General features: G+C 49.9%; 3 protein-coding genes across 7 annotated transcripts; 1 reads left to right on the forward strand and 2 right to left on the reverse strand.

The window, feature by feature from the left end:
• Positions 1–45,748: 45,748 nt before the first annotated feature.
• Positions 45,749–53,869, reverse strand: TLR4 (toll like receptor 4). 3 transcript variants are annotated; one of them, XM_005527197.3, is made up of 4 exons: positions 53,693–53,869; positions 52,722–52,888; positions 49,215–51,456; positions 45,749–46,648 (listed from the first exon to the last, which is right to left on the reverse strand). In XM_005527197.3, exons 1-4 carry the CDS (start codon positions 53,795–53,797, stop codon positions 46,583–46,585), a joined length of 2,580 nt encoding a protein of 859 aa, XP_005527254.3. In that variant the 5' UTR covers positions 53,798–53,869; the 3' UTR covers positions 45,749–46,582. The 3 variants fall into 3 exon arrangements, with proteins under 3 accessions (XP_005527254.3, XP_087922019.1, XP_087922018.1); XM_088065893.1 differs by lacking the exon at positions 53,693–53,869 and adding an exon at positions 52,364–52,478 and having other exon boundaries at positions 52,722–52,795; XM_088065892.1 differs by having other exon boundaries at positions 45,749–51,456.
• Positions 53,870–138,196: 84,327 nt separating this feature from the next.
• On the forward strand, positions 138,197–442,654 carry ASTN2 (astrotactin 2). Of its 2 annotated transcripts, XM_005527196.3 has the most exons (23): positions 138,197–138,344; positions 188,329–188,516; positions 212,661–213,045; positions 229,040–229,189; positions 236,754–236,861; positions 249,995–250,141; positions 261,586–261,753; positions 270,530–270,614; positions 270,746–270,820; positions 271,533–271,670; positions 300,199–300,349; positions 312,356–312,522; positions 314,895–315,083; positions 329,912–330,036; positions 330,391–330,495; positions 331,875–332,054; positions 352,020–352,285; positions 362,911–363,044; positions 364,187–364,335; positions 413,430–413,571; positions 434,216–434,316; positions 435,415–435,598; positions 441,330–442,654. In XM_005527196.3, the coding sequence occupies exons 2-23, from the start codon at positions 188,331–188,333 to the stop codon at positions 441,565–441,567; spliced, it is 3,573 nt and encodes a 1,190-aa protein (XP_005527253.1). In that variant the 5' UTR covers positions 138,197–138,344; positions 188,329–188,330; the 3' UTR covers positions 441,568–442,654. The 2 variants fall into 2 exon arrangements, with proteins under 2 accessions (XP_005527253.1, XP_087921848.1); XM_088065722.1 differs by lacking the exons at positions 138,197–138,344; positions 188,329–188,516; positions 212,661–213,045; ... (6 more) ...; positions 271,533–271,670; positions 300,199–300,349 and adding an exon at positions 310,725–310,852.
• On the reverse strand, positions 337,602–345,214 carry TRIM32 (tripartite motif containing 32). Of its 2 annotated transcripts, none has more exons than XM_005527195.3 (2): positions 345,181–345,214; positions 337,602–342,467 (listed from the first exon to the last, which is right to left on the reverse strand). In XM_005527195.3, the coding sequence occupies exon 2, from the start codon at positions 342,393–342,395 to the stop codon at positions 340,452–340,454; it is 1,944 nt and encodes a 647-aa protein (XP_005527252.1). In that variant the 5' UTR covers positions 342,396–342,467; positions 345,181–345,214; the 3' UTR covers positions 337,602–340,451. The 2 variants fall into 2 exon arrangements, with proteins under 2 accessions (XP_005527252.1, XP_087921849.1); XM_088065723.1 differs by lacking the exon at positions 345,181–345,214 and adding an exon at positions 344,474–344,845.
• Positions 442,655–450,772: the final 8,118 nt, after the last annotated feature.

The following is a 450,772-nucleotide window of genomic DNA, read 5'->3' on the forward strand; positions in this document are numbered from 1 at the left end:
TTGAAGTACTTTGTGCCTGGATATGTGCTCTGGACATAAATCACTGTAGCTCAGGATAAATGGGAGCCCATAAGTGCCACGAACACTAATGACAACATTCATCAAACCCTGAGCCGCTCCATATTGCACCAGTCTCCGGGATGCCTACGGACATCTGGACCCAGCTCGCTCCAGCAGCCCCGCTCCCCTGCACTCCCTGGCAGCAGAGCCTCAGCCTCCCCACAGCCAGCAGGAGAGACCACCAGGCAGTCTTGTGCTGTCTCCTCAAAAATAAAAAATACAGGGATAGCTCCCCTTGGAGCCCCATCTCACAGCACTTTGCTGTCACAGCCGTCCTGAGCCAAAATTCCCAAAGAGTTTTGAGAGATTCCTAAAAAAGCAGGTCTTGACCAGGCACCAAAACCACAAACAACACAGGGAATATTCCCTGAAGCAATCAGGTTATGGAGACTCCGTGGATAGTCACTCACTGGAAATCCTGCAAAGTGCAGCAGCTTAAATGACAAGGAAAGCTGGGAAAAGCCCTGAGGAGGGGTTTGGGCAAACCAGAGCTGCTCCACAGCAACACCAGGCTGATCCCAGGATTCCTGATGGGAATTGAATCCCATATTTATCTTCTCAGTGCTTAAGTGCCTCCCACGAGACAGGGCAATCCAGCAAAACAGTTTTCATAAATCTGTAGCAGCGCTGGGGCTCTAAGGGGACACGGGGAGCCCAATCAGGACAACCACAGACACAGAGCTGAGAAAAGAAAGGGCAGAAAGGGGGTGCCTGCAAAGGTTTGGGGAGAGGGAAATTCTTTCATGGGGAGAAGGAGATCCTTGCATGGGGAGAGGGAAATTCTTGCAGGTAAAATCCATTCCATGGTCCTTGTGTAACAAGCCTGAAGGAAAAGCGAAGTTCCTGGGTCCGGCATTTCACGGCACAGCCTCAGTCATCAAATAGGTCAGTCTGTAATTAATTCTATTTATTGAGAGATGTATTAAACTGAAATTTCTCTGCAGATGTGTGTCAGGTTCAAGAGTAAATGTTCTCAAAGGGGAATTGCTGATCAAAACTCAGAAGGACCAGAAACATTTTAGGATAAGGGAAGCCAGGTGATATCCATTGCAAGATTCACAGCAGGAACCTCAACTGCGACTCTTTCATACCCCCAACTGAGCTGATTTCTTGCTAGACCAAACTCTTTCCCTCTGAAAAATCTGAAGGAACAAGTTCTTATTTCAGCCCTGGATTTTTTTTTTTTTTAAAAAAAAAAGCAATGCAGCCTTCTCATTTCCTGGCTTTGAGCTTTAAGGACAAGGTGAGCAAGTGATTTCCTCCATTCCCTAATTTAGTTAAGTATGTTGCACGAGCTGGGTTCAATTTAAACACTGAAGGAAAGGCTCCATCCACAAATGACATGATTTCCACTGGAAAAGAGGCAGAAAAGTACAACTGGAGTAGTAGCCTGAGGGAAGAGTTTTTCTAAGTCTGCAGCAGCTCTGAGGGAACAGGGGGAGTCCTGCAGGTCCAATCAGGACAACCACAGATGTGAGCTGAGAAAAGAAAGGGCAAAAAGGGGGTGTCTGCAAAGGCTAAAGGGAATTTGTTTGCTTGCTCAATCGTTTTCTTAAAACCTCTCAGAAAGTTGGTTTTGTGTCTGAGCTAAAGCAATTATCTCTGGAGATGTTTATCATGGTCCTCTCACTGCTTTTCCATGGGCATGGAGGGGGCAACACCTGCACAGACTGAGGGGGGATGTGGCTTTACCCCCAAAAAATTGGCATTAGTTTTGGACAGTACTCTGAATCCCTCAGAATATTCGTGAACAGGAACATTCACTCAAATAGAAATAAAAATTTATTGAAATATGAAACTGCAAATAGAAATGGCTGTTTGGGGCCCTTTGTAGCAATTATGGAGGAGACATTCATTTTCTAGCTTTTATATGCAACTCAAATGATGCTTTAATGTAATTTTATAATTTATTTACTCAGGGAAATCCCAGCTTAGTTGTAGCATCTGTTTTCCTTTTCCTCCTTCCTCCAAACCCCAGTGCAGACCATTATGATTCCATGCCCAGTTATAAGCTGGAAGAAAGGCAGATGATGCTCCTGAGGCCATGGTGGGAGATAAAATCACCAATGAACTTGCAAGACCCCCACTGCCAAGGTCATTTTAATGTCATCTCTTCATATATTTTGTCTTTAGAGCTGTCAGACCTAGGAAGGGATTGGGAAGGGGATGGTGAGGGGCACCAGAGGCACAGGCTGAGTTTAAGGAAGGCAGGATGGTGTGGGGCACTCCACTGGGAGCCAGTGGGGCCAGGGACTTTGGAGGTGCAGAAAAGAGGAAAAAAAATGTGTCCTGGTGGGATAAAATTAGGAATTCAAAGCCACCTTTTTCCAGGTGTTGGGCAGAGATCACATCTGTCCAGGGGGATTGCAGCTCACACAGGCAGGGAGGAAACAAAGGCTCGAGGACATTCCAAGGGCTGGCCCAGGAGGATGCACATCACTGGAATACCCTGAAAAATGGCCCAGAAATCCCAGTGCAGCAACACCTGCAGCTCCCAGTGGATATTTCATGGTGAGGGGCTGTAAATCCCAGTGGTGCCAGACACCAAAACCTTGGGAGCAGGGTTTGTGGGGAATGCTGCTGGAATGCTGCTTTTCCAAGCCAGAGGTCTGGAGCTAGGAAAAGGGAGTTTTTGTAATACATTTCCTCCTCCATCAGGACTGCTGCTCAGGGAGGACTTAGAGAAGTCAGAGATGCTACAAAAGAGTTCTCCAAGTTTGAGCCCAGCTGCACCACACAGATAGTTTTAAAAAATATATATCTATAGGTGCCTACCATCTTATTAGACTGAGCCAAGTCTCAGCCAAGCTGAGTTCTCAAGACACTTAATTTCATAATTCCCTCATTTCATGGGTGAATTTCATGCGTAGAAATGCAAAGAATTAGTGGTATGAGTGTGCTTTGCTGGTATAAGACCAAATGAAATCTGGATGGAAGACATTTTCTTCCATGAAAAATGTCAAGTTATTTTTAGAATTCTAGGGAGAAAAGAAACTTCATCTTGGAAGGTCAAAAATTTTATTAAAAAGTCAGGAAAATAAATTCTTAGAGAATGAAAGTTTCCGTGTTTCTGCTTCACGAGAAGTTTAATAACTTTTTAGTCACTTCCTGCTATTGCCTCTCTGAGTCACCTGTTCAGGAAAATCTCTGTGTTCCCAGAAGGACAGTCCCTCCAAAGGGTCTGGGTTTGCTATTTGCTCAGTGAGTTAGTCCCACAGATATATCCAAGGTGGCTTTGAAGTTTAAGAAAAGTAAACATTGCAAAGATTGAGGTACAGATAGTTGCAAGCTCTTTCCCTCAGTTTAGAAATCCTGCTCCTTGTGACTCCCCTCCACCTCCAGCCTTTCCAAACTGAGGCAGTTGTGGTGTGAAGTGGCTGCCAAGGTGCAAAAAACAGAACAAAACAAAACAATCCGAGTACCTACACTCGGTGCAAATCCCAAACGAGCAGCCTTTCAAAGCCAGGAACATCTCCGGGGCCATTAATCACACCCAGCCCACTGCTCCAGCAGGTGAGCACAGGTTAATAAAAAGGAGCTGGAAATCAAACCCAAAAGGGAAGTGTGATGGGGAGCAAACCCTCTTCCTCCTCCTCCTCCTCGAGTGGCAGGAGCTGAGCAGTTCTGTTGGTTCAGGTTTTTGGGGGCAGTATAGAGAGGTTTATTTGGAGCTGTGCCCTCCTGACCACCAAAGCATTTCTGTCACTGCTCCCTGAGCACCCTGCAAACCTCTTTGCATCCATAGGAGGGGTCTGCCCAGCACTGAGGCTTCCTCTCCTGCCTTGTAGGTGTTTCAGTCTGGTTTATGTTCCCTGCTTTACCATGGTCACACCTCTCCATCCAGAAGTTCTTCCAGCACTCACAGTCCTCAAGCCCCATGGATTACATCCAGCTGGGTAGGATCCTGTTCTCTTCTTTTACACAGGCCTGGAGTGACAGGATAAGGGGGAAAGGCTTCAAAAGGACAGAGGGCAAGGTTAGATGGGATACTGGGGAGCAATTGTTCCCTGGCAGGGTGGGCAGGCCCTGGCACAGGGTGCCCAGAGCAGCTGGGGCTGCCCCTGGATCCCTGGCAGTGCCCAAGGCCAGGCTGGATGGGGTTTGGATCATCCTGGGATGGTGGGAGGTGTCCCTGTCCATGACAAGGGGGTGGAACAGAATAATCTTTTATTTACCTTCCAACCCAAACCATTCTGTGATCCTGTGACTCTCCCTGCCTCTCCAGCCAGCCACAAACCTGCCCTCCTCCCAGCTACCACATGTTTGCATATTTACCTCATTTCAAGCAGCTCTTCATCTTATTTCCCATTCATATAGAAAGGGTTCATCAGGGGAGGGTCAGAGATTTTCCCTGGAGAGCTTGACCTGAGTGGAGCCATCCCCATCTGGCTGGGCAGGGTGGGAGATGTGACAAACATCTCCCCAAACAGGGGAGGTGACACCGTGTGTGTGTGTGTGTGTGATCACATTAATCTCACCAAGAACTGCGGGGGAGAGCAATTGAGAAGAAGGGGAAAAAATACATCAGTGGGAAAAAAACCCTGGATAATAAAAAAATAAGTGCAAGTGACTGAGGGAGCACATGAGGCACTTGTGAGCAGCACAGCCTCTAATCTCGTTACTGCCTTCAGCCAGGGAGGCTGATGTACCCCTGAGGACAGGTTGGCATTTTGATGCTCCTCGTTAGGGAAAACACGAACTGGGAGAAGCTGCATTAACAAACAAATCCATTTAGGGCTGGCTGGCACCAGGATGGATCCGGCTGTTTGTCGGCTGCGCTTTTCTGGTGATGGATGGACAGGGGGAGCTCTGGCAAAAATCCCTCTCCTCCCTTCCCCGGGGCTTGGTGGCAAGGGAGAGGGAAGGTCATGGGATTTCTGTGGATCTCCCAGAGAATGGGGCTGAGCAAACCCAGCTCAAGGTGAAAAATGAGGGTGTTTTTCACAGTGCACCACTGCTGAGCCAGCACCCAACCAGCCCCAGCCCAGGGCCACGTGCCCAAGTGTCATTGTCACAGAAAGAAGACATCTCTGATTTACAGAAATAGTGAAAAAAAAACCCTGATTTCAGCCTAGCAGGGGAATAAAAATAAAAAACCCTCAGTATCTGCACAAGGATGATTCTTGTCATCCCAGGAGGCGAGTGGGATGAATTCCTGGCAAACCTTGGGAGGATCACTTGGACCCCTCTTGCCATCATTTTTCAGGCTCAGAAGGGCTGAGAGGGGTTTGGGGACTTTGGGACCTCTCAGGGAAGAGAGGCTTCCCTGGGGTAAGAGCATCATTCCAGGGGAATCAGTGGTCAGGAGGGAGACCAGCAGTGATTTGTAGATCCTTGGGTTTTTTTCCTGCTGTCTCCAGAAAAATAAAACTTCAGAAGGTCTCACAACTTTACACTGCAAATAGGGGGAAAAAAAATAAAAAATAACAAAAAAGCTGTGAAACTTGGACTTTCTCCACACCCCCTCCAGCAAAGGAAACCTCTGGCTCTGAAAGCTTCCTCCAAGGCACCTTTTGCAGAACAAGGATGTCAATCACAGGGTTTTGTCTTGCTCTTTCAGGATCCAGATCAAAACTCGCCGAAGACAAAATCCTTTTCACAGACATCCGTAGCGGGTTTCTCATCGCACTGTTATTTTCCATTTAGGAATCTGATTGAATTAAACCTTCCAACCCCTCCACAAGGGAGAAAGAGAGGAACAGCAAGTACTGAACTGTCTCCTGGAGGCCTCAGGGAGAGACTGGCAGCAATTTAGCACTAACCATGAGTACAGAGGGGACTGTGGGCTCTGATTCTCTTCCCACCTGCGCTGGTGTTAAAATCGGGTGTAACTCCACAGACTGCAGCCCCGTGGGCCAAGGGCACAGTCAGGCCACTCTATCCCTCCTACCTCTGAAATACCCTGTTTTCCAACCAAGCTGAAGTGGGAATTTATAGGAATAATAATGATGATTAATCATGGTTTGCACTTTTCCAGCATTTCTCTTCTTGGGAACTCGAAGCTCTTCTGAAAGTGAAATTAATTATGCTTTATAACCCCTCTCTGGAGTAGGTCAAGGACAGTTAGGGGCCGTTTCCACCTCCCAGGGAAGCAAAGGGAATGTGTGAGCAGCTCCAGCACAGGCTGAGACCAAGGACCTGGCACTGAGCAGAGACCACGAGGGGCTCAGGGGAGCAGCAAAGCACCACCAGCCGAGCCTGGGATGACCCCGAGATTCCCAATTCTCCTCCAGCAAAACGAGCCTTGGCTATAGTTGCAAGTGAATTGTTTCTCTTGTGAGAGATGAATGAAGTAATGATATTAATAATAATATTATTATTTATTTGCTTCCAGGGTGGAATGTAATGAGACCTTTTTAATTTTCTTGTAACACTTAAGGGAGAGTTGTCCGTGCTACTGATCTGTGTGCTGGTGATAAAAAGGGAAAGCTGAGTCGGGAAAGATTCAGATTCATTTCCCTTATTCTAATTAAGACCAAGGATTCAAAGCAGGTTCTCAGGTGAACATCTCCCTCCAGAGCTTCTCAGATGTTCTGCTCCCACTCTCTTTCTTCTTTAACAGAAATTTGACCAAGATTATGAGAAATCTTTTCCAATAAAGAGTCATTGAATCAGGCAGAGTCCCCCTGAGCGTTGGACCCCAGAGCCTGCATTTCTCAACAAAAACACTGAGCCTCTCTCAACCGTTCCTCCTCATCAGGCCCCGTGTTCCTTATCCTGGTGGAGCTGAAAGTACACTTACAATCCAGCAGCTTATTTCACAAGTGCTCAATTAATTCACAGGGAGCCTAAAACCAGCAGAAACCTCCAATTTCCCAGGTCCTGTTGGCTGTGAAGGAGTTTAAGGAAAGCACAGCACTATGAAACCAAGGCACGCCAGCCAAAAAGTTATCAGCAGGCTGAGTCACCACAGGAAGGCTCCTCCGTGCCACAGAAACTCAGCAAACCCCAACCTCCAACCTCCTTTCCCAGCCCAGATTTCACCTCCTCCCTCCCCCTCCTGCCTCCTCATTTCCAGCTCACCACAAAATGAATCCTTGGCAATTTTAGTCAGTTTGAGTTCAGTCTCCCCACTCACCCGGAGCTCAGGAAATGGGTGAGGTGCTGGATGCCAGGTTTCTCCATATCAAAGCCCTGGTGAGTTCAGCTGGGTCACAGTTTCTGAGCAGAAGAATGAGGAGAGAGGAGGGAGTTTCAGTCCCTGTGCAGTCGTGGGGTTGCTGCAGGTGGTGGCACTGAGGTCCCCAGGGAACAGCATCCCTGGCAATCAGCAGTGCCATGAGGTGAAAAGCAAAGCATTCAGTGAAAGAGGGAGCTGTCCTCAGACAGCTTGGGGTGTCTGTGGGGACACCCCCTCCAGTCACAAACACAGGCTGAAGCTCCCTCACAGGCAGCTGGCCAGGGCTGGGGTTTAAATCAGGAAATAAACACAAACCCGGTATGATTACAGCTGCACCACAGGAACAGTGTCCTCCCATTCCAGGTGACAGGGATGCATCCAGCCACACCCTAAAAGAGCTGCACAAGCAGCATCAAGGAGATAAATTCTGTTTTTCACCCACAAGTGCACTCCCAGCCTCCATGGATCTCACCCCATCACACACCCTAAGTGTGTGTGTGTCTCTCTGGTTTTGGGGTGTCATGGGAAGGACATGGTGCCGTGGGTGATGGAGCTGGGAGCAGGAGAGGAGCTCACCACAGGCAGCCACCTGTCACCCTGAGAATCAGGCCCTTGATATTGTTTTTCTGCAAGTTCTAGCCACTTTCCCAGGAAAGTAACTGTAAACATAGGTGTTTATACATTCCATTAAAAATATGACTTTTGATGGACGTCTCTCACGGCCAGTGTGGTTGAGAAGGTGTTAACCTGGCTATCCAATCCCTGGTCATGGTCAGAAACCTATAAATACTGAAAGAACAAATAAAGTTTGCTCTTTCTTTCACCACACCTCAAACTGTGTCCATGTGATTCATTTCATGTCCAACAGTGACAGCCACCTTCCCCTGGACCTTCCACCCTGCAGGGAATGGGTATTGCGGTGTTCAGGCAAGAGAAACCTCCCCAATAAAATTCAGCTTGCAGGTATGAGGGGACAGGCCTTCATTGGGTTGATTTTCAAGGTCTTTCATGTCTCTCACCAGCAGCATCTGTGCCTCAAAGCTCCTTCAAAGCCCTGCTCCTCGGGAAGGGCAGAAGGCAGTGAACCCATGGGATAACTGCAGGATGCCCCACAGACATTACACCTGTTGCAGCTGAAAAAAACATTAAATTAAAAATTAATCTATAAATACATACATATTCATACACAAATATTTATGCGTGAGTATACCGTCATTTAAAAGCAATATTATAAACTATAATTCACCTGGACCTGAAAATTACATACACCTACTGCTCTTGCCATGGCAAATGAAATCTAAACAGGGCTGGGTCAAAAGTTGCTCCACCGAAGGTTTTTTCAGGCATTGGATGCTATTCCATGAATGCAAAGTGGCTTGCAGGAATAGGACAATTTCACTTACATTTTATTGTTTTGATACAGTTCTACTCTGCCATTTATTTTGGCTTTTTTTGGACTCTTGCTACCTTATCACAAGTCAAGATGGAAGTGTCAGAATGAGCCATCAACCACCAAAAGCCCAAACAGTTCGACACTGATGCAAATTGTTCTAAATAAAAGTATTTATCTCCAGGTTATTCTGTTCTCACAGGGAGACCAAAAAAAAAAGAAAAAGAAAAAAAAAAAGAAAAAAGTTTTATTCTACTTAGAAATTAAATAAACCCTGGGAATTTCATGGGACATAAAATCTGTGTTCAGTTCTATTCTACTTGCTAACTCCTCTCATGCTGATGCAAACTTTCCCTCCACATTTCAAAACACCAGCCCCAAGTGCCATCCACTTCTATTCCTGGGAATATTCTACTCCACACAGAGCCAGCACTGTGAGGAAAGCACTGAGACTCTTGCCAAAATGCACCCAAGCCTGTATTTCACCCAAAATTTCATTTCTATATTTAGTTTTAGTGCAATTCCTACTGCAGTGGTTCTGGCAATGTCCCCACAGCTTTTCTGAAGTTGAAAATTGAAGAGTGTTTAAAAGCAGCAGAAAAACAAAATAAAAAAAAAAAGATGAAGGCACAGCATGGTTTGGATGTTCCAGGCCCTCTGCCTGCAAATCCTGCAGAGTCAGGATGGAAACACAGACAGCTGAAGTGGGGCTGTGTCTGTGTGAGATGGGTGACACTGTCAGAGAATTCAACACTCGTTTTTAGGAGGTTTCCATGTTTCAGAAGTGGGATGCTCGCTCAAGGCAGGAGTGATGATTTTCCTGAGTACAGACAGATTTCCAAGGGCATGTAGGGATAGGACAAGGGGGGATGGATTTAAATTGGCAGAGGTCAGGGTTAGGTTGGCCCTTAGGGAGAAATTCTTTAGGATGAAGATGGGGAGGCCCTGGCAGAGTTTTCCCAGAGAAGCTGTGGCTGCCCCATCCCTGGAAGTGCTCAGGACCAGGATGGAGCAACCTGGGACAGTGGAAGGTGCCCTGCCCATGACAAGAATGTTGGGTTTAGATCATCTTCAGTGTCCCTTCCCACCCATGCTGTCCTGTGATTCTATGATTTAGCTGAAATAACCCCAAACTGCTTTGTCTGGGGTCAACGAACACACAAACAACCACAAGGACCACAAAGGGGAAGAGGTCAACAAACCCCAGTGCTGCCATGGGGGCAAACTCAGGGAAACACAAGAAACTCCTGGTGCTGGAAGAGATTGAGTCTGTTCCCCTCCTCCCTGCCCCACGAGAACCTCTGCACATTCCCAAACCTCATCCCTGCATCCCTGAGCTGCATCCCAGCATCCCTGAGCTGCATCCCTGCATTCCTGCATCCCTGAGCTGCATCCCAGCATCCCTGAGCTGCATCCCTGCATTCCTTCATCCCTGAGCTGCATCCCAGCATCCCTGAGCTGAATCCCTGCATTCCTGCATCCCTGAGCTGCATCCCAGCATCCCTGAGCTGCATCCCTGCATTCCTGCATCCCTGAGCTGCATCCCAGCATCCCTGAGCTGCACCCCTGTATCGCAGTATCCCTGAGATGCATCCCTGCATCCCCAAATCCTCACGTCCCTAAGCTGCATCCCCGCATCCCTGAGCTCTATCCCTGCATCCCCGCATTCCTGCATCCCTGAGCTTCATCCACGCATCCCTGAGCTGCATCCCTGAGTCACATCCTTCATTCCCGCATCCCCGAGCCGAATCTCCGCATCCCCGCTCCTCCCGGCTCCCGTGGAGCTGCATCGCCACCTGCCGCGCACGGAACATCGCTCCCAGGGCCACCAAAGTCCGGCCAGGAAACGCCCAAGCCCCTCCTCGAGCCCCGTTTCAGGCAGTGCCGAGCGGGGATTGTGAAGCTGTACGGGTGTGATGCAGCCAGCCTGCTCCTGGGGCAACCAGAAATCAGGATTTTCTATACATGATTTTTCTATCTATCTATATATATGTACATGTGTGCACATATTTATACATATACACACATATATATGTATGTGTGTATGTGTATAAATACCTATACATATATTTATATTTATTTTTTTTAATGTATCTGAAGGATTTCTTTTAAATCCTCAAGGAAATCCACTGCAGGAAGAGCGGATGGAGATAGCAGGGAGGGCTGATCCTAAATCAACGTGTCCCAAAATGCAACAGTATGGAGCCTTCACTGGAAAACTCCCTGTGTGGAGTGTTCTCTACCTCCCTCTCTCTGTGCCAACCCCATGTCCCCACACAGTGACAATGCCCACTGCTCTTTGTGCTGTCCCAGCACTGTCTGTGGAACTGGGGAGCTCTGCCAGGAGAACCAGAGGGATGGTGTCCATGCAGATGTTTTACTTTGTGTGGAAAACCAATGTTTTTTTCACTGAGGTGTCTCCCCCTGTGATTTCTGTGTATTTTCTAGGCCAGTGTGGCTCACACACTTCTCTAATCTTTACTGCTGGGCCCAACCCACAGCATCCCAGTGCTGTCCTCTGCTTGTGCCCACACTGAAAACGAGACACCGGGAGCCTGGCAAGGGAAAGCAGGGAAGCAGGATGTGTGTCTTGCCCACTTTATCCATTTTGCTGTCATGTAGGGCACCACAGGTTCCCACTTAAGAAATTCCAGGCATCCTGAGTTCCCCTTTGCCCCAGGCACAGCAGATTTGGGCAGCAGGGCTGCAGGGTGTCCAAGGGAACTGATCTTTAAGCAAAGTCCCAGGGATATCCAGGCTGGAGGCAGGGGCAGGGCACAGGGAGCTGCTCTGCCCGGTGTGCAGGGCCACAGTTAAACATACAGAGGGCAAGTTTGTAACAAGCTCCCTGAGCTTTCACAGCCACCAAGGGTCCCTCTGAAAGACACTGGTTGAAGTGGTTAGAGGTCAGCATGTCAGAGGAGTGCTGCTGCTCAGGGAGGATTTGCTCTCCAGGGCTGGCAGGGAGCAGCAAAACAGAGAATTTGCATCGGGCCAGGGCTTGTGCTGGGCAGCCACAGCAGAGTCCTGATCACAGGTACCAAGGAATGACACGGGGCTGGTCAAGGAATGAGGGCGTTTCTCCAGCATCAGTGGGAGACACTTTGCAGGATCAGGTCATCAGGTCCACACAGAAATCCTGGGCATCCTGGCAATGCTGGAGAAGGGAAATCCTGGAAGTTACTTAGTTCTGTTTGACTCAGCATTGACAGCTCTGAGAGCCTGAGACCTCTGAGCACAGAAGGTCTCTGCTCTTGGGGTGCTGCTGCTGTCGGGGGAGTTAGAAGAGTTAATTTAGTTTGCATGAAAAGAATTATTTCAATCCCAAAGTTTGCTGTCAGTTTCCTTAGGGAACTAAGAGGAAAAAAAATCCCACTGCCTCCAGAACAACGTGCTGGAGGTGTTTCTTTTGCTATGTCAAGCCATTCTATGCTTCATGATTAGTTTTGAAGGGGAAAACAACCTTAACCCAACCCACACAGCAACCTGCCCAGCTTCCTGCACAACCTCTGCAAAATAGGATCATAAACACTTCTTTATCCAGTAGGCACGTTAGTGAGGCTTCATTAACTCCAAAGCTCAATTAAAGTGTCTCTAAAAGGCTTTGAGCTGCTTGACCGAAAGGCTCTATGAAAATTAATTTAGTGCTTTTGTATCTGCTCAGCACTGGGACTGTAACAAGATGCTCTGTTCCCCCAAAATGGGTTCAGACAGGTGATGGCCAGGGAAGGGATGCAGCAGGTGAATTTCTGAGGGCACAGGGCACGGGCTGGGTGCAGGGAGGAGAGAAAAACTCTGATTTTTAAACACTGGGTAGCTGCCTTGCAGCTGGAGGCTGAACACAGCATGCTCATCTCTTCCCAGCTGCAGCGTTCGCCCAGCCTGGGAGCCTGATGAGACACTTTGGAGTAGGAAGGGGGGGTTAATTGCACATTTTATGGCTGCTAAGAGTCCCCCTGAGCCACAGAGCTGCCTGCTGCACAGGCAGAGAGTCGTGTCCAGGCTGAGCAGTGCACAGAGGATCCCCAGCCGCGCTCGGGGACACTCAGATAAATGCCACCCCCATGCCTCGGTGGCAGATTTACCAGGCTGTTTGCATCTCCGGTGTAAATCCAGGCAGTTAGAGATAAACCCAGTTCATCACAAGGAATTGTTTCAACAAAGCAGGGCCTGTCAGGAGCAGGGTTATGTTGACAGAGTGGCAGTCCCTGCCGTGCCAGCTCTTGGCATCCCCCAGCTGGAGCCTTTATTTACAGAGCCCTCATCCGAGCATGTCTCCCAGAGGCACGGAATTAACAGGAGATATGGGAGAGCAGAAACATCCTCTTGGACTTTCCCAGATAGCCAGGGGAGGCAAAGAGTGCCTGGAGCCTCGGAAATCCTCAGAGTGTGGTCATTTCCTCAGTTTCCCCATCTACAGCTCAGGCTCAGAATTCATGCAGGAGGTGGAGGGCCTGGTACCTTTGTGTGCGAGCAGAGTTCACCAAAGCAGAGGAAAAGTGGAGGAGGGAAATGAGGGCAAGCATGGAGAAAAGCAAAAAGGAAGAAGATGGGCCCTGGTGAGATGCTCTGCTCTGGATGCACATAAAGCCCCATCTCTTCTCTCCTGCTCCCTGACAGTTCTGTCTGGAGGTTTACATTCAGCACAGGCTCCTCAGCAGCAAATACTGAGAGTTTCATGCAACAGAATAATTGTTTAGTGTTGAATAATTCTCTCCATTTGTACCCTTCAAGCCTCAGACAGGCAGCAGAGCTGACACTCAGTAAGAAAAGGAGAAAAGCTTTCAGCTATGGGGAGAGCTGGGGGGAGCAGCAGGACCCCTCCCTCTGCCCACCTTGCCCCAGGTCCCTGGGTTGTCTGGCTTTTCCCCAGGGACACACAGGTTTCTCATGGTCAGCCTGGTGCCCTCGTGTCCTGCCCTGTGTGTGCTGCTGCCTGGGCTGATTCCTCCCCAGGGAAAGGTTTATTCCTCTCCTATTTAGCTTTCTGGGATCCCTACTGGCCCGTTCCTCCAGATCCCTCAGAATGGTGCCACAGCCATCCAGTCCAAAGGCTGCTCACAGTTTCACATCTCCTGCATCCTCAGAGGTGCTCTCTGTGCCAGCCTCCTGCTCTGCTGAGCCCAGGACTGACCTCTGTGCTCCCCACCAGCCACTGGTGTCCTCTCCATCACCTGGGTGAGCTCCCAGGTCCCACCCCTGCCCCCTCACAGCCATCCCCAGGGCCTCACCTGGCCAGTTTGCTCCTGAGGCAGATTTTTATTCTCCCCATTATAGAGACTGGGGAGACTGGGACCAAAACTTCCCAAAGTCCCTCCTAACAAACGAGCAGGGGAGTTCCCACTGGGGATGGAGTGGCTGCCTCAGAGAAGCAGGAGTGGACAGTGCTTGACACTAAATATCCCTCCTGGCAGAAATTTCTCCACTTTCCCAGAGGCCAGCAGCATATTAGTTTCAGAGGCAAGAAGTTTCTGCTGCAGCTCACAGCTTAAAAGAGCAGGCAGAGACAGCAGCTCAGGAGACTTCAGCACTGCCTTAATAGAAGACACCGCAGTAAGGGAAATGTTATATTAAATCTCTATACTTATACGTGTAACAAAAGTGGTATCAGCAAAATCCTCCAGCATCAAAGCAAATCACTTACCTATTTTTAGCTGTGTGATTTAGTCACACACTCCGTGGAAATAAGGTCAGGTTCTTTGCGATGTCTCCCTTTCTCCCTGTCTCCTGCTATTTTTTTTTTTCCTGTCCTTATTAAAATTCTCCAGCCTGCAGCAGAGCTCTGTGAGATGGAGCCTTCACCATCTGTGGGGTCACGCCGTGGCCCTGTCCCAGCAGGAATCTGTCCTGCTGTCACTGGAGCCACCAAAGGCGAGGCAGTGCCGGGGTTTGCATCCCAGCATCTCCACACAGGCCCCCGGCACTGAAAGGGTGTCACTGGGAAATGTCACCTCTGATGCCACCAGGGAGCTGGGAATGCCCAGCTGTGACACTGCTGCCTCTCCCTGCAGCCTTCAAGCTCTCAGTGCCTCAGTTTCCCCAATCCCAGTGACTTGCTCTGGTCTCTCCTTCAAAAGTGGGCAGCTCCCAGCTGTAAGGAGAGAAAATTAAGTTTGAACTCCTTTTAAATGTCATTAGAAGAGCAATTCCAGCAAATCAAATAATAGGGAGCCGATTCAATTTCTTTCAATATTTCATTTCATGAGACTTTTTTCTAGGAATTCTCCTGGCAGACTTTTTTTTTTTTAATTAAAAAAATAAGTTATAATTTTTGTATTTAAAAGAGTATTGGCAAAACTCCCATAAAGGAAACACTATTTTCTGCCCATCTGTATGGCAGCTCAACATTATTAGGAGTAACAAACAAGTAATGGAAGTTAATTTAGGAAATTAAATTTTTTATTTGTTTGTTTGTTTTCAGTGAAATTTTATTAATTCTGCTTTGATTTCCATTGCTACTAATAGGTTTAGTCAGGGAAGCAATTGTTCATTCATCTCCACTCATCTCATCATGCAGCTGAACTTTGAATTGCTTGGTCCAGCACATAAAACTTCGGTTTTTTAAGTTTGGTAATCCATTATTATTTCTAAGTTCTGCACTAACTTCTGTCTAACACACTTTGGTATTTGACCTGATGAGCACTGACCATGATTTATGGCCTTAAAGTCCTGTGAGAACAGCTCCTGAGCCCCAAAAATTCCATTCTGCTTTGCAAGTTGCAGTAGTAAAAATGAAACCTTAAAATTGACTCAGACTTGATTTCTGGATCACGTGAAATCAAATTTGTTAATATGAAGATAGAAACACCTTCATAAAATCAGTTTTTCTGTCAGTCTGAAGTCAACTGAATTTTTTTTCATTTCAATAATCTACAATTAAGAACAATTTTAGAAAAAAAAATCTATTTGTTCTAAATTCTGAAATTATAAAGTACAAGACCCTACAAAATAAATTATTTCAGTTCCTCTAATCAAAATGATACCACAGTTGCAAAGATAATAGAGCCAATTAAATAAATAACAACAAATAAAATATTTTCATTGGACATACTAATATTACCAACAATCTCTTAGGAAAAGAAGAACTTCAATATTGTTTCCAATTTTAGATGTGGGCTATAGTCCCCAGGCCTAAAAACGAGTTATTTTACAGCTCTGTATTGATATTTGCTCAAAACTTGCTGCTGTTTTCTGTGTTCATTATTTACCACTGGGAGAATGTATTTGGGTGGTGTAAATGATGTTGTTTTGGGTACTGCTGCAGAGTTAAGATTGTTGTTGAAACTTTAATCAATACCTTTGATGCTTTTTTGCTTCTGTGTTTTTTGACCTGCTGCTGCAATATTTGTTTTAAATCTTGCCATTGAATAACAACAAAAGAAATCCGACTATTTCCATGAATAACTGCAAGGTACTAATTATGTTCTGTAAATTAATGGTCTATTTACTGGCTTAACCTATCTTAACAAAGATTTTGTTTGGGGATATATTACTAATGAAAAAGCCTTGACATCTTAATACTCTCCTGGGCAAATCGTTAGAATAGATCCCAAATGCAATTAAAGAAGGACTTTTTTTAAACCACTGTATTAGGAGATAAATAGGCACAGTCTCCTCTCTGAGTGCTTGTTTGTAAATCTACACAATTCCCATTAATTCTGTGCTTCTTGCCTCAAAACTGGGCTGCTGCAGGTGGAGCAGGAGGAACAGCTGGGGCAGGAGTAGGGGTTTGGTTTATTTTTATTTGTTGTAAATAAAAGTGAGAAATTGAAATGAGGAAAATCCCCAGAGGAGGCAGCAGAGGTGGAAACAGTGGAAGGAGAAATCATGACCTGGGCTGGGAATCTCCTCCATTTGAGGATTCCTTTTTTCAACCATCAACAAGGCTTTCTCCAAGCATCCACAAGTGTGGAATAGCCTCCCAGTCAAAATGCCAAAACATCTTTAAGAGATTGTTGCCAGCTCTGAAGACCTCTGGATAGTTGTGTGATTAGGGCAGAAAAGGGGGATTTTCTGTGGTTTCTGACCACTCACACCGAGCCATTTCTCTGTGGTTCTCGTGAAGCAAGAACTTCATAACCTTTGGAGTCTCCAAGAGAAGTTTTAGGAAGCCAACCCTGGAACTACAACTGTTTGAGAGAGACCATGGGTTACGATTAAATCGATCTTAAATATTTTCCAGTGGAGACATGGCTTTGGGAGCACACGACCCTTGAATTTCAAATGAAGGGAAATTGTTGCTTTTTCCTTTCCGGGAGTCCAAATCCTTTCCTGACAGTTTTCAAACCTGCAGCCCTCAAAATTTATTTTTTCTTTTTCTTTTTTCCACTGTGTTTATGAAGACAGGAACTATTTTAAAGGGAGAAGGGGGCAAAGGGAGAGGAACGGATAAGCATAGTCCATGACCCTGCTGAGATGGACAGACAGGGGAGAAAACAGACAAGCTCCTGCACATCCCCACTGTCTGAAACACCACCAAGAGGTTTCTGAGCACATGGGGGAAAGCCTTGGGACCAAAGCCGTTTCTTCTCTTGGCTTTTGTGCCCTTTTCCCTTTTGTTGTCAAGAGCAGGGCCAAATAAAGAGTCTTCAAACTCTCCAGGCTAAGGGAAGGAGGAGGTTGTTGCTGCCTCTCTGCCACACACTGGCATTCAAGCAGCTGAATTAATCCATAGTTTCATGCCTGCTGCTCCCCCTGATTGGGCTTTTATAATTAGAACAATCTTGTTCCCCGGTGTTTATGAAAGGACTCCAACGCTGGCTCCCAGGTTTTCATTACAGCTGAATTTAAGGGCATTTATTTCACTTATTGCTACCACTCCCCCGTCCTTATTTGCTAACAAGGGCTTTGTTCCATGCTGGGCATTTCAGAGGGGCAGAGGATTAGGGCAGCCCCTCCTCTCTCTGTCCCAGATCTGTCTCCCCAGCACTCCCTGGCTCCGCTGGATTACAGCACGGTGCCATTCTGCGTCCCTCCTTCCAGAAAATGCATTGATTTACCCCTCTCAGCCTGCTCACTTCCCCCTTCCACCTTCCTCCCGAGGAACAAACATCATCACATATGCCAGAGCTCCTCATGCCACCTCTCAGGGACTGCGCTTTGAGAAATAAAAGCCTGGAACTCCTGGCTGAAAAGCCGGAGTGACAGGAGGGTAGAACTGTCTGAGGAGGAAAAGAGGAAAAACGCTTTACAAGGGAAGGCTTTGTGGCAGGGCTTGGAAAGAAGCAGAGCAGCACCCAGCACACCCCCCTCTCACCCAGGGCTGGGAAATGTGGAACCATTATCCTGCAAATGTGTTTTGAAGGTAAATGTCCAGTCCTCATCCCATTTTCCAGCTGTTTTGTCGACTCAGACTTCCAGAGCTGCAGTTGGGCTTTGTCCATGGTCCTTAAACCACACAGATCCTGCCTGCCTCATGCTGCCTTCACCGCAGTTTTGTGCAAATGTCTGCACTTTCAGCCCTCTCTGGCTTTGGGGCAGGACTGAAAGTTGTATTTTCTTTAAAAGGACAGTTTCAGCCTTGAAGAAGGCATTAGAAATTTCCACGTTTAGCCGCTCACTTTCTTCTCACTTAGGTTCTGTTTTTCGTGGATTTATTCCCCGCCCCCCCCCCCGGTGATTTCCCTGGAATTTAAATACGTGCCAGTTGACAAGCCTTTCCCGACGCTGCCCTAGGCAGTACTGTGTGTTTTCACCTTCCCTGCCTTCAAGATTTAGCTCGAGGGTCCAGCCCCCGTGCTAAAATACCTGGCCCTTAAAATTCCAGCCTGCTGCCATCGATCGCAACAAATCGTCTTGGGTTTACTGCTCAAACTGAACAAAACCAAGCCTTTAACACACCAAATGCCAAAGCCATAAATACGAGGGCTCAGAGGGACAGGGGAGGGGATGGAGAAGGAGATGGAAATAGAGGGAAGAGCTGTGGCCACGTGCAGGACCCCAAATTAGGGGCACGTGCACTCGCCAGGCACCGACTCCCCCCAGGCTGGCACGCTGTGCTCACCTCACACCAGAGCTGCACAGAGCTATTTCCAGCAGGTAGGTCATAAATCTCGTGTTTATTGCCTTTTATTATGTTGTTTCAACAGCTCTTAAAGCTGGAACAGCAACCGATTGATAGCTGCTTTAAATCTCTTTCATTTTCTGCACATATTTCTTTATATTTCGGGGAGGGGGCATCCATCTTTTTCGCACCTCTCCACCATCTTTTTCCCTTCAGGAGTCAAATGCTCGCTCTTTCTCTTTACGAGTCATGTTTTATAGATCCCCTTCCATGCTGGAAACGCTGCTGGTGGCTGGGAAAGGGCAGCCAGGGAACACCCCTGCAAGGGAACACAGTGTTTGTGTTTTGCTAGGAAATGCGTTGAGTTTGGATTCAGACCAAGAGGGACAAAGTGGAGACAGGAAAGGAGAAGAGACGGCCTCGACGGAGAAGAATTGATTCCCATGGAATGAGGAGGAGAGAGGCACAATTAAAATCCTGTATTTTATAGCAGGCTGTTATAGCCTGGATCAATTTTCAGGTGTGCATTTGCAATAGCATCCCCTCCTCTTGAACGACAGTCCTGCAGGGGACAGGACAGCACGTGCAGCCTCAGAGATGGTGTCTGATGAGGCCACAAGCTCTTCATGGAGATGCCAGAGGAGAATTATGGGTCAAGTCCCGTTATCTCTATGGTGCTGTGGGGAGATCCCACCCGGAGCATCGCTGGGATCCTCAGCACAGGAGGGACATCAACCTGTTGGAGCGAGTCCAGAGGGGGCCACAAAAATGATCAGAGGGATGGAGCAGCTCTGCTGTGAGGAGAGGTTGGGATAACTGGGACTGTTCACCCTGGAGATGGATCCAGGGAGATTTTCTTGCACCTTCCAGTATCTAAATGGGACTTATAAGAAAGTTGGGGACAAAATATTTAGCAGGGCCTGTTGTGGTAGGACAAGGGGTGATGGTTTGAACTGAAAGAGGGTCCATTTGGATTAGATAGAAGGAATTATTTTACAATGAGGATGGGCAGGCCCTGGCACAGGGTGCCCAGAGAAGCTGTGGCTGCCCCTGGATCCCTGGCAGTGTCCAAGGCCAGGCTGGATGGGCTGGGAGCAGCCTGGGATGGTGGAAGGTGTCCCTGCCATGGCAGGGGGTGGAATGGGATGATTTTTGAGGTCCCTTCCAACCCAAAATTATTTCAAGCAGCCCCTCTTACAAACCCCAAGCTTGAGGGTCACAGGGACCCCTGAGTGACAGAGGTCACACCAGCAGTGCCAGAGCTTCCTCTGCCAGCGAGCCTGGAGGCTGGGATGTGATTGATGGCAGCACTGAGGAACCTCAGGCATCACTCTCCCTACCTGTATTTTCCCAAGAGCTGATCAAAATCTTATTACGTTGGTCAGGGTAGCTATCTACTGGAAAAATAGAGTTTTCCCATGAAAACATTTCATAAGGATATGTCCACAGCACTGAAATTTATAGTGGGGGGGAAAAAAAACCCGAGTGAATTATTTCAACAGTGTTTGCTCCAGTTCTCATTTTGATTACCTTCATTTTGACAGGTATTTTAATATATTCATATTTTCATGCTTTGACCTTATCAGGACGAAACGTTTCATTCCATCTAAATGAAGGGATTACAAATGGGCTGGATGAAACTCTTGGCTGCTCTGAATCTGAAAAATGTGACAACTTCTGTTCCATACGAAAGTTCCAAATTTCCACATCTCATCCGCATTCAGAGCAAATTCCCCGAAGAGTGAAAAGGTCTTGCATGAACACCAATTAAAAGTCCGGGACCACTCACCACACACAGTAGCCCTTTTAGGAATGTTCCCAGCGTTCATTAGGACTTCTAAACCCAGAACTAATTTTCATGCTGGATTCAGACTGGTCACATCTGAGAACAGGCTGTAATGGTGTTTTTTTTAAGCAGCTGAAAATCCAGTCCCAGGTTCTCTGGGCACATCTGATTCCACGGCAAATCTTTCAAACCTGTTTTTCTGGCTGGAGGTCAGGGCTTTTTGCAGCCCATCAGCTGAAAGCAGCACCTTTGCAAGGATTTAAGGAAAACATTGAGTTCCAAAAAAATCCTGCACTTAAGAACAACAACAACAAAAAAACAAAAAGACCAAAACAAACAAAAAAACCCCAAACAAACCAAAACCAAAGGAGTCACAGCAATGAGCATCCTTCAGTCACTGTCCCAGGGCTGTGGCTTGTGATGTGCAAGAAGCCAGCCCATCCAGCACCATCTGGGAGGGCAGAAAAACTCATCTTCAGGCATCAATGATTCTGTATTTCCACCCCGTTCAAAGGGGTTTGTACCAATAATTCCCAGAGTTATGTGGAATAACTAAATCATGTGCACATGGCAAAACATCTAAATCAGGTGCCATGGGGAGGGGTGAGAGGGAGCAGGGTCTCCAGTCACTCCTTCCCATACAAAATGGGAATTAACTGCTTTATTCTTCTCTTTAAATTAACATGAGGGCACAAACCCCAGCATTTCCCAGTGTGCAGCTCCTCGTTTTACAAGAAACACCGACAGGTCCCACATCTGGAGTGGCCCCACCTTTTCTGATTGATGTGACAATTTTCTCCTGGGAACCGTGACAAAACCTCAGCATCACTGATGGATGGGATGTCACCAGTGAGCAAATTCTCACCTGGGAGCTCTTGAAGCCAGGGCCACTCCTGTGGCCTGACATCTTCATTTCAGCACTCCATTACTGCCGTTTTAAAGCATTCTCATATAAAGGCCAAGTGGACACGTAAATGTTTGGCCAGCATGAGCTGTATCAGTTAAAAGGGTGAATAGCTTTTTTTAATTATTTCATTTTTTTATGACCCAGATGTGCCAATAAAACTCTTGGCCAGTTTTCCATGGCTTCGCTGAACTGAGAGCAAATTAAACTGGCAAAGCAATTTTTTCCCAAGGGTAGAAGAGCTGCTTTCGAGGATGGCAATCCAGGCAAACTCTTGCACTTAACCCAGAGCTAGAGTTGGGATTTGTAAAACTGCTTTTGCTTTCAGAGACATCAACTAAGATTCTTTCACACCATGTGAAGGAAAAGACATTCCTTCCTGAAAAGCCCCATACCAAGGAATTTACCAGATGATGCAAACAAGTAACAAAGCAAACAAGCAGAGAGATATATTCAAGAAAATGTAGGAACTAATCTAAAATAGATCTCCATCCAAACAGGATGGCACAGAACAACCACAAAGTTCAGGGCTGAAACCATCCAGCTATGTCTTAAGTGGTGAAAATTCAGAATGAAAGGCAGATTCCATCCTGCCTTCCCATCAGACCCCGAAACTATCAAATTATTGCCCTGAGCCTGGGAAATCTCTCTGGGATCTGCTTGTGCTGAGCTGAACAAGGATGCTTTTAATCGTGGCTGGCTCAGCAGGGCTTTCTTAAGGCACATGGAACTGTCATTTACACTTGACAAGGGCTGTGCTGATGGGGCGATGTAGGACAGCTCCAGGATCAGCCAGCACCTGGCTGTGGGCACCTCCATCCCAAACCAACCCCAAAACACAGCCAGAACACTAACAAACACATGCTTTAAAAGTTTTGGGACATTAAGGTTTGTTTTGGGGTTTTTTTCCAGTACCATCATCAGCAGAAAAAACACTCTGGAAATCCTTGTATAAGAAAAGCAAACCACACAAGGCAGGTTGAAAGTTGTCTCAGTCAGGGATGAACCTCCTGGCACATTTGCAGATCTGCTGTCCTAGACACTGTCTGAGCAACCTGGCATCACAGTTTGAACCCCTGTGCCTCAGTTTCCTCCCTTGGGGGTGTAAGGCAGCAATATTCCCCCCACAGAAGCCTCTCTGCATTTGGGAGGTGGCACAGAGGCCACTGGTATCAGAAACCTTGCAAAACTCGGACTTTTAGATCCAGGGCATGTTTTGCATTAGCCAACTATTTATCAATCACCACTGTCACAGCAATCAAATATTGTCCACAGCAGCTTCTGTGGTTCTCCACAAACAAGAACAAGCCCTGACAAACTTTTGTCTAAATCCAAGTGCCAGACTGCCTGCACTGGTGACTCAGTTTCTTACTATTTGTGCCTTTAATAGCAGCAGCTCTGATAAGATTGCTCGGAGTAGCCCATGTTCAGCAGTTTAATGGGTACCAGCCCAGACAGACTAATGGATCTGGAGACCAGGAAAGAGCAGGAAGGTGAGCTGAGTGGAGAATATTGAGGCTTTTAAGGCAGAAAAGTAGCAGCTAGACATGGGGTAGCTGACTCACAGAGCCTCGGTGGAGACAGATATCCTGGCTGGGCGTCCCCGGCCATCCATCACCCTGCGACAGGCCCAGGAAAAAAGGGAATTTCTTGAAACAATTTGCAAAATGCAAAGCAGAGCTGGGAAGGGATCCTGGGGCGCAGGGCCAGACGCACAGCCAGGTGAATTATTGTCAAGTCTGAGCTCACAGGCTTTTCCCTCTCCTGGAGAAGTGCATTTCCATTCCTGTTGCCTCATATCACCACCAGTGCCAGCGCCTCAGAGGAACCAAATGTTCCATCCAGCACCATCCATTTCTCTAGCTCTGAGAGGCCCAGACAAGAAAATTCTGCTCTTCCTCCTGATAACTCTCAGACCTTAATAAACAAGTTCTGCCAGGGAGTGGGAGGTGTTGAATTCACCCCTGTGCAGGAACTTGCCCAAAAGGTGTTTTACCTGCATGCTGTCACTGGTGGGTGACTTTTCAGAGCCTGAACCACAGGGGATGAACTTCAGTCTACTGCAAGATGCATTTCCAGACAGTGGGATCTGTGGGGAAAAAAAACAAAACCCAAAACATTTAAGTCATATCAGAATCTGAGTAAATAGGGAAGGATTGGATGAAAATTGCTCTCATGCTCCCTCAGCGAATCTTTTAGGATTTTTGTTTTCCTTTTTATCAAAAGAAAACCCTGACTACATACCAAGAGAAGAAGACAGAAATCAGGGCCACTACATGTCCTGCAAAAATATTTGTAGGATATTTATTGTTCCCAAACTGCCTGTGCAGAGAAGGAGCCTTTACCCTCTCCTCACAGGTGTTAAGTGCTCTGAGCAATGAAGAAGGGTTTGCACCAGCAGGAAGGTGAACTGAGAACATCCAGAAATCACTTGAGTTGCAGGCAGAGGATGAAATATGTCCTGGCCTCATCACTGGAGTGATGCAAAGGGAGGCCAGGAGGGGCAAGGGACTGGAGAGAGAAAAGGAGTGATCCCATAATTAAACAAAAGGCTTTCTCTAAAGCCCCCCGTGATGGATGTGCTCCTGCAGGCTGGGAAACAGCTGGTGTCACTCAGTTTTGTTGTACCAACCATAAATAAAAGCTCTCTGGGGATGTGTGGCGAGGGTGAAAATGGCATTTGGCAGAAAAATTGCGACAGGGACAAGGATGCAATGGAGACCTCGAGTAAGGGATGCAGAAGCCAAGTGCGATTTATCCTGACCTACCCTGGAGGCGTCCCTCCCCCTTCCCCAAATCCAGAGAGTGAGCAGGCAGGAATCAATAGCTCAGCACAGCCACTGAGAGGAGGAGAAGGAGGAGGGGAGGAAAGTAACACAAGCACAGGGTGGTAGGAAACAAAACCTTGTGGGGAAAGCAGTTTTCCTTCCTGGGGAGGGAAGGGAGTGGCATCCAGTGTCACAAGGAGTGCCATTGATGCCTTTTGGGGCTACCCAAAAACAGAGGCCAGGCAGAGTTAAGGGAATAAAAAGCAGTTCTATTTATTGAGGGGCCTGCAGGGACATTTTGGGCAGACAAAGCCCCCAGGGGCTGCACCCAAAATGGGCGGTGGCTCACGAGTTTCACACTTTTATAATTTTGGTCCATTTGCACATTGGGGGTTCATCCCCCAATTCCAGCTGCAGGGAATGAAGTCATTTCCCCCAAGTTTGCTGCCCCCAACTCCCTTCTGTTTCCATCTCTGGGGCCTGAGGCACTGAGGTGTCCTTGGTTGCCAGGCCTGGAGAGGAATTGCTGTGTCTGCCCAAAGTGGGGAAGCAGCAGCTCCCAGTGTGTGTGGAGTTTGGAGTTACACACTGAAGAACTGCAGGATTACAAATATGTAATTCCTGCAATAAAGCAGGAATTGGTTTAGATCATGAGCTGGGCTTGGAATCTTTAGCTCAAGCTAGATGGAAAACCTTCACAGACACACACCCAAGAGCAGATTGCAGATTCTGAGGCTTCTCCCAGGCTTTGCTGCCACTCTGCTGTCTGAGGAGGTGGCTCTCCAGGAAACTTTTCTTTTGGGGTTGAAATTCTTGGATTGTACCTGCAGACCTGAACTCAGGCTTGCTGGTTGCCTTCATCTGCATTTCTGAGCAGTGTTTTTTTGGACAGAGTAGTGCTCCTTCTCCTGCAGACCTGAACCTCTCAGCCAAGGCCCTACAACCATGTTGTGCACCTTTCCACTTTATTAGTTATTTAAACTAAATTGCATCCCATCCCTGGCAAATTTAAAAGGCAGCAGGCAAACCCTCTGAAGAAGAGCCATGGTGGAATTCAATTTGTGTCAACTCTGGGCTGGCAGGGATTTACAGCTGAGCTTGATCCAGCACAATGCACTTTATTCTTTTTATAGAGCAGCCTGAATGCAATGGTGGAACAGGCACGATGGGGGGAGCTGAGCAGAGGCCAAAGAACAGGAAGGCATTTTATAGGTTCAATAAGATTTATGGAGAAAGATGTTTCTCTGGAGCAGGAAGCAAGGGAATTTCCAAAAGCAGCAGAATACCTCTGCTCTTCTCCAGATGCCTTTAATGGTGAGAGGAGCTGATGGTGTCCTTGAGGGTTTTTATCATCAAATAGAAAGGAACACAAAGAAGAGTTATGCTCCAGTGACTCAAAGGTACAGGGGGTGCCCAGAGGTCCAGGCACCTTCAGTCCTAGTTCTCCACACCACACTCTGTCTGCTTTCATGGGGCACAATTGTCTGCTGACTCCAGGGATGGTGAGAGGAAAGACTTTAGGTCTAGAAGGATATGGTGGGAAAGCATGACCCTGGCTGAACTGAGGAGAACATGCAATGCAAATGCTGCTCCCATTAATGGTCCCAATTAGAAGAGCAGAGCCTTGGGGTTGTGGGGAGTTATTGAGTGTCAGTGACCCACCAGAGAGCCTGCTTCTCATCTCAGCTGTGAACATGAGTTAGCAGAAGAGGAAAATGTCAACTGAGAGTGTCCTCCCTTGCAGGGCATCCTGACACAGCTGAGGCTGCTTTGCATCCAGCTCCTAAAGCTCTGTTTTAACTGCAGTGAAATCTTCACTGGGCTGCAGACAAAGCTCAGGGATGTCAGAGCACTTCTTGCACGTCACTCAGTTTCCTGGAAAGTCAAGATGCTGATATTTACCCGTGAAATCCATAAAGCACTTGGAGAGTCAGCTGTAAAGAGATGTCGGGAATGGGTCTCTGCTAAGAGCTCTGAGTGAGAACTCTCCCCCTCCAAGAGGCAGAGAAGCCTTGCAGAACCCCCATCACCATGGGGCAGCAGAATATCCACACCACCACAGCTGCCTCAAAGTGCATCTCGGAAATCATGGGGAAACCCCAACATCAAAGGGTCTTCTGAGATGCCCAAAATACTTTAACACCCTGAAACCCACCATGTGAGCTGGCACAGCCCCCTTGGGGTGTCTCAGTGGCAGCAGACAGGACCCTGCTGTCCTTTCCTGATGGCCACCCCCCTTCCCAGCTCTGGCTCCACTGCTCCAGCTGCAATTAATTGGAACATCTCCTACTGATTCCTGATTAGCTGCTTTTGATTAGGGTTTAATGACTTCACTCGGCCCCTAATTCACAGAGATGAGCTTGGAAATGCCTGAGAACAGCTCAAACACAATCACATTTTCTCCCACCTTGGAGCCACCACTTAAGCTCTGTACACATGAGCCCTGCTCCTCTGACCCTGCCATCCTCAGCCCTGCTCCTCCTGCTCGTGCTGTCAGGCAAGCCACAGCCAGGGATGCCAAGCTCTGCCTCCTGACAGTGGAGGATAGAGCTGGAGTGCAAAATGGATATTTCAAAGCCACCTTGGCCCTCAGATAATCTATAAAATTCAGTGTGTGGTTTAGCCACAGAGTTAAAGCATGCCTGGAAAAGTCAGGCTGGAGTCAGGATCATGGGCCCATGGGTGACTATCCTGAGGATAATGGGACATCCAGGCATGGCCAAGACAGAGCTGTATTGGACTCTGGACCTTCAAAGAGGTCAAGCACTGGTGTGATCTGGTGGAGAGCAGCAGGGTGCTGCCCTTTGGAGCTGGACATGTCCAGCTGCTGTGTCCTGGCCCAGGATTCAGGGCCAATAAAAGTCTCAGTATCTCCATAGTGCTGAATCCTGGGGAGGATTGCCTTGCTCCCTCTCCTGACTCTATCATCCCTCTCTCTTTCCTCCTCCATCCCCAAACCCTCATTCAAAGCTTGGGGACAGAGAGTAGGCAGAGGGAGGGAGGGAGGGAGGGAACAGAGGTAAACCTGAATTCTCTGAATTCACCAGTACCCACTGAGCTCCCAGGGACCAGGATCTGCATTTCAGCTCGACTTTGGAACTTAACTGAAGGTCATGTCATGCTGCCTGCCTTCTCACCAGCCAAGGAGGTTGTAAACACTGGTTTCAGAGGCTGCCTTGCCTTTTGAAGATCTGAAAGTGCATTTATCTTCCTGAGACATGCATTAATCTACTAACTACCGGAGAAGATAAGGGGATGAAAAGAGGCTTGGTGGGGAGGAAAAAATAATAAAATAAACCGAAATAAAGTGAAGTAATCAAATCAAATAAAATAAATAAAATGGAAGAAAGTGAAAGACTCATTTTCATCAGTACAAAGAGGTCCATGGACTCTTTCACAGTGCCTTAGGCACTGATGTCCCATCACACAGCAGCCTTATCACAGCTCTCCTCTGCACCAGACTCACCCTGGCAGTGTGAGGTGACAGCTTACAAAGTGTCTGAGTCCCCTCACTGTGCCCCAAGCTCCACAGCTGATCTCTTTAATCACCACATCTCAGTGACAAGGCACTGAAGCAACTCAACTCCCAGCAAGACAAATCCAGAGCAGGTTGTTTGTTTTCTCTGCAGGCAGCTTCCACTAAGTGCCTGGGCAGAGCCAAGCAGGGTCAGAACCTGGAAACTTGGAGGAACCAGGAATAAACCCTTGGTTCTCTCTAGCTGGACCAGATTCTGCTGGGGGACAGAGGTATTTAAAAGAAAATAAGCCAGGGTTGGAATCCCAGCTACACAGAGCAGAGCATCTCCTTGCTCCAAGACTCAGTTTCCTCAGAATGTAAGAATTGGGCTTCCATGTGAAGGGAGCTGAAGATCAAGGACTTCTTGGGCGTTGTATTGAATCATTCTCTGTGCTTGGCTCCTCTGCTGGACCTCCCCTGAATCCCCTGCTCTTCATGGCAGAAGCCTCGTGGGTTCAGGCACTGAGGGGCTGCTGGCAAAGAGGGAAAAAGGCCAACAACCCGAACTCCTGTCGGAGTCAGGCACAATACAGCTGACAGGAGGGGAAGAGGGACCCAGCTGCCCCCAAAACCTGTGGGAGACAGCACCTCAAACCATGGAAAGGGAGGGAAAGTTCCTCCACCCTGAAGTGCAGGAGTGATTTCATCAGGAACAGGACCTTGGCATAGAGGTTTCAGGGCTGCCTTTCCCCTCAGGGACTCAGGGGGATGTCACCCCCTTCACAGGCCAGGTCACATCTCCAGCCAAGCCTGGCCCAGAGCCCTGGGCTGTTTGCAGGGCAGATGAAGAGGAAGGTGGAATTAGAGAAAGAGCTGGGGATGGGGGAAGTGCTGCAGAACGAATAAAGAGTTTTGAAGGGGATGGGGAATTGAGTCAGGTTCACTTTAAAGGGTAAGGAGATGAATGCTGAGATGAAGGCGCCTGCAAGTTCAAATGTAGCAAGCTGATAAATAAATAAAGTTAAAAGAATGACTTTTAATTACATTTGAAAGAGAAAAATAGAGAGATCTGGGGGGGAATGATAGGAAAAACTCCTCCAAACGCAGACACTGGAGCTCTGGCCTTGTTTTGGGGACACTCCTCTTGCCTGCCTGATAAGCCCAGGGCAGCCACCAGCAGTGGCAGGGCAAAATCAGCTGAACCTGGGTTTAATGCCTCAATTAAGGATCATTTTGATCAGATTTAAAAAGCAATTTAGCCCCACTAAGCTGCAGCAGGTCAGGAGCAGGGATAGATGGCAAATCTCATTTGAAAGCCAAACACACAAATTCCCATCATTAATGGTCCCATCCCATTAATGACAATAATATTGTTGGCTTAAAATGTTGCTTTCATTGAACAACTGGAGAAGAATGAAATGCTTTCCTCCAGTTTTTGGTCTGGTGCCAGGAGCTGCCTGTAAAATCCAGATAAGAGTTCTCAGCACAGACTTCTGATAAGGGAATTAGCAGGTAAACTTTAAACTTTGGTGAAGGCGAAGGCGAGGAGGGGAGGGAAAGAATTTGTGATCTTTTCAGTGGTGTCAATTTGCCAGGCTGAATCTCACCAGACCCCAGTGCCACATCCCCTGAATCCTCATCCCTATTATCCATCTGTACTGGGAAATTACCTGTTTCCATAGCTGAGGCCAAGGCCTCATCCCCTTAAGAATCTGCCTTTTTCCTCTCCTTTCTATTTTCTCATCCTCCCCAGAGACCATCCTCCATCCTATTCCTAGCTCTGCCCTTCTCTTAAGTTGAAGCTAATTCCCTGTCAAACCTTGTGGGGTTCTTCCATCCCATCTTTAAAAAAAATTTAAAAAAATAAAAATCACTTCACCTAGGTTATCCACAAACTTAACCAGAGCTAAAAAAAATGTATTGACTCTGAATAAATCTCCCTCTTGCAGACGCTGGGTACAAGAACATCTGTCATGGTCAGGGTGAAACACCTTGATGAAATGACCCCTGGAGAAAGAGTCACTCTATTTTTCCACTTTGCCAAGGCTCATGGAATCTAAAGCTGATGCACCAGAGATCCTGGCACATCTGAAACTTGGAAGAAGAGGATAATATAGAAATTATTCTGCTCCTACAATCAGTTCAATCTCTACGTGCAATTGGTTCAGGAGTGATAAAATCTTTGGTTACCATTTGGATGGACAAGTTAACTGCAGGGGTATTTTCATTCCACTTCTGGAGAACCTACATCCAAGGGGGGTTAAATGAGCAGCTCGTGATTGTGGAACAAATTCTGGTCAGAAGAGCAAAGATTAGGCCATCAAGTCATCTCTCTGTCTATCTCTGAACCTTGGAGTGGCTCCTAACCACACTGTGCTCTTTTTATTTTTAAATAAAGCAGTGATACAATTAGCTGGGAGGTAAAAAAAAATGTCTATGATCCTCCTAATACTGAATTTATGATTTTGTTTTTCCATCCTCATTACCCTCTGCTGTTGGGAGGGTGGGAAGGGCACAGGAGCAGGATGGTTCCTCACAGAAGCACCAGGATTTAGCAGACTCCTGCTTTCCCATACTGGCACTTCTCTTCAGGAGCTGCTGACTGAGCCAAACGATTTTTGTGGAGGCAAAGCTAAAATCCAGCCAGCCCAAAGAGAAATCACAGAGTTTTTCAGAAGCTAAAAGGAATCTGTTAATTTATCCAAATTTTCTGGGTTTGGACTTTTATATCCTGAGAGGGAATACCAAAATAACACATCAAGGGCCATTCATGACAAATTTCCTGCTTGCATGGCAAGCTGGGAATCCCAGAACTTGCATTAACACACCCATCCCTTAGTTTTAGGATTGGTTAAGACCTCCAGGACCTGCAAGTTTGGGAAAGGCTGAAATCCTTGTCTCTCCTTAAGATCCTTAAGATTTCCATTCTACATTTTGAGCCCTACCTGTCCCAAAACTTCTGTCATCTGTCATTATTAAGCACCAGGATCCCAAGAAACTCACTATTTCTGGAACAGCAAGAGCCAGGCAGGAATATCTTGTTAAGATATCTCAGAGTTTGGAAAAGGCAGATTCTTCTCAGCTGAAATGCTCGGGAGAAAGAGACCCAGTTTGATGAATTTCTTCTGCTGGGGAAAAGAAAAAAAAAAAAGAAAAATTGGAGACTAAGACAACTTGTTTTAACTTTTTTTCAAAGTCATTTTGTTTTGAAACTTAAGCTGATTACAATAAAAATATATTATAAAAATGAAAAACAGGTCATGCATGAAACACTTTGATATCATCAAAATGAAATATTGCAGTCTATTTTTTTTTGTTGTCTTTTTGTCACAGCTCACAAAAGTCTCAGTGATTTTGACTTTTTTCATGCCAGGACAAGGAATTTTATGCTTCTATATTTCTTTTTGGGATAAGCAATCATTTATAGTAATGTAGTTTTTCTCAGAGAAAAACAGAACCAGCCTTTCAGTTTCTAGCCCTGCTTTGAACTGAGACTGAGAATTAAGTAGAGTGATCCAAAGTTGTTAAAAACCAAGAGAAAAGCTTTCATATTTCAGACTTCTATCTTCCTCTGCTCCCAGCGGCCAAAGAAAATGCCATTAGCCCTGGAGGTACTTTTGGTAAATAAAGAAAAGGGAAAAAGAAAAAAGGAGAAGGGAAAAAAGATAGACAAGAGAATAGTCTTTATCTTTTATTTTTCTGTCGTAAATATATTATAAACCATTTTCTCCAAGGCGTGAAATCGTCTCACTTCAGCCCTCCAGAGCCGAGGGAGTCTGAGCTTTCAGAGCCGCCTTTTGAAAGGGACAGGGGTGTTTTAAAGCCCTTCTCAAATGCAGTTTATTCAGAGGGGGCAGTTCACAGGGGTGGGTGGAAATGCTCCCACAGAGATCCCGGGATTCTGAGCGAGGCTGAGGGAAAACAGCTCAACCCAGCCAACCTCAGCCGCTATTTGAACATCAATCCCCAGAAGGAGGGGACAAAGCCTCGCTTATCACATCTCCCAGCTTTCAGTTCTTGCTGCTCAGCCGTTTATTTGAAAGTATTTACCGGGGCAGTGCTTCCCCGGAGGGGAGCAGATCCCAGGGTCAGGGATCGGGGATTTGGGGGGCTCACTGGTGACTTTTGCTTTTCTAAAGGCAGAGCTGCTGCTGATGTTATTACTGACAGCTTTGCTGCCCGCAGCACCAGGACAGGGCTGGGAGCTCTGCTCAGCTGGATGGAGGCTGATTTAGAAAAAGGATGTTTTGAGAAGTTTGGCTCGTGAGGAGGCCCCATTTGGATCTCAGTTTGTTGTAGGTGGATCAGTGCACGTAGTAAAAGCTGATCCATCCCTCTGTCCTTCAGAATGGGGCCAGTTAAACTTTTCCAGAGATTTTGACCTTTTATTCTTTTAAAATCAGTTTTAAATTTTTGTCAATTGTGCTATTCAGCCATTTGATATGTGATGAAATGCAGCTCCAGGAGGGATGGGGATATGTTTGGGACCTAAGGGGGGAAAAAAGAATTTAATGAGAAGTACAGGAAAAGAGAACAGAGGAAAAGAAAGGAAGGGAAGGTGCGGGAAGGTGCGGGAAGGTGCGGGAAGGTGCGGGAAGGGAAGGTGCGGGAAGGTGCGGGAAGGGAAGGTGCGGGAAGGTGCGGGAAGGTGCGGGAAGGTGCGGGAAGGTGCGGGAAGGTGCGGGAAGGTGCGGGAAGGGAAGGTGCGGGAAGGGAAGGTGCGGGAAGGGAAGGGAAGGGAAGGGAAGGGAAGGGAAGGGAAGGGAAGGGAAGGGAAGGGAAGGGAAGGGAAGGAAGGAAGGGAAGGGAAGGGAAGGGAAGGGAAAGGGAAGGGAAGGGGAGGGAAGGGAAGGGAGGGGGAGGGAGGGGAAGGGGGGGGAAGGGAAGGGAGGGGAAGGGAAGGGAAGGGAAGGGAAGGGAAGGGAAGGGAAGGGAAGGGAAGGGAAGGGAAGGGAAGGGAAGGGAAGGGAAGGGAAGGGAAGGGAAGGGAAGGGAAGGGAAGGGAAGGGAAGGGAAGGGAAGGGAAGGGAAGGGAAGGGAAGGGAAGGGAAGGGAAGGGAAGGTGCGGGAAGGGAAGGTGCGGGAAGGGAAGGTGCGGGAAGGGAAGGTGCGGGAAGGGAAGGTGCGGGAAGGGAAGGGAAGGTGCGGGAAGGGAAGGTGCGGGAAGGGAAGGTGCGGGAAGGGAAGGTGCGGGAAGGGAAGGTGCGGGAAGGGAAGGTGCGGGAAGGGAAGGGAAGGTGCGGGAAGGGAAGGTGCGGGAAGGGAAGGTGCGGGAAGGGAAGGTGCGGGAAGGGAAGGGAAGGTGCGGGAAGGGAAGGTGCGGGAAGGGAAGGGAAGGGAAGGGAAGGGAAGGGAAGGGAAGGGAAGGGAAGGGAAGGGAAGGGAAGGGAAGGGAAGGGAAGGGAAGGGAAGGGAAGGGAAGGGAAGGGAAGGGAAGGGAAGGGAAGGGAAGGGAAGGGAAGGGAAGGGAAGGGAAGGGAAGGGAAGGGAAGGGAAGGGAAGGGAAGGGAAGGGAAGGGAAGGGAAGGGAAGGGAAGGGAAGGGAAGGGAAGGGAAGGGAAGGGAAGGGAAGGGAAGGGAAGGGAAGGGAAGGGAAGGGAAGGGAAGGGAAAGGGTTTTCTTTCTACTGATAAATCCATCCTCTGAGTAATTATGAAGTGTGGCGAGTTTTGCATTAAAATAAATTTGTTTCCCAGGTTGGAAAAAATAGAGTTACTAATTTTGCCTATTCACTGCTATTAAAAAAATCCACTCTTAATAAAGAGGATCCTGTAACATGTTCTGATGTCTTGCAGGTCCTGGTAGACACAGGAGCTTTTCCTAAACCACAGGCTGGCTGATACCTCCCTAACAGCCTTGTCCAGGGTCCCTCTCCTGGAGGGATGGACACAGATATTTAGGATTACCTGAGACAGCAGTGATTTGGGAACAAGTGTTCTGTTGGAAAGTGCTTGCTACAAGAATGCTGCATTCGCAGTCCAGGAGAATCCCTCCTCTGCCTGTCAGGAGAAGGTCACAGTCACCCCACTTTGTGCTGTGATGCAGGAAGAGGAGGAAGAAGCCCTGTGGAACAGCACCCCAAGTAAAACATGACTGAATAGTTTGAATGCTTTGCAAGAAACTGCTCCCAGAGTGAGGCATCTGCTGCTGACTCTCCCTGCTGTGCTCCTAAATGCCAACAGCTCAGAGTTCCGATTTGAACTCGGGGGAGTTTTGCAACCCAGCTGGGTAGAGCCTGGGATTTCCCCCTGCCTGAGAAAGGTTTTGCTGCAGGCAGTCATTGCAGAGGGAAGCAGGGGAACCAGAGCCTGCCCTTGCTCAGGGACACAGAACCAGCTCATGGCACGGCTGCTGTGTGGCACAAACTGTGGATTCATGTTCACTGAGCTGCCTCCAGACATCCAGCACTGACACTGCCACCAGAACATGTTCTGGCTGGAAGAAGCAGCACAACTACGCTTCTCCTCTGAAGGGGAATATGCAGAAAAAGAATCCTGTGACGGGCATGATGATGTTACTTTTATTGGCAAAAGAAAGACTGATAAGCTCATTATTCCCATTATGGTAAAGGTTCCACTAAAAACTAGGTCTGTGGGCTGTTCACACTGCAGAAGACATTCCCACATTGCAAGGACTCACAGACATACAACTCCAAACCAATCAGTAAGGTGACCATGGGCACTTGAGAGAGCAGTGGCAGAGTCAGCTCCATCCCACTCCAGCTGTGCCCTGATTGCTTTGGCTTTTTTGGTTTTCTCAGCACCAGGGGGGAAAGGCTTCAAACTGGCAGGTAGGAGGTTTAGATTAAACATTAGGAAGAAATTGTTCCCTTTGAGAGGGGTGAGGCCCTGGCACAGGTTCCCAGAGGAGCTGTGGCTGCCCCTGCATCCCTGGCAGCGCCCAAGGCCAGGCTGGACAGGGCTGGGAGCAGCCTGGGGCAGTGGGAGGTGTCCCTGCCATGCCAGGGGTGTGGAACGAGATGAGCTTTAAGGTCCCTTCCAACCCCAACCACTCTGATTCTGTGGAGTGCAACCTTTGCTAATGGAGCTGCTGCAAAGCTCTGCAGATCCTGGAGCCCTCAGGGAGCCCCAGCCCCTCCTGTGACTGCAGAGCAGGAGCCAGGCAGAGCTGGTGGCACTCCTGCAGTGCCCGGGTGGCATTTCTGCACATATTTACAGCTGCACTCCAAGGGAGCCTAATGGTCCCATCTGGAAACATCAGAGCTCAGAGAGGGATGGAAACAGTTGTGGCAATTCCAAGCAGCAGGAGGTGGATGGATGGGGCTCCATAAAAGTCACTGCAAGGATGTGACACAGGCAGTCTTCACCTCCCCTTGCTCCAGGAACAGGGAGAGGAACAATGTGGCTCCTAGACTGGAAATGGCCTGGAGATCTTCTTTTTGCCAGCCTTGTTCAGCTTTAGGAATTCCCAGTGGTGCAGGGCACTAGGAGCATCCCTGGGTTGTTTGCCTGCTGCTGGTGCCAGGGAGCAGTGAAGAGTGGGCTCCCTGAGCACTTGGGACTCTCCTGTTGGGCTTTGGGAGGGGCACAGGAAAGGGATGGCAACACCAGAGCTATTTCTCATCTCCTCTTTAGGGTCACAGTGTCCCCAGCCTGAGCTCCTCAGGCTCAGGGTGACTCTTGCTGCATTGATTGAGTTTTCCACATCCCTGACAAGCAGAAAGTTCCCTGTCAGCAGCTCCCCCACCATCTCCTGGAGCACTTGCATAAACATGCAGCTTTCCATCCTCGTTCTGCACAAGTGGGCACCTCTCAGCACACTGAAGGGACAGTCTCTGGTTAACCCCACCTGTCACTTCCACAGCCTGATCCTCCCCACCACACCTGGAGCACATCTGGAAGCTGCTTGTGCAGAGCACAGCACCAGCCCAGCTTCTTTCCAAGCCAGTTACATCTCACTTTGTGATGTGCCAGCCCAGCCCTGTGGGGTCAGGATGGTCATCACACCCCATCTGCAAGGTTTTGCTGCTTGGGAAAAGGGAAAACAAAGTCATTCCAGAATGAGAGATGCCTCCAGGCACAGGTTTTATCATCACAGTTGTGACTCTGGTGGCCCTGTCAGTGCTCTCTGGCACCAAGGGACACAGAAACTTTGGGACTTTCCCCCAGGGCTGGTCCTGATCACTTGCAGCTCCCAGTTCAGTGGAACAGGCTTGGGTTTCCAATGTTTTAGGAGTGCCACAAGACAGGTTTGAGCGGAAAATTTCTACCACTCATGGCTTTGGTTGGTTCTGCCATCAGCTCAACCCAGAGGTCACTTGTGACTAATAAAAGGAAAGGAGATGAAGGAGGCCTTTGTTTTTCAGCCAAGTGTGTGCCAGGGAGCCCCTGGTGTCCCTGCTTGGGAGGAGGAAGCTGTGCTTCCCACCGAGGAACGGCAAGTGCAGGTTTGGATAATATAGCCAACAAAAGCACTGCCTAAATAGATTCCAAGTGGTCACAGGTCCCTTCTGTTCCCCCAGGAATTCTGCTCTTTTTGGGGTTGTTGTCCTGTGCTTTCAGACAGAGCAGGGCCAGAGCTGCTGCCAGGCTGGGGATCAGGGCTCTGCCTTCCATCCCTTCCACAGTGCTTCAGTTTCCTCATCCTATTGCCATCCTTCCAGCCAAGGAATTTGTGAAGATGAGCTTGGTATCAGTTGAGAAAGCTTCACAGACCCTTGGCATGAAGAACTGAAGACAAATATAATCTAAATAAAAGACTTTTAAAACACGTGAAGCACAGAAAGAGGATTTTTGCATTCCAAGCAAAACAGGCTGTGCTATTCTCATTCTACACCTTCCACTATCCCAGGTTCCTCCAAGCTCCGTCAAACCTGGTCTTGCACACTTCCAGGGATGGGGCAGGGATGGTTTTCTCCCTCCCAACACCAGTTTTGTTCCCAAGGCTGGGTCAGAAGTAAAAAGGGGCAAGCCCACAGGGAAAACCACAGCCCCACACTGCCGTCAGTGAGCCCGGAGAGCCCTTGGAGGTTTTGTTGTTTCTTGATGCAAAATAAAATGAAGAGGAAAAAAAAATGTCAGCAAATTGGAGGGGCTCCAGCAAAAGGAGATAAAGATGATTAAGGGTTTAGAAGGATTGACCTATGAAGAAAGATTAAAGGAGCTAATTATGTACAGCTCAGATAAAGGATGAGTAAAGAGGTGATTTAATAATGCCCTGCAAATACTCAGGAAGGTGTCAACAGTAAGGCAGGGGGAGGAATTATTTAGAGTCCTTCAGCAAGGAACAGCTCGAGTGATGCAATGAAAGGGGAAGGTGACATGGGACATCAGGCACAACACAGGCAAAACCAGAGATTTCTTTTGGGAGCAGCAAGTGAGTTAGGAGCACAAATCCTCTGGAAACACTCTGCCTTTAAATCCCTAAATGATCAAAGAATGCATTTTCAAAGGTGTTTAGGTGCTTAAAGGTGCAGGCAAGTGCTCTAATAGGATTTTCAAGTGCATCTAAGCAGGTTTCAACGGGAATTAGGCACTTTAATAACTTCAACAGTTCCACCAGTTGCTTACTGATATCCTTGCACAAAACACCTGGAAGGTCTGGCTGTAGGACTCAGCAGAAATCCTGCAGCAGGAGAAGATCAGAGCTGAATCCCAAGCTGCTGGAGCAGAATGAGTGTGGATGGCTGGTGTGCAGGAGGATGTCCTGTAGGAAACCATCCTGCCTTGTCAGGGCGTCGTGCATTGATCTGCACAGTCAATTTGAAAGTCAATGAGATTTAGACTCTCAGGCCCATTAAAATAAAAAATTTAAAATGCCTTTGGCACCTCAGCACCTCGGTCAGTTGGGCAGGTCCTTGTGCAGGTAATCAGGGAACAGAGTGACAGAGCTGTCCCAAAACAGCGTGGTCACCTTGTGCTCCCCCGGAATGTGTCACCAGAACCCCAGGGAAACATGTCCCATTTCTTCTGTGCTGCAATTAATTGTGTTTTCTTGGGGATAGGGGGATATTTTCCCCTTGTAAAAATAATCACCTGGATGGAGGAGGGCTGGAGGGGGCACTAAAGGAGAGGCAGGATGACGATGGAAATTCAGAGTCAAGAGAGTCCTAGGATGAAAATCCTGCAGGAGATTGCAGCTAAAAGCACTGTGAAAGTACAGGAAACAAATTTCAAGTGTGGACTTAGAAGAGAATTATTGACCTCAAAGCTTTCTTCCCAGTGCCTCATGCAGACAGTACCAAGACTTCAAGACCAATCTGCTCTCCAAAGAGTTCAGCCAGAAATTCCTCCTTGGAGGGGCCCTCTGGTGTCGTGCATGGAGATTCCTCAAGGATAGGACTTGCCTGGCTGCTCTCCTGGGCAGCAAAGTCCCAGAGAAGGTCACTGCATTCCCACCAAAACCCCTCCTGATCCTTGGGACAATTCTATCAGTGCACTGTGAATGGTTACAGTGAACTCACATCTGTGCCCAAAGCCCAGAAGCAAAGAAATAACAAGTAAAAAAAAAAAAAAAGTAAAAAAATACACATACAGATACCTCAAAAAAGGAAAAAAAACCACAAACCAAAACAAAACAACAACAAATAAAAAATAAAAAAATATAAAAAATAAAAAATAAGACAAAAACCAGCCCAAATTGCCAAATCTTGAGCTCAGCCAGTCCCAAGCCTGTGACTGCCTCTTGCAGCTGCAAGTTTAGATTCCAGGGGAGAATTTTGAACACAGCCATAACACAAATAAAGGTGAGAGGAGAGAGGCTGTGACTCCTTCTTGTTATTGCCCTGAAGGGTTTTTCAGGGCAAATATTCGAGCGACACTTTTCATTAAACCACAAACATGTCAGTTTAGCCTAGTGTATATATAAATATACATACATATATGTATTTTCAAGTAATTGCTTAAGAACAGGGAGGTGTTTGAAAGACTGGTTTAACCCTTTTGCAGCACTTGAGTCCACTTGAAATTATATGAGAGAGGAAAGATAAATATGAAGATAAATGCATAAATGGCCAGAGTTGCTATGGAAATGGGAGAGGATGGAAATTGAAAGTCAATAGAGGACTAACTTACTGTTCAATTTTAAAAATAGTCTTTCTGTACAGAAAGGGAACATTTTTCAAATCTCTGTTGGCCTGTATTATACAAAATGGGAAGCGGTTTTGTGGCTGGGTACATCAATTTAATGCTGCATGCTCCACCTGCAGCCTGGATGGTCCATGGTACATCCTAAGTGGGACTTTTCCTCAGGTTTATGCCAATCTCCATTCCAGCTCCAGAGCCCTGGTGCTAAATGTCAGCATGAAAAGCACAGATATGTGGGTCACAGTCTGTGGGGTGCAATGGCAAATAATTTGTAGGGATTTCAGGCCAATTCTGTTTATTTTTAAACATAATTCCCCATGGAAAGAAGGTTTACCAGACTGGGCTTGTTGCCCCATGGGCGCTGCACAGTAGCTTTCCAAGCCTGCTGGCCTGCAGTCAGATCTGATGGAAGAAGAGGCATCTCTGAGGAATTAAGTCCTAACAAGATTTAAAAAGGAGGATATTCTCAAATGAGCACTTTCTGCCATTGCCCTTCCATTTTCCATCCTGCTCCCAGGGTGAGATATGAGCTCAGCCAGAGAATCCACACGGGAGATGACCGTGGAAAACCAGGCTTCCTCCGTTCCACTGCTTCCACAGCCCCTTGTTTTATTAAGATAAATGTAATACACTTCCCTGGTTCCATTCAGACAGGGAGAGCAAATTATGTTTGAACAGCGTCAAGCCCCATCCATGAGCAGCATATCAAGAGGGAAGTGGGGCTTTGCTTCCACCAGCCCACACTTTGCTCTCCCTCTCCATCCCCAGACACTTCTGAGGCTTCTTGGTGCATTTACTCACCTCCAAAATGTAGGTGAATAAACCCTTTTTGGCACTGACAGCCCGGAATTCACAGCTCGTCATATCCCACACCCCAAGGACTTGACTCTTTCAGCCTCTTGGTCTTCTCTGCCTGTTTGCTTCCCCCATTTCTCACTCTGTGGTGCCCAGAAGCTGCAGGCAGCCCCTTCCCACAGTCCTGGCTGGGAGCACAGCATCCCTGGGACACACTGCTGCCCACAATTCCCGTGCCACTCACCCCTGTGCCCCTCTGTTCAAAGCACACGAGTCTCTCTCAGCAAATTTCTGACAGCTGGAGGTGTCTCACTCACTCAGGTACAGCAAACCTGAAAAAAACCCAAACCAACAGACCCAGAAGATGCTGAAATTCAGCTTCCTGAGGCAAAGAGCTGGCACAAACTTCAGACTTGGCAAGAAGATTTTGCCTCTTCCTTTCTCTGAGTCACGTTCCCCAAGTCTAGCTCCATGCTCTCCTGCCAGGGGGTTTAAAAGAATTCCACGGTGCCAGCAGGACTCTCCCCATCCCCATTTCCCAGCCTGTCAGAAAAAGGCCTTTAAAAATAGTTCCGTGCTGCTGGGTGGGATTTTCTTCTGCAGGTGCTGTGCAACACAGAACGAGATGAGATTCTAATCATAGCTCCTTCGCAGAGGGAAGGTTCAGAGTTGAGCCGTGCAGCAGCAGCCTCATTTTCACAGCAATATCACTTTATTCTCTGGGTGTCAGGGGGACACATATTGCTGTCATTTCCCTGCACCATGTTTGTACAGCGGATGCAAAGAGCAGCCACAAAACACGGAGCTATCGCTGCTCCATTGCATCCAGGCAGGGAGAGCAGCCTGATGGTGCCTGATGCTTCTGCTCTGAGCCCACGGACAGTTCATCCCACAGGGAAGGGGGTCCCTGGGCTGGGGGCTGCTGTCCTCTCCAGCTGCAGGGGTGACGGGAGAGGACTTCCCGTTGTCGGGAAAATTAATCCACAAACACCAGAGGTTTGTGTCCAAAGAGGAGACAGAGGAGTCCTTTTACTTTATTTGAGTAAAGGGAGAGGCCATGGGGCATTCCCCTGGGGTGTCTCAATTTTTGGAGTCCACAGCCTCCTTTTTATCCCAATTTCCTGCTCAAGTCCCTCTCTCTTTCCCATTGCCTGAGGTACTTGAGAGGCACAGACTCACCGGAATGCCTGATACCTAAAATCCCCCTCTAATCTATAACCCTCCCTCTTAATTTTTAATTCTTATGGAATTTATGGTATTTCCCCATTGTCCCTTTCATCTTTCATTCAATCACTGGAATCCATCCCATGGTTTCTTTTATCTCTCAGTGATAGTTTCATCTTATCAGCAGACCCACAGCTTGTTTGTAAAGACAAACCCATCATTCCTCTCACCATCCAGGCAGAGAAACTGGAGCTCAAGGCTGCATTTCCTCATTGCATGTTGCTCTGCACCCACCACTGAGGACTGGCTCTTCCCCAGCCTGCCCCATTAAAAATCCCCCAAGTCATAAAACAAGAGGTTTTCCCAAAAACAAGTCAAGCCCTCCACATTTCTCTCACAGCACTGTTCAAGCTGTGGGACCTGCTTGGCTCGGTTTCTCTCACCAGAGCCTCCTGCTGAAGCTGAGCACTTTCTGTCAGGTCCCTTCACTCCGAGCTGTCAGTCCCCAGGAGCAGGAGGTCCCTGCCACTTCCTCTGCTCCTGGATCTCTCCAGAGGAGCAGGCTGGAGGCCTCTGCACACCAGGGGATTTCTGACAAGGTCTCCCAGCACAGTCCAGCAAACACCAACCTCCATCTGCTGAGGTTCAGGTGACTGCAATGCACCATCCCACAGACAGCAGCACCTTCTGCTTTTATTTTCCTCCTTGTCTGGCACCATCTCTCCTGAGCTGTGCCCAGTGCCCTCTGCCAGCTCTCACCACCGGGGCTGCACTTGCTCTGTGGTGGTGCTGCCTCACCCAGTGCTCCTTTACTCTTTGAATCCAGGCATTTACTACCTCCTGGAGGCATCACCAGCTTATTTGTAGCTGAAGAGTGTTTTCTGAATGGAGACCCAAGACAAAACAATGCCCCAAGGACCCTCCCTGACATGACCAGATTCTGGGATAGCTCGAGAAGGGAAGCACTTTGGCCCCGCATTTATCTTCTCTGGATGTTTTGCCTGCTGTTCCTTTCTCTCCAAGTAGAGCTAAGCCCCAGGTTTAATAAGGCCATTTGCTGCAAGAATAAAATCTGTGTTGCTTTGAAGGCATGGAAACAGCCTGGGTGCACTCAACCCAACAACTTGGCATAATTTAGGAGCTTTTGTGGATGCCTGGACCCATTCCAGGAACCCAGCCTGCACCAGCCTTGGTGTCCTGTCAAGCCCACCCAGCCTCGTGCCTGCTCCCTGTAGGATCTACAGAAAAGTCTGATGGAGCCATGGTGAGAAGTGACACCCATCAGCTGGTCTGGAGCAGCCACCTCACCCCTGAGGATGGGGGATTTGCAGAGAATTTTGCTACATAAGGACACCTTTGTGTCACCACAGCCAGGAAACCATCGGTGACAGTCACCCCAGTGTGACCACACTCCCATGACTTCTCTTTGCTGCACCCTTCCACATCCACAGATATTTTATCAGCTGCCTGACAGGCCTGGCACACCCTGTCTCAGAGCTGTGCTGCCCTTACCAGCAGCAAAGCCATTAAACCCCCTTTGCAGCCCCCTATGCATTCGCTTCATGCCTTTAATCCTGACAGCCCAAGTAAATTCCTCCTGAAAAGAAAACCCTTGTTCCCCCTCCCCGAGCTGCTGCTTCTTGCTAAATGTCATTAAAAGCAGAACCCACGGTAACATCAGTCCTTGCTGAAGGTTGAAACCACCTTGACTGTAATCTTGGTTTGGCACTGGATAGAAAAAAAAAAAAAAAACACAACAAAAAAACCCAGATACTTCTTCCACTTCTCTGTCAGCTCCACTTTGCATCAAAATCTCCTTTGTATGTCACACAGCTATTAAAGTTGTGGATTGTGGCTGGGCTCTGTGTGTGTGGACGTGTGTGTGTCTGTGCCTGTGTCTCAGAAACTGGGTCACCCAGAGAGCGCTCCATGAAAACGCTGCCCTGACAAATCCAGGCTGGCAAAACTCAAAGATACCCCTTATAATGTTTTTCTGCCTCCCATCATGCTTTGAAATGAGCAAATAATACCACTTTCTGCTGTATTTTTGTATCTTTTATTCAGGAGCTTCCTGAGGTAAATAACCTCAGGCAGGCAAATCCAAGGGGATGCTCCTATCTCTCTTGCTGTCTGCTCACACTGAAATCATGATATACTTTGCTTTCATGAAGCTCTTTATAAAACATTCATTTTTTTTTTCCAGGAGAAATGGCTATCAAGGAGGGCAAGAAACTTCACACATTTGGCTCAGGCTTCAATCCCAGTATTTTGTCAGCCCTCTCTCCCTGTCAGTGCCCTAGAGGTGACAGGAGGGCACCTGCAGAGCCCACAGCACCTCCCCATCACACAGGGGACGCCTGTGGCCATCACCTCGGCCAGAGCAGAGGGTGGCTGCTCAGCCAGAGCCCTTCCAGCAGGCACACATCCTGTAATTCCCAGCAGGGCTCTCAATAACACAGCCCAGGCAGTTCTGGCTGAGGAGTGAAGCCCACCTCTGGGGCACTGAGAGGTGGGGAAGCAGCAGAACAGAGAGTGGGGCTGGCCCAGCTCAGCACCAGACAAAATCCAGGCTGCTGGAGGGGGCAAGAAGTGGGGAACTGAAAGTTGCTGACTCCATGCAGGACAGAAAGATGTGGGCAACACTCAGGAGGAGCTGAGAGGAGGAAGCTTGTGAGTTTTTTTACTAGCAGCTTATTTTAATATTTACAGCATGAGAGAAGAGATGGCAGGAAGAAATGCCTGGGCAGGAAAGGCTTTTCCTGTTAAGCAGAATTGCAAAGAAGGTCTTGGGGGCCAAATACTGCTCTTTTTTTCTTTGTGCTACTCTCTGCACCTGGACTCTCTGCACTTATTTTCCTTAAAGAAAGCAAAGCTTAAGTGACCACAAATAGAACCAGTGACACGAAAGGGAATGGAAGGATCTGGCTTCAGACAGACATCTGCTGGTCTGGGGGAGAGCTGTAGAGGAGGATTTCAAAACCCCAGGATGAGGGAAGCAGAGTTGAGGAACAGAAAGTGCATTTTCACAGGCTCTGATCTAGACTCTGTCTGTATCTTAGCGCTCCACTCTGGTAAATCACAGCGTGCAGGTTGTGAACCCCATTTTACCAACAGGAAAGCGAAGCAGGGCAGAGGTAACAGGCAGCATTCATCATCTGAGGGGGCTTGGCAGCACCCAGAGCCAGGCAGAGGAGGCAGAGAGCCTTTCCCAGCACAGCTTGGAAAAGAAAACAGAGGGATTGCAGTGTGGGAGCAGGGGAGGGGGCACAGGCTCCCAGCAGATCCATCGGGAGCCATGGGAAGGAGAGCGAGTTCCAGGTGCTGCCTTGTGAACCTGGCAGCGGGGGAGCTGAACCCCCCAGAGCATCCCAAACATCGGGCAGGTTTGGGGTTGTTTGGGGTCGCTGGTCCAGGAGCCAGCGGTGGTGTGTTCATGTGGGTGTGTTCAGCAGGCTGTAGGGAGGGGGGACACGGGACATTCCCTCCCCCAAAGCCCGCTCCGTGTCCTCTGGTTAATGAATTCAGCCGCGAGTTTAGGGGATCTAAGGAGAATGAATTGTCAGAGCTTCGGAAGCCAGGGATGGCAGGGGAATTACTGCTAATCCTTTCTTGTGGGACACAACACTCCAAAGGATTTAAAGGCTATTCAAAAATGTAGAAGAAGAAGAAGAAGTGACAAGGGCACCCCTCCCTCTCTCTTACGTTTTTAGGTTGGTCACTTGCTGCTGGCTGGGAAAGACAGAAAAGAGAAACTTCCAGGAAAGGGAGAGAAGAAAAGATGAAGAATGAAGATTAGATCTGGAGAAAAGCCGATCTTACCCTCTCAGGGAGTGTAGGCTGCAATTAAATCTCTTTTGCCTAACAATACCCAATTGTTATTTGCGCAGTAGTACTCAAGATGTGGCGATAAGGGAGGAAGGAGCTGCAGGCAGGGGAGGTTGCCTTGTTTTCCTTGGAAATCCTCTGTCTGGAGGGCCCTGGGCCCCAGTCCTACACTGACTAAAAGTCACTGAAGTCCTAAAGTAACGCTTTACCTGAGGATCTCCCCATCGCCAATAATAAATGCATTTTGAACAGCTTTGGTGGAAGGATTTTGGAAGGGTGGGGTTTGAATATCCTCTCCCTGCTGTTTGATAGACACGGTCAAGGCTTTGGTCAGGCAAAGGGTGTGTGACCAAAGGTCACTCCCTCTATATTTGGGTAGGCTGGCAGGCACAAAGGCAGGGCTGGCCTGGGCTTCTTTTGTCCTCCAGAGATGCTGAAGTTCTTTCATCCCAGCCACTTGTCCTTGCTGGACCCCAAGGGCTGCCAGTCTCCATCCTGTCCCCTTCAAAACATGCCTGGTACACATGCAATGCTCATTTCCATCACTCTGATTATCATTACACAAAAAAGTCGCACTTTCAGACTCACCAGGAGCCTTCTGCTGTGTAGGTGCTTGGGTTAGTGCTGGAAACCCTGGCACCAAGCCACCTCCAGCATCTGGGATCCACTCAGCTAAACTGTGGCCTCTTTCCCACCCTGAGATCCTGCACTAATACCTTCCCTATTCATTTTCTTCCTTTTTCTTGCTTTTCAGGTGTTTTAACAGAGCTGTCCTCAATTATGCAATGTTTCTCTGTGTGTTCAGAGCAGCACAGGGAGGTCCAGGCTGGTGCATTATCGACTGTGCCCTCTGGGTGACCTTGAGGCTGAGGAAGGTGAGAGCTCCTGGCAGATGGGCTCCTCTCTGCAAATCGTGCTTTGCTGTCATTTGTCCCAATTCCCAGCCTGAGCTGGTGATGGCAAAGAACAACTTATTAAGGAATTGCTTCTTTCCTCCCCTGTTCAGCTGCTCTCAGGCAGTTCCTATCGATCCACTGCACCTACTCAAGATGTTTTGCAAAAGGCACTTAGTGAAATTCATTCCGGGGGTTCATCAGTGGATTTTGCTGCCTGAACTGCACATGGGGCACAGGCAGGTGAAGGTTTGACTCTGAGAGGGTCATGGTAAGAGCTGTCATAGAAGAGGAATTCCTGTTTTGCCAAACATACTTTTCAGCGTGCTAAAAAAAAAAAAAAATCCTACAAAACAAAATCCAGGGTTTTTGTTTCGGGTGTATGGGAAACATTTTTATATTTTGGTGCTGTTTTGGGAGGCTAGTCAGATTGTGTAAATAGAAACAAACCTTAAAATGAAAATATACTCTGAAAAATAACAGCATAAGCCTAAGCAGACATTTTTTAAAATAACATTGTGGAGTGATTTAACTTTTATTATAAATCCCTTTTTCAGCCCCTCCAAAACATTTTTTTATATCACTGTTTCCATGAAAAATATCTATTCCAAAATTATATGCACCAGTAAACCAGAAACTCTGCTGTGACAATTCCCATTCCATAGATTCACCATGCTACCTCATTAAATTGCATAAACCACATACAAAATAGCATTTCCCAAAGGACAAACGCTCTCCCTGAGAACTTTCAACCTGTTCCTGTCAAGTACCAGCCGGACCAGGGAAACCAGCTGCTTTTCCTCGTTCTGCTGGGTTTTGAAGTGACTCTGGAAATCTGTGCTCCTGCTCAGGGGGGCCAGGGAGCGTTCTTGCAGCGCTGCTCCTGCAGCCAGCCAGATCCAGGTGGGAAGGACTGCACATGGCTTTGGATTCCAGCTGTTACAGCTGCTGCTGGGTGGGGAACACAAAGGCAATCCCACTAATGAGGGAACTGAGCTGAGCAAAGCACGCCTTGGTGACAGTGCCAGCACATCAGCATGTCCTGCCCCTCACACAGAACCCTCCACAAGGCAAGGAAGTCCAGAGCTGCATCTGTCCTGGCATTTTGCATGGGTCAAATGAAGATCAGAGTGAAATCAGGGCATGTCCATTGCAGATGGAATAGCTTGGATGCAACAGCCCTTTGGAGCTTTGTCTCCATTTTTTTTTTTTTTTTTTTGACCTGGGCAAAAGAGATGCTTTAATAACTGGAATATTTTCACATATTTACATGAGAGATGAATGCAAACCTGCAGGGGTGTTTGCTTGGCTGCTCACTTTTTCATCCACTGAGTAAATCCTATCAAAGCCACTTGCTGCAGAGTGGGCAGTTTCAAACAGTGCATCCAGCAGCTTTGGAAACGTGAGAACGTTGAGTTATCCTTTGGACACTTGCTTCCTGCAATGAAGGCAAATGAGAACATGTGATTCTGTGGGAACCACAGTATTCCCCCGTGTATAGCATTGGGGAAAGCTGTTTTGAGTCTTCCAAAAAAAGATCTACTGTATCTCTGCTGGGTAAATGGTGAAAATACAACTGTTCACACAGTCTTGTCCATCCTGGACTCATAAACCTCAGCACTGCCTGTGCAAGTCACAGAATTACAGAGTGGGTCAGGCTGGAAGGGATCACAGAGGGTCAGCTGAAGTTATGATGTTTTTTGTGGCTTTTCCTTGGACAATAAGGCAGCCAGGGGCAACTCACACATTCTTGTCTGCTGTGGAGATTCTGAATAGGAAAACAAGTGACCAGTTTCTTTTAAAATTGTGCTGGTGGGAGCCTCGTCTCAGCATCACTCCAGCTCTGCTAAAGTTGCTTTGATATTCAAAAAAACACTGACTTTTTAAACAATATTGTCCTAAATCCCTTTTATAAATGCCCAGAACCACTCAAAGGCTTTCTGAAACTCAGTGTTATAATTACAATCAAGAATCACAGGACTCTGTGCTTTGTGCCAGAAATACACATCCACTGAATTGTTTGCAGAGGAGCCACAGAGAGAAAGAGTGAAGGACAAATGCGGCTTCACTGCTACTCAATTCAGGAGCAGGAACTCCCACTCTATTTAATTTTTCCTCTTTTGTTTCTCAATTTAACTTGGAGCTGCTGAAATTCAAGCTAATGTTTGCTTTGTCCTCTGTGCTTTCCTTTGGCCTCAGTCCAGGGGACCTCGAGTTGTGGCTGGTTCACTGTCCCCCACCATCTCCAGCAGCCTCTGTGTCTGGAGGAGGAGGAAGGTGGTTGAAAGGCTGAGGAGGAAGGTCTGCAGGACCCATCAATCCCAGCAGAGGTGAGGAGAACTTCATTTTGGGAATTGCTGGCATAGTATTCAGCATATGCAGAACAAACTGTCTTGAGCAGAGGAACGCAGTATCAAGCTTTGTTCTTTAAATCTTCATCTCCTGGGTCACACAAAAAGCTTAGGGAGGGCTGTGGGGGGGTTTGGTTGTGTTATCTGACACAGCACACAGAGAGGGAGCTGTGATTCAGCTTTTGCCAGCACAAGGCCTGTCTCTCCCTCTCTACCCAGTAATGTCTGATGTTGATCCCCAATCCTGCTTCCATGGAAATGCCCCTGTCTGGTGCTTAGAAAAGTGAGCAGATAAATATCAGATCTGATTCACCACTCAGTTGCTTCTGTTTTACCTCTGCAGAACACCACTGATCATCGAAGGATTAGCAAGATTAAAACCAGAGTAATTCAGTGATGAATCCCAACCAGAGCCTTTGGTGGAAAGAGAGCAATTCTCCTGCACCACCCAACACCCCACACGTCGATGGAGTGCTCCGTGATGTGATTCCACGGCATTTAGACTTTCCTTCCCTTGATTCAGGACAGTGCTGGGGTACACTTAGTTCAGCTAACCCAGACCTTTCCCCTCTATCTCTTCTCCCTGCAAAGTGTTTCTCAGTGAAACAAAAGCAAAACTCCCTCACCCAGTCCTGTTCCAGGTGGCAGCTCACCCCTGGGGAAGGCTGAGCAGACAGGCAGACCTGAACTCCATTTCAAACCCTGGATGCTTTTGCAGCACCTTCCAACAGTGAATTAAAGCTGATCCAGAGAGTGAAAAAGCTTAATCTAGAACTTGATGGCTGTAAACATCAAAATACTTCATTCAGGCTCAATTTTGCTTGCTTAGATTAGTCCCAGAGCATACCCACAAACACTGGATGAGGAGAAGCAATGGGAGCAAAAAAATATTTCAGTTTAAAGGTGTTACACATGTCTTGTTCCCCCAAGAAAACTCAAAAATGTCCTCTCAAATGCTAAATAACATGGATATAAGTAAGATTTTCAGGTGATGGTTTCAATATTTGGTCTTAGTCTAAATAAAACTGAAAGAAACATGTTGGGCAAATTTCCCAGCCACAGAAACCTCTCTCCCTGATGACAAAACCACTCAGGCTCCCTGAGCAGCTGCCAGGTGGGCTGTAGGATGTCCCATTGGTCTCTGGAGGGTTTGTCCCCTGAGTCATGGTGCCCACAGAGGCAGGCACAAGACTTTCGGAATCCAAACCTCGTTTCTGTTTGACAAAGCTTTTAGAGCTGAAAATCCTGTGTCTTCACCTTTGAGAGTCTGGGCTCCCCTCAAAGCAACAGACTGTGAAGGTGCTCTGGGTAAATGGTCTCAGGACCCAAATCCAGCTTCAGAAGCAGCCAGATGACAGTAAGAGCACTGGCCTGTTCCTACAGCCACCAAACCTGAGGTATTGCTGGTTCACCTGTGGGTGACAGCCATGGGCAAACACAGAGCTCAGGCAATTCTTCTGCCCTTGTCACTCCTTAACTTGCACATTTCCTTGAGAAAAGGTGACCAGCAAGGCAGGAATGTCTGTAGTGCTTCCATCCACTCCCTCTGCCTCTGAACAGCAACAGAAGAACTTCTGAGCACCATCCAGCAGCCCAGGCCAGCATGGCAGACAGGGGAGGAAGAATCTTTCTTTCTCTTCACATGAGTTTTACCTCCTCATGATTCCATTTTTTGCCTTCCAGCAGCACCCCTGTCAGCTGCCTGCAGAAGATGTGCTTGCTTATTTCCTTGTCTTTCCACTCCAGGTAGGTGTTCCTCCTCAGGTACCGAGACAGCCCCAGCCTCTGCCTCAGCAGGGCCTTATCCACATTTTCCAGCACAACCATGATGATCCCAGTCTTTCCCTCCACCAGCTGCCAGGACTGGGCAATGTCAAACTCAAAGCTGCACCACTTGCTCTCCAGGAAGTCAGCGGAGATGACTGCGATGACATTCCTGCTACTGAGAAACCCCTCCTGGATGATATTGGTGACAACAGGTACCCCTGGCAGGAAGTCCCTGTAGTACAGACACAGGCGGAAGGGAGGTGCTCCCCCTTCCAAGGGTTCCACCAGCTCCTTTGTCACCCATTCCTGGTCTTTGCTGGAGTGGATGACAAAGGCATCGTAAGTGTCACCTCTTTCTGCGGAGTGTTTGCACCCACTGAGCAGCACCACGGAGTAGTAGAGCTGGAAGTAGTACTTGTAAATCAGGAAAAGGAGCACCACTACACAGAGCAGCACAACCACTGAGGAGGCAACCTTGCCTGCGCTGACGTGGCAGGAGGACAGGTCAAAGCTTGGCAGGCTCACGTTCACCGCGTACGAGGGAGTGTGGCACAGCATCAGCTCCTTGTTCTGCAGCAGCTCCTGCTTCTCCTTGATCCATGTCAGGAAGTCCAGGTACACACAGGAGCAGTCAAACAGGTTTTGAGAGATATCCAACAGGACCAGGCTGTCAGGCAGGATTTCCCAGGCTGAGTGCAGCAGAACAGTCAGCTGGTTTCTGCTGAAATCCAGGACTCTGAGGGCTCGGAGCGGCCGGTAGACTCCAGGATCGAAGGTCAGGAGCTTATTGTTACTGATGTTTAGCTCTTTTAGCTCAGAGAGGGCATCAAAAGTACTTTGATCCACATGTTCTAATTTGCATCTTGAAATATCCAAGGTGTGGAGGTGACTTAGGTTTTTGAAGTTGCCTGCCAGCTTATTGCCCTCAAAGGAGTTTCCTGCCATCTTGAGCACTTGCAAAGAGTTCAAGCCACAAAATGTGCACTGGGATTTAACTTCGGTTTTGGTATGGGAAATATCAAGGTAAATCAGTTTCTGAAGGGACAGAAAGACAGGGTAGGAGCCAGGACCAAATAAAGTTGTGTGCTGAAGGTCCAAATATAACAAATTCTTCACATTAGTGAAATCTCCAGTCAATCTGATATTAGAATTGAAGCTTAAGTTCAAGTGTTTCAAATTTGGACAATTTTGGAACTGAGGGGAGCAGCAACCACTGAAGGTGAGTCTATTCTCACTCAAATCTATAACCTCCAGGTTAGTGAGATCCTCAAAATTCTGACTGAAGTTTTTGAGTCTTTTGTTCTTGGTAATACGGAGCACTCTCAGCTCCTTGAAAAGCGACAGCTTCAGGGCAGGCACATCCTCAAAACCGCATTTTTTGCATTCCAGCTGTTTCACTTTAGACCTCGCAGGAACCTGTGATATCTCCTCAAGTCCGAGGTCCACCAAGCGAACAGTGGAGACGTTGCCTATGCAGTTAAAGAGAGTGTCTGTGTCATCCTCAAACTCCCTGAAGCAGATTAAGACAAACTCTTCCATCTGTACCTGGCACAGTCCAGTCAAGAGCCCCCTCTCAAAGTCCTGCAGGTTCTTACTGTCCCTGAACTCCCCAACTATGAGTCTGCTGACCTGCAAACCAGCCAGGCCTTGCAGAGAAGTTTGCATCATGAAGTTCTCAAAAGCGGACCTGAGGGCCAGCTCAGCGAGGTGAATCCCCGCAAAGGCCCCCGGCTGTATGGATTTTATATTGTTCAAGGAAAGCACCAGAGTCAGGTTGACCCTGTTCCCTTCCCTCAGGGCATCAAGGTCTCCTCTGGAGATAGATGTGATCTTGTTAGAGAAGAAGCTCAGGTGCCTGAGGGAGGTCATGTTGGTGAAATAGTCAGGAAGCTTCAATGAAGTAATGCTGTTGTGGCCTAAATTCAGCTCCTGCAGAGTGTGCAAGTGTCCAATGGGCAGCTCAGACAGAGAGGTTCTGTTGGTTTCCACCAGAACCAGCTTTTTCAGAGATGTTAAGCCATAGAAAGCTGCTTTCCCAAGGTGCTGGAGAGAATTGGCAGTTAAAATCAAGCTGGAAAGTCTATGGAGATCCATAAAGGAGTTATCTTCTATTGTGTGGAGGTGGCACCTGTTGGGCATGAAAAGAAAATAAAAGTGCATGAAACACTGGTCCTTTCCTTGTTCCTTGAGAGCTGATGTGACATCCTCAGGCTCAGTCTCACGCTGGGGGCTGGTTTGGCTTTGCTGTGCTGGGCAGAGCCAGCATCCCTGGATGTTCAAAGGGAATGTTCCTCCAGCAGGAGACCTGATCTCACCTCCTCCTCTCCTCCCTCTCTAATCTTAAATTCAAAGCAGGAGACCTGGAGACCTGGTGAAGACCAAAAATTTGTCCAGGCACCAGGAAAGAAGAACCCTAGCTTTCAGTTTAGGCCAAAGTGACTTTGTGATGACCACCACTGATGGAAGAACCCACAGCTGGCACCCCCAGCCCTCAGACTGCCACCTCAGCCACATCTGGGCAGCCCCACTGGCACCAGAGCAGATGTGGCAGAGCTCACAACTCTGTCAGCACTTGGTATCTGGTGATGGCTCAGAGGGAGCAGACCTCAGGCTGTGCTGGCTCTGAAAGAGAAAAGGAAGAGGGGAAAACAAACCTCTAAGGTTTGTTTGATGTGGAAAGGTCCAAATTTTGAGCCCCAAATCCATTCTGCAGTGAAATGCAGCAGAATTAGTTTAATAATCCAGCCAGTGCCTCACAGCAAATGTGCTCTGCCACTCAGCCACTTTGGAGCTAGAGCTGTGATGGGACTGAGTGACATTTCACAGTGAAACAATTTACCCAGAGAAACTGTTGTCTGAAGTTAATGGAAATTATACATCAATTCAAATTTGCTAATAGGCCTCCCCCATCTCCTCCCCCAGATATGTGAGGAGAAAGGAAAAGAGAATATGTTGATATTTTAAAACAGCCTTTTGGAAAATGAATGTACCTTCATGTTATTTTTTTTTTAACTGTGATTAGAAAAACAGCTCACCCAAGATGTTCCACTTCAGAGTTTTTGTAACAGTGAAAGGTCTGACATTTTCCTTGTTCATAGACAAGTGAAACATCTTCCTCCTCCTTCTCACATCTCAACCTACAAGATCAGACTGACAGACCCAGCTCTGAGTGCAGAGTGTGCACTCAGTGACTGACTAAAATCTGCACATCACTTCTCCATGGGGATGTGCAAAATGACAGACACAGGGACAGAGTCACAAGAAAAAAAAACAAAACAGAAAAAACCCAACTAACAAAACGCAGCCAAAACAAATAGACCCCAAAATAAGCCACCAATGTAACCCAGCTGGTGAAGAAAAATTAACCAGTACCCACATAATAGATCCCATTACCTTGAGAGATCCAGAAGCTGCAGCTCAGGGACTGATGCAAAATAATTTGACTCCAGTGATTTCAGATTGCTGAAACTGAGGTCCAGGTTCTGGGTGGTGTTTGGGACTCCATCAGGAACTCCAGAGATGTTCAGTCCGGTGCATCTGAAGGTTGTGTTAGGGGTGACCTGTAACAGAGGCAGATCCCTTCATGGTCAACATCTGCACTTCACAAAGTGCCAGAAAATGTCACTGTCAGGAAATCAGGGGCAGAATGACCCCTGCCTTGTGGTTCATTCCTAAAGGATCTGCCCTGAGTTTTAGGAAATAATGTTACATACCCTAAGCATTTTTCTCACTTCTAATAGAACCTACTCCCCAGGAAGAGTGTGGTCATTGAAGTATTTGAATTAAATTCTGGTCTCAAAAACATCTGTATTTCTTGCTGATTGGAGGTGGGACAAAACTACAGGACAGCATTCCTTGAGGTTACAGATGAACCAGCAGCCACCTTTGAGAGAGCCAGCAGGACAAACACTCATGGATGCACTGAATATCCAGGAACAGCTCTCAGTTCTGAACCAAAGTTATTCTGCAAGCAAATTATTGTCAGCAAAGCTTTGCAAATGGCTGTTGGTGCTTGGTGAAATCACTCTAGTGCACAAACCAGGCAAAAATCTGTGTTTTGTAGAAATTACACAGTTTGGATCCCTTCTAAGGGAAATATAATCTATTACAAAAACTGCAGTGCAGCACCCTCAGAAGAACAGAAAATCAACAAGAAGAAACGTTCTTGCTGCTGTTTCTGGTTCTTGGATATTTTTGAGACCAGAATTTACTTCAAATACTTCAATCATCTTGACAATAACCTTGGAAAAAAAAGCTGGGCTTTCCTAAGACAACTCGAGGCTTGAGGCACAAATCCCCCAAGCAGAGGGAAGAGCTGCACCAGAGAAACAGAAGGATTTTGTGCTCTCTTGGAGCTCACATACCTCCAAGCAGGGATCCAGGAGGCAGCCTGCCACTGGGCACGGGACAAATGGCAGCTGCAGCAGCACCAGGAGTGTCCCCACAGGATGGGCTCCTCTCCTGGGCATCTTCAGGGGGTCAGGAGTGCAGGAGGAAGGAGCGTGGAGAGAGAAACCTGGAGACAGAAAGCTCCTGCTTGTTGTGTTGCACCACTCCTGCCTCTCACGGAACACAACACGGAGTTGCAGAGAATGAGGAGGGAAGTGAAACTTGGTCACTGCCTTGTTTCTTCACATGCACTGGTGAAATGCTCTTCTTGAAATTGTTTTTTAAAAACTGTTTAAAACAAACAAAAAAAAACAAAAACAAAAAAGAAGCAATGAAAGACATAGTTTGGGCTAGAAATTAAAGAGGAATAGTTTCATCAGTGTCACTTGACTTGATTGCCTCTGATTAATTCAGGTCAAATCGGCAAAAACAAAAATAAAACAAATAGAATATATTGCACAATTCTGAGCCCAGTTTCATGCTCCACTTTCATAATTCAAATGCACTGGTTAGAGAGGGTGACTGTCTTTGCACTCCTCCATTCTCCCAACTTCACCCTGGCAAGAACTTGAGAAGAGCTCAGCTGTGGCAGAGGTTTTCTTAAGCCAGGTAAGCACAGGTTTATCTCTGGCCAAGCTCTCGTGAACAAACATCCAGATTTTATCCATCTGGCTGGACCCTTTTTGCAATTATTGCAGAAATATGGCCTGGCACAAGGAGATTTACAGAGAAATCAGAGTTGTGGTCACAGAAATTCTGCCCCTTCCCACCCTTCCCGTGGAAGAAGTTGCTGAGGGCAGCAAAAAAGAGAGGCACAAACAGCCTGAGCTGGGCTTAGAGCTGCTCCCTGCCCTGCTCTTGCCTGAATCTCTGTTTGATACCTGGCTACTGAACATCTCAATGCTGAATTCCTAGTATTGTTTCAGGGAAAAAAATCTTTGTAAAAGCTCACAGTTGGCAATATTAATTTAAGTCAGCTGTGAGCCTTCTAATAAAGCTTCCTTCATTTCGTCTGATAAATGGTTGGGCATTCATGGATCTGCTCCTGTCTTCCTGGAGATAACTAAGAAATGTTACTGGGGATCCAGCCATAGGGTTGCTGGGTTTTATCAACACCACATAGAAAGAGAAGTGTCAAAAATACGAGACAAGGGTGGAATATTGGCCTAGAAGAAGATGGAATAAAGTGTGACAACTCACGAAAGCCTGCGAAAATTGATATTAAATATAAGATGTGATATCAGCCCAGCCAGCAATCCACTTATAAAGAAAAGTTTAAAATATTTCAGAGGTGGGGGTTAGACTTTTTTGACAGGTTAGTAGAGAGCCTAGGAGAGATGGGGAAATCCTAAAATAACTGATGATCTCTGCAATAAAAAACACATGGCAGCACAATGGGAGCTAAAACCGACACCCTGATGTGCAGCCAGATAGTGCCCATTAAGCCAGCAGACAAAAAGTTTGTTGAAATTGGACAAGTTCTACAAAATCCCTGCTCTGAAAAGCCTCTGGTGATTGCAGGTATTTCCTTTTATAGATGGAATCAAAAGTGAATGGAAACAATTGCTGACTGCTTCTGTGCCTGGATTAAGGAAATTGGCAGAGCATCGTGTGTCTGCAGAGAGAACAAATGAGTGCATCCCTTAGTATTCAATATGCAGAATGAGGCAATCCACATTTAATTTTTATCTAAAGCTGAGATGAGCCTGAAGTGTGCTCTAGAAATTACCATTTCAATGGAGACTTACTGAAGATGCTGAAGAGTTTGGGAGCATAACAAAACCCCTCCCACAGCCACGCTCAGAGGTCAAGTGGGAAGTGCAGCTTGAAGGGCACTCAAAGAAGGCTCTGCTGCTGTCAAAAGGGACAGTTTCACAACACACATCTGAATTTGTTTGAGGACAAATCCTACAGACACTGCAGGGGATGGGATGCTAGCAGAAAACATGCAAGTTTGCAGATCAAATCCAGTTTAGAAAGTCGGTGCTGGTTAACTTCATCTTGCTCAGCTAGCACACAGCAATGTGGAGAGAGCCATGATGGCTATGTGTTCACAAAAACCAAAATAATTATTTGGAATCCCTTAAAACGACAGGAATAACATCTAAAATCAAACATGATTCACTACTCTGGCAATTTGCTGGTGGGATCATTAAAGATCTCTTAGCAAGGAGGTGTTACAGATAATCTGTGTTTCCAAAAACACATGCCTGAGTCATCTTTGTGCTCCTGAACTTTATTATAATATAAGTAAAACAATGCAGACAGTGCATATGCAGCCTCTGTGATCTCAAGCAAGGTAATCCAGAGCATAAGACAGCCACAATGCAGCTGAACTGGCAAAACATCTTGTACTTGCTTATTTTAAAAGAAAATTATTTGTGTACTCCAGACAAAAAGCAAAATTAGCTAAACTCCTGGACAAGACAAGTGGTGAGAGCCATAAAAACAGGATTGTCTCTACCTAGGGTGGTTTCAAGGTCACAGGTAACCCAGTACCACGTGTGGATGAACAACTCTTACCCTGCAGAGGGGCTCTATTTGCCTCAGGAGCCATCTCAAGCACTTCCCCAAGTCTGTCTGCAAACAGAGGCTGAGGAACATGACACAAACTATTTCAAGATTAAACAAAAGCAGATCTTATTTTATGTGCAAGAGCCATCTCTAACAACTATTTGGTTATGAGCTATGGATCAGAGGGGAGAGATTGATGGATCAGAGAGGGGAGCATTCCTGAGGTGCTGGCACTTTAACAACACAGGACTTGTGGAGCTGAAGATGGGGAGCAGCACAAGAGGTTCCAAAAGTCTTTGAGAAGCTCAGGATACCCCAGGTGAGCCAGCATTGCTCTCAGCTGGGCTGGCCACATTTCCCTTCCTAACTCACAGTGCCAGCCTTGCAGTCACCTGAATTAGGCTGAAATCAGCCACTTTTCCAGAGGGCTCCAGGCTCAGGGGGTGCAGGCAGCTACCAATCCTTGGAGCTCACCTGTCTGTCCTTATACTCAGCAAGTCAGTCTCCTGTCCAGGTCTGAAAGGTTGTCTGAATGGAAAGGAAGAGTGACAGGAAACGTGGCACAAATTTAACAGCAAGTTGAATTTTCCCAGCCATTCTGCTGGGAAAAACAATTTATATAAATTACAAGGGAAAATGGTGGAAAGAGAGAGAACATCTTTAAGATCTTTTTGCTGCACATTCCACAAAAGCTGGAATGAAACTGGTGAGTCACTGCCTTGCACAGTAACCCCTGCCTGGCCTGGCAGCCACAGGATAGAGACAGTGCTGGAGCACACAGAGCCTGCAGCAAGGCTGGGGAGGGAGCTGAGACACTGATTTCATCAGAACAGGTCCTAGAGAGCCTGCATGCTTGTCACTCTCACTTTTGGTGCTTCCCCATGTGAAGTGGGTCTAATAATGGAATCACAGACTGGCTGGGATAGGGAGAGACCTTAAAGTTCATCTTGTTCCAACCCCTGCCTTGCTCAGAGCTTCATCCAACCTGGCCTTGACACTTCCAGGGATGGGGAAACCACAACTCACACTTGACAGAAGATCAGCTTGGAAGACTTCCTGCCTCTGCTTCTGGATCTCCTAGCTTTGAAAAAGAGAACACTCAGATGAGAAATTCCTCCTTCACTTTGGGATGTCAGACCCAAAGAAGACCCAGCATCAGTTCTCTCTGCCTGGGCAGGGATTGACTCCAGCTGCAGCTCCAGAGCAAGGGGGATCTGTAATGCAGGGGGTTTTTGGTGCCTCTAAGTGTCCAGGAAGAGCACAGAGGTGGAATCAGTCTCGTCATGCTGCACAGCCCATTGCCACTGGTGGCACTGAACAGAATTCAGCATGGCTGAGGTGCTTCCCATCACAGAGAAGGACCAAGACTGGTGCACTCAGGGGCAGAGAAAACAACCCAAAAGCTGGAGTCCAAGTTGGTTTGATGGAAATCAGCCAAGCCTACATTGGAGTGGATAATGTGTGCCATCAGATGGGATATTCCCCAAAGCCAGGATCATATGAACACCCCAGAACTATTCCAAAGCTATTAGGGAAGAATTATGTCAAGTAACCAGGGACAAATACGCTACCAGAAGAAGTGATTAATCAGTGTCAAGATAGTCACTATCTGTGGCAGCTACTCCATATGGATTATGTCAGGTCATTAGGAGCCCTACATTTCACTGAAGTCAATGCTTAATCTAAATGGCTGGAAGGATTTCACACAGATGGTGAAGGCATCCAGCCTCGCCTGCCAAACATTCATGGGCAGGCAGTGAGTGACAGTGGAGCTCCCTGGACCCCTGGAGAGAGGCAGGCTGGCACCAAAGAGCCCAGCAGCACCTTGTCCTTCTGCCTGGGATGAACCATGGTCAGCCCTGGGCTGGCCAGAGCCAGGGGTTCACTGTCACCACGGAGGTGCCTTGGCATGGACCACTCTGTGCTTAGAATGAGTGTAAATTCCTGCCACGGCCCTGAGAAAGGTGGATTGGCCACCTCAGACTGATGCTGGCTATTCTACTGAAGCAACAATAGGACTTATTTTCTTTTTCTTTCTGCCTCCATTACATCCTTATTATGGTGTTTCATTGCCTGATTTACATATGTTTTGTATTGCTGTGGCTTTGACTTATCCTGTTTATTCTACCTCCTCTCCCCCACTTCTCTTCATAATGAGCCTGCTGTAGGGCAAGGATTTATTCAGACTATCAAACATGAAAGGTGTGTAGGGCATGGAGCACTTCAGAGCTCAGACTTTTTAAACTGGACACAAGAAAGACTGACCTGAGGACTCGGTGCCACAACTGGTTAAATACTGAGGCCCTGCAGCACTCTGGGACACTCTGGGAAAGCTTAGAACAAGGGGCAGCTCTAATGAGGATGTGGAGAGATTACAGATCCCTGGTTTGAGGGAAAACCAGAATGTAAGAGCAAAAAGGCGTGCAGCAAACCTGCTTTCTGTGAGTACTGAGAGCACTGCCACTGGCACTGTCCAGTGCCAAGACTCCTGAGCCTCATGTTTGTGGTTTCACTGCCATGACCTGACCCTGTGTGACAGGAAAGGGTCGCAATGGCTGCAACAGAAAGTGCAGACCCAGCTCCTGCAAGCCATGGCAAAGTTCATGTGAACACATTACCCAGAGGGAAAATGCAAACCCTCCCTGGGGTTAGTTCATGGCATGCTTTAGACATCAGCTCTCAGACATTAACACTTCAGTGGCATTTGCCAGGAGAAGAACACAGAATATTAATTGTCCTCACTGCTGAGAGACCACTTCCATTACTTGCAAAGCAATAAATACCAAAAGAGCAGTCAAGCCAGATCCACATGCAGGTTTGCCTGCACTTGGAGTGCTGTGTATTGGAATCTACAAAACCTGGGTGGTTATTCTGTGCTTTTTGGAGAGCAAAGATTTATCTGTGCACAGAGTAAAACCTGAAGCAGTGTTCCTGGTAGAGGAATTTATTCAAACACCCCTTTTCTCTCAGTTCTATTCAGTTTGCATGTTTTGGGGGGATTTTTTTAATAATTTCTTTGGCTTTGAGTTTCCTGTAACAACCAGCACAAAACCATTTATGTTCCAGAGGAGGAACCAAGCAGTCCCAAGCAGTGGGAGCATAGGAAGGGCATTAACCCTTTGCAGATCACAAGACAGGGTGTTATGGAAAGCTGTCAGGAAGCTGAGATACGAGAAGGGAAGTTACCCAGGAAAAGGAGTGACACAAAGGGCACAGGAAGTGCCCTGACAAGCTGACCACAGTGAAGGGGAGGGAGGGAGGGAAGGAAATGCCAGGAAAAGCAGAAGTTTCACCTCCCATGACCATATCAGCTATATGGGTGCTATACTGATGTTCCCACACCCCAAATGAAGCTGCTGGCACAGGCACAGCCTGATCTAAACCAAACCAACCCCACTTTTAGGGTTTGCCCTCTAACAGCTGTGCAGGAGGAGTCCTCTTCCCGAGGAACAGCCAGCTGAGAGGCTGCTGCAAGGTGGCTCTACATCAGCTTGTAAATCCATCACTATAGGTCCTTTCTGCTGCTGGAGGCAGTGTTTTGGAGAAGTGGTAACAGAGGTAAACCCATGAAGGTGATAGTAAAGGAATAAAGCAGCAACAAGGGAAGTAAAGAAGGGGAAACATAACGTAAATAACATAGCTGCATCCTGCAAGCAAGCAGAAGAGGGTGAGATGATGAGGCTCCAGAGGTGGAATGTGGACAGGAGCCAGCACATATAAGTGGTGGTTTAAGGTGGCTCCTTAAATGTGGAAGTCACAAAGACTTGGCAGGGTGGCTCCATGCTTAAAACAAGCTGTGAGGCATGTGGGATGGTCTGACAGCATGCCAAGGAAAACAATAATTAAAAAAAAAAAGGGTCGTGAAGCCGTGGGAAGATCTCAGAGGGGATATGAAGGTAATTTTCACCTGTCCTCACCCAAAATCCCCCTCCCACAAGACTGTATCAATTCCTTGAAACCAGAAGTGCATTTGTTCTCAAATAGAACAATAAAAGAAAAAATGTTTCTTGCCTCCTGGAGACAGTCATGTTTCCCAACAATTAGTAAATCGCTGAAATCTCTGATTGTTCAACCTGGCCCTTTTCCAAAGGGATGAGTATGACTTTACCTCACTGTAATTTGTTTAGGGAACAATCTGAAATCCCATGGCAGGTATGACACCCCCTCCCTTTCTCAGGGACTAAGGATGAGTGTAGCATCTCATTTTGGTGCTTTTCCCAAAGAACTGACGAGCACAGGGTGGCTGCTTGCAAGACAGGAGAGGATTGCCCAAGGACTGTGCAACATCCCACCCTCCACCTGTGCAGTCAGCAGTGGAAACCAGGGGCCAACAAAGTGCTCTGAATCTCAGGGCTTCCTGTCCCACCCACAGGAGACAGGACAAACTGTGACCTGCTCAGACCTGTAGGTTCCCCTATGGAAAACACCTTACTTGGAAGGGGATTTTCTATCTCTTTTTTTACCATGAGTGACCCGTATTGCAATAATGGCTTGGAGCAGTTTTGTCCTGGTTTCCAGGGTAACCAAAGCTTCAGCATTGACCTCTGGGCACACGTGGAGGGTTTAAGTCCAAAGCAATGATTCCCGTGGTAGCAGATCTCAGGGAAGGGGGGAAAGAGCAAGCATCTGCTCAGGATTCCAAATTCATGCTTTTACAATACTGACACCAGCAATGCCCTTGCAGCTGGGACCAGGAGCTCCTTCCACACTTAAAACATGAAAAAAATATGTAAATAAAACAGGACAGGTGCATGGACAGCAGCTCCAAAACTCAGACAAGGAACATCTTATAGAAAGGTGGTCAGAAGATGGGGGCTTATGATCACAGAGCCTCTGGGTTGGTAAAACACAGAGCTCTGTAGGAATCAAAAGCTTTGAATGGAAGAAATCACCACACTTTTCAACAAATCCTGTGAGAAATCAGCACAGGTTTTAACAAATCCATGACAGGGCCTATACAAGGTCTCTCATCTCCCTCTTTCCCGTGTGCCTGTGTGTGTGCATTCCCTGCTGGCAGCCCTCGTGTGACACCTCACTTTTAATCCACACATTAAATGCCTGTCCCTGCCCCGTGTGCTGCAGGACGGGCTCCTGCTCACGCAAAGCCAACACGGCCAAATGCAAACTTAAACACTGCCCTGACAGCCGTGGGAGCGAGCAGTGCAGCCACCACGCTCCTCAACACGCTCCCTGCTCCCCCAAGCACTTCACATTCCTCGCCTGGATTACCCCACTTTGCACTTTTTAGCAGGGAAATGTGCTTTTTTTACAGCCTTGCCTCACCAGGAGACTTGGCATCAAACCTCCACCCAGCCCAGAGTCGCTGTGTGACCTTGGGAAAGGTCATTTTACCACACCAGGCCTTCAAGCTTCTGCTGCATTTGTTGCAGGTTATCAACATCCTTGTAGTGCCTGGCAGGCTCAAAGTTAATTAAAGATTGCACAGCACCACCACAAAGATCGTCAGCACTAAAGACAAAGTATCATTAGATCCATTAATGAAATAATCCTCCATCATGCGGTGATGGGGAAAGCTGTGCTCCAGAAGCAGTGGGTGTAACAGCCAGCCCCAGGCCAGAGAGCTGCGAGAAGAGAGTGTTTTAAAGAATGCCAAACAAAATTCCTCCCATTTTACACTAACTAATTATCAGTAATGGTCTTCAGAGGGGGAAAGCACAGGAATACGTGTGAGAGAGCTCATACAGCACAGCTGCTCACCAGCAGAGAACCAGCTAATCTGAGGTCTGGAACCATGGACAAATGTAACTCTGAAAAGGGATTTCATAGCAGAATAATGCTGGGGCAGACTGGAATGAGGATTACACTGCAGTGCTGTGACAGGGGGAAAGCTTTTCTTTCCTGGTATGAGTAGGTGTCCAAATGTGAAGCAGTGTTTTATATCTAGTTATTCCTCTGTCTGTGCAAATTCGGGGAGCACTCATTCATCCTCCCATAGTTTGTTCACAAGAGGAGAGAGGGGCTGGATTCCAGCTCCATTTCTAATTTAATTTATTCATTCAGTTCATGACAGAGTTCATGACAGCCATAACAAAGCTTCACTGTGCACTGATGAGTTGGACAGTGCATCTTCTGATTGTCCTTCAGGGGATGTTTTCCTTACTGTCTGCATCACACATTCTGTTGGCCTGTTGGCTCACTTGGAACCATATCCAGATGCCAGTGGGCAACACTTAACTGAATTTAACCCTGTCTCCTTCCCTGTTTATCTGCACACAAACCCCAGGCTGCTGCCACCCATCAGCAACCACTGAGACACGGATTCATTCAACAAAATTCCCATGACACACAAGGCATGGGTAAAAAACCTTCCAAGAAAGGCCTTTCTCCACACAAAGAATCCTTCCTCTGAAAGAAACCAAGTTCATTTCTTACTAGCCCTTCCTAAAAGCTTTCAGACTGTGGCCTGAGGATCAGTGATAATTCTGGAGAATCAGTGATAGTTCAGGAGATCCCTTAATGAGGTCTAGAAGTGCAGGGTTTTGAGTTCATGACCACTTTGTCCTGTCTCCCAGCTCCTGGACACTTCAGTTCCATGAACAGCCAGCCTCTTCCCAAGCAAATAAAGGGCTCCTTCACAGAGGAATTCAGGAGAAAACAGATGGAGAGGTACTGCCAAAGTTATGTCAACCTGTTCAGGACCTTGAACAGCTTGAGGTTTAGAAAATCCTTGGCCTCAGGTAAGCCTCATTTGTTGCTGCAGATGAAGCCAGGCAGTGAGCAGGCTGTGGGATGGCCACCAGGCACTCTGGAAGGGACCATCAGCACCAGGGAATCTGCTGCAGTCCAGCTGAGGCATCTCCATGGCACAGACTCTGCTGCATCCTGCTGCTCCTCTGGCTGTCCTCCAGCCACACAAAATATGTGAGGGGTAGAGGAGCTGGATGGGTCAAGCCTTTCTCTCCCTGCTTTTCTGGGTGCTCTGGCCCATCAAGACAATAAACAAGCACCCAAACTCCCTGCCAGGCAAGTCCTGCCAATACCCCGAGCCCAAGAATCTGGCTCTGGAGCAGAAAGGATGCTCTGGAGCAAAAAGGATGCTCAAGATCAGTGCAGCTGCTCCCACCACCTGCACAGGGCTCCAACTATCCAGGAAGCACTGGAGGCACAGAACTCCTTCCCAGGGATCTTTCCCCCTCACAGCCCCACAGTTTGTCCCACCAACATGGGAAAGGGGCCTGCAATTGCTGCTTTGACTGCCAGGCATTAAAGTCCTGTGATCAGCCTGCTAAGCCGTGGAGTTTATGGTGTTTAAGTGTCTGAGTTTGTCTGACAGCCTTAATTATACAGGGACAGCATCATAGCTCAAAGGGACAATTGCTGGTTCAGGCTGGTGAAAAGCAGGAGCAACATTCTGCTCTCTTAGAGGGAGGGTGCAGAAAGTGAGAGCTCAGCTTCCCCATCTGATGGTGTTCATTAATTATCCTCAATGAGCTCGATACAAATCCCAGCTTGGCAAGGGGAAGCACACTATGATGCTCTCAATCCATCTATACCCTGGCCCGGAAAAAGATCTTTGGAAGTCTGATAAATCCATCCAAGCAAATCCTACTGCTCACTACCACCCTCTGGAACTCAGGGCTGGCAACTGCTGCTCCCCCTGGTCACGCTCCAGCGATCCCACAGTGGCTGGCTTTAAATGGGAAGCACTGAGAGCCTGGTGTGCTTTGGAAGGCAGGGTGTTTTCCTGTGTGCATGGATGTACTTTAGGGGAAAGATATTGGGAGTGTTTCCCAGAAATATCTGAGAGAGAACAAGCTGATCTCTGCTGGCTGTAGACCTACTGCAGGCATGGCAGTGCAGTGAGGGGGTGCCTTCACAGGCTGCTTCTTTTGCCTAAAAATGCAAGAAAAGTGTTCTCTTGGAATTTTTCCTCCAGACAAGGCTTGCAGACTCACACTGTGCTCTCCCTTATAAACAGGGCTTCCCCTTTTTCCTGCATTGCCAAAATCTGAAGTAAAAAGCCAGATGTGAATCTTGCAGCCTGTAACTCCACACTGGGAGAAGAACTCCACATCTGAGCAGTAATTCTGTGCTTGCAGTTTCCCACCCCTCTGACCTGTCCCTGGAGTTAGGGCCAGCCTGGCACACTGAGGAATTTCTGGCTGTTTGCTGCTGCTGGGCTTTCCCTCAGGACAAGCAGAAGCCCAAGGAGGGAAAGCAGGTACAAGGTCCCATCATCAAATACAGTAACCACAAAGAATTAATTTAATGCTTTGCACTTAAGCAAAGGAAAGAGAAAAGGCCAAAGCATTTAGAAAATTCTGCTTTCTTTTTATTCTCAAGACATGATCATCTAAAACTATTCCATCTGTCCTGCACCAGGTCTGGAGTGGGGACTGGAGGAAGTGGAATTCAAGCAGTTTGAGACCTTTTCTCATAAAGGTCTTTTTCAAAGCCTGGCTTTCACCAACACCTCCTTGCCTTGAGCAAAATAGTCACAAATATTTATATTTGCATATATGTAAATGCAGCCTGGCTGCCAAAGGGCTTCATTTACCCATTTCAAGCTTCTTATGATTCTTTTCACAGAGGCTTTTCCTTTTTCTGCATGGGTTTTTTTCTCCCATTTTAATTAAAGTATTTGTCTCCACAGCAGGAAATGTAAACTGTGCAGCAGGCAATCTTGATATATATTTTAAAAGAAAAAAATAATGTTCAGCTAAGTTATTATCTTCAGCTATGCACAGAGGCACTCCCTATTCCTTTTTCTAGAAGACAGAAAAATTAAGGACAAAATGAAAAATAGGGAGGCTGATTCTTTATAAAGTAGGAAAAAAGTGATAGACAAGTTTTTATTCTGTGTCTTGAAATCAAGGGTCAGATTTTTTTTTTCTCTGCCAAAAAAATATTCCACTTAGCAAAACACAGGATCCTTTCCCTAAGAAACACCAAGAGCTGGGGAGGAGCTGAATTATTTGGAAAACCTGCTGCTCAAGGTCTGGCTTGTGGTGAAAATCTCATTTTGTTGGAGTTTAATTGAGAGATGGCATGGCTGAAGTAGGTGGTTTGTGTGTGTTGACAACATCCTGGATTTAGAAATCAGTGCTGTTCCTGATACTGTTCTGGTGACAGGTGACCTAAAGGAAAAGGACTGATTTACTACTGATTTACCACTGATTTACTTCTCTGTGCATCAATTTTCCCACTTGTAAAATAGAAATTATCATAGCTCAAGCTACAAACCTGGAATCATTGAAAAGACCAGCTACAACGAGTCCCTGCAATAGACCAAGAATAACACAGAAATGCCCCAAAAGATGCATCACTCTCCATTATTCAGAGAGCAATGGATGAGTTGAGCTAACCTGCCCCTTTTGTCCATCAGAGACTGCAAACTTGGAAATAAAATGCCTAGAAAATGTGAATACATTCTTGCTCTTCTCATACCACCCCCAGCCTCTGTCTCTCTTACTCCAGGAAAAAAAAAAAAAAATTAAAAAAATCAGCTTCTCTAAATATTGTTTCTCTCACATCAGCCCAGCAGGAGAGGCAGAAATCAAATTATAACCACTGAAATAACCATCAGCGCTTAGTGCCAGAAGGGTGGGTGGAGACACGGGAACATTTTGCTTCAGGCTTCCAAATAAAATAAATCTATCTTTATTAAAATAAATAAGTGCAAAAGAAGAAACAGAAAGAAAATCAATCAGCTGTATTTACAACAGGGAGATATCGAGTGCTCCATCCAGCGAGAGGGACAAGAGCTGCAGGAATCAAACCCTCTCCATCCTTCTCTCTTGGACTAGGGTTTTTTTCCCCCTCCTCTCCTGATTCTGAGTGCATTTTCTCCTGGATATATTTCTTCTTGCTTCTGGAAAAGTCCTAGTGATAACGTTTTTCCTGTGGGGACAAGGAGGAGAAGAAGCAGAGCCATTCCACCTTGTGCCCACCAGATAATTCCAGACAATCTCTATGAAGAGGATCACACTGTTTTCAATCTGACAATAATTTGGGCAGAACTTGCTGCGTTTATACATCTCAAAATCTTTGTAGATAAGAACAGATAAATACCAGGATTGTCATTTCTAGATATTTTAACTGAATTTCTCTCCTGCAGGGATTATTCCAGGAAAAAAGCCTGTTCCGTATGGAAATGCTGTTACAGCTTTTCTCTTCATCCCTACGGCGCTCCCTGTTTTTTGGCTGGAGGATTTGCACCTTCAGGAACAAGCAAAGTAACTAATTCCTCTTTCTCTCTCTTTTTTCCAAGACCCAGCTGGCAGCCAAGCACGTTATTATCATGCAAGACCTGCACCGGGGCTTCATTCCGCCCAGCTCTGCCTGGGGAAGCTCAGGAGGTGAAAGCAGAGATTTGGCAGCCACCGGGGCTGAGGCAACCCAGGGCAGCCTTCCACAGCGCTGCAGGAATTTGGGACACGCTGCCTTCCAGGGGCTGCTGCCCAGATTAGCCCTGGGCTGTGCTGCTGCCTGCCTGGGAGCTCTGGGGAGGGAGGGGAAGGTCTCAGGTGTGCAGAGCTGTGGGGATGAAGCTGCTGCGCATTTTGGAAGATGCCAGCCCCATGTCACTCGGGCCACGCTGCTGCTGTGTCTCCTCTGCTCCCGAGGAGATTCCAGCTCCAGAAAGCTTCGCCCTACTCGGGAGCAGCAGGACTTTGGGCACAGCATCCCTCCATCCATCCCTCCCTCCCTCCATCCCTCCCTGCCCGCGTTATCTATCCCTGGCAAGCTGCACCTGCACAGCCCGGGCTGCGCTCAAAGGCAGCGTTGTGTGCTCCTGCAGTGCCATCATGTGCTGTAGGTGCACATTGCACAGCCTGTGCTGCTGCCATGGCCTGCACTGCTGCCAGGGCCTGCACTGCTGCCAGGGACTGCACTGCTGCCAGGAACTGCACTGCTGCCAGGAACTGCACTGCTGCCATGGCCTGCACTGCTGCCAGGAACTGCACTGCTGCCAGGAACTGCACTGCTGCCAGGAACTGCACTGCTGCCAGGAACTGCACTGCTGCCATGGCCTGCACTGCTGCCAGGAACTGCACTGCTGCCATGGCCTGCACTGCTGCCAGGGACTGCACTGCTGCCATGGCCTGCACTGCTGCCAGGGACTGCACTGCTGCCAGGGCCTGCACTGCTGCCAGGGACTGCACTGCTGCCAGGAACTGCACTGCTGCCATGGCCTGCACTGCTGCCAGGAACTGCACTGCTGCCATGGCCTGCACTGCTGCCAGGGACTGCACTGCTGCCAGGAACGGCACTGCTGCCATGGCCTGCACTGCTGCCAGGGACTGCACTGCTGCCAGGGCCTGCACTGCTGCCAGGGACTGCACTGCTGCCAGGGCCTGCACTGCTGCCAGGGACTGCACTGCTGCCAGGAACTGCACTGCTGCCAGGGCCTGCACTGCTGCCAGGGACTGCACTGCTGCCAGGGACTGCACTGTTGCCAGGGCCTGCACTGCTGCCATGGCCTGCACTGCTGCCAGGGACTGCACTGCTGCCAGGGCCTGCACTGCTGCCAGGAACTGCACTGCTGCCACGGCCTACACTGCTGCCAGGGACTGCACTGCTGCCAGGAACTGCACTGCTGTCACAGCCTGCACTGCTGCCAGGGCCTGCACTGCTGCCAGGAACTGCACTGCTGCCAGGAACTGCACTGCTGCCATGGCCTGCACTGCTGCCAGGGCCTGCACTGCTGCCAGGAACTGCACTGCTGCCAGGAACTGCACTGCTGCCAGGGCCTGCACTGCTGCCAGGGACTGCACTGCTGCCAGGAACTGCACTGCTGCCATGGCCTGCACTGCTGCCATGGCCTGCACTGCTGCCAGGGACTGCACTGCTGCCATGGCCTGCACTGCTGTCACAGCCTGCACTGCTGCCAGGAACTGCACTGCTGTCACAGCCTGCACTGCTGCCAGGGCCTGCAGGACAGCTGGGGACAGCAAAAGCTGCCTGTCCCCTCTCTGGCACTGAGCACCCTGCTGCCAGCACCAAGTGCCCTGTGGCCACCACTGCCAGGGGTGCAGGCAGCAGAGCAGCTCTGGAGACCGAATGTTCCAGCAGTCCATGTCCTTCAGCACAGGCTGAATCAGCCCCCTACCCCACAGGGCTGCTGAAGGCTATGGAGATCTCAGTGAGGGATAGATAAGGATCCCTCAGCAAAAGAGTCATGGAATGGGGATTTTGCCCTCTATTTCAGCTGGAATATTCCTTGTCCTGGGGATTTCCTAGCAGGTTCTTCTTGCTGCTTAATAAAAGCTGCTCCAGCCATGGCAGGTCCCCACTCCTGTCACAGAATCACACAATCAAGGAATCATAGGATTATAGAAACAGAGAATCACAGAACATCCTGAGCTGGAAGGGACCCACAGGATAGCCCAGTCCAGCCCAGACACCCCAACATCCCACCCTGGGCATCCCTGGCAGTGCTGTCACTGATTACAAGAGTGAAGAGATCAGTGCCTGCCCAGCTGCTGCCCCTCCTGAGGATGTTGAAAACCATAATGAGTTCTCCCCTTGATCTCCACTTCTCCAGGCTGAACAAACCCAGTCAAATCAGTCACTCCTCACATGGCTTCCCCTCCAGACCCTTCCCCATCCTCGTGTCCCTCTTTTGGGTGCTCTCCAATGGTTTAATGTCTTTTTCATATTGTGGTGCCATGGCTTGGCCTGTTGCCTCTTCCCGTTCCCCAAGTCCCCTCCAAGGCACAATTCCAAGTGAAAGCTTCCTTCCATCCTCCTGTTTCCTGCAACTGCTGTGGTGCCAGCTTTCCAGCCCAGAGCTTTGTCAATCCCTCCTGCCCTCCTGCAGCTCCAGCCTGCCTCTCCCCTGACCCTCAGGCAGCCAGCAAGGATGCAAGCAAACCCTGGAGCCAAGACCTAGAAAATACTGCAAGGAAAAAATGAGCTATTGCAGGGGGGAAATGAGCTCATGCAAGAAAACCCCAACCATTCAGGGCACACTGCCTGTGCTGGGAGACGAAATCCCAGGAGCTGATAACACTGTCCCACCAAAGCAAAGGGCTGAGGGGGTTGTTTTAATGAGAAGCTGCTTTTCCAGCTTCATCCCCAGCCAGGTTTTGTGGGAAGGAGAGAGCAGAGGGGCAAATGGCCACCACACCACACAGCCAGGGAGAAGTGGGCTGGCAGGGACAATGTTCCCCTGGAGAAACTCAGCCAAAACCCTTCCTCTGACAAAGCCTTTCTCAGAAAATCTGACCTTTTTGATACAACTGATAAGGAGCCAAACTATTTAGGCTGAAAGTGTTATAATTAGTTTTGGTGATGCCCCCACCTTAGCACCCAAAATATTCCCGTTTCCCTCTTACACCACAGCTCTGCCTTCACTGCAACACATGGCTATGGCTCACCACCTTCTGTTATCACTTTTTTAATGAAAAAAGAAAAAAAAAAAACACTTGGGAGAAAGTTGGTTCTTTGCCATCAAATAATAAACTAAAAGATCTGCCCCAATCACATTCTGACAAGAATTTTGACTCAGAGTAAATGTATTCCAGCATAAGTGGATGAAAAAGTTATTAGAGAGGAATCACAATATTTTACTCATTTTTTACTCAATATTTTACTCATTTTATAGCAGTCTAAATGACAGCAAAACCATACAATTAAGGGTGCTCATACATTCACATTTCCTTCCTCTTTGTCACACCTTTCCTAGCCTGCTCCATCTGGAAGAAGGTTTCCAGCCAGGCATGGCTGGCAAGGAATCAAGGGCAGAAGGACACCCTCAGAGCAGTGTCCAGGGCTGATTTTGGGTAGCAAGAGATAATCTCTTTAAGCTCATGTTTTTTGTTAAAGCTCTCTGGGAAAGGCCTGTGGTGAAGAGGACTCTGGCACTGCCCATCCCACAGACCCCCCTTCCATGTGCCTTCGCTGTGAGCCAAAAACTTCCCACAGGCAACTCCTCCCTCAGTCCCTTCTCTGCTCCAGCACGTGTTCAACCACGCTGACAGCAGTGGGATGCAACTGGTTCTGCTGAGATGCTGTCCTGATGTGGGTGTCTAGCTGCTGATCAGCCCAACTTCCCCCACTTTGAGTCACACTTCCCAGTTTTTTTGCTGGCAGTGGGATCTATTTTAATAGATGGGAAAGATATGTCTCTCCAGACTCCCTGTGCTTCAGCTTAGAGCTGCTGGATTGCTGCTGTCAAATCTCCCCTTCCATACCCCAAAAACCTGCAGCTGGTGCCACAGGTGGGGTGAGGTGGGTCTGCAGGTTCTTCCCATGCCTGGAAAGGCAGCAGGCAGCTCCACTGCTCAGCACCCACTGTTCCCACTAGGGCCAAGCCTGTTGCAATGTTTTGGCCCAGAGGCAGAGAAAACCCAGCTTTGATTAGAGATAAGCAGGATGTTTTTCATTCAGAACTTCCATATTAGGCAGGATCAGTGGAGCAAACTTTAAACACCAGCTGCAGAGGACAGAGACTCAGAGTGGACAGGGGAAAGAGCTGCCTGACACCAAAGTGCTGTCCTTTGATTTCATCTTATCCTTGTGCCAAAGCACGATGGAAACATCCTTCTGTGGCTGAGCATTTGCAAGGAGGGGTCACTTTGCCACCACATCTGAACTCCCTGTGATGGAGAGTGCTCCTAAATTCCATGAACCCCTCTGGAAAGCAGGCCAAGCCTTTCCTGTACAAGCAGCAGCTTTTGGTTTGCATATTTACACAGCAGGGCTAAACTGAATCACCAGAGCAGCCAGAACGTGAGGGCTGTGCCAGCTATTCCATCTCTGGTAGACTGAGCTGAGGTGCTGCATGACCCTGGTAGCCCCTGCACGCTGCCACCCCAGCTCTGCTGCAGCCCTGGATCCCCACAGGCTGCCAGGAGAGGCAGAGGAGGAAACAGGAGGATTGTGCCTGAGAGCTGCCAGCCACCCACCCAATCTGCCAAGCTCCCCAGCCCCGAGGAACGGTGTAGGTTTGGAGCGTCAGTGCTCCCCGTCATGAGACCGGCTTAAAAATAATAAATGGTGCTAAGTTAAAAATGTTCCCTTCCTCTTCATTTCCCCCCGGGTTCAGGAGGCTTTCACAAGCCATTAAAGGTGGTTTATAGGTTTTTTATTGTGTGATGGAGGAAAGTTTGTGTTTGCTTTAGTGAGAACTTATGGCTGTGTTGTACTTAAAAGGTCCCAATAACAGGACATAGAAGTTAATAAAATAAAACCCACCAATATCACAATATTTGCAATACAGAATTCAGTTTGGTCAGGCAGTTTTCTTGCTTGTATTTACAGGATTCCTTGAAGTGACTCTCACCAGAATTACTTTATGCACTTCCAAAAAATCCATGATACAGATGAGGACTCTGGCTCCCCTCCAAGCTCACAGCTGTAGGAACTGGAGGAATCCACAGGCACACACAAGCTGACATCCTCTGGAATCAAATGGTCTGCTGCAAATTCCCAATCCTGGTCTCCATTAACCCAGGCCTCTCTCTGCCTTTCCCTGTTTTGTGAACCAAACATGTTCAAGGGATGGGAGGTGAAGAGAGAATGATTTTTCACTGTCTCTTTAATGCAGGAACTGGGAACATCGAGTTAAATTAGTAGGAGATATGCTGAAAACAAAATAAGATATTCAGTTTCACACAAGAGAGCTATGGGACTATTTGAGTGAAGATTTTTATGGATGCCCAAAGTTTGCATAACTTTAAAAGATGACTAGGCAAGCTCATGGAAGAAAATTCCAGTTGGAGCTAGAAATCACAAGGATCTCCCTGAGCTGCAGATCACTGGAAGCTGTAAGAGAAATAGTACTTTATGACTGAAGTATTCCTAGACATTTACCAAAACATGACCTGAGAGTCACTGCTGGAACTGGAATACCTGGCTGGATGTACCTGTGCTCTGACCTAGCCTGTTCTTTCTATTTCCTTGCTTATTCCAGTGTACAGCACTGCAGGAGGTTAAATCTGTGACATTGAGAAGATGTTTTCCTGTTTTCTGACAAAAATATCCCCCTCTGAAGGCTGAATTTGATCAGGAGTCAGTGGTGGGACTCTAGGATGGTAAATCAAGGGTCCAGTGACTGAGCAGGAAAATCCCCACGACAACCAGCAGGGTTTCATGAATAGACAGCACTGTCAGGTAGCTGGGATGGAAAAACACATTCCTGCTATCAGCTCCAAAGGCTCAGCCTGGCAAAGAGTGTGACTGCAGATTGTGAGTGTCTGCTTCCTTTTCTTTGTTTCCTTGTTGTCTTTTTTCAACAATCTGCCAATTCATCATTAAGAAATTAAATATTTTATAGCTGCTGTGATGCTGATGACAGGTGCCAGATTGATTGGTTCTGGCAGAGGGAATTTGCTGCTCATTTCTTCCCTTTGCAGCAAGAAGTTGTGTGCACAGGGGTAGAGAGATGGAAGAGCTGAAGTCTCCAAGCTGTCCAGATCTGACCCAATAAAGAGTTTAAAAATAGGTACAATCTGGAAACATATCGGTGCCAAGAACCATGACAACAAAAGCCCAGCTCGAGTGGCTGCATTTGCTAGTCCTGCACACGGTGGGTGGATGGATGGGGAGGCTCCCTGGCACGGCTTGCAGGGTTGCCAAGGTTGCCCTGCCTTACAGGACCCCCAGGACAGGGCTGCTTCCAACCAGCCACAGAGCTCCAAGAGGAGCAATCATGGTCTTGGAGCCAGAGATCTTGAGCTGTGCTCTGCTCTCTGCCACTGAATTCCCACACAGCCCTGGGTAACTCCTGGGCAAGAACACGCCTCTCTTTTTGTGGCTGCTGCAGACAGTTTCTGATTAGGAATGAGCTTATCTGAACATCACCATCAGATCACTCCTGTGGCCCAGCTGCCCTCCCCTTCCCACGCCCAGCCTGCCCTGCCCTTGGCCCTGTGCTGAGCGGAGCTCACCTCGTGCCCTGGGAGGATCTGGGGATGTGGGAAGCTCATGCCTACCTTTGATGGCCTCCACCTCCTCCTTCCCCACAGCTTTTCCATGAGCCAAGCTCCCCTGGGGCAGCCTGGTTTGTGCAGCACTCGGCTGAGGAGACAGACGAGCCATGTTCCCGGGGATGACACTAACAAGATTTAGTACGTGACTGAGGCTTGCAATCGCTGGTGATAACTAGAGAATTACCCTGATAAATATTTGATATGATTTGCAGAGTAATAATAGATTTTTCTTGCCCACGATTTCCATCAGGAAGAGGCAAGGGGAAAGAGCTGCTGAAAAGGGGAAGGTAATTGTGGCATCCATCTTTCTGTCTGAGGTTACCTGTCCTGAGCAATAGATCAGTGGGGAATAGGGCAGGGGGGACGTGGAGGGGCAGGAGGCAACAGGGCATCCCTCAGCCCCACTGCATTTGAGATCTGCTGGCAGGCCTGAGGCTCTGAGAGGACTGAGCGTGTGATTCTGTGTGTGTGTGTGACAAACCAAACTGAAAAATGGAGGAGGAAAAAGAAGTAAGGCCAGAGAAAGGAAATAGGATGAAAAAAATCCAGGGCAACAATGGAAAAAGGTGTGGGCTGGTGATGGGAAAGCTGGGATGCAAAGGGAGCTTTCTCTGTGTTGTTGGATGTAAATGTAATGACAGCACCCCAGCACCACCAAATCCCAATAGGATTTCCACTCCTCAGAGCCAAGAGTTTTTGTTGGCACGTAGGTGAGAGCAGCAGATGTCTCTGTCGAGGTCAGGGACACACAGCAAGGCCTCTAAAAATGGGAAAACAAATCTCCCCCTTCTCCCCCTGGCATGGGGTGGTCCCAGAGACCCCCCAGCTTTTGCTGTCATTTGGTATCACAGGAGGATGGCAGCTCTGTCCTGGGGTCACAGGGCTCCAGCATTCCCTCAGCAAAGACCACAGAAACTGGCACATAAAGGTTCAGTTTCCATCTTGCTGGATCCTCCACAAAACCGTATTTCAGACCATAGATACGATTTCATTTCTGAGGAATCACTTTTCCTCACATTGGCAACAGCACAACCCTGCCAGGACTCTCCAGCTGAGAGTCTGGGACAGCCAGCACCCAGAGTTGCTTTCCTGGTCATGCCACCCTCCTGCAGTGACACATGAAGCAAGTCACTCCATCCCTCCATGCCTTCATTCTCTTCCCAGTGCCTCCTCTGCTGATGCAGCTGTCCCCATTGGAGCAGAGGTTTGACAGTGCAGTGGTGCCTGGATCTTCAGGTTCCACCAGGATATAAAGCGAGGTGTCCTGATTTCCAGAGGATCTGTTGCTGGTGGAAGCAGCACAAGCTCTCTGCCTCAGAAACCATGGGTCTCCTTTCACTTTGGTGCCCAATTTGAGGCCTCTGACAGTAAGTGTTCACCTCATTCTTTATTCCTGTCCTTATTTTGCACTCAAGTCATTACTCAGGCTGCATTCAGTGGCATCAGCTAAAGGAGATGTTCAGATAATGCAGGCAAAGCAAGTGAGAACAAAGATCACAGCAAGGAAAGTGGTTCTTTGGCATGTTCACATAACAGCTACTCCATCAGGTAGAACATGACAGTTATTGTAGGAATCTCTTCATAAACCCTAATACACACTCAATTATATACTCTTAAAATTCCCTTTTTGTTCTGTATCACTCATCTAGAGAAGTGTCAGATGGAGAAAGGCAATAATCCACAGAGACACCAATTCATTTCATTGACATGCTCGGGGATAGTTATTAATAGCAGAGCTGCTGGCTAATTGCACATGTCCTGTTACAGGAGATCAATCACACACAGAAGAGCTTGAAAACAACTTTGTGTCATTTCACTCAGAGCTGTTTAGTCAGGGCTACACCCCTGTCCTTGCTGGACTTGTGTCAGCTTTGTGAGGGTTTGGGTTTGTGCTTGAACTGTCCTGGAGCTCTGCTTCCCTCCCCGAGGGCACAGCTCCACAGTCCAGGTTATCTTTTTGGACTTTAGTGGTGGCACAGTCTGAGGGGCCAGGGCTTGTAATATTGATAGGCACAGCCTTCATGTCCTCCTTATTAAAATATAATAGAAAGAATAATCCCAAGGGCTTTTTATCTACAAGAGGTTGTGGACAACGTGGTTGTCTCTTCTCCAAGCCAGCAGCAGAAGGAGAGGAAATGCTCTGCATGTAACAGACTCAACTCACCACTCTGCTATTGATAAATCACGCTGCTATTATTTAGGACCACATAAAGTTCCCAGACAGGGATAGGGATCTTATTGCATGAGATGCTGCACATACATACAAATAATACAAATGAGACTTAGGCTCTATTCTAAATATATATACATATGCATATATATACATATACATACATATATACACACATAGACATATGTATTTATATATGTATATATGCAGAATAATAATAATAATAATAATAATTATATTATATTATATTATATTATATTATATTATATTATATTATATTATAATATAATATAATATAATATAATATAATATAATATAATATAATATATAATATATAATATTATAATATATAATATATAATATATAATATATAATATATAATATATAATATAATATATATAATATATAGTATATTATAATATAATAATATATAATGTATTATTATTATTATTATTGTTATTATTATTGTTATTATTATTATTACCACCTAAATAATAATCCTGCAATGAAATCAGCGTGAGGAGCCCCATCAAAGATAATCTCCATTCCCAGCTCTCATCTGTGGTGCCAAATCCCAGTCCAGTTGCCATCACTTCCAGCTCCCAGCAATCTTCAGGGGCTCTTGAAATGAACAACAACTTCCATCATCACATCGTAAAGGTTAATCTCCCCTTCAAGCAATCATCTTCTGAAGAATGACGAGTTTAATTTAAGGATAGTTTCTAGACAATAAAGCTACAACTTCCACGGCTGCACTGAAGAAACAATCAGACAAACAAGGCACTGTCTCCAATGATGGATTCATTCAAACCTGGAGAGCTGGAGTTGAAAGAAAAATTCAATAAAACCTCCTTGTTTTTGTTTTTTTTTCTGCTTTCCTGCCCATTAATATGTCACAAGAAGCTTTAATTAGATATTGTTATTAACAAGAATGGAACACACAAATTAAACATACTCCATGCTTCATCTCATTTGGCCAGAAAGGTGATTTTACCCATTTGGGATCTCTGGAGAGCTTTGTCTATTCTTGCTCTGGAATAGCTCTGGAATAGCTCTGGATCTGGGTCCCAATTGTGCATCTGAGCATCTCTAAACCTGTGGGGTGGAGATCAGCATTTCACTGAGCTCACACAGACAGCAAAGCCCTTCATGTCTCACCCTGAAACCAAGACATTCACAAATCACATGGAAAATACAGCTGCTAGGAGCCTGGGCTGGATAATTTGGAGATTTTTTTCTGAGCCATACACCTGCAGCCTGTTTTTGCAATACTGATACAGGGGGAAAGATAATTCTTATCCTGACATAGAGTGAGATGTAGATGGGCTCTGAAAAGCAAATATAATTTAGATTTTGCTTTCATATGAAGGAAATATCTTAGCAGGGCATCTTTTTGAGAGGGGCAGCGCTGTGCATCACCTGCAAGTTCAGTTCTGACTCTTTTCATGCTCCCCAGCAGTGGCCTCATGCAGGGCACTTTGGAGCAGGCACTAAAGCTGTCCCTTCTGCTCTACAGCCTTGGGTCCTGGTCGGGATGGACAATAGGATTGGATGGATCAGATGGAGAGGTCAGAAATGGATCCATCCCTTACAGCTCCTGTGGGGGGGTAGGACTCTCTAAGCACCAGGGAGAGGAAAGTCAGACCTTTGGAGTGTGATTACAAAATGAGTTCAGTGGTCTCACAGAGTGTGGAGGAGTCATAAAATTATACAATATCCTGAGCTGGGAGGGACCGCCAGGATCATGGATCCAGCACCCAGCCCTGCCCAGACCCCCCAACATCCCAGCCTGGGCATCCCTGGAGCTCTGGCAGCCTCGGGGCCGTGCCCATTCCCTGGGGAGCCTGGGCAGTGCCAGCAGCCTCTGGGGGAAGAACCTTGCCCTGATGTGCAGCCTGAGCCTGGCCTGGCCCAGCTCCAGCCGTTCCCTGCCTGCTGTCCCTGTCCCTGAGCTGCCCCTCGGGAGGAGCTGCAGATCCCAATAAGACTCCCCCCAATTTTCTTTTCTCCAGACTGCACAATGCCAGTGCCCTCAGCCAGTGCTCTTATGGCCCCTCCAGACCCTTCCCCTTCCCTGTGTCCCTCCTTTGGACATTCTCTCACGGCTTAAGATCATTTTTTTTTTAATGTGATGCCCAAAACTGCCCCCAGCACTCGAGGTGATGCCGCCCCAGCCCAGAGCAGAGTGGGACAATCCCATCCTGAGACCAGCTGGTGATGCTGGGCCTGATGCCCCCCAGGACAGAGGAGGCCCTTTGGGCTGCCAGGGCACTGCTGCCTCATGTTCAGGCAGAATCAGAGAAGCACTGAGAGCTGAGCACTGCTTCAAACCCTACAGCCCCACTGAATCTGCTGGCTGTACAGCAGCTCTGAGCAGCTGAGGAGCTGTCCATAAACACGTCTGTGTCTGGGAGCCTGTAGGTCCTGCCACAGGAACAGACTCCTGCAAAAGCTGCCAGCTGCCCTCCTGCCCTGGCCTTTCCCTGCAGAGCCACTGCCATCTGTCTGAGCTCTGAAAAGGTCATGGTGCCACAGCCCTCAAGTGCTGGGCATTGACCTTTTCTGGAGGGGACAAATACTAGCACTCAGAGTTTCACCACCCTTCTGCCAACACAGAGATCCCACAGGAAAGAGAGGAGGGCTTCCTGCTCTGAGAGCTCCACACAAGCAGGGAGAGAAAGCCTAGCACTTTACTTGAGCATCTGAAGGAGCATTTGGGCAGGAGCAGAGCTGTGCTCTGCACCCAGACCTGCTCTAGGGAGAGCTGGGGCAAGGAGAAGGTCAGGGCCACGAGTAGGTGACACAGAAGGCACCGGGCACATAGCTGTGCCTGGGCTAGGACACCTCTGATGGAGTGGGGGAAGGATGCTCCTGTCACAAAGAGTTGCATTAATTTAATGTTAATTCAAGCACCAACTGCTAAAAGCTCCAGAGTACTTTTTATATTTGTAAACACTTCCTTTGGACCATTTTCACTGCCTGTGCCTAAGTCTCCTGCTCTGAAAAATACAGATTATGGTGGTTTTTAGGAGGTATGGCAAGGGTGGATCCAGGAGAGTGTGCAAGCCACTCTGTGGACACAGAATTGCCACCAGCTGGGACAACTGGCCCAGTGTGAGAACACAGTATGGGAGTGAAGGTGCCCCTTGCTGCCCCCTCTGCCTCTCCCCAGCCTGTCTGAAGCCCAGATCCCAGTCCCAGCCCTGCCCACCAGCCTCTCTACGTGCTGTGCATGAAACGAACTTGGATTACAGAAGCTGGGAGCTGCAGACTGAGAACAGAACAACAATTAGGATTTAGCAGAGCTCCCAACACACAGGGGAGCAGGTACACCAAAGGGACTGCAAGGCAGATGGGGCAGACAGACAGACAGACCCACGTCCAAGGCATGATGCACTTCTTAAGTTGCATTTTTTAATAGGCAACAAGTCGCTCACTGAGAGTCTCTAAACCTCAGCTCCTGCCTCTTCCTTCCTCAGGGCCCACCAGGCTCCCCTGTGCCTGGCACCTGTTAATGTAATCATCCCAGCAGGGGGAACAACTTTGCAAGAATTTCCCTTAAACAGCTTTCTCCCCAGGACACCAGCATCTACATGTAATTACAGCATATGTGCTGCTGGCCCAAAGCTGAGCAAGAAAACCGGCAGGCTCACCAAAGCCTTCCCCTCCCTCCCAGCCCCATCCAGGGCTGTCTCACCTTGATTGCTCAAATCTGACTGTTTCCCAATCTTCTTTCATCTCGCATTGACCTCCCAGCATGGCAGGAAGCAATAATCAAAGCTGTGACACGTGTGATAGCCCTGTGCCAGACGAGGCATTAGCAGTTCCTTCAGATTTAAGCCCGGTTCATACCCACCCGGTAAATAGCCTTCCCAGCGAGCTCCTCAAATCCACAGCCAGTTCATCAGGAAGCACTTGTCCCAGTTTCACAAAAGGCCTGAAAATGAGGCAAATAGAAAGCCACAGAAAAGAGCTTATTCGAGTTAAAATTACTCTAATACCGAAGCAACAGGCAGGAGGAGAAAACACGCACGGCACAAATGTTATCAGCACGCTGGGTTCCAAATGCCAGTTTACAGCTTTAGGCAGCTTTATAACAGCAAAATACAGAGGGGATTGTCCTGTGTTGATGTAAAGTAGGAAGAAAGTGGCAGGAAATGCTAACAGGGAGCAGCAAAAGGGGAATAGCACAGGATAGCAGGCAGATCACAGGAGCCTGGACAGACAGTTTGTGTTCTCACACTCGGCTAACTCCTCTCCTGACCTGTTTTTCTTGGTTTTATCACCTGTTCTGGCTACATTAGACTTGATATTTTCATATGTGTGCTGCAATCATCACTTCAGTTTCCCACGCAGATGTTCTGAGTCTCTGTCAGGAGCCTGGAGGGATTCTCAGGAGCATCAGGAATGAAAAAGCTGTTCAGAGTGCTGGGAAAAACTGGGAAAGAGCCCTGCCTGGGATAATGGGAATGTCAGGGATATTCTGACTAGCAAGGGTGGTCCTTATCATTGCAGGTGTGAAAGGAAAAGCTCAGACCTCCAAACCTTCTCTTCTGCCTCCGTATCTTCCACCGGCAGGCAGGGAACCTCTTCCCCTGATGTGTTCTCACTGTGTGCCACAGCTGCTTCAGGAGCTGTATCCCAACAGCTTATGGAGCCATTTTACCTCTCTGGAACTTCTCCCATGTCACCCTGTCTTTTAGCAAATTAAACATGCTGTTCCTGACTCTTCTGACCTCCTGCAAATGTTCTGTTTTCCATCTTCCAGCCCTCCTCTGCATTCAAGCCAGGTTAAGCTTATCCACCCTGACCTTAAGAAGCCAGACATGGTCAGTGACTCCACTTTTTTGTCTATATTTGCTGAAATATCCCTCCTGATACATCCAGGGATAGCATTTGCCTTTCTTTGTCTGCCAGTCAGGCTGCAGCCACCCAGTCCTTGACCATTTGCTGCTCATCATCTCCTATATTAGATCCCAGACTATCACAAGTCCTCACATTCCTGACCTGGCATCGCAAACTTTCTGTTTGCCCTCTCATTTCAATTATTCTGATTCTCAAGGTCACTTAGTTCTGTCAGACTTGTACTCTCATTCTTCTCTGCGTTGTCAGAACTTCCAGTTCTGCATCCTGGGCGATTTTAGCCTCAGGATCTTGCTTTCATTGCCAAGATCATCCACAAGAAGAAAAGATCAGTTCCCGAACTGTTCTGTGAGAAAGTCTTTTGGTAAATTCCCTCCAGAGAGTTGCACCTCACCTTACAATTTACTAATCCTCCTTTGCTTCAGCTTCACTAATAATTTCCCACGTGGCAGCTATCAGATACCTGACTGAAGCCTAGATAAAGGAGATCAGCAGCATTTCCTTTGTCTAGAAAATCAGGTATCTTATCAAAACAAAGCTATCATGTTCGTCTGACACAATCTACATCTCGTAAACCCATGTTGCATCTTATCTCATTTCCCCTTTATCTCTGCGTATTTAATTGTTCTTCCCTTCAAAATTCACTTTGAAATCTCCAGTCAAGGTTAGACCGAGGTTAGAGGTTTGCAGTTAACTGGGTAGCTTTTTCTCTGCACATTGCCACTTCTACTGTTCTCTGTTCATGTGGCATTTGGACGTTATGAATGACCTTTTCTGCTGGACCTGCACTTTAATATGATGATTCTTTCTGCCTTCAGTTGAGGTGCAGTCCAGTGGCAGGGTGTGACACAAAGGAATGTCTACATAATCCCAGAGGTCTGGGGGAAGCAATGTGGGATTTGGACTCTGCTGGGATTCACTGAAAAATGGTGAAATGTAGATGGTGAAGTGTAAAGTGAATGGGAAGGAGGCTGGCTCTGTGCAAGCAGGGAGCAGAGGGGATTTACGAGGTGAGACTGGGCTGGTTTGTTTGTGAGCAGCTTTAAAAATGTGAAACTTCCAGTGATGGTTGTCAAAGTGCTGCTTGCAAAGTTCCCCACCGTCACAAGCAACTGCCAGAGCTTTAATGTTAATTGGACAGATTGTCTCTGGTTTTGAAGGGGAAGCTGTGATTAATGAAACAACTGTTAACGAGGCTGGAGGAAAGGAGACCCTTCACCTTCCTTCTTTTGAGAAGAGGTAAACAGCAACTGGCTTTGGCTGCCCCTAAGAAGCAGCTGAGTGAGAGCCCTGCATGAAAGCACTGCCAAAGCCAAGCTGCAGAGATAAATTCAAGGAATGGAGAGGCATCAGAGTGCTTCATACCTCCAGGAGGAGGCAGAAAATCCACAGCCTTTTCTGGGCTTTAATTCCTGGACAAGTCTTCCTCAGTTTAGACATTCAGAACTGACTAGAAACTCAGTCCTGGGGCTTAAGTGGCTTTGGGCCCACACAGGTTCTCCATGGTCTTTTTCAATCTGTGAATTTGCAGTGATATAATATGGGGACATTTTGCTCTCCTAATTCAGAAGTGGCTTTAATGTCTGTAATGTCTGTTGAGTTCCATATTTACACTCAGAATTCACCAAAGGAATAGGTATCGATTCTCCTCAGATCTAAAACCTAATGGAATAAGTGTTTGGTTTTGTTATTTTTTAAAGTCTTCCTTTATCATTGTCTTTTCCTATCCATGGATCTCTGCCTTCACACCCTCTGCTTGAATTTCAGATCTGCTTCCAGAGGATATCTCTCAGAACACAGAGCTTAAACCAGACAGACCCTTCACCCTCTGTTACGGCTCTTTCCCTCCCTTCTCCAGGAACACGGTGTCTTAACGCACACAGGCTAAAATATTTCCTGTTGTTTTCAGAGTGAAAGCACTCAGATTGTGCTCAGGAGCACCCAGCTCTCCTCTGACTTTTTTTCTTCAATTTGTCTTCTGCTGAAAGAAAAGATTGGAACATTTGGTGCCTGAGCCCTATGGAGTCTTCCTGCTTCCCCAGTGAATTCACTGGGGCATCTCCACGGAGCCATCCAGCCCCATGATTAACGCTTGGATCTTAATTTTCCTCTCACTGTAGTCAGCAGCACACCAGGCTGAACTGAAGAGGACACAGATCAGGCCTCCAAAGTCTGCCTTGAGCAGTGAACTGAGAGTTCTCCCCCCTCTCACAATGTGCTCACACTCCGAGGTCTCTGGTCATTACTCTCCTTGCTGCCTCATTACCAGAATGTGCCATTAAAGTTTTGCTCACTTGAAAATGATCTCTTATTATCTCTCCATGGAAACTGCCCCGGCAACAAGCTTCCTTCAATATCTATCAAGCCAAAGCAAGCCATTAGAGGAATTACAGGAGCTGCCTAGCTGCTCCCGCCCCATCCCTGGCAGGTGGGATCCCCCGGCTCCATCTCGAGCAAGAGCAGCCAAATGTCCTTGTCAAGGCCCCAGGGAGGGTGGGGTGGAGGAGACCTGGAGCCCAACCATGGCACCCTTCGAGGCTCCCCCCAAAAAGGAGACCTGGTGCCAGCACCACGAGTGGCAGCAGCTAAAGGAGAGGGGAATGGCACAAACCGTCCATACAAAGGGCTGTAAGCGTTCCCAGTTCATCCTTCCTGGCTGCTTTCTTTTGGAGTATCTCATGAAGAGCCCAGAAAGTCTCCTCTCTTCACTCTGGAAGTGCACAGTGCTGTTTGTCTGGCTCCACTGCATCAGGCTGCCTTTTCCAGGCCATGGATGCAGGAGGCATCTCAAGGGCATGTTTCATTTCACCTGCTTCGGACACCAGCACAGGGTGGATTGCACCCCAGAGGTATCAGTTTCTCTCCCTTGCCTGCAAAAGAGCAAATAACTCACTGCTGAGGGGATCTGTGTTGCCTGATGAAGCAGATTCTCAGAGTGTCATTTCTGGAGGTGCTAAAGCATTTGGATTAGGAGCCTTGGGAAAAGAAAAAAAAGTAACACCAACTGTTGAACCATTTCCAAAATACAGCCCAAACCTGTGCAGAGAAAGGACTTGGTCTCTTGATATCTGAGTGCTTGACAGGGAAGTATCAGACTTCATTAGACTACCTCAGGCTGTATTTGATATTTAAGATGTTACAAAACCCTCTGGATTCACACAGGGTGGCAGCAGATGAGGTCCCAGGTCCTTCTTTATCCTGTACTGTCACCCGTGACTCTGAGTCACACTGATGGCACATGGTTATTATTTTTCTCTTTTTATTTTTATTTCTCTCCCTTGGCAGAATAACAGCACTGCCCTGTCTGCCACCTTTGACAACAGTGAAAGTCTAAAACACTCAAGGCATTTTGAGACAAACAAACTTGAAACAACCTGTGGGAGGCAGGGCCCTGCTCTGCCCTTTCCACCACCAAACTCTGCAGGTTGTATTTCCACACTTGGAAAGAGGCTTGATTTACTCAGGAAAGGGAAAAAAGGATAGAGGCACATCTTCATTGCCAGTCAGAGGTCTGCATTCAGGGGGATTTTTTGAGTTGGAGCTGCTCCCCAGCAGCAGAGGTGTCTCCTGCAGCAGGGTACAGCTCACCCGGAGCTGAGACATGGGAAGGGAGGGTGCTGTGGGGTTATCTCAGCGCTGGTGACAGCAGTGATCCCTGTGCTGGGAGTGTAGACTGATCCCCAAGGGTGCTGCATGTTGGATATCTGCTTTCCTCACTGGCTGGTGTGGGTTCTCCCCGTGCCACCAGCACATTCTCCTGCTTCTTCTGTCACAAGGCCTGTGCCTCCCCTCCTCGTCCCTTCTGCCACCACTTTTGTGTGCCATTAGAGCAAGGCCACAGGGCTCTGCTCTAAGCAAGGGCTGGCACATATTTGTCAGAGCAACCAGCTCCTAGGAGATCTTTGCATCCTGCCTGCTGTTTTTCTGGATTTTATCCTGGTCATTGTCATCTGTGTAGGACATTCACTCTGGTCCCCACAGCCTTGCCTGGACTCTGCTCAGTGGTGGACCCCAGGATTCAACCCAGGCATCCAAGGGCTGTAATGATGCCACTAAAAAATGACTCCAATCCCACAACTCCCCGTATTCCATTTGTACAGCCCTTGCCAAAGAGCAGGGTGGTGCTGTGGCTCAGCCACAGGAGGGGAGAGGGAGATAAAAAGAGACTGAAGGAGAAAAAGGAAATTTATAAGCTAAGTGATGCCAGTACTGAAAAAGCAAACAGGAGAGATAGACAGAGAAAAGAAAACCATGGGCATGTGTCAAGTTCTGTAGGGTCAGCAGGTTTCTTGTTAGAGCTTTTCAGAACCTGACTGGTGTACATTTCTCTCTTGGTGGCCAGGAGCTGGTTTGGAAGGTGTATGCATGGGGAGTGTTGGGAAAATGTTTGCATTATCTATAAAGAAGTCTCACAACCCCTGCAAATCTCTTCTTGGTTGTTTCCCCTATGAATGGCACTGAGATGAGTCCATTAAACAAACAAACAAAAAAGTTAATAAAGTAAAAAAACCCCAGCCCTGTGGAAGAAGGGACACATTTTGCTAAGCACAAAGCAGAAATAGAGTCTCTGGAGGCTCAAGCAGTGTTTCTAGGACTTGGTTTGGACTTCACAGCCTGATCAGCTGCAGCAAAGAGATGTAGCCCAAGATTTTTGTTGGCTCACTTGGTCATAAAGCAGCCAATTAAGTCTGGAACTCCCAGGGGAGGATTTAATTTCTTTCAGCTGGGCCCCAGATGTGCTCTCTTTCTGCAGCTGGCCAGCAGCCAGCTCTGCCAGAGCAGCCCTGGCATTCCCTGGAGCTGGAGGGACCTGTAAGCACTCCATGGCCTCCCCTTATACTCTGTAATGGAACTCCAGGTTGGGACTCCTGAGTTCCTTCCCTGCCTCCATCTCTGCCTTGAGGTCCAACTCCAAATAAATCATTTCCTCTCCTGTGCCTGCCAGCTGTGAAATGTGGCTAATGACACTCTCCTGCCTGTTTGGATTGCTCTGAGGTTCCTGCAATCACAGGGCAGTGCAGTTGTAGAGACAGGACTGCGTTGCCCTGCTCAAAAATGCTTTTAGGAGACCTGATTGTGCTGAAGGAGGGGTTTGCTGACTGAGGCAGAGCAGAGGGTGAAAGATCAACAGGATCTGAGGTCTGAGATCAGCAAAGATCAGAGTGTCCAGGGAACAGGAGGATGAGCAAAAGGAAAGATCCACCTTGGTTAATATTATGTCAGGAATAATCTTTCCAATGTGTTATTCACCAACAAGAGGATGGGATTGCTTTCTGCTTTTTGAAACATTTTGGGAGTTCTGGGTTTTGATACTCCAAGGTGGGGAAACATCCAGGGTAGTACTGGGCTCTTGTAAATTTAGTCCAGAAACATATTCCACTCAAAGTGGAAAATACTGATTGGATCACATTAGATCATCAAAATTATGATGGCAAAGGGGCTTTCAAGTATTTCTCCAAGCATGAGGGTGTCAGGGGGCAGTCACAGGACAGCTCTGCTGCTTCAGGGAACAGAAGGAAATATGATCTTTGGGAAACTGGATTTGAATTTTCTGCATGGGGTAAAAAGCCTGTGCCCACGGCTCCCAGGTGTTGAAGGAAACATTTGACCAAATCTGGATATATCCAGTAGCCTGGATACACTTAGACTCTAGCACAAGGTGTTCTGGGTCATTTCACACTGGGGAAGATGTCAATGTTTAATTGAGATGGAAAAATTGAAGTGAAACAAAAGTAACAGAAAACCTAAATGGGGTTTGTCTGTGGCCATCCCATGTGGCAGGAATTCTCAGAAGGTATTTAGCCTGGGGAGGAATGTTAATAGTAGGAGTATTTCAGAATTATGAGAGTCGTAGTGAAAAGGAATTTATTGCTTTTCTTGCCTTGGAATCATAATATGGAAACTGTGATATTCTTCGATTAGATTAATGGTTAAGAAAATTTAATATATAGGTCAAAAGACAAAAAAAAAACCACAACACCAGAGAGCTGATGTACTGTGCAGTCAGTTCATGTAATTCACTGCTGCAGGAGGTCAGAGAGTGATGTGCTGGAGCTGGAGTTAAGAAAGAGCTCTGTAATTTTACAGCCATTAAGAGCATGTCATTATACCTGTGAATGGGAGAATGGAAATCTCAAACCTGAGAATGCACAGGAAGAATAGCCTTAGGAAAGAAATTTCCCCATCTTCTGCCATCACCTTTCACACGCCTGGGAGCTGTATCAGGCTGGGTTATTGCCATTACCCCTGGAACTGCCCTCAGAATGCATGCAGGTGCTCAGTGGTGCAGTGAGGCACGGCCAGGAGCTCCACTCCTTCAGTTTGCTGATCAACACTGCCCTTCCTTGCAGGCTCCCAGGCCTCCTGCTTTATTGGTTGAAGGAAATCCTCACACCCTGGAATGAGACAGCCACAGAATTCCCTGCTCCTCCAGCCCCGGTGGGACTGGCCAGCAGCAGACAAGGAGAAAGGCAGAGCTGCTTTGGTGGCCTCCGACTAAAAATCCCTCTTCCTATGGAGGATTTTTGCAGCTGACATCTCTGGCCTGGGCCTCACGGTTGGAATGAGAGCAGAGGGTGTTCAGCAGGGCACTGTCCCCACAGGGAACCAGTTCTGCAGAAGGCAATGCTTTTTTTTCTTAAAAGAGAGGAGGGAACTCTATTTCCATAGAGGCAAAGAGCATCAGGAGCAGCCTGACGCCTCTGTGCAAGTCATTCCACCCTCTAGATTTTCACAGATCTGTGAGAGAGATGAGCTGGGAAATCTGGAGCTCCTGTCACAGTTTGCTTTTTCCCAGGGAGAGCCATGGCATTTCATTCCCAATGTCGTGCCCCTGCTGTCTACACAAAAACTCCTCATGTTTTGGTGAGGAAGGCGATGACAAGAGGGCATATTGAACCCAGGAAAGATGTCATGCATGTGGCACACACAGCAAGCAACTGGGACACTTTACTGGGCATCTCCATCTCCCTTGGTTTATGGTTCATCTTCACCATCAGGTGTTGAGCTGCCTCTTCTCCCCAGCAGCTAAATGGAGACATTCCTAAGAATGTCACAGTCCTAAGAATGTCACAGTCCTAAGAATGCCACAGTCATAAGAATTAGACACATGTGGGAATTCTATGTGTTTTCCACCTGCCTTTACATTCAAAAATTGAATTAATCTGCATTTAAACAGGCATTGTTTCCTGTGCTGTGTGAGGAACTGGGGAATAGATTCATGTTTTAGTCAGGTTCTAATTTGGGGGAGAATTAAAGTCTCATAAATAAGACACTGTATTTATTCAGCACGGTGTTGAAGATATCCATCCTTACCTCCAACACAATCCTTTTTTCATTTCTACAAGCAACACAGTGAAACATAAAACACTCTGTATGCCAAGAGCACACAAAACTCATGGCCCAAGTGCTCAGCTGGTGCAAACTGGCACAGATGAGTGGCTGGCAATGCAAAAGCATCCTCTGGTGCTGCACGAAGTGGTGTCAGAGCTGACCTTGCTTTGCTGTCACGTCTCCCTGACATTGCTCCCAACCCGTGCAATCACACCTGCACCTCCCTACGGCTTCTCCATTCCACGTGGAAGCCTTTGCCAGCATGTGGGATGTGGGGAAGGGGCTCCCAGGGCTGCCAGCCTGCTCTGCGTGGCTGAAGACTTGCTGTGTCACTGCCTGTGCTCATGGGGAAACACGGCTGTATGCCAAGAGAGCATTTCCCAGGTGGGAGATTACCCTTCAAGCCACCCAAAAGGCCTTAGGCAGGAGCAGCCAGCTCAGGACCTGTAGCAAAGCATCCTTTATCCATCCCCATGGCTTGAATGTCCCCTCTTGCTTCCCTGGGTTTTCTGGCTGTACTGAGACTCCCAGAGGATCACGCACCTCTCTGCTCTGTGTGCTCCTGCTGCTGGATTTTGGCCTCTCCTGCCGCTATCCCAGGGTCCAAATGGCCTTTCTCCAGCTCAGCTAATCTGTCACTGGCAAATCTGTCAGCTGGCACATCATGGATGTGCTCGGGCTGGGCAGGGAGGGATGGCACAGGCCCAGGATTTGCAATGCACGTCTCAGGGAAGGGGGTAAAAGCTGTGAATGTGATGCTTTTCCTTCCCCATTTCCAGCAGGCTCCCAGCCCATTTCAAAGGGAATAGCCCACAGGAGGCTGATGGTTTTCTAGAAGATCTGCTGATGCTGAGCTAATCCCTAATTTTCGCTGTTTCCATGCAAAGTTCCCCTGCCCTCTGTGCAACCCGCATGGGCGACAACTGCCAGAAAAGGAGAAGCAGGGTGTTTGGGGCAGAGCCAACTTTCAGGAGCATATCTCCCCCTCTCCTGGGTGGATTTGGATGGCACTTGCTGCCAGCTCCCAGTGCTGCTGCGGGTGGGAGGATCTGCAGTCACAGGGTGCCCGTGTCAGACTGCTGGAGTGCTGTGAAGCCACAAGCTGTGCTCGTGTTGCACCCAGGGTCCCCAGCTCCGGCCCATCTGCACAGCAGAGAGGAGCTGCAGGCTGGACCCTGCATGGCAGGAGCCCAAGCTGGCACTGGTTCAGCTGGAGACCTTCCACCAGTGACAGCCTGTGCTAGGGCTGTGTTTCGCAGCTTGTGAGTCCCTGTCAGTGCCTGGGTGGCTCTGGGCTCTACACAGCAGAGCCTCTGGTTAAATAAAGCTCTTTATAATTAATCATCTCCAAAAGTCCTGCCCCTGCACACACAGGCCGCTGTCCCCTCTCTACAGAGCAAGCTGTGCATTTCAAAGGCATGGGTCAGGCACCAGGCAGGACTTCCAGCAAAACATATTCCAAGTGATGCTGTGGCAAGTGATTATGGTGATCTCTGACTCAGAGATCAGCCACGGCACTCACAGCACAGTAAAGCTCTTTGTATCTGTGGCAGGAGGAACCTGAACTCTTGCAAACCTGTCCAGTTACCTGAGGCACAGACCCACAGATGGGTCTGGATTGGAAATCATCTTAAAAATCATCTCGTTCCAGCCGCTGCCATGGGCAGGGACACCTTCCACCAGAGCAGGTTGCTCCAGCCTGGCCCTGGTCAGGTCTCACACCAAGCCAAATGCACTCACCCCCACTCCTGGAAGAGCCAGGAGCTTTGCTGGCTGTGCCCCAGAGCATTGCCTGGAGCACAGGACAGGACAGCTGAAAGTTTTGACACAGAGCTCACGAGCCAAGTGACAGAGCCTCAGTGCAAACACTACATCCCCCAGGAAGATGGGCCTTGCCTTGTCAGGCACAACAACTGCACAGAGCTGTGACAGCTCTTGTGGCACCACCTGAGTTACTCTGTCAGCTGTCACCAAGCAAATAATAAACACTTGGAAGGAGGTAGCAGCACAGTAGCAGTGCTGTGGTGGCCTTCAAAACATGCTCACCAAAGCCCAGGTGTTTCTACCCGATGCTCTTGTGAGGCCAGAGAGGCAGAATCCCCCTGCATGTTCCTGGGGACACAGAAAGAAAACAATAATTTACCACCCACACTGCTCTCATGTCCTTGCTTGGGACCTGGACCTGACATTACCTCCCTGAGACTGACAGAAATAGGGAACTACTGGTTAAAACTGCTTTGAGGACTACCTATCTTCTGTGGTGGCCCCAAAAGCCATCCTTCGTGTTTGGATTGGAGGTCAGGGGGCTTTGCTGATCTACACCCATAGATTTAGTGGAGATTTGAACATTGTAATTACAGGTTTTCCTGCCCTTGACACTGAGCTTCCCCAAGCATCTGTTTTCTCTGCAGCTCCAGCTCTTTGGAGCAGGTATCTTCTGCAGGATTGCTGCCACACAGGGTCACATCCTCAGTGGGTGTAGGGAGAACTGACCCATCACCTTCACACGGTGCTGCTCCCTCATGGGATCCCTCCCCTCCAACTTCAGCTGCCCAGAAATCAAGCACACAATATAAACCAACTGTCTGGCCTTCTCCTACGATCACTGGAGAAAGGTTGGCATTTCCCAGTTTATTGCCATCACCCAGCTGCTGTCAGGGAAGGCAGGGTTCAGTTACCACCTCAACAGGGCTACCAGAAGCCCTAAGAACATGAAACGTGCTTGATTTGTGTGAAAAACCCGATCTGCCCCTGGGGTGAGTTAGTAAAGCTCCTCTAAACCATGCCAGCAGCACATTTGGATTGATCAATAGCCCTGGCTCAGCTATCCTTGCTACACAGCGCTGCTCATCTACAGCAATTACCTAAAAGCCTGGGAAGGGGAGGAGATCAAGCAATTTAGCAAGGGGACAGGGCCTTTGCATTGATTGAAAAATGTAATGGGAGCTTTGCAATGGTTTCAAAGTTGCCCCCAGTGAGCCAAAGGCAGGAGTCACAGCATTGCTGGGCTTTGCATCTGCTCTCAGCCCAGCAAACCCGGACAAACAGAGCAGGGGACAGCTCTGAGGTGCTGCCAGGGATGTTCCCCAGCCTGGATACACAAACAGCACATCCCAACCCCAACAGAGAGATGTGCCAGAGATTAGAGCACCCGGATAGAAGGAGGTCTAAATCGATGGAACAATCAGTGGAAAGCTAAAGCAATTTCGAGATTAGGCCTCCTTTATGGAAAGCAGTGATCTCTTTGTGATGAAAAGCCATCCCAGCCTATTGCTGTAATCTTACCTCTGCTCGGGCAGGTTCCCTGTGTCTGTGCCTGACCCACTTCCTTCAGCTCCTGCTCTTACTTCCTTCAAGTGCAGTTTTAGCTCCACATAAACACCTTGTTTAAATTGCTTTAATCTCCAAGTGCTCTTTCTATTGATTTGAAACAGTTAGGCTGTCAATCAGCCCTTTCTCTTCGCACTGCAGACGGGGAGGAAGATTAAAATAACAAACAAACAAGAGGTGGATGAGCAGGGAAGTTAGTTTGAGTTTCGAAGGGGCTGCCAGATTTATGGAGTCTGGAAACTGGTGGGAACGAGGTCATTTCAGGTGGAAGTGAAGTTCTTGCAGGTGCTGAACTCTGCAGAAAGGCCCTTTTCAGGAGGGAGGGCAGTGTGTGGTGCCCTGCAGTGCCCTGTTCTTGCACCCTGTGCAGTCACTCAGCAGCTGTGGGTGTCTCTTCCAGGTGAGTGTTATGCAAATATTTCCAGGAGACAACCTCAGTCTTAATGAAGTTTGCAGTCAGCCTTAATAAGACACACACACACAGAAGATAACGCAGGTAAACAGATGCACAGAGACAAAAAGCATATTTCCCCAGGGCAGTGCGTGAATCCAAAGTCTCCTGGTGAGGATCCAGCACCTCACCAAAAAAAGTAAGAAATAAACACAATCAGCACATTCAATAAACCCTTTCAGAGTGACTTTCCTGCGGGGTAAGGAGGGAAGGAATGGACCAAGCTCTCACATGGCTTCTGGAGCCCTGGCTGCTGGCAGCTGTGTCCCTGAGGGCTGTGCACAAGTGCCACTGAGGAAGGACATTTGAGCCGGAGCTGCGGATGCTCCTGCAGGCAGTGATGCATCCCCTGGCACTTCTCCTGCCTCGGAGAGCACACCAGGCCATCTGCACTCGGGACCATCCTGATGGCAGGCTGGAGGCAGAGAGCTATTATTTCATCATTACAGCAAGGATAATGGCCGGGCCAGAGAGGCTGATTGCTGCAGGAGAGGTCAGCGGTCAAGGAACTGAGAAGGAGAATAAAGATGAGGAACGACACGGGTGGCTTTGAAAGAAGCGTGGGGCCGGCTGAGCCTCGCTCCAGTCAGAGTATTGATTACTAAAATTAAGCTGAGGGTCTCTAGTTAGAGTCTTCAAAGTGGAAATGCACTGAGGTCCAGTGCAGTGCTAGCCACACTCTGAAAATCCATCAATTAATCACATTATGCAAAGCCAATATTAGACACGGCAACACTCAGATTACTCTGCTGTCATGGGCTGAAGAGAAGCCCCTCTGGTGACTTATTTGTTCCTGTCCCTTCCCACAAAAGGTTTTTTTACAGCCCTATGAGTGTGATAAGGACTCACCCTGCACTGGGAAAGTTTCCCAGGACTCTTCCCTGTGTATCCAGTGCAGAGGGATTTTCAGGGAAATACATTTGTCTGCTTAAATCCTCCGAATGCAACGTCCTGGGAGGGACAGGAGATTGGGGAAATGACAACCCCAGAGGGGCTGGAGGGACATGGGGGGTGAGAAGTGGGGTTTCAGCTTTGCTCTGAATAATCCAAGGCAGAGCTGCCAGTCCTGCAGCTGGAGCGCTCAGGGATTCCTGGCGAGGGCTCACAGAACAAAGGGGCCTGAAATCGATCGGGTCATTCATTTGAATGTTTAAAATAATAATAATAACTCTCTTTGAATGGCTTTCTTTCCCCTCAAGCAATTTAAGCAGCTGCTCAATTTCCATTTGGCCTCGAGATCCTTTTATTGATAGGCTGTAAAAATTTGCATGTGGTGGAACGGCTGCTGGGGAGTTTGGGGAGGGAGGGTCACACCTTTGGAACTACAGGGGCTGCGGGGTTTTCACTTTCTTCTGCTGACTTTTGAATGCAAGGGAAAGAATAAAAGTTGGAGCAAAGGGGTCACAGAGGAGCCAGCACAGATCAAAAGAGAAAATATCACTGTCTGCACTAAATGAAACAACTGTCCTACAATACAGACTCCTCTGCTACCAGTCCACTCTCAAAAAATTCCAGTGTTAGATGCAGGGTAAGGTGAAAGTCATAGGGAGAAAATATTCAGTGGTTGAAAGAATAAAGATGGGATAATGAGTTTAAATACAGGGTAGATTTAAGGTTAGATGGACAGCTGGCCTTTCACTTCTGCCCATACAACCCCTTCCTTTTAAAATTAATATTCTATATGTTACTAAGATAGTAATATTTTAATATTTTGCTAATATTCTTTGGTCAAATGGGAGAAGAAGAGGAAGGAAGGCATCAGAAGGATTCATGTGATTTCTTTGCATGACAGGCAAGGCTGGGGTGTGAGGTGAAAGTTGCTTCTGAATGGGGGAGCTTCAGAATATCCTGACAGCTCAGAGAAAACCTTCTGGAGTCTGGTAAAAGACAACTTACACAGGTTGTATAATATGGAGAAGAAAAAATATATGTCAGCAATCCCTTTCTGATGGTAGAACAAAGTGTCATTCCAGGAAAACAAGCAAATCTGAAAGAGGGAAAAGAGAGAGGCTATAAAACAAGTAGATTTTTTTTTTCTTTTTATACACAAAACAGAGACTGGATTGATTTCATGATTTTAGAGAGCTTCAGTCCTATGAATAAAGATGTCTTTCCCCAGTTGTTCACAGCTGGCTGGCAGCCACTGGACACAGCAGCGAGGGCCAGAGCAGAGAATGGAGCAGGCAGGAGCGACTGGTGGGTGAGGATTGTGGTCAGGCAGGCCTGGGGAGAGGGGTCAGCTAAAATAGGACAGGACAGCAGCAGCAGGGTCACAGCACAAAGACTTAATCTGTGGGCTTGTTCTCCTCTGTAGGGGTGGGCTGATGTGACACCCACGCACTGAGAAACAGCTGGCAACATCTGTCACAGCTCCTCCTATTCTTCAGCTTTCAAATGCTTGCTGTCCTCATCAGTTCTTCTGATTTCCCCTCCCCTTGCACTTCCTGACTGCTGCAGTTTGCTTTTTTTTAATGAAGTCCCTTACTGGGGCTTCAAAGGGGAGGTGCATACAAGTCAGGAAGAGGAGGGAGTGGTGCCTTTCTGTCTTTCAGGTTCAAATTGCAAACACACACATATGCATACGCACCGGCAAAGTAAAACAAAGAGGGAAATCGATAGCCCTGGTCAAAACTCATTTTCAAATCTGAATGAAGTTTGTGATTAGTAGAGCCCCGCAGATGCCACTGTTTCAGTCTTGATCTGATCCTTAAATGTCAGCCTTGCAGAACCACAGAAAACAAAACTGGGGGTGAACAGGACCTCCAGATGGCAGCTAATCCATCCCCTTGTCAAACAGCCCCATTTACAGGAGACTCCCCAGCAGGGAGAAATGCCAGGTCCTTCTTATGCTTTGGTGTTGTGTTTGAACTAGAAAAATACGATGGGCAGAACCTGCTTTCTTGACTGAGTTTGCCCCACCCCTGACACCCAGCATGTCCCAGGATCTCCCAGATGAGCAGGGCAGATCCCAAACTCAGATTTTCCTTATCACCAGCTCTGCCAGTAGGTTTTAGCATCTTCCCCACTGGGTTCAGAATGGGTAGGGAGAGTTGGGAGGGAATCTCCTCTACAAAATTTGCGATTTTAAATTTTAATTTGTATTTCATCAAATGACCACAGGCTGATAAACGGTGGGGTGGGAGGGTGGGGATGTGAGAATGCGAGAGGAAATGAGGAAAATAAACTTTGTCCACCTGGGCTTGTTTCTGAAGCTGGACATAACCGGTGATTAGCAAAATCCAACGGAACTGCAATTACCTCCTGCCAGGCTGGGATGTAAATGTCAAGAGTCCTGCGGCTGGGAGAGGACCAGGAATGTCTGCAGCACAGCCAGGGGGGGTGAGGAACCTCCAAATGAGGCTGACATTTGCTTAACCTGAAACAAAGGGCAGGGAAGGAGCCCATCCCAGAGGCTGAGAGGGTTGTACATGAGGAGCAACACCTCGCTTAAACACAGGCTCCTGTCGTGGCTGCGAGCTGTGCCAGAGGGTGAGCTGTGGGAGTTGGCACTGGGAGGGGGTGCCAAGAGGGTGGGTGGAGGAGCAGATGTGTTCACACTCCCTTTTGGCAAAGGCAATAATAACATTTGCCTCCTTTAAAGGGAAGGCTGATGAATAGTTACTAAGCCTGGGCTTCTTTCCATAGGCTCTGTCTTCTCTGAGGGCTTTTCATGCAGGAGGATTCGAGAAGCAGGACCTCTAAGTTAAATAAAGAAAAGCTACGCAGCAGGGATGGTTCCCTTTCTTGCAAAACTCAAAATTCAATGAAATTTTTTTGCCTTCTTCAGGGCAAAAATGAGATCTCAAAATTTTATGGGTTGAACCAAGAGGAAGCACAAAGAACAGGTTCTCTCAGATGAGTCAATGTTATTTGTGATGAGCAGAGTCATCTAAGACAAGATAAATGTAGGTTCAGGTCTGCCTCCACCTGCTTCAGAGCAAGGCTGGTGTCAATCACAGCTCAGTCATTCTTTGGGTGACAGTCCTTTGTCCCTGCTTGACTCAGTTCTGCACCCTTGTCCATTAGACTCATCCTGCTCCAGTTATGAACTCATCTAAGCTGGTTCCTCCCCCATTAGAAAGAAGCGATGTCAACCAACGAGGATTTTCCAATTAAAACCCATTCCAGGGAAATGAAGTTACCATAAAAGATCTGTGGTGCTGTATCACACCAAAGGTTCCTTGTCCCCTACCTCACAGAGCAAAGCTTCAGAGAAGGTCTAAGATCAAGATAAATAAGAATGGCCCTTTATGTCAGGCAGTTTCCAAGTACATTTCTGAGTACAGCTGGTCTGTGCCACTGGAAGGACACTTGGGTTCGAGGCACCTCAATCCTTAGTGTCTCCTGGAACTTTCCTTGAACCAACACCCAGCCTTCACATCCCTTTTGCTGCACACAAGTACGTGCATGGGTTTGAAAAAGCTGCTTATTACAGTTCAGTGGAGGAGGGTAGACCATATTTTATCACAGATCAGTTTGTAAGGTTCATTATTGATTTTAATGTACCTGTGCCAAGAGGCAACGACGGGCACAGTTTTTTAAAGAGAAGAAAGGAAGATTAAATATACTCAATCCTTGTCACCTTAGCAAACATTTATCCATCCAGTTGTGTGTAATAAGAAGTCTCTATTCCAAAGGAGGAATTAAATTTTAATAGGACAGAAACATGTTTCTGGGGCTGTCATGGCCCAGGATTGGAGCAGACTCTGGCACTGAAGGGAAACACCAGAGACTGCTGACAGAAGGAAACCAGAAGGTGATAACTTACGCCTGAATGAGTGATAGTGGGGAAGTAGGTGACGCAGGACAGGACTGATGTGGAGTGTCCCTGCCAGTGATGGGAGAGAAATTCTGCTCAGCAAGGAGGCAGAGAACCCCCAGCATTGCTGCAGCTCACAAATGCCATACCAAAGCCAGGATGAAAACCAGCAGAGCCCAGAAGGCTCCGCACTGGTGCACAGGTTCCTCTGCAGCAGCACTCGGCCTGCAGGACTGTGTTTGCAATTCAGCTTCTTCCCTGCTTTGCAGGCAGGCTCTGCTCCAGCTGGGGAATGTGCAATCCTTCCAGGTAGTGTTAATGAGAGGGTTAATGTCCCTCAGCAGGGAATGGCTGGCACAGCGGATGAAGCCTTTGCTGGGCTCTTCAGGGCCAGAGTGCAGGTGTGGCAGAAGGAGCTGTGATGACCTGGGCCAGTGGAGGCTGGGAAATGGTTTGGGCAACTCCTGTGCCATGCTGGGTACCACAGAGTGGGCACAGCAGAGCTCTCCTACCAAGGTCCCCTCCACACTCCACCAGTGACCTCACTTTACCTCCTGCCCTTCAGTGGCCTTGGCAGCTTCTTACTTCCAGTCATTACCAGCCACTGTCTGCATTTAATGAGGCCAGAGTTCGCAGGATGAAATAAATGCAGGTTCCCGAACCCTCTAAACCAAAGCTAATGAAAAATATATGCTCCCTCACTCCTGCTCTCATTTTCACATCCTGCAAATTATCTGTGCTAATGCACGCAAGGCGCTGCTCCTCCGCGGCTTCAGATGCTGAACTTTGAGGCTTTGTCACATCAGCCGGCACCAAGTAATTCCGTACAGAAGTCTGACATTTCCAGTTGAAAAAAATAAATTGATTAAAATTCAACAGGCATGTAGTGTTCAGTTTTTAAAGGTCGGCAAATCTAAGGAACTATCAACTGTAAAATAATTCAGCATTTAGAGGGGAGGGGCAGCTGGGGGGAGTCCTGGGAAGAGGGAAGGAGCGTGGAATGTTAGGATCATTTACTGCCTGCATTTCACTGTCAAGAACATAATTACAGGCAATTTAATTATTGTATAATGGAAAGGGTCCATCTTCCTGAGCAGCACAGGCAGATCCTCCCTTGCCTCCCTGGGCTCTGTGCAGTGCAGGTGTGGGAGGGGTGTGACTGTGACCGGGTGCTCCCATGGAGGAGTGCCTGCACAAGGACCTGGGAGAATGAAGAGGGAGGCTGGCTGAGGCTCAGCTGAGGGAGACTTTCAGTTGTCCTCTGTGTAGAATCACAGAACCATTCGGGTTAGAAGATCACCCAGACCAGCCCCCCTGCCAAAGCAGGGTCACCTGGAGCAGGAATGAGCCCAGGTGAGTTTGGAATGTTCCCAGAGTGGGAGAATCCAGGACCTCCCTGGGCAGCTGTTCCAGAGCTCTGCCCCTCAATGGAAGGAAATTCTTCCTCAGGTTGAAGGAGTTCATGTATTGTAGTTAATGTCCATTACTCCTTATCCTGCCACCACTGAAACAAAGGTATAAGGATCAGGCTGTTTGGAGCAATAACCCCATCCCTGGAAGTGTTCAAGGCCGGCTTGGATGGGGCTTGGAGCAACCAGGGATAGTGGAAGGTGTCCCTGCACGTGGTGAAACGAGATGATCTTTCAGGTCCCTTCCAACCCCAAACCATTCTGTAATTACAGAATTACTAATTACTAAGAAACCTTGGCAGGTTGCAAGTTGTAATTAAGACACACTCTCTTCCCTGAATTGTGCTGTACATATATAAATCATGTTATCTAATGCATGGATTCTTTTCTTATCCCTTATCTCACACTCTTGTTAAACTCTTTCTTCTTCAAACCCTTTTGTGCATGAACTTGAGACCAGTTCCTTCCAGCCTGGAACATGTTTGGTTTCACTGCTCTGCCAGTTCAAGAAATATATCCCATAGGAAACATGTCCTAAAGCTGAGAGGCACAGAGAGCAGAGGAGGATGTGGAGAGAGGGACATTCTGTCTTTATCACTCAGGACCCCTGAATATCAAAGTACAGTCAATATGCTTGTGATTTATTATTCCTTGTAATATCAAATTCTCCCCTCACGCCGGTGTCAGGCCATTGATTTTACTGGGGACAGGAATATTGTGGCTGAAGGGAAGAACGTGGCCCATGAAGTGACTGTTGGATTGTGCTATCCAAGCCAAAGACCACCAGAAGGACTCTGCTCCAGGGAGCCAAAAATCCACATCAAAGGAGAAAAAGATGTCTCCTGCTGCAGGGGAGCTGTAGGAAGCTTCTCCAGGGGAAACTGTGACTCAGCAGCAGGCCAAACCAACCTTTAAAAGTAGAAAAAAGGGGAAAAGAAAGAGAAAGAAGGGCCAGCAGGCATACTGCTGTTGCTCTGTCGCCCAAATGCTGCTGTAGTCAGTACAAAGGAGAAGCAGAGGAAAGGGAACATTGTGTTGTCTCATTTAAAATGCTCTCAGCATAATCTTTGCTAACTCAGCTCCATCTCTGGGCCTCTGTCTTCTCTTGTCTCAACAGGAATCCACTCCAGAGCATCACTGCAAGCTCCTTCTAAGCTTCTGACCCCTCTGACAACACTGGAAAAGCCTTCTTGCCCCTTACCCTGGCTAGTGAGCCCCTTTTGCAATGGGACATCCACATCCCCACCCATGATATCAGCCAGTGCAGGGATTCAGCTCTTCCATCACCACATACAACACCTGGACCCCCATTCAGCAGGACCACAAGCACACAGCCCAAATCTCCAACGTGCTGGGTACTTGCTCTGGGTTGATCAAGCATACCACAAGTACAACACCACCAGGCTGCAGGGGCATCTCCTCAAGTGCTCAAGACACTCCAGATCCTACCCCTATGGACTGAAACGAAGAAGTGGTTTTCCCTGTGCCAGGGAAAGAGGAGGAAGCCCATCTGGGGCAGGTGGAGCATCCCAGCCTGCAGGGCCTGCTGATGGCAACACCAGGGCTCGCTGGTGAATCAGCATCAGCCAGGCTCTGCACTGCCTCCCTTCCCCTCCCACTGGTACCCAGCAGCCAAAAAGCACCATGTTGATTATTCAAGAGCGGGCTCTTAACAGCTCTAATCAGCTGATAATCCAATAACACACTCAGCTAAGCTGCACTCTCAGCTCCCAGGTCCCTGCCGCTGAGAGAACATTTACAGCTGCCTGGAGATGATAAAAACTGCCCGGCTGGCAGGAGGGGAGCACAGCAAGTGAATCACACTCTGCTCCCCAAGCAGGCTGGCACACTCTTCCTCCCAGCCCAGCCTTTCCCAGCCCCTCTCTGCTCCCAGGTTTGGGCACAGCTGGGTGCTGGAGGGGTCCTGCCCTCTCCATGCGTGCAGCTCCCACAGTCCAGCTCCTGAGATGCTCAGGAAAGTAAGTTGCCTGTTCTCTAGAGCTATGCCCATGGCAAAACTGCTTTAAATGTAATAAATAAAAGGGGAAGCATCAAATCCATCATTTTGAAGGCATTTGAAATGCAAGATGCCAGGGACCAGCCAGCACAGCCTCAGGCCTTTTCAGTTCTCCAACACTTCAGCACAAACTGTGAGTGTTCAGCCTGGGTGGCCTGGAGCCAGCACAGGGAGAGACATTAAATGCAGAAATATCTCTTCCTCCGCATCACCCCAGCTTTCCATCCCAGCCCCATCCTGAGGCAGGCAGAAAACTATTCACACCTGCTTCTCACTGCTTTCACAGCTTGATATCTCAGATAGAGAGTCTGGCTGAGCCTCCTCCTTGAGCAAAGTCTTCTCTCCTTGTCTCACCTTCCATTTTCCAAAGCTCCTCATGTCCACCCGTGTCTCTCCCCGGGGCTTTGTCCCATGATGGGATCATGCTCAGCCCCTCCTGCCCCACACAGCAGCTACCTAACCTCATCTCATGAATCAATTCCCCTCATTAGCCATGTACAGGCAGCTGCTTCATTCCTCCAGGTGTATGACAGGGCTGCACTAGAAAAAGGTGTGGAAAGCCAGTTCTGGGCCTAAGTACAAATATTCCATTAAGAAATTAAACCAATTTCCCCAAGCACTGGAATGAGTAGTTGTGTCTGTGTGTGCATGTGTGCAGGAGTTTGTGCATTCAGAGCATATCACCCTTTATTTCCTGAAGCACTTTTGCTGGCAGATTTACTGCTCAGACAAAGGGTGTGAAGAAATCTGTATCCCCTCTGTAGCCCTTTCTTGGGAACCAGAAGAATGAAAGTAAAATGGAATAACCCAGAGCAGGCTGTTTCTTCCTCACCAGCTCTCCCAGCACACACGTGTCTCCAAATGGTAATTTTTCCATGGATGCCCCTCTGGAGCAGGGAAGTGCATGGTTTGGAGACAAATTAAGATGCTCAGGTGTAACAGAAACTAAACTGGGGTGGTTGGTCAAGGAGGAGAGCTGGACCAGGGCTCCTCCATGGTCAGGGGACAGTGGGCACCACACACCCACAGTGCCACAGGGTTCATGCTGCTCTTTTCTCTCCTGGTACGAAACTCTCCCTTCTCAAACCCCAGGGTGGGACAGGCTGGCCTGCTCTTCTTCCTCTTCCTTCCTCCTGGGATGCTGCTGGTTGTCACGACAACCTCACACCCAGCAGGAGCAGCACTTGCTGCCCACCATCACCAGAGCTTCCTGCAGCTGCCCAGGAGGGCTCCCAGTGGAGGCAAGAGTAACCCCACACAGACCATCATGTACCTGGCCCCCTACCCTGCTTCCCATCTCCCCAAAGCCAGCTTGCTCCCCTCCACCCCTTCTCCTGGCTGTCCCTGTCTTCTCCCCTTTCCTGCAGATCCCAATTAAACCTGGATGTCATTTCCCTGGACCTGCACCAGGAATGAGCTGCCCTCCTGTTCTGGCAGGTGTCTTTCCCATCTCCAGCCTTCCCTCACACACTGCAATGTCTTTCCTCTGACAAGTCCCAGCCAGCAGCTCCTTCTCTCCCAGAGCTTTTGCTCCCTGTCATCTTTGTAGTCTGTCTCCTCTGTGCCAAGCTGCTAGTCCTGATGGACTTGTCTACAGTTGGACTTGATGACCTTAATCATCTTATCCAACTTTAATGGTCCTGTTGTCCACAAAAAACAGATTTGTTACCCAGTGTGTGGCAAGCCAATATTCCATGATTCTGTAATACCAGCAGGTATTACCATCAGGGCCACCCTGATGTGCACATCTTGATGCATTCAGAATTCAGGAACCAAAAGAAAAGCCCATTAAAACCCAGAGTCCAAACCCCCTTCTTGCCTCCACAGCACGTGCAGCAAAATGAGTTCAGTGCTTCCCCTTGTGCTGCTTATTTTGGGTATAGAGCAGCCCTGAATAGCTTGGATGGGGCTTCTCAGCTCTGCTGTGTGTGTAATCCCCTCTCTTAAAACAGCCCTGATTATATGCTTAGGGAAGAAGCTGGAAAAGCCCAAGAGACACCAAGATTCTCTGCAGAAGAATCTGGGAAGAGCTGGGGTTTTGGAACTGAAAACAAAGTGAACAAGTATCACTGCCTCGCTTCTCCCTCACTGTGCAAAAACCCTCAGAGCAGTAATGATGTGTTTGGGGAGCTGGAGCCACTGCAGACACGTCTCGGAGGGGAACAGGACGGGTGGGAAGGAGGGGAGCTGGTACAGCACATCTTCAGGGGAGCACTGTCCTGGTGAGGGCTCTTCAGGGCTGCAAAATCAGGTGGCAGCCCCCTCTGCATGAGTGGCTTGGGCCAGATGTGACCATTCTGGTCTCCAGGTCCTGGCTGTTCACTACTCTCCAGTCCTTTCCAATTTCACATTCACTGGGCCAGTGCACAGCAATTTAGAGCGATCCCACCGGGCCATGGAAGGTCCCTGCAGGTCTTGGCCAGCCTCATTTCACACTCCAGGCACAGGGATTTGATGAACTGCCTCCTCCCTCACCTTGCAGATCCTTCTGGGTCCATAAGGACCTTAGGGAGATGCATCAAGGTCAGCCCCTGCCCAGGTGATTTCTGTACCACAGCCTTTGTGTGCTTTTTCTGAGGTGTTTTTAGGCAGTGTGAGGGGTGATGATGAGCAGAGGGTACATGGACAACATGAGAGCTCCACACATGACCTGATGGGCTGGAGGGAACCATGCAATAGGGCATTGAAACACATCCAGGCCTTCCTAAGGCCCTTCTCCACATTTGGCCCTCGATCTCTGGGGCACATTCACTCCCCAGCCTTGACGAGGAGGTCCCCAATTAGCAGGAACAGCTTTCTAGTGGAGAGCACTGGGCTGGGACCCCACAGCCAGGGGTGGACAGGCAGCACTGGCCATTTTGGGGCAGGAAGCATGAAAAAAGGGAGCACCTGCAGTCAGAGAGCTGGCAGCAGCGTGGAGGTTTTGGGATAGGACCCCAAATATTTGATACCTGCCTCAATGGGGACCTGACCATGCTCTGTGAGCCTCCATCCCTGTGACAGCAGCGTCCCTGCTGCCATTGCAGCACAGGCTGCAGCCAGGAGCCCTGCAGGGACTCTCTGGATGGCACCTGGCAGGATGGAGCCCACGGCTGGGCTGTGGTTTGGCAGCACCTGGCCCTCCTGCCCCGCTGTGGTCTGTTCCACACCGAGCATCCAGGGCTCCCAAACAGAGCTCGGCATCGCCTCCCCTCCCTGCTCTTCCCCCTCCTTCCTGTCATTCGGTGACATAATGGAATCAAATTAAAGCCCCATTTACCAGTTTTATTGCCTATTATTTATAATACTCCAGCTCCAAAGTGCTGTTTTATAGAGTGCTTAAGCTGCCATTGCTGGATAGAGTTTGCCATAAATGTCTCCACATGCACAGAACATAATGTCCTTGTGTCGTGCAGGAAAAGGGAAGAGATTATTCTCAATTATTTCATATAGTCTGTTTTATTGTCTTATTGTAATAAACTGTCATACCCTACAACACTTTAAAATCAATAGTTTGCATTAAAAGTAATGAAAAGTAGTTATTAATCCCGCTTAGTGCTTCCGCTCTTCCGCTCACCACGAGGCCCTGGAACAGGGAGCGGGCGATAATTATTCATTTCCGATCAATAGGAACATTTCCCAGCGCTCCTCTGTGTATCTCTGCTCTCACAGCCGTGCAAGATAATAACACTGGAGGGCAGGGGTGGAGGCTGGGGATTGGCTGTGCCTCAGTTTCCCCCGTCCCCCGTGGCAGTGAGACAGGAGGGTTTTGTTTGAGAGACAAGCCTGGGTTTAAATCAGACCAGGGGGATTGTTTAGTTTTGTTTTGTCTCCCTGAGAGCTGGCAGATTTATGGCACAGGAGGGATTTTTTCAAACACAGATCTGTTGGCTCATGACAGGTTTTTGCTCATCCCTGGACTAACTCAGCATCAGGCTCTTCTCACTGACCAAGCCGTGCATCCCAGCCGTGACTGAGGCACTGCCCAGCGTTTCACCCAGCAGTGCCATCTCACAGGCCCCAGTTTGGAGGGATGTGCCCCCAAACAGGGTCCAGTGGCACTGACTGAGTGGTGGTGTCAATTCATTTACTGCCTGCACTCTCAGCATGATCCCAAAGGCCTTGTAGAGATTTAGGGGGATCCTGGAGCTCTCATCCCTATGGAAAGTGCCAGCCTGAAGAATCCAGCCACCACCAGCTGTTTCCAAACCTAGGCTTTAGGTCTCTAGAACTTGTAATCTTCAAAAATCTTGGATTTATGCAGAGCTCTGAGGCATAGAATCGATCTTCTTCAGGAGCAATCCACCAAGCCACATCCTCCATCCATGGTGCTCCCTTCTCCCATTGCTCTGGGACATGCAGCAGCCAGACAAGGCAGAGTTAGGCAGACACACATGATTTTGCTGGTACTTGTGGGTAAAACAAGTACCAAAACATGAGGAATTTTTAGGAAAAAATGAGTTGGATTCAGGTTTCTTTGTGATCCTGCAGTGAGGCATGCAAATCTCATACTAGCTGGGCCAGATGAACCAAATTTGACCTTATTCACATCATTCTCTTTGCTTGATGACCCCCATACTTTGTGGGACATGGGAATTGCTCCATGGATTGTTGGTGTTGCCAAAAGGTGACGTGGAAGCCACAGTGCAAATTGGTACTTTGGAAAAGCAAAGTGGCCTCTTCCCAAGGACACGCTTTTGGGGTCACAGCTCACTGCAGACGTAATAGAATTCAGCAAAATAAAAATTATTTGCATTTTCTAAAACCTGAATTTTGTAAATCTGAGGTGATGAGGTTATAATCGCCTTCCCCCAGGGCAGTGTCCTGCTCCAGGCTGGGGCTGTGCTGGTGCACGTGGCAAAGATGGGAACAGCTGCTGAATTTCAGTTGGGGAAGGATGGAGAGAATCAACAAAGGATGAAGAAGCACGTTAAGCATCCTTTATATCCCTTTATATTCACCATTTTTTAATCATACTTCAAAATAATATTTTTAATTTTCTTTTTCAGTGGGAAGGCCCGGTCACTTGTTTGGATTGACTCTGTCTCGGATTCAATACAGTTGTAATAAAAAGAGTGCAGTAGCACATTAATTGTCATGATAAACATCAAAATCACTTCTCCACCTGCACACACACAGGATTGTTGTATCGATATCAGAGCAGCATTTCTTCACTGCTGCCACCTGTGATAGCTGAGAAAGAGAACAAACTACTAGCAAAACCCAGGAAGAGTTATCAGTGCTTGAACTGATCTCAAGAGACTTTATTTTTATTTTTAATAAAGTCTATCTTCCCTCTTGTTTGTCAGAAGCACTTGGCTTTAAGTGTTGCATGAGCAGATGCAGGAATTACGTGTCTGCGTGTGCTCAGGGAAGAAGGTGTAAGCAGCCATATCCACTCCTTCCAGACAAAGATCTAAAAGCAGTTAAAAACTTCCTTACCCCAGCCAAAAAGCTCCATTTTTGCAGGACCCAAACCTGCAAACCTGGAGAGCCACAGGTAGCAGGAGCAGGAGTTGGAGCAGGCTCCTGGAGCTCAGCAGAGCTGACTCTGACCCAGTGTGCCCAAGGGAGAGGCTGAGGGAGGAATAACATTAAACCACCAAAGAATGACTTCCCGTAAAGGTAAAACACCCTCTGTGCACACTGCTTCTCATCAGCTGTCAAGTACAGAGAGAGGTGTCTAATTTAGGGGTCTTTTTCATCTGATGATGCCATTCTAAGTGTTCCTAATTTCTGTATGTCTCTGGCAGAGCCAGAAATAAACCTGTGAAACCAATAACCCCTTTCTAACTCTGCAGGCACCTCTGGAAGGGCACTGGGGAACAGCCAGGCACAATGGGGAGCTCTAAAAATGCTGTTTTCACTTTGTTCTTTAGTGGTTGGCCCAGTCATTCCCCAGCTCTTATTGCTTTTCTCACACTCTCCTGCATTGGAATCTCATTTTCCCAGTGTCCACGGCTGACACTACACCTCTGCCTCCCAGATCCCTTTCCTGATCCTTACATAAAGCACCTTGACACCACACAAGCATCATTTATGGAGGCTCAGGGGGCTCTGGTGGCCAGGGAAGGATCTGGGAGGAGATGGAGAAGTGAGTCCAGCCTCCCATGCAGGAGCCTTCATGGCATGCCCTGACCAAGAGTGTTTGAAGGGAGGGAGAGAGGGCTGGCAGCCCCTGTCCTGGCAGCTCAGGGAGGTGAGGGGGAAGGATGGGTCTCTTTTCCTACCTAGATGATAGGGCTTTAATCTGGCTCTGACATTATCTGAAATTAAAATCAAACCTGACACACGGACAGTGGCAGAAATGAATTATACCTCCCCTGCTGGTAGATAATCCCCTTCTAATTCCCCCACTTTATTCAGATGGGAGATGGTTTAAGGACAGGGCAAGTAAGAAATAGTTTCCCTCTCTGCCTTTGCAGATGGCAGCTCGTCCAAAGCCTCTCCCTGGCACAGCCCTCCCAGGACACATCTGTCAGCTGCCAAAACCACACCAGCACATCACCCAGCAAACTTCTCCCCCCGTGAGCAGCATCCTCATCTCTCCAAACTGAGACACCAAAGAGGAGCAACCGAGAGGGCAGCGTGGGAGAGGGCAATGCCTCAGTGCAAAAGGGAACAAAGACACAAAAACCTGAATGCTGGAAGAAAGAATTACAGAACGAGGACACCGATGTTAACACACAACAGCTCTGTGTTCTCTCACCTGCCTTTCCCCACCCCTCAGCTGTGGCTCTTTCTTGCACAGCAGCAGCTCATAATTTTTTCATTTTCTGAATTACTGTGGCTATGCTGGCAGGGTGTTTCTCTCTCATCTCTCCCTTCCTCATAATTTCTGAACCTGAATGCCAGTGTCAACCAATTTAAGAGGATCTAATGCAAAGCTATCACATTCCTACAGGTTGCATAAGAAATAGGTGCCCAACTGGAGGAGAGAGATAGGAGCTTTATCAGACATTGGAGAGGCCACAATCAACAGCACCACAGGAAACCGGGGATCTTCTGTCCTGCTGCCCATGCAGTGAATTTCTCACACTCCCCTTCTCACTGCACCCCTTGGGTGGGGATACTGTTTCCCTTTGGCCCATCCATGGCTCCAGAAGGACATCAGGGTGTGGGAGTGAGCAGAGGTGAGACTGATGAGCTGTTTGCTCAATTAAAACAATCTCAGAGCAGCCCTGAGTGAAAGCAGGGGAAAATCAGGGCTTTTAGTGGCTGTCCAGCACCTCTGCCTTCCTTAGTCTGTGGTGAGCAAATACCCCTTGAGCCCCTCCAGCACAAGTGACCACTTTGGCAGAGAAGATCTGATTAAGGACAGTGAGACATCCTCACTGTCCCCAGATCCCAGTTCATGGGAACACATCGACTCAGTTTGGCTGGATGGATTTAGAGTAATTTTTAATGCAGTTCTTTGTGTGTCTGATGAAAGATTCTGCATAGGAAGAAATTACTTACAGAACCCTCATTTCCAGCTGGATCCCCTCCTCCATCCACACTTTCCTCTTCCCCAGGTCTAATGCAATCCCTGCCCATGAGCGAGTGTGGGTAAAATCAGCGAGGAATCTGCAGCACAATTCAATTTCAGAGCCATTCCAGCCAATAATAGCTCTAAACAAAATGTAATATGTAATTCACATCGTAATATTACCTTAATTACATTTTTGGAACACTTTTCTCTCTTGGTCTCTCCACCCTCTAGCCTCAATAAGCATATCTAAAACTAGAGAAAGAAAGCCATCCATCTCTTAAAGCATCACAAGGGATGGGAGGGAAATTGCAGGAAGAAGAGATTAGGATTGCAGGGAATTTTGCTCTTTTTGTGGAGCAGTGTTCTCATCGTCACCTTCATGTGCTGGGTAATTGATTTTCCATGGAACTCTTGGAGGCTTTTTTTTTTTCTTTTTTCCCCAATTTACTTTTTGAATTTTAAATTAATTTCACACCAGTCAGCTGGACCTGCACATTGAAGTCTCCTGTGTCATCCTCAGAATAAGCATGGAAAAGAGACAGCAGGGCTGTTCTTAATCCACCTGTCCAACAGCTCTTCCTGAATCCCAGAGGAAAAGCTGTGTAACACTGGAGATTATTGATTCTCAGGGATGGAAATGATAAGGCCATACTGCCCTACACAGCTCTTTGATGTGTTCTTCTCATGGAAACATGGGAAGGCCAAAGGGATGACCTGGTTTGACCTCTGGTGTAAGAAACCATGGGATTTTCCTGAAGTCTTCCTGGAGTATAAACGTTGAGGGAAAAAAAAAATAAAAATCCAATCTTGATGGAGTAGAGAGTGTGAAGTCTTCTACTCCTGTGCCAGGGGAAGGAGTCACACTTTGCAGCAGATATCTCACAGAGCTGTGTCGTGACAGCTCCCTCAGCAGCTCCTGAACAGAGAGCACAGGCTCAAGGATGAAATCCAGAGGCAAAACTGCTGCTCTGCATGGGAGCTCCAAAGGATTGCACTGAGGATCTCCTGCGATAAAAGATGCAGCTCCCTTAGAAAAACCTGCCTCGGGTTCAGCAGCAGCTCCGTGTGACCCTGCTGGCACAGCGAGGGGGGAAGGATTACAAGTGCACCTTCTGTTGGAGCAGCTGATCCACCCATGGGGGCAGGAAAACAGCTCCTCACACCTGTTGAGGGAGTGCTGGAAGGAGCAGGGTCTGACAGCAGCTGCTCCACGCGGGCTGTTTTCCTAACACGGACACAAGTCATAGTCTTGAGTGAGATTCCCAGCAAGAGGCTAACTGGGAGCCTACAGCTAGCAAAGCTCACAGCTGTGACTTGCCAAGCAAGAGCTGAGCCAAAAGCAAGAAGCCATTAGAAGGTAATAGTGTGAAAACACTAATGGCCTTCAGCCAGATTTGAATTAACGGTCCAAGTCCAGAGAAGCCTATCAACATCTCTTTGTTTTCCCTTGGTTTTTTATAGGGCTGCAGTGCTGTCAGAAATCTGGGAGACAAAGGTGGCTCATCCTGTCAAGGATGCTGCCCCCAGCACTGCAGTGCATTAACCTCTGCTCAGAAGATCCTCTGCTCACCTCTCTTCCAGGCTGGGAGGGTAATGAAGAGAGGCACTGAACAGTGAACCTGGAAATTAAAGACCTTTAGGGCTTCCCATATGAATTTACAGGTGACTTTAAAGTGTGTCCCTTTTCCTCTCCAGCCCCTACACACCTTTCAGCCAACCTTTACCCTCCGTTCTTAGACCCAGTGCCATCTCCTCCACTTTCCACAGGTGGTATCCCAGTCCATGTAGCAGCAGGGCAGGAAGGGAGGGAGACCCTCAGGCTGAGAACCCCGATGCTCTGGCTGTAGAAACAAAGCACAGTCAGCACCCCTGATCCCTGACACCACCAGCCTGTCCCTGCTGTCCCCTCACAGCCTGAGCCATGTGCTTCCCACAGCTGCTCTCAGCATCCCTGCTGCACACTCTCACAGATGCCAGATAAATGCCTGGTGCTTTCCAGCTCAGCCCCCTCTGGATGTGACCCTCCAATCCCGGCAGGCAGTAGTTAAAGGTATACAAATTTGTTCAAAATCACAACTTGACAACATTTATAATCTCTGCCATGCCTGAATAATGAGCTGTGCAAACATTTCATGTTGAGTAACAATTGTCTTTCTCATTTGATGAGGTAAAAAATCCATTCAATGATAAGTAAAAGGTCGGCTATACTAGGATCCCATGGGAACAGCAAGGCTGTCGTGAAGGGTTTCAGAGGATTAGTAAGAATGGAAGATCAGGCACCCATCATGAGGTTTGCCTGTGGGCAGGAGACCACAGATGGTTTCTCCCCCTCCCCTGCCTCCCCTCCCCACAATAAATAAGAGGTGTCTCTGCGATTCTGTGCTCTGCTGTGACCGGCAGCACTGGGGTGAAACCACTCAGCACAGATGGCAAATTATCCTGCCCAGCTGCTCCTGTGTGATGCAGACCTTCCCTGGCTTCATCGCTCTTCAGCCCTGGGCTCCTGTTCCTCCACGCTGCCTGAAACTGGATTCCAGCCCTGCTGGATCTCAGGAACTCCCAGTGATCTTGGTGGGGGCTGCATTCAGGCCGAAAGGACGAGGTCCCACCACAGGCTCTCTTTTGGCAAGAGTTTCCATCCTCTAGCCTGTTTTCATCTCTTAGTTTTCATCTCTTTTTAGAAGTTCTTCAACTTCTTTCTTGGATGCACGGAGTTCACAGAGGTTGTCAGGGTGGACTACAGTCTTGTAAATACATGTGTGACATCTTATGTCTCTTCTTTGAAATATCTTTTTTCTCCCCCATCAAAACAAGTCAGTAAAACACAGAAAACATCTTCCAGAGATGCCCTCAGGGCCCTCTTATTCTGCCTACTCTGAACATTTCATCTCCTGCTGACGCTTTGTCTGCCTTTCTCTGTTCTCCATCTACACTCAGTCATTCTTCAGCTGTGGTCCCAGCAGAGCAGCACTTTCTGGGAAGGTACAACATGGCCTCAAATGGTTTTACTTATAGTTAAAACAGTCCTCCTCTATCCACCCCAGCAATGATTCTCTTGTCATCGTTCTGCTTGGACAAGGTGACAAGGTCTCAAGATGAAGGACTGGTGAGAGGACAGCTTCTGTGCCTCATGAAAGGCTGAGAGAATTGGGATTGTTCAGCCTGGAGAAAAGAAGTTTTGGAGTGACCTAATTGTGGCCCTCTAGGACTCAAAGGGAGCCAGCAAGAAACATGGAGAGAGACTATTTACAAGGGTCTGGAGTGACAGGACAAGGAGGGATAGCTTCAGACTGACAGAGGGTGGGTTTAGGTTGGATATTAGGAAAGTAATCTCCCCTGTGAGGGTGGTGAGTCCCTGGCACAGGGTGCCCAGAGAAGCTGTGACTGCCCCTGGGTCCCTGGAAATGTCCAGGGCCAGTTTGGATGGGGCTTGGAGCACCCTGGTTTAGTGGGAGGTGTCCCTGCCCATATCAGTGACATCAGAATAAGTCCAACTCAAACTGTTCATGGAGTTTTTCATTCCATGAAGGAATTCATCTGCTGCCTCTGCTAGGCAAGAAAGCCCACCAGCTCAAAACCCCCCAGGAAGGAAAACTGCCAGTACAGGTGCAGAGGGCAAATTCCAGTAGGCCAAAAGTGGGGTCTGTTCACCCCAGCTGGCCCTGGGAGCACCCTAAAACTGGCCTGTTTGTATCCATGAAATGATGCTGTCTCTGCTTTCTGTTCACACGGCCCAGGGGCACCCCAAAGAATGTATCATCCACACTCAGCTCTTACTTTCTTTTCTTTCCCCAGTTCTGGATGCATTCCAGAGCCCAGGTCCGTGCTGGCTCCTCATGAACCCACACGTAACCTCTGCAGCACAGAGTGCTGATGGCTCCCTGGTGTGTGCTTGTGCCAAGCATGAGCCAGACTGCCCTTTGCTCACATTTGCAGCCTCCCAGATGGAGAAAACAATGCCCTTGAAAATCAGCTTCAAATAACTTTGCAAGACACGTGTGTGCCATTCCTCTAGGGAGACTGCCTCCCATCCTCGTATGGTGTGGGTCAAAGTTCCAGTCCACATTTGCTCAAATAAAAGCAAATCTTGGGAAAACAATCAAGAAATGCCATTCATTATTGAGTAGGAACTGGGGAATAGGTAGAAATTACTGGCAAAATGCCTTGAAAGCCCTCCCGTTTTCTGAGCATTTCTCTTTAGTTTCTTGCGGATTTGAAAGGTCGCTAGGAGCTAATGAACCTCAGATAGCAAAGCTGTCTCTTGTTTGTTTGTCATTTTGAGTTTTTCTGGTTGATTAAGATCCATGCTGGCAGTAACGTATAAAACAGCAAATTTCTGTGACTACAGCGAGGTCACGTTTCCTACCCTCAAACACTGCTGAACTTACCAGGAAAAACAGTAATTCCCAAGGACTCAAAAGGCAGCTCTCAGCAGAGGAAGCTTCTCAGTGGTTCTGTTGCCCACATTTATTTTATTTTAATTCTTCCTGGTTCTATAGGTGTTCAACAGCATCCCCCAATACAGTGGGGTGATAATCCACACCCCAAGACAGGCTCACTCTAGAGCTACCACAGAATCCTAGAATGGTTTGGGTTTGAAGGGACCTTAAAGCTCATCTAGTTCCAAGCCCTCCACCATGAGCAGGGACATCTTCTGCTGGACCAGGTTGCTCAGAGATCCATCTGGACACTTCTAGGAACAGAATATCCACAGTTTCTCTGGGCAGCCTGTATTGTATATTTGAGAACGGTAAAAGGTATCATCTTTCTTCCCCTAAGATCTTGGTCTGGGGTGAGTTTGTGGACTCTTTTTGTCTGCTCACTCGCTTGGAGTAACAACAACATAATTACAAATGTACACATGACTTCCACAGCAGAGGTCAGCAAATCCTGCACGTCTGGACACATCAGCCCTTTCACATCTGTACTTCCCAGCTCCTGGTGAATGCACTGTGGCCATTGCATCCATGTATCCATAGACCTGTTGGAAATGACAGCCACACCAAGCTGAAAAGGATGGAAAATGGTCGGAAAATGCCCATGGCTGTGATACAAAGAGCTCTGCTAAAGAAGTCCTGCCTGGAGAGCCAGCTGTGTACAGGACATCCTGGGCTGCACATACCCTGAGGATGGACACAAAATGTGCCCCAGCAGAAGTTCTGAGTTCTAGGTTCTGCCAGCTCCCCAGAGCACAGGAGGCTGGATGACTCTGGATTTGTCAGATTCATTCTGCTTTGCATTCATGCTGACAAATGTTAGCCAAAAGTACATTAATACCCCCAGCACCACCACGAGTGATGACTCACATTAGTCCCAGCCCACTGGAGAGCCCTTGAAGGCTGATTCTCCTGCTTTTATCAGTAGAATCATGTCTGTCCTCTTACAGCTGCAGCTCTGGACCCGAGTGACTGTGGTAAAAATGGGAAAAAATAGGAAATACAAATTCCATTTACCTGCTCCTGGCCTACTCAGAGCTAAAGGGCAAACACATCACTGTGCTCCTTCCTTTCCCCTCCCTGTTTTGGAGAGCTGGGGGTTCGCAGCACTGAGCAACTCCCAATGTTTCTGCTGAGACCCTGGAGGAGCTGAAGGAGCCTCAGCATTTGCTGAACATCAGAGTCCTCCCAAGAGCTGTTGACTGAAGTGGGAACTTGCTGTTTCCACTCATACCACGAGTGAAATTACGCCAGGGAAGGAAATTTGTCTTGATGGAAGCTTTTCTGTCTTTTTTACTCCAAATGCACCAGTTTTTTGCAGGCACTTGAGGGGACCCTTCAGACAGAGCTGTGGGCGTTCATTTCTTTGTCTGTGTCTGAGCCAGTGCCCACTGCAGAGCTAAGAGAAGCCTAAAGCAAGAGAAAGTAACTTTACACACTCAACTCAAAATGTTTTAAGGGTTCAGGGCTCTTTCCACCAAAAAACTGAGCTCCAGAGCTTGGTATGGCCTACATTTCAGAACCATTTCCATCCCCGACCACAAGGCCCTGTGCTCCTTTCCCTGTGCACCTGCAGAGGTGATGTGCCCGTGGATTTCCGTGCCCCTGCAGGGTTACAGAGCTCACCAGGGAGACACAGGGAAGGCTTGGCCAGAGCACAGCCCAGATCTGGGCCAGCACACCATGAATTGGCTGTATCTACACAAAACTCCCCAGTTTAGTGGGCAGGGATGGGCAGCTTGAAGAGAAATACCATGAGAGTCTGATTCCCCTGTTAGTATCAGCATCTGTCCAACCCACCATGGGAAGCCACCACCATCCTGGGACTCCTCTCATCTTCCCAGGGGCATCCACCAGCCTGAGGGTGTGTTTGTTCTCCAGTCCAGGCACAGCAGAGGCTGCTGAGGAGCCAAACATTGCTCATACAAAATCTGGAGCTTCTTGTGGACTCCTTGCCCAGCCCAATACAGAGCTCGGAGCATGATGGAAAAGCAAATCCATTTCCAACTACTCCATCCACTATGGCCTCAACACTCCTGCCTTTCCCTGCTGTGGGCAGAGCTCTGCTGAGTGGTGTCACCTCAGCAACCCTGACCCACCACCAAAACACATCCCCTCTCCCCCAGGGAGCGGGCAGCAGATGTTTAATCACACATGGCAGCACCACAGAGCAGTGCAGGCCAGAGAGGGAAGGTGGATTCCACACTCCAGTGAAGCTGCAGGATGGATTTGGGTGGACACAAATCATAATTTACTCAAGACATAAATCTTTTGGAACAGTAGCAGCACATATGAAGCATCATATATGTTCAAAGCACAAATGTTAATGTTTATGCCTAAAAATATTTGAACTTGAACTTAATTAATAACAGGCAGGGAAATTGTATAATTGATAGGTGTTTCTCCAGCTTTAATTCCTCCCAAGCTGAGTCAAGAAATAATAATAAAAACAAACCTCATCCTGTAAAAAAAAACCTGCTGAGTCTCAGAAAAAGCAAGCAAAATGAGAGGAAGGTGTGATTCTATAAGTGAACCACTTTTTAAAACTGATATACACAAATTAGTCACATACATAGCCAGACATGCATTTTTAATATACATGTAAATGTATGTATATGTATAAAAAGCTGCTCAAAACTCACACTTTGGATATGAACCTTTGGACCAGCCAAGCTCAGATAATGGTACCTAGCTCATGGTGTTTTCCTGTTTCCCACACTGTGGGATCCAAAAAGGAACAGCTTTCATCATCCTATACTTAAAAAAAAACAACACAAAAAACACAGAGAAGGTTATAATATATTAGGGTTGGTAATCTCCTTCTGCCTCCTGCTGCCACCTCTACTTCCAGAAAGGCATTGGAGTAATTTCAGAAGCCCATGTGGGATCAAGCCTTATCCCTGTGGGGAGTGGAAGAGCCTCAAGCCCCCGTCAGTGGGTTAGAAGGGGCACATTCCTTGAGTTTTAACATTGCCACTCACTGCTGCTCCACCAATTCTCTCACCTCATGTGCAGAATTTGGTAAACGGAATTTTCCTGCCACATAACCCGCTCTGCATCCAAAGGCACATGAGCAGCCTGGTTCTCTGAGCCTGCCTGGGATGAGGCTGAGCAGCCATCGCTCACTGGAGCATCTGGGGGAGGCTGGGATGGATTTTCAGGAGAACAGTAGGTATTGTGTCGGACAAAAAAGAAAAGAAACCATGTCTCTGGACAACTCTTGGAGCCAGAATTCATTTCTCTCCCTCTGATCTCCTAAAGCATCAACAATGGCCAATGTTTGGTGGCTCATTGGCAAACTCACCAGAGCTCCAGGGCCTCTTTCTCATTTGTGTATTTACATAAATTTCCATATGGCATGGAAAACCAATAATAAATAGAGGCAGGAATGAAATTTTGTAATTTTCCATTTGGGATTTTTCTCCTGCAAGCAGCCGAGCACTTGCTGTCCGATTCAGCACAAGGGCCTGAGGTTTACATTAAGGATGTGCTGAGGTGCCTGGGGCTGCAGGGCTGCTCAGGATGACAGCATGAGCACAGGCATTTTTTAACAGCTGGGTACATCTTCTTAGAGATGCTACAGGGATAGGAACCTTGGAAACAGGCTGGGATGGAGAGGGAAACTGCTGGAGGAGTAGCCAGGACCGCGGTCTTGTTGAAATGCAGTTTGTGCCTGGTGCTGGACGTGCTCAGCAAGGAGCTGCAGCCTGGCCTTGGTGTGGCAGGGAGTGCACACAGACACCACAGACACACAGCTCTGTGCCAGGCTGGCTCCCTGGGCCATCCTCTTCCTTCAGCACGTTCTTATTAACAGGGAAGCTCAAAGGGAAGCCTGCAGTATCCCAAACCCAGCTGTCAGTTTGGGAAACATTGCTCCTCACCTCCCCCAGGCTGGGATGCTGGAGAAGGAAAGGCAACACGAGGCCTTCTGGATGTGGGGAGGGAAGAGAGATGCATTAGGTGTCCTGCAACTGTTTTTTTAATTGGGAAACAAACAAAATTTCCACCCTGCCAAGGCACCATCAAAACTTCAGCTTAAATACTTTTTCTGGGTGAAATTAAACAGAGCAGACTTCTTGAACCTTCCCTGCAGCAGGGTCCCAGTGGGGTTAAGGCTTTCTAAACTCTCCCTGCCCAACTTTCTCCCCCTCTGCTGCTCAGATCTGGAGGAGAGACTGAGTCATTTGGTTAAAAATAAAAACACTGCTATCTAAACTTTAATGGCTTTGTTTCTGATTGCTGCAGGCAGTGGTTCATATGCATTCCAAACAGCACTTTGACTGCAAATGTAGCATTTTGGAAGCTATTCCACCTGAAAAACAATATCTTCCATCTCTCTGCCTTGCTCTGTCGGGGGCTGGGAGCACACCCATCCTGGCTCCAGGTTCAGCGAGGTGCTGGTGTGGAAAAGGGAAAAGCTGGCTCTGCTGCAAGGATGGTGCTGGAGAAAGCGAGGGCTGGGGTGGAGAGCAGGAGTGCTGATGAGGAGGGAGAGAAAGTGCTTGAAATGTCGGGGCTGGGGGTGATGCCAAACCCTGCCACATCCAGGACTTCAGAGGGGCCACACCAGCTCTGTCACTCTGGCCCCTGCAGACCTCCCAGCCACAGATTTCGCTGCCCAGAGGCTCCCCTGGGCACCCAGAGCAAAGTTTGAACGCTGCACGCACTGATGTGCAGGTCCAGTGGAAAAGTCCCTCACACAGAGGTCAGTGGCAAAGGAGAAGGGACAGATGGAGCTGGAGGTGGCCCTGCTGCCCAGCACTCACACACTGAGCCAGCACCAGCTGCATGCTCTGGTGGCCCCTGTTTAAGCCTCTTCCATGGCACAGAATCACAGGATCTGGGCTGGCATGGGTTGGAATGGACCTCTAAAGCCCTTCAACATCTTCAACTGGAGCAGCTTGGTCAGAGCCACGTTCAACCTGGCCTTAAGTCTCTCTTCTCTGGCCAGGAAAGCTGTGACAGGCCATGTGTGACAGGCCATGTGTGCCATCCCCTGTCCAGATGCCCACATATTCCCCTTGGCTGCACAAATCCCACACAGACCACCGATTTCTCTGTGTTTATGGAAGGAAATGGCCACAGTGAGGTCTGAGATGGGCGATTTGTCCCGCCACTGTCACTCCAGCTCTGTGCTTTCAGCAGCAGCATGGCTTGGCTGGTGGCCCCACTTCTAATGTTGAGTCGCTCCATTTGTTCAGGTCTTTTTGTCCAACATTTGAGTGGCAGTTCCCTGCATGGCTCCTGCTCCCATGGAAGTCAGGGATGAGCCTCTCACCTGGTCTTACATCTGCTTTAAAAGGGACAAAGGAATCCGAGTTGGGGGTCACAATGGGATGGCCAGAAAACCTGTCCTCAAAGGGGGTAAGGTATTCATCTCATGCCTGTAATGGCTTTGTGGGGTTGCCCTGGCAACCAACGCTCAGAGATGATGCAATCAAATTTGGGAACGATGTGATTAGAAATTACAGGCAAGGGGAAACAAAGGGAAGCAAAGTTGCTGTGGCAGCTGGGATGCAGCGCTCGGTGCGTAATGCACGGATCGGGCTGAGAGACATTATTCCGAGCAATTACACTAAAGATCAAATTCTATTTGCCAGCTAATTACAGAATATCACTCAGTGCCTGCCGTCCAGCCTGTCCCTGCTCTCCCCACTTCGGGAGGCCTGGGAATGGTGCTCTCATTAACCTGCCTGTGTTTGATCTGCTCTTACATTTGCAACTGGCACCTGCCCAGCACAAACTACCACTCGCTTCTTCTGCTTCTTTTCATATTCCCTGTCCCACTCCACAGTCCCCTCTCATCCAGGGACGTGCTGCTCTCCCTTGGCACCTGTCCAACCCTGTCTTTGGCCACCTCCAAGGAAGAAGTGCTGATGAGCATCATAAAGAGGAGTTCTTTGCTTTGGGCTGAGAGTGCTCAGCCGCATTTTAACCCCAGGTGGGACAGCTCTGGAAGGGCTGTGCACCATCTGAGGACTCATGACTTCAGAATATAAAGCCTAAATATAATTTAGAACTATGGTGCTTGAGCACAGCTGCCCAGATGTGCTGTCAGCTTCACAGCCCCACATGATTTGGTGCAGGTTGCTTTGCTAAGCCACAGGCAGCTTCACCTCACAGCTGAGGGGACACCCTGCCACCCTCAGGGACACGCTGTTTGCTCTCACCCCCCTTGTCTGGAACAGGGCCAGGGGTGCAAGGTGTCCATGAGCTCTGTCAGACACTTCAGGCTTGGTTTCTTTACCTGTCATGGGGCTCTGCTGTGTGTTCCTGGAAATAATTGCCCTGGAAAGGAGAAAGAAACAGGTGGAAATACAGGGAATAGGGATTTGCACTGTAAATATTACTGGAGATTCATAATCCCTTTTTCTCAGAATTTCAGCTTTCTTAACTATTATCCCTCTCACAGGAAGCCCCGACTGTTCTTTTGGCAGTTTTATGCGACCCAGCAGGCACTTTTCATTCATTTTCACTGAAAAAACAAGCTCAATTCCCTGTGGCAGGGTACCTGGTGGTGTCATTAGCCCAGTGCCAAGGATGAGGAGGGGCAGTGGGAAGAGAGAGAAGAATCACTGCTGCTCTGATGTGACACCTCTTTACAGCCATCCACGCTGTCCTCAGCCATCAGACATATCTGACAGCAGCCAAGTGTCACCTCAAGGGTGCAGAAACCAAATGTTTTCAAAGGAGCACTGAGAAGGACACAAACCCCATGCCGTTTCTCTCCCAGGCCCTCCAGCCTTGTCTCTGCTGCCAGAAAAGACAGGGTGGTTTGAAATATGCAAAACCTGACATGTTTTAAGATCCCTGTGGCAACAGGGTACCTTGGTGGACGGTCAAGATGAACCTTGGTGTTGTCTCCTGGTAGCACATGGGCTCAGGAGAGAGCAGGCAGTGCCTAAATGTGAGCCAGCCACTGGGTAAATACTATAAAGGTGCATTTCCCCCCCTTCCGTCCCCCAGGGTAGTTGCCTCTGGTTTTGGCATCCCAAAAGAATCCCCCCTCCCCTAAATAATTTCAGAGAGAGAGGAAAGAAATTCTGATTCATCTTATTTCATGTATTTTCGATCTCTAAAGCTAAGTCTCCACCTCCTATGATGCTGTGAGAGCATTGTGACCTTGTGCTGGCAGGGAGAACAGACAGACCTCTGCATGGCCTGCCACATTCCCAAAAACCTCCCTTCCTCTGTCTTAAACCTGGTGATTGCACCAACAGGGTGTGAGAGGAGACACTCAGGGTAGGGACTAAGGTTTGGGCTTCAGCTCCCACCTCAGGGTCACCCTACATCTTCCTTGGTATCCCCAAGGGGAGACAGCCCAGCTCTCCTGGGCTGATGCTCTCTGCAAGTGCCTGACAGGAGATTGTAGCCAAGTCAGAGTCTTCTCTCCCAAGTACCAAGCAATAGAAGGTGGAATCTCCTCAAGTTGTACCAGGGAATGTTTAGACTGGATTTTAGGAAACATTTCTTCACTGAAAATATTGTCAAGCTCTGGCACAAGTTGCTTGGGGCACAGGTGGAGTCACCATCTTTGGAGAGATTTAAAAGCTGTGTAGATGTGGCACTTGGGACGTAGATAATGGTGGCTTTGGCAGTGCTGGGTTAATGGTTGGGCTCGGTGATGTTTGAGGGCTTTTCCAATCTAAACAATTCCATGATCAGTGGGGAACCACAGCACCTCCTCTTTTCTGCTCCTGAAAAGCAGCACTTGAACACCAACATTTCTCTCCCTGGGGAGATTTCTAGGGATCCTCATCCTGCATCCAAGAGCAAACTGTTGGAATGTCTGGGGCTGGGATGCACTGAGCCCTGGTGGGCAGCTGTGAGCATCCAGGGACTCCAAAATCCAGGCAGATCAAACCAGCGTGGGATGAGAGGGAGGGGGAGCAGCTGAGGAGGCAGCAAACCCAAATGGGGGAGCTGCTCTTGCCAGATGGGGCACAGGGAGCAGAACTTCATTTGAATTGCTCGCAGGCTTAGCAGCCAGGCAGAAAGAAACCATCACAAATCCATCTAATGCAAACTAATGCTGGTCATTAGGAGGCAGGCAGGGAGAGAGCTGCCTGATCAGGAAAAAGACATTAGGAAAAAAGTTCCTGAACAGATTTCTGAGCCAAAATAGATCATATCTGAACAATTTACTCTTCATTTACTCTTGTTCTCCAAGCTGGGGAAGGGAAGGTTGATATTTCTAATTGTTTTTCCCACAAAGTACCCCAGGATGATCTTATCTCTCATATATTGAGCCAGGTTTTCAGCAATCACAGAATGAGAGAGTCATGGAATGGTTTGGGCTGGAAGGAACCTTAAAGATCGTCTAGTTCCAACCTCACTGCCATGGGCACAGGCACCTGCCACCCCAGCTGGCCTGCTGGGAGCAGGACAGTGCTTGTGGCTGTCAGCAGGATGCCCTCTCACTCAACATCGCTTAGAAGCAGAGCAGCCTTTCCCTCCACACGTGGATCAGGGCTAATATTGATGCAGTTCTGGAATGGAAAACAGAACAGTCCTGTCTGTGCCTGGCACTGACCACAGCCCCCACCCCACGAACACGACAGTGCTTTAACAAGAAACAAATGCTTTTGGTGACTGTAAAAAATTAAGAAATCAATAATTCCCTCCCAGTTGCAGACTCTGGATGAGTTCTCCCAACTTTCCTTCCAAGGCACACTTTCCTGTTAAAAAGTGATCTCACAGAAATAACCCATCTTTCCCCAAAACAGCCCTTGCAATTATTCAAAGTGACTTCAGTGCCAAGGCTCCTTCCACCCGGGAGTGCAGCACCGAGGGCAGCACACTCCAAACCCTGCACCCCAGGACGCCCTGTGCAGGCTCTGGGCAGGGAAGGAGTTAATATGTTTGCCTTGAAGTAGCCAGGCTGGGCTCAGCTGGAGAGAGAATCACTTTATCAGGAGAGGTTAGGAGAAAAAGAAACTCTTAAAAGACTCTGGAGTGGAGCGTGGAGTGTGTTGTTCAGAGGTGGGAGTGGGTGCGTGTTGGGGAAGCCTCTGCTGCTTCCTTGGAGGGGAAAATTTGGGTGCTCCCTGCTCCTCATTAAAGCTGGGATTGGGGGTGGTGGCAGCTGGGGGCACTGTGCAGCCAGGAGCAACTTTTGATGTTGTTCTGATGGGGAACTGCTGAAAACCTCCCTGTTCTTCACAAAACTATTTCCCAAATCAAAGGTAGGTTTTGCTTTGTTTTGTTGTTGTTATTTGATAAAATGTAAAGATTTTCTTTTTCAAAGAGTTAGTGAAATGTTAGTGTGTTTTTGTCAGTCTGAGGGTTTAGTTTTAGTTTTAAGCCAACCAAATAAAGGGAACATCTGGGATCGTTCCAAATACTGTTTCATTTCTTAGACTTTTCTGGGGTGATACGCATGAGCAACAGTGCTGCTAAGCAGAGGGTTCTTTCTCTAATTTAGAAAACATTAAATGTTTAAATATACATTAAAAAAATACTTGGAATTGAGAGAAAAGGACACATTGAGTCAGCCTTTATCAGGAACTGTAATGACAGGACGTAAGCAAATGGCTTCCCACTGACAGAGTGCAGATCTAGATTAAATATTGGGAAGAAATTCTCCCCTGGCAGGGTGGGCAGGCCCTGGCACAGGGTGCCCAGAGCAGCTGGGGCTGTCCCTGGATCCCTGGAAGTGCCCAAGGCCTGGATGGGGCTTGGAGAAGCCTGGGATAGTGGAAGATGTCCCTGCCCATGGCTGGAACGAGATGGGGTTTTAAGATCCCATTAAACCCAAACCATTCTGGGATTCTATGATAACATGGTGATCCCAGCATTCGAAGGCTGCCACCAATCCTCAGCTTCAAACCTCACCCTTTATGTGTAGGATCAGGCTCACAAGCACTAGAATTTTGGCTGGGTTTTGGTTTAATTTCATGACTGTGAGTTCCTGGCTGTTCTGCCACTGCTATTCACTCCCCCTCCTCCTTTTCCCTGACGTGCCAAAAAAAAAAAACAACAAAAAGGAAAAAGAAAAGATCTCAAACATATTTTGCGGTTAAACCACTTTTTTTTTCCATGTCTGCTGGTTCCCACTGGGCTGAAAAGCAATAAAAAGTCAGGAAGAAGTATGGGCTCCCCTCTCAGCTTTGTCATGTGGATGAATAGCACAGTAAAAAGCACTGAATGCTATCGGTTAAAACGAACTCGCTGCTCTTCCAAGTACATTTTGCAGCGCTCTGATGCAAAGGGGTGGGGGACTGGATGGTGAAAAACCTCTCCCAGAGATGAAGCCTTTGTCATGCTAGAGGTTTTTGCATTAAAAAAGAATTTCTTTTTATAATCACTTTACCCGCAGCAACATTTCCAGTCCTCCCTTGCTCTGCCTTCACCTTCCTCACTTTTCCATGGCACTGGAATAAATCTCAGGGAACTGTGACCTGCAGCAAGGCTATCTGTGAGCATCTTGGAGGCTCTGTCAATAAGAGGCCAGGCAAGCACACAAGAGTGCAAAGATCTTCTTATTATCTCCCTTCACAGCCCTGCCTGGGCATTTCGCTCCCTTGAGTTCCTCACCAGGTCCCTGATGATGATGATAAGGGGGGGAAAAGAAAAAAAAATAAAATAAGATGGGGGGCTGTGATAGCAAAACTGGATGACAAGACCTTGTACTATTTACAGCTGGAAAATATTCTGGTCTGTGATGTTAATGTGTAATTGCAGATAAAAGTAGATGAGCAATCCTGGAGACTTTCTCATTAAGATATTCAGATATTTAAAAATTGCTTCTTATTTAGGTTTTGATCTCCTATTGTTGAGAAAGCTGAAAGACTTGACTTCAGGGGAAAGTAGCTTTGCTGTCTAAGCTCCTGTTCCAGCAGTGACAGCCATACTGGAATTCCCAATAAAACTATCTCTTACTTCCTCCTACTCCTCCCCCCTTTTTATTAAAGCCAACTTCTCAATCCCCAAACCTGCCCAAAGCACATCTCCACCCTGAACAGCTGGTTTAGCCTGGCCAGGAGGGATATGTGGTTAAATCAAAAAGGAGGGATGCAGCAGGGGCCTCAACCTCTGCTGGAGGAAGGGAACTGGACAGAAAATGCTGCACTGCAAAACCACAGGAACCTCTGAAGGGTCCCAGTCCTGCCCACAGCAGGGCTAACTTGGGTCAGGCTGCTCAGACCTGGCCCATTGGAGCCAAGAACACTTCCAAAGTCTCAGCTTTATTCAAGCACCCCCACTGAAGAATCCTAGAGTAGTTTAGGTTGGAAGGGACCTGGAAGATCATCTAATTCCAACCCCTGTTGTGGGCAGGGCCACCTTCCACTGCACCAGGCTGTCCAAAGCTGCATCCATCCTGGTCTTGGACACTTCCAGCGCTGGAACTTCATTCAACCACCCTTGGGAAAGCTTTTCCTAGTCAAAATTCCCTTATTGCTACTTGTGCCTGATGCCACCCATTCTGTGCTGCTGGCTCTGATTACACAGAAATTTGGGTGTGAGGAAGAGTCTGACATGAGGAACTTGGTGCTACAAAAACCCCAGGGAGGGCAGGGGCTCCAGAGTGATGGACAGATAATGGACATCCATAAATAAGCAGATAAAATGTTTACAGGGGATATAATCCCTTCTCTTCCTGGTGATAAGCCAGTGCTGACTGACAGAGGCAAGGAGGAAAACCTTCCTGGGAAGACTCTTCCAAACCTGGTGAATTTAAGCCATGCTTGCAGCTGTTGTGTTAATTGTTATTGTTAATTGTTATGGCAATCTCAGAGTCATTAGTGATTTTCCCTGAATACATCAGAAGATTGAAAAGTGACAAGAAATGCCTAACTTTTATAAAGTATTGGGAATGTGGGGAATTATAGACCCACCAGTTTATCTTCGGTTCATGAAAAATCCTGATGGAAAGATATAAATGCATTGTTTACAGTTATCTGGAAATAACTGAGGACAAGAATCTTGGAGACCACGGATTTTCCAAGGACACCTTTCTTTAACCACCTCTGTGACAGACTGAAGAAATGGACTGTAAAAATAAGAGTTGGGATTCAGCTGGGACAGACAGAAAGCAATATACCCTGGGCTGATGGAGTGCACAGGTGAGCTTAGGCTGCACTTGAGGAGAAAAAGATCTAAGGTTTCTTTTGTTCCACTAAGTGAAAAACTCAGTGATGCTGAGCTGGTACAAAAATTACAAACATCTGTAAATTGTGTAAGAAGGCAGATGATGCAGGAGACATCATTAATCCCAGGGACTGAGGGTGCCAGAGCAGAGCTCCATGGCTGCAGGAGTTATCACATGGCAAGAGGTGGGAGAATGGCAGAGAAATCAGGGGGAAGCAACAGGAATGATGAGAATTGGAAGAAATTATTATCAAGAAAAAAAAAAAAAGCAATCTGGAAAGGAAGGGAAGTGGAAAATGTTGGGGGTAATGCTAGGTTTGTTTATAGAGCCAGTTTTGGAGGGAGAAGTTTGTAGCAATTTCTTTTATGCCAGGGGTTTGGATTGAACTAAAAGTTTTGGCCAAAGGCAGGGGTGGGAAGGGCAGCTCAGGGGAAATCTGGGAGAAGAGACTGAAGACTTACCTGAGGATGAGTGGGTGGGTGTAAATAAACCTTAGGATATACCCAGACTCTGCAGCACTGGAAACAGCCCTGTGTGGCCCCAGCATCCACTGCTGCACTGCAAACAGGCTGGGGAAATGTTTAATTTAATGCTTTTCCTTTGGTTAAATGGCTCCTGCAGCTTTTGCAGGCCGGGCAGGAGGGGGAAGTGCCAGAGCCATGGTCACCTGGGAGGTGACAGTGACAACCTGCTGGGGTGGGATGTGAGTCCTCACCCCTGCCAACTTCCCAGCTGCTACTGGCAGCTCCACGGCACCAGAGGGAGATTTGAGCAGAGAAGATAAAACCTTGGGTTCATCTGCTGGTTTTAGGGTTTGTTTCTTTTTTTTTTTTTTTTATTTCTAAGGAAAGACATCCTCTGGCAGCTGGTTTTCTGGGTCAGGAGGTGAAGAGGTACGGAAGAAGTCATTCAACAGCCTGGAAGCAGCATCTCCACCAGAGAGCAGCAGACAGCAGGGAAAAGTCCTGTTGGATCATCCCCAATGGACCCCGAGAGCCTGAGCAGAGAAGCCTTTGGGTGCAAGTGGCCTGCACAGAGCTGGTGCAGCCCAGAGAGCCTCTGTGATGTGAGTCTGCAGGAAATAACCAGATTTTCCTTTGGGAATCGCTGTTTAAAGAGGAAACAGGAGCACACAGTAACCACTGGGAGATGGGCAGGAGGCAAGGAGAGGAGCCCAGCCTCCCCCTGCTCCTCAGCCCTGTGCTGTTTCCAAGATCCAGGCAGAGGAGAAAGCTCCATGCCAAGTGAGCGTGAGCTGGTGTGCAGACACTCAGCCTCCCATTGTCTGTGTCCTTGGGAGGCTGCCAAGCCCTGCTGCCGTGGCCAGGGCACGAGAAGGAGCCCAGCATGGGTGACATCTGCTCTGCTCAGGCCACGGCAGAGCAGGAGGCTCCAGGACAGCGTGCTGTCCTCCTTCCCTCCCAGCCAGGGTTGTGCTGGAGATGCCAGCTCTGCTGGTCCTGGGAAGCACCTCCTGGTGGCACGTGGCCACCTCCAGTCACCCAGCAGATTGCTCTGTCCTTCAGTCTTGGTCCCAGCTGCTGGCACTCTGCCACCAAACCCGCTGTGGGTGTGAAATCCGCTCTGGGGTTTGCACAAAGGCTTTGTGGCTGCGGGGACCTGCTCCTCTCACTCCTCAAGGTGAGTGAGCATCAGACCTCGGACATGGCTGGGGCATGGTGAGGACCAGGAGAAACCTCTGGCGTGACTCAGAGCCCCTGCAAGGGAAAGAGAAGAGCTCAGGGGTTCCTCCAGTAATTGAGGGGATGATATCTGCGCTGACGAAGGAAATGCCTTGGAGCACTGCTAATGTATGCCACGCTAACATATGCTAAGTCATCAAAAACATGCCATTTTAAAAATATCCGGCATGCTTGCCGTGAATATCAGCTCAGCTTTGCCAAAGACTTTCAGTCTCATTTATGGAAATCCAGGAAAGATTCTGCCTTCTGTCACCCAAGGGCAACCTCGGTATCAAAAGAGATAACATCCCTGGCTAGAAAACACTCTGAATATTTATCCAGGCCTAGAGGCCATTTTTCTAACTTCAGTCTTGGTTTGCTTTTCAATACTCTTCTCTTTTTTTGTTATATTTTAGAAAATATATAAGGTTTGGTTATTGTAACGTGCATCTTCGTGCAAAATATTTAATTGAAGCTCTTAATTGCAAGCTGTAAATGCAGCACTGATGACAGATTGTAAAGGCAGAAACCATTTGGTCAATGCACAACAACTAACAAGAGGAAAAAAAAGAAAAACAAACCAGCATACAGGACAATAATTTGGAAGAGATCTGAGTTTTTTTAAAAGAAAAAAACCTTTCCAGAAAATTTAGGAAAATTATCAGATCCATATGATAAATGATCAGGCTTTTTTTTTTTTTCTTTTCAGTTAGGGAAAAACATATACTTAAATTCAGTCAAAATAAATGAGACATATATTATTCTTACTGAAAGTAATTTTGCCTATAAACACATTCAAGACTTCAAAGCAAACCAAAGCAAGGACAGGAAATCAGGCTGTGGAAGGTGTTTGTTACTCCTGTTCAGCTCGTGTTCCCTCTTGTTGCTGTAAAGCTTGGGTGATTCCTCAAATGTTTGAAATGACAAGTGCTGTGCATCTGTGAGAGACATTCCCAGCTCCTCCTCCCCCCTGCACTGGATTTGTGGCTGGGGAGATGCTCCAGGTACAGCAAGGTCAGGTGCTGCTGCAGCCAGGCACTGATATGAAAAGAATATTTATGTTAATTGAGGAATTAGCCCTCTGTCAAGAGACACCTCTGTAAACGTTGAAAAAACGTTAAAAAAAAAAGGACAATAACTTCTTTAATGGCTGCTCAAGTTTCAAGGCTCTCTTTAAGAATTAACTAAATTAAAATCTATTTGGAGAGCTGGGAGGTTTCTATACATGAAAGGGAGGTTGTCTGGGCTTATTGGAAACAGAATTTCAGTCCCTATTAAACTCCGGTGGAACTGGAAGAATAACTCAGAAAAAATTGACTGAATAAATTAAAAACTCTTAAATGCTCTGAGAATTTCCCAGAGCAGCTGTGGCTGCCCCATGATCCCTGGAAGTGTCCAAGGACAGGTTGGATGGGGCTTGGAGCAACCTGGGATAGAGGAAAGTGTCCCTGCCCATGGCAGAGGGGTTGGAATGAGAGATCTTTCAGACTCCTTCCAACCCAAACCCATGTTCCAGTTTTAAGGGGATATCAGATGTTTTTACAACTCACAATACTGAGAGCTTATCCAGGAAACACCAAATTGGTTTTATTTTTTTGCAGGAATTTTTTGCAAGAATGTTTTCCTGCAATTGAGAGATTGCCCAAACTTCAGCCACAGGGCAAAACTGATTTTATTCAGGTACAAGTCTTGCTCTTTTCTTTGAGGTGCCTTTCTTAAGGTGCATCTTGCTATTGTTTCTTTTGAATAAGTGACTTAAGTATTTGCACTGGATTCACAGATTCTACTTAAGATTATTCATGTTTTTGATTATCAGCTATTTAGGTTATCCTTAAAATACCAAAACAGGATTTACAAGTTTCCCCCTGCTTACAAATAGACAAGTCATGTCTGTGCCTTGTTTTTTTATCTACCATTAAAACAAGATTACAACTCATTTTAGGAAAGAGGTACTTAGATCCCCTCCAAGGGTAAATCCACTCTTACTGTATATAATCTCTGTTACAAAGTGTCCTCAGAGAGAAGTACAGTGGAGACTGTAACTGGAATAATGATCATTTATTGTTTATGATTTCCTCTGGTTCAGAGTTTGCTTTTGCTTTCTTTGGCAATAAAATAGCCATAAATCATTCACTAAAATTGTTGTGTTTGTTTTTTATTGTCTTTATTTTAAAGACAGCTGTTGAGGTTGGGGTGAATAGTAGCAACACAGCTTTGTACTGCCACGAAAGGCAAATTTAGAGATGCACAGGATTTAGAGATGCACAAATTTAACCCCAGACTGAGTACCTGGATCTCCCTGGAGCTGTCTCTGTGCTTTTCATGGCTCTGCTGCTCCTCTGTGTCCCACCCTGTGGCCTCCCTGATGGATGTTGGATCTGACTGTCCCTGCAGACCTCTCCAGTGCTGCGGGTCCTCAGCAGCTGGACCTGCTCAGGTGTCCTGGGATGGGCTGGGAATGCCAGCAGCTCCTCAGCTGGTGGCCCTGAGGGAGCAGCAGCCATTGTGGCACTGGGTATTGGGGCCAGAAGTGCCCTTTGCATGGCTGGAGATTGACCAAGGCACCTCAGCAGGGCAGGTAAGGCAAAATCAGCAGGAGTGTAACCCATGAGTGGGGCCTGAGCCAGGCAGGAGTCCCCAGCTGGGCTCTTTGTCCCAGGCTGATGCTGCACACTGGAACTGAGCCCTCCAGGTCACCTTGTCATGCCCAGCCCTTCTCCCAGGATGGATGTGTCCTTCAAGATGTGTCATGGTGACCTCTAGAAGCACTGAGCTGGTTTATTCCAGGCAGTGGTCACAGCCCCAAGCCTGAGAGAGCTCCAGGAGTTTGGAGATCCATGTTTGGACAATGCACAGGGTGGGATTGTTGGCGTGTCCTGTGCAGGGCCAGGAGTTGAGTGTGGTAATTCTTGTGGCTCCCTTCCAAGTCAGGATATTCCCTGATTCTGGGGCCACCGGTTCTCCCTAAAATCATCTGTTCATCCAGGCTGCTCCTGCTGTGCTCAGTCTCTGCCAGCCTTGCTTTGGGGCTGTGTGGGGCAGGGACAAGCTCCATCCCAGCAGCCAGAGCAGGAGAGGCGATGCTGCATGTTTGGGTTGTCTGTATTTTTTTAATACATGTGATTCCAGGGTTTGAGAAGAGAAATGATGGTCTGCAAACTCTGTTTCTGCGTGCTGCGATCCCCTGCTTGTGCCTCACCGCCTTCCTCCCCTCCTTGTGCTCCCTTTGCTCCTGTGCAGCTCCGACGCTCCTCCCGGAGCTGCTGACAGCGCCGATCCCTGCGGGGATCTGCAGCTCCTGCAGCTCCTGCAGCTCCTGCAGCTCCTGCAGCTCCTGCACCAAGCCAGGAGGGCTGGATGAGCAGCTCCGGACGCAGCTCAGCATCATCTCAGCCGGAGCGAGGTGGGAAGGCTCGGCAGCTCCCAGCTCGCTGCTGTTTGCTGTTTGCCCGGGGCAGGGTGTGCGAACATCGCCTGCGGTGCCGGGCAGAGCCGGGCAGGGCTGCTGGAGCCCGCAGAGCGGCACCGAGTGCTGCTGAGCATCCCAGGGATGCGAGCTGCCAGCCTGTGCTGGATCATACTTCTGAAAGGTGCCAACAGAGGGCATCCGCTGCCAGGCACAGCCTGAAAATTCCTGCTGCAGCCCCCATTCCTGGCTCCAGATAAAGAGCGTCTCAGGGTTTGGGTTTTTTTTAACCCTCTCCTGCTTAGGCTCAGCTTTGTCAGAGGTTTTTGAGTGGGTGGGCTTTCTCAGTGAGTGGTTTCGTTTTCCTTTGGGGAAGGGAAACAATAATGCAGAGCTGCAGTCCCATGGTCAAGGCAGGGCTTTGATAATTAGTGACTGAGGGCTCCCCACAGCCTGGCAGAGCAGCAGCCAGGTTCAAAGTGAAGGTTGATGCTCTGTTGTCCTGTGCAGCTATAAACAAAATCAGAAGCACTGCTGTGCTGCTGTTGGAGAAAAGCAGGAGATTTCCTAATGAATGTCCTGGCTTTGGTGGATTTAAAAAGTCAGTTTTATTCACAGGTGCTTATTCCTGATGTTTAATCTCCTTGTTTCATGTCTCTGTGGACTGCCAAAAAGAAATTGAACTTCTGAAGCCTGCTGCTCCCTCTGGTAAACACATATTGGTGTTTGGGCTGGGGGCAGCTCACCCTGGGCACATTATCACTCTTATTTACTGAACACCTCACACCCAAACATCTGAGATGTCCAAAGGCCAGGGAGCCTGTCTGATGGCAAGATCTTGAATTCAGTCCTGAGTGGAACAGCAAAGGTGCTCAGAGGAGGACTGCAGGGCTCCTGTGAGGGTTGGAGGGAGCCCCACATAAAACCAGCAGAGGGATGATGGGTGCAGGAGCTGGAAACTGTGCCCCTAAGAGGGCTAAAAACAAGGGTCAGTCTGACCTGGGCGAGGGCTCAGTCTGAAGGGATGGTTCCGAGTGATAGTTCTTACTGGAAATAAAGCAAGGGTATGACTGATACTCTGCTGCCCTCAGTCGTGTAATTCTTGGGAATCAGCCCAGATGGAGCAGGACCTTTTTGGGACCCAGCTGAACTTCAGCAGGGAAGGGATGCTGGTTACTGGGCTCCCAGAAATATGTTCTGTTCCAGGGTTTCCACCTGCTTTGCACACAAAACGAGGCAAAACCCTAAAAAATCAGAATGGTTGGAAGGTCTGCCTAGGATAGTCATCAGTTCTCAGGAAAGACCGGTCTCTGCCTCATGAAACTTAAACTAGCCCAAGCTGTGCCATGTTTAGCCTCATCCAGTAGCTGTTCTGTGCCTGATTTAACCCTTAGTGTGGGAATTTACACTTTCTGCCTTCCAAAGATTGCTCACATTTTCGATAGTGGAGCTTGAAATACATAAACATGCTCCTTACGGAAAAGGTAACTCTCTTTAATCATTTAACCAGAGTTTCCCAACTGGCCACCAAAAAAAAAACCCTGCTCTGTATGTACAGGTCATCTGTACTTGCTATAGTACATCAAGAAAGGGCCAGTAACATCCAGCCAAATTTGATTTATGGACTGCCACAGTGGTTTAAGAAATTTATGATTTGATTAATCCGTCCCATATATCTTTTTTCTTATTACCGGTAATTCGTGCCGTACATCAAAGCCTCCTGAGCAGGAATTTGGCACCGATCAGGCAGCCAGTGTTTCCAAAGGGTTAAATTCAATGGTGAACCAACCAGAAAATAAACTATTGTGACCTGCTGGCTAAAGATGTAATCAGCAGTCCTGGGGTCTGGCTTACCCAAGATCTGTTCTGGTTTAGCCAGTGAGTTTTTAGGACAGGGAGGATGTGCAGAACAGCACTGCTGGGGAATTAGGGGCTAGGTGTGTGGAGAAAATATTGTCAAAATTCTAATCTGCCAGGGTGGTCGTGGCAGTAAATCAACAGGCACCTGAAGTACTCCTAAAAATATATATTGAGCCAAAAGTTGGGCTGACCAGAGTGGGTCTGTCTAGAAAAATCTTCTCAGGGCTGGCTGTTGAGCTGGGCCCTGCTGACAATCCCTGTTTTGCCTCAGAGGGAGGTGGGGGCTTGGCATAGGGCATGGAAAGCAAATCAGCTAATTACCTCAATGAGGGAATATGGAATAGCATGCCTGGGATTGGATAAAGATGTGACCTGAGACTGTAGATGCTTCTGCTGCTGGTAAACAAGTTTTCTGTTTTTCCTGTAACACTATTGACATTTTAAAATGATCGGAATATTTCAGAGCACATTTAACCAGACAGAGTACTGGATTTCAATACCGTCAACTCCAGAAAGCAAAAGGTGGGCCCTAAATTACCTTCAAAATCATAACAATTTAAAAAGTGGGATCATTTCTCATCTGCTTTGTGTTTTTCCAGCTACTCCAGGTCACCCAGCTGGCCTCCTTGGAGGAGGAGGAGGCAGAGGGGTGATTCCTGCTGGGGGAAGCAGCACGCACCTGAGAGCCCTGGAGCACATTCCCAGTGCAGGGCCAGGTGTGTGAGCTCCCCCTGCCTGGCCCTGCCCCGGGGGCCCGAGGGTCCCTCTCCCAGCCCCTGCAGCCCTTCATCTCTGCTGATGGGGACTGAGGATGAGGATGCCACTTAGCAGGAGCCCCGGTCGCATCTTGCACCCTGGACTCCTGTTTGTCTGGGATCGGGGAGAGTCCAGCGTGGTTTCACCCAGCAGCCTTTAACAATATCTCAGCTCTGTTAAGCTGCCCACAATTTCATCCAGCCACCTCTTTCAGAAAAGCCCTGCATCTTCATTACCTTCCCCTCAAGACATCTGGTCTCCCAACCTGACCTTTTTAAGAAAGATTGGTTAAAAAAACCGGAGCAGTCCCTGAACAGAAGACCTTGTGTGTCATGTTTAAAGCCCAGAGCAAAATGTTATGTCCAAGCTGTGAAACCTTGAAAATAAAGATTTATAATTGAGATTCTGGCTGAAGCAGAGTGAACAGAGACGGTCTAATTAAATTCTGTGGTGGGTATAATTAACCGATTTATTCATTTACGACCCTTTGCACATCTAATGCAGGCCCAGCCACTGCCATTTGTTTATGGGGAATGTGTTACCTGCCTGCTTGGCTCGGGCTGTGGCAGCCAGGGCCATGGTGATGCTCTGGAGGGGCTGATGGTTCTGTAAAAGCAGATCTGAACTGATGGATTCTGTTTCAGAAGCCAACACAGCTCCTGAATGAGTCAGCTGGGAAGAAGCAGGGTGGAAAGCAAAGACTCAGGGTTCTGCTTTGGGCTCCAGAGTTGCCAGGGGACTTTGATCAAACCTGATGACTTGGGAGAAAAAGGAGATTTGGGTTTTGTTGTTTTTAAGAGCAGAGTGGCTCTCTGGTGTCAAACACACCAGGTGCAGTGGCACTGAATCCCTGCTGTGCACAAGGGAGGGCTGCAGGGGTACCCACACTGACGTGTGTGGATTTCTGCCTTCCCTCCTTCAGAGCTCAGCATGGAAATGGCACTTCCAAACCTGTAACACAGATAACTACTCACACATCCTTTGGGAGAGCCTCATCTGACTAAAAGCCTGTCTGGCTTTTCCAGAACGGAGCTGTTTCTTTTCACCCAAGACTCATTTCACTTCACTTTCTTGCAGCCATCATGAGATAAAAAAACCATGAATCAACCAGAGATTATTTTTTCATGAAAGTTTAATCAGGCGCTGTCCCCTTCCTATGCCTGTGTGAGCAAACCTTGATGAGCATGTAGGGCCTGAGCAGGGAGCAAAAACCATCTGCTTGAGAGGCAAGAAGTGCAGGGAATGCCTTTGCTGGCTGGCACCTCTCTACCTGGGCAGGCTGTCCTGCTGCAGATGAGCTGCCTGCAGTTCAGCCCCTGGCTCCTTCAGCCCATCCATCTCCCAGGCAGTGAAAGCCAATACCACCCCCCTCCTTCCCCTCCCTGTGCTGCTCCTTAATATTTCATGCATCAAAGAAGTTTCACTTGTAATGCAAAAACTGATTAATTAAGTAGAGTGCAAGAGTTACATGCATTGAAGGTTTCTTTCATCTTGGCAAAGAGAGGATCCACACTGGAGGCTGTTGCTGCTCACGAAGTTGTGTCAGAGGGCAGGCAGTGATGGAGTGGTTATGGGGTTCTGAAGGAGGGGATGGGAAAGTCTCATTCCTTGGACTTGGGCTCAAGCAACAGGCTGCTTTCCACTTTTCCTTGGGTTTTCCCTTCCTCTGTAAGTGTTGTTGGCACAGGCTGGCCCGTGCTTGGCAATGGGGCTGTTTGGGAGGGGGATTGTAGCAGGTACCTGCCTGACTCCAGCCTCAGGGTGTGCAAGGTCCCTTTCCAAGGTCCTGGACGTGCCTAAGACCCTGCTGCTGCCACACACAACAGATGTCTGGCTGAAACCCCAGTGAGCCCTAGGGGAGCTATAAAGGGCCAGGCAGTGCAGGATGTCAGAGGAGCACAACCAGAAAATGCCGTGGCCTTGGGCACCTGAGCAGACCTTCTGTGGGTAAGTGAGGCTGCTGGCTGTACCACAACTGTTCAGTCTGTGTGCACCTCAGCCCAAAATGCTGAACAGCCTTTCCTTGCTGCACAAATGATGCAGCTCCCTGTTCCCTCTCCAGGCCCTTCTGAACCAGGTCCAGGGGCAGTTTCCCAGCGCACAGCTGGCGGTTCACAGCTCTCCTGTAAAAGGTAGGAACCGACTACTTGTACCTGAGGTGGGAGGGGAAAATTCAGCCTCTCCTGGCTGCCAGGGCAGGGAGGCTAAAGCTGGCAGAGTGTCCCCTCAGGGCACTTCTCTGGAAGTGGTCAGGAAGCTCCCGTTTTGATGCTGTGTCAGAAAGCAGCGTCTCCTGCAGCTCTGAGCACAGCGAGGGGCCCGCTGGCTCGCTGTTAACCCAGAAGCAAGAACCGAATTGCAAAGAGCACTTTGTGCACCCCCTCCTCTCTCAGGAGGTATTTCTTGGAATTGCTGACCCAGCCTGTCTCCTGTGTTGCTGGTGAGAGCTGGCAAAAGCACAGCTTGAGCCCTGTGGTCACCGACCACAGTCAGGTACCGTGTGCCTGGGGACCAGCATTTGTACACTGCAGCTTGGAAACAAAATTAATTTTGTGCCATTTACTTCACAATAAAAAAAGAAAAAAAAGAAAAAAAAATCTTTCTTACTCCTTCAGCAGAGTTATTGATGCTGATGCGAGCCTGGCAGGGTGAAATATAAACCACTGATTCCATCAGAGCTCTACCAGTGACTTTCCCCTCTGATTGCAAGCAGCAGGATTTGCAACATACAGGCATTACAAACACAAATTGCTCTATGTATTGTAAATACAGAGTGCATTTTAATGACCCCTGCTGTATGTACATGCCTTTAGTAATAGGGCCAATTGAAAACCACTTCAGAAAGCTGCTATTGGTATCTTTGCAATAACCTCCTCTTCTATGCCAGCCAATAAAAGGTGCATTAGTTCTGGGTGTCCAGAAGTACAGTTCACAGGATTGAAAGTCAAAGAATGCTTCATCTGTGACCCTTTAAATGAGAATTACCTTTATTTTTATTTTTTTTTTCCTTTCACCATACATTTTAATCTTAGATCATGCAGATACTTTAAGCACTTTCCAGCAAAATGTCTTCACAAAGCTCTCCACAGAGGCACAAAATCCTGCTTTTGCCTCAATCCCACTTGGGGTATTGTCATGAAGAAGGAAATAACCCTGGGGCTGAACTGCGCTGCTTGGGACTAAGAAATAAATTGAATGTCTCAAAGCTCCTGCTAAAAAATCCACTCAGGTAAAAATCAGGCCTGAATGTGGGCAGATAGAGGCATAAGGCATATAGAGGCACAGCCAAGGTTCCTGGTTTGCATGACACACAACATATGCTCTGTCTTCTCCTAGAAGCTGCTCCACCCGGGAACAGCCCACTGTTGCCTCTCAGTCGTGGAAAAGCTCCCAGCTCCTACCGAGAATGTTTCTGCATTCTGTGCCGAAACCCCCACGCTTGGGACCGCTACAGATATAATTTCCACAGCCCTCGGTATCCCTTTTTATCCATTATAGCAGCGACTAATTATTTTCCTTGCGTTCCTGTATTCGAGAGAAGATTAAAAACAAAAAGAAAAAAGAAAAAAAAAAAAACAACAAAAAAAAAGACTGGGGAAAAAAGGAGGGATTTGCCCCCAAGCTGTGCACTCAGCAGCTGAGGTGAGAATGGAGCTGGTGCTTCCTGACAACCTGTCAGGTCCCCCATCTCACCCGGCCCAGATGGGTCTTGTCAGCGCAACGCATTTTCACTTGTAAGACAATTTCCATTTCCATCCGGTGTTTTTGCTGGGAATGGCAATTTTTTGGCTGTTTCTTGGCCCCGATGCTATCGAAATCGGCGGTCAGGCAGGAGCTGGCGTCCCCAAGGGAAGGCTGGATCCATGAAGCATAAGAAAAAGATATTAAAAATAGGCCTCATTTAGAAATAGCAATCTGGGTTATGGGCTATGCAATTGGCTTGAAAATCCACAATTTGTTCAGATTTAAAGTATCTCCAAATTAGCAAGTTAGACAAACTTCTGTAAGTGTTCCTAGAATATTTTTTCAGCATGTGAAACTCTCAGAACCCTGTTCGTGCCATTTACTTTGGTGTTGTAAAAGGGGGAGAGAATAGAAACCTGTTACCTCAGTTGTAAAGCAGGATTAACACATTTCCCTCTGCAAATATTATTGATGGTTTTCAAACAGTGAAGTTCTGCCTTTAGCTCAATTCTTTGGAAGGAAAAAGTAGGTGGAATCCTTTTCTTCCCAGAATGAGAACAGAGATTTGCATTTACACAGGGAAGGATCCAGACTAAATGGGAGCTGAATGTGCCCATTTGCAGGCAGTGGTTTGCAGAACCTTCCCCTTGATCATCCTCTCTGTGCTTGTACAGGAGGGCTCCGGAAAATCTCAGTGTGCGGCTCAGCAGAGAGTTGTAAGCAGAACTCAGTGAGTCTAAAAAGTAAGGCAAAATAGCACCAAATGCTGTATACAGAGCCGCTGTTTTCTCATATCTCAGGACTTGCCTGCAGTGAGTGTAGCAAGGCAGGTGTCTCAATCTGTGTCTCCTCACCTTGGCTTTCCAGCTCTGAGCCCTGGAAAACCTTCACCAAGAGGTGATACGCTCGATGGCGTATGCTGGCTCAGGGAAAATCTGGATGCACCTAAAACATGTCCTGCCCACCAGTTCAGCTGGGTCCTCAGCAAACTGAGAGAAGAAATCACATTGCTCAGAGCTGGGACAGCAGCACTGGGGATCTCCAGATCCCCTTCCTAGCCCAAAGACAGCCCCTTACCAAAATCTCCTTCTACCTGATGGCAAAAAAGTCTCTACAGCAAATGGATGCAGTTGTGCAGCAAATGGCTACAAGGAGATAGAAGTAACAGGGATGGGGCCTTAAAGAGATGTTCTTCTTTTTCAGCATTTGCAGTTCTTAAACAATATTTAAAAGTTGCTTATTTTGTATCCATATTGGCTACTCGTGTGTCACTTTGTGTATCGATGCTGCGCTGGCTCTTTGCACTCTTTGACTAGGAGAAATTTTAAAAATAAGAAGAAGAAAGGAGAAATGTAGCAATTGCAACCAAGATAGTCCAAAATCTACCCTTTCCTCTTTTTTAAAAAAAAAAGGAAAAAAAAAAAAAAGAAGTGAGAGAGAAAAGAAAAAGAAGCTGGAAAGGAAGGGAAACTTTTTCTCTAGTATTACACTTTTCTCAACAAACACCTGACAGTGCTGCATTTTTGTCTGATTATTTTTTTTCCAGCATGCCTAGAAACTTCACCCTTCTAACTTACACAGAGCCGGGGTCCCACACTTAATATTTTGGAGCAAGTTGCCTGTTTTGCTGGTGAGATCTTTTTGCTTTCTCTCTATTCCTGTAGCTGGAAACAGTCACTGCTCTCACACCACGGCGGGGCTGCAGCTTGTTAGAGCTGGAAGCTGGAGCTGGGAATGGCCCCTGGGAATGGGGCTGGAGCTGTTTGTTTGCTGGATTTCATATTCATTGCCATTCTGCCCTTGTTGTGGTTTTAACATTTGATGACCTAGGTATCTCAGAAGGCTGTTTTGCCTCAATAGGCATGTGATGAATTGCTCTTAATTAGCTTGTGGAAATAATATAAGCCTGAGCATTAAGCGTGCTTTGTTAGGGTTTTGACATCTTCTTTTATATGTACATCTACAAATAAAATCAGGTAGATTAGCAGTCACTAGGAAATTGTTGTTGTGAATCACTGACTCACAGCTCCTGTAGGCTGTCTCTCCTTGTCTTTGTTAGTCATGCCCGACTGCGGGCAGGAGTTCACGGGGCTCTGGGGCAGGGGTCAAATGTGTCGATTTTGTCTGCAGGGACAGGGTTTGCCTTCAAATTCACCCCCATCATCCCAGTTGGAAGAGCCAGGTGGCTCCACCGCAGCTCAAGACAGGGTGTGAGCAAAACCACGGCGGTGGAGCTCACCTGGACTTGTCTTCAAGCACAAACTCCAGCCTTCAGGCGGCACCGAAGCATCTGTGTGATGGAGGGATACAGGAATGGAGATAAAACCTCAGGGTCATTCATCCTTCTGGCCCCCATTCAAATGCTGGCTGGTAAATACCAAATCTAAAATCTTTGCTCTAGCTTACAAGTTTATTCCTTCATGTTTGTCATTGCAAGCCATCCCTGTGTGCCCTGGATGCTGGAGGTGCCGGTTCACTTAGGAGAGGGTAATGATTAGTAAAAGCTTGCAAGGAACTCATGTCTGTGCTCTTGCAACCCTGGCAGTTCCCTGAAAGGAAGGAACAGCCTGAGGAAAGAGTGGCAATGAGCTGGATGGGGGAGAGGTGGGCAGGACAGCAGGATTTTAATAAAATCGCAGAATTATAGAATTATTTGGATTGGAAAAGACCTCAAAGACCACCCAGTTCCACCTCTCCACCACGGACAGGGTCTTCAACTATCCCAGGTTGCTCCAAGCCCCGGCCAACCTGGCCTTGTGCACTTCCAGAGATCCAGGGGCATCCGCAGCTCCTCTGGGCCACCTGTACCAGTGACTCGCCCTCCTCACACGGAAGAACGTCCCCCTAATATCCCATTTCACCCTTCCCTCCGTCACTTCCAAAGCATCCCCGCCGCGCTGTCGCTGCCTGCCCGCTGCTCTCCATCCCTCGCGGCTGGATGCGGTGCTGGAGCGGGCTGTGCCGGCCGGGGGCAGGCTCTCCGGGGCCGGGGCGGGTGCGGAGCGCATCTCCCGGAGCGGGGAGCGGAGCGGGGCGGGCGGAGGGTCCGCGGGGAGCGGCGGCGGGCCCGGGGCGGGGCGGGGGGCGGACCCGGGCGGTGGCGGCGGCGGCGGCGGAGCTGGGGCGGCTCAGAGCGCCCGGCTCCGCTCGCCTCCCGCTCCTGCGCCTGGCTCCGGCCGGCATGGCCGCTCCGCCGTGCCGCCGGGGCGCCGCTCCACCCCCGCTGCCGCCGGTGCTGCCGCCGGTGCTGCTGCTGCTGCTGCTGCCGCCGCCCGCCCTGCTGCTCGGCGGGCCCGGGGCCGCGGCGTCCCGGGCGCCGCCCCGGCCCCTGCCGCGTGAAGACGGTGACGGTGTCCACGCTGCCGGTGCTCCGGGAGAACGACATCAGCTGGAGCGGCGCCCCGCCGCCCGCCGCCGCCGCCGAGTCCCGCCTGCTGCTCTTCGTCCGCAGCGAGCTGCCCGGCCGCGTCGCCGTGCAGGACGATCTGGACAACACCGAGCTGCCCTTCTTCACCCTCGGTAGGCGCCCGCGCCGCTTCCCGCCCCGTCCCGTCCCGTCCCGCATCCCGCCCCGCCATCCCGGAGCATCCCCGGAGCATCCGACACCCGCCGAGCCGGCTCTGTGTCCGCCCTCCCCGCTCCGCGGGCAGCTCGATGTGTTTTGGGGCTTTCTAACCCTGTCCCTGTGCTGCATCCTGGGTTTTTAGGGTGATTTTTTATTTTTTTTTTTGCCTTTCAAGCCGGGGAGGGATTTTTTAGCAGGGCCTGAGGCTGCCGCCGCTGCCAGCCCCGGGAGGAGGAGAGCATTCCCCGGGAGGAGGAGAGCATCCCCGCGCAGGCTGGAAGTGATGGGGGCTGCCTCGTGTGCTCCAAGTTGAGCCCTGAGCCCCGAGGAGGTGCCGCCGAGCTCGGCAGAGCGGGAGAGTCTTTTTTTTTTCTAGCCAGAGCCTGATTTTATAAATGCTTCGTGTTAATTCTCGAAGCTCGCTCTCGCTTCACGCACAACTCCAGCGCCCGGGTCTGTGCGAACGCTGCAGACTTTCCTCCGCTCTCAGCTTTGTGGGGAGGGGGATGGGAACAGAAATAATTCTGTGGTCGTACTTCGGTCGCGATGCCGGATCCTGTTGTCTCGGATGGGGTGCCCGAGCTGCCTCTTGTCACTTTTATCCATTTCTGTGCGGAAATCAGCCAGTCCTCCAAGAGAACTGTTCCGAATGTCACCTGAGCGGTGCAGTGTTTACTCTGCCAGGTCACACAAGGGTTTTTGTTGATCTTTGCTTTATCCATCAGCTGTCCTGTTTTTCGGCATCCAAACCTAGGATAATTTGAGTACCTGCTTAACTCGGGTCTCAGGTATCTCTTGACACACGGGATCTTCCAGCGCATCTCTCTGTGTGCCCCAGGTCTGTCGAGGTGCGCCCATGTCCAGCTGCACTGGGGGCAGCTGACCCCAAATCTCTTCCCATACCTCGTGGAGTGATTGCCTTTCTCTGGGTGCAATGAGCAGGGGTAGGGAAATGCCTGTCCGTGTCCCCCAGCCCTGTCATTTTACCTTGTGTGAAGCTTTACTGTAGCAAACACCCTAATAAATAAGTTGGTGGTACTTCCTGAGCTTTGCAGTTTCCTTAGACACGGTTGGTCAATTGAAAAAATCCAAAACAAACCAGATACCCTGTTTCCACTAACAAGAGTGACAAAGGTTTGATGCAGCAGGAATGACGTTTACCGTACTGTGGTTAAAAGTAACAAGAAGTTTCATGGTTCACTGAGTTAATTTTCAGATTAGAGTACAGTTTCTTCAGGGACTGGGTGTGAATTGCGCATTGATCTAAATATATCAGATAGCAAAGAAACCCCTCTGTGTGAGCTTAGATAATAGCTCAAGTTGAAGGAGAGAAATTTGTCTTGATAGATCAGAGGCACGATCTTGTATAGCAAATCCTATTTCTGTGAGTGCCTGCCAGTAAAGAGACCATGTTTTCATCTAAATTTTTCCTTTACTTGCCTGGCATATTGGTTATGTGTGTACTCATGGATATGAAGCATGTCTTGTGCAAATCTGTGGGGGTTTTCCTGCCCCTTCATGAACAGAAGACCCCAAAACATCCCCTCCTGCTCCCTTGGACTTACAGACATCAGGCAGATTGGAAGATAAAAGGGAGGCTGTGCCTATGGTGGGATGGCTTCATCATGGTCCTGGAATTAATCAGTCTGTTGCCTCCAGAGAAGGTAAAACACTTGTCCTTCCCCAAGGTCTAGCTCATGAATTGCTGTGGATGTTCTGATATTTCAAATTTGTTGCATTTCTCCTGGTGTGGCAACTGTCTCGTTCGCAGTTAACTCTTCTCTGGGTGAGGGCTGTGGAGGATTTCTGCTGGTTGGTTTTCCCAGTGCAGGAATTAAGGCTGTGGTTTTCTGTGGGTGTTTTTTTTCCCCCTCTCCATCCTTTTCTAACTTCATTGATGGCTGGGAACTGGAGAGCAGCTGTTGCCTCATAATGGGCTCTTGGAGGTGAAAATCATGTAACATGCGGGGAGGGCTTGGTGGGGGCAGAGATTTCTCTTTGGCAGAATCTTTGCAGGTCCTTATCTGTAGCTGATTTCTGACGATTGTATCTCTTTCTGGTGTTGCTGGACATGTTTAGTGGCTGTCTGGGCATGAGCTCAGGAGGACACGTAAGAGCTGACGTCCTGCCGGCTGCAAATGTGTTGAGGACTCCTGAATGTCTTGGAGTGCAGGACCTTGCTATGAGCAGAGATCACTTTCTGGCCTCAGCGGGGTAAGGATGGGGCAGGATGACCTCCTAAAGCACACAGCTCAAGAGAGCCACCCTGGCTGGCATCCTGGAGGGGTTTTTGAAAGGGAAAAATGATTCAAAATAAAGAAAAGGAAGCATAAAGCTGGCAGAGCTGAGACATGGTGCTGATGCTACTGAATCTGAAGTGAAAGAAGTTGAGAAAAAATTGAGGCCACTCCATTCTGCAGGGCTCAAAAGTCTCTCCAGGCCCGGAGGCAGGAAAGAAAAGGTTGCTTTGCTTGGTGGCAATGAATTTAAGCAGCCAGGGCTGTATTCCTGGGTCTGCTCAGCAACTCCCAGCTCAGTAACCCAGTGCTGCAGCGTTCCTCTGCTGCTCCTCACTCCTTAAAATTTAAAGGATGGTGGGCAATCTATAGCTAAAGGCTGGCAGTGCCAGGGCCTTGTCTGTAGTGGTGTGAAACTTCAGGTCATGGAATCATGTAGCTTGGGAAAGATCTTTAAGATCATCAAGTCTAACTGTAAACCTAACACTGTCAAGCCCACCACTAAACCATGTCCCAAAGTGCCACATCCTCCAGGCAGATGCCCTGAATTGGTGGCTGGTACAAAGCACATGGATTGCTCTGTGTCCCTTTAAAGGATTCCTCCTTCTAGGGAGGAAACAACTTTATCTGTTCCCTAACAATATGAGATTTTATTCTCTTAAGTGCATAAAGCGAGAGCTTCCAGTGTAGCATCGCTGCCTGCGGGGCTGCCTGGTTTGCAGGAGCTGCTGAGATAGAGGAGAAATCAGCACTAGGAAACATCCACACAGCCAGGCCTGGGCCCATGGCACACTGGCAACATCAGGTGCAGCAGCAACAGGAGCAGCAGCAGCAGCAGCAGCAGCTACTCGAAGGAGGCAGGAGCCCACTAGGGGGTGGTGGGTACCCGGGGATGCTCCACAGCAGCTCTGCTCTGTGTGCTCAGGAGGGTATACCAGGGGTGCCCCACAGGAGGGTACAGGGATGCCCCATATCAGGGTATCAGGGATGCTCCATATCAGGGTATCAGGGATGCTCCATATCAGTGTATCAGGGATGCTCCATGTCAGGGTACCAGGCATGCCCCATATCAGGGTACCAGGGGTGCCCCATATCAGGGTACAGAGGTGCCCCATATCAGGGTATCAGGGATGCTCCATATCAGGGTACCAGGGGTGCCCCATATCAGGGTACAGGGGTGCCCCATATCAGGGTATCAGGGATGCTCCATGTCAGGGTACCAGGGATGCTCCACAAAAGGGTATCTGGGGATGCTCCAAAACCTCCCTTGTGTGCCCATGTGAGCACTCAGGGATGCTGGACAGCAGCTCCAGCTCTTTGTGCCTCGATGGTCACCTGCAGGAAGGTGAGGAGCTGAGAGTGGGGGTGGCTTCATCCTCTCCCAGCAAAGGTAGAAAACTTCGATTTTTTGTGCATCTCTCTTGGAGTGCAGTGGGGACCTGCTGCTGAAACACCCACTGGCAGCTCCCCGTGCTCGGTGTCCCTCCTCCAGTGGGGTGTCACAGCTCCTGTGTTTCCTACGCCTCAGTTTATTTTTTCCCTCTTGCGTTGGAGACAAGAAGGATGCTTCTCCCACTACCCCCCAGTTATGTTACTATAAAATTACTCAGCAAAGCCCAGTGGTGGCAGGAAATGACAAATGTAAGTGCCACCAGTGCATTACAAATTGCTGTGCCTCCCCTTTCCTGAAAAAGCATCCTGCCCTTTCCTTAACCTTGGATACTACTGATGCTTTGTGGCTTTTATTTCCCCCCCCTCTAATTCTCCTAGAGTTACTGTGACAAACGGTGCAGCCTATCATTGACTTTATCCTTGCACAGTGAGGTCTCTGTGGTGTGGACCTGGATTCAGTCAGCAGCCATGTGTTCCCTACAGAAGCTGCTCCATCCACCACGGCGTAGCCTGCTCCGAGGCCAATCCAGGGAATGAGGCGGTTTTCTTCCGAGCTAATTCAGATGAGCTTTGTCTATGTGTGAGCAGGTTTGTATAGAGGAGAGAGAAGAGGCAGGGCAATTTTCACCACTGCTCTCGCCCTGTAGTGGCTTACATCAGAACAGTTTACTACACACTTCTCATAAATGGCTTTAATGGGTGCTGTTTGACGGCTCTGCAGTGCTTCAAGGTGCTTTGTTTTGGCGCTTGTCACAAAACAGGCTTGTGTGTCTGCATTCCTGGTGTCCCCTTGTGGCCCCTGTGTGTGGCTGATTGATGATTGTCCCCTGCTCTTCCAGCTCCTCAGCAGTCCAGTGCCACTTCTTTCATCTTCTTCCTTAACTCTTCCCAAAGTCATCGTGTAACTTGGATTTCTCCTCTTTGGGGTAGGAGTGTTGAGTCTTGAAGGAAGGCCTGGATGTGGCACTCGGGGCTGTGGGCTGGGTGACAACGTGGTGGGGATCAGTCACAGGTTGGACTCAATTATCTTGGCCTTTTCCATCCTTAATCATTCTGAGTTTCTGTTAATACATTAAAATAAAGCACTCAGTTCCCTCTGGGCTGATTGTATTTATTACTGTTCCTAGAAATTCTTGAGCAGGGTGTTGACACGCTCATTTTGGTCACCAACTCCTGTTTGTGCAGGGGAGGTGGGGAGGCTGAAGGGTCACTTGGTGAGCACAGGTGTGACTGCAACTTACTGATGCTGCTATTCAGAAGTGCCTTTCCCTGCTTTGAGCTGGCCTGTGGGGTCCGGAGCAGCACTGTGTGGGTGCAGAGAGTGTGCCCAGTGTGCAACCCCATCATCAGGGCTTGACACCTAAAGATGGGGTGGGCTCTGCGGAAAAGCCGATGAGCAAATTCTGGTTTCTGCACCTCCCTTTGCATTAACTGCCTCCTGCTAGGTTTGAGATGCCTGGAGTATCAGCCCAGAGGTTTGGTTAATCAAGTGTTGGGGTTTATTTTTTTTGCTATTTATATTTTGTTTCTGTTCCCCAGTTAATCCAATGGAGAAAGAGTCATATCTTCCACCCCAAAGCCTCAGTGAGATGTGGTGAGGATGAGACAGGTTGGTGGGCACCTGGGACAGGGACAGATGTAGACCTGACAGTGGGGCTGCCCCTCCATTCCCATCCACAGCTCTGTGTGCTCCGGTGTCTGGGCCAGGTCCCTGGGGGTGGGGACAGCCTGGCGCGGGAGTAGGAAAGAGGAAAACCTGGTAGCAATTTTCTCCCCTCCTTGTAGGACTATGTGATTACTCCAGCTTTGCAAGATGTTGGATTTTATAGTTGGGAAGAGGAGGAAGAGGAGGGAGAGCCCAGCTCAGGGTGGGGTTGTACTGGTGATGTGGATGCTGAGCTGCAGCTCTGCAAGCATTATAACCCCCAGAAAGGCTCCAGGCAAAAGCTGCCCAGGAAAATGGGTCAGTCCTGAGGCCATCCCTTCCCTCCCCAGGAGCGAAGTTGAACATTTCTTGTGCAGCACGGCGGGCTGTGGGCTTGACAGGGATTTTGCTTTGTCTCAGGTATTTTCTGGGCTGAATATCCCAGTTAAAGCTGGGAATGTGTAGCTGAGAGCAGGCTATGCTTGGGGAGCTGCTGCTTTCCAAGAGTACCCGCGCTGACCAGCTAGTGGCAACAGAAGATTAACTATGGAGGGAGAGAGGAGCTGGAGCTGCAGCTGAGCTGCCACAGGAGGAGGCTGGTGGCTGGGGATCCCCCCCTGCTCCCCCTAACCCCCAGCTGGATTTCCATGATGTCTGTGTGCCAGAGGCTTTTGTTGCTCTTTTTCAGGAAGAATTAATGAGCTTTTATTCAGAATTATGCAGAGCTCTTGCAGTCCTCCGTGGGGAATGGGGTGGTGGATGACCTCCGAGTGCCACCACGCAGATGGATGTCACCTCCAAAACTTGCTGCCTGTTCCCTCCTAGGCCCTAAAAGTGAGAACCTCAGTGGTGTGATGGGCAAGTCTTTGTGCTGCCTCGGTGACATGGTGCTGATGTGTGGTGTTGGCTGGCTGTGAAACAGGGCTGGGCCCTTGGGCTTTCCTGGTGTGACAGGAGCTCATGCAGGGACTGGCTGGGACAATGGGAGAACGGAGTGATGCCAAGTGTGGGAATGGGGAGGCATTGATCTGTGCTTCTTTGACATACATTTACAGGTGCAGGTGGCTTGAGAAACACTGCCATCACACCAAAATGCCGTGTAGAGCATGGGGCAGGCTGGGGATGGAGCTGAAAGAAAAGAGGATGCCTTGATTGATGCCTTTCATCATCTGAAATGTGCACAGCACAGCCTGTGCCCAAGTGTCCCCCTCCTGTAACAACCATCTGAAATGGGGAACAATGAACCTTGGCCTGTGTTCCTGTGCTGCTCCCCAGTCCTGCCCCGTCACTACCTGTGGGGTGCACGATGGCATTGAGCAGAGATGGTTCTTGAGCACAGCCAGCTTAAGAAATGGGGCCACTTAAAAGAATTGAATGCTTGTGCTGCTGCTCGGGTCTCAGCTAATGCAGTTACGGTTTCCAGTGTCCAGACAGTGTGGAGACACTTAATGGTATTGAAGAAGCAGAATGGCATGCAGAGGGGACGAGCAGTGATCTTGGCTGCTGTGTCTGCACTGGCTGGGTGAGGCTTTCTGGTTGTCTCCTAGGAAGGGGGAAAGTGGGGAAGAAAATCGCAGAGTAAAGGTTTTGGCCCGTTGTTCCCTTTGGGTGCCTTCCCCGTTGGCTCTGCAAGAAGCCATGCTCTTGGGTGCTTCCTGTGCTGCTGCAGGTCAGGGGGAAGAAGGGATTCCTTGCAGGGGGAAGGTTGGGCTGTGACTGCCAGTGAGAAGATGGGACAGACAAGATTTGGAGCCAGAGCTCTGCCTGTGGGTGCAGGTGGCTGGTGGGGAGGGGGCAGAGCACCAGTTCTCTCTGTTTCACATTATCTGTCCCTCACCACTCCTGCACTCCTTTCTCTGTGCTTTCACCTCTCCTTAGTGCAAGACAAAGTCTGTAGGAAACCTTGGCTGGCTTTGAAGGCAGCAGCAAAAGGGGAGAAATTTTCCATTAGCAGCATCAGCAGTATAAGAGATTTTTTCCCAGTCACCTGGTAACTGCTGTATTTAGGGAGATTACTGAGCTGATGGTGCTGCTCCCAGGCATATGCATGGCAGTGATCCTATTAGGAGAGGGAGGCAAGGGATGGTCACACACAGGGAGGTGGGCTGCTGAAGGTCAGCTGTGCAGGGAGAGAGGACCCGTGGGACCTCCTGTGCTCCAAAATCTGCTCCTCCAGAGCAGGGGAATGGCACAGAAGTGGCACTGCCAGCTGCACTCAGGGGCTGCAGAGTGGGGATCCCCAGGGCTGGGGGCTTGCACATCCTCGGAGGAGCAGGGAATGTCTGGCTCCAGCCTGGTTTGAGGCTGGGCTGGGGTTTCGATGTGTGGTTCTTTCTGTGGGCTGGGATGTGCCTGCCGAGGGACACTGCCCTGCCTCTGCTCTGGGCTCACTACAGAGGTGAGCCCAGCCTCCTCTGTAGGGTCTGTAGAACTGGGGTGCAGGTTCTGAGGACCCCAGCTTTGCTCCCAGCCATGACCACACTCACAAGAGCTCAGCTGTGCTGGTGCCTTTGAGGATTTGATTCTTTTTCCCTCCCTTTTCTCTCTCCTGGGCAGCGGGGTGGCCTCGCCTGTGGCTGGATCCTTGCCCTGGCTGTGCTGTGTGAGCTGGGCTCCCTGGCCAGCCCCAGGGCTCCTGGCTGCCACATGAGCTGGCATTCCCAAGTGTGCCTGGGACCGTCCCAAGGCCGTTCACAGCCCGGATCCTTCCCTTGCTGCTCCCTGTGCTTCTCCAGCAATCGGTGTTCCAGCGAGCACAACACATCCCTAAACTGTGGGATCAAGTGACAGAATATCCGAGCTGGCAGCAGCATAGGAATGTTTGTGTTGCCTCAAGCCAACTGCTCAGCAACATCAGCTTCCTGCTGCAGTGCTCCGTGCCGGGGTGGGAACACGGGGTGGGAACACGGCGTGGTCTGGGGGTGTGAGCAGGGAAGGGGGGCTGCAGCAGAGGTGTTCCCTGCAGCCCTGCACCAGGATCTGCTGCTCATCCACCCTGGCCAGAAAAGCCCGTCCCTCAGCTCACTCTTGCTGTGGATGTTGCTTTTGCTGCCAGGTGGCCTGATGAGGTAAAAGTTGGTGCCACTGAGCAGATGAACTCGTCGTGCAGGTGCCCCCAGAGCAAGGTTTGCTCTTCTAGGCATTTTCCCACTCAGATGGACTTGCTGGGATGATGTGGCTCCTGTGAGAGCTGCTGCCATGTGTTCCCACCTCACTCTGTTACTCAGCCCTGCCTTGCCCAGGCTGCTGTGTGGGGTGAAGGGTGAAAGCCTTTACCTTGGCTTGCTGGGCCTGAGCAGTCACCTGTGTGATGGGTCCAGCTTGGGTGGGGGCTCTGGAGAGCTTTGGGGGCTTATTGGGACATCCTGATATGTCCCTTTTCCTTCTACCCCCATCACACTTCTTCCATGTCCTTTGAACCTCCCACCTGTTTAAATCAGAGGGGTTTAAACTCTGTTCCCCTGCCCTACCCAGGGAATTCCTCCCAGCCTTTTTGTTGCAGTCGCACTCCTTGTTCCTCTGACTGTAATATCCTGGGAAATCTGGCCAGAGAGAGGTGCCCAGGCAGACAAATGTGTTGGGCAGGTGATCCAAAAGGATCTGTATTCCCCACCCTCCCTTCTGTGCCATCCAAATGGGGCAGCCCATGGTCAAGCTGTGTCCACAGCAAACATCTCCCATTACCTTCTGCCTGGAGCAGAAGTTCAGGGTGGGCAGCTCGGGGTATTCCAGGGGACGCAGTGCTGGCTACCACTTAATTAATGTTGGCTCAACTGATGGAGCCTCCTGGCCCTTACTGGGGGTGGCTTGGACGGGACGCTGTGAAGAGGGTCCAGCAGAAAAGGAGGGATAGGACGCAGTGAGAGCAGCATTTTGGGAAGCTGACAGGTACATTTGGGAGTCAGACATGTTGCAGGCTGGAAGCCCATCCAGAGAGGTGACGTTGGCCTTATCTGTGCAGGCAGGTCCTGCTGCCAGCAGCTCGGTGGCCGCTCCGCCTGCCGCCTTCCCATCAGGGGCTTTGGCATTTTTCCTCCCCTGCAGAGGGGAGGGAGGGCTGCAGGGCTGCATTTGTCACCTGAAGAGCCCCCGGGCTTCGGCTGAACTTTGTGTTGCAGCAATAAAACCATGCTAGGAAATGTGTGCTGTAACAAAGCCCGTGGATATAATACATCCGTATCACACTGTACCTTTCATCTTGAAGGATTCCCAAGGAGCTTTACAAACTCGCTGTGCTGCAGCCTGCTAGGGTGACTGAATGTTATCAGGAGCAGCGGCAGTCTAATCTCTGTGGTAGTATTTCCCCCCTTGCAGGGGGAACTTTATGAAGTCTGGTCTCAGAGTAGCGCTGTGATGGTGTTTTCCTCTAAGCCTGAGTTTCTCGGGAGAAACAGACAAACCGTGTAGCTGTTTGTTATGCAAAACCACCAAAGAAATATTTTTCCTGGGGCAGTAGGAGTGGGTGGGAATTACTTTCACACAGCTTCAACAGCTTTGCATCTTGACAGAAGAGGCATTCGCAGGGGAATGTGCCCTCCGTGCAGCCCCAGAGAGGGGATGATAAAGTTTAAACGCTTGAGGAATTGCTTCTGGGCCTTAGCAGGGTGGTAGAGTTCAGCTGGCAGGGCAGTTCTTGGGAGGGAAACACTAAATGTCTACCTGAAATACTTGTTGTGTGAGTCTTTTGTCAGCTGATGTTCCCTTCTGTCTGTGCAGTCAGTCCTGGAGCCAGCTGGTGCCTCCAGCTGGGTCTGCATCCCACAGCCTCTGGTAACACTGGGCACTCGCTGTCTGTGCGGTGGGAGCAGGGAAGGGTGATGCCTCCATCGCCCGTGCTGCTCTCCACACCCAGCTGGGTGTATTTTCACTGCTCTTGACTTACCTGGAGCTGTGGGAGGCACCTGAAGGTGCTGCCAGTGGTGACAGAGCCTAAAAACCAAAACTGATGGCAGGACCAGGCGGTTTCAGAGGCCTAGGCTTGAAGCACGGCGGGAAGCTGGAATCTATTTTGGTTTGGAGTGGTACGTGTTTAGCCTGTTTTGTTTAGCAGTTTGTTTATGGGATGTGTTTTCCCATTCCGTGTAGCTCCCCAAATGTGTGCTATAAACAAACTGTAAAATCAAAAGCAGCCTCTCTACGTGTTCCCATCAAAAGCATCACAGGAGAGGCAGAGTGCGTGGTGCCTGCCAGCCTCAGGTCCCCCCTTCAGCAGGAGCAAACACACCAGTGAGGGAGGCTGTTCTGTCAGGTTTGAGTATGGGAATTGCTGTGGGCACTGCTGGGATGGAGCAGGGATATCTCAGGACCCTTTTGTCCATTTGCACTTGCTCCAAAGCTTCCCAAGCTCATCCCCGAGGAATTCGAGTGCTGGCTCCTGCTGCTCCTTTAGCTTTGCTTGCTTCCCTGAGTCCCATCGGGGTGATTCCCCAGGCCACGAGGAATGGGATGTGCTGGTTCCAGCACCATTCACAGAGCCTGGGCGTTAAGAACCTTCAAAATGGATCAAATTTCCAACAGGCATTAGAGGTTTGTGCCTGTTCTTACTGCAACCATTGCAGTCTCACACCTTGTACTGGAGCAACAGCCGTGTGTTTCTTGCTTTAATTTTCCTGACTGTGATCAGAAGGGCTGGAAGTTCATTTAATCAAACAGCAACAGCCTGGCCTTTTAACACAATTCAAGAAGCCAGAGCTGCACGAAGACACAAACTCCACTACATTGCTTTACATCTTCCAGCCCTTGCCGTTTCCCCCGCCGGTGTTTGCCGCTCTCCCAGCTGAGCAGCGCAGTTGTCCTCGCTGTGTTCCTGCCTTCTGCTGTGTCAGGGGAGGAAATCCATTATCTGGGGGATGGCAGCTGGGAGGGAGGTCGGGGACACGCTGCCTGTAGGGGCTGCTCGCAGCCAGCGTGGGGTCTTGCCGGAGAGGCAGACACGCTGCTCCTTGCTGTACTCGATTTTATTCTGCTTTTGTAGCAGCTGCCTTTGCTGCTTGGCTGACAAGCTGTTCCTTAACGTGCCGTGGCCCAGAGGTGTGTGGGGATGGGGACAGGAGCTGGGATTTGGGCAGGATGGAGGCTCCATGAGCCAGAGGTGGAGGGGATGCTGCCGGCCTCAGGGATTCTGCCAAGCTCGGGTTCTGCTCCCCAGGAGCGCTGCCTGAAATCCCGTGTGCTGCCCAAAACTGTGTGCTGAAGGAAGTATCCTCTGCTGCCTGGGCTTGTCTTTTGAAGACTGCTGTAAAACCTTTTCCCTCCTCTGTGATGAAGGGTTTTACAGTGTGCTGCAAAGAGCCACTTAAAAGCAAAACAGGAGGGAAAAAATCCTGTTTGCAACACTTCTCCCGCCTGAGTTGGGTGGTGTGAGATATGGGGTGGTTGTAGGGGATGCTGCCGAAAGTTGAGCCTCTTGAGAGCCTGTTCTGTGCTAAACAATCCATTGGTGTTTCTCCTGTGGCACCTTCCAGCTCCATTTCCTCCCCAAAATCATGTTTCCCACTGCTCAAAGGCTTCTCTGGTTTGAGATGTGCTTTAAGTCGTGTAAAGCCAAATTTTACTAGGCTGCGGTCTCCAAAACTTTTCTCCAGCAGAAACGGTGCAAATTTATCCATGGATAAACCTTTCCCACAGCTGAGGCAGGTCTGTGGTCACCTCACATTGCAAAGCAGCCCTTGTCCTGCAGCCTGGCTCTCCAGGGCCCTGCTGAGGGAGGACAGCTCCAAGCTGAGGGGTTTGGGCTGGGAAAGAAGGTGATATTTTTGCTGCGGCTCAAAAGGCAAAGGCATTTCTGTGGATTCAGAGCCGTGGGTTTTTTTAACTGCTGCTTGTTTTGATCATCTCTCTACTAAACTGCTCTGGATGTGCCTAAGGGCAAAGAAGCAGGTGTTAATGTTAATATCCTGCTCTTTTTGCTGTTGTTAGATTCTGGGGAAGCTGTTGGTTGGAATGGTGCTTCTCTCAGCCCTGGCAGCTGCAAGGCCAGGTGAGACCTGCTGAGAGGAGACCGGTGCTGGACCTGGCTGGGAACAGGCTGCAGCCTTAAATTGGCTGCTAATGGCTCTGCAGCTTCCCTGCTCTTCTCCATGCTCTCCTTCTTCCAGCTCTGAAAATATTTGCAGCAGTTAGGGCTGTGCCCAGGGGCATTTTCATTCCTGGCATGAACTGAATTAGAGGGAATGGTTGGGCTGGGAGAGCGGTCTCACAGTGGGCAGCAAGATCTACCCTGTCCAGCAGTCTCTGCTGTGGTGGCAGAAGGTGAGCAACGGGGCATCCCTGGTCTCTGGGTGTCTGGAGCATCCCTGGAGCTGTCCCTTAACATGCTGTGGCCCCAAGAGCTGGGATTTGGGCAGGAGGGAGGCTCCATGAGCTGGAGGTGCTGCCAGCCTCAGGGATGCTGCTGGCTTTTGGTTGCTCCTGCATTCCTGCTGCAATAATGCCTGTCCTGAGCGAGATGAAAGGGTCCCACAGCAGCTCCTGCATCTCCCCCCTGCCTCTCCCTGGTGTTGGCCTCTCTGGGAAATCCCTCTGGTCCCTGGGATGCTGCACTGTGCCTGCACAGACGGGATGCAGTGAGGGAAGAGGGAAGCTTTCCTTTGAGGTCTGAGGGATGTGCCGTGTGCTGACCAGGGGCTGGCACAGAGGGAAGGATACTTCTGTTAATTAGCACGAGATGAAAGGAAAACTTGTCTTTATTCAAAGAGCAGCTTGTTCCAGTTTCATCACAGTCCCTCGGTTCTGAGCTTTAAAGTTCAGTGAATGTGTGAACAATAAGTTGGGGAAGATGTTTTGAAGGCAGAATGGCAGCATTGTTATGAAAATGCTGAAGGGGAGTTGTGACACTGTTTTGAAGATGAAAGTATTTTTACAATCTTAAACTGACACAATTTTAAAAGAAAAAGGAAAGAAGAAGAAAGTTTTCACGAAAGACAGCTCTCAACAAGACTTTCCCTGGCCACAATCAAATGTGGCTGTTCCTGAAGGCACTTTGAGGCTCTGCTGGCTCATTGCTGTCCCTGCCACACTGGTGACCCTGTGTCCAGCACGGTGGGGTGGTTTTTACTGGTGTTACTGGTGAGTGTTGGGCAGGGTGGGATCTGCACAGCCCTGATGGAGGGAGCAGTGAGTGTGTCCTGCCCTCCAGGCAGCTGACGGACCAACAGAGCAGCAGGAGGAGGGCACAAAGGTGAGGAGATGTGGTTGAAGTGTGGACACCTGCCAATCCCATCCTTGGTGCTCCAGCCATGCCCTCACCACTTCTGACCCCACAGCACTCACTGCCCTCTGGAGCTGCTCTGTGAAAACAGATTTTCCACATGTTTAGCAAGCATCTGTTAATGGCTTAGCCAAACATCGCCCTGTCAGTGTGGAGTGAAGGGGAGGCTGGAGCTGCCTGTGCCTGGCAGCAGCTCTGGGCTGCTTCTGCCCTCAGCTGTGCCACAGGACTTGCCAGCTCGTGCTGTTCCAGCTCACCCAGCGGCGCTGGAGAGGCTGGGGGTGGAGGCTGGTGTGACACCACTGGCACGACAGGGAACGGCCTGGGGTGTCTGGGGACGTGCAGCAGCTTGGGCTCCATCCAGTGACTGGCTCCCCATCCCAGAGCTGCATCTTGCCAGCTGGAGCTGCACTCCCAGCCTAACCCAGCTTCCCTCTCACTGTTTCCTGAGCTGAGCAGCCTCTTGGAATCACAGAACGATGAGTTGGAAGGGAACTTGAAGATCATCTCTTTCCAATCCCCCTGCCCATGGGGGTGACACACCAGAAGGTGTCCAGGGAGTCTGAGGCTGCTGTTCTGAGCCCACCTCCCCTTGGCCAGCTGCCTGCAGTTCCTCTTGTCAGGGTTAGCAAATGGCAACGTTGCTCACACACTGACCACTTTTTCTTGGAATTTTCTCTTCCATGAATGCACCAGCTTGTTGTGATGGGTTTTTTTTTTATTTCCATAAAGCTCTAGTTTCCATTACAGTCCCTTGGACACCCAGGGGCCTCTGAGGGGGTGTCCTATAATTAAAAGCAATCTATTGCCATGTCTGAGGGGGCTGTGTGAGCTACAGGGCCGTGAGCCGTGGTCTCCTGCAGCAGAGCTGTCAGGCAGTTCCTTCCTTAGAAAAGAGACACCAAAAATTCCTCTTCCACCCCCAACTTTGTCTTCCTGCCAGCCCTGGATTCCAGGTTTATTTCAGGGTCTTTTCTTTTGGGCTTGGGTAGGTGCAGAGCATGTATTTTTTGCCATGTGAGTCTGACAGGCCCTTAGGGAGGATGAGTGGGTGTCTTGAAGTGTAAGGGAAAAACTTGGCATGTGTTTCAGCTCCAGGATCTCTTTGCATTTTTGGCTGCATCTCCTTTTAATCCTGCTGCTCTTAAACTTTTCTGAGCCAGCAGAGTCAGCTCCAGCAGCGCTGCCATCCAGGAATAGCTCTGCTCCCATTCCTTGAAGGTCAGGTCACAGGGACTGCTGGGGTTGGGGGGTCTCCCAGGGGCACCAGTCCTGGACTTCCCCTGCCCAGCACTCACAAATCTGTGGATGGGGCTGGTCTTACCTCCTCTACATCACAGAGAGGGGTCCTCTGCTCTTGGAAGTGGTCAGGAAGGTGCTTGGAGCTGGCAGCACCAGCTCCATATGTGTGCTCCATACTTGGGTGATTCCCTAAAGAGGATTCTCTCCTGAGCCTCTTGGGGTGATGTATTTCTTGTTGTGTCTTGTTCTGTGCTCCCAGCTTGGTTCCTGGCCTTGTCTATGGGATTTGGGATCTGATTTTCAGGAGGTGAAAGCAATCACTTAACTGTGCTGGAGACTGGGGGAAAGATCTTCCCTCCAAGGTCTTTCCTGAGCTGCAGTTAAGGAGAGCACCCAGGAACGTGTGGATTCATCTGGTGGAAAATCCAGCACTTCTGAGTCATTCTGGGATTCTCCTCTTGGCTTTGCTGTTTCCTCATGAGATGAATTTGACTCAGTGAGCGCAGTTCCTGTCCCTCTTTCGTACCCACTGTTGGCAGAAGCCTGGAGGGGCTCCTGTTGTGCGTTACTGAGGTGGTTTGAAATCCCCATGTGGAGGTGGCAGGGAGGGACAGATGCTCTTGTCTCCCTTCCTGCCCCCCTGCCTGCAGGCTGGTGGTGCAGAGAGGGCTGAGGAGAGGAGATATGGGGAAGTGCAGAGCCAGAAGTGAAAGAAATGGGTGAGTGGGCTCGACAGGCCAGGGTCTGCTGCTTCTCTGAGCTGGGGAAGCTGCTTGCCCATGCACTTCTCCATCCAGCAGCTCTTCCCACAGCTCAGCAGGCAGCAGGACAGTGGGACAGTGGCTGTCTCTGCCCATGGCTGTGACACACTGTCCCGTGAGGAGATGGGGTTTTCTCTCTGCTTTAATGAGCTAAAAATGATCTGTGCAGTTGAAAGCTCCCCCACGTGCACCCGCATCTCCTGATCTCTGTGAGACAGTGACAGCTCCTGTAATTAGGCAGCTGAGCAGGTAACCTTAGCAACTCCACGCTGCTGCTGGGAACCAGCTCAGATACCCCTGAGATGGTGTCTGGTGTTCAAATGGGCCCTCAGAGGGCAGGAGAGAGAGCTCGGGATGCCTGCACCCCATCCTCCCTCCCTGGGAGCGCTCCCATGGCTGGTGGTGCCTGTTGGGGACAGCAGGAGCTGGCACAGGTGGGGACACTGATGTCCCTTCACTGCTTGCTCAGCTCTTGTTGATGCACAGGCTGGGCATCCTATCTGCCACAGCTCTGGGGAGAAGCACTGGTGCACTGCTGGGAGGGAACTGGTGCAGAAGAAGGTGCTGAGCCTACTGGTGCACTGTTGTGAGCTGCCCTGCAGGGAGTGGGGTCTCTGAGAGGCATCAGGAGGAGCTCTGGACCTGCAGGAGAGCAGGAATCTTCCCTTCAGGAGCACAGAGTGGGACAGGCTCTCAGATGGTCCCTCTCCTTAGTGTGCAGGCGGAGGGAGCTGATGGCCTGGCATCAGAGCAGTGCTGGAGGGTGGCTGTGAGTGTCCTGAGCCCTGGGAGCTGCGAGCAGAGCTGTGCCACAGCATCCCTGTCCCTCTGCAGCACCTCCAGCCCTCACCCTCCCCTCTGTCCCTCACCCTCCATCCCTCACCCTCCCCTCCATCCCTCACCCTCCCCTCCATCCCTCATCCTCCCCTCCAGCCCTCACCCTCCATCCCTCACCCTCCCCTCCATCCCTCACCCTCCCCTCCATCCCTCACCCTCCCCTCCAGCCCTCACCCTCCATCCCTCACCCTCCCCTCCATCCCTCACCCTCCCCTCCAGCCCTCACCCTCCATCCCTCACCCTCCCCTCCATCCCTCACCCTCCCCCCCCGCCCTCACCCCCCCTCCCTCCCCCTCCCCTCCAGCCCTCACCCTCCCCTCCAGCCCTCACCCTCCCCTCCAGCCCTCACCCTCCATCCCTCACCCTCCCCTCCATCCCTCACCCTCCCCTCCAGCCCTCACCCTCCATCCCTCACCCTCCCCTCCAGCCCTCACCCTCCCCATTTCACCTGGCCTACAGCACCAAGCACTCCCCTAAAGCCTGAACATGCCTCTTGCCCCATGGGCTCTGGAAGGGGCCTTGGCTACTCAAAACAGTGCTTGGAAACACTTTTTTATAGCAGCTGGGAGTGAGCCAGGGCAAAAATGAGCTGAGGCCGCTGAAAGGAGATAAGCTGAGACGTAAACTGTGATTTTCTGCCCTGTGAGCCCTATGCATGGATTTCATCTTTTAATGGAAGTGCAGTAAATAAAAGCCATTTTCACAATAAGCCGAGCAACAGGTCATAAGCATCTGAGCCACTGAAATTGATAGAAGCAAGCTAAGCGTAACAAATCTCCCAAAATTGCACAGACTCCACTTGTATCTAGTCCCTTCCTGCATCTCACCAATTATAGCAAATGGCAATTATTTCTGAGCCAGAGCTTTCTCTGAATAAAACCTCAGTCCAACTGTAGATGCTTTATCTTCTTTTCAAATAGATTTGTACCGGAGGAAAAAGCCCCAGTGGGGAGAAATCCCATTTGAAGGGGTTTTCCCTAGCAGTGCTTCCACAGACAGTGGATGCTGGACATGCATGGAGGCATAAATTTGACCAATCCACAGTTTGCTGAGAGGGGCATTTGGGGACATGTCAGGCACATTCCCTTTTGGTTGTGTCTCTCTTAGGATGAGGTGTGGGCTGGGATTGACATGCTCGCTCCTGGGGTGCTGCCCTGTCGAACAGGGAATTTTTCTCCCTTTTCCAGTTAGATCCAGTGACTGTTTCTTCCCAGCCTCCACCCCAGGGCTCTGTGCTGGTGCCCCATGGGGTCTCTGGGGTGTAAAGCAGAGTCTGAGTCCCCACTCAGATTAAATGCAAACACTTTTGGCCTTTATAACTCTGCACCCTTTTGTAGAAGCATCTCTGCTGCAGAACCTTGGGGATGCACCTGCAGCAAGGAGAGTGCAGGGGGGAAACTTCCTTGTCCCTGCACCAGTTTGTCCCAGTTCAACGGGTTACTTAGGACTTTATTTGACTTTATTTGCAAGTGCTTGTAAAGAGATTTTCTACACAGAGGTGTGGCAGTGCTGTCTTTACCTGTTCAGCCTCCAGTGCACAGTCAAAAGCCTGAACTTTTTGGCTCTGGGTGTTTGAGCAGGACATCCCTGGTGCTGTACAGACCTTGGGGGCCGCCAGGGAGTTGTGGGAGTGGTCCTTGGAGATTTGGTCACTCCTTGACCTGTGCTGGGGCATCAAACATCTCAGGCCCCATGTTTTCCTGTAGGCAGGATGGAAGTGCCTTACTTGGGATTTGCTGGAAGCATGTTCCTCCTGTCAAATGCTGCCAGAGATGCTGATGAAGAAATGCCACGGGGTAGTGGGCGTATGAAGCTCAGCTGAATTTCTGATTGATGCCATTAGTACTCCCTACTGAAAAACCCCTGGAAGCTGGACACGTTCTGTCTCTGGATTTCTTCAGAAGTTGTAGCTGAACAGCTTCTCCATAGGTGAGCAGAGGCTGCTAATGTGGCTCCCTCCTGGGTGCCTGGAAAAATGGCAAGATCTGAAATTGCCCAGGGACTGATTTGTGTCTCGTGGTGTTGTCACTGAAGTGCATCAGGTATTCTGCAGTGCCTGGGAGCGTGTGGGACAGGGAGGTGCATTTCCTGCATGGCCCTACAGCCACCTCTCAGGAATCTCTCACCAACAGGAGCCACAAGTGCTGCTCAGTGCTGCATCCTCCCCTGTCATGGGCAAGCAGGGTTTGATTGATTCACTCTGTGTTAGCTTCTCGTGAGCAAAACTGCTGGTTATTTTTTTTATCATTTTTACCTGGGACTTGGGAATTACATTCTCCATCTCCCTTGGAGGGTTGTTAATGAAAAGCACTGAACCAGCTTGTCTTCAGTTTAATTTGTCTGAGCTCCAAACAACTCCCAAAATATCCCAGAATCCCAGAATGATTGGGTTGGAGAGGATCTTAAAGATCATCTCGTCCCTGCCATGGGCAGAGACACCTTCCACCATCACAGGCTGCTCCAAGCCCTGTCCAGCCTGGCCTTGGACACTTTCAGGGATCCAGGGGCAGCCACAGCTTCTCTGGCCCCCACCTCACTACCCTCACAGGGAAGAATATCTTCCTAATACCCAATCTAACCTTGCCCTCTGTCAGTTTGAAGCCATTCCCTCTCGTCCAGGGCTCTTGATACATCCCACCACAGGGATGCCACCTCATCATCCACCTTCGGAGCCTCCTTTATTGGCAGTATGGGAGGTAAATCAAATAAAACACAGGCTCAGCATGGTTATTCAGTTCATCCCCCTTCCCCTGGTGCGTGGTTCTGCAGGCAGAACATGTTCATTTACTCGCCTAAACAAAATTTCATCGTCCACCTCCCGTGGTGTGTAATGAATCCAGCCAGAGACGCTCGGCCCCTGTAGCCACAGCAAACCCAAGCTCCTCAAGATGCTGCACAAAATGTGACTTGCTCTGCATCTTGCAGCATTGCCATAATGCAGCTGTCCCCCACAAACCTCTCTGCAATTTGGGAAGCGCTGTCTTTGTTTCCTTTTGCTTTACCAGCTGTAATCCCTGCCTGGTGCTGCCCCTTCCTGGGTAGCTGTTTATTTTCCTTAATCTTTTATGAAGTGCTTTTATCATAAGCTCTCTGAAAATCCTCTGAAATGAGGCCCTCCAAATCACCTTCATTTATTTTAAAGGCTTGCTTTTGCTGATAATACTGTCAGGTTACTTAGCACACCTCTTTTCCACCCTTCCTCAAAGAAGTTGTATTGACCTTGCTCAGATTCCACTTTGCTGCCTTCTACACTGCCTGACCCCTAATTAGACTCTGAGAGAAGTTCTGGGGCTCCTGCAGTTTGATATTTAGTTCTTTGGTCCTGGAGCCATGGCCTGCTGCTTTTTAAAAACAAAATAACAATAATAAAAAAAAATCAGGCTGCAGCTGTTTCACTGTTTACACAGCTTTTGGGAGAAGCATCCAGGGCTTGGCAGGTACTGCAGGAATTGTATTAGAGTTTGATACAACTCTCTGTACCTGAGCTAAGAAGCCTTTTCAGATGTGCAGGAGTGAAATTAGCTTTGCAGCCAGGATGCACAAGTTTGGCTAAGCACATATAATCCTAGAATGGTTTGAGATGGAAGGGACTTTAAAGCTTACCTCATTTCAACCCTGTGCCATGAACAGGGACACCTTCCACTATCCCAGGCTGCTCCAAGCCCCATCCAGCCTTGCTTGGAGTTCCCAACAGCTCTGGTGTAGCTTTTTTGGTAGTTTGTGCCTCTTCTGACTAGGAGGGGCTTTTTTTCCCCAGGAGATGCTGACCCCTGAGGACAGGGAGAGCTGTGATTGAGCTGTGTGCCCATCAGCCTTAGGTGAGTCCTCCAGTGCACAGGGAGGCTGCAGCATAGCCCAGCACTGCTCTGGGGAATTATTATTTTCTTTCCTGGCTGGTAAAAGTAGCCCATTCTCAAGGCACGTGGCTGTGTCCTTACACCTGCTGTGGAAGCTTGGGGAAACCTCACACTGCCTGAGCAGCTTTCTGTATTTGGGGAAATCAGGCTGTTCAGAGCAAAGCCCCCACTTTACAGGCTCGAGCGGAGTTGTGCCAAGCTGCTGGAAGCTGAAATTAGATAAATTCAGGTGGAAAATGAAGCTCCAATCCCCAGATGAAGTTAGGGGGCCCCTGTGGGGCGGGAGGTTGTGCTGTGGGATTGCTGTGATCCATCCTGTATTTGGGAACAGCTGGATCCTGGAAGTGCTGCTCAGGTGGCAGCTCCCTCCCAGGCTCAAAATGCTGGGAGTCTTCAACAGGCTGGGATATTGCTCTTTTTTTATGTTTTCTACAAATTAAACAAGGTTCTTGCTGGGTTTCTCAGGAAGGGAATGTCTCTGCATGGAAATATCCATCCTCCCCTGCATCCCTCCTCCTTCTCCCCCGTCCTCTCACTCCTCTCTTCGAGGTTAAATGCCACAGCAGAGAAGGAAATTGAGTTTCAGTGTCTGTGCTCCCAAAGGCTGCTCTCAGCTAGGGAAATGCATCATCCCCCTGGGCTCTCCTGCTAATCCCTCCTGGGGATTTCTTGGTGCCTGGGAGGCAATGACACACACCCAGGGGGTTGCAGCTGGTGCTCCTGGTGTCCTCAGGTCAATGGGATACTGGTCCCATTATGCACTTGTAATGGAGAGGATATCTGTAAAAGCAAGGATTTATTCACTGTGTCTGGCCTGGCAGGGGCAATTTGGGATTGTAAGGAATAAGTAATCAGATTTCCATTTTCCGAGGGCAATGCCAAGTGAAAATGCATGAGTCTATTTCCCTTTTTTTTTATTATTGTTTAGAAATAACAAAAAAACCTTGTGCCCTGCACACAGGGTGGGCTCTACATTAAAAACAGAGGTTAAAGACCTGGAGCAGAGCTACAGAATCCTTGAGAGAAGGAATCCAGGACATTTTGCTTGAGAATCCCAGGGTGGAAGAGCTACTGATCCCAAAATCATGTTGCTCCACATCCTCCCATCCCAAATCTCCTTTCCTGTGGGACTCAGGGAATTATTCTGCTCTGATCATACAGGTTGCCATCAGCTGATGGGGCACTTTGTCTCCTGCATCCGTTTGGCAGCGTGTGGTGCTTCCAAAAAAAAAGATATTTCACAGGTCTCAGTTTTCAGAGAGTGGAGGGAAATTGAGCCCATGCTGCCCATCAGTGTGTGTATATGTGTACACTTATATATGTGTGTGGGTATAAAAAAGAGTATTTAGGCATGTTGGCTGATACATTAAAAATAATCATTATTGGTTCCACAAATTACTGGCAATATTGCTGTGGCTGCATTACAGCCTCAATTTTCACTTGATTGCCACCACATAATTTTTAAGCAAATAACCAAAGCATTCGAACTTAAATATTGTCACAGTATCCTTTTAATAGGCAAATGAGATAATTATAATCTCCTTGGATAATAGAATAGCTTCTACCTACCAACATGCATGTAATGCATTCTGCTGATTTTAGGATGATTGGGAGAGCTGCATTTTCTTTAGCGGTAGTTCTTCAAAGCTGGGAAAAACCCTTCAGCTGGGTGAATAGGGAGAATCCTAGGATCATACAATATCCTGAGTTGGAAGGGACCTACAAGGTTCAGAGAGTCCTGGCCCTGCACAGACACCCCAAAAATCCCACCCTGTTCCTGAGAGCGTTGTCCAAACACTCCTGGAGCTCTGGCAGCCTCGGGGCTGTGCCCATTCCCTGGGGAGCCTGGCCAGTGCCAGCACCTCTGGGGGAAGAACCTTTTCCTAATATCCAGTCTAAACCATTGGCACAATTCCTTCCCTTGGGTCCCCACAGAGCTCAGGGCTGCTGTGACATCTCCTGGCCTTCTCCAGCTCTCTGCCCTTTCCAGTGCCCAGTGGAGCTGGTGTGAAGCTGATAGGGGCTGCTTTTGCCTGGGGAGAGTTTGTCCATTGCCAGGGGATAAGCTCTGAAATAATGTGCACTGTGGTGGCTGGGTTTTGGGATCAGTGGCTGAACAGAGCTCGTGGCAAAGCAAGAGCTTCTGGCGTGGTGCTGCCTTCTTAAAGCGAGCTCCGATCTCCTGCAGCCACAAAACCTGAAGTGTTCTCCCAGTGGCTTCATGTTGAATTTTGGGCTTGAACAGCAATGTTCAGCTCCAGCTGCTGGTGCTGCTGGGGGCTGCAGGGAGCTGGTGCAGGGCACAGACAGAGGTTGGCATTGTCATCGGCTTTGATGCCCACTAAAGCTGGCTGCACCTGCTTTGTCACCTTCCCCTGGAGTGCTCCCCGTGAATATTCACTCTCTCCGTGAAGAGTGGTGTACAGGGAAGGGCAGGGGCCAGGGGGAGGTTTGTTTCTCATTTGTGCAAAGAGTTTTATTGCCCTGGTCTGAGGTTTGCAGCAAGGTGTTAGAAATGGTTTTTGGCACTTGCATCTGGTGGAGGGAAAGCTGGCGGCTCTGGGGCCATTCCTACCGATTTCCAAGTGAAAGGATGGGTGCTGGGCTTGGAGCTGTTTCCAGTGGTCTGCACAGGGAGGGAAGGCTGAGCAGGAATTTTGTCCATGACCTGCATCCAGGGACAGGAATTGGGATGCAGAATGTACCTGTGAGCTTCCTTCACTCTGGCAGCCCAGGGGGATGTGGTGCACGCAGGGGAGCTCACAGGAACCAGCGGTCACAAAAGATTCAGCCCAGATTCATCCCCTTCACCATTCCCTACTCCTTCAGCCATGGTTTGGTGACTCCCTGGCCACCTCAGTGTTCACCAGAGTGGCATTTCATGAACCAGCATCTCCTCTGTCCCCACTGTGTCCTGGTGCTGCCTGCGATGGAGCTGATGGGAGGGAAATCACAGCTGCGAGTGACCCTCGCTCCTGTACCTAAGCCATCACCTAAGCGATCCTTTCCTGCTTTCTCCACCCTGCCTCCGGCGATTGTAGCCGGGAGAATGCCTTGATTGCCGACAGCTTCTCAGGAGTTGCGGCACAATTGAATCAGTTCCCTTTCAGTGCATAGAAGCCCTTGAAATTGTAATCACAGGCCATTCTGCATCTCTGCATTGTGTTCAGCAGCCAGCTGCGAGCCAGCCTCTCCTCCTCCTCCTCCGCCTCTTCCCTGAGCCCCCTGGGCTGCGCTGGCACCGATCCCCTCGCTCTCACCCCTGGCAGGGTGCTGGAGATTGCACGGTCTCTGCAAATAAGGCTTGTGATGGAGTGGGCTGGGGTGGCATGGCAAAGCCTGTGGGAGCAGCTGAGGCGACTTCTGGGGACAGCTGGTGTCATGGGGGGCAGAGGCTGCAGGTTGGGGATGCTGTGTTTGTGTATCTGCATCCCTCTGCCATGTGGAAGGGAGGAAAGTCCTGGCTGGAGGCAGAATGAAGGGGCTGCCAGGCTCCTGCCCTGCCTGCTGTGCCACTCGAGGCAATTGGAGGTAGCACTCAGAGCTGTCATCCTGGCTTTGGGGTGGGCCCTATCCTCGGAGAAATCCACTTTTTTGGGGGAAACTCCAGCCATGAGCAGGGGGCAACCACATCCCTCAGTGGGACTGAGTAGAAGCCAGAAGAGAAAGTGGAAATGAGCCTCTGCTGCCTTTGGAGCAAAATCATCTGCAGCAGTCCCTGCTGCTCTGCTGGGTATCCCAGAGAAGATGTGACCAGGAGCCATGAAAGGCTGAACTGGGGAATCCTGGGGCCAGGAGTGTCCCTCTGAGTGTCCCTCCGAGTGTTCCCCTGAGTGTCCCTCTGAGTGTTCCCCTGAGTGTCCCTCTGAGTGTTCCCCTGAGTGTCCCCCTGAGTGTCCCCCTGAGTGTTCCCCTGAGTGTCCCTCTGAGTGTTCCCCTGAGTGTCCCCCTGAGTGTCCCCCTGAGTGTTCCTCTGAGGCCATGGCAGTGCTGCTGGTGCCTCCCCCCTGGTGCCATGCAGCTCTTTTATCAGCCATTTATCAGCGCTTCCTACGTCACCTTCTGCATTTCTGCTGTTCTTGCTCTTCTTTCTCTTCCCCTGACCCTTCACTTTCTTTGTGCTGCATCATTTTTTATTTCCTTGGCTTTCCTTTTGTTCCCCATCTCCCCCTTGGTGTCTTTCTGCTGCCTTCAGAAGCTTCCCAAGCGTTTCTGTGTCCGTGCTGATGGCAGCAGGACCAGGAGGTGCCTGGCCTGCCCCTCCATCCCCATTCCAGGTGGGCAGGTGAGGGAATGCTGCCTGCTGCCTGCCCAGAGAGAGCAAATGCAGCAGAGGGTCAATGGAAAATTGAGTGTGGAGAGAATTAGGGCAGCAAGGCAGAATAATAAAACCTATTGCTGTTGAAACGGTGCCAGGAGAAGCTATAAAGGGAGGGCTGGGTGCCAGCTCTAGGGAAAAAAGATATGATGCAGTGTGACCCAGAGCTCATCTGTCTGGAAATGGGGCTGGGATGAGCTGCCAAGCATGGGGACAGCAGGGAGGTGACACTGGCTGAGGCAGAGCCCCGGAGCCACCTCCCTTTGAGACCCTCACTCCTCTCCCCACATTCTCCAGTGCTCACTGGTGGAGCTTGCTGGCCTGGATTTGGTCTGGCTGCTGTCAGGTGTTGCTCTGTTCCTTCCCTGAAGGGCTGGGAAGGTAAATCCGAAAGGTAAATAAGTATTTAGTGGGAAAGAAAAGCTTGAGGGAGGGAGACAGATTTTGTCCTTCTGTTTGTTCTCACATCTCATGCTTTCTGCAAGAGGAAATCCTAAAACTTGTTAAACTTAAAGGGCCTGAAGTCTCCAGAGTGCAGCGTGGCGTGGGGAATGACTGCCTTGTCCTGTCCTGGAATGGTGTGGATTTGCTTGTCCCCATTTAGGAGCACAGCCCCAGCATGTGCCATTGCTGAGGCTTCAGGTCGATGCTCTGCTGAAACAGACCTGACAGACTCGTTTGCTTTGTTTGGGGTTTTTTTTTGGTGTTGTTTTGTTTATTTTCCTCTTTTAATTTTTTTCCTGTTGGGAAGAGGAATCCTCTCAAGGTGGCAGTCAATTAAAAACAACAAAACTCCAAACCTGGCTGCTGTGATCCATCCCTCCCCATCAGTTCCCTCTGAATGCAGAATCATGTTAGCAATGTTAACAACATCGTTATCACAGGACGAGTCTTTAAGGCAGCCTGGTTTGTCTCCAAGACTTTCAAACTTCCTTTTGTCCCAAGAAATCAAAGTAAATTGTAGGCAGCCAGCTAGAACGTGTGTCCCCTGGGGGATCCCTCCCCTGGCAGAGAAGCAGAGGCTTCTCTTTGTTCCTTATTGAGGTCTCCAGCATTCCTGAGGCTCCGATGGTGCAGCTGTCACCATTAAGGGCACGGTGGGATGTCCTGGGAGAGGCCCAGGGAAACTGAGGCATCCTTGGTGCCTCCCACAGCATCCTTGCTTGACATCCCACAGCACGATGGCATCTCCAGGCTTCACCCCTGGGGATCCTTTCCCACAGGACCTCTTGTTTTACCCGTGGTCTCCTGCTGGCAGGACCTGGGTATTCCCAAGGTATAACCAAGACCTTGGTTAACCCTGTCCTGGAGCAGGGGAAACGACCAACTTTCTTCCCATGCCAAAGCTGGGAAACAAATGGCCCTGGCTCCAGCTTAAAGATTGCGTCCTCACATCGGCTGGGGCACAGCAGCTCATACATTCTCGTTTCCTTAAATGAAGGATGCACTCAAGCAATCAAAAACAACTTCTGGGACAATCTGGTTCCATTATGTCTAATGGCAGCGGGTGCACGTGGTGCGTGCTGATATCTTAGAGAAACAAAGAGGGATTTTCCCATTATTCAGAGAATGGATGAGACGTGAAATGAACTCCTCAGAGGCGTTTCAGTTTGTCACAATAGAGCAAAGTGAGTCACGTTTGGAGGATTCAGGAACAAAACGTGTGCGGTTTCTTGTATTCCCCTGTTTGTGTGCTCCCTCCCTCTCCTGTCCCACTCCTCCCTTCTCCTGTTAAAATTCGGCAGCACAAACCCAAACTCAAGGCACACTTGCTACACTTGTTGAGTCATGAGTGGAAGTGAGATTCTAGCACTCTCCTGGAATGGGGATCTTATCAGCCCAGGCATCTGCAGATGCTCCTGAAATGGGCTTTCATTTGTCATTTTGTTTGTGAGCCCAGAGGAGGCATCACCTCGTGTCTTAAAAGCTGTGACCATGAGGAGCAGCTCATTAAAGGCAGAGCATCTCAGTTCTTCTGGATGTTGTAGTTGGAGCACTAAAAAATCACCAAACATCCTGTGAACTGGAATAATTAATCTCACATTGATAAGTAAGCTAATGGATTCAATGGGCTGTGGGATGTTGTATTTGCAGCCCTGGGGCTTCTTGATGTTACACAGCCAGAGAGGAGCATCCAAAACTTTTCTCACAGCTTTCCTTTCAGAAAATATAATTTCACTTGGAAAAGGGAGGGAGCATGGGGGAACACTTAATTTGTACCCTCCAGATGGCTGAATTAGAATTAAAACTGTCATTTTACTCTGACATACTGTTTTTCATGGCTGAATTGCCATGGTTTAGGGTTCTGCTGGGCAGGTGTCCTGCTTCCAGCTCTGCTCCATCATGGAAGAGGGATGGGGAGGCAGGTTTGCCATCAGCAGAGGCCCAGGGAAGGTGAGTAGCACTTGTTCAGGAGCAATCCCTGCCTGAATGCTGTTGCTTTTGTGGCACTGAAAGGTTTCCAGAGGACAAATGGTGCCCCCCAGAAGATCTGTCCCAGCCCAGGCAGGGGTAGGTGCCAGGGACCTTGTGCCAATCCCATCGATGCTGCTGGGACTCTGAGCTGCCTTGCCTAGATCAGCACTTGCTGGACATCCCTGATTTGGGGATATTAATGATTTTCAACTGGAGTTTTTTCCCAAAGCAAGGCAGGGAGCTGTAGGGATGGTGATGCAGAGGCTGGTGTGGATCAGCTCTCCTCGGTCAGGTCACACACATTTTGGAAAGGCAGCACGAAATACTGCAGTTTGTTTCTCCTAAGCAGCGTGTCACCTAATTTTGTCCTGTGGAAATGCTACCCAAAAATAAATCCTTTACAGGCCAAACTTAATTAGAAAACCTTGGACATAAATCTCTTTGTACCCTGTATCCCACCCTGACCACAGAGATCCCTGAAAGCAAGCAGGGGAGAGCTCCTCTTGCCACACTTTCCCCTAGAGTGCTTTCTGCCTCTTGTTGAGCTCCTCTTTGCTGCACCTGGGTTGCTGATTAGAGAATTGCCTTGAAAGGCATCTTGAAACCCTTGAAGAACTGTTTCCCGACTTAACAAATCAATGCATTAAAATCTATAAATATTTAATCACTGTTTGCCCTCCAGTGAGGCTGGCATGGTGCCTCTTCCCCTCCCAGCTCTCCCCTCCACCGTTAAGACCCTTCCCTGCAATGCCCAAATAATCCATTTATTAATGACCACTGCGTGACCATTCCCATTCTTCTCTGGCAGCATGAGGTCTGTGGAAGAAACAGCCCAAAAGTGCCTGGGAAAACCCTGGCCTGCCCAGCTTTGTCCACCTCTTTCTCTGCAAGCCGTGCTCCTGAACTGCAAAACAAAAACCAATCCCCGAGCAAACTCTAAAATTGTTTCGGAAAGAGACACAAATAATATGGTTTATGAAAGGGGTTCTTTATCACTCTGAACATTTTTTAATTTTTTTTTTTTTCTCCACTGCAATTAAATTCAAGGTCTTGCATCATCTGCTGTCATCATTCCCAGGGAAAAAGCTCTGGATGTGACAGCAAGAGAGTGCTGGGAGGAGGGGACCAGGCTGCACCTTGGGATGAGGGGCAGCCTGTGCTGGGTGCTGTGCCTGGACCCCTCGGGGGTGGGAAGGCAGCTATGGGGGCTCTGGGGTGAGCTGGGAAATGGTGCCCGAGCTGGGATGGCACACAGGGAGCAGGGATGGCACACAGGGAGCTGGGATGGCACACAGGGAGCTGGGATGGCACACAGGGAGCTGGGATGGCACACAGGGAGCTGGGATGGCACACAGGGAGCAGGGATGGCACACAGGGAGCTGGGATGGCACACAGGGAGCTGGGATGGCACACAGGGAGCAGGGATGGCACACAGGGAGCTGGGATGGCACACAGGGAGCAGGGATGGCACACAGGGAGCTGGGATGGCACACAGGGAGCTGGGATGGCACACAGGGAGCAGGGATGGCACACAGGGAGCTGGGATGGCACACAGGGAGCAGGGATGGCACACAGGGAGCTGGGATGGCACACAGGGAGCTGGGATGGCACACAGGGAGCTGGGATGGCACACAGGGAGCAGGGATGGCACACAGGGAGCTGGGATGGCACACAGGGAGCTGGGATGGCACACAGGGAGCTGGGATGCTGGCACGATGCTCTGTGGGCACAGCAAGCCCAGTTTCCCAGCAGAGCTGGTGAGGAGAGCTGACATTTCCAGTGCCCACTCGAGCTGGGCTTTTGTTGCAAAGAGCTCTCTTTGTGGGAGGGGGAACAGGATGAGTTTCACAGAAGAAAAAAACAAACCTAAAAAGCATTCAGGGAAAAGCTGCTGGCAAGTTCTGTAGCAGAGGAGCAGAACCTCCCATCCTGAGCTGCAGCTCTGCCTCTCCTCACCAGCCCCATGGCTTCGTGCCACACTGCTGCTGCTGCCTGCAGCATTTGTGTTTTCCCTGAGACTTGTCTGCAATATTTCTGGGGCTGTGGGCCTGAGGGATGGGAGCAGGCAGGCTCTGGAGCAGCTGTGCCGGGCTCTTCCCGAGCAGTCTCCCTGTTCTCAGTGCTTAGCAGCTCATTAGCCTTTGCCCAGCTCCAGAGGTTTGGCTGCCTTTCCCTCTTCTCCTGAAAATGTGGCGTTTGAGGGGCTCAAAGATGACAAAACGAAGGATCAAAAAGGGCAGGAATGAGTGGCTTGGTGCTGGTCCTTCTCCAAGCTCTTCCCTGAAGGTGCTTCCCAGCCTGTGGGTTTGTGCAGGGAGAGCCCTGTGGGTACCAGGGGTGGATGTAGCTGGCTCTGTGCTTGTCTGCTGTGATTTTGAGAAGTTCCATGATGTGGGCTGGCTTTTCTGCATGTTTGGGGAAGGGCTGTGTCCCAAGGTTCAGGCTGGGTGTCTGTTAATGCTGGGCCCAGCAAGGGGCAGGAGGATGCCTTCCCCTGTAGGAACCTCAACAGGTTGCCCCTTTGTCCTGGACTGTGAGTGTTTCCATCTGGAATCTGCTTTATTTTCACTTCTGAAAGTGAAAATTAGAAAGAACCAAGAGTGTGAGGCTGAATGATTCAGTTTTGGGGGCTTTTGTGGAGCCCTCCAGCCTGCAAGGAGCCTGGGGAAGCTGGAAGCAGCCTCAGGAGCTATCCCATTTTGGAAACAACAATTTCTCCCTTCTCCCTCCCTTGAAACGGGAGGGAAATTCCAAAAAATCTCATCATTACAACTCTGACAGCTCTGTTTCCATTTGCTCAAAAATTACCTTTCAAATATATTTCAGTTCTCTCCAGCAGACCTGTCAGAGGAGCTCTTCCTGGACAGCTGAGGAAGAGAGAAAGTACTAAAGCAGCATCCATCCCTGCTATCTCTAAGGGAACTAAACGTGGCACATTTCAGCTCTGGGTGCCTGTGCTGTGCTCTCTCCTTCTGCAGCACCAATCCCAAAGGGAGACAGTGTTCTGAGCGTTATAATTTGATGATAATAATTCAGCATTTACAGAATCTTCTATCTCTGAATAACAAAGCGTGTCAGGGAGAAAATGTAATCCCTGGTGACAGGTGGGGGGGTGAGAGGTGAAGTCGAGGGAGTTGAGCTGAAGGTCTGGAAGGGAAACTTGGGGCTTCTGACTTGTGACTTGGGGGTGGGTTTACATTCCTGATGCTCTTGCTGTACCCCAGCAAGAATTTCCTCTGAGGATTCTGATGGGATGCTTTGGATGTGGAGGGATTGCTGAGCTCTCAGCCCATCTTGGAGCTGGGCTCTGCTGAAGACGCCAGCTGTGAGAGGATGGTGTCCCAGGGCTTTGGAAATGATGAACACATTTTTTTTGTTTGAAAAGCAAACGAATTCAAGCTTCCAGGAAGGATCCTGGTGCTGTTCCTGAGGGCACAAGGAATGGCAGAGCTTCCGAGCACGGTGGCTTTGTGGCGCTGCCCTTGAAGCGATGTCAGGCTGTGTGAAAGCCATGTCAGAATGATCATTACCCCTAATTGTTCCTCCTTGGCTGCACGATTTCACTTCTGAAACGGCCAAATGAGATGATAGGGGGGAGAAGAGAAGGGGGGGTCTGCAGCAGTGAATCAAAACCAGGGATTAGAACAGAAATTGTCTTATAATTAAAGTTACGGAGCTGCTGCCGCTGCAGAGTAATTACTAATGGGGATCAGTGAGGCGCAGATGAGGAAACGTGGAGATCCCTGGCTGTGGTGAGGCTGGGAGCAGGGCTGAGCAGGAAACACAATGCTGTTTGGAAGGGCAGCTGGGGGTGGATTTAAGGGACGAGCAGGACGACAGGAAGGGGACAAGGGAGAGATCCTGTGCTGCTGCAGCTCCTGGAGGTGTTTCAGGCTGGATGCAGGGTAGGGGACACTCTCTGACCTGGTTTGTGTGTACACTCCGGGACACTGAAGCACCTTGCAGTCCCTGATGCCACATGCATGTGTTTTCCTCCTAGAGCAGCCATCCTGTTTGTGTGGAAGGAACATTTTATTGGGTGTGCGTTGGCCTCTGCTGCTTCATTTCATGCTCAGTGCTCAGAGATCAAGGGCTGTTCCTTTCCTAGACCTTTAGTAAATTTTTCTGGGTTACTGGAACTGGTTGGTTAGCCCAGGGAGGTGTATTTTTCTCAGTCCAATGCTTGTGGCTGTTTTCTTGCATTCCTCTACTCCTTCCAAGCACATGCTGCCAAGTTTTTATTTATTAATATTGGCCAAATATTGTTTTGGGGGGGGTTCTCGCTGGTGACACAATTAGAGCTTCTTGTCCACGAGCACTCAGGAATGAGCAGTTATCCGTGTCTGCTCCCAGCAGAGGCCATGGCACTGCTGGCCACCAAAATGAGCTTCAGTGACCCCAGTTTGGCTCTTGTGCTCCAGGGTCAAAAGGAGTTATTTTCATTTTTGCCTCCTGCACAACCAATCCCTTCTCATTTGGATTCTCTCCCTGCTGGTCTCTCTGCCCAATTCCTGCCTGGAGGCTGCACTGGGGCTGGATGTGGCCCGATATCCAGAGGTACCAAGGGGCTCCTGCCTCGGGCAGGAGCATGGGATGTGCTGTTCCACAGACAGGCATTAAACTGGTGACAGCAGTGACTGTTGTTTTGTACTGCTCAGTACAAGCATAGGATCACAGAATCACAGAACAGTTTGTCTTGGAAAGGACCTTAAAGATCATCTTGTTACAGCCCTCTGCCATGGCAGGGACACCTCCCACTGCCCCAGGCTGCTCCAAGCCCTGTCCAGCCTGGCCTTGGGCACTGACAGGGATCCAGGGGCAGCCCCAGCTGCTCTGGGGACCCTGTGCCAGGGCCTCCCCACCCTCACAGCGAAGAATTTCTTCCTGGTATCTCATCTAAACCTACTCTCTGTCAGTGTGAAGCCATTCACCTTTGTCCTATCACTACCTGCTCTTGCAAAAAGCCCCTCCCCATCTTTTTTGGTCATCTCCCTTCAGGTGCTGGTGTGTCTGCATGGGATAGGAGTGGAGAGGGTAACTGGGATGAGGGGAGTGCCATGCTGCAGGGGCTGGTGCTAATGCACATCCCTGCAATATGCAAAACGCTTGCAGGAGCAGTGGGAATTTCTGCCTGACCTCAGCTGGTGTGATCAACTGATGCCCTGAAGCATGAAAATAAATAGCTCTGACTCATAAGAACAAGTGGTGCAATTACTTTAGCTAGGATAAAATATTTGTAAGTATCTAATCCTTCTCTGCACCATGTGCAGGAGGGAGTCCTTATCTCCTCTCTGCTCCTTCTTCCCTCCAGCAGCACAGATCCCTCTAAACCAGGAGCCTCTCCAGCTCTAGGGGCCCTGGGACATCCCTGCAGCTCCAAACTGGGCAGCAGGAGGGATGCACAGCCCCATGGGTTGCTGTTAGGAGAAGTCACATCTCTTCATTCGGGGTTATTTAGTAGTTTTCTGTTAAAAAAACCAAGATAGCAGAGAGTGGCTGGGGAGCTGTGAGCAAAAGGGAAATGCAGAAGAGGCAGTGAGGTGAAGCTGGGGAGGGTTCCCTGCTCCTGGCTGGCTGTGCAGGGTGCTGAAGCAGCAGCTTTGTCCTGTGGTCTCTGGTGTGTGGAGAAGGGGCTCACTCTGGCTCAGAATAGGGAGTTTAGCCCAGCTGAGGGGCTGGCAGCAGCAGGTTTTAATTTGGATTGTGTTTAATTTGGATTGCTGATCACTGCATCCCTGTGTGTCAGCTCACACCCAATCCCCCTGACCCACAGGGACAGGAGCTTTGGACCAGTGTTAAACACAGGCCTTGGATGCCTGAACTTTGAAAATCCTTCCTGGGCAGATGCTGCCACCAAATCCGTGTGACAGACGGACAGAGGAGCGCTGGCAGGGTGGGAGTTGTGCTCTGGGAAGGGAAAGGACAGGGCCATTCCTTCCACTGGCCAAGCTTGGATGGGTTTCCATCCTTCTTTCATTGCTGGTGCCCACAGGTCATTCCCACTGTGCTGATCCCACAGCAGAGCCGAGATTTTCCTGACTCAAGCATTTATTTTTTTTAATAGGTTTGGCCCAACAGTGATTTAATGATCTTTTTCTAAAATTTAGGGGGGTTTTGGCTCGGTTTCAGGCATTCAGTATTTCAGAGCTAATTGTCAAATGAAACACTGAGTTCACAGCAAAACATTTGATGTTTTATTTCTTTCCTTAGTGCTTTCAGCAGCCAAAAAAATGAATAAATCTCAAGGCTGTGCACTGTGCCTTTGGTACTGCTGTAGCTGGACAAGTGTACATGGCAATACATTTCTGCTGGTTTTTTTTTTGGTATTTTTTTAACACCGATTTCACAGTCAGCAGGAAAATAGTCCTGACTTCAGCTGTACTCTTACAGCATTAGCATCTTGCAAGGACCTGACCCGAGCAGCTGGAGGTGTCAGGTCACTGCTGCAGGCTGCCTGGTGCCTGCATCTCCCTGCATTTCCTTTCAGGAAAGGGGCAGCTGTGGGAGGAAAGCTCTGCAGCCACCGTGTTTAAACCTCTCCAAGGTGATCTGAGTTTAGCTTGGAGCAGAAATGAGACTGAGGTTAAGCAGCATGGCCAGTGTGTGCTGAGGGAGGGGATCCTGTCCCTGTGCCCCTGTGCTCAGGTGAGACCCCACCTGCAGAGCTGCCCCAGCCCTGGGACCAGCACAGGGAGCACCTGGAGCTGCTGGAGAGATCCAGAGGGAGCCACAGAGCTGCTCCAAGGGCTGGAGCCCCTCTGCTCTGGAGCCAGGCTCTGGAGGAGAGCTCAGAGCCCCTTCCTGTACCTAAAGGGGCTCCAGGAGAGCTGGGGAAGAACTTGGGACAAGGGCCTGGGGTGCCAGGACAAGGTGGAATGGCTTCCCACTGCCAGAGCACAGGGATAGACGGGACATAACAGGAAGAAAGTCTTTGCTGTGAGGGTGCTGAGACCCTGGCACAGGGTGCTCAGAGCAGCTGGGGCTGCCCCTGAATCCCCGGAAGTGTCCAAGGCCAGGCTGGACAGGGCCTGGAACAAATCTGGGATAGTGGAAGGTGTCCCTGCCCATGACAGGGGGTGGAATAAGATGATCTTTAAGGTCCCTTCCAACCCAAACCATTCTGTGATCCTGTGATCTGGTGGCCCAGCAATGCCCTCACTGATGTTCCTCATCCTCCCCTGAGTCCTGGTGCCACTGGGGGCTGTGGCTTTGCCCTGTCCCTGGTGCCCCAGGCTGTTGTGAGCTTGGGGAGGTGGTGCTGGTACTTCAGACACCTCTGCCTGGGAAGGGAAATATCATCTCCTGTGACTGGGGGAGCCGGATGAATCACTCCCCCAGTAACAGGATTTGTGTTTTTTAAAGGAGACTAAAATAAGCTCATTCTCATAGCTGTTCCTCTCTGGAAGTTGCTTGTTCATGGGGGAAAAAACCAACAAAAACAACAGTGCTATTTCAATAGCAAATTATTAGTGGGACAAAGCCAGTTTTGGGGAACTTGAGGCCAGCATTGTACCAGCTCAGCACCCATCATCAGCTCTCGAGGGCACTTGCAACCCCAGAGTTTGAGTATTCCTGCCTGGTTCCCTGCAAGCCGAAATGCCTCCAGTGCACACAAACTAATTACCATCTCCAGCCCCCGGAGAGGGCGCGTGAGGAGAGCTTCGAGCCCGCTATCTTGATTGTTCCCTGGGAAAGAAACAAAGCCAGGCTTGTACCCGAGCTCCCTGAGGACTTGGGGAGATGTGTGGCTCAGTCATGATTGCATTTCTCCGTCTGCCACGCGATATTAAAAACATCTCATAAACACTTCTGGAGCGCGGGCTGACGCACATGCGCCGGGCCAGCTTTGGGAGCCCGGTGCTGAAGTTCACTGCGGGAGCTGTTTCTTCCTGTGGCTCCAGCATCATCTGGTCCTGGCCATGAGGCTGGCTGGACTGGGAGTCACCCCTTCCCAAGGGAATAATTCCCTGGACCTCAGTGCTAAAGCTGGTCAGGAGGAGATGGGGCTGTCCCTTGGCAAACCTCCAGGCTCCAATGCTTCCAAACCCCTGGGACATGTGTGGATGTATTTTGTATTTTCCTTTCAGAACGGGGCTGTGTTGATCTGCCTGCGTCACAAAGGTTGTGTTTTGAAGTTCACTGGGATGCATTTTTCTGCTCTCTTTCTGATCAGAAGTGACAAAAGCCTCCCGGTGAACCTTCCCACATCTCAGACAGCCTTCCCCCTGAAATGCAAACACACTGGGAAGCTTTTGGCTCGAGCAAAGCATGCCCTTCTGATGGAATCCCATTAGCTGCTGATTTTTCTTTCCTCCCTCCTCTCTTCCTTTGCTAGAATAAAGTGGTTTGCATCATTTTTCCCCTTGTTTCAGCCAACAAACATGTTTGTTTCTCCTTAATTACCTGGGTGTCAATGGGGTGCTTCATCACTGTCTTTCCTCAGCTGGCTCCTTTCGTTTCAATATGCAGCAGATAATCAGAAGCCTCAATTGCAAATCCTGCAAAACCCTCCAGATCTGAAACTGTAAAATAACCCCAAAATGACCTTGAGATGACTTTCCATGCCCATGGAAATGAAAATTAACTGGACTCATTTGACTGGCCTGAGGGGAAGAAGGTATTTCAAAAAAATAAATAAATAAACCTGACAAATGAACCAGGAAAGTTTCGAGTGTCTCAGGTGAACAGGAACATTAGAATATGTATTAGTTATAAATGCTCTAGCGCAGGGTGCCTGAAATTGTTAGAGGAAAATAATCTGTGTGTATGCATGAGGAATGCATGTGAGATGTGCCGAGGAACGTGACCCTGGGAGCTGGGGGAGAGCAGGGGCCGGGCGGGCTGGGAGCTGCCTGGGAGCTGGGCTGAGTTAACTCGTGTTCAGCTCTGCTGTCTGGATGAAGATTCATTTTGGTGGCACTGGCAGCTCTGCCCGAGCTCCACCCTCACTTCTGCTGTGCTTTGCACGACGCCGAGAGCTGCAGGGTCTGAACAGAGCGCGGGGATGTGTCCTGAGGGTGGCTGTGCTCTGGTGAGGATCATGCAAGGTCCTGTAGGATGCACCTCGTGGAGACCATGGGATCAGAGAATGGCTTGGCTTGGAAGGGACCTTAAGGATCACCTCATTCCAACCCCCTGGCACCCTGGTCACACTCCAGACCATGTCCCCTGAGCTGCCACAGCTCTACCTCACCTGTGAGGCATCTTCCACATGCACAGACCACCTGGTGAACGTGAGATGGAAGGTGGCTGGAAGATATGCACGAGGCTGATCCTCTTGGGATTTCCCAGGCTCTGTGTCTGTTTCCCAGGGTGTTTGTGCTGAGCTCCTTGGGGTTGCCTGTTGGAGGCTTGTCCCAGCCTGAAGCTGCTGGAGAAGAGTCTCCCCTGTGCTGCAGCAGGAAGGGTCCGTGCTCTGAGGAGTCTGGGGAGGTCCAGCCCATAGTTTGGTCTCCACCACTGCTTCGTGTTTGCCAATGGACTCTCTTGTCATCTGTGAGCTTGGGTAGCAGAATTATCTTGACTAGAGAGAGAGAGATTTACAGCTCTGTAATCCACGCTTGTCCATCCTAATTATTTCCCTTATCAGCCTTCAGGAGAGTAACTTTACAGTGGTAATTTTTCTCTGCAATCCCACCCCATCTTAATAATTAATACAGAGTTAGAATGGGAGGGGTGAGTCAGTTTTTGGGCTGGAAAGGTCCTTCTGGGGTGAGAGTGGCACAGATTTTTCAGCAGTGAAGTGCAGCCTGGAGAGGACAGCAGTGGGGATAGCACCGTGTGCTGAGGACCCGTGGGACAATGACAACAAGTGGCAGGGAATGTTTGCCAGGATTGTGTTTGTACAGTGTGAGTTTGGATGTTTTATTAAAGGAAGTGCTTGGCAGGAGCTGTGGTATCGGAGCAATAAGCATCTGTGGCGCGCGTGGGCTTCACCTGGAGCGGCGAGCATCCAGCTCTGCGGAAAATGAGCCCATTCATCATCTCCAGTGCTTGAGACACAGCACAAAAAAGGGCAGTTTGACCTAATACTGCCCTATAGCAGCTGCAATTACTGGAGTATAATTCATTTCAAATAGATCCAGAGATTTCCTTCCCTTAATATCCAGAGTGGAAAAGAGAGTGAGCAGGCAGGATTTGTGAGCCAAGCAAGGATCAGATCGATCACAGGCAGGGCATGAGCTGGGGATCTTGTGGAGGTGAAGGGCAGGATTGGAATGAGCAGAGCTCTGGTGTGCACTTCTGGAGACACAGTGCTTTTAATTTCTGGGGTTTAAATGAGGATCTTAACCGTGAGTGCAGGTAGCAGTATAGTGTGAGGTGTGATGGTCAATGTTGGCCATAGTGGTGAATCTCTTGCAGGAAAAGTTGATCCTCAGCTTTTCCAAGGAGAGTTCAGTTGATAAAACTCTCGTCTTTGGGGTAGCGTGTTCGTTTTGGTTATGGCTTTTTTCAGAAGGAGGTCCACAGAAGAAATTTATACAAAAAGGTAAAATGTGACCCTGGAAGCCCCTCCATTCGGATCAATTCATGGACAGGTTTCTGGAGCAGGATGCACAGAAACTGTGGAGTTACTTCGGACACTCAGTGCTGCCTCAGCTGGAAGATCTGTCCGTGTGGGTTGAATTTGGTGTTTCTTTGAAATTGTTTAAGGCTCAGTTCAGTGCTGTTACACATTTCTTGGAATGCAGCCATTAACAGCAAGGTGGATTTGGGAGCAGGCTGTGGTTTGCATGCTGCTCCCATACTGGGATGAAGGCAGCTGTGGCTCCCCTGCTCCGGTGCTGACCCCCCGTCTCCGAAGAGCCTGTGAGTAAATGTACACCAAGGGATGGGTGGAATTGACATATTTCTTCAGGCTGTTCCTTTAATTTTCAGACATCTATCTAACCTGGGAAAAATACATCTTGGTTTTTATTGCAAGCCCCAGGGGCTCATGCTAACAGGCTGTTTCAGAGCTGCCAATAATACCTTCCAGAAAGTGTCTGTGAAATTGTCTGGAGGCTGGATTCTGTCACCACCTTCTCAGGATCTCTCTCCTCACTGGCTCTTTCCATCCCTACCCCCAGTCTGTTTCCTTGTGCTGAAACTCCAAGGAAGACCTGGTTCTGCCAGGTCAGCCAGTCCAGGTTATCCACCAGGCATGGCCAGGAGGGTCTCAAGTCCTGGGTTTTCAAGCGAGGTGCAGGGTTATGGACAGGGTGTGGAGAGTTTCCCTCCCTTCCCTGTGGAAGGTGGATTTCCCTTGACTTCCTCCAAGAAGAATTTGATCCCAGTGTGCCAGGCAGGCGTCAGGCTCTGATGGATGGGCAGAGACACTGAGTAGCTGGGTAAGGATCCCCCTTGGACATGGCCCTTGGCTCCCTGCCCTGCTCCAGTGCCAGGGACTCAGCCCCTCTGCAGCCCTCATTTCCCTTCCATCATCATCATCCTAAACAGCAGAGACAGCTCCAATCAATAATTCATAACCTCACAGAGTCTCAGGAATAATTAAAGGAGGGGGATAAAAAGCCCTGTGGGCTGACCTTCCCCCAGGCTGAAGGTGGAGGGGCAGAAGAGGTGAAGGCTGTTTGGTTTTTGGGTGATGCTGTTTGATGGATGCAGTGATGGATACAAACCCTTCCTGGAAGAGCTTCAGCATGGCAGGGATGTGGGGCAGGAAAAGCCCTCTGAAGGTGTGAGCATCCTGCTGGGTGGGGAAGGCTTTGCAAGGGCCAGAGAGAAAGCTCCAGCCATGATTTTACTTTTTTGTTTGGTTTCCAGTGTGTCTAAATTATTCTCTTGCTCAAGTCTGGCTTTCAAAGGGGATTTGATCATTCAGAAACCAGGATGTTTCTGAAAACCAACAAAACAGAGGCTCTTAAGGAATTTTGCAATGGGTTTTGAACTGTTTTCTTGTCCTCCATGTAACTTTATCCACATTAAATGACTGTAAAAGCTAATTCTGCTTCCTTTGGCTCTAAGGTAAGGTGTGGGCTCATCTCCTATCCCTGCCCAGGCTCATTCTCACTCTTGAACAGACTTTTCTGGAATCCAAGCAGAGGGTGCTGTGCTGTTTGATTGTTTAGAAGTCACTGGAGTATCTCATGTTCTCTATTTTAACAATTGAAGAGAGGCTTTTATTTTCTCCAGAATCATAAACACAATCTTCAGTGTGTTTTTTGGAAACAATAAAGCTAAACTCTAATAACCACACATTTTCCTTGCTTTATGTGCACACATCCTTGGGGAACAGGGCCTCAAGGACTTTGCTTTTAGCAGGGTTTCAACTTGCTCAGGCTGGAAAGTGCTGGAGAGCTGGATTATGTATTTGCTTTGGTACTTAAAGAAATTTTTTTTGCCTTTAAAAATGTTCAAGGTGAGAAAAAAAAGCACCTCTGGAAGAAAAAGCCAGCCATGTAACATGAAGATTTTATCACCACCATCTGAAAATCAGGATTCATTTAAATTTCATATCTTGCAAACTCCTCTGTACGAGGACTAATTAGCTCTTGTCCATCTCTCTCCCATCCTGTGAATAATATTGTTTTCTTTTAGACGAGATCAGAGGCTCTCGGAGGCAATTTATAAAGGAGGATGCTCTGCTACAGACGGAAAACCACAGCAGGGAGATGAAGGGACACAGTTCCTAAAGTATTTAGCCACCTAATGGCTTTTTATTTTTGAGTGTAGAAGTAGGTTAGGGCCTGAGCTCCATCTGTGGTAGTGATTTTTTGATAGAGAACTCATTTAACAAGGTAGTTTTCATCCAGAAGTGTTGAGAAATCCAAAATGCCAGGAGATGCTCCAGTTTTGAAGACTTTTTCGGGGGAGGTGGGGGGAGAAAATCACATCTGCTCAGTGTGACAGGGATGGGCACTGTACAGCATCTCTAGGCTGCACTTACAGAATCACAGAATTATAGAATGCTTTGGATCATCCCATCCCACCCCCTGGCATGGCAGGGACACCTCCCACTGTCCCAGGCTGCTCCAAACCCTGTCCAACCTGGCCTTGGGCACTGCCAGGGATCCAGGGACAGCCTCAGCTGCTCCAGGGCCTGCCCACCCTCACAACAAAGAATTCCAAATGTTTGGTCTAAATCTAAACCCTGTGGCTAAATCCTTGTGAGCCTCACATGCCAGGAGCCGGAACCCCAGCGTGTGGGACATCAGGGGGCACAATCTGCCGCTGTAGATCCTGAACACTCAGCACCAAAGGGCTGGCAGAGGCTGGACCTGTACACCTAGTGCACAAACGACCCTGAGGGGTGGCAGGGGGAAAAGAAGAGGGGATGAAAAGTGTTGCTGCTGCTGCTGCTTCCAGAGAGAGGGGAGTGTGCAAATGCAGGCAAAGTGCCTCTTTTTGGGAAGGGAGAGCTTTGATCCAGCAAAGATGGGCAGAGTGTGGATGGACAGGCTGAGGATGGACAGGCTGGGGATGGACAGAGTGTGGATGGACAGGCTGAGGATGGACAGGCTGGGGATGGACAGAGTGTGGATGGACAGAGTGTGGATGGACAGGCTGTGGATGGACAGGCTGGGGATGGACTGTGGATGGACAAGCTGTGGATGGACAGGCTATGGGTTCTGCTCACTGTCCTGGGCAGCAGGAGTTAATTACCAGGGCCCTCTCACAGCAGGGACATTTGCCACTGCCTTCTTTTCAAGCTAACATGGAGTTTCCATGTCCCAAGCCCTTTGATGCTTGTCTGAGAACATCAGGGCTCTCTGCTTTCCAAAAGGAGCTCTCCGTGGAAGAGTGATAAATGTACTTAATTTTTGCAGAGCTTGTAGCCTGGTTTTATCCCAGGATCCGTCTCTGGAGGTTTTATTAGCTGATGGTGTCTGTAGGAAAATCTCAAAGCGACTAGACAGGAACAGCCGTGGAATTGATGTAGGAAGCAAGAGCGTGTTTTGGAGATAATGTTTTACGTGCTGAGTTTGGGCAGTGCATTTCCAGTCCTGCTGTAGTTTTACAGCTGCTGCCTGCCAAAAACCCCTCTGGCTGGCCTGCCACTGGGGCAGGGTGTGGGCAGGGATGGGTGCCGTGCTCTGGAGCATGGGCTGGAGCATGGGGACCGGTGACAGTGACAAACATCCTCGTCCTGGCGTGTGGCTCTGATGAACCTGGCGCAGAGGGAGCTCGGCCGGGTGTGCCGAGGCTCCAGGTGTCAGGAGGGGCTCAGGAGCGCTGCTGTGGGGAGATGATCACCCCTCCTTTGAGTCTGGCAGAGAGACAATTTGAAAACATGTGTTGATGTGTTCCCAGAGGAAGCCAGGCACTAAATCATCACCTTGCATCCTGCATGCAGATTTGTCCAGGGAACCTATTTAATTAGAGGATAAATTTAGAAATCAATTATTTGCAGAAACAGTTTCTTTCCCTCTAATGAGGCTGCAGGATTCATCCCCCTCTGCCACTTTCCCATGACCTTTGTGTATGCAGATCAAGGGGAAAAGTTCTCTATGTCTCTTCTGCCTCGGTGTAGGTGTCCCTTTTTGGCAGCTCCTGTACAGCTTTCACTGAGACTCTTGTTAGGACAGCAAAGGAGACCAGGCTGCTGTTGGATCTAATGGTGTGGTAATGGTGGGGGAACCAGATAATGACATGGATTAGCCTTTCCTGCTGGGAAAGGAGACGGGAAGCTGCAGGGAAAAGGCTGGGATGGGGTGCCTGGTGGTGTCTGTGTGTGGTGTCTGCTTCAGGCTTTGGTCTCTGCCGCTTTGTTGCTTCCAATCTCTGACAAATTGCTCAGCTTCTCTTATGCCTTACCCACTTTTAAATGGGGAAAAGTTATTTTGCTCCCAGGCTCCGAGAAGCCTTAATAAATTTGGTTGCTTTTATTATTTTGGATTTTAACATCTCCTCATCTTACGCTGCCACTTTCCGAGCCCTGCAGCGACTTTGCTGTGTTCTTACATCGGCTTCTTTCAGTCCAGTTCACTGCAGTGCGAGTCAGACCAGAGAGAGGGGAGAATTTTCACAGCTAATCTCAGCAAACCTTTTTGTTTCTGGCAGCCTGAGGGTTTGCAGCCTCCGAGGGCAGCCCTTTCCCAGGTGGTTTGTCCTGCTCAGTAGGGTCTGGTGATGCCTGGGATGGCATCTTTGGGAGCAGCACTCTGCTCTCCCATAGCTCCTGCTGGGCTTCTTTCCTGCAGAACTCTGGTGGTGCTTGGCCAGTGCGAGGATGTCATCCTGGGCTGGGACACCCTGGGGCACTCCTGTCACAGTGTCCTGGGAGCCTTGCTGGGGGTTGGGGTAGGTAAAAAATGCAAGGTTGCTCCTGGCTTAAGGTGTCATAGTCCTAGAGAGAAACAAATTTTCTGTGAGGTTGCAAGAGCCAATTTCTGTAAGAGCGAGCTGGATTTCAGCTTTGTTGAGTAGCCCAAGCAAAACCTGGGTACTTGAGTGGTACCTGGGATACCTGGCAGGCTCTCGGGGCTTTTCAGGGAGCGAGCACTCAGAAGCCTCTCCTGGAGAAGAGGTAAGATTCTTAATCCTTTGGCAACCTTGTGTGGCAAGGCCTTGTGTGCCTTGACAGCAGAGGAGGGACCCTGCCGGTGAAGGAGCCCCCATCATGATCTGGGTGGAGGGGCAGCAGCACCTGGCCATTCCTGGTAATTGATATTTTTGCCTTTTTGGGCAAGAACATACCAAGAATTTTCAGGCTATTTGGCTTTTGATGCACCCACCTGGTGCTCCAGAGGCAGAAGATCCCAAGCAGTCCAGATGCATTTTTTTCTCCCCTGAAAATACCCAACCAGATCCTTCTCCTTGGGACAGGACATCCATTTCTCAGCAGGTGGAACTGTCTTAGTGTTTGTAGAAGGCGACCAGACCTCCTCTCTCCTGTTTTCTTCTCCTCCTCTGCCTGTTCCACCTCCCCTTTGGGAGAGCAGGTCCATGGAGGAACCACTGTAGAGAAATTACCTCACAGTCTGAGCAGAGCCCTGAGCTATCAAACTGCCTTATCATTTTAAGAGGTCTGTTTCCCAAAGAGAGGTTTAAAAATGCAGAGGACTTATAAAGCTGCTGGCTGGTTCTAATGGAGCTCGGAGCCGTGCTCACCCCTCGAGGCCGGCACTCGCTCCTTGACAGCTGTAAAGCAAATGCACCTCTCTGTTTTTTTTCCTGAAGCCTCCTGGATCACCCAAGAGAAATGCAGGATTTACTTTTGAAGCAGCACCTGAAAGCACAAGGACAAGGAAAGAGACAGCTCTTTCCTTATGTCACAGGAGAAAGAGCTGCTGGTCCGTGAAAGCTGCTGTTGTGGCACTGCACAGGGAAAGCTGGGACAGTCCTCTGTTCCCAGTTACTCCAGATCCTCAAATCTAACAGACAGACCTGATAAATGGGGAGAAAAAAGTCTACCTGAAAGGCACAAGCATTCCACACCATCTCTCTGGCACCTTGCCCTTCACCTCTGCAGAATGCACAGGAGAGGGGCTCTGGCTCTTCAGGTCACATTCCTTCACCTGCTTTTTCCTCATGGCATCGTCACAGAATCCCAGGATGAACTAGGTTGGAAAAGACCTTTGGGATCATCAAGTCCAACCCATGACCTAACAGCTCCTCATCAACCAAAGCCTGGCACTGAGTGCCACATCCAGGCTTTGTTTAAACACTTCCAGGGACAGTGACTCCAGCACCTCCGTGGGCAGACGATTCCAGAGTGCAGTCACACAACGGAGGGGACGGGGCTGAGCACCCCAGCTGCTGCTCCAAGCCCAGCTGTCTCCTCTCTCCGAGAAAGCTTCACCCAGCAGTGTTCTCCCCCTTGCTCTCCCAATACCTGGTGCTTCTCATTCCAAGGGAGATGGCTCATCCATGTGCCAGCAATTCCTGCAGGATCAGATTCCAGCATCCTCTGCCTCTCCCCTTCGGCTCCCAGCGCTGGCCAGGGGGAGCCTCTGCAGACAGGTAGAGATGGAATTGAATGGAAGGGAATTGAAAGTCAAAGGGACTTGTAATAATTTCAGAGTGCCTGAGGCACCACACGGAAGCCCTGGCATTATAAATAAGGGTAATGTGCCGGAGCCTGAATTGCAATCCAAGCAGCTGCAGGAGCACGCAGTGGTGTTTGTGGAATCAGAGTGAGGTCTGTGGGCAGCACAGGCAAATCAATATCTGCTCCCTGGTGTGTTCAGGGACCCTAAAGCCTGGGGTTAGACAGGCCAAAGGGAAGTGGGGATGGCACAGAAGGCTCCAGAGCCAAGACCAAGAGAGCAGAGTTGGAGCAGCCCTCTGGCTGTCTGAAGTGTTTCCAGGGGCTGAGGCCTGGAAGGGGCTGACTCTGTCCTCCCTGCTCACCCTGGCTCATATCCTGTGTCATGCATCCAAACTGAAGATGTTTTCCTATTTTTTGGGTTCCTGTTGAGCTTGGGATCTGCCCTCACCTTCAGTCACATTCCTCTGGTTGTGGTGAACCCTTTGGTGGCAGTTCCTCCCACAGCTTTGTGTCCCTGAGGTGACTGGTACCAGGAGCATGCCTGAACCTGGCTGCTTGTCCTTCTCCTTCCAGCAGAGCCTGAAAACAGCCAAAACCACTTTAGTGCAAATCCCATTTTGCCTATCCAAGGTCAGGTGTGTGATGCTGCTGGCAATGAGATGCAGAGAGTGCTCCAGCCTGTGCTTGGTGCCAGCAGGATCCCCCTTGGACCACCCCAAGAGCAGGCTGTCTGCAGCCCTCCTCCATCCAGCATCCTATCCTGCCTTGGATTTGGCACTGCTGAGTTAACTACTGGACTCCATGATCTCAGAGAGATTTTCTAACTCAAACCATCCCACAATTCTGTGTCCATGCAGACCTGCACAGCGCCAGAGCCACCCTTGAAATGCCCTGCAGGTGCAGCACTGTGTTCTCACAGACAGGGCCTTTGAAAGGAGATGATCAGAGGGAGCTTGTCATCTCTTTTTTTTTTTTTTTCCTCTTTTCTTAAATTTCTGAGCTTCTCTATTACTTTTTATGATCTGCAGCTGCATTTGTGTGCTGCCCCAGGGAGTACTGTGAGTGGAGAGCAGGGGAGGAGGTGTGTAAGGGAAGGAACAGGAGCGGAGGGGAAGGGAAGAAAAAAACCTCAGCTAATGATTCGGGTAAAAAACTCCACCACATCGCCACCAAAAGACCCAAACTCTTAGAACTCTTAGGGCCTGTTTGACTGCAGAATAGCCCCCCTGGGAGCATGGGGGAAGCCCCATTTCTAGAGTAATTTTGGAACTAGTCTGCACAGAGTGTGATAATCTATTCCGCAGGGAGCAATCCTGTGCTGGCAAGGGCACTGGGGAGAGCTCTCTGTTTATGACTTTCTGCATAAATTTGCTTTATTAGCATAAGTGGTAGCTAGCACCGGAGAATCTCTAAACTAACACTTTATTGGAGGTTGGCGCCTCTGGAGAACATTAACTCAGGAGAGCCCCTGGGATAAGAGCAGATGGAATGGGGTGGCAGGATGAGGGGTGTGGAAGAAGGGGGCACAAGCTGGGGTTGTGTCTCTGTAAAAGGAAACACGATCACTAAACCAGATCCCCAGCTCTCCCTGTGCCAGATTAATGCTGAGTTGTGCAGGTGGCATGAGGAAGGCTGGCTGCAGGGTGCAGGTCCTGCTGGGGTGGAGCAGGTGGGGAGGAAAAAGGCTGGAGGAGCCTGGATCTGTGCGCTGGAAATTACTCACTGGATCCTCACCCATCACCCCACGCACTTGGTGCTGACAGGAAAGGCTCCCAGCAGGTCTGAGCAGGGCTGGGGAGCCCAGAGGAAGCACAAGGAGGGTTTGGTTATCTGGGGACAGGGAACTTTGTGGGGATGAACTGCTCCAAGTGAAAGGGCTTATTTTAATAATGGCCGTCAAGAATGAAATAAAAATACAGTAATCATGGCAGATTAGCAAGAACAAGGCAATTAAATACAACACAGGCTTTGTAAAACGTCGTGACAGATAAGGCAGGGCTGCAACCTCCCGAGCAAGTGGAGAATATTGAGGCATTTCATGAGGTTGGGGTGGGGGCTGGTGAAGGTTTCAAGCCTGGCAGGCTGCCTTGGAGAAGGCAGAGGTGAAAAGGCTGTCCCTGGCTTCAGTGACACCAAGGGGGAGAGGAGGGAGGAGGTGGGCAGGGTGGCCAGGAGCCCGAAGGCACGGAGTAACAATCCTGTAACTTTAATATCGGCTGTTTCATTTTCTATTCATCATGCCAGCATAATCTGCTTTTATGGGAATCGTCATGGTTCCCAACCAAATGCATTTAGGCCCCTTTGCTTTTAAGTTTGATTGTAATACAAGTTGAAGATTTCAATGAAATGTTTATATGTAAGGGTTGGAGCAACAGCAAAGGGAAAAAGGGGATTAGAGAGTTGTTTGGAAGGGATCTTGCTGTCCCTTTCCTTATCCTGGATGGGCGACCCACTGATGAGCACGAGGTCAGAGGCTGAGCCCTTGGAAGAGATTTGTTTGGATTGCCTGTTTGATTTCCAAGGAAAATGCTGAAGACTGTAGGAGTTGTACAAGGCACAGAGCTTGAGGAAGAGCAGAAAAGGCAGAAATGTTCTGTGTGCCTTTTTCTTCATTTCAGACCATCATCGGGTGATCGCAAAGGCTGGTGGGTGCAATAGCAAATGTCTTTCTCCTCTCTGCTGAGCACAGTGAGCAGGTAGGAAGGTGCATGGCAGATGTTTGATGATCTGTTTGGCTGTTTTACTTGGTGTTTTACCCACAAAGGGGTGTTTGAACCCCATCTGATAGCTCCCCATCCGCTAGATACTGAGATTTTTAACAGCTATAGACCACAAGTGCTTTTCCATTGCTGCACATTTAAAACTTTAACAGCATCTCATTCGGTTTTGGTGCAGGAATGCCCTTAATTTGTTCCAAAAGTGTTTGAAAGCTCTGATAACAGGCAATCTTGCTGCAGACTATTACATTCTGCCTGATGGACGGGCTCTCACCACTGTAACTACAGCAGATAGTGGAGTGACAATGCGTGTCCAGTGAAACACGGGCAGTGCAATATTAGTGTCGAGTATATGAGGCCAAGAAACTTCCCTGTGTTTGGGGATTGAGGGATTCTGCAGCTACAGGGCTTGAAAAAGCTTTTTTTAAAATTATTCTTTTTTTGTGAGGGAGGGTGGTGGTGTCCTGGGGGTGCTGGGGTAGTAACCAGGTGCCCTGAAATGAAAGCACAAGCACACAAGTGTTTATAAGTGTGTGGGAATGGGTGCCCAGGCTTGGCAAGTCCGTGTTTGTCACAAATTGCCTGGCTGCTGGGCTTGCTTAAAATTGTGAAATGAATGTTAAATTGAAGTTTCTACTTTTGGAAGAGACCTTTTGAAAATGAAACAGGCTTATCTTCAGTCTAGGCTAAAATCCAAAAAATTGCCTATATTTCAGAACTCCTGAGAAATGTTCTCCATGATCCTCTTAAACATCCCATGCAAAAATGTGTGTGTAAGGGAAAAAATTTGGAGGAAGTTGACCCTGGAGGTTTTTTTTCTTTGCTTCCCTAATGTGATGTAACCTTTGGAACTGTAGCAGTGGGGTCCTGGTGGCATGCACAGGGTCTGTGCTGTGGGCTGGGTGATATAACCTCCTTCCTGAGCTCTTTAGAGAAGGTCTGCTGCAGGATGTGTGTGTGATGAGTGTGGAATACTGTAAATCATCCCCTCCTGTGGGTGACTGTCCCTCTGGACAGAATTAAGATTATGGCTTTGCATAACAGAGTCTCTCCCTTGATGTCTCCATGCTCTCCCATGGTCTGTTTGCCTCTGTGGATGATCTTGAATTTCTGCTGCAAAGCTGAGTGAGTGCTTTTGCTCCTAAAAGTAGCATTTGTTTTGATTTTAATTAGACAAGGCGATGCTTTTTAGTACAGACCTTTGAAGTATTGCTGGGAAGATGACTGCAATTAAGCAGCCTTGATATTTCTCTCATTTTTGTTCTTATTTTTACTGCTATAAGAAACCTTCTGCTTGAGCCTTGTTTGGAGGGGAGAGACACAGGATTCATTCCATGAGGTCCCCAGGCCATGAAGGAGCTGCAGGGCTGCTGTGATTTACAGTTTCCAGAGTACAAGCAACACCCTCTTGCTGCTGATTTGCTCCAGCAAAGAGTTTTTTGTCAAAGGAGAGGAAGGTCATTAGCAGGATGTCAGGGCAGTGACAGGGATGGGACAGGGAGCTCCTGCATCCCCTCCCAAGCACAAGTGTGGGCTCTTGATGGGTTCATGTGTGGTCAGGAGCTGTTTGGTTTTTCTCTGTTGAGTGCTCAGGTGTGCACAGGGGGTGGGGATAAGGAAGGGGCAGTGCTGAGGGGAGCAGAAACAATGAGCAAACCCCTCTGGTGAGACAGAGGTGACACGGTGGTGGCTCTGGAGTGTCACCAGTGAGGTGCTGGGGTGGTCTTGTCCCTGCCCTCAGCCCTGCAGGACCTGTGCTGTGGTGGGGTCTTCTCCATGAGCAGGTTGGTTGGCTCTCTTTTGATCCATCTTGGGAAGCCAGGAGCTTGCTCCTGGGAAATATGTTGATTTCAGGGGTGAGAAAAACTGTTTCTGAAGGACTGAGAGGTTTTTTGTTGTTGTTGCTGGGACGGGACATGGATTTGTAGAAGTGCAAGTGCCTGGTCTTGCAGCCTGAGTGGCTGCTCACCACCCAAGGGTCTTGTTGAAGCTTCATGTCCTGCAGGGTGTGGGTGGCTCCTCAGGACAGCCTCAGCCGGGATTGTTCCTTCCTTCCTCTCCACTGGGATCTGGAACTGGATGTGCTTTTGCCCAGCTGGGCTCAGGGCAATGAAATTCACAGTGCCACCAGCATTCCCTGGCTGCTTTGCCCTCAGGGGAACAAGCACCATCCTCCCCATGGAGCCTCTGCAGCCAAGGTGGAGGAGGAGAACCTCGTCTCTGTTCCCACTGTGGTGCCAGAAGTACCCGAGCTTGTGCTCCTGACTCTTCTGGGGCAGACACACCTGCAGACAGTGGGTCAGGGGCTGTCAGACCTGGTCTCTTCCCAAGTAGGAGGGAATTGAATTTGTGTCTTCCTCAAAGCAGGTGACTGCTGAAGCTGTGGGCCCAGTGACTAAGAAGACCTGTCTTGCTTCCCATTGCTCATACTGGAAATGGAAAAACAAACACAAAAAAATATGTGGTGGAAGGAGAAATATTTTGGTTCATATTGTACTAGTATTTTTTATTTTTAATTTTCCATTTTGATTCAGCTGCCAAACCACCAAACCTGTTCCCTGAAGCGATCCATGTGCAACGTGCTGGGCAGCTGTGGAGCTGTCAGTGCTCCTGGCCCGCTCAGGAGCTGCAGCTGAGGCTGGGAGCTGCTGCCTTCACAGGGTCTGCAGGTCTGGGGGTGCTCTTTGGGTTCTCCAAACCCCAGTTGAGTGCAGTGCCCTAGGTCAGGGAATGCTGGTGGCGTGTGCTGGGATGCTGCAATCCTGGCTCCCAGGCTGTGCTGGAAATCAGAACTGGGTGGGATGTGAAGCCAGCAGAAGCTGCAGAAGGTGACTGACAGATGCAGCTCCAATGTCAATAGACATTTGTCAAGCCTGGTGGTTTTCCCTTGTTGCTGGAGCTCACGGTCTGTGCCGAGTGTCCCTATTTAATACAGCTGTGCTGCTGCCTCACATCTGGAAGAAGGTTTCCACTGTAAGTGCCAGCAAAGCGTGTGCTGGTGTCTGCAGCCTGCCTTGTCTGGCATGGAGTGGCCTCCCTGAGCCATGAAACTCCCTTGGGCTTGGCTGCAGTTCCTTGGGAGCTTGTTCCAGCCTGTTTCCTGGGAAAGCCACAGGAAGTTTAGGGCATCCTGTGTGATTTATTGTTCTTGCCTTCCTTTTCTAGAAATCCCAATGCACTCTGTAGCCCCTTGCTTTTTATTAAGGAAGACAGATATTTCTGTTTGTATATAGGAGAAGTAACAGGTAGAGGCTAAAATGAAATAGAAGCAGTTCTGGGAATAAGACTCAAAAATTCCAATTTCCTTCAATACTTAGAACAACACCTTTGGGCGTCATGGGGGAGACTGACCCTCAGCTGTGTGTTGTGTCCCTGCAGAGATGTCGGGGACCGTGTCGGACATTTCGCTGGTGCACTGGAAGCAGCAGTGGCTGGAGAATGGCACCCTGTACTTCCACGTGTCCATGAGCAGCGCTGAGCAGCTCTCCAGGGCCACCCCCCCCAGCCTCCAGGAGCCCTCGGAGATCGTGGAGGAGCAGATGCACATCCTTCATATCTCAGTCATGGTGAGTCCCGGCTGCTGATGGCATCGGAGGGGATGGAGGAGCCCCCTTGGAGGAGGAGGGGGTTGAGGAGCAGGGTGGTGAGTCTGGTTTGCAGATGTTTGTGTCCCTTCTTGGGTTGGGTCTCCAGCCTGTGTTTGAATGGGCCAGGTGGAAAAAAAAATAGTAAAAGAATGCTTGGTCTTCTAAGAAAATAAAATAAAATAAAGCAAAAGAGTGTGGGGAAGAAGCTGTTGGGAGGGTAACAAGGATCCTTTTGGTTGCTCCTGCCTGTGCTGGAAAGTGGTGAGGCATGAGTGGAGTATTTCTGCTCGGTCTTTGTGTTTGGGCATTGTGCAAAGGCAAGATTTTGGGCTTTCATTCTGAAGCTGAAGTTTATCTTTGAAGTGAGTAAGGGCTGCAGCATTTCTTGCAAAGGACAAGTCTGACCTAAAAGCAAAAAGATGATCCAATGCTCTGAATGTCTCCATCTGGGGTGTTTGTGACCTTTTATTAATGCGCTGTTTATGTGCTGTGTTGCCTTTTAAAGTTTCAGTATCAGATGAGGTGGTTGCCTACGTGTTTGGATCTGCTCCATGGTTCCTCCATGCTTTAGAGCTCCATCTGTAAAATGGGATTCAGTGCATTGTCCCTTCAATCCCATTGGGATAAGATACAGAGAAAAAGAAGTTAGGTTGGTATATGCAGTGTGTATGCCTGCCATTCATCTGCCAAAGCAAGTCTTTTATGGGACTGGGGATCCACCACAGCAACCCCCTGCAAAAGGTGAATCTGTTCATCTCTTAGAATCTGGGTCATCTCCACAGCTTCTGTCTTTACTTTTGGAAGGAGGAACACAAACAATGGCTGCACGAAACCTTGATTTTTTTTATTTTTTTTTTATTGGAACAAGGAGCTATTTGGCTTCTACAACTTAAATCTGTTGGGTTTTTTTGAGTGTCTCGTCAGCAGGGCTTTAGATCTGGCACTGAATGCATGTGAGAAGGGAGAGAAGCTTTGCATTAAGGCTGTTGGGCAAGGTAAGGTGCAGCATGGCAGAAAGGAAAGGAGCTGGGGGCTGCATCTTACTGAGTTGGATATGGAGTTGATATAAGGAATGGTTTTATGTACTGCTAAAATTGTCCATGGGATGGGGTGTTGGAGAGGGGAAAAGGGTCAGAACTTCATACTTGGAAAATGAACCTGAAAACATAAGTGAGAGACAGAACAAAGAAAGAAAACAGTGCAGCATTTGTGGGTGTGAAAAGCTCCATCCCTGGCAGGAGGTTTGAGTGTGGGATTCTTTGGCTGTTGTGGGCAAACCTGAGCGCTGGAGAACTGCCCTGTGTCTGTGGGGTGACACTTTCTCTGCAGCCTGCTGATTCCTGCTTGAAAAGCAGATTTTCTATAGTGGGAGAGATTCAGTCCTGGTCCAAAGCTCTTGCTGAAGATGGTCTCTAAAATACAGCAAATGATTATAATGACTGGATGATCGGAAAGTTCCTTTGAGAAGCTCCTGGCCAGAGCCTTCCTTGGCTGCCCCTCGGAATGTGGGAGCAGCGCTGCTCATGGACATGGGAGCACAGGAATGGCACAGGAATGGCACAGGAATGGCACAGGAATGGCACAGGAATGGCTTTGGCCTCTAATCCCAGGTTAGCCAGTGAAGATGAGCTTTGCCAATGGCGTGGGAGCACCCATGGCTTTGTTTTGAGACTCAATCCCTGCCCTGTACCTCTCTTCCCTTCTGCAAAAGCAACAGGAGAACAGGAGAGGAGTTGTTCCTGCCACACAGTCAGCTGTAATTCCACTGTCCTTATAAATCCTGACATTCCCTGCAGCTGGAGCTGAGGTCCTGGGCATGGATCTGGGTCTGGGATGGGGCCTGGGCTGCACATGTGTTCCTGGGGAGGCAGGAGCCCTGCAGATCTCTTTCCTGGGTCAGAATTGCAGCACAGGCTTGAAACTTTGCCCAGATTTTTCAGAAAGTTCATTAACTTTCTGAGTGAACCCGAGCCAAGTTTTGAGTTACCAGCAAAGATGATTCTGTTTTGTTGGTTTATTGGGTTTTTTGGGTTTTTCTTCCTTGAGGCCTCATGGAGTTCTGTAGGGGAAATAAAATGAGCACATCTATTTGTTTCTTGGGTGGAGTATTTCACCCAGATCCTGTGCTGCTTTCCCATTCCTTTTTTTCCCTTCTTGACCCCAGCTGGAGCACATCCAGAGGGCCCCCATCACCTCAGCTCTCCTAGCCCAGCAGTGGGGTTCCCTGGCTGTGCTGGGGGGTCCTGGGTACCCCTCCTGTCCCCACACCCTCTATATCCATGTCCCTTTTGCCTCAGGATACAACCTGTGTCCTCCTTCCCAGCTTCCCAAATGCTTTTCCTTCCTCTTCCTACCATGAAGCCAAACATCTCCTGTGTGCTTTCTATAAACTAAACCACCATCACTGCTAGGGACAAAATTCCAGCCCAGCCCTGTGCTGCCTTGGCATTCAGGCTCTTTGTGCCCTGTCCATCATCAGCCCAGCATCCTGCCCCAGGGGACAGGAGGGGACACGGGAAAGTGCTTCCTTCATCCCCTTTAAGTGGCTCTAACGCTTGCTTTTACCTCTCTCCTCACGCTCCAGGTGATTTATAGGAGCTGGGGAAGGTTTGCCTGGAGGATCTGGTGAGCCCCTCTCTTCAGGAGTGCTTGGCACAGTTTTTGGGCAGTGAGACATCGCCAAGGCAGGAACTGCTTGGATTTCTCTGGGTGTTTATGGTCAGGGGAGCTCCTGCTCTGCCTCTAAAGCCAAGACCCTCTCTGTGCTGCACGGGGGCTCCAGGGAGGTGCAAATCCTGGCTTTACTCCTCCTTCCAGTGACTCTGGCTGTCAGTCCATGCCTTACAGCTTTGGGATTGGTTTCCTTCCATGGCCCGTGTCCCTGGGGCCACCACCTACCCCTGCAAAACACTGACTGGCTTCTTCACACCTCCCTTCCCGAGCTCAAGGACATATCTGACAGCAACATAATACTTAATTTTTATTTTTTTTCCTTTCCTAACTGTTTTTTCTTAATCTCTCCCCAATGAGACATAACATTAATTACTGCAGTTAAAGGGAATTCAGTCTCGATTACTCTCTGCCACCCATTTCCTCTTGGCTTGAGTGTCTGAAATTTGTCTCCCAAATGAAAAGAAGGGAAAAAGGGAAAAGAAAAACAAACATGCAAATGCAATATTTTACTTATTTACCTTTTTTTTTAAGCACAGTGTCAAGTAGAAGGGAATCAATATTTTTGTCATTATGCCTGTTGTGTTTTTTCACCATAATCTCAGCTGTCATTTGGGTTTAATTGTGTTGTTTCCTGGTGTGTGGAAGTAAATCTTATCTGTTTTGGATTAAAATTCAATGAAGGTCACAGCAGCTCGAAAACTTACCAGGCTGCAGCAATTAATGTTCATTTGGCTTTGATAAATTGGAATGTTCCCCACAATGGGACTGGAGTGGATTTCAGAAGCAATAATTCTTCCATTAACTCAATGATTCCCTGCGTGATGGAGCGTCTTGTCACTGCTCTGTTTGTCATCTGTCACTTCAAGGATCTGGGCATATGCCTGATATGATTTATCATGATTATTGGGGCTGCTTGTGTCAAAACATTTTAAACCACTAATTATTCCAGCCTTGTAAATTGCTGAATTTAACAAAACATAAGAGAGATTTATTTTTTTGTTTTTCCACACCCGCCGTGTGTCCCAGTTTAATTATTGCTCTGTGTGGTGCTAAATCCAGCCCTGGGGCCGTGTCTTGAGACTTTGGCCAAAGAGGGGGATTGTGTGTCAGGCTCTGAGGGGTGGAGGGGTGGGACAGACAGGTTTTGTCTCTGCATTGACCCTTTGATCAGGCACCAGTGGGGCCATGACACCCTGTGAGTGCTGGGATGAAAGTTTGGGAAGAGGATGCAAAGCCTCATCCCGTCCTGCTGGTGGAGGGATGGGATTTCCTCTCTTGTGAGTGATGCCAGTAAAAGTCTTGGCTGTGGGATACCATCCCTGCATGATGGGGAGGTTTAGAAACGTGCTCTGTGCTGCCTCTGCTCCAGCTCCAGCAGAAATAAACTGGGTTTTTTGGAGAGTGATCATGAGGAAAAGCCTTGTTGCATCTCATGCCATCACCTTGTAAGGGACCATTAAAGTGTCTGGAGTAAAAGGTGACCAGACCTCATCAGGCTGTTAAAAAAAAAAATAAAAAAAAATACTATTTTTTATTTTTAGTGCCCACTTTCTGCTGGCTGTGCTGGCAGCAGACAAGTTATCTGCTTTAGGCTTCTAGGTCTCCCAGAAGATTTTCTTTAACTTGTATTTGTGGAGTTTCCTTTTTTCTTCTTGTTTCCGTACATCCTGATTTTTCCCTAATGATCAGCTGCTGGTCCTGTGCTCCATCAGCCCCTGAGCTGGGTGTAAATTCTGATCTTAAACTCTTCCTCTGCTCTCACATCCTGCTCTGAAGTGGAGCTGGGAAGGAATCCTGTGCCCCCGTGCACCCTGTGGTGTGTCTGTCCTTGGAGCCTGGGGCAGCTCTCCAGTTCTTTAAGGAATCTCCAAGAGCAAGTTTTTAGGAGCTGTGATCACCTTTAGGAAAAAAAAAAATCTTCCCTGTGAGGGTGGGCAGGCCCTGGCACAGGGTGCCCAGAGCAGCTGGGGCTGCCCCTGGATCCCTGGAAGTGCCCAAGGCCAGGCTGGACAGGGCTGGGAGCAGCCTGGGACAGTGGGAGGTGGGTTGGCCATGGCAGGGGTGGGACTGGATGGGTTTTAAGGTCCCTCCTAACCCAGGCCATTCCATGATTCTATAGTTGCTCACCTTCCCACAGGTGGATATAACATCATACCAGTGCAACTGGGCTCATCCCGGCCTGAATGGGAGGGGAGAGGAGGCTGGAACCCTTTTCAGAGCTGGGCTGATTGCCATTGTCCCCAGCTCTCTGACGATCACTCCAAATGCTGTGGGCTTTGGGCACCTCCCCACTGGGGCTCCTTCAGCCCCAGCATTCCCTCAGATTGGCCATTCTTTGTGGGGTGCCTTGTTTCCCTCCCCAGCAGTGTTTTGTCCTCCTTGGTAAAAATCTCCCACTGGATTCCATTCTCTCCCTCCCTTGTGCTTGCACGGTGCTGTGTACTGTGGGATTGCTGGACCTGGCTTTTCCAGAGATGCAAAACGTTTCTTGAGCCTTCCCCTGGCTCCTTGCAGCTTCTCTTGCTGATGGCAGCACTGGAGCTCCTGTCAGCCAGCTCAATGGGAGAAAAAAACCCTGGTGTGACATGAGTAATGAGGTAGTGAAGAAGGCACAACATCTGTGTCATCATTTCTGCACCAGGAGGTCAACCAGATTCATCAAACATGCACTTCCAGCTTGTGATGTGTTTAGAAATTAATTAAGATAGGGGGAGAATTGCTGCTGCAGCAGATTTTCTTATCTGAAAGGTATTAAAAAGCTAAATTGATCTCCAATGAGCTGTTTTTATTAGAAAACAAAATCTAAAAGAGAAGCTCTGAACCCCCTGGGTTCAGCATATCCCTGTGTGAGAATCATGTGTGGGGAGAGGAGAAGGAGCTGCCCACCCTGATGTGGAGGTGGACTAAGCATCCCCAAATCCCTGGGATGGGCATGGGAGCAGCAGGCTCCATGCTGATGGCAAACCAAGCAATCCTCAGCCCATCACCAATCCTCCACAGGCTGCTGAAGGTGGCTCTCAGTTGTTTCCTAAGCTCCTTCAGAGTGGCCAGAGGGGCTGGTGGGATCTCTGCTGAGTGGGGTGGCTCAGGGCAGAGGGGCTGAGTGCCTGCAGGCTCTGTGGCTCAGGGGACCGGAGCTCAGCCCAGCTGGAAGCTGAAGTCACCGGTCATGTGGGACCACCCTGGTACACAGGGGAGACGTTGCTGGTTCTTGCTGGAAGAAATTCCCACTCCTCTCACCCTGGCACCGTTGTGGCATCTGCTCTTTCCCAGGATGGGACATTCTTTGGCTTCAAGTTCCATTTCCATTTTAATGTTCCATTAACCAACTTCTTGCTGTCTGGGAGGAGACTCTTTCATCCACCTTTCCCCTCCTCTCCACTCTCCTTTGCAGAGCCGGTGTAAAACAGGGACTAAATGTAGTTAATGATGTGCTCTGATATTTAGGGAATTCATTTTGGGGGGATTTGTCTTCAAATTGTCACTTTCATGACAATGGCACCTGTTATGTTAATCATTTTTCACCAATCTCTGTTTTCCACCTTAGCTCCAGTGAATACATTAGACCCTTTATGTCTTTCTCTCCATCAGACTTTTTCCACCCCACTGTGTTAAAATATGTAACTGGAGTATTTGATTTGCATCTCTGATAAAGGAAGGCTGAATAAATGCTCTCAGTTAATCTGAACTGAGCAGCAAACTTAACTTTCTCATCTCATCCCCAGAGCAATTGAAGTTGGTACTGGGGGGAAAAGCAGCCATGGGAAGCGCTGGGAAGGGGTTTGGTTTTTGCAGATGGCATTGACGGTGTGGGAGGGATCTGCAGCCTGAGACAATTTCCCCAGCCTCGATGTGCTCGATCGAGGATGGAAGGGAAAACGTAAAAACTCCCATTGGAAAAGTGGCCGGCGTTGTCAGGGGGTGTGAGAGCTGGCAAGGGGGATGCTGAAGTCGTGAAGAAATGAAGGAAAAAACGCCAGAGGGAAGATTTTGGGAACGGAGTGAGAAGCACCAGAGCAGTGTGAGCTGAGCTTGTGGCACAGGGTGGGACACGCTCTGCGCCTGCCTTCGCCCCCGGGCCGGGTCCCTCTGCACTGCCAGCAGCACTGAGAAGGTATTTTTATGTTTGCTGATCTCAGAGACTTGTTTTGAACTTGTTCCCTTCCTTCCTCCTCCTCACTCTTCCCCTTCCCACCATCTGTCTGGGATAAATACTCACATCCACAGCGCTGCAGGGTGTAGCTGGTGGCCTGACCTTTTGGTGGTGGTTTGTTTTTTTTCCCAGTGTGGGACAAGCAGATGGAAACCCAGGCTTCAGTGGGGTGGCTCTGCCTCAGCTCCTGCTTTCCATCCCTTTCCTCCACAGGTTGGTTCTCCTGCTGGGCTCCTGGAGAGAGCAGCTCCACGTGGGAGCCCCGTGCTAATCCTGTGTGTAAAGTGCTGGGAGTACAGGGCTGGTACCTTTGAAACATTGACGTAAACACAGAAATGCTTTGCAGCTCCCAGCCTGGATCTAATTGCTTTAAACTGCCAGGCTCCAAAGTACATATGGCATTAAAATTGTCAGGAAATGTTATTCCAGGAAAACTCCTGTGGATGCTGCCTTCTCCAGTGATGGCTGGGTGTGGGTGGGCCCTGGCTCCGAGGTAGTACCTCGCAATGGAGGGTGTTTTCCTGGGATGCAGACCTGGGGATGCTGGCAGGGTGGAGGGTGTTGTCTCCTCACTGGTGAGGCTGTGTTGGTGGATACCTGTCACTCTTTAGTCCCAGCAGGAATACGATAATCTCCATCTTTCTGTTGGTACAATACCCTGACCCGGGGTGAGGAGCCTCACCCAGCTCTCACATCCCCAGGAGGATGCCTGTGGGCTTGAAAGCTGGGCTGGTCTTCAGACAAGCAGCAAAATGCCTTTTTTTTTCTTTTTTCCCTTTCAAACCTTGTGCTTTCTGCAGCTTTCGCTCCTCTCAGTTGTTACTGGTGTTTGAATGGGAGTTGGAAATGTTTGCATCCGTTCAAGTGTCGGTGTCAGGCGCTGGCTCGTGTGAAGGTGAACTGTGCTCAACCTCATGCAGAACAGCATCAAGGTGGTTGTGAAAGATGTTACACTGCAGCACCACAAAAGGCTGAATTCTCATTTGACTGGCAAATCCTGAAGATGGGAGTAAAGTGTTAACGACAGGATGAAATGCAATATCATATTTGTCCCCAGAAATATATTTGCTCTCAGTTTGGGCTTTCCTTTTTTTCCCATTTAAAAATAAATTGGACTTGGTTTCAGAAGGCACTGTGATGCCATGAAAAGGCAGAGCGCTTTTTGTTAAGGGAAGTGTCAGAATGAAATGTTTCTACTCTTCAACACTTTCTATATCCTCCCCAAAACCACTTACACTTTAGTTTCAGCTGATGTGATACTGTCTGAGCAGATAAACCGTTCCTGGGAAAAAAAAACAAAAAAACAAAACCTTTCCAGTCTCTGTGTGGAGTAACTGTGCCTGGAGCAGGGGAGATGTGGTGCTGTGGGTCTGACCATCACCCTGTGAGTGCCTGCAGCCTCTGCAGTGCCTGGCCCCGGGGCAGAGCATGCTCAGACTCCCACCAGCAGTTAACAGCGGGGAGAAACTCAGTATCCATCATTTTCTCTGGCCATCGTTAGGCTGCTCATAGAGCAGAGAGTGTTTTTGTGTGTCTCTGGGTCTTGCTGCTTTGGAAGTTGGGCAAAATTCCCACCGGCTTAATTGGGAGCAACATCAGGCCAAGTGTGGTTATTTTTACCTGTCGCTGCTCCCACTCCACCTCCTCCATCCCCACGGATGAGGGGGAACGAGCTCTGTTTCAGCTTTCAAAAGGTCTCTGCCAGCTCCGAGCGGGAGCCTCGGCGTGAAGTCTCACGATGTGCAGCAAAGGAAAAGGGGAAAGGGAAAAAAAAAAATGGAATGGTGCTTATGGTTAAAATCCAGTTATTATATACTGCAGGAAAATAACTGTTTGTGAAGGGAGCTGGTTGGCTTGGCTTTGCCTCAGGTGGGTGCTTCTGGGGCTGGATTTATGGCAGTGGCTGGAGAGGGAGTGAGTGGGAACATCAGCCCCAGCCCTGCTGGGATGCACTTGGATTTCAGGGCTTGGATATTTTGTCATTGTGTTTCCCTTTATCCAACAGGAAAACTGGTGGTTTTCCTTTCTAGCTGCCTTCCTTTTAGCTCCTCAGGGGAGAGAAACACTTTTTATTCAGATGGAAGGCAAGGAACCCACCTGCAGGTGGATGGCAGCAAAACCACCGATGCTTTAGCAGTGTCAGGCGTCTCCATTTCCCTTCCCAGAGCTGGAGCTGGGTAGCAGCTCCTCACCAGCCATTCCCCTCGGGCAACCTTGAGCTTTCCTGCTGCCCTGGCTGTGGTTTTCCTCATTGCTCCAGACTCAGGCTCAGGGTGAAACCAGCTTGGTGGGAGCAGCAGTTGTTGGGGGAAGAGACAACAGCCCCAGTGTTGATCTTACTGCTTATCTGGCCCCAGGTTATGTCCTCTCTCCTCCTGCCACAGCTCCATCCCCACAGCTTGGACATAGCAAAACAAGTAATATTGCTGTTTGTTTTTCTTTCATTTTAAAATTTTGTGATTTTTTTCCCCCATGCTCTTCCCTGGCACGCAGGTCAACAGGGGGAGGGAACTTTCAGCCAAGCTCTCCATCACATGTCCCTTGTTTTTTGTGTGTTATTTTTTCCCCACTGCTGCCCTTGCCAAGGGAAGGACATTGTAGAGCCGCTGAGGCTGGCAGGGGCTGTAACACTGCCTGCCAATAGCCTCGGTGTCTGAAAAGATTTAGGAAATGCAGCTCTAAATTAGCTCCCAAATCATCTTCTTCCCTTTCTCGGGCTGGAGAGCCGCTCAGAGCCAGCCGTGGCTCCCCAGGGAGCATCAGGCTCTGCTGTGGGGCAGAGAACACAGCACAATGCTCCCTTGGCAATAGCAGGAAGAGCCTCAGGGTGGCTCAAGGCAAGCTGGAGCACTCCAGGGACAAATTCCTGGTGTCCCTCCTCCCAACACTGCCACGCTGATCCCCTGGCCAGCTCCCTCCTGCTGTAAGCCTGGGCACTAAGGGCTCCTGGCTGTGGGGCTGGGGGGCAGCAGGGGAAGCTCAGGGTTGTTGGACATCTGCTGAAAGCCTCCCACGGGAGGTGGGAGCCCCATCCTGTGCTTGCCCCAAGGATGCTGCAGAGAGCAGCCAAGGACACGGACAGGGACATCTGGGGCCAGCAGAAGCTGGAGGAGGGGAGCAGGAGGAGTGCTGGCTGTGTGTCTGCTGGGGAAAGGGACAACCTGTGCCCTGGCCAGCTGTTCCCCCCGAGCACTTCATTTCTGCCCTTGCCAGGTCAGTGGGTGAAGGCAGCAGCTGCTGTGAGATGGAGCAGGAGCAGCTCTGTGTCCTTGTGCTCTGCCAGGGCACCATATCCGCAGGGCAGAGCTTCTCCCAGGGCCTTTGGAGAGAGCTGGTTTTGGAGCAGCCGAGCCTGGGGAGCCTTTGGCTGCATCTCAGAACGTTGTCTTTGCTTCTGTTGTCACCTCTCAAGAGAGAAACGGGAAGGGCTCAGCTTTGCTGTGTCTTCTGGAAATTCATTCCACAAATGCCCTGAGGTTCTGCATCCCCCCTGGCGCTCCAGCCTTCGCACTGAATGCAAATTGCTCTTTAAATGTCTCTGTAGGTGGATTTTAGTGCTCAGGTGCTTCGGGCAGAGCACAGGCATCACAACTGCTCTGCTAACCTCAAACCATCCCAGAAAGGGCTCTCATGCCATGGGGCTCGTCACATCCCGCCTGGATTTGCCGCGGGTGAGGATGAGGAAGAGAATGAGGATGAGGATGAGCATGGCCAGGATGTGTTGCTGTGTTGCTGTGGCTCAGGGAGGATGGGCTGCCAGTGTCACTCCTTCTCCAGGCCCTTGGAGGCTGCACGTGTGTGGGAGAGGGAGCGCAGAGCTGCCTCGGGCACTGAAGTCTGTCCCTTCATCCTAACAGCAGGCACCTTGGGAAATAGCAGAGGAAAATTCCATTTCTACAGCAGTGGAACTTGGGTTTTGTATTATTATTTTTTTTTAAAGGCTCTGTCAGGCTCCTGCTCTCTCCCCCTCCCCATGCTGCGCAGCCAGCTCTGAAGCAGAAGTGATATTTTCTGCCAATGCAATGATTAGCCTTTCTGCTAATGACCCACAAACAGTGTCCAAAATAAATGAGCCCAACCTGCTCATCTTATTAGCCAAATGATTGCATAGAAAGAGGAAATATCTGCAGAAACAGCTTAGGCAGCTGTAATTTGGAAGCGTGGAAGAGTCACTACTTGAAGTATGGAGAGGAGCCACATGTCCTCAAAAACTGGGAGAGCTCTTGTGCTGTTGGGGTGTTCTACTCATCCCCTGCTCCCCCTTTTGTGACATAATTGTGCAGGGCTGGAGCTGTGTCTGGCCTCAAATTTTGTTGGTTCCTGGGGCTTGGAAGCTGAAGACAGGTAGATATTTCTCCTCCTGTCTTCCTTGTCTGGTTTTTGGCTTCCCACATCCTGTAGATGACAGGCAGCAGCAGTGGGATGTTGGTCAGGAGAGCAGCTGATGCAGTAGCCAACACTAAGCTGTTCTTCAGGAGCTTGTGTCCTTCGGGCTCTTCCCAAAGCACTTGGCAAGGTTTTGGAATGTCCTTGTTGGACATGAGGAGGGATGAGGAGCAGAAGGGGGAGAGGTGAAGGAAAGGGGGGTTTCTGCAGAGAAGGGAGGTGAGGGGGGTCTTGTGATCCCCTCACAGATCACGGTGACACCGAGGTAAAACAAGAGTTTGCTTTGGAAGGGATTTTAGGCTTTGTGTAAAGGCAAGAGAGAAATGGGGCTGGGTACAGGAGGAGAGAAGAGCATGAGGATGGGGGAATACATAGAGGCTGAGTATGAAACCCCTCCTGATTTTGGGAGCAACTCAGCCTTCTCTGCGAGATGTACTCAGTTTGAAAGGTGGGTTGTCTTCCCAGCTGCTGCATGTGTGTCTCAGTTGGTCTCTTGCCTGCAAAAAGGCCTGTCCCTGAGTGAGGTGACAGCAGTGTGGCTGCCCTGGAGAAGGGCTCTGGCAGCTCTGGAAGGTTGACCCCATAGCCTTGAAGCCGTATCACATCAGAGGATGTGCACAAGCTCGTGTCTTGTATAACAGCAGAGAAAAACTCACTTGATCCTCTGCTCCCCTGGAGGGAGGGCAGCTGGAGGGTGGCTAATGATGCACCAGCCCTAAAAATTGCTGAGGAGGGTGAGGTCATCCTCTTCCAGCACCCTGTGTGCAGGCCATGTGCTTCCCTGACTTTGTGTGGCACAGCTGATGTGAGCTCCCACATGGCTGATCCCTTGTTCAGCGTCTCAGCTCGTGGGGTCCCCTCAGTCCCCTGGTCCCACCATCACCCTTCAGCAGCTGACCAGGACCAGAGCCCTGCTGGATATTCCATGTCTCTATTCACATGTGTGCATGTATATCCATGAAATATAACCTCCATGTAGCTATGTGTATGTTTATTTTTTACCAAGCTGGGATCTGAAGGGTGTCATGCATGGAAATAAGAACCATGACTTTAATTTTCAGTTTGACTACATTCACATATAGCTACTTCATTACTCCTTTCTGTTTTATGCAGACAAATTCTGGACTTCTTTCTTCCTTTCCTAATTAATGGGGGAATTGCAAATTGTGCATTTTTTCTCCTCCTAAGAAGTTTTGGGTTTAAACGATTATCGGTGTTTGGAAAACATCCTGACAGTGCAAATATTGAAAACTGGAGCATTGAGTGGATGAGCCAATGACCCTGGCTCTCCTTGCACCTCTCAGTGTCTTTCAGTGCACTCAGGAATGCTGTTCTCGGTCCCTGGGGCTGGGAGGTGGCCGAGCCAGGGCTGTGGGTGTGGATGGAAGGTTCACCTGCACGCCCCAGGCTGCACGAGTGCATTTGATAACTTCTCCTCGTTGTTCTCTTAAACAAGTTTTTCAGGTTAATGCTGGAGTGGTTTGGCTGTGGAAGGTGTGACTGCAGGGTTTTGTTTCTTTGGTTTTTGTTTTGCCATTTTTGGACTGGTTGGTTTTGGCTTGTTTGTTTTTTGTAAGTGGGGGAGTTGCTCCTTCAGTACCCCAAACCTTCCACAGCCCCTTCGATGGCACTGCCATCCTTTGGGACACCCACAGGAAAACTTCATTCCCAAGGACTCTGTAGGATGAAGATTTGCTTTTCTATAGGATCCATGGGGAGGAAGGGATTTGGAGCAGTCATTGAATCTCCCTCTCTGCCCTCGGGCAGGATCAATAACCTTTTGTCACTGGTGATGGATGTTTCTCTGTCCTGTTCTGCAAGAATTCCCGATCCCTGTGGGGGTTTCTTTCAGCCTGCCCTGTCTGACCAGGATCAGACAGCCCCAGCAGTGCTCTGCCTCCAGCCCAGCTCTGCGGCACACGAGGCTTTCAGAGAACTTTTGCACCGTTTGGACAGATTTAAATAGGCAGGAGTTTTGAATTGATGGATGGAAACCCTTTTCCTGTAATTGTTTTGCTCTGAGGATTTTGCTGCAAGTCTCTGGCTCCTGGTAGCATGCAGGGATGCAGGCTGGCATCCCCCCAGGGCTACAGGGGTGGAGGGCGACCAGAGCTGCTGCTTTGGAAGAGGAGGGGTCTAAACATTTCTGTTTCCATTTCAAGCTGCCCGCTGCTTTGGAAGAGGAGGGGTCTGAACATTTCTGTTTCCATTTCAAGCTGCCCCCTGAACATTGGGTTACGCCCCTGCTCTGTGATGCCAGGTCCATTCCTCTCTGTCCAGCAGCTCCTCCCTGCAGGGACAGGGACATTTGGTGCCTGAGGCAGGGACATGGATTGCTGAGGCTGAGTGCTGAGATTTCACTCCCTGGAGCTCCTGTTTGGCCTGTGCAAGACACATTCAGCCTCTGCTTTTAAATCCCACACTCCTGTCCAGCTTGTGTGAGGGCACCTTGTCTTAGATCAGTAACTGTGCTGCTCCTCTGCGCTTCCCAGCATTCTCTACTGCATTTATCCTTGGATTTATGGATTTATTCTAGTCCCTCTCCCATGAAACACGGGTGGGGCTGCTCCCTGGGGGAGCTGTTCCGAGGGCTTATCCAAGGATCACAGCCATGGACCAGAAAGGCTGAACCACCAAGTTTCCAATGCTCCGTCTGTAGCACCAAGTACAGACTCCAATTTTTTTTTATTTTTTTTTGTCTTCCTTTGTTCTGTGGGAAATTACTCTTGAGTGATGAAAGCCTGAAAGAAGGTCGGATGCCGAGGACAGCAGCTGAGTCCCTGGGGAGTAAGAGGCTTTTTGTTTGGAGCAAGGTTTGAAAGGTGGAGGAGCTTGTGCAGGACAGTGCTGCCTCCTGTCCTTGCCACCCAGGTGAGCCTCTCTGGGAGCACACACGGCTGGATCTTCATCTCCCAATCATTCTTTCCCCTCAGGCCAAGCTGTTTCTTTTGCAGGGCTCTTCTGAAGATGGGAGCATTGAATAAACTGGGTTCAATTTAGATTAGATGTGAACTCAGGCCAGCCACAGGGTAGGCACCACATCGAAGAGATGGAGCTGGGTAGAAGTTGTTTTCCTGCCTCCTACTAAGCTAAAAACAAATTTCTGGGGGATACCTGTGTGTGGTGGGGGGAGTGAGCAAACTAAAGCTCAGTACCCAACAAACAAGGAGTGGAGAGGAGCTTTGTGAGCCCAGAGGTGTGGGCAGAAAGACTTTATTAGCTCCATCTGAAACATTTTGTCTCCATTCCCATTTAGCTGTGGAATCTAACTTTGTTTCAGCTTTACATTTAAATTTTCAAAACAGGCCTGTCAAATTAGTAAAAGGAAATTTGATTAGAAAATGGCAGCAGGATTGAGGTCTTTGTTTTTCTCTGTTCACAGTTTGGCTCAGCATTTGCTCTTAACCAAAAATACATCATTGGAAAAGTGGGTTTTAGCTAGTCAACACTTCCCAGTTGTGAGGAAAAAACTAGGGAGCAGAGATGGAAAATTCCTGCCCCTAGCTCCCCAGTTGTTGCCCTTTGTCTGGGAGCTGGAGAGTGAGGCTGTGCCACCAGGCCTGAGGTGGACACTGGAGGGAACGAGGGTCACAGAAGAGTGGGATGGCTTTGTGCCTTCCCTTGCTCTCTCCTGCTGGCTGCCATCCCCATGGCTGGCTTCAGCTCTTTGAACTCCCTGAGGATGGCAGGGGTTGAGCCTTGGGACAGCCTCAGGAGCCTGGGTTAGTGGAGGATGCTTAAACTGGGGTGCCAGGCTGGTTTGGGGTGGTGAGGCACAGAGCTCTGCCCAGCACCCTGATGTTCCCGGTGTCTGTCCCAGCACTGGGTGGGAGCACATCCCAGAGGGAGAAGGATAAGGAAGGCAGATGAGCATTGGAGTTAAACACTGGTTAATACCAGCCAGGGGAAGGGACAGGGTTGGAGAGCTGGGAGCTGCCATCCCAGTGCCCAAGAGAGCTTTCAGAGGGATGAGGGATTTTGGGGTGGAGGAGCATCTCTCCTTGCCCTCTTGGAAGCCTGGGAGCAGTAATGGGGTCTCAGACTGGCTCTGAAACAGCCATCCTCACCTGGCCCCTGCCTGCTGCCAGGGATGGAGCCGGGATCTGCTCCACAGTTATTCACAGATGCTGCAATTAGGCTGGAGACACAGTGTCAAAAACCTGTGGCAAAAACCTGTGGCAGCCCCAGTGTGTGCAGGGGGAGAGGGTTATTAGCCTGTTATTATCCATTTACCCAGATAGCCTGGCTAATCAGCTTTCAGATGGGGAGAATTAATTGGTTTTGATTGGAGCACCAGGCACATTTAATTGAAATGAATCCTTTCCCGCTTCCAAACAGGCACTTTCTCAGCTGCTGCAGGCTGGGGAGGGGGGGTCTGCAGCCTTTCCACCACGACCCTCGTGGTGTGGTGCAGCTGAGCTGGGTGAAGCAGCTGTAACAGCCATGCCCTGCAATGCTCACCCCCCCATCTGTGAAGGAGCTCTTGTTTTTCCATCCATGCATCCCACTCAGACACGCTCCAAACCCTCTGCTTCCAGCTGGGATGGACAGTGAGAGTCCCAGATGGTCTCAGCCCCTTGTAGCATACCAGGGAGCCTGGCGGGTCATCTTGGTGGCACCCAGGTGGCATCACTGCCACCTCTGCTTTCCTCCCTTCACTTTGATGTCGTGCATCCATACAGAAAAAATAAAAAAGGACTTGAATTTCAGGAGGTTGGGGATGGGCACTGTCCCCAGGATGTGCAGAGCTGGGGGTTCAAAGGGCTCTGTGGGAGGTGCAAATTCAGCTTTTCCCTTCCCAGGCCAGTGGCAGGGTGACCTGTGACCCCTTCTCCCAGGGCAGAATCCACTGGTCTCACACCCTTCAAATAACAAAAAAAACCACCCAAATCTGGTGCATTCCCATAGTTTTATATTCCCAATTGATACAGCAAGAGGGCTGGGTGGAAAAGGAGCTGAAGGAGCTTTCATCAAGGTGTGCTGCGGAACAAAAAGCTTTCTGTGGACTCCTGTGGGAGATGGAGAGCAGGAAAACCCATCCCCATGGGTTTGTTTTCCCACTGTCCTGAGCCCCGAGGTGGTTTGGAGTCATCACACGGAGAGATGGGTGAAGGAATTCTCAGTTCTTGTCAGGGAGATGAAAAAGCCCTGAAACAGGATGAATTTTATCTGTGTGTAAGGTTCCAGCGAAGTTAATGGGAGTTAAGTGTGTGGTTAAGTGCTGTATTTGACCGGGCTCTTAAGAGCCTGCTGGGAATAGCTGTGGTGGTTTGGGAGAGGAGATTCCTGAGGTCTTGGATCTTTTCTTTAAATCAAAGTCTTGGATCTCCCTGCTCTGTACTACACGGGGGGCAGCACAGTTTTCAAATTTTTATTAAATCATAAATGAAAATTGATAAAAATTAAGATTTGTTTTGCTTTTCCCTTTGGTGTGTGACGCCTGAGGTACCAGTGGAGGCTTTTCTCAGGGTTTGGGGAGTGTGTAGCTCCTGCAGTGTGACTTATGCCAGAATTCCAAGGTACCTTCAGATTCCAAATGCCACGTGGGCACGTGCACAGAGGCTTTATCCCTGATATTGTGTTTGAATACCTTCCCTCTCTTTCTGGAAAGCTGTGGTTTGTGTTCATTCAGCTGTTGATATTCATTATGCTGAAATGTTTGCACTTCAAATATGATAGGGCAGGGTTTTTTGTGGGTTGTTATTTTAGGTTTTTTTTTGGGTTGTTTTTTTTTTTTTTTACACAATAGGCCGGATTGTTCCAAAAAACCCCACAAAAAACAACCCAGAAAACCCACAGCCAACAAAACAAGCTCTTTTCCTTTATGTCTGTTTGTAAAATAGCACCTTCCCATCATCTGCTGACTCCAGAAATTGTCTGAGTAGTCCATAAATAAAAGCTGAATCCCTTTTCCACTCTCTCTCCCATCTTCCCTGTGGGTAGAGCAGCAGCACAAGCAGTGCAGAGGAGACCTGGTCCATCAACGGGGTTTGGAGGTGTTTGGCTTTCTAAGAAGTCCCTGTACTTGTAATTTTTGCACCTCTGCCACGTTTTCTGGACAAGTGGCCGAGGTTTGGCAGCCCCAAAGTGGGCTGGTAAATTGAGCAGAGCGGGTGTTGTACCGTGTGCCTCTCTGGGGCTCGGGAGCTGGAGGCACGACGTGAATCGTGTTCGTGTTCCCTCACCCGGAGATGTGCATCTCTTATTAGATTAATCTTTTCTCTAATATATGCAGAATATACAGTGGGAACAGCATTAATTCGCACTAATGGTTGTGAGATCCACTGAGAATTAACTGCATTTTTTGCAAATTAGTGAGGAAGCGGATAAACACAATTATTAAAAAAAACAAGCAAAGGTACTTTTGCAACAGCAGTACGTGTTTGTCATTTATCTGACAAGTGTTCTTTACTTTTAATTATATTTCATTACTTGCTAGCAAATGCTGCGCTGGCGGATATTGTAATAATCCTTCTAATTTAGGACCTTGCTTTAGCATTTGCTAAACCTTTGTTTGGAAGGGGTTGGGTAGGTCAGGGATCCCGCAGTGGCTGTGACTTTGGGAGGTCCCATGGTGAGTGCCTTCCATCCTTGGAGGAGTTACTGGTGAATTTGGTGAAACCAGGCTTAAACTGAACCTTGGAGGACTTTGTCTCTCCGCTGGGAAGGTGTTAGGGCCACACACAGCCAGTTTGGGTGGATTCCCGTTGTCTCTGCTGGGATGTGGCTGTGGCATGGGGATGCTCCTCACCCGAGCTGTGGACAGTCAGGGCTTGGGCTCTGTGCTGGGGATGGGACATTGTGTGTGGGACCTTCCTTGAGCCCCGTGGTACACTGGGAGCTTTTTGTGTTGTCACAGCCCTGGGCACTCACAGCCTGTGGTTGTCTCGGCCAGTGAAACCTCACCTGCCCTGGGAGACACTGTGGATGAGGTGACCTCTTTTATTTAAAATCCAGGTCATTCTCCCTTAACTGGAGCGAATTTCCCCTCCTCTTTGGAATATGGATGACACACAGTTGAGGCGTGGGGTGGGAATGAGCTGAGTGGGATGAACACGTGCAGGGGTCTCTTGTTGGCTCAGTGAGGAGCAGGGATGGGGCTCTGTAACTCAAACTCCACAGGGGGAAGGAAAAACTTTTGTTTCTGGCTCAGCTTTGTGCTCCCAGGCTGGCACATTAGGAAAACACGAGCGCAAGCGCAGGAGACCTTATGAATTTTAAAATCTTCCCTCTCTGAGGGCAGGCTCTGGGTTAGGAGGTCAGCCCATTTAGGTGAACCGTTTAGCACACATTAAAATCACGATTTATGCAATCTGCACCCCGGCTTTAAAAAGAGCCAGCAATCAGGTGCTTAATAAAATCACCTCCAGCCCTCCTCTTTCAGCTCGCTGCAAATAAATGCCTTTTTTGTACATAATAAAAATGGATTAGGAGTCATTTTGAATTGTTATCCTAGCGAGATGTGCAGCTCGGGACACGCAGGCATGTTGGCTGTGATTGAGGGTTGTGTGTCTTGGTGCTTGCACACAGCCGGTGCCTTGGAGACCTTTCAAATAAACATTTACTGGAACATCACATTGCATGTCTGAGCAGCACAGAAAGGCTGATTGGCAGGTTCACTCCTTCTTTTGTTTCTCTTCTTGGATGAAACAGCAAAACAAAACTAAGTATGGCTTAAATATATATATATATATATGAAAATGTGACTTGTCTGACTTGTTCTGGTTTTTGTTGGTTTTTTGTTGGTTTTTTTTTTAACTTGGAAGACTTGGAGATTTTAAAGTTATGGTTCCCACAGCAACTGTAACTCTCATTGCTTGTGTGTGTGTTGTACTTTACAGGGCTGTATCTGCTATGAGATTTATGCCCTGTGTGTGGATGTACAGCGTGGTAAGAGGATCTGCACGGAGCCATCCTGTGGGAACCCTTCAACCCCTGGGCCACGTCCTGTGCTCCTTGCACCCGTTCAGAGAAGGGTGCTGTCACCTCTGGGCAGGGTCAGGTGGCACAGCTGTGATAACAGCACCCCCAGAAGACAGTGCCCCAATCATAGCTCAGTGAGCTGTGGAAAGAAGGGAAGAAAGAGATGTAATGCAGCTCTCTTTGGGCTGCAATTCAAGGAGCTGTCCCTGCTCAGCAAAGCGCTGAGCCGTGTGCTAGAGGCTCATGGACTGTAATGGGAATTAAACACATTTTTAAAGCTGAGTGTGTGGTTAGGCACCTTGAAGCCGTGCTTGAGTGGGGATTTGAAATGTACAGGGAGAAAATGTTTTATTTTTAGGAGATTTGCCCTGTGTATCATTGTCTCCTATAGAGAGAGGTGGGGCTGAGTGGTGTGAAGATCAGGACTGGATCCAGATCTCTTTGGAGTACACACATGTATATATTTTGCTCCTGGTGTTTGTCTCTTCCTCTCTAGCCTTCATGCTGGCTTGCTGTCTGTCCTTGGTCCCATCCCCAGGCTCTGCCTCAGTTTCCCTGCCTGGTGCTCACTCAGCCATGGGCTCATCCCTGCTACCATGGCATGTGGGGGTTTGGGCTGGCAGGGGCTGGCTGTGGTTTGTGGATGGGAGTGGGCTCTGCCTGGCCTCTCTTTGCATCCAGGGCCTGGTGGTGCCCTGTGTGTCTGGGGGTGAATTTCCCCAGACGAGAGACAACATGCTGTGGAGCCGAGTTGTGGGGAAGCCAAAATGGGGGTGAATGGAATTCAGGAAAGGACCATGGGATCATCTGCTGTGCCCTCAGAGCTGCACAGGGTGTGAGAATGCCCTAAAGCCTCTATTTCTCATTTGAAATAAAACATGACTTTTCAAAAGCATCCAGGCTTGATTTAAAAAAAAAAATATATTAAAATTGACAGTGATGGATAATCCACTACACCCCTTGGTAAATTGTCCTAGCATTTAATTACCTTTTCAACCAAAATGGAAAGAAAGGAAAAATACACAGTGTGAAGAGCCCTGAGGGTTGTGTGGTTATTGCTGATACCTGATTGCTCACCTCAATTCACCTGCTGGGCTGAGGCAGGGGATGTGATGCTCCAGCACTGGGGGCTCGTTCAGCCCAGGCAGTGACAGGGCATCCCTGAGCTGTGCTGGGGGACTGACCTTGGAGCGATGTCCAGAGCTGGGAGAGCCCTGCCATGGGGATGGTTGCCAGCATGGCAATAAATTGGCTTCAAGTTAGGAAAGAAAGAGGGATATTCTTGCCTGAGGACAAAAATTTGCACTGGTGTTGGGAGGAAGGTCAGCACAGACTCGAGTGCTGTGCTGTTCAGCACTGGGTTTGCTCTGAACTACATGAGGGGTGCTGTGGTTTCACAGGTCTGCACAGCCCAAACTATCCCCTCCAGCCTGGGATTTCCTCCTGTGACTTCAGCCCTTTTGGTGTGGCAGCTGGAAGACTGTCAGGGCTTGATTTCTGAGCAGCTGGGCTCTGTCACCGTGCGGCTGCAGGGATGGAGGATTCCTGCAAGGGATTCCTGCAAGGGATCCCACCACCGTGGGGAGCAGAGTGGGAAAGGCCAGAGACTGTTGCAAGAGAGTTTGTCTGGACTCCAGAGGAGCAGTGGGACCCCCTTGTCTTTCCCTGGCTCAGTAGGGCAGGGTGGGGGCTGTGTTCAAAGCAATGATGTGTCCTCTTGCTGCCCAGAAATTGTTCAGCATCTCAGAGATTCCTACAGAGTGATGGCCCTCCAATCCAACAGCGTGTCAGCCTTCATAATTTATGTGAGGGTCCAATTTCTTGGGCTTCAGGGTGGTCTCTCCCATTGATTTTCCTTCTGGGCTCCAAATAAGTCCCAGCCTTGCTGCTCTCCAGCTTCAGCTGAGCTTTTCTCTGGTGCCACAAGCCCTGCTGTTCTTTCCACGTGTGGATTATTCCCACCATCCCTCATCTCCCCCATCTTCCTTCTCCCATTCCTTCTCCTCTCCCGTGGGTCTTGGCAATGCTCTGGTGCTGGTGGCTCCTGCTCGGCCAGCCCAGGGCAGCGGGAGCGTGGCAGGAAGGACATTACGTGGGAGAATATGCATGTTCACAGCTCAGAGGATTAAAGGCCCGTGTTCTTATCACTGCAGAACAGAGTATTATAAATCCAGCCTTAGAATACCAAATCCCCACACGGCTCGGCCATTGTTTGGGAATATTAAAAAGCTCGGAGACAGAAATAATCAGTTTCCGAATGACACGTTGTCAAATAAAACATTTCTCATATTATCCCTTCTTTCCCCTTTCTCTCTCCCGCTCCCTCAGTTGGATAATTTAACACGAAAAATAGATTAAAATGAGGCTGGCTTTAAAGCCTCCTAAGTTTCACTCTTTTTTTTTTCCCCCTTTTTTCCAGGGAGCTCTCCTGGTGTGTGTGGTGTGGTTAAACAAGCAGCTGCCAGCGCGGGGTCAGGGACGAAAGGAGCACGTTGGAATTGAGCTGCCTGTGATGAGCCTGTGGTGCTCACCCAAGGGGCTGGCACAGACACCCCCAGCCTTTCCCAGGCAGAGAGGGGCCCTTGTCTCCTCTCTGGGACTGGCAGAGCAGAGATCTCTGGCTCATCCCCAAAGGATGTGGGAGTGTTAGCTGGGCTGGGAGCCCTTGGCTTCCTTGAGTCTGTCATTCTCGAGATGGAGGGCGAATGGCACACCAGTAACCTCTGTGCCTTTATGCCTTCTTGTTGGCTGTCCCAAGCAGAGACCTTTATTTAATATGTCAACAGGTTTATTTTCTCCAGGACATTTCCCAGGGGCAGATGTAAGGTAAGCCCAGCCAGGAATACCCACAGTCCCAGGCCTGCCATGGGTGCCTGAACCCCTTCCCTGGGTCCAGCTGGCACAGATGCTCCTCCTGCAAGGCTTTTTCTGTCACTCTGATCTTTTCTGAGCATCTCGGATGTGTTTTTGCTTTTCCATGGAGAAAGAGTATTGGGCAGCTCAGGGATTTGCTGGTGAAGGCCTTAGAGAAGATTTTTCCCATAAACACATCCAGGAATGTTGTTCTGAAGCCCTACTGGACCATGAGAACCCTCTCTTTGCTGTAAAGATGCTGGCACATGAGCCAGACCTGGTTTTGCAGTGGGGTTTGTTGTGTTAAGTTTGTGGCCCTGCAGTGTCCTTGTCACCTGGCCTGGCCACCCTTCTGGTGTGCCATGGTTTCTCTCCTGCAAGCTGGATTTCTGAGGAAATGCCACTGGGTGTGGGTGGCTCAGGCCAGGGAGCTCCTGTGATGCTCTGAGGTCTCCATGCATCAGGCACTGTGCAAATCCAAGGAAACTCATATCTTCTCTCCAAGGCTCAGGTGTCCAGGCCGGTTCTTGTTTCTGAGCATGGAAGGCCATGATGGGTTTTCATCCCTCTGGTCCTTGAAGTGCCCTGGTACTGCAGGGCATAAACCTGGGCAGCTCAGCAAGCCCTGCCCCTCTGCCATGCAGGGATCCCTGAGCATCTCCTGGGCAGTAAAAAGCCTTTCCTGAAGGTGCACGTCATGCAAGTTGGGAACTCCAGCTGAGCAGTGCCCTGAACCCCTGAGTCCTGCATCTTTTAGGAACATTTTGTGGGAGAGGAGGGGATCCTGATGTGGGGGATGCTGGGCTGGGCCCCTCCTGTGGCAGGGTGTGGTGCAGGGAAGCGTTTCTCCTCGGCTCCTCATCCTGTGCCCTGCACTTCCCAGTGCCACCTCCTTGCAGCTGCTCCTGTTCAGGAGTCAGAGCCGTGCTCTGGGTGCAGCCTGCTGCTTTGTACGGAATGAAGAGGGAATATTTTCACGCCTCAGCTTTGCTGTAGAGCTCGGTGCAGCTCTGGGCTGTGGCATGCCAGGTGCCCAAGGAGTGCCTGCCCTGCCCTGGCTGTTCCTGTCATGCTGCAAAGCCCTGGTCACTCGTGCTGCTCCTGATCTACATGCCTTGCCTTGCTTGTCTGCCACGGGATAAAATTGCTCTGATGCTGCAGAGATTAAGAGGCTGGGAGCTGGCACAGGCACAGCTCTTGTGTGTGTAGGGATGAATTTAACTTCCAGAGCAGCCAGAGGCAGGGCTGGCTCCCTTTGGTACTCCCCAGCCAGGCTCCCTTGAGAGGATGTGCTGCTTCTGTGTACATATAGATATTTGGAGGTTTATTTTTTTGTTAGAGATTTTTATTTTTAATGTTAACATTGTTGAGAGCCGCATTGAATAAAATTTGGAGAAGGGGAAAGACAAGTAGAGAAGGTCTGAATCTGGAGTATGTTGTGCTGTGCCCTGTTGATCTCAAAACCACAGGGAAATCACACCAGAAATGTTGGAGCTGGGGGAACCATGCCTTGGGAGCTTTGTCTGTGAGGGGCCATTTGTTGCACCATCATTTTTGGGAAATGTGTATCTCTGCTGAGGCTTTATTGCTCCTGGGTGATAGTTGAGTTGTTTTAATGAGGCTTTTTCTCCTAAGTGATTATCCCCATTCCCCTTCTCCCCACGTGTAGGGGGCCTGGGTGTCCCAAGAGTGAGGTGGGAAGAACAAAGTCCCTGGGAGAATGGTCAGAGTTGAGCTGGGGGTGTCACTGTGCTATTCCCAGCTGAAGGCCATCTCTGGCATCTTCATCTGCCTGTCCATGACCTCACACCTGAGAGGTGCTGCTCCATGAATCCACCTGAGTGTGCTTCAGGGGGTGCTGATGGAAGGCTGCTCTGGGGGTTCACTCAGAGAGTGGAGAAGCACTGGAGCAGATTGTCCAGGGAAGTTGTGGGTGCTCCATCCCTGGGAATGTTCAAGTTTGGACGGGGTGTGAGGCAGCCGTGCTCTATTGAAAGGTGTCCCTGCCCATGGCAGGGGGTGGCATGAGATGGGCTTTAAGGTCTCATCCAGCCATCATTCTGTGATTCTATGGACACTGCAGCGTCCCATCACCCTCCCTGCGCTGCTGACAGTGCCCTCTGCTCTCTCTGCAGGGCGGGCTGATTGCGCTGCTGCTGCTGCTGCTGGTGTTCATGGTGGCTCTGTACGCCCAGCGGCGCTGGCACAAGCGCCGCCGCATCCCGCAGAAGAGCGCCAGCACCGAGGCCACCCACGAGATCCACTACATCCCCTCGGTGCTGCTGGGGCCCCAGGCCCGTGAGAGCTTCCGCAACTCGCGCCTGCAGGCCCACAACTCCGTCATCGGGGTGCCCATCCGGGAGACCCCCATCCTGGACGACTACGAGGACGAGGAGGAGGAGGAGACCCCACGGAGGGCAGAGCCCAGCACCAGGGAGGATGAGTTTGGCAGCCAGGTGACAAGGACGCTGGAGAGCCTGGGCCGGGGCGGGGAGGAGAAACCTGACTACGAGAAGAAAGGTTTGTGGCGTTTCTGTGTCTCCTCTGCTGGGGAGCAGCGCGTTCCCCAGGGTATTTCAGCTAATGCACACTTGATTGCTTGCATTTCCAAAGTCTGTCTCCAGAAGCTGCTACACCCACCTCTGCTTATTGAAATGTTATTATGAGCCATTTAATATTGTTCACCTGCAATGCACAGTAAAATGCATTTGAATAAACAAAAGCAAAGCACATTAATGCTGTGAGTGACTCCAGCAGGAGCAAGGAGGGGATGTGCTGGCTTGCTTTGTGCAGGGAAGGGATCTCGGGGTGGTTCTGAACCTTCCTTTCCCTTCTTGTGTTTGCTTCCCAGACAGAATAAGCAGCCACAGTGTCAGGGATGGGGACAGAGCTCCATGGTGGAGGCAGGGGTAGCCTGGTGATGCAGTGTGTCTGGAAAGCAGCTCCCTTAGGAGCTGGGAAGAGGTGGCTGAAGTTTTGTTTCTTCCACCCTTAAAATGTTCGTTGCTCTTTCCCCTTTTAAACAAGGCTGTGAGGTTGGTGGTGGGTACTGCTGCCCAAGCAGATTTGGAGATGCTCAGGGGTCAATCTGCTGTCCTGGAGTGCTGCTCTGAGCATCCCTGTTGGTATCTCTTGGTGTGTGTCTGGCTGTTACCAGCCCACGGGGTTAAGAGATGTTTCTTCTACCCTCTGCTCAGTGGGAATGAACAAATGGAAGCCTTCATATATCGTAACCGAGCGACCTTCTTTCTTCTTTCATATTCTCTTCTTTGTTTTGCTTTTCTATAAATTATTTAGAGTTGTGTGAGTAGGGAAGACAGCAGTAACTGCATTTCAGTGCTCTTCAAAACAAAATAGCAAACAAGATCTAGAGCAGAATATTAAGCTATCCAAGGGCTCAGGAACCGGCAATAATGAATTTACATAGGCTGAACCCCCTGTCCCAAGCTGGAATCTGTCTGTAGGATACCTGGGCTGGGAGAGATGTTCCCAAAAGCTCCTGCCAGCTCTGCTTGTGATGCTGTCAGGCTTTGCGCCTTGGATCGAGGCAGGATTATGCCTTGCCCAGTCTGATCCTTCCAGACTGTGCCAGTTCACCATATGTTTCCTCCCAGATGGGCACTTTTCCCTCTTGGATAAGGCTCTGCTCAAGGAGCCAAGCTATGGTTTGTGCTTCTTACTCCTCTCTGCTGAAGTTGTTTAGAGCCTGGATTGCCCAGGATGAGGTGGCTGCAGTTCACATCTAGGGTTTTGAGGCTGCAGATATAAATACATGTGCTGTGGGCTTTCCACTCTGACCTGGTGGCACATGCAAGGGAAATGTGGAGATTCAGACATGCTGCTCCCAGGTGCCTGCACACGAGCAGCAGTCACAGCTGGATTCCTGTGGGCATGGGGCATGTGGGGTGGAGAAGCTGCAGCTGCTGTGAGCAGACACAAGGTACCTGGAGATCCCCAGGGACTGGAAGCCAGTTCTGCACAGGCATGGCTTTGCAGCTGGATTGAAGGTGGATGAATTAAGGCACACCCAGCTGCAGCATGGCTGCAGCACCACGATGAGATCAGCCTTTCCCTGGTGCCCGGCTGGCACTGCCAGGTTTCATTGTGGTCACTGGGGATGGGCGTGGAGCTGTGCCTCATCCCTGGGAATCCACCAGCTCCCATGGGAAAAGCTCTCCTCGCTGCTCCTGCTGTGCTGCCTTGTGATAAGACATCAGCTGGGACTTGTCAGCGGGCTCCAAACAGTATCATTGCAGGGGCTGTCAGCAGAGGCTCTTTCAAGTGTCACTTCCCAGCATTAATTACCAGGGATGGCAATTCCAATGGAGATGGAGCAGTTCTGTTCACCCTGCCTGTGCTGGGCACAGATTGATTTGCAGGTGCTGGGTTGTGCACTTCCCATCACTGGGGATTTGCCCACCCCATGCTTGCTGTCTGTTGGGTCAGTTTTTCTTTCCATGAGGAAGACTGTGGGGTTTTTTTATTCACCACTCCTGGATGTATCTGACCAGGGAATCAGGCAGGGAATTGCTCTGCTCCATCCAGTCCCTGCCCAGGAGGCTTGAGCAGCACAAATGTTTTGCAGATCATGGCTCAGTGAGCCAAACTTTCCTCCCCAGCTCAGGCAGCGATGTGGATGGGAGGGATGCTCCCAAGTGGTGCCAGAGCATCTGAAGTGAATCCCAGCACAAACAAAACACAGGAGTGATGTGCTGAATAATGACATCTAGCAACAAGCGTGTCTGAATGATAAAGTTAATGAAATTACAGGTTCTGACCTGATACCAGGCTCTGCTGTGGGGAGATAAACAGCAGGGCAAAGATGAGATGTTTATTTCTCCCTAGCTGCAGTTGTAATCTGGATGCGCTGTGCAGGGCCATTAACGTTATTACTGTTATGCAAAATCATTTTTGACTTGGGAAAAAAAAAGAAGGAGCTAAGAAAGAAAAATCACCCAACTGCCTAGAAAATGTAAAGCTGACAAAATTAGAATTGCAGCAGGAGCACAAGCTGACCTGGTGACATTGCACAGAGCCCAGATGAATTTAGACAGAAGAAAAATCCAAGGCAGTTTAGGAAGAAAAGCAAAAAAGTAGTATTTTTATTTTTTTTATTAATAATAAAATGAAATGGAGCAAAGCAGGAGGTGATAGCCAGGCTGCCCTAATTATCCAGAAGGATCCCTTGAGCTGGGATGGAGACGGGGCTACCCTGTCTCCTCGTGGGTTTGGGTTCTCTCTGGCAATTGGAAGGTCTCTAGGGTTTTGTGGTCAGTGGGTGTGCAAGGTGCCAAGTGGGGCCTGCTGGTGTGGGGTGCAGGGTCTTTTCTGGGGAGACCCTCCCTGTCTGAACTCGGTCCTGGTGTGTAGATGGGTTCAGTGATTATGGGAATTTGGGTAGATTTGTGCTGGTGGCATCACTTCCTCCCTGCCTCTGTCCTCACCTCACTGTGGAGTTTCCACTCCATGACCCTGATGAGTTCTGCTCTCCTGCTTTTCCCAAGCAGATGGCCTCAAGCTCCATCCCCCCTTTGGGAATTCCTCACTTGCTTTTCTCTTTTAACACACACAGCTCTGATCCTCACTGACACAGCTTCATCCTGCAGCAGCAGGAGCCCTTTGCTTCTGTCCATCAAGTCCTGTTTGAGGGACTTTGGGTCTCAGTCCATCACAGGTGGCACTGCTGCATCCCTGTCTGGGGATACAGTGATGGAGTTGGAAAACAAAGGTAAAGTCCACCAACCTCAGTATGGGATTACCCACAAATTCCTCAGAAAGATTTTGCCAAACCAAATCTCCTAAGGATCAGCGAGAAATAGAACTTCTGCCTGGTGAAAACTGAGGAAAAATCAGACTTGAAAATCGACTATCTGCAATTCCACTCCCGTAACAAAGGACCCATCTTTATTTCTGTTTCTTTCATGTTTGAAAAAAGAACATTTCAAGCAGGCTTTTGTGCTGGCTTCACAGGCTCTGCAGTCTGGGTTTGGCCTCCAAGTCTAGACAGGAGACAGGACTTATTACTGATGGTTCCAATGATTAATACCATGGGCATATCAAAGGTGTGGTTGTGCACTCATCTTGAATTCCTCTCCTGGACTTACTTCTCCCCTGCTGTGTTGGCTCAGGTAAACCTCTGAAGTTTCTCTTACTTAATCTGTGGATTCTTTTCTCAGTAGTGGTAGTGAGATGCTTTTGAGCATTCCTGAAAGATGGCCTGGATCCTAGAGTGCACCTGGAGATGTGGATCCAGCTCCACTCTGCCACTGGCTGCTCTGGTAACCCTGGTCACGTTATTTAATGGTCCAGTCCTCATCTGGGGCTTGGAGAGGGAGCCAAGCCAGGCAGCAGGCAGGGCAGCAGAAGGAAATATTGACAACTGCTGATGCCAGGGCTTGTGGTTCCCCCAGCCTCCCAGCCAAGCTGCCCTGGGTGGTGCAGTCCAGGAGAACTGCGGGAGAAGGGAATTGGGCAGGGCAGACAAACGGCTTTGAGATAACAGCAAAAAAAAGCAGGGGAAGGATCCTGGTGATGACAAGAGAAAGCTTCCTGTGCCCCCCACTGGCACTGGAGTAGCTGTTCTGGTAGTCACACCTCAGTACTGTTTTTCATCCCAGTGAAGACAGCTCCTGCAAGAGGTAAGGCAGTGCTCTGGCTGGAGGGCAGGATGCTGGGGCTGTGGAAAGGGACATTTTGGGAGCTGAGCTGTGCAAGGGGAGGGCAGGTAGTTAAGCTGTTCCCTAGAGCTGCCATTCATTGCAAATACCTGAGCTCTGCAGTGTCTTGGAGATGAGATTTAGAGATGGGTGTGAGCTGGGGGATCTCACAATGGACAGGTGATGGAGAAGGGACACATTGGAGAAGGGACAGCAAGCAGGCAACAGGAGCTACACATCTGGCCTGATAATGGTGACCCTGAGGAGACAGCCTTGTTATAAACGAGGCTCGAGACTTTTTGGTGTAATTAAAGCCTAACCTGTTTATTAATACTGAGCTGCAGCCGAAGGGAGACACAGCCTAGTCCCGTGTGCTCTACGCTACAGACCAGGACAGTAACAACGTATCCAAACAAACTCCCGAACAAAAAGCCCAACAGAAAAAGCCCCCTCCTAAGCTGTAACACCCTGCTTTATACCCTCCCTTAGGCTTGGATTGGTCCGTTTTGGATCCGTCCCAGGATTGGCTGCTTTCTTGGGCTCTGATTGGTCCATAGCCACATTCAACCTGGTCCAATCATTTTCCCAGGGCGTCGAATGATTGGTGGATGTTTCTTCCAATCCTTACTCGCGCTGCTGATGACATCATGTTCTTGAATGTTCCATTCCATGTCCCCATAAGCTCTCTTGTATCTGTTACCAATCCCCCACTCTATCCGCCCGACCCCAATCCAGTATCAACCCTGAACATTCCAACATACTTAACAATCTTCTTAACAACTTTACCACATAATTAAACATGGTTAACTTTTATCATGATATTAATTAACTCTTTAACGATAACAACTTTAATTAACCTCCCAAGTTCAATGAAAAGATCCCTTATAACAGCCTGGTGTCCCTGAGGGGACACTGGTGCCTGGCTGGGCTCATGGCTGTGCCAAGATGTGCCATCCCTGGTGCCCATGCTGGAGCTGGGAGCCTCTGAGTGCCGCGGTTCCACCCTGGGTCCCAGCATCAACCAGGGGCTCTCTGAGCCTTTAATAAATAAAGCTATGGCTTAACGTTTGCTGGGGCTGGAGGCTAAAATGGGACACTGCGTCAGGCCAGATCTGATGTGGCTTGGAGCTCTTCTTTCCAGTGACCTGATGGGATCATGACCCTCTTTGTACATGATCAGCTTTTCCCAGCTCTAATCCCAGCCAGCTCCTTCCGTAATTTATAGGGACCTTTGAAAATGTATATTCTCACAGCCTGACAGTGAAAAGTGTTTTTTTTTTGCAGTCCTCTAGTCCTGTCTGAAAAAAAACAGCTTCAACTTTCAGCTTTGAAGAAAAAATAAAAAAAAAAGGTGGGGGCTCGACACAGTTGGAATTGGTTCCTAATTCAGGGCAGCACTTCCAGACATGCTTAGGTAGTGTCTCTAGTTAACAGAGACATTTAAGATGTTTTCAATTCCAGCAGGTTTAATTGTAACTGAATGGAATGCATTAATGAAGGCAACGAGGGCCCCAGCTCCAGAGCTGACACCAGATGTGCCATTGGGTCTTTGGTTCTGTGGTGATGCCAGCTCAGGCTTCATTGTGGATTTGAAAATGTCCTGACCTGCCAGGGAAAAGCTGTGCTTTGCAGAGATAAACAGTCATAATTAATATATTAATATATTAACTGCTTTTGGAGATCTCAAGGGAGAGGTGCCAGGCTGGAGTTTCTGGGTTGTCCTCCCCACTGTGGGGGGAGGGAATGGTGGTGCTGTGGGACACGATCCCCCTCCCTTACACCCCAAGAAAGTGGATCAAAGCAGCATCATGGATGTGTGGGAGCACGCTCAGGTGATCTCTCCCACAAGAGCCATATCCAACATACTCCTGCTTCTGAGAATGGCTCAGAAGGGACAGAAAAGCTCCTGGGGTTTGGGGGTTTCCTCTGGTCCTGCATCCCCCAGCTCCTGCCTTTAGGGCCCATGCTTAATGACTAATTAAGGTTTAAACACCTAGGGTGTGCCAGGGCTCTTCCTGGCCCATGGCAACTGTTGCTGTGGAGAAGAGGCTGGTGGGGTGGGCTTCTGGTAAGTTTGATTGTTTTCCTCCCCTCTCTTTGCTACAACTTGCTCATTAATTTTGTGAGACAGAGGAAGGAAGAAACAGTTGGGAAAGCAGCTTTGAATAGTGCCATAGGGACTGGAACAGGAACAGGGTGGTTTATTATGCCAGCATTTTGCTGAGCATCCTGAAGAGACGCTGGATTTGTGAAGTCCTGCTGCTTTGCAGGGCCAGGGCTTGGACTGGCCTCACCCTGACATTCCACAACATCCCAAGTTGAAGAAATACCCTTGGTTTCCCCCTCTTCCAGCCACAGCTGGGTGACTTCTGGTTCCTCAAGGCAGCAGCAGCTCTTGAATGAGGATTTTTGTGGAGTTTTGTGGGGCTGCAGATGCCCAGTGGGGATGTCACGGCAGTTTCATGTGCAGTAGTCCTGATTCCCCAGGTGTCCATAGTGTTTTCCATCCAGGCGAAATCACAAGCTCACAGAAGATAAGCTGTGAAGTGTTGGCTGTCCAAGGAAAATAAGCCATCAGGAACTATATTTATATAAATGCCAGGCACACATTGTTCATCACTTTGTGCATCACTATGAATGTTTGATAAAGCAACTACATTATTTAAAAGTGTAGCTGGGCTGTGGGACAGTTGTTGACCAGGAATAGCTTCAAGATGACTTTCTCTTTTTTCTCTTTTTTTCTTTTTTTTTTTCTTCCCCTGATGGAAAATTTAAAAAAATAATATGATGGTTGTTTACTTGCCTTGGGGGATCTCAGGTGTCCTTGCCTCTCGTGAGTTTCTTGGCTGGGTTGCATCTTGTGTGTAGTGCAGAGGACCTGGGACAGCTTCAGCTCTGAGCAGGGCTGTCACAGAATCCTGGAATGCTTTGGGTTGAAAGGAACCTAAAAGACCATCATGGTCCTTTCCACTATACCAGGTTGCTCCAGGTTCCATCCAACCTGGCTGATGGTGCTTCCAGGGTATCAGCATGGAGTGAAAACCTGTCACTGGTTTCTGAAGTCAGACTGATCAGAAGTGGATGTGGGATAAAGGATAACAATCCCACGGGGTTCCCTATTTCTGCTGGAAGTATACAGATGCTGGTGAGGACTCAGCCCTTGGGATGTGGGGCTCAGAGCTGAGGCTGCTCTGGATCCTGTCACCTGAGCAAGTGGTGGGTTTGCCTTAGACCACAGTACTCAGCCCTTTTTCTCCTTGGCTTCTGGTGGCATTGTGGCTCCACCAGTCGACATGTGGACATTTTTCCCCATAATTCCATCCCAGACTGGTAGGTTTTATGGGGAAGGGAGCAGGGAGGGCAGCTGCAGCACCAATTCTTTGTTCTGTTTACGTGTCCTCTTGCCATGAGTTGTGTTTTACCTGGCTACGGCACCGAGACGGTTTTGTCAGCTGGCTCCTAAGGAAGATGGATTGAGGCTGGGCACCTGTGCTGATACTGGGTCTGCAGGCACCTTCCAGCCCCATTTATCATTAGGCACTGACCTCCCTGAAGGACCAGTGGGAGAGGAAACTTATTAACAAGGTGCTTCAAATCAATCCTTTCTGACGGCCCCCCTGAGTTACGGCGTTTGCTGTGACTCTCCCACTGGGTCCTGTGGCAGTGCTCAGCCTCACTGCTTTACCTGTGTGGCTTGGAATGGCTTTAGGTTTGATATCCTGGGTTTTCTGGGTGTTCCCAGGTCTTCTCCTGAGCCAACAAACCAGCTATCAGCTCATTCGTTCCTGCCTGCTGCCTCCACCCATGTGCTGCCCAGTGCGGGAGGTTGTTGGTCCTTTTGGTGCTGCTTTTGGAGCTGAAGCTCCTGTCCACATTGAGAGATTTTGGTAGTTTGTCCTTCTCCTCTGGGCTGGCATTGCTCCCTCATTCATCCTGGCACGTGGCACAGCATTGTCAGTGCTGTGAAAAATGTCACCTTGTCTGCTGGGCAGAGGAAATGCATTTTCTAACTAAAAAGTTCCTTTTGCACCATGCTGCTGAGCACAGAGTTGGGTAGTGGTGGAGACTGGAGAGGGGCCACTGTGCCACATTTCCCACCCGTTGTGGCCAGCTGTGGCTGCTTCTGGAGCCCTGTCCTGCAACACCCACCCTTTGGGGTGCTGGCACATGCTCATACTCCCTTGACAGATGCCAAGGTACTGCTGCCTCCAGCTTTGTCCCCCAGCAGTGGCTCCTCAGACAGATGGGGATGGGAGTTTTTCCTGTTCTCAGTGAGTCCCTGCCCTGGCTGGCTCCATGGGGCAGTGTCTCCTCTGGCTCTGCAGAGCTGCAGGAGCTGTGTGGTGGAGAGAGGGAGCTGGAGGTCAGCACTGAGCTCTCCGGAAGTGTCTCTCCTCCACGCAACATTAGCTCGGGCTGTTCCATGTGCACATTAGCACCAAATCAGGAAGTTTCCTCCAGAGTGTTCTTATTTAACTTTTCAATTATTTGATAACTTGAGGAGCATTAGCTGATACTGAGGGTCTGCCCATCTTCCCTCATCCTCTCTGCTTGTTGCCTAAGCCAAAAAGTTATGATGTCTCATAAAAAACCCTAAGTTAAGGGTTTGATTAGAGCCGAGGAAATGGGAAATTGAGTTTCTGTTGGACTGGATGTCCTCAGTGCTGGGACAGCACCCCACTGCCAGAGGTTCTTCCTTGCAGGATAAAGAAATAAATGCCCTGTACATGTCAGGGGAGGGGTGTGCTAGAAAGTCTTTGCCCCATGGAAGAGCTGAGGGTTTCCTGGCCAGAAATAGCTCCTGCTGAGGAGCAGCTGGAGCAGCCCCAGGGGTACAGGAACCCATCAGCTTTTGGGAGCTGATCTCCAGGCATAGGCATGAGGCAGAGATGGGACTGTTGGACCGCAGCTCTTCAGCATTTGATCTTTCCTAATAAGTTTATAATTACATTGCATTATCTTAATTACCAACAGGAGAAGTGGGGGGAGCGTGGGGAGGGAAAGGAGGGAGCTGGAGAGGCAGGGAAGGTGCAGGGTGAGAGTAACTCCCAGCCTCCATCCGTGGGGCCGCGGCTGCAGTCGGAGTTGGAAATTATGCCATTAATACAATGCTTATTCATTTCCCATCGTAAAAAAAATGGAAGCGCGTTCCGAATGAAATTAACATTCCGTGACATTTTCCGGTAAACGGTGAGTTTGCACACATGAGTGGAGGCAATTAGCTGGGAAGCGACTGAGCGCCGTGACTGGAGAGAGGATGAAGGGTCAGGGCAGCCGGTGCTGGGTGGGTGCTGCCCTGGGCTCCAGCTCTGCCCATCCCTTCCCAGTGGGATGGGGATCCTGCCAGTTCCTGCCCACCCAGCTGCAGTGAGCATGGGAGCTGCAGATGTTCTCTCCTGCTCTCTGCAGATGGGGGGAAATGGCAACGTTTGGCAATAGAGGCAAAAAGCAAAGAGTGGGTGCACGTCCAGAAGGGTTTTGGGATGCCCTGTCCCCACTGCAGGATGCTATTCTCCATCCCCCTCCCACTGCACACCAGCCTTTCCTGGCATCCCCTTTCCCGTCACGCTCCTAAAGCTTTATTAGAACCCAATGGAGAATTTTTCCCAGATTTGTTAAACTGCTGAAAACTTCTGATCCTATCAGGACTTCTTTTTCCGTGCCTCGTACCAGATAAGGGCTGTGCTGGCTCTGAGCCCGGAGCTGAGGGTGGTGGAGAATGGGGTAGGGAAGCAGTCATCTCATGAATATATGAAGGAGGAAAGTACATTTGTTCAGTTTCCTTCAAAGGAGACATCTTGAAATAAAACTTTATCTCTTCTTCTGCTTCCCTTCCCCTCCAATTTGCAATTGAAATCAGACTTTTGCGTATAAAGATCTATTTTTATAGTGACAGATTTATTAATGTATATAATAATCTATTAATGTATTAATAACTGTGTATTAATAGCTATGTATTTATAGTTGTGCTAAAAAAGTGTATACAGCCTCTATTTTAAAACTCAACAAAAAGGGCCAGGAGAGAGAAGAAAGAAAAAGTTGACATGGAATACAAGGCTGTTTTCAAAATGCTCCTGGGTTCCTCTCTCCCTCTGTTGCTGTGTGTGGGAACCCCACTCTGTAAAAGAGCTTTTTGGAGATCCTTCTTCATCCTTGCATTTGATGTTTTTCATATATATCTGTATATAGAGAGAGAGATATACATTTAAATCAGAGTACAGATATGGAGATATATTTATGTATTTAAATAAAACAGGTATTTATGTCCTGAGTTGGTTGTGGAATGCAACCAGCAGCTTCCCTGTGTTTCTTGGACACAAGTGGCTACATGTGGCACCTGTCATGGACTGCTGGAGATCAGGGGACAAAGGGGGGACAGGCTCTCCTCGAGAGAGGTTTGGTGCCTGGAGAAACACATGGAGAGGTGAATTCCCAGTGTTTCTCCTGCCTTTGCCATATTCCCCGTGCTCTGTGGCAGGATGTCGCTCTCCAGATGTGTTTCCTCTGAGTACGTGCGGAGCTGTTGTACAAATCTCTCCCACTGTCATCACATCAGCATCAGTGTAATTACCTAATTTTATGCTACTAAAGCTCTGTGCTTTGTGGAGCTCGGTACCTTCAGGGTGGCACTGTTGAAAATCAGTCCACATCCCAGTCTCAGAACAAACACCGTTAGTTATTTCATGCTTCAAAAAGCAACAAACACCCATTATTTAGAGCTGGTGAGAAATCATGGTTTCCACCATGTGGAAAACTTCCAGTATTGTGAAATTTATGCTTGTTCCAAAATAGGATTGGAAAGTCAATTTCTTGAAATACTTTGTTGAACAGAAATTTCTAAAATATTGATCCAGAAACATCAAAATGAGCTTGCTGAATATCATGGGGTTGATTTGGAGGAAACAATTATAATATTATTAAAGTGGCACATTCCTGGTGTTCCCGTGGCATGTTAGGGATGTGATGATGTATTAGACCTTTAGAGCCCATGTCAGTGGTTCCCAGGAGAGTCCCCTGCCCTGTGCCTACAAAAAGCAGAGTATTTGAAAAATACTGGAAGCAGTCAGTGAAAGGGGAGTCTTTAAGAAGTGTCTGAAGTGAGGGGGCTGCATACTTCATGTGACCATGCAGGTCAGGAGGTAAAAACCCCACTGACCTTGGCTTCTAATTGTGCCCAAGCTTTTCCCATTTAATCCTTGATTGAGTTTGTCTTGTTGCAAAATGCTCAGTCGAGCAGCTCTTGAGATGCTCTGGAGTTATTCCTCTCCCTGAAACTCTGGGAGCATTGTGGCCACTGTTAATATTGAGGGATCGATAACTTGCCTTCTGACAGCCAGAAATCAAAGAGAGGAATGGGAAAACCAGATGCTTAAAAAAATGTATTTTATAAAAATGTGTTTTAGTCCATAGCTAGCGGGGGAAGCTCTGATAGAAGCTGCTGCAGCTGTGGGAGCGCAGGTGTTGTGTGAGGACAGCACGGATGTTGTGGCTCCAGCAAAAGAACCTGTAAGCCAGGCACCAAAGACTTTGAGGCTCAGGGAAGCTGGCACCTTTGCAGACCTTAAACCTCACTGTTCTGTTTTAATAAGATGAAAATCTCAAGGACTATCCAGCTCTCCCACCACCCAATGGCACCACGAGGTTTGAGCCTGGTTTGGGGAGGAGCTGCTCCACTGGGGTTCTCAAGGCCATGGCTGAAGACTAAAACACCTCAGCAAATCTGAGAGTTTTTTCCCAAGATCTGTGGGGTATTTCCATCACTGTCTGGCTTTGCTGGCTGGGAACAGGTTGCATAGTCAGAGGAGCTTTGTGGTGCCTTGAGAAAGTCTTGGAATAGCGGCGACAACACCCAAGTGCATCTGAAGGGGGCTCACAAATAGTTAATCTCTCAAACAGGGTTTGTGGGTGGTTGCACTGATCTAAGCCTGGGACTCTGAGGTGGGGAATCCCTCCTGGGATGGTGAGATCCTACGTGTGGCATGTCCCCAGAACAGCCCCCTGTACCCGTCCTGTGGAGGGTGCAGCTCTCCTGGCTGTGCTGGAATGAGTGCTGCTGCTTCCCATCCCCATTGCAATGTATTTTTACCCAAACATTGCTCATATTGTTCAGCTGATGACTACTTTTTGTTGTTGTTGTTGTTGTTGTTATAATTTTTAAGCCAAACAACATATTTTCCCACTGCAAATTGTGCCAGCAGAAAGGAAGGAGGAGAGAACGGCTCTGGGTAGGAATTGTTTTGTGGGAGACGTGCAAAGGAATAGGGGAGCCATAAGGAGGGAGAGCAAATCGCTTTTCAGATAGAATATGGGGGTGGACAGGAGGGAGGTGTTCGTCAGGAATGTGTGCTGTGCTTTGCAAAGGTAGGGTGACCTTCAGCTGTGTCCTTAAAGTGCTGCTGGAGAGGGAATCTGATTTTGTGGGGGCGGGAGAGCCTCGTGATTCCCCTGCTCCAGCCTGCTCCCGCAGGAGATGGAGATCATAGCCTTGCGCCAAACCTCGGGGTGGATCTCACCACCTCTGCCAGGCTGGAGGATCTCTCAGCACAGTGATGAAGATGTGAGCTCAGCAGCCCGGGTGGATTTATCCTGGGAACTGGGGAGGGGAGAGAAGGCGTTTGGCGAGCTCTGCTCGAGGGGAGGACAGTCCTGTCGCCTCTGAAATGTGTCGTGTTGGGCCAGCGCTGGGAGGAGCTGCTGCCTGGGCACTGCTGACAGGGCTGTGTCGTGCTGGGAGCAGTGTGTGGGTGCTGTGGAGGTGCCAGGAGCTGCTGGCTGAGCCCCTGCCTGGCACAGGCAGCCCAGGGGGGATTGCAGGGCTGTGTGGAATAGAGTAGCTCAGTTGGAAGTGATCCACAAGGATCATCTAATCCAACTGCCTGACCAGTTCAGGGCTGGCCTGTAGTTAAAGCAAATTATTAAGGCCACTGTCTACCCCACAACAGTGCTTCTTCCCATCCTTTTCTGACCAGTTAGAACCTCCAGGAGCTGCTGTGGGGCAGCCCAGGGGGCAGTTTGGTTTGCAGTGGACTGTCTCTCTCGTGGCTGTGATGAACATCCCCACGAGTGCTGTCTCATTCCGTTATGGTGCAGTGGTCTCTCCTCTCTCCCTTTTGGCACTGCTGGCAGTGCATGAAGGGTTCTCCCTTCATCCCTCACCCCTCATGCTCACACAGTTGAAGCTGTGCTGTCTTTCATTTGTCACTGAGGTTTTTTTCTATGCTGCCCACCCATGCCAAACTCAGCCTGCTGAGATCTTGTCAACAAGGGTCTTTTCTCATTTCTCATTTTCCCTACTTTCCTTTTTTTTTTTCCTTTCTCGCTCCGCTTCCCTTTCCTTTTTTTTTTTTCTTTTTTCTTTTTGTCTTTTCTTCCCCTGCTTTACTTTTCTCCCTCCTTCTTCCCTTTCCCATTTCCTTTCTCCAAAGCCCTGAGCTCAGGGGCACAGAGAAGCCAACGATGCGCTGGCACACCTGAGCTGTGCAGAGCAGTGAGATTCACCAGCTCTTTGCTCCCAGTTCCTGCAGTATTTGTAGCATCATCCCAAACAGCCGGTGGCTGAGGGACCCCCCCATCCTCCCCACTCCCCCTCCCCTGGTGTTTGCTCCATTGACAGGTGTGGGAGCAGCGTGGTGGCCAGATGGGTACAATCACCACGGTGCCATCAGCCAAGCAGGGGCCATGAGACTGCTGTGACCTCTCTGCTCGCTGAAGGCATGGTCCCCTCCTCCTCCTCCTCCTCCTCCTCCTCCTCCTTCTCCCTCCGTGCTCTCCTCCTGGCCTCTTTTTGGTAAATAAGCCTCAGCCATGCAAGCCACTCCAGAGCTCCCTGCTCCACCTCCTCAGGTCCTGGATCACACAGCCCCAAGGCCTGGGTAACTCTCCATCTGTTCAGGGGAGGCCCTGCCACACACTCTCCTGGGCAAGGGAGCTGTGGGCTCGGGCTTTCCCCTGTGAACACGGCAGCAGGAGCCTGAGCCACCCTGGTGCTGCCTCAGCCTCCTTCCCTGGCACCTTGTGTGCTGTGGGGATGGGACTGGATGCTCTTTGGAGACCTTTCCCTGCCCTGGATATATTTTTTCCTCATGTGATGGTGCCTGCTGGGGCATCTGACACTGCAGGATTCAGCTGTGCCTGCTGTAAACGTCAGGGGCTTTGGGGAGCTCTGACTTTGATCTGTGGTTCCTGGGGGAGCCTGGTACTGGAAAATTCAGATGTAACAGAGCTGGTCCCTTAGTTCCCTCTCTTTCTGGAGCTTTCCTGCAATGGTTCCCACTGTTGGCACTTAACTCAGGCAGGGGGTTTGATCCTTGTTTCTCCACTGCCTGGGGTGGCTGGCTGGATGCTCTCCCTCTGTCTCCCAGTACGGCAGCACTGGGTTGAGGGATCCTCTCCCGAGCCCTCCTGATCTGCTCTCTGGTTCTCCCTCTCCCAACAGCCCTGGCAGAGTTCAGAACCATCTCTGCAGCACACAGGGGTAGGAAAGCACCCTGGGGAGGCTGAGGACATCCCTCATCACCTGTGGGATTTAGGGAGAAGGAAGGGAACCTGTCCCATGGCACTGGGTGCTGAGAGCTCTCTGCTCCCTGCAGCTGGCTGGATGTTGGACAGTCTGCTTCCGGCTCTGTGTTTAGGTGAAATCCTTGCCTAGAATACAATGCCTCATCCTGCATGTCCAGCTTCTGTTCCAACTGAACTCTGAATTCCCTGCACGACACTGGGAAGGGAATTGGTGTCTGTGGTGCAGAGCAGTTCTGCACCCTGAGCTTGCCAGGTGCCTGAGGAGCATCGTGCACATCTGATGTCGCTGGATCCAGGAGAGGTGATGGGCTGATACATCAGCCCATAACTCCTGGCAGGCTGGGAGCTCCAGGGTGCTCACTTATGCCTTCTTCAAGTGGGACATGTGGTGACTCTAGGACCTGGGATCCCTCCCTGCCATCTCCAGGGTGGAGCTTCAGAGGGGACTTTGGAACTGGAAATGGAGACAGGACAGAGTTGTATCCTGCTAATGAGTTTATTTAAGGAGCTGACAGAGGCCAAAGCATTGCTGAACCTGGGAGACCTCTGTGTCCTGCAGGACAGGCCTTTTGACCCCAAATTTCATTTTTGCTTTTTGTGAGTAGTTTCATGATTTCCTGTTACTGCCCATTGTGCAGCTGGGTAGAGAGCTGCATTGGAAGTTCTGGGGGAATTTTTTGGCATTACTGAGTTGAGGATGTGTGAGAAGAAGGAGAGGAGTTGCTTAAATATCAGCATGATGAAGCACATGCCCTGGGGCATTGCAGGAAGTTGTTTCCTGACCCCAGATGCTGCATTCCAGCACATGGGTGCAGCCTCTGGGAGCCCCCAAGGAATCCTGCTGCAACTCAGAGCATTCCTGGACCAGCTGCACTTCGCCTGACTGCCACCCCAGCCTTCCCATCATTCCATAATCCCAAACTTGCCTGTTGGAGAGTTCCTGCTGCCCTAAAACACTGCCAAGGTTGGGGTACAATACTGAATTTGTGTAAACCCAAACCCAGCTGAGTGCACCCTGTATGATTTGAACCTTTCAGGCTGTAACTTGGGTAAGGGCGTGACACTTCCAAGTGCACATGAGGGAGAGGCAAGGTGTAATCCAAAATGCTGGAAAGCAGCATGGAAAATGCAATTTCTGTAAGCTCACAATCTTCTAGTATGAGTGGCTTTGGTAAGATCTGAAAAGTGCCAGATGGATCCCCGTGGGTGAAGTCCGAGGGTCCTGGCAGAGCTCCTGCCCCAGGACTGGACTCTGGCTTACACATGGAAAGGTTTTCATGGGCAGGGGCACACGGTGGCCCAGCTGTTTTCTAACCACAGCCCCTCTGCTGGTGTTGCAGCTCCCGAGGTGACACAGGAGACGGTGGAGTCCCTGATGCAGAAGTTCAAGGAGAGTTTCCGCACCAACACTCCCATTGAGATCGGGCAGCTGCAGCCCGCGCTGCGCAGCACCTCCGTGGGCAGACGGAAACGCCGCAGCCGCCCCCGAGGTACGTGGCCACTGGAACTTTCTTTACTGCTTGATTGATGTACTTTTCAAAATGGATTTCTTGTCTCTTCTGAGCTAGTCTCCTTTGGGATACCCCCTCACGGGGAGTTTCTCTTAGTTCTGTTTCAGAAAGGGTTCTCCAAAGGCTGGTTAGATTCTTGTTTCTCGTGTTTATTAGGATGTTATCAAAAGGCTTGGCAGGTCTTCCCCAGACTTTTTGCTCAAGTTCAATCCACCATTGCATGGCTCACTTTGCCTTGAAAAGCACAAAATGGCCCGAAACAATTAACCATATTAACATTGACCCAATTAACAATAGACACATAAATTATTTTACTTAATGACTCAATGACCTATCACCTGTGTGCTGCACTGCGTCATTCTCTATCCAATCACTTACTACTACTCAAAAACCTCCAGAAGAAGATGAAGGAAAAGAGACAACACCTTAAATCCTCCATATTGTCTTCTGTTTTCTAAACTAGTTTAACCTATAATTTTTTCACCCAGTGACTTAAGAAAACTAATTTACACACCCACACTTTTAGCTTTTCTATCTAACTCTAACAGTTGTTTTCATGTAACACCATGAAAACATGCCCATAAATTTCATGTTATATGAAATTCAGTGTTGTGACTATTGTGCATCTTGGGTGCAGCCTCTGGGAGGTTTTGACTGCCCAAGGTGCATCTCTTGAAGGCCTATAATAAATATTTACTTTTATTGTCTTAATCTTGTCTAGCCTCTGCTCTAGGGAGCCCCTCCAAGGCACCAGCCGTGGCCAGAGGAGCTTGGCTGGGGAGGAAGGTGGGAGCCTCCTCACCCTCGTTGCTGAGCGTGGGGACACCAGAGCTCCTCTGTGGTGGGGTGAGAGAGGGACAAACCCCACACAGCATCCTCTGGGTGGGCTGGTGCAGGTGTCTGTGAGGTGTCACATCGTGTCCCCTCCAAGGGATTCTGCTGCAAGCCAAGAGTCCCTGTCGGCTGCCCCAGCTAAAACACAGTGAAACAGAGTTTCTTGTCAAGTTTTAGTTTCAGGAAGGGGTGAAATTCATTTTGGTTGTCACTCACATCATTGGGACATCTCTTCTTTCTGCTTTTCCAGTGCTTAGATGCTTTAGGAGCTGCGCAGAGAGTGGGAGCACAACACTGATGTACCTAAAGGCTGTATCACACAAAAGGCTGTGCCAAGGGTTTGGGTCCAGATTTCCATCTCTAGAGGAGGAGGAAATGTCTGATCCCTTCAGGGATGATGGGGATGAAGGTGTTCTGGCCATGATCTGCCCAGTGCACTGGGAGCGTTTGTGTCAGCTCTGGGAGCTGGGGAGGAAATCCTTTTCTTTCTGTTTACTGTTGGTTTTGTTTTTCTTTTATTTATGAGTCTGAAATGTGATCTTTTATTCCTGATACATTTTTCTGCGATACAGGCCTGGAGAGGGCTTTTTTTTTATTATAGCTCTGCCCATAAATTATTTACTTAGTGTGAGGCAAATGTTCTGACTCTTTAACTGGTTTAAATTATTTGGTTTGTTTTCTAGTAGTTATTCAAATATATGTCTCTGGATTTTAGAGTGGGTGTGGGTGCTCTGGGGTCCACGGGGACTGTCTGGGAAAGTTTCCCTGATTCCCTGCTCCAGGCTCATCATTTTTTGGTGTGTTTTTATTCCATTTTTGAATTGCCTGAAGGTAAGAGGCTTTTTGGTCACTAATGGAACAAGTCAGTTAATCCTTGCAGCTGAGCTTAGGAGGAGACACAATGCCCAGCTCAGGCAGAGCCTCTGGCTGGGTGGGAGCAGAGTTTGCCCCTGAGCCAGCCTGGCTTGTCCCCAGTCTCTGGAGACACCCCCACCCCATTTCCCACCTCCCCAGGGTCTATTAGTGACCCCAGGAGCAGCCAGTGCTTATCAGGACAAGAGCACCCTTGGTCTCTCTCCATCTCTCCCCACTGGTTTCCTCAGTATGAGAAAATGAGATTGCTTTGTACCCAGTGTCTGTGAGGAGCCTGAGGCAGAATTTACCCCACAGACTTCAGGAGGGGACTCTGACCCCCATTGTCCCCAGCCACGGGGATCCCTCACCAGCACACCCTAAAAAAGGGATTTTAAGCTCTCAGTCATCAGAAACCCCCAAAAAGCCAGGTAGTCCCAATGTCTCCAGTGGAGATCTCGCTCTGCACAGCCCCATCCCATCCATCCTCTTTTCCTCTTAATTTAAATATCTTTTTGCTTGTAGAGGTGGTGGCTGGGCACTGTTGCTGAGCTGATCCATGCCTTTCCCTGCCCATTCCCCGGCTTCTTCTGTGCTAGAGGTTTTGTTTTTACAGCCTGTGGTTACCTGTGCCTCTGGCAAGTGGCTGGAGTGCAAACAACCCTTCAGGGTAAAGGATGATCCCACAACTCGGGATGTTTACATTTTCCATCCAGCTGCAAACATAAACCCTTTGCCTCATTAATCCATTGCAATCCATGAGACTTTTTTTTTTCCTCCCCCTAAATGAAATTGTCCATTTGGGATACATTCATTTCCTCCTAACAGCCGTGTGACAGTTCTGCTGATGGAGTTTGCATCCAACTTTGTTTCTGGGTAGTGACAAGTCAGCCTGATGGATGCATGTGTAATTATTTTCTTGTGGTTTGATTTAATTAATGTTTAACTTCATCAAAGCCCTACAGCTGGAGTGCTGTCCCTGCAGGAACTGCACACAGCAGAAGGATTTCCTCTATGGAAAGGCTCTGAAAGGGTTTCTGAGTGCTGCTCCTTCAGAAGGATGGGATAAACCATCCAAAGCAGAGCACAACCTGACCCCCAGCCCAAGGGAAACAAATCTGGGATAAACTTTGCCTTGCTTTACCTCCCTGCTCTGAGGGAGCTTAAGCTGCTGCCCATTGCTCCTCATTAAATCTGATTTTGCCCTGAGTGTTTCCAGCAGCTCTGGGAAAGGTGCTTTTCCCAAGTAGATTGACTTTTAAAAAAAACAAACACCAAACCACACCACCCTCTCTATTTACAGTGCCATATAATTTTATTTTGTCTAATGCCTCTTTCATACAACCTTTCTCCCTAAACACTTCTGTGGAGTGAAGCACATTCAGAGCTTATAAATAATTGAGGGAGAGATGGAGAGAGGGTGGGAGAGCTGGGCTGGAAGGAAGAGATCTCTGCTGGGGGCTGGCAGAACTGGACACTGGAAGGATGCTGCATCCCAGGGCGTTTATTGATCCTGAAATGCAGCCCTGGAGCATCCCAGGCTGGCAGCCCCAGAGCTGGGGAGCCCTGGGGAGAGGCAGTGGGGCAGGGACCGGGGCGTGGGTTTTGCAGAGGGAGCAGGCTGTGTGCACGGGGTTGGGATGCAGCTTTGGGGGCGGCTGGTGTGCGCAGAGAGGGGGTCTGGTGCCCTCTCCTGGGGCAGGGCTTTAAAAACACTCTAGATTTGGGAAGAAATCTCCCGTAATGTTCCTTTTCCTGAGACAGGATGTGCTGTTCTTTGGCATGTGCTGCTCACTGGGGCTGCGGTTCTTGTGGTTTGGGGATCTTGGCTGTGCCCCGAGTTACCCAAAGCCCCCTGAGGGGGGAGAGCTGAGGCTCAGCTGGGCTCATCCATGGTCCTCTGCTCTCACCTTGCCCTGTCTGAGCATCCTGTGGTGCCTGTGCAGCATCACATTTTGCTGGTGAGGCTTTTCTGGAGTTCACCTGGGAGCTTTCACCTCACCTGGGTCATAACATCATGTCCAGCTCTTTGAGCTGGTCCTTGGTAAAAATAAAACCCTTCAGGCTGTGCAGGGTGTCTGGGATCAGCATGATTCCAGTTTTTCACAGTGGTTGTGACCTGGTTCTCACCTGGTTGTTGCACCTCCAGTGCTGGGGGGTGTTTTGGGTAGAGACAGAAGGAAGAGGGAAGATCGGTGAGGAGGAAGAGTTTTCCTCAGCTGTATGTGAAGCCAGTGTGTGTGAACATACCCCTACCACAAGGTGCTTTGTTTTAAAGGGCTTTTTTTCTTTATTCTTTTATAATTTTGGGGTTGACTAGGCAAGTTTCAAAAGAAAATATTTTTGTATTTTCTTCTTCTCCTTAAATCTGCATCTAATTTACCTTTCTCTGGCCACATTTTGATTTTTTTTCTTTCTTTTTTTTTTTTTTTTTTTTTTTCCCCAGTTGTCTGGTGCTCTTTTCAGGGTTAAATTAATTAAACTGAAAATTTCCACTTAGATAATTGCATTGCTCTGCCAGCTCTTAGTGTATGGACTTTGCTGCTGTGCTGGGGAGGGCATTCCTCACCCAGTTTTTACTGGGAAGCCAGGGAATAAAGGGCCTTGTTGAACACCCAGAAGTCAATGTTGCACGGGGTGAGTGAGCATGGGGTGGGGTGAACCCAACATGGTCGATGAGGGAAGTTGTGGGTCTTGAATTCCATGGTATGTACAGGGATTTGCCCTTTTTCTGGAGGAAAAGGATGCAGAGAATCCTTTTTCCATTGATAGTGGCTGCAGGGCAGAGGGATCACAAAGATGTCACCTGAGGTGGCACCATGGGGACAAAACCAAGCTTCCACTTTTATTGTAACATCCAACTTTGCAGGATTAAGTAGCTGAGGTCAACTTGGCCTCAGATAGGAGTTATCCAAAGCGCTGCTGTTGCTTATTTCTTTATTTTAACTCAGTTTTGATTTCTTTTACATCTATAGCTCTTTTGCCTGCGATGTTCTGCGACCTCCTGGCTTCGGGGAAAGGATTAAAAATGTCATGTTTGTTTTTTATTTCCTCTTTAATGACAAAACCCTCGCTTTTAAAAATACACACGTGGCTTCAGCTAACAAAAAGTCTTTGGGGATAACTGTGGTTCCTGAATTTTATTTCCTTATCCCCACTCAGAATTAACCGGGACCATCTTTAATTACGCCATAACGAGGTGTGTGCCTTGGCACCGCGCCTTGCTCCCCACTAAATTAACGCTGCACTCAGAACAAGCGCCCTGCCCTGGCGCCTGGCTGAGCTGAGATCCATTTGAAGGGATTAACGAGCTTGTAAATCTGCAAACAGGATTAGAAACAAGAGCATCTTCCTTGAGCTCCCCTTCCCCGCCAGCCTCCTGCCCCAGTGCCTGGTGACAGAGCTGGGCAGGAGATGAGGGGCTGGGTGAGCAAGGGGAGCTTTGTTTTTTCTCCAGTCTCAAAAGCAGGAGTAAACTGGGTGTAACAATGGTGTATCTCCCCATGAGAGCTGCTGGAGAGAGTTGCCAGTGCATTACTGATACCCAGCACTTCAAAATTGCCATTTCCCTGTTCTCTGTCTTTTAAACGTCTTATTCCAGTTTGTAACTGATTGCAGTGATTAGGAGCTTTTTGTTTTCTGATGCTTGGTGGTTTTCCTCACTGTTTTTGAAGCAAAGGGAATGCTGACCAGGCAGGACTGCTCAGCTTTACCTGGTTGCTGTCCTTGTCCATCAGTAATTGCTTGTTTTTTGATAATCGCAGAGGTTCTCTCTGCCATGAACATCCTTGGTCCCATCATGATTATTCCTCAGCCCCGTGCCCTGGTGAGCAGCCTGTGACCAAGGCTGGCTGTGGACCTGGGAGAGGAGGCATTGCCCCAGTTGTAAATGTCTCACTGGGCTAATTAGGTCAGATTTTGGGGCCAGTTAAACATGAAATCAGGTTCATGGCAGGATTACTTGAGGATTAGCATCCCTGTGTCCTCCAGGTTGCCTCAACTGGGTTCTGAGATCCTCAAAACCACCCCTAAGATGTGTTCCAGCATCCTTGATGGCACGCAGGTGTAAAAGCACATCCCTGGCAGCCGTGTGTGTGCCCCAGGCTCGTGTTGCCAGGCTGACCTCTGACACTGCATGTTGGGTCAGAGGAGACGTTTCCTCTGCGGGCTGGGGACCTGCACCAGGTCTCACAACTCCTGTATTTATACATCCTGCTCAGCGCTGGGTAATCGGAAAATGCAATATCGCTGTCACCAGCTCTCTGAAGACATCCAGCCTGAGTAATTTAACATGTCAGCTCCATCCATCACGGTGACGCAGCCGGCACACAAACGCGCAGTGGCCAGAGGGGGCTGGGCCGGTGGCTGGCGGAGCAGCTGCTGCCTGTGCCAGCTGCATGGTCACCTCTCTGGGCTGGGACAGCACAGAGAGCACCACAGCACTGCCTCTGCCCACCCTAGCTGTCTGCCTGTGTGAAAGGGGCCAGATCTGGTGCTTGGGATGGTGACAGAGGGCTGTGCCATGTCCTGCCTGCACAGAAAGCGTCCTGGTCCCTCTCCCAGGCAGGGGGATGGCTGTGCTGAGCTCTCAGCAGAGGGGGGACCCTCCCACAGCTGGTGTGTGTCCCCCAGCCCTGCCCTGCTCAGTGAGAAGGGGATGTGCAGCAGGGCTGCAGCCCTGGCTGGCTGCCCAAGGGCCTGCGTTGGAAGCCCAGGTTAATTAAGATTTTCCTCGCTCTTGCAAATAAGCCTTATTGGCCTTACCACTCTGCTGTGCCTTTCAAACCCCTTGCTGTGGGTGTATCATGGCACTGGTTGGTCTTTTGTTGTTTTGGGCTGAAGAAGGGGTTGATGAGGGTCGTGTTTTGGGATCTTTAATCCCCCCAGGCCCCTGTCCAAGCTCTAAGTGCTGCGGCACCGACCCTTCCTGCTGCTTCCAGAAGGAAAGGAGCCGGCAGAGCCTCTTCCTGCCCCTCTGCTGAGACTGCCCTGGAGGGCACTGCTCGGCCAGGCCAGGGCATGGCCAGGGCAGGAGCCACGTGCCGAGCCCCTGGCGTCCCTCTGGCTCTTGCCAGCCACCTCTCATCACCGTGATTGAGGATTTCAGAGGGCAGAAGGCACCGCTCATTTTCTGTTCTTCTGCCAAGAAATGGGGAAATTGTTCTGCTGCCTAGAATAAAAGATTTTTTAAAAACAGTAAAATATTTTAATGGCAGTTTAAAGGGCCACTGTCAACCCCCAGAGGCCTCTTTGCTTTAAGCTCTGCAAAGATTGAAGCACTTCTGCCAATTAGAGTCTGTGGTGCTTTTTAAGCATCCATCGTGTCTTGGTGGTCTGGGGATGAAGCCAGCTGGGCTCCTGCTGCATCCCACACCGTATCTGGAGAGGGAGAGACTGGGTGAACCATGGGCCAGCCCTGCTCCTGTGGGTCCTGACTGCTGCTGTCACAGCAAGCTGGGGGAGCAGATGGGCCAAACTGGGTGCCGAGGAGCAGGAAAGACCTTCAGGGGGGTCCTGAGTGTCCCCCAAGTGCTGTAATCTCCCTGTACCATTTGTCCTTGTGGGGTTTGCTAAAATTCACTGCATTTCACCATGCAGGTGTCCTCAGGGAGAGGTGCCACACTCAGGGGTTTTCTTTGCTAAGTCCCTTGAAATACATTTGTGTTTTTATTTCTCAGAATAGAAAATGTCTTCTAACATTCACATCACTCTAGGTATTGTGGGGGTCTTGATTTTTGATGAATCATGAGTGGGGATTGCTGGCCAAATCCTCAGTTCTGCTGAGGAGCTCCCAGCTCCACCTGCTCCTGAGCATCCCAGCTGCCAGGGCTGATTTTTTCCTCTCTGTTGCCTGCAGGTGGGATCGGGTTTGGACGTGCCAAAGGCAACTCTGGCTCAGAGGCGGATGATGAAACCCAGCTCACCTTCTACACGGAGCAGTATCGGAGCCGGAGGCGAAGCAAAGGTACAAGAGGACACTGTGATTGCACACTGGTGTCAGGGGAAAAGAAATGCTTGAGCACCTAGGCTGTCCCTGTGGGTGATGGTCTGGCACTGCCCGAGTGTAAAGGACAGCCACATCAGTCTGTGGTGGTAAGGACATCTCAAGATGTGCTGTTTGTGTGATGCAGCACAGTGCAGGAGCCATAAATCCCATTTCCCACAGATGCTGATAAAGTTCTGGGTTTCTTTGATGGTTTCTAACATCAGTTACCTTCCACATGCCCTGGCACATCCCCAAAGTTGCACCAACAGGGAGTAGTTGTGTCTGTCCTCGTCCTGGCACCAGTGCAGCTGTCAGGGATGGTTACCTTGGCAATTCCTTGCTCCAAACTCCCGTTTTCTACCCTTTATTTCCCATGCAAAGCATCCATCGGATGAAAATTTCCCAGCCTTCCTCTTGGCACAAAGGCAATTAAAAAGAACAAATTCAAAATGAGGGTTGGGGCAGGGATTTGTAGCCCCAAGTCCCTTCAGGCTCTTTTGTGAGTTAGAGAAGCCGAGAAACTAAAATATCATCTAGAGTTTGAAGTCAGCGTCCGTGTTTCCTCTCGTCACATCACGCCGGATCGCTTTTGTTCGGGACTCTCAGCCTTTGGTGGAGGAGAGGACGAGTTTCTCTGCTGCTGCTACTGGGTTTGAAAAATGGCTGTCGGGAAATAACTCCATTGGGAAGCAATTTAAAAATTGCACAGCGGGTCTGCTCCCTCCATTTGTTTTGTGCACGGAGCCGGGCCCCGGCAGAGCATGGCAGCCAGATAGATGCCGGTGCCCACCGCGGCAGCACGCTGCCCCGTTTGTTTCCATGATAAGCCATTCCCATAAATGCCTCCAATGTGTTTATTTGAATGTGAAATTACCTCAACACCTCTGATGGGCTCGATGGTTGCACACTGGAATAAACTCACTCGTGCACGGGGTGCTCAGAGGTTGAACCTTCGGTTTTGTGTGTTTGGGGTTGTTGGGTTTGGTTTTTTTTTTGTTTTAATTTTTCCGTATGCTTTAGAACCAAAAGAAATCATCACTGTGTTTAAAATGAGCTTTTGATGAGAAGGATGAGAGAATTTGTGAGTTCCTTACCTGTTGCAGTACAAACACAGCTGTGTTCAGGGGAAATTTATAGAATCAGAATCCTGGAACAGTTTGGATTGGAAAGGACCTTAAAATACCTTGTTCCACCCCCTGCCATGGCCAGGGACACCTTCCATTGTCCCAGGTTGCTCCAAGCCCTGTCCAGCCTGGTCTTAGACACTTCCAGGGATCCAGGGGCAGCCCCAGCTGCTCTGGGCACCCTGTGCCAGGGCCTGCCCACCCTCAGAGTCAAGAATTCCTTCCCTTTTTAAGCTTAAGCTTAAACTTCCTCCTAACCCTGCCCTGTGTCAGTCTGAAGCCATTTCCCCTTGTCCTGTCATTCCATGTCCTTCTCTAGAGTCCATCTCCAGCTCCCTTCAGGTACTGGAAGGCTGCAGTTATTCATCCCTAAGCTTTCTCTGCTCCAGGCTGAACAATCCCAACTCTCTCAGCGTTTCCTCATGGGAAAGGTGTTCCATCCCTCTGGTCATCTTCGTGTGACAGGAGGGAGGAATCGGTTGTGTTGCAAACAGGGACAAAAGAAACTGTCCCAAAATGTTGCTGATGCAGGGATCAAATTCCCCAGGTGCTGGAGTAGCTTTTTCAGTGACTTATCCAGCTATACTGGGCAGGCTGTGACAGCCCTTGGGCACTTTGGAAATGTCACTGAAGTTTGGGGTTTTTTCAGGTTCCACTAGGGAAAGGGGTGATAGGGCACAGGGAAGGTATGGAAAACTGTGTTTTAATGAGAGGCAGAGAAATCTTTGCAAGGCTGCCTTGATGCCATTCCTCTTGAGGTCAACTGCTCTGTCAGCCTCTTGAAAAAGGCTCATACTGGATGCTGGGTACAAAGGTATTTTTATTGACGTCTGTGTTGGTTTTTGGTTATTGGTTTTAGCTTCCTTGTAGGGCAAATATAAAGGAAGAGATGAATGGGAAGAATCCCTTTCTTTCCCTGTGAATAAGCTGTTGTTCACCTGGGCAGCTTTGATGGCTGGGTTTGAAGGGAATTCAGGAGGCAGAGCTGCCTCGCGCTGTCGCGCAGGGCTGGCTGTTAGATCTGCCTTAGTGTTTGAGCAATGCTGTGAGAACCTGGTTTGTTCATGTTCACTGAGGGCTAACTGAGGGAATTGTCTTGCATAAAGTCCCCATTGTACTTCCCCTCCTGTCTAGATAAATTTGGCCATCGCTGCATCCTTGAAAGGAATTTTCCATTATCCTTTCATTGACTCTCCTCTCCCTTATGGAAGCAGAGCAATAGCGTAGTGGGAAGTCGTAGTACCAAACTCATAATTACAAGTTCAGCCAAGATCCATAATTGGACGGGATCGTAACTCTAATAGAGAAGGATGCGTGGTCAGATACAGTTAATTCTTACAATGATGTTCCCCTATCGATTCCGCCAGGCCTGCGTGTCGTTGCAGGTGCCTTTGGATAGTTATCAGGTCCAAGGAGAGGGATTCCTTGGGGTTTCTCTCCTCGGATAAGATTTTGTAGGATTGAGCCTAATTACTTGTACTGTCAAGGCATTGATCCCAGATGATGTGATGGGAAGTTTCCACTTAGGAGGTGTGCAGGTTTGCTTTTATTTGAGCTTGGTTAAGTGGCCTCCTGGAGAAAGAGGACAGCAGGTTCTGTAGTGCTTTGGCAAGGCAGATTAGAGAGACATTCCCACAGGACAATATTCAGCAAGGGAGGGTTTGTTCTGGTAGCTCAGGAGCAGCAGACACACTGGTTTTCAGTGCAGGAATAGCTGGAGGAGTAAGAGGCAGAACCTTTTGTGGCCACAGCATGCTGCACCACTCACCTTCCCAGCTTCTAGGGCTGTGGGATGCCCTGACTGATGTCACCCTGTCTTTGGAAAGTCTCCTGAGAAATTATAAGGGGGAAGAGTGTGAGGAATGGAGCAGAGGAGATCTTCCCCTGGAGTCCTGGTCTTTGCTGCTGTGCTCAGCCCCATCTCTGGCATTTGAGCTGGGAGAGGCACCGGTATGAGACACTGTTCATACCCAAATCTTCACTGAGACACCCTTTCTCTTCACCACAGTCCCCTGCCTGTGCCCACACCCGCTCCCCACTCTCCACTTCTCTTTGATGGATCAGTGTGAGCTCTGCTCTAGTGGCATGCAGTCTCAAGGGAGCTGGAATTTGGATTGTTTTTTCCAAGTGAAAAAAGTCCTGAGAGAGGCTGTCAGGCTGTGCACAGCTCTGTGCCCAGGGGCTGAAGTGACCCTGAGCTGGGGCCAGGGACAGCTGGTTTGCTCCTTCCTGCTGACCCTCGGCACAGACTTCTTGAGGATTGGCAGAAATCAGATTTTCTTGCAACCTATTTGCAACAGGTTTGTGCACTACAAAGCTCTGCTTGCTGTGGGGGCTGGCTCTCCCCTTTCCCATTCCCCTGGGAGTACCAGAAAATGTGGGAACTTCTTTGCATTCTGGCTGTGGTGCACAGATGGCTTTTGTCTCCAGCGCTGTCGGTCACCACACTTTCCACCAGTGCTGGAGTCTCTGTGAGAGAGAACCTGACTGTGTTGCAAAGATGTGAATCCACATCCCCCGCTGGCCATCAGGGCGATATCAAAGCTTTGATGCTTCAGGGTGGGATGTGTTCAGTCAGGTCCCACTCTGAGTTCGAGAGGAAAATATTAGTAGCAAAAATGCCTCTAAACCAAGGAGGCAGAGCCCTGTGCACAAACTCCACTCCTGCTCCATCCCTCTTGCTCTGGGGTGGGGTTTGCCTTGTGCCCAGCAAAATGTATTCAGGTCTGACTGTGCAGATTCCCTGGTCAGAGGCAGCACCTGCCTGACGGTGAAATCAAATAGTGAAAGATGTGGGGGAAGCAGCAGCACCGTAACTCCAAGGCTGTATCAGGCTCCGTGCCCGTCTCGTTAAGGATTCTGTGGGTATAAATGAGCCCCTCCTTGTACAGGCAAGGTTCCTGCACCTCTCTCTGCCTTCTCAGGCTACACAGCAGCTGCTCTGTAACACAGAAATGTGCAACAGATGCTGTTCAGCTTCCTGGGTTGGGGAAATTGTTCCTGGGGCAGGGAAAGTGTTGGTGTCGTATGGAGACCCTGCGAGGGGCTGAGCCATCACAAGCCCATTTGACCCATAGACTCTCTGCCCTCCCTTGCACCCTAGTCTGAGCCTCTGTGACCTGCCAGGAGGTCCCCAAATCTGCTGACAAAGCCCAGGGCTGGGGCTGATGTCACTCCCCATCAAGCAGAGATCAGGTATGGAATTGCTGGAAACCCAGACACGAAGCGTGGGGTGCAAAGGCAGAGAGATGCTGTTGTTCCTGTGATGGTTGAGATGTGCTGGAGGGCACTTAGCCCAGTCCACCCACCTGGGATGTCTCTTGGAATTCCTCAGCTGGCTGCTGCTCCTCAAGCTGTCTCTGGTATCTGCTTGAGCTCGAGCTGCACCACCCTGAGCTGCTGCCCCACTCTGGGATTGCTTCACCCCCCAAGCATCAGCTGTTCAAAGAGGAAGGGGGGAAACTTCCCACTCTGTTTTGGTGCACAGCTCTTGTTCAAGCTCCCCAGCACCCAGGGAAGGGAAGGCTTTGGGATGCTCCTCAGCTGAGGTCTCTGTGAACAAGGCACCTGGCTGTTTCCATAGCACACGGTGATGGTTTTGACAAATTAGCAGAGTTCAATTATGTACCTTGGATTGGTGTCAGCCCCGTGTGCGTGCGTGCCGGGCTCGCTGCCGGAGCCTTCTGAGGGCTGTTAGAGAAATGAGAAGCTGAGCTTTGATCTGCCTCTGTATTTGGTGTTTAAAACAAGGCCTTTTATAAGGGAATATTAGGTATTCGGAGTCTACTACATATGAGGAAGCTTTGCTTTGATCCTCTCCCATCTCCAGAGGCAGCAGGCACTTATTATTTCATGGGGAACTAAACGAGGTGCAGAATGAAATTTGGGTACTTCTCTCTTTGCTGGTGCCTCTGGCCTCACTGGAGCTGAGTGAATGCTGCAGGCAGGACATCACCCCAACTCTTCCATACTCCTCAGGGAATTGCCTTAGGCTTGACTCACCTTCAAAATGGGGGAGATGCTGTTGGCAGCCAAGTGGGAGACACAAGGTGATGAAGCAAACATCAGTTTGGGCTGCTTCCAGTGGCATGAAGGAAGAATGGATCTGTCTGTCTGTAGCTTGGAAATGCTTCTCCCTTCCTGACATTCCTGTGTCCATCCCCTCCTTGTGTGGTCAGTCCGTGGCATGGACACATTAGGAAGGGACACAGAGTTGTTAGGATTCCCCAGGAAGGGACACAGAGCTGTTGGGATTCCCCAGGAAGGGACACAGAGCTGTTAGGATTCCTCAGGAAGGGACACAGAGCTGTTAGGATTCCTCAGGAAGGGACACAGAGCTGTTAGGATTCCTCAGGAAGGGACACAGAGCTGTTAGGATTCCTCAGGAAGGGACACACAGCTGCTCCCTGCAGGGACAGACAGACAGGTCAGTCTGGGTGCTGCACACCCAGCTGGTTCATGGCTGTGCTGCTCTTTGTGAGGCCAGGAAGGAGCACCCCATAGGGAACACCGCAGCTCCTATGGGATCTGCAGATCCCAGATCTCAGGAATGAGGTGCCTTCATGATACAAATCTTGTCTTTGTGCCCCAGAGCACCAAGGTCCTCCCTCCAGGCTGCCCCCTGGCACCACAGCCATGCTCACACTGTGATGTCCAGGGCAGCGTAACGGTGGGGGATGCTGCTTGTTCCCAACCATTCTTTGCTCTCCGTCATGGATGCTGCTTTCCCAGCTAGTGAGCAAACGTGGTGCTTTTGCATGATGGCTTATTCTGCCTGCAGAGCAATGAGGCACTGCAACAGCCCATAAAACCCTTTCTGAGTCCCTCCCCATTCCCGCTGGACTCTGGCTGTGCAGGGAGGCTGGGCTGGGGCTGCTCCAGCTGCCTCTTTGCTCCCTAATCGCTGGTGGCTGCAGGTCTGGGGGTGCCCTCACGTTTCTGCCCGTGCCAGGGGTACTGAGCTGCTGGGAGAGGGGCTGCTGCTGGAGGCTGGAGCTGGGCAGCACCAGGGGATGCAGGCAAAGGGCTGCTGGAGCTGTGGTGGCCACAGGCACTTTAACTTCCCTGGACTGGCTGGAGATAAAGGCTTTTACATCTGTTCCTGGAGGCAGTGCGGGTCTTCCTATTTATTTATTTATTTTCCGATTGTATCTGATACAGCCTCAGCGAGTAATTGAGTGTTTGAGAGTGAAAAATTATCTCTCCAGCTTGGCCCTTATCTTGACAGCAAAGCAGCACTTTTAATTTAATTTTGTTCAGAGCATGTGGGTAACAAATTTCACTAATCGCTCTGCTGTCGCCCTCCACATGGTAACGAGCCTCTTGTTTCCCAGGAAGCAGAACATAAACACGGAGCTGGATGCGGGCGGGAGGAGGGCGAGGGCTGGTGCTGGTTGGGAAATGAAGATGCGTTTCCTTGTGGATTCCTGTGGCACGATGGATTTGTCTCCTGGCTGCAGCAGGAAAGCGAGCAGAGGGTGGTGGATGTCGCGTTTGTTCCGGGGTGGTGCTTGGCTGTGGGGGGAAACTGAGGCACAGAGGGATGTGCCCCAACGCTGGAGAGCTGTTGCAGACCAGAGATTTGTATTCTCATCCTGTTCTGTCAGTTTGCATCTGTTCCAAAAATAATGGATGGAGGCAAAAGATGGTTTGAGACTATTTTTTATTTATTTTTTTTTTGAGACTGCAGTCCGATTCCCGATCCCAGCTCTGCCTGCAGGGTGACAGTGGGACAATGAGGAGGGTGGTGAAGGTCCAGCCAGGATGAGTCTTTGGACATCTCTTGCCAAGCAGCCCCTGGGACATCTCCTGCCAGGTCCTGAGCCCTCCCTGTCACCCTGGCCTCCATCACCGCTCTCTTCTCCTGGTTTCTAAAACCAATTCATCAATCTGACCAGCCCTTCATGTGCTGAGCACAATCCTCCCTGGGCTGTGACTCAACACAAACTATTTCATAGATAATGATTACTTCTTTTTCCCTTTTTCCTGTAGGAATAATGTTTTTGCTACACTGTATTGAAAATTTCTTTCCCTTCTCCTTAAAATGAAACCTTCAACTCAGATTTGCCTTTGTGCTTGTATATTGTAAAATTGGGACTCATTTGGAGTGTAAAACAAAAAAAGATCAGGCCTTAATTCTAGGAGAAGTGCTTTCATTGATTTTCATGGAAGAAAATTCCAGTGCATGCAATATCTGCCTTTAAATATGTAGCTGTTTCTTTAATGTGATTTTATCTGAACCAATTCACCGCTGAGAACATGAAAGCAAAACTGACTCCATTGATTTTAATTGTCCCTGCCCAGAGAAATGCAAAAAAAATATAACAGTGCCAGAAGAGCAAATTGAGTTTGCACAAATTCTTCCCCCCTTTGCTGTGCCAAGGAGGTCTAAAATATTCAAGCAGGAGAAGCTGCCTGTGGTGACTGGTGCTGGTGGGGCTGGTGGATCAGCATCTCACCCTGTGCCACTCTGGTCACCTCTATTTTCCCCCTCTCCTCAGCTGTTCATTCCTTGCCCAGCCTTCAAGGCTTTGCCTTTGCCCCCTTCCTCCTCTTGGTTGGAATTTGCTGGCAGAGTCTCCCTGCCAGCTGCAGGCACAATGCCTTGGAGCAAAGGGGGAGCACCGTATAATTAGGAAGCAAATACATTTATTCAGTACATAAGGCTTTATAACTCCGGGAGCACCTTAAGAGCTGAGGCTCAGGCTGCTGGAGGAGCACAAGAGCTCACTGGGACACACAGGAGCTCGGTCAATCAGTCCTTGACCTTGCTATGGGGTCCAGCAGTCCAACCCCAACCTCCCCACAGTGCCCAAGCCACCCCTCAGCATCCTCCTCCCCAGGGCTTGCCTTTTCTGCAGCTCCCTGTGCTGTACTGGAGGGTGTCTCAGCTAATTGCTGGAGGATAATTCATAAATGTTAATAGTATTAATCTGATTCAGCATGTGCTCAGCAAGATCTAATCCTCTATAAATCCAGAAGAGACTGATCTCACCCTTCTGCTGCACAACGTGGCTGCCTTTCCTCCTCCTTTCCCCCATCCTTTCCTCTGTGCATCCTCTGTGTCCTTGGAGGGTCTCCTCAGGGGTCTCCCCCAACACAGGGGAAGCAAAGCTGCCACTCCAGGGCTGATCCACATCCTGCTGACCTGGGATGAGGCTGGAGACTGCCCAGTGCCCCAGCTCTGACCCAGATCTGGCTGTAGCTGTGGGCACCTTCGCTGGGCACCTTCATCAGGGATTTGTCCAGGACTGCAGTGGAGAAGATGCCTCAAGAAGAGGCTGGGACCAGGTGTGGTGTAGATGGTTTGTGATGAAACACCTGCCTGTGCTCTCACCCCTGCCTGGGGGGCTCATTGCATCCACATCCATCCCCTTTAGAAGGAAGGGGCTCAGGGGTTGGGTAGTGCGTGAAGGCTTGGTGGGTGGTGCAGTGGTGCAGGAGAGCTGTGTCTGGCTGGAAGGAGGATCTGCCATCCCCTTCCCCATCCTCCTCCCCATCCCATCCTATCCCATGGATCCCATCTCATCCCATCCCATCCCATCCCTCTGGGGCAGGCCAGGCTGCACAGGCAGTGCTGCTCCCTCCCCGTGCAGGGGTGCTCCGTGTCCAGATCCTCCTGCCAACACCACTGCTCATCTTAATTGGCGTTTGATTTGATTGGACATGATCTGCCCCTTGTAAAACACCTCGGGATGTGTCTGTGTGTGAGGCTGTCCTGGAAACGCTGCTCTATCCTATTAACGAGCCTCTGCTGGAACATAACGATGGATCATTAGGAGCCCGATTCCTCTGGCACGGCAGCAACCCCGGCGTGCTCCGGGAGCTTCCCAGGGCTGTGAGCTGGGCTGGGGTGTGCTGCTGTCTCCAGATGTGCTGCTGTCCCCCAGATGTGCTGCTGTCCCCCAGATGTACTGCTGTCCCCCAGATGTGCTGCTGTCCCCCCAGATGTGCTGCTGTCCCCCCAGATGTGCTCCTGTCCCCCAGAGGCACTACTGTCTCCAGATGTGCTGCTGTCCCCCAGATGTGCTGCTGTCCCCCCAGATGTGCTGTTGTCCCCCAGATGTGCTGCTGTCCCCTCCCGGACTCTCTGCATGCAGCACAGCTCACCGGAGGTTGCCAGGCACTTCCAGCACTCTCTGTTCTCCCTCTCCCTTCCCCAGCCCCGGCTTCCTCGGCTGCTGGGAATACATTTCCATATCGGAGCGGCCACGGATCGCTCCGTGTGCTGCTATTATCTCCCGGGGGGCGGGGAAGATTGCAAAGCACTTGGCGTTTAACACCCACATACGGTTAACACCACGGGCTGTGTGCTGATAAAGAGGGGGTAATTAAAGTTTATTTTTTTTTATAGACTAATCTCCCAAGCATGTATTTATGAGCCTGATTTAGAAAGAGCATATTACCGAGAACACGGGATATTTGTGTTGCTTGTAAATCCATACGTGTGTTCTGAACACACCTTGCTTGAAATTTTTTCCTTCTCCCCCTTAAATTTAGGCAGTACTGCCAATATTAAGAATTGAGCCCAGAGTTTTGTTGGGCTTTTTCTCCCCCCTCCTTGTCTTTTTGGGCGGGCAAAGGAAAGTGTACAAAGCAGTGAGTAATTAAATGCACGAAGAAATGATATTTCAAAGGAGACACGGTGCATTTGGAGGAGCTGTTTGCCGAGTGTTTACACCACTGGCTTTGAATTTATCTTCATCTTGCAGCAGGTGCAGAATCTTCAGAGGGATGTGGTGCTTTGCAAGCGGTTTCTGAGCTGTCTGCACAGGGACCCACATCCTCACCCAGGAGAATTTGCACTGGGGTTTGAGGGAAGGAAAAAAAAAAATCCTGTTGGTGGCCAGAGTCCTTCTGACCACAGTGCTGGACACTCCTCTTGTTTTCCAGTCTGATTATGCCACCCTTGGATCACTAGCAGGGAGCATGCCAGGTATGATTCTGCACTTCAGGGCACTTTGCCCTTCCTTTCTGCTTCTCTCTCCTCGGATTTTGTGGGCTGTGGGGAGAAGTTACTTCTCTCTGAGTAGAAGTAATTTATTCTCATTTTTCATCCTGGTGCTGTGCCCTGCCCACGCCTTGGGTGCAGACCCTCTGGGAATCCCCGTGGTCCACGTTTTCCCCTTCAAAACTGTCTGGGTGAGCACTTGGTCCCCTCACTCTGTTTCAGCCTCTCAAAACACTACAGAAACATCTTTGATTAAAGATATAGAGAGATCATAATGTATGAAGCATTAATTAGTGGAGAGAGATCTGGGGAGTGAGTTTGATCTCAGCCATGCCTGGTCACCATCTTCCTCCTGGGCTTTTTGGACCCCACAAGACCCAAACCAGGGCTTCTGTCGTGTCTGGGCCTCCCAACCATCCATAAAGGCTTAGTATTCCCCACCCGGCTTCCTCCTCGTGGTAAAGGTTGTTGATACCAGCTTGTTTGGTGCACCTGGAGTTTCAAATTTGCTCTTCAAACACTTCCCTGAAAGCCAGGAGACAACAAGGAGAGGAGGGAAAGCACAGGCGTAGCCAGATCAACCTCTCACTTGTGGCATTGGATTTATTTGGGGCTTCCTGAGCTACTGAGTTGGGTTTGGATCCCCTCCCTGGGCTGAAGAAGGAAGGGATCAGTTTGTCTCACCTCTGGACCAGGGTGGGGCCCTGGAGAACCTCCTGAGATGGGTTTGGTTAGCAGAAAATACATTTGCTTGTGGTTTTAAAGGCTTGGAGTGAAGCTGATTATCTCCAGATAGGTGTTTAAATGCAGCACAGCAGTGCTGGAGCATCAGTGGTCTGCAGAGCAGAGATAGAGACAGAAAACAAAAGCCCTGTCCCTCTCTTCAAATGCTTTTCCACCAGTCTCCCTTCAAACCTGGCAGCAAACTGGTTGTGAGCAATAAAGAGCTGAGCTGGAAAGCCAATTTCTGCTCATGCAGAAGCCCCCTTGGTTTGGTTCAGTTGGTCAAACCTAACGTGAAGCACTTCTAGAGGTCAGTGATTAGCAGTGATGAAAATGAGTGAGTGCAGGAGGGAAGGGAGTTACAGGAGACTTGGAGCAATTGTCCCTTTCCTCGAGCTCAAACTCATGGAACTGTAAAAGGCTTTTTGCTGTTTCAAGCCTCTGTGCTGCTCTCCTCTGAGTCAAGGGGAGAGAAGCCACATGGACCGATGGGGATGTGAAATCCTAATTCCTCCAGCTCCACTCTGGCTGCAGTTTGGTGAAAGCTGCCATCATACCTGGGATTTGGGCGTTTTATGAAAAGAGGATAATGCTTGTCTCACTCATAAGGGATTTATGATTTAATGTTTGCAAAGCACTTTAAGACCCTGGATTGAAAGGTGATTTATAAGGGTGAAATCCAGCGTTGTCTGGTCCATTGTATATTTGATTTCGTCCACTTATCCTCATGGGGGCTTTTTTCCTTGCCTATTTTCTTTTTCTTTCTTCCCCCCCTCTTTTTCCTTTTTGCATTCGTGTCATAACTTCAAGCCAAGCAGGGGTTGTGGCAGGCACAATATGCCCAGCAAGAGGAGGATTTTGCCTCCCATGGAGGTGCTAACTTATGCTGATGATATGAATAAAGATGGGAAAAGAAAAAAGAGGATTTCAAGGTGAGGGGCACAGGGGATGGCGATAAAGCTGTGAAATAGGAGTGGGAAGGCTGTTTAGATGATCCATGCATAAGGAAAGGAGAAGATGCTTCATAAATAATCAGTTTACTTGCTGCTGTTGGTCTCAGAGATGGAACTATTTTCCAGAAGATCAGCCACCTCTCTTGTCCTACAAATCCTGGTTGCAGCATCCCCTGTGCAGGCTCCAGCCTGGGGATGCTGTGGTGGGGTTTGGAAAGCACAGGTTGAGCTGAGCATGAGGTCCCTGCCCTGGCACCAGCACCTCCAGCAGCAGCTTTAGGCAAATCAAGGGTGTGTCAGTGCTGACTTGGATACATTTCCAAATCAGTTTTCAAACTGATGCTTTTTAAATCTCGCTTTGCTGATGATGTGATGTGGGCTGGGGTGCAAATGGGGAAAGGTTTCGTTTGCTTCCATAAATCAAGAGGTTTCCTCACCTGGATCCTGGGCCAGGCTGTGGTCAGCTCTGCTGGCAGCTGGGTCACCTCAGCTTGCACCAGAATGGGCTGTGCAGCCTCTGGGCTCATTGCTGGGCTGTGTCCTCTCCTTGCCATGGACACTCTCTCCGAGTGGTGTGTCCCAAGCCCTGGAGAAGGAACCGGCTGCCTGGTGAGGTGTCACTTGTTGTCCTGGAGCAAAGCAGGCTGCTGGCACGAGGTGTTGGGTGAGGGGGCCGTGGGGGATGCAGTGCAGTCAGAGCAGCAGCGGGGCAGCCCCCAGCTCCAGGGGGATCAGCGGTTCCTCAATGCAGGCTCCAAGGCTGCTCCTTGCTTGGGCAGTGGAGACTTCTTGGTGGGATTTCAGAGGCCTAGGACAGTTCTTGGTCATCTCCATTAGTAGAGAGGGACTCATTTGGACACCTGACATTCCTAGTCTGCATCCAATAAGAGCAGCTGAATTTTCTGGGGCAGCCAGGTCCCTCTGGGTGACTCTGTGTTGCACAGCTTCACCACATTCTCTATGAAACTGGGGGGGTTCCATCCCATCCAGCTGCTGCTGCTGCTGATTCAGCCATCCTAACGCTGTCCTGCTCCACCAGGGTTTCACGGTGTAGCCAAGCCAACCAACGTTGACAAGAAGTGATGTTGGTTTCAGCAGGGGAGCACCGCAGGTGTGATGAGTGATTCCAGGGAGGAGAAGTGACTGGGGAGAGGGTCTGTACAGGGCTTTGAGCAGGTTTTCTCCCTCCCTGTGCCACACAAGGCTGATGGGAGTCCCGGGGTGTGCAGATTCCCACTGAGCTGCCATCCTTGTTTTCAATGCCTGCCTTCCCCGCACTGGGGCTGCCCTGCTGCTGCTGAGCAAGCCCTGGCTACAACTTTACCTTTTGGCCAGCCACCCACCCCTGTGTGTGCCTTACAGGTTCCATGAAGAGCCCTGTGAACAAGACGGCGCTGACGCTGATCGCGGTCAGCTCCTGCATCCTGGCCGTGGTGTGCGGCTCGCAGCTCTCCTGCCCGCTGACCGTCAAGGTGACGCTCCACGTCCCCGAGCACTTCATCGCTGATGGTAAGACCCTCCTGCTGCCCCTCTGCGTGCCTTTGGGACATGGAGATCCCTCTCTTTGGGAATGCCCCAGCTGTGTTTGGCTGCAGGGATCTCCCTTTCCACGAGCACATCTGTGAGCCCGAGGCCAAAATCTCAGGCACGTCAATTAATATGATCGTTGTTATCATTGGTGCTAATTGTGTCTGATGGATATTTCTGTTCTCCAAACTCGCTGAGGAGCCCTGGGAGCTGCACAGACAGGCCTCCTTCTGTCCTACAGCAGCAGAGCTGCTCTTCCCAGCCCTTGCAGGAGCACAGAGGGAAATTGCTGGGGTTTCAGCAGAGGTAGAGATGCTTTGATGAATTAGACGAGTGCTGCTGTCACTATTTATTGCTTTCTCCAACTGGGCTCCTTGCATTTGTTGTGTTTCACTGCCCTTTTCTTTATAATGTGCAGTGAGCGTCGAGTGCAAGTTTTCAGTAACATGAGGGCAAATTTCATTTTCTTCCAGCAGACAGGACCCATTATTCAGTCGGTTCCAATTCCTCAGCTCCTGCACTCGTCTCACTGCTTGGGGCGTGCAGAGAGGGCACTTTCTCTCTGCCAGAAACATGCTGCATGCAGCCATTGCATCATCAGCTGCTGGGGTGTCCTGGTGCAGCCAACTCTGGGGCAGCCCCGTGCTTTGGGAGCTCTGGAGTGGAGGGAAGCTCTTGGGGGATTGATATTTTGGGGAGGGGGAGATGGTTAAAGAGGCACAGAGGGATGAGAGCTGCAGGGGCCAGTGGAGAGGGGTTGAAATCACCATGCCACGGCAGAATGGGAATCACCAGAGTGTTTGACGTGGGATTAGCCCTGCTAAGAGAGGTCTCTGGGATAGCCCAGTGGTCACAGCTTGGCCCTTGTAGGAAAGAGGAGGAGAGCATTTACTTTGTGTTCACACCCTGGAGGAACTGAGCATCAGTGGAGTGGAGACATGAGGATAACATCAAGGTGCAGATGCCACATCCCTGGAAGTGTTCAAGGCCAGTTTGGGTGGAGCTCTGAGCAACCTGGTCTGGTGGAAGGTGTTCTTGCCCATAACAGGGGGTTGGAATAAGATGTTTAAGGTCCCTTCCAAGCCAAACCATTCTGTGATTAAAGAATTTGAAACAAGGGACTTGTTTACACTTCAACCTGTTTCTAAAAAGTTCTAATGATTGTCCAAGCCACACCTTGAGCACGCACTTGAAATCTTCACAGATGGTTCCAAGTAGCTGGAGAACAGAAACTCCTGCATTTGGGGCATGAGGTGGTTCCAGAGCTAACTTGTGTCTCCTCAGGATGGCACTGGCCAGTTCAGGACTTGGACTGGGAGTTCCCACTGCTTCTGGTACTTGCTGAAGGTCAGCCAGGAAGGCAGTGGTGGAGAAAAACCTCAGCATCCTGCTGCCAGCTTGTGGTTCTGGCCCAGGGAAGACAGTGTGTCCTGAAAAAGAAAATAAACAAAATGTAATGAGACTGTGTAGAAGGAAAGTGAAAAGCTGAGCCTGTGCTTGTCACCAGGAGAGGGGTGGCAGTGCAAATTATGCAAATGCAGGGAACATATGAATGAAAATGACAATGAAATACCAATAAAACAGATTAATATCCTTGAAACTGGGGGAAATGGGATGATCTCCAGTCCCAACTTAATGACTTTTCTGAAGAGAAAGTGGCAAGAGGACTGGTAACAACGGTTTGGAGAAGAATTAAAATGAGCTTTGTAATGAAACTGTAAAATATAATTACAAACTGTGAAAACTTTTAAAATATTTTTTATGAGAAACAGTCAAATTCTTCGCATAGAAGCAGCCAAGACATTTTGCAGTGGCTATCACTTTTCCTGAAATCTCATCATTTTTTGTGATGACAGTCCCTTGCCTGGGAAGAGAAAAAGCTCTTAAAGTTGTCCCTTCTTTCTGGAAAAACAAATCCCAAGGTGCCACCCAACTGGCAGCAAAATATTACAAAGCATTTAAGGACATTGCAGAACTGAGCTGGGTTGGGAAATTTCAGTGATACCCAGGAAAAGTGTGGCTGGATGTGCTCACCAAGCCTCAGCACCTGGCGCTTGATGCTGATGGAGAAGAGGGGAGCTGCTCCTCCCTGGAGATCTCCCGGGACATTAAATCTGCTTTTTACAGGGTGCTGAAGGGGGTTGGCATGAGCATCCCTGTGGCATCGAGGTGACAACAGAGCTGACGTGTTTGGCCTGGCAGAGCCTGGGAGCTTTGAGAAGTCTCGAAGCAGCTTCTGGTGTGGCACCCGACAGCGGCACCATGTCTCACAAGTGTCGCCCCGCGCTGAAATCGTCTGGGTCCTGAAGTGTTGGTGTTGCACAGGAGGATAAGGCAGGCTCTGAGAGAAGACAGGGATGGTGCATTCACGGGAGATGTTCCCACGAGAGGGAGCGGTGCCCTCTCCTTCCCTTTTGAAATGTGGAATTTCAATAGGCACCGGGAGCCAAGGAAAATCTGAGAGCGGAGCTGCTACCGGCACCTCTGCTGGAGAAGCCAAACAAAGGCAGAGGCTGAAAGAAATCACTCTCCTAGATGATGAAAACTCGGCTTTGAAGGAAACTTTAAATAGATGCCAGCCAGTTCTGGTGTGCCAGCAGCCAGAGCCAAGAAAAGAAAGAGGGGGGAAGCCTTCTCAAATGTCTCCAGCTTTGGAGAAGAGCAGCTTTCCCTGCTGCAGCAAGAATGGCGTTAGCGAAAGCAGCTCCAGAACCTGCTGGAGTGGCAGGGTGGGAAAGGGGAGGGGAAGAACTGGGACCAGAAGCCAACTGGCAGCCAAGCTGGGAGGATATATTCCAAGCAGCCAGTTCCATAATAACCAGCCTGTCTCTATTGCCCTTATTTCTCCCTCGGTTTTTTTTTTTCCTTCCATTTGTTCATTTGATGGGGTGCCCCTGCCTCGCTCCCCGCTGTGCAGTTATTGCCTGGTTTGTACGGCTGCTGTGCCTTTGCTTCATGGAGCAGCTGGATCAAGGAGAGCCTGGCAGGAGCTGCTGTGCTTGGCTGGGAGGGCTGGCACCTCCTGCTTCCCAGGAGCGAGTCCCTGCCTCTAAATCCTCCCTTCGAACGCAGTGGTTGGAGCATCCTCTCCTCCCTTCTGCTGCTCCAGGGCTTTGTGTTTCGAGGCAGCCCCTGCCCGTGCTGAGCAGAAGGAATTGTTCTGATTTCAGAGGTGGCTCAGATTTATGGAAAGAACCGTAGTGGCTTTTATGAGGATATGGAAATGCAAGGCATTATTTAGAGGACCCTTTAGCCGTGTCAAAGCTAAAGGGGGGAAGAAAGGAAAGAGAGCCCCACCATTTGAGTAATAAAACCTCTTATGAATATGTGAGCCACTCAGCTCTACATTCAATAGTTGTTTTTTGGTTTTGTTTTTTTCTTGTAAGTAATAATTCAAAAAGTAGAGCTGGAGCAATGGGAATGGCTTGCAGGGAAGCAGGGTGGAGAAAGATACTCTGGAGGGCTCAGCCTGGAGTACGTCCTTGCTGTACAACAGTATGAAATATAGTATCAATTAAAGCTTCCCATTTTTACAGCCTGTGAGAGGTTATATACAGTGTGGGTGGATGTTTGTACTTCAGTGGGAGAGGTAGGTGAGATCCTCCCGTGGTGCAGAGGGAAGCAAGGGCTGTGTTTAGTGGGGGGCTTGTAGGGCTTTGTTTTATAAGTGGAAATAAAGCAAAGGGCATAAAGCAGGTTTTGTCAAAGACATCTCGGGGCATTTACAGCTTTCTTCCCTCCTTTTCTGAGATGCGTGCCAGGGAGGTTGTGGTGATCCCTCTGTGCCTCACTGGGCTGTGGGATGGGTGTGGAGTGGTGCACAGAGCTCAGTGGGGCAGGCAGGGCTGTGCTGTGGGATCAGAGCTCAGTGGGGCAGGCAGGGCTGTGCTGTGGGATCAGAGCTCAGTGGGTCAGGCAGGGTTGTGCTGTGGGATCAGAGCTCAGTGGGGCAGGCAGGGTTGTGCTGTGGGATCAGAGCTCAGTGGGGCAGGCAGGGCTGTGCTGTGGGATCAGAGCTCGGTGTGGGTGTGAGCAGGATCCCCACCCTGAGGAGCTGCCCATGTGTTGGCTCTGTCCCTCCTGCAAGCGTGGATGAACTCTCCCGGGGTGAACGCTGCCCTGAGAGCAAACCCAAGTCCCCCCTTACAAAGCCAAGAGGCCAGCAGAATTGGAATTTCCACTCGAGACCATGTTTTGGGTTGGAGCATCTGACAAGATGGCAGAGGTGGAGGGAGCTTCTTTTTTGTTTACTCTTTTAATCTCCGTGCATCTGCGTCTGCCAGCCTGAACGATGCCGTGCTGTCCTTGCCACGCAGCTGATCAGTAATTGTTTCATCTGCAGATTATTTCCTACCTTCCCACACCACTCTTCCCTCCAAGATGCTGGTGAATTGGATGCTGCTATTAGCAGCCTGTGTTAATTTTCCCTGAAGATTGCTCTGCAGACTGCAATTGTTGGGACTCGCAACAACTTCTGATTTTGGTTTTAATTAAAGGTGTTGCTTTAAATTGTTTGTTTTTGACATTTCATGCTCAGTCTTCTGCAGCTCTTGGAGGTGACCAGGCACCCTCAGGGCACTCAGGACGTGCGGCCACACAGAGATGAGCCACAGGAGGTGCGGGACTGGCTGTGTCCCCATCCTGTTTGGCAGCAAGGAGAAGCTGGAAACACTCTCTGATTTACAGGTAGAGCTCCCCAGGTTTGTACCAGAAGGATGGAGGAAAAGATCTGATCTCAAAGGTGTCTCAGGTCAGATTGGATGGAGCTCTGAGCAGTCTGGTCCAGTGGAGGGTGTCCCTGTCCGTGGGAGAGGGGTAGATCAGGATTATCTCTAAAGTCCATTCCAACCCAAAGCATTCTGTGATGCTGTGATCTTTCCAGGCTTTCAGAAAGATTCTGAAATTGGGGTCTCCCATTTTCACCAGCTGTTCCCAGATCCATAAGTCCCCTCTGAAATCAGCAGAAGGAATTGGTTTAAAACAAGTTTTCTCTTGTGCTGTTTTGTCCTCCCAAGGTTTTTGCTGTATGGACACCTGGGTCAGGGCTTTGACAGAAGCAGCACTTTCTTGTTGCAGACTCAGTGTCACGTCTGGCTGCTCCAGGCCCCGTGTGTTCCATGTAAGGTGGCCGTGTTTGGGGGCAGCTTTACAAATTGCATTTTATTTCACCAGCTCGTAATCAGCAGGGTCACCTCCGTGCCTGTGTTACAGCTCACTCCCGCTCCTGTGGCTGCTTGCCTGGCAAGAAAATGGGAGCAAATGGCTGCAGTGTTACCAGACATGAACTCTAAATATTAACATCAATTTATGAACTGCATCAGCGTGGATCAAAGGGATTCCAAGACGGTTTTATTGCATAAACGCTCTTTGCATGAAGAACTAATAAGATTCTGGAGGCTGAAGTACATCATGTTTTTATCGTGGCTTTGACAGGCTTGTGAACCTGCTCAGCTGCTGCCCAGCTCCCCAGCCCTGTGCTTGCCAGAGGCATTCCCAGCTCCTGGGGCAGCTCCATTTGCAGGGGAAGCCAAATGTTTCTTCCTTCTCCTTTGCAGGATTCCCTGGAGCAAAGCCAGCGGGGTTGGCGTTGGCGTTTGGATGGTGTCAGCAGGAGCTGCTTCAGGTTCCACCCTGAGAGAGGCAGGAGGTGCCCACCCTGTGGGGAGAGGGCATCTCCTGGCACCTGCTGAGCTCTGCCAGCACCATTTACCCTCAGATTTGGGAGGGATGGCACATCTGTGGCCAACTAACCTGCTCTCCCTCCCATAGATGGAGAGGTGCAAACACTGACTTGTGCATTCATACAACAAGCTTTTCACAGCTCCTGTGTGCTTTGTGATGTGGGTAGATTTGGGCTGGATTTCCTTTTCTGATATCTGGAGAACATCACTGTTAGAGAGCCCTGGGCTGCAGCATGGGAGTTGGGAGATACAGAGCATTAAGGAGAGTTTTTTTTTTTTTCCAGGAGTCTCATTTCTGTCTCAACCACTGCTGGCCCAGCTGCCTCCTGAGGACAGAGATGTGATCTTTCCAACACCTCCACAATTACATTGTCTAAAGCTGCCATGGGAGATCTCATTGCAGCATGAGCTTGACCACAAGGCAGGGTGGGCAGATTCCCTCTTGCTTAAATTTAGGAAAAGTTGGCTGGGCCATCACCTGCCTTATAAATACATGTGTTGTTTGTCAGGAGCTCAGCCCTGGAGAAATCAAGAGTGACTGACAAGAAAACCCAAAGAAAGAGTCTGTCAGAACGATCAAGAAAGTGCAATTTAACACTTAAATTGTAACCCTGCTCCTCCCACAGGAAAGGTTGTGCCAGTTTGAGCTGTAATTACACACAGACACGTGCTGCTAATTGACTTCTGGCTTGCCAGGGTGGAAAAGCTCTGGCAGGATTGGTGGTGTTTTGAGGGAATGGGGGTCTCCAGGTTTGATCATTGTTGGGTTGGGGAGATGAGAGCCCATGGGTGCAGTTTATGTGCTGAAAATACACCCTGGAGTCAGGCACTGCGGATGTAAACTGTGAGTGCTTCAGCTGAGGAAGGAGTGAATGAAAGATGTGTCTATAGGCTTGTGCTGTTCTCTAATCCTTCTATCATAACTCCCTGTTTAAGCATTTCACCTTGTACAGAGAGAGAAATAATTAAAAAAGCAACAACAAAATCCATAAAGAGGGTTGGCTTGGATTTGAACCTGGTGTGATGCTGTCCCTGGATTCAAACCAGACTAAAACTATTTAAATTATTCCCAAATCACCTGGGCAGGAGAAGAGTGATGGCAAAGCTGAGCACTGTGTTAGTCTGTGGGTGTAGTCCTGTCCCAAGAACCATTTCCTTGCTTAAGTCAGTTCCTGTGTGTCCTGGGCGTCCAAAGTCTGTCCAGTTCTTTGACATTTCCTGGGAGAAATTGAAGAAGCAGAAGTTTGTCCTGGGCCCAGGGCAGGAGAGGGAGAGCTGATCAAGGGGAAGAGCTGATAGGGGAGGAGTTGTCTCTTTGGGCGATGTTCTTTCAAGTTTAACAAAGGGGAAAAAAGGGTGTCTAAAGAAATCAAATAGGGTTATTCTTTGTACCTATAGAATGAAGCAAGAGGGATCATCTTTCCTCTAGTGTTTATAAAAACTATCTGTAACAGGATTAGAACTGTATGATAGCACAGGGCTGGGTACATTAATAGCAACCTATAGTATGACCTCCCATTGCTTTCCAACACAAAATACTAATTTTAGATTAAAAGGAATTTTGTTGGCCAAGAAACAGTGAATGGACCAAAGATGACAAAAAGAGCAGAGGGAGGAAGAAATAGATGTTCTTCAAAAAAAATTATGTTTTGATCTTTTCCCTTGAAAAGAAAGAGAAAGGAAAAGCCAAACCCTTTTGGCTGCCTTTAGGGTGCTTTGTTCTTTTCCCTTGTTAGATATCTTTTCTGAGCTGTTTTATCCTGTTGTGTTCTTGAAAATGATTTTTTGAAATGTCAAAACTTCAAGCCTCTTTTGTCAAGGCTTAAGCAATTCTACTGAACTTTGAAGGAGACCCCAGCATGAGAGACATGAACTACTGATGCTGCCTTAACTCATCGGGCTTTGATCAGTGCTGGGGAAGGAATGGGGGGAGTGCAAAACACACACACACACACACAGAAACCCAAACAAATCAATCCCCTGGGGGGCTGCTGGACCTTGTGGAGCTGGGAGGGGGTTGTAGCTGTGTCCCGGTGTTCTCCACGCTGCTCCATGGCATTGGTTGGCTCCTAAAGCCGAGAGCATTTGAGGGACGTGCCCTGGTACGCGCTCCTGGCTGCAGAGTCGTCATTTTATTTGGTTGATGGTCGCTTTACCCTGAGACCTAAAGGTCTCCATTCAGGGGAGATTTCAGCAAGGCTTAGAGTGGGAAGCTTGAAGTTTGTGTCTGGGAGGACAGCTGGGAGGTTGGCAGCAGAGGACAGCAGGGTGGACAGTGCCTCCAGGTGTCTTCAGAGTGTCTGTGCTGGACCTGCTCTGGGGACTGCAGGCAGCAGCTGAAGGTGTGCTTCAAACTGGCCTTGGGGGGGATTTAGTAGGGTCTGAGGTGCTCGAGGAAGGTTTTAGGAGGGTGCTTTATAGGGGTTCTACCCCCGTCAAGTCCCGCATGACTCCCTGTCCCTCCATTCAGAGATTGCAGTTGTGGAAAACAAGCCCAGCTGATGTTCCCAGCAAGCTGAAGGTGTTTGAAGCAGCTCTTGCTTAAAAGATGTTTGTTCTTGGTAGTTTCTAAAAGGATTTGTTCCTCAACCTGCCCTTTCTGAGCTTTTCAAGGTGGTTTTGATATGTACATGACGGTGACTTTTGAAAACTGTTCTCTACGTGTGGATTCTTTGAAAGTGAAGAGAAAAAAAATTGTGAAAAGGCTTTGAAATCAGCAGAATTTTAGCTTTCAAAATATGTGTAGAATGCCTTTTTCTGTTATTTATTTCCCAGGCAAGCTATAAAGGGATAGAGATTGGGGTGTTTGTTTGTTTGTTTGTGTTTTCAGTGGGAGCGAAGGTGATGAGAGTGTCTGTGAACGTCTCTCAAAATCTTGCCACACACTCAGCTTCGGAGGTGTGAGAAGTTTCCTTGCTGGAAGTTGTCTCCTCCCTCCTCTGAGGAAGGAAAAGGAGGAAAATAAAGGGAAGGAAGGGAGGAAGGAAGGAAAGAAGGAGGAAGGAAACAAAAAACTTTAATTTCCCCAGGTCTGGGGTTTTTTTAGACTCCATTTTCCACTGAGCCTGAATTCAGGAATTTTGGATTTAAATGTTTTCACTGATGCTTTTCAAACAAACACAAACCCACTGAAAAACCTGATAATGAGGCTGATTTCTCAATCAGACTTAGTAAAAATCAAAATAAATGATTAATCTTCAAAATAACTGGAGCCAGAGAAGGAGCTGGAGCACAAGTCTGATGAGGAGCAGCTGAGGGAGCTGGAGAAAAGGAGGCTCAGGGGAACCTTCTCATTCTCTACAACTCCCTGACCTTAGGGTGGAACCCCAGGTGGGGTTTGGCCTCTTCTCCCAGGTAACAAACAATAGGAGAGGAGGAAATGGCCTTGAGTTCCACCAGGGGACATTCAGTTTGGATATAAATAAAAATATCTTCAGAGAAAGGGCACAGCTGCCCAGGGCAGTGGAGTTCCCATTCCTGAAGGGATTCAAAAGGTGTGTGGATGTGGCACCTGGGGACATGGTCTGGTTGCCTTGACAGTGCTGGGGGAACAGCTGGATTTGATGATCTGAGAGGCCTTTTCCACCTAAATGATTCCATGCTGGGGAGCTCCAGAGGTCACCCCTCCATCACCCACCTGACCCCGCTGTGCAGCAGGTCCTGGGTCAGGATCCTCTGCCAGCTCCAGCCACCTTCATCTCTCTGAATACGAATGACACGTCTGGTTCGTGTTGGGTTTGCACATCCAAGCTGGATTTTAACCAGAAGTGGGGTTCATTAAGCAGGGATTTAATCAAGAGCTGTGGGTTTTACTCTTCAGTGCTTGGGTGCAGAGAGAGTTGTCTGTAGCTGGGTCTCAAAACAACTCTACGTGATTCCCAAGCCTTGCTCTTTATTAGGGAGCCGTGGAAACCAGGAGGAAAACAAAATTGACAGGTTACTACATAGACACCTACATGTAAATAGTAAACACTCCCAAAGGGTGCACGATGCATTTCTGTTTGGGAAAAGAAACCAGCAGTTGTTGTTATTGGTATGTAAGGCTATATTTAAAAATTCATTGAAAAGACTAATTGCAGATAAGACCGTGTGTCTCTAAGAAACTTCTTTGTGCTCGGTGTTTCTCTGCTTTCCAGCAGTGCTGGGGGGTTTAGCCAGTGATTTACTGCTGCCTTGTGTCTGATTGAGATGTATCCTGCAGCCTTGGCGGGGCAGCTCCTGCCTTGCTGTGTCTCCAGAGCCGCTGGATTCTGACGTCTAATTCTCATTTGCTTGAGCAGTCAGTAGCTTGGCAGCCTCCATTGGCTTTGAGTGTAGAGATGTGCCTGTGAATATGTTTATGGTATATAAACACTCTGAGTGTCAAAGACCTGAGTTTATGGGAAATTAGGGCTTGGATTTGGATGGTGCTGAGATCCTGGGATGCCTGAAAATGAGGTCACTCACTGGGATGCTTGACTTGAGGCTCTGCTTGTTTTATCCTTTGCATGGATAACGTGGTGCAGAACGAGGGTGAGGAGGGCTCCCTCTTGCTAAGCATCAGGGATCCTCTTCAAAAGGAGATCCAGAGTTTGTATTCAAGCAGGTTCATGTGGGGTGGTTGTTTCTGCAGGTTTATTGTCCTGCTTTTTTCATCTCTTGGCTTCCATCAGAGTAAGTTGGTGCTTAAAAGAATGGTGTCCTAATCTTTTACTAAGGGTCATAAACCTTAAAGTTTCATGACAATAGGCCTTGGATCTGTAGACTTGCTATCCCTGGGTAATCTCTGAGGAGGATTTCAATCTTCAGACAGCAGTTGCAAACTTTCCCATGTTGCAAGACCTCAGGCTTAGTGAAAAGGCTGTGGGTTCCTGGCTACCTGGCAGCTTCCCTTGCCCACTCCTCCCTGTAGGTTTCTTCTCCCCTCTTTTTAGAGGCTTTTACCATGGTGAGTTTTGCAAAACACCACTTAATGGCAGAGGTTTTTTGGCTCCTCTCTGATCTGTGCAGCACTGTTATGGAGGCAGTCTTATAATCAATGTAATTGAAGATCAGAGTTAATGAGGACCTCTGTGCCTGCAAAATCCCCCAAGCGATGCTGGGCCTCAGATGTTAGATAAGGAAATGATTGGGCTGAACTGAAAATCTATTTGGCTAATTAGATGATGCATATTCCCAGATGCCAGTGGGGAAAAATACACTTCGCAAAATAAAGAAGCATAAGATTTTGTAAGAAAATATTTTTGTCAGAAATTTACTTCTAACTCACAGGAGGGAGAGGGTGAGGGGGTGTCTGGTAGGAGACAACTCATACAAGAAGTTGTGTGTTGGCCCAATCCACCCACCTTCAACAGAAGGTGAACAGGCCCTGCTGCTGCTGCCCATGTGTGCCCTGAGCTCCAGGAGCATCCAGGACAGCACCTCCCTGAGCTGGGGCAGTGGTGCTCTGACTGCAGATCAGAATAATTCCACTGGTGCATGTTTCTGCAGAGACCTGGGAGTCAAATCCTAGTAGTGTAAGGGTAGGGAAGTGTCTGGGCAGAGGAGCTGGTGGACCATTTGCTGGAGTACATTCCTCTGAAGAAGAATGGTCAAATGAAGTTCTTTGGGACCAGCTGTCAGTGAACTCATTATTATTTTGCAGATATTGTCATCACAGCAGCTCCTGAAGGGTGCAGTGTTCTGATGTTGGGCCAAAATGCACATCTGGGGTTTTTCTTTCATATTTGCACACTCACCTAACACACTTTTTTCCAACTCCCCCAGGCAGCAGCTTTGTTGTGAGCGAGGGGAGCTACTTGGACATCTCTGACTGGCTTAACCCAGCCAAGCTGTCCCTGTACTATCAGATCAATGCCACGTCCCCCTGGGTGAGAGACCTCTGTGGACAGAGGACAACTGACGCCTGTGAGCAGCTGTGTGACCAAGACACAGGTAAGGGAAGCTGGGGGAGAGTGAAGACCTTGGAAAGCTCGGAGATGAGGAGGTCTGTCACTGGGTACTTTGAGCCCTCTTGGCTCACCTCTGCCTGGTGAGGTGCTAGCAGGGTCACAAAGTGGTCACCCCTATCAGCAACATGTGAAGAAGATTTGAAATGGTGGGTCTACCAGTTGTTTGGTATGGCAGCTGCAGGCATGTGGTGTTTATCTACTTCTAAGTTGGGTTGTCCTGCTGTCCAGCCTGGAACACCACTCATGAGCTTGCCCTATCTCCACCCCTTTTTCTTTTCTGGCCATTTACATGTAGAGCACCATGATTCCCGTTAGTACTCGTGCCTGGTGGTTGCCTGGGTTGGATCTGTCCTCCAGCCCTTCCTGGTGGAGTTGTGAACTCTGCCATCCTTCCTCATGTCTAAATGAGTGTTCTGCTGAGCGTGTCCTGCCTGTGGAGGAGCAGCCAGCCCTGCTGGGACTCAGGTGTGGGGCTGGGCAAAGGACAGGTGCCACCTTCCCTTCTGTCTCCACTGGATCCCACATGGGAGTTCTGGAGTCTGCAGGGAGCCAAGAACGCAGCAAACAGCCCAGGGTGACAGGACCTTGCACAGTAAGGTGTTTTGGGGACTCTGCTGGGTTTTTGTGCTGTGACTCACCAGCTTTGGCTTGGATGCCTTCTTGGTGGTGTGGAGACAAGTGTCCCTGGTGGTCCTGGCTTGCTGAGCCTCTGAAGAGCCCCCAAACCTCCATGTCCTTGCAGAGGTGCCATCCCAGCTCAGTCCCAGCTCTCCATGCGAGCTGCTTCCCCCTCAGCAATGAGCTTCTTCACCTCCTGTGTGTATGAGACCCATGGCTGCAGGTAAGGATGTCAGGGTCTGGTTCTGCCAGAGGGTTTCAAGGATGGCTCACTGTGGAGAAGGCTTTTCCTAAGCCTCCCAAAGCCCCTGACTGTCATTAATACAAAGATTAGAATAAGAAATCCTTCAGAGTCGTGAACACCTCATGGGGTGCTGGGGGTGACCCTGTTCTCATCCCTCCCTGCTCAGTTGAGATGCAAATACTGAACTTGGTTTTACAAACTCATTTTCCTGGTCAAGGCAATCTTCTCTTCTTAATATTCCTGTTCCTCAAGGCTTGTCTGCACAGAGGCACTGGCAGGCACAGCTGCAGCAGAACGGTGATGCTGGATGAATTCCCTGTGTAGACAGCCCTGGGCATCACCTAAAGCCCCAGGGAGGGCAGGGAGGTGCCAACAGCCATGCTGACAGATGGAGATGGTGCAGGAGGAGGCTCTTCTCATCCAGATGTCACAGAGCAGGATTTTTGTTTCAGGCACTGGCACAATGCAGCCACCTCAGTGGGAGAGGGGAGATGGATCCAGCTGTCCCCTGGTTCAGAGGAGAGAAACAACTCTGCCTCCAGCAGCAACCACGGGGAGCCCGTATGGAGCCAGACCACGACTCCCCTGCTGGAAGAGCCCTGTGGCTCCCCTCTCCAGCCCTGTCCTTGGCAGGGAGCAGGGCTGGCTGGATCCTGGCATGGCCTCGGTTGTGAGGAGAGCTGCTCTCCCGTGCCGTCCCCAGCTCCCAGAGCAGCTTGTTGCTCTTGCTGGATGCCCCATGCTTGAGCAGGATGTGTCAGATCTTGTTTGCAGGGATGGCAGCAATGCTCATTATCCTGGGAGTTTCTCTGCCCCAGCTCTGTGCTGGAGCTGACCCTCAGCAGCTGCTCTGCGGCTCCCAGCCCTGTGCCCACAGTCCCTGCTTGCCCATGGTGGGGGCAGAGCAGCCTGGATCTCAGCCTTCAGGACCCTCTCCTGAAATCAGTCTGTGGCTTTCTTCCCCCTCTCTCCAACCTGGGAGTGTGCACATGAATAAACCAGAGTTTTATTGCTGTTCCTGCCACTTGGATCTGCATGGATGGAGCAGGACTGGCTGCTGGGGCTGCTGACCTTCATAGCCTAAATTGAAGACTCCCTTAAGAGGTCCAAACTTCACAAGAACTGAAATTAGGCCTTTGGAAGTACCTGCTTGACCCCAGACCACAGGATATTGTGCACCATGTCTGTTCATCAGCATTGACCAGCCTTTAGCTACTGAGAAGTTTCCCCACCAGGCTGAGGCAGACTGTAACCCCATGATACACTGCATGTACTTTTAGATTTATTTTTATTAATGTCATTCTATTTTTAAGGGTGATTTATTTTTATCACTATGAGAGAGGAAGGCCTGTGGTTTTACTGCAGCACATAAATCCTGTCTGGATTTCAACCTTTTTGGGTCAGGGATTTTATCTTCCCTGTGAGCATCCCAAGTAATGGGTGCCAGGGATTCCCCTGTCCTCTGCCTTCTTGGGCTGGACAGAGCATCCATGAGAAATGGTGGAATGAAGTTTGTCCTCTCTGGAGGCTGAAAGCCTTCAAAGTTGCCCCTGTGAAGAGCAGCAGAGCCAGTACTGAGGGCCTCCAGCACATTTATGGCTAATCTGATGTCAGCCTCATCCTTGGAGCTGCTCCGTGGCAGTGTGGGTTCATCCTCGTCCAAGGCTTCCTTGCTCCGAGGTGCAAGCCCCTGTGGGCAGGAGCTATCCTTGGTGGCAGTGCCATGGGCTCCTGGCACACACTTGGACAGAGAGTCCAGGCCACATGTCTCTCAGGAGACACTCTTACCTCTCTCTGAACACTCTTTGGGTTGGAGTTTTGGATGGGAATTGTCTCTACAATACATTGACTTGTGACTCTGGACACCCAGTACTCCTTCAGCGTGAAGAATGAAGCAGTGAAAACTGAGGCTCTGAAACACTAGGAAATGCCAAAATCCACAAATGCCTGACCTTAATTTGCCTTCCCTCGCATCTCTGTCGTGTGACTCACTCTTTAATTAAATGATTGCTGCCCCCCTGACAAATTTGAAACCTGTGTTGCAAAGCCCCAGCTCATCAGAGCGTTTCAGAGGGAGCACTGACATCTGCACATGAGCAAAATGTCATCTCCCTCATCCCTCCTGCCTTGGAAACGGCCAGGCTGGTTGGTCTGACTGCAAATCCAGAGACAAATGGACATTGCTGAGGGGCTGCTCCCAGCACAGTGACACGGTGACCGTGCCCAGCTGCCACATCAGGTGGGACAGGCACCTCTCCGGGGCAGGGTGCTCTCCTTGGCTGGGGATGTTCAGCCAAAATCCCCCATCCTCCTGGCAGGTGCTGCCTTCGCTGCTCAAGACAGAACAGGGAAGCTTTGCTGTCTTGTGGGACTGGCTGTCAGCTCTCCTCACTCTCCACATTTTGAAGAGATGTGGGAGCACTGCCGCTGCTGCCGCTCGTGCCACGCTCTGGGGTACCCCTGGGTAAAATCCAGGAGTGCTTGCTGCCTCGCTGGCCTCCCTTACCAGCCTGGATGAGAGCATCCCTTTCCAGCAGCATATGCAAATCCTGATTTGTGAGCACAATTACCTGCTCTGTATGCACAAAACTGATTCACTTGCACATTCTGTGGGCATTGCTGAATAGACCTGCTGGAGAATCAGTCCCTCAGGGCCAAATGCTGGAAGAAACAGCCTCTGATTTTGTGCTGTCGGGCTTGCTGGAGCAGTGGCATAAATGAGATGGATAGCTACCTTGATTAGCAGGTGCAAATGTGTTGAATTTTTTTTCCCCCCATCCATAAATCAGACTTTTCTTCATCAAAATTCTCTCATTGCATCCATAATTGGTATCTCCCCCCCACACAAAAGGAGTAAGCATGAGCTTGAAAGAACCAGATGAAACGTAGTAGCAAAGGTTCTTTTCTGGAAATTGTGGCAGGAGGAAATTAAAAAAAAAAAAAAAAGGGTTTCCATCATCGTCCAAATGGGCCAGTTTGTCACCAGAGCCACAGATGGCACTGCTGTCTGGGTAGGACAGAGGTGTGTTGTGGGCAGGAGGCAGATGAAAGTCATTTTACACAGAGCTATTTTTTTTAAAGGCAACCTGTTAAGGGGATTTGGAGGTTGCAGAGCTGAGCATGCAAATCAGGAATGACCAACCCTGGCGAGGGTGTATTTGTGTTTATGGAAACAGCCATTCCTTCCTATAGCTCAGTTTAACACCACGCAGGTTCTGTGCACATTAAGTAATATTTGTTTGTTTTTGTGCACTTTTGATGCTATTTTCACCATTGGAGGATCCCGGTGCCTTTATTGACTTAGACTTGTATAGGATGAGGCTCTGTCTCTCTAAGGTATGGGGTTTAATAACTTGGTCAAAACCCATGTAATATCCCATTCCTTCTCCTGTGGTGGCTCAGCTTGCCTCGTGCACCAGGCAGGGCAGGAGGCAGTTAACTCCCAAGCTAATTTAGCTCCAGGCTGAAGTGTTATACATAAACAGCAATCAGAACTCGTGCCTGCGAGGGGCCGAGTTAAGGTTATCTGTGCTGTCTTTGCACTCTCATTTTCTGCCATTAGAGTGTTTAATCCTGCAGCTGCTAATGTTCTTGTAATGGCATTTTCTGTGCTTGTCTAAAGAGCACAGGGAGGAGGGAAGAGGGATGGGTTTTGCTGTATGGAGCTGCTCCAGAACCCAACCCCCTGACTGGACCATCCAACCAGTGCTGTGGGGGCTTCTCACCCCTGCATGGCCAGCTGTGGGGCAGTGCCCAGCTCAGAAGGTGACAGCTGTGGCACACAGGCCACCCCTGGGACCTCTCTGCTTCCCTGCATCAGCTCCTGTGTTCCTCGGAGGTTGCGGTGTAGGAGCTGAGCAGATGATAATGAGAATTAAATCTGTGCAGAGCTTAAATTCAGGCACAATCCTTGGAGGTTAAGCTTGCACTTAAGTGCTGTGGTGGATGATGAGGGTGAGGAGGGTGACTTGCAGCAGGGGTAGAGGAGGGATAACTCTCAAATTCACTCCAGGTTTTCCCTCCATGCTCTGTGCCAGGTCAGCAGGGAAGGAGCCACTTTCTTTGTCTTGTTCCTTGAGTGCTAAACTGCCTCTAGAAAGGTTGAATTTCCCATCAGGATGAAGCAGAGGCTCAGGTTTGGGAAGTGCCATCCCTGAAGAGCAGGAACAGCAGTTGCCAGGGGTAGAAGAGGAGCTTTTCAGAGAGTTTTACTGGGAGGTTGGGAACGTGGTGCTGCAGCTTTGAGGCTCAGGGGCACTGAGGATGCTCTGCTGGGGCTGGTGTTTTCCCTGCAGGGGTGTGTGGGTCCAGAGAGGAGAGGACACAACAGCTGTGGCTGAGCTCTGTATCCCTTTGGGTGGGAGAGGCAGCCCTGAAACAGGTGTGAGCGTGTTTGTGCAGTGCTCACACTGCTGGAAAGGTGTGTGTTTATAGCCCCACAGCCTTTGGGATCAGGCTGCCACCCTGGCTAGGCTCTGGAGTTGTCCCCAGCACGTACCTGTGCAGCTGGGGCACAGCCCTGGGCATTCCTCCAGGACAAGGGTGAGTACCAGCACTGGAGGTCATGCAGGAGGGAATCACAGACACCAGCAGCGCCAAGAGAAGGCTGACAAGCAACAGCTTTGCTCCACCACTGCCAAAGCTCCTCCAGCTCCTTAAATAAAAGTGCCAGTGCCAGCACAGAGCAGCTTCCCTGGGAGCACAGGGACTCTGGGAGCCTCCTCTTCTGCTGTGCACGGGGTGGGTGGATTAGGGGGATTCTGGCAGCATTATCACCAGGGATCAGCTCTCTCGATAATGAGGCTAACAGGCTTATCCTGGCATGCTGATGGCTCATCCTGCAGCCCAGCTCTGGTGCTGGGAGGGTGCGGGAGCAGTGTGGGATCCCATTCCCCATTCCAGCAGAAGCAGCAGGACAGCGTGGAGAGTGTAATGAAGAGAGTTCAGCAATTTCCAGATTTTCTGTAAAAAAAAAAAAAAAGAGAGCTAAAGCTTCCACCTGCTTAATAACACACTGGAAATACAATGTTGGACCTCCAGAGCTGAGCTCTGGGACCTGCCCTCATTTATTCTGAGTGAGCAGTGATCCTTCCTTTGGCTGTAACAGCTGAAAAATTGCCATGGATTATCCAACCTGGTTTGTGGCTTCTGAATCCAAAGCAGAGGAAGGTCTGTGCCATGGGCAGGGTGCGGGGTGGTGGCAGTGGGAGCAGGATTCTTGTTCTGGGGGTTGGTAGATCCTGATTCATTTGTGCTCCTGCAGTAGCTGAACGCTGCACAGAGGCGTGTGCAGGACCTGTGGAAATTGCATCCAGCTCCAGGTGCAGTTATTTGTCAAACTTGGTTACTTTGGTTGACTTTGGCTTCAAGCTCAGCTTGAATCCTAACTTAGCTGCAGCAGGGTTGAGTGGATAACTGTGTCCATCTCAGATGCAGCTGCTTTGAACAAAAACATTTTAGTCTGGCTTTTTGATGGTTTGATTTATTTTAGCAGCATGTTGAAAAGCACACCCTGAAGAGGGCTTAGAGGTATGGGAACCCTGTTCCCCCCACTCCAGGCGCTTTTTCAGGTGTTTCTCATTCCATGGGGGTTAGCCAGGCTCAGCATCCTCCCTGGCTCAGCACTGTGTGTGGGAAGGATGGGGACAGACTGAAAATAACAGAGTAGTTTTGGGGGCCAAAGAATGAAGGGGGATGCTGTTGGGGAGAGGGCAAAAGATCCTGAGAAGCTGTACGAGCACAGCAGGTTCTGCTGAATTTTTTTGGAAGCCCCACTAATTGTCAGCTCATGGTTCTTGATAGAGGAACAGATCCTAAACCATCTGACCAGAGGTGATGGAGTCCTCACTCTTCCAGCGGACTGCAGCACTCTGCTGATCCTGTGCTAGGAGCCTTCCTATCCAGTTTCCAAAACTCTGCCAAAGGGGTGTAGATCACCCTGGGAAACCTGCAGAAAGCTGATCCCCACCCTCTCCTGCCCTGGATCTCTCCCCAGCTGGTGCCACCACTTGCCCTCTCACTTACTGAAATAAACCTCCCAATAAACCTCCCAATAAAGTCTTGAGCACCAGCTGTAGCTGCTGAAACTCCAGGATTGGGGTCGATAAAATCAATATTTCTCCTGGTTGATAGAGTTCCTCCTTCTGGTGCCAAACTGACGGAGCAGTAAACAAGCCAGCAGACAAAATAAACCCTCCTGCACCGTGGGAAGGGGGCTCACCACCCAGGACCCCCAGCCACCGATATGGGCGGAGGAGTTTGGGCCATGGGGATGCTGACCTCTCTAGGTGTTTATTTCTTTCCTTGCTCTAATTTCTGTGGCAGGAGCCGAGCGTGAGCCAGTGCCCTAAAACTCCCAGCTCTGCTTCGCAAGCACTTTGAGATGTCTCTCATTTGCAGAGCATATATTTGTTATGTAATAAGCGCCAGGAATTAATGATCCACAGCAGGGCTGGGGAAACTTGCGTACTAAGCACCCAAGAAAAAATAACTTTTCTTTTTTTAAAATCACTGATGGAGCCATTAGGACCTGTGTTTTCTTGCACCGAGACCGCCCCAGCCCCCAGGCACGGCAGAGCCTGAGCAGGGCCAAGCGCTGCCATCTCTCTCCCAACTCTTTCCCTTTGGAGCAGCAATGTTCCTGCTGCTCCTGTTATGAATCATGAGGTTAGCAGCTTTTGACAGATCATAAATCAGTGCTTCGAAGTCGCTAGGACAAATCCCAGGACATTTAATCTTTAATATTAGACGCGTTTGAGGCAGTGAATATTTCATGAAGGTGCTGTTGCATTTTAGCACATCATTAGCCGACTCTTTCTTCCCCCCACTCTCTTCCTTTTTTTGCTGCCTCTCCCTTCCCAGGCATCTCTCCCTCAAAAATCTCAGTGGTTGAATCCCCATCTCGCTCCCTCCTGACAATAAAGCTCTTTACTGTAATCCCTGTGAGGCATTATAAGAACTTGCTTAGGATCCCGAGGAGCACGCAGGTAGGTGCCAGTCAGCATTGCCACTGTGAGGGGGGTGCCCACATCCCCAGCATCCTCCCCAGGTCCCACCTCAGCAGTGTTTACAGCTCAGCTTTGCTGCACCGTCAGGCACGATGGGGAGAGGAGGGGAGGGTAGGGGGAAACGCTGGCAGCAGCTTGTAGCAGAAACTCCACGTGCAAATCCAATTAATCTTTTGATTTTGCTGTTTCTTGCTCCGGGTTATGTATTTCTACCAAACACTGAATCAATTTGGGCCAAGTGCAGTCGGGTTTCTGGTGTGGGAAATGTCTTCTCCTGCTGTCAAAAGAGAGGAGCAGGGGAAGGCAGCACCCAGAGAGCAGAGGGGAGCAGGGCTGAGAGCCTGTTCGCTGTGGGATGGGGACACAGCACAGGAACTGTCTGTGGAGGGTGGAATTTTGGGGGGTTCTGCATCTTTTGGTGGGAGTTTGGGCTGCAGGAGACTCTGCTTTCTTGTTCTGGTGCCAGATGGCAGAGCAGAAGTGGGAAGGGGATGTGGGATGGGCTGTGGTGTCCACCTCGGGGATTGCACAGGGTGGACACTGCTCTGCTCAAGCAAGGTCAAGATCCTTGCTGAGGAGTGAAGCCCTGCAGGACTGCACAGGAGCACTGCTTAAGGACAGACCTTCTGCATCATGAAACTCCATCCCCAGCTACTGTGGGTACTGCATCATGTAATCTCTTCCCTGAGAGCAACTACAGGCTTCCTACAGCTATCCACATCTCCTTCTCCACATCTCCTGGGGCTTTCTGGAGTCCAAAGTGCTCCCGAGGCACAGGAGGGACCAGAGCGGCTGTGACAAAGCAGAGATGGGCAGCAGGGGAGGAGGGCCTGACTCTGCAGTCATGTCTCTGGGCCAGAGACATCTCATCCTTCCCTGCTCTGTTCTAGGGGAGTGCAGCTGCCATGAAGGGTACGCCCCGGACCCCGTGCATCGGCACCTGTGTGTGCGCAGCGACTGGGGACACAGCGAGGGGTGAGTGGGGACACGGTGCTGGGCTGGGTCTGCCCCGGCTCCTGCAGTGGTGAGGAGCCCACTTCTCCTCCCCATGGTCACTTGCCCAGCCCAGTGATGTGCTCAGCTGCTTTTTGTCTCTCTCCTCCCAGGCCCTGGCCCTACACGACGCTGGAGCGGGGATATGACTTGGTCACAGGAGAGCAGGCGCCAGAGAAGATACTCAGGTGAGCCAGAGGAGGGTTCAGCTGGGGCACTGGGGAAGGGAGAGCCACGAGGACATCCCAGTGGATGCAACCTCTTGGTCAATCCCAGCTCATTCTTGTGCTGGTGAGCTGTCATCTGTCTGTGACAGACCTGGAAGATTTGTCTGTATTTGGAAGGCAGAAAAGGGTTCCTGTTGCCCTGAAAATTAAAGCCTTCTGATAATGTTCTCATAGTTTTAGTTACTTTCCCATGAAAGTTCTGTAAACATAAGTTGTTTATCACATTCCTTCTAAGAAATGTCTTTTGATGGGCATTTCTCATGACCAGTGTGTTTGGGAAGGTGGTGACTTGATTATCCAATCCCTGGTCATTGTTGAGAACCTATAAATACTGGAGTCAGAGAATAAAGGTTCTGCTTTTCTCTTTTGACACTGAGAGGAGTTTGTGTGAATCATTTTGTGTCCTTTAGAGACACGTTCCCCCCTTGTCCCTTCAGCAAACGTGAGGACAGCATGCACAGAAACTCCTCCTGGAATAAAAATAAGAATTTTCCCATCCCCATGTTCTCCTGTCACATCTCAAGTCATTCCTCTCCCATTTGGCTTTCAGGACAAGACCAAATTCCTGATTTATGCCATGGTGCCACCACTGCTCTGACTGCCCAGCAGGCAGTGGAGGGCCACCATTCCCTGTGGACACTGTTCCTGTGTGACATGTTTGTCCTTTTTCCAGGTCCACCTACAGTTTGGGTCAAGGGCTGTGGCTGCCAGTCAGTAAGAGCTTCGTGGTGCCCCCCGTGGAGCTTTCCATCAATCCCCTTGCCAGCTGCAAGACAGATGTTCTGGTGACAGAAGATCCAGCAGATGTCAGGTAGGAAGCAGCTTTCTCGTTTTCTTCATGCTTGAGTGCCTCCACTGCTCTTTAAATTGTTATTGAGGATACAGTAATTTCTGTGATGATAGGTTTGATTACTTTCCTTCCAATAAGAAATCTGATGTGATTGCTCTCCAGGCTCTTTGGGCTGATGGGTCTAGGCCAGGCCCGAGTGTGTAACTCTGAAACCTGCCAGTACAGGCAGGTGAATTGGTAGGGACCTGTGGCCAGGCAATTTGAGAGTGGATTAAATGTAATGTTAGATTGCAGTGCTTAAATTGATGCATTTACTGGGATGGAGTGGTTGTCATCTTTCTGAAACTCATACCTGTATCACATCCACCTGGCCACTGATATCTGCTGGGATGCTCATGAAGGGTGAAAAGCCATGCTGCTCATCATAATTATATAGAGGATTTGTTTTTTTTTCCTTTTTGGAGTTCAATGAATGCCTGGGCATTTCACTGATCACCTTGGTGGTGGTTATCCACTTTGGTCTGCTTTATGAGGGTTTAACTGTAAATTATAAGGGTTTAATTCTGAAGGTATTTACTTCTCGCCCATTAAATTAAGATTGAGTATGTGACTGTTGGGTGCCAGGGAGAATCTGTGTGCCCTCCCTCCCTCCCTTCTTGCTGCTTTCTCCTGTTGATTCCAGACACAATTTCTGGACTTGAAAATTCTCGGTTGTGTTATGAAACATCTCCCTGGGCACCAGCAGGATCCTTGTGTCCCCCAGCCCCTTCTGTCTTGTCTTTCCTCCAAGTGATGAGGAATGGATTTCCATTCTTCTCTCCCACCCTCTTGGCAGGGCTGTAGTTAAAGCAAGTGCCCACAAAAGCTACGGCAGAGCCAGGACTGGCATCTAAGATGCCCTCACTTCCAAGTGTGTGTGTTTTTGTTGCTAATTAGTGCTTGTTCCCTTTCCTGCGAAAAGAGACCTGTGGTACAAATCCATCACAGTTTGGCTCTTTTAGGAGCGTTGTTTTTCTTGTCTGCAACAACTTCTGCTTTTCATTTGAGAAAGGGAGGGGTTTATGCTAATATTTTCCAAGCCAAAGTGCCAAGAGAACATTATTTCTTTCTTTCCTCCTCACATCTTCATTAAAAGTGCCTCAGTGAAGGTAGAGGCTCAGAAGCTAGTTTTCTGCTCCAGTGCAGTAATTGTCTCTGGGCACTGCTCCTTGTGGAAAAGTCTCTGTTGGGATGGATGAATGCCAGGCAGGAGGAGGGGAGGTTTTGGCACAAGGCTGTTGCCTGCTCCCCTCATAAATGGAACCTGAACTGAGAATTCCAGGTATAAATATTGGAGTTGCTCAGGTAGAATAAGGGAGGTGTGAGTTCATGGCGCTTGTATCTTACACACAGGAGTTGCTGAATTATTAAAACTTTAATAAACGCAATAATAAATATTTGATGTTGAATTATGGGAGGTTTCACAGATACAGTGAGAAGTGAGAAGCAATCTATTGTTTCTACATTAGAACTGAAACACTTCTCAAATGAGGAGCTGCAAGCTCAGGATCTTCAGCACCCCAGGATGGGTGGAATCCTCTTCTGAGGTTCTTGGGTGCTTTCACACAGTGAGAAAGATGCTTTCAGAGATGTTTATCTTGAAGCCTCTTTTCTTTATCTCTGACACAAGCAGGTTTTCAGGGGAGCAGTTTTGGTGGTTCAGATGTTCAGGTGGTGACCCAGCACATCAGACCCACATCAGAGGTGAGCACGTGCTGTCCTTGGTGCAGGTGTCAGACACAGCCATCCCTCCCTCTGCCTGGAGAGGTTCTGGTTCCTGCCTCTGGGACTGTGGCAGCACTGATGTCCCTCCATGCTGGGAGCTCCTGAAGGTGAATCACAGAATCATTTGGGTTGGAAAAGACCTCAGGGACTGAATCCAACCTGTGACCAATCCCCACCTTGTCACCCAGTGCACTGAGTGCCAAGTTCCGTTAATTTTTGAATAGTCCCATGGATGGGAATTCCACCACCTCCCTTCCAATGCATGACAGCCCTTTTCCAATGAAGAAGTTCTTCCTGGCTCTGCAGTGCTTGGGCTTTAACACAGTGCCATCTCCATGGCACAGGGCAGACCCTGGGCTGTGTTACAGCAGCTGCAGCACAGCCTCAGCACCCGGCATGCCCTGTTTGCTGTCCTGTGACACTCTGATGGTGGCTCAGTGCTGTTTCTTCTGTGTCTGTAATAACGAGCGTGCTGCATTCCTGCAGACCTTTCATTAGTCTGACACCTTTGGCTCTGGGGTCACTTGTCTTGAAGAGTTTAATGGAGGGAAATGGCAGAAAGCCTGCTTGGGGGAAAACAAGTGATGAAGTCTTTACAACTCACAGGGTTAAAGGTTCAAATGTGGTCTTGTGTTTTTATGAAGATGCTTGAGATGCAGAGGGACAGGTGGGGCTCGGCCTTTCAGCAGCTCTCTGGGGAAATGCTGACTCCAGTGCTGATCTCTGTGTTTCACAAGCTGTGCTTTGGTGGATGGGGATGAGGGGCCCAAACCTTCCCCTGCTGCAGCCACATCAATAGAGAAACTTTGAGCAAACAGGAGCCATCAGGCTTTGTGCAAACATCCCCCTCAGAGTGCTCTGGGGGCTTCAGGGGACAGGACACAGGAGTGTGCAAAACTTGGTGCTGGAGGTTTTAGGGCTGTGCATCATAAATTAGGAATGAGAGTGCTTGGAGTTAATGAAACTTGCATATATAATTTATCAGTGACCATATTGAGCATCCCTTCCTCGACCCCAGGGCCTGATCCTCCGCACAAGGATCGCATCAGTCACAGCCTGGGACCATGACAGCCACGCTCACGGTGACGTCTTTGTTCAGAGGAGCTTGGCCAGCAGAGCTGCAGGGCTCTCCCCAGGGTCCCAGGCTGGGCAGGCTGTCCTTGCAGCACATTCCTTGCCAGGACAAAAAATACATCCCAGTCCCACCTTGTCTTGCTTATTTTCAAGACCCTTCTTCGTTTCCCCTCCCATCTCTCTCTTACCTGTATTTCTCCCTTAACCTGGTGTTAAACACAGTAGTCCATAAAGTTTTGTTAAACAAATTACTGTCAGGTGCTCAATCCTTCTGCTGGCCTTCCCTGGACACCTTGCCAGCTTTGTTTGAGCCCTTGGGAGGTGCAGCTCGTCCTGTGGGTCAGGAATTGCTCTAATTGTGGCAGTGTAAGGGAAGGACCCACAGCCCCCAGGTCCCACTGCAGCAGCACCGAGCATCCCTGCAGGGATAATAAAAATATCCCTCTAGGGGATAATAAAAGCATCTCTACAGGGGATAATAAAAGCATTCCTTGGGGCACACACAGCTGTGGGGACCAAGAGGAGAGCTAACCCTGGAGGCAGAGCACGGCACTGGCAGATCATGGTTCACTGTGCCACCCGCTCTGCAGGAAAGTTGATAATTTCTGTTGAGCAGCTCTAAATCAGAGGCACGAGCCTCAGCTGCTGCCTGACATGACATATAGCTCTATCGTTATGGCAACCATAGAAACAAATAAAAGCCTTGCCTTCGCTTGACAAGCCTTTGAGATGTCCTGATGGAGAGACAAGTGTTCAGCAGCAGAATGAATTCTCTTGAACTCGCTGTCAATTCATCTTCATTTTGATCCCAAGTGAGCCCCTTTGCTCTCTGAATTCTTTGCCAAAGTACAATCAACTGGATTTCTTTATTTCTACTTTTTCTTTATTTGTTTGTTATTTTTATTTTCAATCCTCTCAGGGGCAGAACACTCTGCTCCCCCTCTCTGTGCCCTCATGGGTCCCGTCTTCTGTCAAGGATGGGAGCAAGACTTTTTCTTCCTGCCCATGGCATTCACCAGCTCAGCCATGCCGTGCTCTTGCAGCCTCACTCCTGCCCCAGCCTTACAGGGGTTTTGAGTGATATTTTGAAGGGGTTTTGCAGTGATTTGGGCACTTGTAATTTTGCAAATCAGTGGTGATCACTGTGGTGTGAGGCTCCCTGGGAGTGGAGGAGGATAAAAAATGAAATGGATGAGAAAGGCAAAGGGTATCTGGGCCAGGAGAGTGTGGAAACAGCTTTGCTGTCCCTGCTGTTGCAGCAGAAAAATTCATCTGTGCCTTAACCTCCTTCCTGATCTGCAGGAGCACAGATGAATGGGTGCAGCTGCAGGTGAGCATCCCTCAAGGTCAGGAGGTCCGTGTGGGATGAGATATGGCATGCAGGCAGAGGGCATCCTGCCAGCTCTTCTTGCCATTTGTGCAGGGGATGCCATGGGAACCTGATCCTTTTTTTTTTTCCCTTCTTTTCTTTCTGCTGCCCCCCCCGGAGCAGAGCAGGCTGTGATTTCTGGGTGCTCAGTGCCATGGGGACCCTCAGCCAGGAGGTTGGGGGAGAGGGGAAGCCTCTTTTTCGGGGGCCTGTGCCTCTCCTGCAGAGCCTTCTGCTCCACTGGGGCCAATAAAAAGGTGTGAGGGGCTGCAGTCGATGGCCATGATGAATGGGCAGCTTTGCACCACGGAGCAAATTGATCATTGCATCAGCAGGTACAACTTACTCATTTCTGCAGAGAGGGCAATTCATTACTGTGCACAGCACAGAGACACCATCATCCCCACAGATAACGTCCCTGTGCTTTGGCCTGGGCTCCTTATCACCCTGTGACGCTGCTGTCTCTCAGAAAGTGGTGGAGAAGCATCTTCTGGTGTTTGACACAGGGATAGAGGCAGCCTTTGGCCTCGTCCTCTGGAGAGCAGGGACAGATGCTTTACAGAGAGGCAGCCATCAGCCCCTGCCCTGCAGCTGTCAGCTGAGCTTGGTCCTGGCTGCTTACCAGGATTTTTCCTCCTCCCTGCTTCCCACTGTGATTTATGAGAGCAGGTTAGAAGAGTCAGGTACGGCTCACTTCGCCATGGGGTGACTAAATGGAGATGCAATCTTGCGGCAGCCACCGAAGGGTGTGAGCAGCAAAACAGGAGAGTTAAGGGAACAGTGTGATGGGGAAAGAGGGGAACCTTCCCCCAAAAAACTGGAGCTGAAATCACCCAGGAAGGATCCAGGGTGGGTCAGAATTGAAATGTGGATCACCCAGCACCTCTGGGACAGCACAAGGACTTTACTGCCCTCAACCTCAGCAGCCATGGCATCCTTCATGCCCAGAAAAAATCCAGGGAACATTTCAGCCTTCCCTCATCCGGGGCTGTTAGTAACTCCTGCTGCAATAATGCTGAGCTTCACTCTCTGTGCTCTGCTGTGTGAACTCACTGCATTTCTGAGGCCTTAATGCTGTGCCATAAAACTGCACAGAAAATGATCAAACCTCGTAGGGACAGGGGATGTAAATTTGGGCCTGGCTTGTAGGCAAATCCATCGAAGGGAGCATCAGCACCCGCACCAGGTTTGGCAGCTGAGAGATTGCAGCTCTTCTTGTCCGTGGTGCTGCAGAGCCCAGGAGGGAAAAAAACCCAGCGAGTGAACAGATTTTGTTTATATGTTTATTGAGACAATTAAAAATACCTCACACTTGCCAAATCTGCAAACGCTGTCTCACACCCAGAATGATTCCCTCTGATGTCTCTGGGATCTCTCATCACAGAGTAGGGTTTGACACCGTGGCTTCTCCACATTCTCCATGTGGATCTGCTGTTGTAGCTGTGTGTCCATCCCCATCCATGTGGGATCAGTGTGGAGCAGGATCCTGCCAGGGCTGAGACAAGCGCTGCCACCGAGGGTTTGGAGGGGGAGGCCAGGCTCTAACACGCTGTGAATGTTTAGCAGAAAGGGTGATGCAAGGTAGCAATATTGGACCTTGGGTTCCTGTGTTGAAAGGTGTTTTTCCTGCCCTGTTTGATGTTGTTATTTGTTTTTATGTCGCTGCCTTCACTTTCTGTTAACCAGAGGCTGGAGTGTGCTTTGTAGCTGCCTGTTCAAAGCACAGCCCCTTGGCCTCTCTGTTTATACAGCCTCTCTGTACTATTTTTTCATGAATAACAATTTTTTACCCCTATTTGAGTTTTATTACCTTTGCTTTTGTGTCCAACTCCTGCCTGAAGAAGGGCCTAGAAGGTTTGCAGGAGGAAGGACCAGGCAGCTCATACCCTGGCCCAGACAGGGTGATGGGATGATGCCCAGGTGGAGCAGTGACACTGGGAAATGACTTTTCTTCAGTTATTTCTTAATACAACTCACTGGAAAGAACTGGCACTATCCAAAATCCAGTTCTGATGAGATTTCAGTTACCTAAAACTTGCCTGATGTGGATGGGATCAACTCTTCCCTTCCTGTTTTTATTTCCTGTAACTATTGTTGGATCACTTCAGCCAAAGGACAAAACTAATAAAATTCAGTGGAGCCAAAATGTTCCTGGGAGTTTGCCAGGAACCTGTGACAGGCTCCACAGCCAGGGAGGAAAAACCAGCTCTGTGGAGACGACAGGAATGGAGATGGACACAAACAGGGCAGCTTTGTCCTTCTGCTTTTAGGGCACTGCAAGGAGACCCTGTCCCTTGCAGGTTTGGAAAGGGCTCTTGGGAAGGACATCTCACTGGGAGTTTGGGAGAATCCCAGACTCCCTTCTTCCTGGCAAAGCCAGGATACGCTGCACCATGGAAGAGAGACCTCTAGGTTGGTTTTTACAGGGATTTATTAATTGCTAAAGGCAAAAAGGAGATGCACATGCTGCTGCAGAGAAACATGGGCTCACCATGGAGGAACGAGGGGCAGCAGCTCAGGCCAAGGGGCAAAGCTCCCGTTTGATTTTCACCCCAGGGCAGCCAGTGACCCAGGATGCCTGTGCTCCGTGAGGACAAGAGAAGTTAATTAGTTTCAGCTCCTGCTCCTCGGCAGCAGAGCCAGGGTGATGTTTCCACTCTTCAGTGCAGTGCCCTGCCGCTCTGACTTCTGCCCTCCAGGGGTTTTCTCCACTCCAGGATGTCACCCTGGCTCTTGGGGTGATTTATTGGGAAAAAATGCCCTTTGTGCCTTTAATGCAGCACTTTCCAGGCAGCTCAGAGTAACCTTGCTTGTGCAGTGCTCCTCCTTTTCATTCCACAGTTTCCAGATGCAGGAGAGATGCTCTGCAGACCCTCCCTGGCTCTCTCACCTCCAGACAAAAGAGCAAAATCAGCTCAAAATGAGTTTAGGAGCACCAGAAAGTTCAGTGGATGTTTTACAGGCAATGCCAGCATTGCACAGAGCAGGAATGGTGTATCCTGTGTGGCCTTGCCCACTGGCTCACAAAACCTTTTCATGCTTTGTCAAGGCTGGATCAGACTGAAAATCCACTGCCCTTTGCCTCCACTCTCAACAAATTTTGTATCATTTCCTTTTGGTCTGTGTATTTGGTCTCCTTTTCTGATTTAGGTGTTTTGAGTTCTTGTCAGGGGTTTTTCTAGTCTCCCCAAAGTGGGCTACTGACCACAGAGCCAAAAGCAAAATCTTCCTTGACTTTTTCCTGCTGCACATGTTCCAGTCCCAGAAATCTGGCTGCTGGTGATGCTTTCCCAGGCACTTGGCTGAGAATCTTAACTGTGTTAAGCAAAATACTGTTTTCAGGGACTGAATCAAAGAGCAGTGCAGAGCTGGAGATGTTCGGAAGGAGGGCTGGGAAGTGAGCAGGGGGAAAATAACATCAAGAAAATTAGGTGAAGCCTTGCAAAAAAATAATCCCATCTTGGGAATTGCCCTGCTTTCACTGCCTGAAGAATTACTGTGCCATAATCAATTCAGCTCTTGATGGTTCCTGCAGTGTTTTTGATATTATGAGATGCTATTGATTGCAACCAAGTGCCTTTTATCACAAGTTAGATGGGTGCAGTTGGGGACCCAGTGCTGCAGGCTGGGCCATGCTCAGGGCTGGACTCCAGCCTGGTCTGAGTGCAGGCTGGGAAGGAGGGATGGAGATGAACCACAGTCTGTGTAGAATCTATCCAGTGCCTGTTTCACCTCCAGCAGAGGCAGCAGAAGTGGCTGGTGTGGAGCAGAGTGGAGAGGAGGCCTGCAGAGGGTGAAGAGCCCCCAGCTGCACTGGGACACATTCAGGAGTGTTGGCTCAGCAGCTGGATGAGTTTTGGGGGAGAACCTACTCCTGGGCAGTGCACAGCAGAGATCATCCACGGGGCTGGGTAGCTCCATGCAAACTGATGTTTCTCTTTATGTGTAAGGCAGAGCTGTCCTCTGCCTGTCCCAGGTTCAGGAGTGACAGGCTGTCCCCTGTCACTGCCTCCTCACATCCATCCCAGGGCTCTCCCAGCAGCAGCTCGTGGGGAGCTGTGCAGAACCCAGCAGCACACAAACCCCAGCTAATACTCCCCTGCTTCTGCCGAGGGCTTAAAGTGACACAAATGAAGCAGCTGAGCATTAAAGCAGGATGCTGTGTAAATATGCACTGAGCTTTCACAGGGAGAACTCTCTTCATTCACTGCAGTCCACATTTCCTCTCTTCTATTTTTTTTAATCAGTGTGTGTCGAGCACAGGCCAGAGCTGGAGGTGTTAGTGCTGACTGTGGGTGCTCTGGGTTTGGACTGTGGGTTCTCTGGGGCCATAGCTCAGGAGTTTTAAAGGGGTTATGATAAACTAGTGATTGGATAAATAGATGGCTATTCAACTGATGGACTCATGGAAGCACAGAATGGTTTGGGTTGGAAGGAACCTCAAAGATCACCTTGTCCACCCCCACTGCCCACGGTGGCTCACGCTCCCCATCCCTGCTGGTGGTGGCTCCAGTTACCATCCTGCATCTCCCTGAGGGAGGGGAGAGCTCTGGGCTGCCCCAAGGATTCACAACACACAAGCATTGGGTGTGTTGGGAGACCTGGCTACTTCTCTTCCTTACAGGAACTTCTCAAGGACTTCAGGGAGGAGCAGCTCATTCCTACCCAGTGTGACCATTGGCAAATCCAAGGCAATCCCTCCCAGTGTCCTGCCTGGCTGCTGGGAGCTGGGTCCAAGGGGAAGGAGCTCTCCTGGGTTTGTGTTGATTTGCCTCAGTACCAGACCATGGGGGTGAAATGGCTTTTTTTGGCGGGGGGTAAAAGCCATAATTTTTGCCTGAACACAGCTAAGTGATACTGACAGAGGAATAGCATTGGCAATGCTATTGACCTGAGGGGCTTTTCATGGCATCTCACTGGGAGCTCAGGGAGGGTTACAAGATCCCTTTTTCCTGGTAAAATTGGGATATGCTGCATCACAGGCAGTTCATTATAAATGGAAACCTCCTCTTTTACAAAATCGTAGAATAGCAGGTAGGAAGTGGACCCCGAGGAATTATTGAAGCCTGCTTTATAGAAAATGAAAAGAAAAGGAGCTTTTAGTATGGAAAACTTCACTGCAGTAAAAATAGCACCTGGCTTAAAAAGCACAAGCGGGCAGCAGATGGACTTGGAAGCAGCGGGGGTGGCTGGGTCGGGGGACACCACCTGCAGCTGGGGAGCAGGCATGCAGATCTGCTGCTTTCCAGGGTGGAAAAGAAACCACAGAACATCCTGCCTTGGAACGAGAGGGATGGGAGGTTGCTCCTGTGGAGGCTGGACATTGTCCTCCATGTGTGCCTGTCTCTTGGTGTCATTCCAGCTGTGGGTGACAGGGAATACAGAGAGGTGGGAGCCTTCCCACCGACACTGCAACCTCCAACTCCTACACACACATCTTTCCCTGAATCACCAGGTCAGAACAGCCCCAAACAATCTCATTTTTGTGGAGGGTGTGTGTTTGGCTGTGCACCTGGAGTAGCTGGGGTGAGGTCCCTGAGCTCTGGCCTCTCAGCAGCAGCTGTGACAGCACGGCCTGGGTCAGCCTGTCACCTGCTATAATGGATAATGGGTTTTGCAAGGTCCATCCTGTCTGTCCTGGCTTTCCCAGTGGGAGCAGGGCTGGGAGAGGTTTGGGCTGGGAAGGCTGGAGCAGTTCAGGGGGAGCTGAGCTGGTTTGCAGGGCCAGCACTGTGTCTGCATTCAGCATCAGTCCTGCAGGTCTCTGGGTCAAGCACTCGCACAGGTGCTTCCTCAGAGCAAAGCTACAGAAATAAAACCCAGCAGCAGGTTCTGGGTGACCTATTTAGGAAATCCAGGGCTCTTCTTGGACTTGGTGCTGCATAGGCCAAGTCAGGCTCCCATTTCTCAGGTGGATGAGCTCAGGGTGAAGGCAGAGGAAGGCTGATGGGTGGGCTGTGCCACACGACGGCCCCCACAGCCCAGGGGAGCAGGGTCTGTGCTGCTCAGCCTTGCTTTGCATACAGCAGCAGAGCACATGTGGCATCTTTCAATGGCACACATGTGCCAGGGAGCTCAGGGAATTGCAGATCCCTGCCCACCCAGAGGGATGGACTTAATGGGACAGGCAGAGCATGGGTCACAGACACGTATGGCTCTGGGGTGGGTTCCCTCGCCCAATCACAGTTATCCTGTGACAAAATCTCTTTTTGGTGGGATTCCCTGTGGCTTGGCCAAGATGCTTTTAGTAGGGAGATGGCTTTGGCACTGGGGGTGGCACTGGGCACTGCCCCACGCTGCTCCTGCTCTGTGAGTGTGTTGGTGGGGAAAAGAATTCCTGTGACTTTGACACAGACAGACTCTGCTGCCAAACTCCTCCATTCTCCAGTGAGAACATCAGTGTGAAAATCAAACAGGATCAGGGCCCAAAGGGCTGGAGAAATGGAACAAAAAGCTCCCTGTCACATCTCCCAGCACAACTCAAAGGCTGTTTTTGTACGGTCTCTGGGCCACCTCGTGGTTTCATGTCGATCCTTATCCGTGGTTGCTTTACTCGTAACTTCCGTGCGTACTCTATCAAGTTATCTGCTGCAGTCCAGACAGATCAGGTATTTCCCTTTCCTTAAAAAAAGGGGAAAAAAAAAAGAAGATAAAAGTTGTCTTACCACAGAAAGATAAGGGGTGAATCTGATATTCTTCAAAACTGAGAAGTAGACAGGGAGGGAGGGGACAGGGACCAGCAGGAAGTGTCACCCCTCTGTCACCTGTCCTGCCTGGGTGTGCCTGTGGGTGGGATTGATCCCTGTGGGAATGTGCCAACCCTCCACTGGGTCCATGAGCTGCACAAGCTGCCATGGGCACATTCCAGAGCTTCCACCAGCTTCAAGCCCTCCTGCCTCACCCCACCCCAAGGGCTCTGGTCCCTTCAGTGTCCCCTCCCAGTGCAGATCCCCCTGCCCTCCCTGGAGCCCCCCAGGTAGGAGGAGTTCTCACCTTTCCTGGTGACAAAATCGATACCAAAGGCTTCCATTAATATTCCAGTAATGGCAGAGAAGATTGACTGCCTCATTAGCAGGCATCGTGTGAAACTCTGACAATAATTAACAACTCAACGGTCTTATTTGCTGGCCTATCACAGAAGTATTCAATCAAAAATGTAATTTGCTCGACGCTCCCATTTACCATAAAGAGAATATTCCTTCAAAGTTTTAAATAGACTAATTAAGAGGGAAGAAATACAGGGGGAAAAAATTATTAACAGTATAGTTTTAATGGGAAATTACTGGAGCGTATTAATAATGCAATAACCATTTTTAACAGCTGTCTGTCAGTTTGTGGGCCGGGGTAATTAAATTAGTCACTAAAGGGTCACTCAAATTAGGTGTCAGGCACCGGGGCTAAGGAAGGCACGTGAGGAGAAATGCTCTGGCACAAGGAGAAGGGTGAGATGCTGGTGTGGAAGTCAGGGTCCCTCAGAAATCCCCAAGGGCCCTGCAGAGCTGGAATCCCTGGACACAGCAGCGCCTCCTCGGTTTAGGTGTGCCAGGAGATGGGAGGAGAGGGGCAGAGCTTTGTGCTGCCAAGGCTGCTTCGTCTCCAGGAAAGTAACAAGGAGGAAAAGTCTTATGTGAGCATGAGCATGGCCTGGGGTGGCCTCCGTGACGTCTGCTTCACCCTGATGCTGCTCAGGTTTTTAATCTCTTTTCCAGAGCCAGAAGGCAGCGATGCAGGGGATTTTTGGCAATTTCTTTCAAGGCTTTTATATTCTGCAGGTTTCAGGCTCACGTTCCCCCTTCCTCCACCCCTTTGCCCGTTCTGAAATGAATCACAGTTAATTTTGGATGTTGTTGAGCCTGGGAACGCATCTTTCTTGCCGCCAGCCCATTAAAAAAATATATTTACAGTTCCATAAAGCAAAGCCAGCTGCCAAGGTAACATCCTGCTGGCTCCCTCGTGCTCTGGGCTCAGAGTAAAAATTTGGAGAGGTTGGATTTGGATTTGCTTCTGCGAGGAAGGAAGATTTTAAGTCCAACAGAGAGGTTTCTACCTGAGAAAATAATTCTGTCCTGCCTGGGGAGGTTTTGTAGGGGAAGCAGAGTGCCCAAGGGATCTGGGGTGCTTGGGTTCAGGGCCAGGGGTTGCTGCTGCAATTCCCTTTCCTTCTCCCCTCCATCAGTCAGGATGTCGACGCCTCTGGGTCTGAGTGGGAAGGGATTACACCTTCCAGTGTGATTTTTTTTTGAGATTTCATCCATTTTCTCAATTTTGTATTGAAGTAGGACCTTTCCCATAATATGACTGTGTGTAAAAAACCAATTTGCTACAAAGCAGTAATCAAATCCTAGAGGAAAACCTTCATCCATCAAGAGGTACCAAGCAAAGTGGTGGTTGGGGTGTTTGGAGGGCACAGAGGTCTCTGAAACCATGACCTACATCATGCTGAACAATAAATTTCCATATATTGGCTGTACGTTTGGGCTTTTTGGGGCAACTTTCCTACTCTGATTTTACGTTTTCTCACTCTCAGGACCTGTAGGTGACAGAGGGGATGGCAAAGCCAGTGTGTTCTCCTGAGAGGTTTCCATTTTCATGAATCAACAGAAGGGTTTTTCCATAATTCTTTCTCACATCATCCCCATTTGAAATTTAACTGCAGAGATGCCGTGATCTCTCTGAAGTGCTTGGGGCTTCCTGCTGCTCTTTTTCTATCATTAAGGCATGCATAAAGCTAGAAGCTCCTTTAAGTGGGTGATATGGGCAGCAAATGTGCTCCACATGGCACATGGGAGTTAAAAACTACCCAGTGGAAGCAGCTCTGGTTCAGCTGTTGCCTCCTCAAATCGCTCCAAGGAGCATCCCAGGTGAAGGGAAATAGCAAAAACCATCAAAATCCACCAAAATATCCCAACAACAGAAAGAGCCCCAAACCTGTGCCCACCCTTCCTGCAGCCTGGGTGGGCACTGGGGCAGAGGCAAGCCCTCCTCTGTCTCCACATGAGGGGGAATTACAAGCCGTATAGATTATTTTAATGGCCGTATTACTTCCAACTGTGCCTCCACCATCTGTTCTTCCCCAATTACAGATGCAAAAACCCAGCATGTTTCCCCATTCGGGCTGTAGAGGATGAAATACAAGGCTTGTAAAAGGGTATATATTCTCCCAACAATGCAGTTGGCACCTGTGAAGTTTTCCTGGTGCTTCTGCCAGGTCAGGATGCTCAGCCTGCTCCTTCTGCTCTGCATCCCAGCCCATGCCCAGCTCTGTGGTGGCAGAGGGAGCTGTTAATAAAAGGAAGACGCTGTTTTGATACAAGATTTGTCTAAGCTGTGCAGGGCAGCTGAATTATTAACGCTGACCAAGCGTCTCAAGTGCTACAAAACTCGACAAGAACCTCTTACCTCCGGCACAGTGATAAACAGGATTGAGGCACGGTGGGAGGGAGGGAATTAAGATAGGACTTCAAAGACTGGATTTCATCAAGTAAATCATGCCATTGCTCCAGTAAAAGAGCCCCTAAATGTTTTATTAGGGATTTTCAACAACTACCAAAATTAAGATGGAAGGGATGAATTATTAAAAAATAGATTAACTAAACCAGCCGCTGAATTAAACATGAAAGGTGCCTGTCGGGAGGAGCATGGCCACCGTGTGCTGCAGGCATCTCAGTCCTTCAGCCAGGCGTGCTGGAAGGGTCTGGAGAGGGTGAATGGCAGGGCTGGGGGAGAGGGATGGAGAGCCACAAGCTCTGCCAGGTCAGGATTGCAGTGCCAGGGCATGGAGGGACTGGCTGCAGGGTCAGGAGAGCAGAATGCCAGCAGAGGCATCAAAGGAGGGGGTTCTACTTCAGGGGGATGCAGGCTGAAGATGTGCAAGGGGCAGCCAAGGAAATAGTGCTGGTCCTCTGTTAAATAATGCAGGAAGAGTAGATGGAAAAAGGAGACTTGCCTGAAGTGCTTGAGCCAGGATCTGAACTTCCTTCTCCTGTGTGTTAATCTGATTTTACCAAGTCAAAACCAATTGTGGCAGGACAGGGACTGAGAATGGGGCTGGGACAGGGACTGGGGATTGGCTCAGGGGTTGTGATGGGAACTGGGCAGCTGCTTCTCCAGGTTTGATGCTTATGGCATTGGATAAGGGTAAAGGAGGGTTTGTAGGGGCCAGAGAGCCCCCAGGGTGAGGGGATGAGTGAGGAGGGCTCCTGTGGCCCCTCCCTCCAGTGCCCCTGGGAGGACAGGACATGATTTGGGTGGTGCCAACATCTGGAACAACTGGAACAAGGAGCCTGTTCGTGCCCCTCCATAATTAGGCCATATTGCTCTGCCCCTGGTTTGCTTCTTGTGCTAAACCTCTCCACCTGTTAAAAATAGAGACAGTATCTTAAACTCTTCCTAAAGCAGCCGTGTGTTCCAGTTTGGTGTTTCTGTGCCCTCGCAGTACGACCTGTTCTGACATCCCCCATGCCAGGATATGGCAGCCTGTGTGGGCAAAGAACAGGAGGTGAAGAGATGCTGTTGTCTGTGGTTTGTTTTGTTCCAGCCCCTGGGAGGGTGAGAACATTGTGGGAGCATCACGTGCAAGTGCGAAGCACAAAATGGGGTGGAAGTTTCTGTTTGTTCCCTCTTTCTTTCTTCTTCCCCAACACGTTCAAAGCTTTTACTTGGAAGTCTGCAGTCAAACCCCTGCGAATGCCAGCAGTGGTGGAACTGCTGGGAGCAATTCACGGTGTCTGCAGCAGCACTGCTTTAAGGGGCACTGATGGAAAGAGTGGAGGCTTCATTCATAATAATAATAAACCGCTATTTTGTGGTTTTACGCCGCTTTTAATCTTCGCAACTCAAAGGAACATTAATTAACTGTGTGGCACAGTGGGAGGCAGGTAGCTGCTGCTGTCCCCATTTTACAGATGAGGAGGCTGGAGCACTGGCACATCCTGCAGCCTGCCCACAGTCAGACAGTATTTCACCCTCTGAGTCTGCAGGCGATCTCAAAATGCCAGCTCCTGCTCAGAGCTTTATTCCTGGGAATGCTCTCCTGTGGCAGGGCAGGCCCTCAGGAGTTTTGATGCCATTTGCATTTCTTTACACCCAGTTTGGTTTTGGATAGATGGAGGTGAATATTGCTGAAGTCAAATGAGAATCTTCTAATATGAATTAGTCCAAATGCTGAAAGCAAATTCCTTGCCCTCGGGCCAGTGACTGAGCAGTGTTCCAGCTCTGCAGTGCTCCTTCCATCCGGATTAAAACTTGGAGAAACATGTAAAGCTCAGTCTTTGCTGTGATCCCCACTTTTCACTAATATGTCTGGAGAAGCCTGTTTGGATGAAAAGTTAAAAATACAACCACTGTCTGTTTTCCTGCTCAGAGATCCCCAGGTTTGCCTCTCCAGTGAGCTCTGCCTTCACAAACCTCCAGCGTGACTCCTTTTCCAAGGGTCCCATTAGCAGAGGTTGCTTCTGCTGCTGCTTATTGGCTGAAAATCGATGCTTTGGCCCTTGTGTGTGTAATCAAAGGGAAGTTTTGGCTTGTATTTTGGGCGAGGCTCTGGGTAATCCTCACCTCTCCTCACGAACAGCACCGGACTGGCATCGCTCTCTCTCCTTTGCGGTGTGCAGCGAGTCAGGCTGAGGGATCCCCCACTGATGAGGAGTGGAGTTCATCCTGATATTGGGGAAGGGATCAGCCCTCCCTTGCTCCCTGCCCACTCTGAGAGCCCCCCTGATGTTCACAGCTCCCCTCTCTACCAGGAGGCTCTGAGGGATGCTCCTGGCATCCATCAGATCTTCACCCATTGCTCCCCGGTGGTTTGCAGGGTTTGTGGTGGGACTGTGGAAGGCCGTGTGTCTCTGTGGCTGTTTCTAATGTCTTTTAAAGGAAGCAAATTACATTTTGGGCATCCTCCTCAGCCCCTCAAGGCAGACCTTAGATTAGCATGGAGGCTTTTCCATTTAGTCTTCTTAATTAAGACAGACACAGAACTAAGGTTGGTGAGTGAAGTATGATGTGCAGGAGAAGGAGGGTGGTCCTGCCGTGTACAAACGCTGCTCTTGTCTTTCTTTGTTACCCTTTTTTCTTTTAATCTCCTGTCATCAATCTCCTGTTGCTAAATGTGCAGCTGGAGAGAGGGTTCCTTGGCAAAGCTCCTGCTGATGGATTCTGACAGATCAAATCAGGCAGCAATGGTGACGACCACGTCCTACACCGCTGTGAATTGTGGTTCAAACCTAATATCCTTCACCACGACACTGTGGCGGCTGAAACAAACCTGATGGCTGAGATCTGGCTGGCCTGAGGGGAGGAATGTTCTCATCTCACGCACACCTGCCTGTAGCTCCCATCATTGCCTGTGGGACTGGATTCCTGATGCATTCCTTGCCACCTCTGCCATCATGCAGGCCTTTGATGCCTCTCCCAGGTGGTGTTTTACCTGTCCTATGCTGTGGGTGATCTCAAGGCCTTACTCCTCCTCAGGAAGGGCCTCTCCCTAGCACCCAGTACAAGCAGTTCCAGGGGCTGTAGGCTGGGGCTGATTTGGTTGTGCTCAGGAGTAGCTTAGAGCACCTCTAGCTCTGTGTCTGGTCCAATCCTCAAGGCTGCCTTTTCTAACCACTGGAGATCTGGTCTGTGAGGCTCAGGGCATGGATCAGCTCTTTTTCACTGCCTTAAGGCAGGGGGATCATCCACAAATGAGCCAGTTTCTCCCTGTGAGTTTGGAAAAGTCCAAAGCAACCAGTCCTGGGTGTATCTATAGATGAGCTGAATCCCATGCTTGGCCTCTCAGATTTGGGGCAGGGTTGGGCTGGCACTCCAGGAGCAGCAGCAGTCAGGTCTCAGCCCTGCACAGGCTGTGCACCCGTTCTGGACAAAGCCCCTGGCACAGCAGATGCTCAGGAATACAATCCCCTGTCATCTCATCTCAGGGTTTGTGTCTGGGATTGTCTGTTTCAAACACATCAGACCCAGTCCCATGGCACAGTTCCAAGCCTTGGCAGAGCCAGCACAGTTTCTGCCTGCCAGTGCTGAGCTCCCAGGTGAAACACCCTTACATGAGATACAAACATGACCTGCTTCAGCCTCTCTGTCTTTAACCCTCTCTCCTCCTCAGGCAAATGATGCTGTTCCCTGTTCCACGTCCAACTCCCCACTCAATTTATCTTGTTTATTGACCCAAGCAAAAAGTCAATGTTTTCTTCATCTGTCATTTGCTTCGATGGCAGCCAGTTTGGTTCATCAAAAAAAAAACCAAAACCCAAAATACAACAGAGTTTAGCGTCAGATTTTTCTTCTTCTTTTTATTTCTTTTCCCTCTTCCTTTTTTTAGATGCTGATTATTCTTTTTTCCTGAACACACCTGGCCCTGGACACCACTTGGCATCCTTTGCTGTACAATATGGCTGCAGGCAAGGCTAAAAATGTGCAGCAATTATCCCACGAGCTGCAGAGCCAGGAGGGAGCCTGGGGGTCAGCTCATTACAGGCAGGCAATGCTGCAGCACCCGTGGTGGGAGCTGTTTGTTTGGGAAACGTTGGCCCCTGGGGCTTTCATGTGCATTTGGAGCTCCGTCTCTTCCTCAGAAGTCCAAAGGTGATGCTTTGCAGCCATTGCCTGGATCAGAGCTTCCCAGGCTGTGGGCTTCTTGTTCGTGCTGGGGTGGGATGTGGGATGTGTCTCTGATGGGATATTCATGGCACTACAGATCAGGAAAGGCTCGCTGAAGAGACTTGAAGGAGTGCCACAAGTGCAGGGCTAAACAGCCCCGAGGAGTCTGTGAGGTGGGATCCGTGTGTGGCTGCTTTGAGGTCTGTCCAGGCAGGGCCCACAGCCAGAGTGGCACAGCTTTGCAGGGATGGTAGAAGAGGAACCCTCCAGGCAGTGTGGGAGCAGTTTTGGGTAATGACCAGAGTGATTTTATGAGATGTGCCTACTGCCCAGGGTGGTCCTGACCTTCCCCAGCCACCAATGCCCATCACATCCCCTGAGCCAGCTGTGCTGTTTCTGATCCTGCACTGAGCTTGCTCAGGGATCCAAACACAAATCCCTCTTTCTCCAGGGTAGGAAATTCTTTGCTCTGAGGTGCCAACATCTCCAGGCAAGGGTGGGATGGCTGCCTACCAAAAGCAGCAGCAGATCAGGTTGCTCCTCACCTCTGGAGACCAGACCCATGGAGGTGGTGTCCTCAGAAGGTCTCAGTGACCAGTGGCTTCCAGAGCAGAGTGCTGCCCTTGTGACAAATCCACCTGTGCTCCATGGAGCTGCTCCTGGATGCTGAGCACCTTGGAAAACACGGTCTGCTTTGGGTGGCTAGGTGAGAGCCAAGCCCTTTTGAAAAAAAACTGCCCAGAATGGAAAACCCAATGCAAATCTCTCACCAGGTATAAAATTAATTGGATTCTAACTTCAAAGAGTACTTCTGGAAATGAGCTGTAAATAATCTAGTTGTGCCTCAGTTCCTCTGTCTGTGGACATTCATCTGGCTTTCTTTGAGCCAGCGAGTGTTGCTGATGGAAGGTGCTATATATAGCAGCAAAGCTATGCATATATGGATGCATATGCATAAATGTATCCCTAGTAACTGACCCAGGTGTGTGATGTTTTCTATAATACAGCTGACAGGTTTGTTTCCCAAAAAAAGCTCCCATTTTGCTTCCTGCAGGCTCTCACCCCTCTCTTTGTGCAGCCGTGCGCAGTCCTCTGACATGGGCTCCTTACTCACCCCATGCCATGGCTGGAAGCCACAGAGGCTGGGATCTGGTGACCCCTGGGATGCAGAGGGGTTGGTGAAGGTCACCCAGGTGCGTGGGGGTCTCATGGGGTTTATCTGGGTGGAGCTTTATGGCAGAGCTTGGTGTTGCTCCTGGGGCTGCACAAGGCTGCTGAGCAGTGGTGCTGAGAGCTGGCTCCTCCAGGGCTGTCCTGCCTGCAGCCAAGCATTCCATAGGGATCTGCATTCCCAACACCCATTCCTGTCTGTGTGGAGATGCTGCAGCCAGCATTCCATAGGGATCTGCATTCCCAACACCCATTCCTGTCTGTGTGGAGATGGCTGGTCCCTGGCACACAGTTTCTGAGGAGCTCGGTGCTGTCTGTTCCCAGCAGATCGATAGGAACATCTGTGAAAAATCAGGACATGGATATCTGATCCATCAGCCCTGGCTGTTTCCTGTTTATCTAATCTGATCCTATCAGAGTTTCTGAAGTGCTTATCAGCACCACATCTTGGCACTTTATGTGTGTATTGGAAACCCCCCCCCCCCCCCCCGCCCGGTCAATGGGCAATTAGAGGGGGTGGGTCTGGGCTGTGGCCCCTACCTCTCCCAGCTTCCCTGCAAAATCCAGCTTTTCCATGTGACCCCCATGAACTGATCCAGAATCAGATCCAGAAGAGACCACTAGGACAAAAAACATGTGCAAAATACCCCAGAAAGGCGTCAAAGGGAAGGAAAACCCCAGTGAGTCATTCATGCCTAAGAAGAGGCTGAAGTCTGAGTCCCAAGCTGGCATTTTCCACTTGCCATTGCAAAATGCTTGGGATGACCAAAGCCCCACACTGGATCTGTCCCACGGGGCAGTGTAGGACATCTCTGCTTCCATGGGGCTGGGGGACTGTGCAGCTGTGGGGCCCAGGAGCAGGGGATGGATCTGCACATGGGCTGGGGTCCTTCCACCTCCTCTCTCGTCTTCCTGGCCTTCCCAGCAAGCAAATTCCCAATTTCTCAGCCATGGAAGTAGGGTGGAGAGAGGGAAACTGGCACAGCCAAGCTCCTTTCTGAAATTTCTATCTGGTTTAAATGGGAAAATCCTTTAGCTCATGCCTTGGGAATGCTGAATGAGCTGGAACCTGAAGTCTTTGTTTGCTGATGGCTTGGAAGGGCAGAGACAGGGGAGGGTGGCTGGATTCTCCTGCTCTCTCCAACATGTGACCTCCCACGCTGGGACTGGATACAGCTGAGGTGGTGAGGAGATGCCCAGAGCTCCTCACAGCACTGAGTTTAATGGCAATATTGCCGTTAATGACATTTTTTTTGCCATGGCACGTGGAATCCATGTGAATCCATGTTGTATTTGAGCCATCCTAGGCAGGGCTGCAATCGCTGCCTGGTGCTGGGTTGGCCTGACCCATCTCATGATGTTTCCAACCTGTAACAATTTAGGGCAAAGAGATCTCAGGCCTTCTGTCTCGGCTTTTGCTTGATTGCCTTTTTTTCTAAGATTTCTGTTTCTCCCACCAGGCAACACTGTTGCAGAGGACCGAGGCAGGCGTTTTGTGGAGGGTCCCTCTTTTAGAGGCAGAGAACCGCCTTAATTTGTCCAGCTCAAAAGTGCTTTTGAAAAACTTGAATTGCTGCACACAGCGTGAAGCCTTGTTTGGATTTAGCTGTGAGAGCCAGCATCAATCGTCCGTCCTCGAGCACAGAGACAGCAGCTGCCAAAACCAGTGACTTTGGGGTTGGTGGGGAGCTGGGAGAATGGGGGAAAGGAATGGGATATCCTGGGACAGCAGTGAGAGGGCAGAGAGCAGTCAGGGACGAGCCTGCCCAAGGGATTTTACCCCAGGGAGAGTTTTGCCCACCAAAGGTGGGGTGATGCTGAATCCTGTCCTCTTTCTCCAGGCTGAACCTTCCTCCCTGCCCAGAATAAAACCCCCAACAGCTCCTCTTTAGGAAATGTTATTGAGTTTGCAGAACTCCAGAGCTGGGAAGTGCCAGGGTCGGTTTGCTGTGCAGCCTTCAGGAGCCCCTCTGTGCATATGCATTATGGAATCATCTTTAATGGCATGATCATATCCTACTTTTTCACCTTTGCCTCGCTCAGCACAGCTGATGAACCTGCTCTGGGAATGATCTGCATTAATGTGAAGCTGTAAAAACTTCAACTGAAGTCAATGAGATCTGTACTTTGAGCAGGGAAAGTGTCATTTAATGCTAAGCACTCTCAAAAAATCACATCTAAATGTCTCAGATTTGGTGCACGTAACGGAGTGGATGTTTTTTACATCACTGTGCTTGTGCCTTGGCTCCCTGTCTGTAAAATGGGGATGATAACAGGGAGATTGGGAACTTAATCACTTTATTTGTTGTGAAATACTGCTGCTTCTTGGTGTTGAGTAAAGCATAAGCAAGCCACGAGGAGCTAAGTAATTGTGCATGCAGAACAGTGCCTGGATAAAGTACAATAAAGTAGGAGCTATGTGTCCTCCAGGGAAGAGAAACAACATACTGAGAAGCCACAAAGGGAGCTGTTTGCAGGGGGCTGAGAAGCTGTGGATGTTTGTAGGCACCCAGAGGTGGGTTTTGGGGTGCCTAAACTGAGCTCTGGATGGTTTCAGGCATCCCAGGGCTCCTGACTGCAGCCTGACACCATCACCTTTGGTATTTGGGGAGAGATGGGTCCTGGATGTGGTCTTGGAGTCAGCACCCTCACCAAAGGCAAAATTACTGGCAACAGCATTCAGGTTGTCCTGGTAACCTTAATTCCTAATTTCCTTATATTTTGAGTATGTGACCTCACAATTGTTATAATTTCATGCATTTCACCTTTGCTGTGTGCCCAGGCCGGTGTGCTGGCTCTGTTCTTGGCATGCCTGGTGGACCTTGGTGTGTCCCTGGGGGGACACAATGCTCGGCAGTGCTGGGTTTCCTCCTGGCTGGCGTCCCCAGGTGCTTGCTGTGGGATTTCTATCCCACTGAGGGCACCTGCTGTGCTCCAAACCCCTGTCCCATCCCATCCCATCCCATCCCATCCCATCCCATCCCATCCCATCCCATCCCATCCCATCCCATCCCATCCCATCCCATCCCATCCCATCCCATCCCATCCCATCCCATCCCACATTTTGCTGCCGAGGTTCCTGGCACACAGGAGCATCCAGCACACTGGAAGTGCATCCTGCTGTATTTGGGATGGATTACAGACCACAGCAGGTACTAGCACATGTAATTCCCAGCTTCCTGACCGTGCTTTGCCATCCCTCTTAAGGCTCATGTGCCTTTTCTTAAGCCTCCCAGCACTGACGTTGCCTGGGAGACTGAGCCAGCACCTCCTGCATTTCCTTTGGCTCGTGCAGGGTTGAAACCGCAGCCACAACCTTCCCTGGAACAGGAAAAACACTCAGAATTAAAACTATCTTGTTTAATTCCTCTGTGGTACCCTGGTCCTTCACATGGCAGAGCTATGCTGGCTCTGAGGGGGCTGCAGTGAGGTGCAGGGTCCTTGTGAACCCCAACATCCCTTGGGATGTGCTTTCCCTGCTCACTTTTATCCCAGTGTGTTTGTTTTCGCTTTGCTTTGCTGTAATTAAATTCCTGGCCCTTCTGCTTGCAGAAGTGAGCTTCAAAACGCTCCAGCAGAGGGGTGGTTTTATTGAATCTGCAGCAAATTATTGATGCTTGGTGGGGAATTTTTCACACTTTCAACCTCAAGGTTTTTGGGAGAGCGTTTTTGCAAGTGTTTATTATAGTATTGCCACAAGAAGCGAGACTACCCGGAAAATTTATAGCCAGCGGCTCATCAGCTGTGGAATGTCAGCACAGCACCGTTGAAATGCCTTCTCCAGTGTCACTCAAGTGAGGATGATTTCTCCCAGCTGAGGACTTGCACAGTGGTTTTTCTTCAAACCTTCCAGCACTATTACAGTGGCTGAAAAGTGGTTGTGGGTGTACTGGGCAGAAAATCACTTTTTTACTAGATAAAATAATAAATCTGATGCAGGCACAGCACTGGGACACCTGGTTAAAGACAGGAGTTTCAGCATGCCAAAGTTTCAGGCTGTGAAGTCTCCAAGTGAGAAGCTGCCACCACCTCCTGAGCTCCTTCAGTGCTGGAGATGGACATGAACTTTTCCAGAACATTCCAGCTTGGTCAGTGTGTGAATGGACTTGCTTGGTTCATGGCTCAGTGCTGTAGGAGATGGTTGCTGCATTCTCCACAGATATGGATATCAGGAAGAAATCCTTCCCTGGGAGGGTGAGGAGGCCCTGGCACAGGTGCCCAGAGCAGCTGGGGCTGCCCCTGGATCCCTGGCAGTGCCCAAGGCCAGGCTGGACAGGGCTGGGAGCAGCCTGGGATGGTGGAAGGTGTCCCTGCCATGGCAGGGGTGGAATGAGGTGAGCTCTAAGATCCCTTCCAACCCAAACCATTCTGTGATCTATGATTAAATGTTGTAGGGATGTAGAAAAGGGCTGTAGAGAGAATGGTCTCTTGCTGAAGGCAGAATAAAAATTGAAAGGCTTGAAATCCCTGAAAAAAACCCACCATATTCTGTTACATTTAAATTGGAGACCACTTTTCTCAGGTGATCATTTATTGCATGTTCATTGTAATTTGTGTGTTTAACTGGATGGCTCTCAGTACAGACCAGCTGAGACTGTAGTGCAGCAGACCCAGCTGGAATTGTAGTGTGAGTGTGGGAAGTGCTAAAAGAACTAAAAATAACTTGGAAAACATCTTCAGTTGGCCATCCAGCAGCAGTGAGCACTTTCCATCCTCTTCTCTCGTTGCCTTGGCTGCCTGTCTTAGATGTGAAGGAAATCATCACCCCCCCAGTGCACAGAAGCTGGGAGCAAAAATGAATGTGACACACAGGGGGTCCTGGGAGGGGACTGCCCTGGGGAAGGGGTGGCTCTGCCTCTGCTGGGGGTGGCAATGCCACGTGCTGAGTGTGGTGCAGGTGGTGGCACCAAGGGGTCCCGAAGGCTCTGCTTGCAGCCAAGGTCCCAGTCCCTTGTGCTCATCAATTCTTTGCTTCTGAAGCTGGGCTTTGCAGCTGCTGCTTGGTGTTTTATTAGTTATATAGAATTATAAAAAGAATGTGATTATGAGCTTGCAGTAGACCTTCAGCTGGGATCCGTGTGTCGCTCACTCTTTGTGCCCATTCCTGTGATGAATTTTCCAGGGCATTGTGGGAGAGCTGCTCAGAATTGCTCAGACGAGCAGCAGCTGGGCTGAAAAATGCAGAATCTGGGTGTAAATTGCTCTGTCCTGGTTTTCCAGTGCAGCAGCTCTGAAGTTCCCTGTTCAACAGAAGAGGGAAGCAGCACAAGGTGCTGGGCATGAGCCGTCCTGGCTGGGCTGGGCTGTGCTGGGCGGTTCTGGGTGAAGCTGCAGGTGACACAGCATCACAGCCTGTGCTGCCAGTGGGCCCTGTCTCTAGACTAAACTCCTGAACCTCAAGTTCTGATCCCTCTCCAAACCCAGCTCAGGGAGCAGATGGCACTGGCTTAGTCTCCAGCTCGCATTCTTTTATTTTTCTCATGGATGGTGAACTTTGCAAGGCACTGAAGTCTTTAACCATTAGCAGGCAATAAAAAGGGGCAGCAGAGTTGGATAACACCCACTAATCCCCTTCAGGATGAGCTGGAGAGTAGAGCCACTGCAAAGCTCTGGAGCTTATTCTGGGATGAGTGCTTTGGAAGCTTTGAGAATAGCTTGGTGTTGGTATTTCATGAATAAATAACCCCCAGCAGTATTTGTCAGTGAATCTTCTTCTTTAATGAGACCTGGAACAAAGGAGGAGGGTGGAGAACAGTGTTTTTTGAGGGAATCCAGGCGAGTTCAGGTGGTGGGAGGTGGAATGGGGCTGTGTGAGGATGGGTGCCGTGGTCTGCACTGTGGGAGCCCTGCTGTGCAGCACCATACTGGACATTTCTGCCACAAGATATTGATAGAAAATTGGATTTTACTGATGCTGGGTGTGTGTTCAGAGGGTCCTGGCAGAGAGGGGAGTGTGTTTCATTTATAACTATCATTTGGGTGTCTGCAGGTGTCTTTGGGAGAGCTGGAGAGTTAAAGGTGTGTGTGTACATGTGTGTGTGTTCATAGATGCTCATGGGCTTGTGGAGAGGATCTGGCACCAGAAATTGGGTTGCTCTCTCCAAAATGCCCCTTTTGACAAGAGCTGGCTTTAGATCAGTGATGATTGCCCCATCCCCCCAGCACACCAGGTGCTGAGCCTTGCCTGCTCCCTGTGGTTTTGGCACCTGGGTCCAGCCAGGGCCACCAGCAGCTTCCCTGGGCTCTTCGATGTGCCCGGGACACGGAGTCTGTCCTTCTCCATCCCTCCCTGTCAGAACAGATCTGGGGCTTAGTCACTGAAATCCAACACGGAGAGATGGAGAACAAGAGCTGCTCTTTTGCAGGCAGCTTGTTACTGCAGGGAGAGTGATTCATCCATCAGGGCTGGTCTGATCTGGCAGCCAGGCCATGGTGGGGATGGCTGTCCCCAGTGGGGTCCCTGCAGGGGTGGCCAGATGCTGCCGTCACTCCTCAAGCGTGCCCTGCCTTGTCGGCACGGTGTTCCCTCCAGGGCTGGCTCTGGAATGTGAGAACAGGAGCCCCCTACAGTGGGCAGGGAAGGACAGGCAGGGGTCACTGCCAGAGCTGTGTGGGTGGAAAGTCATCTGCTCCGTGCCACGTGTGGCCACAGAAGGCAGGTAATTAATGACTGCTCTTCACTCCCAAAATTCCAAGGAGCCGCCGAGGCTGGCAGTGCCAGGGGCTCAGCAGCACCTGACTGCACTGAGCTGGGCTCCTCCAGCCCCTCCTGAGGCAGATGAAAGTGAGGTTTGCTCCCAGCTTGCTCTGAGCATCACATCAGCCTCTCATGAGCTGCCACCCCCGTCAGAGCTCTGTGTTGGGATGAAGCTCCTCTAATGGAACGACAGCCGAGCATCTGCCCTCACCCCTCTCCTCTCACAGGTGACACTTCAACACTTCCCTGTGGCTCTGCTGCCCAGACCTCCAGTGAGGTAAATATTTTAACACACTTAATGGCTCATTCCAGCTCGCCAGCCCTTCCTGGGCTTTGGCAGGGGTCATCCATTATGCCAAGCTTTGGAGAGTGAGTTTCCCATTCCCATCCTCAGCCCTGCTGAGGGCAGGAGGTTGGTTTGTGCTTCCAAGTTTTAATTAAAGCATGACAAGCTGCCCTTGCCAGCCCCAGCCTGGTGCCATGTGGGATGAGCTGATGTCTCCTGGCAGAATTCTGTCTCTCTGGAGCGATCCTGTGCACGGATCCAGCCCCAGGATCTTCTCTCCACCACCCAAAGCAGCTGTAGCTCCTCACCTTCTCCTTCCAGGGATGTGGGTTGTTTGGCAGCTCAATGGAAAAGCCAGGAGGGAGGATGGGAGCATGGTTCTCCTTGCTGTCCACCCACAATGAGAAACCCCCTGGGAGGACCAGATGGGGCTGAGCTTTTGGGGTGGGTGGTGGAGGAGCTGTCACGGTTTGTTGGTTTCGGCTTTCTTAAAATAATTCTCCCTACATTAATAAACAGTGGTTTTAGTTAGTAAATAATATCCCCTTCCTCCCCCCATCTCTCCAGCAGAAATACGTGCCCTGATCCAATATATCCTGCCTTTCTCACTCCCTCATTTCAGAGGGGCTGCAGATCCTGGTGGGAACAGAGTGCTAATAGAAAACGGCCTCTAAAGATATTTGAAACATGACCAAGAAAGGACAGAGGGAAATTCATCTCCAAATATGCTGGAAAATCTAGGAGGTGGGCCAAGAAAGGGAGAATATCAGGAGCTTGATTGCTACAAGTGAAAAGTTAATTGGGAAGCATTAATTGGGGTGAGAGCGGGCAGCACAGACATGAATTTGCTATGTGGGGCACCACGGTGAGCACGGAGCTGCTCCAGTGCTGGGATAACTCATCCACCCCAGCCCATGGGCATGTGCCAATTTACTATTTCTCACTGCTTTTAATGGTGCTTTCCTTGTTGAAAGTCCCAGCTTCTGGAATCCTGTGATTTCTCTTGAAATCCTGTGATTTCCCTTGAAATCCAGAATCTGAAAAATCATGATGTCAATACTGCATAAGGCTTTATTTGGGTTTGGTCTCTGAGGAGTTTCTAGCCCTTGAGTTTGCAGGGAAAAGCTGGGTTATACCCTAAAGCAAATTTAGAGGGAGAAAATGTTAAAAAAAAACCAAAACCCTAAACAGCTCAGCAATTGATTTATTTTTAAAATCTCATCATTTTGGTGCCAGTTGCATTCTATTCTTTTTTAATGCCTGACTCACGGTTTTGTTGAGCGCTCGGTGTTGGCAGGGCTGTGTGCGTGAGTGTGATGGTGGCGTGTGAGCTCAGGGGCCCTCTGCTGATAGAGAATGCAGGGCTGCTTCCAGGCAGCTCTGCCGTGGCCCTCCAGGGCTGATGAATATTCCTGTACTGCTGTTTCACTGCCAAGCAGATTGTTTTCACATTAAACCCCCCAAAAAAGGGACGCTGGCGCTGGCCATTGGGTCATTGTGCTGATGGCAGGACAGAGGCTCAAGGCAAATGAACCATGCTGTGACTCCCAGCATTGCCTCAGGGGTATTGAGGTCAGAGGGGTCAGGGTTAATTTGCAGCCTCCTGTGTGTAAAGATCTAATAAACAACCTGTGGAGGTCAAGTCTGTCACTAGCAGTGACTTGTTCTGTGACCTTTCTCTCTCTCTGATCACTTTGTCTCCCTCCTGTCAATACGAGGGTGATGGCTTCTGTTGCCCAGGATGGGTTGTGGGTGTTGGTTAACATATAAACTGTGCTTTGAAGATGAAAAATATCTTGGAGATGCTTGAAGCTCTTGACAAGCATCTGTGTTCCTTTTGCAGGAACCCAGCAGAAGGCAGAGTGCCTGAATGCTTTGTCACAGGCGAAATCTGCTGCGTGTGCAGCCTCGAGAGGCAGGGCTGGGAGCTTCCCAAGGCTTCACATGGCCCTGGAATTTTTCCTAGGTGCTCATGTTTCTTGCTTGAGGGGTGTCACAGCACAGCAATGACTGGGGCTTTGCCCATCATGGGCTGGAACAGCGCAGCAGAGCTGTGCCTGCACCCATCCCTGCATTATCTGCTCCACATCCACATCCCAGCAAGCACAAAGCCAAGTTCCATGTGTTCTTCCAGCTTTGGCAGTGCCCCTGGGGCAGATGTGGGTGATGGTGATGGACGGGGTGTGGATGCTAAGGGAGGCTTGGCCCAGCTGTGAAACACCCAGGAAGAGTTTCATGGCTCTGTGGAAGAGTTTTATGGCTCTGGATTTGCTGTTGTCTAATGTAGGGTTGGATTCACACCCAGATCCAGGCTACTAACAAAGCATCTCCTAATTTCCAGTATGCAAAAAGTTGGTGGATGGTATCTTTGAAACCCCATGACTGGTTGATTCTATGAAGGATGCCAGAGTTATGCAGCAGATTTATTGTATAGCATGTATAGCATAATCACAAAGGCCTCATTTCCTCGGAAAGCTTCCTTTGGCTCGGTACCACTCATCAGGATGCAGGGATTTTGCCAGAGCAGCTCTCTGTGGATTGCCTGTGCTCTGCCAGCTCCCTGCCAGCCCTAACGGTGCCTTTTCTCTCCAAGGGAAGAAGCGATGCTGTCCACCTACTTCGAAACCATCAATGACTTGCTCTCCTCCTTCGGGCCTGTCCGGGACTGCTCCCGCAACAACGGCGGCTGCACCCGCAACTTCAAATGTGTTTCGGATCGCAAGGTGGACTCCACGGGCTGTGTGGTACGTGCTGGGGCTCTGGGATCCATACTGGGGCTGTGGGATGGGTGCTGAGGCTGTGGGAGAGGTGCTGGGGCTCTGGGGTCCATACTGGGGCTGTAGGGTCCATACTGGGGCTGTGGGATGGGTGCTGGGGCTCTGGGGTCCATACTGGGGCTGTGGAGTCCATCCTGGGGTTGGCCTCTGGTTTGAGGACAAGCCAGAGGGAGATGTGAGCTGCTCCTCCTTCCTGTGGCTGAGGAGATGTGTGTGCTGGAGCTGGACTTCCCCCAGTCCTGGGGCCTTCATGGCAAATCACAAATGCCTTAAGGACTCCAGCGAAGCAGCCCAGGTGCTCAGATGAGCAGAAGAAAAATATGCTTGAGGCTGGTGGTCATTTATCTGCTTGTCAAGAAGCAGGGGTGGGAGGCTGCCTCGATTTTTCTCCTCCTTTGCGTTTCCCAGTGCAGATGAAGCATCCCCCTGTCCTATACACCTCTGGGTATCTCTGACACCCTCAGAGTCTTGATTTGTTTCTGATCATGCTCATGTCTTGACAAACAACCTACTGAGTCCCAGCTTTTGCAGAGTCCAGAAAATCTTCTAGACCTCAGACCATTAGTTTTGGGCAGAGGCTCTGAATGATAGAATGCTAGAAGGATTTGAATTGGAAAGGACCTTAAAGGTCATCTTGTCCTAACTCCCTGCCTTGGGCAGGAGCACCTTCCACTAGACCTGGCTACCCAGAGCCTGGTCCAGCCTGGCTGTGAACAGTTTCCTGGAGGTGTTCCTTGATGGGTTTTCCTGTGCTTCCAGGTGGCAGCAGCAGAGCTCAGCCCAGCTCTAACCCATCTCACCTTGACATCAAAGTCATCCCATCCCTGCGTGAGGAGCCTGTGTGAATCTGTAATGATGTGCAGAGACACAGGGCAGAGCCTTGGGAAGTGGGACAAACCCCGAGCATCCCTTTTTGTCTGCTGTTGAAGCCCCTGCCTGCCAGGAAACCGTGGTGACCCCCGAGGGGATCCAGAGCTGTCACCTGCTCCACCAGCCCCTCAACCACACATTCGCCACCCCTAAACCCCTGAAAACCCTCATCTCACTGCAGGCAGGGCCCCCTCGCCACGTCCCTCCCTCTCAGCAGAGACAGGAGATAAGTGTCTCTTTATTTATTGAAGATGTTTGTATACGGCAGCTGGGAAAGGTCAGGCTGGAGCCGTGCTGTCCCGGGGGGAGGCGTTTTCATTATCCCCTTCTCAGGTTGCTTGTTAAGGCCATTTAGCACGGCAGTCTGATGTGTCACCAGCAACGCCTGGTGCCATCTTCCCCTTGCTGCTCCTCTCCCCTTCCTCCTTTTTTTTCCCATTGTCATTTTTTTTTTTCTTTGTCCCCTTTTCCAGGGAGCAGATACTTTTCTAGTCTTTTGGGGTGTTTTCCCCCTTTTTTGGGGTGCTATTTTGCTCTGAAGGCCAACGTGCTTTCCCAGGCACTGTCAGAAGCAATCAGGGTTCTGATCACCTCACGCCTCTGGGAAGTGATGCCTCTTTTTAAAGTCAGGCTATATTAAGATAGAAATTGTCAATAAATTACAGGCCTAGTCCTGGCATGTGGAGAGGCAGAAAAGGAAAACCGTGTCACTTGGGGAAAATATCCCCCAGCTTGTGTAGTGCCTGCCTGAGGCTGTGTGTGAACAGAATGGACCATGTACAGTGAGGGGAGAAAGGAGGAGCAGCAGGAGCTTTCTCCTGGGGGCCATCCCATCCCCGAGAGCTGTGGGTGAGAGGTGACACTCAGGGACCACAGGAACCCCCATCCTACACGTCACACCAGGCTCCTGGGGCCGTGCATCCCATGGAGACAGGACACAGTCTCTCCCCACTCTGCTCTTCACCCCTTTTTCTCCCCACTGCAGGAGCACGAGGCTGTTCTGTCCCCCTCCACAGCTCCCAGTTTTGGGGTGAAGCTCCCCAGTCCCAGCCTGAGGACAGCAGAGCTGAGCTGCCCAGGGGAGAGTGTGGGGACAGCCACTGCATCCCAGCCCTACTCTCCCTGCTTCCCTTTGGACTGACACCAACTTCCAACAACACCGACTTCCCAGCTCCCCCAACCCTGTGCAAAGTTTTATTCTCATCACCCATTGTCGGTCCCTGGCAGAGGAGGGGTGTGGAAGGAGCTGACCCCAAATTCCTGAGTGTGTTCCATGGCCACTGTCCAGGGAAAAGCCTAAAGGGTGGGCTGGCAGCACTTCCCCCAGCCTGGGTGGTGCTCATGGTGCTGAGTGGGATCAGAGGGGCTGGAGATGGGATCAGGGAGTGGAGTCTCAGAGCTCACACAGGATCAGTTTGAGACATTCTGGTACTTTGCTCACCCATCCCTGTGCTGCCACTGCTCATCCCACTCCTGCTGTAGCCTGCTGGGTGTGAGCTGGGTTTCCAGTGCAAGAAGGGATGGGGCCATGTGCTGCAAATTTTCAGGGATGTCCGTTAGTTTTGAAACTGAACTGCTGTGAACTCAATTTGCCAATTTGGTAAGTGCTGTGGGCAATATCGGGATGTAATTTAATTAAGCTATCCCCTTTTTATAGAGTTCAGGGAGCATTTGCCTACTAATTTTAGCACTAGGTTTGCTCCAGCTTTACTCTGAACACAGATTCACAAATCATGACATGTTGTTAATCTCTACCAGTCAACAGTTTATTAATTTGCTGAGGACCACAGAAGTATATAATCAGTGGTTCATCAATCAAGGCTAAATCCAACAAATGTTCCAGGCAGGTACTGAGCATAAAATATACATGCAGCCTTGTAAGCAATTAATACACCACAGAGCTGGAGCCAAGCGGCTCAACCGGGGAGCAGCACAAATCTCAAAGATTTCTTATTCCTTTTATATAAAATCATCATCTGTTACCAGTTCCTTCATGCCCTTAATACGGCTTCCAGTAATTCTGCAGGGACTGGGATGCATTTATCTCCGAGTTTTTAGTGGCTCTGCCATTACCATTACCTAATTGTTTGGACTTAAAGGGTCTCGGTTAAAAAGTCGAGGGCGGATTGTTTGCAGCTCATGCTGGAGTCTGGCTGCGTCTCCTTGGGCTGATGGTGAAAAGCAAAGAGGGCATCACTTTGCTCAGTTAAAATCCGACTTTTTAGGCATCACCTGAAGGCCCTAAAGCCTCTCCAGCAGGGTTCCCACCTTCAGGGTTGGCAGCTTCCCACCTGCCATCCCTCACTTCCCATGGGATCCCTTTTTCCCCCCTCACCTCATGGTTTTCTGTTAGTTTTATGTGTACCCAGTAGATGGCATGAGTGCATAAAGGGTTTCTGCAGTTCTTTTCTTATCGGAGGCCTTTTTTTATTCAGGTCGTTTTAAGAATTATCAGCTGCAACCTTGGCATCGCTAACTGGAGCCTGGTGTTTGAGCCCTTAACCAACCAAACAACCCCCAAGCTCCAGAAAACCTGCTTCCATGCTGCTTTTTCTTGTTGCACTCTAGAACTGCCGATGGATCTGGTCAAGCTGTAGGAATTTCCCAAGAAAAAAAATCCCAGTGAATTTCTGTGAATCCAGTGACTTTGCACACTGAGTCCAGTGTGTGTTTCGTACCATCTTGTAGGGATCACAGCAAACCAAGAGAAAGTGTTCTAGAGGAATGATTCAGACTATTTTATAATGGAAATATTACTGATCTTTTTTACTGGCACTGTGGTAGCTGCACAGCCTGGAGGGAGGATGCCAAAGGAGGGAAAATGCTTAACCCTCGTGTGTTGGTGATTTATAATTTGAGATGAAAACCTGTGAATTGGCCCTGAGAGACTGAAGGAAACACCTGCACCATGGCTTAAATTCATGTTTCCCCAGCTGTCTCTCAGATTGGTTTCGCTCCCTGGTGCCAGTCCTCTCACCCGCCTGAGGAGAAGGGGGTGTTGCTTCCATGTACAGCCCCTTGACCAGGTGGATTTTTGAGCCTGGAAAGGCAGGATTGCAGCCTTATTGAAAATAAGAGGGGTGAGGTTTTATCCCCAAAGGAAGGGGAGCTTTGGTCTTAGCACATGAGCTGGGCAAGGAGGTGCTCTGTTCTCTTCCAGTGCACGTTGGGCATCCTCAGCATCACTGTGGGAGGAGGCAGCAGCAGGTACAGGTGTCTGAGCCCCACGTGCCTCCCAGGATGGGGTCTCCTCACTGTGAGGACCACCTGGAGAAGCAGAAGGGCATGAGCTGCTTCACTGGGGGTGAGGAAGGCAGCTCGGAGTCCTGGGCCAAGAATTATGAGAATTAACCCCTTGTTTGTTTAAGGTGTGAGAGGCCTGACTGCAGTAGGGGGGCAGGTGGTGTGGTCTGGTGGTTCTGCAGCAGCTTGGTGCCTGCAGATGTTGGTGAGTTGGTTCTTTGAGTCATGAGATTGCTACAGGAGCCAAGGATGTTGCAGGTGGATGTGGAAGGGTTGTGCTCCAGGAGCCATCCCACCTTGGGAAGGGCTGGGAGAGCCTTGCCCAGCCTGGGCTCTGGGTGCTGCTGTTCTGTACAGACATGAAATCCTTCTCATCCTCACTGGCTCCCCTCTCACAGGCTCAGGTCACTCTGGCAGAGATTAATTTCTAGTCTGACCAAGAAAAAAGTGAAGTTTGCCTACAAGGATGATCTGAGCTGTTTCTCCCTGCGATGGCAGGGGTCAGCCCACCACGAAGGAGGGAATTTGTCTGGCACAGCAGGATGCAGGAGGGAGAACATCTACCAGAGTCACCTAATGAAGCTGTGGCCAGCAGTGGCACTGCTGTGGGGTTGGTCCCAGCCTAAAGAGGGTCCTAAAGACACAGGAGGAGAAATTTGGCATGGTCCACACAAGCCTTAGCACAATTTGTTTGGGGCTAATCCTTCCCTTGCTCTCCCCCACCTCAGGATGATGGGCTGTTCCTCACTGCTGCAGAGTGTGGCAGAGAAATGGATTAATTTAGGAGTGTAACCATTTTGGGGAGAAATGGGATTAGAAATAGAGGAGCAGGGCAGTGGCTTTTGTCTCCTCCTTCCAGCACAAGTTACCCAGAGGTGGCTAGAGACCATGGAGACATGCTTTGAAATTATGTGAGTGATGCTGAGAACTTATTTTCCTGGGGGGAAATGGAGTGTTGGGGAGTTTCAGCCCAAACCAAAATGCTGTGCAGAAATTCCTTGCATACATGAAAATTCAAAAATACTTTGGTTCAAAACATTTCCTTTCTATAAAGGAGAGGGAAATGTTTAATTCCACCGCTATCATCTGGAGATTTGTTTTATATTACTTTATCCCAGTGTACAGCCCGAAATAAAAACAAAATTAGGTGATGGAAACCAAAACATTTCAACCTTGTCAAAATTAAATGCTCTCCTAATTTCCCGATGAGTTTTGAGATGTAATTGATGGAATCCCACAAAGCACTTAAGCTTCATCAAATCTGCATTTTTCTGACAGACAATTGTTCATTGAAAAATACAAACTTACCCGTCCCTGCCTTGAGAGGCACCTAGCTAATTATGGGAGAGATGCACACACCAGGGAGGGAGATGAGGAAACCAGTCTCTCCTAATCCCTTTAAAGTCTCACTGCCTCCCTGGAGCAGGAGCTGACTCCTTTTGCACATTGTGGTTGGAAGCAGAAGCTCCCTGAGCTCAACAGCAAGCCCCCCTCCAAGGAACCCGTGGTGTGGGAATTTATCTCATTAATCCAGGTAAATACCCGTGCTGAAAATGGGATTTGAGGAGAAAAGGGTGGCAAAAGCTGCTGGGGTCAGAGTTGGTGGTGGGTGGGAGCAAACCACACATCTGCCTTTGCTTTCAGAGGGGGTTTGCACCTAGTGGCCAAGGGGCAGCTGGGTTAAAAGCAAGTGGAATAGCTCAGGATGCAGCAAGGTGAGCTGGAGGGCTCCTCCTGCACAGGGAAGGAGTGGTTTGGATGATAAAAACCCTGTTTTCTCCAGCAGTGGCTTTTTCAACAGCGTTCCTTGAGGGCTTGGCTGGTGCCCCTCTGCTCCTCACCAGACTGGGAGGGTTTGTGTGATGTGGTCACAGCTGGCTTTGGGGATTGGTTTGGGTCACGGGGTTTGGTGTGGTGTTGTGGCTGGGCTGCACCCTGATGGGTGAGTCAGGTGGGACAGGGGTTGAATTTCTGTTTTCCCAAAGGTTTTTGGAGTTGCCAGCTGCTGCTGCAGCTGAAAATGCCCTGACAGGCAGGAGATAGCAGCACACCCCAAAACGGGCGGTTGGTGACTTCTGAAAGGGAAGCAGATTTCCTTGCTCCAGGAACACTTCTTTCAGTGTGCAAGGCATCCCACCAGCTGCTCGAAACAAATCCCTCACTCTTGGAACTGAGGTGCAGGCATGCACACAGTGACTTGCCCAGGAGGGTTTGCTGGATTGGTGGCCAGGGATGAGCACTGGCTGCCTCATCTCTGAGCCTTCCATCTCCTCCCCATCCCACTTTCACACAGGGACCAGGCTGAGAAGCACAAGCAGTATGTTCTTGGGAGCCTGCAAGACAGATGGGTTTGATTTTCTGAGGCTAAAATAATGATTGATGATCTTTAAAGGGAAAAGGAAGCAGGGGGGAAAAGAGTGGGAAGATAATGACTGTTATTTCAGAAAACAGTTGTAATGTTCCCCTTTGGGAAGGATGTTCCCCCCCTCAGCAGGGTGTCAGGAAGGGCTCTGCCACAGCTGGGGTTGGTGAGGACATCCCTGCCCTGAGGAGGCTCCAGAGTGCACTTTAGCAGCCAGCATTTTGGCCCTGTTTTATCAAAATATTGGGAGAGGAGGGATAAATCTCACACACACAGATTGAGCTACATACAGCCAGGCTCTGTCCTGCTGCTGAGCAGCTTTGCTCACCAGGGGCCTTTTGGGTCAAGAAAATGAAGGCAGAATAAGCTAGAATTGTCCAGTATATACATATATATATATAAAAATATATGGGCACAGAGGGGTTTACTGCATTTGTATCGTTTCTGAGCTCCAACAAGCAAATAAATACATGCCAGTGCACAGACAGGAGCTCATTAAAATGTTGGCACTTGCTTGTACCTCAGCAGTGCCTCGGATTAATGCTTTTGTCTCACGCTGAGGAGGTTCCTCGGTGAGGAGGGAGGATGCCTCGGCACAAAGGGGGGTCATTAGGGCCTCTGGTCCTCGGTGCTCTACCAGCTAATTGTGCTGCCTCGGCCCAGCAGTGCTAGGGATGCAGCTTGGGGTTCTGGGTCTCCCTTCTGGAGGCATCCAGGCATGAGAGAGCTGGAGCAGCACTGGGAGTGGGGTTTGGTGGCAGCTTCCCTCTGTGGGTTTAAGAGCTGGGGGGATTCAGACTCTGTACCCAGAGCATCACCTCCAGCACCTGACTAGAAGGCTGCTGTTGTTGAGAAAGCAGAGTGGAATAACAAAAAGAGCAGTTTATTCTCTACAGAAACACTTTATTAAGTATTCTGGTTTTCTAAACTTAATAATGGAGGAGAGGAGCTGAGCTGAGCAGCTCTGGCAGGCAGCTCAGATGGAGGAGAGCGGATGTGCTCCCATCTGGGGGATCCACGTCAGTAATGATTTGCCTTCCAGTGACCCCTCGCCCATCTCGCTGCTAATGAGCTTTGCAAATGAGAAAGTGAGCAAAGGCTCCTTTTTTTAGTTTACATGAGCAGGGACTTGTCCAGGTGTTCATTCTCCTAAGGCACAATCTCGCACAGGTTCTGTTGTGTGCTTGTGTCACCCCTGAAGGTGATCCTCCTCCCGCTGCATTTGCTCTGGCCGTGCTGGGGATGCTGCTGGGGGTGGTGGCAGAGGAGCTGTGCCAGCCCTGGTGGCAGGAGCCCACACGGTGCCACACGCTGTGCTGGGGTGGCAGCAGTGGGCTCAGCCATCCCATTTTGTACCAAAGCACAGCCCCTGGGTGTGGGTGAGGCTGGATCTGGTGCGTTCCCAGGGGTGGCTGTGGGCATGTGGCAGCAGGCCCTGCCAAATCTGCCACTCCATGTCACCTTGGAGATGTCATCTAAAAGTGAAAAAAGCCTGTTTTGCAAAACAACAGATAAAAATAGCACTTCCTATTCAGCACATCCATTCCCTGTGCGTACTCAAAATTCATTTGCTGACTGCAATCACAGGAATGAAGACCTGTGTTCTCTGGGATGGGAGGGGATGGGCTGGCATCCAACTGTGCCATCAGCCAAACCATGTGGAGCTGCTGGTGGTTCCTTCTCCTCAGACCCCTTGGCAGCAGCAGGGTCAGAGCATTGGAGCTGAGGGTCATGTTTAGCCTTCAGGACCTGTGTTAGCACTGATAACACACAAGAAAATAAAGTTTTCTTTTCCAGTGCCAAGGGCAATTTTCAGGGTTGTCTGTCGGCACAGAGAAATCCGTTCACTTCTGCATAGATGGAGTGGATTTGCAAGACCGTGGAATTGTATTTGTATGGTAAATGCTTCTCCTTGGATTTTGAGCAGACCATGAGCTGGAGTCTCCCCCTACGTCTCCTTTTCCTCTCCACAGCATGGATTAATCACCAGACCCTCTTCCCAAGCTCTGAGCTATATTTCCTGGTGAGATCCATGGATAAAGGATGGGCTGGGAATTGGAGGTGAACACATGCAACGTGAGTCTAACATGGCAAACCACAAACAGATTTTTCTTTTGAATCACTGGGTAACAGTGAGTGGGATCCCTTTGCTTCTGTGGCTAAATCAATCCATGCTGTGTGTGGATGAGGGGTGTGCAGAGGTGTTTGACCAGGATCTGCTGGGGCACCAGCTTTCCTCCCACCAGGGTGGGACGTGCCACCTGTGCTCGCCCAGACAGAGTTATTGACCGAGTTCCTTATTGATTTTGTAATAATTTTCCAACAGAGCCCCCCGTCCTGTGTCACTGCCAAGGCAGATCGCAAATTGAACTGCCCCTAAATTGATGGGGCATTGATTAAAGCTCACCACAATCATTGGTTCTCTGCTGCCCAAGGCAGGCAAATCAATGTCAGCAAGAACCAATCTGCTCCTTTATAAAAGCCCAGTGAACACAGGGTGAGTGCTGGCTTTCCAAATCCATCCCAAAGCCCAGGATGACCCATCAGGGAGTCAGGATTAGCACAAACTGGGTTTTTTTCTTTTCCATGGTCATCTCTGACTACTGTGGGCAAGAACATAGCTGCACTCAAATGGACTTCAGTTTTCCCCCACTCTGATCTATTGGTGGGAAATCCTCTGCTTCAGGGGAAGGGAGGTGTGTTATAAAGATTTATAAGCCCAGAGAAGCTGTGGTTGTCCCAGGAAGCATCCAAGGCCAGGTTGGACAGGGCTTGGAGCAACCTGGGATGGTGGGAGGCATCCCTGCCCATGGCAGGGGAGTTGAGCTGATTTTTAAGGTCCCCTCCAACCCAAACCATTCTGTGATTCATTGTGCTCAGTAATTGCTTCATCCACCTGTTCATCCCTGCAGAACCCTCCATGAAGAGCTGTTGCCTGGCCAGTACTAATTGCCAGGTTTGCTGATTCCCCTGGCTCTCCTGAGCAGGGACACATCCCGTGTTTTCACGTTGGCTCCCAAAGCTTTCTGTCCCTGGAGAGCTCCTGCAGCACAGCAGCTACTGCAGAGTTGGCTCTGCTCTGAGCAGGGATGGGTGTGGAGAGACAGGAGCGCTTTCTTTTGCAAATGCTGTGCTGAGCTATTTGCCTGCTGTAATTAATGAGTATTAGGATGCATAATTATGAACTGAAAGGAAACACGTTTCATGGTGGTTAAGAGCCAAAACTGGAGGAATATCCCAAGGGTGGCCTCAAGCAGAGTAGGACGAAGGGAGGGAGGGCTTTGCTGACCCACTAACCCAGTCACAGGGAAAGAACCATCTTCTTCCTCTGAGGGCTGGAGAAGGTGCTGAGCTCAGCACATGGATCTGTGCCAAGGCAAGAATTCCAAGTGACAGCTCCGAAAAGCTGTGACTGATCCTCTGGCTGTGGTCCTGCAGCTCCTGCTGCCTTGCAGTCCCATCCAGCTGCCTTCAGCACCCTGGAAGATCCCTCAGGACCTCTGGAGAGCAGAGCCCTGGCCGCCCATCCGTGTGGAGGTGGGGGGAGCAGCAGAGAGGCGGTGCCGTGGAGCAGAGATGCTGTTTGCAGCCAGACCTCCCCGTGTCCTCCAGGGAGATCCTCTCTGCCAGTTTGCACAGCTCTGCTCCTGCAGCAGGGCTGGCAGACGAGGAGGAGAGCACGGGAGATAAGAGCTGGATCTGCAGCTCTCATCCTGGTGCTGTTCCCCAGGCAGCTCTGGGGCAGTGAAAAGCACAGATTGTCCTCAGTGTCCTCTCCTCCTCCATCATTCTGTATGTGCATCTGGAAATCCTCCTGCTTCCAAGTCTTCTACTGCTTCCTGCTGCTAATTCCAGAGCTGTGTCTTTGGGACCCTGCCTCTGCAAGGATGGACAGAATCCCGTTCCAGAGCCCTCTGCTGCCAAGATCCTTTGGATGGAAAAGCCTCGTGCCTTCCCTTCTCGCCTTACCTGGTGTCCCCAAGGATGGAGCTGAGGTTTGCAAACTTCAGCTCTCAGGGCACGGGGGGCAGTGGGGGATCTGAGGGATGACTGGAACAGAGGTCAATCCCAGTTGCTGCAGGCAGGGCAGAAGCAGTTTTGATGCTGCTGCTGTAGGGAAGTGGCAGAAGGGTTTCTTGGAGGTGAAGAGAAAGATGGGGACAAAACTTATAGCGGGGTAGGACAAGTGTGATGGTTCTAAACCAAAGGAAGAGAGGTCTAGATTTGTTGTTAAGATGAAATTCTTCCCTGGGAGGGTGGGCAGGCCCTGACACAGGGTGCCCAGAGCAGCTGTGGCTGCCCCTGGATCCCTGGCAGTGCCCAAGGCCAGGTTGGAGGGTGCTTGGAGCAGCCTGGGATGGTGGAAGTTGTCCCCATAGCAGTGGGGCTGGAACTGGATGGTCTTGAGAGGTCTCTTCCAACCCAAACATTCTAGGATTCTGTGATAGCTCAGGGTGGGCCAGGACCCCCTAAAGCCCCATTCTCCTGTCCCTGTTTTCTTCTTAAGTAGCCAAGAGTGAGTGAGGCTCAGCAGCCCATCTCCCATCAGGACCCTGCTGGTGTCAGTGAGCACAAGGTCCAGGGTCTCCTGAACTTTTATTAATATGTACAGCATTTTGCTCACATGGAAAATTGATTTTCTTTTTTAAGCACAAAGTATAGCAGTTTTATAACCTTTCTTCTGCTTGACAGAGGCCATCTATAACCTGCCTTCATCACTACCTGTGCCATCTCCAGTCTAACTCATCTTCAGGAAATTCCATAATGCATTTTTAATTGTGAGCTGCTCCCAGACAAGATTTATTTATTTTTTCAAGGACTGGCCTTTTTGTTGTTGTTTGTGTGCGTGTCTGTTTGGTGAAAAGGGATAAATAACAAAAGTGGAAGTGTGCTTTAATCTGGGTGACAATTTATCCATGATATTTGCTGCCTGCTGGCTTTTCTCTTTTGGGGCAAGGAGAACAAACTGGGGAACTGGAATTAGAAATTAGAGCCATGGTTCCCTCAGCTGTGGAAAACTGAGGAGCCTGGGCTGCCATCCTGGCTGATGCCAAGATGCCAAGGCCGTGCTTGCTGACCTCTCTGGCATGGCTTGAGATGCATTTCTAGGTCATTGTCGAGCACTGAAATGGTTCTCTGGGTTGCTCCCAGGTGTTTATTCCTGGGTTGCACTGGATTTTTCTGCGTTTTGGAGGAACAGGGAGCAAACACAGAGGGTCGTCGCGTTTTGCCCCACACTGGCTTGAGGCTTTGTTGCCGTGTAGTTTTGCTGCCCCGAGGATTTCAGCCTCTTCCAGAAGGAGGATGAGGGGGGAGGCATTGGCAGCAGACCAAATCCTTGCCCCTTCCCCAAGGGCGAGGTGACGCAGGGCTACCCCATCCCTCACTGGGGACAAACTCATCTCCTCCAGATGGGAAAGGAGCTCAGCAGCTCTGGGACAGGAGCTCCAGGGTGGGGGAGCCCAGGTGACCTCTCCGTGTGTCCTGTGTCGCTGCAGTGCCCCGAGGACCTGCGGCCCATGAAGGACGGCACCGGCTGCTACGACTACTCCAAAGGGATCGACTGCTCCGATGGCTTCAACGGCGGCTGCGAGCAGCTCTGCCTGCAGCAGACCCTCCCTCTGCCCCACGACCCCTCCTCCAGCACCATCTTCATGTTCTGTGGGTGAGTCCACCCTAGGCAGAGCCCTGCAAGGCTCCTCAGCTATGGATGCTAACTGTGAAACAGAGAAGCACAGTGCCTGTGTAAATTACAGGCCACATAACTTTCTCAGTCTTGCCTGAGAAAGTGGCCTGGGAAAATCATGAGGAAGAATTAAAACAATCCTCAGAGACAGAAAACAGCCTTGCAAGTGCTGTTTGTCTGTTCCTTGTTTTCTCTGCAGGAGAAGGTCGAGGGGTGGTGTGCCCCACTGACCAATGATGGTAATGTAGTAGTTTGCTAACCAATAAGAGTTTCCTTTCTTTACTTTTCACGTATAGGTCTATAAAAAAGACCTGAAGCAATAAACTAGGAGAAAATTCTCCTGATCAACTCCTTAGAGAGTCTGTGTCGTTCTCCTCACCGTTCCTAATAGAGCGACACTCAGTGATCACCCCCTTGCCCATCTCTGTCCCTGCCGCCCATCCCGAGCCAGCCTGGAGCCGTGCTGGTGGAGCTTCCAGCAGGGAATGGAGACACCTGGCTTTCCTGAGGGATGTGTGAGGAGCAGTGTGAGCAGATGTACCTTCCTCCTCTCCCCCACTGTGTGACAGTACAGCTTGATCTGTGACTCACTGTGAAGGGACCCAAAAATTGTACATTGTGTGTTGGAGGGGAAGGTGTAGGATTTGTTTAAAAAATACTACTTTTAAAATTTACTTCTTTTTTTTTTTTTTTTTCCCTCCCCTGCGCCTCCCTTAAAAATAGACTCTCATCCCTGATTTTGGCCAGGATCTTATAATCCTACACAATTTAGCATTTTTCTCTCAGGAAAATCTCCCTGGCTGCAGCGTGCTCTAAAAGGAGCTCAGTGATTATCTGGCTTTATTCTGCACAGCTGCAGCCATCCATCGCCTGCCCCAGCCCCACGGCTGGTTCACACTCTCAGGCACACTCAGCAACCAACTCCATGTCCCAGTGTGACAGATTAGGATGAAGAAAGGGGGTAAAAAGCCTTTTTGGAAAGAAAATGCCCACAAGCAAGAAGGGGAGTGAATTCCTAGCAGTAACTCCAAGGAGCATCCGTCAATTCCCGATGCCTGCAGGTGCAGCAAAGACCTCACACAGCTCTGACTGCTGGCTGGTCCCTGGGAAGAGCAGCCCAGGGAGCTCTGCCTGTGCCAGCTTCTCCTTTATTTATCCCATTTTTGCTGGTTTGTTGTTGTTTTTTTTTCCCCCACTACCTTTATTTATTATTATTTAGCAGCACAGAGTGACTGAGTCACCAAAACAGAAAACATTTTCTGCTCCATGCCTGCAGAAGGGGTTGGAAGTTCATGTGGCACCAGCATCCTTTGTGGGGAGGGTCTAGAAAATCTTGGGACATTCCATGGTCTCCACACCCACATGAATCTGTATTTCAGCCTTGCATCCTCAAGGACAGAGACTCTTTCCCTTTGTTTGTTTGTTTGGTTGTTTTTTTGTTGTTTTATTTTTTCACATCTTTTTTTCATAATCCTTTTCCAAGGCTGAGCTGCACTTTGGGAACAGGCAAGGAAGAGTGTGACAGACGGGTGGGAGTTCTGCTTGCAGTAAAATGCAGTAGAGGAAGGGGAGAGGGAAGCAAGCCTGGGTAGAGTTTGGTGTTTGGGGTTGGTGTTACAGGGAAGAAGGAGCAGGGAGAGAACAGAGGTTTCCCAGTAAGGTGGGAGCTGAGAAAAAGGCTGGTGGAAGAGGAGGAGATGCAGGATGGCACATTTACAAAAGATTCCACCCTGGTCTCCAGTGTCTGTAGTTAAATCACATCTCTGCTGCCTGCCTCAGTTTCCCTTCTTGAAGGGTTGAAGGTGAGCATGTGAATCTTACCCAGAATGGGCTTGAAAGTGGGATCAAAGAGCAGAAGAGCAGCCAGGCTGGAGCTCCTTCCTTGCAGGAGGGTATTTCTAGGTGGAAGAAGGGTCAGGAGCTTGTTTTTGCTTTGCTGTGGCCTGGTGAATGTTTGTACCTGAGCAGCAGACACACTGTGGGCTCAGCTCTGCTCCCCAGCATGGGGACAGATCAGCATGGAATGGTTTAGGTTGGAAGGGACCTGAAAACTCCTCTTATTCCACCCCCTGCCATGGGCAGGGTCACCTTCCCTCAGACCAGGGTGCTCCAAACCCAACCTCACTGCAGGCAGATGGGCCGTGCTGCTACAGGAGGGAGGGGAGTGGGGAGCCAAACCCCCATTCACTGGTGACCCAACCCAGCCAGGGCAGAGGATTTGGGCTCTGTGACCCTTCAAGTGTCCCAACAACTGCTGCAGGAGTTGGTGGTGCTTGGCTGGGCTCGGCAGAGGCTCGTGGGGTGGGGTGCTCTGTGCCTGGCTCATTTCCCATGGCCTGTGTGCCCCACAGGTGTGTGGAGGAGTACAAGCTGGCCCCGGATGGGAAATCCTGCCTGATGCTGTCTGACATCTGCGAGGGCCCCAAGTGCCTGAAGTCGGATGCCAAGTTCAATGACACCCTTTTTGGGGAGATGCTGCACGGCTACAACAACAGGAGCCAGCACGTCAACCAAGGACAGGTGTTCCAGATGACTTTCAGGTATGTCCTGGTTCTGCTCCTAGTTTTGGGAACATCAGAGTGCTGAGATGGGACTGAGGTCCAGTGGGACAGAGCCAATATCTCTGATTTGCTCATGAGGGGAGGAGAGCAAGAGGACAAGAAGCATCCATGGCTTTCCTACCTGCTTGTCCTTCCCTCTGGCAGCAGCACAGAGTGTGTCTTGTCAGATGAGACACATCCAGCTCTGCTCCCTGGGCCTTTCTCAGGGGTGTTGCCTCATTTCTGTCTGAACACTGATGTCTTCCATCTCCATGATATCCTGCAACAAGGGGCCATTTGATTGTGTGTAGTGTAAAGAGCATTTCTTTTGCTGTGTTTTCAGCCTGTGCCAGCTGGTTGTGTTCAGTGCCCCCATCACAGCGCTGGGAGGAGCTGTGGGTGTAGTGTGGTAAATAATGTAAATGAGCTGAAGGTAAATGCCTTCACCTTGCAGGGCTCACAGAGGAGAACTTACTGAATTCAGGGCTGGCAAGTGAGTTATTTAGTTATTTTTATTCAGGTCTTCTGAATGCAGCTGTATTTTGATCAGGTGTAAGCCAGGGTGGCTCTGTGAGTTTTGAAGCACTAATCACAGTCAGGAGAGGATCCAGCCCACATCCCACCCAGACACAGCTCTTCCCTGCCCAGCAGCTGTTTCTTTCCTGTTCAGGCACCAACTGAACATTTCTGTCTCTGATTCCAGCTGGAGCTGTGGGTCCTCATCCCTGCTGCCCACGGAGTTTTTTTCCAGGTGTTTTTGCCCACCTGATCAAAACTTCCCTGGCTGTGGATTCAAGCTGAGCTCTGGCCTTCTGCTCTCTTGATGGGAGAGGCATTACAAGCTGCATCAGCACAGAGGTACTGGGAAAGCCACAGCCAGCAAAGTGCTTGGAGCCAGCAGAGCTGCAGCTTTTGCTGGAAGTGAGAACTGACAGGTCACAAAGGCAATCTTCCCAGTAGCCTCCTCTTTGCTTTCTCTGCCTCACATTATAATTGTCAGTGGGTCCATCAGAGCAGAGCCAGGGCTGCAGAGATAAAGTTTTCCAGGAGCTGGTGGGTCTAAGGGATGCTTTGTTGTTTCCAGGTAGCAAAACCCCAGTTGTCAGGGCTGAATTCCATCTGGCAAGCACACAAAGATTGTCTGTGGGGCTGGTTTATCCTGGGGCACGTGGCTTCTGCAAGTCCTCCCCTCTGAGGCATCCTGAGGATGGCAGGTTTGGGCAGTCCTGAGCTGGACCTGGGGCAGTTCCTGCTGCCCTTGGGGAAAAAACACCTGAGGTGTTGGGATGGCATCTTCTGGGGGCCAAGAAATACTCCCTGGGGCTCTGCCTGACAGGTTTTGTGGTTGAAAAAGGGCTGTTAGTCCTCCTTCCCAGGGCTGGCACCGCTCCTGCTGTGCTGGCCGGGGTGCGCAGTGGGGAGAAGCTTTTCCCAGTGAGGACCTGTGCAGTGACAGCCAAGTTCTTTGTACTGCCTGCTGTCACACAGGGGTTTCAGTCTCTTCTGTTCCAGTAACAGCAGTGAGGGGCAGGAGAAAGCAGGTCTGAAACAGGAGCAACCTGCAAAGCTGCCCACGTGGCTGTAGCGTGCGATGAAGTGGCTCCGCAGAGCTCGGAGCCCGGAGGGAGGCAGCACATCTTGCTCCAGAAATGCTTCCAGCAGCCTGGAAGGTCAGCACAGCTGCCCTTTCCCAGCTGAGTGTAGGCTCCAAAAGCACCAGGCAATGATGAGAAAGGCTCAGTTCCCTGCGTGCAGCGTCCTCCCGCACAGCCAGGCTGCCAGGGGTGTCGGCGGGTTACGGTGTAGAAGCACCATTACATCATCTCTTAACAAGGGAAGAGAAGGAGGTTAATGGAGAAGAAATTATTAACTAAAAGATGTAATTTGCCTCTGATTTTCATAGATATTCAAGAACCTCTCTGAGCATTAAGACACCAGCTGTTAGAGAAGCCCTTAATTTGGTGCATTTGAAACATAGCAGGAAGCTGCCTAATACTAGGGATTAAAAGCCCGTTTCTGGGAAGTAGGAGCAAGAACCTGCTATCAGAACAAGGGGCTGAGTATTTTAGAGGGACTTATGACTGCTGGGATCCTTTAGCTATGCAGATGTGACAATCTTTTGAATGGTGTCTGCTTCCCATGTCGCCGTATCTTCAGTGTCTTTAATAAATAGGATATTCTCAATCTGCCAGGCATGTCAGCATGGGGTTGGGAGGGAGCCTCTGTGCTGGGAAATGCTGCCTTGCACACCCTGGCCTGGGTAACACTTACCAGTTACTGCAGGATTTCCATTCCCTGGGGGTCAGGGAGGTCTCTCTGCCACCTAAGGGGCTGTAGCACTAATTAATTAGAGTCTGTGCCCTTCTGGTGGCTGAAGAATGGGCCACCACACCCTCTCTGGGCAGTCTGTTCCAGTGCTTGGTGACGGGACAGTGAAGTTCTTTCTCACGTTCTGGGCAGCAGTCTCTGCCCATTGCCTCTTCCTGGTGCCATTGCTGGGCATCACTGATGAGAGCCTGGTCCACCCTCTTGGCAGCCTCCTGGCCATGCTCAGCACATCAGTGGGATGTATCAGGTGTAGCAATGATGGCTTTATGGTATCTGAGCAGCTGGAAGGGTTGGGGATGTGCTGTGGGTACCTTCAGGATGCAGAGCACAGATGAGTGTGAAGATGTAGCACAGCTTGGGGGGGTCTCAGACCTCAGACCAACGTGTGGCTGCAGTCAGTGCTGCTTCAGATTTTGTGTTTCCCCTTTAATAGATGTCATTTTATCCAGGGGCTCAGGCATTTATCCAAAGATTTCAGCTGTGTGACTGAGGAGATGGTAACACCCAGGGGATGGGTGGAGGAAGCAGATACTGGCTGCTGAGACCAGTGCCCCAGCAGGGCTGGGCAGCAGCCAGACTGGTTCCTGCTGTGTGCTCCACACATGCTCCACACACACCCCAGCACTGATGGAACACCTCGTTGTGCTGCCTAGAGCCTGTCCCTGCTCACATGGCCCTTTGTGCTGCTGCCAAGGACCTTTTTCCCCATCCACCAGGGACAACGAAGCCACAGCCCAGCAGGATGTGAGCACCACAGCATCCCTGCAGCTCTGCTCCAGCCATCAGGAGTTAGGAGCTCTGTGGGCAGCTGCTTCTGCACTGAGGTGGCTTAATAGCCACTAATTACTTCTGTGGAGGTTGAGGTGCTTGACTGCTCTGTTGGACATGCCAGCATCAAGGTTCCTGCTCCTCCACCTCATCATCCCTGCTGCTGCTGCCTTATTGCAAGGACTTAAATCAAAGCACTCCTCCAGTGCAGTCCCTCGGGGGCACTTTGGGAGGGGACTGAAGAGTGATGTTCCATCACTCCCCAGAAGCTTCCCTTGGTCCTTCCACTGCTGAGCCAAAAGCACATTCAGAGCTGTCTTCTTCTGGGCACCCCTCTCCTTTCCTTAAAACAGGTTGATCCCCTCGGCAAAATGCTCTGTGAGGTTAATAAGTAGATGGGATTGGAGCTGATCTATTCCAGTCACACCTCCTGGTCTAGCTGAGAGGCTCAGCAATGGCTGCAGCTCACTAAAGACTAGATTAGAGCGATTTTCCCCCCATTGCCTCACGGTGGGGCAGAGCCTGAACTCTGCGCCGTTCCCAAATCACTCAGGAATTATTTTCCAAGTGGGTTGTTTCTTCATTCTTTATCTGTTTTTGTGCTGCCTCTTTGCCATGAGGGAATAGATATTTTTGTTTAAAAGCTGTTTGCAGTTTCAGACTGTTGCTTTTATGCCATTAATATGGAGAAATCCCAAAATACTGCCCGTGGAGCCAGCTTTATTTGCTGGATTATTGCTGCATGGCAAATGGGATGTCAGGGCAATGCATGGCAGCTGGGAGCAGCTCTGTCCTCACCAGAGTCCCTTCCCATCCCTACCTCTGCCTCTCATCCTGGCTCTTGCAAAGCCCCAGGACACAGCAGCACCCACAGAGCCCCAATCTGATTCCTCCCAGCAGAGATGCAGCGAGCCCAGGGAGTTTTGAGCTAAGTTTTGAGTTTTAAGGGCAGACAAGGAGCCAGAATGGTTTGGTGGCTGGAGGCAGGGAGAGCATTCATGTTGGTGCTCCCTTCTCCATATCCAGGGAGGATGGCTTTGGAGGATCCAGGGCTGTTGTGCCGTGCCAAGCACCATCCTGCAAACTGGAATCACCTTTCCCTCTGCAACTCAGCCCCTGGAGGATGCTGTTCCCCTCATTCCCACTTAAAAAACAGGGCTGCTGCTTCTTTCCAGCCTTGGGAAAGGGAAGGGAGCAGGCTGGAGGTGGTGCTGAGGTGCCCCAGGTGTCAGGGGTGCTGCAGGGAGGGATGGACACTGCCCCAGCTGCTTCCAGTAGGCTCTACCTCCACACAGCTCTGTTCATGCTGTCAAGCCACTGAGATGATGTGGGGAATTGTCATAATATTGGTGGGGAGTTTGGCCAGTTCATTTTGAATGTCTCTTCTTCCCCTTGGTGCTTATCATCCCTTAATAAAGCAGCACAGTGGTAGCAGGGTGAGCTGGCAGTGCCAGAGCTGTATTGGGAAACATCTCCACTCATCCATTGTTCACCTGGAGCCCTCCCACCCATGGGTGCTGCCAGGGACTGTGCTGGGGGCTCAGCTGGGTGCAGCATCACATGTGGTGAGAGGCTGGAGGGGCTCTGCTGGTGCCCCTGGCTTGGAGCTCACAGGCCAGCCCTGGCAGGGACATCCTTCTTCCCCCACAGCAGCACGAGTGTCATGTCTGTAAGTGGTTAAATTAATGCCATTTCCCCCCCTCTATTTTTCTCCCTTTCTCTGAAACCTCTGAGCACAGGAGTTATAATTGTGTTGTTTATTATTCCCGTGCTGGAGAGCCCAGCGCCAGCCAGTGCACCAGTGCCTTGTTTACCTATTACCCTTCAGGCCAGGATAATGGATGGATCTATTTTCCAGTGGCTGCCTTCCATTTCATTCATCTTTTTATTGTTTGTTGCTGCAGTTCTATTACCTGTTCACAACTTTGAAGCCTCAGACACTCTAGTTGGAAGCAATGATGTCTTTTCAAGGCAGGCTAACACCTCATGCCATGGTCCTGAGTAGCAGCTAAGGGGTTGTTAGGAGTTTAGCAGCTCTGTGGAGGTGGGATCTGCTGTGGGATGTATGGGATGTTTCACAGCCCACAGACACACACTGTATTCTGAGCACATCTTCACTGGCCAGGCTCAGCAGTGAGGTTTTTTCCCAATCCAGTGTTTATGAAATTACTCTAATGAAATTAGCACAGCATTCCATCAGTTAGGTCACTGTTGGATCCCATTCCATTGCAAAGTTTTCATCCCACCAAAAAAGGATGACAGATTGTGGCTTTGACTTGGTGTTTCCCAGTCTGCAGCCACGTGCTTCTGCAGCAGGTTAGGAGCATTTTTTATTCTACAAAAACAAAAGCAGGTGTAGTGTCAGACAATGCAGGGTGGAAAAGTGATGCTTTGGAACAGAGATTGTTCAAATACTAGAGGTTCTCGGACTGGTTCTGCACCAGGTGGAGGGAGGATTTAGGAAAAGGGCTGTCACATCCTTGGTGAACATGGACATGGCCATCACAGCCACCTCCTGCTCCTGCTGCCCCATCCCAGCTCTCGATGCACCTCTGAGCTGCCCCATTTCATTCCTGCCTGTGCAGGTAGCAGGATAACCCCACAGGGAGTCACTCTCTGCTGTTTGGCCATTGCCTGTGAGAACCCCACTGCTCCCAGCGTGTGCCTCAGTCCCAGGGATGAGGAGAGAGAGGGATGGCCACGGTGGAAGCTGCCCCTGCAGCAGAGCCCAAAACCAATTGTACATCCACGATCGTGAGATTTAGATGAGGAAGAAGCTGCTCAATCAGAGGGTGGGCAGGCCCTGGCACAGGGTGCCCAGAGCAGCTGGGGCTATCCCTGGCAGTGCCCAAGGCCAGGCTGGACAAAGCTTGGAGCAGTCTGGGACAGTGGAAGGTGTCCCTGGCCATGGCAGAGGGTGGCAGGCTCTTTCAGACACCAGCACAGCCCAGAGCCAAGGCCCTGCTGTCAGAGACGCTGCCAGCACCCACTGGAGCTGATGGAATGTCAGCCACGGGCTTTTCCTGCCTCAGGGAACAGAACTTTCCTGTCCCTGGCAGTGGAGCTGCTGCCCCCGCAGTGAGGGATGCCAGGGAGCCGTTCCTGCTCCCCCAGCCCCAGCAGCGCCGCTGCCTGCGCAGATGTTTGTATTCTCCGCAGCCGATGAAAATATTCATTATCTTGTTAGCGGCTGCTGCGGCGGGGGAAGCGCAGATTTGCATTCCCACAGCTGATCCCGCAGCACACACGGAGCTGCCACGCGCTCTCTCCTGCCAGGCCCACCAGTGTGACAGGGAGCGCTGCCAGGGCCCTGCACGTGCAGCGGGAGGAAGATGGGAGAGGCATGGGGAGGAAGGGAGGGTGCTGCGGGGCTTGGGGTGTGTGTGAGGAGCAGTGCTGGTCCCTGGGCAGGATCCAAGTCTGGGAATGCTGCTGAGGTGCCTGTGTGAGTTAGCAGGGTTGTGTCTCCTGGCTCTGGAAGCTCCTTGTGGGACTGGAGGTGCAGGGTCTGGGGGAATCCTCTTTCCTTGGGAAGGTGGGCAGGGACACGGGCTCTTCCTGCAAAGAGCCTGCCCTGCCATGGTCAGTCCACACTCATTCCTCTGATCCCACACAGCTGTCAGGGGGTTCCCTGAGCTATTCTGAGTCCACCTTGTGAAAAATTGATGATGACACCCATAAGGATTTGGGAGAGAGGCCAGCAGTGTCCCCAAGTGACCCAGATGACCAGTGGCATCTTGGCTTGTACCAGCAATAGTGTGGTCAGCAGTGATTGTCCCTCTGTACTGCTGAAAGGCACCTCAAATCCTGGGCTCAGTGCCGGGCCCCTCACAAAAAGGAGGACATTGAGGTGTTGAAGTGTGTCCAGAGAAGGGAATGGAACTGGGGAAGGTTCTGGAGCACAAGTCCATGAGGAGCAGCTGAGGAAGCTGGGGGTGTTTAGCCTGGAGAAAAGGAGGTTCAAAGGGACACACTGAGGGGTTAGTCTCTTCTCCTGGGTGACAAACAATAGGACAAGACAAAACAGCCTCAGGTTGCCCCAGGAGATGTTTATACTAGATATTTGAAAAATTTCTTCACCAAAAGCAGTGTCAAACCCTGGCACAGACTGCTCAGGTCAGTGGTGAAGTTACGCCGTCCTTGGAGGGATTCAAAAGGATGTCACAGCTGGGGACATAGTTCAGTGCTGGCCTTGGCAGTGCTGCATTAATGGTTTGACTCAGTGGTCTTGAAGGTCTTCTCCAACCTAAATAATTCCATGATTGTATGGACAGGAGAGGAGGGATGAGGGGTTGGCACTGGGTACTTGCAGAACCAAGAGCTGGGCAGAGCTGTGGTGATCTCTGTGCCACCCCGTGTTTGTCACCGCTCCCTTCTTGGTGCCCAGCACTGCCAAGTCTTCGCTGTCCCAAGCTCTGTGGCACCCAGGAGTTTTCCCCTTTCCCTGTGCTGTGGGGAGCAGTTCACGGGATGGCCTGCTGGCCTTTCCCATCTCTGACTTTTATGATATTAATTATAGTGGTGTTACTGCACAGTTAATCTGCATTATTAAGAGATGTGGTGGAGATTGGTTTTATAATAACAGCTCAGATTTATGGATTACCTTTCATCCCAGGGGGTCTTTATTGGCTTTATAGCCTTGCAGAGAGGAATTGCTGCTTCTTCCTCATCTCACAGAAGCTGCAGCTGCTCCTGGGCCATGGCAGCTCTGTACCCACTCAGGACACATGAAAGCAGGGGTTATGTTCAGCTGAAAAGCAAGAGGAGAGTGAGCCAGGAGGGTTTGAGGCAGTAAATTGTGATCACACGACTTTAGGATGCGATAGCAGCATTTTTCCATCACTGTATGGACTCTGTGCTGGTCCCCATTAGCTGGGCTGTGGGTTTGTGCTGCTCACACCATGGGGCCCCTTCAGTGCCACCTCCAGGGACAGGGCTGACATTCAGCAGCCTGTCACCGCTCTTTCTTGCTAGTGCAAGCACTGGTTGATGGAGATTCCCCATCCAAGGACTAAATCAGCTTGACATTGACTTAGCAATGCGAATCCTTGCCCCAGGCAATGCAGTCAGGAACAGTCACCAGCGTGGGGACATCTGAGCGCTCCACAGCTATGCCAGCTGTCGAGCCATACCTGTTTCTGAGGTAGCAGCAGGGTTGGATGCAGTCCTCAGTGCAGCAGAAAATCTTGTCTTCCTCCTTCCCATGCCAAGTGTTCTCTCCAGAGGTGGAGGATTTGCTGTTCTGCCTGTTGCAGTGTAGCTCGTGACTGCATAAATCTGAAGGCAAGTGCTGGGTTTGGGCTTGGGGGCTCCATCAGTTGTACCCAGTGTCCCACAAGTGGTGGACAAGCTATGCTGGGAGCCCTCCTGTCCCCTGTGGCATAATCCAGATCCCCCAAATCTTCCTCTGCACCCGGTTCCTGGGCAGCGTGACCTGGTTTGGATGCTGGTGGCTCTGTGTAGAGGAAAGCTGGAGCTTTTCTGAGGGGACAGGCCCAGTATCCCTCACCCTCCCTGTGCCCCAGCGATGCTCTTGCAGTCGTGCTCTGCCCCTGCCTGGGCTGCAGGAGGAGTGTCCCATGCTCCACTGCCCTCGTCACCAATTCCCTGGGGATGGAAGCTCAGGGCGTTTGTGCCGGTTCATTTCTCCCCCAGCACGGGCAGAAGGAGCCCAGCACAGGCAGAACAGCTTGTCTGGCCCCAACTTCCCAAGGAATGCTGCCAGCTGTGCCCGTGGGAAGGTGTGACAGCACTGCCACTCGTCCCCAGCGGGGCTGGGAGGACAAAGTGCTCCAGGTGCCTCACTGAGCCCCAGACTGGGGCTTGGCTCCTGGCAGGGGTGAGGTCACTGCAGGTGCTGTCACCTCACCCTGTGCATAGTTTTGTGGTTCTGTAATTAACTTCATGCACAGAAATGCAGCTCTGCAGCTGCAGTCACAAATCCCAGCTGTGCTCTGGCTGCCTGACAGTGCTGCTGCTTGTGGGAGCATCCCCTGCCCGTCCCTGTCCTTGGGGACACCAGGCTGGCCATGGCCTGTGCTGGTGGAGCCATGGGCCAGCCAAACACTCTGCGTGGGCACCTTGGCCAGGCACTGGGGCCACCCTGGGCTCGGGATGGTGGCACAGGGATGCTGGCACAGGGATGCTGGCACAGCTGGAGCCCACACTGGTTTACAGGAGATATGTTGTGGAGGGGAAGTGGGAGCAATAACTGTGCTGAAATGACACTGTCGGAGTGCCAGCATATGAAATGTGTGGTGGTATTTGCAGCCCTGCCATTCCCTGTGGCTGTTTTTTTTCTGCTTCTAATGACTAATAGAGAGAAGACAAAACAATTTCTATTAGTTTCTCCCACGCCGCAGTGGGTTTCTTATTTTCCAAACCTCATTAGAGTTTGTAATACCATGGTGGTAGTCAAGAGCAGTCCAAGTCACCCTGGGGGGAGAGAAGAACCAAAGAGATATGATGTGCAGCCCAGTATTAACACTGCTCCTGGCTCATTTCCAAGGTCCCTCCTGATTCCTTTCCAAACCTTTACGCCATATCTTCATCTTAAAGGTTAACAATGGAGCTTAGGAGAAGGGGAAAAAAAAAGAGAAATGTTTAAGACCTCAAATTCTTAAAGAGAATGGATGTGTGTGCTGAGTGGAGAGCTGGGTCTGAATTTACATTGGAAAGGCAAATATTAATATTAAAAGGCTGTGCTTGTGCTTCCCAGGGCACTGCAGCTGGGGTGTGGGTTTCCCTGGAAAACTGGGGCTGCTGGTGCATGGAGAAGCCACTGGCTGCAGGATCTGTGCCCAAATCCCAGAGGAACTGGGTGCAAGTCAGGCACCAGCCTCCTTGGGAAGCTCCAGTGGGTAGTTCTGGCTCCTCGAGTCAGTGGGAGTTTTGTTGCCTCGTTCCAAACAATGCCAAGGGAAAGTGCCAGGCGTGGAACTGCTGGAGCAGCGCTTGGGAAAGGATTGCAAACAGCACCCAAACATCCTGTGGGAGAGGATCCACAGCCTTGGCTCAGCTCAGAGCTGGAATCAGCACCCACAGGACGTGTCCAGCCTGCTCCAGCTCTCAGCTTGGACAAGTCATTCCCACAAGGGACACTGCACCCAGGTCACCTCGCAGTGGCCGCAGCCTGGTGGGCAGGAGCTCCATGGGCTGCTCCAGGAGGTCTGTCTGTCTGGTGTGATTTACCTCCTGAAACACCTCGATTTAAATGCTAATTCTCCCTGAGCCCGGGGGTAAGGCAGCTATTGGATATTGTCAGGCTGTTTATTGCTGGCACTGAGGTGGGACAGGCTGGGGGATATGGACGAGCAGCACAGGGACAGGTCCTGTCCCCAGCATCAGGGGCTGCTCTGGGGATGCTCTTGGTGCTCTCCTTTCTCCCTGCAGCCTGGCCCAAGCACATTTCATTGCAAACAGTGGTTAAGGCTGAGAGCTGGGGCACTGAAGGGGCTCCAGAACCTGGCAAAACCTGACTGGTCTCTCCTCTTTTATCGTGCCTTGTTCTACAGGAGTGGGGCCTCGCTGAAATTAATGCTCAGTAAATTTGGAGTAAGTAACTGCTGCTTCACAGGGTTTGTATTAAACCTTTATAATTCACCAGTGCTTGAGGTCATGGAGACATGCTGGGGGAGATTTACAGTGTGCTTACCTTCTCCTAAGTGGCTGTGGCAACAGGACACCCTCTTTTCTGTTTCCCAGTGACTCCAGAACAATTTTTTTTTCTTTTTTTGGTGATGACAAGCTCAAAGGAAGCTATTTCTCAACATCTCCATGTCAGGCTGATCTTGCAGCCACCCCAGCAGGCAGCTCCTCCAAGGGAAATTTGGGTGAAAAGCTGGCACTAAGTAACCTCAAATCCATCATGTTCTCCCCAAGCCATTGTGGGACAGAAAGAAGTGAGATTAATAACTAATTCTTTGCCAGAGCAGGCATCCTCTCAGACTTGCATAGCAGAAAGGGCGGCCCTGGCGTAGTCACTTTGCTGAACATAAGCTGCTGGATGATAATGTGATTAACATTTGTAGCTGTGCTGGCTCAGATAAGGGTAATTAAATCTCACGCTTCAGGGCATGAGCTAATCACTTGTGAGGTCATTTTATATATAATATTTATATATTTGCCCCTTCATGAATGTACTTGCCCAGGTGCTGTGGCGCAGGGTGTGCATCTGCTGCGGGTGTTGGGTGGAGGCAGGAAGCCCCATGTCAGCTGATGTTTGGAATGTGCAGTGGGAGTTTTCCAGCTGGAAGGAGGGGTTGGTTTGCACAGTCCATCCTCAAGGCCATGTCCTGTGGGAGCAGAGTGCCCAGGGAGGAAGCCACAGCTGACTGAGGTAAAGAGGAGAAGCTGCTCCTTCACCCAGCAGTGTTGCTAACTGGAAAATGAAATGCATGTCAACCACCAGCTGATCTTTCCCTGCTGCAGGCCAAAATCCCAGTGCCAGCTTGGTTTTGAGCATCTCAGCAAGGAGACATGGTGCCCCAGGGCCAGCAGAATCCAGCAGCCAATGGCCCAATTCTCCACAGCACTCCAGCCCTTCCCCAGAGCCTGCACTGGGCTCTCCTGCTCTCCCCAAACCCCATTTTGTCCTTTCTGGAGGCTTCCCACGGGCTGTGTGAGCTGCTGCCAGCGCTGCACCTCGGCTCTGCTGCGTGACCTTGGCCATGTCATTAAAGGTCACAGTCCCCAAAACCACAGCTGGTTTGTGCATCTGGTTCCAGGAGGACAGCAGAACAGCTGCTCTTGCTGCCTGAGCCCTGCTCCTGGTACCTGAACATCTGCTAATTGCTGTCACCCCAGCAGCAACAGCCCGGGATGTGGGAGCTGCTGTCGGTGTTTGTGTCACCCCAGGCAGTGGGTGCATTGCAGGACTCGGCCCAGGATACACCGAGTGTCCATCAAAGCCAGGATTTTGAACTCAGTTTAATCCAGTCTTCCTCCTCATCCCACCCTGCCAGTACTGGAGCTCACTAAAGCCTTTGGCCATTTGACCTTTCCCAGCATCAGGCTTGTTTATATGGAGTCACTTCCCTCCAAGGCAGGCACGTGCTCTGGGTCAGATGCTGCTGGGAGAAACTGCATTTCCTCCTGAAATGACTCAGTATCTGCAAAATGCCTCGGGAGATGCTCAGATCCCCAGCAGGAGAGCGCTGTGCCGGGGAGTGGGTTCTGTGTGCGTGGCGCTGCGTGCTCACGGCTCCAGCGAGCCCTGGGCAGCTGCTCCACTGGGGAGATGCCAGGGGCAGAACAAGAGACACAGGAGGATGTTGTGGGGCAGGCAGGTTTATCTGCATCCCACCTTGATGATTAATAACCCTGTGAACCCCACACCTGGCCCTGCAGCCGTGCAGAGGTGCTGCTGGCACGTGTGGCAGCACATGCCCAGGGATGCTGTCACATCCCTCCCTTCATCCGTGTCCCTGCCCCTTGCACAGAGCCCGATGGCTTTGATCACAGCTTCCAGAGAGCAAAAACGTCTGGCAGGAACTGTTTTTTGTGCCTCCACAGCGCATGCAAGCCCCAGGTTATTAGGAAGGCCCTGTGGAAGAGGAGCTGCAGGCCTCTGCCAGCTGCCAGCCCATGGAATGCTGTGCCCTGGGCTCACCCCAGCAGCAGTGTGCCCTGCCTGGCATGTCCCCATCACCATCCTGCCCCTGCAGGCAGTCAGGATTCTGCAGAGGGACTGTGCTGTGCCTCACATGAGCTTCTGGCACCTCTCTTGTCATCTCTTTGTGTCCCTTGGGGCATACCAGGCCCATCTCCTCATGTGGGACAGCACCTGGGAGGTTCCAGCAGCTTCCTCCTGGGAATCCCCTCCTCAGAGGTGGGGTATGGGGCTGGGCAGGCAGTGACCCTGGTGCTCATCCTGGTGCAGGATGGGGAGCTGACCTGTCAGGAAAGGGACAGTTCCATGCTCCAGGATGTCAGGCAGGCTCAGTGCAGCTGCATCCCTCTTTCCCAGTGCAGCATCACGCTTCTCCCTGGCTTTGGGATTTGTCAGCGCTGGTGTTTTCCCTTTTCTGCTGAGGCAGAGCAGCAGAGACACCAACATGCTTCTTCCCCTGCTCCCTACTGACTTCTGCAGCCCCAGTTCCCACTACCCACACAGCTCCAGCAGTAATTGCAGTTCCCCATTTGGAATTGCTGTGACAGCAAAGGGCTCAGAGCAGCAGAACACTCCACCATGGGGATCCCGTGCCCAGCGGGATCAATCGGAGATTTGGGAGCACGCTGTGAGTGAGGAGGCTTTTCCCCTCAGAAAAATAAAGCACTTTTCCTTTTTTGCACTGAGGCAGTGCAGAAAGTGAGGCTCCTGAGATGCAGGCTGGTGGCTCTGAAATGGGATTGTAGCGTGAGCCAGGCTGCCTGTGCAGCCAGGGAATCATGGAATGCTTTGGGTTGAAAGGGACCTTAAAGATCATCTTGTTTCAACCTTCCACTAGACCATATTGCTTAAAGAGCCATCCAGTCTGGCCCTGAACACTTCCTGTGCCCCAGTCACTGTGTCCCTACCTTCAGAGGCTCCTCCCTGTGCTCCTCTCCCGCCTTGGGGCTGGGAACATCCCCAGGCTGCTTCACAGGGCTATGGCTTCCTGCTCACCCTGGGCACATCTGGGCCCCAGAGCAATGGGAGTATCCCAGGGAAGTGTTCCCTGAAATCAGCATCTTGCTGTGCTGGGGCTCCTGGAGGTGGCCAGGGTGTCCCCAGTTGTGAGAGGACCACAGGATGACAGATCATCCCCCCAGGGACAGGCTACAGGGGGTAAAACCAGGGAGGGTGAGTGAAATCAGCAGCTGTTTAAAGGAAACAGAATCACAAAAAATGCAGTTGGGGCAGGCGGTGCCAGTCTGAACCTCCCCCAAGCTCCTGGGGCTGACCTGATTTTGCAGGAACCTCCCTTTCTTCTGCTCTGCTGCCCTTTTGTCTCCACACCCGGAGGGTGTGAAGCCTCCTGGCCTATATTTTGGCTCTAAGATCAATATTTAAAATGCCCCCTCCTGTTTCCCCGGCGCAGGCGCGAGGCATTTCGCTTACCGGGGGAGGCTCGTCTCCCAGAGACCTGTCTGTTCACCATTTCAAATAATTTCCCTGGCACTGTTGTTCTAGAAACAATTCATTAGGGGCCTATTATACAGTGTTATACCTGCCAAGGTTAGAAAAGATCCTGCATGTGTGGTAATATTGCACTGTGAGCTGTACACGAGAGCGGGGTTTTTTTGTGTCTGTCTGTAGAATTTACTTTTTCCTGCCTTTTGGAGAGCGAGTCACTGGGGGCGGTGAAAACTCTGCTGGTGACAATGCTGCCTGGGGAGCCCCAGCAGAGCTTGGCCACTGTCCATCTGTGAAGATGCTGCAGGTGTGCAAAGGGGCAGCTTTGGTGTGTAGCAGTGATTTGTCTTTCCTTGCCCCCTCTCCAGGGGCCCACTTTGAAAATCTGGGCCAAACCCAGTGGCCGGGTCCCCAGGCTGAGAGCAGTTCCATACTTCTGGAGCACTAATGGGGCTGCACTCCCTGGGGAGCTCATTAGGCAACACCTCAGAGGGCTGCACAGCCAGGGCTGGCTGGTGGAGAGGCTGCAGACCCCATCCCCTGGCAGGGCTCCTGCTGGAGCAGGTGTCCCCCAGCCCTCCTGAGCCTCCTGTCCCCGTGCCACCAGGGCTGCCCAGCCCCGCTGCCCGGCCGTGCCCTGCATCGTTGCTTTGCAGTTGTCTTTTTCTCTCTGCAGGGAGAATAACTTCATCAAGGACTTCCCCCAGCTGGCTGATGGCCTCCTGGTGATCCCGCTGCCCGTGGAGGAGCAGTGCCGTGGTGTCCTCTCGGAGCCCCTTCCTGATCTCCAGCTCCTCACAGGTACGAGCTGCCCCCAGCTCCAGCATCCCAGGGGGGAGCACAGGAGGAACAACCTCTTCTGGATCCCAGTGTGGTTCCTGAGGGGCATCATCACCCCCTTTGTGCCATCCTTCCAATGTGCCTGGGGCAAAAATACTCTGAGGCATGTGGGAGTCCAGCCCAGCAGCATCTCCATCCCTGTGAGCTCCTGGCAGTCACAGCCACCCCAGTGCTGGTCCTGCCAGCACTCCAGTGAGCCCATGGCACCACTGGGAGTTTCCAGCCCTTCCACCACCCCATTTCTCACCCCTGCAGCACGTAGCGAGGTGGGGGCATTAAACATTCCCCAGTCACCCACCTGCTTTTTCTTTGCAGGGGACATCAAGTACGACGAGGCCATGGGGTACCCCATGGTGCAGCACTGGCGGGTCAGGAGCAACCTCTACAGGGTGAAGCTCAGCTCCATCACTCTCTCTGCAGGTGAGGGATTCCAGGGGCAGGGAATCATGTGTCTGCATGGGTGGGTGGTGGTTTTCTGCCCCAAGCATCCCACTGACATTTCCCACCTCCTGCAGATGCAGGCAGGGAGATTCACCTCCTTTTTTCACACGGGGGAAACTGAGGCAGGGAGTTTGTGCAGCAAGAGGTGAGGTCAAAGGCAGGAGGAAGCCAGTAAGCAGCTAGCAGGAAGGATTTGTTGTGGGGTGGCTGTGTATATGTATAGCTACAAAAACCAGTCAAAAAAAAAAGTGGTTTCAAAAGGAACCAAAGCACTTGGAAAAGCAGGTCATATAAAACAGGGAGTCACAGATGAAGAAGGGGTGGGTGGGAGGATCCTGCAAATGTCAAAACATTTCACTGCCACATTTTTATAGCTACACATTTTGTTTCAGAAATGCTGAAACATTTTGTTGCGACCTGAAATGTTTTGCCTTTTCGTTTCAAAATAGCACTTTTTATTTAAAAATCAACGAGTTTTTAAATGGAGAGAGAAAGAAAAAAAGATTTAGTGCTAACAGGCTGCACAGCCCCAAAATGAAATAACCTGCTAAGAGCTGAAAAAAAATACGTGGGTTCAGCTCAAAATGAATTCTTCTGGGTTTTTTATTAAAACAGCCTTCTCTTTCAATAAACCAACCAACCAACCAACCAGCCAGATAATCTCATTTTGGTGACAGTTATGACGTATTTTCTTGCAGTATGTTTTCCGTTCCACCACTGAACCAAATCGGTGCTCTCAGCCAGCTCTAAGTGATGCTGAAGTGCTGTGAAGTCACCAGCATCTCCAGGATATTTCACCTCCACAGAGCAGCGGGGTCCATGTCCTTGTCCCATGCCAGAGGTCCCTGCTGTCTGTATGGATGTTGTCCAAGTGATGCCTTGACCTTCGCACACCCACAGAGCTGCCACCAGCCCAACCCTGTGTGTCCCTCTGGGCTGTCTCCAGCTTTCCTAAAAATAGTTACCAGTTGTGCTGGGTGTCTGCACTAGGGATGGAACATCTCTGGTTTTGGATTCAGCCAAGCAAAGGCCAAGCACATCCTCTGGGGAGGTGTTAATGATGTGCCAGCAGCCTGAAGAGCAGATGAGCTGGGAAGGATGGAGTGTGTGTGTGTGTGTGCACATGTTCACATGCACATCCCTGTAAAATTATCTGAGAAATCTCTTAGGGAGAGGAATCAGAGAAGGAAGTCAGAGCCACAGCCCGAGGTAATAACAGGTTGTGGATTCCAAAGGATCAGGTGGAGGCAAGAGGAGGAACTGCAACCATGTGGGTCCTTGAATGAGCTGAGCAGGGAACCTCTGGGGCTCCTTCCCCTGGCTGGCTGCCCTGCCCACTCCCTGCCTCCCTCCCACAGGCTTTGCAAACATCCTGAAGATCCTGAACAAGGACAGCAGCCGGGAGGAGCTGCTCTCCTTCATCCAGCAGTTTGGCTCCCACTACATCGCGGAGGCGCTGTACGGCTCCGAGTTCAGCTGCACCATCCACTTCCCCAGCAAGAAGGTCCAGCAGCAGCTCTGGCTCCAGTACCAGAAAGGTGAGGAGGGCGACGGGAACGGGCAGGGGCACAAACATCAGGTGTTGTGTGCTGGTTTGCATCCATCACCCCCTTTCCCATGCGTACACCATCACCCTGCTGGTTGGTGGGCTCAGGCAGAGCCTTGTCCCAGACTGAGTGCCCAGTGGCAGCATCCCTAAGCCACCCTGCCTGCTCCTGCCCTTCAGCTTCCACACAGCTCCATCCTTGCTCAGGGTGACCCCCGTCCCCACGGTGGCCCTCGAGTGCCCGGGGTCAGCTGATGGAAATGTGACATAAATGAGCTGTCTCAGAATGGCTTTGTTTTATTGCTTGTGACAATGACAGTCTTTAAGGAAGTGCATTAAATCAATAGCAGACTCATTGTGCTACACCATAAATAACGAGACACATCATTAAACAGGGCAATAAACTTCAGGACTTTGAAGTAATACAATTAGGTTATGTTTATAAAAACTGCCTTATCGCTGTAGCCTTCCATTTGCCAATTCATCTCTCTCCTCCAGGGAGTTGGGGATATGCCCTGGATCTGATATTTTTCTATTTAAAAAACATCTGTGGTGTATCACAGGGCCCACCTTAGGGCTGATGGTAACAGAGGCCATCAGGGCACTTGAATCCTGCTCTGGTGGCACTGCCAAGAGCAGCCTCGCTCCCTGGAACCCGACAGAAGGAGGTGTTCTCCCACACGCCGCCTCCCTTGCTCTTGGCTCATTTTCTTCTCCGTTTTCCCAGCACAGCTCATCTTGTAAGCGTATTTATAACACCCTGTGCTCGTTTGTTTGGGTTTTAAATAGTGATAAATGAAGTTTGCCATAGCAATGCCCCTGTTTAGCAGGAGGAGGCACGTGGAGGTGGGTTGTTTATGTACTCACAATGTTATTAATCACTCGGGAGCACTCCCTGCACTCCAGGGGCAAACGTGTCAGACCTCAAGGGCCCCATGGTCCCAGCACCATCACCTGGGACCAAACCAAACCCAGACAAGGGTTTCTCAGGAGAATGAGAGGTGGGAACGAGAGGCAGCTGCTGCAGTCCAGGCCTGGCACAAGCATTGCTGCTGTTCCACAATGCTGGGGCCAGAGGGGACATGAACAGTGCTTGATCTGGTGATGAAACATCTCCCATCCCTTCACTCCCACCTCCCCATACCAGGGCAGTGGTGGCTCAGGGCTTGGCCACAAAGCCCCACAGTGGCACAGGGCCTGAAGGCAAAGCAGTGCTCAGGGACAGAATAATTTCCTTTTTAGTCCATGGTATGCAGCTGGCTGAGGTGGATCCCTCACTCCCCACCCGGGTCCTGCCCCCACTCCTGTGCCTGGCTGCCCTGGCATTTTTGGGGCATTCAGAATGTCCTTTCCTGCTGCCTGTGAAGCACCAAAGCACTCATGGTACTCCAGGGATCCCCTGAGGGGTTGCATGTAATACCTGGACATAAACCTTTCCCTCCTGATTGTGAAGTGTTTGGGCACCAGGTGCTGGTCCTGACCTTGTGTTTTGTGCATGGCTCCATCTGTGGCTTTGGTGGGGTCAGTGAGGTTGAACTTTGGGGCTGTGGGCAATGCAGAGGTGACCAGTGTTGTATCCAGCTCTTTGATGGCCAGAAAATGCACTTGGAAGGACATTGAGGATGGTCAGGGCTCTTGGGGAGATCAGCTTGTGGACAAAGTGTCGTGGGAAACCCAGGGCTCTGTCCCAGGGAAATCCCAGTTAGCCAAGAGAAAGAGCTCGCTGTTCATGGTAGATGGATTTTATTCCCAACTTGTCTACTGATTTACCCTCATTTTGCCAGCAACATAAGGCAGATCAGAATAAATAGCTCCAGCTAGACAGTTCTGGATGCCTTCTCCACTCAGAACAGCTCTGGCCTGCCAGGCTTCCCGCTGCTCACCAGCCATTCTGAACTGCTCAGTGAGAACACATATGCATCAGCTCTAATAAATATAAAAGTAGGGCCAGAATAACTGCAATTTGTTAGTGGACAAAACAGGTCACAAGAGGAGAGAGAGAGGAGAGTCTCAAGCTAATTGGAACAACAGCAACTCAGAGAAAAATGTGCATTACGGGGTGTTTGCAGCACCACACAAAATTATTTTAATATTTTAATCAACTTCATAAATCAATCGCCGGGCCTCAGGAGGAGGCCTCCAACAATAAAGGCACAATCTGCGCGTCGAGCCCTAATTGAAAACATGGTTTTGAGGAGAAGCTGACGCCGCTGGTGCCAGGGCAGGCGCTGGCTCCGTGCCGGGGCTGGAGCTGTCCCAGAGCCTGTGGCACGGGTCAGGATCTGCAGAGCTCTGCCAAGGGCAGGGAAAGGGATCCACCTCCGGCCAGGGACAGCACGGAGCGGGCAGCCTGCTCTGCCTGCAGCAGTGACCAGCGTTCCCTTCTTCCTGAGGGTGGATGAGGACTGTGTGTGGGGAAGTGAGGTGACAGAGCAGCCTGCCCTTGTCCCTAAGGATTTGCAGAATCCCACAAGAGACAGCCAGATGGGCACGGTGGCACGGCTGTGGCACACTGAACACTGCGCTCCTTCAGGGCAGGCACAGGAGCATCCCCAGGCTCCCTCACAAGAACAGCCTCAGTCTGTGAGCACACCAAAGCAAACTCCAATTTTACTTCATGCAGAGTGATTAAAAGCCCATTTTTTGGGCTGCTTGCTCTGGCTCTGTGCAGCCAAGCAATGCTTTAACACATCGAGTGGCCTCCAAGCAGGGACCTTGAGATCGACCCAGCCATTGATCTGTGCCATGGGAGCCCACATCGGTTTTCTTCCCCGGTGGAGCCAGTATTTAACGCTGACGGTGCCTCATTAAGTTGGTAGCAGTTGTGTGAGGACCTTCATTTGGCAGCTGGGACAAACGTGATGTCCCCAGCCAGCTCCTGCTGTGTGTAGGAATGTGCTGGGCCTGGCAGGATGGAGGGAACTGGCTTTGTCACAGTGGTGCTGTGGATTTCTGGAGAAACAAGTGTGGATAACACCCCAGAGTGCTGGCTGCTGCTGAGCATGCCCTCATGGCATCCATGCTTCCTCCCTGTCTCCGTTCTGTCCCCACAGTCACTAGGTTGGGGTGGGTGAGGTGTTGGGACAGCTGACCCTAACTGGGCTAGTCCTCACCACACAGTGCCATAAAAATAAACTGCAGTGGAGGCTGGAGTTTATTACCCCACTTCAGAGACTCCAAAACTGTACCTCAGGGGAGAGAGTGATCCCTCCATCCAGCAAATCTCCCTGCTGGTAACCACTTCTTTCACTGATAAAAGTTCAGCAGAGAGCTGGTTGCTCTGTGGCTCCTCGTTCTGGCTGGTGAGGAGGAGAGCTTGCTCAGGGAAGGGGAAGAGCTGCTCTGCTTGCTAAATCTGATAGCCTTGGTGAGATTTCTGTAAGAGCTGTTCCAGTTTGCTTACTCCCACTGGAGAAGCCCACCTGGGAAGCAGGAAGGGATGCTGATGGGCTCAGGATGTGTGCGCCTGGGTGGGGAGATCCAGAGGGTTTCACTGCCCAGCTGGGAGGTTACTTTAGGTCTGCAGTGAGGGAAATGTTTGTTTTTACTGAATTTCCTATGATCTCTAGATAGAGTTTCCTTGACTGAGGTTCCCTGGCCATGTTGAGTGCTCAGCAAGCTCAGCCTGTGGCTGCTGCAGATGGGAACAATGTTCATGTTCCCTCTCAGTGATCGATCATTTATAGGAATATTCCTTGGAGGGGCTGTGTTCTGGCAGGTCCTGTCACATTCTCTAAGCCTTTCTGCTCCCTGCCCTCCCCAGTTCTTCTCTCAGACCACACTCCATGAACTGCATCTACCTGTAAGAGGTGACAGCTTTCATGCTTTCCTGTGAACTCACCAGTTTTGACAGGAGATCTTCATAAATATCCTTCACAAAATTAAGGATAGAGCCTGGGGCTCTGTTAAAATAGCAGTCCATATTCTTCTGAGGCTCCCTCCTGTCCTTTCAAGGCTGCATTTGTCTCCCTTCAGGTCTGATACTGCCATTAACACAATTAAGATTGAACTAGTCCGCAGGAACGTTTAGTTTTCCTTTCCTAGATGCAATCAGGTGCATTAAGAAAGCTGTAAAGCTACTTTTTCAGCAGTTAAAGGACATAATGGGTTTCCCTTATATGTGCTTGGTCAGAAGTAGAACACATCGAATTTCCCTGTTTTTGAGATCTGTCCCTATGTACAACCACTCTATTACCTTTTGAACACTCTTTTAACACTCTTAATTGCTTGCTTTATGTCATTATTTCAAACCCTCAGATTTCAACATTTTGTTCGGAGGAGGTAAAAACAATCTCGCTGCTTGCCATGAAATTTAGTTTAGACTAAAACATGTGCTGTGAGTAAGTCTGGTAAATGACCTTATGCACTGCTCATTGTAATCCAGAATTGCCAGGCAAGTCAAGTAATTAGTTGTGCAAAATGAAATAACTTTAAATCCTCGCATTGAGTAATGACCCAGAAAAATCACTTAAGCTATACAATAGGAACAACTCAAAGCATCTGGCTTTATTTTTACTTTTGTAACTCTACCCCCTTTGATGAGGAACAGGCTCTCCTCTTCATGCCTTCATTCCCTGGCTCCTGGTTTTGCCTGGAACAATGTCCATGGCTCAGCTGTTCTACTCTAAGAAATCAAAACTTGTGATAAAGCTCCAGGGTAGGTCCAACAGCACCCCACAGCAGCTGTTCTGCAAGGGTTGGAGGATGTTTGATAAACCAGAAATTCCAACCTGTTTAAAGGGCTGAGATGAGCCCAAGTGATGAAATGTTTCACCTAGACCAGGCAGGTGGCTGGACAAGGGGAGAACCTGCATGTGCTGTGGGTGTTTCTGCTGAGGAAATGTCCCTGCTGACCATCCAGGAGCCATCTGGCAGCTCCACTGGCACCACCCCAGCTGGGGTCGAGGCACCTTCACAGCTGCACCCTCAGTCACACCAGGTTCCCTCACCAGCTCAGCTCCCATGGCAGAGTTTTGATCTAAAAATAATTTAATCATGGTGCAACATCAGAACAGCCCAAGCTGTTCTCCAAGGAGGGGGACTATAAACAGAGGAAACCCAGGTGTCTTGTACCCTCACAGTGTAAGTGCACCAAAGGCTGAGGTCTTCTAGGTAAGCCCATGGCACCTGATGTGTCCTGGCTGCACCACAGGTCCCCACTGGCAGAGCAGGGATGAGCCAGGGGATGGAGTTTTCAGCCAGGCTCCCATGTCCTGTTGAGCTCCCAGAGCCAGTGAACTGAAATCAGACTTCTGAAACATCAGGTGACAAGGAAGATACTGCCCTTGAGGCAGTGTCACAGGGTACAAAACCACAGCGTTGGTTTATGAGGTGGGTAGGGAAGTGTCAGGAAAGTTCCACAAGTCTGCCAAGATCAGATTTATCCTCAACAACCTGACACATAAAAAGGGTCTCGTAGCCTCTACGTTCCCAATTCAATCCCCACTGGCTGTAAAATCCGATCTGCCATGGAGGGGAGAAGATGAAGTGTTTTAATAAGAAAATGAGCCGTTTGCAATGCACTTTTAATTGGATCAATTTCTCCTTTATTACACAATCTTTAAAAACCAAACACATACGTATGACCATACAAGCTCTTCCTCCAGATACAGAGCAGGAGCCAAACTATTTCAGCATAATCCTTAATTACTCCATTTCACCTCGTTTGGAAGATGATCATGACATTGTGTGGGAGCACCACAGCAAGAAAAGCTCTGTAACATCATCTCACAGTTGAGTTTTGTCAGGGGATGTGCAGACCCTGGGTGAGGGACAGGTTTTCTTTTTACCTTTTCTCCCTGAAGCCCCAGACCGGAAGAGTTGCAGGCAAGACAGAGCCCCAACACTGTCCTGGCCCACCAGTGCCTCGCAGGGTTGGTGTTACTTTTCTTAACTCTCTGAGTGAGAAACAGATGACAGACGCTTTGTTTGAACTCTGTAACCAGGAACAGGCTGGAGTAACCAACTGCTCAGTTTACTGGACCAGCTTTGAAATTTTTCCTTTTTTTTTTTTTTAATTATTTTTTCAAGCACTCCAGGAAATGTTATTGCTAGCAGTTGTGCTGTTTATTGCAAAAAAAAATAAAAATAAAAATAATCCACGGGAACAGAAAATTACAGAGGTACATATTATCATAGATAATATTGCTTTAATTATTCAGGTCCACGGTAGCCTCCTGTGTGGAGCAGTTCTTGGAAGCAGGAGAAATGTTTAAAAGAAACCAGAAGGGAACTGCCATTGTCATAAAATTGGAAAAATGCCTTCAGTTACAATGTCATGAACTGTAGCACAGCCCAGTAATCATCACCACCTCCCCAAAACACACATTCAGGATGAGAAAGGCTCCTTGAATTGCTGTCACATGCCTTGGGCAACTGCCCCCTCCCACCCAAAAAGAAGCAGAGAATGTGAATAGTGATGTAGAAGTCTGTAGCCTTGGCAAGCACAGCAGGGGAGGGGAGGGGAGTTGAGTCCCTGGGTGCCTCAGCACCATCAACCACCTCATGCCTTAGCTCCCTTCTCCACAAGCTTTTCCCAGCACATTATAGCAGGAAAAATTGGAAGCTGCCCTGATGGAAGCTCCATCACACAGATGTGTTTGCATGTTCATTCCTTCAGCACTGGCTGAGCACAAGAAAGAGAGGGAAAAAAAAACCCCAAATCCCACCAAAATCTGCTTCCAGCGCTTTTTCTGCAATCCCTTTAACTGCCAAACATCCAGCTAGAGCAGCAACAGCTCACCAACCTGTTTCTCTTTTCTGTTTCAGCAGGGAAAAGTATATGGGCTTAAAAAAAAATTAAAAAATCACCTGTTGCAAACATGTTGTAGGACAAGTAGCAAACAATTTGCTGGAGCATGGCAGCCACCATAAAATCAGCTTTTATATTGTCTGTCGTGGCCCCAAATTTGCAACTACGTTGTTGATGGCAACAAATAAATGCACTGCAGTGTAACTATTATCTGTGGCAGATTAACATGCTACCACTGTGCCCTATTTAAATGCATCTTTCCTTCAATAAACTATTCTGGGCGAGCAGCACCACACTGAGGTACACATTTATCAGCCAGGAGAGCAGCACTGTGGGGGCCTTGGTTCACACAGCTGCAGTTTTGTGCTTCATTTGGCCCAAAGCCACGATGAGCAGCAATTCTGGTGCCTGCTGGTGTCGTGGAAAAAAGAATTACCAAAAAAAAAAATAAATCTCAGGAATGTAGTGTTTTGCTGTGCAAGGAAAAAAAAAACAAAAACACACCAGTGGATGTGCTTCCAAGTCTTAAAAAAAATAGAAGTGACATAGTCCCCCCTGCCCATCCCTATCTCAGAAGCGAGTAACTTGCACAGAGGAGGTGCAGATAAGTGGAAATCTATTGCTAAATGCAGTGCTCTGGAATGCAGAGTAGTGAAGTGCAGGTGAACATACAATACATTGCATTTAATCTCATTTCCTACAATCTCCCACTCTTATTCCCCTAGTTCTTCCCCCTTCCCCAGGAAGTTTTAGATACCAGATAGACCTTCCATAGATAGTTTCCAGGATACATTTAATAATAAAACAACAGTAAATAGCAACCCTAGATTTCCCCTCTTTTTTTTTTTTTTCTCTTTCTCCAGTCCCCTCCCTCCCTTTTTATCCCCTTCTATCTAGCAAAACTCTGATTAGTAATAAAACCCCTGTATTCTTACAAATCAGGAATAAAGAGGGCAATTTTCTGGCTCAGGTCGGTCTCCCACGATTGCACAGTACTCACTTCACATGGAACAGACACAATTCACAAATGGCACGACAGGGCAATCTTCTGAACACCAGAAAAATGGGAGAGACAGCCCTGCCTCGTCAGGGTGGAAGCAAAGCTTCATCTTGGCGCAGTTGAAGAGGCCATTTCGTTTTATGCAGTGCTGCAAGCACAAATTGTTCTCTCCAGGAGTTGCCCAGACAACTGCTACCCAGTTCCTTGCAAGTACCACAGGATTGCCTCTGCTAGTTCTCTAAGGGAAGGGTGCTTTAGAGTTTTTTAGAGTTAGTCAGTGTTTATGGCACAAAGAAAGACACAATGGTTGAAGCTGGAGGTGTAGGAGATGTGGCATAAGGACACGTGAAGAGGTTTATGGAGTGATCAGTCACAAGAAGCAAGACTGCAAAGGATGGATCCTTTCCATTACGCTTGTTCTTATTTGTATGGATTTTATATAAAAAAACAAGAAGAAAAAGCAGACCACCACCACAAAAGCTATTTTGTTTCTAAACACAGAACATGATGACCTCTGTGCCAAATCCCCTTCAGTTATGGCACGATCTTCCTGAAGGCTTGACACTGGTTCCTGTTGGATTTCAAGGAGGTTGCAAGAATCTCCACTGCCAAGACAGGCTTTGCTTACAACCAAGCCTTTAAGGGGTGGAGTATCTTCTCAGGTGGTAACTGTAGATCTTAATGCAATGATCCCAACAGTCCAGCACCAGCAGCTGCCCTTTGGGAGTAATGGCAATACCCACCGGGCAGGTGAGTCCCTCCCGGATTAAGATGTTGTAGCCACCTCCTTTAGGAAAATGCAGGATTTCCTTACGACTGCTGTCAGCAACGATCAGATCTCCCCTGGAATCAACGCACATCCCAGCAATGCACCTGAAATCCTCATTCTCGGAGAAGAAATGGCTGATCTGGCGTCCCAGCTGCCCATCTGGGCCGACAGAGCCGATGGAGAAGCCTCCTTCCAAGTGGTGCTCGTACTGCCGGTTCTCCAGGTTGAGCCCCAGCCCCTGAGTGAAGTAAATGGTCCCTTCAGCATCGCAGGTGACAAACTTGGGGCGCACAGCACTGCACAGGCAGCTGTACTTCACCACCCCCACGCCACGGTCCACAGTGAAGCACCAGAGCTTCCCCCCTTCCACGTCAGTGACGACGAACTGGCCCGAGGGCAGCGCGGCGATGCCCCAGGGCTTGCTCAGCTGGCTCCGGTGACACGCCACGCAGTGGCCGTCCATGGTGTACACCTTGACAGAGTTGTCGTAGCTGTCTGTCACACCGATCAGCCCGTGGCAGTTCATGGTGACAGAAAGGGGGGTCAAGTTGGGCAAGTCTGCTCCAAGGAAACTCAGCACGAAGCTGTCGATGCCGCTGGGACTGCGGCGGATCTCCTTCAGGAAGCCCTTGCGGGTAAAGACCTGGATTCGGAAGTTGCCCCGGTCTGCCACAAGCACCTCGCCTTGGCTGGTGACATGCAGGCTGACGGGGAGGTTGAACATCCCCGGCAGACTGCCCTTGGAGCCCATCTTCTTGATGAAGTAACACTGCTGGATGCTCGTGGCTGCTTCAGGCATCCTTGGCTTGGCTGGTGAGGAGTGGGGGGTGCAGCTGGGCTCCTCTTGCACCAGGTCAGGCTCCCTAAATGGTACAGAGGAGGATGCTGCGCTTTCCACGAGAGATTCCTCCACGTTAACGGTCCGGGGTTTCTTCACCACCTGCCCGATCTGCAGCGGTCCCACGTGGCTCACCTTAAGGAGTTCCACCTCTTGCAGAGTCAGCTCCCTCGGGAGACTGTTTGTCAGCTCTGGTTCTTCCTCGTCCGCTGCCTCCTCCAGGAGAGCTATATCCCCCTGCTTTATTTTGGCAAGGAAATAGTCACAGCGAGACATTATCTGCACTTCTGCTAAGTTCAGCAGGTAAGCTTGCTCCTCCATCACCTGGTTATTTATCTTCTCCACTTCAGACAAAGACGTGGTGAAAAACTTGCGTGACCTGGCCAGTTCCTCCTGGATCTTGCGCTCCTCTTTGCTGTACTCCTGCAGAACCGCTTTGTATCTGGATTGCAGGTCTCTTGAAACATCCTCCAGGGCAGCTTTCCTTTTCTGAAGATCACCCATGAGCTCCCGAAGCCTGGCAAGCCTCGTCCCAAATTCCCTCCTACGCTCCTCAGCAGCCTCTTTAATAGCAATGACTCTGTGACCTGGGGGCATGTGTGAAGCCTCCTTGCAGGGCTCACACAAAACCAAGCTACAGCTCTTGCAAAAGTTTCTTGGCAGCCTCCTCCCGCAGACCTTGCACATGAGAAGTCCCACCACCTCCCCCAGGCCGGCCGTGTCGATGATCTTCAGCACGGTGAGATTGTCAGTGAGCTGAGCCAAGCTGGTGATCCGCGTGATCTTGCTGCAGAAGGGGCACCGGATGCCATTGATGCTGTTGGCCAGGAGCTTCTCCAGGCACTGCTTGCAGATGGTGTGCCCACAGTGCAGTAGTTTGGGCCTCAGGTGCTCCTCGGTGAAGGACTCCATGCAGATGGGGCACTCCAGGACCTCTCGCAGCGCGTCCGAGTTGAGATAAGGGGCAGCAGCCATGGTGCTCCAAGGCAGCTTTACCCGGCGCAGTGCCTTGTGCTCACATCTATTCCAAGGTGCTCTGATTCTGTCCTGGAAGAAAAAAAGGGAAATGTGATTTATGTCACCACCAGCAGTTATGTATACATGCAATTTATTTCTGACTTATCGCCTAACCCTGCAGAAAAAGAAACCCAGTTAGCTTTTCCACGTTGGGAAGGATGGATTAGTCATAGCTAATCTCAGGGTGGGAAATTTTCAAAACTAACTTGTAGCTCCCAGTGCGATGAATTATTCACTTGCAAAATTTGTAAAGTAGAACTGAAATAAGTGTAATGGCACCAATATGGAAGCCCAGTAGATATTGATGACTGAATCATCTCCTCATGGTGCCCATCTCCTGCTGCCAAGACTCTGAGTTTACATAATTTACTGAAACCCAGGGAGATTAAACCAGGCATTCAAAATGTTGTGCATCAAAGGAGGAACCAGATGGTGCAATGCTTTAGGACATTAATAGATCACCTCTGGAGACCTGCATTCAGATGTGACATCAGATACCAACAAAATAAATGTGCTTGGTTCACTCTGCTTTGCTAGAGAGCCAAAACACATTTTCAAGGTTTCATACATTTGCCAGGAAGTGAAAGTAGCAGGAATGTTCTGTCAGCTTCCACTCGTTCTGGGGGTGACTGTGCACGCTGAAAACACAGAGAAGATTTGATGCCAGTGCATCTCAGTAACCTCTGCCATGCTGCAGCATGCTTCATGCCAATTAAACACAGCTCAGGCAGGTATTAGCAGTAATGGAGTTAACAGACAACTCCAAACAGACTCCCAGTGTTCACTATTAGCTCCTGAACTCAGCTTAACTGCATTTAATTTCTCCTCGTTTCACAATCTCGCAGCGTTGACCTCGTTCTCGTCCCCTGGTTCAGTTTTACACCACTCTGGTTGCTGTTCAGCTTCAATCCAGGTTTCTCCACCCTCACATCCCTCCCAGCAGGGAGCAGATCCCAGCAGCTCTCCTGCCAAAGCAGCCATCCATTCAAAAGGAACAGAACAGGGCTCACATCATTAAGTTATTATTCACTAGACTGGGTTTCAAATCCTTTGCTATTGTACTGCTTAGCCACTAAAAAATAGGGAAGAAAACCTTTCTTCTAGGGAAGAGGAGGAGGAGAAGGAAGTAGTTAGTCTTTGAAATAAAGAGAGAGTGGCAGAGGGATGTGAACACACAGCTCTCGCTGAGAAATGGCTGCATGCACACAGCATTCTCACTTCCCTGCTGGGTCTGCCTCCTTCCTCTTTGGGAAATATTCTGTGTATTTCAGTTTGCTGTGTGTTCCTGGGCAGAAAAACAACCACAAGGAAGAAAAGTTCTTTATGCTCATACAGCATAGAAAAAAAGCCCCCTAATTGTAATTTGTCATCTGCACTTCAGAATCCTTTAAAGCCTGTATTTCATGAAGGGATTCAGTGGTGTGACAGAATCCCCAGGCACCATGCTGGGATCAGCTCCACGGTGGCAGGTTGAGTATCACAGCCCTGGCCCTGGAGAAGCAGAAACCTGGGCACTGCCATGGAGAACAGAAACCTTCCTCTGAGGGAGGAAAAAATTTGTGATTTAAAATGATTTTAAAAAATGAAACACAGGATACCAGGTTCATTATTCTTACTTTCCTTGGAAACACGTCAAAAGACTCGCTTAGGGAAGGACAAGGGAGCAGCACAGGCACCAAGTACTGAGAGTTACATTAAAAGCTACCTTTAAAACAAGTATTTTCATTAAAGAACAACTGTGGATGGGATTTTAAGTCAGGTTGGGCTTTTTGAGAGCTGATTTGTATGACATTCTTTTCATACATAACCCTCTTTATTGGAATGTCAGCATGCCCTCAGTAATGGGACATTATTTTTTCATTTTATCTCCCTCCACACTCGGCTGTGCCTCCATGGAAGTTTCCTTAACAGCGAGTTGTTCTTGCGTGTCGGTCCCTCCCAGGGCAGTTCCTCTGACGCAGAGCAGGGTATTACAGAAAGCCTCAGCTGAGGATCAAGCCATAAAACCGTGAATTATGCGAGTTTTGTTTCCTTACATTCAGAAGAAATTTCCTGCCGTGGTTTCTCTTGTCACCCGGTAGTTTTTAGTGAGTGTCTGCGGTGAGAGCAGAGGCTTCACTTGTAATTCAGAGCTCGTGTCATTAACGAGGGGAAATAATAGGGTAATGCTGCAAAATAAGCGCCGCTGACAGGAGTTGTCACAACAACACAACCGGCAGGACAACCCCTGCGTTTGGAGGGGTTTCACTGAAAAATCCAAGGGTTTGGGTTGGAAGGACCTTAACGATGACCTAATTCAACACGTTCCGCAGGCCCAGGCTGCTGCCAGCCCCGTCCAGCCCGGCCTTGGGCACGCGGGGATAGGGCAGCCATGGAGTGCCCCGTGCTGGTGCCTGACCGCACAAAGCACACGCCCAGGCTCCGTCTGCCCGCGGAGTCAATGGCAGCGGGTCGGGCGGGGCCCGCTCCGAGCCCCCTCAGCCCCGGCCGCCGCGCTCCTGCCGCGGGGGACGAAGCGAGGCGGACCCGCGGCGGGGGGAGCGCCCACCCCGCGGGGCGCGGTCCGATCGCCCCCTTCCATTCCCTTCATCCCATCCCATCCCCTTCCCTCCCGTCCCGTCCATCCCGTCCCGTCCCGTCCATCCCGTCCCGTCCCCTCACGCCGCCCGCCCGGGGGTCCCGCCGTGCTCGCCCCGCCCTGCAGGGGGCGCCGCCGCCGCGGCCCCGCGCGCGCGCTCCTCACCTGCCGCCGCTCCGGGCCGCGCCGCTCCCGGCGTGCGCCGCGCGCCTCGCGTCACGTGAGCTCGGCCGCGGGGCCTGCCGGGAGATGTAGTCCGGGTTCCACGGCTGGCCTGGTCTGAGGGGGGACACCGGGCACCGGCCCGAGGAGGGGGCTGTGGCGGAGGGGATGGACCACGGGATGGACCTCGGTCTGCCGGGCTTGTGCTGCGGCTCGTTGAGAAAGGAAAGGTTGAAAGTAACAAAGGGGAAGAAGGACCGTATTTGCGTTTTTGGGGTTTTTGTTTGTTTGTTTGTTTGTGGGTTTTTTTTGTGTTTGGGATTTTTTTTTTAATTTTTTTTTAGTTTTTTTTTTTTTTTTAATCGGGTTGTTATATGTCCTTTAGGCACATGCGGGTTGTTCTCTGCCCTTTCCCTGATCAGGCAGTGCTGCTGCGGGATCAGCCCCTTCCCTTCTATTCCACCTTCCCTTTCCTCATTCCCTTCCCTTCTCCTTTCTCTATTCTCTTCTTTTCCCTTCCTTTTTCATTTCCCTTACCTTGCCTTGCATTCCCTTCTCATTTCCCTTCCCTTTTCCTTTTCCATTCCCTTCGCCTTTCCCCCTCTTTCCCCTTTTTCTTTCCCCTTCCCTTCTCCCAGCAGGTTCCTGAGTGTTTGATGGGTTTAGCATCACCTACTGAAACGTGTGTTTCTCGTTTCATAGGGTGCATCGGAGCAGCCTGTGGGCTCCAGGACAAAAAGGACTATTTTTGGGTACAGCTGCAGCTGTGAGCAGACGCTGCAGGCTGGCAGTGGCAGCCAGAGGCAGGGATTTGGCCGCTGGCCTATGGCTGGGCTATGCCCTGTGATTCCTGAAGCCACTGTCACCATCAGGGGCACCAGCCCCATTTTTGCTTGGATGAACCTGCTTTAGAGATGGCAGAGAGACCCCTTCTGCTGTGACCCTGTGGGGCTGCACAGCAAGCTGAGGAAGGTCAGGGCTTCCTCGAGGAGCAGGGGGAAGCCAAGAGAACCATGTCCTTCACACACCACTGGTGCTCCGGTGCCACAGGCAGCATCTCGTGGTCAGCCCAGGACCGACATGCAGCTCTCCAGCTCTGGAGGCTCAGGCTCAGAGGAATTCACTGCCTGGGGAAGAGGCAAGTTCTCAGTTTAACCATTTCTCAAAATCCCTCCACGAGGCCTCTCCGCCTGCAGCGCTTTTCCACTGCTCACCTGCTCCAGCCGCCACCGACCTGCGCTGAAGGAAGCACTTGCATAATGCACCAAGTCTTGCCACCTTCTGCTCTTGATGGTTTTTCCACTTTGTTTAGAATAATGGTTCATTTGGAAGGGATCTACATCCCTGGAGCAGCAGGGATCAGCAGTGTGGGCGGTGGATGCACTCAGAGGCAGCAAGAGCAGATGCAAAGCCTGGCCAGGGTTGCAGAAGAAAACAAGTGAGATTTAAAGTCCAAGCCCCAGTGGCTCCCTGGGGGTGTTGCTGTACCCAGGGAGGGGACACAGGGTTCACTCCAAGTTCCTGGCCTCACCAGGGAAATGCTCTTTCAGTCCCTGATATATGGGGAAGAAAAATGGATGTAAACACTGAAACCAGGGTGGTCTGGCAGATCTTGTGAGGCCACCCACACCTGAAAATGAACAGTGTGAGGAAAAAAACAATGGTAGGAATAGGAAATAATCCTCCAATGCATCCTGGGGAGAAAACAAAGGGCTCTCTGGATTTAATTAGAGGTGACAATGACAAGCTGATGATATTACCCATCATGTGTGAGTATGGGGACCCTACATGACAAGGAAGGATGGGAAGGTTGTGCAGCCCGGGACTCTGGTCACCCTGACCCATGGACAAGGTGGTGTGTCCCAGGGGGCTGTCCCATGCTGGTAGCAGGACATCCAGCTGGCAGGGTTGGGAAGGTCTCAGCCATCCCATGGAAAGGGATGTGTGGGTGTGTTGGAGGAGAGAGGGAGCCAGCTGCCATGGAGGGGGGGATGTGGGGGGTCATGGAGCCACCCTTGTGGGGCCACAGTGTTTTGTGTTTTATCAAGCACCGACAGCCAGGGCATGTTACCACACTGCCCTCCCCGAGGCTGGGATGAGGATGGAAGGATGCGACCCCGCGGGTGGCACGGAGGGGCTGCAGGGTGAGGGTGGTGGGATGTGCAATACTCGGGATGATGTGCAGTATCCCAGGATGATGTGCTGTATCCCAGGATGATGTGCTGTATCCCAAGATGATGTGCTGCACCCCAGGATAATGTGCTGTATCCTGGGATGATGTGCTGCATCCTGGGATGATGTGCAGTATCCCAGGATGATGTGCTGTATCCCAAGATGATGTGAGGCATCCCGGGATGATGTGCTGTACCCTGGGATGATGTGTTGTATCCCAAGATGATGTGCTGTATCCCGGGATGATGTGCAGTATCCCAGGATGATGTGCTGTATCCCAAGATGATGTGGTGTATCCCAAGATGATGTGCTGTATCCCGGGATGATGTGCTGTACCCTGGGATGATGTGCTGTATCCCAAGATGATGTGCCGCATCCCGGGATCCCAGCGCCGTCCTGCCGCGGTGCCACGAGAGGGCAGCAGGGCCCCACGGACCGACACGGCCACAACTGCCCCTCCGGGCCGGCCCCGCTGCGGGGAGGGTCCGGCGGGCGCATCCCGCACTGCCCATCCTCAGCTCCGCGCTCGCATCCTGCAGCCCCCCGGCCGCGCTGAGCGCATGCCTTCTCCCAGGGAAGGGCATTCCCACGTGGGATTCATGTCCCAAAAGTAGCGGTTCCTCAGCAGTAATCCCTCTTGTCCTGTCCTGTCCCTCCCACACACATGGATGGATGTGCCAGACTGACTCCCCTGGACACTGCCCACGCCTTCCTCGCATCCCCAGCAGTGTTTGCCCATCACTAACAGTGGGCAGCATTAAATCTGTCCAAGCTCTTCACAGACCTGGTGGCCACTGCACTGTCAATATCTCAGTGCAGGAGAAATTCCCAGGCAAACACATCTATTGATTTCCTTTCTAACTCCCTTTGGATGGATTTGCCAGCAAAAAGGATATTATTCCACCGGGTGATATACAGGCAGCCTGTGTCCTGGATGTGTCCTGGCCACAAGTCCCCAGTGTCCTGCCTGTGGTGGCACTAGGTCTGTCCAGTGAAGGATGGAGTATGCAGAAGGTGGAGCAGAATTCCCTCTTCTTTGCATAAAATGCAAACCCCAGGTCCTAAATCAAGCCCAGCTGAGCAGCCTGTTGGTGTTGGTGGGGTTAACCTGCTGAGCCTGTAGGAATCCCTACCTGGGTCTGTTCCCACTTTTCCCTCTACAACTCCAGCTGGAGAGCCTTGTCCTGTCCTTGTTCCAAGCATTTCTGCTCTTCAAGAGATATCACATCCTACCCCTGATATGGCTGCATTTTTGTGGCAAGTGGAATGATTCCCAGTTTTGGGATGACTTGGGAATCTTTTGGAAGAGGTGTTGTATGAAATGCTGGGCCACAAGGAAACCCACCTCCTCCTGGGAGCTCTCAGGACAGTACAGATTTTACAGTACAAATTAGGCATTACACTGTTGTTTTTGTTGTAGTAGTGGTGTTACCCTGCTCCCTCATGTCCAGGCACCAGGAGGTGCTGCTGGTAATGCTGGAAGCATTTTCCCACATCAGCAACTGCTGCATCCCGAGCAGGGACCCCTTTGTGCAGGCACACACCTCGTGCTGTGGGATTGTAAAATCCTGGTGGAGCCCAGAAACGCAGCCAGGCACCCCAGCAGGCAAACACTTCCTCTGCACACCCTGTGCTGTTCATTCTCCCTTTCTTACACAAGGCCTGATGCCTGGCACAGGGCTGTTATTTTATTTGTTTTGTGGTGGTGTTGTGTTTTTTTGGTTATTTTTTTTTGTTTAAATCCATATTTCAGACAAATAATTCCCACAACTTGTCGTGATGCATCCAACTGCATCCAAGGCTCTCTGCTCCCAAGCAGATGTTGCCAGAGTTCAGCTGGGTTGACAGCAGTGTTAGTGACAGCATGTTCAGATTCAGGGGCTGATAAGGGATCCTCATATCCTCACTCCTGCAGCCGAGTTTCCTCCTCTTCCCAGAAAGGACCTTGTGAGCATCCTGGCAGCAGTCACCTTCAAAACCCTTCCCCAGGAGTGAAGAGGCTTTGCAGGAGTGTCCTGAGAGGTTACTCTGTTCTGTATAGGTAATAAAAGCCAGGCTGAGACTACAAGAACTTGTGGGTCATCTCCAGTTTACTGCTGAGCCCCTTCCTTGTATGCAGGGAGCTGAAGACAAAACCAAAACTCTTGTCAGATGTAAGGCAGGGGGAAATTGAGGGACCCCAATCCCATCTTCCCTGGCTATAGCTGCAACAGCAGGTGCAGGAATATGTTCTGGAGGGAAAATACCTCTCAGGTCTGAAAATTCCCCCTGTGAGATTCCCTGAGTAGTGGGTGGGGGGATCTGGGTGGGATGAGAGGGAAGTATTGCATCCAGCAAGGAAACCTCCAGCTTTCTAGGGAGGAAGCACCTGAGCAAGTAGATGAGGAGCATCTTCTCCTCACTGCCTCTCTCTGGCTCTGGAGGAGCTGCCTCACAAGCAGGGTGTGCTGCTGCTGCTCCCAGATAGGTTCCAGTAGCAGAAACAGGGGGATTATTTTGTTAGGGCTATATGTAAGCACCCCAAACCCACCCCACAAAAGCTACCAGGAATTGCTACCCAGTGCTGATGACATCTAAATGTTTGTCTGGATGACAGGTGGCAATTTGACAATGAAGCCAGTTTCCCTCTGTTAAATCATTCCCTATTTCATTTTCTTCCTTTGGAGTCGTACCCAGAGCCCTGGTACCTCATACGTTTAAGGGAGCACCATGGATCCTTGCCAGTCTGCAAAGGAATCCTTTTCCCCAGTGCAGTTGGGATCTGTTCTAAAGAGGATTAACTGCAGACAGCCAATTCCACCTCAGCCATGAAGTCTGCTCTGCTCACAGGTCTGCCATGAGTCCAGCTTTGTGGTTAATCTGTCACTGAGCCCCTGGCTGCTGGGGAAGGGGAGCTCACAGTTTTCTACCTGACCTCATTTTCAGAACTCTGTGCCTTCCCCTGTGCAGCTCCACCTGAGCACTGCTGTTCCTGAAATGGCTTTGCTCCCGCTGGTTGGATTATAGCGATCTATAATTCTTAGCTATAAAGCAAATAATTCAGAAGGAAGGTTTGATATCCTGTTGCCAGTCATGAGATAACTGATTTCACTGTCTTTTCAGCCCTATGTTCATGTCCCCCCTTAAAGCATGGCTCCAAAGCTTCCTTCTCCATGAAGGATCTCTAAAGCTGCTTCAGCTCTGGTGATGAAGCTTTGCAGCCCAGAAGTGTAATTATCACCTTTCTCTTCTACATGTACTTTAGTAGTGATGTTAGATGTTATTCACAAGTGAGAAGAGGCTCATGGTATCCCCCTATAAATTTTTTCTTCCTCTGCCACCCTGTATTTCAAGGTTTCATGGCTTTCCCTTATGAGACTTGAAGTTGCCTGGAGCTGATCTGCTAGAAAATAATCTCTCCAAGAAGCAGCTCCACCTCCTGTTTCCAATGTCTGTGCACTCCAGTGTCTCCCTAGATGTTGAAACATCTCCCTACAGCCTTGTTTTAATTTATCTTAGCAACTGCTCCCCTTCTATTCCACTAAAACAGGGGTTGGTTGGAATTTGCTCGTTCTCCCCATGACAGTTTTGATCTTGTGCACAGAAGTGTTCCCTGACAGCCAGACAGCAGGGAAGGGCTGTCCCTACCCTCGAGGGCTCTGGGAGTCATGAATGAACTCTGTTTACTTGTATTTCCAAATGGCTTGTGCCTTGCCAGATCAGCTGCATGTCACTGCAAGCTGAGAGTGTTGAGACAACCCTTGCTCCTCTTCCGCTCCTTCTCGGGGCTGGGAATTTGTTGCTAGAGGCAACAGCCATTAGATGGAGAAAGCCTTTTCGTCTGTGGGTCTGTCACCAGGTTATGAAAGTTGGGCCTTCTTGGGTCAGCCCAGCTACAGACAAAGAATTTAAATGGAAGTGTACAGGACAGATGTTGCAGTTGTCTCTCCTTTGCTCAAGTGTGAAACTTCCCTTGGCCTTAGCAAGTGTTTGGATGAAAGCAGTACAAAGTAAAGGTTCTCTGGGTTTATTGCCTCATGCTCAAGACCACCAGGTGGTTTCCCAGTGGGTTTCAAAGGCCTGAGTGTTTCCTGAAAGCAGTGTTGGCAATTTGGTTTTGGTAATGCCTCCATCTATTCTCCATGCAGAGAGTTTGTCCTCATAACTGCTTTTCCTCACTGCCAAGGGGCTCCATCCCTCCAAGCAGTCCTTTTGCAGCCTCTTTGGATCCATTTCAGTGCCCTGGATATTGTGTTACCCACAAGAGTGACCTGAGGATCACGAGGACTAGAGGGGGCTGGTGTTAGGGTAGGGCTAAAGGGCATTCAGCTCCTTTTGGTCCCTTTGGGGATGTTTCTCTTTGGCAGGGAAGATATACTGAGGTGATTTTGTCCCATTTTGGAGCACAGAAAGTGGATATGCAAGTTACAAAAGAGAAGAACATGAGTTAGAAAAGAGAAGAACAATCAGTTTTGTCAGTTTAGACGTGCTTGTCTAAAAGCTCACAATTCCAAGCAGTGACCTGCAAGTCCTGTTTTTCTCCTCTCCTTGACCTTTCTTTTTTCCTGCTCCCACCTGGCCTGCACCTTCTGCAGCTGCATTTACCCTGGCTGCAGCACTCTGGCTTTGGGAAGAGGCCTGTGCTGAGATTTGTTTAACACTGTTTGGTTTCTTCCCTCTCCCTAACCCAGAAACAACTGAGCTTGGGAACAAGAAGGAGCTGAAATCCATGCCCTTCATCACGTACCTGTCAGGCCTGCTGACAGCACAGATGCTGTCAGATGACCACCTCATCTCGGGGGTGGAGATTCACTGCGAGGAGAAAGGGCGCTGCCCATCCACCTGCCACCTGTGCCGCCGGCCCGGCAAGGAGCAGCTCAGCCCGACCCCGGTTCTGCTGGAGATCAACAGGGTGGTGCCTCTGTACGCTCTGATCCAGGACAACGACACCAGGGAGGTGAGTGAGCCTGTGACGGGCCAGCCCCACCTCTGTGACTTCGCTCTGTCCCCTCTCAGATCCCCTCAGCAGCCCCCTGGAGCGAGAGGGTGTTTTCCAGTGCTGTGGGATGGTGCCAGTGATGGAGCTGGCAGGTTCTGCTGCCCACCACACACAGCCCTCTCAGACCTGCACCTCCCTGCCTTCAATAGGTTCAAGGCAATGCCATAAGCAGCCAAAGCCACAGTCATTCCCAGTGTCCATGCTGGCGTGCAGGATGTGTCCTGTGGAGAGGTCTCAGGAGCCAAGCCCCAGCTCAGTCTGGCTCCAAGATCTCGGACATACCTGCTTGAGGGGTGGCCAGAGGCCTCCAGGGCTCCAGTGTGGCTTTGCAAAGGCGCAGAGGGAGGGAAGAACCATCCCCTCGGGACAGTCCCACAGCCACAGGAGGTCACTGTTACTCCAGGAGGGACCAGCCAGGCTGGAGTTCACTGATCCCCAGGGCTGGGCTCCTGCAAGAGCTTCAGTGTTAATCCTGTGGAGATTGAGTTCCCACTTTCTCGGTTCACTGCCACTCCCACCCCCGCTCTGCAGCCCTCTGACCCCAATCTCAAGTCCAGAAATGACAGACCTGCTTAAAGTCACTTATTAGCACTGAGCCTGTACTTGATTAGGACGTCTGGAGTGAGCCAGTGTGCAGCAGCTGTGGGTGGGATGCAGAGGGCTGCAGGTCAGGAAACAATCCTGGCACGTGGGAGTGTGACCACCAGGAGTGATGCTTCATCCCCTTCCCACATCCATGGGGAGGAGTGCTCATGATTCTCCTGGTACCCAAGTTCCTGGGTGCTGTCTCTGGGGACTGTCACTCTCTGCCTCCCTCTTGATCTGCTTCCTGCTCTCCCATCTATCAACCTTCTTGGTCCTTGCATGAAGCCATGCCTGACTTCCACACCTCAGTTTGCCTCTCTTTCTGGATCTTTTCCTCAAACTCCCTATCTCCCAGGATGTTTTCTTCCTTCATTCTTTCCCCACCCATGCCTACTCTTCCCACTGGGCAGCTCTTGTGTAGAAGTTGACCTGCTGTTATCAGCATGCCCAGGGCAGGGTTGGGATGAGGCAGTGCAGGTACAGGGAGAGGACTGGGAAAGCTGGATTCCTTCAGGCAAGAAAGATGTGCTTCCCAGCAGTAATCTGCAAGAAGACATTCCCTCAGGGACACAGGAGGTGGGTTAGCCAGCGAGGAGGGTGTAGCAGAAGAGCCCAGCAGGATCTGAAGGATCTCCACGGACTCTGCTCACCACCAGGTCCCCTGCATCGCCCTGTGCCCAGGTGGCAATGCTCTGGCAATCCCCTCTGGGCCTGGCTGCAAACTGCCCCCTTCTTCCTCCTTCTCCTCCTCCTCCTCACCTGTCCCCCCAGTCCTGCTGATGCTGCTGGGCTCACTCAGGGCGCCTCTTTGTCCTGAGGAGCTGAAGTCTGTTCCACCAGCAGCCTCCCTTCCTCCCGCCTTCCCTCCCTTCCCTGCTCCCCTGGCTCCAGCGAGGGCTGGCCCCATCAGCTGCAGCTGGAGCTCAGCCTGCATTGTGCTTTCTGCTGAGGCGCTGGGAAAACCAGCAAACAAACAAAACCCCAACAAAGCAACCAAACCAGAGACACCCCAGCAATACTCCCTGGGGCTGTGCTGCCTGCATCTCCTCCTCTTCCTCTTCCACCTTGCACCTGCTCACCCAGGGGTGGAGGGGCATCCCCTGGGAGCCTGTCCCTGTGTGAGGGTGCTGTGTGAGTCTGCTCCCCCCTCACCCCAGGGAGCTGTCCAGGGGCAGGGCTGGGATAAGAGGTGACAGGGCCAGGGATCTGGGCAGCTGCAGGGTGGGGGATGCTGCCAGAGCAGGCACTAAGGGAGCTGGCAGTGAGCAGCACATGCCAGGACAGGTCAATGTGCCATCCACAGTGCAAGGCCCTGGGCTGGGCAGCAGGTGGGATCATGATGTCTTGTCTTACCACCCCCTCCTTAGCTGGGTCAGGTTGCTTTTGCTGTTGGCTTCTCTTGAGAGCAGGCCCTCTCATCCCTTTCCTCCCTACAACCCCAAACCATCCCATCCTTGCTCCAGCAGGACACAGGGAGTGTTTTCTGCCTTCTCTGCCCCTCCTTCCCATTCTCTCACCATGAACCCCTCATGTTGCATCAGCTCCATCACTTTCCCCTTCTTGCTCACTTCTGATGGGCTGTCCTTCTCCCTCCATCCCTTCACCCCAGCTTGTTTCTCCCCCTTCTCTCCACCAGCCTCTCTTCTGCAGGACTTTTATTCTCTCCCTCTCCTTCTCTTGCTGTCCTTGGCACCAAAAGCAGGGACAAATCCTGGTTCCTGAAGGCTGAAATCCACCACTGCTGTGATGGTGGTGGTGGCACCTCGGCACAAACCTTGGTTCTCCACATGGGAGCCTGGGCTGAGCAGAGCTGTAGCTGCCTCTGGAGGAAATGGAGCTTATGGGGGCCATGTCCCTCTCCTGGAAAGGATGTTTTGGTGTGGGGTTAGTGCTGCCTGTGTGAAAATGTGTCCCCATCCTCTTGTGGCATCATGAGCTCGAGCACGATGGATGATCATGGAGGGCAGGGGCATCGTCTTTCCCTCGCCTTCCCTGTGAGCAGGGCGGGTTACCATGAAAGGGAAAGGGGTTTAGGGGTGGTAAGGAGCTGCCACCACCAGTGGGACATCAGCCTGTCAGCCAAGACCCAGCAGAGTGCCAGAACACCACCAAGTTTAAACTGCGACCAATCTGTGAATTGAGAGGCTCCCACAGGCTGTGTGGGTCTGTATCCCATAGATACTCCACCAGGAGCATCTCATGTATCACCTGGATGATGAAATACCCATTTCCAGCATCAAACATGAGGCTGGGGGTGTCTCAGGCAATGCAGAGTAGTGTTCTCGTGTGCCATAAATAAGATTTTCACTTGCCTGGGCTGAGCCAAGTGTAGCTTCTCCAGTCTTGAGTGCTCCATTGCTTGCTTCTCTCCCTTCATGTAGATGATTCTCAATCCATACATAAGTGCTGACCTTAGAGGAACTGCAGGCACATCCCAATTCTCTTGTAGTGTTAAAAAAACAATAATTGTAAACACGGTTCTCTTTGCATATGTGTCCACAAAGACAATGCTGTACAGACAGATAACAAGGTCATTAACAAGGTGGATATTGACTTCTATAAACCTGGCTGAAAGTTTTCCTGTATCAGCTGAGCAGCAAAACACAGGTAAGGACACCCTCTGCAGCATGTGTATTTTTTAATAGATTTGTCTTTTCATCTGCCTTAGTGCAGCGAGTTATGCACTTTTTAAAATTTACAGCTACAGCCCGGTCCAAGGCCGAGTTCTCGGTTGCTGATGACCTTGCCAGACTCTTAAATGCTGGGGTTTCAGTTTCTGTGCTGGGTGTCTGCTGTGGGCTGATTTGTGATATTTATTTGTGTGCATGTTTGATTTCAGCTAAAACTGACGATTTCCAAGCAGGAGATGAGGTGAAAATATATTACTTTACCCACGTGAAATGAGTTAGAAAACGTTTTATTTCCATGTCAGTGGGAATTGCTGTTTTCTTCTTGCTTTGAAGCAAGGGCCTGAAATGTAAAAGGCTCCAGGAGTTTTTCCTTTTGCTGTCCAGGGGGCATTTGTCCAGAGGAAATGTCCTCAAGGAAACTCTCAGCTCTGTGTCATCTCTCCTCACAGTCCAGCTCCAGCATGGAGCAGGGAGAAACAATCTCAGTATCAGGAAAAGGATCAGGCCCCTCTTTTCCTTCTTGTATGCAGTCAGAACTGTGGATTGGGTCCTGCTAGGAGTTTCTTTGTTTCTCCCTGTGATTTAATAGTGTTGGTCAAAGAATTCTCACCATCACTGGTCACTGCAGCCTGGCTGGGGACTGTGGCAGTGCTGCCTTGCCAGGGTGAAGGAGGTGTTTTTGGAGGTTCAGGCAGTTTTTGAAGGGCTTTTTTGAATGAATGTCTTTTCTGTAGCTGTCACAACTGGTGTAGCTGTGGGTGGCAGGTTGGACAGGAAGGATTTCTTGCTGGGGTAGAGGCAGTGCTGGGGTCCCCTCTGCACCAGCCCCAGCCACCTTGTAAGATCCATCTAATCCAAATATTTTATAGGATCACTGCTGTTGCAGCTCCAGTGCTCCCCAGTCTGAGTGCTCACACTGGGAGCTCAAACAGTGTAAAGAGACAGAGAAGCTGTGACCTTGTATGTCACCTTCCAGGGACTTCTCTGGAGCTCTGTGGATCCTGCATCAATTTTGGTCGATGCCAGCCTCTCTCTTCAGCTTCCTCTGTGCTCTGCAGTGGTGCAGACACCACAGTGGTCCCTCCACATGAAGCTGGAGGAGTCTCCACTGTGAGCTGCAGAGGAAACCACCAGTGTCAGTGGCTGGCCAGACCCAACAACAAAGAGCTTCTTTCTGTGCTGGGGCTTTCTGCTGGCAAAATGCTCTCAGCACTTCAAGGGCTGGATGCTGTTGAGTGCTTGTGGTGGGAGAGAAGAGAGATGTGGTGACCTCAGGTGCTTTCCCTCTAGGGGACATCCTGGACTCAAAGAGGAGAGCTGCTCCTCACCCCAGTTAGAGTCCTCTCAGGTTATGGTGATTTTCCTCCTCCACCTTAAGCAACTTCTGCCAGCCCTCTCCCCATGGGGTGGGCATCATCTTCTTGCTGCCCAGCACAACCCTGGAGTGCACCCAGAGGCACAGACTGAGAGTGGGAGCACAGGTCTGCATGATGTGCAAATGTCCTTGTCCCTTACAGGAGGGCAGGGAATGCCCTGCTGCCCCCATCCCCTCCCATGTGTGCGTGTCTGGAGCCACGGGGCAGCTGTGGCCAGTGGAGGGGAGAAAAGGCAAGGTATGTTGGGCAGTGTGGTCCCTCCTGTTTGTGGTCTGTTCATTTTTCCTCCAAAAAACCCTGAAACAAGCTTCTGTGGAGCAGCTCAGCCAGCTGCAGAAATGCTTAGAGGGTGGTGTCGTGAGGGGGGTGTGGAGAAGGGAGGCAGGAGAGATCAATCTCGCTCCTACTGGGAAATGGACTCAAACTCCTGCTGTGTGTATTTAAGGAGACAAATGGATGTGGAACCTGGATTTTTAGGAGACCCCTAGGACCTTGCTTTAATTGGAAAATTGAGTAATCTCAGCATTTGCTGCAGCCATGGCCTCCTGGCAGCACACATGGCCCAGCCCATGGTGTGGGGGCTTGCTGGGGGGCACATCCCCATGCTGCCGGTCCTGCTGGCCTCAGCAGGAGCCCAGAGCACGGCTGGGACCCTGGCAGGGCTCTTGGAGACAGCTTCTTCATGTGCTGGGGGTCACCAGCTCAGATGACAGCTGAGGTTGGAGCAAAATTCCCCATCTTTTCTCCCCACTCCTTGCTGAGGAGCCATCTCCTGCAGAGCAGAGCACAGCCACCACTGGCCAGCGTCCCCAGGTGTTTCTAGCCAGGGTGAAAGGTGTCCCCAAGGCCATGGGCTCAGCTTGACCCCATTCCAGCATCGATGGCAGAGCTGCTGGAGGACAACAGTGTCCCTGCAGACACACAACTTCCCCAGAGCAGCCCCTGAGGGCTTGGGGAGACAGAGCCAGGGATTTATTTTCCCACTGCCAAAGCTGACAGGGAGCCTGGGCCAACCAGGACTGTGTTTTTTGTGGTTGAGGTGAGTTTTTTGTGTTGATGTGGGGTGTGCTTCTTTTTATTTGTTGTTGCCTTGTTTTAATACCTGCTAATTGGCCCTTCTCCTCCTCCTGTGGCCCCGGAGCATCACGCTGCAGTTCCAGCCCACATCCAGCTGGTGTTTCCAGGGGAAGAATGGCTGCGCTGTCACACCTGGGGTGGGCTGTAATGGGGAGCTTTGTGCTGAGGCTCCCCAGGACAGGGCAGCTGCAGAGCACAGGGATTTGATTTCCCCTGCTGCCGGGTTTTACAATGCCCTCTGCCGCTCCCTCGGATCCTGTAAATAACAGAAAACAGGATGCTGCCCACCTTGGGTCCCTTCCAGCACCCTGACCTTTCCAGCAGATCACTGATGTCCCTTTCCAGGATGAAGTGCTGGTGATGCTGCTGCAGGGGGAGAGGCAGCCGGAGGCAGGGAGGGTGTGAACAACACAGGATGAGATCAGCTGCCAACAGCAGAACTTCACCTTCCTTTGCTGTGAACCTGGAGCAGCCTTTTGGACACGAACAGCATGATCCTGGAAAGAGTCTCTGGCCTGGGAAACCTTAGCCTTCCTCTCCTTTTTTGTTTTTCATCCCTCCTTCCAGAGGTGTCTAGACTAAGGAGTGGCATTTGTCTCCTGTGAACAGCACTCAGTGTTGCTGGAAGGGCATGGAAGGCTTTTCCTCCAGCCATGCTGCCATCATGGCATCTGTTCAGGCTGTGAAAGTAAAAAAAAAAGCAAACAGAGAGTGGGAAATCAGTGCAAAATCCAAAATGTACCTAAGTTCCAGCTTCCAGATCATCTCCTTTATCTGCAGCACATCTCTGTCCAGCCTACCTGTTCACCTGTGGTTGGTTTTTTATCTCCCTGTATTTCCTTTTTAATTTTTCCAGAAACAGAGATGTGCATCCTAGACTAATTGAGCCAGATTTTCACATCACTGTTAGACATGGAGAAGACCAGATATTCACAGATAAGCACCCAACACATGCCCTTTCCACCCTTTTCCAGCCCTGTGGTGTGTGCTGAGTCCTGCAAATGCTGATCTGAAGGGTTCCTTCATGTCCTATCACTTTCCTCTCCTGGGATGTCAACAGAAAACCCACAGTCAGAAATAACTTAATGCTTCTCTCTCCATCAGCCAGGTCTAACAGAGGACAAAGGAAGTGTTCTTCTCAATTCTGTTACAGAGTGTCTCAGCTATAAAATGGGGCCAAATGGCCTCCCCCTGAGCACAAATAACAACAGGAGAAAGATCCATATGCAATCGAGTGTAGGACAAATGTGCTTAGCTGATCGTTTGTTTCCCTAATATTTTTTTTATGAATAGGCTTAGCTTATGGTAAGATGGGACTTTATGGTCCTGTAAGTCTTGCTTGTGTCAAAACAAATGAACTAGCCATCCTAGGGGGGAACTATCAATCCAATATATGTGTGTGCATGGGTGTGGGGAATCAGACCTATTATACCTTTAAGAGCAAATTAGATGCTGTTCCTATGATTCATAAAGCTATATATCTAATGGCATGACTCGTCATCTAGAAAATAAACGTTTCGAGCCAGTTTCTCATCTCATAAATTTCCCCTCTGGCACCGAAGGACATAAACTAAATGGGCTGACTCACAGGGAAACAATACAATTTGGATACTTTAAAATGAGAGATAAAATTGCCTTTGGGCACAGAGGGGTGTTGGGGTCCTGGGGAGTGGCTGGCAAGCACAGTGTGTTGGGGGCCACTGCCATTCCCAGCAGATCAATTGCTCCTGGAAGCCCTTCGTGATTCCAGACACTCTTGGGCCTGTGAAAACATGGAAGCATCCATGGATGAAGCATCCAAAATGGAAGTGGCCATGTCTGAGATGGGCTTGTGTTGGTGCTGTCTCCTGTCAGGGAGGAGAGCACTCGCTGCACGCTTCTGAGCATGGCAGGGAAGGACAGGGGATGTGGAGAGCCCAGCCCAAGGCAGGAGGGAAAGGTGGTTCTCAGCCACCAGACATCAGGAAGGTGCATTCATTCCCACCTGAAGCTTTCCTTGGGATGGATCTCAGCCCCTTCACTGCACCCTTGTCCATTGCGCTTGGTCCTCCTTTGCCACTGAGCTCCTTGTTGGGGTGGCAGCTGCCATTCCCTTCTGTGTGATCTTGCCCATTTCTGCTCCCCATCAACTTGCTCTTGATGCTTCCCCACCCCTCAACACACACTCCCCAGCACCAATGGGAAAATCCCAGAAGTCAAATGTCTCGAAATTCCACAGGAAAGCAAGAGAACTTGTAGAATCACAGAATCATTTAGGTTGCAATAGACCTCCAATACTGAGTCCAACCTTTTACCAATCACCCCCTTGTCACACCACAGCATTAATTAGTGCCTCATTCAGTTGTTTCTTCAACACCTCCAGGGATGGGGACTCCACCACCTACGTGAGCAGCCCCTTCCAATGTCTGGCCACCCTTTCAGTGAAGAAATTCCTCCTGATGTCCACCCTGAGCCTCCCCTGGCCCAGCCTGAGGCCGTTCCCTCTCCTCCTGTCCCTGTTCCCTGGGAGCAGAGCCCGACCCCTGCCGGCTGTCCCCTCCTGCCAGGGACTTCTGCAGAGACAGAAATTCCCCCTGAGCCTCCTTTTCTCCAGGCTGAGCTCCCTCAGGCACTCCTCACAGGCCTCACTCTCCAGCCCCTTCCCCAGCTCTGTTCCCTTCTCTGACTCTTATCATGAGTGCCCCAAAACTGGACACAGCACCCAAGGCGTGGCCTCACCAGTGCCTAGCACAGAGGGACAAGGCAGGGACAAGCTCTGGCTGCCTGGCTCTGCCAGGCTGGCCCTGGCAAGAGTCAGGATGGAGGCAGGAGCTGGCACAGGCGGCCGTGCTCCCAGTAACCCAGTTAGGGGTTGGAGGTGTGTGAGGAGAACAGCATCCCTCCCCTAACCTGGTTTGTGTGAAGGGTGACACAAGGCAGATGACAGCCTGAAGGATCTAATTAAAACATATGCGAGGCTGGGCAGGGGGAGCAGAGGGGGTTGCTCATCCGGCTAGTGCTTAACAGCAGGAAAAAATAAAACAAGGAATTGACTACTGGATTTACTAAAGGGCATGGATGGAGAGGAAGGGGATTTCTCTGCTAAATCGGGGATGTGCAGGTTGGAGCTGGGTTAGGGGGCAGGGAGGGGCTGGGGGACAGTGGAGCAGTGGCATCAGTGTGACAGTGCAGCTCTTCCCGGAACCACCTACATCTGTCTGTCTGTGCACACAGGTACCCTCAGCCAAGTACAAATTTATCTTGCTTCCCAGGGAGAGCACATGCTTCCCCATCCATCTGCACACACCCTTTGCTGTTCCTTTCCTGCCCAGACCCCCTCTCTCTCTCCCTCTGCAGACGTGTGTCTGCATCCATTTATCTGGGTGTCAGATAAACTCCTCTCTTCATCCCTCTCTCCAATTACTTTGGATGCCCTTTCCAGCCCAGCACTTCAATTACTTTCTAAAGAACAGAGCAAAATAATGCCACATTTTCTTTCTTTCACGCGTTCGTTCCTTCCTTGGGTTTTTTGGGATGTTTTTTCCCATTTTTTCCCTCTGGAACAATCCCATTTTGTAAATGCCTGGAAGCAGAAAATTTTGCAGATGCAAGAGCCTTGAGGCGCCTTGTTAAAGGTGCTGGGGGTGTTTGGGGAGAGCGACAAAACCCCGGACAATGGGAGCCCTGACGTCAGGCTCTATTTATACCTCCTCCTTTCAGAAACCTCCCTGGGATGGCGCTTTTCCTAGAGTTTTCTGCTCAATGCTGCAGCCTGAGCTGTCCCTGTCCTTCTGAAAGGGCACAGCTTTATTTCTAGGCGTACCCCTGCAGCACAGGCCATATCACCAGGGCCAGGCTTCCGCAGGCACCTTTTCATGGGAGGAGCGGTGTTACCACAAGTAAGGCTGCTCCATGTGGATGAGGACCTGTGGAGGTGTTTCAGCTCCCAAATGTGTCAGTTGAAAGGTCAAAAGCGTTACAGAGCTTTGTTCTAATGGCTGGTGTTTTGGTGTTGATTATTCCAGATGGGTGTTGTGGCTTTGCAGCGTTGGGTTGGATGCTGGCTCTGTGTGTGTGAAGGAGAGATGTTTTTGAAGCTGGAAGTTTGATTACAGGTGAAGGGTAGTGGGAGAAACCACCATAAATCCATCTGGTCCAAACTACAGCAGGGTATGGAGTGAGGGATACCCCATCCTGTGGTGTGGGACTGACACCGAGTGCCCTGAGCTGAGGGATGAGCACAGCAGGGACACTGAGGGGCTACACCCAGAGGGCTTTGCCTATTCTGACCACAGTTATTATTCCAGGGATTCATTGGTATTATTAGGAACGTCAGGGTGGCTCCTGGGGACATCCTGCAAGTATTTTCCAGGTTTTATTTTTTCCTTCCAGATACTGCTGTTTTGCTTGTGAGTGTTCCTTAGACAAGTGGATAAAGCAGGAGTTTGCTTGCAGGAGGGCGCTTGGTGTGAATAACAAACCTGTGAGAAGGATGGAAGGGGTCTGTGTTGTTGGGAAGGCATTACTTTATTCTCAGGGGGACAGAAACAGCTGGGCAGAAGGGCACAGGGAGGAGTGGCAGAGTTTCACTGTACACAGCAGCAGTATGCAGGTATTGTGTGTGTTCTGCTCACTGTAACAGAGGGATTTACCTTCGTACTGCTTCAGGCAGCTCAGTCCTCCCCCACAGGAGATCCCCATCCCCACTCCAAAAGCATTCAGGGATGAACCAGCATCACTCAGTTAAACCCAGGGAGGTGAAGGGCCAGGCCCAGGGCTGAGCAGAGAGGCCATGGCAGAGCTGGGGAGGACACATTCCCCCAGCCCATGCTGTATTTCCTGATCCCAGGGCTCTGCTCAACCCCGCAGCCCAGCCGCTGGCCAGATTTCACTGAGTCTTTAGCACACATGTTCACGCTTTTTGTTCTCACATCAGGCCTTCAAGGGAGCCCTGATGAGCTCATACTGGTGCTCTGGGAAAGGTGATGTTATCGAAGACTGGTGCAGGTGCGACCTCAACGCCTTCGATGAGAACGGACTCCCGAACTGCAGCCCTCTCCCTCCGCCTGTGTACGTATCCCTGTGAGCCCTCTATGGATCACCAGCCCCTTTCCTGTGGGTCACAGCCACCAGAACCACCCCATTTCCCAGGGGCTCAGCCCATGGGCACCTCCTTCTGCACCCTTGGGCCTGGGGGCTGCAGTCCAGCCCTCCTCATTGTGTGACTGATGCCTTTAGGATATCCTGGCTCTGGCTGTGGCCCTGGAAGGTTTCCTTATAGATTTTCATCACCTGATTAGCAGGACTTGTAGAATGGGATTTCAAATGTTGAAAGAAATGGAATTACAGTGCAATTCATTGTGGCTTGTCAGAGCAAGAGCAAATCAGGAGCAAACTGATGGGGAATTAGCTGAGAAAGCAGGAAGACTGGCTCCAGTGAGCCACAAGGAGCAGAACATCTTCTTAGTGAGCCAATATCCTCAGAGGGGATTCATTTCCCATCTCGAGTCCAGCAAACATGCTGTGTGTTTGGAGCCAGACTCTCCATAGCCCTGTACTTGGTGTTGTCATCTACCCCGGAGCAGAGAGATTGGACGCCTCTGCATTAGCACAGCCAGGAGCACAGAGCTCCTCTGCCTTCATCCCAGCCCATGTTGTTCCTGCTCTGGGCAGGAGCTCCTGCACAGCTGCCCTGCTCTGGCTCTCACCCACACCCCTCAGAGGTTTGCAGCTGGGTGAATTCACACTGCTTCTCCCCTTCACTCTTCCTCACCTTTGTTCACTGGCGATGCTGGCGTGACCCTCCTCTCCTGTGGACTCAGCCCTGCTGGGTTTCAATAACCTGGATCCTCTCCTGATTTCCTCCTGGGGTGTTGGTCCTTGCTTACCTTGCTGAAGTTCAGCAGCTGTCCCAGACAATGGAGACCCCTTTAGATGAGATATTTGGGGTTGCATGAGCTTGCCCTCTCCAGGAGCAGGGGGACGCTCCCAAGGGCATCCATTGCAATAGGCTGGACTCAGCTGAACTTCAGCTGGAGGTCGTGTGATGCTCAGACCCTGCTCTGCCCCTGTGACCTCTGTCCTTGGGGCTTTGTGGGCACACCCACATGTGTGAATATGGGCCTTTCTAGGGGTCGTGGTGCTGCTTAGAGATGTGGATTCCTCCCCAGAAAGAGAGCTCATGTCTTGTTTTCCTTCTGTCTCCCACCCAGCCTGCGGCTCTCCCCCAACGTGGAGCCCTCCAGCACCGTGGTGTCTCTGGAGTGGCTGGACGTGCAGCCTGCCATCGGGACCAAGGTGTCAGACTATGTCCTGCAGCACAAGAAGGTGGATGAGTACACGGACACAGACCTTTACACAGGTGGGTGTGAGGGAGGGCAACCTCCTCGTGCTGCAGAGGGCTCCTGGCAATGCCTCCTATGCCCTGCCTGGCTGGGAGCAGCTGCTTCGGTGGAGAATGGTACATAGAGCCAAGGTGTTACATGAGGTATCAAACCCACTCCATTTAGGAGAGGTTTCTGGAGTCTCCTGCAGGCATGGCTGTTTGAGGGGAAGGGGAATTGTGAAAATACAGTGAGGCAGAAGGAAATTATTTGCCATTTTTTGGGCAGGAGAGCTGTGAGTTGGAGTTTCTGAAGTGGGTGTTGATCGGATCAGTCTGAAATGTCACAGGATGGTGGTTGTAGAGGAAAGGTCATCCCTCAACAGCTCAAGGGCTTTCCTGGTCTGTCCCAGTGAGTGACTGTTGTGGTTTAGGGCAAATCTGGGAGAGAATCACAGCGACCAGTGATCCACCTTTGAAAGGACATTTTCAGTTGTCTTGCACACCTATCAAAGGAACTCAAAACCTGCAATATTTAGGGAGATCATTTAAAGAGCACAAAATTTCTCCAAGAGAACCTGAAACTTCTCTGGGTTGGAGTTCAGTTCTCAGGCTTGTACTGAGTGCTCTACACCTTAAAAAGGCTTTGTCAGCAACTCAATCCATGCTTCAGGAGCTGCTGGAAAAGGCAGAGGACTGTGAAGGATGGGACTTGATTTGGGTGAGTCAATGATGGATTTCAGAAAACAGGACTTGAGACCCTGAGTGATGGCAGTGCTGCAGGGAAAACCAGGCAGAACCTACTGCTCTTTTGCTTGAGGATTTTGGATGTAGTTTTTTTACAGGAGCTCACAAGAGCAGCTGGATTGTTGACCAAAGCAGAGATTTACCTGGGACAGGGCTGGTTTTGGAGTGCAGAACCTCACAGTCCACATGCAGATGTGCATGGGCTCCCAGGGCACACTGGCAAGATATTTAGCTGTGTTTCCCTGGTGGGAAGACAGGCTCAGGAAGATCATTTAGACCTCACAGCCACAGGGAAGTTTCCACCCTCTCTGTTCACCTCAAGCCCATCTATTCTGCTTCTGCAGCATAGGTGCCACCATATCCAAAAATCATGTGCTACAAGAGCTGGCCTGTCTCTGCTGCAGAGAGCCAGATCCCCACCTCCTGGGGGGGTCCAGCTGCTTGTGGAGACCCCTGCAAGAAGGAGCAGGGGTCTCCACAAACAGGACACCTGCAGGAGGTCTCTGGCTCATACACCAGTCCCATCCCATGGGACTTTTCTCCTACATCTTGCCAACATCCCCTCCCAAAGTTGCCCGATGGCCTGTGGACCCTGGGTTACATCTCTGGTTTCACGGCATGGAAGAACGTTTGTTCTTTATCTTGGAGGGACACCTTGCAGTGATGGAGTAAGAAAACAAGCCACCAAAGGAGGGGCTTTGTTTTGGATGGGGATTCCAGATTGTTCACACATCAGTCAGGTGAGGCCAGACCAGGGAAACTGGGGTTTCTCCTTTGAAGTGGCTGGATCTTTGCCTGGCAGCCAGAGTAGGAAATACAGATTATTATTATTATTTTCCTTTTATGACTGCCATGTGTTTGACAGGCAATTGAATTCATTGTGGGGAGCTTCCCTCTCCTCTGCCTGCTCTGAAGGGACTGTTTGGGACAGAATGACCCTATTAACAATTAAAGAGAAAAGCCAATCCTAAATCTCTCCCTTTTTTTTTTTCTGTGTTGTTTATAACCAAACAACATTCCTGCCTTCATTCCTTTCTTACCCTACAGGCCTCTAATGCCAGATGACTTGATTCCTGTAAATACCTTGTGTAGGTTTGCAGAGGTGCTGACTGCTACAGCTCTTTACAGCCAAAATCCTGCCCTGGATATCCCCTGGCCACCATCACCCACCCATCCTGCTGCACCACAGTTCCTCCCATCTGAACAGCATCCACAAAAACAATAACACAGCCCCAGAGGGGGAAATCTTTGGGAGTGGAGTGTGGGATATGAAATTTGGATGGCTTTTGATGGATATGGGCAGATCAGTCTCCCAGCTGCTGGCAGGGAGGAGCAGGTTGTTCCCATTGCTTGGAGGTACATCACAGGTATTTGCAAAGCAAGCCAACTCTGGGCTGGGAAGATCTGGCAAGATTATAGGGCTCTTGAGGATGCTGCCACTCATCCCTTGGAACTCTCGAGTTTAAATGAGTGGGTTATTTGTACTTGGATGGTGGTTTTGTTTACTGTATTGAGGTTGTAGTCATTTCTTATTGGGATTCCTGGGGCTAGAGCTCTGCCAACCTCTTCTTCATTCCTGTGGCAAACTAGGTGGTACCTGGTCCCAGCCTCACCTGCCTTCTGTTTTCCTCCTGCCCCTCAAAAGCCTCCAGTCTCTCACCCTCACAAAACCCCTTGGCCTCCGCCTTGTTCTGCCAGATGTAACCATTCCCTTGAGCCAGAGAACATTTGTTCCTCTTGGGGCAGAGGAGGGAGTTATGAGACTGGTCTAGTGTGGGTCCCCTCTGCTTCCTGCTGGGCTCCCCATGACACAGGGATGCTGCAGCACAGGGTGAAGGGAGCCAGGAGCCTGCAGGGTCGGTCACCCTCGGCTCTATGAGGATTTTTTTAAGAGGCTTGTTACTGGTGCTTAGGAAAACACAGCCCTTGGCCCATCTGAGGCGGAGAGGAGGTGAACTTGCGCGTGAAACAAACCACGCTTTCAACACCAGCGCACGGGGAGCGAGTGGCTCCGTGCTCGGGAGCCAGCCGGGAAGACGGAGAGCAATTACATCCCAAACTGTTTATTAAAACTTGTGGAAATTACTCATAACTCCATGTGTGCGAGGGCCTTGTAGTTGAGTGATGCTCTTTGTTTGAACATGGGGCTCTCGGAGAGGGCACGAGCCTGTGTGTGTGTGTGTGTGTGTGTGTGTGTGTGTGTGTGCGCGCGGCCGAGCCGCCAGCGCATTATGTCATGGACCAAGCAGGCGCTGCACTTGAGAGAGGGAGAGGGAGAAATGTGTTTTACAGGGTGAGGTACAAACTGAAATGGCTGTGAACATCTGGAACTGATATTAGGCTTGGAAAATGTTTTCTGTCACTCCAACACTCCTCTGGAGGGAGGTTTCTGAAGTTAAGAAGCTCCGAAGGGGATGAGGGGGAGGGATGAGGGGATAACATGTCTGGGGTGCAAAGTGCTTTTTATGTCTCCATTCTCTGAGATGGGCTGTGTCCCTGCATCTGCCAAACTTGGCACCTGGGCAATCACCACTTCTCCTTGAGGAGGTCCCCTGGACCAGCTGAGCCCCCCTTGCCTGAGCCAGCCCTGCATGGGGAGTGCAGCATCTTCCAGCCTGTGCTGGAAAACAGAAGGATCCTTGCTCTGGTTTTAGGGTTGGGAGCTGTGGAGCTAAGCTGGGAGACCTTGTCTGAAAGCTGAAGGGTGAAATCCTCAGGAGGGAACAGGCCTGGTTTAACACCACCTGGACCTTCTCTGGGGGCCACCTGGGACATCAGACTCACCTGCATTTGGGGAGGCTGCTGTGAGTTTGTGTAATGAAAGGTTTAGAAGTAAAAAAACACCTTGAATGCGTTTTTAGAACATTTTGGGGGATGTCTGGGGGAGGAGGAAGGACTGGGCTTGGCTGTGTGATGGATTGGGGTTTGTGGGTTGGGCTGTGTTGCTCCTGGGGTGGTGGCTGTGTTTCTGCTGTGATGTTCTCAGTTCCTTTCTCAAAGTTCTCTCCCTGGTGCAAGTTTTCTTCCTGTTGTGCCCGCATCTCTGTTGCTGCTGGGTCTTTGAACACTCGTCTTTGGGGGCTTGGGGGGCTGCCATGTGCCTGCACAGGGCACAGTGAGGAGGCTGGGGAAGGGGTGGTTTGAAGGTATCTCAGATAAATTTGCTGGTGATAAATCAGACCTTGCAAGCTCTGACAGAGGAATGGACTCTCCCTTAATCTGCAAATGGAGGAGACAAAAAAAGACAAAGAGATAAGGCCTTTCCTGAGGTCACACAAGCTGTGAATTAATCTCAGCATGAGAGCCTCAGCACAGGGCAGTATTCACCTGTGAGGGCAGAGACAGGTACTGGATCCCCCAGCTTTGTGCCCTGTCCTGTGGCCACTCCTCCCTCAGCACCCTCAGGCTGGCCACTGAGCCAGTCCACTGCTCCCAGTCCTTCACCACCACTGGGGTGAGTAGCCCAGGACCTGAGCATAGCACATGCAAGAGCTGTGTCCTGGAGCATGAACCCACCTCTTCCTGCCTGTGCTTCAGTACCAACGTGGGTGGAACTGTGGAGATGCAGAGAAACAAAGCATCACTCACTGTCCCCGTGGTTGAGGGTGACAACAACTGTGAATGAGGTGTTGTCCCAGTGCAGTGCTGGCTCTGTGCTGCTGATAGCAAATCACAGAAGGATTAGGGGGCTCTGCCCCTCTCCCAGCCCTTCATCTTCTGTCCTGCTCTGTGTTGGCTCCCATGCTGTGCTTTTGCCCCTTTTCTGTGGTACTTTGCAGCTCAGTGTGTGCTGACAGCTGAGTTGGGATAGCTGGGGATGTTGTGGGGCACTGGCTGAACAGAGTGCACCACAAACAGGTGAACAGCTCACCTGCTACTGTGCAGTGCTCGGTTTGGGATGCCGTGTTCAAGCAGGACAGGTCAGATCTCAGCAGAGACTCCCAGGCTTTAACTCTGATGATGTCATGGGATCCTGGACGCTCTGGGGTCTTTTTGCCAGGACAGTGACCATGCTCATAAGAAATAGCCCTGATCCAGAGCTTGTAATCCTCAGAGAAAGGAGAACAGGAGCAGAGCCTGCTGAGTGAGCCTGGTGGAGAGCCCAGAGCAGGAGAATGCAGAGTCTGGCAGCTCAGAGCCTTCTGCCCTCGATCCACAGCACTGGTGTGGAGCAGAACCAGCAGGTAACCTGGGAGGGTGTCTGCACAACAGACAGGGCAGGAAGATGTTCAGGAGTGGAGAGTATGGTTCTATGAAAGCTGAGCACATCACCACACCAGCATTACAGACTGTGCTGGAGCAGAGCTGCTCTGCAGAGGAGCCTGTGCACAGCACCAGGTCTATAAAAGAAAGTGAAAGAGGTCAACTCACAAGGCTGGGTGTTTTGTACACTTGCAAGTTGGGCTCTGAATTGAGTCTTGGGAGTGTCTTATTTATAACTTCACAGTTGTGACGTGTCTGGATGGCTGGGGAAGTACGGATATATCTATGGCAACCAGCTCTTCCAGACACCCTCTTGTGTGCAAGCTGTGCTGCTACTGCCCTGAGAAAACCTGGGAGAAGAAGAGAAAAGACTGTCTGGCCTGGGCAAATACTGTTCCTGTCAGAAGAGAGTCACTGCAATCTCCATGCAACCACGTTGCACTCCCATTATAAGCCTTAAAATCGTCTTTAAGAGTGCTCACTGACAAGCTGGGCACCACACAGAGCAGCAGGAGGAGTTGACACTGCCCTTAGGAAGTTGTAGAAGCTTGAGGTCCAGCCAGGAGCTGGGTAAATACGTGAACATTGCCCCTGCCTCTTGGGCAGCTAACACATGGGTGAAGATGTTTTCAACACCCAAACTGCCCTTCTTGAGTGCTGAATCCACTTCCCTTGCTAGCAGTAGGAAAGATGATTCAAAAAGAAGCCTTTGAAGTGAAGGTCAGGTTTTTGGAAGCTGCTTCCTGGGATGTGTTGTGTAATAGCACCAAGCAAGTGCTTAATTTTGGCCATTACCCTCACTGTGAAGCTCGGATTTCTCTCTCCCTGTGACAGCTGTAGTTATTTCCACCTACCAGTGTCATTTTTGTATCCTGGAAAGCAGAAGGGAGGTGGAGGGTGTTCTCAACTCTCAATTAGGGTTGAGTCAGTTGCTGAAAAATTTCATTAATTCACATTTCCATATGGTTGTTCCAGGGTTTTTTATTTTTATCTGCCCAGACACCTTTTGGCCAGAACTGGGCAATATCTTTGCTTTCTCCCAAATCACTTTATAGGTGGAGACCTGGGACCGTCTGCCCTTTTCCTGCTGTCTGCAGAGGATGGAGCAGCCTGGCTGGTGCCACGAGTGTGTCATGCACTTCAGGAGCACTGTGTTTGCCAAGGGCTTTGTGCTGTCTGCTCAGAGCTGCCTCTCCCTCAAGGAAAGCTGTAGATGCTGCCTTCTAGCTAAGAAGCCTCTGAACTTCTTACATGGCAGTTAATGAGGCCAGTCATGGAGCTTTTTTACTAGTCTGTAATTTTATCCTCTAGGATTAAGTTTCTCCTGATCTGGAAAAGTCAAGGCCACAAATCCATCTTGTCAGAAAGCATCAGAAGCCAAGGCTGCTCAGAGAGCCAGATGGATCACGGCATGTGAGTGCAGAGCAGTGGAACTTTCTTATAGGAGCCTTTATTGACTAGACAGGCTTTTTTAATCAATAAATTGTGGCTGGAATTTGGAGGGAAGCTCAGTCTGTGTTTGCAAAGCTGGTGCTTGGCAATGCAGCCCTGAGCTATGTGAAAAATACAGGCTCTGGGGCATCTGTGGATGCAACACAACCTGCTTTGAGAGGAAACTTGGGCATTCTCACTGAGCAAAGAATCTGGGTCTTCCCTTTGGATGGGCTCTGAGTGACGCCCAGACTGAGATCCTCTGCCAGGGTAGGATATTCCTGGAGATTTTGCATATTGCTTTCATTCTAGCCAAAGCCTGGGATGATATCCTGAATGGGATGGGGAATCTGCTTTCCAGCCCTCTGGCTGCAGCTGAGGTTTCCCATGCATTCAGTGTTGTCAGGTGGCTGAAATACAATCCAGAAAGTTAGCCAGGGTCCCTCCATGCTTCTCTGGAAGGAAATAAGGATAGAAAAGGGATCCAAAGAGGCACAAAGACTGCCTTGGGACAACCTATTCTGTCCTGTTTGAAACCTCTCAGCCCCAGCACAGGAGGTGCTCTGGGGATGTTGCTGTTGTCCTGAGCTGTGATCGTGTCTGGTGCCTGCTCTGTCCTGCCAGCATCAACTCTGCTCTAACCCTCACCATTCCTCAGACACCTCCCTGTTCAGTGGCACGTGGTGGCACCAACCCTTCCCCTCTGCCTCTCCTGGCTGGGCTGGGTACACTGTGTGCCCTGAGAGCCACCATCCTCTGCTCACCAAGGTGATGGGGCCTCCTCTTGTTGGGCAGTGGCTCAAGGTGGGGCCTGTCATCTATTCCCCATGTTGATCCAGTGTGAGGGAAGTTCAGTAAAAATGGAGAGGGATTAAACCTGAGTCCGGGGATTTCCCAATTAAAATATCTGCTCCTCCTGAAGGTTTCATATGATACAAGAGGGACCCTCCCCATCTCCCCCATGACCTCTTCCCAGTTTGTTCAGCTTGCCAGGGATTGAGATCTGGCTCTTAGAAGTGAGGGACAGCTGGGTCTAGGTTACATTTTGTGCTGTTTAGATAGGATAAACCTTTCCTCCCTGTAATTGGGTGATTGGACTTGTGAGGTTTCCCTGATATTAATCTGGAGACCCTAGAGGGGGTCAGATTAGGTTATGGAGACATAATAGGAAATACTGCTCTGGCTAGTTTGGGTTATGTGGGATAGGGTGGGTACTCTGCAGCATTCCCACTGACAGGGCCTGCACGATGGGGTCAAGGAACAGTCTTATCTCAGCATCAGCTTGACTTGGGCTTTGCTGGGAGCAACTCTCTGTGAACTCTTTCCACCCCTGTAATCCTGCTCTTCCAGAGGACAGGACCATGACCCCTCCTTTGGAGAAGGGAGGGGTGGGTAGTGCTGACCTGCTGCTGCTGGGGCTCCTTCACAGGGCAGAGGGTGCCTTTTTCCAATGGGCATCGTGTCCCCCTGGATCCTTGGGATAGAAGAACCTTTGTACTCTCAAGTGCCGTTGGTTGGACCAAATAAAGATCTTCCTCATTGCTCCCCCACATAGTGCCAGTAGTGGGGAAGGGATTCACCCCAGAGGGGATCAGATAGTGAGCATTTAAGTGCATGTGCCCCTCTGTCCCGTGTGAGAGATGCATTTGAGGAATTGATCTAGTCAGAGCCCGTGAGATGAGCTTGTCCCTGTGGCCAAATAAGCATTATGGAGCTGTACTGGTGAGGAACCCTGCCCTGAAGCAGCATCCCAAGGTGTCCTGGAGAAGGGAGACCCAGCACATTTGTGCTTCAGAGTCATTGGTTCTGTGGGTTAAAACCCCCTCCTGTTCCTGCTGTGTTCTCCTCCTGTGTTTGGGAGCAGCTATGCAGAGCTGCTGGATGCAGGTTCTGCTGAGACAAGCCTGGCTCCAGGAACCAGTCTGCAACACTCCTTCCAGCCCTCATTTCTTTTTATTAACAGTGAGATGACAGATAGGGAATGGCCATTAATTTAATAAAGGATGTTTCTGATCACGACTGCAGGAGCAAGATCCTGAGGTTTTCCATGGTGGTCTGATGACTCACGCTGATGAAATAGGGTGAGGCTGGGATAGGAAATACCTCACTGGAGCTTGGAGCATGGCAATGGCTCTTCCCACAGAGCAGCCAGGCTCCTGTTGTCGTTCTGCCATCCTTGGCTGACCTGTCCTAGCACCTTCCCAGTATGATGATTACCCCCACTGGGAAGAGCTGGAATTCAGAGACAATGGGTGAGGTTCACTGCCTGTTTCCCTGGTGCCAGCCCTAAACACCTGCCTGGGTGGACTCAGGGAATGTTGAAGTGTGGCTGGGGGACCCCATTCCCCACTACTCCCCTCCTGGCACACTCAGGAGGGCAGTGCAGGCTGTGCTGTGAGAGGAGAGCTTGTACAGTGTAAGAGAAAATACCTGGCTTTCCTTTATCCTGTTCTGTCATCTGTGGAAGTCAATAAATCTCACCAACTCCATTGTTCAGATTGGGAAATTGAGGCCAAAACTCTAAATCCAGAGGAGCCAGTTAAGAGCAAGGGCTCACAATTCATGTACAATTAACAGTTACTGTGCTGGCTGCTCTCAAGCCCTGGAAGTTCACGCTTTGGCTGCAGTTTTTTCAGATCTCAGTTGGCAGTTCCTGTAGAAAGCCTTGGCATTGGGTAGATGGAGAGTGTCAAACACAGGTGGATGTGTCCACCCTGCTTGGACACAGCGAGCAGGAGTGACAGCTACCCTGAGCTTTCATGAATGGGATGTGGCCACCCCATCTGCCTGCCCTGGAGTGTGCCAGACCCTCTGGGGACAATTCACAGTGGCTGCAGGGTTTGTTCCTCCTCAGCATCCTGACTTGATTGTGGGTCTTCCCACAGCCTTGTAGTTGATGGAGCTTCCTCTGCTGGATACCCCCAGGGCAGTGGGATGGTGTGTGTAAGCACACAGCCCCTCTGGGGATAAAGGCATGAGACTATTGTGCCCTTTTGGAAGCTAAGGGCTTTCTTTGATATCTCCCAGACCTTTTACAGTCCTCACAGATGACCTCAGAGAAGCAGCAGTAGATGCTTAAAATTGGGTGCTGCATCCCTCAGACCTCAAGAGTGGCTGAGCATTCCCTTCCCAGGGAAGGATTTTTGGTGCTGGCTCTGGCTGGCTCCAGCTCCCAGCCTCCCTGCTCCCTCTTGTTCCCAGAGCTGGTGATGCATGTCAGGGCTTCTTGGGAACTGGAGAGAGGAGTGTGTGAGCCAGAGAGGTGGCCTGTGATGGGGGGACATTGGAAAGCCACCAGTTTGCTGGGATAGTGCCAGAGGTGGGTGGCTGGACAGGCACTCCAGCTGTGTGAGGGTCGGCTGCTCGGCATCTGCTGTGTCCTCCAGCTGCAAACAGCTGGAATGTCCATGGGAACGCTACACTGGGACCAGCCCCACTCTGGGTCAGCCAGCTCCCCTTGACTCCCAGCCCTGGGCTCATCCTGCACCCTGCGTGCTGCAGGGAGGGTGCCTTGCCCTGGGGCTCCCCACAGAGCTGAGATCTGAAACTAATCTGCAGCCAAAGTGTGAACTTCTGGGGCTTGAGAGCAGCCAGCACAGGAACTTTAACTGTGCACGAATTTAGAGCCCTTGCTCCTGTCTCTTTTGTATGTAGAGTACACACATGATTTTTGGTCATGACTGCTGAGTGCCTCCATTTCCCAATCTGAACAGTGGAGTTGTTGAAATTTATCAGTTTTCCTTCTCTCAGTGGTCAGTGGTGGGCACAGTGCAGTGGGTGCAATCCTGGGCAGCAGGGCTGGGATGGGAAATACCTGCTTCCCTGCCCCTGTGCTCATCCTCAAGCACATTATAGGTTCCTTTAATCTGCTAATAAATATCATTCATAAAGTAATCCAGATCTATCCATAATCCTGTTAGAGCCTTTGACTCTTGCTCCTGTGACTCCCAGCAGCTCTAATTATGGATACTCACGCTGGTGATTAATGATTTGGTTCATCCTCAGTGACACCAATTTTACATGTGCAGCCCAATCCCCCCCACAAGGATTTGTGAGGGGGGGAAATAATCCCTGTGAAAAACCAACAGCACAGAAATGTGGTGTTGGCATTGTGCCTCCATCTGGCCCTTCTGCATCCTGTCCATCCCTTCACTCATCTCTCCCTGGCCTTTCATCTCCAAGAGAACGACCCTAATTGCCGCACGCTCTCATTTTGCTGCGCTGTATCCCATAAATCACTCGGACGCACAGAGCATTTTCCTGCTCCTTAACAAAAGGAAAGGCATTTTCTCCTCTGCTGCGTGTTTTACAGGTGACTAATTGCATCAAGGCACCTTTGAAGCAATGACTTCATCAATTGCTCATCCTGCAGACACATTGCTGGTTTGGTATGCCCGATCAGAATCCTGCATTTATTAGGATTAATTTATTCTCCAATCATTTTTCATCCACCACAAGGACAGGAAAGTTGAATGATGTTACTTGCTCAGCTACGTAAGCACGATTTCTTGCCTCATTACTGAGCCTGAGATACTTTTGCTACACACTGAAACTTCTCCGAATGAAAATGAGTAATGTTACGTCTTGGAGAGAAGTGATCCCAGAACACCAGAGAAATCAAGTTATTTCAGGGTGCCTACAAATTGGCTTTGGGTCTTCATCATCTTACTTTCTAATTTTCCCCCTGCATTTATCGTTGGGCACATCTGTGTGAGCAGTAGCATGTTTGGGCTTCAGACAGAGGGAGCCAGGGGGGGCTAAGAGGATGTTTCTCCAAACTAGAGACCAAACAAAATGAGGGGTTCTTGCTGTCCTGTGGAAACAGGCTCAGAAATCTGGGGTTGTTTAGCCTGAAGAAGAGAAAGTTTCAGGACCCTTCCTGTACCTAAAGGGGCTCCAAGAGAGCTGGAGAGGGACTTTGGGGATGGGCTGGGAATAACGGGACAAGGGGGAATGGCTTCAAACTGACAGAACTCAGGGTTAGAAGGAATATTGGGAAGAAATTATTGACTATGAGGGTGGGCAGGCCCTGGCACAGGGTGCCCAGAGCAGCTGGGGCTGCCCCTGGATCCCTGGAAGTGTCCAAGGCCAGGCTGAATGGGGCTTGGAGCAGCCTGGGATAGTTGGAGGTGTCCCTGCCCGTGAGAGGGGATTGGAACACGATGGTCTTTAAGGTCCTTTCTAGTGCAAACCATTCCATGATTGTATAATTCTGTAGGTTAGCAAATCCTTCAGAGGCTGCAGGAAACACTCTGGGTGTATGGCTGAGTGTCGGGTGTGGCAGGGCTGGCAGTATGGAAGGGGATTCGGTGAACAGAGGCTGAGCATCTCCAGGGAGGAGGATCTGGAACTGCTGGGAACAGAGAGCAGTAAACACGGCCAAATTCACACTTTTCTTAAAGGCTGTGGTCAAGTTTTTGTGGGAGTAGTGGCTGATAATGACTGCCAGAAGACCTTGACTCAGCAGCTAACCTCCCACCCCCACAAAAACTCCTCTTTTGGAAAGAAAGGAGCTTGTTTACATCCAGGCAGGAATTTTGCCTCTGCTACTTCCAGTCTGGTGTTCATGAGTTCTGAGGAGTGGATTTGCAGCATAGGTTATGGACCAAATGGGGCTGTTTGGAAGCAAAGCTGGGTTTAAGACTGGTTTCGGGCAGGTGTGGCAATGCTGGGGAGCCTCACCTGGTGATGTGCAGAGCTAGGACGAGGGGGTGCAGGAGACAGAAGCACTAGGAGCAGATGACTTCCTTCTGTACTGGGAAGAAGTGCACCATGGCACTAAAGGGCTGGGAAAGGCCTTGTGCAGTGCTGGGGAGCTGGGTTTGGCCAGAGACCAGGGGAAAAATAGGTGATGGCTTTGGAGAGCCTGGAGAGAGAGCATGGGAAACACACCAAAGCCTGGCACTGTACAAGGACACGCTTATTTTATTTTGCCACAGCAAGCTGGCAAGGTATCTGCTGTTTTGATGGCAAATCTGGTGTCCTGTGGGATGTCCAGCCTCAGCCCACATCATGTGTAACAGGACTGGCTACAGAGCCCTGATCCCCAGCTGGCACTGAGCTCTGCAACCCCACTCTCCCCCTGGCCCCGTGGTGGGGCTTGAGTTGGGGTGGGTGAGGAGGGGTTGGGGAGGACAAAGAGGGGGTGCAAAAACGTGTCAAGGAGCAGAAAAAGCTGGTAACTGTGGGTCTTTGCCTACAGAGGGGGCTCCTGCACTGCCCAAGGCCATCCGGGCTGGGAAGGCAGGAGAAGGGATGCGGCAGCTGCCAGCTGACCTTTCTCAAACAGTTCATGGGTTTCCAGAGCAGCCGAGGTGTCAGCGGTGTAGAGCAGTCACAGCTTCCCAGTCGCTGGAGGAGGAAGGCAGGGGGCACTCGAAAGGGGAAGAAAAGGCTCCGTCCTGGAAGGGTGGAAACCTCCCAAGCCATTAACTGTTTCTCCACAGAGAGCCGTGGAAAGCAAGCAAGGGGCTGCTTTTCTCCTGCACCAGCTCACCCTCTCCCATCCCTTCTGCCCTCCTCTCTTCTGCCCCTGCCTTGCTTTCCCTTCCTTTTGGGGTAGTGAGGATTTGGGCGGAGAATCAGCTCAAGCCCAGCAGCCGTGGCCAGAGAAGCCAATCCTGCCTCGGCACCCGGAGCCTTGGCGCGCCAGCGTTGTGTCTGTGTGCAGAGCCCTCTGCTTTGAGAACTCTCTGCAATCAGACTTAATTGGTAGGCAGGGACCCACAGAAAAACCTCTCCCAGCCCTTTCTAAGCAGCGTGTAGCGGGGTGCTCTGTGCTGTCAGATCTGGCTGAAAGCACATTTGTCTCAAGCCAGGGAAGGGGCCGAGTTGTTCCATGACAGCCTAAAACTGAGACACTTTCCCTCGCAGATGACAAAGCTCGGGAGTAAATTAGCAGGCAGAGTCTGTGAAAGGAAATGTTTCCTTAAACGTTTCCATAAAAGCTAATTGGCCTGTAAGAGCAGCATACCTGTGGACCGCTGCCTCCCGGGGTTCAGGGCTCGGGGAATCTATTCCTGGCTTGACTAATAATTTTCAGTGTGACTTTGAGCAGGTCATTTCAGTTCTTTGTGCCTTGGTTTCCCTCTCTCTGAAATGAGGAGAATACTCCCTTCCAGCGCACTGATAAGGTTTAAGTACTAAAATTTTATTGCTCTGTTGAAGATCCTTGGCAAAGGGGTATTATGCAGATAGAAGGTTAATGATGATGATAGGGAGAGAATAAAAGGAGAAATTGCTGTTTTATTTTTATTTTGTTCTTTAAATGATGTTTAATAGCCAGTTTTCGATTGAGGAGTAAAACCCAGTCCCCTGTGACCACCAAATTATCTTGCAAATGCTGTTTTTTGCATGCTCTTAAAGCTTGCAGGGAGAATGAGGAGCCATACCCCTTCTCTCTGCTCTAGGAGCAATCAGCAAGAGATTTCTTTTTCCCAGTTAGGGAGCTTGTCTGGATTCCTGGATAATTGAGGGAGCTTCCCAAGAGTCCTCCACACATTGTCATGGGTCTGTTAGGGTCTGGTGGTCCCTGCTGGGACCAAGCACGGTGTGTGATGGGGCAGCTCCTTGCCCATGGGTTGAGCACCTGGAGGCACCTGCCTGAGGCTATTGAGTAGGTCAGGAAGTCCAGAAAAAAAGGGCTTTATCTCTGCCAGAGGCTGAGTTGATCCATTACCCTTTCCCCACACCTTTCCAGAAGAATTTTTGGGCAAGCACATCTCTCCATGTGATGACCTGCAGAGCCAAGGTGCCCACTTCAGAGCCTGTAAGTACTTGCAGCAATGCTGAGCGCTGCAAGGGATCCCTGCAGGGTGGGTGCCCACCAGTCCTTCACTGACCCCACAGCCCTGCCCACAGTGCCCTGCCTGGCCACCCCAGTTTGTCATCCTCACCACAGCCACTGTAGGCTGGAAATGCCAACCACAGCGGAACCCGGCGCAGTCTGCGGCCGGGCCTTTGCTTCTTTATTCCTTTTCTCGTTTGGTTTGTTTCTTTCACAAACATCAGCTATGTTGAGAATGGCATCTTCGTCACCCCAGACTGTTACAAAACCTAAGGTCAAATTCATGGTATAATTGTGGCTGGGGAAAAGGACAGTATGGATGTGTTGGTCCCTGGTGGGTGAAGTGTGGGGGCTGGAGGATGCTGTCTCCTGTTTTTCCTCTGGTTGTGGATGAGGGTTTCCTGTCCTGTCCAGCCATGGGTTGGAAGCTGCATCTGTGAGGATGTACTCACGGTGCCTGTGCTGACTTTTTCCTGCTGAGTTCCATTCTGGAGAAATACTCAGTGAGATGGGATTTGTTAGGGAAGGTTACAGCTGTTGCTTACCCAACTGTTCTACCTGGAGAAGAAAATGGGGAAAAAAGGAGCAGGAGTTGGACACATTGTCCTCTGTTAGTCAGCAGCTAATCCCAAACACCAATCCCCCATGCTCCTCATGCTCCAGTGGCTCATCTGGGAGGTGTGAGACCTCTGCCCACTTTGCTTGTCTCCTCACACATGATCAGACCCCTCTGGCTGCCCACACAACCCAGTGCTGTGTCCCCATGGAGGCTCTCACTGTCAGAGCTCTGGTGCCTGCTCACCGTCTGCCCATGTCAGGAGCTGAGGAATTGAGGACAGGAGAGCTTGGGGCTTTGTACTGGCTCTTTTCTGGGGGAAGAATCCCACCCCAGAGCCTGTGTTAGGATCATGGAACAGTTTGGGTTGTAGGGGACCTTCACAGACCATATGAATTCCCCTGAAGTCAGCAGGGACATCTTCAACTCGACCAGGCTGATCAGAGCTCCATCACTCAACCTTACAATGTTAGTCCATCCCTTTTCCTCTTGGATATTGACCTCTTTAATATCCCTGAGTTTCTTCTCAACACTTTCAAATTAATCACCTCCACAACAGGCTCCTCAACAAGGATCCTCTCACTTCCCCATCTCCTCATCACGTTCTCTCAAAGCTTTCTCCCAAAGCTTCCACATGTACACAAAGCCATTTTTCTCTTCATCCTTGTGCCCTTCTCCCTCATTCCTCCATCTCTCTCTGGATCCATCTCTCTCCCAGGCTGTGACTGGGAGGGGTTCAGCTTGAGGTTCAGGGTCTGTGCTGGGGATAAAGGCCATGTTCCCGTTAACCCTCCCACCTCAATAAATACCACTGTGGTAAATTTGTCAAAGACATGGGTTGATTTGGGTTTGTTTGGGTTTTTTTGCCATATGTGTCTGAACTGTGATGGTGACAGTATTTCACAGAATATTTCAGGTTGGAAGGGACCCCTAAGGATCTCTGAGTCCAGCTCCCTGAGGCAGGAGCTGTCTGCTCATGTGTATGTATATAAAACCTCTCCCAACAAGACCCCGATCTCTCTTGGGACCTGCAGGATGAAACAATCGATACCATTGCCCAGGAAAAGGTCACATTGCATCAGTAAAACTCCTCTTTGTAAAGAACAGGAGCTGGGTCTGTCTCTGTTTAAGAGCCAGGCTGCAGGTTGTTGCCAGAGGAGCTGTTTGGGGGCTTGGTTTGTGTGATGGATGATGGGGAAAAGCTGGAGGGAAGATCCCACAAAGTGTGGGTTTGCCTTCTTCCCCCCTGCAGCCTCCCTGCCCTGCTCTGGGTCCTGTTGCTTATTCATATCAGTGATAAACCCAGCTCCTTTTTGACCTTAAGTGATGTTTTAGGATTTCTTTTATTTGTGGACCTTGCCTTGGCCTTCTGTCACTATTTGTCTCTCCAAAAAAAGGATCCTGCTCTTTCAATTTCTGTGTCCAATTTGGAAGGGGGGATATTACCAGTGGGGGTCAGTAAATAGCTCATCTCACTTCATAACACTTAGCATTTAGATAGTGCTTTCCACTGCCAGAGCCCTCTGCAAACTCCCAGTAATCCTCCCTGCACCCCTCCAGTTAGGTAAGTATAACTAATCCCAAACAAATAGCTTCAGTGTGGAACTAATGTAGAGAATGCATGAGAGTAATTTAAGGTTTAAAAGAAAACTAGTGGGTAATCTCACAGCAAAATTAGAAAAAAAAAGGCCAGAGAGAAGAAAAAGGAAAAAAAAGAAAAAAAGCCTGAGTTATTGAATGTGAAAGTTAAAGACTGGAATATGTTGTTAATTTGCATTTCAAGTAGCCATGAGAGGCTGTAGATATTACAGCTGCTTAGTGTAGGCTGTTTGGAAGGATGAAATACATCAAAGCTCCAGTAATATGTAAAATAATAAAATGTAAAGTGCCCTCAAATTTAGCTGTTTTGTGTCTGTTGGATCTTATCAGATTTTTCATATATACACTTATTTATTTATTTATTTATTCATTCATTCATTCAGTCTCTTTAATCCTGCAAGCATTACTGAATTCCCTGTTTTCTATGTGTCTGTATCCAATAAACTGTAGATGTCAGATCCCAGGAAGTGCTCAAGACCAGGCTGGGTGGGATTCTGAGTAACCTGGTCTAGTGGAAGGTGTCCCTGCCCATGGCAGGGGTTTGAACAAGATGATCTCTTAGGTCTCTTCCATTCCATTATTCTATTTACTTACTAGAATCCAAATTTCCTCCTCTTCCTGCCTCTCGTTTCTGATGACTGGGACCTCCAGAATCTCACACACCCTCATTAGTAATTTCGTCAAAGCCCTGGAATTTGTGCTCCTCACTTCACATTTTTCCAGGTTCAATTGAACAGTTGCCTTTGGCACCAGCAGAGCTGATCAATCCATGTTCTATTTGGGATAAATTTCTGAAAAGGTTCAAAATCAGACTTCCTTTGGAAACTGAGTACCTGATCAGAATGGCCTGTCTTCTTGTGTTTGCTGCCCTACATGCAGGAAATCACATCTGAAGGGCTTGTGAGGCATCACAGAATCATGGAATGGTTTGGGTTGGAAGAGACCTTAGGGATCACATTCTCCCAGCCCCAGCCATGGGCAGGGACACCTTCCACTGTCCCAGGCTGCTCAGAGTCCCAGCTGCAATTAGAGGCTGAGATTTCCAGGCTGATGGCTCAGCAGGCCACTTCCCATCTGCTTTCCAGTGTCAGCCCTGGTGCTGGACCAGACCCAGGGCTCCAGACCAAATCTCCTGTGAAAATGCATTTGCTTGTACAGTTATTTGCCCACCAGGAAATCTCCTGGCGGACTCAGGAACGTGGAGCCAGCATTTTCCCTGTGTGTATTCTCTGAATGGGTCTTGTACTGACTTAAAAAGATGATCTCTATGTAAAGACACCGTTTTGGATTTCTTGTACCCAGACCCTGTGCTGTGTCAGATGTCACACGATCCATCGGGGTTTTGCAGAGACATTTAGCTGCAGATGCTGTTGCAGGTGCAAAAACATCTGCTAGTGCAGATGCAAACCCAAGGAGCTCTCGAGGAGATCCAGGAGAGCATAAGGACTTTTTGCAGCATGTTTTTGCTCCCAAGCATTGGCCTCATCCAAGTCCCTGCCACAGTGAGCACTCACAGCCCTGGTGTGTGCCAAAGCCACAAATGTCCTTACTGAGGTGGGGGTTTAGATTAGATCTTTGGAAAAATTCTTCCCTGTGAGGGTGATGAGACCCTGGCACAGGGTGCCCAGAGAAGTTGTGGGTGCCCCTGGATCCCTGGCGGTGTCCAAGGCCAGGTTGGATGGGGCTTGGAGCAACCTGGGATAGTGGAAGGTGTCCCAAGAAGGGGGTGGGAACAAGTGGAGATTTAAGGTCCCTTCTAACCCAAACCATTCTATGACTCTGATATGACCCTGATCTGCAACCCTGGATAAATGCTGATGAGGTCCTGCAGGGCAGGACCAAGGTGTGCTGAGGAATCCTGGCATTGGGAGAGGACACCAGGAGGGTGTGGTGGGGCTGGAAGTCCCAACTGGGGCATCTCAGAAGTGGAGACTAAGGGTGAAACAAGCTGTGGTCCACACTAGGCTAAGCTATAGCAGAACTGGAGTGGGTGCTCTTTGGGGACTTCTGTTCCTTATACTCACCTAAATCCAAAATCCTCCTGCCTCAGGTATTTCCAAGCAATTACATATTTACTCCAGACTTCTCTCCCCCTTCATACTCAGCCACATGTTTTGAAAGGAGAGTAATGAACCATGCCTGAAGAGGACCAAGCATGACCATTTATTGCAGAGATCAGGTTCAGGAGAGTCAGGAGAGAGCCCACCCCTCCCTCATGCCCCCCACCCTCCCCTCTGCCCACTGTACCCCTCTGCTGCGAACTTCTCAAGAAGAAAGAAAAATAAAGATTTGGCAGGTCTATTCACACAGTGTAAAATTGAATTAGTGGAGGTATGTGAGGAACATGGCTCGATTTCCATGGGGATGAGGAGATTTTTATCACCACCCCCCAAGGATTATCCTGTACAACACAAAGCTGCTTTTGGCACTGGCAGGTGGGCATCCCCCCCGCAAGCCTCCTTGGGGTAAAATCAAGGTGATGTCTGAGTCAGGCTGGCCTTGCTGGGCTGGGGGCTTAGCCAGGGTGGGGAACTGAAAGGGGAGAAGGGAATGAATGCCTGTAAAGGTGAAGGCTTGAGACCAGGTGAGCAAAAGAAGCGTGGAATCCTCTGTTGTTTTCTGTCCCCTCCCCTTTGACAAGGTTCAGCACCTTTTGATGTTCTGTGGGGTTTGAGAAAGTCCTGAGCCATGGCCAGGGCAGGAGGGACTGTGCAAGGGGCAGGCAATTGAGGAGATTGCATCCTAATCCCAAAAATAGCAGGACTGCTTTCCCTATCCACTGCTGATGAGCTCCACCCCCTTATGAGTTCAGCATCAGCTGAGAAAATGTCCTGGACACAACCTGTAGAAGTTCCAGCACTGATGCACAGGGCTTATCATCTGTCTGTCCCAGAAAGCTCCTTGCAAGCTGTCCTGGGCTTGTCCAGCCCAGCACATGCCCATCAGCCTCAGGGAAGGGCTGAGGCTTCTGCCCATGTGTGGGTGGCAGTGCCACAGGACAGATGTGATGGTGTGAATGACAGGGGAGCAGTGGGAAAGCAACCCCATCTTTCTGGGCTGATGGGCTCCACATTTGCTGCCTTGGACAGTGAAGTGCAAAATGGAAAGAGGAGAGGGAAGAGCCCTGTCTGCACACCCGCCCCAGCACAGGCAAGCCAAGCCTGGGGCCAGCCAGCAGGAGCGAGCCTCTTGCTTCCTCCCTCCCCACCCTGCAGGGACGTGGCTGGGTGGAGATCTGGCCAAAGCTCCTGTCCTCTCTCTTGCCAGCACAGCTGAACTGGGGCAACTGGTATCCAGCCCCAGCATGGTTCCATCCATCCCTGGCAGCAGGGAAAAGAGCTGTGCATCCCTACAGTGCAGTGGAGACCAAGGAAAACTCCTGGAGTGGGATGGGAGAGCGTGTGGGATGGGGTGCTGTGGCTTTAGGGTGTGCTCGGCAGGGTTTAAAGCAGGTGGGGAGTTGTCTCCTCACTCCATGGAGAGCATGGAAAAATGTGCAGGCCCAAGGGAAGGGGCTGCTCAGGGCACAAGGGCACCCAGAAAGAGGAGAGGGAAACCATGCAGAATCCCCCAGCAGAACAAACCCATGGAGGGGGTGGGGAGCAGGGAGGTCCAGCATGGCTCCAGATGGAATGGGAAGACTGGAGAAGCTGCCCAGCCCTTTAGCTGGATCTGCCACTCACAGCATCTTTTTCCCACCTCAGGGTGATTTGTTCCTCCACTTCCTGCAGAAGGGCAGCAGCCCATTTCTCAGAGGAGCCCTATCAGATCTGCTCAGCAGCATCTGCCCACCCCAGACTGGGAAAATCAGGTGCAAAATAACATGGGATGAACAAATATTCCTCCTGGGCTTCTGCCCACCCAGGGTATCGCAGGCTCCATATCACAGTCCATATACTGCACCCAACAAGCCTCATCTTTACAATTTGGAAAAGGCTGTTTCATTTATATGTGACCCTTAAAACTTCAATATATTATTTTCCAGAGACTTGGGCACAGTCTCCATGGCTGGGACAGTTCCTGACTCAGCATAGCCTCTTAGAGCCTCGTAGGCACCTCTATCCTCCCCCAGAATGGCAACCAAGGGCTCTGAATACTGATGCTTTATTTTTCCAATGAAGACCTGCTGATAACCTTACACTTCTCCTGTTCAGAACCTGTGTGCAAGGATCATGGAAACCCTGACATCCAAGTGTTCTCCAAAATGGGTGGGAAGACTGCAAGGGGCATTTGGGGAGCTACTGCAGGACTTCACCCATGGAGCCACTTCAGCAAGATGGGGTTACAGTAATTCAGTAATTCAGTTTGTCCCTGCACACAGGGCCATGGCAGAGGAGCCTTTCACCCTGCTCACTGGTTTCTGCCACCGTGGCTGTGTCAGAAGCAGGGTCAGGACCTTTGGGTACCACTGGCTGCTCCCTCTCCCCATCCAAAGCAGCTGTCCGTGTGTCCCACAGCTTCACAGGACTCCTTTCTGATGCCAAGGTGATGAAATGTTCAGTGCCCAGACTAGCAAAGGGTTAAAAGCAACCCTGTTTGTGGGCACAGTGCTGCTGCCCAGGGGTTCCTGGGTGCTGAGCCAGCCAGGATGGGGAGCATGGGCTGCCCAGCTGCAGTGCCAGCTCAAGCCCTTCCCTTGTCCCTCAGCCGCAAAACACACGACCCTTTTTCTTGTTTGGTTTCGTCCTGTAACCAGTCTGTTTATTGTTCTGAAAAGGTTAAATTGGTCAGGGGGAGAAATAAAAAAAGGATAGACTTTTTTTTTTTTCTTCCCCTTTCTAATGAGAGTCTGGGGACCTTTTCCCTGCTGACGTCAGAGTCATATCCAATAGCCTTTGCAGTGAGGCCTGATTTGCAAAGGACACCCTGGGGAAAAGCAAAAATCTTGGTGAAACCTTTAAAAAGAAAAAGCACCCTTTGAGATGATTTTCTGCTTCTTTTATGTCCTGATTTCACCTTCTAATTACTAACTCCTCATTCCTTTCCCCCCTACCCCAAGCTGGGGGAATGTTGGAGGGGAGGGTGTTTGCAGCCCCCTGCGCAGGCACACGCTCCCCGTCTCTCCCTGTGCTTGGCTCTCCCCCCCAGCTGCCATGCAAGGAGAAGCCAAGCCCGAGCAGCTGGGCTGCTCCATCCTGCCTTGGCTGGGAAGCCGAGGGGGCCCCGTCTGGGTCGCTCTGCACTCAGGCAGCCCCAGCCCTGCCATTCACCGTGTGCTCCTTGCCTTGCCTTCCCTGTCCTGCCTTCCCTTTCCCTGTCCTGCCTTCTCTTTCCCTGTCCTGCCTTCCCTTTCCCTGTCCTGCCTTCCCTTTCCCTGTCCTGCCTTCCCTTTCCCTGTGCTGCCTTCCCTTTCCCTGTCCTGCCTTCCCTTTCCCTGTCCTGCCTTCCCTTTCCCTGTCCTGCCTTCCCTTTCCCTGTCTTTCCTTCCCTTTCCCTGTCCTGCCTTCCCTTTCCCTGTCCTGCCTTCCCTTTCCCTGTCTTTCCTTCCCTTTCCCTGTGCTGCCTTCCCTTTCCCTGTCCTGCCTTCCCTTTCCCTGTCCTGCCTTCCCTTTCCCTGTCTTTCCTTCCCTTTCCCTGTCTTTCCTTCCCTTTCCCTGTCTTTCCTTCCCTTTCCCTGTCCTGCCTTCCCTTTCCCTGTGCTGCCTTCCCTTTCCCTGTCTTTCCTTCCCTTTCCCTGTCCTGCCTTCCCTTTCCCTGTCTTTCCTTCCCTTTCCCTGTCCTGCCTTTCCTTTCCCTGTCTTTCCTTGGTGGCTTTCTGGGTAACTTGTTTGTTGGTTTTGAGGATGTTCAGGGGAAGATGTGTCTCATCCTCGTTACATTTGAGGTTTGGTGGGCTCAGAGGGTCCTTGTTCACAGAATGCAAAGTAATGCTGGCCACAGGGTGAGAGTTACTGTCCCATGCCCTGAGCATGCAGCGTGTTGGGGTGGGTGCAGTTTGGGTGGGCTGCAGTGTGAGTATGGATGTTCTGCCTGCCATCAGCAATGGCTGCTTCCTCTGAGGATGAGTGCCACCAAAACCCCAGCAGTACAAACTCAGTAGAAGTTTAGTTTTGGGTCCAAACTTCATAGCCATTCTCTTCCTAAGGAGCCAGTCTTTTCCCAGTTGAATACATCCAAACTTTGAGTGAGCTCAGTGCCTGGTCTGGCTCTTAAGCCAAGCTTTGCAGATTCAATCTCTCCTTTCTCCTGTTTTACTTTGGACATATGTCAACACTAAGCAGGAGATCTGGGTCCAACAGTCCTGCTGTCCTCATCCTCCCCAAAGCTTTTCCTGTCTGGCAGCAGTAGAACCACTTGGGTTTTGTGTGCTGGTATAACTCCTTTACAGAATCACAGAGTGGGTCACGTTGGAAGAGACCACATTGGATCATCTGGTCCCACCTCCCTGCTCACACACAGCCTTCCCAGATCACGTGGCACAGGATTGTGTCCAAATGGCTCTGGAATATCTCCAGTGAAGGAGACTCCACAGCCTCAACCTTTGCTCTACTTTGGTGTGCAGGGTCTGGACACACCACGGGGAGTGGACAAGTGTCTGGGTGTCCTCACAGTGCGTATGGGACACTTCCACCTCACTGATGCAATTAGCAGGACTTCCTACGAACCTCCTTAATTAACTTACTTAATTCCTTACTGTTTCCTGAGTGTGGGCTGTGGCCATGCACTTGACTGCATGCCAACATGCAAACATCCTTGGCTGACAGACCTGCTTCTTCCTCTGCTGAGTGCCCCTAGTGAGGAAATCCTGCTGCCAAAAGGGGTCTCCTGGAAAAATAAGTCTGTGCCCTATTACCAGGACTGTCTCTATATGAGGGTTCTGAATGTGATATCCAGGACTCTTTGCACTACAGATACTTCTGCAAAAAAGCAGGTACCCATGAGGATGGCAAGAGGCAAGAGCAGAGGACAGGGGTTTAGTATGATGGAAACATGCTCAGCATCTCACATGTCTATTTTAGGGCATATGTCATCGTGTTTGTGTCAGAGCATCACTCTTTGGTGGTGAATGAAACAAGTGGGGAACAGCATCTGACTCTGAGAAAAAAACCATGGCTGCTGTGGTCAAACAAGAGGCTGGAGGGGATGAGAGTGGCAGAGTGGCACAGGTGGTGAGGAGGTCCTGGTGACAGCTCATCCAACCCCACTGCCCTCTCCCTGCGCTCACTCCTCGCTGCAAAGCTGCTGCCCAGCCAAGTCTGTCTTGAACAGCCACAATACATTGGGAAGGCTGGGAGCACCCTCTGTCTGCCCCTCCTCCTTGTTTTCCCTCGTGTCTCTTGTCTTCTTCCTCCCCCACTGCTCCACCACCGCTTTCTGCCACCGCTTCTGACTTTGTTACCTTCAGCAAACTGCCCGAGGCAGCGCAAAAGCAGCTCCAGCCCCGTGGCCAAGTGCAGGCTTAGAGGCAGAGCAGAGACACAGCTCCATTAAGCCAGGCTGAGCCTTACGGGAATCGTTCCTGGCCAGGGCTTGAAAAACAAATATAGCACGTTGGTTTGCTTTGGCTGCGCCAGGAGGGTCACGCAGGGACGCAGGTTTTCTGTTCAGATGGGAGACGAGGTCCAAAGAGCGGCGTAATAGGCTGGAGAGCCGTGGAAATGGTATGTCATTATTTACATGTCAGGGACGGAGCCAGCAGCAAAGGCGGAGGATGTGCTCGGAGGGATGGCCCGCATTTGGGCTCGTGCTCCTCACGTGCGGGGAATCGTGGAGGCTGGAGGGGTCTCAGCCATGTGCTCAGCCAGAGCAGGTCCTGTAGGGCAGGGGTGGGTGACAGCCAGACCCCATCCTGGCAAGGGAAGGCAGAGTCCCCTCCACTGGCACTCACCCTACACCTCTACACCTGCCTGGGTGTCCCAGCTCTGCTCCAAGGCAAAGCGCCCCAAGGTTTTCTGGGTTTTAGCAGAGGTTTGTCCACCATGAATGTGCCCCAGCTGCTTCTCCTGCCTTGGGCCCAGCAAGGGCAGATGTGGAGGTGTTGGCAGAGATGGTTCAGTCCTGGAGGTTTTCTTTGAGCACAGGCTTTACTCTGCCCCTGGCCACACAACCTGGGCAATGCGACTTTTCTCCCAGTTTTGCTACCTCTAAAGTGTTTAAATTGCCAGTTCTTTGGGGCAGGAATTATTCATCCATAAAGCATCCAGCATGTGTTGGTTATTATTTGGATATGTTATTATGAGTCAAATAGGCAGCAATAATTTATGCTGGAGCTGGAGCTGACCTTTGTACACCAGGGAAACCAACCTGAAGAGGGAAAACAGTGACGACATCCACTGTGTTTACTGACATTTTGGCTTTTCACTGGCATGTTTTCAAGCACCAAAAAAAGTCAGTAATGAATTCACTATAAGTACACTTAGATGTAGTGTATAAACATGATGTATAAGCATGGTATTTGGTTCTATATCTTTTTTGTGTGTGTGAATACATATTTATATATACATAAAAATGCAGGCATCAGGTTTGCAATATTAATATCTAAATGATTTTCTGTTTGCGTGTTTTCTATTTATGACCAAAACATGACTGTTTTTTTCTTTCATCACCCTGCATTTAACTGAAAAAAGAAAAAAAACCCCATAAATCTAGATTATATATAAAACATTCTCATATCATCTTAGAGAAGACTAAGAGGAAAAAAAAAATACCTTAAAGTTAATTTACCATTTTTATTGCCATGTTTGGGGTGAGGGGAGGAGGAATATGGACTAGTACCAAGTTCAGCCTTTGATTTTCTGCCTTTTCTTTTCACCTCCTGTGGGTGATTTCAGAGGTGGTTGCTGGCCCCGTGCGGGAGGTGGGCATGGACGTGCCTGTGGGCACGCACACATGCACAGCCCATCTCTCTCCTCTCTTCCATGCTCACATCCAACCCAGCCCATGTTCAGCTGTTCAGTCATCACCTTATAAATAGCTTTTCCTCCACGCACTTGGCCAAGTGCATAATGCACTGAGTGATACCCAGAGCTCCTTGGATTCTGCTTGCAGGTTTGCTGCTGTGACTTTTGAGGGGGTTTAAGCTGTTGCTGTGCTCCTTAGATCCTAATTCATCCTTTGGTTTGTTCTTTTGGGATCAGGAACTGTCCAGGACAGGGATCATGTCTACATGCCCAGCACAACCAGGTATTAATTAAACCTGGGGAGGGCCTGGATGTTGAGTCTGGAAGGAGGTGTTTATGGATAATACATGTGTATATATGAACAGCGTGCATGTATTTAATTATGACCAAAAGGAACAGTTCCCCTTCTTGCCTTCTAAAATAACTCAAAATATTCCATTAAATAAAATCTGCCCTTTACAGCCCTTACCTCCCATCCTTGCCCACTCATAAAACCCACTTAGGTCTAATTTAGAGGTTTTGTTGGGCAAAAAGTGAAAAGTTTTTTTCTCTTCATGACCTTTTAAAATCTTAGTATTTTTAACCATTGGTGATTGTCTTTAAAAAAGTAATTTTGAGAGCTAGAATGGCATTGTTCCATTCCAAAAATGTCATAATGGGGCAGTTTCAATACTACCAGAGGGATTGCCTCACTTTCTTTCCCCAAACCCAAGATTTCTTTGACCTGTATGTCTGTTTCTACACCTATTACTTTTAATAGAAGGACTTTTTTGCTCTACATCTGGTTTTGACCTCAAATTCTTAATTAGTCCTTCTCATAACTGCTGCCTGGTCTCTTGGGAGATCCTGGAGTTCCTTGGGGATGATGCTGGAGGTGGGACACCAGTTTTGGGAATGTTTGAGTTCCTCACCAAAGCTGCAGAGCAGGGGAGGCTCTCGAGCTTGGACATGGCCACATCCCAGCCAGGTCCCACCACCCAGCAGGTACCCAGGTACTGAGAACTGCCCTGAGCTGAGCTGTGCCAGCCCGAGGCAGAGGTGACTCAAACCTCACTGACAACTGGTGGCCCCCCAGGCATAAACTGGGAGCCCCAAGCACCAATCACTGGTGCAGGTGCATTCCTGGAGCCATGGTTTATTGTCCTGTGCTGTAACCACCTCCCCTGGGTTAGCCAAGGACGTGTCCTTCCCCTCCTGTGCCACAGCTCCCTGTTGGTTTCCCTCACATGAGGGTTTTCATGTTTGCTCCTGTGATCTCTCCTGACTAAAGGGCTGGGGTTTCTCCAAGCCTGAGATACTTTTGTGTTCTCTTGCTGTAATTTGTTTTTGTTGTTGTTGTTGTTTTGCATCATCTTTGCAAGGTGAGCTGCAGCTGGAGCTGACAGGCCGTGTCTTCACACTTCTCCTCTTTCTCCTGCCCATTCTCATGTGGACCCCCTGCCATCCCTCCCTGGGTGTCTGTGAGCCCCAGGATCCCCTCTTGGCTGCCCCCAGCCCCTTGTTGTGAACGTGCTCGGAAATAACAGCACTTTTCTTAAATCATGTGCATTACATCCAGCCTGGATGTTCGCTGGGAGGCCACTGGAATGGCTGGGAGGGATTTACCAGGTCCAAATTCACTTGACAGAAAAACAAAATTCCAGCTTAATTTTAACCAGCTGTGGTGGGAGAGTGAAAGAGAGAGAGAGGGAAGGGGAAGGAGAGCTGGGAGTGGGGGGAGAGCAGGAGGGGAGGTGGGAGAAGGGTGGCTGGGGCTGCTCTGGAGAAGCCCTGGTTTGGGCTGGTGACAGTGGGGACAAGTGTTTGCCTTCCCCATGGTGGCCACGGCCTCTTTGCTGTCACAGGGGGTGGCTGTATGCAGCTGAGCCATCATAGCCATTTTCCTGGAGGGGTGATGGGCTTCCCCCTCTGGCCAGAGCAGATCCACACCATGCTCATGTCATCTTCAGTACCACAGTGGAGAGTGTGCATATGGTGTTAAAAAGATTGTCTAAAAATCCATCTGATGTTTAAAAAAAAAAAAAAACAAACGCTAAAAGAGAAAAGAGAGCTCCATGAGTTCAATATTTAGCTTTATTTTTATATTCTTTGGTAGTACAGGATGAGGATGGTATATTCCCTAAATACATATGGCCAAAAAGAAAATACATTTAGTTTCAGTATGATTTTAATTTTAAATTTAATTTAAATTACATAAAAATATATTGTACAGTGAAATAATGTATTTTATCCATGTAAATGTCACGTGCATTATGTAGGTGCAATCGGAACAATGCAAATTTAAATTAAATATGAGCTACTTTTCAGTCTAGCTTTGTGAAAACACAATTCATTATTTCAAAAGTTAGGGAACTTACAAAGAGAGATTCTTTTCAATAACCTGAAATGTTTATAGACATTTTTATTACATTTTATTATGTTTCCCATCCCGTTTCCATTTTAGACTGCATGTACCAAGCAAGTCAAACATCTGATGGATCTGGGGACTCCTGTTTGAACCCTAGTGCTATGTAATAATTTTTCCAGATCCATAAAACATAAGCACAGCCTCAGCCTCTTCAGCAAGCTGCTGCTGAAAAGCTCATTGGAAGATCTCACGCACACACAAAGCTGTGCCCGTGTGGAGGATTTGCAGGATGAGGGCAATGTGTTATGATGCATAAATGCTGGTAAAAATGAGTTCTTGTAGGACATAAATTAAGGAGAATGTTCACACCATTTACAAGGGAAAGCTGTGCTGTTCATGCTGGTAAAAGTTCCCAGCTGAATGCTGTCCTGTGGGGAGGGACATCCTGCTCAATTGAGATGAAATTCTTTGGAGATAAATGAACTGAGCATCCTGAGATTCCTGCTGATAATTTCCATGGTAGTATAACAAACTATTTAATTTTGTTTTACTTTTTGAAGAGGAGCAGCACAGCATCCTGTCACCATGTTCGGCTTGGTGAGGGCTCCTGTGGGCAGCAAATTTGATGGAGACAAGAAATGGGGTGTGGTGGGGCTGGGCTGGAGCAGGAGGGCAGAAGGTTGGTGAAATCTGCTTCATCTGTGCTGCACAAGAGGCTGTTGCTGGGGCAGCTGTCCAGGATGTCCTGCAGCATGTCAAGGTGACAGAGTCCTTGTTCCTCCTGTCTGCCCACAGCTGTGTTCCCCTGTTTCCCCAGAGCTTTTGGGGAGGTGTAGTTTGATACAGGTCCGTGTAACCATCTCTAAGTGTGGCAGTTGTGTCTGGAACCTTCTGAAAACCCCAGCAGACACTGTTTGTCCCATGGACTGTGTCCCCACAGAGCCCTGGACTGTGTGCCTGATCTTCTTTGTCTGTCATTTCTCTTTCCTGTGCATCACATGGTTCCTGTCAGACCAAATGGCCCAAGAAGGCTTCATACAATCATTTTTTACCCAGTATACATGACTGACCTTGCTTCTATCTGCTCCTTCACAGCTGGGGAAGACATGAGAGAACTTGGGGAGCTCAGCTTTGCTGTACACAGGACTGTTTTACCTACAGCAACATCTGTTCAACTCAGTCCTGTTCAGCACCCAACAGGTCAGGAACAGGGAGACTGAGACATGGCAGCAAATGAGTTTGGATGCAAATTTCCCATGGATTTCTGAGGTGCCCCTTTCCTCCAGCTGTCCTGGGGATGTTGACATCACTGCTTCTGGAGATGCTGCTGTCTTAAATATGATTTAATGGGGAAAAAACTGAGCTTAGATGTAATATGTGTAAAAGGATCTACCTTCCCCTGGGAGCACTGAGGTGTTGACTCTCTGATCACTCAGTCCTGGGCTCTCACCCATGGATAATTACGTTCTTCCATGCATGATGCAGAAGGCCAAGTTCTGCTGGAGCAGGAGGACATGCAGGTGGGCAGTGGTCAGCTCTTCACCTCGTGCTTTGTGCAGCTGCTGCTGCAGCCACTCTGGTTTTCTGTCTAGGGAGGGTCAGAGAAGGGAAAAGAAAGCCTTGATGTAACTGTCCCTCTTTTTTTCCCCATTCAGCAGTAGCAGTGAAATTCATGATCCATTCCTGTTGGCGCTGAGCTACCCTTGATGGCTTCTCACAGGAGCACTCAGGACTTTGGCTCAGCCCAAGGGGTGACACAAAGCAAAACACTTTGTACCTCAGCCCACAGTGATCCCTGGACTTGGAGCCAGGCTGCTGTGGTGACCACCTCCCTCAAGATGCTTAAATCAGTTAGGCAGGGACACATCATCTCTGGTCTCTCAACTTTTTCCCAGTTGCCCTCCCCCATCCCATCTCGCTGCATGTTCTGTGCGGATACCTACCACTCCCAGCCGGTAATGACTTCCACATGGGGCTGGACCTTGTGGACAAATCCCCTGTAACAATAGGAAATGTTCCTTGGTCTCTCATTGTGTCTGTCTTTGGGAAGGAGGAGAAGGCGTTGACGACAAGCCGAGGAGCTCTAATATTCCTCCCGGACAGCTGATTAATTCCATCCTCTGCATCCGCTCTGGACCATCCCGCCCCGCCCCGCGCCTTCTGCTTTTTATTGTTCTCTCCACCTGGCTCCCTCTGGCAAGGAAACCGGTGGGAGTTTGTGCCACGTGGAGCTCCAAATGGAAAACCCGAACTGCAGGAGCCTCCGCTCCCCCCGCGGATCAGGCCCAGTGGCTCTTGCTGGAGGAGGAGAGGCTGCACCTTCCTCACAGCCAAGTCAGAGCACTGGAATGGAGACGCAGCATTCCTCCCCGGCACGTCTGCTCCCGCCTGGGAGAGACGAGACCCTGCCTTTTCCCACTCCTTCCCCCACCATCAGGGCAGCTCCTCTCTTTGTGGATAGCTACAGACTCGCTCTCACACTCCGACCTTCTCCCTACACCTGTGGGCACATTCCTCCCTAGAAACTCCCAGGATCCTGCCCACCCTTGCTGGCTGAAGAGCCCCCTGTGCTCAGTCCTTCTCCTGCCCATCTCATTTTTTCACTCAGAGGTGACATGGCCAGCGCTGTGGTGGCTCACACGTGCACAGGGGTTTGCACACTCCCTCGCCACAGTTGGGCTTCACCTCCAGTCCTTGCCATTGCCTCCCACCAGACTCCTGCTCCAGCCTCACCGCTCAGCTGTGATCCATGGAAGAGGAGGGAAAAAAGGGAGACAGGGGCATTTTGATTGTGGAGTTGATTTATTAGAATAATTTTAAAACACAAAGCCATCTGTGTGCATCTTCCCCATCCAAGATTTATAAAAGACGAAACCATCCATCTGACCCCCAGCTCTCCCTCCCTTCCTCTTCCCCCACCTCATCCTCGCCTTCCATTCTCCTTTGTGGCTCTCTTGCCAAAACACTTGCCCATACTTAATTCTCCTCCCAGAGAGACAATGCTTTGCATTCTTGCATTGGAAGCCAAAAAAAAAAAAAAAAAAAGACAATTCTATTCTGTCTCTTCTATTCTGTCTCTGCTCTGCTGAGTTACTTTCCCAAGAGTCTGTGCTTAAAAAAAATAAAGATAAAGGAAAAGACAACTTGGTGCTGAAAGGTGCTGGAACATCATTGCGTGGGGGTAACTTTTTCATTCACTCCACATATCAAACAGCCACTGGCAGGCCGTCCCCAGGCGGGGCGTGTGGGACTGCAGCCTCTTCCAAAGGGCTCACCTTTAGGGCGGAAAGACTTTTGGACTCTGTCTCCCATCCTTCCTTTGCTCCCCTTTGAGGGCCTTGGCTCAAGCCCCAGTTTTCAGGGGTTGAGGTGTGCTGACAGATTCTCCAAGTCAGAGGAGCCAGTGGCTGAGGTCCAGAGCAGGAGGAGAGCTGAGGTCTGAGTTTCCTGGACTCGCCTTGTGGCAAGCAGGAAGAGGCTCAGCCCTCCTCTTCCTCACTGTTCTGCTTGATGTCAGTCCAGCCTCCCTGAGGCACTGACATCAGAGGAGCTGCGTTGAGACCCCTCTTGTACAGGCCCCACCATGACCAAGTCTTTTCACCTCTCCGTGCCTCTGTGTGTTCCAGATCTCCAATGCTTTAGGCATTTCTGTGGTCACCAGAAAAGCTCAACCAGCATCGTCTGCTGGCAGTTGAGGACTTTTATGTCATCCTTCTCAAAAGGTTGGAAGGTTGGGAGCAGATCTAGAGCTCTGGAGCTCCTGGAGCTAAAGGGAGTGTTAGCATGAAGCTAAAGGAAGTTTGAAATTACCTAATGCATGTTCAGCCTTTTCTTATTTACACATCAGGGAAGCATTTTCCTCAGTTTCAGCAAATTAATTTGTAGCCAATGTCCAGCATTCAAAGTCACAGTGATGGTGGGAAAAGGTCACGGGTGATGGTGATCTCAATTCTGAACAGCACTGTTTTGACTTTGATTTTATTTGTGTGTGCTTGGGTACAAACAAAACCTTTCTGGGGTTTGTAACTATTCTTTTGAACTTCATTTTTCCATATAAATCTCATTTTTATGTTGTTAGTGATTCCCATATGAGATCTGACATTTGTTATTTGATACTGGCAGAGGAGAATGAAACCTATTAGCGGAGGCTCATGGGTTCAACAGGATCCTAGGGAATAAGAACAGGGCTTGTGAAAAGACCTGAGGATTTAGTGTCACTGTCATCTGCTCGGGCTTTTGAATCTCTTTCCTGACCCCTTTCTATCCACAGAATTATCTGTCTTCAGTTTTCCTGGTTCCAGGTGTATATTAATTGAATCTGATGACTTACCCACTTTGTTGGACACTAAATCACCCAAGTGCTGAGTGTCCTCCAGGACCTCTTCACAATTCCCTTATGTCTGCTTAGAAAAAATAGGCATAGCCTTATGTATTTCTTTTGGAAAGAGGCAAAAAAGAAGTTTTACTAAGAGCACAAAACTACAGTGGTTTGTGTGGCACGTCTTTGAACCAAGGTTACTCTCACTCCTCTTTAGAAAAGACATCTTGTGGAGGAAAGACATTATTCAGCTGGCCTACAATCTATCAGGAATGCTAGGAAAGAGCTGGAAGTCATGGTCTTCCAGACCTGGAGACAAATAACCCTGCTTAGACCAGCCGTGACAAGGCTCCAACCAGCAGCTTTCCCAGAGCATCCACATCTACATTGAAATACCTGGACATGAGGAGGCCTCACAGGTGACTCCCCCATTTATAGACCCCAAAACGAGTGAGGTCATGAATCTTATTCTAGGATCAGAGTGAAAAGATCCCTGGTTGCTCCATGAATGCAGACAGAAGAAAGGGAATTTCCAGGCCGTATTCCCGACATTCTCAACTTGTCCCCTTTGATATCTCTTGAACGCGCCGTTCATCTCCGTGTCCGGTCCAGCGCTGCTGTCTCATGGATTAAACAGCTGCCACGTCCCACCCTCCAGGCAGCTGTGTCTCAGGGCTGCTTCAGGAGCACAGGCTCTGTGCCCTGATGCTGGTCCCACTGTTCCAGCAGGATGCTGCCCTGCCATGGGCGCAGGTCTGGCTGGAGGGATGGGGCAGGACCATGCCAGGCCATCCCCTGGTTGTCTTTCACACTTTATGGTCTGGTACAGAGATGCCTTTTCTCCTCATTTTTTTTTCCTTTCCTTTTTTTTCTTTATTTTTCTCTCTTCCCCCCCCCCCCCACTTTTTTTTTTTTTTTCCCTTTCCATTGGTTGTTTGGATTAAGGGGCCTTAAAGGGGCCAGACATTTTTTGTGTTCTCTCATACCCTATAAATAACCGGCACCTCTCCAGTGCTCCAACTCCACCCTTCAGTTGCAGATTCCACTGTCTAGCTGCCACTGCTCCGCATGGCCTTTCACACTCTTCCTTTTTATTTAATATGGAAATATTAGTAAAAAAACAGCCTTGCTGTCACCAGTCCTCCAAGAGGAGGAGGGGGGAAAGGGAGAGAGAGGTGGGAGCTGGGAGGAAAGGACACAACCAGCCAAAAAGAGTATCCGAAGGAATGTTCTTCTCCCTCCCAGGTTTACAGCAATGCCTTTCCATCCAGAGCCATCTGTTTTGTTTTCCTTCTCCCTCAGCCTGAGAGTGCTGCTGCATTATCATGTAATGTTGCTTAATGGGACGAAGGCTTCGAGTCGCCTCACGGACCGCAAGCATAGCCCAAATTCCAGGCCAGCAATGTCTTGATGCCTGCGGTGTGTCATGAAAGCAGAGGACTTGCAGCCCTCTGTCTGCCCCATGAATGGTTGGTTGGGGTTTTGTTTTTCCCTTTTCTTCCTTTTCTTCTTTTTTTTTTTTTAGTTTTTTTTTCTCCCCAAGGGCATGCCGCCACCCTATCCGGGCAGGGATTTTGTAACCACCGGCATATCTGGGAGGTATGTGTGGAATCTTCCAAGTGCTTGGTCAGTCCTCTGTGGTTTCCTTTGAGCAACTGCCCACCCTGCCAGCTCCCACCACCCCTTCCCAAGCCCCCTGACATGCAACCGGTTGCGCCACTCGTGCCAGAGTTTCACATGACAGTTGTCTCCTCTGAATTTCTCTCTGTTCCTTCCTCCTGGCATGTTTCCTGATGCTGGTGAAGGAGCAGAGGGTAGGAGCCCTGAACACTGAAGCTGTCTTGAAGACCACAGAGCAGACACAAATAAAGAACAAGCTCTTACTTAGCAAGTGTCCCAATTTAACGAGTGCCCACTCAGTACTAGGTGGCACCAAGAATTAAGTGAGGGATGTGGGATATTCCAGCAGATGAATTTCTGACTTCTTGCTCTGAGGTGTTGTTCCATCAGTATTTAATCTTGTGATTTTTTTGTTTTCTGAGCACCTATTTCTGGGAGAGGGAACTCTAGTGATTCCCATTCAGGGAAGGGAGAGTTGAAGCACAGAGCCCTGGAGAGAAGAGTTGGCTTGAGTGTTGCTCTTTGCCTGGGCTTTCCCAGTGCTCACGGGGTGCTGAGCTCTGACCCTGTGCCAGCTCTCATGGGGCAATGTCCACGTGGTTCTGCAGCTGTGATTTTGGTCTCAAAGTCTAAATGGGTGGCACATGGGCCTGTGGGATGGCATCTGATGGTCTTCCAGTCCCCTGCCACAGGCAGGGACACCTTCCACTGTCCCAGGTTGCCCCAAGCCCCATCCAACCTGGACTTGTACACTTCCAGGGTTACAGGGGCAGCCACAACTTCTCTGAGCAACCTGTGACAGGTTGGTTGGGTTTCTCAGTGGGGCAGAATGCACAGGGCACTTATTTTCCCCAGGTTGTGGGGCAGGAAGAGGGAATCTGCTCTCCTCTCTGCCTCCTCTCTCAATGCCCTTGTCTCAACGCACCCAGACCTGAGCAGTGTTCAGCTTTTCTCTTCCCTGCCCAGCACATCCTCGTGCAGATGCTCACTGTCCTCATCCCTTCCCTGGGAGCCAGCAGCTGTCCTGTCACCCATCCCTGCAAGCTGCCCAGGGACAGCCACATGCACAGGGTGATGTGTTCCCACCAGACAACCTGAGACTTTCATTAGTTAATCTGGCTTTCCTCCCCTCCTTCTCTTCTATTTCCATCCCCAGAGCATGGCAGAAAGCACCGGTGGCTGTGGGATGGTTTGCACAGGCAGGGTGACATCAGCTCCTTTTCTTTGGGATAGTGCTTTACAGCCATGTTTTTAGGGCCTGTTTTTGTTAAAAGTAGCTTTTGAAAATGGTTAAGTAATAATTTGCTAAATCAGGCCCTGAGGTGCTCAGTTTAACAAATTGTTATTTATTTTTTATAAGGAATACATGCAAAAGGAATGGAAAACGGCCAGGTTGTAGCAGGCTGGATGTTAATTCCAGTTCAGTGTCACCACCATCTTTGTGGTCATGGTTTAGTCATGTCCTCCTTTGCATATTAATTAAACTGATGGGTCAGTAAGTGTTATAAGTACAGACTTGGATACTGTTTGTTTTTTTGCTTCTGCAGTGCTGCTTTTGCAACATTTGTTTAGTTTTCATTCAATGCATAAAATATGGAGGGAACAAAAAGCTCATGCACATTGTATCGTGTAATTAGACGAGTAACCAGATGTTAATTAATATATGAATATCATTTTTATTTCCAATCGTCTGGCTGTGGTTTGAGCAAACCTATGTCCCCCAGCTGTTGCTACACGAGACAGCCAGAGCGAAAACAGAGCTCGAGTTCAGCTGCTGTGTTCCCAGAGCACAAAGCATTACCCCAGCTGAAAGAGGAGATGCTCCGGGGATGTGCTGTCCCCAGACATGACACAGCAGTGTGACATTCTCCTGCTATCCAGTGGAGGGCAACAGGGGACATGCTCCCAGCTGTCTCCTCCAGCCTGTTTGGGCACCCAGGGATGCCCTGGACTGTCCTCTTGGACACCTCAGTCCAGTGGGATCTCAGCTCCTGAAGCAAGGTGGTTTAAACTCCAGCTATGTGTCTCATGGATGAGTCCCTGGAACCTTCCAAAATTCAGCCCTGAGCAGCCCTGTCTCCACATTTGGTCCTGCTTTGAAGAGGTTGGACTGGAGACTGTGATTTTCTGGCAAGGCAGGTAGTGGGCCACCACATTCAGCCTTTTGCTGTCAAAGGATTTGATTCTTCCTAATTTCACCTGGAAGATCCTTTTAAAGACATCCAAGAACTTCTTTTCTGTTTCTCCAGTTCCCATGTGGTTTTGCTGAGACCAGCCAGTGCATCCAGGTATTCCACCTTCTCCTCCTTTGTTTCCATCTGGAGAAGTTCCTGCTAACAAAAGAACTATTTTATGATCATCTTTAACCTAATTTTCATTTTTAAATATTAAAATTCATTCAATTTCATTGCCATAGCCCTCAAGTTATTTTAATTTCTTTTGACTGATCCTCTGGTGCCCTAATAATGCATCACTTCATCAGTGCTAAAACCACTGCTGTATTTCCAGTGAGAAATAAGATTGATTACAGGGCTGATCATTGAGGAGCTCTGCTAGTGATGACTCAGTTCCCATCACTCTCTTCTCAGCATCGCCTGTTTTCAGCTGTCCATACTCAGTCCCTTACCTGCTGTATAATGCTGCTAATTCCCATCTTTTCAAGCTTACCAAATAATTACCTGTGTCACATCACAGTGCCTCTGGATACCCAGATAAATTAGATTGTACCATTGTTCTCCTGTCTAGGGAATGAACTGTCTCACTGAAGAAATGCATCAGGCTTATCTTACACAATTTACTAAACCTGGGGTTGCAATTTATTCTCCTTGTCTTCATCTCATTAAAAGGAAAAAAAAAAAAGAAAAAAGAGGGATGTATAATGGCATCATTTTCTCTCTCAAAGCGACACCTGTGCCTTGAATATCAGCAAGGAAGCCTGGGTTATCCAGCCCCTTTGCCCATCATGTGTCCATGGAAGCATTGACTTTCTCCAGGCATCTTATCTCCTGCTAAGCCCAGATGAAAGCCTGTGACTCTCTCAGAATTATCTGCAAACTCCCTGACACTCTTTCACTTTTCTGCTTTTCCTTCCCTCCTTTCTCCCTCCCTCTCTTCCTCCCAGTAGCTGGAACAAGGAGAATAACAGTGGAATCACTCACATTGCTGTGGTCTGTGCAGGTTTCTCTCATATTATGTCTAAGTAAATATTAATGAGAAAAATGGAATAAGAGCTCATTGACAAATTTGGCAAATATTTGGCAAATATTTGCCTCTGCCTTCCCTTTCCAGCCACCTGGCTCCCACAGGAAAGTTTTGCCCTTTCTCAGGCCAGCACGTTCAGGAAATAAACACTTGGTTTATTTTCTTGGGGGAGGAGGAGGAAAATGAAAATAGCATTGTGGGGCCTGAAGCCCACCCTTCACATTTTGGGTGGCTGGAAACAACTGCTACCTTGCACTGTGGTTTTTGTCCGTGCCTTCCAGTGATGAGCTATCACAGAAGTGGCCAGGATGGCCTTGAATGGTGCCCATGAGCCCACCTTGATGACCTGGAGTGCTTTTCCAGACCTATGGAGGAATTGTTATATCTAAAAAGCTCCTAGAATTAAGAGACTGAGTCTTCAAGCTGATCACTGCACTTGAAAAATTGAAGTAGCAGCAGTAGGCTGAAGGAATGAAGAGAAGGAGAAACAAGGATGCAACGGTGCCTGCTCAGTGGCACTGACTTCTCTGGCCCAGTTGACAAGGTGGGGATTGGTCAAAGCTTGGATTCAATGATCTGGGAAGTCTTTTCCAAGCCTAGTGATTCCATGATTCTGTGATGCTTGCCTGGCACCTGGCCAAGGCTGCATGGCATCCCAGCTCCTGCAGCTCCTCCAGCCCAGCCTTGGCTGCTCCCTGCCCTGGTGTTCACTCCAGGTGTTTGCTGGGCAGAGAGTGGGAAAAAACTGGGATACCATGTGGTGGCATCCTTCAGTCTTCTGAGGATGGAGCAGTGCATCCCACCGTTCCCTTAACAAGCCTGACTAATCATTTATTACAAAGGAGGTTGCAGGAATCTAGGATGGAAACTACTCCCCAGATCACCAAACTCACATCTCAGCACCCCAGGCTGTTTTTAAGGCACAGCACATGCTGGGGAGATGTGACCTGCTGCTGGGAGGCTCCAGGAGTGGGACCAAGGCTGATTTATCCATGTGTGTCAGTGGTTCTGTGTATATACGTGTATGTGTATAAAAAGTGCATGTGTGTCTGTGTGTGTGTGTATTTTACTATGTTAAGCCATAAACTGTATGGGTTAGGTATGAATTAGAACCTTATAAAATGTGTTTACTCATTCTGTGTAACTCAAAGCAGGGATTAAACAGTAGGAAAAACTGACCAGGAGAATTTTCCAAGCAGAAAAAGTTTTACAGCTCTCATTGTGAAGTGCAGAGGGAGGACTTTTTTTTTTTTCTTTTTTTATCCCTCTTTTTTTTTGTGTTTAGGTTTTTTTTCAGAGCAAGTATTTTCTGTTTGAATTTTTATTGTTATTAGATAAAAGGAGGGTGAGGGAGGCAGCTGAAGATGAAGGGGGAATGGAGGAATAGCAGGAGAGCATTCTGGCAGGCAGAATTCTCCCCAGGCACCTGAGCCCCATATCCTCCTCTCCATCTCTTGTGACAATGTACTTTCTATGCCAGTGGCATCCAAGAGGGCCTCCCCATGGCATGCTGTGCTCCCAAATAGGTCCTGCTTTTCTCATCTCCTTGAAGGCATCTTTTATAGGGAAAGCAGAGTCACATAATGCTGCCGAATTTAAAGGGAATGGGTGTGGGAAAGGAGTGGTGGAAGCAGAGGCAACAGGGAGATGAGGCTCTCAGTGAGTGAGCACCTCAGAAAGGGGGAGAAGAGAGAGAGGAGCAGGAAATGGGGTTGGATTGAAGTCTTACAGACTGTTTGCTCTCCTTCTCATGAAGAAAGTCTGGACAAAGCACACAGCAAATAATCTCACCTTTATCAAGTGAATCATCCTAGGTCAGCTGAGTGATGTTTGATAAAGAGCACAGTGTCTTGCAACATGGAACCATTTAATTTATTATTTCCTTCTCTTCTTTGATACAACTTTGGTTCCTCTCTTTGGTCTCTTTGGTCTCTTCTACCTTGTAGCTCTTGCTGCCTTAGTGAATCATCCCTGCCTGCAGGACCGGTGATCCTTGCATAGTTAACAGAGCCTGACTCATTCTCCTCTACATGTTATTTCCACAGAAGGTTGGGTTTGGGTTGTTGGGGTTTGGGTTAGTTTTTTTTTTTTTCCATTTCACTTTATGAACATTTTCCAGGGACTGGGGAAAGGGAGAGGAAAAGAGAGACCTGAGAGGGTTCATTGTTTGGGTAATTTTCCCTACTGCTAAATGTCAACATCCTACGCTTGATGCTTCAGATATGGAGTAGCAGGGCTTCTATTTCAGGCTTTGCATGGATGGGAGAGACTCATCTTATCTCTCTAGCATGGCCCTAGTGATGTTTGGGCTCTATTTAGGGATTTGAAGAAAAGAGGGAAGTGATAACCTCACTGTATGAGCTCTGGGTTGGGTACCTGGCCCTGGCTTCCCTCATCAGCTCAGATCCTGGAACAGCCCTGGAATCCATTTACCACTTGGCTTAATCCTGCTCTGTTCATTCTGGAAATCTGTCTTTTGTCATCTGAGTGGTCAGATGTTGCACAGTTGCTGGCGATGACACGTCTCCAGCGAACCATCCTAGGAGGGTCCTGGGGGTGGGAAGTGTGCCCAGACACCTCACTTTGCCAAGGACATTTAGGAGTCAAAGGGCTGTTCCCACCACCAAGTGCCTTTGGTGAGATGGGCTCCCAGGGCACGTCATCCATTAGATCTGACTACCAACATCTCCCCTGCCCTGTGGATGACAGGATTGATTTGCTGTGGTTTCTGGGATGACTTTAAATTGGGAGCAGAAGGCGTTGCCAATGCCAGCATCCTGCTGTGTGCCAGTGGCAGGTGTACTCAGTGCCTGCAGTTTGCACACTTGTAAGAAAAGATTAATAGTCCTTTGGGGATGAAAATCACTTATTAATGGAAAGAGAGCTGGATTGGGCCTCTGGTTATAGCCTCAGATTTGCCTTTTCCCTGCTATATTGGAGAAGTAGTTTCTCTGCACTGCTGCTCCTTTGCCTGAGGTCTGTCCTGATGCTGCAGCCATGCGACACAGGTGTGTCACAACAGAGCTTGTGTCTTGGCTGAGGGGTATAAACGACACTGTCAGGGGTATTCAAAGCCTCTGTGGAGTCCTCACATGTCAGACACCTCATTGGCGTGAGTTTGGTCCTCAAGATCACCTCAGTTTAAGAAATCAGGGATTATATTCTGTCCTTGTGAGCAGAGGGTTTGTGCAGTGGGGTGAGAGATCCTGTCTTGCCTTGCAGTCTTAGTGGAATAGATGGAGGGATTGCTGAGATGACGATGGGTGCTGAGGTAGACTCCTCACAAACAAGAGATTCCCAACTCTTTCCTCATTTCTTGAGCCTTCTAATGGGTGAAAAGTGTAAAGAAAAATGTTAACTCCATTACTGGAAAATCAGTGAGTGAATGATTCATGAGCATTGTTAAGAAAGCTGCTGTGAAGGTCCTTCAGTAATTCAGGTAGTTCCTTGCTCAAGAACTGATGTCAACTCTTGCATGTGTTTGTCCTGACCAAGTGGGTCTTTTCTAGCTCCTGAGCTGGGTCAGATAATTGCTTATTTTTTTTCAGTTTTATCTTGGTATCACCTTTGGCTTCTCTTGTTATGCCTGCTTGGATAAATGGAGGGTTAGGGGAAGAGGCACAGCCAAATGAGAGGCTTTCTCCTCTGAGTCTGAGGTAACAACGTATCTACAAAAATATTTAGAACTCGCTGTGTTTGCACAAGTTTTAACCTTGGTTCTGCAAGCATGTACATTAGTTTATCTGGCACATGAGTGTAATGGAACAACTCACAGGAGTAAAGCTAAACATGTGTAAATGTTTGCAAGATATGGGTCAATAATTCTTTGGAAATCATAGCAAACCAAGCCTCTATTTTCTTACACAGTGCTGTTCTCTAGTCCGCCTCAGACAAGTGATCAAGAATATCTGTAATAATCATTATGGTGTCATTGTTCCAAGGAGCTCACAGCCAGGATGCAGAAACTCAACAAGTGTAAATTGTTATTGTTCCATTGACTTCAAGGGAGCTACAGGAGATTTTATGAGCTGAGGATCTTCCCCCCCATTCTCAAATGTCCAAAACTGCAGAGTAGAGCCAAGTAAGAGGTCTGCTTCCATGCAGGTTCCTCCATGAGGACCAATTTTTTAAGTCTTGGTTGGATAGCAGCCTGCAAGTTTGGCTGCACTTGGGTTTGCTGAGTGCTTCAGAATGTGCTGGTCCAAAGTCTTATCACTAATTCATCAGCATCTCTGCACATGACCTCTACTTAGAATAAATGGGACCAAAATTTTTTAGATATTTAAAATATTTAAATAAGGCTTTCTTTAAATTTGTTGCCATTACAGGTAGTGGTTTGGTCCACTTTCCAGGACAGGGCTGTGAAGTGTAAGAAGGGGCTGGGAACAGGGTCAGGCAGCAGTGGCAATATAAAAGCCCCAAAATTCCACTTTCCCAATAAGTGCGAGGAGATATGAAGCACACACCAGGAGATATGAAGAACAGACCATAGGTTTACATGAATTTTATTTGACAAATCACCTGGGATAATTATGGTTTTAACAATTAATTGCACACTGAGTTTCATTCTTGGAATTGTTCCTTTTCCTTCCTGCGGTCTGGTATTTCAATATTTGTGGCCTTTCTTTAGGAAGCTTCCCAGGATTTGTCCTCAGACATAGCTCATGGTGAAATGAATCTGAACTCCTCTTCAGATTTAGCCATCTGAATCCCAGCAGAAGAGGGAACGTCCCAGCCCTCTGGACTGGTGGAGCTCAGGCCCGTGGTGCAGTGTTTGCATCCAAAATTTTTGGATAGTAGCTCCTTCCCCCAGGAACTACAAGAGTGCCCTAGTGCACTTAAGGAGAGTGAGATTATGATTCAGGTTTTGTTGCCATGTCTGCAGTGTCTGACACATGGGTTCATGCTGGAGAAGAGTGGCTCTGGGGCTGGAGCAGGGCTGGTGATTCCTGGTGAATGTAAGGCTCCATGAAGTCCTTGGATCTGCTACAGGCCTTGGGGACCACCAAGAGGTCTGGACCATTGGTCCATTGTTAAAAATCTCTAATTTAAAAGACGCTAAATATGGAAAGAAAGCAAGAATGAGGGTGGGAATGAGATCTGTGGTGATGAGAGTGAGAACTCTGTGGTGATGGACAAAATCTTCTGCCAGACAAGAAGGATCTGAGGACAAAGCTTTGCTTCGTGCCTACACAACTCCCAGTACAAATGGGTTCCCACTTTGCCGTGAAAGAAAGTAACTATTTTAAAATGCTGCAGAGCCCAAGACAAGCTCCAGGGAATAGAGACATTCACTTGGACTCTCCACCGCGCTAATGTGAATACGTGGCTTTGAGATTGGAGCTGGCTCATGCCTGGATGTCTCCGAGCGTAGCAGAGTCAGCTCGTGTCTGGCTGGGGCTGACCCTTAGCAACCTAGTGAACCTTGAGAAATCCTGGAGGGCTCACAGCACAGAATGAAATGCTTTAATTCTCCCATTCCTCCAGCAGCACACTGCCTTGGGGATGTGTTTTTACATGAATAAAAGCATTTTTTCTGAGGTCTTAGATATTGACTGTGAAAGACCTGTGATAAGCAGTCTGTGAAGAGCTCAGATGAAGGAGCAGGGAGCCCTATTGATGACCCTGAGAGAAGAATGCTCATGATTAACCTTGTGCATCGTAGAACATTGCAGCTCACGCTAATTAAGACCATTTCCCTCTTTTTGACTGGCCCTCTTGATGAGAACAGCTCATCTTTCTGTTCCACGTGGTGATTCCATGCAAGTTCCAGCCCTGAAGAGCACCAGCAAAGGTATTGAAGTGAATTCCGTGACACTGGAATGTAACTTTTGCTCTTAGCTCAACTAAAGCCTTGCTCCTTAAGTGTAGCCATCTACAAATGCTGTCTTCTATCAGCAGAAGACCTGGTGATGGAAACCTAGAGGAGATGGAGGCCTGGAGGAAAGCTCTTCATCATTATTAATACATCTGGTAGCATACACGCATAGGAAGCAAATTCTTCTGAAATTCATAACTTCAAAAAAGTGAAGCTGCTCAGGGAACTGCGATTTGCACCTTTGTACAAGTTGGGAAGTGAAGCACAAGCTGTGCCCAAAGTTGCAGCATAATCACTGGCTTTTCTGCCTCAGCCTAGACAACCTGTGCCCAGCCAGAGGGATTCCTGATGGATGTGCCTTTGAGAAAAGCCACGACAAAGAAATTATTTCTGAGGCTACAGGGTTTGGGGAGTGGGATTTAGGCTCCCATCTAACATGAGAGGCTGGTGTGCATGGATGCTCCCAGAATGTGGGCAGAAAATTTTTAGTAATAACTAGGCTTTTTTATTTCCTTTATAATCTGGCAAGCCATGTAGGGAAGGAGGTTTTGACATCATTCCACCAGGATCAGTAGGGATGGTTTGCTTTTAATGATCTAGGCAGCGAGACAGACCATCTGCTGATGTAAATCGGAACAGCTCCGTCGCCTGAAGTTATGTTACACTAATTTAAATCAGCCCATCATTTCCAAGACAAACCAACCACCTTTCATTGCCTTCCCCCACTGGGTGCCAGATCCAAAGCACATTAAACCCAGGTACAACCTCATGGTGAAGGAACCACCCTGCAAACCTGCGCTCCACATCCACTCATCCAAAAACCCGGTCCAAGCCTTCTGCTCACAGCCCTCCTCTGACCCTCCCCTCCTTGGAGGGAAAGCCCCAGGAGAAGAGATGGGTGAGGCAAGGACCCCCAAAGGTGACAGACTTGGAGGGCCGAGTATGCCATTTGTTTCATTTCAGGAACCAAAACCTGGCAAGGGGAAGTGGAGTAAGGTCTCTTTTTCCATCTGCTGCGCTGGCATTGCTCTGGAGGTCACTGCTGGGGACGGAGGTCCTCGCTGGGCCCCATCTGCCTTCTCTTGGCTCCCTCATTTATGCCCACTTGGGCCTCTGACATTCTACTCTGTTTTTCTTTCCTTGAAAATGGATCGGGAATTGGGAGCCGCTGCGCAGGAACGCGCCTGTTCCCCATTACAGCTCCACCGGGGCTGTAACACGATCGTGCCTGCTCCATACCCACACAGATATTTATTTATCCGTACAGCCTTTCTCCTTGTTTTCATTAAGTTAGGCAGAAAAGGTTAATCTTTCTTCTGCTAAAGCTTCAAAACCAACCAAACTAAATAAAATATGATTTCTTTCGTTTCTTTTTTTTAAAGGACACTCTCTCTCTCTTTTTTTTCTTCCCCCTTAAGTACCAGAATGAGGTCACAGTCAGAGATGCCACAAGAGTAAATTGAAAACAGGTTGAAAAAAAGCAAAGGGGAGAAAGACAGGGAGAGAAAACCACAATCAGGGGAAAGCGCCTGTAACGTTGCAGGGTTGGTTTCATCCAACCCAGTAAAGAAGCTGTCAAGACAGAGACATTGGTGCCTTCCTACTTTCCCCTTTGTGCTCTTTCTAGGAATCTTGAAGGTGAATGGCAGCAGGGAGGTCTCCTCTCATCTTAATTTCCACTTTGGTTTGCAGCGCCTGGGTTTTCTCCGTGCTGCTCTTGGCACTGGGACATGGGCTGAAGGTGTGGGAACGCCTGCGAGGGTCCCAGAGCTTCCTTTTTGCTCCTCGAGCCTCCTGGAGGCTCCTGGCCTCCCTCTCTTGTTTAGTCTGGTTGAACTCAGCGCCGAAGCTCGCCTTGTCCTCGGTGGGATGGTTGATAGGTGATTCATCCAGCCTGCTGTCCGCAACTGCTGGGCGCTGGCACGGCCGTAGTGGAAGGACTGAGGCAGACTGAGGCTCTTGGATGCTGTGTGTGAGCAGTCTGAGCCTGCTCCCAGCCATTTTCATTCCTCAGCCCCCATTCCTGCCCGTCTGAGCCTCCTGCCATGAGAAATGTGCTCTTTGGAAAGCACTCTGCCAGCTCAGCCCTGCAGACAGGCAGCTGAGCTGGGGATGTCCTCCTCCTCCTCCTCCAGAGGTGGAATTGAGCTCCTGGGTGGTTATCCCTGAGTGCCACCAGTGGGATGACCCCTGCCTATGCCTGCTGTGGCCAGGAGAAGTCTGCAAAGCTTCCCAGAATGGGAACCCATCTGCAAGCTCCAAGTTTGCTGTTATTTTCCTCTGTTTTAAGGAGAGCTACACCATCAGTGTCAGTGTAAAAGATGCTTAGAAAACCAAAAAGAGATTTGCCAAACACCACAGCCATGCCTGTGGATGACGACAAGGCAGTACCACTGAGGAGAGAAGGGAAATATCGCCTGGAAGGAGCTGCCTCTTCCTGACAGTTATAGGTAGAGCAGAGATAGATTTTCAAAAGCTGCCTGGGAAGTGGATGATTTGGGGCAGATCAGCCCTGGGAAGGCTTGGAAATGAGGGAGAAGAAAGTCTTGCAAGGTTATTAACTCCTTGCACTTAGGAGTGTCAGCATCCCATTGCTGAGCACAACTGCACCATAATTTGTAATGAGTGAGCAGCAAGTGACGTTTTTTGCTTTGTGCACGGCATTTTCCACTGTGATATTGAGCTCTGCTCTGGGTTTTTTACTACTGAGAAGTGAACACAGGTGAGGCATCCTCAGAGGAGCCAGTTATTTGTCCTTGATATCTGTAACAGCTTATTGCTTTATTTAGTGTGACATCAATTATTTATTACTATTAATGAAGGACACAGATGTCTGTCTGGTCAATAAAATATCTCCTACTCCACAGAGATGATCTACTTAGCTATCATTTACTCTGCAGAGAACCTTTGGATTCTTTCTGAAATTTAATAACACGAGCAAAGATACTTAGGCAATCTAGAAGGTTTGTGCTTCAGGGCTGCTTTGGGAGGCTGAAATCCTTCTTTATATTTGCTGGCGGGATGTGTGAGAACACAAGTCCAGATGGGAAAAAGAAGCCCCTTTGCTTTCCATCACAAGCTACTTATCCATGTAATCCCTTTTATAAAGTGATCAAACTCCTTCCTAAAAGATGGTTTAGTTATTTGCCCTTTGCAGGAGTAGACCAACCATTTATCCATGTCCAATTTAATTCCTCTTGCCATTACTGCCCATTAACCTAACTATTCCTTTTCCATTTGAGTGCCTGCCCTGTTGATGTATTTACAGTCGTGTGTCTCTATTTGGCTTTTTTTCCCAGCTTTTATTGGTAAATTTGGGCTTTTTGTTCTTTCCCTGTGAAATATTTTCTCCTGCTTTTCCTGTGCCTGGGTCTTGAGCACAGTTGAGGATAGCTGTGCACTTAGTTCTCACGTGGCCTCACGCAGGTGGGGCAATGTTCTCCTGCTACTACATGATCCCAGAATCACTTTTTCTTGGTAGGGCAATATTACTGATCAGCCAAATGGCCCAAGTGTCCAAATCCAGGTTGGACAGGGCTTGGACAAACCTGGTCTAGTGGAAGGTGCCTGCCTGTGGTTGGGGGTGAGGTGAAAGGAGATGACCTTTCTTAACCCTTCCAATCCAAACCATTGTCTGATTTATGATCACTCTCTCACCATTCCACCAAAAGCAGCTGTTGCTTTAGCTTTATTCCACTGACAAGGTCCCAGTCTAAATCTAGGGAATAACTTGTTTTCTGCTCCTAAAGAAGGCTTAAGAAATTTCATTTCAGGTGCTCTCAGAGCACTGAGGACTGAACAGTCTCTGCCTTTTCTTTTTTGAGATGAACAAATGCAGTCCCCATGTGCTCTGCTTTGCCCAAAGCATGAAATAGCAGCTCCCTGTGCTGACTGACAGCTCTGGGTAGCTGGCTTGTCCCCAAGGTGTCCCTTCCCTGTCTTTGCTCTGTGGTCTGTGCAGCCTGGCACCACCAGTGATCTCATTGCTGTTTGTACAGGTACAGAAGAACTCCCAGCCTTGGGGCTGAGGTTCCAGCATCTTTGTTAGAAAAACAGCACATCTATTTTGCTGTTTTCATTATAACCCCTTTGCTTTGCAGAGCCAACAAGAGGGGAGAGTTCCCCAGAGGTTCAGGATTGAGCAAAAAGAACCCTCTTGCTTTGTGTATTTTATTGCAAAGGTTTTGGCTCAATCCAAGTGGAGGCACCATTGGCAGACTCTGCAACCTTCATTTCCTCCCATGCAGAGGGACAGAAATGCACGCCAGTGCCTGGGCAGGTCTGATCCATGGCAAACCAGACCACTGTGGGTAGCAGCTACTGCTGTGTGGCAGGGCAGTGCTGCCTGCCAACTTGTTCCCTCAAAACTATCCAGAAAGACCACAGAAGATGAGCTTTCAGACTTGAGTGCATGCCCTAGAAAAAGTTAGCTGTGCAATTTTAAATGTAGAATGGTCTGTGTTGGAAAGGACCTGAAAGATCATCTCATTCCAACCACCCTGCCATGGGCCTGTCCTGCCCTTCCACTAGACCAGGTTGCTCCAAGCCCCATCCAACCTGGCCTTAATACATTCTTTGATTCAGTGGTTGCACATGACATTTTCCATCTCATTTCCAGTCTCCTGCAAGTCTGGTTCCACCCTCTCCCTGTCTCAGCCCATCCCATCTCTTGTGCTCTCTGGCACAGATGTCCTGGCTGATACTCCTACCTGCGGACTGTCCAGTCCAAATCTCCCCTTGGCCTCACCCAGCTCTCACTGCAATCTCTGCCCAGCTATTTTCTTTCCTAGCCCTCATCAGCTGCTTAGAAGAAGGTGTGAGGTCCCACAGCATCCATCCATGGGATGATCTGTCCCCCCACGAAGCTTCTTCCTGGTCAGAAGGGAAGTTGCTCGAGGCTGGAAGAGCCTTAAAGCCTCTTGCTCTACTTCAACAACACATTCTGGTCCTCCTTATTTCTTGGTGATTTTTAAGTCACGGCAGAGTCTGTTCTCAATGACTCCTGGTGACAGGGAGTTCCCCAATCCAACCCAATGTCGTAGGAAAAGGGATGGAAATGAAGATTGGAAATGAGTAATAGGGGTTTGTTTGTTTGCTTAAAGCATAAACCCAGAGCTGAGGGACTCGTTGAAGGCTGGGCAGCGCTCGTGACTTCCAGGCAGGGATTTTCCTGCTGCCAACCCAAGCTGCCTGTTGAGTTATCTTGGGATTTGGGACAGACCTGAATCCAGGAGCTGGGTTGAGCTACAGAGACCGGTGACAGAGCTGCCTGAAAAAGTTTGGAAAGAACAAGTCATGCTGGGAGCATTAAAATGAATAATTAAGGCTTGGATTCCTTCAGGGAGGAAAAGAATTTATTGCTGCTCTTTTCTCTAGCCAAGGGGGACATTTGTTACTGAGTTGTGTATTTTGAGACAACACACAAATGTGGTTTAGGGGGCTGGGGGTGAGGTGATTTTTTTCTTCTACCTGGATAATTCAGCTTCACAGTGGGATGTTCTGGGCTGGTTATACCACTATTCCTTAGTGTCTGTATCAAGAACCTGGACTGGTGCTTCGTTTCAGTACTCCTCAGTCACTTTTGCCTTTAGAAAAACAAAGTGCTGAGAATTCTTCTCCTCCCTCTGCTGCAATGTCTTGACATTTCCACATGCACAAGGTACCTGGCACAGCAATCTGGGCCCAGCTTGGCTTACACCAGCATAACTATCACCTCCAGCAGCCCTTGCTCCAATCACTGGGAATAAGGCACAGCCTGGACAGCTGCTCTGTCTTATTTTCCTCCGTGGTACCTCAGGCTTTCAGTTACACCAGTGTGAAATGGGAATTAAATGCAATGAGCTCTAACCAATAGACAGGCTGCCCACTGCGAGGAGACAGGTTGCACAGCAGTGGACAGTCATGCCCAAAAACCTTAATAAATGGAGCATTTTCAGTTTCAGCTGGGTCATGATCTAAGTGTTTAATAGGCTTTATAAACCAGAAGACGAAAATAAAGGTTTTTCAGTATTTTTAATTAGTGTTTTTTTTCTTCGAGTGCTTATAAATAAATGTTCTTCAGCACAACTGAAGGAGCTCCAGTCAGAGCTTCAGGAGCTGGCAGAGTGCAGATGAAAGGGAATGCAAAGCTACTGGCAGTCATTGAATTAAAAAAAATAAACAAAAAAAAAAAAAAAATCACATTGAGAGCAATTCCACCCATCACTAAAAATGTCTTTTTCACTGTTTGTCCAACATAGCAGAAACACCTTTTGCTGTGGCAGGTAATTTTTTGGAAAGGCCATGCCCTTTTTGAGAGCTGGACATGCAGCAAGGGCAGGAGATCCCTGTTCCAGGCTTCCAGATCTTCTGTAGCCCACCTGTGGGTTGTGGTTCTGTCTGCAGTGTCTGCAGTGAGGCCACACATCCCCTCCGTGCTGTGATTGCAGCTGGCCAAGCAGAGACAGCCCTGGCCCCCATTCCTGCAAAGGGTCCCTGCTACAGCTGATGGCCCAGGTGTGTTTCCTACTGCCTTTAGGTGACATTCTCCAAACAGACTTGGGACATTCTGCAGCCACAGCCAGCTCGAGTTTGTTGATTGCGTGTTCCTACGGTGATTTTTAAGTGGTCAGCAGTAATTCTACACCTGTATTGATGTTCTGGTCTCGCTCCTCTCTTTGCTCTGCAGGAGAATCCTTGAGCTTTGCGGATGATTTGCTCTCTGGCCTCGCAACCTCCTGTGTGGCAGCGGGTCGGAGCCACGGAGATGTCCCTGAAACCAGCCTCTACTCAGTCATTTTCAAGTGCCTGGAACCAGATGGTCTGTACAAGTAAGGAGAGACATGGGGAGCTGCTGGGAGCAAGGAGGGAGCTCCAATGCTGTTTTTGAATTGTTATTGACCTCTTTGGTCAGCACAGTGTTACACCAGACACAGGGAAAATGGTCAGACTCTTCCTGTTACATGAAATGGAAATGGTGAAATGGAAAACCAGTGTCTGCCAGTACAGTGCTGGAGGCACTGGGAGTCAGTGGGATAGTCCAGGATAACACCTACTTTCAGTATTCTGGGTTTCCAGGTCCATGCCTGGTGGACAGGGCTGTCTCTCATGGATGAACTGAGCTGATGTGGTCAGATTGGAGCAAGTTGCCAAGTGCCTGGTGGGATGAAATAGATGTCAAAAGCGTGACAGGTGTTTATAAGTTGCTGTTTCTCTTAGCAGGACATACTTCAGATCATAGAGACACCAAATCCTTCTGTCCACCACCCACTTACTGTGAACACTTCACTCTTCTGAGATTCTTTTTGGGGGTTGAATTTTCTGTTTGAACCTTGTGGATTAGTTAGTTTCCAGAGCAAAGGGATAATGTCAAGATCTGAATTTTAACTTCTCCCTTAGTATCATTTGGACAGGGTCTGGGCTTTCCAACCTGGCTCATTAGCCAGGGCATCCTCTGTCTTGAAAGGGATGTCAGGAGTCAGATCAGTAAGAGAGGAAAAATAGAGCAAAGAGGCAAGGAGACAGAGGAGAGACAGAGTAAGCAAGAGAGAAACACCCAGGGCTTAATGTCAGAGCGACTGCAATAATTAAAACACATTTTGTAGTGAGTAATGAAACTTTTTATGGGACCACAAAAGCATTTAAAGTGAGAGCTGGCAAATAGTCTGTCAGCGAGAACTTTTTAAGACCTTGATTAATACTTTCCCTCCACCGCCTCCCAGTTAAGTATGTTGACAGCCTCCAAAGCCTTTATTGCACATCCCTGGAGCAGGGCTGTCTCCAGGAGTGGGCTCCAAGTGATACCTCTTGCCATTTAATGATATCAGACATTTTCTTGTTAAATATCTATAATGCATAAATATAATTATTTATATCTCTGGGAGCTGGGCTGCTCTGAAAAGCCAGGGAGAGGCTGGAGCAACCACAGAGCTTGCTAACAACCCAACGCCCATAAAACTGGTCCGTTGTGAGCTCTCAGCTCCCGCCTGCCAGGGGCACTGGGAGAGGGAAGAGCCACTGGTTTTGATGGAGGCTGCTGCCATGGTGAGCACATGGAGCTGGGAGCCAGCAGGTCTGGCTCTTGGGCAGCCTGGGCTGCCAAGTCATCTTCCCCATCTGCCAGGCAAGGGTAATTGCACTCACCCGTCGCTTTAGGGGCTCTGTGATCTAATTTCTGGTGTCTGCAAAGGGCTGGGAGAGCCTTGGGTGGAAGGCAGAGGGCTTTGTCCAGGGTTTTGTCATCCCTGGTCAAAGCCAGGCTTCTGCTTCCCTGCCCCAAGGCACATTGCCATGGAGGTGGTCAGCAGGGTTGGCAATGCCCTGTGTCCTGGGGCTGGCTCCTGCTCTGTGGGTGCCCCTGGGCAAGGGACAGAAGCTTTTGTGGGGAGCCATGGCTGCAGGCAGCCAGCAGGCAGCAGTGCCCCAGCACCAGGGAGCTCTGGAGCTTGTCCTGTGTGGTGACAGGCCCCAGGGTGATGCACAGTTCTGGCTCTGTCCCACAGCTAGTGCTCGGGTGGGCTTGGCTCTCCCCTCCTGGGGCGGTCCCCACAGCACACATGGACGGCCACATGTTTGTTTGGGCACCTCTGGGGCACAGACCCACATTCCTGGGCATCCAAAAAAATGACATGTGGGCACACCACAGCACCCCCTCCTCGCTGGCTGCTGCTGCCTGCTCCAGCATGGGCTGACAACCCCCTGCTCCATGCTGGCATGAGCTGCCGTGGGTCCTGTCTGCCCAACACACACACACACCTTCTCCAACCTGGGCCCTGCCCAGCATGTTTTCTGAGCATTCTCAGATACACAGGCACCCCCATGAAATATCCCTCTGCTCAGATGTCCACACGGTTGCAACACAGCGTGAGGAAAGCCAGAGCAGTGAAATGTGAGGCTAACGTTGTTCTGCGCCCGCACAGACAGAACAACAACACAAACACGGGCACGGGGTCATTTCTTAAATTGAATTTCTTCTGCTTGTTTCATTTGTTTCTGTGGAAAAATAGCTATCTATAATAGCTCTGGGCTGGGTATAATCCTGATTATAGCCACTTGCAGGGCCCTGTGCTGTTTTCTAGGCTGGAGGTAAGCACACGGTCTGTAATATCAGAGCTCTTCAAAAACAAATTATTTGCTTCTGTGGTAGTCTGAGGGTATCACATAACCTTAGCAAGGGGACTGGGAGATCGTGGAAGTCTCTTCTGCCCTGTAAATGTGTTAAACATTCTGTCCCTTTTCTTCTGTAGTACCTACAGCAATTACCCTCTGCTGTGGACCATTCATTTGGAGTACGACCAGCCTGAGATCAAAGCTGGGCTGGAGTATGAAAACAAACCCAAAAAATGTTCAACAAGCAAACAAATAAACAAAGCCTGATTAATTCCTTTGCTTTTGAGACTTCTGTAATTCCAAAACATAAATGAACAAAAGAACTAATTTCTTTGTCCTTTGCAGTCTCAGTCTGATGAAAATATGTTGCCTCTCAGCCCTTTTCTTCCCCTTGCCTTTAACACATTGGGGTTAAGATGCCAGTCCCTGCATAGAGGGTTTTCCAGGGAAATTAGATCATGTCAACAAAGACACATGCTCCAAAGGCTCGTGTACACGTGTGGACAGCCCTGCCAGTCTGCCACACACAGGTGCCCAGCCATGGAGACCCATGCTGCTTTCATGGAATGTACTCCCATGGGCCTACACAAGGATACTGAGGATGGTCCTTGAAGACTTTGGAGTTTTGTTGAGGTTCTTAAAAAGTAGAAATTTTATATTGTTATGAAATGGAGAAGAGATTGCTTCCCCGCCCGAGGTCAGCTCGACCAGAGCTGTCTGTCAAGCTTCCTCCCAGGTGGATCTGGAAGAGGATGAGGTGAGGAGGGCAGAGGGAGAGATGTTTGATGTGTTTATGAAGTGCTCACCTTACATGGAGCAGCCAGCCTGGACAGCAGCCAGTGCCACTCAGATGGATGGTTTGGGAGCCTTGGGAGCACCAGACTTTGACAGGCAGCTTGTGATGAACCAAAACCAAAACAACAGTGAGGAGAAAGGGCTCTTGATTGTCTCAGAGATCAAATTCAGCTTGGAGGACTGAGCATCCCACAAACCCATCCAATCTCTTCACTGAGGAGGCAGGAGCTTCCCCTGGGCACCCCACAGCCTCCCTGAGCCTTCAGCCCAGCTCATCCATCTCAGCTCTCACCCCGTTGCTCAGGGAGTGCCTGGGGATGCCTCATGGCTGAGCTGTACCTGCTTGGCTACCAGAAGGCAGCCTTGCCAGCCCAGCACACTCCCTTCAGGTTCCTGGGGAGACACCAAGTATCCCCCAGCCAAAGAGGGAAACTCTGGAAATGGAAATCAAAGCCCCCTCCAGCTCCTCAATGGAGCTGCAGTACAAACACACCAACCTCTTCCCCGCGCCACAGATACTATAATTATAGATTAGATTAAATCCCAATGTTTCACTTTATTTACATTCCTGACCTAGCCTATTCATTTCCAGTGTTTGTGCCAAGAATCAGCACAAAATTTACTGGAAATAATATGGAAGTCATCAGGATTCCTTCCAGAGCCTTTCCTTGGAGTGTGCTTATATGCCGTGAAGAAGTCTTGACTTTACATTCCCTTTGCTGGCTCAGATAGGGTTTCCCCAGGGTGATCATGAACCAGTCCAAAGGCTCTGGGAGAGCACGTTTCAGGGGTGTTGGAAAGGTGGAAACTTCTTCCTAGGGGTTGAAGATTCAGGGCTGCTGTTGGAGGGAAGGGGATTTAGTCAGAGTTCAGAATAACAACACAAGGCTCTCGTCTGCAGCCAGGACCCACCACCATGTCCTGCCCAGGCAGTGTCACTCTCTGTAGGGTCTGCAGGATCAGCTTGGGATAACATGGAACATCCCTTTTTTCAGTGAGCTCAAGGAAAAAGGCAGAGGTGTGGAGCAGGGAGAACCCATCAGAGCATGGAGAGGCAGCGGCTGCAATCCCACAGGCTGAATGTGCTGGAGGAGCTGGCCCGGAGCAAGGCTGATTAATGCAGAGTGACCTCTGCCGTGTGCAGAGCTGGGATAAAAAGTGGAATGGAAAAGCCTTGGTGCTCAAGAGTGTGTTAATGCTGGCAGCAGTCCCCTGCTCCTTATATGATGCTAATTGTTGCTGTTGGTCTTTGGTCAGGAAGACACGTGAATGAGCGCTGGAGCAATCGGAGACAGATCCCAAATAGCTCAGTGGCATGGGTTAAAACACATCTGTTATAGCCCTTGGCCGGGTCCCCTGTGTGCACAGGAGCTGTGCTGCTTCACTGAATCCACCTCTCCCATTCCACGCACTCTCCAGCTTCCCAAAGCCAAGCGGAGCATGGCTGTAGTTTCTCCTCAGGCATTCCTGGCTTGCGGAAGCTCAAACAAGGCGAGTCAGGAGCCGAACAAGTGTTTGCTAAATCCTAGGCCTGTAGTCCAAATGCAGGCTCATTCTTTCTCAGCATTTTGGGGTTGTGGCAGAGCCAGGCTGCCCAAATGCTGGCTCAGGTGTGTGGTTGTTTTTGCTGAAGTGAGTCCAGCACGGAACCCTCTGGGCTCACCTGGGCTGTGTGTGGCTCGCAGGGGGATTGGCCCCATGAAAGATGGTCTGCACAGGGAGGTCAGGGCTCAGCAGAAGGGTGTCATCTCTCTGCACTGATTTTTGGAGGTGGGTAGGGCTCCTGCTGAGGTTCCAGCATCAGGAGGATACATGTCTAAAAACCACAGAGACATTCATGGTTTTTTCATGGCCTGTCAAATCTGGGGGCTCTTCCCAACTTCACCACTTACTTTGCTGAGTGATTTAAGGACATAATTTTGTCTCACTTCCATTATCACCTGCTTACCTGTCCCTTTTAAAAACTCAGGTTTTAATCTCTCTCGTGCTGTCTTTGTGTCCAAGCTTGCCTGGATGGCTCTGACCACTTCCAGGTGCTGCTGCACTGTTGCTACCCTGACTATTTGCCATCACCCTTCTAAAAGTTGTGTTTGTACCTGAATCTTCCTTCTAATCTGTCTCTGCCACCAGCACTTAACCACCTGGGACAGATCTGGAGTCAGGAAATGCTTTTCTCTGACCTCAGTAGAACCTTCTTCTTTAGTATCTGCCAAGTTTATGGGTATCTCACACCTTTTTGCTGAAAGACCATGTTTTCCTTCCCAAATTCTCATATGAGCTTCTTCTCATACCTCATGCCACAGAGAGCAACAAAACAGCTTTTGCTGCCTTCCATGGTTGTCTCCTCTCTGCCCCTTTCTCAGGACAATCAGATTGAAACAACATTATTGGTTTTGTCCCTAAAAACTGCCAGCACCTACATCCCAAACCTGCCTGGGTCCAGACCCATTCACATTGTCCCTCTGGAGGTGGCTGGAGGAAGGCTGGCAGTGATGTAGTGAGGAAAAGGAAGGAGGAGAGGAGGCATGGAGGGTTTTTTTTTTGTAGGATATTGCAGCTGGGGGAGTGTGCCAATATAGGATTCTTCCTGGAAAATGGCAATGGGGTGGAGAAGAAGATTTTGGCCTCTTTGCCTGCTGGTAGACAAATGGATCATTACAATTCCACCTTTTTCCCATCAGCAATCCTGTATCACCAACCCCTTTTAGTCACAGACTTGGAGAGTGTTCTTATTCCTGACTGTGTAGAAACCTAATGCCGCTACACGTCCAAGTCTTATCTCATGGGCTAATGGGAGAGGGAGTGCAAGAGCTGTGATATAAATATCAACACGGGCGTTGCTGGCTTTGATTTGCTCTAAGCCAGCCAAACCTGCATTGTGCTACTGCCTTGGAGCAGTTTGTTTTGTTCATCAGGTCTCCATGGTGCACAGCACCCTTGTCCTGAAGGCTGGAAAGCTGAGGGCCATGTTGGTTTGATTCTTACAGCACGGTTTGAACACATTCCCCTTCCAGGACACAAGCAACAAAGGACACACCCTGCTTTTTTTTATCTTGTAGAGAAGAAGGGAGTGAGGAGAAGGGCCATGTTGGCCATGTCCTAGCAAAGGAAACTGGAAGGGAGAGGTGTGACATGCCTGTAGCTCATCAGTGATCTAGAGCTGAGCAGCTCGTTGCTCCTGGTCACCTCACACACACACACTTGCTTCCCTCACCAGGAATGAGATAAATTTGATTATACAGCAATATGGTTTCTGTTATGAGAAGGGGGAAAAAAAAATACCCTGGCTTTCACTAAAAACCCTTGGAGCCAAAGCTTATGTCATGATGTAAAAGTTTCTAAAAAAAAAAATGTCTGTGGGATGCTGGTTGTTCAAGGAGTGCTGGATGGAGGGGTCAGTGGGGTTCTGTTTTCACTGGATGAAGTTTGGTGTGGAGGCACTGCCCTGGCAGGATGGGTGTGAAGGGAGCTCAAAGCTGGGTCACAGGGTTGTGTTTGTCCAAACACCTGGGCAGTGAGCTGGGCTTGGGCACATCTTGCCACAGCTCTGAGCTCTCATACCCCTGGACCAGGGTCTGTTGCTTGTCTTCCATCTTTTCTCCTCTTGATTTCTACCAGGGAAGATTTCTGCAGCAGCAGCCTGAGCAAGGTCTGGAGTGTACAAGTTTTCTCCTTCCCTCCGAGCATCTCTCACTGCCCTGCAGTTACAGGAGTGGCCTCAGCTCCTAATCTCATTGCACAACCCCAAAGAGAGGGCCCTGCCACAGGGCTGGGATACTTTCATGTTTTCCTTCCCTCTGGTTTGCATCATTGCAACATCCCAGTCTTCCAGCCTTCCTGGGCAGGGTCTATGGGGATGTGCCCTGCACACAGGAGGCTTTGCACACCCCAGTTTCTCACATGGGGCAGAGGATGCTGGGGAGGGCTGGTTGGTCTCCAGGAGACCCACCCCAGATTGCTGAGGGAGCCTCTCAGACAAAGCAACTGAAACCAAAATACTCCTTTAGTGTTTTGACACATCACTGCTGATGTAAGGGGAAGGATTTCAAGCCATTTCAGCTGTCACAAACTGTACTCTTGGCCCTACATGGCTTTCTTTGCCCCTTGTGTCACTCCCCTCTGGGTTTGGGGTCTTTATTAGGTTGGTGGATGTCTTGTGGCATTGCATCCCCACAGGTGTTGTCCTCCTGAGGGCACAGAGGTGGGTGGATGAGGACCAGGGTGCATTTCTGTCCATGCTCTTTATAGCTTTGGACCTGGGGCTGGGGCATCTCGCTTTGCTGAGGTCTCACAGCAGGTACCTTATAGCCCCATAAACGCACCAATCACCCCATAACCCTCACTGCATAGCCCACAGGTAAAATCATGGCCAGATCCTGAAGTAAGCAGCCTCTGGGTGTGTGGGTGAATTTGGAGGTGTTTGGTGGAGCAGTGTGGGATCATGCAGCTGCTTAGACCCACACTGGCAGGTGAAGCAAGCTGATAAACTCTGGGCTTTCCACGTTGCTGCAGCTGAGAGCATGCAGGGAACAGGATGTCCCAAACACTGCTGAAGCCCAGCAAGGTGCTGCACCTGGAGTCCCCCATGGCAGTGCCCCTTGCACCTCCCTCCCCAGGCAGCAGCTTGCAGTGACCCCTCTGGCTTTTCCACTTCCTATCCAAACCCTCACTGCTCCAGCAGAGCCACCCCACAGCATGAAGCCCACCCCACAGAATGAAGCCCACGGTATGAAGCCCACCCCACAGCATGAAGCCCACCCCACAGAATGAAACCCACCCCACAGAATGAAGCCCATGGAATGAAGCCCACCCCACAGCATGAAGCCCACCCCACAGAATGAAACCCACCCCACAGAATGAAGCCCATGGAATGAAGCCCACCCCACAGCATTGAGGCCACCTACATCACCCCACACACAGCTCCTGAGCTCTTCCAGGCCACCTCCAGCTCTCTGCTCTGTCCCTGCCTTGTACCTGCTGCCCTGCCACAAGTGAAATTGTTTTCCAAGTGGAAACATGAGTTGAAGGATTAACTCCACAAGGGCCTTTCCGTGCAATGCACCGGGATTAAATATTTATGTTGGCAAAAAGCATGTAATGGGCAGCTCCAGATCAGAGATAATGAAATTGAGGTGTGTGGAGAAAGCAGGGGGAGGCAGGGGGCCTGCAGGAGCAGACGGGAGAGGGACCCTAGTGGATTGTAGTATGCGTGCCTGGGCGATTACTTTTGGTTTTATTAATACCCCACCTGTTTGTGGGGGGACCCCAGCCCCATCGCTGGGAGCTCTGCAGCGCACAGGGGAGTGCAGGAATCAGCCATTCCCATTCCTTGTGTGCACATCAGCGTCAGGCAGGAGGAATTGTCACCACAGTGGCTTTCACTTAGAGCCACCTGAAGTGAGGGGGGGGGCAGGCAGTGTCCTGGAGGAGGTGCCTGGGTGGGAGCAGGGGTGAGACACCCTCTCTGTGTCATCTGCAAGTGATGCACAATCCTAAATCATTAATGGCAGTGATACAGGATCCCTGGCTCTTCCAGACCACTGCAGTCAAGGTTATTTACCGGTGACTGTATCGTATCAGGCAGCAATGTGGTTTGGATTAGAGGGAGGGATCCTGATCAGGTCAGGAGAAGGCTCATGGCAGCAACCACAGCATGAGCAGGAAGGTCCATGAGAGACTCTGTGGTGGATGTTTGGGAGGAGCCCTGCCAGGATGGGCTGCAGGGGAGCACAAAGAGCGTGGCAAAGGAGAGGTGATGCGGGAGGGAAGACCCTCCTCTGCTGCAGGAGGAAAACAAGGGGTGCATGCAACGGCAAAAGCTGCTGCTCTTTCTCAGCTCATTATTTTTATGAGACAACATCTCCCTCTTTCCACCCAACAAGAAATATCGAGGAAGGCAGCACAAGGGGTGTGGGAGTCCCGCACGGGGCCGTGGGACCCCGGCCAGTCTCGGGGCCTCCAGGGAGGTATGAAACAAGGCATGAATGGAGTGTTGGGAGAGAATGGAAATCCACTGGCTCCCAGGCCGGCTCTCCTGCGGGGGGTCCCTTGCTCACGATGACAGCGCCGCCTCTCATAAACACGCATTTCCTCATCCCCATTTGTTTCTCTCTCTTGTGCAATCTCTTGTACCAGACGGGAATGGGAGTGAGTCCCACTGGTACGTGAATGTGTTACAAAAAACCTTCCCACCCTGCCACCAACGAAGTACTGAGAAAGTACAACAGGGTTTAGAAGGAAAAAAAATAAAGAGAAAGAAAAGAAAGATGGGGCATCTGGATGGATTTGCTACTGGCCATGACTTATTGTTCTGAGTGTAAACTCAAGGGCATGGCTGTGCTGGTAGTTTGCAGCATCAACCAGCACTCAGAAGCCCCACTGCACTCAGTGCTCTTCATCCCTCTGGGAAATTGATGCTCCTTCCCCAAATCATTTTCCTGGGTGGAAAACTTGTGACAAAAATAGAGGCAAAGTAACCCAACTGAGATCACATAGTGCTGAAATCAACAGATATCCCAGCTCCAGCCTGCCCAACACCATTCCTTGTGCTGGGTTGTCTCACTTGGGGTGTGTGAGCAGCGCTGCTGCTGCCAGTCCCTGGGCATGGACCAGGCTGCCCTTCCCAATCCACACTGCTGGGACAGAGCACAGCTGGGGTGAGGTGTGACACTGTGGTGTGGGGACAAGGGCAAGTCCCACCATCAAACACATCTCCTGGACTGGTGGTAGAGGTTAGACGGTCTCCTGGAGCTGGGCTGCTGGAGCAGGGATGGAGAATCAACTGTAGCTGCAGAGGAGGAAAAGCTGCAGGGAGTTGCAACTCTTCCCTGCAGAGCGAAAAACAAGGGAAGAAACCTGCAGGGAGTGATGCCTCTGGAGCAGCATTTGCAGGGGGGCCGGGCTGGCTCCACACCTATGGAAGCTCCCAAGTACAGTCACTGCAATGACAAGAGGCTCTCCCATGGCACAGGACCTGACTCCAGTCCTGGCTTCTGGGGTAGCAGGGCTCTGGCTCTTGGTTGGTTGGCTGTGTAGCCATCATTTCAATAAAGAAATGATTAAAAGAGGGTGGGGAGGGGGGAAAGAAAACCCCAAAACATCTGTTTTACTTCAAATCAGGGAAGATTCCTTTGCTTGCAAGGAATGTGTAAATCACGCCAGGCTGGGAGATGTGCATACCCTGCCTGAAAGCTCCTCTGCACTTCAAACGAATTCTAACATGCTTACTGGGATTTTGTTTTTATTATTTGTTTCAGGCCCTCTTCCCCCCCCATCCTGCCCTCCACCCTCCCTGTGTGCCTGCTGGAGTTTTGAGAATCTCCTGCCCACTGCCAGTTCCTTGCCCTGTGCCCCTGGATTTGGGGACTCTGGGGCACAGGGACAGTGAGCACTGCAGATGAGGCTGGCATCCTTCTGGCTGGCACACAGCATCCCTGCCTGCCACCATCTCCATGCCAACACTGAGGCCATTGCAGGGCCCCGTTGGCCTCCCTTGAGCTCCCAGAGCCCAGCTGGGGTTTGTCTTATTGAGATCCTGCCTGGGATGCTCAGAGGGTCCCCTCTCCTGTGTGCATTATTGCTGGGCTTTGTTTTGCACGGCTGCCTGTGGAAGGTGAAGCCAGGGCTGGCCAGCCGTGCTGGGGACAAACCAGCTCTTGATCTTGATCTCTGCAGTGGAGACAAATCTAGAGCTCTGCCCTCAGGGGTGCACAGCCACCTCCCTGTGGCAGCTGGCTAAGGTGGCTGTCCCTGGGGCCGAGGACAAGCTCTGCTCCCTGCGGTCAGCGCAGCCCTTGCCTTCCTTCTGAAAGCAGGGGGCCCTACTGCGGTGGCTTTTATAAGAACAGTCAGCCATCAACTCGCTTGCCGTGGACCACCCACTGCTCCTCAGATGACACTGCCTTTTGAAGTCACTACCAGCCCAGGCTGGATTTCAACCAGCAGTCCAGATGGAAGCCAAGCCCCCAGGAGAATGAGAACAAGCCCTACCAAGGGGATCTCCAGGGGTAGCAAGCTGTGGAGTGTCTGGTTCTTGTTTAGAGGGCCTATGAGGTTGGGAGGGGCAAAGATTTCCCAATTTGCCAGGGGTCACAACCTTCCTCTCGCCCATGTCCCCAGGGCCAGTGGTGGCCAAGCTCTGCAGAGTGTTGGTAGGTTGAGCAGCAGGGATGGTTAGCTGTGAACATTCCCATTGTGGAGCTCCCTGCAGGGGTCCAGGGCTTTGCTCCTCTCTCCTTTCTCCTTGGCACATCTGGAGGAAGAGTACTCATTCTCTCTCTCCTCTTGAATATTTATTCCCACTCTCCTGCTCATCCCCTGCAGCCACAGCCACCCGAGCACTGCTGTCTCTTCACGGAGGGGGATGGCAGCCATCCCACGAGTGGCCCAAGGAAGGTACTAAAGGCAGGTGTCACTCTTGGCATAACCCACCTGACACACAGGACTAATGCTGAGATGAGGCTGAAATCCACCCACCCACAGATCAGTACAAAGACAAACAAAACCTCCCCTGAAAGCAAAATTTACCCTCAAAGTGCCAGCCTCAGCAGAGCTGGGCCTGGGGGCTGTGGGGTGGCTGTGGCTGGGGGAACAGGGTTGGGGTGTCCCAAACCTATGGGGACAGCAGCAGGTATTGCACAGGAGGAAGAGGATGCAGGTACTGCCAGAGAATACCCTGAGGAGCTGGAGGGATTGATGTGCTCTGCAGTGCCCTGGTGAGGCTGTGGCAGGGCCTCAGGGACATGTGAGATGCAGAGCCTGAGGAAAGCCCTCCTTTGCTGCGCCAAGGACAGCTCCATCCATCACCAGCTCCCACTGATGCTCTGTAGCCCGAGCAGGACCAGCCCCTCAGCTGGCAGCCTTGGGCACCAACCGGAGCTGTGGCACAGTAGGAATTGTTCCAGCATCACAGGGAGTCAGAGGCAACTCATCTGACCTCTGTCCAAGGGCTTTGTTGGGCATCCCAGCAGAACAGGGACTCTGGCACTTCACAGACTGTAATGAGCTGCTGTTGCTTCACTGGAGACAAAAGCACCAGCCTTCAGTGGCTTATTATCACCTCCTTCTGGTTCTTCACTCCACCAAAGGATGTTACAATTCACATTCTGGCTAGCATGGGACCTTCTGTGGCCTTTCCAGGCAGTGGGGGGAGCACCTTGCCTCAAGCCCTGAGACAGACCAGGAAGATTGTGAATAGCTGGGCCAGTTCTTACTGCGTTGCCTTTAGAAGCACATCTGCAAATCTTCATCCTCACAGCCAGCAGGATGAAAGCAAGGACATGATGACTGCCAAGAAATACGGACCTCAAACACCCTCTATCCGTCCTCTCCAAAGCTGGTAATTCCATGGTGATCCTGCTTTTTCTGCCATCGTTCTGCCTTCACAGCTGGGAACCATCGCCATGGGACACTGTAGAGTTCTGCTGGGGCATCTCCAAGCTAATTAAATCCTCCTTGCTCCTCAGAGAGTGCCTAGGAGCTAAAGCCCCAGTGTTGCAACATCAGCTGTGTTAATGTTATCTTGTGTCAGGGTGGCTGTTTTGGGTGTGTTGTCCTGCTGCCACGCCAAGGAGCTGCTCTCTCATCCACATCCCATCTCCATCAGAAGCTCCAAGCTGCTCTCCAGAGAAGATTGCTCTGCTATTCCTTCTTCAGTGGGGTAAAGCTGCTCCTGAAAGGATGTACTCTGAGAGGGAGGGATGAGGGAGTCATTATCTGCTTCTTGCAACAGCTGGCAAGGATCGGGGGGACAAAGGAGGGGATCATAAAGCAGAGAAAAAGGCAAGGAGGGACAGTGGCACTGCTGGAGCTCTCAGCCCCAGGGTGGTGATGAAGAAACTCTGGGGATGCAGCAGCCAGGAGGCTGGCAGTGACCTTGCTGCACCTTCTGGATGAAGCCATGGCCTGTCTGGCATTTTCCTCTCTTTTCCAGTGAAATACTTTTTCACCTAAGGCAGTCTTGGCACTGCTGCTCACAAGGTGTCTGCTGGCAGAGGGGCTCCGGGGGAATCTTGGCCGTCCAACACAGCTATCATTCAGGAGCAGGGTTCCTGGGAACAGAAGGTGGCCTGTGTATCAAGGCCTTCTTTCACAGCCATGGCAGTAATGGGAATCACTGCTCTGGTGGGTTATTGACAGGGTTTTGAGGGAAAATTGAGATGCACGGTTGAGGCTGGGAAGGTGAATGCCCTGCCAGGCATTTCTTTGTCAGGGAGACAATAGATCCAGGCAGTAGCAAGGAGTGGTCAGGATTTTTAATTAATTAATTTGTTTCTTTCTTTTCCCCTCCACCCTTTGTTTGGATCTTGTTTAACAGAGATATGAAACAAAAGAAGGTTGAAGGTTGATGCTCAAAGGAGGGAGAGCTGAGAAAATCTGCATCATAGCTTGGCTCAGGTGCAGGGCAGATGCTGCTGAGGGATTGAGGGGACCAGCACCCAAGCCTGCCTACTCCAGGTTTTGGCTCTTTGTGGCCTCACAGCTCAGAGGGCAAGCCCAGGAGACCTGGGGCAGCACGGTGTGGGATGCTGTGACACCAAAGTGACACTGTCCCACATTCACTGGCACTGCCCTCCTCCCTGTGAGAAGTGCCATGCTCTCCAGTCACTGTTTATGAGCACGGCCATGGCATCTGCTGCAATTCAGGCAACCTTGCAGCATGGATAACCCTGAGTGACTTTCCCAGGGTTAACTCAAAGCAAAGATGGACCCCAGGCTGTGCAAGCCTGTCCGCAGCCCCACAGCAGCTCCACCTGCCCTCACTGTCTCAGAAATCGAGTCTCCTCTGCCCTTTTCCCAACGTCTCCCTGATCAAATAGCTTCTTACTGTGCAGAGCAGCCTGAGCCTTCCTCCTGTATTTGATGGGCACTGTTTTATCCACTTAACGGCGTCAGACACCTGAGGCATGTCCTGGCAGGTACATCTGACAACTGTGGTCTGGTTTTATTGGAGGGCATCTGTTGAAGGATAACGATTAGTCTTGCAGCATTTACTGTGCTGGAAAAAAAGAAGTGTGAATTGTGAGAACAGTTTACTGACAGCCCCAGGTATTGGTGTAATGGCAAGGCTTTGATACTCCAGTGTGGCACCAGTTGCTGCTGACCTGTTCCTGCATCACGCTGATGGGAGCAGGTCAGTTGTCACAGATGGTTAAAAGCAGCTCAGTAATAAAAGGTGCTTTTCTTGGTTGGTAGAAGAGTGAGGAGAGCTTTCTAAAACATGGGATTCTTTTCAAGATTGTATCATCCACTGTTTCCTTGCTGTGAAAAAGCAGAGCTGGAACCAAAGATAACGAGCAACAGAAGACACTTGTGGCAGTGCCAGCCCCAGGGAGATGGCACAAAGGTGACCACTGACCTGTAAAGCTTTGCCCAAATCCCAAGCCTCCAGCAGGGCCTTTGGCAGGGGTGCAGCATGGTCAGTCCCCTGCCAGGACACCAGCCCTCCCCTGGCACCATGGACATGGGGATGGCATGAGCAAGCCTGAAGCCAGGGCCCAACAAATAAACCAAGAAATCCTCTCCTTCCCAAAACCACCTCCTGCTAATTGTCTGCTCAGCATTTGCTGCAGAGACTGGGGGGTGTTGCTCTCATTTACCTCTCTGAATTTTCTCAAATCACAGAGTCATCACTAAGCTCAGCTGCATTCCTGTGGCTTGTGTGGACCGGCTGCTTTTTATTTAATTTGATTTCTTTTTAAATTCTAACAGTTTCTGAATTGGGAATGCTTGCACTAAACACACACACCCCTTTCCATGGCTGACCAGGCAGCTGCTGGCAGGCAAGCCCCACTCCTGCTCCGTGTTCCTCAATGGAAGTGGCTGGGAGGCTCTGCAGGGGATGTACAAGCCCACAGTGGGGAGAAGGAGTGGGTGGGTGGCTCCTGGATGAAACACCCACAGCTCTGTCCACCCCACAGCACCCCTGGGCTCCCACACTGCTCGAGAAGGGTCTTATAGGGAAACTCTGTGTGTAATTTATGGATGTTTTAGCTCCAGGAGATGCTGGGATGAAGGTCTAATGCTGCTCACCTGTGGGTATCAGGACAAGGAAACATGCTCCCCACCTCAAGCCTCCTGGCCTCCCTCTGGCGAGCCCCCCACCTTGGTGTCTGGGAGCTGAGGACACTCCCAGACTGCAGGAACGGGAGAGAACAGTTTGTTTGTGTCCCATGAGCACGAGGACGTGCACGGTGCGGGGTCTGATGGGTGTGCTCACACCCACGTGTGTTTGGGGGCACCGTCCTGGCAGCTCCGTTCTGCACATCCTGGCACAGCCCGAGCCCGGCCCCATCCCTCGTGCCCAATCTCCGTGCTGAGATCACCGGGCAGCAGGGAAGCGTGGAGTGCCAAGAGCTGCTCCACTGAGGGCTTTTAAAGGGAGGCCTCGGCATTGTTTTTCAGCTGGAACAGGAAGCGAGAAGGGCTGGCAAGGCAGGGTGTGATGTGTGATGTGTTTGTGTCAGCACGCTGGAGCAGCCTCGGCGGCGTGGGGCTGGGTGCGTGCGAGCCCCGCCAGCCTGGGCTGTGCAGGAGGCACGGACAAGCTGTGACCAACCGGGGAGTGATGGCAGGACGTGCATGTAACACCTCAGGCAAGTCAGGATTTGTGTTTTCAGGCTCGGCATGATGGGTGGTGGTGGCCACGCTGCCAGGAGAGGGAGAATCCATTGCGTTGTGCGTGGGACACCAGCCAGGGTCACCCGCGCCGAGCCGCTGAGTTAACAGCAAGAGTCTCGTGCACCAAGCCTGGCAGATCAGCCAAGCTCAAGCCAAGCCCCACTGGCAGGAGCATCTTGTGGTTGCACCACTTTGGAAAGCTTGAGGCCATGTTTTTGAGTGACACTGGGCTCTGGAGCAGCACCTCTGCCCTGTCCTTCATTCACACGAGCTCCTCTCAGAGCCTGGGTTGGCCACACAGCCATTGCTGCTGGATGCAGCCAGCTCCCAGTAGACACACGCTTAATTAGCGTGGGGCTTTGGCATCTGCTGAGTGCTAATTGAGCTCCTTATCAGAGCCTTTCTCTGCAGCCCAGGCAGCCCCTTGTGGTACAGCATCTCACGGAGCAGCTGCACCAGCCCAAAGGGCTCAGGAGGAGCAGACAAGGCACACCAGAAATGCCTGTGGTATCTCTGGAGGATATAAAGAAATCAGCAACAGAGCTAAGGAAGGTCAGACTCAGAAGTCCTTATCTCACTTCCCGCAAATAAGGATCATGAGTAAAGCACTCAAACGTCATGAGCATCATGAGAGGGAGTTAAAAAAACATGCTGTCTATAAATAAGTAACATGTTTTGAGCTTTCGTTCTCAGTCTTAAGAGCTTTGTGCCTTTATAAATTTGTATTTTGGGTTATTTTGTCTGCATTGAGAAAGGATAGAAACATTCTTTTCTGGGTTTTAAATCTCTTGAAATGCAATGGACAATCTCAACAGTTATTGGGTTCCAGGAAGCGAAGCATTAATATCCCCCTCTTGCTTTCTCTTCCTCCCACAAGAAGCATCTTGAGCCTAGTGATAAAACCCAGCCTTCAGCCAGCATTGTGTGGGGAATCTACAAGGAAGGTATTGACATTTCATGAGGCCAAATCTTGATTGGTTTCTATCTCTCCCTGAAAGTTCCTTCAGGTCCCGACAGGTTTGAATTTAGAGGTAAACACATAACCAGCTTTACTTTATAGGACTTTGTATGCTGTGATTTGCTGCAGAGGTGGCAGCATTTCCAGGCATGGAGCGCTGATCCCTGCCAAGAGCATATCTGTTTGGACATCTTTGAAACCTCTTCAGGTAAAATATATTCTGATATTTCTAGAAATACAAGTCTGGATGTAGGATCTTACTGAAGTCATGTGTGGAAAAGAGGATCAGCTGTGAGACAGTAGCGGGGAACCTGGAGCTTCTTTGGGAGAAGATGAGGAAGTGTCGTGAGGAAAGTTTATCACTAAACAAAACACCTCCAGGTTATAAAGGAGCTTTTTGCCAGATCGTAGCTACCATATGGCATTCCAGGTTGTCACAGTGACTGAAGGTCTGATACCTTCTAGTTTCTGGCTTTGACTTCAGCCCAGAGATCTCTGCCTTCGGCAAAGTGCTCAGAACCGCTCTTTGGCCTCATTTATTTACAAATTATCAGTGTTGGCCTATTCAAGTGCAGCTCTGGCCTCACCAGTGGGGAGGGTGCCTGGTTTGGTCCTTGGCCAAAAACGCTGTAATAGATTTAAGTGGGGCAGGAGGATCTCCATGGAGTGCTGCAAAATCCCACCTTGTCCTCAGCTTAGCTCCCTCCCTCAGAGAGATTGCTTCAATTTTCCCCTGATTTGTCTTGTGGATGCAGAATCATGGAATGGTTTGGGTTAGAAGGGACCTTAAAGCTCATCTCATTGAACCCTCTGCCATGGGCAGGGACACTTTGCACTATCCCAGGTTGTTCCAAGCCCTGTCCAACCTGGTCCTGAACACTTCTAGGCTTCAAGATGTGGAGTCCACAATCTCTTTTGGTAACCTCACCACCCTTATTGTAATGAATGTCTTCCTAATACCTCACCCAAACCTACCCTCCTTCACCTTAAAGTCACATCCCCATCCCTCCCACGCAGGGGTGGTCTCCCCTCTCACTGGCCACCTGTTGATGTCCCATTGGGTCCTAGGCTGCTCCTTGCCTGTGTCTGCTGAAGGTTTCCAGCAAGATGTGAATGCTGGGTTTGCACAGAGACACAGGTCTTTGCACTCCCTTCTCTTTACTCTCCATTTCCGGGAATAAAGGAACAAAACTAAACCTCAGCACTCTGCACAGTGCCATTAACTGGCCATAAAAGTGTTTTGATGCAGTGGCTGGGTGGTCAAGTGGTTTGAAAGCGAGATTGGAAACCATCATCTCCCGAGTTTCCAAACTGTTCATGTCACGGAGCCTCTCTGGGGCACGATGCTTCACCCCATATGTCTCTGTTTACTGTCGATAAAACAGAGCTATTAATGCTGCTGTGCTTCAGGGTGATCTTTTGGACTGTAATTAATGTTAAAACCTTCTGAGGTCACTGGCTGGAAGGAGCTGGAGAGGTGAAGAGGCTGTGTGCTGCTGGGCTGCCAGCTTCCACCACAGCTGGGGTGATCAGTGCTGAGTCCAAAACATCTCATTCACAAAGAATGGACATGAAATAGTTTCCTCTAAGGTTCTTGAAAGAGGACTGGCTTCAGGTGAGGTAAAGCAATTGGGTTTGTTCTCAAAAAATAATTTTTATCAAGATCAAAATCACTTTGATTCTGATGGTTTTATTCATTTACATTGGTTTTGGTTTTTTTTTTTCCTTACATCATCAAAAAGAAAGATGAAATGAGGGTTTGTTTTTTGACATGTATTTTTTAACCCAAAAACCAAGAGAGATGCTCTTGCTCTTGGCAGCTGAGTGACTTTGTTCCTGTGTGAGCTGGGCAGAGGGGAGAAGTGCAGTCAAAAGTCTCACACAGGTCTTCAGCATCACCCAAATGGGTGGGTGTGCTTCAACACCCAACCAATCCTCCTGACCCCACTGGCGATGGAATAGGTGAAATGGGCACTAATTGCTGAATGTTACAATTATGTTTTGATAAAAGTCTTCTGTTTTCCAAGGAAAGTGCTGTGGTGCTGATTGCCTCAGAGCTAATGGAGCCAGCCTGAGCCGCTGCAGGCAGAGCAGAGGTTACACATTAGCTCTGCTCACGCTTTTCCCAAAGCAAACACAGCAGCACAGCCGCTGTGGCTGGGCAGGTGACCCCGGGATGGGGATGGGGAGCAGCTCCCAGCAGTGTCCTGATGTTAAACCCTCTTGTTGTGCTTCTGCTGATGAGCAAGAAGAGCCCTGCAGTGGGTGGGCAGCAGGACTGTTGGGGTCCCTGCCCTGTTCTCCCTCTGCAGTTGCTCATCTCCTGGGGCTGGCGTCCCCCTGCCCAACTCTGGGTGCCCCTGTTGGTGCTGCTGAGGCACAAACCTTCCCTGCTCCCAGCAGAGGACTCCTCATTCCCTTGAACCTCCTGTCTGCTGAGGGGAGGGAAAGGACCGGTGACCCTTCAGGATGGGATGTAAAGCCCTGCAGTTGGACTCCTGCTTGGAATTCTGTGTTGTGCTATTGCTCTGCGTGTCCCTCAGGGAGAACAGCCTGTGTGTGGTACTTGTGAGGTGGCACAGTGTGGATATCCTTCTTGAGATGCTCCCACTCCGAGCAACGCTCCTGGTAAATTAAGGAAAATTATGCCATGCCAAAAGGATTAAAAAGCATCTCCTCAGGCGAGCTGAGCCAGTGTGTCCCCTGTGTGCCCCAGCTTTGTGAACATGGGACTTGTCCCTGCACACAAGTGAGTTCCTTGGCAGGCTGCTGGCATCCTTTCAGACAGCAAGTATTGTTAGGGAGCTAATGCTAATTGCTTAGAGGGAACATGTCCTGTGCTGGGAATTGCTACCGTGCAAATGTCAGTTCTTATCAGCCACATGTGGGATGTGCAGGGCCTGCAGGGAGGAGAGAGGGGCCTGGCAGTGCTCGTGTGTGGGGTGAGGAAGAGGGAGGCATTGCTTCTCTCACCCCCAAGGATGCTAAGGACTTAGGACCATTCCTTAAATAAACATAACTTAGGGTCTCAATCCCCTTTGAGCTTCAGCTGCTTTTATGATACTCCTTGCACTCCCTTGCCAGAGCTGGTCAGTTTTACCTTAGGCTAAGGAGGGGTGGTGTGTTATTTCTCAGGCTGGGTACCCCACCACCAGGCATCTCAGACCTCTGAGGGGTTCAAACCAGCCCCTGCACTTTGTCAAAGCCAGCTTGACTTGCCATTCCCAGCTCGGAGGGAACAAATATGAACTGATGCCCTTTGGGAGAGTGGACAGAAGATTGTCACCCCTGCTGTGAAGAAGCATTCTCATCTTGGAGCTTTGATGCTTTGAGCAGGACTCTGAGCTCAGCATCTCGGGACGTTCCATGCAGCCACAGCCTGTTTATTCAATGCTCCATCGGGCACAAAAGCCGTATTTTACTGTCAGATGCTCTCCATTAGCTTCAAGTGTGAAATTATCGTTCCCACCCTTTTTTCCAGCCCCACCCTTGTGAGGAAATGAGGGAGCAAACAACTCAAGGGCCATTCACAGGACGAGTGTGAGCTGTCACTTGTCAGCACAGAGCCCACTTATGGCAAGAATTACTGCCCTGCTCCCAGAAAGGGCAGAGAGGAGCCCAGCTCACAAACACCACCGTTTTATAATGTTCACACCAGGGCATGGCAGAGCAACCATGAGGTGTTTGCATCTCTCTGCAGTCAGGAGGATTCAGGGTGCAGCCCCACAGGAGTCCCAGGAATGGGGGAAGAGGAAATGGATCCCCACAGATTCCAGAAAGGGATGAAGTGGCCCATCTCCTCAGCCCTGACTCCTATCCCTGGGTCCTCCTCTATTCCAAGAGATCATCTCACATCTCCTTGAGATGCCAAAGCTGACTGATTGTACCTGGATCACATATTTCCTTTCACTTCTGAAGTCCGGTTCCCTTAACAACCTGGTGGTGTTGGACTGAGGGATGAAAACCTTGTTTTCTTTTTGCTTCCTGCCTTGCAGATTTACCCTGTATGCTGTGGATACACGAGGGAGACACTCAGAGCTGAGCACGGTCACCCTGAGGACAGCGTGTCCGCTGGTAGACGACAGCAAGGCAGAAGGTCAGTGTCCAGGTGCCTCATGTTCTGCACCAGGAGACATTTCCTGCTAATTTTGATTTTCCTCTCTTTGCAATGCTCCCACAAACCTGCCCAGGCCCATCTCTCCCAGTGGGAAAACTCCTTTAAATTCACCCATGGGCACAGGGACGTTCATCTGGAGAAGGGGGACAAATTTCAGGAGTGTCCAGGGGCAAAGTCTCCTTGCAGCTGGTGACTCCTTCCCATGCATGGCTGTGGGAGCTGGTATTGTGTGTCTCACACAAACCCCATGGATAAAGAGCAATCCCTTCTCACAAACCTGAGAGAAGCAGCTCTGGCAGGGCACCTTTGGCTCTGGGTGTTTGAAGGGGTGCTGAGGGCACCTGGATCAGTTTGGAAACAGAAATGTTGATAAAAGCCCAGCTACTTCTGCACATTTACATTGTTCAGTTTTGAAACTGATCCCACTTGTCCTTACACCCAAACCAGAGGACTTGGCTGCTTTCAGACTTAAGAGGATTCCTCTATGTGACCATCATGTTACCTTTTCTCTCTCTTGCTTGCTTTCCATTGGGAATATTATCCAGAAAAAAAAAATTGGTTAATGTTTAGTTCCATGTTCAATAAGAAAAGCATATGAAAATATTTCATTCCCATGGAAAAACAGCAAACAGGTGACTAAGGAGAAAGAAGGAGATGCAGTTTTGTGCATTCCTCATCTCCAAAAACAAGATAGTTAATGCTTTTGTTTAACACATCTGGGCTGCTCCAGCCTATGCTCACAATGATGAGGTGCTGCATTTCTGGCTGAAGGGCCATCCTGGCATCAAGTGTTGATTTCTTCCTACTCTTTAGCACCATGGCTTTTGGTTTGGTGAATTTGGGAAGAGTTTGCTTGCCCTTCCTGGGAGGATAAGGCTGTCTGCCTGTCCTGACAGCTTTTTGCCTCTCCTCGCTGAATGCTCTGCAGTCACTGAACCCACTGCAGGCAGCCCCAAGGGACTGGCAGCCACACCAGCTGCCTGCCCCTCCTGCCAGCCCTGCCAAGGGCTCTGCTCCTCCTCTTCCCATGTTAGCACCTCCAGATGGTCATTAATTCCACACCCTGATCCTTTCCAGAGATAGCTGACAAAATCTACAACCTCTACAACGGCTACACCAGCGGCAAGGAGCAGCAGACAGCCTACAACACCCTAATGGAGGTTTCTGCTTCCATGCTCTTCCGAGTCCAGCACCACTACAACTCCCACTATGAGAAGTTTGGAGACTTTGTCTGGCGCAGTGAGGATGAGCTGGGGCCCAGGTACCTGTCCCTTCCCTGTGTCCTGCCCTGCCCCATGCCCAGAGCACCCTTCTGCTTGGCCACTGCCTTCTCTTTGTAGCTAAGAGAAGACTCCTTTCGGTGTTCACCATGCTGTCCTGCATCCCCTTGGACCACCAGGTCCTGCTCAATCCTTGGATGAATGCTGGTGGCACACCTGGCAGCTGGCTGGTCTTTGCATGAATGTATCACCCAGCCTGAAGCAAATGGGTAATGCTTCAAATGAGCTGGGGGCTTGGAAACACTGAGGAGTGGGGGACAAAAGGTGTAATATAGGCCTGGAAAGGTTTTTTTTCTTCTCCCTATCCTCCTCCCTTTCCTTCTCCTCCTGCTGAAGATCTCTCCTTAGTACCAGGACGACAGCTCACAACTGTTTACACCCCTCCTGGACATAAATCCAAGCTGGCCTGGGGTTTGTCCTCCTCCAGAGAGGACCTTGGCCATGGTTTCTTTGGTAGTTCATTGGCCTCTGGCACAGAGCCATTCTCATCCTCCCCCCTGCCTTCCCTTTGATGACACTGCAGGCTTGTTTGTCCTTTGCAACTGTTCCTTTTTCTCTGAATCCTTGGGAGCCATCAGCTTCTTCTTACACATCTTTATTTCCCCTATTACTTGAGATCCAACACACTGAAGGATGCTGTCTAACCCAATACCTGCATCAAGCTGTGGGACAGCAGGGTGACATTTAAACTGCCAGTTCCAGGACCCATCTGGAGCCCATGGTCAATTTGGCTGCTGTCTGCTGTCCTCACTGAGCCAGGGGAGCTCCTCACAGCACTCCTCTGCCCTGTTCTGTACTTGAGAAATGCGTGACTTGCAGCCAAGGGGATGAATCCATAAAAGCCAAGGCAGTCAGTGCCAGGCTCGTGACAAGAGCGAAGCTCTGCCATCCAGCCTGGCTTCTCAGGGAGCTTGGACAGAACCAGAAGCACTGACATAGCAGGAGGCAACAAGGATTCTTTTTCTTTTTTTTTTTTTGCCAAAGGAGGCCATCTCATAACAGGATTTTAATTGACAGACAGTTCTCCTTCCCTGGGGGACATGCATTTTTGTACCTTGAAATGTTTATCAGATGAGCCTCAGCTTCACAGTAAATGTTCTCTCATAAAACGGAGCGACAAGAGGGGAGTTGATTGCCTCTGTGTAATAAATACATCACACTGAGGTTCTCGTGAGCCCAGTTTCCATGAAAGCCACAGGTTACTGCAAACAGCTGCTGGCAAGAAGACACACTCACAGCCAGATGTCCCAACCAGACCGTTTACATTAAGGAGACATTAAAAACTTAGCTCATAGGTGGCCCTAAACCAGGACTTTCCGTGGTCAGCAGCACCTCAACACCTGGCTTGCCTCATCCTGCTCATCTCCTCTAGCAACAACAGCCCCTCTCCTGCTCCCCCCATTCCTCTCACAGACTGAGTGAATGTCACACAGTTAATTTGTTCCAACAAGACAGAAGAATCTGTCTAAATCAGTGAACTTTAATGCTACTGTGCATCTAGAGCTCTGGATCAGTGCATGCTTCCTAACACAGCCATGGGGAGATTTCACTACTGTTTTCTCTTGCTGTGTTTTCAGGATGATTCTTATGACCATTGCAAGCAGGGTATGGCTTTTAGGAGAAGGCAGAATAAATAGTTAAATTAAAATCTTTTTTCCATGCCCCTGTTTGTGGCTACCAGTAAGACTGGGGTCAGTACATGGCATCAGCTCAGGGCTCACAACCTGTCCCCTGCTCCAGCCAGTCACCCAGGCAGGCAGCTGGGCTGGCCAAGGGACATGAAATGCATCTCCAGAGCAGCTGACTTCTGGTACAAGGGGGAATGCAATGTTCTGATGGGAGCCTGTGATAAGAGGCCATCAAGTCCTGGACTCACTGTCCTTGCACATGAGGGTCTGAAAGACCCAGGTCAGTTCTCAGTAGAGTGGAAAATCTGAATTTATGACAAAACCATCACATACAGGAACACAGCAGCCAGACAGGCACCCTCTCCCTGCAGAGACAGGAGTCTAATCCTTCCTTCCAGCCCAGGTATCATTTTTTAATGGCTCCTTCATGCTGCTTTGCCTGCTTTTAGTATCTCCCTCCAAGCTAAGGCAGGTTTAGCTGGCTCTGGATATATTTTCATCTCATACCAGCCCTCAAGGTGAGTGTTGTCTGCCCCCTGTGCAGCTGGAGGGGACACACATCCCAGCAGAAGCACCCCTGGCACTGGGCAGAACAGGAAGCTCCTACTCTTGGTCAAAGCCTTGCTGGGGCTGGCAGCAGGGACCTCAGTGCCCTGTCCCCTGTGCAGTGGAGCACTGGTTCATGCAGTAGCCCTTGGAAGCAGACACCCATCCCCTCCCTTTTCCTCTCCCCCCACACCACGAGGCACCACAGAGGGAAGTGGCTGCTTAGAGCTGTCACTATTTTTAAATCTCCCTCTTCATCACTTGTGACTGTGCTGTGACCTCCTAAATCCACCACCTAAGCACAGTCCAGAATCCGCCCCTGGCTCCTGTGGTGGGCATGTGGTGGGAGACAGGGCACTGCTGACCCACACCAGCATGGGAACATCCCCATCTGGGCTGTGGGGTGAGGGGGAATGGGGTCACTCCATCGCTTTGGGGACTGAGAGCTTGGGGTCCGGCCACAGGCAGCCAGGAGAGTGACTCCCCTCTCACTCCCCTGCTGTCCCCTCCCAATTCCTGCCCTTTAATAAGGCAATAAATAGCCATTTCTGGCAGGGATGAGGTTGGTCAGCATTTAGGAAGATTTCATTTCCAGTATTTGAAAAGGTGGTCGTTCTGACCCGACAGCCCTCCTTAGGGAGCACTTGGGTAATACCCAGGGCTTGATTTATGGTGTTAAATTGGCAGCCCAAGAACTGCTCCTGTAATTTATTACCCAGTCTTCACCAGAAAGCTTCTCTCTCTTTCTCACCCCTCCCCTTACCCGCTCTGTCTCTCTTCCTCCTTATTTTTTTTAAGAGGGAACAGCTGACAGCCGAAAGCTAAATCTAACATTTACACATGACTTCATTACCCAGCTAAAATAAATTACTCAAAGCGGTGAAACCCATCAAAACTGGAGCTTTGGCACTGGGCATCAAAAGCGAGGGGCCTGATTCCCTCTCCCCCGTCACCCTGTCTCCTCTGTGACCACAATTCAGTGTGTTTTCAGTATCTCACAGGGACAACCCATTGTGTGCCACATCCCACCCTTAAACACAGGTTTTTTCCTGGGATTGACTGCACAGAGTGAGCTGTGGATGCAGCAGGTGTGTGGAGACAGCTCCAGGAGGATCAGAGCCTCTGGCACAGCAGGCATCAGCAGGATGGGGTGGCTTGACCCCTGAATTTCTTGCCATCCTTGAAGTTCTTCTCACATATAGGAATATTTGCCTGGATGAATGGTTTGAGTATTTATCAGGAAGCAAGGGCAACATGGTGAGCTCTAGCAATATCCAGGGGATCATTAAAGTGTAGTGGAGCAAGTAATGAAAATGGGAAGGTAGAGAAGGCCAAGGGAAATGGAGGCTAAGGCAGGTTGTGTGGGAGAAAAGTGAGAGATGGGTGAGGAAAGCCGTGGAGGGTAGGATAGCAGAAGTGGTGAGAAGGGAATAGAGGAAGGGCAGAGCAGACATACACTGGCCAGCTGAGACATGCACTCCTTGTGCTGCTGTTGGTAACCCACCATGGGGGATTGCCTCAAGGGCTGGTCATGGCCACTCCTCATTGCTCCCCTCTTGCTGTGGCTGGGAGAGGCCTTGTGGTGAGCTGGAATAGTGACCAGTTAGGGGGGGAAAATCCAAGGATTGCTTGTTTGGCCTTTGAATAAACAACTTCCCCATGCTGGCACAGTGTTCAGGTCCATGGACACCAGCAGTAAAGGGCTGGGGAGGGACCAGTACCCTGTTTTGGCAGTAGAGCTGCTTTATGATAAATCAGGGTGGTCGTGGAGTTGTGGCCTTAGAGAAATGAGAGTTCTTCTCTGTGAGGGTGCTCTGGCTGAGTGATCTCCTCCTGAGCATGGTCAGCTGATATAAAAGTCCATCCCATGAGGTGATGTGGGTCCTGTGCTTGCTCCCTGAAAGGGAAAACCAGTACAGATGTTAAGAAACAATCTCCAAGATTGTGTTCTTGCTCCATGAGGATGGGGAGCACTGGAAGGATCATCAGCTCCTGACTCTAGGAACAGAGTCAGAAGAAATTCACCCAGACAGGTTGTTCCCAGCAGGAAAATGTCACAGGTGATGGCTTTTGGTCCCTTCCAGCTGCAGTGACTGTGATTTGTTGAAGTTTGGCAGCTATAGAGACAATCACTACAGAGTTGGGTTTCCTGCTGAGCTGAGCTTGACCCAATCAGTCTTCACCAAAAGCACCTAATACCATCATGAATTTGTAACTCCAAGAAGCACACATCCAGCAGCACAGGACCTGTTCCTGGTAGTGTGTCTGGTCTTGGTGTGTGTTGGGAGCACCAGATGCTGTAGAAGGTCAGGTAACGTGAGTAGAGGTGTTGTGTCAGAGCTGGGCACAGCCCATGATGTCACTGTTAGATTTGTGTGGAGCTAAAGAGGCTCAAATTGCCCAGTCTGGCTTGTGTCTTTGTGGATGAAATCCATAAATGGATAGCATGGAGTGTAGTCCAAGAAGAGCCAACTTCCTTTGTTTCATTGTCCTCAAAGCTGACCCAGAGCACATCGCCCTGGGGAGGAGTGGGACAGTTTTCCATGTGCAGCCCTGGAGGAGCAGTGGTTTCCTACAGCCTTTCATCCAACATTCTCACTCCAGAGGGAGAGGTCTGAGCTGGCTGGAGGTGCCAGGACGCCCTCTCGCCTCCTGCCGCCGTCTCTGCCCTCTGCTCTGGCGCTGAGGTGACCCTGACCAGCCCTTCCCTGGCATCCCATCCCCGGACATCAGGCTCCCAACACTCCCCCCGGGCTGGGAGCTCACAGTCTGAGCTGCAACACCACCCAGCTTTCATAATCAAATAATCCTCATGTTTATGCCTTGCTGACTGACAGTGCTGCCCCTGACATATCATTATCCGGAATTTACATTCCTGCAGGAACTGTGAAATCCCCGACTCCTGAATCCAGAGCTTTCCTGTGGCACCAGAGGGAGAGGAAATAATCAGTGATCTTGAAACTTTCAGACCACTGAAGTAAACCCTCTTCCCTCCCTTTGTTTGATTTAGCACTTTGCAGACTCCCACAAGGGGATTCTTGGTTTCTTACGGGTTTATTTTGTTTTGTCTTAATGTGTTGTGCTTTTTTTCCTCCCTCTTCTAGTGTCAGTCCTTTTGGGCTGCTTACCTCCTGCAGACTTGGGAAATCAGGAGAGGGAGGGCTGAGCTCATCACTCAGGGGCAGGAAGGTGCTGGAGGTCTCACCAGGGTGCCAGGTGGGGCCAGCACATTGCTGGATCTGGCCAGGATCACACAGTGGTGGTGACAATCTAGCTGGGACAGACTGTCCCCAGGGCACACAGACTGCTCCAGTGGGTGAGACCTGAGGTCTTGGTGCTGTGAAATGCTAGATCTACCCAAAACTTTGGGAAAAAGAGAGCTTCTCTCCACTTGGAACAGGAAAGACAATGTCTTAGGCAAGGGGTCTTGTCCATTCTTGCCACAAGACAGCGCTGGTGGCAGAACACAGAAGTCCTGACTTCTGGTCTCCCCTGTGCCTTACCCACACTGCTCTGTCCCCATCTCTGTCCCCTCCAGGAAGGCTCACCTGATCCTGAGGAGGCTGGAGAAGGTCAGCAGCCACTGCTCGACGCTGTTGCGCAGTGCCTACATCCAGAGCCGCACCGAGACCATGCCCTACCTGTTCTGCCGCAGCGAGGAGGTCCGGCCGCCCGGCATGGTCTGGTACAGCATCCTAAAGGACACCAAAGTCACCTGCGAGGAGAAGATGGTCTCCATGCTGCGCAACACCTACGGGGAGTCCAAGGGGCGGTGAGGGAAGGAGCGGGCCTGGAGCTGTGGGAGGCAAAGGGACTCTGAGGAGTCGAGGACTCGTGATGTGCTGAGTGGCTGGTGGGGTTTGGGTGATGTTCAGAGGGGGTGGAAGGGGACAGCGAGGCCAAACAGGACTTTCTCACACAGATGGCAGAGAAACAAGAAATGAGCAAGTCGGACTTTAATTTCTTTTCCTTTTTTTTTTTTTTTAATTTTTCAAGAGTGAAAAAAAGAAAAAAAAAAAAAAAAGAAATCACCTAATTTGACTCAGCATAAAAGCCTCTCCTTTTTAATCTTTTCTTACTGAATTTCCTGGACTACACGCTCCAAAACCCTGGGAGAAGGAGATACCCACTGGAGGCCAGGCAGAGGGGAGCTGCTGGGCGCAGGGTGATCCCCTCCCTGCCAGCGGGGCGAGGGGCCCCGGTGCCGTGGTGGCCGAGGAGGAGGTGGCGCGGGTGGCCGGTGACACCGCGCTGCCAGCGAGGGTCCCGGGGCAGGGAGGCAGGCCGGGTGCCCGGGACGCTGCAGGCAAGCTGGGCTTTTGTACCGCTCCGAGGGGCCGGGGCGGCTCCGTGCGCAGCCTTCGTTCGCAAGGCTCCCGGCAGCTTGTTCTGTGCATTAAAGATTCGGATTAAGTCCACGGTCGCTGGCTCCCTGGTGTTCCTTCCTGACGCGGTCTCACCTCTGCTTGGGCATCCATGGGGATTCACTGCTGGGTGTGATGCTCCTGGGATGAGGCTGAGATGAGGGAGCCCAAGACGGATGCATAGAAAGGAGGGAAAAGTGCAGCCTTTCACACAGAGTCCTTCCCTCCTCAACACCCAGCGTAGCCACCGGTCCCAGTGGGAGCTGGAAGCGTGTGGGAAAGCCCAAGAAGAAAGCCAGGGGCTAAAAAGACATGGAGAATCTGGTTTCTTTTACTGTCAGATGTGGGTTAGGCTGGCCCGGGCTCCCTGTGGGTAATGGATTTCTCAGCCTGGTAGCCAAACCAAAAAGTGCAAGAGGGTGAGAGAGGAAAAAATACAAAAATCAGATCATCTCAAAGCTATTGTTTTTTGTTTTGTTTTTTTTTCCTTTCTAAAGCAGAACAACGAACCTGGAGAGGGAAGAGAGAAGAGTGTGGGTTGAATGAATCGGTTTAGTCAGCCCAAAGCAAATAGTTTTGTTTCATTTTTTTCAGGTTAGTTAACCCTTTAACATCAAATCAAACAAACAGGAGGTGAGTTTCAAAGCAAATATGCTTTAAAACCAAACAACAGTGCAGAATTTGATGTGGAGAAGGTTCACCCAGAGACCTTCCTGAGCTAAACCTATTTGCCTGATTTGCACCCACTCAAATAATTCTGATTGTTCCTTCCAAACTGCTCTTTAGTTTCTCCTTTTTGGTTATGTCTCTTCATTTGAGCCACATTAATGTGTTTTGGGAAGGACTCCAGCACCTGGTCAAAGTCCTGCTGAAGTTCACAGAGAACTTTGCTGTGACATTGCAGCCTGTAAGAAAAGCCCCAAAGCACTGCAGGTTGCCTGAGGTCTTAATTTTTAAGCTCAATCCCTTTTTCTGATGGAAAGAGAGAGGAGGATGACACTGAGGGCTCTGGGCTATGGTCTGTGTGTCACTAAGGGTCACAGACATTGAAAACAAAGACCAAGGGGGGACCATGATACCACCATGTGTTAAAATCCGAGTGCCCAGCGCTGCTGCTGCCACTTCACCATCCCTTTGCCCTTTGGGGGTGACTGGTGGCCTTGGAGTTTGGTTGTGGGGATGGAGAAGATGACTGTGATTTGTTGCAGTCAAATGAAGACTTTGAATTTGCCTGGTTGGAGCTGCAACAACACACAGCAAAAACCTTGAAATGCCAATGTGGTGGTGCCTGGCCAGTGCCCAGACTGGTGTCAGACTGAGCTGCCCATTTCATGTGCTGCCAGGACACAGCGTGTGACCTTTAGGAGGGGTGAAAAACCCCCAAATCTCTCTTTGGAGCCACTGATGCAGAGTGACTGGGACTGATGTGCAGGTTTGAGTGCCACAGTGTAAGAAAGATCTGAAGCCATTGGAGAATGTCCAAAGCAGGGGCACAAAGATAGTGCAGAAGGGCAGAAGCCAAGCAAGGAGAGGCTGAGGTCACTTTGTTCAGCCTAGAGAAGAGGAGACTTGAGGGGAAAGGATATCACACTTTGCAGCTTCCTGACAAGGGCCAATGGAAGTGCAGGAGCTGATCTTGCCTCTCTGGTGACCAGAAACATTCCTTACAGAATGGCATGAATATGTGTCAGGGCAGGCTCAAGCTGCACATCAGGGCAAGGTTCTTCCCCCAGAGGCTGCTGGCACTGCCCAGGCTCCCCAGGGAATGGGCACGGCCCCGAGGCTGCCAGAGCTCCAGGGATGCCCAGGCTGGGATGTTGGGGGGTCTGGGCAGGGCCAGGGGCTGGGTTCTGGTCTTTTTTGTCCCTTACCGCTCAGGACATTCCATGATTGCATGTGACTCTGTGATCATCCCCTCCTGGCATCCACAGGCAGTGTAGGACAGGTCCCCCAGGCACTGGGCAGGACACAGCATCGGCTGAGGCTGCCGGGAGCAGCAGCAGCCACAGGGAGCTTGGCTGCTCCATCCTGCCCCTGCTGCTCACCGGGTGCAGCTCCAGGTGCTTTGAAGCTGTCTTGTTTTTTCAAGGCTCTGGCCCACAGCTGTACTTTATAAACACAGGGTTTTATTTTGTTTTTGTTTGCTTGGCTCAGGGATGATTCATTTCTCCTGGAAGCCCCGTGCAGCACACGGCGATGGGGAGCAGCTCTGCAGTCTCGCTGCAGGCAGGAGCCAGCCTTGGCCAACCTGAGGGACAAATTGCCTGTGTTTTCTGTAAGTGACTGGACTGGAGGTGTGACAGGGATAACGCTGCCCCTGGGACTCCTCTCCATTGTGAGTGTGGTGCTAGGTGTTAGGAACAGGAGATGCTAGCCAAAACACAGGGCAGCCGGCTGGCTGGCTACCCCTCAGGGTGTTTTTCTCCTCTCTGACACTGCAAGCTCCCCCACAGTGGTGTTTTTTGCACCTGGGATGCTCGCAGAGCTCTGGGGGAAAGGACAGAGCTGCAGCATGGGGATGTTTTGTTGCAGATGGTGATGGAAAGGAGACCTTCAGCTCGGTAGGCCTGACTGGGAACACAGCAGGAGCAGCACAGGGACAGGCTGGTTGTCCTCTGGATCCACACTGCAGCTGTGTCCATTGCAGAGGCATAGTTTGCTTATTTTGGAAGGCTGCTGAGGAGCTTTGCTTTGCATCCATGGTGAGACTGGCTGCTTGTATTGGGTACATGTACAAAGTGAGATGTGTGTGAGACTGTGTTAATATGTACAGAGCAGGTGGAAGAGTCTAGACTCTGGGCTGCAGAGTTTGATGGCCATTAACCTGTTGTGAAGCACACCTAGCTCCAAAATCAAAGCCAGGAGAGCCTCTGGCCAGTGATGCTACCCGGCAGAGAGCACCCAAGCCAAACAAAACGGAGGAATTTGTCAAGGAGGATGTGTGCATCCTCCGGCACACAGCTGAAAGGAAGGGTCTGTATTTTCTCCCTGGAAACTTTGGAGAATGTAACCCTCTGGCTTTCAAGATAAACAGTTGTAGTCATAGCCCAGCAATGCTGGCAGATGGACCTGTGCCCTACAGTGTACACACACACACACACACAGACCCCTGCCACTCCTCTGACTCCCTCAGGGAAGAGGGATCCCAGCTCCAAAGCAAATTGCTGCTGCCCCAGGAGCTGGTTCCTTTTGCCAATACCCTGACTTTGCTGTGCCTGGGCTTTGGCAGACCAGGGGTGATGCTGGCCTGGGTGGGAGAGCACCAAGGGGTGGATGAAACATGAAAAGCAAGTGGGGAGAGGGGCAAAAAGATGCCAGCCTCCATGTTTAGTAAACTACCCACATCCATTTGAAAAACTGAAATTATTTCCCTAATGACATTGCAGGGAAGGGTAACTTCAGTGGATCCTGGATGGAGTGATCAGCTTTAGGATGAGTTATGGTCAGGAGAAACCTTCTCCATGTGTCTTTGTAGTGAGTGTATGTGCAGGTAACAGCATTGATAGAGCAGCCATGGGTATGTCCTGCACAACTTGGCCCTACTTCCCCCATCCAGGCACCCCAGCACCCCATAAACCCCAGCTCAGCATGGGGAGAGGCTTTCCCTGCAGAGAAACCTTTAACAAGCATTCCCTGCCACTTCCAGCATCCTATGAGAGTCCCATCGGGCACACGTCCTTCCTGAGGGCTCCCCAAATTGCCACTTGTCTGGCAGCTCAGAGCTGGTGACAGCTGCAGGTCCTGTCCCAGGGCTGCGTGGGGCTGTTCCCTCTGGAGGGGCCTGAACAATCCCCATTGTCCCCACGGCCATTGTTCCCCAGCCTGGTCCCGGCCGGGCTGCAGCTGGCACAGCGCACAGAGGAGCCGATTGTTTGGGTTTTTGTGCTGCTGATGACACACCACTTTTGGACAGCTTCTTCCCAAGGCAGAGGCCTCTGGAGTCAAGTGCTGCATTTGCTCCTTTGTTTGTTTGTTTGGTTTCTACTTTTTTTTTTCCTTTTTTTTCCTTTTTTTTCCTTTTTTTTTCCTTTTTTTTCCTTCCCTTCCCTGCCCTTCCCTTCCCTTCCCTGCCCTTCCCTTCCCTGCCCTTCCCCTCCCTTCCCTTCCCTTCCCTTCCCTTCCCTTCCCTTCCCTTCCCTTCCCTTGCCTTCCCTTCCCTTCCCTTCCCTTCCCTTCCCTTCCCTTCCCTTCCCTTCCCTTCCCTTCCCTTCCCGCACCTTCCCTTCCCGCACCTTCCCTTCCCTTCCCGCACCTTCCCGCACCTTTCCTTCCCGCACCTTTCCTTCCCGCACCTTCCCTTCCCTTCCCTTCCCTTCCCTTCCCGCACCTTCCCTTCCCTTCCGCACCTTCCCTTCCCTTCCCGCACCTTCCCTTCCCTTCCCGCACCTTCCCTTCCCTGCACCTTCCCTTCCCTTCCCGCACCTTCCCTGCCCTTCCCGCACCTTCCCTTCCCGCACCTTCCCTTCCCTTCCCTGCACCTTCCCTTCCCTTCCCTGCACCTTCCCTTCCCTTCCCGCACCTTCCCTTCCCGCACCTTCCCTTCCCGCACCTTCCCTTCCCGCACCTTCCCTTCCCGCACCTTCCCTTCCCGCACCTTCCCTTCCCGCACCTTCCCTTCCCGCACCTTCCCTTCCCCGCCCTTCCCTGCCCTTCCCTGCCCTTCCCTGCCCTTCCCTGCCCTTCCCTGCCCTTCCCTGCCCTTCCCTGCACCTGCCCTGCACCTGCCCTGCACCTGCCCTTCCTTTTTCTCTTCCCTTCCTTTCTCTTCCCTTCCCTTCCTTTTTCTCTTCCCTTCCTTTCTCTTCCCTTCCCTTCCTTTTTCTCTTCCCTTCCCTTCCTTTTTCTCTTCCCTTCCCTTCCTTTTTCTCTTCCCTTCCCTTCCTTTTTCTCTTCCCTTCCTTTTTCTCTTCCCTTCCCTTCCTTTTTCTCTTCCCTTCCCTTCCTTTTTCCCTTCCCTTCCTTTTTCCCTTCCCTTCCTTTTTCTCTTCCCTTCCTTTTTCTCTTCCCTTCCTTTCTCTTCCCTTCCCTTCCTTTTTCTCTTCCCTTCCTTTTTCTCTTCCCTTCCTTTTTCTCTTCCCTTCCTTTCTCTTCCCTTCCCTTCCTTTTTCTCTTCCCTTCCTTTTTCTCTTCCTTTCCTTTCTCTTCCTTTCTTTTCCTTCCCCTCCCCATGGGTTCCTGGGGGCACAAAGCCTTGCAGTGGCTTAGCCTTAAGCCACAGCAGTGCCCTGTGGTGCCACAGATGATTCAGTAGCCTGCAAACTCATGCCTTGTTGCCCTGGGAGGATGTAAACCACACATTGTAGCTGCTGGGCCAGGGGCAGGATTTGCTGTCCAGAAGCTGAGCATCATGACATGAATTGATGTGCACGCTGTGAGACACAAAGGAAAAGGTTTCTGGTTTATTTTCTAAGCACACGTGGCCTGACTGCCTCCCTGAGCGTTGGTGGTCACGATGTTAAACCAGCCCATGGCTCACAGAGCCACCATGGTGGGACAACATGTCCTGGGCAGCTCTGGCCTTGCCAGTGCCCCTCAGCACTGGGCTGGGGGGCACAAAAATCTGACAACAGACTCCTGATCCTGGGCACCAGGAGCTGCCAGGGCTTCAAGGATTGGTTTGAACCACTTGGGCACTTCCTCCGGTGCTATGAGGCTCAGGAGGCTTTAAGTGCTTGGGTGGAAAGTCTGAGCATTTCAGTAGTAATAAAGTGAGCAATAAAAAGAATTCCCTTTCCCTTCCCTGCACCTGACCACCCTCCCATCTCTCCAAGCCTGCTTAGCAGACACTATGGCACGGAGCCTTATGGAAACACAGCAGCACCAGGGCTCGAGAAAAGCCATGATATTACAGTGATATTTGGAAAAGAACAGGTCTGTGCTACAAGGTGAGTGCCCAAAGACAGAGATGGGTTTTGGCTTCAGCCAGAATCATCCCCATATCTCAACTCTTTCATCAAAAATGCCAATGGACTTGTACCATGAGTTGGTTCATCCCTGTGGGTTGGATGAGGATAAAAGGCAACAGCAGGATTAGGTATGGGGCTCTTAGGTTTCTTTAAAAAAATATGACTGAGGAAGTGATTTATAAATAAAAAACTGGCAGATAACATCTTAAAATCAGGGCAAGAAGGGTGGCTACAAGGGATGATGTTGCTCTTTGGATTAGGTCTCCATTCATTATAAGCAAAATGATCAAAAAGTTGTGAATAACCTTTTATCTATTAAAAAAATCATGGAAGTTGTTTTTAACCACTAACAATCCTCCCCATGCCCTAGGGAAGTCAGCCAAAAGATTGTCAAGACCTTTAAAACTATTTTGACACAGTATTGCCTCACTCACTTGTACTTTAAAAAATGAAGACCCTGGCCCTTTGGCTGCATTTTATCAGAGAACTTGGGCCAGTTGTTGACTTGAACGATGTAGGCAGCTGTTATTCCAATTCAGGGCAGAGGGAAAAATCTGGGGCCATCACAGTATTGTGGTAGTTAATGAGCAGCAAAAAGCAGAATTCTGGCCTCAGAACCACTCATGTTTCTTCACCTTCCAGGGGTGTGTGCCTTAGAAACTGAAAAACTGAGGAGGTGGAATGAACAAATCCAGGAAAAGGTAGTGCTGGACCAGAAAGGGTTTGCTGGTTTTGTGTGTCTACACGTGTGTGAGCAAGTGAACCCATGGGCACACATCTGCCAGACTGAACATTCATTTGGTTTTCAGATGTCCTTGTTTACATGGAGAAGAGTTTTTTTTCATACTTGTGAGTAGTTTTCTTTATATTCCAGTCCTCCTTTGGAAGTTTTTTAAGCCTCCGTGTCTTTTTGACATGAAATTTTTCTGCTGCTAACAGCTTCATTTTCCCATTTCAGGATGATCTTTAAGGTCCCTTCCAACCCAAGCCATTCTGTGATTCTGTGATTGCCACAGTCACCAATGCCATGCCTGAGAAGCTGTGACTTTGAGCTGGGAGAGGATTTTGCCATATTAATTCAGGGCAATTTCCCCAGCTTTCTTTAGTGATTGATCTCCAGACAAGACACATAACCTGGACATAGAAACTGTTGTTCTGGCTGTGCATTCCAATTGATCCTGGAGCGGTTGTGCACGTGCAGGAGGAGTGGAGCTGAGCAGAGCCCAGCAGGAGAGAGCTGCCTGCTGTTCTCTGCCTTCATGGCTGCTCCCATCTTCAGGTCTTTATTAATCCCTAATAGATAGCTCAACACACAGCCAATTGATTTGTGCATTGCTATAAACACAACCCCTTTAATCCCTCGTTCCTGGGCCTTATTATCCACAGAATGTACTATTGATAGGGCTGTGTGTGATGCACTTATACTCCATTAATAATGCATTGACCAAAGACAAGGATGGTATAGAAATCACGATGCATTCTTGCTCATGACATTTCTGTCTCTCCCTGCTCAGTATGTTGCAGTGGTTACTCACAGGTAAAATGCAAAACATTTTTTTACTGACTTATTTATGCCAGAGTAAAAAAACCCAGAAAAATTATTGGTGCACGCTTCACAAGGCCTTGGTCTGGTGGGGAAACTTCAACCCCAGCTCTCTCTAGACCACTGGAGACCGATTTATCTTTATCTGTCTGTTTTGTCATGTGTCCAAAGGCTCTGTGCATCGTGATGTTCAGCTCTCTGTCTGCATTTAGTTTGCTTTCAGCCTTGCTTCCCTCCTAGGTAATACCCCTGAGCCAAGGCAGCCTCCTGCTGGGACTGGTTTTCTGCATGAATATGTTCTGCTTGTGATGAAGAAGGTAAGCAGAACATGGACAGCTTGATTTTTAAACTCTCTCACACCAAAACCTCCACCAGCCTGCCTGGAGAGAAACCTGAACCCCCTTGGCAGAGCCAAACCCACTGGAGGCAAAATGGGCTCACGGGGCCCTGGCCAGCGCTGCCTCCCTCCACCTGCTACAAAACACAGCGGTTTTCAACCCCCCACCCCAAAAACAAAGATCTGGAGCAGATGGGCAGGATGCTGTGAAGCTTTGCAGCCAGATTTGGGACCCCACAGCCACTCACTGGGTACCCCCATGGGCGCTGCTCAGGACTGGCTCGACCGAAAGCAAAGGAGACGTGGCAAGAGCGAGGGGTCCAGTTCAGAACTCTTTAATACAAGCTTATATTGTTTTGTGTTTCTGATTCTCTGTTCTCCCAACATCTGGGGACATTAACCCTCATATGTGTGTGAGCATGTGTATGAAGATATATACAAAATCACACAGTTAAATATTTAAGCATACAAGGTATTATATATTTATATAATATAGAACTTTAGGGTATAGGAATCAACAATGGCAAAATATTTCTGATGAATCTGACATAACTTTTTTTTTTCTTGGAGTGAAACATGACCTGCTTTTGAAAGACCAGAGGAAGTTGTTGCTTATTCAAAGAAAGAGAAAAAGCTGTATAAAGAAATTCTGTGAAAATGATTTAAAAAACATCATGAACCAAAAAAAGGACAACTGTTAAAAACTGTATTGAAAAAAAAAATAAATTAGATGAACAATTGTGTAAATATAAATTAAAAAAGATGACAATCTTAATAAATAAGCTTTACTATTTACATCTTTATATATTGCTTGGAGACTTAAATTAGATC

This window comes from Pseudopodoces humilis, chromosome 22 (assembly GCF_049639895.1).
Source record: "Pseudopodoces humilis isolate 2021_Gansu_Grassland_sample_001 chromosome 22, ASM4963989v1, whole genome shotgun sequence".
In the NCBI taxonomy this organism is placed as follows: Eukaryota; Metazoa; Chordata; class Aves; order Passeriformes; family Paridae; genus Pseudopodoces; species Pseudopodoces humilis.

What these genes read in the sequence shown, in the direction of transcription:
- TLR4 (XM_005527197.3), bottom strand. Translation starts at nt 53,797, where the DNA reads ATGCCCAGGAGAGGAGCCCATCCTGTGGGGACACTCCTGGTGCTGCTG. An exon ending in TCCTGGATCCCTGCTTGGAG is followed by an intron (nt 52,889 to 53,692) that starts GTATGTGAGCTC and finishes CCTCTGTTACAG; the next exon opens with GTCACCCCTAACACAACCTT. An exon ending in AAAAATGGAATCATGAGGAG is followed by an intron (nt 46,649 to 49,214) that starts GTAAAACTCATG and finishes CCTTCATTGCAG; the next exon opens with GAAGCAAGTGTCCAAAGGAT.
- ASTN2 (XM_005527196.3), top strand. Translation starts at nt 188,331, where the DNA reads ATGTCGGGGACCGTGTCGGACATTTCGCTGGTGCACTGGAAGCAGCAG. An exon ending in GTGTTCCAGATGACTTTCAG is followed by an intron (nt 315,084 to 329,911) that starts GTATGTCCTGGT and finishes TTCTCTCTGCAG; the next exon opens with GGAGAATAACTTCATCAAGG. An exon ending in TGATCTCCAGCTCCTCACAG is followed by an intron (nt 330,037 to 330,390) that starts GTACGAGCTGCC and finishes TTTTCTTTGCAG; the next exon opens with GGGACATCAAGTACGACGAG.
- TRIM32 (XM_005527195.3), bottom strand. Translation starts at nt 342,395, where the DNA reads ATGGCTGCTGCCCCTTATCTCAACTCGGACGCGCTGCGAGAGGTCCTG.